At 41.7% G+C, this 492,201-nt stretch overlaps 7 protein-coding genes and 1 long non-coding RNA gene across 52 annotated transcripts in view; 5 read left to right on the top strand and 3 right to left on the bottom strand.

Moving 5' to 3' along the window:
• CACNA2D3 (calcium voltage-gated channel auxiliary subunit alpha2delta 3) overlaps positions 1-122,790 on the bottom strand; it is a 497,583-nt gene extending 374,793 nt beyond the window's left edge. For 2 of the 4 annotated variants that reach the window (XM_083726996.1, XM_083726997.1), the window contains exons 1-3: positions 121,617-122,736; positions 120,901-120,982; positions 10,113-10,229 (exon numbers count right to left, since the gene is read on the bottom strand). In XM_083726996.1, coding sequence (XP_083583122.1) covers positions 10,113-10,229; positions 120,901-120,982; positions 121,617-121,726 — 309 coding nt within the window. In that variant the 5' untranslated portion in view covers positions 121,727-122,736. Of the gene's footprint in view, positions 1-10,112; positions 10,230-120,900; positions 120,983-121,092; positions 121,191-121,616 lie in introns of those variants that run through there. The other 2 variants (XR_014561264.1, XM_083726998.1) reach the window with 2 other exon arrangements.
• An 85,003-nt stretch (positions 122,791-207,793) lies between these two features.
• Positions 207,794-221,688, top strand: LOC310838984 (parapinopsin-like; the record flags this gene model as incomplete). The annotated part of the gene is made up of 4 exons (XM_083727079.1): positions 207,794-208,121; positions 216,642-216,970; positions 218,877-219,119; positions 221,412-221,688. 4 exons carry the CDS (start codon positions 207,794-207,796, stop codon positions 221,547-221,549), a joined length of 1,038 nt encoding a protein of 345 aa, XP_083583205.1. The 3' UTR covers positions 221,550-221,688.
• Positions 221,689-223,807: 2,119 nt separating this feature from the next.
• SELENOK (selenoprotein K) lies at positions 223,808-231,735 on the top strand. 2 transcript variants are annotated; one of them, XM_083727091.1, is made up of 5 exons: positions 223,808-223,929; positions 227,797-227,887; positions 228,647-228,727; positions 229,872-229,964; positions 231,429-231,735. In XM_083727091.1, exons 1-4 carry the CDS (start codon positions 223,854-223,856, stop codon positions 229,957-229,959), a joined length of 336 nt encoding a protein of 111 aa, XP_083583217.1. In that variant the 5' UTR covers positions 223,808-223,853; the 3' UTR covers positions 229,960-229,964; positions 231,429-231,735. The 2 variants fall into 2 exon arrangements, with proteins under 2 accessions (XP_083583217.1, XP_083583218.1); XM_083727092.1 differs by lacking the exon at positions 223,808-223,929 and adding an exon at positions 224,862-225,028.
• Positions 231,736-233,270: 1,535 nt separating this feature from the next.
• Positions 233,271-248,144, top strand: ACTR8 (actin related protein 8). Its single transcript, XM_083727035.1, has 13 exons — positions 233,271-233,780; positions 235,658-235,828; positions 236,806-236,916; positions 237,747-237,851; positions 240,112-240,285; positions 241,464-241,557; positions 242,296-242,428; positions 242,506-242,659; positions 242,911-243,006; positions 244,174-244,314; positions 246,708-246,972; positions 247,196-247,359; positions 247,904-248,144. The coding sequence occupies exons 1-13, from the start codon at positions 233,649-233,651 to the stop codon at positions 248,045-248,047; spliced, it is 1,884 nt and encodes a 627-aa protein (XP_083583161.1). The 5' UTR covers positions 233,271-233,648; the 3' UTR covers positions 248,048-248,144.
• A 682-nt stretch (positions 248,145-248,826) lies between these two features.
• On the bottom strand, positions 248,827-268,218 carry IL17RB (interleukin 17 receptor B). 4 transcript variants are annotated; one of them, XM_083727060.1, is made up of 11 exons: positions 268,053-268,218; positions 266,320-266,344; positions 262,095-262,220; positions 259,242-259,360; positions 256,528-256,654; positions 255,115-255,162; positions 254,110-254,261; positions 253,862-253,927; positions 253,044-253,128; positions 252,524-252,631; positions 248,827-250,518 (listed from the first exon to the last, which is right to left on the bottom strand). In XM_083727060.1, exons 1-11 carry the CDS (start codon positions 268,122-268,124, stop codon positions 250,007-250,009), a joined length of 1,440 nt encoding a protein of 479 aa, XP_083583186.1. In that variant the 5' UTR covers positions 268,125-268,218; the 3' UTR covers positions 248,827-250,006. The 4 variants fall into 4 exon arrangements, with proteins under 4 accessions (XP_083583186.1, XP_083583185.1, XP_083583184.1 ...); XM_083727059.1 differs by lacking the exon at positions 268,053-268,218 and adding an exon at positions 267,784-267,896; XM_083727058.1 differs by lacking the exon at positions 268,053-268,218 and adding an exon at positions 267,750-267,893.
• A 6,077-nt stretch (positions 268,219-274,295) lies between these two features.
• CHDH (choline dehydrogenase) lies at positions 274,296-315,682 on the top strand. 2 transcript variants are annotated; one of them, XR_014561265.1, is made up of 9 exons: positions 274,706-274,917; positions 283,907-284,713; positions 285,972-286,123; positions 287,122-287,251; positions 287,472-287,606; positions 288,490-288,632; positions 289,327-289,429; positions 290,595-291,146; positions 315,218-315,682. XR_014561265.1 is itself a non-coding variant. In XM_083727036.1 (8 exons), the coding sequence occupies exons 2-8, from the start codon at positions 283,960-283,962 to the stop codon at positions 291,011-291,013; spliced, it is 1,836 nt and encodes a 611-aa protein (XP_083583162.1). In that variant the 5' UTR covers positions 274,296-274,917; positions 283,907-283,959; the 3' UTR covers positions 291,014-293,067. The 2 variants fall into 2 exon arrangements, 1 of the variants encoding a protein (XP_083583162.1); XM_083727036.1 differs by lacking the exon at positions 315,218-315,682 and having other exon boundaries at positions 274,296-274,917; positions 290,595-293,067.
• Positions 298,463-491,241, bottom strand: CACNA1D (calcium voltage-gated channel subunit alpha1 D). Of its 36 annotated transcripts, none has more exons than XM_083726955.1 (50): positions 490,279-491,172; positions 485,396-485,714; positions 484,029-484,134; positions 421,801-421,940; positions 419,896-420,038; positions 415,953-416,105; positions 414,259-414,455; positions 404,999-405,102; positions 394,122-394,291; positions 387,306-387,393; positions 386,332-386,358; positions 381,426-381,586; positions 380,507-380,732; positions 380,119-380,326; positions 375,934-376,054; positions 374,160-374,274; positions 369,610-369,679; positions 368,842-368,911; positions 367,034-367,175; positions 366,403-366,532; positions 363,178-363,237; positions 361,124-361,230; positions 359,958-360,045; positions 358,767-358,874; positions 358,534-358,586; positions 358,291-358,437; positions 357,670-357,871; positions 357,135-357,293; positions 356,758-356,868; positions 354,718-354,747; positions 352,479-352,562; positions 352,078-352,161; positions 341,031-341,075; positions 340,471-340,599; positions 338,513-338,578; positions 337,218-337,309; positions 334,499-334,658; positions 334,028-334,155; positions 333,812-333,908; positions 332,403-332,505; positions 330,941-331,042; positions 326,612-326,742; positions 314,521-314,634; positions 312,079-312,470; positions 311,239-311,265; positions 310,016-310,165; positions 309,434-309,597; positions 305,542-305,663; positions 302,855-303,175; positions 298,463-300,657 (listed from the first exon to the last, which is right to left on the bottom strand). In XM_083726955.1, exons 1-50 carry the CDS (start codon positions 490,313-490,315, stop codon positions 300,364-300,366), a joined length of 6,597 nt encoding a protein of 2,198 aa, XP_083583081.1. In that variant the 5' UTR covers positions 490,316-491,172; the 3' UTR covers positions 298,463-300,363. The 36 variants fall into 36 exon arrangements, with proteins under 36 accessions (XP_083583081.1, XP_083583100.1, XP_083583102.1 ...); XM_083726974.1 differs by lacking the exon at positions 363,178-363,237 and adding an exon at positions 363,038-363,097; XM_083726976.1 differs by having other exon boundaries at positions 367,034-367,172.
• On the top strand, positions 447,338-454,049 carry LOC310839000. 2 transcript variants are annotated; one of them, XR_014561284.1, is made up of 3 exons: positions 447,338-447,890; positions 450,735-450,855; positions 452,226-454,049. It is a non-coding gene; the product is annotated as an uncharacterized lncRNA (long non-coding RNA). The 2 variants fall into 2 exon arrangements; XR_014561285.1 differs by lacking the exon at positions 447,338-447,890 and adding an exon at positions 449,180-450,071.
• Positions 491,242-492,201: the final 960 nt, after the last annotated feature.

Raw genomic sequence — 492,201 nt, 5'->3', positions numbered from 1 at the left:
ATGAAAGTTTGCATTCTCTACTTGTTTGATTAAGTCTTCATAATCTTTTCCTGCTGCAAAGGCATATTTTCCCCTAAATAGCTACTATCCATATAATGAAAACACCTAAAATGTGAAAAATCTACTTCCATGCTCTGGAAATGCTTGCATGGAAAAATAGCACAAAATCTTGTGTGGATGCTCCCCACAACACAGAAAATCTCCTCCATATTTCTTATTTCTGTGGAGTAAAAAACCTACTATGAGTCTGATCATTATGAACTACCAGGGCAAAGAAATGACTTAAGTTTTCAGTCCAGCCCCAGTCATACCGGTACTTTACTGTTGCTGCAACAGCAGATTGGTGTGTACATTGTTATTTCGAATCCAACATTCACTAACATGGGTGTAAGTCTCACTGAACTCAGTTGAGCTTTCTTCTGACTGTCTTCTGAGTAGACATATTTAAGATTGTACAGCACTGTAAAATACTATAAACTGCAGAGGTCTGGGTTGCACTGCTGCAGGTAAACAAATCAGAATAGTATATGCAAGAGCAGGGCACACTGTGTTGAAGGGGCAGCAAGGTTGTGCTGCTGACTGCCTCCAATATCAAGTAGTTCCCTAGCCCTGCCCAGCAGCATCCATACCCTGAGCTTGGATGTCTGTAGTAGGGATCCTTATGGATGTAGCATCTGTGAAATTAGACTAACACAGGACTGCATGGAAGCCTACACACAGAGGCTTCCGTACTGCAGATGTATACACTTTATGACATTGAGGGCAGAGCCAGTGGTACAACCCTGCCTCCCTTTAAAATGAGGAGCCTCATTCATGTCCTTAACAAATAAAGGGGGCTAATGAATCTGGTTATTCTCAACACATTCCATGAAAAGCAAAAAGATATGCTAGAAGGAAAAGATTTTTACTTAGTTCATGAAATTTATACACCAACTGATTGTAAAAAACCTCAAAGCGGCTTACAAAAAGATAAAACCATAAAATCATGAGATATTTACAATATGTTAAAACATACAAGAAGTTAAAATAGTAAAACAGATCAAAATTCACAGCAGCTTTTTTTAAGCATCTGGGTAGGCTTGACTAAACAAGGATGTATTTAAAAAGGTAAAGGTAAAGGTACCCCTGCCCGTACGGGCCAGTCGTGTCCGACTCTAGGGTTGTGTGCCCATCTCACTTAAGAGGCCGGGGGCCAGCACTGTCCGGAGACACTTCCGGGTCACATGGCCAGCGTGACGAAGCTGCTCTGGTGAGCCAGCACCAGCGTAGCACACGGAAACGCTGTTTACCTTCCCGCTATAAAGCGGTACCTATTTATCTACTTGCACTTAGGGGTGCTTTCGAACTGCTAGGTGAGCAGGAGCTGGGACCGAAAGACGAGAGCTTACCCCGCCGCGGGGATTCGAACCGCCAACCATGCGATCGGCAAGTCCTAGGCACTGAGGTTTTACCCACAGCGCCACCTGCGTCCCTTAAGGATGTATTTACCAGGTGCCAAAAAGAATACAATGAAGGCACCCGCTTGGTATCAATAGGCAGGGAGTTCCACCACTACGACAGTTGCATTCACTCAGCAAGCAAGCAAACAATAACCCACAACTACAAGCAGCACAAACAGATATTAAACAGGTCAAGCAAATGTTATAGTGCAAAACACACACACTTGCTGGCTGGGAGAACAGACCAGGCAAGGACAAGAGTGGCACAAAGCCAACCCCTCCCTGTTTTTCTGTGGGCTTGATCTCCTTTTTCCTTTATACCTTCTTGTGCCAAGCTCAGCTCTGAGGGACAATTCACAATATCATGTAGAGGCAATACTCTGAAGAAGGCCGAATTACTTGCACTTTTAACTTCTGACATAGCGCCCTGCCTTCTGCGTAGAGATGTATCAGACTGTGTTGCTAGTGGAAACGTATGTCTCAATAAGAATGAAATCCATGTGCTCACATGTGGATGTCACCATAAATGGGGCCAACCCAGTGCTATTTTTCTAGGAAAAGATGTGCCAGAACTCACCATGGAATGCCTCCCTTGTTCTCTTATAATGCCAATGGTGCCCATCTGAGAGGAGCCGGAACTGAACTCCAGTGAGTTCCATCTGAAAAAAAGCCCTGGGCCCATCTATACCTGCTTTGCTTAGAAAAAGGCACTGAGAATAATGAGTAAAAACCATGCTCTGACAATCCCACTTCTGTGGAATGTCCAAATCAGCCTGAAGTGGGTTCTCAGTTCATTAGGATCACACAAACGTATCTTTATGATTGGCCAAAGCATGAACAAAAGTAATAATACAAGGAACCAGCAAAACATGTCGCTGAAATACTGAATAAAAATATCGTTGAAACCCTTTCATTTGTTGCTGGTAATTAATACAATTATAGCCATCTTATTTTATTATGTCTTTATTCTGTCAGTTGAGACTATTTATAGTGAAACTTGGTTGATTCACCATAATTTCATTCCTCCCACAGCCCATTTCAGCCCTGTGCTCAGAAAACTGTATAAATTTATTTTGTATTTTAATATCACAGCGTCTGAAGGCTAAAAAAAGGTCTAGAAATTATAAATTAAATGAAGCTGTGTGGTACTGAATAATCACTGCTGGTGGGGAGGCCAAGTCACATGATCCTCAGGATTCTGGGAGCTATTTGGAAGTCTTCAAGGCAATAGCTGTAGCCAGTTTTTGCACACTCTAGCACACACCTTCATTTCTGGGCATTGGTAATGGTGTGAAGAAGGGAGGGAGGGAGGGAGGGAGAGAACAAAGGAACAAGCCTTTGTTAAGTAATTCTAATATGTTACATTTTTTATTGTGAAAGGTACAGAGAAAACCACATTTATATATAAAATTAAATGTCAGTTGGAAATACATTTTTTCTATGTGCTGTGTATTTTATTATACACTTTTTCTATACTGTTGAAAAGGATTTCCTGTCACTTCTTCAAGGCTAGAGTGGGAAACAATATCCTTGAGATAAAAAACAAATTCCATAATCATTCAAGTTCGCGTTCTCTCTCTCTCTCTCTCTCTCTCTCTCTCTCTCTCTCTCTCATCTCTCGCTTTCTGTCTGTGAAAGGGGGTGATTATTTTAAAGCAGTTAGTAAACATAATACATTAAGCATTATAAAAAATAAATCATACAACCATACATTTTAAAAAAATAATTAATTACTATGGGCAGTATATTTGTTTCTATATAAACGCGGGCAGATTTAAATTATGCAGCACAATGACGTTGCTGAGAGAGGCAGAAGGGTAAGAAATTGTATTGTGCTGTTAAAACACAAAGTAATTACACATAAATAAGAATTCAAAAAAGGTCAAGGCTTTGGCCCCTGAGTGAAAACATTTTATACAGCCTTTCACAAAGCTTCTAGGAAGGGAATTGATTGATTTGATTGATTTACTAAATTTCTAGGCCACTTTTCATTGACATGCATCGCAAACTGGCTTACAAACAATAAATAACAATAACATAATGGAACACCACAGATACAACATCAATCATATAGAATTACAATGTGTAAAACACCATTAACAGACAGTGGCGTAGCGTGGGGGGTGCAGGGGGGGCCGGCCGCACCGGGCACAACATCTGGGGGTTAGGGTTAGGGGGCGCAAATCCACAGGTTAGGAGGCACAAATTACTTGCCTTGCCCCGGGTGCTGACAACCCACGCTACGCCACTGTTAACAGAACAACTAAAACAAAATAAGCAAAACAGCATAATAATAATAATTACAACAAAAGTCATATTATAGGATTCACAAAGTACTATAGCATTCATAGGCTGTTGAACAATATTAGCAACGGTAACAAAATAGCACCCAAAAAATACACTAAGCACTGTTGAATTCATACATATACTCTCCCCATCCCCAGGAAGAGAAGTTAGCCAACAGCAGAATCATAGCTGGAAGGGATCCCAAACCTAGTCCAAACCTCTGCAAAGCAGGAAACTTTTTGCTCAACATGGGGCACAAACCCATGACCCTGAGATTAAGAGTCTCATGGTCTAATGACCACCCCAACCATTCCAAGGCAAGGAAGAGGGGGAATTTAAGAGAATTAAGTGGGTAGACTCAGAGAAGAGAGGTTAGCCAAGAGCAGAATCATAGAACTGTAGAGTTAGAAGGCATTCTGAGAGCCATCTAGTCCAACCCTCTGCAATGCAGGCATTAGGGCGATGTATTGATAATTGTCCAAAACCAGTATGAAAGTCACATCATGATAACTGGTTTCATAATAACAACCTGGAAATATATAGCTAATCACAATGTGGACCATCGCTTCGCTCAAGAATTCTGCAGCCTCTGGCTTTGCCGGCTTGGCTTTTCCCTGCCTCCTGCAGGCAGCAGCAAACCACTAGAGCAGGCAGCTGACGAAAGCAGCCAGGCTGCCCAGGAACTTTCCACAGAGTGCAGACGCCCTACCTGGGGACTTTCTTCTATAATATAGATGGCATGAGCTTCTTTTTTTAGAGCCTCTTATTTTAAGTGCAGGCTAGGTGCCAGGCTGGTAGATTGTTTAACCCTCCTTCCTCACTTCTCCCTCTCCCTCTCCTCCCCCCCCCCTCTCTCTGCCTATGTCTCCCTTGCATCATGAGGTCTCCAATGTCTAGGGACGTTGTATGTATTAAAAAAACAAAATAAAATAGAATTCAACCCAGGACATAGATTATATTAACATTGGGTTGAATCCAGGCTTCACCTTCCACACTGTTCAAAAGGAAACCCACCCACCCCACTAGGGAGATGATACCACCGATGGAAGCAGAGTCTGAATCCAACCTATTGCATTTGCAGTAAGGAAAAAACTTACACAACACATGTATGAACCTGATTTAATATGCATCAGACCACTGGTTCATCTAGATCAGTTCCTGGGAACTTTTGCATGCAAAGCAGAGACAAAGCTGGTGTTCCACCTCTGAGCCACGGGCCCTTCACTAGCACATCCATTTCACTACTTGCATGACAGTAATACACTCATACCTCAGAAGTCGAAGGGAATCCATTCCAGAAATCCGTTTGACTTCCAAAATGTTCAGAAACCAAGGTGCGGCTTCTGATTGGCTGCGGGAAGCTCCTGCAGCCAATTGGCAGCCACTGAACCTGCGTTGGACGTTAGGGTTCCAAAGAACATTCGCAAACTGAAACAATCACTTCTGGGTTTGCAGCATCTGGGAGCCAAAACAATCGAGTTGTAAGGCGTTCGACTTCCAAGGTACAACTGTACTGGCATTATATTGACCAACCTAAACAATATCATACTAATAATGACTGCAAGCAATTTGCAAGCCTGCTGTAAAAGCACCTGTGGGCAGAAAAATATTTGTCTGCTGTCGGCGGTGTTTATGAAATGCAAATTCCAATATTCGGCTCCTTGCAAAAATGTGTCTCTACATGTGGAATTTCATGATAAAAAGCTTTAATGTCCCTGTTTTCTCTTGATAAACCCTGCTGGTTTACTGACGCGTGAATGTGCTGAAATTGAATTACTGTACAACAGCAATTACTTTTCACAGTACACCTATAATGGAAATCAATTCTGCAGCGAACACCAGATAGCCAGAAAAAGGGGCAAGAAGAAAGTAAAAACTATTAAAGGGGGGTGAATCTCCCTTTCTCCCCATTTTCCTGTAAGGCTAAGGCATCAAGGCTTCAAAAAGAGAGAGAGAGAGAGAGACGAATATACTCTACTGCACTTCAGAAAGTAGGGATTTTTAGTGTTATCAATGCAAATCAAACAGCCATCTTTTAAAGCACTCTACATAAGTAAAATGAAAACTGTCACTTAAAAACATTTCATGCCACAGAAAAGGTTAAGCAAGTGTTTTTAGCAATAAGGCTGGTACTGCATTTGGCACATGACCTTTACAAAGCCTGGTCAATTTCTTGGGTTTTTTTCTCTTCTTCTTCTATGGGCCGCCTTCAAACAAATATAATGAAAGCAACATGACTCTTTCTCTTCTTCCCAGGTACATTATTGTGGCAGCAAGAATGTTCTCTTCATTTGTAAAAATATACACTCTGTAATTGACTAGATAAAGTGTGCCTGAACAAACAAAACAGTGTTTGATTTCAGGTTCCTCCAACACATGCTTGATTATTCAAACAATAATTAAGGTGTTTGCTTGTAAAGAGGCTGGCAAATCCATTCATTTATATTCCACCATTCCTCCTGAAGGAACCCAAGCCAGTGTGCAACATAAAAAAAATACAAAATGATGCATCCAAGCCAAATTTGAAGCATGCTGATGCAACACAGGCTGAATTACTTTAGCCTTCTACTCCGGATGTCTTGGACTACAACTCCCATCATCCCCAGCCAGCATGGCCAATTGTCAGAGATATTGGGAAGTGTAGTCCAAAACCAGGTTGGAGAAGACTGGATTAGATAGTCATAGAAAGAACATGGAAGAGAACATTTACATTCACTTGAATTTCCAGCACCAAAGAAGAAGAATTAAAGCACAGCTGAATGTAGTGTTTAAGAATATGCAATTGCTTAGTTTTCAGAAATCAAGATATAATCTTGCCTATGAAGAATTGACAACTGACAGAATCCAAGATTTGTTTAATAAAACAAGAAGTGTATCCTGGGAAGCCGAAGAGCAAAATGCTCAATAAGGGAGTTTGGGGATATCTTTGTGTGGTGGCTTTTGGCCAGTAATTCTCTTCAGAAATAATTGAGAGAATATTCAGAATTAAATTCATGAAATTAGGGAAGAATAAAGTAAAGCACATATGAAAGTCTGACCTTCAGTTGAGCACATTTACCAATTCAAATATATTAGCCAATTGATTTGCCCAAATATTTCTTTCACAGCCTGTCTATAGGTTTTGTTGGTGTTATTACATAAATATTAATGACAATTGTATTTTGTCATTAAAATATTATATTAATCAGCTATTTGGACTGCCCAATCTAGAGGATGTATAATTTGCACTTACGAGTATGCCAGCTGAGGAACATTAGAATATGCCATGATACATAGTTCATCGTTGTGCATATGCCAGTCATATTTATTTGGTATTAACATGCATTTCAAATACCATTATTAAAACATTATGGAAATATTATTAAAATATTATGGAAACATTTTTTTGTCACTGGGAGTATTCAAAAATCACCAACACTACTAATTACAATTTCCTCCAAATGTTTCAGGTATGCTTAAAAAAAAGGCTTTGAAATAATCCTCTTCTACTCTTATACAATAACTCTCTCAATGAAAAACATGCTGTGTTAGCACAGATGATTTTCAGCTAATTCAATTAGTTGCTAGGAGACCATTTCAGTCAATGATATCATTTGAAAATAAAAACAGTATTAATATTTAGATCTCAGAGCATCTTGCATTGTACCATGCTTGTGGCAATGGAGATTGTCAGTGAAGAGCATATTGTTCAGTGAGGAAGGTGCCCTATTTATTATTATTATTATTATTATTATTATTATTATTATTATTATTATTATTATTAAAATTTGTATACTGCCCTTCATCCAAAGATCAAAGAGCAGTTCACAACATAAAAATACAAAATGAGAACACAAAGTACATAATAAAACAAAAACAAACCAATTACCCCCCCTCCCACAAACACATTTAAAAGGCCATAAAATGTTAATCAATCAAAGCAGATTAACTTGATTGATTGATTGATTGATTAGAGGCCCTAAACCTTGGGGTCTCAAATTTCAACAGTGCTTTGTGCACCACCAGAATCTGAAAGCTTTTGCCTCTTGCGCTCCATTCTAAATCATAGTTGTGGCATCCCCTGCGGTGCCCCCAAGGCTCCATGCCCAGTGTAACCAAACCAGTTACACTCCCCTAAATACTGACTTTATTTTAATTAAAACAGGTTTGTTCAAAAGTTACAATCCAGCTTTGTCCACTGCCATAATATCACAGAATGATCACTCCAATCTTCAATCCCTCGTCACTGTCAGGTAGTCCTTGAGGCATTGTAGTCCTGAGTTGTTAAAGGCTTTATAAGGTCAAAACCAGCACTTTAAATTGGACCTAAAACTAATTGGCAGCCAGTGCAGTCAGGCCAGGATCAATCATGTGCACAAACCGTCTTGCCCCGATGAGCAATCTGGCTGCCAAATTCTGCACCAACTGAAGTTTCCAAGCCATCTTCAGAGGCAGCCCCATGTATAACACATTGCAGTAATCTAATCTAGAGGTTACCAAAGCATGGACGACAGGCACTAGCCTATCCCTATCCAGATAGGGGCACAGCTGGGCCACCAGCCAAAGCTGATGGAAGGCGCTCCAGGCCACTGAGGCCACCTGAGCTTCAAGCAACAGCAAATGATCTAAAAGTACCCCAAGCTGCATACAGTGGTACCTCATGTTAAGTACTTAATTTGTTCCGGAGGTCCGTTCTTAACCTGAAACTGTTCTTAACCTGAAGCACCACTTTAGCTAACGGGGACTCCTGCTGCTGCACGATTTCTGTTCTTATCCTGAAGCAAAGTTCTTAACCTGAGGTACTATTTCTGGGTTAGCAGAGTCTGTAACCTGAAACGTATGTAACCCGATGTACCACTGTACTCGTTCCTTCAGAAGGAATGTAACCCCACCAAGAGCAGGCAACTTCCCACCCATCCAGTCTAGGGAACCACCCACTAACAGTCAAATCAAATCAAATCAAAATGTTTATTCGGCTATTACGCCCATCATGAAACACAACACAACAAAACAAATCAAATAAATCAGAGTGTTTTTAAATGAGTAGAATGTGTGCTTTTATTTAAAATGCATCTCTGGGTTATTTGTGGGGCATAGGAATTCGTTCATATATTTTTTTCAAAATATAGTCCAGCCCATCACATGGTCTGAGGGAGAGTGGGCCAGCCCATGGCTGAAAAAGGTTGCTGACCCCTGATTTAAACACTGCAAAGGGTCACCATAGAATGGCTTCTAAAAGCAGAGTGGTTTTTACAATTCCAGCACAGCAGGATTCAGAAAGAAGTAGATCTTCTGCTCCAATTTTCTGCCAGCTTAAAATAACTGGTCCTTTGAATCTCTGCATGACAGAAATTATGTGTGCCTAAATCCACCCCAAGCTGCAATTGATCAAAATACCCCTAATCATCTTCTTGCTCTAGAATTTTCTCTTACATAATTCAGACTGCCATTCTTACTCCTCTGCACAATCCATTCTGGTTTTGCTAGTTGCAGGGAGGGGAAATGAGCTCTGCAGGGCATAGAATCTCCATGTCCACTCAAATGAAAATGTTCCTCAGCCATCCCACTGGCTTCAGAGGTCTCAGCACATTTAGCATATCTTCACACATACCGCCATTTTTAAAAAGGAAGCCAAAAGACTCAACAAGCTGAATCCTGCGTCCAATACACTTTCTGCACTCTTGCTAATTTGCGGAAAACCCACAGTCCTGCTTAGTGAACCACGTAATCTTTTGTTTGCTTTTCATTCCTTTTTAAATGTGTTCTTCATATAATATGGATTTTTTTTAGTCCTTGCAGATTGAACTGAAAAGTCCACAGTAACTAATCCTCAGGAAAGTCCTCTTAGAAAGACAAAATAGCTATAGTAAAAAGCCATGTACCAATTACTGGCAACATGGCTTTCAAAATAATTCATGTGCTTCTGCAGTACAGATAGATTCTGAGATCTAATTCCCGGTCTCTGACTCTGAATTGTTTTCTTTTGTAAGAAATATTGACTATGGAGTACAGCATGTATGTGTCACAACCATGCACCAATCAAAGAGTGTAGCAACCAGGAAGGTGAGGAAGGAAGTATGGGACTGTGTCCATTTGGTGTACACAGTTTGCTAAAAACGTGTATATGTCCTTTGACATTGACATATGCTTTCTAAATAAAACACTCCCCAGAAGGAATTTGAAATGCGCAGAAGAAAGAGAAAACGTAGTATCAAATGATTAAGGTTTCTGTTTTGTTTGTTTCAAAACAGATATTTAGTACTCTTTCAGATCTTCTCTTATAGAAGGCCAAATATAGCATAGTTCTCCCAAGGCCTTTCTGTCGGTCCATTTCCACAGCATCATACTGAGATGCCAGGAGTACAAGCTCATTACCCAAAACAAAAGATAATTTTATCTACTACCTACCCGTACAGCTTCAGACTTTTTGTGAAACATCTCCTCCATATTTTTTGCCAGCTTCTTCACAAGCTGAAGACCATCAATTTCTTCTACAGTAACATCCTTCTCATATTCTTTATATTTCTGCAAGAGAAAAAGAAGTTGCTCAGTGGAACAGCAGAACTAATCTAATGCAATTAGATACATGGTGTAACTTCTCAAGCTTTGTGGGGAAATACTTATTTTGGTGTGTAACCTACAATCATAGAATTGTATAGCTGGAAAGGATACCAAGGGTAATGAGTCCAACTCCCTGTAATGCAGGAATCTTTTGCCCAACAGAGGCTCAAACACACAACTCTGAGATTAAGAGTCTCATGCTCTACCGACTGAGCTATGAGTCAGACCTGGAGATGCTTCACACACACACACACACACACACACACACACACACACACATTATTGTAGGAAAAGAAATGAGTTGCTAGGTGGTTCCCAAAGATAACAAAAGCAGGCTATTTCACCCATGCTTTTACATTCAGAGTTACCTATGTGCTGTGGTTTGCCCTACCTATGGGTCCATTGGCCATGCTTAAGCCTTGATTCAGGGCTAATCCAAAGGTTATGCCCCATAATGCTCTGCTGTACAGCACCGTCTCCAAAGAGTCCATAATGTACAGTAGCAATTGTTGATGCATGGTTGTCAAATGTAAAGTGCATCCATGCAGCCCTGATCCCACCCACCACCACTCTGCCCCAACCCAGACCCATCCAGGTAAACTGCCCCACAACACCAGCTGCTACTGGCTGACCCCTTCCAAGCCTATCTCATGGGGGTGGGAGGGGGAACATGGAGAAAATGCCACATCACTATTGTTTCCCTCTTATTCAGTTTTAAGTGTTATAACTTGATTGACATTGGTACAAATTGCAATACTATGTGTTCTAAAGATACTTGGATTTACATTTTCCTTCCAGGCTCTTTGAGACATTTTACCCCTTTTTAATGCATCAAAACATGCAGTAGTAAAAAGAGAGCATTCTAGAGTGCCTTTTAAGGAGGTTCTGCTGGCAAACCTGCCTATATGAACCATAATAACCAAATTAACAGCATAAGCCAATGCATATTTACTCAGAAGCAAATGCTATTATGTTCAGTGTGTGTTTTTTACTCACAGGAAACTGTATACAGGATTGCACAGGTTCTTTTACAAGGGAAAAAAAGAACTATATTGGATTACTTTAATGAGGGTGCTTTTCCTTCCACCTGCCCATTTTCTTTACAAACAGAACATGCCAGGGTTTGCACAATTTCTCCCTCAATTTGTGAGCAATTTGTCATCATCAGCAAGTAAGAAAGTATGCTTTTTTCTCATCCCTTTGATCATATTGTCTAAGATCAATAGCTACTTCCTTCCCATTTTGATTAGAGAAAATCAGAAGATGACAGTGAACAGAAGAAACAGGCAGATTACAAGTCAAAACCATCAATATTCAGTTATTGAAATCAAAGTTAAATTTGCTTTTCTTATTTTATCCCTACCCAAGTCCTCAAGGATTTATATATACTCTGGAATTGGAGGTTTCACTTTTCACAGGATTCCAAGACCTGTGTGTGTGTGTTTAAAGAAAACACTCAGTGAGAGAGATGGGAGTGCTGAATATATGAAACAGCTGAGTAACTGCAGACATTTCAGGCAAACTGGTTGCATTAAAGGTTTAATGTTTCCCTCAAGGATCATGGTTGGGTTTTCTTAAAATCAATATCTAAAACAACTGCCTTAAAAAAAAACAACTTTACTCATTATACTGACAGGTTAAGAAGCAGAGAGGCAATTCCCCATCATGTTTATTTCTGATAAGAACATATTTGATTCTGATAAAGGATCTCTCCTTAGCAACTGACCTTAGTCTTCCTTAAAGTTTGCTAACACTCTGTACCTTGAGAAACTGTTTTCAGATCTAAGACCTATAAGCCCATATCAGGAAGCAAAAGCAGAAATGAATGCACTCAGCTTATATATGTTACGCAGTACTGGCAAGACATGCAACCAAAAGTTGGTTTGAGCATGGTGCTGATAATGCCAAGGTTGCAGGTTTAAGCCCCAGAAGGAAGCATATTCTTCTATAGCAGGGAGTTGAACTAGATGATCCTTGGGATCCCTTCCAACTCTATGATTCTATCCTAAAATGTAGGGACTGTATCCTCACCAACTGACAGGAGGCCTCCTTTTCAGAGTTCTTTCAAGCCAGCCAGGCCCTTCTCCAAAATACTCTATCCTAGAAGCTGCTGGGACTCAAACTCCCATCAGCCCTTGCCATCATGGTCAGTACCCAGTGATGATGGGAGTTGTAGTCCAACAACATCACATTGGGGACCTCTGGTCTATTCCATTTTTCCTTCTTAATTCTCCTGACTTGCTTAGTCCTCACTGAACTGATTGGGGTTCTTAGGGAGGATGACCCTTAGGTTTAAAAATCTTTTTTATGTTTCTTAGCGGTCTGTTTCCACAAAACAGGCATAGTTATTCACCAGCTGAGATCACAATTAGAGGGAATGATACAGCCTGCTCAGTGCATTAGTGTCATCCAGGGGTTCGTTGCCTTAAATATTTGCATTAAAACAATAAATAGTATTTAACATTTGCATAGCACGCACAAGTGTTTAAAGAGATTCAGAGACATTATCCATTCTTACAACAACACTGTAAGATGTCAGTATTACCCTCCATATAGCAGGTGGTGGTATCAAGCTAAGAGAAAGCAGCTTGCATAAGGCCATCTGGAGTATTCATGAAAGAGGCAAGGTTAATCAAAGTTATTGATTCATAGCACTAAAATCAAGATTCTTGTTTCATAGAAAGTCCCTTAGCCACCACGCTTACAGACTGTTATTACAGATGCTAATCTCCTCTTTTTGACTATGCTAACACATGAATGTATGCACCAGACTCCATAAATTGCTCTTTGAAACCTAGAGAGCTGTGTGCAGATGAAAAACATGCATGCATGTGCTCCTTAGGATCCCAGCCATTACTTGATAAAGTGAATGTGAGATGTCTACGGCCAACTTTAGGCTCCAATCTGTTTTCATCTAGTTGAAGATGCTACATTGGGTCAGGAAAACCCTACCTATGGGACACAGTTCTGGAGTTATGTAACTTCACAGCAATATCCAAATCAGTCAGAGCAATAATACAGGCAGACCTTTCTCCTGGTGCCTGAAGACAGACCGATGGTCCAGCAGATAGATGGACAAGGCAGGCAATTCAGTGAGGAATCAAAGAGATTTGGTGAGTGAGTTCCTCAGCCAGCACCTGAGCAAGACATAGCTCAAAATGAAGAGCAAAGACAGTTAGCAGCTTATTTAGGGCTAGATGTAGCCCTATGGCACCTGATCCCTACTTAGTTAAAAGCTGCTGTATCACTCTCTACTGAAGTGATATGGCAGTGCAACAGATATGAAACCAGCTGTTTCCTCTTGTTCCTATAGTAGTGCAAAGACCAGGGTTCAAATTCCTCACTCAGCCACGAAACTCATTGGGTGACCTTGGACCAGTCACTGTTCCTTAGCCTAACCTACCTCACAGGATTATTGTGAGGATAAAATGAGGAGAGGGAAAACCTTGAGCTCGTTGGAGAAAAGGTGAGATATACTATGCTATGCTATATTATACTATATCGTATATCATATGAAATAATAACATTACATCACATTATGTAAAACTTGTTTCCCACTGCCTTATACTGTTGAAAGTTCACATGTCTTGAACCTTCTTGAATTCTGTGGTCGATTAGACTCCTTGCTCGGATTAAGTAGGACAAAACTCTTAAACTGATTTAGGTGAGGGATTATGTTATAAGAGGTCATATCTTTACATTATTCATTGTGTGTTTTAATTATATATGTGTATCTTTCTGAGTTAATTATATATGTGTGCCCAGAGATTCTTTTCCATTGACCACATTAAACAAAACTAAACCAAAATCATTCTAACAGTACACATGCATTAAAACTACTAAAGAAAAGAAAACAGACTCAAAGTCAGCAGTAAATAACTGTTTTGAAGTGGAGGAGAAAGTAATGAAAGCTGACAAGCACAGGTTAGATAAGAATCTTGTCACATTCACGAAGTGAATATGCAAATCTCCATAAGACTTCAGATTTGATACAGTACAAGAAATATTCAAAACACCAATTCTTTTTGTTAGCCGAATCAGCATTTGGCAAGGCATGGTCCCAAGAACATTTATCATTTCTGAAAGAAAACACACACACACACACACAACCCCCACATTAATTCTGCAGCATCTATTTTGCCAGATCATTTCACACAAGCACAAGGAAAAGAGAAACACTGCTTCACTGTCAGAACGTTTAATGCTGTTCATGCACTTGGGTCAATTTTTTAGTTGCGTGTTCACTGAGTATATGGTAATAAGGTGCCAAAAGCAACTCACAGGAACTTGAAGTGGAAGGTTTGCGCAATATAAAAAAAAATGCATCTTGTCTACAAGCTATATGATCAAGAGTGCTGCCTAGCCTAATGAAATTTTATATTTTTTATTTTTAATTCCTATTTTATATTTTTAATTCACAGTAGGGAGCAAATTCAAAGCCAATGGGATTAGATATCAAAGCAATATTTTATTGATGACTGATAGTGTAAGTCACAAGATACTAGTCCTCCTGCCCTCTAGGGGTCTCACACACCAGAAGAACCCACTATGCCCAAAAGATAACCACTGACACTTCTACAGCAAGCAGAACACAGAAAGGGAAAGCTTTCTAGTCTCCTACAACTATAGTTATAGAATCCTAGAGCTGGAAGTGCAGAAATGTCCCATACGAGGATCAAACCTGCAACCTTGGTGTTATCAGCACAGCACCAACTGAGTCCTGATCTGGTATTATCCCTGAACAGTGAATCACAGCAAAAGCAGGTGGTTAGGGACCATTCCTGTGTGTGCTAGCCTCCCATAATCAACTACCAGCCTTCCTATATTGATCTGGAAGCTCTGATGGGGTTACTTAGCATGTTTGGGTAAACGAATGGGAAGGAAATGTTGATAAGGCACAACTGCTGAGCAGCATTCCTGCTTGCACTGATAACCCCTCCCTTATCAAAAGAAGTTGGTACGGCAGCTGAAATACCACATCAAACTTCTCTCTTTAGCAGAGTTACAGGGGGGGGGGGAACAATGTTGGCAACATGCTAATCTAATTTGAGCTTTCTCTACCTAGATATATGGTTCTTGCCCATTACTTAATTGTAAATATACAAGGCATAAACTATCCTCAATTTCATGCTTGATTATATTTGATTTGGGGTATGTGGAACTGGATTTATACCATTCATTCATTCATTCATTCATTCATTCATTCATTTATTTATTTGCTTATTATACAGCCTTCAAGAATAAACAGCTTTCCCTGCCAGCATACAACAGCTTCATAAAACAAAAATCAAAAAATCAAATGAAATGAAAAAATAAATAAATTATGACAACATATAAAACCACCATAAAATCAATCCCAAAAGGCCTGTACTGTATTTTATAAGCCTGTAGTTTTTTACATTACTGAAGGCTAGATGTTGGAGGTTATGGCAAGTAAATGAGTTATCTCCTTTAGTATGGGTGATATCCAACATCACATTAGTGGGCTTCCACTCACACAGTTGGTTTCCCTCCTTCTTCTCCACACTACAGCACACCAAAATCTACTTTGGAGCCTCAACCCCCAGCACAAGAACTTTTGGGGGAGGGGGGAGGAAGGGGAAGTCTTATTGCATGAGTGGAAGTCTATTCTGATAGTGGGGAAAACACAGGTGGATGTTACCCATTAGCTGGCAATACTGATGCATGAGGAAACATTGGTGGTGCTGCATCAAGTAAAGCTATTCTAGTACAGTGGTACCTCAGGTTACATACACTTCAGGTTACATACGCTTCAGGTTACAGACTCCGCTAACCCAGAAATAGTGCTTCAGGTTAAGAACTTTGCTTCAGGATGAGAACAGAAATCATGCTCTAGTGGCGCAGCGGCAGCAGGAGGCCCCATTAGCTGAAGTGGTGCTTCATGTTAAGAACAGTTTCAGGTTAAGTACGGACCTCTGGAACGAATTAAGTACTTAACCTGAGGTACCACTGTATCTAGAGGAGATGAGAAATTATGGGAACCCACTAAATTTGTTGTTGTTTAGTCGTTCAGTCGTGTCCGACTCTTCGTGACCCCATGGACCAGAGAACGCCAGGCACCTCTGTCCTCCACTGCCTCCCGCAGTTTGGTCAAACTCATGCTGGTAACCTCGAAAACACTATCCAACCATCTCGTCCTCTGCCATCCCCTTCTCCTTGTGCCCTCCATCTTTCCCAACATCAGGGTCTTCTCCAGGGAGTCTTCTCTTCTCATGAGGTGGCCAAAGTACTGGAGCCTCAGCTTCACAATCTGTCTTTCCAGTGAGCACTCAGGGTTGATTTCCTTCAGTATGGAGAGGTTTGATCTTCTTGCAGTCCATGGGACTCTCAAGAGTCTCCTCCAGCACCATAATTCAAAAGCATCAATTCTTCGGCGATCAGCCTTCTTTATGGTCCAGCTCTCACTTCCATACATCACCACTAAATTTAGAGATTGCTAAATTGGAAGTAGCTGTCAACTTTTTAACTGGATCATATTTAATTCATCCCCAAGCCAGAGTTATCTCCAAACCAGGAACATGTTATAGGATTGCACACTCACATGGACCCATCCTTCCTTTGCTTTGATTTTCTCCCTGATTTCCCAGAGAGGAATTCAGCAAGGTGCTATGGCAATCATTCTGTCAATGGAAACATTTCAGATTTCCATGAGGAGAAATCTCTCATCGCCCTGTTCAAGGGGTTGTCCCAATGCCCCATCGCTGCGCATAAGCCAATATTGGGGACAAGTTTGGTAAAGGGAAAGGGAAAGGACCTCTGGATGGTTAAGTCCAGTCAAAGGCGACTAGGGGGTGCAGTGCTCATCTCCCTTTTCAGACCGAGGGAGCCGGTGTTTGTCCACAGACAGCTTTCTGGGTGATGTGCCCATCAGAGGACCACGACGAGTGCCAGAGCACACAGAAACACCATTTACCTTCCCACCACAGCAGTACCTACTTATCTACTTGCACTGGAATGCTTTTGAACTGCTAAGTTGGCAGAAGCTGAGACAGAGCAACAGGGGCTCACCCCGTCAAGCGGATTCAAACCGCTGAAATTCCGATCGGCAAGCCCAAAAGGCTGTGATTTAGACTACAGCGCCACCCGCTGGGACAGGTTTACATGTGGGAATGAAGGGGGGAAATCCCCACTGTGCTAGCAGAAGTCCCTGTGCAGGCTTCCAGTAGCGAGGCTCATTAGTTGAATCAGGCCCACATTCACACAACACAAATTATACTTTGCATGCACTTGCCCTCCAAATTGAAATTCAAAACCACAGTTTGGCTGTTGTTTCTGATTCTGATTTGGAGGACAAGCACAAATGACAAGAACCAGGAAGTCACAGAGGAAACTGAAGCACGTGAGGAGAGGAGGAAGGGATGCAGAGAGAGTATCTGAGTCATGGTTTGGTGTTAAATGTGAACCAGCACGTTGCCTCGGTTCAGCTTAATCTGCCACCAACGTATTGTCAGCAACCCATTTTGGCAAGGAAAAGTTGGCAGCAACTATTACAAAACTTAATTGGATTCTCTGAAGGTTGTTTAATTCTATATTTGGGATGTCCTGACAATCAAAAGTAATCAATAAATGAGTCTGCAAAGTCATAATAAGCTTAAAACTAATACAATCTGCAGCTGTTAATGTGGTTTTCTAGGTCCAGAGCCAAAAGCTTTTGTCGACAGGCTTGGAACTCTGCCGTAATGAATTCTTTAGAGTCCAAAACTGAGCAATGAAAAAGAATGCATAGATGGGTTGCTAATGTGCCTCTGATATCCAAACAAATTGTTGTCTTTTCACTTTTCTTACATTTATACATACCTACAGTTACCAGTACCTACCCATGCATGGCCTAAGATCATCTCCCAGTCACAGTCTGGTCTGAGGTTACAGCTAATTCAAAAACACTGCGCTCAGCCACCAGGCAGCTCTATAGGCTTCCTGTGTCCTTTTTGTGTGTGTGAAGGCGAGGCAAAGGGAGCAGGCTCTGCGCATTGACATCACACACTATGCTTGGATACAATAAGTGGCAAGAACAGACCCTGGGGCTGCTAATAAGTGGCTATGCGGTTGGAGGACAGACTCCTGGATTGGAGAGGGGGCTTTCGGAGCTGGGAAGGAGGTGAAGTAAGTAGGAAAACTCTAGTGGTGCAAAGAAAAGGAAAGATTTCATTCTGGAATATTTCTAATCACCATGTGGAAACCCTTTCACATCTCCAGTTCACCAGAGGTGTAAGCGTTACATTGATTTTAATAGATTTGGGGTGGGGGGCAGGGATGCCAACAAAATTTATTCTCTAACAGTTTGGACTGGATGCTTAAGAAACCAAAGATGCAATGGAAGGAGCGTGCGAGCAATGCATCACTGAGGACAAAGATTCATGTTCCCCCCTTCTCTTCAATCCGCAAACTCCAGGCACTTTTTTGGACCAAGGCTTTTCTTGTTGAGCAAGGTGAATCAGGTGAAACAACAAGGAGTGTGTTTGGACACAAGAGGGCCCCTTGCAGATGGAGGCCGTTGTGCAGTGGTTCCATCCCAGCCTCTGAAGTGTGGAGGCTGGCAAGAGAGAGGGCCTGTATGATTGGACTGAGGCTGCATACACACCACATGTATTTAAGCACATTTACTACCCCTCCCAGCAACAGCAACAAAAGAATTGTAGGAACTGCAGTTTCCCCTCAGAGAGTTACAGTTCCTGACACTCTTAACAGACTACTGTTCCCAGTGATCTTTGGGGGAAGTCATATGCTTCAAAAATATGGTGTGTACACAGCCAGTCACTCAAAGTCTAATCCAATTAAAAGATGCTATCTGCTACTCTTAAGTGATCTCTGTGTGTATGGGGGGGAATTGGCATAGCAGAAAAATAATGACGGTGCGTAGATATGTAATTACTTTTGCATTAATTGCCCCATGAAATGATGTTGAGACAGTATAGGATGTATGAAATTGATAGTTTATTTTACCCATCAGTGATTTTCAGTGTGTTACCTTGTGAGAGTGACCTGGGAAATGCCCTATTAATTAGACAGGGCCACATGTGCCACCATCCTATGTTCACTGTGACCCTGAGGTGAAGCTCTGATGAAGCCCCAAGCAAGCAGGCGTTCCTACGCTACTTTCAATCTCAGAGTATGCAGTTCCAGAGTACGGTAAGTTTGCCAAGAATGACAGCTAGAATAGAACAATAGCCACTTTAATTAGATACACAAATTCTGTGTTTTTGTAGTAGAGGTATTTTATATGATAATTTTCAACAGCATGCAAAAAGAAAAAAGAGAAAACCCTCAAAGATAATTAGTTTTATTATGCTTCCTACTACTGCTACTCAGTGCTATAGTTGATGGCATTCTGATGCCTAACATGTTTCCCCATTCCTCAGAATAGATGCTTTTCCTTAAACTTTTTCTATATTGCTTTTCCTGTGCATTTTTAAAAAACGTTTCCTAAATACGGCATTTAAAAACTTTGCAACAAATAATATGGGAAAGCTCCCCGCAAGATCCCCACAAGTCAGAGCAACGTATCTCTCTGCATGGCAGCTGTGAATGTGAGCACCATTACTGGGTTACTCCTAGGATTCTCACACTAAACATGTGACATATGAAGGGCAGGTTCCATTCTCAACAACTGGGCCCCACACACAGCAGTTGTGTTAAACTATAACTCCCTGAATAGGAACTTGTGTCTGCCCATCATGCATTGCACCAGAAGTGGATTGCAAAGGGGTGGGATGGCGTCACTACGCTAGCTTCCTGAAAGGTTGCTTACCAGGAACTAGGAGAAGGCAGAACCAATCTGGTGCCCCCGCCTGTGCATTTGTACCACGACAACCTCCCTGCCAACTTCCCTCTTTCTCTTAGCACCTCAGCTCCACCCCTCCAACTGCTTCTGCTTTGCATACCCACTCCAAAGTGGTGTTAACACTGAGACAGTCACAGCAACTGATTGCCATATGAAGTAAGAAGGGGGTCAACAATGTGAATTTGGGGTATGTATCTCCATATGGTATGGGAGAGGAAGAAAGTGAGCTCATACCCATACTGGGAGCTCATCCCCCCGCACTCCACAACTGTTTCGGCAGCAAAGTTTTGCACAGAACTGGCAGGTGGGATGATTTAGTCACAGGTGGTTCTTTCTATTTAATTCCTGATCATTCCACACAATTCCAACACCCATGTGGCCCTCTTTAGCTGGGGCTATTTCCCAGCAGCATAAGGATGCAAGTAAACACAACATGGGACTGCTTGTTCAGGGAATAGGCAACAAAAACCCTGCTGATTTTTGAGCCATTGGTAGAGATCCTCCTCCTCTTCCCCTGCTCTCCATGATTTAGGTCTCCAAAATGTCCACATACCCTACTGAGAACTAACTTTGATGATTGCCATGTGGCTTTGCCTTATGAGACTGATATTATTATTATTATTATTATTATTATTATTATTATTATTACTATTATTAAGCTGGTGTGTTATGGGGCATAGTATTTTGGCATGGGGATGAGAGGGGTTTAATCCTTGGGGCTTATCACAAACCAAATTAGAATCACCCCCACCATGCCTGCCATTCATAATAGGGTGAAAGATCCACCCATACCCTGGTCTGGATCCAGTTGGGAGCTTCTCACACCAGCTCTTTGTTTGCTTTTTAAACAGATGTATAAGGCCAAACATCACTATAGGGCATAACATCCCTGCATTAAGTCTCCGTGCTCACTCATTCCCTAACCCATTAAGTCAATACCACTTCCTACATGAAAATGTTCCTTTGCTCACAGATTCCACCGTGTCAGCATAAAGGCCGTTTCCTAAAATGTCACTCCTTTCAGAGCAGGTAGCTTTGTGGAGATGACTCCTAGTCTGGAATGAAGATAACTGCCCTGCTATCAGCAATTTTCTAAGAAAGAAACAAAAGAGCTGTAATCACTGAGGTTGCCAGCATCTTACTATATTGAAATCAATTAGAGAAAAAGTGAGGAGAAGGAAGATAAGGAGTGAATCAGCAGCAGTTACTAGGGAACTCTGAACAGGTTTCTTCCAGTATCCAGACAGAAATGCAAAACACATCAACAAACTATTGCCTTTCTATATTAGACAAATCAGTCAACCATGTGCCTTAAAACAGTGGACAACATGAGATCATTCACAGGAAATGAGACAGTACTGAAATACTCATTGTCAGCTGTTCAGTGCCACCACTCTTTGGGCAATGGTTTAGAGGTAGTGGGATGGCAACCCAGGAAATAGACACATTTCCCAGTCTCAAAGGGACGAATTGGTATTTAACACTTGAGTACAATGAGATCTATATTAGTCTTTCCATAAAGACTGTAACGCAGTGGGGATGGCACAACTTCACCTTCATCTATCCTTAGGGGTGCACACTGTTACAGAGGTTGCCAACCCCACTCTCTGCCAAGTGGTTAAAAAACAATTAAACATTGATAGAATTAAAACCAGAGAGAGAGAGAAAGAGATTCTGTTAAAATCATACAAATAAGTGCAATAAAACAGCATGGCACCAACCCTTTCATTAAAGGTAAAGGTAAAGGGACCCCTGACCATTAGGTCCAGTTGCGAACAACTCTGGGGTTGTGGTGCTCATCTCACTTTACTGGCCGAGGGAACCAGCGCACAGCTTCCGGGTCATGTGGCCAGCATGACTAAGTAACTTCTGGCGAACCAGAGCAGCGCACTGAAACGCCATTTACCTTCCCGCCGGAGCAGTACCTATTTATCTACTTGCACTTTGACATGCTTTCAAACTGCTAGGTTGGCAGGAGCAGGGACCAAGCAACAGGAGCTCACCCTTTCATTAAAAACCATCAGTTCCCAGAAGCCTGATGGAACAAAAAAGTCTTCACCTGCTGGCAGTGGTGCTTTTATCTTCTTGTGCCCTATTCTGCTGCTGCCTACCTTTAGCAACATTGCTAAAGGGAGGGCGATACAGACAGCTGAATAAATGGGCGGGGGGAGGCATCTCCTTGCCCACGTGGTGCTTTGACTCTTAACACTTGAGAGTAGGGAAGACAGGTAAAGGGAAAAAGAAGGAGAGATAATGTTGGCCACGCCAGTCATCAGCACTTGGCATCTTAAGGCAGACTGGAGGGGCCCCAGCAAGCATTTGAGATCCTCCCCACCAGATTACTCAGACTGGGAAGCCAGCAAATATTTGCATTTTTACACAGTGCTCTGGAGTGTCTGCCATAGAGCTTATCGCATAGATCAGTATATCACTGGGTTTCTCTTTCTCTCTCTCTGGGAGAAATGCTGCTATTCAAAAGTATTTCAGAAGCAAAAGAAAGAGATGGCTTAGCCATAAACTAAACCGAAAGTTTAGCTTCAGCAGAAGCAGGGGGCACTGACCCGCATATATTTCCCTCAGCTCAAAACTCATCATGGCTGTGAAGTTTAATAGGGTCTACGCTTGCTTATCTCTTAGAATAACGTCCTCCTAAAACTTCCCTTTCTGGATAACGCGGGCCATTTACTTCCACTCTCACATTGGCTTTATTTCACTCCTGGCACTACTCTGCTTCTTGTCAAGGACAGAACATCGACCTCTTGCCTGCATTTTGTCACATTCTCGAACATTTCGGCCACCAATGGATCCACATCCATTGGACAAGGCGGGTGTGTGTGTCAAATGCGGCCCCTGGAGTTATTAGCAGGAAGCATGAGTAGGGAGGGAGAGAGAATTTTTATGTTTTCATCAGTTTCATTCCTTTTAGTCTGTTCTATGGGAGCTAAACGGCTTGTCCAAACTTGACATTACATGGCAAGCTGGTATAATAGTACCCCAACTTTTTGTTTAATGGAGCGCAGGTTAGGAGATTGCAGCTTAGGTTAAAGGAACAGCGTAGAGGGGCTAGATAACTCTTCCCCCTCTGGATTTCCTTAACTTAAAATTGCAGCCTAGTTGCTTTTTCCACCCTGGGGAAAAGCAACTGGGGAACAGTGAGTTTGAACAGAAAATGGTCAGAAGGGAAAGGGTAAAGCAGTCTCCATAATGCTTCTGGTTCAAGAGAGCTGTTTGCTATTTTTATTAAATCAGGAGGTTTTTATGCCATACAGCATCTATTTTCAAATATATATAAAAAATTTAAAAATTGTCCAGTAGCACCTTAGAGACTAAGTAAGTTTGTTCTTGGTATAAGCTTTCACAAAAGCTTATACCAAGAACAAACTTAGTTGATACCTAAGGTGCTACTGGACAACTTTTTAATTTTTTTATATATTTCAACTGCATCAGACCAACACAGCTGCCTACCTGAATCTAGCATCTATTTTGTCACTATGTATGCTGAAGACTTAAATTTTAATTACATTTTAATTTAATAGGACTTTTTAACACACACACCCTTTTTCAAACCTGATCAGTGTAAGCCTATTATGTATCCATAATATGTGGGACAATACAGAATTCAGTCAGGCCTAATGAAATGGGTCCACATAATTATCCTGATCCAGAGAAGAGAGTTTCATTCTTGAAAACATAAGAAAACCTACCAAGGACTCCCACGGGGGGGGGGGGGGAGTGGAACAAAAAATGGGCTTTCTTGGGGGTGGCTATATTGTACTTCCATGCTGTTGGGGGCATTATGCCTTTGGACATCAGTTGCTGGGAATCATAGGAGAGCAGTGTGCTGTTGTGCTCATGCTTCCAGGCTTCTCATAGGTAAATGGCCGCCCTCTGTGAGAACAGGATGCTAGACTAGCTGGGCCACCAACCTGATCCAGCAGAGGATTGTCTTATGTTCATATTTTATATCCACATATCAAATTATATCAGTCATGCTTCCATTGTTCAAAATGGAAATGCTGGGGTGCATATAATATTCAGATCCAGAATCCATGCACTCCAGGCCCTGTTTTGTGTTCCCATCTATGCGCAGCAGTCACCTTTGACAACAATATATGGCACTTGCAAATAATGAACTAAGAATGCCACTTATAGAGTCCTTTCTGTAACTGTGACACTAGAAAACACTAGCTGCTTCTCAATTCAGTTTGTGTGTGTGTGCACGCACACACACACGAGCACAGATGCAGAGGCTTTCCTTTTCCTTTTATCACACACTTTTAGTTAAAAATGAAGGAGATGAAGCTTGAAACCTAATTAAGGAAATGGCTGGTACACAAAGAAAACAGCCAGAGCTCATTATTCATGTTGTAGCTCTTTTCAGTTTTCTAGAAAAATGTTGATGAATAATCTACAGCTTACAATGCCTCTAACAAATATCATGTACCTACCATAACATATCAAATGCTATTATAATCAATCAAAACAAGCAACAAATGAACACATCTTCCCCTCCCTGCCTGCACCACCGCAGGGAGGAACTGGCACAACAAATGTAATTTCACCATAACTTTAAAAATAATAATACTTAAATGCATTTGGTTGTTATTATTTAGAAGACTGTGATAGTTTGAGCCAGTTGTATATTATCTTGCTAACTGTATTGCCCTCTCTCCTACCCACCGCCACTCCTCTCTCAGTTAAGGACTGCACAAATGTGAATCACAGGCTAGAATTCACTGCTGAAAATCACCATATCACAAATCAATATGGCACAAATCATTTAGATAGCCCCATCAAATCTGTACCCTTTACAGAAATCAGCAAAAAGAGGGGGGGTGAGGACACACCTCATCACACTCTTTGACCAGAAGTCTATTGTTTTCTACGTTCATCTGAAGTTATATCGCCATATCTGATAGGGGACTTTTACATGCTTTGCAGTGACATATGCAAATCAGGGCAGGAAAGTACATACTTTTAATTTAAGCAAATAAGGAAGGCACAAAATCCAACTTTATGATAACTCACATTTTCCACTGGGAAATGCTGTATTCTGCAACTTGGTCCATTTAGCTCAGCATTGTCTACACCAGTGGTTCTCATTTGTTTTCTCTGGGCCACACTTTCGGAATAAAAATATAGAATAAAAATGCAGATGGTAAACAGGCTTACCATATCCATTTAGTCCATCACCCATCTCCTACTACCCTCCTGAGAAAAACCCCACCCTGCCCTCCCACTATATATAAGGCTCTGGTGACTTCTGTTTCACAGTATCTGAAGAAGTGTACATGCACACAAAAGCTTATACCCAGAACAAACTTAGTTGGTCTCTATGGTGCTACTGGACAATTTTTTTATTTTTTATATATATTTAGAATAAAAATGTGTTGTTCATGCCACCCTGAATTTTGTATTGCTAAGAAATTCATGGGAAAACAAAAAAAACCCAACTCCTAACAGTGCTTGATTTATAACACAGAGCATAACTACTTTACAATATAATGGGGCATCCAGAAAGCATAAAACAATGCAGCTATATAAGAACATGAATCATTCCCAAAATTTAATTATAAACGAGCCTCTTACATATGTGCTCCTTCAGTATGTATACAAACTCAATGAGAGGTGTGAGCTTGCTTTTTAAATGAGGTAATCTCATTTTCATTAGGTCTAATTTGAGACAAACGAACCCTCATCTCCTCATCAACATAAATAAGTTTCTTTTTTTTTCTGGACACAACAATATTTCATGGAGAACTGTAGAATAGCCAATGGTATACGATTTCTGGTTGTATGTGGGGGAAAATTATTTTGATACTATACTATAACACTGAAATGTTAAAATGTTTCTTTGGTTGTCCTTGAATCTTCCCGCCACGCTTGCCATTCTCTCTTGCCACACTAAAGTGACATATCACACCCTTTGAGAATGCAGGCCAGTGGAGGAAACAGGAAACATTGCTTCTATGTATTTCCCTAAATTAACAAATCTCCTCTGTGCAAAACCTAAACCCAAAAGAAAATGCAACTATGTGCAATCCCTTTACACATCTGTGTTCTCCTTATTGTCATTGCATGAGCTATACAATCAGTAATTCCTTCCTGAAGTTTACTTCTCACTGAAGAACTGAAGGAGACCCCTGTGCTTGGTATCGCATTTTCTACTTGGGGAGAGGAAAGGCTCTTAAAACATTCTGCTGCAGATGTACCATTTTTCCTTTTGCACTTTCAAAGTCTCTTACTTTGAAGTCTTTTGAGGATATCTTGTATCTTTCAGTATTAGCTTTCTGCATCCAGGAACCTCAAGAACAAAGAAATGACAGGGTAATAGATGGCCTGGGTTTAACTAAGTAAGTGATGGTACAGATGAGGCCTGATAAGCTTAACATTTCATCTCCATGCTGCCACCGTGGGTTGCGAGAAGATTAGAACTGTCTTACTGTGAGGAGGGCAAGCTCCACAAATTCACTCATACATGGCAGTTCTATAATGAGGTGATACTTCATTCCTTAAACTACTGAACTAGAACTGCACAAACAGATGTGTGCCTCTGGCAGTTCTTGTCTATGCTGCGCAAGCTCTGCAGTTTTCCACATACTGCAAACAGAATGTCCAGTTGCTGCAATTATTATTCAGCACTGGCAGATGCCAAATAATTGTATCCGGTGTGTTTTTGTAGATTTCCCAAAAATTCTATTCAAAATGTCTTTTTGAGGCCAAATGTGCTGCCTAACTGTGCAAGCCTACTATAGATGCCTAGTTTTGTTTTCTTTTTTTTTAAAAAAAAAAACTTTCTTCTGGTGCAGAGTACGTATTTTCAGAATGCAATCCTAAACACACTAACTTACTAAGGAGTAAGCCCCACTGGTAACAAACAGAACTTACTTCTGGGCAAACCTGCCTAGGACTGAAAAGGTTTGCCGTGGATGGATTTTACCATATGCTCTACTCTACGTTTGCACCTGATGTTTGGTAAAATTCTCATCATACGGCAGAATATATCTTTAAAATTTTTCCCCAGTTCTCCAGTACAGTAACTATCTGTCTTCCAGTTGTACACCTAATTTTCAGTTGTACACCTAAATTAATTACAGAAGGTAATTAGACTAATTTCCAAGATAATATTCTTAGGATTGCACTCTTATAGGCCAATCCTATCCATGTTTATTTTTTTAAGTCTATGATATGTGGGCCAAACTATATATGACCTGCCAAGCTTGAGTACAACCTTTTTGTTTCACACGTTGTCAAAATGGGGGGGGGGGGGCGGCCTCCAATCCAGACTGGGACCCTGGCTGTGGGGCAGAATCAGCTCACTGGATGGTGGGGAACCACTATGCTAGCTTTCCAACAGGTGAGTCATTGTTGCTTACTGGGAGGGAGAAGGGAGATGCTAACGCACTTTAAGGGGGTGGCCTTTAATCTTACTGTTGCCATCCAAATCTGGATCAAGGGCACTGTATCTCCCATTTGCATTAGCAGGGAAAGCTTGCATTCATTCCAATGAGAGTCTCTCCCCTTTGCCCCTCACATTGAAATTGTCAATACAGGGACCTCGATTGGAATTAGAACCACAGCAGGAGCTAAGGATTAATTAATCCCCACATTTCTTGCTTAGGGTTCCAATCTAGATCAGAAACTACCCTGAGAATTTCTGAAGCAAAAAGATAGCACTAAAGGGCAAACTACACCATTAATGCTCCATATAGTTTGGCCCTGAATTCCACTTTAGCAGAGAAGGAAGTAGGCTTACTCTGAAGTATACAAGGATTATAGTCTTGGTCCAATTATTTGTTCCTAGAACAGTGCCTCTTTTGAAGGGATTTAAAACAGTCCTACATATACAACCTGTTCTATAGTCAGATAATAGGAAAGAAATTCCACCACAGAGAAACAGCAGTGCAAATATTAGGATAATGAAATCTCAGAAGGTGCTCTCAATAATAGGCCCCATGTTATACTAAAAATATATTTGTTTATATGGCAATACTTTATTTCTGTGTTATGTACCAAAGTAAAAATGCAGAAACAAACCAACAAAAACCACCCCAAATATAAATATGACTTAACAGTTAATGTCCCTGAGTAATATTATGATTGCATGGAGAGCCAAGATGGTATTACTGTTTTTAGTATCTACAAGGTAATGTTCTAATTATGAATTGAACAAAGGAGCAAAATCTATCTGTGTTTGGCTTACAAATTAATAAACTGCATCCATTAGCTAAGTTTGCCACTTAGTCAATTTTTAATAGCCCCAGCTGATTTCTAGCCTTAGTGGTAGAAAATAGGGAGGATCTAATTTGCATTTAAATGAATTAATCTATGCAAAAGAGCAGTGGCCTTTTTAAAAGAGATGGCCTCCTTCCAACTAGGTGGCCAGTGAAACTGAACTCATTCATTTGGAAAACCTACATTTTTTAATGTATTAATTAAAAATAAAAGCTATAGCTTTCACTGGGTTTTGGTTTCTCTCATAGCACATTTAATAACAGTTTGAGAAAGAAGATGTGAATGAGTCCAGAGACTGAATATCAGAAGACGCTCAAGCTTTTGAAGTTTATTTTGCAAGCTGAACTCCCTCAATGGAATTTTGGGTCCTTCATTTAAAATGTACTCATGGTGCCTGTCTGCATCTGACTGCAGGTAGAATGTATTCGTAGAACACTGTGTCTGAATATATTGTTTCCCCTTGTTAATTAAAGAGGAATCCATCCTAACACAGTGAAAACAACATAGATAGCTCTTCCCTATTGGTGCAAACTATATCTAATCCAAAACCTGTGTGAGCTAGTTCTAGATACTTTTCTTTTGCAAAAATAATAATAATATATTGATTAAATGTATGCATGGATATTCCAAGCACTCTTTAAAACACTTATTTGAACGGAACGTGTTTATGTAAGGTAAAGGTAAAGGTACCCCTGCCCGTACGGGCCAGTCTTGACAGACTCTGGGGTTGTGCGCCCATCTCACTCAAGAGGCCAGGGGCCAGCGCTGTCCGGAGACACTTCCGGGTCACGTGGCCAGCGTGACATCGCTGCTCTGGCGAGCCAGAGCCGCACACGGAAACGCCGTTTACCTTCCCGCTGGTAAGCGGTCCCTATTTATCTACTTGCACCCGGGGGTGCTTTCGAACTGCTAGGTTGGCAGGCGCTGGGACCGAACGACGGGAGCGCACCCCGCCGCAGGGATTCGAACCGCCGACCTTTCGATCGGCAAGTCCTAGGCGCTGAGGCTTTAACCCACAGCGCCACCTGCGTCCTGCGTTTATGTAAACATCGCTGCAAAACCTGGGATTCGTCATTCAAGTAAAAGCTGGAGGACTCTGTTTCCGAATTGTGCAAATCCATGGGAAGTGGATGAGCCACTGCCCAGTAGTAGAGCGCATTGCTCTCCATGCAAAAGGCCCAAGGTCCCTCCCATCTTCAGGCAGGACTAGAATCCCCTATTTGAATCCCCCAAGAGCCAGCCTGTGTAGGCAATGGAACATTAAAACATACTAACAGCCCTGTTGGAACAGTGGACCACAAGCAGGATGTGAGGGCAATAACCTTCTTCTGTTGTTCATCCCGAGCAGCAGGTACCAAAAATCGCCCTGCCCTGGAAGTGACTGGTCTGATAGAATAGCCTCAGAGGCAAAAGAATGTAGAAGTTATGACCAGATTCCATGAACACATTCTCTTCTTCACTGTCACAGAGTAAATTCTCCTACATTCACCAATATATGGTTTGTGACCACAGTTGCAATCTTGAACAAAGCGACTAGTATTTGCTCCTTAAAGATTATCACATTTTATGCCAAAAGCTCTTGTGGACCATGTACTATTTCATCATGCATCTGATGAAATGAACTTTAGTCCACTAAACTTTATGCCATAGTAATTTGGTTAGTTAGTCTTTAAGGCGCTAATATGCTCTGTTGTTTATGTTGACTAGCACAGCTATTTATCTAGAGTGGTGCCTTTTTACTCCACCTTCTTGCTTTTACATTACTATTTACCTTCCAAAATTGATTTCTGCTTATTCCCATAAGGCCAGATTCTTCAACAAAAATCACCACTGAATTCATTCATATTCCTAAAATGATACTCTTCTGCTTTTGTTTAGGATGAACACAATGATTGAACAATGAGTTACTTATCCCGCCTAATTCAAGACAGCATCTAATAAAGTGAATTATGGGATGTCCATTGTCTCCGGGGGATTTCTTTCCGTGTATGTTTTTATTTAAGTCAGGTAATCAGAATTTGAATGATCCGACTGAAATAATAAAGCGTAAAAGAGGTAATCAAGAAGGTGAATTGGTTAGATGTTTCCTACACTGAGGGTTGGAATTTTTACTCCAGGTAAAAGCAGACAGCATTAAGACAATATTTGACAGGGTCCAGTATTCCTATTAATCGGCCCTGTAAATCTGTTACAATATTTATTATTTTAGATTTCCCAACACACACTTCACATGGGTATGATTTCCTCCATGTGAGAAGCTGGAGATGGAAGACATTAATCAAACAAGCATATCTTTGAATTCCCTCAGCTTAACATGTTATAAAACAAGCAGAACAAAAGGTCTGTCCATGTGGAAACTATTTTCAGACTGTAAGGGAAAAAAGGCTGAAACACTGGATGAAATGCCTAAAATAAAACCTCTATGATCACAAATCATATGGTACACTGGCAACAAAGCAGAGCAGATTATGTTAATTAAGATGCAGACAGATCGATAGGAGCATCTTCTGAATCAAGGAGACTCAGCAAATAAATGGTATGGCATAATACATAAAGACAATCTGATCTACTGCAGTAAATTGTAGCCTAGTCTACCTCAAAGAAATTGTTCCCTTGCCCCTTTTCATTTACCAAAGAATTCAAAAGTTTTGAGATGAAATTATTACAAATTGTCATCTAGATACACATTTATTGTCAGAAATACAGCAAAAAAAACCCAACACTTGCAAAAACAAAACCAGGGAGTAATCTAAAAGAGACATTTACTATCATAGTCAAGGACACATACTTAGTACAATTAAGCAAAGATAAATGTGTATATAAATGACATACTGTCCTAGACCTCACGCTTTTGAGAGCAGCATCCTTACTACACCAACCAAGCCCCATTAGAGACCTCAGAAGATGGTCCTGTTTTCTGTTCAGACAGGCAAGATAACCTAGAAAGGGAAGACAGGTTAGACCTACGTAGACAAGGCCAGCTTGCACAAGAGATGGGCTCAAGCAACCACTTCAGGCAGTGGGAGCCTGCAGGGTGGCACCCTGTGGGCAAACCATTCCTGCCACCACACAGTAGTAGCTTCTTCTGTCAAGATCTCATGAGAGTTCCACAAGATATCACTGGAAGCTGCCACTCCAAAGTCCTGGTAAGTGAGGTTTCAAGGATGGGGTGTGGGGGGTGGTATGGTCCCATTTCATCTCAGGTAGTGAAACAGGACCCAGAGCTGGCCCTTTTCAGCGGTGTACACTTGACAACAGAATCTTCTTCCAAAGAAAACTGTATTTAAAAGTTACAAAACCTACCAATGAACTTGAGAAAAAGAAAAGGTACTGTTATTTCTGTTTTACACCCATACTTAATGTGGATGGTGTGTAAGCTTCTTTGTATCATAGAGAAAAATGGGAGTCAATGTGACTGAACTCTAAATAAGTAAATGAGGAATAAATAAAATGCAATAAAAGAATAAAGACAAAAAGTGGCAGATACAATCCTTTGCTGCTTTGAAAATACACTTTAAATCTTTGTATTTATAGAAATGCGCTATCAAGGCTTCATACACATCCAATTAAAACTGATGGTACACTTTACACCATCATTACATTACAAAGATTCAAGGCAATTAATACTATTCATTTCCTACTGATTGACAACAGAAAGGCTCAATTAGGGTTCAAATTGAAAATAATCTTAAATGCATTCAGTGTTCTCTGACAGTTGTCATTCAAAATACCCTTGTAATATGAAATAGTTCAGCACACAACAAACAGGTAAACTCTCGGAGGATGCTGGCCTTAAGAAAAAGTATGTTTCCTGTCTTTAAGTGAGAATTATGGGGTTCTGTTGATAAGCTGCCCTGTAAACTGAGGCTGTCAAGTATGAGAAAACAATATAAAGATCATTTCTGTAATGAAGGGGTGGGTTTAAAATTTATAAATAAATAGATAACCAACCAGATTGACAAAATGCATAAAGCACTGTCCTTGAATCAAGGAAGAGAAATGCACGAGTAGAATACAGTGTATATGTGTATATGTGAAGAACAATGTAGTGGAGTCAAATACGTAGGTGCTGCAGGTTGTGGTCATGGTGTTCAGAAATGGTGACTGTGCCACAAAACATTTCTGACTCCAACAGCAGACATTCTAAATAGTTTGTAAGGTATTGTGGGCATACCAAATTCAAGCATCACCTTCTTCCACACATCTACCTTGAAGACTTTTTGTTGAGCCTAAAGCTTCGGTTTAAGCTTTCTTTCAGAGGAATGTGGAGCTCAGGATGTTACAGGAGAGAGGGTGGAAACCAAGCCTTATGAGGAACGGTTGAGGAAATTGGGTATGTTTAGTTTGGTAAAGAGGAGACTGCAAGGAGATATGATAGCCATCTTCGAATATCTAAAGGGCTCTCACATAGAGTATGGATTTTTCTCCTGCTCTGTAGGATAGACAGTGGAACAGCTTCTACAAAAGGTGGTGGACTCGCCTCCCTTGGAGGTTTCCAAGCAGAGATTGGGTGGCCATGTCTCATGTATGAGATAGCTGGGATTTGTGTGTTGCAGGGGGTTGAACAATATGACCCTCAGGATCCCTTCCAACTCTACAATTCTATGATTCTATGAAACATCATTTTTTAAATATAGACATTTATACTCCAATTTTCCCTGCTCTAGTTTTCCTTACTCAAAGTGGCTTACAAATTATAAAAGCAAGCATGAAAATAACAATATGCCATCATTCAAATACAACTTCATGACCGAAGCAGCACCAAACAGAAAGAACACCAAGAGCCAAATCAAGTAACTGGGTTTTTTTTTAAGCAGGCAGCAACAGAATTAAAAGGGTATTTAAAGACAAATGTCTTCAATTGCTAATGGAGCACAAATAGCAAAGAATATGACCTAAATTATTGGAGAAATGTGTTCCAGATATAGTCCACCACCACAGAAAAAGCCCTTTTCTTTTCCAATAACTCTTTTTATTAATGTAAAGTATCTACCATCTACCAACGGATTCATTGTTTGAAAGAAAGCCTGGGAAGGGGGGCCATTTAACCTTTTCCTTGTTCATGTGCATTCAGGCAGACACTTGATGGCAGTATGAGAGAATATGAGTTCAGTTGGTTTTTGTAGTACTTCTAAAAACTGCAAACCATGTTTAACCAGATAATGTAGTGGTACTGAAACAAAGAATTTGTGTACCATAGATGCTGACGGTTCTCAAAAAGGCTATCGAAAAGGCATGAACTCAGTTGGACTTGACTTCTGAGTAGACATGAATAGGACTTCACTGCACATTTCTTACTAAAGCCACCTCTTTAGATCAGATTTTTAAAAGCCCAGCAAACCTGAGATGCATTTAAACATGCAATTTACAGTACAGATGCACTGATGAATTTTGAGTTTTACCTAAACGATATTTGCCATTGCATTCACTCCTCTGTTTTGAGCAAGTGTATTTAAACGATCCTTTAAATTAAAAATTTCTGAATTTCATTTATTTTCCTTCCATTCACTGCCAACACACCTGAGTCTTGGATGTCACACTAAGATAGCATTTTATTTAATGACAGCATTTTATTCAAATAGCTCCCATGCTTGAATTGAAACAATTTTCATTACATTTAGAAAACCTAGGGGGAAAGAATGTGTTTAGACTACATTGATTTTTAATTAGCATTTTACAAACTAGATTTATGGTATATGTTTGCATTCTGTCCTTATCAAATCTTATTGAAAGAAAACACATGAACTGATGGGTTATTATGACTGCTGGGAGATTATGGGTAACTGCCAAAATGTCCAGGCAAACGAGATGCAATCCTGCTGTTACAACCATCATTCAAAAAGGTGAGACTTCTATTCAATATGAGGATTTCCCCTCTATGTGCTCCACAGAAACTGGCACAGCTCCCAAAGTGGCACATATTTTTCTCCATACCAAAATCTTCAAATGAATATCTAGCATAGGGATAGGAAACTCATCTCCCTTCGGATGTTTACAGACTACAACCCCCACCATCCCTGACCATTGAGTATGCTGACTGGGAGTAATGGGAGCTGGAGTCCAACAACATCTTGAGGTTCCCCCATCTCTTGACTAACCCATTGAGGGACCCAGTGCATAGTCAAAATCGTAGAGTCAAACCATGTTCATTCAAAGGCATCCTTGACGTACTCAACAAAGCTGCACAGAATGCGGATCAGCAAATACAGTAATCAATCCCTAACTTTTATGACTTCTTACATCGCAGGGCATAGAATATATTCATTCCAGTTCATATTTTCACACATGATGTGTGTTATTAACTGCTACTCTCAGCCATGGTATTAGGAAAGTGTTCAATCAATACTTTGCAAATACTCATTCAGCTGGGCAGAAGGGTCTTTTAAGGGAAAAGCGGAAGTGTTTCCAGCCACGAGTTAAATTAATCTTTCAAGCGGTGTTTTTAAAATTCATTTTAGCTCGTTTCTTACAGAATGGTAATGCAGAAATATCTGTTGATCAACTTCCACCACACTCAAAAGAACATTTTCTTTGAGGTAAATCCCATGGAAATCAATGTGCTGAGTGACTAAACATATTTAGGAACCTGGGGACTAATCTAGCAGGATGGTAGAACAAAGAAAAAGACAGATTTAACACACACAAACACACAAAATATCTTAATAACTTTGAAGGCTTCTCTGCATACCACTGCTGAAGGATGTGCATTATGGGGTGATGAGAGAAAGACTTCTCTGTAAGCATTCTTGACCCCAACATTGTTTATTATTTATATTTTTTATTAAATTTGTATACCGCCCTATACCCTAAATCTCAAGGCAGTTCACAACATAAAATAATAATTTAAAACGACACAAAATACATAATAAAAACAAAAACAACCCAATAACTCCCCCCTTCCACAACACATTTAAAAGGGCATTAGAGGTCAATCAGCCAAAAGCCTCATTATCATTTTTCTGCCAAGTAAAATCTGCCCAGACAGTTTCAGTGTATTCAGTTTATTGCTGGTAAGTTACTCTGCTCTGTGATCTTAAATTGGATTTTAAAAATCTTTTTTATTGTGCCTTAAGCAATGTTTTGTATTCTGAATTTTGTGCCCCTCCCAGGAAGAGATGAGGGGCCAAGCTATATTTTAAAAACAAATAAAGTAATAATTTTAAAAATACATTATAGTTAAGGTTCCAATGTGCAGGTGCAACAGTAATTTGTCTCTAAAAAGCTGGTATATACTAATACAGACACACACACACACACGCACACAAACACAACACAAATCTGTGTTTGTTTGTTACTTGCATTTCACGAAAACAACTCTTCACCAAGGCACAGTTTTGCTGAAATCACAGTTTTAACTATTGAAATCAATAATTAATACCTACAAGCTGATACTCAGTAGCACATTCCTTACACTTTAACTATAAAGCCACACAAATTGTCCTTCACTCCCGATTGTCAGTTTGGGTATAAAAACCCATGAATAATGTTTTGTGATCCAGATGTTAGTTTTAAGCTGCATGGGTTGAATCCAGGCTTATTCTTCTGAGAATGGAAGGGGCTGAGATCCAAGAGAGGGTCCAGCTGAAGAAAGGCATAGTCATTTTTCATCAACTTCCCTTTTCTCCATTCCACCTCCCACACTTTTCCAGAGTAACCCCTAACCCTCCAGAGCAGATTATGGGGAAGTACAGGTGGTCATAAGTGAAAAATCACAAAATCCACCTTTTCTCCAGCAGGATTGTGCTATGAGTGAAGTTCCACTCATGAAAACTCTCCTACACATAACACACACACACACACACACACACACACACACACACACACAAAGCATTTCCACATACATGGGATTGGACCCAGACTTTCTTCTACCTTTAAGTTCAGTTCTAATATTATTATATTTTTTTATTTTCTCACCTTCAAAATATTTACTTTCTACCACCAATGGGGAATTTCTTTTTGAATAGGGGAAGAGTATTGATTGTCTGGGTTCATCTAACTAAAAACTATTCTGAGGCCTAAGAGGGAAAAAATCAAAAGTTGATAGTCAACGCAAGACAAAAGAGAGAGGGGGAACCCCTAACATAGCAAAGGGGGTCTTGTGCTCCAAAAATACATAACAGCAACAAATTACTCTCTCAAAAGAAGAATGCAGGTCTTACATGAAGTGGAACAATTAATTTCACGCTTGTCATCCCAGCCTCAATAATGTGTTGATTTGAATCAGATATTTGTGGTGCGTTACTCCATGCAGTGGAGAGGCTTGGTGCCTCCTGAGCCCTCGTACTACCATGATGGCTACCATTGTAAAACAATCCATCAATAAGAGTAATTACAGTATTGATCAAAGCGGTTGGCTGTTTCGTATCAGAATCAATTTGGAGGAGTTGCTAGAAACAGAAATGTCTAATGGACTATTCCATCACTAGTCACCGCAGCAAGTGAAACAGCTAATATTCTGGAAAGCTCTTAATAATTACTCATTGACTGTAGATTTCTGCTCCAGCAGTTAACTATATACCCTGCTTACTGTTGCTTGAAAGTCAGTGGTTGAAGGAAGGTCCCAATGCAAATGTATTAAGTGCTGAGATGTGCCGAAAAGAAAGAGAAAGAGAGAGAAATGAAAACACCTTAATTTTTTAGTGTTCTGTTAATCAGGGAACTAATTACATTTCTGCTGGGTGTTACATTGTTGCTGAATGAGGAAATGTATTCTAGATGTAAACAGCTCATTTTACAGTGACTGCTCTCCCACCGTTTTCAACAGGAGCAGCAAAATGCTTTGCGGTTTTATTGTAGACAATAGAAAGAGTCATGTCACTAATGTGAAATTGTTGTATACTGCATTACAGATTTCCAGAAGGTAAATAGATGCCCAGTGCCTTCCAAACACCTTAAGTTAAGGTTCAGGTACCATGCAGATAATAAAGTTTGGACCAAAAGAGGAGGCATGTAACATTCCTCCACTGTGTCTATTTTGTTGAAAGCAAGCTCAGGAGAATATGATTAGGAATGAAAGAGCAACAGGAGAAGGGGTCTTTAACCCTTTTGCCACTAGCTATTTTCCCACCCTCCTTTTTTTTTTATTCTTTTCCTTGGAAAAAACTTGAGAATTGGTATCTTTTCCCCCAAAGGAGTACAGAAACCGAGAGGTTTCTTAAAATAATAAAATAATAAATAATAAATAGAGGTTTTCTACATCTCTTAAAATCAACTTCTTGATAAGCACCTTCTACATACATACCCACAAACACAAACAACTACCAAGGCTGTTTTTCCTTTTTCTTTCCAAAATCACTTTAGGGATTTTACATGCATTTGCTTGTGGCAAGTGATGTTCATTTGCGGCAGTCCACAACTAGCAGGAGACACATTATTCATAAGCAACACAGCTAACCCAACAGGTGTTTTGTCCTTGTGAAGCATGTCACACAACCCTTATTGGAACAACTATTATTGTTATAACCAGGGAAAGTTACATTTATGTATAACCCCATGAACTACCACTTGTGAAACAATGACAACTTTCAAACTTCTGGTGCTAATATTATGTTGGATTTGACCCAATATCTAGATATCTAGTTTTAGCCTTGGACCTACAGACTGCAATAGCACATACCCAAATATTACAAAACAAGGGGCATCATCCTGCACATTTAAATACCATTCCGTGGAAATAGGTTAAACATATGTTGGAATCCTTTACTGAAATTAATGACACTTAACTGTTACTCAAAAGGCACTTAACTTTGGCTGCATCATATAGTAAATATATTTAATTACCCATACAGGCAGTCATAGATGGTCTAGTAAACATCTGTTTTAATTAACAACTTGTGCACCAACAACTAGTATACAAATAATTAATATTTCCTTTTGAAATTGTTCAACTTGTATTAATTATGCATACTTTGTTTTAGTGTCCATGCATCATTAGCATAACTTAATGGGATACTACTGAACCATGAAATATTTTCTTCTTACAAAAGATTTCCCACAAGTCCATACCATGACTGACCAGCTCTAACTTGATGAAAAGAGAACTTTAACTCAGCAACAACAGCATCCCAATACAGTAAAACAAATACAAAACAACATGTTTTTTTGGTTGGTATCTATCTGTCTAGAAAGACAATGGAGTGTGCCTCCAGGGGTGAAGTCAAACCATTGCATTAGCAGCACAGAAGTGACCTCCCTGAGGCACAAGCATTGGCAGTGTGTATGGAGGTCCTGAGCTGCCCAGACAAGACCCCCCTTTCAGCCTCCCTGATGTGGTCCAAAGGAAAGAGCAATGCATCTGGCAGCAAACTGACGGAGTTGCCAGAAGGAGGGGTACAAGGTACCATCCAACCATCTTAGGGACTCCACTCCAGATTTGTGTAGGGCTTTACTCATTAGCCTTTTCTAAACCCCGCAAAACAGTGGAGGTTTAGGATCAGGGTATTCCTTCTCCTAGATACAATACCTTCCCAGTTTGATGAGCCCAATCTGCCCCTCACTTTCCTCTATAGCACATGCAGAAACCACCTTCTTAACCATTGGACCCACAATAGTGCCCATGAGGTCTTCTGCTGACACCCACAAAGCTTCTGAACATTCCACGCGCACGCATGCGCGCGCGCACACACACTGCACTGCTACCTAGGTCATGAGGGGGGAGTGTTTACCTTTATTTCCCTTGAAAATTACTTAGAACTGAAGGAGGAACTTGGGAGAGTGGTGCTCTCTCCTATTTCCTCTTTTAGCTCTATTTTTTTCAAGACTGCAACTACTGTATTTTTCCGTGTATAAGATGCCCCCATGTATAAGACACCCCCTATTCTGGGAGGCTCAAAATTAAGAAAATGAGGGGAGCTTGCCCCCATGTATAAGACTAACCCCCCTTTTTAACATTATTTTTTAGTAAAAAAAAAAAAACCTAGTCTTATACACGGAAAAGTACAGTAATTTTCCTGAATCTGACTTTTACCTAGATTCCTCAGAAAAGTGAAGTATCTGCACTCACCTTCTTTCTGCCTGTCTCTTTGTGGAGAGTTTTCTCTAAGGGAGAATTGACTGGCGTGGGGGTGCCTATGTCACTCACTCAAAGAACCAAATGCCCCCATGGGCCTAAAAAGGTTGGCAACTCCTGCCATGGCAAGCTAATTTTCAAACCAAGAGGAGTTCCAAAGTATTTTGTGATATGACATGGGATGCAGGCATTCTAAGTAATAATAAAAAAGTATATGAGCACATGAAAGTCCCTTGTGCAGCTGATTTTGTCTTTAACCAATTCTCAAACTTGGGGTGGCTGAACTTTAGTGACTCAGAAGCAAGGTATGTGATAACCAAAATCAATCACTCTCCTGTGTATAGTGAAGGCAAATGGAAACCTTATCTCCCTGCACACTGAGATTGATCATGCCATCTCCAACATTACCCACCATCCACACAGGTACATAACGGTATAAAATCCAGTGGACGTATTTTGTCTGGTTGATATCATGGGCAAGAGTGAGCTATAACATCCTGCAAGCTAGTTCCAACTCCACAAAGGACTTCAGAGACACACCCAGAGATGTCCTCAGAGGCTACCCTCAGCTGCGGGAATTCCCTCCCCTCGAGATTCACCACAGCCTGAGTCAGAACCTTGTGTCCCCTCACCACACACAGAACGATATTTTTTTTAAGTTAGTTGGCATTTGGTAGCCAGGTATAGTGTTGTGACATTTTAATAGTTTCTATGTTTGGTTTTAACTGGTATATATTAACTGTTAGCAAACCAGACCTGCAAAGCTGCATTGTATGATTTGTGTGATTCACATGCCTGTCTGTGAGGAGCATGAGAAGGGAAGACAGGCTTATCTTTCTTCCGGCATGAGACTATAAAATTGTACTTTCACTTTTACACTGCTCTCGGAGCTGAGAGAGAGCGCACCATGACTGCTTGCCGGTATATTCTGTGAATAAATTAGTAGTTTAGAACTACAGTGTCTCTAACTTCTTGCTGTGTTAAGCCAGAAGGATAGTGTGCTTACACCAGCTGGTGTAGGTCGCTGGGAGCGCCCTGGGGAAGAAGGGGGTGTCTTTTCCAGAGCTACACTCACCAGAGTATGTCCAGAGGAATGGGGGCTGCAGGCACCCCAGGGCGTTTTCTCCGACTATGCCCTTAAGCACAGGGCAGGCAGCAAAAGCCTAAGAAATAATATAAAAATAACACTAGCATTTCATACAGCAGGACGGTGGGTGTTGCAGATGATTCATTCCAGCTGGGATCAAAAAGGTGTAACACTAAGGTAGGAGAAACCTACAGGTACTTCAACTGCCAGTCCTTCGGGAGACCTGATTGCACCGTTCTGCAGAGAAAATTACTATACTGCAATCCAGACACAAACTATCAGCACTTAGAGGGTGGGTAAGCAGCGACAAAAGGTTAAAGACTCAGCGCAGCATGATATCATACTGTCAGACCTTTGTAAGAATGTATTCTCTTCTCTTGCTGCTCATGTCTTCCCATCAGAACAAATCAGACAAAAGCATCCTTCCAGACAGCTGGGTTAGAAAAAGATTAACCTTTTCTAAATGCTTAAGACATACAGAGTGAAGACATATAATTGATAATATGCACAGCGATCGAGGGGGTTTTCCCCTCCCCGCAAAGCAGCAACATTTAAAGAATAACAAAAGTGGTTCCTTGGAGGATGTTTTCAAAGCTTTCACTTCCCCACAGAAAGGGGAACACATTTTCCCTTTTTCAAAAGATTGCACTGCAACAGCCAAACTAGACATAATCTTAATTATGTGGATGCAATTAGCATGGACACATTTTGTGATGTGAGCCTGAGAACATGCCACATCCTATCTATAGAATGAAGAGAGGATGCAAAACTCTTTCTCTTCCTACAACCCTACCCATAAAAAATGCTTCTCCAAAGGTGGTATTTGCCTCTCAAAGATGACATTTGGCACCTATAGAAGCTTCTCTTGAAGTGCAAATAAACAATGATCTCAGGCTAAGGCAAGGAGTGTGGGAAGGAGAGAAACTTCCCCTCCCCACCTTTATGATCCCAAGGCTGCTCAGACAGCTACTTACATAATAAAAATGTGCACATTAAATTGCATTCTAGTTAGACTCTAAGGCTAGTTGGGGTAACCAAAGGATACTAGACAGTTGACTCATATTACACTGAGCCTCTTGGGCTTGCCAATCAGGAGGTCAGCAGTTCAAATCCCTACGACGGGGTGAGCTTCCATTGCTCGGTCCCAGCTCCTGCCAACTTAGCAGTTCGAAAGCACTCCCAAAAGTGCAAGTAGATAAATAGGTACCGCTCCGGCGGGAAGGTAAACGGCATTTCCATGTGCTGCTCTGGTTTCGGTGTTCCGTTGCGCCAGAAGTGGCTTAGTCATGCTGGCCACTAAAACTGTCCCTCAGCCTGTAAAGCGAGACGAGTGCCGCAACTCCAGAGTCGTTTACGACTGAACTTAACTGCCAGGGGTCCTTTACCTTTACCTTTTAACACTAATTTTGCATCAGTAGCATTGGTTACCCATTTGTTGCCAGCATTGATTTAAAGTCCTGAACAGTTTGGGACCAGGTTATTCAAAGGTCTATGGTACCCCTGTGGTTAATCCTACCAATATCTACTCAGAACTAATTCTGCTGAGTTCAGTGTGCTGTGCTCCCAGGGAAGTGGCATTAGGATTTCAGCCTAAGAATCCCCATTCTTTAGCCCATGACTAAGGTACCAAGGACATGGGCTTATCAGGAGTGGCCCACACACAGGGAACACAGCTTGGCTTCTCTCTTGTGGCATTTAAGTAGACCCCAAAATCTTTGTTATTTTGCCAAGACTTTTACTGACATTAGTGTAGGATCATTACATATCATTTTATATGATGCTGGTTTTTTTAAACACATATTATTTACACATATTATTGTCATGCTTTTAACATTACCATTACAAGCCTCCTTGTGATCACTTGCCCGAAAAGGAAGAGTAGAAACAAACAAGCAAATAAACTAAGGTGATTTGAGGGATAACACCCCCCACCCTGCCTCAAAAAACCATCTGCCCTCTCACTCACTCTTCTTACCTTTGGCTGTCCATCATGTTAGCTCAGTTGCTATGGGAAACAAAAACTACTGTGTTAGTGCTATGCATGCTAGAGAAGCCCTACAATCCAGGAGGGCACCTCTTGAGGAACATGGTTTAGTCTTCATATGTCACCAATTTTTGTGCATATCATTGCCATAGCTGTCAAGTGTCCCTTATTTGAAGGGACAGTCCCTTATTCTAGCGCCATGTCCCGCTGCTGCCCCTTATTGATGGATGTCCCTTAAATGTCCCTTAAATGATGTCCCTTAAATTTCAAAGGAAGCAGCTCCTCTCCCTCCCTCCCTGCCGGCCAGGGAGGAGGGAGGCTCCAACTGTGTTGCTTGGCTGTATTGCTCACCCAATAAGAAGTCTAAGAACGACTGGGGGGTTGGAGCTTGCATGCCTTGTGCTGATCAAATCAGCTGCATTCCCTGGGGACTCGCCTTTGCTCAGCGCTTCCCAGTGGAGAGGTGATGGTGGTTTTCCTTGAGGCTTCGTTTGGCTGCTGGCTGGGCTTTCTGCCTTTGGCTCAGAGGGGCTCAGAAGTTGAACATGCTCGGATCGGAATCGGATGGATACGTCATTGACGGCCCATTCACCCTTGCCAGCGAAAAGGCCTGTCTGGAGCGGGGGCACATGGTGGGGGAAAAGGAAAAGAGATCTTGTGGGGGGGGAGGCTGTGTGTGTGTGTGTGGCTAGTTAATGCAAGCTGAGGGTTTTTTTGAATGCTGGACGCCATTTTGTTGCATGTGCTGCTGCAAACTTTGCAGTGCAAAGCCAGGCCGGGGAGTCATCTTAAATTGAGGCTGCATAGGCCTTGTGGTGCATGTGATTCAGATTCTATTCAGTTGAACCTCTGGTTACAAAGTTGGTTGGACAGTGTTCTCGAAGCTACCAGCATGAGTTTGACCAGACGGCAGGAGGACAGAAAGACTGGAGTGCCTGGAACAGGTGAGGCTGCAGGTCCCTTATTTTGTCTGCTGGTCCCTTATTTTCAAGGCTGCTGGTCCCTTATTTTCAAATCTGTAAGTTGACAGCTATGATCATTGCATGCATGCCAATCTAAGATTTGAAATCTTGTCCACCCCTAACTGGAGTAAGTCTCAATGAACTCAGAGAGAAGTACTGGAAAGTAAACATGCACAGGACAGGACTGTCAGGGAAAAATTAATAACTTTTGTACAAAAAAGTCATTCACTTTATTTTCCTTACAGCTTCCAGGCTACTCTATAACTTGTTTTGCCCACCAAATCAATCCTAAATTTGTCACACACAAAAAGAGAATAAATTGACTCTAGTCTTTTAAGGCCACAAGTAGAGCTGAGCGATAACTGGTTTTCAGTATCACGATATATCACCAGCTAAACATCGCTCACTCACTCTCTCCCTCCACATATATATATATAAAATATCAACTATGCAAAGACAATCAGGACAATGTCCTGGCAACTACTACTACTTAAGGGTCTAAAACTGATAAGTGATGGTGTTATCAATCACCTCATGGTCACTTTCAGCAGCAGGCAAGCCTAAATGCATCCAAATGAGACTTTTGGTTTGGGGCTTGGCTACGAAATGGTGATATTCAGGTATTCAGTGATAAGTCATAGTGAATACAAATAATCTGGGACTGCTGGACTGCCAGCCGGCCTACTATGTGGCAGAGAAGGTTGCAGTAATCGAGGGAAGAGATAACCAGAGCATAGCTGGACAGAGTGGACCAGGCAGTGGATTTGTGTAATGATAGCAAGGGGAAGCAATATGACTTGGCAACTGATTGTGTGTGAGGAGCAAATAAAAGCAAAATGACATAGATGAAGACACTATCAGCAAGCAGAATAGTGATAGCATCGTTGGAAATTGGAATGAGCTGAGCAGAGGAAAGCTTTGGAAGAAAGAAATGTCCTGAACATTCAAATGGATGCATGCAGAGATGACCTGGATGAAAAGGGGAGATTAGGAGTAAAAGACGTGCAGCTGAGTGTCATCAGCATATATGCAATCCTGAAAGCCATGATACTGGATGACATCACCATAGCAAGGAGAGGACAGAGACAAGCAGAGACCCAGAAGAAAACAAGAAGCAGAAAGTTAAGCTTCCATCCTCATCACCCTATAAGAAAATAAACATGGTAAAAGAAGAGGGAAATCACAGAGAGCTTGAGGGGAGTTGCTCACAACATTAACTCTTAGCCTTTCAGAATAATACTCATTATACAATCCCATGGCTAAAACTAATGTACTGTGAATTATCTACTACTTCATTATAATTTAAATGACTTTTTCTCCTATTTTGCAATTCATCATTTAGTAACTTTACCATGGGATGTAATGAAATATTCTATCATCTATCTATCTATCTATCTATCTATCTATCTATCTATCTATCTATCTATCATCTATCTATCTATCTATCTATCATCTATCTATCACCCTTATTTTAATACACAGAATTTTACGGATCCTGGTCAATAGTCTCTTGATGCCCATGAGAGTAAATCCACTGAACGAGCAAGCTTTCAGTCAACTCTGTAAGCAGTGAATATGTATTCAGCAACTAAAATTCATTCCATGCTGCACTACAAATGGGGCTAAATATTATTCAAATCCATCATCATGGCTTGGATTCAGAGAAGAATCAGTGGAAGGGGGTGGGTGGAAAATGAATTTCCTACCAGCCTTCTGAGCACCCTCACCTCTTGCAAGGCTCAGGGACCCTCCTGGATGTGTCAGGTGTGGCACAAGGATTGGGTGAAGAGGGAGATTACAAAAAAATCAGGCGGATAAACACAAACATTTTAAAGCAAAATGATATTTTTTGTAACGAACAGGTGCACAAGTTAGAAATTAATTGATTGAAAAATTTGATATCCTCCAAAAGAAGTGCAAATCTGAAGGAACACCTGAGAACTGTAAACAACACATGGGAAACAATGTGCATTCATTACACAGCAAGCTGATCCCCAAAGCAATTTCAGATAATCAACACAGCAAAAGCCTCTTCAATTATAAGCTTGACCTGTCAATCACAACTGAGTTCTCCTTCCATGCTCTTACCCAGTTAAGATGTTTGCTCTCCTTATCCCTGTTATCCCACCACTGTATTATGATGTTATGGCAAGTTTACTTTCAATTTCAGTAGACACTTGTGAGAACATTTTTTTAAAAAATGTCTGGGTTGCTTAGGTGCCAAAAAGTGCCTTAGAAGTCCCTGCTTCAACTTCAATATAGACTTTCCAATAGATAATCCCAAAATACCACGAAGGCATTACACTTTACCTCAGAATCTAGGATTCATCCAAATCTAGTGCACACCTCTAGTTAATATTTTCTTTATTTTGCTATCATACAGTAGCAATGAGAATGATTCGTGTTCTCATGCAGCTGCCTTGTTTTGCACTTTCTGGATGTCCCATGATGATAAGTAATTATGTTCTGTATTATAAATCAAGCACTGCTAGGGGTTGTTTCTTTTTGTTTTCCGATGGATTTCTTGTCAATTCAAAATTCAGGGTGGTGTGAACACATTTTTATTCTGAAAGTGTGGCCCAGAGGGGGGTAAATTGAGAACCACTGGTGTAGACAATACTGAGCGAAATGAACCAATGGTCAGACTTGGTATAAGACACCTTCTATGTTGTTGTGTAGAAAGCTCTCATGGGGAGCCTCGCTCACACTGATCTCTCACACTGATGTAACGGGGCCATGACATGCACCTGACCACCTGATAGCTGGGTTGTTGTTGCTTACCAGGAAGCAGGAGAGTGCGGCCAGGTGGTGTGGAGATCAGCACAGGGCAAACACAACAGTGGAGCTAATCTAGCACTCTTGCCAATACATTTGCATTTCTCTGAGCTCCCTGCCACTGCCTCCTGCTCTCCTTGCCAGAAAGTAGCAGCACCTCAGCTGTCAGGAGGTCAGGTGAGGACTGCTGTCCCATCACAATGTCCATTACTGAGTGCTGGATGAGCTGAGTTGTACCAGGGAGACATCTTGTCTAGTGACCCATGCCTGTCTCCTTTGGCATCGCAACAGAATGTGTCACAACTTTCCCTCCATACTGGTATTGACAGCTCACCTGACATGTCATCTTCTTTGCAATGTTGAATCTCAAGTACGAGTCCTCATCTTTATTCTTTGTCCCTGAAATAAACATCTTATAAAATCTTTTATGCTTACCACAAGCACTTCTGGTCATCCAGAAAGTGTCAATAATCAAGAAATGACCCAATTTGATGTGGAACATGACTAACTAAAGATGTTGCATGCATGTTAAGCTGGCCAGAAGAACAAACTTTTGAACTGTGACACAAGACTCTTAGCAGCAAATTTGACTTCATAGATTCATCTCTTTACACAGTGGCCCACTGTGCATTTTACTAAAGCTTGCTGTTAAATGACCAAAATCAGCCAAGCATTGGCCCAGCTCATTGAATTAAGTTGTATGGTTGAGCTAATTACAGTTTATATATGAAAAGTAATTTAACAGTTAGCAATTGCTGGATACATAAGTTTGTAGGAATGAGAAAATAATAATAATAAAAAGACATGACAGTAAATATGAGGAGTACATAAATCGCACGAAAGATTCCTAAACTATTCTAAGCTTTAATACATAATCTGCAGGTCTTGAGATGTTCTTACACAGAGTTTTAAATCCTATTAAAATGGATTATGAGAAACACAGCATATCGAATACAAAAGATAATTTATAAATTATTCTAGATGGACAACTACTGTGATAAAATATTAGGAAACAACAATTGAGTTTGGCTATTATTTGCAATATTGGCATTTATTTTACAGCCGCTGTTCTGTCCAAAGCCTCCTACAATTCTGAGTACAGTTGATAAAAGATCATCTCTCAGCAAAAGAATTTCTAATGAAATCACACTAATATTGGCTTAGTGCTACAAAGCTTTTAGGATTAGCAATCAGTGCAATCAGTACAATAGGAGAACTCTTCATATCTGGTTTGTACTTTATTCTGCTCCAAATTAAGCACTAAGAATCGTGTTGCAGTTACTTAAAGCTGACCCATCTAAACTAAATAACCAGAATGTCTCATTAGAATTTTTCACTAAAAAGATTGCCAAGATCTGTTTCATTTTCCTTTTCTTATTATTGTGTGCTTTACTTTGAGAGCGACGACACTAAACGATCTTGTGTTGTGGCTGGCTTTTGGTGGTGACCTTAACCACAAGTCATTTTAGTCACCAGCCCAGCAAATCCTTTTATGGCGATAGCTCTGCTGGTCCATAATCCCTCTGAAGATGTTGGCTTTTAACACTTAAGACAGCCATCTGATGTAATCACTCAATGATGAATTGGTTGCAAGAGACACTGAAATTACCAGCATCCAGCAAGAAAGAGAGAGATTTTTGAACCGAGTGTAGGATCTAGCTAGTTAGGTACTTTAGGTTACAAGCCTATGCCCATTTACCAAGGAAAAGTCCCATCGATGTCAGTGGGATGTACTTCTGAATAGACACGTCTAGGAGTGCACTTTTAAAAGTCCATTGATGCCAATGGGAATATCAAACACATTCCTAACTGCTCTTAACTTTGGCTGGACATGCTTATAAGAAGTACAAAATGTTTGGAAGAAAAACCAGGTTCTCAGATAGTCTGAGCTGCCAAGATCAGAGTAATATATCAGCTTTAAAGAGATTCTAGTATTTGCTTCTATAGACTGAAACCTCTACCAAAATGCATTTAGCCATTTGTTCTCTGTGACTCTGCTGCTTTTTAAAGTTAACATGTCAGCTTACTGACCCAGCTTACACAAAATGTTAAGCATGCTTAATAAACTATTGTTAAAGCTGAGACATCTGGCAAAGATCACTTAAACATTGGTTTGTTATGTCACAGGATAGTTAAAAGCACCAGCAAGACCAATTAAGCCTTGAGAATGATTTGATTAAATTTTGCCACTCTTTAATCACCGCTTTTGAGTGAGTAGGTTCAGTTTCACACATAATGCTAAGCTATGTTTAACGTTAACTAGGGTTTGTAAACCAGCTACTAACCTTAGTTAATGTGTGACCTTTAGACATAGTTAATAAACCAAAATTAAGCTGTTAGGCTGAGTACACACGTAAACAAACCCAAGGTTTTGTAGCTTAATAAACCATGGTTTAGTGTTATGCATGACTCCAAACCACGGTTTGTCACAACAGAAATGAGATGTAGCATCTTGGTGTCATATACTCACCCCCTCCTATGGGGAGGCCACCAGGCAACTGGAGGCCTCTGCTTCAGATTAACATCAGTTTAGCGTGTTGTCTGAATCTGAGTTACTCTGCGCTTTGAAACATGCTAACTTCGTAAACTATAGTTTGAAGTTTCCTTCTTGATGCAAATGAACACATGAGCTGGATGGCTTACATATATATTACATTGTTCTTCTACCCATCCTCTTAATAACTCTTGGGAGTATACATTATTCTCCCTACCTGTTTTAATCTCACAGCAACCCTCTGTGGTGGGTCAGTCTGTGGCAGTGTGACTAACCTCAGTTACAGTTACAAATAGGTAGCCGTGTTGGTCTGCCATAGTCAAAACAAAAAAAATTCCTTCCAGTAGCACCTTAAAGACCAACTAAGTTAGTTCTTGGTATGAGCTTTCGTGTGCATGCACACTTCTTCAGATATTCGTATCTGAAGAAGTGTGCATGCACACGAAAGCTCATACCAAGAACTAACTTAGTTGGTCTTTAAGGTGCTACTGGAAGGAATTTTTTTGTTTTAACCTCAGTTAATTCAGCTTTGTGGCTGAGTGAGGATCCGAACCCAGGATTTCCTCAGTCAGTCCTAGCCTGACCCTCTAATCGCTACAACACTAGCTATGGTTCGCAGTGCTTTAGTAGTTTGAGATTGTCATCCCATAAGGCTTAGATTATAATAATGATATATTCTTGTATGTGCACTCTTGGGGAGGAACTCAGTGAAGAGGGAAACATTTGTTGCCTAGAGGAAAAAGAGAGAGCATATGAAAGGCACAAAAAGCTACCCTGAGATGTAAATTGTAGCATTGCTCCTTCTTCACAGCAGTAGTCAGCAGGTAACTGTTGTGCAATAGCCAATGGAATTACCACTAAAACATGCCCACCTGTGTAAAGGACGGCTTTGTACAGAAACTAGTATGTGTTTGAAGAAATTATACAGTGTGCATTGCAGATTTAAGGTTACGGGAGAGACCAACCAAAAATGTAAACACAGGAGAAAAATAATAATAACCTATTTGATAGAGGAAATCTACTCCTGGTAGTTCTGCTATTATGGTATTATGTTTCCCACTCCCTACTGGTTGGGAGAACAACAACAATTTACTACTTTTCTCATGCTAAAAAACCCCAGGCTTCTAGAGATGAAGGTAATCCTTAATTTAGTAGATGATGGGCAAAATCAGAGAAGCATGTCACCTTGGCTTTCTTAGATCAAGTAAGGGTCATTCCAGTGCAATCTAAGGCATGTTGACTCAGTAGTAAGTCCCACCATCTTGAATAGTGCTTACTCCCAAGGAAGCGTGTTTAGGATTGTGGCCTCCAACCAGGCAAATAAATAAACACATCTGTAATTATGGCCACGGGAAGAGGACAGGAAATAGGCTGTTATCTTCCCCAGACAGACTCTTATCAACACATCCATTAAGGCTCAGAACTGCTATCAAGGATAAAATTACTGGAAAGGAATGCCAAATGCATTATTGATGTACTAAGGAGCAAACTCCTGTCACTGTATTTCGGAGTTAATGTTATGTGAATCATAGGGTAACACATCCAGTGCTGCCTTTTCCAGCTCAACTCACTCCACATAATGTGGTTTTGCTTTGATTAGGATTAAAACCATAGAAAGTGAATTGTTTCAGCACCCATGGTATTCCAATTGGGAAGGTTTTCCGCTGCTTTCCAGTGAAAGTTCATCATCCCATCTCAAATAATGGTAATACATACTCAGTAATGATTAATATACAGTGGTGCCCCGCAAGACGAACGCCTCGCAAGACGAAAAACCCGCTAGACGAAAGGGTTTTCCGTTTTGGAGGCGCTTCGCAAAACGAATTTCCCTACGGGCTTGCTTCGCAAGAAGAAAGCCCATAGGGAAATCTCCGGGGACCTCTTTTAAATGCTGGCGGTGGGGAGCAAAGCCTTTCCCCCCCCTCCGGCCTTCAGAAGAGGTCCAGGAAGGCCGGCGGGGGCCGAAAGGCTTTGCTCCCCACCGCCAGCATTTTAAAAGCAGTCTGGGATAGCAGGGAAGCGCTTCCCGCTATCCCGGATGGCTTTTGAAGGCAGGCTTTTGAAGCCTTCGCTGCCGCCCGCCTGCATTTTAAGATCGCCCGGGACAGCGGAGAAGTCTCCACTGTCCCGGGAAGGCAGGCGGGGGGGGAAGCAAAGACGTTCGCCCCCCGCCGGCCTTCAGAAGAGGTCGGGGGACAGACTGTCCCCGGACCTGGTCTGAAGGCGGTTTCCATAGGAACGCATTGATTGCTTTTCAATGCATTCCTATGGGAAACCATGCTTCGCAAGACGAAAAACTCGCAAGACGAAAAGACTTGCGGAACGAATTAATTTCGTCTTGCGAGGCACCACTGTATGTTGAGGGTGATAAAAGGCTGGTAATCAACCACCACCAAAAGAATAAATACTTTTATAACATTTGCATGGATGAAATATACTTTTCCGCTACTTGATGTTTCATTTAGATTTTATTGAGTCAGTGAGAGTTGTGTGATTGTGGAATAATATTATATTTCTGTAAAGTGTGTTAATTCATTTGAAACATCCCCATCTGTCTCTGTCTCTCTCTCTCTCTCTCTCTCTCTCTCTCTCACACACACACACACACACACACACACACTTCTCTATTGCAGCTCTGCCTTTGCCTCCTGAAAATCCCATGCAGAAGGTCATAGCAGTATCTACCAAAGCAAAAGGCTAAAAGCAAAGAAAGGTGAAACTATTCACCACCTGAATATCCCATCGCATTCCTTGCAGGTCTTTCATCTTCAAGTCTTCTTTCTTTTTACCATTGTAAATGATGGCAGAGCAAGAGAGGAACTAAGACCTATGGGCAAACTAGGTCGGGGAAGAAACAGTGGCTAACTTCTTGGGCTATAAACTGCTGCACCATAAGCAATGCTCTGGTGTTGTTCTATCATTACTTAGTTCCCAAGTCTTCACATTTCAATGAAAGTGGAATCTCCTTGCAGCCTGCCTATGAATGGCTCCCCTTGTCAAGGGAACAGATGGAGGAAGATTTGAAGGATACACACCCCAAAGGGCATGCTCTCACTGCTCTTGCTAGGTAGAATAGGTTGAGAAGCACCATTCATTTTTATTTACTCACAGCAGCACACCACCATGTGAACTCTACTAATGTTGGTCATATGGAAACCAGATCTGCGGAGCCACCCTTTGGAGAATTTGTTGGACCTCCTTTGCTCCAAAACCTTGGAGCTTAGACACATGGCTAGGCAGATGGACAGGAAAGATCCTTAGTTTACAATGCATTTAGTATTTTTCCAGAGTTCCAACAGATGCATTTTATTCCAAAGATTTAATACAAAGCAAGCAGAAAATCAACAGTTTGAAGAGGGTAGAAAATAAACCAGATATTTGGGTTTTTTTCTTTGTGCCATTCTACAGAAAATACATTTTAAGTATTTTTCAGCTTCCTTCCTTGGATGTGTCATAGACTTTCTTCCTTAATGGGGTCCCTAGACTCTAGTAATACTATCCTAATGTGAATATGTATGGGCAAATGACTGCCCATTTTCCCTCAGCTCTGAAGGAGCAAAAAAAAAAAAAGCAAGAAAGTAAGTTGCTCAGCAGTAATTTAACAAGTGAATATGGGGTCACACTTTGAGTTACAGGGTGGGGGATTACATCGGAACAAAGGGCTTATAAAATATGTCAGATTCTTTTAATCTCATGGTAATTCAACATCTTCGTTCCATATTTTTGGAGGATAAGATAGGCACTTTAAATTAACAAGACTGATAGATGTGACCTTAATCATTTTATTTTTTTAAAAAAATCTGTGCAATAGTCTATTTTAGAACATCAATTGAAATAATGGCCACTGAAGTTCACTGGAGTGGTTAGTTCAGAAGAAAATGTACAGGCTGAAGACAAGCAGCTAGCACCCCATGGGAGGAAGGGCAGCATAGAAATTAAACCACAGGTCCTTTTGTGCAACTCACAGACATCCCCAAAAGGTACACCTTTCACATGTGAGAAGTAATTTTCTTTTGAAAGATTACCTGGGTGATTTAATTCTATAACCTGAAAATCAGCAAGAATGGAACATTCCCATACCTGGGTGGGAACTGGACCTATACAGGCCTGAAACCTTCCAGAAAGGTGGCCCAGCTCCAGCTAGTAGACAGTAAAACGTTTATAATGGTCCCACTACTGAACAGAAAAGTGGTTAGAATCATAGAGTTGAAAGGGACCATGAGAGTCATCCAGTCCAATCCCCTGCAATGCAGGAATCTTTTGCCCAACATGGCTCTCGAACCCACGACTCTGAGATGTAACTCAGATGTTTGATTCAAATATAACAGAACGAAATGCTCATGTCATTCAGTTTAGCTTTCACTTGAAAAATATTTATTTTGTTTTAATTTCATTTCTGGCAGCCCCATTGCAGCCCCATTTATTCCATTTCCCACTCATTAGTGTCTCATTTGTTACCTTTCCATTCCCCCCCCCCCCAATTTCTACATGGGTTAAAATAGATACCGCCATCATCTAATCGTTATAACATCGTTGTTTTCTATCCAAATGGTATGAAACATTCAGATGTTGTACAACTTATGTACAGCCTAAGACTTGCCAATTTTCAAACATATTGGACAAAGGCTCCTCTTTTTATTAGATCTTTAATTGTATAACGCGAGGGGTATCCTCTAAGCTTCCAATTGCTCTATGCTTCAAATTGAAAGTGACAAGACATAGGAGCTATCCAGAGTTCTCCAAGATCACCATCCCTACAGAATATTCTCTGAGTATATCAGTTTGCTAATCAATGCAATGGAATGCCTTAGAGACATTTTGCAGATGTTGAATTAATGTTTCCGTGTTCCAGATAGGACAGATTCTATGTTTCATATGGGATAATTAATTTTCCTTTGAAAGAACAGATAGGACAGATTCTGGGTTTCATGCCTTGTCAGCTCAGAACTTTCCAAGAGCCCTCCAGTCCTCCGTACAAACAGCTCTAGGAATTTTTCAATAAATATCAGCTTACTAAGCAACACAATGCCGCTTGTCAGTTTCAGGGAAACATGCTAGGAAAGGCCAATGAAAACAAAATGGGCAAGAGAAGAAATAAAACAAAAGGATTTTCATACATTTCTCCCATGTTTAAAAAATTCATTTGTCTCTCATAGCAACAAATTAGAAGTTAATGGAGGGCATTGTTTCATTTTTCTTTTTTTTTAGAAATGAATGCACACCACAAGTTTCTACTCACTTTGACTTCAAACAGAACTGAGTCTCCTGAAAACTATTCTCTAGTAAAGTGTCACTAAACAAAACAAAAACAAAACTGGGTCACATCCTCTGCATACACACTCACTTTTGTTTTTAAAAATCATGCTAATAAAAGCAAAGTTCACACCAAATGATACCTAAGCCATTTGAGGTTAAGTACAGGACTGATTTCTCTATGGAGGCACAACCCATTTTTTAAATGACCAGCAAAGTGAATTCATTCCTGAATACAGGTAGGTAGCTGTGCTGGTCTGCCGTGGTCAAAACGAAAAAAAAAAATCCTTCCAATAGCACCTTAGAGACCAAGTACAAATACCAGATTATATGGGAGCTCCTGGGTTCCAGTTTAATGCAGTCACTGTGACTCCCAAATTGTATTATATAGCAATTGTATAGCAATGTCCACATTTTCTTGAAGACCTTGAGCAAAAGTTTCTGTGATCTTGATTGCTCCTTTAGGATTTGAACTCTTGGCATGGGATAGAACTGACATTTACTACACAATTTGTTTACCTTCATTACACTTCAAGAGGCTCAAACTATTTGATATCTGAGAGGAAAAGCTAGGTACAATGAACCCCGTGAAGCTGGATTTCAACTAATCACAAACATATCAAAACTTAAGCAAGCGTTTCTGTTTTTGTTTGAACTGTGCCATGTTTGCTAACCAGTTTTCCACACATGCTGGGGAGAGGAAATTAGCACTGTATCTCATAAATAATGTAAAAGAACTAATTTACAATAATTGGTATGTGGCATTTATCAACAGTAAATAATGTGGAAAACATGCACATAGACAAGCTATTTCATCCAGTAGCTAACCATCAGGAATCAGTCTGTCTTCAGCATTTCATACATCAAGACAGTCCTTGTGTGCATACCAATGAAGGATGCTACCTAAGCAACGGACAGAAACAACATCTTTTAATGTGGATAATTGTTTTAAAAGTGTAACATAAATTAAGACTTTATAGGGCATAAATATTCATAGCTTCTGGCCTACCTCAGAAAACATTCTGACAACAGTTAGATTTTCCACTTTCAATGTACCACTGACAGGCTAATTTAAATAAAGTTAAATTAACATCTTAAAAGCCCTGTCGTTGTGAGCATTTTTCAGGAAACCCACCTACCATTATATCAAATCAGCAGAACAATGCTGACAGCAAAATTCCTAAATAAATGTTGACAGCAAAATTCCTAGATCTGTCTATCTAGATATAGATAAATGCTCTATATCGTCTCTCATCAGTAGGTATATCAAAATGATGACTGTACTGCCATAATAGATGGAAAGCTGCTTTTGGTTATGGAGAGGGGAGTTCAGCACATTCCAATTAAAAGAGAAATATGGGGCGGGGGGAGAGAACTCTACAGAAAATGTGAATGTTATTATGCTATATCTGGGCTATAGCCAACATCAATAATAACCCACTGAAATTAATGTAGACCCACTGAAATTAATGGACATGACTAACAGGTTTACCGTATTTTTCGCTCTATAACACGCACCTGACCATAACACGCACATCGTTTTTAGAGGAGGAAAACAAGGGAAAAAACATTCTGAATGAAACAGTGGATGTATCATTTTTGGGCTTCATGCTGTGGCCACAGACATGTGATCTGATGGTGAATTTGGGGTGACCCAATGCAAAAATCCTGAGAATTCCTGTGGATCCATGCTTTGTAACCACGTTTTTGCACCATTGCAGCCCCAGGCAACAGTGGGTGCGTGATTTTTTTGGTGCAGGCTGTAGCCATGGACATGCTATGTGATCTGATGGTGAATTTGGGGTGACCCAATGCAAAGATCCTGAGAATCCCTGTGGATCCATGCTTTGTAACCATGTTTTTGCACCATTGCAGCCCCAGGCAACAGTGGGTGCGTGATTTTTTTGGTGCAGGCTGTAGCTATGGACATGCTATGCGATCTGATGGTGAATTTGGGGTGACCCAATGCAAAGATCCTGAGAATCCCTGTGGATCCATGCTTGGTAACCACGTTTTTGCACCATTGCAGCCCCAGGCAACAGTGGGTGCGTGATTTTGGGGGGGGCAGGCTGTAGCCATGGACATGCTATGTGATCTGATGGTGAATTTGGGGTGACCCAATGCAAAGATCCTGAGGATCCATGTGGATCTATGCTTTGTAACCACATTTTAAGTGGGGAGCGAAGGAAAAACAAAGAAGGGACATGAGAGGGGTGTGCAGAGAAGCAGCTGGCTAAGAATGCAGGAGAGGGATTTAACGGGAGGGAGGAAAGAAAGGCAAAAGTTTCCCCCCACCCAAGCCAGCCATCTCTCTCTCTCTCTCTCTCTCTCTCTCTCTCTCTCCCTCCCTCCCTCCCTCCCTCCCTTCCTCCCCCTCTCTCTCTCCCTCCCCCTCCCCCCTCTATCTCCCTCCCCCCCCCTCTCTCCCTCTCCCCCAGCAGCACAGAGAGGAATTCCCCTCTGCTTGCCTGGAGGGGAGGGGCTTTCCCTGCTCTTTGTTCCGTTTCAGCAAACACAGCAACGAAACAGAGGAGGGTGGGCAGTAAGACCCTGAGGCAGAATGCAGGAAAGCAGCCGCTTCCTCTTTTCAGTTTTCGCTTCTCCGTGCAGCGTGCAGCACTGCGATTTGATTTTTGCTTGATTTTTCAGCTCCAGGGACCACACATTCGCTCTATAACACGCACAGACATTTCCCCTTCCTTTTTAGGAGAAAAAATCTGCGTGTTATAGAGGGAAAAATACGATAGTTATTTCAATGGGTCTATTCCGAGTAGAACTTATTTGGCTACAACCCACTATCATATATTGTACATAATAGCCTTTTAATTTGAGGGATATTAGATTTTTCTTGACCATAAAATAATTATCTTAGCCAAAACCTAAGGCTCCTTTGACATTGCTGCTTGCAGCAAACACTGCCAGAGGGAAGCTACGTAATTAAGATTTCAGGGGAGGGGAATTTCAAACTCTTCCCTTGGTTGTATGCTGCATACCATGATAGGAGTCCCTTTGCATAATTTTGTCTCTATGATGGACAATTTTAACTACTAATTCAACCATTAGAAAACCTGTTGCTTCTCAGATGGAGAAATCTTCTGAGGATCAAATGAGAAGCAAGACATGGGGAGGCAGTCACATCTATTTTAACAATAAATCTGCCCTGTCCACATAAAAACTGGGGTCAAGGGTTTACTGTTCACATCAAAAGGAGGAGGAACGTGGGGAGCGAAACACATCTCATTTGGCTCACTTATTCATTCATTGATTCATTTTACACAAAAAATTATATCTTACTTTTCTAGTGCTTATGTACCAATGAGGACAGTAAAATACAATTAATTAGAAAAATGCAATAATGTTTTTAAAATATTCTAAAATCTAGGCACAATATAGTTTAATAAAAATGGAGGGGCAAGTTTTAGATTTTTAAAAAAAAGAAAAAAGAAAAAATATGGGTTGAAATTACTGTTTCTGCAGATGTAATGTGAATGGTATTATCATCAGATAATAGTTACTTTAAACACAGGATATACCATGTATAGACAAACTGAATGAAAAACTTCATAGAAAGTTATATAGAATTTTCACCCCTATGCGGCATCCTTTTATTATGTATCAGTGCCATCATTTTAGGTTAAGTCTAGAAAATTATTGCATGTTTATATTATATAATTTTATGTCAGATAAATTTTGATGTATTATGTCAGATATGTCTATATGTTTATTTAGGATTGGATAGATGTTTTCATGTTATAATGCAATCTTTAAAAAGAAAAAGTCCCAAAGAGCCACTAGCCCAAACACATTTTTTGTAGCCCATTTACCAACACATGCCAGGACTAGCCATTTGTGGCACACTTTTTACAAGGAGAACCAGCTCACTTCTAATATACAAAAGCTTCTCTGCCTATTTGCATGGAGCGATATGTACTTGCCTCGAGCATAAGAATGTAAGTGTTAAGTTGTGGGTGAACATATCAGACGACACAGCGAATCTTCAAATCTTGCTTATTCACAGAACTGAACTGAAGAGTTCAGCCAGCCTGCTTATATAGAGCTCCACTACCATGCAACTGTAACAGCTTTTTTGTAACTATCCAATCACTGAACGTCACTTTCAATCCCTTATCTGCATATGTGGACCTGAGTGAAAACTATCTACAGTATCCCCCTGCTGGCCCAGGGTGAGAACTTCAGTACATAACAGTAAGATGAGCCTGCTGGATCTAGTCCAGCATTGTGTTTTCACACTGGCCAACCAGATGCCTGTAGGATGCCTGTGACCCTACCCGCCTGCAATTCCAAGCAACTAATACTCAACCAGGTGAACAGGTGCTTCAAAGCCTTTCACAGAGGAAAACAACTTAATTCCCAATTTTAAAAAAGACTTAAAATTTAGGCAAACCAATACTAATCCAAAGGTAATTAATTCACTAACATCTAGTAAGATTTGCACTGCAAGCAAAAGCAAAGGTTTAGACTTGGGAAGTCTTATAAAAATGGCTAGCTGAATAGCGCGAACCATGTTAGTAAATGAATATCACAGGAATGTTGTATCTGCAACTGGCATTTTACAGAAAGATGCAAATTATTAACATGTTTACATTAGGAAATGATTGGGTGCAAAATTGCCAAGGCAAAGTGAAAACAGGTTGTAAACCATCAACACATGATTTATACCAACTATATAAGATCTAAGTTATGCTTTATAGAAATTCTTCTAACCATTCTTTTCAAGTGGGGAAAGGCTTTTATCAAATATACTATGAATGTGATGCCACTGGAAACAAGATTACTTTTTTATGTATATTTTATTTTGCACAATTGCCTAAGGGCTATGCTTGTATGCATCTGTTTAGCACAACTTTATATATTCACCTCCCAGGCACAAAAATACTTCTTGATTAAGAATAGCCTTCCTTCCCAGCAGCAGTTAGATGGATTCATTTCTTAATCAATCTATATTCTCTGCTTGCATGTTCCTTTTGTTGAGCCTTTCACCTGAACAGAAGCATCAATTTCAATCTCACTGTGGAGTCAGCAGTCTGCAGTCCAAAAGTCTGTAGGTAATATGGAAAGCATTGTGGGGTTTGTAGTTCAATGAGCACTGTTTGGCTTCAGGGATGCGCAAATATTTACTCCGCTCAGTATTTAATTGCTGTAAATAGCAAAGTACAAAGAACAATTAAAAAGAAGCTGTCAAAAAAGAGAGTTTCCAAACAGGTGTCAGATTGTTTGTTGCTTTTTGCAATCTGCTTTAGTAATTCAAATTTGCTTGTACATACAGGCAAAGTGAACAAATATCTAAGTGAAACTTAAACACAATATGACAACTGGACTGTTCAAGTCTGCTTACAATCCTGATTTATCAGTATTTGTTCTGGGGGGGGGGTTAAAAAAAGATTGACAACAGTATTGGCAAATGAGGATATTGCTATTCAAATATAAACTCAGAAACTACAAAGTTAAAATGAATTAGGCTGCCTTTCCTCTGAGTTCTTAATGACCACAACACTACAAGCATACATTCCAACTATCTCAATTTACAAGCAGTAGTCTCTGTTTCTGGTATCTATCCCTATGCAGTCTAAGGTCTGAATGACCAGGTCACTTGCACAAGGAACCTTCCTATCCCTTTGTCTCACCGGTCCCCTGTGTCTTCAGTAAGACTCTCATGAGGATTGGGGACCTACCCAGAAAAGATTAGCTGTGTTCAAGGTGCTGCAGGCCAACAACCTAGCGGCAGCATGGCTATAATTTAGATGGACAGATCCATCAGACTAGCAGGACCAGAGGCTTAAATACGTACTGGAAATCAATGAGGGCTCCAGCATCATTACTGGCCAGTGCTAGAACCTGAGACCATTAGATGCAGCCTTGTATCTGAGATGCTTGAATCAGGACCTACTTTCATAAGAGCATAAGAAGGTCTCTGTTGTATCAGACCAAGGGCCCATCTGGCCCAGCATCCACTTACCTACAGTGGCTAACCAGATGACAGTGGGAAGTCCACAAGAAGGACATGGGGGCTATCAGTGCTTTGTTTAGTTAAAAAAAGAACTAATATTCATATATTGATAAAAGTGCCAGTGAATAAAGTCACATAAAAAGCCCTTGGGGCAACAGCCCTCTCCCACTGTGCCTGGGATTTCCAATGCCTGGTATACAAAGGCATAATGTTTGATCCTGACTTGTATGAATCTGTCTCATCCCTTGTTAAAGTCACATAAACTGGTGTCCATCACTGCAAGCAAATTTCATAGTTTAACCATGCACTGTTAAAACTCCGGAGCCATCCATCTCCGTACCAAGGACCTTACACATTCTGCTGGCAGCACAGGACAGACAGCAAACCTGGATGCAACTGTCCAGGAGGAAGAAGAGTGAGAGGCTCGTGCCAAAAGTCTTTAATGTCTTCTACTCCTCAAGTGAAGGGTGAAGTCTGGAAGAGGTGATCTGAACCAGGAGGAACAAATGGCTTAAGTGCAGCCCTAGGTCTTGTTAGAAATGCCTTTACCATCCCAAGTGCCCTCCAAGTGTTTCAGACTACAACTCACCTGGAGCTTCAACTATGGTGCTGCAACTATCTGGTTGCCTTGCTTCCTTGCCCCATGGACTTCTTGTCAAGATCAGCACAAGGCACAGTGAGACAGGAGGAACCTCTCAGTGCTAGGTGGAGGCAGCCTACAATTTGTGTCAATTCCCCCTTCACACAATAGCTGCATACAACACAGCCCATCTTGTTCAGGATTATATCCTGCCTTTCTATGATAACATCAAACTCAAGGCAGCTTACAAACAAAAATGTGTAACACAGCAGAACTCATGTATGTATGTATGTATGTATGTATGTATGTATATGTTGTTGTTGTCCTTTCCACATCTAACATGCAGCTCTGATCAAGTAATAAATTACATTATGTAGCTCTTTAAATTTGCAAAGTGTTTCTCTCCCCACCCACCCCACCCCGTCTCACTACTTTTGCAACACGAAGAATGCCACGATCATTGCTTCTGCTCTGTTCTTTTTGCAATGGTACCCACAAGTATGGAGTACCCATATCCTGTGCACCCATAGCACAGCCACTATTATTCCTATTTAACAGACAGAGAACTGAGGCCAAGAAATCCAAAGCAACATACAAAGTTTATACACAAAGGAGGTGGTAAAACTGTTTCTGGGCTGGGCAACTTCAGTGTCTAAATGTGAAAGCCACATAACTGAATGCTCTGTTCCACCTGGGAAGCTCTACAAATGCAAAATTAGCACACCAGGAAGAATAGTTCTATCCTAGTGCTTGTTTAGTTTATGAAGCCTACACACAAACACACACAAATGGGGAAACGTTCAATCATATGTCCACCTCTTCAGTCTGAATTGGAATTTCACTCCCTTCTATGCTTCTGTGTGAACAGGCAAATTTGTCTGCTACAGGTGATCCATGAACTATTGAGGTTTCTCCTGTAAATAATACGAGGTCATCTTTATACAGTTGTACCTTGGGTTGCATACGCTTCAGGTTACAGACTCCGCTAACCCAGAAATAATACCTCGGGTTAAGAACTTTGCTTCAGGATGAGAACAGAAATTGTGCAGCGGCGGTACAGTGGCAGCAGGAGGCTCCATTAGCTAAAGTGGTGCTTCAGGTTAAGAACAGTTTCAGGTTAAGAACAGATCTCCAGAACGAATTAAGTTCTTAACCTGAGGTACTACTGTACTAATTGATGGGTTCTGGATAAAGTGCATTTTCAGAAATATATGGGTTTCACAAAATTCTGACCTAGAAATACTATTTCAAGAGAAAATTTATAAGGAAAATATGTGTTCCATTTCCCAGCCAATCATTTATATTCACTTTTTAGACACGTATTTTTCAGAACACATAATTCCCTATTCTTTGTAGACTATTTTAGAAACATCAGTGGGCTTTTGGATTTTTTGGAATATGAACACATAGTCTTGTAAGCATAAACAGCAGCTAAACACTTTCGGCACATTATGCATTGGTAGAGCACAAATAACAACAGTATTATCAGCCTGCAGATTGATTCACTTAACCTATAAAAAGATTACTTTGGCTTATCAAGACATTTAGGAAGTTAACTTGGAATCCATTGCACTTTGTCAACCATAATAAGGTTTTATTCTCACATGAGAAATTGCGGTTATCAGCTTGACACAGTCAGATAAATCCTAATTCCTTTAATCTGCAGAGGAAAGGCGGGGGGGGGGGGACACCACAAGATTTCCAAGACCATCAAAACATATCAACTGGCTGATGTCAAGTGCTAAGTGAACATCTCCAAAGGAACCATACACTATAAGTTTACTGATATTTTTGGATTAGTGTCACCCTGTCAATAAGCCTGGAAGTAGTTAAAGCTGTAAGCCAATAGAGAGGAATAATCAGCTTTGTGCAGTATAGGGCTATCCTTTCTAGCTCCCAACTACTTGCTATACTGTAATACCTCTGGCCCAGACTGAGCAGAGACTGGCTAACACACCGGGTTCAGGAGAGGAGCAGAAGGTCAAGACTTGATAGAACAGGAGCCCACAAGATGGGCCAGAATTTGTTGAACCCTAATCAGAACAAGCCACAAAATGTACACTGGGTGAGCCAAAATTGATGCAATAGTGTTTATTCTCCCACTAGAAGTTTTCGTTTTAAAATGGTTTTATATTAAGATTACAAATCGATACCTAATACAGTCATAAGTATACTCTTGACACTATAAATATAATACAATCCTGTGGTCAATAATTATTTCATCCCTGCAAACACAGGAGCTGGTGAACCTGAAGTTGCGGGTTTGAAAGGGAGGTGGGGGAGCTGTCCAGGCAGGAAAGAAGGGTAAGCGCTAAGCGATTGGACATAATTGCAGAAACAGCAGGGGAACTGCCCACAAGGTACCTAAGGCTATCTGGTGTTGAGCAGGATAGGTGTGGCAACAGCACTAGCCTGGCACTAACTGACAGCAGAGCTTACAGAATGTTTCCTATTTGGCTTTTTCCCGCCAAGAGAGAGGAGGGGAAAATAGAGATAGGAACAGATGCTGTGGTCTAGTCTCATTCAGAGCAGCTGTAATTATATAATTTTAGCAATTAATTCTGGCTGGCATTTTGCACAGCTTTGAATGCTCTATAGATCATTATTCAGAAAGCGGCCTCTTGTCATTGGTTTCTTCTGTGCAGCCTAGAACTCTGGTGAGCGTTGCTTACAAGAAAGGGAAATACTAGTTTTATTCACTTAATTTTACATGCATACCTATAGTCAGACACGACTAAATGACTAAACAACAACAACCTACAGTATGATCCACATTCATGGTGCTTTGTGAATAAGCAAAGCAAAAAATCAAGGTCCAAGAAGGATTGTAAATCTAAATGCCATCAGTACGGATGAAAACAGAGAGAGAATACTTGGTCATTCTGAAAACAGGATGCTGCAATAGATCAGTATTTGGCCTGATCCAGCAGGGCTCCTTTTCTCTTCTTATAAGCAAATGGTTAATATAGCCAAATGCAATTGTACCAGCTAGACCTTAATTACAGTTGAGGATGTGGGTTTTTGGGCTACAACGACAGCCAAGAAAGTGACCTTATGACTTATGACAAAGAAAGTGACCTTATGACTTATGACAAAGAATTGGAAATTTAAGCTTGTTAGATTTGCTTTCCTCTTCACTAAAACCCCATGGTCTCTTATATTAAAGAATTAAAGAACAGGATGCCTCTGACCACATCCTAGGACAAAGAATTTGTGTTCAGTACCAGCATCAGAATGCTTTAACAGAAATACCCATTACTGGTTCATTTTGGCCAACTGAGTTAGGTAGAAAAGTTGCTTTGGTATTGCTACTGTTAAACATTTGTTTGCAGTTTTGGATTTGAATGTTTCCAAAATGAAAAGTAAATTTGGGGAGGGGGAGTGATGTTCTCACAGGTCATGAGACCAGCTCATTCCTCCACAGCCTGCTGTTGTTTAGTCGTTTAGTTGTGTCTGACTCTTCATGACCCCATGGACCTGAGCACACCAGGCACTCCTGTCTTCCACTGCCTCCCACAGTTTGGTCAAACTCATGTTCGTAGCTTCGAGAACACTGTCCAACCATGTCGGCCTCTGTCATCCCTTTCTCCTTGTGCCCTCAATCTTTCCCAATATCAGGGTCTTTTCCAGCGAGTCTTCTCTTCTCCTGAGGTGAGTATTGGAGCCTCAGCTTCAGGATCTGTCCTTCCAGTGAGCACTCAGGGCTGATTTCCTTCAGAATGGATAGGTTTGATCTTCTTGCAGTCCATAGGACTCTCAAGAGTCTCTTCCAGAACACAATTCAAAAGCATCGATTCTTCGGCGATCAGCCTTCTTTATGGCCCAGCTCTCATTTCCATACACCACTACTGGGAAAACCATAGCTTTAACTATACGGACCTTTGTCAGCAAGGTAGTGTCTCTGCTTTTTAAGATGCTGTCTAGGTGTGTCATTGCTTTTCTCCCAAGAAGCAGGCATCTTTTAATTTTGTGACTGCTGTCACCATCTGCAGTGATCATGGAACCCAAGAAAGTAAAATCTCTCACAGCCTGCTACTCAAGATCAAATCTTCTTTCAGTATCTCCCTTATTTATATACTGAAAAACTGCTGCATCTATCCCACCTCTACCAATCACAGGATACTTCCCTATGTAATAGTGACATAGACCCTAAACCCCTTTGTTCTCTATATGGATCTCTAGAAATTTCTCCTAATTCTCCCTTAAAGCCAACAACCACTTCTATCTCCTGCTTTGCAGCAAGTGCCAGAACCTCAGTGCGGCAAAGGCAAGGCGGGGGGTGGGGGTGAGGGGAATGAGAAAAGAAACTGAATAAGCTTTGAAGGACCCTCAACACATGCTCAGAAAGGACAAGTATTCTGACAGAAATTAGATTTCCCCCAAATCCTTGCAATTCAATTTCAAAAGAAGCCGGTTACAAATCTGGGGTAGCGGTTGCCTACATGACAGCAAATAAGGTCACAATTGCTTGGCATCCCGTTGTCATTCTGTTTAGTGGCACAGTGACTCATCTCTTGAGTGGCCAGATAAATGGAAAGATGAAGTGACACATAAAAGTAGGCCACGATAAACATGCTGGGGAAATCTGTTTGTTTGCACAACACTCATCTGCCACTGGCAGCTTGGGAGGTATGTGAACAGCAGGAGTGGGTATTTACACTGCACTCATTATCTCAAGTGAGTGGCCTTTTTCTATTTTTACGAAACTCCCTGGTTAACATCTGAAGAGTTAAAAGCCCTATTGAGATTATTAGACTTGGTGTTTAATAACTTAGGTAGAGTCTAGGGGGAGTTCACACAGTACCCCTGTGCCAAACACCCTCACTCCTGGCCTTATGAGTTTATGAGCATGTACTCTTCCTGGTTTAAACTAAAAGGAGCTTGTGATTAGGTCCAAATTTGGGAAACCATGGTTTGACCCTTCCTTGTTTCAGCAAACCACAGTTCAATCTTAATCGAACCAGCATTTCCCAAGTTTGGACCTAATGATAAATTCAATTTGATTCAAACCATGAAAAGGATGCTTCTGATATCTTCCTTGCAGGTGTGATAGAATGAGAGAGAGCAGGTGTGCTTGTGAAAGCCCAAGGCTTTCTTCCGCATGTTCACTGAGTGCTAACTACAGTTTTCCGTCATGACCAAAACAAATATAAAGCATTCCTCCGCCCCCCGTCCCTGTAAATAGATTTACCCATACTTCTCAAAAGATTCTAACAAGCTTGCTTTTCCCAGATGTGTGCACCTTTTCCTGTTGCTATAACAACTTGATTCTCCCTTTATATCGAATAACCCTGATCTGTAGCAATATGCCATCTATGTAAACTTGCGCCAGCAGCTCCTTAGATTCAAGGAAGTTCAACATTTCCTTCACCTTTTAATAGACCTGTTACAGAACACTGAGAAAAGCATAAAGGATTTCTAACCGTAATTGTTTTAATCTTCAGCTCTCAGCAAAATGCGTACTTATTAGTAGTGGTATTCCTTTATATAAGTATTTCTATACCACCATATAATAAAGTATCAGGGGGTGTATAACATTACGAGTACTACTAATATTGATTATATGCCAGTACTAGTACCAGTACTGCTATCATTATTCCAATTATATGCCAATGCAGATATTCTGCCATCTTTTGAAAATGCACCTGTTTGCCTTGCGCCTTGATTTCCCTACCCAAGTCTTCTGCTTTAATGGCTGCACTCATTTAATCAGATTGTTTTGTTGGGTGTTAAAATTATAGATGCTTACATTTAATGTTCTACTGTAAATTTAAATTGTGGGTGTTTATATTTTAATCCTTGTGTAACTGGTTTGTTGTTGTTTTTTACTTTGTAAACGGCTTTAAAAGTGTATTTTGGCATTAAGTGGTATGTCCATTCAACCTAGCAGTTCGAAAGCACCTCCAGGTGCAAGTAGATAAATAGGGACCGCTTACTGGCGGGAAGGTAAATGGCGTTTCCGTGTGCGGCTCTGGCTCGCCAGAGCAGCGATGTCACGCTGGCCACGTGACCCGGAAGTGTCTCCGGACAGCGCTGGCCCCTGGCCTCTTGAGTGAGATGGGCGCACAACCCCAGAGTCTGGCAAGACTGGCCCGTACGGGCAGGGGTACCTTTACCTTTACCTTTTTACCATTCATTTTTATTTTTGAATATTTATCCATTTTTACCTATGGAGTATTAGGGAACATCCTTATCCTATTCAATGAAAAAAATGAGAATAAGGTAGAGAACGTACATTTACTGTAGACTGTAGTGAAGATTTTGACACATACCCAAGTTTAGGAACAGCATTCGTCAGAATAGCAATTGATTTGCTGGGGGGCAGGGGCAAGACCAGAGAACCGTTGTTGTCCTCATTCTCTGCTTTGTGGGATTTCCAAAAGCATCTGACCTGACACAGCTGGAAACTTGACAAGCTTGACCCTTGGTACAACCCGAACAAAAAACTTCTCATGTTCTCACACTTCATTAGTCTTTAAGGTGCCACAAGACTCTTGACCCTATTCTGGAGGGTGGGATGCTGCTCTTCAGAAGCAGGGAGTCTTTAATAGAAATATACAGAGCACGTGTTCTTAGGTAACATAGTACAACACTTTCTGGTGAAATAGTTCCTCATACTTATAGTCCAAATTAAAAGGGTCACCAAGAGGTCTTCTAGACCCTCTTTATACAGTTGCCCAGGAAAATGCGGAGTTTTGTCAATCCATATAGCAGGAAAATGTGCTTTCTGGGAACCATTTGCATGTGACATGATGCGCCAGACTCTGCCCGCTTTCCCTCTGCTCGATTTCTGGGGTGTATACAACATACAGATTTAGATCTACGAAAATCTACACTGCTTGTGCTCTCTACAAAGCTTGATGCCTTGGTCTTTATCTTGATATTTCAATCCCTGTAGCATGAATAGTGGGTAGTTTTAGCTCCTGTATCTGCTGGCCTTTTAAAGTCCTGTTGTTTGTATTGTATTGTGTTGTGTTGTGTTGTGCTGTGCTGTGCTGTGCTGTGCTGTGCTGAGCTCTCTGCATTTCAGGTTTTCTGCTGAGTTGGATTTTTAAAACTTATTATGGATTTCCATTAAGACATTGTTTTAGAGTTATGTTTTTAACTGATTCTGTATGATGCCAAGACAACAATAAGTGCGACAAATATTAATTACTTAATTAATCCTGGGATCCAGGGCTTTTTCTCAGCAAGAACTGGCCGGAGCTCAGTTCTGGCACCTCTCAGGTGGGCACCATTGCTATTATAAGAGAACGAGGGAGGTGTTCATGATGAGTACCAGAATCTCTTTTTCTAGAAAAATAGCACTGCAGGAATCACAATGTTGCAGTGAAGTGTTTTTGAGGGGAGTAGATTTAGGTGGGAGGATAAGCAGCAGCAAAGGAGGAGAGATCAGAGAATTAAACATAAAGGGAAGGTGATTATTTTTAAAGTGAGGGAAGCCGACCTTCCATTAATGTGGCAGCTTCCTTCAGTATGACTATCTCCCCCACCCTTACCTCAGAAACTGGTATTCATTTTAATCTGCATTAATACGTTCAAATCCTCCACAGGAATTTTTCATCCATAATCGCTACCCAAATAAAATGTTTTGCAGAACATATTCAGCTCAGTTATTATGTTAAGATATGTAAATATACCTAATAATAATAATAATTTAAAATATGATTGCAGCAATTCCATGGATCTATTGAAATTATGCTACTGCATCTATTTACATGGCACTACTGCATCATTTTAAAAAGTCAACGTGAAGGAGAATTCTTATAACATCTGTTTTTACTGGGGGCGTTATACCCTCACACCTGCTCTTTTGGAATATATATGCCTAGAATATTTTACAAGAAGATGAAGTGGCCGCTTTTAACAACACTACTAAAGAAAATACAAAATCTGTGGCTTACATAAAGGAGGACATGCAAGAAAAACCCTCACCTTAGAAACAAACAACATCAAGCGCCCAATGTAAATAATTTATTTCCTTCAAAATCAAATGCATTGCCTCTTAATCTTGATCCACACTGGCAGCTGAACTGGCATAAACTTTATGCCTAAAACTGGAATGGACAAGAAAAATACAGAAAGGCTAAGCAAAAGGCCACAGGAAGGTCACAAGATGCAAAAAGAAAAAGAAACTGAAATTCAGAAAAGGCAAGCTAAGTACAGTGGTACCTTGGGTTACAAACGCTTCAGGTTACAGACTCCGCTAACCCGGAAGTAGTACCTCAGGTTAAGAACTTTACTTCAGGATGAGAACAGAAATCGCGTAGCGGCAGCGCAGGAGGCCCCATTAGCTAAAGTGGTACCTCAGGTTAAGAACAGTTTCAGATTAAGAACAGACCTCTGAAACGAATTAAGTTCTTAACCAGAGGTACCACTTTATCTCTGCGACTGCAGAGATGGAGGAGGGCATCATGAGGCCAAGGGTCACTCTGTACTTACCTTATTACTCACTATGTTTATATGCTGCCTTTTTGCCTTTGCACTCAAGGTGATTTAACATTTAAAATGGCAACTTACGAATAAAAAAGATACCAAACAAAAGGGGGGAGAAAGATTGGAAGGCAAGAAAAGAACAAGCTTTTTCAGGCACCGACTCTTTCATAATACAGTTATATACGCTTCAGGTTACAGATGTTTCAGGTTACAGACTCCGCTAACCCGGAAATAGTGCTTCAGGAGGAGAACAGAAATCGTGCTCCAGCGGCGCGGCAGCAGCAGGAGGCCCCATTAGCTAAAGTGGTCTTCAGGTTAAGAACAGTTTCAGGTTAAGAACAGACCTCCGGAACAAATTAAGTACTTAACCCGAGGTACCACTGTATAAGGAACATAGGAAACTGCCTTACACTGAGTGAGACCACAGGTCCACCCAGTTCAGTAATGTCTACTCTGACAGGCAGCAGATCTCCAGGGTTTCAGGCAGGAAACTCTCCCAGACCTACCTGGAAATGCCGGAGACAGAAGCTGGGACCTTCTGCATGCACAGCAGGGGCTCTGCTACAAGGCTGTGGCCTTTTCCATTGTTTTACAACAATGTATAACAATGATATACATGGAATCGACATGGATGGGAGCAGCTGGTCCCAGCCAAGCAAATAAAAAGAGGGGCTGGGCTGTTTCCTTCAGGTCCACCATTTGGAATAGTCATAAAACTGTCAAGTTGGAAGAGGTCCCAAAGGTCATCCAGTCCAATCCCTTGCAGTGCTGGAATCACAGAACAGAACGCTGGACTAAATGGGCCATTGGCCTGATCCAGTAGTCTCATATCATGTTCTTATGCCTTCTTGCTTAGAAAGAAGGAAGAGCAGTAAGGAAACGAAAATTATTCTTGATTATTATTATTAACTTTCATTTCCTTTCTTTTATTTCCTCAAGTCCTGCATACCCATCACTTTATATTATGAGCCCTTTGGGAACACCATTTTGGATGTAAAACATGAATTTGGATGAAATGGCCATAAGTTGCCCTGAGTTCTTGGGACAGGGTGATATGCTAAGATAATAGGTAGTGTGGGTGGGGACAAGAAATACGCCTTGTCTCTCACTGTTCACAAATACAGTAAATAAATGAATCCAACAAAGCTAGAATCTTTTGCAGCTAGCCATTCTTTGGAAGGAAGGAGAGGTTACCAAGTTTTCAGGCTAGCACAGGAGAAGCCAGCATGGTCCTCTCTGGATGTTGTGGACTACAATTTTCATAACAGCCAGTTGGCAAGGTCAGGGATCACAGGTGATGAGAGCTGTAGCATAGCAACATCAGCAGCATCCTGGCCTAGTGTTACTTTTGGCTTCTGTTGCTTCTTATATCTGATTGTCCTTTTGCCAAATGGTGGACATTTTGCTATAAGGAGAGACCTGATCCCATAATATGTTATTCTACTGGTCAATGGATGGGGTCAGCTTGCTCTGCTTCTTTCTCCTTTTATAATCCTGGCACTCCTATCTGGGGAGAGGGGTGGGTTCATATACTCATGGCGAATATCATTTCTCTGACTGACCTACACCACCTTTTCTCCAATTCCAAACTGCTGATGATTTTTCAAGCATGATCACTATACACAGGCAGGTATTAATTATCACCTTCGCTAAACCATGAACAAAATCACCCTGCATATTTGTCTCTCTGGCCTGCTGGAAACAATCGGCTAGATAAATGCTTGGAAGCATTCACCAGAATATATAGTTTTCTTTCCAGGTGCCTGCCTTTGATATTTTAGGACACAGATGTATTCAGCACGGAAGGGGGGTCGAAACTGAAACACTGCATTCCACGATCCAGCAACCCAAATCCTACCTTGAGATAATTTATTGAGATGGCAACAACATTGTCAGACGCCTATAAGTCATAGGAAGTTTCTACTGTCTGCTAAAACCTGAAGACCCAATTATCTGGCAGTATGTTATCGAAGGCTAAGCTCATCCCAGCTGCAGTAAATAATAATTTCCCTCACTCCAGCAGTGTGTGTGGAAGCAATGCACAAAGTCTTTCAGGCTCTTCAGTGTACACAGATAAACAAAACAACCAAAAATGTCTGACACATTCACAAACAAAGTAATATTCATATTTATATTCATCCCAGAGTAAATTAGGTAGTTTGAATGCAGCAGCTTGCTTAATGCGAGTAAATTTGAACAAACAGATTGATGAGGGGAAAACATAGGAGAAAAAGATGGGGGGGAGAAGCACCGGCTATGTTTTTATACATTTGCGTTGAAGTGGAGGCTGTATAAGGCACACTCTGCAATGTGCCAAGCATTCTACCCTCCATCAGCAGAGATGCATTATATTGTGATGACTAGTTACTTAGTGCCCTACCTTATGACTGCATGGTGAAAGCTGTTTAACACAATAAAGCCTCACAAAGAATGTTGTAGAATGTCAGAGTTCTTCCTTTATACCTTATAACAACCTTGAAGGGTAGATCAGGATTCCCACCCCTCCGATGCAAAGCTGAGGCAGACAGAATAGTGGCTTGCCTTAAAAATGCACTGTGGGAAGATTTGAGGCAGAGACATCATGGCTCAAAGTGCTCTCGCCCTCTCTTAGCAATAGTGCTGTTGTGCTGACAATTTGGGCCAATGGGTTTTCAGCTGTCAGAGAGGGGAGGGGCAAAAAGAAATCCTCCACAAAAACTGGGGAGAGGGGGAAATGCCAGTGAGAGCCAGTATGGTATAGATTGCTGAACTAGGACCAAGTAGGCCCAGGTTCAAATCTCAACTCAGCAATGAAGTCCACTGGATGACCTTGGGCCAATCTCTCAGTCCAACCTACCATACGGAGTGGTTGTGCCTTGAGCTCCATGGAGGAAAGGTGGGATATAAAGATTATAAATTATAAATTTGTGTGTGTGTGTGTGTGTGTGTGCTCTTCTATTCACTTTAAAAACAAAATTCTTTCCAGAATGCTAAACAGGCTCCCCAGCTGGTGGTATCGTTTTATAGGTTCAGAGTTTACTTTAGGAAATGAGAACTGAAGCTCCTCTGGGCATTCAGTTAGCCTAGTTTCTAACACCTGAAGATGAGCCCTTAGGCAGGCTGGACCTTATCTTTTTATGAAAAGCATTATCTGGGATCTAGGGCCTTGTTAATCACTGTTGTGGAACAATATCCTGCTTAACTTTATTGGGAAAATTGTGGGGAGGGGGAAAAGATGGGAACACAAATCTCACAAGCCAATAAAGGAGAATCTATTTAAAGGCACTTTGTTTAAAGTTGGAGCTATGGAAGAAACTGATACCCTTTCTAAAATGGGAAATAATAGAGCATAGAAAGACTGACAAGTCCTGACTCTTCAAGGGTTTTAATTCCAGAGAATTCTCTCTGCATTGCATTAACATTTTATCTATCTTTTCAGAGAGCGAGGGCCCTTTTTATTTTTAACTTTCATAATAAGCACCTTAGACAGCACCCTGCAGGTGCTCTGATATTATGAATAGAATCCCAACAAAAGTGCTTATCTTTGCATGTGTCTGTAGAACTGTGTAGGCACAAACTAGGACCTGCACCGGGTGTCCTCATTGAGAAATGGCTATTGACCGTTTCGGAAACAATGAGTAGGCAGTGGGGAAGTCCCAAAATGGGCAGTCACTTTTGATATTATAGGAAATACTGTAAATAAATATAGGCATCATTCAAGATATATTATTCAAGAAAAGCTCAAAACACTTGAATGTAGAAGGCATTAGTTAAGAAGACATATCCCCTAAAATTCAATGTACTTAGGCTCAAATTGGACGATACTGAATATGAGGTCCCTCTGTGCTAATTTAAAATAACAGCCAGAGGGAACCAAATCTAAGATAAATACCATAGCATGCCTGTGCATGTTGAAGGCTATATGCTCCCATGCAGTGGGGTACAGCTAATGGCATGTTGAGGAACAAATAACAGCTTCACAGGGTATTGGGGGCAGGAAAAGGGTGCACTGAAAATGACTCTCTCTCACACGCACAGGCCTCTGTAACAGAAGATGCTTGAAGTGCCCTTTCAAGTAAGATGAGTAGAGGGGACCCTCTTGGTAGCTCTTCTGCCCTCAGAAGTGTGGGGCAGCTCCTAGATTGTGGAATCTTGTAGCATCAGCTCTACACAAGTGCCAACATGCTACAAATACTTTTTTTTCCTATTCAGCTAAAAAACTTGCACAATAAATAACTGAGTAAGGTATTTTTAAAACATATATTCCCAATGCTGATTAACTGGATGGACAAAGTGGACTGGACAATCTTCCAAGGCAACAGTATGAATTATGACATATTTTGAGATGGTAACGAGGAATGATAAAGTAGTGAGAGAAATGAAACTCCCTTAGTTGTTCTGAAACTATCAAAATTCTATTGGTTTTTCTAGCAGAGTGTTTCCATTCCCAAGTTAAATCTTAAGTACAGATCAGCTCTCTCGTTCTGAAATATACTTCATGGAGAGATGAATGGCTCTGAATTATGAAAGGAAGCTGTGTAGTTTTTGATATGATTAAAAATGTAACTCTGAAATTAATCTACCAAATACCATTATAAAAGACAGATACTAAGATGGAAAGAATGGTTTTCAACGTTCCCCATTTCAGGGGTGCTTACTACTGTATACTTTAAAACTAATTTTAAAATAATAGATTTTCAAATGATATGAGAATATGAATGTGGTTTAGTGGTTACAGTTGGATTTGGAATATGGAAAATGGGGATTCTAGTTTGGTATCTGCCATGCAGGGAAGCTGTGTCAAATTAGTATTTACCTTGCTTCCCTGAAAAATGATCAATAACAACCTTACAGGGTGAACAAAACACATTTTGAATATTATGGTGCTATTTAAAATTATTTTATAAGTGACACGGAGTAGCTGTAATTTAGAATGTTTTCTTACAAAAGTGGCATATTTTGAATTTTTTTATAACTCCATTTTATAACATTGTTCTCTGACACCTATTAAGACCTCTTGTTTATATCAAAAAGACTATCATTTTCTCATAAAAGGGTGGGTACTATTGGTGATATCCTACTTTATGCTTGTATACTTAAAATTCTCAAGTTTATATGGGTCATACTCCCAGGTATGTATAGAATTGCAGCCTTATTATATATGACAGTTAGTCAAATGCAAGCAGCTCTTTATTTGTTTTTCAGACCTTGACCAAAAAGACCCAAACACCTGCTGAATGATACCTTTCTGGCATCTGTTAAGGTTACTGTTGGAAGAAATCATCAATCATTTAGAATCCTCATAAAATAAAAAATACTGCTGTAAAATACTCTAATAAATCCAATACAGTTGTTATACTGTTAAGCATTGGTGAAAGGCTGCAGATCTGACGAGTTTTATCCAAGAGTATAAGGAAAGTAAGCACAGTTAGTTTTTAAAAGTCAAGTCCTCACATGTAAGTAATATCTAACCCAAACTTTCATAAAAGGCCATAGCCACATCTTCAGGGTAATGACCCTGTGAATTTACCTACCGCATTTTCAATTAATCTTCAGAACAGAACATTAGGATAATTTTCTTTTGTATTCATGGGCTTTCAAGGTGAACAGCTAATAACTGGCAATAAGTTACTTGCTTAAGATTAATGGTATCCTGTGTAGAGCATTGTAATTTGTCCTGTCATCCTTAGTAGGATATATGGATGACTGAACATGATGAAAGAAGACTGCCAATGGTCTTCAGGGCCACTGGACACACTCCAAACAGAGCAGTGACTTTTTCAACCTTGGGCATGCCCTTTGAAATAAAGTGACAATTTACCATTTAAAAAACATTCCATACCAAATGCATTTATGCACAGAATTAACATTTGTTTCTACATAGGACAGCAGCTCTCTAGTGATGCCTTCTCAAATCAGATGCCCTCCAGCTATCTTGGATTATACCTCCCATCAGCCCTAGCCAGCAAGACCCGGCTGCTGCAGCTGCTGAGAGTTGTACTCTAAAACATCTGCCAGGCACAAGATCGGGCAAAGCTCATCTAGTAGATGGCAAACATCAGGCTGACAGTTCACAGAGACCTGAAGTTCCTATAGCAGAGTTTGCCAGATTCTGAGCTAGCTAGCTAGCTAGCTAGCTAGCTAGCTTGCTTGCTTGCTTGCTTGCTTGCTTGCTTGCTTTTCTTGTTTAAGAAGTCTCTAGCCCTCCTAGAAAGAAAGTTATGAAGCAATATGTGCAGGTATCTTCTAAGCAATTTCTGTGAAATGAGAGTGATGTGGCCACCTTGTGTATTTTCCCTAGTACTGAGGAATGCTCCCAGTTATTAGACAACAACAACAGCGTGTGTGTGTGTGTGTGTGAGAGAGAGAGAGAGAGAGAGAGAGAGAGAGAGATATCTCCTCCTAATCAGGACCAGCAGGAATATATTTCAAATCAGAAGCCTCAAGTTGATTGATGAAGTAAACCACTTAGGACTTGTATCACTCACACATCTATGCAGCCTGGGTCCATGCTGCAAACTTGTACAGCAAGGTGCTAGGGAATCATGGAGTAAAGTCCAGCTGGTGTGGACCAGTGGACCTGAGCAACATTAGTTCCCTACTCATGAAAAATCCCATAACTGTGAAGGGTCTCTGCATTCAAAGCCAATGGGATTTCAAACTATTGACAGAGACTGAGTTAATGGCATCCAACTTCCATAAGAGTGTGCCCTGGGTCTGTCATAGCATTCAACACATACTTTCAAAGTTGTGCATGTCAAGACAGCAAGCTATGGAGTAGGTCACACAGCACTAAGGTGTAAATGTAGGTTTCTAAATTGTCAACTCAGATTTTTCCAAAAACAACTGATTGGGGATTCAAATGCTGCCTCCTCCTGTTTCCCTGGTGTCACAGATGCTACTGCTACTTTTCATTTTAAATGGAATTATGATGCTTTCTGCCATAGGCCAATAGCCAAACAATTAGTTATGTTAGTGTAAGGACTTTGTTGTGTGCAACTGAACTTCTACATCTCCTTTCTTTGCACACGTCCCATGAGTCCCTAAATATGTTCTGGGGTTCCCCTCAACACTCTGGAGAAGATCTGGGGATGGTGGGGAGGGAGGGAGGGAGAGGAAGTTTCACTGGACAGCCAGAAGTCCTTGCACTAGTGGAACTACTTCTCTGGATACTGCCCATAGAATGGTTTAAATAGATAGAAGCACACATGTTTTAATAAGGGCTTGGTGGGGGAAATGAGCTCAAGGGTACAAGAGTTTGAGACCAGGCACAGGGACACCCAATGAAGTCACCTCCTTTTTCAACACAAGTCAGAAGACAGTCTTCCATCAGCTTCATGTTTCACTAGTCTAAACTGAACTGATTATCATTCTTGCACATCAGATCTCTTTACAATAAAACAAATCAACCCAATTTTTTTACATTGATTTTAAATTGATTAACGTCTGTGAATGGCAGCTCCTAATTCTACAAGGTGACATTATTCAGCAGAGCTGGGCCAATATTCAAACAAGTACTTTAGGCACACCCAGAATATGCTTAGTTAGTATATTTTTTTAAGGCTGCCTTTTGGGGTGTGTGAAATAAAACCATCCCAAATCAGCTTACAATAAATAAAACACTATGAAGTTATCATAAAAATGTTGGATGGATAACTGCATAAATCTGACTAAGAAATAAACTAAGACCAAATAAACAAATATTGTTACTATAATGTGTATTAGAAGTAGAATACAGCCCCCTCATGGTGAGCCTGCAGTATTTGGCATTCCTGAGACTTGAAAGCTTGGGGTATGGTTTTTTTACACACAAAATAAATCATGGGCGCAACTATTGGCTAAAGCCAAGATTTTGATGGACATGGCTACCTCATCCAATTATAAAGTGTAAAGAAAGTTCTAGTTTTTACAACAAATGAGGGAGCAGAGTTGGATCTTCCCATTGGCCCCACCTTATTCCCCTTACTTTCTCCTGGCCAAGTCCTTATACTATAAATGAGGCTGGGGTGAGAAAATGTGTGAAGGTAAGACAGGGGTGCATTCAGCTCCTTTCACCTGTATGCCAGTTTTCCTATTAAAATAAGACCTCCACCTAGTGCTTTTTTTTTCCTCCAGCAGGGACTCAAGGGTACACAGTACCGGCACCTCTTTTCGTTGTCATCATTAAAAAATTGTGGCACTTACTGTAACAACTTCATAGTACCGACAGCTCTCTCTTTTTGGTTTAAAAGTGTGAGATTTACTGTAACAAGTTCATCATAAGTACCGGCACCTTTTTTCTCTCTAGAAAAACCACCTCAACTTTAGATGTGAATGGGACAGAAGTGTGAACAAATAAATATAACTGCCCCATCACTTCTAGTTTGACACTAAGTAGATCTCCACAGAGAGAAACTGGTCAGAGAGGCTATCCACATGCTTACGTTTAAAAAAGTAAGTATTCATTCATGCATTTTCTCTACCCGGTTAAGGAAAAGTCACTGCACAGGGCTTCTTGCAATGATCACCTCTTGAGAAAGATGTGGCACTCATTCCTGTGACATGCTTGAACTGTGTTTCATTGAAGGCCCCAGTCACCATAAAAATGGCAGGCATCATAATCAGGCTGTCTCAGTGCACTGAGCACGTGCTGACCTTCTGAGAATACAAAAATCTGCATGGCACCTGCACAAAAAAAGAACTATATACCTAGTAGTTATCTCAGTTCCTGAAACTGCTTTGCACAAATTATCTTAGAAAGCCTTCTGTCAGGTAGGCCAGTTTTATTACAACCATTTTATGGATGGGGGCTTGGCATAAAAGAGGGCAAGTTGATTAAAGTCACCCAGTTGGTTCAAGGCTTCCAAGGGATTCCATATGCCCTTCACCACCATACCATGCTGCACTGTCACTGCGTGGTTACTATGGTCTACGCACCAGTCTACAGAGTCCTCTGGCAGATGTGCTGTAACTAGAAAGCTTCCCCCACCCCCCCACAATGTACTTTTAAAGCAAATAAAATCCGGGCTTTCTTCTTTTGTAGATGCTTCAATGCAAACTAACTAAATAAAAAAAAATTATTGTGTAAAAATACAATACCAAAAAAAATATGCTTTTCCATAGAGTGAAAGAAGTTATTTGCTTTCAGGAGGAACAAAAGCTGGCTGAGCATACCGTTACTGGATATAAAAACATAAAGGAGAAAGCAAAAATTCTATGTACGGCGACTCACTGAGGAAGCATAATATTTGTGTTAATGTTGCTAAGTGATAAGATGCAAGACATTTGAACACCATCATTTTTAGTCAACAGTCGACTTGCATAAAATGTTTCTTATCCACATCCCCACACCCTGCTGAGCACAACATATGAATTCTATTATATTTGATAAATTCTTTTACATGAAGAAAAGAAGGGAGAAAAAGTAAAAGGTGAAATCATGCACATTCCTACAATACACTGTGAGTGACATACATGTATTCCAGCATTTTCAGTTCTCTAGTTCCAGATCCATATAGTATCTATGGTGTGTTTCCTGCAGTATCTACATAATTAGCATGACTTAAACCATTACAATGCTTTTTTAGGTCTTTGCAGATCATTAATTTGCTTTCCTCTCATATTGCTTTAATGGTTTGCATTGTTTATTGCATTTTAAAAAAACACCTCCCTTGTAACTGCTGCGAGATCCCTTCTTTAAAACTGAACTGAACTAAATGAGGAGACAAACCAGAAATTTCAGTAATGATGCAAACAGCTTCATGCCCACAGCAGTGTAGACTCACTCATAGGCTATTTTTATTTACTATAGGTGACCAGACCTGCTATAGATCTGGACTGAAATTTCATCAACATTCATTTGGCTTGTATCTTCCAACAGCTTAGCTGTCATCGCCACTAAAGGTGTGCACTCTCCTTCATTTGAAGTTTTTAAGCAGAGGTTCTCGAAGCTACCAGCATGAGTTTGACCAAACTGCGGGAGGCAGTGGAAGACAGGAGTACCTGGTGTGCTCTGGTCCACGGGGTCACGAAGAATCGGACACGACTAAATGACTAAACAACAACAAGCAGAGGCTGGATAGTTATTTGTCATGGATGCTTTAGCTGAAAATCCTGAAATGCAAGGTGTTGGTCTAGAACTAGATGACCCTTGGGATCATTTCCAATTCTACAGTTCTTTGATTCTATTATCTGTATCACTCATAGTTATACTGCTTTATTGTGTTCAAATACATCCTTTGATTTTCAGAATATTAAAGTTTCCAACACTTTAGTTAAGTACTAAAAGTGCACATCCTTTGATACTATTTTGAGCTGAGGGCAAGGTGGAGATGAAGTGTGTCATGAAGGTCCCACAGGATACCTGAATACCTGAGTTTGGCTTTGCTTCTCCCTCACACAGTGGCAGCACACCATTCAAGTGCATGGATGAGTAAAGAGCACTTATGTCTTGTAGTTGTTATCCAGGTCACAGAGCAAAGAAATTACACAGGTGAGCCTGGTTTTGCAACTACAGGCCACCCAACAGTGCTGGTCCAGATGACAGGAATTTGCTGGCTGATAATAAAACAGAAACCTGCAAGTTTTTCATTAGTGCGGCCCAGAACATTTGGAAATTCTGACAGCTCAAAGATTATAATGGACTTTTGATGTTAAGAGTTTTGTATACCATTGGAAATGCAACAGGCAACTACAGTGGTACCTCGGGTTAAGAACTTAATTTGTTCTGGAGGTCCGTTCTTAACCTGAAACCGTTCTTAACCTGAGGTACCACTTTAGCTAATGGGGCCTCCAGCTGCCACCGTGCCACCAGAGCACGATTTCTGTTCTCATCCTGAAGCAAAGTTCTTAACCCGAGGTACTATTTCTGGGTTAGCGGAGTCTGTAACCTGAAGCGTCTGTAACCTGAAGTGTCTGTAACCCGAGGTACCACTGTAATAGCTATTAGTTCTCTTCCTTTTCTCTTGATACCTGGTACCTTCTCTATGATTCAGGGCTGGGGAACCTGTGACCCTCCAGATTCTGCTGAACTCCCAGCTGGCCTAGCCAATGTGGCCAGTGATCAGGGATGATGGGAGTTGTTGTCCCACAACATCTGGAAGACCACGGGTTCTCTATCCTGGCTACAGACATTTCAAAGGCTGGAAACAGGACACAAAATAAAGACTTATTCCCATTTCAGCCATGGTGTCAGGCCCCCATATGTAGGATACGAATGGCTATAGCCATTCACTGGGAATGCTGGATAGGGCAAAGGCTGCAAGGATTACTAGTCTCCAATATTTTGTAATGAACAGATTAAAGCGCTACAGTCTATTGTTACTGTATCTTAGAATTGTAGAATTGTAGAGCTGGAAGCATTCCCCAGGGCTATCTAATCCGATCTCCTGAAATGCAGGAATCACAGCAAAAGGATCCCTGACAGATGGCATCTGTTTTAAAAACCTCCCATGAAGGAGAGTCCACCACCTTCTTTGGTAGTCCATTCCACTGTTGAACATCTCTTGCTGTCAGAAGGTTATCCCTAATGTTTAATCATGAGTCTGCTTCACACAGGAAGGCCATATGCTCAGAAATCTACAACTGGCTGCAGGAGCTATTTGTTCTGTCATGGGCTACTATTTAGGGAAGGGCAGTAGTTCAGTGGTAGAGCATCTACTTTGCATGCAGAAATTCCCAGGTTCACTACACATCATCTCCAGGTAGGGCTGGGAGTGCCCCCTTTCTGAAACCCTGGATCACCACTGCCAGTCAATAAACTAGCGGGCCAACATGGTATAAGACAGTCTTCTATCAACCACGAATCTCAGGAGTTCCTCTTACAGTACCAGAGAGGGGCAAAGCCTGACTTCCTGCTGCTCTCCCGTGCATCTCTGAAGGATGGGAAAGACAACAGCAACACAGATAGAGCGGGCTTGAAAGGGGTTTGCGGCCAGAACAATCAGCTGAAACAGCCAGCGAGAGGTTTCAGCCACACAACCTGGAACATCCCTTCAGGACTCTTGTCTGGCCTCAGATTTGTGAAATCCAGAGCTCAAACAGACCTCTTAGCAAATCACAGTTTGTGGGCAATGCAAGAAGTGAAGCATTAAAGGAAATCCTCTTCGCATTTTCCTTTGCACAGAAACTCTTCCCAGTTTGATGATTAAGTTTATCTCCAAAACCCAGCATGGCTACACAGTGCTGTGTCAAACGATAACATAATGCAGATTTAACTGAGAACAGAACAGAACACATTAGTAAGTAAAGGCCACACAGTGAGAAAGAATGAGAAGTAATGACTTTGGGTGGAGGGGCAGGGAGAGTCTTCAAAGTGCTTCACAGTTTCAGCCCATTGTGTGACCTTCAGGTATTTGGCACTTTGACAAAGATGAAAGCAACAGATGGGTCCATGTGCCAGGAAAATGAATTAAGAGCTGAGTGAAACAGGCACAAAGAGTGACATGTGCCACTGCCTGGGAAGCTTGAAGTTCCATTTGGGTAAAATATATATATATAGTACCTTGTATTTTGCTTGATACCTTTGTGCTTTCTGCAGAAACTATCCATCCAAACACCACCCGCACCCCAACAAGCATGCAACATAAATGTTGACAGTCTGGCAAGACAACACAGAGAGTAGTATCGACTGATATTGACCCATTAACTTATCAACATACTTCCATCTTCCCAGTGAATTGACACAAATGTCCATAGGCATGGACTCAGCAGCAGAATAACAACAACTGCTCTCTCTGGACTGAGTGTGCTTGTATTGTGAAGAGAAGCAGGCTACAGTCTGATGGGCAGGGCCAGCCCTACTGTTAGGCACAGTGAAGCAGTTGCCTAAGGAGTATGGTGTGTATGCAGCCTAGGACAGAATGCCCCATGGGCATGGTGCGATGTAGCATCATTCTCAGGGGCATTCTGAGGGATGTTGTAGGAAGACGCAGCATTGGATTTGGGAGCAACATTGTGGAACTTCCTTCCAGAACAACCCTGCCAATATGCAGCAAGGTGAAGCAACCCACCCACAAGGGAGGCCACATGAAGGCAAGAACTAGTGTCCGAAGTGAGTAACAGTACTTTAAAATGTTAGTGGAAGAAGATATGGAGGACAAATACCATATTTTTTGCTCTATAAGACTCACTTTTTCCCTCCTAAAAAGTAAGGGGAAATGTGTGTGCGTCTTATAGAGCGAATGCAGGCTGCACAACTATCCCAGAAGCCAGAACAGCAAGAGGGATTGCTGCTTTCACTGCATAGCGATCCCTCTTGCTGTTCTGGCTTCTGAGATTCAGAATATTTTTTATTGTTTTCCTCCTCCAAAAACTAGGTGCGTCTTGTGGTCTGGTGCGTCTTATAGAGCGAAAAATACGGTAAGCCCCTTCTTGGCATACTTCAGTTACTTTTAAACTTCTGTGTATGCCTAGTTCTCTCATTATTTTGAATTGTGGGTTTTTTAATGTGGACTTTATCACCGAACTTAATATTTTTACCATGTTCACAGTTGTATTTGTGAGCTGGCATCTTGGGGGTGGGGTGGGAAATATATTTTTTTATTTAAAAGGAGTATAGACGTGGAAACAAACAAAATTATTTTGGCCAGTGATGAGGACTAGAGCCAAACAGGTAGATTTTGAGGAACTGTCTGGAATAGACAGGTATTGCATTGAGTCCTGAGTAAGTACAGAAAGCCTGCACGTTTAAACAAACAAACACGTCTCTTTGTGTTATTAACTTCTTTGTGCTGTGCTGCCATTCCTCCACAATGCTCATCCTTTAAAAAATGATAGGAAAGTATACAGGAGGGAAATGCAATGCATCTGGCATAGAATAGCTCATGCCTGGGTAGTTTGCATTAATCTATTATGTAACCAAAACAGGCAGATCTGCCATTTGAGGGCAGGCGACAGAGTTCACAAAGAGCTTCTCCTAACCAAGTTCCAGTGAGAGCACAACTTTTGTGTAATTGTCATGCTGATCAACACAGTTTGAGCAGGAGAAGTTTCCAACAGATTATGTCCTACATCTGAAACAGGGATATTCTATAAATGGCAAGCCCTCTGAAGGCAGCGCTCCAGAAGTATATGAAGCCCAGACTTCAGCACAATTCTATTCTCTTTTAACATCCGAGGTGTGCTACTTGTCCTATCATGACTTTCCCCATGCAGATTAATTTAACCAGGGTGAATAACTTTGGTATTAAAAAGCCAGACAGTGTGATGCTGTGATGCTGCACTGGTGTCTCCAAGCACAAACCTATCAAGGAACAATAAGGCACCACTTCGAAAATCTTCGCACATGTCAAGAAAGGCACAAGCTTGCTTCTTTGAGTGTTTTACTTATGCTGCCATCCTGTGACCAAACTTGGAAAATGCAGAACAAAAAGCCCTCAGCACTGACACACGACACAATGCACCCAAAGATAATAAACTCTCACTTGAAGGTGCCTGGAAATGCTAACATTCTGTGGTGGCTACAAAAGAGTCTAGTAGTTCTGCACTTTAAGCACATCCACTGATATTTTTAAACAACATTTAACATTTCGGAATATAGCAGAGAAGTGCTATTCCAACTTCAGAAAGTTTTTCACAGAGTAAAAGGCAGATCTTTCCCAGCCAGGTGCCCTAGAGATGTTTTGTACTACAACTCCCATCATCCCTGGCTACAGGCCATGTTGACTGAGGCTGATGGGAGATGTAGTCCAATAACATCTAGAGTGCCACATGCTAGCCCCCTCCCCCTGCTTAATCCCTGACTACTCATGTTGAACTGAAACAACGCCCAAATCCTTATAGCTGATTTTGTTCACATTCATCTCTTATTCTATCTCCCCTCCTGTTCTCTCCCATTCTCTATGGATGAAATGTAGATTATTATTATTGATTATATTTTTAGTCACCTTTTTTTTTAAAAAAAGAGAGAGAACTCAACGCCACTTGAAAATACTAACAATAAATATAAAACAACAATAAAGCAACTTTAATACAGCTAAAGCACCAAATACAGCTCAACCCCACCCCACTAAACTGGTTCATGTGGGGGAAAGGTGATCCTTGACATATTGGGGTCATGAGACACAAAAGACTTTATAGGTCAAAAACAGCAGTTCAAATTGGGTCCAGAGACTAATTAACATCCAATGCAGTCATGCCAGAATGCGTATTAAGTGTTCAGACCATCTTACTCAGTAAGCAACCTAAGCCACTGAATTCTGTACCAGCTGCAGTTTCCAAACTGTCTTCAAAGGCAGCCCCATTTATAACACATTGCCATAATCTAGAGGACACCAGAGCAGAAGCTATAAAATGAAGGATATCCCTGTCCAGATAAGGGCATAGCTGGGCTGAAATTGATGGAAAGTACTTCACCCCGCCAAAGCCACTCTAGCAACAGTAGTGGAACCTGATGTACCTCGAAGCTATGCAAGTGCACTGGGGCAGAGGTCTAACTTGCTTGCTAGCTCTGAGACAGCATAAATAGATTGGAATGGCCATAGCTTAATGGCAGGGCATCTATTTCACATGCATAAGGTCCCAGGTTCAATCTCATTTGAAGACATACTTTCAGCACCAATCAGCCAACTGACATAGGAATTGTGCCTTCAAAGATGCTCTCTGCAACTGTCGGATCAGCTAATTGCCAGCTACAGGGAGCCTCTTTGAAGTCTCTGCAGTGGAGAATAGGCTCCTAAAAATGGAGCATTTCCCCACCTGCCGAGAAAGTTTTACTAAGTTTGCAGTCTTTTGCATTTTGTCTTATTTTATTCGCTATTCTTTAAAAAACGACAACTGAAGTAAATAAATAAAGGAAAAGGAGCCAGTACTTGCTGAGGGATGCATACTTTAGTAGCACCCCAGTCACGGTGGGCATCAGGGCTAGGCATCATTAGGCACCTCTACAGACCCATAACCTTGCATGCAGGGGCACTGATGACCCTCAGAGCCTCTTTAATAATAATAATAATAATAATAATAATAATAATACAGTTGTACCTCTGCTTACGTATCCCTCTGGATACGTAAACTTCAGGTTGCGAACGTGGCAAACCCGGAAGTATATATGCGCGTATGCAAAGAAGCGCTCTGCGTGCAGCCCGTGCGCACAGAAGCGCTCAATCGTGCCGCACATGTGTGCAGAAGGATGCCTCCAGTTACAAAGTTTCAGGATGTGGCCGGGTCTCCAGAATGGATCCCGTTCGTAACCAGAGGTACCACTGTAATAATAATAATAATAATAATAATAATAATAATAATAATAATAATTTATTTCTACCTCCCCCAGCCACTCTGGGCAGCTTTCAACAGAACATTAAAAACGGGGGGGGGGGGGGGACTTCAAACATTCACAGATCAGGCCCAGATGGAATAGGCAATGGAGTTAGCAGCAAGTAGGAGAGGGAGGTGGGCCTTCTCTCAAGGTGGGGGCCCCAAGAGCTGCCCCAAAATTGGAGTAAGCACTAAACCCCACAGTACAATGTGGAGTTCCACCTTTAAAATAATGAACAGAGCAGAGTCAGGCTGGGTTCCTGTGGTCCAGCTGCACAAACCAATGAGCAATTATCCACATGAGCAGCCTCCAAGAAACAGGAGTGAATGTTTTCCACATTCTGGCTCTAGAGTTTGGCATGGCATGCAATCCTCCATTCCAATATTGTGTCAAACCGGGTGGGATAAAACTGTTATCAATATAAACAGATTTGCCTGTGGAAGAAATGAAAGCAAAAGGAGCCAGGCAGGGAAGCATGAACAGAAAAACAGATGATAGCAAGATAAATTGGCTGAGAGCTTTGCATACGCAGAAATGTATTTCCCTCCCACCCACCTCCACCCAAAAGACCATTGATTTGACCATGCACTGGAAACAGGTCAAATGAAGAGAGGAAGCACGGTTAGTCATCTTCTACAGATAGCTGTTAAGATGAGACTATAGATACCGATACTTATTTGACTGTGCCTGAGAGATATCAAAGGAAGTTCAAGCTGCTAACAGACTTTCTTTTTACATAATTGATCTGTAGAATACGTTATAAAACATTTTGCATGAACTACTCTGAAATGAACTCAGCTCCTTTGAACATTACACTCATCTGAGTTTTGGTTATCTGTAAAAAAGAAAGAAAAAAAAGACTTAGCCTGACAAGGCCTCTGAAATTAGGCTGGCCTCATTTTGCTATCATACCCCACTATCCCCACACACCCCACATTACAAATGTTCCCTTTCATGAGGAGCCACTGCCATCTTAAGGTTACCACCTTTCTCTAGACAGAGAGGCTCTGTGCTTTCAACAAATACAAGAGTTCAGGAGATGCTCACGTTCTAGGCATTGAGGTGTCAGTAAAAGGTTAGATTGCAGAATTTCTTCCCATCCTGTAGGCCCCTTTCAGAACTAACAATCCTGCTCATCTGAAACCATTCCCAAAGCAGAGGCCTTCCTTTAACAAGTGGTGCCATGACATGTCACAGTGCACAAAACCTCATACCAGCTCATGAGCCTTAAGGACAGGCAGTGCCCCTATCTAGTATCCAGAGGCAACAGTGACAGTTTGCTGCAATTGCATCAAAGTCCCTAAAATCTGTTGTGACGTGGGGTTTGTGATTTCAGCTCTCTTGACATAATATGCTGGAGACAGTTCTCTAGTAACACTTCTTTATTAAAGCAAACAAGACTGAGACTTGAGGAGGGGAGAGCTACATTTATAGGGACAGGGAACAAGCTAGAAAGGATACATTTTGGAGGGAACAATATCAGGCAATCACAGTCCTGCCTTTTGGAGGAAACCAATAAGACAGAGGATCCAAATACAGCAGCTTAAATGAACCAATAGTAGCTGTACCCTCTGGAACCAAAAGGCAGTTACTTTACCCTAATGCAATACAGACAATAATAATACAGATATAAAATCCTTTGACTCAATACGCAACAAAATCTATGCACATATGCATGTTGCATAGAGGCACTGTTAACTGATAAAGGGTGGTTTAAAAATGCAGATACATCCTGCAATAACACAAGAGCCCTGCAGCCATGGCGTGCACACGCATGCACACACACACATATTTCTGGGCAACTCTATACACGAAGGGACTCTCCCTGCTATCACTGAAGAAGATGACGGTGATGGTGAAGAAACCTACAATTCACGGCATGCACTGAGCAGACTGAATGGAGACCTCAGAGACTACACAAGAATCTAAGCACCCATGGCCTGTTTAACGTAAACTGAAACCTTCCAAATGCCTCTGAGAGGGAACTAAACTCCTTTATAGTCAACAGGTTGCAATCTAAGCATAAACCTAATAAGCGGTGATGTAGGTTCGTGATTTCATTTTCCATCAGTGGAGACTAGAAGCATGACATGTCAGTAAGTACAGTAATCTGGTGGATCAGAACAGCTACTGCTCCACCTTGTTTGTTTCTAGCTCCTTTTTTTAAAAAAATATCCTGTACTCCACACTGCCACAGCCACCACCAAGCTTCCTAAACAAATTTAAATAATCTCCTCCTCCTCCCCCCAAAAACCCAACTCCACTTTTAAGCAAAATGAAACAATCAAGGTATTTGTGGACTTCCATGAGTTCAGATTTAGCTATATTACAATCATGCATAACACTTAAGGCAGTATTGAAAGAACCCACTGAGTGAACACTAAATTCACAATGGAACAGTAGTCCTTTTTAAAAATTGTATTGTAGCACTACCAATGGAGGCTGCCATTTTGCAGTGTCATTCCAGGGGTGAGAGGAGAACGTAGCCACCAAATATTTTAAAATGCAGCTGCCATATTTTTCTCACAATGCTCTGGAATGATGGGATACTCTGGGAAAACCATAGAAGCTTCCTACAAAGATATTGGAGCTAAAATACAGCTTTTAAAAAAAAAATCATTGCTACATAAAATAAGCCCCACAACTTTTTTTTTTTTAAAAACCAACATTCCCCTGCTCACAGAATTCTTTCCAATGAAAGCTACCCTGACCCCTTCTGTCACAAATACCATGGTGATTGAAGCAAGAAGAGTTATAATTATAATGTTAATTCCTAAAAAAGATGTAGCTGATGTTGGACAACTAAGATTAAATATTAATATATTATTACCCTATTGTAGATATGAATATATAATATATTGATATAACCACAGAAACAGATTCATGCTAATAATAATATGATATAACTCATCAGTGAAAATAAAGTCATGAGAATGGATTTTTTTCTCTCACAAAATAAAACTGGTTTGTTAGTTTTTTCACAGTCATGTTGTGGTGAGATCAACATGGAAACAGATTATAGGAAAGATCCAAAACTTACTCAGACTTAATAACTAGCCTCGTTTAGGAGCTATCATGCACCCCTAAGATATGTAGCTCATGAGTACAGCAACAAGGGTAGAATCTATGCACATATTAAAAACACTGTGAAAATGCTTTTTTTAAAAAAAAGTTTTGAAAAATACATTGAATTTGGCATAGCTCACTGTTGCCATCTGGTGTCACATTTATTTATTGCACTTTACAACACATTTAAAATGTTTTATTTGCAGCTGTATAGCTGAGACCAAGGTGTCCGTGGGGAACAATGGCCTTATTTATTTTATTCTATTACATTTCTGTCCCACCGACACGCATCATGGGATCCAAGGCAATTTACACTGTGGCTCCAAGGCAGACTCCCACCCAGGCACAGGCCAGCTTCAGACTTGTTTAACTTCAGCGAGGTAGTAGTCCTGTATGCCTTCATGGGAGAAAAACACTTGGGGCTGATCATTCCAGCAGAGGTGAAATTGTTGCAGAGATATATATTCTACCTAAGCAATTTTGTCCATTAAACCCATATATGTCAAAGAAGGGTGTCTATTAATAGACTGGCAATGAGCATGCTGTGTACACATGCGTTGGATAATCAGAGCATGAAACAACCAAAACAAACAAACATACTCTAATAAATCAAATGGGTTGAAAATAAAGCAAATTAGTTTGGGGAAAGAACAGATGTTCTTGCTCCGCTCCCTGCTATGTCCAGTGAATACAACAGAGGATGTGCCCACATATTACTACAAATGCCAAACATTAATGGAATCTGCAGCACAGTTTGTTCAACTTGCCATTCAATTCTCTTTTGAGTAGCAGTAAAATGCAAAAGATTGATAACATTAATTTGCTGTTGTTGATTTGTTTCAATATAAAATGAACCAGAAATCTGCAGCCCAAGAACTGGAAGGTTAGTTAAATGTGAAATTCAGTCCTATTGCTCTCCTACTTTCGGTTCCTCATTGTCTCTTAGTGTTATCACATCACAAAGCTGCAGTGACAGCAGACTACTGGAAGGGTGTCCCCCTGTTGCAGTCTAGACTTCAGAGCTAGCCCATCAGTGCTACTTTGGCACCCTGACCACAAGTCCTTTCACACATTCAGCGAACAGATGGATGGAGGAATCAATTGCTGACTTCTGTGCATTCAGCTGAAGGCGCATCCCTCTTCACCTGTTCAGTGTACACATGGAAGGTGGGCCTCGGATTCTGCCCACTATCCCCACTCCCAACTTCCACATGCTCAGGTAAAGCCTGTGTGCATACAAGTTGTATGAATATAGGCTGCCCATGTGTGATCAGAACCTTAAGGAGTCACTGATTGCACGTAGACTCTGTTCAGATCTTTGTGGTTGAGAGTGGGAAAACCACATGCAATCTGATTCCTCCCTCCATGAGTTCTATGTATGCATGGTTTTCATGTGTGAAGGACCTATGGGTTCCCTGGCCTCCAAATCTCCCTTGCCTGCAACCTCCATGGATTAGCTCATGGGTAGGCAAACTAAGGCCCGGGGGCTGGATCTGGCCCAATCGCCTTCTAAATCTGGCCCACAGACGGTCCGGGAATCAGCTTGTTTTTACATGAGTAGAATGTGTCCTTTTATTTAAAATGCATCTCTGGGTTATTTGTGGGACATAGGAATTCGTTCTCCCCCCCCAAAAAAAAAAATATAGTCCGGCCCCCCACAAAGTCTGAGGGACAGTAGACCGGCCTTCTGCTGAAAAAGTTTGCTGACCCCTGGATTAGCTCTCCCCTTGTGATGTTCGCACCTTGCTTCTTCCTTTCTTCCATGGCTCCACCATGTTTTTCCCTCAGGTTCTCCTGCTTATGGCCATGCCCAGCTCCCTAACATGCATTCTGCTCAGCTCCCTAAGATGCTTCACTTCCTTGCCACAGTGCCACACAGTCCCTCCATAAGACAATGCTGGGAAGTTTTTTCAAAGCTGATGAATAATTTCTTGCCCCAGTCCCTCCATCCTCTGTCTCGAGTCTCGTTCTCCACCTTCCATTTCCTTCAGAAGGTTCCTTCTTCTCAGCCCTAGCCTAACCTGTCTCTTAATGTCTCTAAATTCTAGGGCATCTTTTCAGCCTTAGTCTTCCCATTCTTCAGTATCCCAGTCTTTATATTCCTCAAAGAAATGGGGCTACACACTGTTCAATTCCATGAGCAACTGAGAATCCCATGACACCACATAGGTCTAGCCAAGTACTGTTAGTGGCTTTGAGCCCATAAGTGCAATAGAATGGGATGTACATATACGCCATCAATGCCTTTAAATATTAATAAAACTAGGTAAGACATTTCTGCATACATGGTAAATACTATACATGGGGGCCAATATCTTTATAAAATATAAGGAGAACAGTACGTCATATTTATAAAGGATACCAAACCGAGAAGCAATGAAAACTTTACAGATGACAGAGTAAGGATTTGAAATGAACTCATTAAAATGAACAGCTGCACAGATTGCAACAAAATTAATGGTATCTGACCACAGCAGGGGACAGGTGATCCTCACTGCTGTATTTATTTTCAACACTAGCTTAGCCTAAAGAAGACTAGGAAGTGTGTCAGGGGAATTGTGCCACCTTTCAATTTTTTTGAAGCATGCAAGAAAGAAAAATCAAGAATATTTATTTTATCCTATTCACAAATGAAACAATGAGCAGTATTAAGCACAATCCACAGAAAAGCAGATTTGGGGTTAAGTATTTGGGCAAAGATCCTAAGCATAAGTGTACTTAAATAGTGAAATATCCAAGAAGAAGTCAGTGTCACCTTTGGGGATGATTATTAGACACAGGGTATCATGTATAGGTCAGATGTTTGGACAGCAAATTGAAACATACTTACGGGAAAGTAAATCCTACTGAACTCAATGGGACTTGTGTCCAAGTAAATGTGCTTTGACCAGATGAAATTGAGGGGCTGTTACAAATTTACTCTATACAGTAGACAAAAAATAGCTGAACGCTATGCAGCTACAGAGGTTACAAGCTCTGTTTTGTAGAGTTGCAAAGCTGAGCAGAGAGGCACAATTTGCCATGCTTGCAAATTAATTACATGAAACTAAAACAGGCAACCTACCTATAATGCTATAGCTCACCATGATACAGTTCCAGTGTGGCATTCAAAGCCCACACCTGCATTTGCCAATCTCTGTATTACTGAGCACCAGAAATTAAATTAACAGCATTAAGAACAGAATGCAAGAAGTCAAGGAGCAAGCATTTGTGTATCCAAGCTAAATGAACACAGAGAAAATAAAATGTTGTGACATCAGTAGAGGTCTGTTTGGAAAATTGCCTAGAATGCCTAGATCTGTGATGCTTGAGAAGGCAAAGTCACAGATGCTACCCCTGCTTTAGGTTTCACTGAGAAGAGGCTAGCCATGGCAGAAGCTAGAGACAAAATAGTGGAAGTAGTACAAGTTTACATTGCAGTGATTCCTAGAGGCTGCAATGCGCTGGTTGGTAACTAGGTTCTCAGCAAATCAATAATAAAGTTTTCCTCCTTGTAAAATTCCCACAGACATGTCTTATCTAAACATCTCAATGCTAGCAATGACATTGTATCACATGGTTCTGTCTTCCAAAGGAATGTCCTTGTGGTGCCTTCTGAAAATTTAGCAGAAGCTCAAAGACAAGAGCTTTTCCATGTAGGTAACACAGCGCTATAGTAAATCAATGGAAAGTTAGGCATTGACTTCAGTGGGATTTTTGTTACAACTTTAACAGCTTCATTAAACCCCACTCATTTTAATGGAAAAAGATAAGCAGGTGCTTAACTCTCTCCCTCTGTACCCAGTGTGGCTGGACCATGCTCACAAGGAGCTTGCACCCTTGTCTTCTACTCTTTTCTCTATAAAACAAGCAGCTTACAAAAGAAAGCTCTCAACTGAGTAGCATGAGTGGAGAAGATCATTATGTAGCCATTAGAGCTAATGAGATGATGGCAAATTCAACAATAACAAATAATAATGATAACACAGTGCAGAGGCCAAGGATTTAATCATGGTTTTCCAAAGAAGATGAGTATTGCAGAGTCTTCATAAGTCGGGCAAAAAGTAGCTTGATTAGGTAAGCCAACAGTAAATGCATTAACTATAATATAATACAAAAAATGCCTCCGGATGTTTTCTCTTACATAAAAGGAAACATGTATTTATTAATTATAGCAAAACTAATAGGTCTCCAATTCCTATGCTTCAGGCCTTGCTACCACATAAAATCATCATATGGAAAATTATCAAGTCAGAAAATCTATTATTTTTAACATATTGCCCATTAACCCTTCAACATTTTGCAAAGATCTTTGATAACTGTACGAACCGACCATTCCCCCAAATACACCAACACACACTGCTATTTTGTGCCGGCACCCATTGCACTTTTATCAGGATACAAGTACAATCACCTCAGTTTAAAACACGAAAAGCACTGTAAACAACTGTTGTTTCGGTAAAGAAGGTACCAAAAAAAAAAAAGTCTTTAGACTTTATTCCTTCGTAATGAGATGACTGAGGGGAAAAGGGGTGCTTTACTGTATTGTTAAACTTACCCAGCTTGTGTGGAACTGCTGTTCTGATTTTTCCATTTAGGTCATGAAATAATAAAACAAAGAAATGAGTCTCTGAATCTGGCTTCTTGCCGATGAAAAGGTAAAATTGTGCATATCTCATGCATTTGAAGAACAGTTAAAAGAAATAAATATAACAGCTTTCCTTCAATGAATGGAAGAAAGTTTATGGAATGGGGCTTTCCCACCTCCCTCTTCTCTACACTCTAGACCAGGGGTAGTCAACCTTTTTATACCTACCGCCCACTGGTGCATCTTTCTTGATGGTAAAATTTTCTTACCACCCACCAGTGCTTGATGGAAGGAGGATTCAACTTGTGCCATAGAACCTCCTACCGCCCATCTAGAATCCTGAAACGCCCACTAGCGGGCAGTAGGGACCAGGTTGACAACCCTCTCTAGACCAAAGAGTACCTCTGCACTCCCCTCCCAAAATACAAAACAATGTTAATAAAGAGCATGGGTGACCAACCTTTAATAGGCGAAGGGCCTGCTTTTTTGATAGTACTCACCAGTCCAGCACCTCTTTTTGCAGCCCAGGGCACTGGCACTCACATATGTGATTTAAAAAGAGCACTGTATAAATTGCTCAGTAAAGAATGAACATAAGGAACTCAGTTCATCTACGTTGGCAGTATCAAGGTTACTTCATGCAAGCAAGCAAAGATTATAAACTACAACGAAAAAGTAAATGGATTTATAAATGCTGGGAATTTGTATCATTGACAAAATTGACACATTTTATAAGAACAAGAGGAGGAAAACAGTAGCAAGTTATTTTTGAAACGAATTGGGAGCCATTTATTGAGGGGGCTTTCACACTATTTTGAATTACATCATTTGAAATATGATAATACAATGGCATTTTAAATGCCCATATTTTATAAGAATCATATCTGCTCACCTAGGGGTTGAGTTTTAGAGAGGGAGGGAGGGAGGGAGGGAGGGAGGGAGGGAGGGAGAGATGTGCATAGATAAGTAATACTTCATAATTACCCAGCTAGGGCAGTATAGAACTTAGAGATGGGCATGAAGTCACGACGCTTTTTATTTAAACTTGCAAACAGAAGTATCAAGTCTTGTTATACAATCAAACAATACAATATTCCTATGGATTTGATACACTATGCATTGTTTGTTTTTGTTTTCTCTTTTTATATTATTGCTGTGTTTGGAACATATCAAATAATCATCATCACAAAAATTAAACCAAGGACTTGATCAGTTAAAAACACACATGCAATTCAAAAGAGAGAAGCCCAGACAGTGAAACATAAGCCGTTTAAAAGGCCTAGGCAAATAGAAAGGTTTTCATGTGGGGCAAAAACCCCATCAAGATGATGCCACAATAATAAGAATAAGAATAATCCATAACTCGGACACCACTATCAAAAAGGCTCTCCCCCTAGTGATGGTTTTCCACCTCACTTCATAGAACAGGCATATCCTGAGCACAGCCTTACAGGATAACCTTAAGGTTTGGGTAGGGAGCTGTGGGAGAAGGTGACCCACTGCTCCTGGGGTCATGGGTGGAATATGAGGGTGGCGGGCGGAGGTGGAGCTTTCAGAAATCCACCACAACTTCCCATCGCAGCCAGTGTGCACCAGTCAAAGAGATTTTATAATTACTCTCAACTACAGGACTGGATCATTTCTCTTGCTTAAGAAATGCTCTGTTGTCCAAGGCATCATTCATCTTTCTGAAGTTGTGCTGCCCCATTGAAAAAAAAAAGCCTCATCACTTCCTACATCTTATCTCTATAAAGCAAAACCCGATAGGTTGCAGATCCATTTCATTCACAATGCAAACAATTATCAGGGTGCTGAATGCATGCCGTCTCTAAGCTTATAGTGTTCTCCACAAAAGCACTGCTTCTGTGTCTTTTAATATATTCCAGACAATTTTCATTTCAATGTAAAATAACTAGCTGCCAATTCAGCAGCATCTACCTCCCTCAGTCTGGACTAAATATTCCACCTTATGGTTGGCATCAGCAGACATAGTATTCCCCTCAGGCCAGTGTCGTGGGATTAATTTTGACTTCTGCAGCCTGCAGTTCTTTTATATAACATCTAAATAGCAAAATGCAGCACGTAAAAATTCTTTGCAACATTCAATCTCCAGAAATGATTTAGTTCCAGCTATATTGTTCCCCAGGAAAAAAAAAGAATGAAAAGCAGCACCAATGGGGGGGTGGCTTAATGCACTAATATTAAGGGCTGAGGAGAATTCAGGATTGTGGCACTTTTTGGGGGGGTTACTAGAACCCCAAGATCTACCAACCAGAGCAAAGTGCAAAAGGCATGCACTTAGAATGAAGGCACAGCATGCATCTGCACAGATTCTGGGCTAGGGTTGCCAGGTCAGGATCATCTCAGCCTGAGATTTCAGGGCCCAAACTCTAGACCTAGGGGCTCAGAAACAGAAGTTAATTAGGTGTGGAGGAGGACAGACACCCACCATAGTATCTATGGTATACTTTACAACCAGCTCCTCCTGGCCTTCTTAATAATTTATTATTGTTATTAAAGGCCACTTCACTCACCTGGAGATTCAAACTCTCCATCTGCCACCTGGAGGGGGGGCAGGGAAGTCTGGGGGTCTGGCAACCCTACTATGGGCCTAGGAATTTGTTTTTAGGACATCCCATCAAAGAATACACCTGCTTAGCTTTCTCCAGCAGCCCATTTTTTTGTTGCTCTTGTTAAATAGCTAGAATTCGGGAACCACTGCTGATCTGGTGCAAATCTCCAGCAAACTACCAGTAGACCCCAATCTACCTTCTGCTGATGCCTGCTTTATAAAGTCAGAGATTAGTGGTAACTGGCAAGGTAAGGTGGGGCAGAGAGAAGTAGGCAGCTGCTGCTACTGCTGAGAGTCTGAGCAAGTGTGGGCCTCTTAATGGAGGTCACTGCTCAGCAAAAGAGGAGACATATTGGGATCCTTATGCATGGTGGGTGAACAGCCAGAAGTGCAGTCTGGAGGCTCCTTCCCCTTGGGCATTTATGAGGGAGTGGTTATGGACTGGCCTCCACTCCACCACTGATCTCTGACCTTGAAAAGAATCCATGTATTAAATTGTCTTCAGCACAGGAAGGAGGAGGGAAATAGGAAAATGTCACCACCTGATATTGTGGAATGGTGCATGAAGGCTGTACATATTCTGCACCGCCCGGGGGAGTGTAGAATTTGTCATCAGGAAAAGCTTGTTTCTGCAGACTGTGAACATTAAGAAAATTGTATCATTTCAACAGTTTGGTTTGTCCTATTCAGCTCATTGAAGTGGGCAGGGGGATCTGAATGCATGGTGAATTTATCACACTAGAGAGCTATGGAATGGAATGGAAGCAAACATTAGTCAAAAGCCTCTGGCTCGTGGTTTAAGTAGGCCTGAATGTCTCTTGTCTGCCCGGGCCAGTGGAATTTCGGAAGCAGAAGATGCTGACAAGGCCTAAAGCTAGGACAGCACAGTACGCCAGCATTACGAAGATACGAGCTTTGTTTTACCATGTGGCCTTCACTAGTACAGAGTTATGTGCGCAGGACCTCTGAGTCTAAAATAAGTGACGTGCTTCCACTCTGAGTGATTGAGTTCATAACTACAATACATTGTCAATGGTAAAGACTTGGGATTATTAAAACAAGTCTTTTAACAATGAAAAGTAAAACCACAATTAAAAAAAAATCAAAGTAGTATTTTTCAAGCTGTTAAGAGTTAAAAACATAAATGTGGCAGACTGATTTACAACAGCCAAAGTCTTACATTCACACAAGACCAGCTTGTGGAAACCCTTCTTTCCATGGCAAAAAGTCCCTTTTATCAATTGCATTATTGACCTCTGTAGGATTAATGGTGCGAGTAAGTGATCATTAGTGCATATCAGAGAGCCCATTTTGGCAGACAGCACTTTTTAATTCCAGTCTTCCATGGTGTGCTGAAATGTGTTGCTTGGTTGAACAATGTAGGGGCTGCATTAAATCTACAGCTGCTGTTGTATAATAATGTAGGAGCAGAGCCCAAGAACCTATCATTCAATTTTTAGCTGTCTAGGAAGATTACAACTATTTCCTTCAGATCCAGATCTTACTGTCAAGGTGCATGCATTCTGTCATCTTTGTAATGGTTTATGAGACTGTATTTGTTCTTTTAGGCAGGAAGGTGCAGAATGTTGTGGCCAGAGATTCAGCGAAAACAAAATTTACAACCTTAACTCTCGCTCATAACACCCTAAACAGGTCAGAAGCAGCTTAAAGTGACCTTATTGTTTTTTATGTCATGCAGCCAAAAAGGTCATCAGGAAGAATGCTTGGCTTGTTATGATTTAAATGAAGCCAGAATAAGGTTAAATTTTATCACTTGCCTTTACAGGCCACTTTCCTATTGCGATGCTAAACAAATAAGGGGTATTGTTCAAAGGGTCCTTGCCATGTGCTTCAACAAGGCTATGTACACACCATATATTTAAAGCACATCAAAAGCACACTTTATCCCTCAAAGAACCCTTGGAAAAGTAGTTTGTTGAGGATGCTGGGAATTGTAGCTTTTAATTTTCTGCAGCCCATAAACTTAGGAGGAGCACTTTTCCTTTGCAGTATACCTATCCTCTGCTTTATTGTAGTCAACTGATTCCACAGTCTGATCTATGGTGAACTTCTCATGAAGACATTTTATAATAATAATAATAATGTATTATTTATACCCCGCCCATCTGGCTGAGTTTTCCCCAGCCACTCTGGGCGGCTCCCAATCAGTGTTAAAAACCGTACAGCATTACATATTAAAAACTTCCCTGAACAGGGCTGCCTTAAGATGTCTTCTGAACGTCAGGTAATTCTTTATCTCTTTGACATCTGATGGGAGGGCGTTCCACAGGGCGGGCGCCGCTACCGAGAAGGCCCTCTGTCTGGTTCCCTGTAGCCTCACTTCTCGCAATGAGGGAACCGCCAGAAGGCCCTCGGCGCTGGATCTCAGTGTCCGGGCTGAACGATGGGGGTGGAGACGCTCCTTCAGGTATACAGGACCGAGGCCGTTTAGGGCTTTAAAGGTCAGCACCAACACTTTGAATCGTGCTCGGAAACGTACTGGGAGCCAATGCAGATCTCTCAGAACCGGTGTTATGTGGTCCCGGCGGCCACTCCCAGTCACCAGTCTCGCTGCCGCATTCTGGATTAATTGCAGTTTCCGGGTCACCTTCAAAGGTAGCCCCACGTAGAGCGCGTTGCAGTAGTCCAAGCGTGAGATAACTAGAACACCATTTTAGTGTTGGTACCTGTTCTTATGCTTCCATGGGAGTTCTTTGCATAGTTCATGACTTTTAATTTTATCAAATTTTGAGGATGAATTCAAAAATTGCTAGGCTGGTCAGGCTAAAAATCCATTAGCTATGCAATGAGCAGTCTTCTTCCCTGAGTGGCTTACATTCAAGGAAAAGCAGCAGACTAGGACGATGTTAAGATTTGGGAGCACACAAGCCCATGGACACAAATTTGCAATTGCTAATTTATATGTACAGATGCAAATTTAGACTTCAAATGTCACAGAAGGCAAGCAAACTAATTTCCAATCTATATCAGCCCAGGTAAGTTCTTTAATTAATTTGCACCACACCCATACCAGTTCCTTTGCAATTCACTTATACTCAATTAATTTCCCAACAGATTCTACTCCAAATCAACTCAATTCCCCTTCAATTACCCACATTCATTACCCCACAAATAATATCTAGATGCAGTTACATTAAATTAATTTAATATTCTACCCGGTAACCAAGATCACATTCCCACTCCCCGATTCACTGTTTATTAAAGTCATTTATATCCCACCTTTTAGAATAGAACTCTAACCAAGGCAACTTACAAGTAACATTCAAAGCACAGCTAAAAGACCCTCCTCCAGGTTGTCCTCTGGTGAGGAATCCCCCAGCTGAGACATGACATTGATCGGAGGTTAGGTGATCACCACCACCCCACCGTGCCATCTGCTACTGCCACCAAGGAAGTGGAAATGGGCTTTTTCGGTCCAGGGGCAGGTCAGACCACTCCCAGAAGCCCTGCTAGCAGTTTGGGAAGATCTCAATATCCCCCATCCCACCTTCATTACCTATCCAGAAACACTGGAGGACTCAGAAAAAGATCCAAGGCCTATGCTTCACAGACCCACCCCTAACATCGCCCTGCAGTGAATCAGCAAATATTTGTTTCCAACAACTAGGAACCAATAAATCAATGCTGCCTTCAAACACAGAGGTTCCACTTCTAGCTATTCAAACAAATGAATGTATCCAGTATCTATTTTAATGATGAGCATACAGTAGTGATCCTGGAAACTGAGAGAGGAAACAAGCAGGAAGTATTTATGAAGAAATACAAACCTCAAAGCAGTGAATGCAGAATCCAGTACTGCTGTGACGAGCTGGAGGCAGGAGGTTGGAACTGAAGCCTTGAGCTAGTGAGCAGGGCTAGTCCCACATGAGGCCAGGAAGACATGTGGAGGACCAGGTTCGCTTAGGTCTGTTGTGCACAGGTGGGGAGTCAATTTATAAAACATGCCACAGCAGCCTACTCCCTTGTATCAGCAGCTAAAGCCAAGCTCTGCATCTCATCTTTTACTGAAGTTAGAATTATGAATGTGAAGAGCAGGGCTTTTATGGTTATAGTCTCTAAAACAGGTTAACATAGGCAGCATTGCCGCACGCAGTCCTGTTACTCTTTTTTTATTGACAAACTAAAGCTTTTTTATATATATAATTGAGGAAGGCGTCTTAAAATAGTACCAAGGGATGTCATGAAAATCAGAAGTTGGGTGCTTGCGTAGGCAAAAAAAACCCAACAACCTGTTCAAATTCTTGGGAGGGCCTTCTCCTTAGCAAAAATTGTTAAGCACACAACATCCATTTCCCCCTGGGGATTCTGGGATATGCACTCCTAATCCTTGGTGAAAAGAGACACTCCTACAGAGCTATGGGGATACAACCTCCTCTGCCAACCACAAGGCAGGTTTTTTCATTCATGGGGAAGGGAGAAGTGGTGGTAGATGCTACAAGGAATTTTGAAATAATCACAAAACTCTAAGCATTTCTAGGCCAAGTAAGAGAGTATCATCATGTTAGGAGCGTCCTACTCTTGTGTAGGACCCTGACAGAGACACATGCTTGACTGGCATGTTCTCTCCCTCCTGGTCGGTCGTTCAGGAGCTTCAAAAGCTTTCTCCAACCCGAACATCACAGTGACTGATGCATTGGAGACATCAGCACACTTAGGGATCCGCAGAGTCTTCACAGTTTGCATAACAGAACCAATAGCACAGCATTTTGGCTAATCTACGTTTATTTACATATAATACACTCGGAGCATTCTGACTTAGCTCCTTCCTCTTTCTCATCAGACAGCAAAAAAGAAAGAACAAAGGTCAATAGTCCCACTTCACGGAACACAGTAATACCAAAACATCCTGTCTCGGTCACTTCTCACACTGTGGAATGAAAACATACACTGTCATGTGATAGACAACAATCCCATGACTGCAGACACAGGGAATGAATCTCCAACACATCAATCCTGAAATAATAGTGATAGGTAATTGAATTGCGCTTTATTTAAAAATTGCTGGTTCTAACCTGCTGCTGGTTTTAAAGTATTTATTTGACTGTTGATTTGGGTATGTGCTTTGGGTATGTACAGAAATGACTTTTTAAAAACCCCTGTAAACAATGAATAAGTAACATACTCACTTTGTGCATTGTACACAGTTTTGAGTTTTCCAGAACCAGCATCCCTTAGCACAGCGGCTGCGAAATTTACTCTAACCAGGTAATGTTACACAGGAGAGATGTCCTGCTGAACTAAAAACAGACTACTCAATTCCTAAGCATTTACAGTAATTCCTTAGAGCCCACTCATGTGGTCTATTAAGCAGGCAAAATTCCCACCGCTCTCAAAGTAGGACGGGGGGCCCTTTAAATAGGTTTCTTCTCATGTTTCCCTGAAATATAGTCAGGAATTACTGTACAATACAACAGCAATTTCTCAGCACACAGCTCAATACTGAGGCACCGGAAGTCAAAAGTAAAACCAATTGAAAAAGGCAGAGGAAATTTCAGTTAGAACAAATGCAAGAAAGAAAAGCTGGGAAATTATCAAGGCAGAGTGTGTAATGGAAGGGATCATATGACAGCTTGTGGGGGAAGGGAGAATTCCGTATTCAAACTCCTCAAAAGGCAGATGGCTCCAGCAAAAAGATGGCCTCTTCTCAGAAACAAGCAATTTTTGAAAATGGTTCACAGACAAGAAGGTCTCTTCACTGAAAAAGCATTTTTACATTCACCAAGGCCATAACCATTCTTTCAGCCCACCATCCAACTTATCACTGACAAAGCTTAACTATACCTGTTTTGAAGTCTCTATATACAATGGTACCTCAGGTTACGAACTTAATTTGTTCCAGAGGTCTGTTCTTAACCCGAAACCGTTTTTAACCTGAGGTACCACTTTAGCTAATGGGGCCTCCTGCTTCCACCACGCCGCCAGCGCACAATTTCCGTTCTCATCCTGCGGCAAAGTTCTCAACCCAAGATACTACTTCCGGGTTAGCAGAGTTTGTAACCTGCAGTGTTTTTAACCCAAAGCGTTTGTAGCCCAAGGTACCACTGTATTTCATCAATAGTCTACTTTAGTGCCACATCATACTCTTGGTAGTTTCACCACCCCTGGAAGTTCTATGTGGTAGCCCCTAAACTGTGGGATTCATTTCCCACAGAGGTCAGTTTGGCACCTTCAATTTACAGTTTTAGTCATATGCTGAAGACACACATTTTTATCTTAGCCTTTGACATATATACATATTAAGACATCTGCCAGCTGTACTGTTCACCTTTTTAACAGCTTGCTGGTTGGCTGCCATAAATGCCAATGGCAGAAAGGGAGGAAGGGGGGAGACGAAGATGGGGGGAATTGCATTCGCTCCCATTGTTATATAATAAATGTATTTCAGCTATCTGTGGTAGGTACTGGGCAGATGAATTCCCTGGACAGTCCCATTACAGGCTGCAGGTGAGACTTCCTTATTTCACTGCTTCTACAGAGAAAAGAGAGAGAGAGAATTTCTGCACAAATGCAAATTACATTTCTAGGAGAAGGCTAAGAAGAGGCTGTTATTCTAGTAATTTTGTCTGTCCACTCAGCATTTGAAAACACAACCCACCACCTGCAGCTTGACACGTGTAGATAAATTTGGTAGATAAATTTAGGTAGATAAAACACAAAGTAGTCCTTAGATGAGTGGAGGGACTGTCTTGTTACACCCATGCTGTTCATGCTTGAACTAGGTCAATATAATCTAGTAGTATAGGGAGGAGAAAATAGATTAAGAGTAAGAATATTCAAACTTCAGCTTTTACAGGTTTGAAGGAAAAAGGCTTTCATTTCATGGCAGCTGTGCCAAATCTCACACTGTTTGTACATGATGCTATCATGTTACATTAATACACTTTTTTTCTTTACTGATAATGGAAACTGGTAGGAGGCTAAAAAGTGAAATGAAGTGTTTTGCCTTACAGACATGGGCTATCTGCATCCAGCAGATTTATTGCCTCCTGTATATATTTTGCTTTTTGCAGTATTTCGGCCTACATTTTAACAAAGCCCAATACAAGAGGTGTTACAGATGACATGGCAACAAAGAGTTTTAGGCACCCAAGTTTCAAAGCTCTCATCTTGTATTTCAAAGCTCTCATCTTGCAGTGCACAGGTTACAGAATCATCAGAGGCAGAGAGGAGCTAGAGCATCAGCCAATGTCATCTCTACAAAACTACTGGACAACAACAAAAAACATGCACTTTATAAAAGAGCGGAGGTAAATTCCTGGGCTCCATATTGCCAGGGGAGTGGTCAAATTCATTGATAGCTCAATCCCTGCTGGGTAAAAGGGTCTCAGATGGCACAGAGGAAGGCTGGTGTTGGAGTCTCTTGCCCTTACCACCAAGATGGGCACTCCAGTCACAAGAATAGCAGTATATAAGCTTTCAAATATTTGGGGGGTTTTGTTGTTGGTTTTTCTGAAATGATTTCCCACATGCAACTGTAATATCTAGATAGGCTTTCTACATAATTGTGATTGTGAGGAAAGATGAGTCTAGTATGTTGGATACTACATCACCATGTGGGCAATGCACTTCACATGAGCCCTGTTCAGGCATTCTGAATCACTCCCGCAATGAGGGAGAATGAGAATGAGCATGCTAGCTCAGCCCCGACCACCCTACAACAGTGTAATTCAGATGTATAAGCTAATTGTCAAATGGCACCCTTAAACCTAGGTTACGATCGCCACAATGGAATGATAAACACTGCACCGCAATTATTGCCGCTCACCATTTCTGGAAGCAGTAACTTCTGAAGTTGGGAGCCTGTTCTAGTGGTGTGGGCAGCCAGGAAAACCAGGGTTCTAGAATGCACAGGGAGCCTACAGGAGTAGAGTGGGCTTGCTTCTGCAGCCATTACCCCTGCAACTTGTGACAGGTAATTGTAGTGAAGAAAGCATGATATTACTCTTCTTCAATCAGTGCATGAGGGATTTTGACACAGTGTGAGAGACCAAACTGGAATAGAGTAAGGCCCCACCTGGTAGGAAGGGAGCGAATGGTTATGTTGCTTTTTGTATTATACTGAATTGCCACAGATGGAGGTGGGTGAAAGAGGTGTTTGTAAATTGTGCTTAATGTGAATACTATTTTTTGTTTTCCTCTCTCTCTTTTAAATTCAGTCACATTTACACATATCTTTCTGTCTGTTATAAAATCCCTCACCCCTTTTCGGGGGGGGGGAGCTCTATGCAGAGGAAGTAATTTAATTGCAAGTGAAATGCACAGAATTGAATTGATTGTGTGTCCTTACTGATGAAGTAAACACTGCCTTTGTTACTTTTTTATTAGTTACAGAGGAAAGCACCCTTCCCCTTCCCAAACATATATATATTTAAACTACTCTAATTGTTCAAATGGGGAAGAAATGATTTGAATGAATGCAGTTCCCAGATCAAAGACTAGATCATTATTTACAACGGTTTCATTCTAGTGATCATTACCAGTAGTATGGGGGGTGACAAAATGGAGTACAACACTTTGATGGCAAGGAGGTTGCTCAACTGCCAGAATTAACAAGTCAACACAACATTTTAGTCAAGTATATGCAGAGATATCAAATTAAAACAAAGACGCTGCAAAGCTGGATAAAAGAGAGAGTTCCAAAAGAAATAAACTGGTCTCAGTTTTCCTTGTGTCTGTGCAACTTCAGAATGCAGGAACTAGTGATTTAAATATTATCTAAGTTTAATAATTTACCTAAATGTATACATTCTAAGAGTGCAATCCTATTTCCACTTGAAGGTTGGAAAAAGGGGTCCTATGATGTAGTGTATGAACAGCAGAGGGGCCCCCATGCTGACGATGTGCTGAAGGCGAGGTGTCTTCCAGTAGTGTGGGGAAAATTCAGAGATGCGGAGAGTGCTAGAGCATGGAAGGGCAAGCATGGAAGCACCAGATCCAAAGTCCCCTTGTTCCTCCAACACACCTGAAAAGGCGGGACTGCACTATGCCAACCCTTGGTCTAGCACTGCAAATTCAGGAGGGTAAAATCAGAAGGGCACTTCCTCACTTCCTGCCCACATTGCAGTACAAAGACAGGGCACAGAGTGTGATGGAATGTTAAGATATAGACTGGGAAGACTTAGGCTCAAATACCCACTCAGCTCAACCACTTGTTAATTGACCTTGAGCTAGTCACATTCTCTCAACCAGGGTTGTTGTGAGAATAAGTGGCAGAACCTTGTAAATACATAATATTCAAGGTTACAGTCCTTACATCCCACCCCTCTAGGTGATAGTGAATAAAGAAAAGGTAAAGGTAAAAGGTAAAAGGGACTATGGGGTGCAGCACTCATCTCACTTCAGGCCAAGGGAGCCAGTGTTTGTCCACAGACAGCTTTTCAGGTCATGTGGCCAGTAGTTTAGACCAGTGTTTTTCAACCACTGTTCCGCGGCACACTAGTGTGCCGCGAGATGTTGCCTGGTGTGTCGTGGGAAAAATTGAAAAATTCGAAAGATTTAAAAATAAAGTATTTTATAATTTTTCATATTTCTGTTTACTTACTATTTCATAATAAAGTAATTATAAAATACTTTCTTTGTGTTTATTTGATTCCTATTCAAGAGAATTACTTTATATATAGTCAATATAGGCACAGAGTTAAATTTTTTAACATTTTCTAATGGTGGTGTGCCTCGTGATGTTTTTCATGAAACAAGTGTGCCTTTGCCCAAAAAAGGTTGAAAAACACTGGTTTAGACCACAGTGCCACCCACACCCCTAGTGATAAAGTAAGCAAAGTTGATAAGATCTCGCCTAAAGCAAAATTTAGAGCAGAACAAATAATTTGGAAGTCGGGAGCTTAGTGAAAATTCTGATACATTTTTTCAAGAGCAGAGAATACACATATCCTGAATCCACAGAACAACATCTGCAGACTCAAATGAGGCGCAAATTTGCATAGCCAAGCTAATTTCCTCTGGACAGAAAATGGAATCTTCTTATTTCCTTCGCCTGTGGCATTTCAGTAGAACATTTTTAAATCCAGCCGTCAAAGGGAAGTGATTTTTAAAAGATGCTTCAAAGCCTTGGAAAAAGACTCAGTCAGGGTTTGCTTGTAGTACATCCAGTGGCGTTACTGGTTGCATTTTCCAATTTAGATCCTAATCAACATATCTGAATCCAACATCAGGAAATTCTGATAAACATTAATAAGAAAATAACATATTTAGACATTCTAAAAGAGAACCGATAAGGGGATGCGCAAGCCAATGCCTCAGAATACCTTTAAGTAAATCAAACTCTCATAGATCCATCAAGGGGAACTCTTATGTGAGGTTTATCATAGGCAAAAGAGCTTACCTCTGAGCTCAACTCAAAGTGGTTCAAAATGCTTTAAGCCACCATGTCGGACAGATGAATGCAAACTAACCTTTGAGAATCATAGGGGCCCAAACGAGCTCATCAGATTAGTAACAGCATTATGTGCTGGGATGAAGTGTTTGGGAGCTTCGGAGCTGCCTGACATCCTGTGCTTCCCTGAGGTCAAGGGCATGGCAGGGGGGAAAGCAAAACTATGTCTGCATTGCCAGAGGAGGACAAGTGGGGGGGTGATATGCAGCTGTTTTAGTTGCATGCGTTTAGGCTGAGTTACAGCAGGGCATGGGGGATGTAGAACACAGGGAAACAACATAAATCTTGTTAAATAAATAAATGAAATGAAAAATCCTACGGCTATTGAGAAACCTCACCCACCTCCATTCAGCACTCTGTGTACAGGGGGCAGAATGTGGAGTGCATCTGGAGTATTTTTCAAGGATATGAATTTTCCCCATGAGTTTCAGGGAGTGTTTATTAAATTCAAGACCACAGAGGTGGAGCAGTGTTGCCTACCTGGCTTCCTAACACAGAGATCACTGCTGGTAACGAAGAGTGAGAGGCATAAGGTGGTAGTGAGGTCAGCACAGGAGAAGCACTGGATTGGCTCTGCTGCTGTGTCTGCACCATGCTGGCCTCCTGACTCCTCTCCCTCTGTTATTGGCAACAAGCTCCATGTTGGGAAACTGGTTATGCAACTGCATCCCAGCACCACTACGCCAGCCACCAATTCTGGCTTATCATTGAAGACCACAGCATCCCCCCCTTTCCCCCCTTCTTTCTCTGCCATTTCCTGTGACAGTGCAGCAAAGCCCCTCACCATGACTGGTGCCTGCAAACTACCAATATTCTGCTCCAGAATATCCCTGGGATGTTGTTATACCAAAAAAAAAGGAGTTTCCTTGCAGAGACATTCTGGGGGAAAGAGTGACACAGTAGTTGCTGACTGCCATGATACCTCTACAGGCAGTAGGTACGGTAAAATGGTTGGGGAATTATAAAAAAAGAGAAACTGTCAACACTGTCAACAGTAAGCATACCTCCAGACACACAAAATACTTTTGGGGGGAGGTAAATAATTTCCCCTCCATCTCCTCCCAGCCAAAGCTGTGAAGATCAAGTCAAAAGTTCAAAGCCGTAACTAAAGTACCCCAAATATAAATCATTAAATAAAATAAAAAAATACCATAACAGCCAACACACAGTCATTCAATCTAGCAGCTTCTGCATGCAAAGATTGATACACATTGCCCACTGAAAGGCAAGCAGAGATTGAGTCCGCTGAACACCCCACAAAATGGTATTCCACAGCTGTGATGCCATCACAGTGAAAGTTCTATTTCTCTCCTTCATGCCCACCTCTCCGGTGGCCAAGTGAAAAAGAGGCCAGGCCTCCCACACCTTTAATAGTTGTATAGAACAAGGAAATTCAGCAGGACTCTGATGTCCACTGCAGGACTGGAAGTTTTCATATGGGAGGAGACAGCTGTGAATATATCTTGATCACAGGCTGCTTAGGGCTTTAAAGGTCAAGACCAACCCTCTAAATTGAGCCTGGAAACAAATTAGCAACCAACGGTGATGACATAATAGCAGGGTTGCATGATCCAACCTGCAAGCCGCAATTAACCTTGTAACCAGTCAGTATCCGCACTTGAACTGAAATGGTTTTAATTATTTTTTTTTTATGTAATGGTTTTAACTGTTTCTGTATACAAAATTGTTTTATGTTATGTTTTATTGTGGATGTCTTGTGTTCTTTTATATTTTTTTCTTTTTGCTGTGAAATCATTTAAAGGTGTCTCATAGAAAGCATTTCTTAAAAGAAATAAATAAAATAAAATAAATATTCAAAGATGGCCCCACAGAGAACACATCAAATACCCTGTGACTAGGGTATGAGTAGATAGAATCTGTCCTTGTGATTGAAATTTGTTTTGAGGGAGGGGGAAATATCTTGGCTTTTAAATTGTTGTGACATGCCCTGGTGAAGGATGGGGGATAAATAAAATTGCTAATTATAATCTAGGAAAGGGTGTGACTAGCCAGAGCTGGTAAAAGGTACCAGGACTAACCAGGACGTCCTGTTCCCTAAAGTGGAATTCAACTCCATCAGGCTGTCTACCTAATCCCAGAGCACCAAATGCTTATAAACAAAATCATGTGGTTTGCCAACACCAACTGCATTAAGCTTCAGTCTGGACACTGAGGATGAGAACAAGCAAGGCCAAGGACTGGAGGGAAAAACAGGAATAAGGAAAATAGTGCAGAGAAGAAGATGCCAGAAAAGAAATGGATGCCAAACAGCAGCAACATTAGCAAAACTATACAAGATTTGGAACGTTTGTAATTTGAACTAGTTTGCAAAAGCAGTGCTGTCATCTGAATTCTGTCTTTTCAAGATTGCTAGTTTGATAAGGAAGCAATCAACACACCACAGACTTTTGAGCCTTTTCCCTGGTACACAGACAGGAGAATGGGTGTACCACTGACAAGTGTTATCCTGAATGGTGCTATCCTGCCCAATGAAAAAAGGAATACAACACATATTCCCACTTGTTCTTTCTCTCTCCACTAGGGTTAGGGAGATCTGAGCGGTGATTATATCACTCAAATTTTTCTAGGTTTGCCCCCAGGTAAGATTCCGGACAAAATGCTCACGTTCACAATCATTAAGCTTGACACATGTCTCCAAGAATTACCATTATTTTGTACCTGGGCCACTGCATCAAACTTTGATAGCCCATGAATGATGGTCATTCACAACAACAACCTCATCATGTGTAATGATAATGCCATTTACAGCTTTGGGGATCTGCATACACCTTGTGCCCCCCAACACATTGTCCCAGTACTAATTTTCACACAGTTCCCATGCACATATGCTTCCTCCTTTTGAGGTGATGAGAAAGGGTGTTTGTTTGTTTTTTAATTTAAAAAATGTATGCTGAATATATACATTCCAAAAACTCTGCTGTGGTGTGAAACATTTTATAGGATACAACCACCTTCCAACTTCTTTTAGTAAGGACTCTTCGGGGAATAGATGGATATGGTTAAAATCAGCTTTTAAAAATTAACTATAAAAGAAAAGAGGAGCTTGACAGTGAAGAAATGAAGATGGAACAATGGCACAGATAAGAAACACTGAAACATTTGTCCAAATTGAATTACAAGAATCATATGCTGAAAACACGGAGCCTGAAATATACAGCAAATTGGAGCCCTTGCGCATGACTTAACACTTGCATCTTCTGTTTACTGAAATGAGAAGTATTATGCTAACGTAACCAAAGTAAACTTTTAGTCGTATAAAGATTGCATCTATACAGGCAAAATGATACATTATCTTTTATCCCGTATTTCCTAGGAACAACTATGGTTCTAGCTCAACAAACTGGGAAAGATTAATGTCAAGATTAGGAAGTTTCAAGATACTAGAAGTTCACATATCTGTGTAAAGTGAATGCTGTTCACATTTCTGTGCCTACCTGCCTGAGGTGAAACCATTTAAAACACGTAAAACCCAATTTTGGCAACTTGAGCTTGTCAACCAAGGTGTTTTTTTCAGATGTGATATGAATACAGTATTAACATCCATCAGCGCCACAGGCTCCATGTCCTGACCTATTCATTATAATGTCTGAACATGGACCCTACTTATACATGCGGATGCTCTATTTTAAAGAACATCTGAAGGTCAAAGGTAGAGCTGCCCACCTGGAGCATTAATTCTATACTCATCTTTACCTACAGTTACAGATAGGTAGCCGTGTTGGTCTGCCATAGTCAAAACAAAAAAATTCCTTCCAGTAGCACCTTAAAGACCAACTAAGTTAGTTCTTGGTATGAGCTTTCGTGTGCATGCACACTTCTTCAGGTAACATAGCAGGTAAGATTGTGACCTAGTGACGTGTGCCCGCCTCTGTCCAGTGGAGGAGGGACATGCTCCAGCACCCGGAGCGGGGAACAGGCAGGAGCATGGCTGGCAGGGCACGCATTGTGCATCACAGGGTGCACAGCAAGTGGCGTGTGTCTGCTGCGATGGCAGCCCCCCCCCCCCCCGGGATGGGCCACTCCCTCTCTCCTCACCTTCTCTGTCTACTGTCCATATGCTGACTGCCAATGGGCAACTTCAAAGCCTCTCCTGCTTTCCTTTCTTGGGAAACTTTGCCTTTAAATAGAGGAGTCCTTCTAACAGAAAACTGTTTGCTGCAAGCCAGTAAGACCACGGTAACAGGAAGTCCTTCCCAGTGTGATAGAAGGTCATCTATTTGGGGACTATTTTGGAACACACAAGAGGGCCTCCCCTGACAATTCTAGTGTATGAGCAGGGGCACATTGGATAAGTCAGTCCTTCTTACGTATAATGTCTGAAAAGGGCTAAGATACCCAGAGAAACTCGGGACAGAAAATGAATAAAAAACAAATTTACATGTATTTCTTATTATTACATTTATAGCCAAGGATCTCAAGGTGCTTCTCCCCATCTTTTATCCTCACAACAACCCTGTGAGGTAGGTTAGGCTAAGAGGCGATGATCAGCCGAAGGTCACCCAGCAACTTGCATGGCTGAGTAGGAATTTGAACCCTCGTCACCCATATCCAGTGCTCTAACCACTACACCACTTGGATTCGAAAAACCATTTGTGTTCCTCGGTTTAAAAGAGATAATTATTAAAATATATAATCTATTTGAGGCTTTTTCCCCCTCAGGAAAACAGCTTACATGCAGGCATTACATACTAGCATTTCATTACACACTTTACATACTAATGATGCAGGTTTACCACCTGAGTAAGAGATGCCTTGTATGTAAGCAATGTTAAGATATAAAATGAGGAAGCTACCATTTCCTGCTCTCAAATTTTGTGGTATTGAAACAGCTTGCTTTGGGAGATGTTTGGGGTTTGTTTACGGGTTCTGATGATCTTTGGACTGTAATTTTTAATTATGTCAATGTGGCCAGATCCCTTGAACATGAAAAGTTTTTTCTTTTTCTGTCTCTTCCCGCCCCCCCCCCCCGGCCCCCAAAAAGGATGTGAGACAACAAAACCAGCTATAGATGAATTATAGAAGAAAATTAGCTCTTGAAATAAAAAGAAGCTAATGTATTCTCTTTGGATCATCCACTTAAAATTTCTATATTAAGAGACTTTTTATTGAAAACGTAATATGAATGTGCTATAAATGAATTGAAGGCATCTCATATTTCCATCACATATCAAATCACATATCAAAGGCAGAGCACTTCACATTTAATCATAAAAGTAATGGGATCATCCCATGCATGCAAAATGCAGTGAAAGTAGCAGGGTGAGACAACACTGAGGTGAGTAAGCACCAAATGGCTTGAAATGACATTTATTTTTTCTTTCAGTTAAAAAGAAATCTAAACAATATTACATTTACACTGAAGCAAACACAGATTGCATGGTTCAGGATCACACATCTCAAGAAACAAGCTGAAATCCATGAAAACAATAATAAGAAATTAGGAGGTAGAGCGGAATACAATTAGTCTCTGTCAACTGGTGGCTACTGCAGACCATAGAGAAGCTTCCAGATCTTGTATGACTTTTTCCAAAAGCTCTGAAGACTTTCAAAAGGTTATCAAGAAAGCTTCCGAACAAAAGGAATCAGTATTTGGGTTTAAATGTGGGAAAACCAGATGAAAATTCCCATTCAGACCTACAGCTTACTGAGTGGCCTTTCTTTAAGGCTCACCACAAAGCGATCATGCCCTACCATGAGACAGAGTGAGATGGTTGTATCAGGGAGGAGGTGCTGAGTGCCAAGGAGATGTTGGAGGACAGATCTGTATGTACCACATAGCCTGCCTGGTGCCCTGCTCTCAGGTATAGTGGGGGATGCTTTCCTGTCACCAGTTTCCTGTCACTGAAGTTTCAACCACTAGTCCCTTCCAGGTTTATACATGGAATGGGAAAGGGCTCCATCTTGTCCTTTGGGCCAGCCCTGATCACACCTAATGGCCAGGGAAAGACTAATCCCCTTGTGATACTTCAGGGGTTCTCTAAAAGGCCCTGGTCCAGGGAGGTCACTAGAACAATCGCCTAGCTCAGTGGTGGCAAACCTATGGCATGTGTGCCAGAGGGGGCACTCAGAGCCCTCTCTGTGGGAGCATGCAGCGTCGCCCCTTCCAACCCCCGACAATCGTATGATTCGATGGTTAGCCCGCCGGGCTGCACTTCTAACCCCGCTCATGCAGGAGGAAGCAAAATGCCGCCGGGCTTACCGACAGTTCTGCACCAAGGCGCTTTAAGACAGCGGAATGGAATGTTCACATTTCAGCTGCAGCCCGCGGGCAGCAAACTGGCTATTCACGCTTGCATGACTCTACTTGGCATGCGCGCTGCCCCTACAAACTCTGTGCTGGGGCACCTCCCTTCCAGGCTGTGACTGACGGCAGCGGAGCGCTGAACCACTACGCGTCTCTGGGCTTCACTCCAGGATTTCCTTTCACCTACTTGGCCACACCAGGAAGCAAACTTTTGAGCTGAACTCTCTCCCATCGCCATGGGTAAGTGCAAGATCCTCCCTGCTAGGGGATACACAGCAGAGGGCAAAGGAGACTGTTTTGTTTTTTTTCATAGGATTGTGGGGAGTTGAAAGGTAACCCGAGGGTCATCTAAGTCCAACCCCTCTGTGATGCAGGGATCACAACTACAGCATCCATGGCAGATGGGCATTCAGCTTCTGCTTTGAAATCACTCAAAGCAGAGTTTCTTGACGGGAACTTATCAAAACGGCCATGTTGTCTGGGAGTAATTCCCTTTTTCATGATTTCCCAAACAAGGATAATGCAAACGTTTACCGTTCAATACAAAAGTTGTTTGTATGATTGAAAGCTCTGTTATTGTGTTTTTCTTTTAAGACAAAATATGTTAGTGGGTTTTGGGTTGCAGTTTGGGCACTTGATCTCTAAAAGGTTCACCACCACTAGCTTAGCTAGTCCATTTGGTCCAGACTTCTCTACTGTCGCTATCTACGGATTTAGAGAGACAAGAAGGGCTCTCCTTTTATTTCCATGGTTGTGTAATTCAAAGCCAGAACCTGGAGTGAGATCTGATAAGGAGTAGCCAGAGGCAATGGCCTCCTGACAGCAGCACTGTTGCCACTTATTGGAGTGGTGTTGGGACAGGGCTGCAGCCACCCTCAGTTTGCCGCCACCCTGACAAATTCTGCCCCAGTACATGGCAGTGATGCCACGGTCAGGGAGCTCATCATGCATTGCCACCCCATCCTACCAACCAATCCTACCACTAACCTAGAATCACCCCGACCAGAACATATTCTATAAACTTAAAAAAGCAATGCATATATTTATTTCTGGAAAAAAGCAATCAAAACATGGAGTCATTTGGTAAATAAAGGAATACAAATAAAGGTGTTGATCTCCTCACCAAATATACTTGGCCCTCCACTAACAGCAGGCTAACTCCCAGCCTTTTACCTATGCCTCCACTCTTTCTAATCTCACTAATCTTCAGTCTTTCTCCATAGCCACTCTTCCTAAATGTCAACCTGTCACTCCATCTATCCACCATTCCAGTGCACTCTGTCACCAATTCTTCCACTTGTTGTTCTGTTACACACCTTCTAAAGCTATTGCTACATTTTGTGTGGTTCTATAAATTAATTATGCATTGTGGGAAGAGGTACCTTCGCCCTCTAACACCTGTAATGTGACTACTGTATGGAAAGCATGCATTTTCATTAGTCTGGGGCATGGCTTTTGCGTACATGATGTGGCCACCTCACTAAAGCTGAGCAGGTATGGGTCTGGTTAGTCCCCATGTACCTCATCCTGAGCTCAAGTGTTACCAGCTAAAGGGCAGGTATGAAATTGAATAAACAAACACATAATGCAGGCAGAATAAATGCTCATAGCAAATCTTTCAATCTATCAATTATATTGACTTCAGTAAGAATCAGTAAATGAGCACCCATACTATGATTCTGAAGTTGGGAGAAAGTTGAAAAGCAGCTTTGTGATATAAGGTTCGTTGGTCTGGAAAATTCTACTTTTCACTGGGCAGACCCCAAGCCTAAAAAAAGACTATTTAGAACCTGGCCCAAGCTACTTAAGTACATGGCATAATTAAAAGGAGTTAGCAAGCAAATGGCGAAAACAAGCAATTTCAAAGGCCGAGACTATGATTGAAGGCATTTTGCATCCTTGCATATATTTTTGTATATTTAGTTAATGATTTTAATGTTAACTGAACAGTAATCCTACAGTGATTTTTGCTGAGCCCAAAATACTAAACTATTTATACTTGGGATTTACGGCTTGGTATTAGCATGATTAACACTATTTATTCTTGTATATTTAAAATGACAATAGTATTTTCTTTTAACGTTATTAACTTGCATCTTCATGATTGCTGCACTGGAGGCTTGAAGTCATGGACTAAAACTGTCATAAAAATAAAGCTGCAGCTCAACAAGACTGTCATTCATGCCTTTCCTTAATTTGTAGGAACTCTCATAATCTTACTGACCCATCCCCCAGTAATGACAGTATTAACTGCAGTAGCTTGGTGGGGAATACTTAAGAAAGAAAAACTAAGCATGCCAAGAACAGGAGAAAGAAGAGCAATTAATGTCAAGATGACTGGGGCACGTTTTTTCTAGATCAATATAAATGAAAAATTGAGGAATTTAAGAAACAATTATGTATTTTAAAAACTAAAGATAGATGTTCTGCGTGAATCAGATGTGTTAGCTGAATGTTAATTTATCTGAAGCCTCCAGTTTTTATAAGTCTGCATAGTCTCACCTCTCAACCCTTGGTTTCCAAAAAAAGAAGACAAGTTTAGAACACAAAACCTTGAAGGGAGGAATGCAACAAGAATGCAAAACACACCCTTTTAAAAAAATCAAACCATCCTCTTATATATAAATGCTGGTGCCACCCTGCATGCCTATACTGTATACCATTGCTGTCCTAAGCGAAACATCTGCATGGACAATGAAGCAAAAAATGAAAGCATTGCTAATATTATAAAAAACTGAGCTTGAACATGAGGCTGAAGCCCTATGCAGAGTTAAGTATGCTTAAATCTATGTATTTTTCTTGGTCTCAGTTAGGTATACCTACTTCTGCATCGTACCGGGCAAGAGAAAATCTCAGCACTGAACTCACGGTGCAGTCTTGCATGACTTATTTTATTAGTCTGTCTACCACACATCTCTAAAATGTACAAAACTAATGGAGGTGAGACCTGAATTCATTTAAAAAACCACTTTTCACACCAGATCTGCGGGGCCTCTTGTTTCGTAGGAGAATATTTTGTTGCAGATCAGCCTCCTGCACATTCTTAAGTAAGCATGCCATGGAAGCTTCTGTTCCCAACCAGCTAGTCAGGTTCCAATCCTGGGATGAGGCGGCACTACCAGTGTTCATCCCACCACCAAACACAGCACACAGCCTCAAACAATGCCACCTGCCTCACTGGCTGCTCCACTTTCTTTGGAAGAGCAAATTCAAGAGAGCTGTTTTTAAAAAACATCTATTTAAAACATAGGTTTGCCTTATTTCCCTGATGTGGCATTCCGGTTTTCTCAGGGTTGGGAGAGAACGGGACTCAGAAGTGAACCACTCTGTGGTAATCCTTTCACCTGTCGTCTCTGGATTTTTGTCCCGCATTTCTTTCATTTTTTGCCATTTAGGTGTTAATATTCCTTCTAAGCAACCAAGTACTTTTATCCCTCTTGGCAGGTGTAATTTTCAATTCCCCTGACATTTCCTCTTCAACTACTCCTCAAGTACCTCGCATAGTACGAACTGCCCATGAAGAATTCCTTACTTTTACAAGCATTTCTCACATGCTCAAACGCACACGCAGTCACACTTTGTCACATTCTCACTAATATGCCATCCTTCTTTTGCTACAGCTTTGCTACTCCCTTACCACCCCCTTGAGGTGTGACACTCTTTATGTACAGTTCCTCAATAGGCTCTGTTCTGGATCCAGACTTTGTACAAACTCCCATGGTCTCTATGCCCAGTAGAATGGGGTAGGGGTGAAGGGTACAGATCTGAGATCAAGAGGGATTGACACTGCCATATTGTAGCTACTGTAAGAGAAAGAAGTTAAAATAGTAGGTAGCAGACTCACTGGGAAGATTCATCTCAAGCATTTCTAGACAAGATGAGCCGTACCACTTTGAGGCACCTACCTTGTCTCATTTGTGAAATGCACCAAACCTGTATCAGCTAACCAGTGGCCTCTATCTGCACAGCCGCCATGTTTTTATGGGGTGATGGCGGGGGGGAGGGGAATCCACCTCAACAACATACCAAACTTCAAGAGCGTGTATAGCTAGAAATGCTGTTATTCAAATATTATGACGGTTGCTTTCATCCACTTCAGCTGCAGGATTCAATGGGGAAAAAGAGTATTCTTTCTTATTTTTAACCTTGAATACACTTGGCACAATTCTTCTCTCAACAATTCTCCATGATGAGAAATAACACAGAAAGCAGACATAATCATTACTGTGAATGCACAGTTCTCATCTGCATTTCTTTTTAAAGAAAGAGGATGCGAACCTAGCATGATGATAGATGTGGTCCATGCATCCCCAGTGACAGCCCACTCGCCCTAGAAGAGTCCTATACATGTGAATTCATTTGTGCTTATAATGCCCTGGACGTATCAGATAACCAAGAGCAAATGCATTGTCAGCAATGTAAGCCAACGCCTGCACCAGACAGATACCTGCAGTGCAGACCTAGGTTTAAGTGAACACCATACTTAAGGAAGACCTGAAAAGACCACAGAAAAGCATATATCTCTTCCGTGTGCAATCAGAAATGAAAAGTCCCTGATGCAAATTATTAATGAACGGTGCTGTTAAAGTATAAGCTCCATAGTATGAAAAGGAGCAGAATATATTGTTCTTTAAATAGTGAGTCGTTTTATTAAATGTATTGCCTATGCTTATACTACAGATAATAAAAATTAATAAAAAAAAATAAGGGGGAGTTTCTGATTCAAGCCCAAGAAATTCCATTAGGACATGCATGTGTGTAAACCTCTACAATTGACATCTCAGGAAATAGGCTGCATAATTAAAGAAATTTTGGGTGTTCTCATTCCATTTACATTGTTCTTTAAGTTAAAGGCAGAAATTTGTATCTCTGTGAACAATTGCTATAGCTTACTATATCTAACAAGAGCAACTATTGTTAACGGATAACTTTAACAATGATAAAACTTTAGAACGCAAACAGATTTCAGGATTCAGCAGGTCCCACCGTAGAAGAAAACATGGTCTCACGCCTTTAAACCCTGCCTTTAATCTGGGATGTAAAAATGCCACCTTTTATAGTGAAGTATTGTACTAAGCTTTTATTGTCATTCAAATAATCTGCAACCACAAAAAGTACAGGAACTTCACCAGCGTAAGCACAACTGCAATGAATGGGTGTATTCGGTGAATTATGTGTGATATTTGGCAAATATGGTTGTACTTTACATAGTATGCCAGCCTAGAAAATGAAAAGGAACACTTTTCCAAGGTGCAGATAAAATCATGATCATTCAAACCCCTCCTCTAAACTTCATTGCAAATGGGCAAGTTGGATATATTTGGAGCTAAATCCAAGTTTACCACCATGCCCCTCACCCCAGTGTTTGCTAATGAAGTGAAGAATATGCCTCCCGCTACAGAAGCATACAGACAATTTCCTTTACAGTGCAAAATTTACATGACAACCAGCATAGGAACTGGGAAGATCAGCCATATCAAAGAAACAGTGTTGTGGTTTTTCCCCCTCCCATTTACTATACTGCAGGAAGAACAGCTCTGTTTCCCTTAAAGGTAAATGAAAGACACTCAAACCAACTATTCATCCTGTATAGGGAAATATCCTTATTTGTCTGGAAGCAGACTCTCTTGAATTATTACTGAAAAGAATGAGATTATGAATACGTTAAGATTTCATCGAAAGGCACAGAGGAACAAAAATTAAATGACCCTTGCATTGGCTGGGAGGGTAACAACACCATATTTAGGCCACACAGAGAACACAATGCAGAGTGCAGAACAGAACAGCCCTGTCCAAAACAAGTGCATCATCATCACAGGCTTCACTGGAATGAACTGGGCTTGCGGCACCAATCCAGAGTCCTGCATCTTTGTAATTCAGTTTAGGCTTTGATTTTAAGTACAGTGAAGCAGAAGTCAAATCTAGTGACCCAATGGGACTTCTTTCCAAACAGGTATGTCAAGGTTTGAAGAGTTACGTCTTGCATTGTAACATCGGTCCAAAAGGCAGGTGCAGGTTTCCTATGCACGCTGCTCCAGGCTACTAAATAAGGTGCCCATAGCATGTGTACACTCTACATTGCTTCTACTCTAGTGCATTTGGTGGCTACAGTACTGCAGAGTAATGGCTCATGTCACTATCCACTGTAACAGATTCCTTTGCTTTGCCTTAGGAAATATTCTATTATCCTTCCATCCAAAATTAAATGCAAATTATCCAGTGAAACCAAGTATGAAACAGGATACCTGGGATTAAAAACAAACTAAATTTTGATCCCGCAGAGCCCCTTTCTGTCTTTTTGCAAATGGAACACAAAAACAAAAACACCATTCACGCTACTACTTGTACACTTAATGCGGCACTTTGATTAATACTTTGTTACCATGAGAATCTTACTGCATGTCCACGGGTCTTCCAGTGGCACTTGAGTGTGACTTATGTTAGAATTTCACTGTTTTTACTCTCATCATTAGTATCTTTTTACTCATAGAGACACAACAATGGGCAGTTGGGAGGTGAGATGAAAGCCAGTAGCATTTGGGTTAACTCACTACTATCTCAACATCCAAATGGATTATTCTTCACAGCCAGACACTAGGAAGGGGTTTCACATCTGGGATGGTGCAATGATGTCATCTTGCTAACTGTCTGGATTACTACTGTTCCAGTGGACTAAATATTATTGTTTATGCCTTGAACTGTCCCCCCTCCCCCCACAACTTTGACACATCTGAAAATGAAAACACCAGGTATGTCTTTCTCTCAACAATGTTAAAAATATAAGCTATTGCAAAGACAAATATTTGAAACAAAATCCTGCTGCTCCAGTTCTACAGAGAAATGCATAGCTTACAATACAGACGCCAAGTCAAAATTTAAAATACACTAAGAATCCTAATAATAATAATAATAATAATAATAATGCCACCCAAATGCTAGGACAGCTTAAAGACATTAGCAGTAGTACAGCTCGAAGTGTCCATCCTATCAGCATTGGTATTTCCTGTTTCATTTAGTTATGGTATTTCAAACCAAAACACTATATATTTATTTTTTTAAAAAAAAACAACCCGCCAGATGGGAATTAAATACACAATTATCAAGATGCAGACAGAGGAACACAGTACTGCCAGTGCAATTGAGAGATGATGAAGAGAATGTAAAATGAGCATTGTGGTAGCTTCCGATTATTTACACTGCAGTATAGCAACCAATAGGAAGGTATCCTACTACTTTAGATAATATTCTTTATTTCAGAACAATCTACCATAAGCAGATGAGGAGTTATTACAAAGAATACCATTTCAGAACTCTTATGTCCTTATTTTTCTATGCAACTTTTGGAAAATGGCAAGAGACCACATTTTATACAAGGATTCTGAGCCAAAGGGGTTTCCAAAATTCAGACTGTATATCTTGGATAATAACTCTTTTTTAAAAGTACATTTTAAGAAGATTAGGAAGCCTGTATATGCTGTTTTTAGACATTTACCCATACCATCCTTTTTTAAAAAAAAACAAAAACCTGGAAGGGGTGTTTTTACACAGTATCCACAGAAAAATTCTGTCAGTGAAGGAAGCATTATTTAATAAATGCTGAGTATTCCACTTTGGTGTATAAAAAAGCTTAAATAATTTGGAAATATTTCAAAAGACCACAGGCCCAGAACTGTGTTCTGCCATAACTGTTATGCTTTTTAAAAATCTCCGTTTTCAAATACTAAGTAACATTGAGAGGAAGAGTATTTTCTGCTCAGTTGTTATGTTTCTTTAACAGCCATTAGGTTTACTGCACTAACGGTAATTAGTGAAGCATAAAAGTTTCTTCGCCTTACCAACACAACACAGGAGCAAGGGCACTCTTATCAATAGCAAACTGTTTCAGTTCACTGATTTGAATGGCACTAACCCTTACCATGCAAAATACACAGTACATTCTTTGTTCGGAGCAAAATCTTATTTATTTGGGTTTTTTTAAAAAAAAATCTATTTAAAGTTTAACTTGGTCCATTGAATCATTTCAATCCAAGCTCTAAAAATTGCATCTGGATAGCTGAATTTCACTTTGAAAGCTCATGTCTTCAAATCATGCGGAACTGCAACCCCGGAGCCCTTTTTCAACTTACCATCGGCCTGGATTTCTCATTTATTTTTAATTCATCAACAGCTATATTTAAACACAGGTTATCTGAAAGCAGGATTTTAATATAAGGTTGCATGTTTAAATGAGACCAGATGCAAGCTCTAATTATCTATAAAAGGTCTAATAATCTATTCTCCATTCTCATTACTCTCCAGAATTATGGAGACTTAGCCCAATTTCTCAAGTTTTTGCACTACTTCACAAGCTTATTACCCAGCTGTGCAGCTGAGCAGGAAGATAACCACATTCATTCTCCTTATCTGTAATGATGTAATACATCCCAGCACTGGCCTGAGATGATTGGAGGAATAATAGGATTGTAAAAACTGCAGAGATGACAAACAATAGTCAAGCCTTTGGGTCCCCCACCCCCCACCCATTGCAACAAAGTACAGCCAGAGAGAGCAAAATAAAATTTGCCCAGTTTTTGTACCTCTTGAATGAACTGTGTGTGTGTGTGCATGTGTGTTTACACAGAAAAACTGCTGCTAACATCATAATCCCCACCTAGGAAGCAAAACAAAAGCCAGGCACACTTCTAAATCTAAATAGCTCCACCACAGAGAGACAAAGTCATCTGGGTGGGCTCCGTTTAAGAAAGGGAGAGTAATCTAAAAATAACCAGTGCACGGTGAAGTCTATAGTCTCTGCAGTGTGTAAAAAGACAGCAGGCAGTTAAAAGTGTGGAGGGAGAGGAGGAGCGGAGAATCTCCTCTGACTGAAAGATGTCGTTCCTGTTTCTTCAGGGTACCAAACCGGATTCCATTTTCAGCACTAAATCCATCACTCCCGTGCGTACACCTGAAGCGATCCTTACCTTCTGCAGAAGTTGGGAACCTGAGTATTTCGCTGCGATGGATCTGATCTCCCCACCAAATGCAGAGGCCCAGAGTTTCACACTGCAAAGAGAGAAAGAATTAAAATGCGGAGCGGAGGGCAAATGTAGTAACGCATGACAGTTAACAACAATAACAACACCACTCCACTTACAATCTGAGCTGCAACTCACATATATACCTGCAGCTCAGGACTACAGTGCGCACCTCTGAGGAAGCAGACTGTGGTCCACAGAAGCTCACAGCCACAAGACATTAGCTTAGTCTTCCAGGTGCCACAAAACTATTTGTTATTTCAAAGCAGGAAGGGTGCGCTTTCTCTGTTTGAACCCCCTCCCCGTTGAGCTATTCCACTAGGCAAGGCGAGGGGAGTGGGGAGGCCTCTTTCGTCAAACTTGCCGGAGATGAAACTTTATCAAAACAAAACCTCGCTCTGCAGCAGCAGCGGCGGCGGCGTTTGTCAAGAGCTCCGTATTTGTGTTTATTCGCTTGTCCCTGAGCTCCTCGGCTGAAGCGGGACTGCGGGCGAGGAGCGAGTCCGGCCAGTTGCCGGCCCAAAGTTCCCCCGCGGAGGGAAATTTGGGAAATAATAAGAAATAAAGCTCCGTTTCCCGCAATCCCCAGTCAAAACGGGGAGAGACAAGTAGCCATCCATGCCAACCCATTTCGGCCACCCCGCTCTCCCTGCGACACTTACACGGCCAAGGGGATCTGCTGCTCGGAGCCGGCCACGGCCACCAGGCTGAGGCAAACACCTGCCCAGAAGAGGGCGAGGAGCCCCGCGGAAGCCCTCCCGAGCCCGGGCATGGTGTCGTCGCTCCTCGGCGTGCCTTCCCAGCGACGCTGCTCTCGGCTTGCGCGGCGGCGGAGAGGGAAAAGCGAGCGGGCGGGCGAGCGCGGAGCCGGGGCGCGGCGGGGCGCGGAGTCACGGCGCCATCCTCTTCTCCTCAGCTCCGCGAGCGGGGCGGCTGGCTGGCTGGCTTCGCTCCAGTTCCTGAGGCGGGTGAGGAGAAATGGGGTGTCCTCGGCAACCCGCCCCACCGGCTTGCCACGCGGCTGGGCAACCACAACTCGGCTCCGCAGTCGGCGGCGCGCCGGAGTTACTTCCGCGAGTGACCTCGTGGCTGCTCCCGCCGGCGCCTTGAAGTGCAGAGCCCGGCAGGTTTGGGCGGGAAGGAGGGAGCTCGCTGTCGTCGAGGGTCAGGTGGGGAGGAGCTCGGCAGCCGAAGCGCGGCTCACTTTGCCCAGGGAAACGCAAAGAGGTCCCTCCCTCCGTCCCCTTTTGGGCGACGTGTGTACGCGCGCCTCCCTCTCCCTCTCGCCCGCCTCCCTCTCTCTCTCTGCGTTCATTCAGCGCTGCGCAGCTCCAGCGCAGCCTTCGTCCCAAATCAAGTCCGCGCTGCTAATATACCCTGGTGGAGAGCGGCGCGGCGTCGGCCGCCTTTTAAGGAGATGGTGCGCGCCGTCAGGCAGGCATCGCAGGGGGAGGGAGGAGCAGCAGGAGGAGGAAGAAGAAGAAGAAGAAGAGCGAGCCAGGGCCGAAAGTGTCTCCAAGGCGGCAGAAGCGGAGCAAGTCCGCAGGAAAAAGTGCAGGACGGGAGGCAGGACGATCCGCGTTGGGATCAGCGGCAGCAGGGAGCCGGAGGGAAAGGCGTCGCCGCCAGAACCGCAGCCCCGCCGCCGCCGCCGCCGGAGGAAGAGACCTGGTCAGTTTCAGGCAGCGAGCTCCTGCGTGACAAGCCCCGGTTAACGCGGCCCCGGCGATGAAGGGCTGACGGGATCGCTTCACCTCTTCCACCCGCGGCACTTCCAAGTCGCAGCGCGGGAGGGAGGAGGCGGAGGAGCGGGAGGAGGGAGGGCGGCGAGGAAGGCGCGCAAGGTCGCTCCCTGCCGCTCTGCCCTCCTGCATCGCGCTGACGAGGAGCCAACCTGCGGGCGCCCCCTCGGCCCTTCAGGTCAGCAGCCCGCGCGGGCGGAAGGGCCTCCGGAGCTCCCCGCGAAGCGCGTCGCCGCGCGGGCCGCCGGCAAGCATGGTGTGCTCGGCGGAGGCTCCCTCGCTCTCTCGGCTGCGGCGAGGCAAGATCCGAGAGATCTGGACGGGAACCCGGGTGCGTGAAGCGCGGGGAGGGGGGAAGGATCCGATGAACGGGAGGAAATGCAGCACAAGGAAATCAATGCGAGCCTAAGTGACTGCTGGAGCCGGGGAATAAATTATTAATCTGGCCTTGTGGAGGAATCCCCTTGGTAAGGGGTGAGGGGCAAGATCGCGAGCTAGTGGTACAACTGAAGCCAAGATATGTGTGTGTGTGTGTGTGTGTGTGTGAAAGAGAGAGAGAGAGAGAGACGCTAAGGAAGCAAAAGATGCTATTTTCAGTTATTGGGGGGGTGTTAAACTGGTCTCCTTAACCTTTCCACTTCCCCCACCTCCACCTGGTGACTCTTACCTTCAGTGCATCAGAAGTAAAAAATAAACAGTTGCCCACCTGATTGTGAAATAAGCATCCTAAGAATTAAAGATGAGCTGAGTCATCCTAGTATTGTATTACAGGAGGGGGGGATGTACAGGAGCTGGAGCTCTCTCTCTCTCTCTCTCTCTCTCTCTCTGTAAGGTGACAGTGACTGTGCACTCCTGTTTGAGGATGCAGTATCCAAGGCACCCATATGCCTAACTTTCTTAATAACTTTTGAACTCTGTTCAGAATCCCACCTTCTCCACCAGGGATGTTAGGAGTACCAAGCCCCTTTGTCAAGTCTTGGTTCTCACACACGCACTCCCCCCACTTTTTAGAAAACTTTAAAAGAAAAGAAACTGCTTATAAGACAGCTGAGCACTCTGCAAAGAGAGGCACTAGTGAGATCTCGGCCACCCACAGTCAGTGCAACTGTGGGAATGTTAAGGAAGGTAGGAAAGGATATGTTGTTTTGATATTACATTCGCTTTCAACTTATTGGAAGCAAGAGTCATCTATACATATAAATTAGCATATGCAAATTTGTGCTATTATGAGACTGTGGCCTGAATCCTTTTAACTACCTATGAGCCCCCCTGCTTCCCAGCATGCTGGTCACTCTGCTTACAATGCGATACACTGCCTGCTACGGTCTTTCTAAATAAGAGATTTTGCCTCGAGAGAAACGAAAGGTTTCTGCCAACCTTACCTTTATCAATCAAGCTGGGCCTATAGAATTCAACAGTATGTACTGATTATTTCATCTCATGGAAACAAGTCCCCTGTTTTCATTTTTATGCTTTAACTTGGGTAAAGCAGCAGCAGCAGCAGCAACCTAATGTTTATTCGTGTAGCAGGATCATCAACATTTCTGCATGTATAAATCCATGCTGCTTTTCCTTGAGCCATGTCATCAGGTGTAGCGTCCACTATCAGCTGGCAAACTGTAAAAAAAGAATACTGTGTGACTGGGTAGCCGTATAGCCAAAATGCGCTTCCATTTAAACAGCCAGGTGTTCATAAATACACACACCTGAGCATCAAGGGAAAGGACTGTAACTCAACAGTAGAGCATCTGCTTTGCATCACAGAGGGTTCCAGACTTCATCCCTGACACCTCCTGGTGGGGTAAGAGAGTCTTTAGTCTGAAACCCCAGCGGGCTACTGCCAGTCAGTGCAACTGTGGGAATGTTAAGGAAGGTAGGAAAGGATATGTTGTTTTGATATTACCCCTCCTCACTCACGCTAGTGAGTAAACAGCAGAGTACATTCGCTTTCAACTTATTGGAAGCAAGTTGATCATAGAATCATAGAGTTGGAAGAGACCACAAGGGCCATCGAGTCCAACCCCCTGCCAAGCAGGAAACACCATCAGAGCACTCCTGACATATGGTTGTCAAGCCTCTGCTTAAAGACCTCCAAAGAAGGAGACTCCACCACACTCCTTGGCAGCAAATTCCACTGTCGAACAGCTGTTACTGTCAGGAAGTTCTTCCTAATGTTTAGGTGGAATCTTCTTTCTTGTAGTTTGGATCCATTGCTCCGTGTCCACTTCTCTGGAGCAGCAGAAAACAACCTTTCTCCCTCCTCTATGTGACATCCTTTTATATATTTGAACATGGCTATCATATCACCTCTTAACCTCCTCTTCTCCAGGCTAAACATGCCCAGCTCCCTTAGCCGTTCCTCATAAGGCATCGTTTCCAGGCCTTTGACCATTTTGGTTGCCCTCCTCTAGACACATTCCAGTTTGTCAGTGTCCTTCTTGAACTGTGGTGCCCAGAACTGGACACAGTACTCCAGGTGAGGTCTGACCAGAACAGAATACAGTGGCACTATTACTTCCCTTGATCTAGATGCTATACTCCTATTGATGCCGCCCGGAATTGCATTGGCTTTTTTAGCTGCCGCGTCACACTGTTGGCTCATGTCAAGTTTGTGGTCAACCAAGACTCCTAGATCCTTTTCACATGTACTGCTCTCAAGCCAGGTGTCCCCCATCTTGTATTTGTGCCTCTCATTTTTTTTGCCCAAGTGCAATACTTTACATTTCTCCCTGTTAAAATTCATCTTGTTTGTTTTGGCCCAGTTCTCTAATCTGTCAAGGTCGTTTTGAAGTGTGATCCTGTCCTCTGGGGTGTTAGCCACCCCTCCCAGTTTGGTGTCATCTGCAAATTTGATCAGGATGCCCTTGAGGCCATCATCCAAGTCGTTGATAAAGATGTTGAATAAGACCGGGCCCAAGACAGAACCCTGTGGCACCCCACTAGTCACTCTTCTCCAGGATGAAGAGGAACCATTGATGAGCACCCTTTGGGTTCAGTCAGTCAGCCAGTTACAAATCCACTGAGTGCTAGCATAGTCAAGACCGCATTTTACCAGCTTCTTTACAAGAATATCATGGGGCACCTTGTCAAATGCCTTGCTGAAATCAAGGTAGGCTACATCCACTGCGTTCCGTTCATCTACCAGGCTTGTAATTCTGTCAAAAAACGAGATCAGGTTAGTCTGACATGACTTATTTTTCAGAAATCCATGCTAACTATTGGTATCACAGCATTCCTTTCTAGGTGCTCACAGACTGTTTGCTTAATGATCTGCTCCAGAAGCTTCCCTGGTATTGATATCAGACTGACTGGGCGGTAATTATTTGGGTCCTCTCTTTTCCCCTTTTTGAAAAGGGGAAAATCATCTAATGATGATTCATTAGAATCCTTTAATTAAGCAATCCAGTCTGGATTGTTCCTGGTATGTTTCCCCTTTATTTCCCTCTTAAAATAATAACAACACAACACAATCTTCTTTAAAAGTAAGAATAAAGTTTTGCTCACATTCAGTTCACAGCAGTAATCTGAAGGCAGGCTTTATTTTGTGGTTACAGTGAAAAGAAGTCCGAGCTATCTCAGATTTTCTGCTTGTGGCCTCCATCCTATGGGAAGGTTGAGCCATGCACTGGCTAAGAGTTCGGAAAGCAAGAGTCCAAGAGTAAGAGTCCAAGAGAGAGATGGTTGTTTAGCCAGCCCTTTTATCTGGTCAACTAGGTTCACACCCATCTACCTGGTCACACACAGGGGGAGGAAGCTCCAGAGCAGGTATGACAGGAAGTCCTCCCTGTCTGGAACCACATTCCTCTATGTGTCCACTCTACGCAACAGGAAAATAATGTACTTGACTGCTCTAGTAATAATACATCCCACACAGAAAATACTGAACTAGGTGGAACAGTGGTCTGTGGTCAGTATAAGGCATATTATTGTGTTTCTGTGTGAGCTATCTAGTACAGCCAGAGTGAAGTACTCCAACAATTCTTTATGTGCATGTACCTTAGAAGCAATGCAAACTGGCTATTGTTCCCACAATTTATAGAATCGTAGAATAGTAGAGTTGGAATAGACCATGAGGCTCATCCCGTCCAACCCCCAACCCTAATCTTTTCCCAACGTGGGGCTTGAACCCATAACCCTGACATTAAGAGTCTCATGCTTCACCAACTGAACTATCCAGGTGCATGTTCAACACTTGCTTATTTTGCTCTGTCTAGTGGCAGTTTGCAGGAGCCTGGGTTACATAGCTACATAGCTTCTGTCCCAATGTCTCATATGCCTATATATGAGTACTGGCACAGCGATTAGGTGGGGTGAGGCTAATGTGTCATGCGGCACCCCCTGGGTGCCCTACTTTCCCCACTGCTTCGGCTGCAGACATCAACGCTAATTTGGGGTGCATTCTCACCAAAATCATGCAAGAGATCTCGTGCAATTTTGGCGCAATCTTGCCTGAAATCAGCACCAATGCCAGAGGTACAGGTGGCAGCAGCAGAGCAGCACTTCCTGTTTCACCCCATGGTGAAATAAGGTACACCACCCCCTGACCTGCAGTGAAGCAGTCATGCAAGTCATGCTTTGTTATGAGCACAAATTGTGTACCCACCCAACCTAAGGTTGTTCATGGCATACCTCCAACAACTGTTCACTGAGGTCATCTGAAACCATCAGCATCTGGCAGCATGTCCAAACATCATGTGAATTACCCCCATTGCTGAATTGCATTGTAAGATAAAGGACCCCTGGATGATGAAGTCCAGTCAAATTCAACCCATCTCCACTTTCAGGCCAAGGGAGCTGGTGTTTGCCACAGACAGCTTTTTCAGTTCATGTGGCCAGCATTACTAAACTGCTTCCGGTGCATGGAACACCATTCATAGCAAAAACTTGCTGCATAGCAACATGCTTCATCTAGCCATGGACCATAGCAGCCAACATTATGCCTCTCAAACCTGTGATACCATTATTAACATCAAAACTGAAACATTATATCACAGAGTTTCTAAAGCCATAATGTTTGGTGGCGACGTAAATTGACATATTGAAGGTTTTTCAGAGGATTTACATATTGGTGTATCAACAGAGTGAAAAGAAACATTGGACAACTTGCATGATTTAAGTTCCACAACCATGGAGATAACATTTAAATAATAATCATGGGTTAGATCTAGACTTAAGGCAAAATTGTTTTAAAGTCTGTAAGAAGCCAGTGTGGTGTAGTGGTTAAGAGTGGTGGACTCGTGATTTGGTGAACCGGGTTCACGTCCCCGCTCCTCCACATGGAGCTGCTGGGTGACCTTGGGCTAGTCACACTTTTCTCAGCCCCACTCACCTCACAGAGTGTTTGTTGTGGGGGGGGGGGGGAAAGAAGATTGTTAGCTGCTTTGAGACTCCTTAAGGGGAGTGATAAAGCGGGATATCAAATCTGAACTCTTCTTCTAACCGTTAATGAAATTATGCCAAACTGAAAGCCTGTCAAATATAGAAGAGGGTCGGAAGGTTCCTTCGCTCCGATAGTCAGAGCATCCTCCAATGGAAGGGGTCTTCATTTGATAGAAGGACTATTTTCATTGGAGGAAGGGGATCTTTAGATCCAACCCAATGTGTTTAAACTACAGGAAGGTTGATCTAAAATCTGGATCAACCTGGTGTCCTCCATATGGTTTGGGCTACTACCTCCATAAGCTGGGGCACCAGGTTGGCAAAGTTAGGAGAACTTCCTACACAGGAATAGTTATGCACTGGATCAAACTGTTCAGAAAGGTGGTGCAATGTTGTCTCTTGGATTTGCCATGAAAGGTTAGATGAGCATTGGTTTCTGGTGCTCTTTAGGAAAAGTATGTACTGCTTCATTTTAGTGCAATGGATCAATCGTTAAAATGTCTAATCAAAAGCAGGGGAGAAACTAGCGGACTTGAAGAAGGGTGTGGGTGGTCTATTATGGGAAACTAAGCAAAGTCACCTTGCTGCTCAATGAATAAGCATTAGCTGGACAATTGTGCAGGGTCAGGGAGTGTTACATGACCCACTCTGGCCTATTGTTATGGAAATATTTCCTTGCTGGTCTGGCTAGTCTTTTCCTGCAGGTCTTTGGCCACAGGAACAGCTGCTGAGCTCCAGGTTTCCATCCACCACCACCCCAAGACAGAAGACCTGTCTTCCAGGTCTATCTGTAGATGCCAAGCATTGAACCTGGGGCCTTTTGCATAAAAACCATGTGCTGAGCTACACCCTTTCCCCAGCTTCTGGTCCCTTTGAAGATTTGAATCCTGACTTACAGTTCCGATTTTATGTGAATGACATACTTTGTATCCCATCCTCAGTCTGGTACTGCTGTTCCATATTTTAATAAGGGATTTGAGTGAGAGTATAGTTCTACATCTTTAAGATCATAAAATATTTGAAAGCCTTTAAATGCTTAGGAGAACAGAAAGAAATGCCACTAACATTCAACAGTGGGAAATCTAGGAAAGAATTCAAACACACACATACAAAGTGGGAGATAATTGGCTAGGGAAAAATCACTGCTGCGAAGGAGATGTGATTTATAGTGGAACACAAACTGAACACAAGCCAGCAATGTGATGCTGTAGCAACAAGAAAAATGTTATTTTGCATATCATTAGAAGAAGCAACATATCAAAAGCATGGGAGTTAACAGCACTATTAAACTCAACAGGATTCTTCTGTTATAGTGGTGCAGAGTTGTTGTTTTTAAGGAATGGATCTGCATTAATGCAGAATTGCAGAACAATTAAAGGTAGTATACAAAGCAAATGCAGCCATGTTGGTAAGCTATAGAATACGTAAGTTATGCAATGTAACACACAAGGAAAGACCAGAGATCCTCCACCTTCATCTTCTACCATCATCTGTCTTCCAATTCCAATATATTCAAGACATAAAGCAATGAATGGATGCAAACCATGGGTGGGAGAGGCACCAATGTGGCCTAAGCCTATAAAATCAGGAGAGTCACAGTGCCCTTCATCAAATAGAGTCTGGATGTGAAATATGCTTCTGCAAACTTAAAGGATGTGAGGAATTTGTTTAGCATGCATTGGAAGCTGCCTTGTACCAAGTCAGATCACTGGTCTATCTAGCTCAGCGTTGTCTACATTGACTGATCGCAGTTCTCCAGGGTTTCTCCAAGCGTCACCTGAAGATGCCAGAGATTAAACTTTCTGCATGCAAAGCAGATGTTTTACCACTGAGCTATGGCCCATGGTTTTCAGGGAATCTTCACCCATTCTTTTTTAACAACAGAGTCTGTTTGTTTTGTATGGCTGAAATTGTAAGCACCCTTAACTGAGAGCAAGCCCATTGAATGCAATGGCGTATTATTATTTTTTTAAAGAAACTTGAGTAGGATTGTGCCGTAGATGTCCTCAAACACTACTTTTAGGGTTGGATTCCTCTTGCTGTCATATTTTTGTTTCCCACTCTGGTTCAGATCATGCTTCACATTTGCACAGACGTGTTTTTCCTGAAGCTGTGCCTTAAATTTCATACTCTGCATATCTCTTTTTTACATTACTTTCCTCGCCTTTCATTTTAGAATGAAATATATTCATATATTATAGGCATAAAAATAATCCCACAGAGTTTGAAGTACGGTGGATTTGCTTAAAAGAGTTGGGCTTACCAAATTAACATATAAGAGGTCAAAATAGCATAGCTCTCAGGGAGGGAAATGGCCCCTCCCTCCTTGCCAACCTTAATGAGAAGGTTGGTACGCTTGCACCTCCTTCTGGCTGGCAGGAGCAGCAAAGCAATATGCTCCAATGAAGATACTTAGCTGAGATCATATGAAACAAGGAGTTTGCCTCCATCAATACCCTGGTGAAAATAAAGCCACGTGGGCTGAAAGAAGGCACAGTTGTGGGTGGATACATGAACAGTCCTATCTGAAACTTGTCAAGGAGCAGGTTTCATGCAGTGCTAATATGTCTCCCCACATTCTTAGAGTCACAGGAATGAAAATAGCAACTGACTTCCCTCTGATATTGCTATGATCAGAAGGTCGCAGTTCAAATCCCCACGACGGGGTGAGCTCGGTCCCTGCTCCTGCCAACCTAGCAGTTCGAAAGCACGTCAAAGTGCAAGTAGATAAATAGGTACCACTCTGGCGGGAAGGTAAACGGAATTTCCGCGCACTGCTCTGGTTTGCCAGAAGCGGCTTTGTCATGCTGGCCACATGACCCAGAAGCTGTCTGCGGGCAAACACCAGCTCCCTCGGCCAATAAAGCAAGATGAGTGCTGCAACCCCAGAGTCATCCGCAACTGGACTTAACGGTCAGGGGTCCCTTTACCTTTTACCCTAGGAGGGTGCATCAAACGACTTGGGGGGTTTCTTTTTCAAATTCCAGTCACTCAATTTGAGGGCTGAACCACACATGACTTTAGTCATGATTTAAATAAACAAGCTTAGCCTGGCCACTTTTGCTTGGGATAAAAAGCTATTGGAGCCCAGACTGTAGAATATGCTTCCGAACCAAATATTAGCACAAATCTATTTTTCTGCTTTAAAAAATCACACTCTGCCTGGCTGCTGTTTGCCCCCAGAGGTGCTACTTGATTTTCAAGGGCAGAAGGAGGACGGGGGAGCAAGTGAGCCAGATTTTCAATACATTTAGAGTTGGTCTTTATGGCTGCTTTTTCTACAAGCAGGTTAAAGTGGCCAGGTTAGATTAATTTATTTTAAACATGTAGTTTGCTCTTAGAGGAGAGTTTGATCTGTATCTTTTCAGCAATTGCCTCCAATGCTTAAGCCTGTGCCTTTTTTGTTTGTCATGCATCAGCTACTTTGGAAACTTCCAAATATCCTTTCTCTGTTCATTTGCTGTTGCTTTTAAAATCACAGCAACTAATTCTAGTCCAAGGATTCAAGCCTCAGCATTTCTGTAACAGAGTCCTGGGTCCTAGGCTAGTTCTCTTAAGATGTATAGAGCAAAGTTAAACAAAGTTAGGCAGGCAACAGAAGCAGATCCATGGGTTAATAGCTCTTTTGCTAGGTACAAGATTGTGAAAACTCCAAAACCCACAATGGGGCAATACCTTTATTGGCACCAACCAAAATGTCACAAGGAAGCAAGGCATTTTAAAATTTACAAGAAAATCAGAGAAAGTTGAACAACAGGGAAGTGTGTTAGGCACAGAGACAGTCTCTCAACAGCCACAGAGCAATTATCTGTATGACAGGAATGCAAAGCAGACAGATATTTTGCACCGTCAATCAAGCCTAAACTTGAGAACCTTTATTTCTACCTGCAAGTAGCTTATTTGGTTCACCCCTTTCCAAAGCAATCCCTGAGTTTCCTTTTGCAGTTTCTCTTTTCTATAACTGCTCAACCTAGGGAGCGTGTACTCCTGGGAGCTTGCCTTAGCCAAAGCCATCTGCATTTGCTGTACCTAGCAGTGAGAGAGTGGGATTATACCTAGGTAGTAGAAGCACCCCAGCAGAAAAGAGGGGGTGCAGAATAACTGGAAACATGAACATTATGGGCAAAGGGTAATTTTCTGTGCATAATGATTAGCTGCAGAAGGGGTTTCTAGCACCTCATGATTCATGTCCAAGGAACACTTGCATCAACATCCTACAATGGAGGCTATGACAGCTACCATTTTCATACCATTTTTCATACCATTTTAAGAAACCACTTTGCTTGTGTGCATTTATCTATATTTTTGGCTAGGTGTGGTATTTCATTGTTTTTTGGTGATGTTTTTCTGTTTCGTGTTATTCTGAATGAGCTCCTGGCTGCATGAAAAGTGACAGTGCAACCAACAAAGACTGCAATCGTCTTCTACCCATTTACCTGGCAGTAAGCCCAATTAATCTGAGTTGAACTTCCAAGTAGACATGGATCCGATTGTGTTGTTAGTGCATATTTCTTGAATGCAGCGACCACACAAAAAGCCATGACTTCAGAACCTAGCATATAAAATAGTGAGCTACATCTCTGACATACACACTCAAAATTGTCAAATCCCTGCTTTAATATCTGACTGGCAACTCAACAGCTTACCTGAAATTACACACCTTATAAAGAGCTGCCTGGCAGATAGCAAGCAGAGACTTGGAGACTGTTGCTATAATTTGGTGTTCTTGGAATAGTGCAATCAACCAGGGGAGCAGAAAAGAAAAGGCATAAACAGGTGCTAGAATGATGAATGGTTATCCATTGATCCTAGGCTATTTAGTCCATAGCTCCACGCATTTAAAAGGCAACAGGACACCCTAATGGAATGGGAAAACCCTAATTATCAGGTTTTTGCACCCCGGATACACTATAGGTTTTCTACCCAATATGTTTTTTTCCCTAGAGGCTTTTTGTGGCAAGTGTGCCGGTTTCACCTTACCTGCACTTTATACCTGGTTGGCAGGTACAGATATTACACCTTGAATTCCTGGGAATTTATGTTATTTCCACATTTTCAAACATGTATTCCAAACACTGGAAGAACGACATGAAAGGATAGCTGTGTGACATGCTTGGCTTGGAAAGGTGCAATTACTGCACCTGAAGAAGGAAATTAGGAAGGAGATTTTGGCTGGGCATGTGGAGCAGGGGAAGCAGCAAGTGAAAATGAAATAACTGGCATGAATGTTTATTGTGCTTCATTTTCAGGCAGCTACATAGGGCAAGCTCTACTCAGATGCGTGTGATGTATAGCATCAACAAAAATAAGCAACTTTCTGATATCTGCTTTTCACCTCATATCCATGGTTTTGATCTACCCATGTGTCTCAATAGCAGAGGAGGGCAATATTCCAAAACCTCATGCAAGTATTAAACCAGAACTCTTAAATTTCCCCCCCAAAATTTTTTTATTGGTTTTCACAATATTATAAACAAACAAACATAACAAACATAAATCATAGCCTTATTGAAAATTACAGTTATCGACTTTGTTAAGTGACTTCCTCGCTTCCCCTTAGTTGAATTTCATTACATGTCCTTTTAACGGTTTTCCAAATCCCAATTTTTATGAAATTTAACTTAAACATTAATATCCTTAAATCTTCACCCTATATAATTAAACATATTAATTCATCACTTAACATAAACAAAATCCTAAGCTTATTAAGTATCTGCAAGCTATTTCGGGTTACCGTATTTTTCGCCCTATAGGATGCACTTTCCCCCCTCCAAAAATGAAGGGGAAATCTGTGTGCATCCTATGGGGTGAATGCAGGCTTTCGCTGAAGCTTGGAGAGCAAGAGGGGTCGGTGCGCACCGACCCCTCTCGTTCTCCAGGCTTCAGGAAGCTATCAGCAAGCTTGGGGAGCCCGCGGGAGTTCCCGCAGGGCTCCCTAGGCTGCGGATAGCAGCCTACTGCACGGAGCGCGGGGCACGCTGAAGCCGCGGCTAGGTGCGTCCTATGGGCCGGTGCATCCTATAGGGCGAAAAATACGGTAATTTAACTTGACAAATTTAACTAAATAATCATTAAATTTATTCCATTCTTCCTGATATTCCTCCTCCTTCTGGTCGCAGACTCTTCCGGTTAGGTCGGCTAGCTCCGAAAAATCCATCATCTTCATCTGCCATGCTTCTACCGTTGGTAATTCTTGGGTTTTCCACTTTTTAGCTAGCAAAATACGAGCAGCAGTTGTGGCATACAAAAATAATTTAACATCTTTCTTGGGCAATTCCAAACCTGTTATTCCAAGAAGAAAGGCCTCTGATTTCTTTATAAATGTATATTTCAACATTTTTTTCAATTCATTATAAATCTTTTCCCAGAAGTCTTTCACCTTGGGACAGGTCCACCACATATGATAAAAGCTTCCTTCCTTTTCTTTACATTTCCAACATATATTGTCACAATTATGATATATCTTTGCTAATTTTACAGGAGTCAAATACCATCTATACATCATTTTCATTATATTTTCCTTTAGCAAAGTACATGCAGTGAACTTGACCCCTTTCTTCCACAATCTTTCCCAGTCCTCAATCATTATATTGTGTCCTACATCTCTTGCCCAATCTATCATTACATATTTAACTTGTTCATCTTTTGTATGCCACTCCAACAATAGTATGCCACTCCAACACTCTATTCCAATAGCTCTTAAGGCTGTAACTTTTGTTGTTGTTGTTGTTGGAAATTGAAGGCATAGTCCACAGCTCTGCTTAAGGGGAGAGCAAGTGTGGAATGGCCATAAGTAAGTCTCAGACTTAGCATTCCCATCTCAGCTTCTTCTGCACCCAGCATTCCCCTGCTATGCTGGTTGAGCTTCACCCTTGGTGACCCAATTCCTTGGCAACTCTCTCATGCCTCATATTAGACCATCCAGCAGTCCAATCATACCCAAGCTCATTAACCTCCTCCCCTTTAGCTCACATTTAAGGATCTATTCACTCAATCAATTTAGCATGTCAGGCTGATAGGATCCAGACTGATTCATCTGTGGTCATGGTGAAATGATTGTGAAATTGCAACACGATGGGTTCAAATAACAGCTGGGCACTCCAGTTTCCCCACAGCTATTGAAATGTTGATGTTGGTGTTCTCAACTGATCTGTGGAGTTGAGGTGAAACATGAAGAAATGGTAATGGTCTGAAAGACCACCTTGTTACCTATAGACCCTCTTGGGTGTTAAGGTCAGCAGAGAGAACCCTCTTGGTGGTTCCACCACCCTCAGAGACTCGGGGAAGTGGTGGCAGCTGGCACCTTCACTAAACAATTTTTGATGAATGCTGAAGACGGACTTCTTTACCCTGGCCTTTGACACCTATATATATTTTCAAGGCTCGCCCATCTCTTGTGGTTGCAACTTGTTTTAAACTGTTTTTAATGTATTTTACATTGTTGTAGTCCATCGTGGGATGTTCGGGTAAAGGCTGACTACTACTTCTTCTTCTTCTTCTTCTTCTTCTTCTTCTTCTTCTTCTTCCTACTACTATTTCTACTGCTGCCGCTAATGCTACTCCTACTACTATTATCAACCCATTCAACCATGTATGACACATAAATATAATCTTCCCTTTGGCTCTCACATTTACCTTCTAGTTAAAGAACATTCCATATTCAGATAACCACAAAATCTCCTAGTTTGATTCTCCTAGTTTCTCTGGGGAGAATCCTGAGGGAAAATTATGTCTAAATCAGATCTGAAAAGATGGGCTTTTATTCTGGCAGATCCACCTCTACACTCACAATTCATTTATTTATTTTCAAAATTTATATGCCACTTAATTTATTTTAAATATCTCTAAGTGGTATAAGAAAAAAACTGATGCAACCACAGACAAAAATATAGAAATTTTACATTAATACAAAGTTACTAATAGATATAGAGTGGTACCTCAGTTTTTGAACATAATCCATTCCTGAAGACCGTTTGACTTCCGAAACATTTGAAAACCGAAGCATTTACTTCCAGCAGCATTTAATTACGGAAAACTCAAAATGGAAGCCACGTGGCACGTTCGACTTCTGAAAAGTTTGAAAACCAAAGCAATTACTTCTGGGTTTTTGGCGTTCAAAAACTGAAATTTTCGACTTCCGAGACATTCAAAAACCAAGGTACCACTGTAAATCCATTCATTTTCCTTCTGAGACACACATCTTCTCAGCTTCTGGGTTCCTACCAACTCTCAACTCACTCACAAAAGTCTCACAATGAGAAGATTTCCTGGAAGACATCATCCTAGTCTCTCACTCTAGACCTGCTTTTTATGGACAGGCCCAAGGTGGCCATCACTTCCTCAGGCTGCCCACAGTTGTGTCCCATTCAGCTGCATTCTCCACACCCAGTTCCAGCTTCAGCAGGTTTGCTGAGTATCCCAAAGGGTCCAGAGGATGGGGAAAGGGACTCGCAGCTCTTTCTTCACCCGCTGTCCTCTCCTCCTCTCCAGCTGCTTATAGGATTAAAACTCTGTTAAATTCCATGCAAGTTCCTTAGTTAACTAATTCACAAAGTCAGGATCAAATCTGAGGTCAAGAAACATTTTTCATAAGTTACACTACCCAATAATCTGCATGATTCCAACTCATACGTAATAATGCTATTGATAAAGCTTAGAAATATTTCAAAGTAATCTGCTTTTTTAAAAGGTTTTTATTCCTACTGATTGCCATTAATATCTTTGCAAGTCATAAAAAAAAAACCTGAGGTAGAAGTTTAGTTCAATAGATACAGGTTGCAGTTTAAATCATTTCTTGAACAAGGCCATAAAACAAAACTTAAGAATAGGGGAAAGATAAACACAGTGAAAGCAATATATCAGGCACTATCTTGTCATCTGTGTTTTGCTTTACTAACTCAAAATCTTACCTCACAATTTGCCCCTGCCCCAAGGAAATGATAGTTAATTGAGCTTCTGAGGTGGCTGCATCAAATGTCTCAAGATGGCCACATTCAGCTTCAGCAAACCCACCATGGGTTAAAATGCAAATGAGCAAAGCACGTTATCACACCCTAGCCAATCAGAGCTCACATTCCATTGGTAAGCTAGAATGCTTTAAGTTAATGATGTTTTTAGCTAACCAAATCCAATTTACCAGGCCAGTTTTCCTCTGCACCCTTAGCCCTGTTTCATATAGCTTTAATTTATTTTCAATTTTCAGTGACAGAGGGGGTGATGAAGAGGAAGACCCATTTTTTGCTCCTTCAGAGTGTCCAGCTGAAAAATGAATTCTCAGTCTGCAAATTATCTTTTTATATACTGCAGGCAGGGTTACATCGCACGCGTAATGTTGTCACTGCTCTAGAAATGCTAGATACCCAAGAGCTTGTGAGAAAATTGAGAAACTGTAATTGAGAAATATGGCATATAAAAGCATGGCCTCCTGGAAAAATGAGTGGTGGGGAGAGACCAGGAAAAGGTTTCTTCCCCTCTTTTGGCTTGCAATGATGAAAAGTAAAACAGCAATCAGAACACTGTAATGGTTTAATCTAATACATGTCCATTACAATAACTTGTACACTGGTTGTATAAATAACAGAAATTTGGATCTTAGAATTACCTGTCTGAAAAGGAGGAGTTTGAAGGAAGATTTTGGGTCAACCAATCATGCTCAGATTCGGCCTATCTGAAACAAAATGTGCCCTTCCTCGCACACCCGTGGGTGCCCTACAGCTTATCCCCTTATAGTGCTGTTGAAAATTCTGGGGACTTGCTCCCAAATATGTATGTTTAAGATTTCAGCTTTAATCCTCATTCTCTACTGGAACCAAGCTTTAAGTGGATTAAATTGCATTTGCCACATTCATCCCTTTATATCTTACACTTCCTTCTTGCCTCAGGGGATTTCCCCATAGTGTGTTTTAGATTATAGCATGGGCAGTGCCAGAGAGGGGGCAAGGGGGCAAGTGCCCCCAGGCAAGGAACTCATCCCCTCACTTCTGAACTCCTGCCATTAGCATTTTTTTCTTTCAGAGAACAACTAGCCCACCTAGTAGCCCCCCAGCACCACCACCCACACAAATTTGTATAGCCTCTTTGAAAGCATATTTTTGCCTAGAAAACTCCGTAACATGCCAAGTTTACTAATGGTGACAACAGCAACAACATGGAGAACAAGGCTGAAGGAGCACAATTTCTTTTAAAAATCGAACCTAAGTGATGAAGCGGGGGAAACCAACTCCAGTAAAGGAGGAGTCACATCAACTGTTACTTCTCACAGGGCAGTTGGTGTCAGATGGCCCTGTTGCCATGGAGGGGACAAACCAACTGGAGCAGAGACCTTTGCTTGCCTCCCTTGGTCAAGCCTTCCTTGTGACCTTGTTAATCCATCTTCATTTTTTCCTGCTGAAAGTTTTCCTCTCTCTTATTCCATGTGCTTCTCTACCCTTCCCTTTTCAGTGATGGGAATGTAGTTGCAGAAAGCCCTCTAGAAAGTCAGTTGTAATAGTGTAGTCTCCATACATTATTAGGCTACTTCTTGCATTGTAATCTTGTGTGGCTCATAAATCATTTGAAAACATGATGGGCAAATTTATCTTTCACCCCCTTTATTTTTTAAAAAACTGACCTTGAAACAAAGGAACTGAGCCAACATACCTTTTTAATCCTGATCCTCTCAGGTATTCCAGGATAGCTCCACCTCCTTCGCCCCTAATCAACAGACGACTCTTTGTAGGGTGTAAACTGCAAAATAGTCAAAATTTGTTCACTCAGAGAAGGAGCCTCAGCAAGTTTTATAATGAAGGCAGAGATTATGGTTTTAAATATGTATAACAAATAAAAGGAGGATTAATAACATCTGCAGCTGTATTTGTGTTTATGTCAAAGGGTTGTTGAAGCATAGATACATTTCCACTGCAAGGACTATTAATCTATCATTGTGACACTAATGTTGTAAGAAATTTCAGTCAGACAGCTATGCATATTACTATTTAATGGATCATTCCATTTTAAGCAAGCAAGCCACATATTCAAGATGTAATGTAGGTGTCTAGAGTTACAAAGTATAAACCTCTACATATATGTATCTTAGGTTACAGAGTACATACATACAGTATATGATCTATAGTATTGCTTTTAATCACCCTGGAGGAAGTAGATACACTTACAGAAGAGGCTTAAATAATTGAATGAAACCAGCATTTCCTTTAACACTTACCTTAGAAAAATTATTTTCTAGTGCTTCCATCTTTTATCTGCCCACTATAAATTAACTGTATGAACTATAAGTTACTCTGGTGTGATTTACAATACCAAATGTATTAGCTGCTATATACAATATTCAATGAGTTATGGGTTATTAATTAGCATGGTCAGCTGTTTGCAAGAAGCTTCAGAAAAATTTGCAGTGCTTGTCTGGTTTTTTTAAATTCTTCCATAATAATATATGTGTAGAACCAGTTTTCCTGTAAGAGGGGACTCAACAGAAAAAGAGAATCTTTGAGGACAAACTGCTTTGACTTAAAAAACAACAACCAGCATGCAAATATTTTCATAAATAAGTAAAATAGTACCAGAGAGGGGGGAGAAAACAGTTGGAGGAAAGGCCAATGTCAATTTGCCAATGGACAAGTTCAGCAGATATTATGAGGGTGAAGTAGGAAGCAGGCACTTAGACAGTGCTAGACTCAAAGTAACACTACCAGACTGGATGACCCTCAGTGTCCCTTCCAACTCTTCAGTTCTATGATTCTAGGATTGTAATGCTCCCAGATTTTGTGCCACCAGAACTCAAGCTCCACCTACCAGCCTTTCTTTCCTTTAGATTCTGACTGAGCAAAGCCCCAGCCTCTGTCTTCCGAGCACTTGCGCTTGACTCCCAAAGCTCCTTTATGTAAAGACTAACAACTAGAATATCCTGTCATGGGCTGAACCATGCAAAACTTAAGGCGGGGTGACAACCTTTTTGACCCAGGGCTGTATTCACTCTTCACCAACCTTGCAGGGGTTGCATGCCAGTACAGTGGTACCTCGGGTTAAGAACTTAATTTGTTCCAGAGGTCTGTTCTTAACCTAAAACTGTTCTTAACCTGAAGCACCACTTTTGCTAATGGGGCCTCCTGCTGCTGCCGTGCCGCCGGAGCACGATTTCTGTTCTCATCCTGAAGCAAAGTTCTTAACCCGAGGTGCTATTTCTGGGTTGGCTGAGTCTGTAACCTGAAGTGTCTGTAACCTGAAGCGTATGTAACCTGAGGTACCACTGTAGTGCAATCCATGAACTCTGTCTCCTGTACCATGGACAGCTCCCAGTCATTAGACATATTCTAAGAAGGCCAAACTCTGAAGTGAACATTACTGATAACCAGAGCCCTGATCCTCAAGTAAAGTGGCAAGGGATTTAGACAGACAGCAGTCTGGCCTGTAGCTATGCACTGAAGCACAGTGGTACCTCGGGTTAAGTACTTAATTCATTCCGGAGGTCCGTTCTTAACCTGAAACTGTTCTTAACCTGAACCACCACTTTAGCTAATGGGGCCTCCTGCTGCTGCCACACCGCCAGAGCACAATTTCTGTTCTCATCCTGAAGCAAAGTTCTTAACCCAAGGTACTATTTCTGGGTTAGTGGAGTATGTAACCTGAAGCGTATGTAACCCGAGGTATCACTGTATCAATGACTGCCCTCAAATTGTGCCCATAGCCTCCAGCTTCGTTTGGAAGAGAATAGTGTTGGATGATTATGGAATAGATTGGTCATCTAAAAGATCTGGCCTGCCAGTTCTAGGTTCAGGATCCGGCAATGCATCCTCCTAAGAGGAATAGTCTAAGGAGTCTCTCTTCCCTCAGAACTAAGATGCCTATTATTATTATTAACATTATTAACAAGATAGAATACCACAGATAAAACAATGAAAACCATAAAATTTAAAATAATAAACAATGCAATAGCATACGAATAAGGACAAGTCCTAGCCACCTGACAAAAAGATGAGCCCCACTATATGGCCCAGCTTAATTTCCAAAGGCCTACGATCTTAGCCCAGTGCCTTAAAACTGGTAAGGATTTAGTCAAGCATGCTTCCAGGATAGGGTGAGCATTCCACAGACAGGGGACCACCACTGAAAAGCCAGGTTCTTGTGTCGCCACCCTCCAAACCTCCCTTACGTGGGGCACATGGAGAAGGGCCTCTGATGAATACTGCAGGGTCTGGGCTGGTTCATCATGCTTGCCACTACTTCTGGAGTTGCTCCCACATTGTTCCAGGAGTTCATAAAGCTTCTGTCAACATGATTCAGCTGCACAGCATGTTGATATAAAACAGACAGGTGACCCCTCTGCATTGCTGACAATTGAAACATTTACAAACACAGGGGAGTTTCCCATACATCAGACAAGCCCTTTGCTTAGTATGGTCTTCTCCTTCAGGGTTGGAGTAAAGCAGAATTGCTTTTAAGTTGTGTGCCTGCAAGTCAGAGGTTGGAGCCCAGAATAATGACCACAGGAGCAGGTGGCGATTAGTTTGGGAACACATTAGTCTGCTTTTTCCTGAGAAGGATATGTTCCCTCTGTCTCTCTTTTCCATCCCATGCACCATTGCACTCTTTGCTTATCAGCTAAATAAAAACAGCATGGGAATGAATACTGAGCGATTGTCAAGATGCTTCTGGTAGCTAATAGCTATAGCCAACGTAATGCATTGTGTCCCTAAGATGCACATGTCTTCCCTGTGGCCCTGAATGCTGTCGGCTAAAGCAATAGTGCTGTGTCAGGAGAAAGCAGCATTCCACACCAGCAAACACGACTAATTCTGAAAGCAAGAAATGCGGCTTTCAGGAGGTTTCAAAAACCAGGGAGCTGCAATGCTTGGAGATTTCTCGGTGTCCAAGATGAACAATGTTGCCTTTTGCCAAAAGAACTGGTCTGGTGTGATCATTTAATATAAAACTGGGCAGGGGGGAGATGCTGAGAAAGGATATGGGGGACTAAAGCAAAACAATGCCATGATCAAGGTCATTTAGGTCATTAAAGGGAACATTTAGCACACACTGACATACTACATAATCACTTACAATGCTATCGCCCATGAGACCAAGATAGGAGCTGGAAAACTCTCGCTCCTCTTGAATATGAATTGCCACCAGGGACCGGTAATAATCTCAAGGCTTGCATCATTTCACAGCTGAGTTGTTTGAAGGCAGGAAGGCTGGCCATCCCTGGGAGCAGCTGGAACGTTTGGCGTCCTCTCTCATTCCTGCGTAGTCTACACTCCCAAAAATTCTCCCCCGTTTATGACTCTTCCTTTCAAACATGCTGTCGCTAATTTAATCCCCAGTAAAAAATAAAAGGGCTCCTTTTTCATCTTGCTCCTTTATTTTAATTGCCTATAGAAAGCCTCTTTAAAGTTGTTTTAAATGCACTGATGCTGAACAGAAGCTAGCAAGGATGGCACTACTATAGTTGGGGGGGGGATGGGGGAATGACTTTGCTATCCCCAGGTAACCCCTTTCACTCTCTCTTCCCACCCCCACTCTGTCACCACTTGGCTCGCAAGCATTACTTCAGCACTTTTGTGTGCAGCTTGGCGTTATCAACTAACAGAAGGAACAAAGACACTCGTCTGTATTTCTACGGCACAAAAAAGCCAGGAGTAATGAAAGCCCATTTCTGTGCCTTTACTTCTTTTTATAGGCCACGGAGATACTGCTATCATTTATCCTGAAAGACTGGATGAACTGCTACAGACACATAGATCAACACACACAAAAGCAAATAAAACCACTTTAAAAATTAGGCTGAACGCATATTTTAGTTGTAGTATTTCCCCCCTTTGGTTCCATGGTGTTTCGGGCTTGAAGATATCTGTTCTGCGCAAGAACTGTGTCATAGTTATCAAAAGTGCTGCAGAGCACTTCCATCTATTGTTACACAGAGGTACTTGTATCTTTGTAAGTTTACAAAAGCATAAAGTGGTAGAGATCCAGAAAATTACATGTATTTTAGAGATGAAGGTGTAGTGGGCACTTTGAAAGATATTGAATATTATCCAGTGTGATTGTCAATCGATATAACATGATACACACAGATACACACAGACACACTTTTTGTTCTGAAACTATTCATTACCATAGGGGTTAAAATTTGTTCTGGATGAAATATATGTTTATCTCCTCAGATACCTCCCTCTTGTACAATACACAAAATCTTTGTTCCATTAAAATCATTATCAAAACTACCGTTGGCATGATCAGGATGGCACCCATCTGTTACCTACAAATGCACAACATGTCATCAGACTGTTCCATTAGTCAGCCCCTATTTTGCCGAATCAGCACTTCCAGTGACTGGGGAAGAAACATATTGCTAGCACAGAGAATATAAAGGCTCAACAGAAAAGGCTGAAGAAGATATTCCTCCAAGAAATATTACAATATTTGTAATTACAAGAAATATTGTTAACATTTTGGATGGAGAGCAGAAAATGCAGAGCACATGGAGAAAAATAAACTTAGGTTAATAATTTAACAGACTCCTCTAAACCCAAAACTAACAATTTCACTTGCTTTTATTTGCCTCGTAAATCCTCTACAATAAGAGCTCAGTACTTTAGAGAAATCCTCCTGTGCAGTTATTTATATGCTACTTATATATAAATGATATAGACTTTTTTTTTAATATGCCATTTTCCAATTGAAAAATGAGCCTATCATTGAACAGCATTGCACAGTGGAAGCGATCTCCTCTGCTCCAAAGCAACATTCACATAAAGTCACCTAATATATCAATCACATATTAACAATAAGACCACCCTTTTATCAGGCCTTTTCCAACACATTAAGGGAAAGCGCCCTTGGAATCTATCATCCCAATATGACTGATGAGTCTTAGTAAGGTATAATGCAGGAGATTGCTGCAGAGTTGGTGTATTATAAAAAAAGATAGTGGCCATAATTAGCATATGTTGTATAGCATGGGTAGGCAAACTGAGGCCCGGGGGCCGAATCTGGCCCAATAGCTTTCTAAATCCAGCCTGCAGATGGTCCAGGAACCAGCATGTTTTTATATGAGTAGAATGTGTCCTTTTATTTAAAATGCATCTCTGGAATATTTGTGGGGCCTGCCTGGTGTTTTTACATGAATAGAATGTGTGCTTTTATTTAAAATGCATCTCTGGAATATTTGTGGGGCCTGCCTGGTGTTTTTACATGAATAGAATGTGTGCTTTTATTTAAAATGCATCTCTGGGTTATTTGTGGGGCATAGGAATTCATTCAGGTTTTTCCCCCAAAATATACTCCGGCCCCCCACAAGGTATGAGGGACAGTGGACCGGCCCCATGCTGAAAAAGTTTGCTTAGCCCTGTTGTATAGTTTGGGTGCTGCATATTAATCAATTGATTGGGTATTTTTTCTCCATTTCAGTTTAAGCACTATGAAAATTGACTTTCAGGTGGTAAACTCAGCCTAAGACTTCGCATCACCAAGTCCCAAGTCTAAATCCTATTTGGGGAAATGAGTTTCTCCACTGACAACACAAACCAACCCAAGGATTTTCTATTTTTATGAAAGCTTGACTACCTTTTTTTAAAAAAAGAAAAGAAAAAGTTCAGCATATTCAAATTGAAAGTTTATTTTAAGTAAAAGCAAATCCCACAAGACATACCCACATGTGAGAAAAATACTTTGCAGATGGGTCCCACCACTGATGTGCAAAATGTGGGTACCAGGCATTTGATGTGATCCTCACCCATAATGTAAAGTTTGAACGGAGATACTGTTTTCAGTTCATCTGGCAACACCTTGTTGTACACAACTATATCAGAATGAAAGCATCTGCCCAATATCAGCCCATAGTCATGACCTTCAAATCACTGCTAACTTAAACAATTTTGCCAGACCATTTCAACTAAGGTGGATATACACATTTTGACTTTACCAACAATTTTCACAGCTGTGTGTGGCCATGCTAGAAAAGTCTAATAGGTCATAATATGAGATACAGTGGTACCTCGGGTTAAGTACTTAATTTGTCCCAGAGGTCCGTTCTTATCCTGAAGCACCACTTTAGCTAATGGGGCCTCCAGCTGCTGCCGTGCCACCGGAGCACAATTTCTGTTCTCATCCTGAAGCAAAGTTCTTAACCCGAGGTACTATTTCTGGGTTAACAGAATCTGTAACCTGAAGCATATGTAACCTGAAGCGTATGTAACTCGAGGTGCCACTGTATTTTCTGGGCTCTAATCATTTTGATTGTCTTACCTACCCCATAAAAGAGGAAGCCTAGAGAAGCCACATATTTTTGAATGGAAAGAAAACAAACTCACCTAATTTTATGATTTTTCTCATTTTGTAAAACAGTCAGATGACTTTTTGTGGGTGACTAATGTAAAAATGTTATAAGCCAACGAAGAAAACACCAGCGAAATAAAATAATTCTGAGGGGAACAAAAAACTTTCCCTCTGGAAATTGCAACCAGACTAGAATGAAATCTAAATTCCCTAATTTCTCAAGCTGTGCACTTTAGCTGGAGGAGTAATTTTTCCTTCATTGATTTAGCCTCCTTTTATGCTTTCTAGGGAACATATTTGGACTGTTCAATAAAGGAGGAAATGCATAGAGATTTGGAGGGAAATATCAGAGGACAACCAAATCAGAACGTTAAACAAGAACTTGATTGTTTCTCTAAACTAAAACAAAACAATCAGTTGTATCTAATGAAGTCATATTAAGAGTTAGACCAACTGAAATCAGTGGACATGCATAGCTTAAGCCCATTGATTTCAGTGGGTATACTCTTGAGTATAACTGTACTGACTTCAACCCAGTAACAGAATGTGGCTTCTGATGAATCCTGTAGCCTCACAGCAGAGGGATCTTGATTATAGGATGACACCCTAAAGCTGCTAGAACAAGGAGCTCTGGGCAATTTCCATTAAGTATATCAGTGGCTACAGATCATGATGGCTATGTACTACTTCTGGTACCTCTGAATACCAATATTTGAAATCTCAATGAGGAAGAGTGTTGTTGCACCCAATATCTGCATTTGGGCTTTACATAGGCATCTGGTTGACCACTGTGAGAACAGGATGCTGGAGTAGATGGTTCTTAGGTCTGATCTAGCAGGACTTGTCTTACGTTCTTACAGATTCCCATTGTCCATATTAGCTTGTTAATGTAGAAGAAAAGTACATATAAGGAACTATGTTTAATCTGTGCGGATTGAACATAATAAACCTAAATGAACTGGCAGACAGATAGGTAGGTAGGTAGAATCGGTATCAGCAGGTGGCTTCTTTAGAGCATATTTGGCATGCTTTTTCTTCCATGGAGCCTTAAGCTAGTTTTAAAAAGTGTGCTGACTGGTTTTAATTAAATTGTAAAGTGGCAAAAAGTAATGATTATATGCCTGTGGGTGGTGAATCTAATGTGTCTCTCTGAGGAGCAGTCTGATAAACCTCCAGTCTAAGGAGGAAATAAAAAAAGCCTGATTACTTAAAACTAGTAGCCAACAGATTATAATGTGAGTTTCCACTGTCAAGTCACTTTGCAATGGAATGCTTGCTAAAGGGCAAGCCCAGTTCAACAGCCTCAAGAACTGAGACAGAACAACCAAATGCCCAAGCTAGCCTGTGGGGAGGGAAGCCGAAGACTTCTTTTAATAGAGAAGAGATTCCCAATAAAATGCAGCCCACTTCAAGCTGCAGTACTATAAGCCCATTGGACTTACTCCTGAGCAGTGTTGTAGCAGAGCAGGAATGGGAAGAGCACAGTTCTGGTACATCGACCACCACTCACATGAGCCAGCATAGGAAGGGAGCTCCAAAGCTTGGGCAACACTATGGAGAAAGTCTTGCCTTTCTCCATAGTGCAGTACAATCCATATGACGTCAGGGACATCTAAACCAAGGTCTCCTGATGAACTTAGCACATTTGAAGATTCATATGGCAGGCAGATGTCCACTTCCAGTTGTTTTATGTGAGTTGCATTGTGAATTGCACTTAGCAATGCACAGAATACCAGTTCAAATGTTTAAGCACTGGCACAATGTGTTGAGAGGAGCATATCAGATGCAGCATATCCTACAACTGAACCAGTTGTGGCTGTGCAGGCACCTAACATATGAAATACCACATGCCCAGTTATCTAAATATGATCACTATGATCACATATGAGAGCCAGTGTGGTGTAGTGATTAAGAGCAGCGAACTGGGTTCTGGTGAACTGGGTTCGCTTCCCTGCTCCTCCACATGCAGCTGCTGGGTGACCTTGGGCTAGTCACACTTCTCTGAAATCTCTCAGCCCCACTCACCTCACAGAGTGTTTGTTGTGGGGGAGGAAGGGAAAGGAGATCGTTAGCTGCTTTGAGACTCCTTAAAGGGAGTGAAAGGCGGGATATCAAATCCAAACTCTTCTTCTTCTTCTTCTTCTTCTTCTTCTTCTTCTTCTTCTTCGTCGTCTTCTTCTTCTTCTTCCCTACAAATGGCATAGAAAAGCATGCAATTGCTATATGAGTCCCTGTGGTGCTCAGCAAGGGTGCCAACTGGAATAAAATATTGTGGGGCCCAGGTAAGCCCTGCCCCGCATAATCAATCACATGACGCTGTGCACACATACGATTTGAATGGCAATGATCATCAACTTTGGGGGGTTCTAGTCCCATCAAATATTTTATTTGGGGATTGAAGTCCCTTTTGGCCCCTAGGGATTGGGTCCTATGGTGGTCAATCAGCTTCATCCACAAATGCATGTGAAATATTTAATGTCTCTCTGTCTGAAAATTGTCACCATGTATTCATCCAATAATGGTGTAAATTTAGTACTTATGAAAAGTTTGCAATTATTATATGACTCACTGTTTGCTGCGCCATACTCAAATAGAAACATTAGTTAAGTGTACAGTGGTACCTTGGTTTACAACCATAACCTATTTCAGAGGTCCGTTTGTAAACCAAAACAGGTTGTATCCCAAGGTGCGCTTTCACCAATGGGGCCTCAAAAAAAAAAAAAAGGATTGGAATCCAAGAAAAGGTTGCAAACTGGGACACGCACTTCCAGGTTTGACGTGTTTGTAATCCAAAATGTATGCAAATTAAGACGTATGCAAACCAAGGTACCACTGTATGCATTCTCTCTCTCTCTTTCTCTCTCTCTTTATATATATATGCAATATCATATGCTTCTATATCTGAATATGATCCATATGAATTGGTCCAAAAATGTTGGAAATTTGGTGCTTTTCTGAAAAAGTGTATGGTTGGTGAGGAATGGCGCCATACTAAATATTGCATGTTCTTTCTATTGTTGTCCTCATAATGAGCAGCTCAGAGTAACAGCCTGAAGAAGGTGACAGCCAGAGACTCACTCATATAATTAATAATGAAGCGGTACTTAATAAACATAACAGAACATTCAAAATTCAACAAGATGTAGTTCTGAATGCAACACATACATTCACCACGTACACCTCCCACACACAGAAAGGAAACAGCGTGAACAACAACTGCTGAGAGGGAAGGGCTTTCTTCTGGCTGCTTGCTTCTTATCGGTTAAAAATTACCAGTTTTCCCATACATATCTCCCTGTATAGTATGCTTTTGCCAATGAATTCCAGTGGGTAGGTGCAGATTCATGTTATAGTAGTAAGACAATGGCACCATACACCACAAACAGCACCTCTGCTTTTTTAGGTTACAATTGTGAAAGCAGAGACTCCCTTTCTAAATACAATAATGCATTGAAAAGGTGGAATTAACAATCTAGCCATGCAATCCGTGATCATAACATAATAAGGGATATTAACTGGGTTTCTAATACACATTAAAGAATTTTGAATATCTAACTTTACAGTTATTTCTTGGAAAATGGGGGTAAGAAACTTTTGGCCCTTCAGATGTCAGACTCCAACTGTCATCATTCCTGACCATTAGCCATCCTGGCTGAGGCTAATGCAAGTTGCAGTTCAACAACAAAAGCCATCTCTGATGTAGCAGTTTAGGGCAACCATTCCATCCCTCTTGCTGATTCCTGCTAGTCTAAAAATGGCCATTCTGGCTACAGATTAATAGTGTCAGCATTAAGGATGTAAGAAGGCACCCATTTCCATTCCATTGAGACGCAGTTTGGTTTCCACCAAATACTATGCTATTCATCTTGCTGTCCACAATTTAACATAATCCGTGTAGTTATTTATGTAATGTACGTAAGTTATGCATTTAATACAAATGCAATTATATCCATACTGTTCATTTTAATGTAAAGGAAATATCAGAACAATGGGGGGAAAGTAATTAATTGCATATGCAGGCTTTAAAGAAAATAGTAATCATATGTTTCTGGATTAATACCAATTGTATTTCCTGGGTTGGTTTCCATTCTGCTTCTGTTTCCAGTGGAATTCTCTGGCATGCCAGTTAATGCTGCTGGAAGAGTTCAAAGGTCAGCATTTTAAGAAAAGTATTTATTCATATGCCAATAGATACACATCTTCCAGGAAAAAAAGAGAGAAAGAAAGGGGGAGAGCAAAAGGTAAATACAGAAAACAAAGGGGGGGGGAATTGTGTGTTTATATCAAGTGACAATGTATAGATTTAATAAATCACACGTTAACTTTCTTTACATTCAAAATTCCAGAAAGTTTTTCTTCCCAGTGCCCTTCATTTTACCACTTTCGACAACTATATAAAACTTAAATTATTGAGTTTAGTTACACAAGAGGATATTAATCCACATTAATTGTACAATGTTTTTGTCCCTGAGCTTAATTAGGTTCAAAGGCCTCAGGAGGGCACAGAAACTCATCAGAAAAAAATGGAGATGCAGGAAACAGTAAATCTATGCTATACATGAAATGTAAGGGAGGGGGTTATTTTTTACCTCAGTCAATACCATTTTTATGCAACTAGCAGCGGATTACTGGTGGATATAATGGTCCTGTCTACTTTTAGTTACCACTTCGAAGCTGCTGAAAACCACTACATTTAACCTTGTCAGTGTCTCAATTTTGAAATTAGGATCATCTAAGGAATTAGCCTTATTTTTTCTCCCATGATGGTTACAAAGTACCCTACCTTTGATGCTTGAAATCCACCACTGAGATAATTAACTAGACATAATTACAATGCGCGTTGCAAATTATAGCTTTGCCCTGTGTGGAAAAGACGTGTTTTATTTATGCTTGCTCCCTTGTGGCCTTGTGACTGATCAAGCATGAAATTTAATATTAAAGGTAAGTGGCTAACATGAACCCTCATTTTCTGACCGCTAGTGAGCTTACTGCTTACTTACCCAGGAGTAAGTCCATTCAATAGGACTTGCTTCTGAGCAGACGTACCTAGGATTGCATTATCAAGCCTTCTAAATTACTATGTCTGTGCTGAATTAATTCTTTCTCGTAGCAGAACAAAATATTTACACAGAAATAATCCAGTTTGTAACTCTCAACATGAAATCATGGCTGTAAACTCTGGGTCAAATAATGCATAATACTAAATTATATGCTTTTTAAAGTGTTTGTGCTGACTACTTATATTTTGAAGGAACAGCAGCCATGTAGGGCTCTGATTCAGATTGTGCGCTCAATGCAGATCAAGGCATCACAGCAGTTTCCTGCTAAAAAAAACTTTTTTGGCTATTTACCCACAAAAGTGCTATTGGCCACTTTAAGGAGAAAACAGCAGCCCAGGGGGTGATCAGCAGCAGAAACTCAGCACAGGGTTCTGATCCAGACTGAGAGAGTGATTTGAATCAGAGCTCCACTTTTCCTTCAAATTAAAAGTGTCAAGCTACACTTAAAACAAAAGTGTGCCTAACATAACATTCATTCGTGGACCACTCCACAATTCATCTGTTGCCATTTATGTATTATTATTTATTTTATTCATTGACCACTGTGCCATTGCCAGGTAAGTCCAAGCACTCTTGGATGAATCCAATTTTCGCCATCCATTACAGCTGAGTTTCAGGCCAGGTTTTGTCATGGAAGCTATAATGGTCATCCTGAACTTTGCCAGGACAATGATAAGGGGAATGTATCCCAATTGTTTCGCCTGGACATCATGGCAGCATTCAATACCCTCAACCATGGTAGAGGCTGTACTGAGTGCTGGGAGTTTGACTTCCCAGTGGTTTTGCTCAGACCTGGATGGCCAATTCCAGAAGGTGGTGCTGAGACATTTTTGCTTGCCTCCTTGTTATTTATGGTTTAGGTGGTCATTGATAGCCTTGTCCTCCATGAATTTGTCTAATCCTCTTTTAAAGTATACCTGAAGGAGCATCTCCACATCCATCATCCAGCCCAGACACTGAGGTGCAGCTCTGAGTGCCTTCTGGCAGCTTCCTCACTGCACTATGTGAAGCTACAGGGAACAAAGCAGAGGGCCTTCTAGGCAGTGGTGCCCACCCTGTGGAATGCTCTTCCATCAGATGTCAAATGGATAAACAACTATTTGACTTTTAGAAGACATCTGAAGGCAGCCCTGTTCAGGGAAGTTTTTAATGATTGATGTTTCATTGTGCTTTTAATATTTTGTTGGGAGCCGCCCAGAGTGGCTGGCGCAACCCAGTCAAATAAGCAGCATATAAATAATAAAATTATTATTATTATCCAAGAGATCGGTCTCTCTCTCCCTGCACACTGTCCTCCCTCATCCTTCCCCTCTTCCCCTCACATGCTCAGGGTGTGGAATGTACTTCATTCTTGGCTTGTATTAAACCAAAGTTCAGTTATCTGAACCCGCCAAATCAGCTGAGCACAGCAAATGTTAGTTAACTAACGCTGGTAATAAGCCATGATTGGAGCCTGGTTAGTTAACTGAGATTAAACCAGAGTTCAAATCTAATGGGAAACTCTGGTTTAATGTTAGGAATAAAGCATCAACGCCAACATACAAAGAGGAGGAGATGTGCGGGGGAGAGACAAAAGAGGAGTGAGAGAGCCTAACATTCATTCCTAGCTAGCTTCATAAACCATGATTTATGAAGACAAGAAAAATTACCCAAACCAAGCCATTGTCATATACACCCATTGAAACAAAGCAAAAAAAAAAACCCAATGACCTACTTGACTCCAGTTTCAGATTCATAAAGTCTCTTGTCGATATAAGAAGGTTAAAATGTGCTGATCTGGACTAGGGATAAAATGAGCTTATCGCATTGGTTGCCAATAAGAAAAGCCTGCTTTCCATGACAAGACGGGAGAACGGCAGTGGAGAAATTTAGCAAGCAGCATCAGAAACAAGAGACTACATAAAGGAGGTGTTTAAAATCCATAGAATGCACATGTGCTTTTACACATTATACAATTACATATTGCTTCTTTTGTGCTGGCACAAAATTTAATCCTGATTAAGACCAATTTCCTTTCTAAAAGGCACAATATATATTTAAAAAACTGCCTCTCTTTCCTTTGTGAGGATTCCAGTAAGGTTTTGCCGACTCTCTTCTTTAGTCCACCAGCTTTCTTTGGGGGAGCCCAGCATTTCATTATCGTGGCATGAGGTGTTGCTAATGGCACATTATAGCACTGCAATTAAGAACTACATTCTGAGCGACAAATTAAGGGGTATTTTCATTCTCCCGTGCCCCATTTAAACAAAAAACATACACACAACTCTTTCTGACCCCTGTTGTCAAGCACAAATAATGAAATACTATCATAAAAAGCAGTGATTTTTTTCCCCATGCTAGCATTTGTGCTTACAAAACAGATTGCAAATATTTTTGAAAGATTACTCACCTGCTCTTGAATGCCCCGTGGGTGGGTACATTTCTACTGCAGCCATTTTTTCTCCTGTTAAGCCACTATTGCTTTGCATTTGCTAATTACACATAAGCGGAAAAGTGTACATACACCAGGTAGGCTTTATTCCTCAAAGTGTAAGTTTCGACTTCTATCAAACGGACAAGGAAACATTTTGCAACAGTCAAATGAAAAATGTCTGTGAAAAAATGTTTTAAATAGCTAATAAAGTGCATAACAGTGAGATTGATGAAGCAGGCCTCCCTGGTTTTAAGAATCCAAGTCTATAAAGTTTGTTTGGTTTTTTGGCATGCCGAATCGCCTTGTGTACACAAACAGGTGCTTCCACATCTACAATTCTGCAAAGGAGGCCCACTGTGTAACATGGAGTCACACACCAAGAGTCAGTTCTTCTGGATTCCGCAGTGTGTAGGTTCACTGATGTCTATGAGCAAATAGGAGAGCTAATCCCCTGGGAATGAATGTGAAGCTGCATGCAGCTGTGAATGCAGATCTTCACTATCCAATGTGATCCTGTGGACATTGCTTGCTGGCCTGCTCCTTTTTCTGTGGGCACTTTCATCTTTTCTATTTTAAAAATGGAACTAACAAACACACCATTACACATCTCACCAAACAGCGAAAGCATAAACTAAAACACAGACATAATCCTGTAAAACAAGAATAAATCAAGAATAACTTGACATCCTTGCAGCCATTATGTATCAGCACAGTGTATCATTGTTAGAATGCAGGTGTGCGGAATCTGGGGCTGTCCACATGCTGTTGGACTCCAACCCACATCAGCCTCAGCTAGTATGGCCAATGATCAGGGATAACAGGAGAAGTAGTGCAGCAACATCTGGAAGACCACAGATTCCCCATCACTGTGATTGTGGGTTCACAGACTGGAGATAAGCCTTTGCCTGCTCTTTGACAGTAGAAAGCAACAGACAGAGGCTTATCTCCAATCTTAGCTTTATGGTCACAAACTTTCAGATCTAGGGGGATCTCAGAGGAGGGCCTCGAAAGTATTTAATATCCAGACAGATTGATACGGAGGCAAGAGATCCTTCAAATACCATAGTCCTAGCTCCTTGAATTGTGTGCAGAAATGAGCCAGGAACCTGGCCCCATTTTACAGCCTAGCACCAACCGCATCCCTCAGTCTACACCACTGAGCCTTTTGGACTTGCCGATCAGAAGGTTGGCGGTTCAAATCCGTGCGACATGGTGAGCTCCCGTTGCTCTGTCGCAGCATACCAGTGCAAGTAAATAAATAGGTACAGCTGTGGTGGAAAGGTAAACAGCATTTCCATGCATTCTGGCTACCATCATGGTGTTCCATTGTGCCAGAAGCAGTTTAGTCCTGCTGGCCACAGGACATGGAAAGCTGTCTGTGGACAAACGTTGGCTCCCTTGGCCTGAAAGTGAGATGAGCACCACACCCCATAGTCACCTTTGACTGGACTTAAACTGTCCAGGGGTCATTTACCCACCTTTACCTTACCTTATAGCCTAGCAAGTGTAATGTCAACTGACTGCCATTTCTAGATAGCCATGCAACTGGAAAAGAGGTCCAGGCAGGGCACTTAGATGACAGGTTTTGTTTTACCCAGACTTATGCCTTGACACTACTCATTTTATACATTTATTCCTGCCCAGATGGAAGGAAATATATCCAAATAATGCCATTAATGATGTTTCTTGCAGCAATGAAAAGCTGAAAGCTTGTTACTATGGTTCTGTTCCCTAGTGGGAATTGAGGAACACTGTTTAAAAAGAAGTGACTAAAAATAATCCGGATTGATGGAAGAAGGAACAACTCTAGATTCCTCTCGTTCCGGCCTGTCATGTTGCAGAGACAGGAGGGAACTGGCCACAATGGCTGAACTCTACTTCCAGTGACAGAAGCAGTGTGCTTCTGAATACCACCTGCTGTTAATTGTTTGGGGAGATAGTGCTATTATTGCAAGCTTCCCATAAGCAGCTGGTTGGTCACTGTGAGAAAAGAATGGGAGACTTGAGTCATAATGCCCACCAGCTAGAAAGCTGCAATGTCCTGTCATCTGTACTATATGCCCAACACATGCAATTAACATTTGAATCAAATATATACACTCCTTTGGGTGAAACCTAGGGCACCCTGTTGACTCCAATGGGGCAAAGATCTTATTCCTTATATACCGTACTTGGCTAAACTTGTATTCTTGGAACTTAACTGTTTGGGCTTGTAGTCAACAAAACACATCTGTATCCACTGTACTATTTCCATTACCTGCAACAGAAGAGCTCACAAGCAATAGAAGAGCTCATAACTATCATTTAAGAGCGGCCCTCTCAATCAGTATAAGAATGATCATACTCAGATTTACACACACGAATGCAGAGAAATGGATGTTGAGAGTTTGGAGTGTCAGTTTGCATGATGCATGGGTCAGTCTCTTCCAGTCCTTGGGTTTCTTTATCTATGGGGCTAGATAGAAAGTATGAAAGCAAGTTTACAAAACCCATCCCTTTGTCTAGGCAATGGTTGTGGCTGACTCATTAAGCACCATGATTAGCATAACCAAAGAAGCTGCTCTGTGCCATAGCATTAATGGGTGTGCCTCCCCACCTAGCTGCTGGGTAGAAGAACAATAGCAAGGGAGAGTTTGGAGAGGGGTGCCGAGCGGAAATCAGGCTGGAAACTGGATGCAGAGACATGCTTGCCCTGTGCTGGATCCAAACCTGTGTTTAATAGAAATAAAATCTGTTGGGGTGTTAATGCCGTAAGCCCCTCCACCTTATACTCAGTTTGTATATATGTGTAAATAAAACCATATAGTCTAAAGACACCACAGTCTCCATTGGCTTTCATTCCAAGGCCCTGGAACCTCTAGAACAGGGGTAGGCAACTTAAGGCCCGTGGGCCGGAAGCGGCCCAATCGCCTTCTCAATCCGGCCCACGGACGTTCAAGGAATCAGCATGTTTTTACATGAGTAGAATGTGTGCTTTTATTTAAAATGCATCTCTGGGTTATTTGTGGGGCATAGGAATTTGTTTTGTTTTTTTTCAAAATATAGTCCAGCCCACCACATGGTCTGAGAGACGGTGGACCAGCCCACGACTGAAAAAGGTTGCTGACCCCTGCTCTAGAATCTCTCACTGCTCAGAGATTGGCGTGGCTTGTAACAATAGAATAACTCACAATGGTTAATTATTGGGTGTTAGGTTTTCAATTGTTTTGCCACAAGTTATGCACTTACAGACAGTTTTTACCCTGCACCAATTAGCAAAGCCATTTCTGTATTTATGCTGACAGCCGCCAAAAAATTCTGAAATAGTATAAAATAAAAAAGAGGCGATTTGACAGTGCAAGCCTATAAATACTTACCGAAAAGTAGGTTCTATTGAGTACAATCGGACTTACTCCCAGGTATGTGTGAATAGAATTACAACCTCATTCTGAACATAATAATGCCACAGCACAAATACATACCAAATAAAGCCCAGCACTTTTCTCATTTATGTTTCACCAAAACAGTTCACAAAAATGAACTGTTTAAAATTGTTACTTACGGTATGTAACCTTTGGACTTGAACGGTATGGAAATGAATGCAAGAAATACACTGAGAAGCATTTACCTTTTATTAACACAGGGGTAGCTAACACCATTGCTCTCCAGATGTTGTTGGACAGCAACTCTCAACAGCTCTAGCCAGCATGGACAATGGTCAGGGCTGATGGCAGTTGCAGTCCAGCAGCACCTGAAGTGCAGGCACTATGTTGGCTACCTCTTTGGCTCACATTTTATCAGTAAAAGCTTGGATTGGACCCCGAAAAGCTTCTCCTGAGTGTCAGAAGAAGAGATGGGAGAGAAATGGATGAAAGCACCTTCCATGAGTGGGATCCCTGCTCATGGAAAGTTCCTCCGGCTGATTTTGAGGGGTTTCCCTCTTTCCCCGCCCCTCACCCTCTGCTACCACATGCTGGCATTTCTCTGAATCCATCCATATCTCTCCCTCTCCCTCTCACACTCTTTTTCTGCAGATTAATTAGGGCAGAAGCAGTGTTCTATACTCCTTTCTCCTTTCGATAATTCTTAGAAGAGGTCTTAAGTGCTGGAGGTCCATATATAAGCCAGCAAGAGCAGAGGTGAACAAGGTTTTTTAGAAGCATAAAAGCAAATGGGAAAGTCCAGCTGTTGTAAAACACCTCAAATTGTATATTTAATCTAGCTTTTCACACACTTCGAGTTATAAGTATAAAAAATGATGCACTACAATGTGCTGTGCAGTAATGGTCTAGAGGAGAACAATGTAGGCAAATAATAATGCAGTGTTTTTCATCTTTACAGTTGAGTGTATTTTCAAAGAGCAGGATAATACAAATGGCAGACTCGACCAATGTACATCATCATTATTTATGCTTACTACAGAGGGCTGTGTGATGAGTGCTCTGACAAATCTAATGAATAGGCCAGAGGGACTTGGGGAATTTCTGTTATGTGTGATAATGACAGAGCCAAAATGCATCTCATTTCGCACATGGCTTCTAGAAAAAAACATGACTACACTGCTTTGCCTCCCCCCCCCCCAAAAAAAAGTACTAGAAATGCTAAATAGAACTTAGGTGTACAACCAAGAAGAATGAAGCGCCTCCAGGGAAAATAAATTGAAAGAAGGGGGAAACAGTTGATCAGCACTGCCACTCCAAATAAGACTTATTACCATAATCCTTTAATTAAAACTGAAATGATGGTATGAAATGCATACAACAATATAGACATGAGATCCAGTTTGAACAGTAGTCATCATGTATCTGCAGCCTAAAACAGTCCATTGGAGATACACACACACACACACACACACACACCACTACTTACATTGTTGGACATGAAAGAAAATAGATCACCTCTCAGAGGAGTTGAGGAGATTAAAGGAGGGACTTCAAAAGAAACATTAGTGCTTTCCCTTACGCTAAAGACAGCCAGTACCTGGCTCAAGTAAGATATAATAAAGGTAGTTTGTCTTATTAGTGTAATGCAGTTCAACTATGAATACTAGCTGGGAAGAGGACTTTTGGATATGCTCTGAAAGACTAATTGTGAGGCAGTTGTGTGGGTCGGCACAGTATTCTTCCAGGGTGTATTTTCTTTGATATCACCAGAGATTTGGGGGATGAAACAAAACAAACACTGCTTGTGTAAGATGTCTCTACAAACAGCACAGAGGTTGAGGGAGCCTAACCTTGGGTATGAACTTTGTGAGGAGGATAGAAAAGAGGTTAAGAGGCTGTTGTGAGAGAATCAGACAAACTTTAAGATCATACAGCCCACTCTTCCTAAGGTGCTTTGTTAATTTTATCAAAGAGGAAGCAGGATAGTACCGTACTTCCCCTCTCCTTTAAGATCGTACAGCCACACATGCTTTTGGGGCCTACAGGAATGTAGGAATATAAGAAAAGCCCTGCTGGGTGAGGCCAATGGCCTATCTAGTCCAGCAGATTTTAATTTAACACTGGATGGAACTTCCTGGTGGTGGGAGCTATTGGATGGTGGGGCAGGCTCCCTCAGAGGGTGGTTGGCTCTCCTTGGTTGGTTTTTAATCAGAGGTGGGGTGGTCATCTTACAAGGATTCTTGAGCTGCAATTCCTGCTAACTGACCATTGGAGTCGCTTCCAACTCAACAATTCTATGATTCTAAGGTATTGGTGAGGGCTGTTCCATAGCTTAAGTGCCACTATTACAGAGGCCCCCTGATTGATAGTCACCTGCTTTACTTCACATGATGGGATAACCAGAGCTTAAGATTCAGGACCCATCCATCTGCCAAAGGAATGAGAAGCACAAACAGCTATTCAACCATGAACAGCAGCAAGGAAAGAGCAGCGTTGCCCCCACTGCTTTTAGTTTGCCTGCTTTCAGTTTGTCATTTTGCTCTACCCTTCCTTCTCTTTTTAGTTTATAAGCCTAATAGCAGAGCCTTCCTCTGTTTATTTTTATTGATGTGATCAGCCTTGGGAAACAATAATTGTCTGGAAATCTGAAACAATATGTGGAACTAAGTGAGAGAGTCGGGAAATCAACAAAACTTCCAACGCTATGCTACTGCTGCAGTGCTTTGCAGAAAGCAGTAGTGTTGATAACTATGAGTATCCACCATTGTTTTGGGTGCCAATTGTGGTCAACTATACAGTACATTTAAGCTGCCCCATAGTTTATCTGTCACTGCAGTATTCCAGATTCCAAGTGATCTGGACATGCCTGGAGTTGATGGATGTCTCTATTGTTCTGGACGTGCCTGGAGCCAAGCCTGAAATTCACTGAAAACCATTTGGATGCCTTTCAAATTAATAATGAAGGTGTCTTTGCTTATCACCTTTGCTTTCCAAAAGTATTTACAATAGAGGAAGAGGCAGCAATTGCCATCTGAAGTGGCATATGCCATACCCAAGTTAAGACAATAAGCAATTGTGGGATAAAAGTATCATATAACCAACATGCTTATGCCTAATTAATGCATGAAGGGGTTAATGCCTGCTGTCCTGTCAGGCTTAGCTAGGTCACTCCCCCTTACCTTGGGAGGAAGGGAAGCCTATTGTTCTCCTTCAGTCTACCTGAGATACTCAATGTGTGAGGTCTTAGCTGGTTGCTCCAAGCTCAGACCACATGGCTCTACAGTAACAAGGTTTTCTTGAGATCCAATACCAATAATTTACAGACTTTCACTGCTGTAACCAAGCCAAGTTGTACTGACTGTGTTTTCTGACTGGTGTATGGAAAAGCACATGAACCTAACTTTGGAAAGTTTGTAAGTAAACCAATTTTTAACTTACCAAACTTGTGGCCTTTTATATGTTAGTGGAAGAAGGGAACTTTGGGAGGAAGTTACAAGGGCATATTTTAAAGGTCTTAACAGCCTATATATATCCATGCTTTACTTTGCTGCATATTTTGTTGTTTTAAATCTCTCCTGGAGTTCTCTCACCAAAGAGTACTTGCGCCAAACCTGGATCTTGGCATCCAAGGAATTCTCCTTTTTATATACCTATTCTTTTGCCACCAACAATTAAACCCATTGAAATCAGTGGAACCTCAGCATGCAGAAATGGGCATATCCCAGCAGGCCATTATTTGTACTCTATAGATGGAGGTTAGATGGAGAAAGTGTGACTGGCCCATGAAAGAATTCCATCTACAGAAATTATAAAGAGTACAAATTTAGGGAAGGGCCAATATCTGTCATAATCTTCTACTGAACAAGAGGTGGAACAATACATTATGTGAATAAACAAAGCCTATGGCTATTAAGCCATCGAAAACCTGCCATTCTACCACTTGTTTAAAAGGTATAAAGCTGATCGTTGGAGAACATAAGCCACCCCTCTGTACTGTGCAGCTTCCATTTTGATGTGACTCAAAGAACTCTCACTCACCCCCATTTTGTTGGATCCTGCAAACACTCGTATGCTCATTCCCACTGAAACCAATGAGGCACCATAGGGTACACATTTTCTAAAAAAACAATTTGCCATTTTATTTCTAATGCATACTGTGAATGTGTCACTAACAAATAACTGCAAGTAATAACAGAGAGGTGAAGGCATATTTAGGGTCCAGCCTCAAGTCACTTCTCCTGGTCATGCCGTTTTATAGCTTTTCCCGCAGTGGTTTGGTTGTATTTTTTCTCAGCAGAGCATTTTAATGTTTGGATTTCAAAACCTGACTTCTGCATGCGTCTGCATCGCAGGGGGCTATGAGACTAATTTAACTAATGTTTGCTTGGCGATTTGAGAGCCTTAAAAGAAGGTGTTATTGAAATGTTAAGCCTCATTATAATTTAGTGTTATGAACTCAGAAACCTCTATTCATGTGGTTGCCATTAACACAAGTATTACTATTATTTTAAGGAGTCGGGATATTATAGATGTTAATTTAACCACATTCATGATTTGAACCCTTTTTGCAGCATACTCATTTGTGTATTTTATTCCAAACACCTGTGCTATACATTGAATGGCAGCCAGAAGATTATTTTATGATGCAACCAAAATAAATATCACTGGAGAATGTTGACTAACAGTGGGCCTTGTTATGCACAGGATTTTTCCAATTTTCCCTAAAGCAAGAGGAAAAGACTCTCACAGATGGTTAGAATCTCCCTGCAGCATTTTAATTTGGTGTTTGCCACTGTTTGTTCTGCAAAAGGCCTTCAGGAATTCCCTCATTCATTTTCATCACAGTCTCGAGGACCACCTGAAAGTGCTGCGTGGACCACAGTTTCACAGTTTCTGCTTTAGCGCTTCCAATGGCCTTTCGGAGCAGAAGAGAATCAAAATTTTAACAATGTATATGAGAAGGGAATTTAGAGCATTTTTCCTCCTGTACATAAACACAGGCTTTCAAGGGAAGCTTCTTTAAAAGGAGACATTTGACCTTGGCAAATCACTGTGCTGTGGTGCTGTTAAATCTCACAGGAGAAAAATGCCTATTTTCCTTACTGTTAATTTCTCAATATAGCAGATACATCTAAATTTAGACTTAGGGAGTTATTGAACTTTCTCTGAAAAAAGGTAACTGAAGCTATGCCAGCACCTGGAGCCAATCCCTGTCTCTTCATCTTTTCTCTCCCAAGTCTTCTGATTTAGTAGAATACTGATGCGACTGATTTAAATTGACCTTGCTCCATTTCATGAGGAAAAGCTGAGTTTTGCCATTGGTGTTCACTGCTTGGTGGCAGTCAACATTTGAGAAGTAAAGAATGGCCATGTGTACTAGTGGGAATGTTAGCAATTAATATTTTTCAGCAGCAAATCTCCTCCATATCTTCAAATTATCAGCTAAATGTTGCAAGTTCAGTTATGTGTATGTGTATTACACTGCCTTCATATATTTTATGAAAAGTGTGGATTAGAAAATAATAATAATAATAATAATAATAATAATAATAATAATAATAATAATAATGTTGGTTGGTGTTGCAAAGGCTGACTAGTCTTGTTTCCAATCACTGTCACCACTATCCTCATAAACTGTTGTTGAGCCAAAAGTTGGAACCATTGAGTTGGAGCCAAAAGTTCCATTCTACCCGTGGAAGGAACTTCTGTTCACAGAAGCCTTCAAAGTAGAGACCTTTATTCCAGTCAGTATAGCTTCACCACCTGGGGAAAACAGGAATATGCTGCCTTCTTCCATGTTGCCACTGTGCTCTACCTGCCACACCACTTCCGCCACAAGGCCTTGTTGCTTGGCTTCTCTGCCTTTGGGGTGGGGAAGATGAGCAGCAATGCTGCACACTGGAAGGCCCCTCATTTCACTGAACTTAGTGAGGGGGGCCATTCCACAAGACCTTGGCATTCATCTTCTCTACAGCTGGGGCAAAGAAAGAAGAGCAGCAATGTCGCGCACCAAAGCATCCCCCTCTTGCAGAAACCCAGTGAGAGTGGAGCATTCCAGTGGTGGCAGAAGTGATGGGGCCAGACCCTCCAAGTGTCCCTATTTTCCAGGGACATCCCTTATTTAGAGAAGCCGTCACAGCTTCTTATTTGATCCCGGAATGTCCTTAGGATGTCCCTTTCTTCATTGGAGAAATATTGGAGGGTATGGAGTTATCCGGCCCCTGAGCCGTCTGAAGGCAATCCTGTATAGGGTAGTTTTTAAAATGTTTAATGTTTTATTATGTTTTTATATATGTTGGAAGCTGCCCAGAGTGGCTGGGGCAACCCAGTAAGATGTGTGGGGTATAAATCGTAAAATTATCATTATGGAATGGGACGTCCCTGTTTTCATTGGAGAAATGTTGGAGGCTGTGTGGGGCTGGGGGGATATTGCCTCTTGTGCTTTTGCACCCCACCTTATGGGTGAGCAGACTCTGGCCTCTAACTTTCCTTAAAAGCAACACAACCATAAGGAAAAATGAGTTCAGTATTGGAGGTGTTATTGATGGGAGCAGAGGATTAAGAGGAATTTTTTATTATTTTATTTTTCTGGGCTCACAGATTTCTGGGCTCAATAACACATCCATGGGGCAAGCATTGCTGCTGCTGTTCCCTTTCAGTGTGTTACATAGTGACCTCTAAAGATGTTTTCCTCACAAAGACATCATAGGTGTCCAATATTTTCTATCACCCAGGGAAAATAATCCAGCAAATTTGAACATCTCACCACTTAGGAGGCAGAAAGGAAAACCCCAGGCAGGAAAGACTCAGACATTTTGCTTACACTACATGGTTCCAATATTCAAACTAATTCCAAAGTCAGTGACATGAATCACCCCACAGGGAATTGGTTCCCACCTTGGTGTGTGTAAATGTGTCCCAACACACCTTATATTCAGTGGACGGAAGCTTTTAGATCAAACCTTTCCAAACTGGTCCAGGGACCTCCAGCGATCCATGAGCTTCATTCAGGTGGTCCATAGTGTGTCCATGGATTTGTGGTTGAAGATGGGAGACAGCAGATCCATCACATTAAATATTCCTGTTGATTCGTACTGGCATTTGATTGATTGATTGATTGATTGATTGATTGAACTACAGTGGTGCCTCGCAAGACGAAATTAATTCATTCCGCGAGTTGTTTCGTCTTGTGATTTTTTCGTCTTGAGGAGCACGGATTCCCTGGATATTAACAGCTTTAAGAAAAAGGAAGCAAACTCGCAAGATGTTTTCGTCTTGCGAAGCAAGCCCATGGGGAAAATTGTCTTGCGAAGCAACTCAAAAAACGAAAAATCCTTTCGTCTTGCGCGTTTTTCGTCTTGCGAGGCATTCGTCTTGCGAGGTACCACTGTATATTTATTTAACTATATTCTGCACTTTTCATAAAATGTATTAAGGTGGCTTACAATATAGGCAGCTCCCCATTTACGTGCATGACCACTGCTTTTTTTCTGGGGGTACGCAGGGGTACGCATACCCCTAAACATTTTGTGAATCTAAGTTTGGCCTCATTGAGGGGCAGTATTTCAATATGAGTAGGAAAATGAGAGTACCCCTAAACATTTTTTTAGAAAAAAGCACTGTGCATGACCATATATATGCGCATCAAACCGAACCCAGAATCGATCCAGAAACGTCATAAAGACATCTCTGAAACATACCGTAACTAAAAGGGCAAAATGGGGTGTTTGCAGGCTTTTTCAATGGGTTTCAATTATTCACGATTTCACTGAAGCACGGTGCCTCAGAGTATAACCCCCACGTAAAGAGGGGGTGCTGCCTGTATTATAAACAGAATAAAATCAGTCTATAAACATCCATAGCACATAATTAATAAAGCTCAAAATATTGATTCTTTTGTTCTTTATATTGTATTTTAGTTTGAATTCTATGGAATTCTAATAATCATACAATAAGCCACAATATATAATAAATAATAAATACAATATATAATACAATATATAATAAAATTAAAATACACTTAAAATTCATGCAGCATCTAGCCCAGGACATTACAATAGCTACAATGGAGAGAAGCATCATTAAGTGATTTGCAAAGGCCCTCAGCAAATTTCAAGTGCTCCTTAGGGGGAAAGGGTTTGGGAACCACTGTTTTAAACAATTTTGAAGTTATTTTGCCCCATTCACTATGCTTATTCTGGGGGGGGGGGGAATCCACTTGAACATCAAGAATATTTAAAAAATAAGAAAACTCAAGAATAAAAATAAAAAAGAAATAAATGAAATAAGTTATACAGAAACAAAAGGGAAAGGAACTTTTGACTGGACAGTGGATTTGCAGCAACGTTAAAAATATCCCTTTTGTGAGCCATTGGGATGGGGGGGAAAGGGAACACCAGCTGCAGTTCCCAAACTGTTTTCGAAGGCCGCCTCATGTAGAATGCATGGCAGTATTCTAACCATTCTGGACTCACAGCTGTCCATGGAGGCACAGGTCAATTCTGTGTTCAGGGCAGCTGTTTATCAGCTCCATCTGGTACGCAGGCTGAGACCCTACCTGCCCGCAGACTGTCTTGCCAGAGTGGTGCATGCTCTAGTTATCTCCCGCTTGGACTACTGCAATGCACTCTATGTGGGGCTACCTTTGAAGGTGACTCGAAAACTGCAATTAATCCAGAATGCGGCAGCTAGACTGGTGACTGTGAGCGGCCACTGAGACCACATAACACCAGTCTTGAAAGACCTACACTGGCTCCCAGTACATTTCCGAGCACAATTCAAAGTGTTTGTGCTGACCTTTAAAGCCCTAAACGCCCTCAGTCCAGTATACCTGAAGGAGCGTCTCCACCTCCATCGTTCAGCCTGGACACTGAGGTCCACGCCAAGGGCCTTCTGGTGGTTCCCTTACTGCGAGAAGCCAAGTTACAGGGAACCAGGCAGAGGGCCTTCTCGGTAGTGGCACTCACCCTGTGGAACATCCTCCCACCAGAGTCAAAGAGAAAAATAACTACCAAACTTTTAGAAGACATCTAAAGGCAGCCCTGTTTAGGGAGGTTTTTAATGTTTAATAGGTTATTGTATTTCAGTGTTTTGTTCGAAGCTGCCCGGAGTGGCTGGGGAAACCCAGCCAGATGGGCGGGGTATAAATAATAAATTATTATTATTATTATTATTATTATTATTATTATTATTATTATTATTATTATTATCTGGAGGTTACCAGACGATAGGCAACTAAAGCCTGACTACCCCCTTCAAATAGGATTGCAGCTGGCCTGCTAAGAAAGGAATCCTATAAGAACCTTGAAGCACATAATTGGCCTGGCTGTCATGATGTAGATGGCTCTATCTGTGGACACACCCAAGCGTACTGTGGTCCATCCTAGGGATCTCTAGATCTGAACAAAATTTTGGAATCAAATTTTATACAGCTGCAATGACATATAAAGCTACTTGCATGTTTCTTTTGCAAACAACTGTCTGCTCCACACAACTTAATACAGCATATCGAAAATCTAAGCTATTTTAGGGAGTTTCTCATAACCTCCCGCTAAGAGATTCTGTTAGAGATGCAAGACGTAAGTATGCTTTTAGCACCATCATTGCACAGCATTTAGATGAGTGTTGATAGTGCTTTGGTGCTGATTAAGGCTCTTTTGCTTTCAATGGACCATAGTCCATTATATGCACTTGAATATGAAATCCTTGCTTTATTTCACGGCATGATAACTCCCCCCTTTTATATATTTTTCTTCGGGTGACAGCAGCAGCAGCAACAACAACAACACACAGTTAATTTAGAACTAAGCAGAAGCTAACATGATGTCAAAATTATCTAATTGTCCCAGTGGAAATGTTAACAGGTCAGCTTTTGTAAGAGGTCATCTGGAGACAAATTAGTTAGAAGACAGGGGGGAATTCAGATATTGATTAGGAAGCAAATCTATTGGCATATCTGTATTAGGCTCCTTATTTGTCAGGTAAAGGTAAAGGTACCCCTGCCCGTACGGGCCAGTCTTGACAGACTCTGGGGTTGGTGCGCCCATCTCACTCAAGAGGCCGGGGGCCAGCGCTGTCCAGAGACACTTCCGGGTCACGTGGCCAGCGTGACAAAGCTGCATCTGGCAAGCCAGCGCAGCACACGGAAACGCCGTTTACCTTCCCGCCAGTAAGCGGTCCCTATTTATCTACTTGCACCCAGGGGTGCTTTCGAACTGCTAGGTTGGCAAGCGCTGGGACCAAGCAGCAGGAGCGCACCCCACCGCGGGGATTCAAACTGCTGACCTTTCGATCGGCAAGCCCTAGGCGCTGAGGCTTTTACCCACAGCGCCACCCGCGTCCCTCCTTATTTGTCAACCGGGCTTTAAATCCAGAAATGAATTGGCATAAATTGGCAAGAATTTCAGTAACCTGTTTGACAAAACATAAGGTGTCCATGTTGAATCTCACCTCTTCCATGTGAGCTTGCTAGTTGGCCTTCCTGACAAGCATTGTGTCTTGAAAATCCTGAACGTAAGGTATACGATGAACCTTTTAAATAAATAAATGTGTGAGCACCTGGCCAGGTGGCCAGGTGCTCACACATTTATTTATTTAAGAGGTTCATAACTGTTTTCTAATGCAATGTAAAGAGATGTTGTTGGACAAAAAGTCATGGTGACCCCTTGTGGGCGTCCTGATCCTCTTTTTCTTTAAGCTGATCACCTGATTGGACTTATGATCATTCTTATTGTTTCTTCTGCTTAATTACCTCTGCATTTTTCAGTCCACGTCCCAGATAATGTTTAGCTGACCCTATTAGACACAAACACAATTGATAACAGAGAGAGGTTACCTAAAGCCGTCCCACTGACTTGTATTTTAATCGCTTCTCTAATCATAGCAACTCAACATTCATCACAAAGCAGCACATTATAACACTTTTACGTTTTTGTTTGTTTACAATGGATAAATCAGGGTAAGGGTTCTTAAAATAAAATAAAATAAAATAAAATAAAATTGCACAAGTTTTACGGAAGGAGGGGACATTTCACCCCAATCCACAACTAAGCACTCATTACATCTAGTCAACCCTCCATGTCTGACATGTACCAGCCAGGATGGGTTCAGAGACAGCTTGCCATAGACTGTACAGCTGCAAGCACCATTCCCATATTTAAGTTGTCAGATAACAGGACTGGAGAAGATGCTTGCCTGAGATACTAGGAGAGAGTTGCTGTCAATCAGAGCATAAAATACTAGATGGGCCAGTGGTCTGACTCAGTAGAAGGCAGCTTTATATGATCATAAATAATAAACTGTCAGTCTTCCTAAACTGCATATCACCAAGATTTCTTTTTTTTTAAAAAAAAAAAAAGGCTATCAAACTGATACTCATTTTTAACTTCATTTATATTGGACATATTCATTTATTCCTCAGATAATTCACAGAAAACTGCCTTGTAACTATAGCAACTGAGACTGCAGAGATACAAAAATGTCAATACATCAGTGGAATATTCATTTATTCATGTATTATTTCTTAATCAAATATTAAAATAAGATACTGCAAAGCAAGCACCTGCCTTATCTAGTGGTTAATGAAGCAAGATACATGACTATCAGTGCAATTATATACATGCCAACTCAGATGTAAGCTCCATTGAGTTCAATGGGGCATGCTCCCAGCTAAATGTCTGTAGACTGCAACCTGAAGCTTTAGAAAAGAACATGCCATTCTGATTGGGGTGGGGGGAGTCAGTAATAGCTAATTCAATAATTCCCAGGAAATATAATATGAAAACAAAGACAAATGTGGACATCACTAATTACTTTGAGGCAAGAAATGTAGAATGTATGGCTAATTTCTACTGAGCAGATAATTGAGCACAGTAAACAGTGGCAATTGTGTGCATTCAGATTAGGCATTAGTCCCGGTTAGTCACCCTATGCAGAGTGACTATGCAGGGTCCAAAGATTCCTGATTATGCTGTCAATCTATGCAAGTTCCCTGACATCACTTGGAGTCTTACATATTGATTAGGCAAATGCTGTCTTTTTGCACCCTTCCTCCCTGTGAATGTTTGCAGTATTTGTGGAGATTCTCCATTCATTTCATACGAACGTATATGCAAGCAAGTTCAGCAAAACAGTGAAAAGTGTAGGGCATGAAATAGATGTCTGCATTTCCTTGCTTTGAGTGGCTTAAGTGTTTTTTATGTTTTCCTAGTCATTCATGTGTGCTCACTCGTGTTTAAAAAAATTGAACAGTCTGTTGCTGAGATACAGCTACAATCAACGGTGGCATTCACTTTGGGGGCTTGTTCATTTTGCTCTTGCATTTGGTTGCAATTTCTTCAGCAAATACAAGGTTGCAAAAATTAAGTTTGTGTGTCTGTGTAATTGTTCATCAATGCATACTTTTAACCATGATCTTTGTTTCCCTTTGGGGATTTTTTTTTTGGGGGGGGGAGGGATTCAATGTAGCTCTATGGCAATTGTTTGGTCAACACAATCATTTCCATAGGCGCCGACTCCATGGGGCCTGAGGGGGCCCGAGCCCCCTCAAAAATTCGCTTGGGGGGGCTCTGCCCCCCCAATAATTTAAGAAAATTATTAGTTATATTATGCTTTGTAAAATCACAAAATTATGTTGGTATTTTTTATTTTCCTTGTTTGACGATAGTTACCTTTTAAAATACATTCAGTAATGAGTTAAAACAAAGCCACTTCCAATCTAGAGAGGGGGTGGGGTTGCGGGATCTCGACCCATCAACAATCTCGCGGGGCTGGCGTCAGCCCCGCGAGAAGCGGGGATTCCCCCTAGCTCATTAATATTCACCGCCCACGGCGGCAGCCAATCGGCTGCCGCAAAGGGCAGGCCCTCACAGGTTCACTTAAGGTCGGGGCAGCCCGGGGCTCGCCCCTTTCATTCCCCCAGCAGCAGCGGTTTGGAGGTCTTGGGCCCCCCCCAATATTTTTTATAAGTCGGTATGGGCCCCCCCCCCAATATTTTTTATAAGTCGGCGCTCCTGATCATTTCTGCCTGCCAGGCAGAATGATCCCTGCTCTCCTACCCCTGTGTGGTTCTGGGGGTTCTCCTAGCCCCCCGCAAGACAATTGGGGTGCATGGGGGAACCCTTGTTGCGCTAACGAAAGTCCTTGCGCAGGTTTCTGTTAGCAGAACTGGGTTGTTGAATCTGCCCTGTTATTTTTATTCTCTGCAGCACACCCCCTTTGCTTGAACATCCTTGCTGTGCTCAGATACTACTTGCAAGGTGAAAGCAGAAAGTGCATTACTGCTAATATGAGCTATCTTTCTATCATTCAAATGTTGTTATTTTGTACTGCTATTTCCTATAATGTTTCTTCTTAATGGATGGAGAAATAGGGAGTCTGTCAGAGCATCTAATTGTTTTTAACTTTTGCTCTTATTCTGTTCCTTTCCAGGGATGTGTAAAAGCATCTTTCTTTGAGAGAAATTGGTCTCACGGCAGTTCTTACACTCTGAGAGGCATTATTGTATATGGAAGTATAGATCAAAGATCTGGAGTGGGCTGCCTCACATCCCACAGATATGGGTGATTTTGCTGGAAAACCAGTAACTAAAGTGTGCTAACTTTCAGGGTTAGATTCATCAAGACTTACAATGCAATCCTAGGCATGTATACTCACAATGTATATAGCATTGAAATGTTCAACGTATTTTTCATAAATGGACATGTTTTAATGATTGATCATTTGATGACTTTAAAATGTTAGAATGTTTATATAATCAACTTGAGTTATTTGTTGGATTGTCTTGTGTTTTGAAATAACTTAGTATTTGTTATTCTAATGATTTATTGATTTGCATTTTTCTATTGTGAGCCATTTTGTCTGGCAATGTGGCGTATAAATTGTTGTTGTTGTTGTTTGCCATTGAGGTTTGTGGGACTTACTCTCAGACAAGTGTTACAGAGTTGCAGGCTTAAATCATAATAAGAAATATGCTGAGCTTTTTCCCCTTCATTTTCTAACTGGGAAATGTGAGCTTGGCAGGCATGAAATACAACATATACTGTTAAAAGAATTGGGGTTGTTGTTTTTTCTCAAGTCACTCTCAGTTCTACAGTGCTGGAAAATGGGCCTCAGTCAAAGAGCACCACTATGTGGACATCAGCCAGTTTACTTCTAAAATAAATACAGAAATCAACAAAACATACTTCCACATTGTAACTTGTCGCTGTATTGTCCCCAAGGAGTCATTGTTTCCCCACAAGGAGACCGGCACACAAAAGGTATTCGTTGTAGCAAATATTCTTCACACAACAGTTTATCAGCTTGAGGAACAGAATAGCTTCACATACATGGAAGTTTAAAATGGATTCAATGTATGCGCATGTTTTTCATGTCATCCACACAGTGTTGTGTTCGTTCAAGTGGCAGCTCACAATTTCCTCCTGTTTTCGCAATCCTCAGATCATGCAGAAAGGTGTGGGGGGGTATCCAACATAGAATTGGATGTTATCCAGCTGTGGGTGTACTGAAGCACACTGTGTGGTGAAGTTTCCTTGTGTGCATGGCGAGGTTTGGCTGAGTGCCATCCATTACAATCCCTACTTCAGTTGGCAAGGCACTCCTCAGTGGGCTGCTGGAAGGGCTAGGCACTGCACATACTTTTTATTTTTTAACCCACTGTTTTTTGCAAGTCTTTTACAGGTCCTCATAATCCTTGACCATTGGCCATGCTAACTGGGAATGATGGGTGTTAGAATCCACAACACCTGAAGGTTCCCACTCATGAGCTGTGCCTTATTGACAGAGAGAACATGATGCAGAGATTATATGTTTCCCTGGTTATTTATGTTCTGCACAACCCGTTAAAAACTATGCAGAGTATAAAGTTAATGCATACACTGATTATAAGATTTCCCAATATTAAAAATTCAAAGACTCATCAAAACAAGCCTTGCTGATATACTGAAATGATCACTTAGCACATCTGAAGCCTACTTTAATATTTTAATTACTCACTAGGGAAAATGAAGATGTGGTGAAATATAACTTTATTACACTGATGTTTTGACTAGGGAATGTTTGATAATCTGAGGACCATTAATTTTAGTATAGTAATTAGCAAAATGCACTTCATTATGATGTGTGTGTGTTTATTGGGAAGACTTGTATACTGGCAAGGATCCCTAGGGGACCGCATTGTATCTCAGCACAAGAAAACACATTGTGTCCTGTGAAAGGACCAGTTTTTTTGTTCACAAGCTAATGACAGCAATCCAGTTACCGTATTTTTCGCTCTATAACACGCACCTGACCATAACACGCACATCGTTTTTAGAGGAGGAAAACAAGGGAAAAAACATTCTGAATGAAACAGTGGATGTATCATTTTTGTGCTTCATGCTGTGGCCACAGACATGTGATCTGATGGTGAATTTGGGCTGACCCAATGCAAAAATCCTGAGAATCCCTGTGCATCCATGGTTTGTAACCACGTTTTTGCACCATTGCAGCCCCAGGCAACAGTGGGTGCATGATTTTGGGGGGGCAGGCTGTAGCCATGGACATGCTATGTCCTCTGATGGTGAATTTGGGCTGACCCAATGCAAAGATCCTGAAGATCCATGTGGATCCATGGTTTGTAACCATGTTTTTGCACCATTGCAGCCCCAGGCAACAGTGGGTATGTGATTTGGGGGGGGCAGGCTGTAGCCATGGACATGCTATGTGATCTGATGGTGAATTTGGGGTGACCCAATGCCAAAATCCTGAGAATTCCTGTGGATCCATGCTTTTTAACCACATTTTTGCACCATTGCAGCCCCAGGCAACAGTGGGTGCGTGATTTTTGGGGGGCAGGCTGTAGCCATGGACATGCTATGTGATCTGATGGTGAATTTGGGGTGACCCAATGCAAAGATCCTGAGGATCCATGTGGATCCATGGTTTGTAACCACATTTTTGCACCATTGCAGCCCCAGACAACAGTGGGTGCGTGATTTTTGGGGGGCAGGCTGTAGCCATGGACATGCTATGTGCTCTGATGGTGAATTTGGGCTGACCCAATGCAAAGATCCTGAGGATCCATGTGGATCCATGGTTTGTAACCACGTTTTTGCACCATTGCAGCCCCAGGCAACAGTGGGTGCGTGAGTTTGGGGAGGCAGACTGTAGCCATGGACATGCTATGCGATCTGATGGTGAATTTGGGGTGACCCAATGCAAAGATCCTGAGAATCCCTGTGGATCCATGCTTTGTAACCACATTTTTGCACCATTGCAGCCCCAAGCAACAGTGGGTGCGTGATTTTTTTGGTGCAGGCTGTAGCCATGGACATACTATGTGATCTGATGGTGAATTTGGGGTGACCCAATGCAAAGATCCTGAGGATCCATGCTTTGTAACCACATTTTAAGTGGGGAGCGAAGGAAAAACAAAGAAGGGACATTAGAGGGGTGTGCAGAGAAGCAGCTGGCTAAGAATGCAGGAGAGGGATTTAACGGGAGGGAGGAAAGAAAGGCAAAAGTTTCCCCCCACCCAAGCCAGCCATCTCTCTCTCTCTCTCTCTCTCTCTCTCTCTCTCTCTCTCCCTCCCTCCCTCCCCCCTCTCTCTCTCCCTCCCCCCCTCTCTCTCCCTTCCCCCCTCTCTCTCCCTCTCCCCCAGCAGCACCGGAGCTTGCCTGGAGGGGAGGGGCTTTCCCTGCTCTTTGTTCCGTTTCAGCAAACACAGCAACAAAACAGAGGCGGGTGGGCAGTAAGACCCTGAGGCAGAATGCAGGAAAGCAGCCGCTTTCTCTTTTCAGGTTTCGCTTCTCCGTGCAGCGTGCAGCGCCGCGATTTGATTTTTGCATGATTTTTCGGCTCCAGGGACCACACATTCGCTCTATAACACGCACAGACATTTCCCCTTCCTTTTTAGAAGAAAAAATCTGCGTGCTATAGAAGGAAAAATACGGTAGATGGAAGACAGCAAAGGGTACACTGGGGAGTGGGACACCCATTGTGTTACCCATTGATATCCAGGCACAATTAAAACACTAGGAGTACTAACCATTAAAGCCTGAACAGTGAACCCACCTGGGCTTCAGAGACTCTGGTCTTTAGCCTGCCACTAAGGTAAATCAGTTTGGTCTGTACCAAGCCTTTTCAGTGGTGGCCCCACACTTATGAAACTTCCTCCTTCTCCCACCTTCTCCCACCTCTTGTGGCCTTTATTCTGCCAAGCTTCTTCTTGATTTTATTGTTGTTATTTAGTCGTTTACTTGTGTCCGACTCTTCATGACCCCATGGACCAGAGCACGCCCGGCACTTCTGTCTTCCACTGCCTCCCGCAGTTTGGTCAAACTCATGCTGGTAGCTTTGAGAACACTATCCAACCATCTCGTCCTCTGTCGTCCCCTTCTCCTTGTGCCCTCCATCTTTCACAACATCAGGGTCTTTTCCAGGGAGTCTTCTCTTCTCATGAGGTGGCCAAAGTATTGGAGCCTCAGCTTCACGATCTGTCCTTCCAGTGAGCACTCAGGACTCATTTCCTTCAGAATGGAAAGGTTTGATCTTCTTGCAGTCCATGGGACTCTCAAGCGTCTCCTTCAGCACCATAACTCAAAGGCATCAATTCTTTGGCAATCAGCCTTCTTGATGGTCCAGCTCTCACTACTGGGAAAACCATAGCTTTAACTATACGGACCTTTGTCGGCAAGGTGATGTCTCTGCTTTTTAAGATGCTGTCTTTATACATATACATATAATCTCATAAGGACTTGCCCTAAATAATTTATTGAAATAAATAAATAATCTAGCCTGTTGAACTCCAGCTCCCATCAGCCACAGGCAGCATCGTCATGGGCCTCTCACTTCCATCAGGATACGACATTGTTTGGCAGCTCCAGAGGGAGGAGGAGGAGGGAGGAGGAGGAAGAGCAATGGAGAATGGAAGGCTGGCACCCAGGGTTGGAGGTCCTCCCTTTATGACTCTAGATGTCAGAGAGGGGGAAGCCAATCTGTCAGATCTCTCAGCACACTTCCTGTGGAGCTCAAAGCCTCATCAGGGAGGGGACTTTGACCACAAGAAGGTGGCAGTGGAGCTGGAGACAGAGAGACGGGACACAATCCCGTCGCCAAGAACTAGGAACCTCCTTAGGAGGTGGGACCAGACACCCCTGCCATGACAGAGCACATGTGTGAAGACCTGTAGGGTGAGAAAGAATTGCGAGTGAGCTCACCCTGCCTTATCTTTAAAAGCTTGGCAGGAGAAGCATGTCAACCATCAGGACATCTCCATAGCTTCAGTTATGAACATCTTGCCTTGCTCATGTGGATCAAACATACAAGTGGGACTTCCAACAAAACATTGCCATGTGGAGTGCTGCTGTTCAGGATTTCAGCCGCTATATTCAGCTTCCCCTTTTACACCAGTTTCCCATCTCCCATAACAGTCACCATTTCCATGGCCACTGGGTGACTCGTTTGTTTTTCTCCCCTTAGGGTCTCCACTCCTAAAGTGTTTGGGGGGGGGGTTGTCACTGGGTGAGTAAAACTTTCCCCAAACCTGGTGATACTTCCGTCTTCTGTATGATTGGTGCTGCTTTGGCTTCATAAGCAATGACACTTGAAATATACTCGGAGTCCTGTAGTGATTTCATGCTCTTTATTGCAGCTTGTAAAACAGTGATTGAATTGCCCCCCAAACCCCAGGCTTTTATATACAGTGGTACCTCGGGTTAAGTACTTAATTCATTCTGGAGGTCCGTACTTAACCTGAAACTGTTCTTAACCTGAAGCACCACTTTAGCTAATGGGGCCTCCTGTTGCTGCCGCACCGCCAGAGCCCGATTTCTGTTCTTATCCTGAAGCAAAGTTCTTAACCTGAAGCAGTATTTCTGGGTTAACGGAGTGTGTAACCTGAAGCGTATGTAACCTGAAGCGTATGTAACCCGAGGTACCACTGTACATTATTTACACAATGAGTCCTGTCTGACTGGCTGATTCTGCTTCCCTCCTGGAGCCTGATTGGTCTTTACCTGCAAGCCAATCAGTTGTTGCATTCTAGGATCCGACTTACCTATTGTTCTAGGATCCAAGTTTAGTACATAACAGCACTCAACACCTGACTGCTGGAGATGGAAGGAATGATTGAGCTCCGCTTGTTGTGCAGTTGCTGGAAACCACAGAAGGGGAGAGTGCTTTTGTGGTTTCCCACGGGCGACTGGCAACTGTGAGAAAAGGATGCTGGACTAGGTTGGCCACTGTCCTGATCTAGCAGGGTCTTTCCACGTTTCCTACTTACACACTGATATCTGCTTTATTTCCTTGTCTCGGGATCACAACTGAAGCAATCAGAAGGCTACTGGTTTGAGATTTGCAACTTGTGCCTCTCACACAACTGAATACTTTTCTTCATGATTTGGCTAATTATTCTTCCTCTAAAGCAGAAAAAAAATCCTGCTTCTTTCAAATTTGCATCAAGTCACATTAGGCTGTATCACAGATGTCTAATTTAACATAACCTGAATATTTTAATTTGGCAATTTTGAAATCAATTATCTCTTACACACAAAAACACACAAAGGTAAATGATTATTGCAAATACGTAATATAAAAGCTATGGGGGGGGAGAGTAAAAAAAAAGTGTCTTCTTGTATTATAGGGTAACGGGAGAAAGTTAATAATCCAAATGAGGAAAATGCCTTTTATGCAATTGAAATTAATTATACATTCATCAAAATATATTACTTGCATAATAGATCCTAATTTTCTAACTGATTTTGATGCTGCTTGCTAGGGATTTCACTGCTTAGCCTTTATTTTGAATTACAATAAACAGATATATAGCTATATAATAAAGTACACAATAATTAATGGGATATATATTAAAAGGGGAGAAAGGATATGATCTAGCCAAAATTAAGCACCTTCATTTCAACAAGAAACACACTGTAAAGCCTATACTCATCCCTCCCATTGAAATCAGATGAATGAAGGTACTTCAAAAGAATATAAGACGATGTCTCATACTGAGTCAGACCTCTGGTCGATCTAGCTCAGTATTGTCTACACTGACTGGCAGTGGCTCTGCAGGTAGAAATCTTGTCCTTAAGCCAACATCCATGATGTAAGACAGAGAGAAGTTAACAGCAATGCCAACAAACTCAAATCCAGCTTGAATTCAGATTAAACGTCTGGATCACCACAACAATTTATAGAGGGAATCTAAATTTACAGCATGTTGTACGCTAAAAGAGAATTATATGAAAATGATGTACTGGTGGTATTTGACTCCTAGCTAGCAAACAAAATGTATGGAACAAGTACAAATACCTGCTGGAAATGTAAAGCAAAAGAAGGTACCTTTTATCATATGTGGTGGTCATATAAAGTAATAAAAGCTTTCTGGGAAATGATATATAATGAACTGGGGAAAAAATGTTTAAAATAACTTTTGTTAAAAACCTGAAGCCTTCTTATTGGGAATTATAGGTACAGACATCCCAAAGGAACAGAAAGGACTCTTTATGTATGTGACAACAGCAGCACAGATGCTACTAGCCCAGAGATGGAAAGAAGAAAGAATCCCTACCAGAGAGGAATGGCAATCCAAGCTGTTAGACTACGCCGAAATGGCAAAACTGACCAGAAAGCTCAGGGACCAAGAAGACAAAAGCTTCAAGAAAGAATGGGAAAAAATTATAATTTACTTAGGAGACCATTCCAAGCAGATGAAAACATTAGCAGGATTCTAACTTGTAATGTAACAAATACTATGGACAATATGGATATAAAATATAGATTATGATATACTGTAATATGCAGTTGAAAATGTTGACATTAGGACCCATGGAGGGGTTGGGGGAAAGTTTTGCCATTCAGAAAAATCTCTTTATATGGATATGTATTTGAGTTTGTTATAAATTTATATCTTTAAAATCAAATAAAAATCACACACACACACACATTTTATAGAGGGAAACTTATACAGCCCTGCTTGAAGAAGCTGATGATTCAGCCTAGAACCTGCCAGTGTGGTGTAGTGGTTAAGAGCGGTAGTCTCATAATCTGGGGAACCGGGTTCGCGTCTCCGCTCCTCCACATGCAGCTGCTGGGTGACCTTGGGCTAGTCACACTTCTCTGAAGTCTCTCAGCCCCACTCACCTCACAGAGTGTTTGTTGTGGGGGAGGAAGGGAAAAGGAGAATGTTAGCCGCTTTGAGACCCCCTTAGAGTAGTGATAAAGCAGGATACCAAATCCAAACTCTTCTTCTTCTTCCACATCCAGAGAAAATGCTCTGCTACTGAGCTACAGCCCTTCACATTTACCTGGATCCAGTTCTGGTGCCAGGCTATTTTACAGCCCAGCCAAGGCTGTTTTATGCCCTGGGCAAAGCTAGCTGCTTGCACGCCACCCCAAAATTTCTAACTTCAATTTTCAAAAACATGACAATGATGATGATGAATTCAATTTATATACTGGCCTAATGATTGCACCGGACCTGCCTGGATCATACCTGTAGCATCTTAGTTGTAAAAAAATGGGTAGAGCCATAGCTCAGTGGTAAAGCATCTGCTTTGTTTCTTTTTGATTTGATTTATTAGGCTTGTGTATGGTTTTATACAAAAAAAGGAGTCTTAAATCTATTTACAATGTTTATGATTGTTGTTATTGTTACTAATTATCCCCCTGATCCCTAAGGATGTGCTCTACTCTGTGTTATGACCGACTCTGTGCTATGTCTTCAAACGTGACATGAAGGCTGGCAACATCAACCGCACCATGTGGGAATTCCTTGCAGATGACCGCATTGCCTGGAGACAGGCAGGTCATACATCCATAGCAGTGACCAGAGGAGGAATGACCACTGGGAGGAGCACAGAGAAAAGAAACACCTTGGTGCATCTGCAACAAAACATGGGCCCCCTGTATCGGTCTCTACAGCCACAGCAGGCGCTATAACCTTCCAACAATTGGACTTCACTCCCAAAGGCGCGCTCCTCCATTGTCTCCTGAGACGGATGGATGACAAGCATCCCTGTGAAAAATGCACTAAACTTTCCTTCTGGAAAACCCACTCCAGTTTAAGCTCTTTCCATTAGTTGTGTGTGCATGCCCAGTATACAGATCAGATGACTCTTTCTCTAGAGCAGGCATCCTCAAACTCAGACCTCCAGATGTTTTTGGCCTACAACTCCCATGATCCCTAGCTAGCAGGACCAGTGGTCAGGGATGATGGGAATTGTAGTCTCAAAACATCTGGAGGGCCAAGTTTGAGGAAACCTGCTCTAGAGCCAAAAAGCCATACAAATATTTAAGTCCTTGAATTAGAAATTTGATTAGGGGTCCTGTTTTGAGGCCATATGGTCTAATGACCAAGTTTATTGCAACCCTTCCTGGGAAGAACTGAACAGCATGGGGGAGGGTGTTGCCTATTAGTATTCAACGAGACTAACTGCTGCAGCTGTAGAAGTTGTAGCCATCATTAAAACTATTTTGAACAAGTGTTCTGGTCCAGTTGAGTTTGAAGGGGAATTTAATAAGACCTTCAAAAGAGATGACACAGTAAATTTATGCTGGCAAGAGATATTTCACATTTGTGAAAAGGAAGCAGGGAGAAAAGCACACAGTAGGAACACACAAGGCTGCCTTATACGAAATCAGACCATTAGTCCATTTAGCTGAGAGTATCACCAGTTGCTGGAACCTGTAGTAAAAGAGAGAGTTGTTGCACTCAGATCCTGTTTGTGGTGTTCCCATGGGCATCTGGTTGGCCATGTAAACTAGATGGGCCATTGGCCTGATCCAGCACACTCTTATGTTTTAGTATTGTCAACACGGATTGGCAGCAGATCTCCGAGCTTTCAAGCAAGTCTTTCCCAGCCCAGCCTGGAGATACTAGACACCCTCTGCATGGAAAGCATGTGTTCTAGGGCTGAGCTGTGGCCCTTCTCCTATAGCAGGGTTGCGGAACCTTCATCATCCTGATAGACACATTCCCTCCTGAGCAACCTTCTAGGAGCACATGCCAGTGGCGGGACCACATACAAAAGTGGGTGGAGCAATAGATGTATATTTCACCACTGTAATGTAAGCTAGTTTCTACACATACTCACATTCTTGTCTCTATCCTGCATCCAGGGACTAATGGGGCATTACTGGAGTTGAAGGACACATTTCCGCCAGCAGAAAGGAGGGTGTGAATCAGGACCAGTGAGATGTGGGGAGAAGGGGAGTGTTGGGGGGAGAAGGTGGGGTGAGAGTCCCAAGGACTGAAACAGGAAGACAACAACAGACTGCATGCAGGTGCAGTCTCTGATGGCTTGGGAAAAGCCTGGGGAGGGGGGTGGCTTAGACAGCTGTGGGGAAGTGGGGACATGCAGTCTCCGCAACTGATTCATGGGTTGAGACCTAACGGGGATGAGCTGCTGTACTCATTTGGCCTGACACTCAGCCAAGTCTGTGAAGATCCTGTTTTTGCTAATAAAGAGTTAACTCCATCTTTGAACTGTGGGAGATTTACTGCTAGCTCACTCTGTGACATACACGTTTAAATAATAAATAATAGATGTAGAGAGGCTTGGAGAACCTACTTAGTGCTCTGGCCTGAAGTTCAACACTCTTGCCCTTAGGGGTGAGGCAGACACAAATAATCTGCACCTAATATTTGCCTGTTCTGTGGGTGAGGGAAAGTTTCTGTGATTAATGGCTTTCCCCCCTATATATAATATGGCTCAACCAAGCCATAGGATTGCCAGCTGAACACTGTTCAAATGGTTTTGTTGTTGTTGGCAGGGCACTGAGAGTCTGAGGTATATACTCAGCTGGATGTTACTGAAAACAATGGGCCACAATTTAGCCAAACTTCTAAATGCTTTTACGTTCGCCTGATTTACATTTTGAGGTGGGGGAGCAGGTGGAGGACATGTTCAACTCTAATGTTGAAACCAATGAGCCTTAAAAATAGGGGGGGATCACAAAACGGGTTACCCCCCCCCAAAAAAAAACCACAGGAAGAAAAACTGCAACACATAAGAAAGTAGCTTATTGACAGCACCTTGCATCATGAGAACATAAGGGCTGTTTCACACAGCTTCCTATTTCCAGTAGCAGCCAGAAACTCAAAAGCAAGCCATGATGGTGAGGGCCATCTTGCTGTAGCTCTTAGCATCCTATATCCAGTCAGTGACATACTGCCTCTCAACACAGGAGTGGCATTTCACTAGCATTTCTGAAAGCTAAAAGAATAGACCTGTCCTAGGGACTCTCAAAGGAAGCCATCATTGTGTGGCAACTGTGTGTAGCTCTAGACAGGAAAAGTGCAAGTCCCCCCTTGTGCACATGCAAAGGCTCTTCCCATTCTCTTTGGAAGGGCTCCGTGGAATCTAAGCATACTTTGGCAGGGGAATATTCCCAACTCTTACATTGAGCTTGAGGTTATCATCCATTGAAAGGACTGGCTACACCCACCAATAATTGCAATTTGATCCTTCTGGTTCTACTCATTGTAGTTTATTTTCTTTTTTTAAAAAAATCAAGTATATAGTTACTGTGCAAGAGCTTGGCAACTAGTTAACTGCATTATCAAACCCAGTAGACTATTTATTTGGGTGAGCCTGGGTTAATCTGGAATTATTTGCAATTACCTGGAATGCAGTGCTGTGCAATATTTATCCCTTTAGATGTATCCTATTAGAGGTGGGGGGGGACCCTATTAGAGCTGATAAAGGCAGATTCAGATGTCTGGTGCTTTGAATGACATTCTAATGATGCTCAGGGATTCATCAATGTGTCTTTTTTTTAACCACCCCAGATTGTAGGGGTATATAAACAGACACACAGGAGAATTACTGCAAGTCCCGTTTGTAACAAAAATATTTCCAAAGATAAAATTCATAAGCAGCGGAACTTGAAAACAGAGTATATTATTTCAGTGCTGAAAAATTCTAAAATTATAATGAGATGGTTCATGAACATCCTCATTATGCTAATCCAGATTCCTTCAGGAACATCCAAGATAAAAGCCAAAACTGACAGAACCTATTTGTGGATAAGCAACAGTCCCTGCACTCACATTGCTGAAGTGCATGTTAGTTCTACAGAAATGCTTTGTTCCTAATCTCTTGAGCTGTACTTCATTAGACATGTAAAGCTCACGCTAGTATAATTTGACTAGGTTGAAAAGGCAAAAGGAAAGTTTAGATGCTGAGTGTTGCAGCCTAGCTGCAGATGAATATGGCCAGATAATTGACAGTTATCTGAGATGATCAGCTGATATCTTCTTTTAACTTGCTTTAGTTGAAGAAAACCTTCACGAACAGAAATTATATCTTAGAGCTACAAAAAACAAACCAAAAAAAACAAAAATAAAGCTAGAGATGGGGCAAGAAACCTTTGACCCTCAGATTAATTTTATGTAGGTAGAAAAGAGGAAGAAATGTGGGGAAAGGGAGAGAAGGGGGTGGCAGAAAAGGAGAGAGTAAAAGGTGATGGAAGAAAGAGAGTGGAACTCCCATCAGCCTCAGAAAGAATTACCAAAGGGATGATGGGAGTTGTTGTTCAGCAAAAGCTGGATAGCTACATGTTCCTCCCTTGGTTCTAATGAATAGACTAGCTAATATTCTATTATAGCCCTACTCAGTCCCCATGACCCTTGGCAAGTTTAAAGGCAACTTTCTGAAGTCTGCTTCTGCTGATGTAAGCTCCTTGGGTGGTGTACAACCCTGATTTTTGAGGGTTCTGCAGTTTGCAGAAACCTCCATGAGTACAGTAGGCTTGAATACATAGAGGGCAATGGGGTTGAGGAGGTAGAGCATGTCCTCACACCCACCTCGCACGTTGAATTTCCCATTTATAACAACACCTGCGTATGGTTATGTACACTGCTTTGTGCTGGTGGAATGGATTTTTTTATTTACCTCAGAATTGTCTGAACTGACTGAACTCTCTAAAATTTCAGACTAGTGTCTCCCCATGCTACCTGGAGCTGCCAAGGATTGAACCTGTGACCCATCTGCATGGGTTATATCAGAAATATTATAGATTCAATGCAACATCTATGCTATATCAGAAATATTATAGATTCAATGCAACATCTATGTGTATATCTCACCTTTCGCCAAGGACCTCAAGGTAGCATTCATAGGTCTCTATTTTCACCTCACAACAATCCTGTGAAGTATGTTTGGCCAAGAAATTGTGACTGCCCCTAGGTCACCTTGTGAATTTGTGGCTTGGTAGGGATTTGAGCCTTGATCTCCCTCATTCTGGTCCACCACTCTAACTACTACAGCACACAGGCAGATAAGACAATGCAGCTTCAATATTTGTATATAAAATTAGCAGGCCCTCACTGATGAGAGTGAGGCCACCTCAAGACATTTTGCTGCCTGGGGTGAAGGACAAGATGGAGCCTTTCCCCAAGGCACAAACAGAAGTGCGTTTGACTGGTAGTTGAATCTTGCCCCAATATTGGGGAAAGGACTGTATCTTCCACTGCACCTGAGGGCAGAAGACTAGTGTCCTCCTCATACCTCAGCAACTGCCTCACTCTGCCTCATCATAGGATCGTCCTTGGATGAGGGTACACATTGTTAAGGTACAAAAGACAGAGACACATTTGGTACAGACACACTTAATGTGCCCTGATGACTATTATCCACCATGTCATGCAGCAAGCACCTTTTATTTTAGCTTGAGAGTCCCACCCCCACCCCCCACCATCACCACTCTGTTTCTCTTCTTGGCTGCAGGAAAACACGTAGCATTGTCTTGTCTGATGTTTGGCACACAGGCAATGTGTAGCTCCTTGCCAGAGCCATCAATATTGAGCAATGCCAGTGCAGTGTTCATCATTCTTTCATGGTTATTCAGATCACTTTGTGTCTGAACACTGAGACACGGTGTGCTGGCCTTGTCAGTCATTGCTAGCATCTGCATTTTGGCTAGTGATGCTCGGGAGTTTTCAGATTTCCTTGGCAGCATCTCTGTGTGCTGCTCCATCTCTACACCTGCATCTTTGTGTGCATCTGTATCAACAAAGGCAGCTTGTGGTGGATTCACCTATGATTGTACAGGTCCCCAGTGCTCTTTGGAACACATCTGCCTTTGGGTATACATGGTGCTCTGAAATGCTGTGCTTAAAACAAACAACATGTGATGTTACAGTTCAGCCTTAGGAAATCATGGCTCCACAGGCTAGGAAGCCAGTTTTAAAATTCCACAATCTGAGCAATATATTTATATGTGTCAACAAAATAGTTGTGCATCTGTGCCACACTGACCTGCCCACTGTGTTGCTTCTCCCTTTCAGTAAGCAGCACTGGAGGTGACAGACTAAGGGAAGGTAAGCCATGGTGCTACAGGGGGCTTTTGCACTCTACCATCACCTGCACACTTGCTAAACAAATATTTTTTAAAAACAGATCTCCCCCACCCTGCTGCATGTGCAAATTGGGGCACACATGCAGTCCTCCAAGTGTCCCTATTTTTCAGGGACGTTCCTGATTTAGAGAAGCCGTCCCGGTTTCTGATTTAAACTTGGAATGTCCCACCTTCATTGGGGAAATGTTGAAGGGCATTGAGTCATCCGCACCTCCGAGCCATCTGAAGGCAATCCTATATAGGGAAGATTTTTTAATGTTTAATGTTTTGTTATGTTTTTATATATGTTGGAAGCCACCTAGAGTAGCTGGGGCAACTCAGTAATATGTGTGGGGTGTAAATAGTAAAGTTATCATTATGGAATGGAACGTCACTATTTTCATTGGAGAAATGTTGGAGGGCACATGGCTTTAGAAGCAAAAGTGATCTACTATGATGTGTAATTTGAGCCTGAGGTAAAAGGGCCTAACTGCTTGTAAAAGCCTGGTGGTATCTGTAAGCTTCTTTTTGTTATTTCTACCCAACTTTTCTGTTTAAAGGAAGCCTCAGAAACCTTACTAACATTAAAGTACACAATAAAAATAGTTAAATGGGCAAAGTGATCTGAACACCCCCAATGAAAACAGCAGCTGTTATGTATTGAAGTTCTCACCCAGGCCACCAGGAGTATTGTGTATGTAGTTTTCACTCAGGTCCACGTCAGTTATTTTAGGCGGGAAACCCTGGGTTGTTCTTGCTACAATGTTGACAGCCAGATGCCTATAAAAGCAGGCCGGCTGAGCTGTTTGCTGTCAGTTCTATTCCAGCTTACAAAATAAAGAGCTACTTGGAGAAATCGCTGTGTTGTCTGCTATGTCAACCCACAACTTAACACTGGCGACGAGGATGGGATCGATGGACATCAGAGCACAGCCAGACGCGGCCACCCTCTGAGATGAGCTGAATCACGGAGCTGAAACACTGAGCGAAATCACGGAGCAGAACCAATTCAGAGCTGACCGTTCTGGCTAGAGCACAGTGTACCATCCATCGCCTCCATGTCGGCATCGGAACCATGGCTTCACTTGTGCCTCTACCGCCGTTTGCCCCAGCCTCTGAATCCTGGGACTCCTACCTCGCTCGGTTTGACTGCTACCTCCAAGCAAATGAGCTGACAAGAGGGTCTGTAGAGCAGAAGCGGGGCCTCTCCTCAGCCTTTGTGGCCCCGAAGTGTTCGCGACGGCCCGAGCATTGGTTGCGCCTCTAGCAGTCCAGGCAGCACCTTGAGACACGATCCAAGAGAAGCTCCGCAACCACTACGCCCCAAAGCCATCCAAGATTGCTGCCCGCCATGCGTTCTACCACTGGAACCAGGCAGAGGGGGAGTCAATCAACAACTACACCACCGCCCTCCGACAGGCTGCAATGCACTGCGAGTTCCGAGACTTAGATGATGCCCTGATGGATCAAATCATCTGTGGGGTCCGGGACATCCGTCTGCAACGGCATCTCCTCGCCAAGCCAGACCTCAAGCTGCAGAAAGCCATTGAGGAGGCTGTGGCCTCAGAAGCTGTTGAACTCTCCGCCCAGGAAATCCACAAGGCCAGTAGACCATATTTAAAGGACTATGTTGTTGGACATGTAACACTGTTGGTCTAATGGAAGTAATGTGAAATGTAACCGATATGCTTTTGTGCCTAATTGAACCATTACGTGTAGTGCTGTATATAAGGAAACCATTACGATTGTAACTAACGCCTTATCTCGGTGGGGAGGGGTGTTATGTATTGAAGTTCTCACCCAGGCCACCAGGAGTATTGTGTATGTAGTTTTCACTCAGGTCCACGTCAGTTATTTTAGGCGGGAAACCCTGGGTTGTTCTTGCTACAATGTTGACAGCCAGCTGCCTATAAAAGCAGGCCGGCTGAGCTGTTTGCTGTCAGTTCTATTCCAGATTACAAAATAAAGAGCTACTTGGAGAAATCGCTGTGTCGTCTGCTATGTCAACCCATAACTTAACAGCAGCCATATTAACAGAGGACTGTAGAAAGATTAGCTGCCTCTTTAGCCTTGTGCAGCCATTTTGCTGATCCCAAGCGAGCTTCAGGACCCCAAGCAAGAAGCCGCTGCCCCCTGCCCAAGGCTTGAGCATCTTTCTTCCATTCCCCTCACCCTTGTCAGGAACCTTTGATAGATCTAAAGAGAAGAGACAAGGACAGTGCCCATGCTCAATGACACACAGCCCAATTAAATTATCTTTTCCATCTGTCTTACAGCCAAAATATGCCATTTAATCTTTCCTGTCTCCAAATCGTAGCGAACATTAAGCAGTGCATTAGAGGCACTGGGCTGTTCTCTTAAACAACAAAACAAAGGTACTGGACTTTGCCCTTTTGTATCAGTAAGCCCCTTGCATTTTGATGAGGGCCTCTCAAAAGGAGGTGTAGCAAAGCAGCAAATTAGGTTTTTAACGAAAAGCCCAGCCATACATTACCAGCCAAAGACGGCAACATTTGAGGCCACGTTTCAGTAGCATAAATTGAACTGCCCTTGGGGACGAAATATCATTTATGCTACTGAACCTCCTTTTGTGCATAGATGCCATTTCACACCCCATGAACTTTTAAACATTATTCATCTAAATCAAAGAACCAAATACAAAACCTGGCAGCTGGGACGTCGTAGGGATTTTGGAAGCTCAGTGGGAAAATGCAGGGCACTGATAGCACTGGATGCATTGAAATGGTTCATAGAGGTGGGGGATTTCCTCCTCTTCATTGTATGCCCCCAAAGCCATTAATATAATAAGGGGAATTATAATTTTGCCTAACTCTTTTCAATGTATGGCAACATTACGTGGAAACAGATTATACAATGAACTGCGGCTTTAGTGAGTCTTGGCATCAGGCATGTCTCAGAATCAAATTAAGGACATTTCATCTGCTGCCACCTAGGTGCTGCCAGGCTGTGGTATGTTTTCTATATAGCAGAATCCCCTCTGATGAAATGGTGCAGTGCATTTTGCAGCTTTGCTTGATTCCTTTCCCCTCCCCACACACTTTAAAAAGTCACAATTAGCATTTGAGATTAAAGGTGGGGGGGGAGCTATTCTCATGATGTGTCTTTGAGAAAACAGAAACAAAAATGCTACTTGCATTTGCTACAAATGGGGCAAACCCACAGATGAAGATAAAAATGTGGGTTGCAGCTGATGAAAGTGACTCTTTCTTATGAGAGTGCATGCCTTCCACAGTGTCACTCTCTATATGTCTACTGAAGAGTAAATTCAATGTGGTTTTTGCCCCAGATTAAAGGAGGTGGATAAATTCAGTTGGTTAGAGTATGGTGCTGACAACGGCAAGCTTGCAGGTTTGATCCAGCTGCATATTCCTGCACTGCAGGGGGTTAGACTTGATCATCAGGGTCCCTTCCAACTTTATGATTTGTTGAGGCCTACCATGCACGCGGGTGGCGCTGTGGGTAAAAGCCTCAGCGCCTAGGGCTTGCCGATCAAAAGGTCAGCGGTTCAAATCCCCGCAGCGGGGTGCGCTCCCGCTGCTCGGTCCCAGCGCCTGCCAACCTAGCAGTTCGAAAGCACCCCCGGGTGCAAGTAGATAATTAGGGACCGCTTTATAGCGGGAAGGTAAACGGTGTTTCCGTGCGCTGCGCTGGCTCGCCAGATGCAGCTTGTCATGCTGGTCACGTGACCCGCAAGTGTCTCCGGACAGCGCTGGCCCCCAGCCTCTTGAATGAGATGGGCGCACAACCCTAGAGTCTGTCAAAACTGGCCCGTACGGGCAGGGGTACCTTTATCTTTACCTTTACCATGTATTCCTACACACACACCTACCTGGGATCAAGCCCTATTGAACTAAATTGAACTTGCTTCTGAGTATACATTCATAGGATTCTAGTTTAAGCCCCTTTGTTATTAGAGTCTTGTACAACTACTTCCCTCCAATTAAAACCAAAGCTCTATACTAATCAGATTATTAATGGATATATTTGAAATAGAACAACTTGGCACCACTTGTTTTAAAAATGGTAAAAAGAAATGTAATTTTGACAACATGACAAAATTATTGCTTAACAATCTAAAATAATAGATTTGGGGCTGAAGCTTAGGGAAAACACCGTTGCATATCAGAACAAAATTGCCTAGGGAGGTTAATAGAGGTTTGATTGTTGTCATGTCCCAGCCCCATAATCAGTTATGTCAATGGCAACTGGTGATGGGCTTGAGATTTGAAATCTGTGAAAAGAATGAATAACCAAGCTTGTGGTTTGTTTATTTTTTAATGCCCCCTCCCCAACTCTTTTCTTTTTGTGTCACATCTTTTAGATTGCAAGCCTGGTTGGTTGGCATCCCTCAGTCTCCAGAGACAATGGAGTGCACCTTTGGGGGTGAAGTCAAACCGCTGCATTAGCAGTACCAAAGTGACTGCCCTGAGGCACAAGCTTGGGCAGTGTGTATGGAGGTCCTCAGCTGCCCAGCCGACATAACTCTCCCCTTGGCCTCACTGATATGGTCCAAAGGTCTGAATACTGAGAAAGTTGTCGAGGGGATAATTTTCTGTTCTGCCTTGTTACAAAATTCTCTTGGACACCTTGTCAATAAGTACAACTCAGTCATCCTGTCTGAGCTTCTGTAGATCACCTGTAACTCTTTTTCGACTAAAGAGGATTTGGGGATTTGGACAGAGTGAAGGCATATGTGAAGAAAACACTCTTGTCTATGAATCAAAGAAGTGACAAACCTGCAGGTCAGCTACTGTCTAGCTTTTTTCTTGTTTTGACACATGCATAGTTGGAGAGCAACACTCCATTCTCTTTTAACTTTTCATATTTTTCTTCAAATTCTCAGACATGCCTGGAATCATTTTCTCACTTAGCCTTCTTTCTTTTGTAAACTTGATCTCCTTAGGGCTTTATAAAGTTTTGACAATGAACCAATGGATATTTTCATGCTCTTTGAAATTTTATTACATAAGGTAGTTATCCTTTTTCTTCAGCCTTCTTTTCCTGTACAAAACGTCTGAAAATCGTAATAGGGCAACAATAAAGCAAACTCACCCCAAATATAGAAACTGACTTGCGATCCCTCCCACTTCTTTCAGAGACGATGGACTCTGAATTACAGCCCCCTGAAAGCACATAGACTCCCCAGTGTCTTATGCAGAAGACAGAATCCTGGGAGCACATGGGGATTTGCCTGCTACAAAAGTGGAAAGGGGGACATGGCCTGCTTCGGATCTAAAGAGTCCCCTTGCAAAGTGTCTTCTCACCATGGTCTTCTACAAGCTTGCCTGCTGCCACCAGCAGAAGCAGGTCTTGTCTTTTAACACCTACATAGGGCTGCCTCTGAAGACAATTGAGAAACTTCAGCTGGCGCAGAATTCGGTGGCCAGGTTGCTAACCGGAGCAAAGACAGTTTGAGCATATTACACAGACCCTGATCTGACTGTACTGGCTACCAATTAGTTTCTGGGCTCAGTGCTGGTTTTGACCTATAAAAGTCTTAAACGGCTCAGGACCGCAATACCTCAAGGACCATCTCTCTCCATAAGAACCTACCCACACCCTGATATCGTCTTCTGAGCCCCTTCCATGTGTGCCTCCTCCATGAGAGGTCCAGAGGGCGACAAAACGAGAACAGGCCTTTTCTGCAGTGGCTCCTCATTTGTAGAATGCTCTCCTCGGGAAGATTTGACTGGCACCTTCATTATATACCTTCAGGTATTTATTATGGGAGCCTTTTGGTGGAACCATATGGTCCATGGTAAATCTGGCAATGGAAAATTTACGTGGTGCCCCCCTTCCCTTGATGCCCTAAACATGTGCTTATTTTGCTTAATGGTTAATCCAGCCCTTGTCATGAACCTCACTGGGCAACCTGTCTCTCAGCCTACTTTACAGAGTTGTTGTGATGATAAAATAAGAAGGGGAGAGCCATGTATGCTGCCTTGAGCTCCTTGGAAGAAAAGGTGCGATATAAATGGAATAAATAAACAAGAAAGCAATTCAGCACTGGGCCCTGTCAAGGTCCCACAGCTGCCCAAGGGTGCCAGGTGCAAAACAAGCCCAGATGAGCATTACCACGCAAGACTACAAAGTACATTGCTTTTTTAAAAATTGTCATTTCCTCATATTCCATCCCAGTATGTCATAGAACCAGGTTGCATTTACTGGATGGCTCTCATGTTCACTAGAAACACAAAGATAGCATAACTTTAGGATGAAGCTCATGGAAAAACTCATAATGTTATTGTGAAAAGCAGCATATGTGTTTCCCAGCTGTAACACAATCGCTACATGTGCCTGCATGTATTACAACTGCAGAACTGAATTGAAAACTATAACCAGTATTAATTTATTATTAAGAATAATTCCCTTATGCTGAAGCGTATGTGACAGGATGCCAGGAGATAATTAGACGCCAGTGATAAACTTGTTGCACAAAACTAAGTTCCATGGAAACCAAAGGGACTTAATTCCAAGTGGTTTGTGTTTTCATATTTTTTTGGAACGTGTTATTCATTGTTGGCAGGCTCTGATGGAATAAAATGTATTGGAAAAGCAAACATTATCTTACCATAGAGCAGAGTAAACGGGATGAGATTATATACAAAAGGAATGCCAGCAGCCTGGAAAATGCAGACAGTGAAAATAAAATCAAAAATAAAATAAAATTAAGAAGCTAATAAAAAAAAAGTCACACACACATATACACCCAACTACACACTAATTATAACTGACAAAAGTTACTAGCAATGCAATTAGTACCATTTCTACTCAGAAGTAAGTGCTACTGAATTCAGTAGGGTTTACTCTCAGTAAGTGGGGTTAGGATAGCAGCCTTAGCTAAATATGGTACTAGGAGCACTCATAAGTACATGCATCGTTCTCAGAGCTTCTCAGGGCTTGTTTCCAAATCTTGTGAACAAAGATTCTTTCATGTTCTTTATATGAAGTCCTATATTTGAGTTGGTTTATGATTTAAACATTTCCATACTGCCCTATGTACATGCTCTGGACCTTTCCAGCTCACTCAAATCGGCAATGATGAGCAAGGGTCAAGAGCACATGTTGCCACAGAAAGCACCATGTGCACATCTTCAGATCTCAAAAAGCTGAAGCTGATCCCATAAAACCAAGCCAGATAGTGCACCAGGCAACTTACTCAGACTTTCTTCTAGATGTGCCTTGCAAACCTGTCAAAGCAGGCTTCTGAGGGTTCCACCACGGTACCATTCACCAGAGTAGATGTTCTTAAGCCCTGCACCACTTGGAGAAGCCAGACAGCGCCTCAAGGATGCAGTGGAAACATGAAAGAATGCTCTCTCCACCACTTCCACTGCCATGCAGTAGGTGATCTAGGGAGGTTCACCTGAATCCCTTTGCACACTCAGATAATGTGTAGGGGGATAGTATTGCATATGTACAACCAGAGCTCTCCTCCCCTGCCAGTACTTTTGGATCCACTTCTGTTACGCAAATCGACTGGAATGACAGAATGTGTGTGGCCATCCCAAAATAGTCAAAAGCACCAGTTGCCCTGGATGCATATTAAAAGTCCCATCTGGAGGCCCCCGCAAGTGCCACGGTGCATGGGGAGGTTCTTGCCTAGCTCTCTCCCAAGCATTCTGGTTTCTTTTGTGCAGGAATTTCTTCATGTGGTAGAAATTTTTCATACAGGCCCACACCAACAGCCTGAAATGGTACAGTTTTACAACATGGCATGCTCCTGTTCAACGTCCCAAGCAGTCACCAGCGCCCTCTCCCAGGATACTCCATTCCACCTCCCTCTTACCTGGGACACCATTTTCCCTCAACAGTCAGGCAGGATTCCATGGCCACTTGGGTCACATGCATACTTGGGTCACTATACATTTAGCATACATTTACCGTGCATGGTGTTCCCCAACAGAATCCTGGGAAATGTAGTTTACCCCTCACTGAGCTGTATAATTCCGAGTACCCTTAGTAAACTACAATACCCAAGATTCCTTGGAGGAAGCAATGTGCATTAAAGGTATGGTGTTGATGTAACCCCAGTCTTCATTGTGTTGTTTTAAGGTCCTAAAAAAGAGTCCTCCCACTTGAAGCTTTTAAAAATACTTTTCTCAATGCACACACATTTCTAAACATATTTTATCCTAAAATATAATGATGATGATTGTTTTATCATTTATACATGACCCACCTGGCTGGGTTTCTATGCATTTCTATGTATTTTGTACTTTTTTCCCCATCTAAGAACCATATTACAAAATTTGCAGAAGGGTGAAATCCGAAAGATAATAAAGTTCTGACTGGGTATTAGTCCAAGAGGTGTTAATTGGGTTGGTTTGCATAAACATGTTTCTCCTTCCCTCATTATGCTTGGATGGTGCTGTTTTGGCTACCTGTGGATCCACACTCAAGAACTTTGGCACTTCAGAAGCAGAGGGGATGCTCCTACTCTTATGTCTTCCCAGACTGCTGATACTGCCACCCTCTATTTAACATTACAGCCTTGTCCCCCATCTGCAATTAACACACAGGCTCATAGCCTAGCATGCGTAATGCCCCACACTGTTACAGCTCTCAAACACCCAGGGATGCTCTGCTGAGACCTTCCTCCCACTTGCAGAAGATGTAAGGCTGCTTCAGAACCTGCATGCACCAATTAGCACCAGCGTTTTGCTTTCATTAAAGAGTTGTTTGATTCCTTCAACATCTTGTACAGCCATGGATAAATCATTAAAATCTGAAAATGCAGCTATTCCTTGACATGTGTTAAAAAAAAACATATGTTTCCAAGTCTGTCAAATCTTGGTTGAGTTTAAATGTATAAACGAACAACAAAGCTAATCTCTAATACTTCCTTCACTCCCGTGAATGGTTCCTGCATATGGCTTAAAATAAATGCATTTCTGATTTCTGTCTCCTCTTAAATCATGTCAGTGGACTTGGGAGAGCACATTTTATTCCTAATAAGTCTCTTTCATGGACCAACTCTAGGTATTTGGATTACCATAAATATGGACAGACTTCTGCATTCTGTCATCTCTCCATCCCAGAGTTCAATCTCATGAATTAGAGTGCTTGGTTGCTTCAATTGTTGTTTCCTTACGTCATCTCAGGCAAAGGATCATTGAGATCAAAAGGTGATATGAAACCTTCATACTCTTGCCAGATTTGCACCAAGGACAGCTCAGGTTTAGGGTGTGGGACAGTTGTAACCGAGTACAGGGTTAGGCTGTGTCTGCACCATACATTTAAAGTATACCCTTCCTAAGAATCCTGGGAACTTCAGCTGATGCCTCTCACAGCCATGATTCCCAGCACCCTTAACAAACTATACTTCAAAAGATTCTTGGGCGGGCAAGAGGTATGCTTTAAATTTATAGTATGTATGCAGCCAGGTTGAGCTCAACAGGTGCTCATCAGTAGTGATGACCCTGTGGGATAGCAGGAAACAGGATGAGCAAAGAGTCCGAGCAACCACGGATCACTATGTGATTGACTCACAGTTGTATTCATTCTTTGCCATCCTAACATGGCTGGCAAAGCTGGGACCCAAGGTGACTCAGCAAGTAATTTTTGGGTGTATCTCGTCACAGACTGATATATAGGGAAAGCTCATACCTGCACAAAAGGAAAATCAGCCTTGACCCTTGGAAGAATTTTGAGGGTGAATTATCATGTTAAAAGTAATGACAGCTGGTGCCCACTAGACCAAGTGGGGCTATTGAGAAGTCATGGGGGTGTGGCTACCAAGAGGTCATGGGTACATGACCCAGTGGCGTAGCGTGGGGGGTGCAAGGGGTGCCAGCCGCACCGGGCGCAACATTTTTGGGGGCGCACTCGGAGCTCTCTGCCCCTACCTGGTCCTGGCTCACTCTCTCTCTCACAGTGCTGGCTGTGCGAATCTGATCCGAGCTGCCGGGTCACCGCCCACTGTGGAGGGGGAGGGTGCCAGGCTTGCGTTGCGGAGCGGAGAGAGAGCGAGGGAGGGACTATCTGGGGGAGGGAAAATGCAGCGGCCGCCCAGCGCAGAGCTGAGCGCGGGAGAGAACTACATCCGACCAGCCCAGTTTTGGAGGGAAGGTGTTAGTTGCGGCGGAGCCCTGGCGCCCCGGGAGGCTGGCCGGGCCGGTAATGGGGCTGGCCGGTGGCGCCGCTGCCATCCTGCGGACAAAAGGGCTGCCGCCCCCGGCCGAGCCCCCCCCCCGCGAAACCAGGAGCAGCTCTCTGGTGCTCGAGGGCTTCGCAGGCCCTTCATCCCCCCTCCATTGGCGCCTCAGCCCCCAGGCGTCTGGGGGCGCGCTCGCGCGGATGGGGTGCCGCTCCCCGCTTGCAAATGGTGCCCGTAAGGCCACATCAGAGACGCCCCCGGGACCCAGTTGCTGCCTTCTTCCCCGCCATGTGATTAAGCCTCGCACTACTTTGTGGCAGTGGTGTAGCGTGGGGGGTGCAGGGGGGGCCGGCCGCACCGGCCACAACATCTGGGGGTTAGGGTTAGGGGGCGCAAATCCACGGGTTAGGGGGCGCAAATTACTTGCCTTGCCCCGGGTGCTGACAACCCACGCTACGCCACTGACATGACCAAATTCTGGTTCTCTCCACATTCTCCCTCCCCTTGCAAAGATATTGCGGGCACTTAAGTATTGCTGTTTTACAAATAGCACCTAGCTAAGCTAACAAATGTCTTACTTTGGATTAGAAGAGGTCGTTGCTGTCACAGTTGCTTATCTGTTGGGAGAAAACTTGTGCAGCCTCCATCTGTTCTGGTTCTCTCCCTATCCTCCTCCTTTGCATAGAACAGTGGACACTTAAACATTCAGAGCAATGTGAGGTAGCATAAGCAAAGTCTCAGCAGCAGTTCATGCACAGAGGATGGCAACCAAGATGATCAAGGGTCTGGAAACCAAGCCTTATGAAGGAGTTGGGTATATTTAATTTGGAAAAGAGGAAACTGAGGGGAGATATGATAGGCATTTTCAAACATCTAAAGGGCTATCAAGTGGAAGATGAAGCAAGTTTTTTTTCTCCTGCTCAGGAGGTTAGGACCCGAACCAATGACTTCAAGTTACAAGAAAGGAGATTCCAACTAAACATCAGGAATAACTTTCTGACAGTAAGAGCTGTTTGACAGTGAAACAGACTCATCTGGGAGGTGGTGGACTCTCCTTCACTGGAAGTTTGAAAGCAGAGGTTGGATGGCCATCTGTCATGGATGCTTTAGTTGAAACTCCTGCATTGCAGGGGTTGGACTAGATGACCCTTCCCAACTCTATAATTCTATTATTCTGTGTTTGGTGATCTATTTATTTAAAAATATTTCTGTACAGCTTTTCATTAAAAAAAAAAATCAAAGTGGCTTACAACAGTAAATCAGGTGGACATGCAAATGGCATTGAAAGGAAGAAAAACAGCAACCTTACCCACATAGGTACTCCAGATGCCTACCTCTTAGCATCCCACATCACATGTGGTCCTGGCAGATGTTGCCCAGATGCTGCTCATTAACGTCCTGGTGCATGGAGTAAAGAGCCTTTTATACTCAATGCTAGACCCGTGGAACACCTACATGGATAAATGCTTTTCAGAGGGCTGTGTGTGGCAGCTGCTTGTGACCTTTAAATCTGACTTCAATCTTTGGATGCTGGCACTGTGAAAGGGAGCATTCAACACAACTGAGGATCAGGGTCAAGTAGCTTTCAATGTCAATCATAATGCCACAGAACAGTCTAATGGATGGAATCAGAATGTGCTAAAAGTCTGGAGGGTAACAACAACTCAGGGTTGCTTAGTGCAAGAAAAACAAATCAGATAAATCTTCTTTGCTATTAGAGAAAGTTACATGGCCAAGCACATCTGTGCTTTTTTGTATTGGAATTCTGCTTTCCAGTCTATATTCCCTGCAAATTATAGATAGTAAAGTGATTCCTGCATAAGAAACAAACACACAAATTAAGTGTACCATCATTACAGACTTCACTGTCTAATGTAACTTCATTGACATTATTCCATAGTGCATGTTTGTTCTCTCTCTCTCTCTCTTTGCAATTATTAAATATGCATGATATAGTGCATCACTTTTGCTGCCATTCAGTGACAACCACGTGCAAACTGCTGACTAACCAGCCACAGCTGTACAGGAACTTGCTGTTGTAGCAGTTCAACCTCTCTCAGTTAGTTGCACACTACAAGCTGATGTGGCTGAAATATTAAGGAAGGTGTAAATGGAGGTCACAAATAGAAACTAGGAGACAAGTTGACTGTGCTGAAGGAAAACAACAGGTTAAAAACAAATAAACCCACAACACCACCCAACTCTACAATCCACAAAACTGCAAAATGATTGCAGGGGCATTGTAAGAATTGGTTACGCAGAAAACATCTAGGGGACAGCACAGCAGCAAATGTTTCATGTTCACAGGAACTGATAATGGCTCTATTACTAGACCGAACCAGATCGTTATGGGACCTGACAGAGTGGCCCATTCACAGCAGTTTTCTGGTGGGCAAGCACTAAAAAGAATCAATTAACCACACCCTTCCCAATGGTACTGCATAATGTTTAAATCAATATGAAACAACAACTGCTTTTCCTAAGCTTAAATCCATACTCTACCCCCATCCATCTATCTTCCCCAACAGGCCCACTTAAACCTAGGGTCACAGGAAGTTGCCTTATACTAGGTCAGACTACGCATCCATTTAGCCCACAATTATTGTTTACTATGACTTGCTGTGGTTCTTCAAGATCTCAGGAAAAGGAGAAAGAGGACACATGGCAACTCTACCTACCATCCTTCCCCATGCAGATGTTCCTAGGTGCTCTTTTTTTAAAGACAGTAAATATGTGGCTTTCACTCATTTGCTACATCAGATCCAGATGCTTATTTTCAGGGTAGTATTTTTATTATTTCCTTGTATTATCTTCGCCCAGGGCTTCAGGTGCAGTGTGTGGTCACTGGGGCAAAGTTATTCAGGTCGGGCTTCCATCGCTATAACAAATGCAGGGCAGATCTTTTCCTCAATCCAGACCAAGATTCTACAGTGCTCTGGCCAAAGCATAGGATTGTCTTCTCCAGAAATTGCAGAGAGTTCTGGAAGGAAGAGCACCACTCTGTATGTACCTGGGGGCCAGGAAAGTACTCTAAAATAAGCCTCTTCATTTCACAACCATAGTCTCAGTCCATGTACTGATTTTTCTAAGAGTCCCTGGCCTCTGAACTCAAAACTGGTGACGAAAGTGATAACTGATGCCACTAGTGACAATGAAAGCAAAACAGAAAGAAGAAACCGAAAGTAACAGGAACTAAGAGAGTGTTCTTTTTCATGCACCCAGATGTTTGTCCCCCCCCCCCCGGTGTGGTTTATATATGAGATAATTCAACAGGACTTGAACTCACCACAGAAGCTATAGAGCAGGGGTCGTCAAGGTTTACCTTGCCTGGGCCTGTTCACTCCAGCAGAGATCCCTCCGTGAGCTGGATCACACATGCACACACGCAATTTCTGGCATCTGCGTAGATGCGATTTCCTGTACCAAAGAAGCAAGTCCCCATGCCGTGCTGCACTGGTTTAGCGTTCTTAATGAACATCCCAGAATAGGGTGTGTGCGTGTGTCTGTGTTTGCACATGCGCGCACACACACATGCACACTCACTTACTTTGCCAAAGCAAAGGCAAACATACTGAAAACATACCAACAGAGCAGAAGAAATGCTTTCCTCATAGTGCTGAGAAGATGCAAAACACTCCTTTGTGAAACACATCCTTGTGAAAGCGAAATGCCATGATTTGTTTGTCTTTGGTACTAAAATGACTCAGATTGGAACAGACTGTATCACCAGTTAAACTGGTTGCAAATGTAGATAAAGTATACAAGTAGACTGCATTGTTGTGTGAATGTGAAGTAATTAAGTGCTGTCTTGTCACCAAAGCTGGTTCTATCATTAGGTAGAGTGAGGCAGCTGCCTCAGGTGGCAAGTGCTGAAGGGTGGGAACTGGATAGAGCTGAGTGTGCCACATGGTCTGCCCTGGGACCCCAAAGATATCCTACCACCCTCAGGTGCAGAATATTGTTGCATTGACAGGGTTGAAGTACGATTCAGTTGCTAGTCTGGTCAGCTTTTGTCTGTGGAATAGGAAGGAGGTGGCTTTTTGTCTTTTGCTTCAGGCAGAAAAAATGTCTTGGGCCAGTCCTGCTTATCTCTTTTTCAAAGTAACAATGATTAGAACTAACAATGGAGATTACAAATTGGCAGTTAAGAGAAATTGTATGTTGTAGAGAAGGAATAACTGTCACCACCAAACAATGCTCAGTCAGAGTGGAGGTAAGATAGCTAGTGAGAACAGGTGTAAATATTTACCCAACTGAATCTGTATTGGGCCAGATTTATAGCATCAGGAGAAAAGGACTTTTAATGCATCAGTTCCACAATATGACAGAAGACTTATTGACCCAGCAATGAAGTGAGGAAAAGTCCAGGTAGCCTAAATGTGGTTCTTAAATAGTGTCAAAGAACTTCTGAGGAGCAGAGAGAGAAAGAGAGACTGGCTAGCATACGTAAGCTCTCTTTAAGCCAAAGTTTATTGACTCCATTATGCATAATTTACAGCAGAAGAGTATTAAGCAAAATGTACATTAATATTCACACCATTTCCTTACTTCTAAAGATTACAGATGTTCTATGTAGTCAAATGGAGTTTAGTTCAATTTATCATGTAGTATGGTGTCACCTAGTGGAAAAGCAGAAGAAATACAAGAGTGAATCTGACTGAAAAAGGATTTCTAATCTATACCTGAGTGTATACTATCCATTCTGAGAGAAATACTGATGAATTTCACTCTACCCCCTTATCCCACACTCTCAGTGATACTCTTTCTTGATAAGGAGACACATTTGTATTCTTCTCAGACTCAAATATATTTTCTTATTCTGTTATTTTATTCCTATTTTACAGTTGTTGAAGGACAAAGCTATAGCGTTCAATTCAATAAAGAATTAAACATTATCCTGTTTTAGCTGCAGAAGAGCCTAAGCACACTGCCCTTATTAAGTATGCACATAAAAATTAAAAAGCTCAAATTGAATATTTACATTTCTGTTCAATACTGTCTTCCTTCGTACACTAAACAAAAGGAAAACAGCACCAGGGCAGAAATACATAAATTCAGTTTGATCCTTTTTGCTTGCACATATGTACTGGACATAGTGTTGAAAATGCTAGAATTGGCAAAATGTGTGTTTTAGTCTTAGGGTAGCCAGGAGCTAATAGTTCAATACTTACCTTTCGGCATCTAAATCTACAATGTATACACTCTGGCTATAAATATCTGGCTATAAATACACACACACACACACACACACACACACACACACACAGTGTGTGTGTGTGTGTGTACACTGTTTGTTTTTGTGTTTGTTTTGTGTGTGTGTGTGTGTGTGTGTGTACACTGTTTGTGTGTGTGTGTGTGTGTGTACACTGTTTGTTTTTGTGTTTGTTTTGTGTGTGTGTGTGTGTGTGTGAGAGAGAGAGAGAGAGAGAGAGAGAGAGAGAGAGAGAGAGAGAGACTGCATGGGACAGTGCTTATCAAGTTGCTTTATGGCTTCTTAGAGAAGTTTTCCCTGCAACAGGGCAAGTGACTGGAAAGCTCTGGCGGCTACAGCAGGAGCAACAGCAGCTTCTTTGATCAGCTGTGCCATCTTTAAATGTTCACGATGAACATCTTCAAAGGTTTCCACTTGTGATTCCCATCACTGCTATTATACCAGTTTGTGGTGCCAACTTTGCAGTGAAACAAAATGACTTTTTATCAGGGTACTTTACATTCCGTGCCAGCAATTGTCATGTTTTCAGATCAGGAGTTTTTATTTTTATTTTCCAAAAAAAAGGTTAGTCACTTTTCATTTTAAGATAGATCCTCTTTCATTTTACTTAAATCTGAGCAGGTGGCAGGACTTATTTGGTAACATGATGGAGAGAGGAACGGTTTTTCAAATCAATCTTCTTTTGCCACAGTTCCATGAAATATGTGCAGCTCTGTCAAATCTAGTACTTGCCTTTCGGCAGGCACTTAAAAAAGGACAGTTATTTTTAACAAAATATTAATATATTAACCTTTTAGCACAACCTCTCTTCTTTGGAATATTAGATCTCCTGATCAGGACCCACAACATACTACAGATTGAGGGGGATACCTTGCAATGTACCAAGCATTATCTAAATTCTCAGGTTTGTGGCTGGGGCCATATGCCAACCTGGATAAGAATACAGCCCTCATAGCTGTTATCTATTTATTTATTTATTTATTTGCCTTTTACATTTGTTTCAAGGTGATTTACAAACCTACCATGAAAATAGTTTTAGAAACAACTAAAGATACGTTTAAAAACTTAAGGTAAGATAGGGAATATGCAGGAGAAATGATTTTCAGGAGATATAGAGAATGTTTGTAGAATTTGTGCTGTTAAAGGGGAAAAGGGGTCAAACCATCACAAGAGGTGTTGAAATTTTGGGAGGTTGGATAGGTACAATGGAATGGTCTCGGTGGTGGGGTGCACATGTTTATTCTTGTTTATTTATGATGGTTACATTGTCAAAATAAAATAAATACAATTCCAAATTAGCACCTTTTCACCCAACTGGAACAGCTTTTTGACACTATAATGTCTTCAATTGTTTTTGGAAAGTGCAGATAGTAGCACTCAGGGGAAGACTTTTGGAATCTTTCATAAGATAGCATCCTGAACAAGGCCAAAATTTGGCACCCCCAAATGGATCTTCTCAATTATGGATCTTCTTATTTTTGCATCCATCCCCCTGGCTTCGCGCCGTGTGTAGGGGAACCACCTACACCGCCCTAAATCTGGCGTTGTGGGCACCTGTCATATCTAAGTGGTGATACAACAGGGGAAGCCATACTGAAAGCCCTGTTTGGCGTTACTGTGGAGCAGCCTTCTGATATTTGAGGGACTCAAAGGAGAAACTATTTTGCAGAACGCAGTGACCTATTGGGTGTATAAGAGATAAGGTGCTCTCTCGATGAACCTAGTCCTTAACTGCATACTGTAGATCAAAATCTTGACCTTGATTGGCAGTCAGTCAAATGCCACACACAAAATGCCACATGGTGGTGGTAATTTGTGTACGCGTACGCACACCCTAACCACTGCTTTCTGCATTAGCTACAGCCTTCAAGGACTACATCCCCAAACCAACTGGAGGTTACCAATGCTGGTCAACTATGGTCAAGTTAGTTGTCAGCATAAGAGTTCCATTATGAATGACCCACATCTCTTTGGTCCTTGCTATCACATGTCTAAAATAACACTGAAGTAAATGCTCCAAGTCAAAGCCTTCCTATGAGGAAATTTGTAAGGTCCCCATTGTGCACTGCTAGAATTCAACAAATTACACCAGCACTGCAACTTTCCAGCTGCTTCTCTAGAAATCCATTATATTCTCTGTGTTGTGTTGTACTGCAGCTTTTGATATACTTAAAGGATTGACGGCATCTATTTCCTTTAGAATAAGGCCGTTTTCAATTTAGTGCCATTCAGCAACCTGCAGATTGGAGTCTATGAGGCACTCTTTAGAATATCACTTTCAGATGACGGATGTTTTGCAGGTGGTTTTGTAGAGAACCATGAAATGCAGCTGCCATGAAACCTTTGAAGAGACGTAAGTAGAACAACATCAAAAAGTATGCATTTCTTTTGAGCGAATACATGAAAGCACAAAACTAGCTGACACTGTCACATCACAGAATTCATTTTTGTTAGCAGGCACAGACCAAGAGGAGACAAGCTTTCTGTTTTCATAGCTCGAAATTCAAGTAGAAAGGGTATGGAAACGGCACACACGTGTGTGTGTGTGTGTGTGTGTGTGTGTGTGTGTGTGTGTAACCCCACTCATTACTGAATCCAACTGCCCAGTTGACCCATGATGCATTCCTGAATGCAAACCACACTTAAATTCATAGCAATTGTTTAGGAACAGTGCCTCTCTGGAGAATTGCATATTATGTCTGAAATGCCACATGCAAAAATCCTATTAAAATAGTCTTTAATTAAAGTAGGATTGTACCCTATATTTGTGTTTCCATAATTAAAGATCTCTCAGTATTTCAACTAAAACAGTTTGTTCCCACCACCCAGTACAGCTAAAAATCTGGCTGATCCAGGCTTCAGTATTTTTTAAATCTTGGGTTGCCTTCAAGATAGCGCTGAGGTGAACATTGTGTCAGCACAAGAACTTTTCTTTGCACCGTGGAACATTCTCCCCCTCTCCCCCTGCACACACCCTAAATCTGTCTGGGAGGAGTTTTCCCCAACCCTCCTGAGCAGATTTGTGGATGGCGCAAATAGGAGGGAGGAGATGGGGGAAGTCCGTCCCATTACCCAAGTAGAAGCTGTTTCACTCGCACCATCTGAAACCATACAGGACCCCACTTAGCTTTTGTTTAGTTGCCTGACACCCCTTATTGGAAACAACTGGGCAATGCTTTATCTTGGGTTCAGAACTGGGCATCTTCAAATAGGCTCCTGTCTGAAACCCTGGAGAGTCACTGCTGTTCAGTGCAGACAGTACAGGGAGCGAGATGGCCAGCCTCGGCATAAGGCAGATTCCTATGTTCCTCCATCAGATCCTTTGGAATCAACTGATGCTTTGAACACATTTAAAAGCAAGTTCTGTGCTTATTTGGCCATCATATCCATGTTAGGTTTTTCCTCGAGCTGTCGCCTGCCAAGTCTTTCTTAAGAAGCAGTCACTGGGAGACTTAAGGGCTGCAATACAACAAGGAAGCGCGGGGTGGTAATTATCCTTTGTTTCCATGCCAGACCCTTGACTTAAATCGCCATCCTAAAGCTACTGTTAGCTATAGAGGAGACAACTTACAGTCTCCTTTTTGGTGCTTTCCCCTCCATAGCTAACATCAGTCTTGAAAGGGGCAGCTTGGACTGGGCCTTCAGTGCGGGGGCAGAGCATTAGATTCCTCTGCTTGCTGTGCCCTCAACCCAAATCAGCCCTACCTCCTCCAGGGGCTGCTTTTTAAGAGACAAAAATGCAGAGAGCTCCTCCGGTCACCGAACACCCAAGCCTTGTCTAGTTTGGGCCTCTTCCAGCACATATAAGAGCAGTGGGGAACCTCCAGTCTGCAGGCCTAATTTGGCCCACCAGTCCTCCCCCTTTGGTTGGCATAGTGGTTTTAAGTGGGAAGGTAACATCTACCTCTCCGTCATATAATGTATGAGTCACTGGACTGGTGAAGCCATGGCCTAAAAATTCCACAGTAGAAACTGAGAGTGTGCTCTAAGTGCACTCCCAATTCTTCCTTTTCAGCCAGTGGAGGTATGCGGGTGGTACTGTGGTCTAAACCACTGAGCCTCTTGGGCTTGCCCATTGGAAGGTCGGGGGTTCAAATCCCCATAACAGAGTGAGCTCCCCTTGCTCTGTCCTAGCTCCTGCCTACCTAGCAATTTGAAAGCACACCAGTGCAAGTAGATAAATAGGTAGTGCTGCAGCGGGAAGGTAAACGGCATTTCTGTGCGCTCTGGTTTCTGTCATAGTGTTCCATTGCACCAGAAGCGGTTTAGTCATCCGGGCCACATGACCTGGAAAGCTGTACGTGGACAAATGTCGGCTCCGTCGGCCAGAAAGTGAAATGAGCACCGCAACCCCATAGTCACCTTTGACTGGACTTAACCGTCCAGGGGTCCTTTACCTTTCCAGCCAGTGCTTTCTTTGTGCATTTTTTTCTCTGTTGTTGTGCCCCCAGTTCCCCCATTGAAACCACACCAGGCCTGCAAAGCAATAACAAGGAGCACATTTAGAGCATGCTCCTAATTCTTCCTTTGCAGCTGCAGCTTTATATTTGAATCACCTGTTGCCCTATCTTCATAATCCTCATCTGTTTATTTGTCTGTCACTTTCCCACAGAATTCTGCCCACAGTTGCTGATAATATATCAAATGAGCAATAAGTACAATGGCTCCAAAGGCCTAGGAAACAATTTGAAATAACTGCAATATGAGCAAGACAGTCCTGCCCACCTATCAAAATGGCTCATGGAGGATGAGCTGGTTCTTTGTCTGTTAACACCAATGGGATCCTGTTTACCACTCCTGGTCTAACAGAATGCAGAAACCAGAAGAAAACGTCTTGATAGCATTTCTCACATTAATATAACCCACTTTCCTCTGAGGAGCTCAGGATGAAATAATAGAGTGTTCCCCATTTTTCCCTGACACCAGTTCTGTAAGGTTAGATTGAACATGTGTGACATCTATCCTGAATGCACCCAGGTGGCCTCTGGGACCTAAGTCCCAAACCCTAATCACTACACTTTATTGGTTCTTTATTTTTAGAGGCAGATATAATTTTATGAGAATCAATAAATATAGTTATTTTAAAATGTAAAAGAAACCAATTGTTCAAAGTATAACTTAGTATACATTTTAAAATTAATTCTGATAGCACTGTGACCAGTCAAATACCATATAAATATATTGCATACCTGACAACAATTTGTCCTTTTAAACAATAGATAGAGTAGATAGACAGATCAAAGTGTTAAAGGCAACTTATATATTCAATGTCCTGTTTTACCTTATTAAACAGGTACCAGCTAGTTAGCTGTCACAACAATATTAAAAAGAGGAGTTTTGACACAGAAAGAACAGCTTCTGTAGCCTCAAGTTATGTTGGTAAGACTTTAGGGATTTGTACAATGACTGAAAATGAAAGAGCATCAGCCAGGATGCTCCCCAAGTTCCTTTTTCCTTGCAAAGCAGGATGTTCATTAACAATGAAGAATGGCTGTTATTAGGCAAGCTTGATGACAGTTCCCAATTGTCACTGTCAGAGCAACAGAAGCAGAAGGGCATTCCCCCAATAACATTACAAATGTTCATTAAGGCTGTTTGCATCCAGCTTCAAGTTAGACCTGAATCAACCTGCTCCAAGTTTCAGATCCAAATCCATGAACATGTTCACAAAACTCCCAAGTCCCACAACCACAGCTGCCGCCCCCTGTGCACTGCTCCCCTAACCTCTGCTTACCACTGCCATTTTAATGCACTGCGCATATGTGCTTAGATATCAAAGTAGTCACTGAACAAAAAGGGAAACAGGAGTGAATTTGAGGCTGTGTGGAACTCCTTGTGTGGTAACCTCTCTCAATAAAGATGGGACTGAGGTAATGTGAGGTGTTTTTTTGAAATTTAGACATTCCCTAACACTTGAGAGACCTGATATTATCTTTATGTGGTAGTGTTTTCTTGTAACTAGCATCAATGAATTTTAATAATGTGAAGGGAAAACTTGTGACCACTTCTCTCTTAGCCAGAGAATCAAAGCAATGATGAGGTGCTTTGTAAACAAATCTGGAATTTTATTTAAACACACTCAATGAAGGTTATAGCTCTATGGTTACTCTGATAAAGCATAATACTTGGTTTCAGTCAAAAACTCTGTAGAGTTTTGTTGTTCAGCACCTAACATAGCTTTTTCCAGACCTCTGCCCTCCCATCATCCCGAAATATTGACCGTGCTGGCTGAAGCTGACAGGAGTTGGAGCCCAAAACTGGCTGAAGAAGGCTGATTTAGCTTGTGAGTTTCCATGTTGTGCAGAACTCTTCTTCAATCTACATATCTGGGGGGGGGGGGGGGAATAAGCATTTGAGACCAGCTTGTTACAAATTTACAAAATACCATGCCTACCTAGAGTAACAGCAACAGTGCACTCCCTTTCCTTTTCAAGAGCGCAATCAAGGGATTATCTTAATGGCAATTTTGCCTCTGTTCTTAACTTCCACAATACTTCCCACCCACCCACCCCAGCATGAAAGAGCTCTTCTATTTAGCACACATAACATATGCAAATACACTGCTAAGTATTAACGTCTTTAACTAAGGTAAATGCATTAGCAAGAACATGCTGACAGTGTTACAATTAACGACCCAGTGCATTAGCATGTGATATTAACATAATGATATTAATTGCAATATTAGGCCTGCTGAAGAACAATCAGTTCAGTGCCCCTGAAAATCCTGAAGCAGCAACTTTATTCATAACATTAAGGGTGCAGTGACAGCTATGCTCTTCAAGTAACTAAAAACTTTCCAGTTATTTGAGAGGTTCAAGGGTGGGCTACTGTTTGCATCACTATGAAAGGTTTTTGTGTCCTATCCTCAACTGTTTTCATGTTATGTACAGTATAATCTGAAAAGAGGAGTTGGTATAAAATTTGCCTGGTTGACCTACACAAAAACTGTGAGGTCAAGTCTTCCTTGGCTCTTACTTACCGTTTTCAACCTGCAGTTTATATACTCCAAACTGTACCTAAATATGAAAAGACAAAAGATTGAATCTTGCTGGCGACTTTGGCAATATCCTGTTTCATTTCTGTTTGTTCTGATTTCTGTAATTCAAATAGATAGGAGAGGTTAGCGGTTTGAGCAGGCCAGGCTCTACCATTAGGCAGAATGAGGCTGTGTACACACCATAAATTTAAAGCACCCCCGAGACTCATGGGAACTGTAGTTTACACACCACAGAACTATAATTCCCAACACATTTAACAAACTGCAGTTCCCATGAGCTGGTTCAAGGGCTGACACCAAACACACTATATCAATGCATTCCCCTTCCCCTGTTAGATACATGTACATATCTTTCTTGTTTGTCCATTAGGAATTATAGGGTTAACCTGAAAATCTCACAAATGCCCTCAGGCTCAGATATCAAGATTGGGAGGAAAACTCCACTGCTTGTGTGAATAATCTTGTCTGAGGGTGGGAAAATTAAAAAGCTCCAAACTTCTTTGAGCCTGTAACCCGAGGGGAAGAGGATGCCCTAACCACAACACGCATTACTATTTCATTGATGGCAATGAATTGTAGCAGAAAGAATTGATAAATGCGGAAGGAAAACTTTGGAAAACATTTTGCATGCAATAAAGGGTAGCTTCAAATATAGCGTTGCACACCACCCCAATCTCTGAATGGTGCAAAATTCCAGGGGTTCCAGGTCTTTCCCAGGTTTTGTGTTTCCTTTTGGAAATGAGGCACAGCGGAGACTGCAGTGTCCTTATACAGTATTGTTTATTTATGCACATATACAACCTGAGCCTGCAATGGAGGGGTTCACAGCATTAACACTCCAAAAGGGTATTGTTACTTTCATAGCCACAGCCTTGCATTCAAACAGAAATCAAACATTGCTCTCGTTGCTCTGATTCTCCCTCCAGCTTGCTGCTTTTCTTCTAGTTCACATCACTGCAACTCAGTTCTAAACACGGGCTTTTCCTTCCAACTAAACGAGAGCTGGCCCATCACCCAGGCTATCACATCAACACAAGAACCTAGCCTGGCTTATTTTTTTTAACACTTGCTGGAACCAAGGGTTAGAAGGGTCTCACACAGAGCCCACTTTTGCCCCACCCTACCCAACTCATAACAAGATACAGTATACTTACCAATCATAAGCCTGTGGAGGGTTTTACGCATGGACTAGGGACATGTCCAAAGTATGTTAAAGGTGTTAAAAGGTGACCAAAGAAAGAACACATTTTTGCCCGCGTATGCATGCTTAGTAGAGAAAAGCACACACATATTGAAAAGTGATGGTTTTGTGCCATGGCAAATCCACAGCAGAAGCTGTTTGCTTGCCAAGGCCTTCACTAGTATACTGAGGTTCTTTTCTGAGAGTAAATAAATTCCGAGCCAATTTATGTTGTCAGGGGTACCATCTGCAGAGAGAGTGAAGAGAGAGTTTCGGGAATGAAACGGAAAGGTCTATAATCTTCGTTCTGTCCCCTTTCATTCTGACTTTCCAGTTGACATGGGGAACCCAGGTGGAAAGATTCACTCAGCATGTCAGGGAGGGAAAAACCATAATTGATTATTCCTATTAAGGAAACTGCTTTCCCAAATGCATTTAGATTGCACAGGTTCATTCTTAAAATGAATTATGCACTCCACTGCCCTAGGAAAAATAAAAAGTTCTGTGCAAGACATATTTCTCTGCTGCAGTAATTATGATGAGTGTAGTGCTAGATTAATTAGAAAATGAATGATGAGGGGAGAATTATGATCAAAGAAATCCGGATCTAAGGATTTGCTTTAAATGTTGTGTAATCCATGGAATATCATGCCTTGTATTTCTTGAAACATCAAACGAGAAGGGGTTTCATAGTCATCTAGAGAAAAGAATGACTGGAGACTGACAGGTAGCACAACGCAAAAAAGCTCAAATAGTATTTTATCTCAGCTTGGTGTCTTAACAACAAATGGATTCTTTGGACACCAATCCCTTGTCAGTGAATGTCAGCACAGGAAGAGTGGTCTTGATGCCTCGTATTGGTTACACTATAATTGCAATTATCATGGCAATATCTTGCACTTTATCAGTAATTCTAAATACAACCGTTATTGCAGTAACTATTAAGTACAGACAGCTTCGTCAGCCAATTAACTATTCCCTGGTCAATTTAGCCATAGCAGATCTTGGAGCAGCCTTGTTGGGAGGAACTCTGAATGTAGAAACAAATGCTGTTGGGTATTACAACCTGGGTAGAATTGGTTGTGTCACCGAAGGCTTTTCTATGGCATTTTTTGGTGAGTACTTCTCTAAAACTGATTTGTTGTATCATAAGTTAGAAAGGAGCCAGATGCTAAAATGTTTAAAGTTAGCACAAGCAACTAAATTGTCTTTGCATGGTAGGAAGAGCAACAGATTTCTGTAAGACTCCTAGTTGTGCTAGCATTTCAACAATGCTGGTCTCTTATTTATTTTTCTCCCTATTGCAGCAAATATGCTTACAGTTTTAATATGTGTGTGTTTTAATATCATGCATTTTTTATCACAATCTTTTTAGCAGGTAGAGTTATGTCTTAAAAATAAAATTACATCTCTCTTAGCTTTGCATAGGTGCAAAATCAGGGGGCGGAAATGGAGCAAATTGGAACTTTGTTTCTGACTTTGCTATCAGTAATGCAGTTAAGTAATTTAAAATAGTCTTTGGTGGTAATGTCACTTCAAAATGTGCTGCATTTGGGAGCCCTCCTGGTGATTCTCCTGTGGGGGTGCCCTGAACCTCTGCCCCAAAATATTGCCTCTGTTTGCCATTCAGTCGGTTGGTATTTAACTGTAGGAAGTTAAATAAGCCTCCATTGCTTCTCTGGGTGCACCACCTATCAAATAGAAATAGCTTTTGTCTTTACAGTATGTACCATATGTATGGCAATTATTTTACAAACCATTTATTATGGAATAGTCTTGGAGTATTAACAACATAGCGCTAGTGCTGCAGAAAAGGGGAGGATTGTTGCTCCTTAGCTTTCACTATGTCCAGCAGCAGCTGTAGGGCTGTGGATATGATGGCATGTGCACCTCTACTTCAGGATTGCTTTGCCTGTAGGTTTGTTTCCTCCTCTGTCCTCACTTCTCCTTTAATCAAGCCCTGTCTTCCCTCCATCTTTTAAAAATAACAACACTTAGAAATTAGGCAGCGTTTCCCCTAAAAGCTCAAAGCCCTTCGCATACTGTCTTTCAGTACATTTTAAATGTGCTGAAGATAAAGACGATATATGATGAATTAGTTAAGGAATAAACACTCATAAAGTTTTATTTTTAAAAATTATAACATGTCACATATTATTATCCAGAGGCTTAGGAAGGGAGGGCGGGGGGAGGACCGCCCTGGGTGTCATACCTGAGGGGGGGTGACATTCGGTGCGCCGCCCACCCGCGACTCCCAAGCCTACCCCGAGCCGTCAGGGGAAGGGGGGAGCTGCGCCGCTTTGCCTTCATTTTGACAGCTCGGGGGAGCCTTGGGAGTTGCGTGCGGGCAACACGCTGAATGTCACCCCCGGGTGAGCCACCCGCCTGCAACTCCCAAGACTACCCCGAGCCGTCGATGGGGGAGAGATTGACAAAAAAAATTCCGCACCAGGTACCACCTGACCTTGCTAGGTAAAGGTAAAGGGACCCCTGACCATTAGGTCCAGTCGTGACCAACTCTGGGGTTGCGGCGCTCATCTCGCTTTATTGGCTGAGGGAGCTGGTGTACGGCTTCCGGGTCATGAGGCCAGCATGACTAAGCCGCTTCTGGCGAACCAGAGCAGTGCACGGAAATGCCGTTTACCTTCCCGCTGGAGCAGTACTTATTTATCTACTTGCACTTTGATGTGCTTTTGAACTGCTAGGTTGGCAGGAGCAGGGACTGACTGAGCAACGGGAGCTCACCCCGTCGCGGGGATTCGAACCACCGACCTTCTGATTGGCAAGTCCTAGGCTCTGTGGTTTAACCCACAGCGCCACCTACTACGCCTCTGTTATTATCCTCATGTTTCATGGGATGGGGATAATAATAGAGACCCCTGAGTGAGTCCATTGCTAAGATTTGATCCAGGGACTTCCTGGCTCATACTACATGCTCTTAACAATGGCAAAACAAAGCAATGAAACATTCATAATCTAACTTAGGTTTAATTGACAAGACAATAGAATATGCTCAGGAAACATACATGTTCAAGCATACATGTTCACATTTTTATGGCAAATCTTTACTAATCAAGATACTGGCATGTTTTTAAAATGCTGCGCTCCTTCTAAAAACATTTTCCTGAGATGAAATGTCATCTACTACACTATCAAAAATTCTATGCCCTTTGCCAAAGAACTCAGCTGAAATAATTGCCAACCTAGAAAGCACATATACTGTTAGTTATTGCAATACCAAGGGCTATTGCTAAAAAATAAATAAAAAATCAAGGGTTAGTCAACATATAAAAGAGTTTTTTCACAATAGAGAAGCATTTCTTGAGAACAGTTGTGACAGAAATTTGGCTCCAGGCAAGCAAATCAAAAATAGCAGCTTCAGTGTGTTTCAGAAAAGAAATGGGTTTTTATAGTGATGCTCAAAATGTTTTTCTAAAAAAGCTCCTGACATGTAAAAGCATGAGGTGTCACTCTCTTGGATGGAAGTGCAGTGACCCAAACATGGGGAGGGAGTTGTTCTAACAAAGCATTTCTAAAGAGCCTATTTCTTCAGTGAAGATTATGAAATGAACTTAGCCTTGTAAACTCCCTCTGAAAACAGAGGCATGATTCCCAAGCGCTAGGGCTTCAGAATGAGGGCCCACCAAGGAATCTAACTCCCTGTTCTTTCTTAACCTTCTTTCATGGATGCACTATGTACCAGCAAACCCCAAGAGGGCCAGGCACTCAAATGATGGCTAATAATAAGAATAATTATTTATTTATATGCCACCCATCTGCCTGGGTTGCAAAGTGCAAAGGCTGGCAACCTTTTTCTGTTAAGGGTCACATTCCCGCGGTAGGTGGAGCCAGGATCTTTGATGAGCACAGCGAGAGACAAACGTGTCCTGGATTAACCTATGGAGATCACCATTCTCCAGTTTTCACCATGGCTCTCTCATATTAGAATTCCCAATCCTATGCAGGTCTTTTCAGGTGTAAGCTCCTCCAAGTTTTCTGGTGGCATGGTTTGGTTGTTTTTTTTTTCAGTTAAAGCACATGTAACACATGTAAAACTAATATAGCTACTATTCAAGAAAGCCAGAGAAGGAAATTCATTTCCTCTACACACACAAACACACACACACACACACACAGAGAGAGAGAGAGAGAGAGAGAGCGCGCAGAAATTATCAATTTGCTCTTTCCCGCCAAGCCATACAACCAGAGTTACTTATTTATTAAAAATCAATTAAATAAAACATTTCCCCTTCCAATTGTTGAGAAACTACTTTGAAATGAAGGGGGAGGACCACTTTTAAAAACAAGGGAAAAACTAGAGGGGGGGGAAAGGGGGCAAGCCAGAAGAAATACAACAGGAAGGAACTCTAGTGGAATGGAAGAATGGGGCACCATTCAAGAATGAAGTTAGGGGCTTCACATGATTGCCCACGTAAAGTCCAAGCCACCTCGACTGCCTTCCCAAGCCACCCATGAGGTCCCATGCTGTTCCCAGGCCCTTTTGTATTGCTATTTTAAAAAGCTAAGCAGCAATTGAAGCTTCAGCTGTCCACCATAAATGGCATAATATTATAACATAAGAATAGTTTCGTCCCATATAGTTCAGTAATGCTGTTACATTTGTTAATAGCTCTTGGTGTACACAAAATGCCTTGGGTGGTACATACCAAGTTTCTCGTTTGCCCGAGAATGCAAACTGAGCAACCCTCACTTCCAAACCACTGTTACGCACACGTACAGAATGGGAGAGGAGGCGAGAACCTTAGAAGCCAAACTACTTATTTATATAATGTTCCACAAAAGGCCCTTATATACTGTCCTCATATTATATTAAAATCGAATATGTTGTCCTTTCCTCTCTTGTACTAAGCTGTCATTTACATTAGGGGTATCCCTGTGAAGCTTTCTAAAATCACCCCCCCCCTCCACCACATAAAAAAAGATTAATGATACAAGGTTGTCTCTGCAAATAGAAATGTGCAACTGACCCTAGTGGGCATCATTTGCATTTCTGCAATGTCAATCCTAAACAACTCCCCCCCCCCCCATTTCATTTATTGCATTTATGTATATCCCACCGTTTCTCCCAAGGAGCTCAAAGTGGCGTACATCGTTTTCCCCATCCCCAATTAATCCTCACAACAGGTAGATTAGACTGAGAGGCAGTGACTGGTCCAAAGTCACCCAGTGAGCTTCATGGCTGAGTAGGGGTATGAACCTTGGTCTCCCAGGTTCTAGTCCAACACTCTAACCACTGCACCACTGCACCACATGCACCACATTGGATTTCTATACAACACATTCTCTGTAGGGCTGTTCTTGACAACTATTAAAAGTCAGAGTGCTTTTCATCATATATTTATTTTGAGTTTATTTCTAGGCGCTGGTTTGACAGAAAGCCCTACATGGCTTAGGCCAAGTGTATTATTCTTGACTATACCATCTGTCTTTGTGCCCGGTTTATACCAGTGTAGTGTTGTGTAGCATTGAGCTTGGAGTGGACAAGTTCATCGGGTGACTTAGGGCCAGTCACAGTAGCCTACTTCACACTGAAGTAAATTTGTGTTTAGGCCAGGCTTCCTCAACCTCGGTCCTCCAGATGTTTTGAGACTACAATTCCCATCATCCCTGACCACTGGTCCTGCTAGCTAGGGATCATGGGAGTTTTAGGCCAAAAACATCTGGAGGGCCGCGGTTGAGGAAGCCTGGTTTAGGCTATGCAACTTTACATGGCTGGCGTTCTCCCAGATTCCGACACTGTCAGGGCTGAGCTGTATGCAGCTGTCGGAGCACAGGAATAGGGAGCCAGGATTGTACAAAGGAATTGGAGCGGGGAGCCCAAGCCAGGAGCCCAAGCCAAATAACTCTTCCAAATGCCTCATAGCTAGGAAATCCATTGTTGCTCAGGCAGACAACCAGCTTAAACCCTGCTGCAGACATTCAGTCCCAAACACTGGGATGGAGGAGGTTGCAGAAAACCTGAGGGGGGGGGGTAGACTAATAGGGTCATTCCTTCTCCCCCTCTACTGCAATGATATTTAAGGGGTGGGAGTGGGGAGAGAATGAGTGAATGGGGTTTCAATATAAAACAGGCATATAGGATGCCTGCAAACTGCCTATTTAGAGGGACCCAGCTCACTTTTAAATCCATACAGCATTTTATGTACATTACAACAAAACTACTTTTTTTCTCATCTATCCCCCACAATGCACATTTCCTTTTTATATGCACCCAGCATCCTTTCTCTAAAAAATCAATCTTCATTGCCATTTCTAAGCTTGCCACACTGTCTATTTTTATGATGCAGTAATTAAAACGTGGCTCAGTATTCATGGGATGGCTTAACAAGACATTTTATAATCTCATCAGTTCTTTTACTTGCATCCCATTGTTCAGCCTAGGAGCTCAACTTCATATGGGCTGTCCTTAGAGAACTCTAATTTTTATAGCACTTACTGGTGAATGAAAATTGCACTGTTTTCAACACTTTTCTTCCTGGTGCATTAAGAGATGACAGTTGAACTGAGATGAAGTATCAATAAGAAATTACACTTTACTAGCTGCAGTTAGTTGCTTGGAATACAAAGCTTTATATCTGACTAAGGAGTGAAGCCAGTATTTATCAATAAAATAAAAGTGGGCAAATAAAAACACTGAATGCAGCACAATTACAAATCTCTGAGGATAGTTTCCTAAAGCCAGCATCTTGATAGGAACAATCCTAAAGTGCATGTAGCCTGTTTCACTCTGGCTAGCCAGATTTCCCCAGGAAGGTCAATAGCCAAACATGAAGGCAACAGCTCTGCTCTGATGTTTCTCCACTCCCTACCCCAGGAACTAGCATTTACTGGCCTATAGATGAGCCATCTTTAACAGTGTGAGGAAAATGTGCACTCTCCCATCTCTTCCTCTAGGAGGAGGAGTACCATATTTTGTTCAACCACAACTTGCTGTGTTATTTCAGCAGTGGAGGCTCATTATTTAGGGTGAATGGATCACTGTCCCAAAAACCTCAGTTTGCCCTCAATCAGGCCCCACCTCCCTATCTTCTTTCTTACACCAGGTTCCACTTACAAATTGATGCTCAATAAACAGGTTGGTCTAGAAGTGACTACCATATCCCAATGTGAAGGTTCTTCATAAGTCTGGGCAGGCATGCTTCCTGAATGAGCTTAGAAGCCCCCTTAGACATTTCTGCTCAAGATGGAAAAGTCAGGGTGAAGGGGGCATGCATGCACTCATTTAGTGAATGAAGCTGATATTATATACGAGTCTGCTTTAAAAGCAGGGGTGGGGAACTGGGTCCATCCAGCAGGCCAGATCCTTATCTCTCCCATTCCACGCAGGCCATGTTTGACAGATGTGGAGCTGGTCTTCTAAAATCAAAATGATGTTGGGTACCCTGCATCTCACCCCCACCCCCACCCCATGGTATGAAATCAAACTGCAAAAGCAAAGGCAAAGCCCCATGCACCGTGATCTAACCAGAGACTCTCTTCAAATATTCTGTTGTGTGTTGATGATGAATGATGATGATGATGATTATGTTGTTGTTCTGAATAAAGTGGCAAGCTATTAAAGCAAGTGATCCCAAGTTCTACTCTTGTGGGTGAGGGATAAAAGTTTTTCTCTTCCACTTTTTCCACACTATACAGAATTTTAAAACTTCCTTCCTGTTCAGACTTAGCATACCTCTTCTCTACACTAAAAGAGCTCCAAATGCTTTAACCTTGCAGCGTTGAGAGTTTTCTGCTCCTTTTCTTGCTCTAGAACTTCCTTCTTCAGGTACAGTGCCATAACTGTATGCAGTATTCCAATGGGGTGGTACCATACATTTTTATATGGCAATATTATATTGGTGATTTTATTTTCAACTCCTTTCCTAATAATCTTTCACACAGAATTTGATTTGTTCGGTGTTAATTTGTAATCTGACAAATGCCAAGCCCCAACGGCTTTTAACGGATAGTTCTAGAATGTCATATTTTAAATTACTATAAATTTTTAAAACTGCTATAATTGTTTACCACCAGTATGCTCTTTGGAAAAATTGTTTTGGCCGTATTGCTAATTTATATTAGTTTTGCCAGAGTTTGTACTACTTTTAGTTCTTTTCATTTTGGCAAAACTTTCTCTTTTACAGATGCCCTTTTTGCCTTTTATAGCTTTCTGGACTCTGCTTGTTAAGCATACTTGTATCTTATTGGAATTATTAGTACCTTTCTAAATTTGCTATATACATTTTATCTCTGTGTCTATATTAATGATTTTTAAATAACTACCAAGCTTGCTGAAGAAATCTAACTTCCCTGGCTCTCTCTTTTAACTAATCCACTTAACTTTGGAAGTGGGGCAACCCTGTTTAAAATTAAATGTGACCAAGCTGAATTTCCTGAATATTGCATATATTAGCACTTGGCCTGTTTCTGAGTTCTGGTAACCCCTAAGTTAGATTACTTCAACATGTTATGCATGGGATTGCCTTTAAAGACAGCAGAATTCAGTGGCCAGGTTGTAACACCAATCCTGGCCCGATTGCACTGTCTGCCAACTAGTTTCCCGGCCCAGTTCAAAGTGCTGGTTTAGAATGATAAAGCCTTGAATAGCTCAGGACCACAATACGTCAAGGACCAACCCAGACCCTACAATCATCATCTGAGGCCCTTCTTCATGTGCCCCCTCCACAAAAGGAATGTGGAATGGGTGTGGAATGCTTTGTGTGGCATGCTCTCCCCAGGGTGGCTTGCCTGGTGCCATTATTATACATCTTTAGATGGCAGCCAAAAACATCCCTCTATAACCAGGCCTTTCTCCCTTTTCTATGGCCTTTTAGAAGTGACAGAGGTGGGGAGATGTTTTCAATGTATTTCTTCCCTGGTTTTAACATACCTATGTGGCTTTTGTTTGTTTGCTTGCAAATTGCTTTGGGTTGCCTTGGGCAAGATAAAGCAACGGACAAATTTAATAAATAAGAAGTAGAAGAATCAGGGGGTGATATTGGAGTGTGGAACCTGTGACCTTCCAAATGTTGCTTGACCCCAAACTCCCACTAGCAGAAGTCAATGGCCAATGGTCAGGGGATGATTGGAGCTGTGGTACAACAGCACTTGGAGGGCCACACAGGTTCCCCATCCCTGATCCAGGAGATACTAGTTGAAAGTAATGTTGTCAATGGAAGGAAGATTTATTGTGAAGGATGTAATTCAAAACTACAGCAGAATGTTGCAAATTCCTCATGCTGGCTCCCTAGAGCTGGGAGCCAGTGTGGTGTAGTGGTTAAGAGCGGTAGTCTCCTAATCTGGGTAACCGGGTTCGCGTCTCCGCTCCTCCACATGCAGCTGCTGGGTGACCTTGGGCCAGTCACACTTCTGTGAAGTCTCTCAGCCCCACTCACCTCACAGAGTGTTTGTTGTGGGGGAGGAAGGGAAAGGAGACTGTTAGCTGCTTTGAGACTCCTGAAGGGGAGTGAAAGGTGGGATATCAAATCCAAACTCTTCTTCTTCTTCTTCTAGAAAGGTAAGGATTTGAATGCATCGAGGCTCTTCAGAAATTCAACAGTACCAGCTGTGATACAGTTTGTGTAATATTCTTAATATTAAAAGGAATGAATAGCATATTTTTACTTCAATTGCAGGCATTGTGGCTTTATGCACCATAGCAGTGATAGCTATAGACCGTGCGATTGTGATCGGCAAGCCTATGGGAACACTGACTTTTACCACCAGGAAAGCCATGATTGGAGTTGCTGCGTCCTGGGTCTGGTCTCTCGTTTGGAACACTCCCCCTCTTTTTGGTTGGGGAGGATACCAGATGGAAGGTGTCATGACCTCCTGTGCTCCGGACTGGTACAACAGTGACCCTATTAATGTTTCCTATATTGTCTGCTACTTTCTATTCTGCTTTACAATTCCGTTCGCTGCCATCTTGGTTTCCTATGGATATCTACTATGGACTCTGCGCCAGGTAGTGCTGCATTTCGTATTATGTTTTGCTTAATTTGCTGACCTTAAAAGTGTTTTAGCACCATTAAAAAAAATTCCAGAATTAAAATGTACTGACTCATTCAAAAGACAATCTGGCCCAAGGGCTTGAGCTACATTAAAAAAACAACAACTGGGTCAATATCGGCTACTTTATGTTGCATACCGTCATCATTCAAGGAATCAGAGCACATGGAATCTGAATTTAGGCAAATGTTAAACTGGTGTGCTTAGACTTCACTAACCATGGGTGCTCATATCTTACATATTTTCCATACCAAAGCATAATTTCATTAACGATTTATCTGTGATTCAGATTCACACATAGCATTGGGGCTGCTTTTGCCACTCACAAGGGCTGCGTGCACACACACATTAATGTGTGCAATATAAGATAATGTTAGGTCCATCACTGTCACTGGAAGCACAGGTGTCCTCTAGTGTCCATGCATTGGCAACCTCAAATGTGTATTAGTGCAATGTGCTCTATGTGGAGCTATCCTTGCAGCTGGTGCATAATGTGGTAGTTGGGTTGCTTGTGGTGCCAAACCAGTGGCAACATATTACAACACCTTGTTTGTGGGATTTGCTCTGGCTGCCAGTCTGCTACTGAAGCAAGCACAGATTTGCTGAACAGAAACCCACACCACAGGTTAGCAGGGGAACTGGCTATGAGACAAATTACTGCATTGTATTTGGAAGGTGTTTTCAGTGCTAGTTCAAATTTTCAAAAGGTTGTAGGTTCAGTCGTCTGTGGCTTCAAGTCGGATGGGGAAAAGTTCTTGCCTGAAACCCTGGAGAGTCACTGCCAGTCCGTGTTGGCACTCCTCAGCTAGATGGAACAATGGTCTGACTTGGTATAAGGCAGCTTCTCACATTCCTGGCTTTGAAAAGTGTTTACAATTTGTTTTAAATTCACCCTCTTAACTAAACGCCAAAACAGATATTTCCCCTCACATTTATCAAGCAAACCTTCTGTGTATAACATATGAAGCACTTCTTTAAAGTCTGCTCAGATGAAAAAACAAAAACAGGCCTACAAGGAATTTATCTGTCCATCACACGGCCAGTTTCCGTGTGGTAATGGAGTTTGGTCCGTGCCTTTACTGCTTTCCTCGCTGCCACAATAGAGCGTTCAGGCCCAGACCCTGTAGCATTCCTGTATCTTGGCAAATTGCATTTCCTCTGGCGTGCCTTTTTCCATCATATGCTATGTTTAAGGGAGAACTTTGGTCACTCTGGATTTCTCATTTCTTCCCTACCTCCTGTAACTTATTTTCACTGCGCTTTCCAATCTTTGGCCTCCCAACCTTGTACTCACAGCTCCTCCTTTTCCCAGCTTTTGCAGCCAAATGTCTTTTAGGTGAACTCGTAAGACTACGCAGTTGCGAACATTTGGAGGCAGACAGACTGAATCAAGGGTACCCAATGTGCTACCCTCTAGATGCTGATTGACTTCAGCTCCTATCAGTCCCTGCCAGCTTGGCCAACGGTCAAGAATGATGGGAGTTGTAGTCTATAATGGCTGGAGGGGACCACATTAACTATTCCTGTTCTAAGACATCATATCAGCTCAGACCATGGATGCCACTGTCACCTTTGCATGTCAGATTGCCAGTATCCATACACTTGCTTCTGCATTCCTCAAGACCTGTTCAGACTGGATATTTGCAAATTAGCAGATTATTACAAAAGCCTCCTGTTCTCTCTTTCCCAAAATAAACTTGCTCTGTAAAGGCTGACCTGAACTTCCTGCTGGCATGCAGAATAAAACATTCTTAAGCACTTCCACATGAACTGTCATCCTATTCTTTTATGTGCAATGAAATGTAATTACACTGATGTATGTCCTATTTTTGATAGGTATTGAATGTGCTATTTTTAACTAGGTTGCTAAAGTTGGAGTAGCTCAACGAGGCTCAACAACGAAAGCGGAAGCTCAAGTGTCACGGATGGTGATAGTCATGGTGATGGCATTCTTGATTTGCTGGCTTCCTTACGCAACTTTTGCCCTGGTAGTTGTGGGTAATCCTCAAATCTACATTAATCCTATTATAGCCACCATTCCTATGTACCTGGCGAAAAGCAGCACATTCTATAATCCAATCATCTACATCTTTATGAACAAGCAGGTGAGTTTAAACTCAATATGATCTGTGGAGGATGAAAATCAAAGTATAAATATTGTATAGACTCAACATCCATTGGGAGTCTTTAAAAAAAAAAATCCACCACCCTGCGAATTTTACTTCCAAATCCCTCTGCTCCCTCTTCTGAACTACACTGCAAAACAAAATCCGCTACCCTGATCTTAACCCCCACCCTGCATGATATGTAGAGTATACTATACCACAAATCATCTATCTGCAGGTCTGGACTTTCCCAAGTAAATAAAATTGCTTACATTGCTTTTATATCTATTCAGGCATGCCAGCTTTCCTAGCAGGCTCACAGGGATGGTACACATTGCAAAAAGGGAAATGTTCTCTAACCAAGAATTTTGTATGTGCTTGACCTGCTTTTTAGCTTGCACAACAGATCAAACACACGTTGCTGTCTGTTCACTAGTCAGGAAGTAAATCGAGCAATACAAAACATTCTTGTGCACAAAGAATATAGCATAATGCTCTGGTGGGTTTGTCCCAGGATTGCCTTAAAGCGGCCTGCTGTATGTGCAGAATTATTTTCTATGCTGCCACCTTGTGGCTAAATGAATTCTTATTATAATGATTTATCAAGGATGCTTTTTCTGTTTTCTTCATGCACTTGTTTCAGTAACAATTATATCAACATTCAGGATTTTTTGCCCAGTTACACAAAATAAGATCCTAATCTATTATAGCATAAAAAATGCCTTTGAAAGTTTCATCAGTGCATAAAAATAGTATGAATGCTTAATGTGCTTATATTAAGGTAAAGGTAAAGGTACCCCTGCCTGTACGGGCCAGTCGTGTCCGACTCTAGGGTTGTGCGCCCATCTCACTTAAGAGACCGGGGGCCAGCGCTGTCCGGAGACACTTCCGGGTCACGTGGCCAGCGTGACGAAGCTGCTCTAGCGAGCCGGCACCAGCGCAGCACACGGAAACGCCGTTTACCTTCCCGCTATAAAGCGGTACCTATTTATCTACTTGCACTTAGGGGTGCTTTCGAACTGCTAGGTGGGCAGGAGCTGGGACCGAAAGACGGGAGCTCACCCCACCGCGGGGATTCGAACCGCCGACCATGCGATCGGCAAGCTCTAGGCGCTGAGGTTTTACCCACAGCACCACCCACGTCCCCATATATTAATAACAAAACCCACGTCCCCATATATTAATAAAAAAACGCAACAGAGCTAGGAAGCACCAAGCCCATAGAATACAATGGTCTTAAGCATGCCTAAATCTGTGCTGGATTTAAACTTAAATATCATTTTAATAGTAAATGAGTCTTTTGACATACATACATACTTAAAGAAGATAAATACTTATTGCTTATAAATTTATGTGTTGCTTATGTGTTGCTTATAAATTTATATGTTGTCTTTAGAGCAGTGGCCACTTGGGGATCACTGACCCCTTTGAGAATCTGATGAAAGCTATGGTACCCCCTCCCTAGAAAAATGCATATAAATATAGGCACAAGATTTTGCATACAATTTGTTTTATGACATGGAGGAGGTGGCTTTATTTTTTGCAGCCATTTAATGCACCCCAATGAAGCCACAGGTGGAAAAAACCCTACTTTAGAGAAAGAGGGAAAATACCCTATTCTAGCTGTTAATATGCAGGAAGAATCTGTTTTCTAAACTGCTGGCATGCAAAAACTATGTGCTAAATCCAAATCAATTTTGCTTTTTGTTCTGGTTTGTTTTTAAAACTTGTGGTTTTCTCTTCCTGCCTCCGCCCCCATAAATCAATTACCTCTTCTGAACGTTTCCTTCATCCTTTTTGTCTCAATGCCTCCTGTCCTTATCTCAGAGGCAGATTTTGGGGGGCACAACTGTTTCTGTTGCACTGGGCACTGACCCTCCATGCCTCAGGCTGCTGTTTAAGGCATAGGAGCAGGGCCAGGGATTTCACAGTGGCAACCCTAGTTGTATGAGATGGGTTGTAACATACCAAACATACTGTGCCAGTGGGGTTCCATTCTCTCTTCTCCCCCCCCCCCAATCTGCTTCAGAGGGTTTACCCCATCCCTCCAGAGCTGATATTCGAGGATGCAAGGGGAGGAGCGGCAGAAAGGAACAGGGAAAGAAGAGGAAATTTAATTATGCACATGGCAGCCCCTTCTACCTGTAGAGCTGCAATGTTGGATACAGTCTTTATGTGTCTCACAGCAGTACACACACACACAAACACACATATATATGTGTTTGTGTACATGAATGACGTATAATCAAATGTGGCATGAGCCAAAAGTAAATTTGTACTTTTCATTTCCAGTTCCGCGATTGTCTCGTTAGATGTCTCCTGTGTGGAAAAAATCCATGTGCTTCCAATCAAGTGGATGAAACTGATCTAGAAGTTTCTACTGTTGCCCCTGCTTCCTCTTCAAGATGCGGCAAAGTTTCTCCACAGTAGAACACAATTCAATATATGTATTTTTATTGACTTAGAGTAGAGCGCTCTGCATGTTTCCTCAGAAGTAAGTCCCACTGGGTTTAGTGAGGCTTACTCCTCTATATGTGTGTTTTAGCACTGGAGCTCTTGTTATCCTCTTTTTCTTTCTTTTCCAGTTATTGTCTAATGCAAAATCTGAAAGCCTGACAACTCTTTCTTGGCCTTTGAGTCTTTTTGTGAAAGGTGGTTTTATGGTGTATAAAACATCCTGCAAATAATCACTATGTTTGGTAGTGTTGCTTCTACTAGTATTTATTAATATATTTAATATCTCATTTACACTTTAAGGCACCTGAGGTAGCATCCAGCAGTTAAAAATAAAATTGGAAAAAATAACAATAAAATACAAATACAAAGACTCAACAGCAGTTAAATGTTAAAAAGCAACAAACAAGAACAAACACAAATGAAATGCAAGCATAAATCAAATGCAAATTAGGAATCAAATCAAATGCAAACAGTAAAAGCCCATAGGGCATGAGAGAAACAATTAACTGAAGTTCAAAAGAATAAAGTTGTTCTAAGTCGCTGGTGGAAAACAATGAGAGGGAGCAAGACTATACAGATGGCCACATCCCACTATCTCACTAGCTGGGAATAGAAAGCAGTATCTACTGCAATGATTTCAAAAGGCCCTATAAATATCAATTTATCAGCAGTCGTATCTTCTGTTCTCCAGTCCCTGTATACTAGAGAGATAAGAAGATGAGCTTGCTCGATCAAGCCATTGACCCATCTAGGCCTGCATCGTGTTTTCACAGAGGTCAACCAGATGCCTATGGGAAGCCTTCAAGCTAGACTTGAGCACAACAACACTCTACCTTCTTTTTAGTTTTTGAGGCTTAGGGCCACGAAAGTAGGAATGGAAAGTTATGCTTTTGCAGCAGATCAATCTGCTGTTAAAATGATCAGCAACAGATAACCGATGAAATTGTGGGTGGTTTTCTTCTTAATGAGATGTAGAATTAGGTGCACCTTTTAGATAGATTCACAATGCATTTGTAGACAGAGCCTATACTCTAACCCTCATCTTTGTGGGCTGCAAACCACCACCACTCAGCTTAAGCAGCAATTATGCTTAGAAATAAACTTCTATCGACACGAATATCCTTTTTCCTAAGCTTAAATGCTGCATGGGGAGCAGGAACAAGGAACAAGCTGGATCCAAAGCATCCACTAGAGGCCACATATGACCTGCAGGCCTGAAGGTCCCCATCTGCACTACAGAGAGGCAACTCTTTGAAAACAACCGAAGTATAGTGTCCCAATCAAGGGAAGTAATATTCCCACTCTAGCCTGCCTTGGTCAAACCACACCTAGAGTACTATGTCCACTTCTAGGCAATTTAAGGATACTGACAAGCTGGGACGTATACAGAGAAGGAGGACCAAGATGATCAAGGGTCTGGAAACCAAGCCTTATGAGGAACAGATGAGGGAGTTGAGTATGTTTAGCCTGGAAAAGAGAAGACTGAGAGAATGTATGATAGCCATTTTCAAATATCAAAAGGGCTGTCACATGGAAGATGGAGCAAGCTTGTTTTCTCCTGCTCTGGAGGCTAGGACTTAAACCAAGGGATTAAAGTTACAAGAAAGGAGGTTTCAATTAAACATCAGGAATAACTTTCTGACAGTAAGAGCTGTTTGACAGTGGAACAGACTCCCATGAGAGATTCTCCTTCCCTGGAGAATTTTAAGCAGAGGTTGGATGGCCATCTGTCATGTATGATCTACATGAGATTCCTGCATTAGAAGGGGTTAGACTAGATGTCTCTCAGGGTCCCTTCCTACTCTACCATTCTATGATTCTATGTTAGGACATGTCTAAATCAGCATAGTATTAGGCTTGCAGATCTGCTCCTGGTGTTCAGGCCACTGAGTACAAAGACCCCTGAGTGATGAACAAGTACTGTGGCAAATGGCGCTTTTTAATTGCCCACGGAACATCCTGGATTCCATCTCCAGGTAGGGCAGAGAAAGAACCCTGCCTTCCTGGATCTCCACTGCCGGTCAGTGTGGACAATACTGAGAGAGATGGACCAATGGTGTCTGACTCACTATTATATGTACCTACAAGACAGCAGTTTTATACACACTTATTTGGAGGTCCCAGAGGATCCGGATGGAAGTACACAGCTTAAGCTTCAACGTATTATTACATGCTGTTGGCATGGCAACAGTTGTGAGGCAGTCTATTATCTGCGCTCAGCCAGTACTGTAATCCCTCTTCAGCTGGAGCTTTCTTCTGTGCTGAGGAAGAGGTCCTATGAGGTTGGGGAGAAGGAGAAAGGCAAGAGAAAAGACCTGGGAGGCAAACACAACAATGCCCTATGTTTCAAATGGTGAGCTACAGATACTGGCACTGATCTGAGAGAAAAAGAAGAGTAGGAGGTCTTTCGGAAATTATGTGGAAGGGATATTGCCACCAGAGGTGTATTTAAACTCCCTTGTGCCCTTGGCAGGGAGCTGTATAAGTGCCCCCTGTCCCTTGTGCTCTTTGGCAAGGACAAATATTGGCATTCCTGTGTCCCTTGTGCCCTTGCAGAGGAGCCTGCATGCCACACCCAGCCACCCAGAGCAGCAGAGGAGTGGTCCAGGGAGTGTGTAGACAAGCTCCTAGCCGCTCCAAGCCAGAGTGGGGAGGCACAATTGTTGCACACTGTAGCGGGGAGTTCCCTGGGCTCAACACACACCCCGGGCCTGTATTCTTCTTGGGGGGCCAGCCTATCCAACACAAATGATCTCCTCTATTGGCATGAAATCATATAATTGCTTTTGCTCAGACTTCTACACTTTTCATCCTTTCGCTCTTGCGTTTTCCTCCATGGTTATGCTTATTAGTTCTTTCTAGCTTACAGAACCCTAAAGACAATGCACCAAGAATGCTCCAGTGTAACCCCTTAACACCTGGAAGCTTGTTTTTTTCTGGTTCCAGCTTCTCATGTGCAGGCTACCCAGGTTGCAGTCCTTAGGTGCCATTTTGGCCAGACTTCTATGAACTCCCCACACACTGCTCAGCTTCTCATATTGAATCTGGCACACAAACACACCCCATCAATCTCCAGTCGTGTACTATGGCATATCAAAGCCGGCGAGTTTCTCTTTATTTCTGTTTCCCGCCCACCGAGGAGCGCAGGGCGCGCTGCTCTACCATTTTCCTATCTCTGTGGTCTAAATGAGGCGAGTATGCTGTCAGAGCCGCCGAACTGGCAGGCCAAGGGCGGAAGGAGCGGCTGCGGCAGCTGCGGCTGCTTAAGGGAGGCAAAGTGGTGACGCAACGGCCCATCCCATGATCGCTCGGCCTATGGCGTCTTCCCAGCTCGGACTTCCTGGGTGACAGAGGAGGGGCGGGGCTGGAGCAGGGGAGAGAGAGAGAGAGAGAGACCTCTGAGCGTTCGGATCCGGGACGGTGGGGCGAAGCCATGGTTTATATTTCGAACGGTGAGGGGCAGAGATTCCGCGGTGGGGAGGGAACCTTTATTATGGGGTGGGAGTGGGGCAGAGCATGGGGATAGCCATGATTTATTTTAGGGGGGCAGCCTTTATGTTGGGGAGGGTAGAACAGAGTTATCTGCAGCGCAATTGGTTAGTTAAGTATTTTTATTTATTTTCTTGATTTAGGGAGGCAGCTGCCCCCCCCGGCTACGCCCATGGGGCAGAGGAAAATTTATGCCTGATCCTCTCTTTTTCTGCTCCTTTTGTATTGGAAGCAGTGGAGGTGGAGGTGGTGTAGATCGAGGCCCCTACGCAAGATCACGCTTTATGCAACCTGGTAGATCCGGAAGGCTGCCAGTAGTGTTTTCATAGTTGCTGAATAAACTTACATAAGTCCTGCTGTTCCTGTCTGTGAAAAGATGCACTGAAAGGGTTGTCATGTTCGTATGACAGGGCTTGAAGTTGCTTTTCAAAGGGTAACTCCGAAAGAACCCGGGCGAATGGCTTCGTGCGGATTAAAAGCCTGTTTTATTTTTCAAAAGCGGGATAATTAAATCGCCTTGTGGGCACCTCGAAGTCATTATTCAGATGCACAAAGAATTGCCTTGGTCTGTAAATCACCTATAAGGTTGGAAACAGGAATATGATTATCATTGCAGGTGTCAACCCAGTACATACCTCTTCTGATAAATTCTGGCTCACGGCCAATGCAGTTTTAACTAGATTTCGATTCATATTTTTAATTGCTTGGTTTGCCATCTCAAACCATTCTTCTGCCTCCTAATTTGGACTGTCACCCCAGAAGAAAGAAATTGTTTATATGCCTTAATTTACAAATTTGGGGTGGAATTACTTTTGGCTCCTCTGCTTCATGTTAGCAGTAGGTGATAATCTTAAACTCTGTTGAACTCTGTTGAAGTAAGCATAGGATTAAGCTGTATAAATAGCATTTCAGAGTAACTATTCAGTTGATCTACCTAATGTGCGTTGGTTCTCTGAACCTTGACTATTGCTCAGCAAATTAGAACTCAACTCTATACGTTCTTAAAGAATAATATACTTGACTTAAATGGTCATTGATTTGCGTTCTCAGTGCTGACACTAGCAGGTAATTGTGGTTTGATTAGTGCTTTTGGGGAATGGGAGAAATCTAATAACAATGATAAAAAGCCTAATAATTAAAATACCTTTTTTATTATTAGGGCATTAATAAGCCTGCAGTAGTTCTTGCTAGTTTGCATTTTCCTTCTTTCACAGACAGCACTGAAATGTAAGCTTATAGTCTTTTAGCAGTCTGATTAAAAACAAACAAAACATTTCTATCAAGGGAACTGCTGGTGGAGAGGTGGGATCATATTTCCCCACCCTGGTTTACTGAGTTTTCACTCTGGTTGTGAAGGAAGGTATTTTTCTTTTTCTGTGCTATCCAAGTAGGCTGACGGTGGAAATGATGGAGCAATCTGTCCCTCCTCCACCAGCCTTCTTACTGGGTTGCTTGAAATTCCTGGTCACCTGTTGTTAAGTACAAGACTGGGTTTAGCACTAGAAGAATTTTAAAAATTAAGCATTGATTGCAGTTTCAGCTGGAGAACTAGTGTATCTTGTCTGCAGTTTGTAGTAACAAAAATGTGCAGGAGTACAGAAGCTAGGGCTGCTATGCTGTGTTCATTTTTAGGAGTAAGATTTTCTGACCCGTACATAACTTCTTAAATATATAGGACTAAGCTATAAGAGAGCTTTTAGGTGGAAGGATTTGCTAGTACAGTACTGTACTGATGGTTGTTGCTCCAGATGGGTTGAACATTGGAAACATAGCAACTATGATGCAAGAAACTAGCATTGTTAGGTGTGTGGGGGGGGAGATGTTTCCACTTGATTTGTTACACATTAACTTGTGTTGCAGAATGGACGAGTAAACTTAGATTTGAACAAACAGAAATTTGCAGTTGGGCCCATATCTCCAGTTACAACTATTTTAAGTGACTATTTTTATGTCAAGTGAAATGTTACTTCCAGTAAACCAGGGATGGGAAATGCTCCGAGTTGTGTTGGTCTCTTAACTGTCAGCAACCCCTGACTAGTCATTAGAGATGATGGGAGTCACAGTATAGCAACATCTGGAGGACCACAGATTCTCCACTCCTGTAGTAAATTATGTTAGGGAAGCATATAACAACTGGTAAAGTACATTCCTTGGCCAGGTTCCCAGGCTTTATATTTTTCAAACAGTAAGTCCCCATGCCACATCATTAAAGGGAAATAATACTGATTTGTGTTTTAACTTCTAAAATACCATTTTTTGTGAATAATACTGCTTTCTTCTTCATAATGATGTGTAAAGGTAAAGGTAAAGGTACCCCTGCCCATACGGGCCAGTCTTGACAGACTCTGGGGTTGTGCGCCCATCTCACTCAAGAGGCCAGGGGCCAGCGCTGTCCGGAGACACTTCCGGGTCACGTGGCCAGCGTGACATCGCTGCTCTGGCGAGCCAGAGCCGCACACGGAAACGCCGTTTACCTTCCCGCTGGTAAGCGGTCCCTATTTATCTACTTGCACCCGGAGGTGCTTTCGAACTGCTAGGTTGGCAGGCGCTGGGACCGAGCAGCGGGAGCGCACCCCGCCGCAGGGATTCGAACCGCCGACCTTTCGATCGGCAAGTCCTAGGTGCTGAGGCTTTAACCCACAGCGCCACCTGTGTCCCAATAATGATGTGTACATTGTTATTTTGAGATGATATTTATTATTATTATTATTATTATTATTATTATTTACAGGTCAAGTGTTGGATAGCCGGAGTCGGGCTCCATGGAGCTTGTCATTTATAACTGACTTCTTTTGGGGAATAGCAGACTTCGTAGTTATGTTGTAAGTAGAATTGTTCTCTTAATCTAATCTTAAATTGTGCAACTTCAGAACCATCTGGGACTAGTCTTATGGCAGTGTCGATAGATAGATAGATAGATAGATAGATAGATAGATAGATAGATTAGATTATAGGATGCAATTAACAGTCAATTGAACACCAAGCAAAGCTTTCCTTCAGTAAAATAGACCTAGATTTAAATCTCTCATTGTGAAGAGCAGCATGCATCTGATAATAAATCCTTTAGGTCGTCCCTTCTTTTAGAGTCGTGAGATGACAATACTCCACAAAGCAAGAAATAAAAAGAAATGATTGATTAAAATTAAATTGATCAATGCACAGGAAACTTAATAACATGAGATGTTTGTGACATCTGAAAAAAGGAAACCAGCATTCTAGGCTTTTGGGGACACCCTGATAATATTTTGATGTCTCATAAAGGCTATTTAAAATAAGTCCTGACTCAAGTTTAGATTTTGTCAGTCTTCCATTCAATTGACAAATGTTGGACCGGGAGAGATAGATAGATAGATAGATAGATAGATAGATAGATAGATAGATAGATAGATACTCTCTTCAGAAGATATATATATCTCTTCAGAGATATATATATTCTCTTCAGAAGTAAAGATAGAAAAAAAATTGTAGAAAGGCAATTTTGCTGTTCATTTAAACTTAATACTACTACTGAACTGCTTAACCCTGCTGCTCAACCCTGTTATTTGTGGCACTGGATTAATGGGAATCTTTTGTCATTTCAGTTTCCAGAGCATTATTCACCCAGACTTGACAAGGAGAGGCTACACATCTACCTCCTCTTCAAGATACGATGATGGAAGGGGGTACTGCTTTTTCATTTTAATTTAGGGTGGGAAACTTGCTGCACTCCCGTTGTTTTTGGATTCCCATATCCCATCAGCCTAACCAAACAGGCAGTCGATTTAGATGGTACACAAAATACTACTATCTTATTAAAAAGTCAGGTTGTTATGTGTGTGTTTTACTGAAAGAAACAAAAATTTATGAGCAAACAATATGTGACAGATTATATGGAAACATAAGATATTTAGGCCTGATTCACACACATCCCTAGTATTTCAATCTTGCACATGGTGAAGAACAGGAGCAAGGTGAGGGAGCTCAAGTAGAATCCCTATTGTGAGTTTGAGCCTGAAAATCCATTTACAAGTAAGCTGTCACCAGATAGCCATCATCACAGAGGATCATATGATATGAGGCCCACTTGTGTCAGGCCTTGCTTTATGCTGAAGGTCTGTGCATAGCCCAACTGTATGCAAAACTACATGTAGAGACCATATGTGAGCCCCACCCTAACTTCAGTTATTAAAATCTTCCAAATTTAGTTCAGAATGAGAGATGCTGCATTTACTTCAAGCTTAGCTGGTCATCCTTGTAAAGATGCCTCACATTATAAAGGTATAAAGCAAAGCTTTGAAAACTGGGTGTCACAACACGTTAGTGTGTCGGTTGCCATGTGTAGGTGTGCCATGTGAATGCTCCCTGCTCTCGTCCAAGGGCTGGAAAGGGGTTAGTTTAACCCAGTGCATTTTTTTCTAGGGAGACATTTTGTGAATCTTCGTACTTTTGTCCATTTACTGTATTTATTTTCCCCGATTTGAACTATAAAATGGTGATTTTATTGAGTCAAAATGAGAGTACCCCTAAACATTTTTAAAGAAAAAAAAAAGGACTGGTTTAACCTCTGGTTTGCTAGTAAAACTGAATTACTGTCTCATGAAATGATGCATGTCTAAAAAGTGTGTCACCAGCATGAAAAGTTTGGAAAGCTCTGGTATAAAGGTATCTCATCTGTTGATAAGGAATCTTGCATTTTGGGGAGCCTAAGAAAGGAAAACTTATTTTACCAATCTTAGAAACCCATAATCTGCTACATCTGAAGGTGCTTCTCTGATAGGATTTCTTGCCAGGTGTTTTCTCTTCACATTTTGCTTTTGTTTGTTTTAGGCCTCCAGGGATTCCTCGTCGTAGAATGGGTCGAATAAACCACTTTGGAGGAGGTCCAAGTCCTCCACCAATGGCTGGAGGTGGATGAGGAAGGTAACCTATGAGCTGTCGTTTTTTGGATTCTGAATTAAAAAATGAACTTTAGTTTGGCTTAGGAACACGATTTTTTCTTTTGCAAAATCAGAGGAAAAATCTAGTAATTGGTGGCTGCAAAACTAAATAATTTTATAGTTTTAAGTGCATATAGGGCAGATGGGTGAGCTTTAGATTTTGCCCTGTTCCTCCTCCTGCCCACTATTCAGAAAGGAAAGGTGTCTGCTCTACATGCTTTGACATTAGGCAAAGATCTGCGAAGGGAAAAACCAGTGTTCCCCTTTTTTTAGTACTGTACTTGGTTTGGGATGTAATTTTAATCCCATTTACCTGGGAGCAAGCCCCATTGAATTATATAGAACTTACTTCAGAGTAGTGTTGTTAGATTTGCGCTGTGTCCAGACCTATAGTGTTCTAATATTTTGAATACTTAGTGGATTTCAGTAAGAGAGGTTGAGAGATAAGGAGCTGCATAATATATCAAGGGGATATAAACTGAGCAGCAGTACTATACAAGTGGGACCTGCAACAAAATGTTGCATTGTGAATTGCTCCTGATCAGGCTTCTTGGTAGCTATGCTCTTCTCTGCCTTCTGTTCCCCCTTGGCTTTTCATTTATTTCCCCCATAGACGTCATTTGATCTGTGGCAACTATGTTCAGCCCTCATTGGGCTATTTTCTAATTTATTTAAAAAAAAAATCTAAGTTTTTTGCACTTCTGCAAACCTAGAAGTGTGAATGGTACCTTTTTTGTTTTGTTTTGTTTTTTGTTTTTGTTTTTTGTTACATAAGGAACAGCACTCTGATAATGAGTGACCTTTCTGCATCCTAAGAATATGCTGAAGCACATTACCAGGACAATGACAAACTCTCCTTCCTGGCTGTTATTGTTCTTTTTTAGCACATTAAACATCACTTACTTTGGATTTCCATGGTCACAGCTTCCACACTGAACTTCAGCACATGTCAATTTTTGGTCCAGCTCCAACAGAAACTTATTTGTAGAGAGCCAGCTACTTCAGTAAAAAATCTCTGCAATTAGAATCGGTCATTAGAATCCATCGTTATACTGTACAGAAATTCTTTGTATATTGAGGATGATTATGTTTTATGCTTTGTGTTAAATAATGTTTACTTAAAAGAAATATACTTGTATTGATATCTTACTGTAAATGTATCATACTTTGTTTAATAGCCACGATTTTAAAAGCTACTTAAGACTCAAGTAAATCTAATGCGATTTTAGATTTCTTTTCTTTTCTTTGACTACTACATGACAAACCATGTTCAACATTTTTCTGGGTTCAAAAGCAGTTTTGTCAGGTTTGGTGGAGTTTGCCGCCTGAAGAAAAACAAATGTGATGACCTCATAAGCTCCTGGTGCAAATTTCATTGTTTGTAATGTATGGAATGTATGCAATCGCAACATAGCCAGAAAACTAATCAGTATTTTCTTCTTCTTAGGTAAATGCCTCTTTTGAGAGGCAGACAACTGGACATACATTTGCAACACTGAAATGACCTCCTGGCAGATGGACCAAATGGGTCTGAGTGTTGTGTGTGTGTGTCTAAATGATTCACTGCTCTGTGGATTAGCAGAACAATGAAGTTGTGCTGGGAATTCCGACGTCCAGGATCCAGTGTAACTGAAATGCAGTTCTATTAAATTAAATGCACCTGTTTAATGTCTGTTTTAAGCCTTTTTGTATAGTTTGTGAAAATTTTGTTGTAGCTGTAAAGTTATAAGAAATAAATATAGCTTTGCAAAAGACTGGGTTGGAATAATTTTCTTTTAAAAAAACTGTTCTAAAGGTTCACAAATCATGCCTATGACAAAACATTTTTTTAAAGGTTGACTTCAGAATACATGAATTGAGGAAAAGGGTAGAATCAGATTCACACCCCACGCATATCTAAAAACAGCATTTCCTGTGAAACCACTACTTATGAATGGCAATAACTCATCCTCGCTGGATTGTGCAGCCCCTAAACTAGTTGTGATTTGCTCCATCGCTACTGTCTTTAACTGAAATTTATAGAGCTTATGGTGGAATTTAATAATTGATTTAAATTTTTATTCTTTCATATGATATATAGTTAATCTTCAAGTAATTTCCAGTGCCATAGAAAATATCACTTGTGGAAGTCCATAGCTTAGCAGTAGAGCACCTCATTTGTTATACCATATTCAATCCCTGGTATCTCCAGGAGGGGCTGGACTAGATTCCTGTCTGGGGAAGTTGCTAGCCTTTTCCCAGCCTAGTGTCCTTTCTTTTGAATCCCACTCCCACCAGCCCCAACCAGCAGTGCCATAGTAGTTCAGAGCATATGGGGGGTACCAGAGGTTGGGTGGAGAAGGCTGTTGTAGCCAATACTGAACTACAGTGGTACCTCTACTTGCGTTCACCTGTGGTTATGTATCCTTCGGGATATGTGTGTGGCAAACCTGGAAGTATTTTTCTGGGGTTTGTCCTGCGTGCATGCGCAGAAGCACTCTAAACACCATGCGCAGCACTCTACATGCGTGCATGTGCAGAAGCACTAAACCGCACCATGCGCAAAAGCGGCACCTCCGGTTGCAAATTCCTCGGGATGCGACCGGAGCTCCAGAACAGATCCTGTTTGCAACCGTAGGTACTACAGTAGATGGGTCGCTGCCAGGGCTGGCCAACCCATGAGGTGACTGCTTCAGGCAGCAGGATCCACAGGGTGGCAGATGCCAGTGTCGCTCTTTCTCCCTCGCCCCCTTAAGTAAAGGTAAAGGGACCCCTGACCATTAGCTCTAGTCGTGACCGACTCTGGGGTTGCGCCGCTCACCTCACTTTATTGGCCAAGGAAGCTGGCGTACATGTGGCCAGCATGACTAAGCCACTTCTCATGAACCAGAGCAGCGCACGGAAACGCCGTTTACCTTCCCGCCAGAGTAGTACTTGCACTTTGACGTTCTTTTGAACTGCTAGGTTGGCAGGAGCAGGGACCGAGCAATGGGAGCTGACCCCGTCGCGAGGATTCAAACCGCCAACCTTCTGATCGGCAAATCCTAGGCTCTGTGGTGTAACCCACAGCGCCCCCCGCCCCCTTATCCTTAACATAAACCTTCCCTGGCGGGATGAGGAGCACCATTTTGGAGTCCACCTCAGGCGCCCAAACATCTTGGACCGGCCCTGGTGGCTAGTGTGAAGTATGACAGCTTTCTAGGTGCCTAGGGATAATCCCACTTGCTCTCCCTGAGTGCCTTTGCCATTCCCCTTGCCACAGGGACCTAGACAGGATTGATTTATTTGGGGAGGGGGAGGCAGAATCGATTTATCTGCGATGCAATAGGTCAATTAAGTATTTTTATTTATTTACTTGATGGGGGGCGATGCACCCCACTGGCTACGCCCATGCCTCGCCTATAAAAAAACACAGCAAGGCAGGAGGGGAAGAAGTTAGTACATATCGGGAAGCTCAGCTGAAGCACTAAAACGCGACTCAGGCCGTCTTGCGGCGGCCGCTCACTTCCGCCTGGGCCTTGTCTCTGCGCCACACCCGCCGCCGGGTGGCTGGAGGCGGAGGAAGGGGTCGGGCGCCAGCTTCCTCGTCGCAGCCTTTTCGGGGCGGAGAAGAAGCGGCCTCCGCCTCCCCGGAGCCTTCCGCTGCCTCACTCGAGCGACCCGCGGAGGAAGCCGGTCGGGGTCGGGGATGACCCAGGCGGAGAAAGGGGAAGCGGCGGCGGCGGAGAATGGGAAGGACAAGGAGCGCGACAAGGAGAAGGAGCAGCGCGGCGCCAAGAGGCCCATCGTGCCTGCCGCCGTGCCGGAGTCCCTGCAGGAGGTGAGCCCCGGCTTAGGCGGAGAGGCTACTCCCGTGGCCCTCGGGCGGTCGCTCTCGGCTCTGGCGGCGGCGAGGCCTGGGAAGCACGGCGCTCTGGACGGGGCTTCTGCGCCTCCGTCCTGGCTCGCAATAGCCTCTGCCCAGCGAGATCCCCGCGGAACAGCCTAGGCCCGATTTCATAGGGCCGGTGGAGTCGAGTGGTGAAGCTTTCCCTGGGCTGCGCCCCTTCAGAGAGGTGTCCCACGATGGGATACTTGCATTTGCCTTTTATTTTAATGACTTGAACTCATTGCAACATGGAACAACGCAAAGCATGTCAGCCTCGTGCATCCTCTTTTCTGATAGGCGGAACACAGTATGAATGCTCTATGTATTAAATGATATTGCAGATCTCATTTTGCACCTATACAGTATTTCCAAGCAGCAGTTTACTCACTGATCTTTAATTTTATTTGTAAAGCACTTCACTTATATGCCAGCTGTATTGCCACCTTAGCAAGGATGTGTGAAAAACCTTGAGCTGGTAATGAAAATGCTATAGAAGTGAAGTACCTTCCCCTAGGGCAAGCTAATGCTGTTTCAGTGTGTAGGGGCATTTAACATGAATTTCACGCAGCAGGAACATATCCCCTATAGCAGCGCCACCCAACCTTTTTATCGCCGCGGACCAGTAAATGTTTGATAATTTTTCTGTGGCCCGCTTGTTTTGAGCTGAGTCCCCCCCCCCCTCCGTTCACGGCAGCTTCTCTTCAGTCCCCGCGTCTCCGACCTCGAGTCCTCAGTCCTCCTCCTCGGCCAGTGGCGTGAGGTTTGCCTTTCGGCCAATCAGGAAGCGGGAGGACCCGCTCCCTGATTGGACACGAGGAGCATCAGTGTAACAATAGCGAATTTTCATTCACTATTGTCACACAATGGGCGGGCTTGAGAGGGCACATTGCACTGCGCCTCGGCCGCCCACCACAGTAAAATGATTTGAAGTTCCTCGGGCGGCCCGGTGCCAATTGATCCACGGACCGGCACCGGTCCGCAGCCCAGGGGTTGGGGAACACTGCCCTATAGCATCCTATGAAAAGAGTTTCATAATAGTTTCTAATAGCAATATAATAGTGCCTTCTCCTATAATGGATGGTGCTCACTATTGATGCTGTCTACTGATGTTGACTGTTTGCCTTCTTGTTGTTTGCAAATGAGATCTGGAATATCATTTAATGCATAGAGCATTCATACTGTGTTCCTCCTATCAGAAAACAGGTTGCACGAGGCTGACATGCTTTGCATCATTACATGTTGCAATGAGTTCAAGCCTTGGGTTCTCTGAATGTCTAAATGATATTAGCATTTCCATATTACATATTTTGATAAAATTGTCTGCATCAGATGTGCCACTCAAGGCATGCACCCTTTCTGTCAGTTTTTCAAATACAGTGGTACCTCGGGTTACAGACGCTTCAGGTTCCGCGTTTTTGGGTTACGCACCGCATCGAACCCGGAAGTACTGGAATGGGTTACTTCCGTTTTTCGATGCTCACGCATGCACAGAAGCGCGGAATTGCGACCCGCGTGGGCGCAGACGCAGAGCTGCGGGTCGCAAACATGCCTCCCCCACAGATCACGTTCGCAAACTGAGGTTCTACTGTACAGCAATTGTCCATCTAAAACACTATTCCAGATGTGCAAAAAAGCTTACGTAAATGTCCATTGTGGGAGGGGAAAGCAGTGTTACAGAACTTAATAGCTATATTTTGCTGATGGCAGCTCAAAGTGTAAAAAGATACAGATTTTCAAAATGAGGCATAGACTGTATGTTTGGGCACCTACCGAGTACTGTGCTTGGCTGGTTCCTGTTCCTGTTTGTTTATCTATTTTACTATTTTTAGCAAATACAGAGCAACTTCATTGTTGTGATACATCCTGGCTCAATGACTTTAAGGATTGGAAGAGCTACAGACACACTTCCTATTGGCATTCCTCACGTCATTGCAAGAAGGCACAAGCAGCAAGGGCAACCCACATACAAAGACAGTTGGCTTCTAAGGGAAGGACTCAATGTAAGTCTTGGAATTTGAGTATTATGTTAAATTGAACTGTTTCATTTGAACTACATTTTTTTTTGGTGTGCTAAATTTTCCTAGTCATCCTTACTTCTTTGGGTTGCACGATAACAGCTTGCCTCTGTAATAACATGCGTTTGTCTTGCATCATCTATAGCAGCTACATATGGGAATTAATGCAGGCTATGGCATTAAACTTGCTATAAATGGCACAAGATTTAAGAGGGACAGATTTTTGCACCAAGCACTGAGGACCACATCACACAGGACTCTCTTTTATGTAGATATCAGTTTGGCACACAAAAAATTGAATGTACAATGTAATATTATATATATAGGTATCTATTTTTATTCAAAGGTCACCAGCAGTTCTTTAATTTACACAGGCATTTTCTGCAGAGTAGTGTAGCAAGTATAGTTTTTCTGGCTTAATTGATAAATCACCTGCTTCTGACAATGGTGGCTATCATGAAATCACAGTCAAAGGAAAAGTAAAGAAAAATGAAAACATTGTCGAAATGAGTGAGCCAGCAGATTTTTAAAAAAAGACTTTTTAAACAAGGAGTGGGAAAGGTATTGTTTTGTGGATCTGAATGGGAAATGCATTAGCTTACTCTGCTCCTCAAACATTTGTGGTCTCTAAAAATGCAAAGTCCATGGACAATATAAAGAAAATCATAGCAGTTTTGCAAAGGACTATGCTTGATTCTGAGCTTTCTTTTTGGGGCAGAGGGAGAGAATGTCAATGTGCTTATGCAGCTGCTTACATTTTATTGGTTAGAGAGCTATTTTAATGATTATTTTATATTTTTAGGGTGTTTTAGGTTTTATTGAATGTATTGTGCCTTGATATTTTACATGAGTTTTAAAATATTTGCAAAAGCATTTTGAAAATAATTTTATTAAGAAAGTCAAAAGACCCACTTCTGTGTTTAGAGGACAGATACTTATTGTTATTGTTTGCTTTTATTTAGAAACCTGAAAGTACTGAACAAAGACAGAATGGTCTTAAAATGGTTGACCAAGCAATATGGTCCAAAAAGATGTCAAATGGTGCCAGACGTATACCAGTGTCACCTGATCAGGTATCTCATTTATAAACTGATTGATAGAAATTGCTTTTTGAGGGGTGTAAAAGCAGTGAAAAGCCTTGTAGCAGCACTAATAAATCTAGGATAGTATTCAACTATGTTTTAGTCAGAGTAGGCTCATTGAAATCAATGATCATAACTAAGTTAGGTCCATTAATTTCACTTGATCTACTATGACTAATCCTTACTTGAACACTACCCCAGTCTTCAAAATGCAGTGGTACCTCGGGTTACATACGCTTCAGGTTACAGACTCCTCTAACGCAGAAATAATACCTTGGGTTAAGAACTTTGCTTCAGGATGAGAACAGAAATCGTGTGGCAGTGGCACGGCAGCAGCGGGAGGCCCCGTTAGCTAAAGTGGTGCTTCAGGTTAAGAACAGTTTCAGGTTAAGAACGGACCTCCGGAATGAATTAAGCACGTAACCAGAGGTACCACTGTAGTTTAAAGGCAGGAATGGACCATAGCCCTGGGCTTGACATTCAGAGGATCTCAAGTTCAATCTGTGGAATCTGAAATTTAAACAAGACCAGCTAAGCAGCTGATGTGAAAGACCGAGGCCCTTGTTGCTGACCTTGTTGCTGACTTAGCCTTGTCTAAGGCAATCTCCCGTGTTCCCTCTGGAAATTTATTTTTTGTCGTATAATAGTTCAATAGAGGGATAGCAGTTCAACAGAGGGATATAAATTACGATAAATTTTGAGCAACTCATATAGCATATGACTACACATGTTTGTGCTCTTAAGATACTTTGAAAAATAGTTAATTTTAAGTGTGACCATTCCCCCCCCCCCCCATTCCTTGTTTCAAATTTCCATTTCAGGCCCGATCTTACAATAGGCAGATGAGACCTGCTATTTTAGATCATAGCTCTGGAACAAAATGGACAAACACTTCCCATCATCCCGAATATGTCATTGGAGAAGAGGTAGGAACACCTTGCCTCATTTCATTAAAAGTAATTCTCCTCCTGTATCTCATGTACAGTTCAGCAACCATAAGTATTTTTAAAAAAATGTATTTGGGAAAAACACAGTTTTTACATTAGTTGTTTGTGGCACATGGATCTCCTGAAGTTTGAAAAAGAAGAAGCAATCATCTTGCAGTTCACACAGAAATCCCTGCTTGGTTGCCTTGAGGATATTCCTAATGCTCACAAAGCAAGTGGCTGTTTACAAGCCTGAGAGAAAGAAACCAAATTAGTGAATGCAGATGGGAACACAGTAATACGTTTTCATATGTAACCTATCAAATATTAACTTTTAAGCTGTTTTTATAAAAAGGTAAAGGTACCCCTGCCCGTACGGGCCAGTCGTGTCTGACTCTGGGGTTGCACGCTCATCTCGCTTAAGAGGCCGGGGGCCAGCGCTGTCCGGAGACACTTCGGGTCATGTGGCCAGCGTGACAAGCTGCATCTGGCGAGCCAGCGCAGCACACGGAAATGCCGTTTACCTTCCCGCTAGTAAGCGGTCCCTATTTATCTACTTGCACCCCGGGGTGCTTTCGAACTGCTAGGTTGGCAGGCGCTGGGACTGAGCAACGGGAGCGCACCCCGCCGTGGGGATTCGAACCACCGACCTGACGATCGGCAAGTCCTAGGCGCTGAGGTTTTACCCACAGCGCTACCCGCGTCCCAGCTGTTTTTATAACAGTCTTCAATTGAATTTTTAGTGTTTTAAACTGGTAAGAAAAATATCTCTGTCAGGATTCCTTCGCCACCCCTCTACTATTGACACCAGTGGCAGACTTGGGGCTCTCAAATTTCAGCAGCCCCCTGTGCAACCCTAAAATTCAGTCCCCCTGCACCTGTTGCTCTCCGTTCTACAGCCCCCTGCAGTGTGGCCAAACCGGCCATGCCAACCTAAAACTGTTGACACTCCACTCATGCAGGGAAAATAGAACTGAAGACTATGCAAGGCAGCTGCCTTTTCCATTCACTGCTGCTGTAATATGGGTTCTGGAGCACAGGCCATCAAGGGCAGTGTGGCAAAATGCAGTGTTTATGATGGTCTTATTTTAAGAACAGCAGCAAAAGAGAATATGGCATTCGGAACAGCATTTTCCAATGGGAAAAATGCAGTTTATGCAGAGCAATGGGCGAGCTTAATAATAAATGGTAATGTTACAGAAAAATGCAGCATTAAAAAAGGGAGAAGGCAAGGATCCCCTATGTTGTCACTGTTATTTATCCTAGTGTTAGAAGTGTTGACTAGAGAAATACAAAAATTGATGAAACAACAGGAATTAAGGTGGGGCAGGGAGCGTACAAAGTGAAAGCCTTTGCAGACAACATTGTATTGACGTTGGAAAATCTGATAGTAAGCGTCCAAATGATAATAGAAACTATAACAAAATTTGGCAACTTAGCAGGATTCTGTATAAATAAGGAGGGAAATTGATAGTAAAAAGTCTAGACACGGAGGCAAAAGATAAACTTGAGACTATCACCGGGGTGGGGGTGGGGCGGGGAGGTTAAATATTTGGGGATATGGATATCCGCTAAGAACTTAAACCTTTTCCAGGATAACGATGTTAAAATCTGGAATGAAATTTTAAAAAGTCTAGAAAAATGGACTAGAATGAACCATTCTTTGTGAGGAAGAATATCCGTAGTCGCAATGAATGTTTTGCCCAAGATGATCTCTTTATTTTAAACATTGCCCGGTGATAAATAGCCCAAACTGTTTCAAACAGTCGAAGAAAGATGTGACAAACTTCATTTGGCAGGAGGAAACACCCCTGAATTAAATATAAAAATCTGACAGATGTAAGAGAAAGAGGGGGCTTTGCCTTTCCAGACCTCAGACTTTATTATGAGGCAGCAGATAAGATCAAAAAAGGAAGACTTGAGATGATAATGGGTAGAATATCAGGATATGCAGCAGATCAAGATTTCCCTAGAATGCCACCGAGAGATGGACTGAGAAGTCTTAGAAAAGTGATAAGTGGTGGATATTGTATGGTGTGTGTATAAAAGCTTAAAATGGCATAAATAAAAGTTTTTGTCTTTTTTTTAAAAAAATTGCTAGTTTTCTGTTACCACTAAAGGCTGAACCGTGTTGTATGTTTCAGTTTGCTTTGGAATGCTTTTTTGTTTCGAAGTGTTACTGACTAGCAAATGTACAGAAATTCCAAGTGTTCACAATTAAACTTTGAAAGAGATAAATATAGTCAATTCTTCTTTTCAGGCATTATATGTTAACCCTATGGACTGTTACAATGTTCATTGGCCTGTTCATCGAGGGCAGTTGAACCTTCACTCAGGGCCAAGCGGTTCCCTTACTGCAGTCCTAGCTGATCTTGAAGTTATATGGTCGCATGCGATACAGAAGTATTTAGAAATACCTCTGAAGGATTTGAAGGTGAGCTATGGCAGACTTCATCTGTTCATGACAATGACTGTCAACGTTTCATCATTGTTGCTGCAAAAGGGTTTGACAGTTGAAGCCTTTGGCAGTCTAGGTCCTACATTCCTTAGTAGCACCTTCTTCCATGTATACTTCCCATGGGATCATCTAATGCACTACTCTGTTTAAAAACCTTTAGAATAAGAGTTTAATTAATTCATTAATATCCCGGCCTTTCTCTAAAGGAGCCCATGGTGGCAAACATATCAATACTGAAACAATAGAATGAAAACAGTTAAAAACTCCTAAAAATAATTGCCTACCCTCAAAACAATTGATTTCAGGGTTTTCAAGGACAGGTCTTTCAGCCATCAAGTACCTGGGTAAACAGGAATGTTGTTAAATTGCTCCTAAAAGTTAGTGAGAGAGAGCAACACACCTCATAGGAGAGGGCATTCCACAAATGGGGAGCAACCACCAAGAAGGCCCTGTTAAGGAGGTGTTTAGTTTATAACTGTGGTGTTCACCTTGAAGTTCCCTACCAAGTGAGCTCTAGTTGTTTATAATTAATTCCTTTATTTTTGAAAATACTTCTGCCCCGCCTGATTTCACAAAGGAAGCTAACAAATCAGATAATAACAGTAGAAGAACAAATGACCCCAAATTAAACCTGCTTGTAAAATGCAAAATATAAGCCTGAGTATCAAAACTAAAGAAAAGCCAGAGGAATTCTGGTTCCCTCCCTATTAAGATTTATAGCAAATGGTTGTGGTTGGCTTCAGGAGAGGGAGAGGATGTCCTGTTGTGCAGATGGAAGGTCTTGTGCTAGTTAGTACCTGTGTGTGCAGGCCACATCCTCACCACTTTGTGGCCTCCCTTGTGGGTTGTTCAAGGGAGAATGTAGACTCTGGTATTCTCCAGAGAGTATGAAAATCCTGCAGTTAGCCCTACTGCATTACAAGAATTGGTTCAACATCCAGGAGGAAATTTGGCACCTCACAGCCAAGCTGTTAGATTTCCCCATGCCCTGGATTAAAACATTTCAATGATGTAATTGGCCCTAACTCTTAACCAATATTTTCTCTTCCTTCAATAATTGAAATTATTTAGATAGCTCATGGCATGAACCCGTTCCACTGTATGAAGACCAGCAGACCGGAAAATGAATCCTAGTTTGTTCTTTTCTCTTTCAGTATTACCGGTGTATTTTGCTAATACCAGACATCTATAACAAGCAGCATGTGAAAGAAATAGTAAATATGATCCTAATGAAGATGGGATTCTCAGGTAATAAAGCAACATCTGTGGTCAGCTGCTTAGTGCAAGAGTTTTGAAGGTACCTTTTGTTTCTAAGTTGGAATCATGAAACTTCCAGAATATTTTTTTGCTCTTACTGCCACCCATGTCTCATCCAGGTGAATAAATAGTTCAGTCTTTGGCAACATATATCATGAAATTAGTAATGTGCAACTCTATGGCCAAATTTTAAAGAAATTACTTCAGTGTTTGGTCAATACAAAGTTGTGTTTGCTGAGTCAAAACCATCTAATCTACTTATGTATCTTACAGAGGTATTGTCATCTAGTTTCCACTATAGGAGAGGCCCCAACTGGATGTAACACTACTGAGATCCAGAGCCTCTGCTACAGTCACTCCCAGCTGCCTCCTGCCAACAACTGCATTGGGCAGATGAGTCCTGCTCCAAATAGCAATTTTCAGCTCACTGTCTAAAAGACTGGAGTTGGTTGGGAGATGCAGAGACATGAAACACTGATTTTAAAAAATATTAAAACAGGGAAGCTGGAAAATATTATCATGGTGACATGTTGATCTATTTATGAAACGCATGGGTAGCAATAAACACATTTCTTCCTCTCTTTTGTTTAAAACACTTCCCAGAGTTTTATATATATAAAAGAGGGCATGTTATGGGAAGTGTTCAGTAGTGGGGCGCATATGAGTAATGTTTCTGAATAGGGTAGCAAAGCAGTGTATATAACAGTATTCCTGCCATTTTGTTTTCAGGCATAGTGGTCCATCAGGAATCTGTCTGTGCTACTTTTGGAAGTGGTTTAGGTAGTGCATGCGTCGTCGATGTGGGGGATCAGAAGACAAGTGTCTGCTGTGTCGAAGACGGTGTTTCGCACCGTAACACCAGGTAATTATTATAAAGTGGCAGTAACATTCAGGTGAAAAGAAGCAAGTCTTCTAATGGCTGCTGCTGCTTTTTTTTAGGTTATGCCTTGCATATGGAGGTTCTGATGTGTCAAGATGCTTTTATTGGCTTATGCAGCGAGCTGGGTTCCCTTACCGAGACTGCCAACTAGCTAAAAAGACAGATTGCCTTCTCCTGCAGCACTTAAAAGAAACATTTTGCCATTTAGACCAGGTAAGTTCAAAGACCTAGATAAGGAGCTCCACACTTCTGATTTGCTGTTTCCCAGGCTCATGTTTGGTCACAAACTAGTGCGACCTTACAGATTTTTAGCTGTATAATTAATGGTAATAGAGGTTATGAAGTTACCAACAGTGGAGAGAAAACTGAAAATTCTCATGTATGGCTGATCTCTTCTCAGTGTAGTTTGAAAGATTTGAAAGTTCATTAAAGCATTAATACCTTTTTCTATGTATTTTTATCAGGATTTATCTGGACTGAAAGATCATGAGTTTCAAGTCCGTCACCCAGATTCTCCAGCTTTGCTGTATCAGTTGCGCTTGGGAGATGAAAAGTTACAGGTAAAGACTGGGTGGGGTATACATGCACATAAGGTGGAAAGAGACTTTTCCCTCCTCTCACCCCCCTCTGTGCTCCCCAAACCTGTTATTTTGGTTCTCCTAACCCTCCAGGGTAGATTTAGCAGGACACGGGTAGAAGAATGCAAGAATGCAGACCGCATTCTGTGTACACAACTTAGTTGCATCCTGCCCTATGATAGACATGCCCTGGGATGTAGATGCGGACTTAAGTGCAGAAGTCAATGAAAAATAAAGGTAAAGGTAAAGGGACCCCTGATCATTAGGTCCAGTCGTGACCAACTCTGAGGTTGCGGCGCTCACCTCGCTTTATTGGCCGAGGGAGCCGGCGTACAGCTTCCGGGTTATGTGGCCAGCATGACTAAGCTGCTTCTGGTGAAGCAGAGCAGCACACGGAAACACTGTTTACTTTCCCGCCAGAGTGGTACCTATTTATCTACTTGCACTTTGACGTCCTTTCGAACTGCTAAGTTGGCAGCAGCAGGGACCGAGCAACGGGAGTTCACCCCGTCGCAGGGATTCGAACCGCTGACCTTCTGATCGGCAAGTCCTAGGATCTGTGGTTTAACCCACAGCGCCACCCGCGTCCCAGCCCCAATGAAAAATAGTGGGGTGTTAATTAGTTTTCAGCAGCTCAATCTGCATGTTTCTCTTCTTCTAGTCTCATTGAGTGCTATGATATTCAGGAGATACACAGCAAATACAGATGTGGGGTAACTAGCTCAAATGCTTAAATGTTGAATTAAATAAACTTAATATACCGGTATGTTTCTATCTACACATGCTGCTGACAGGTATCATATCGTTTGGAACACGAGGCTGTACCCTATGCAGCTCTAAGTAGCTTGTTACATCAGCAGAAGGATTTAAGTTTGTACAATATAACTTCTCCCCCCCCCCCTGCACACCCCCTAAATCTGTTCTAGTTGTTCCTCTAGCCTTCCAGAGCAGATTTGGGCAGGGTGTGAGAGGGGGAGAGTTCCATTGTGCAAGCAAAAATCCTTCTGCTAACAGAACAAGTGCATTAGATACCACCCAAGATGTTTTATCTGCTTCTGAAACTGATTGCTCTGTTAGAAAGCAAGTGCAAGCAAGCATTTATGAATTGGTAAAGATAATTTTAAGCTCTTCCCCACCTCTAATGATTAGGCTCCGATGGCATTATTTTATCCAGCAACCTTTGGAATTGTGGGGCAGAAAATGACATCTTTGCAGCAACGATCACAAGGTGATCCTGAGGATCCGCATGATGAACATTATCTCTTAGCTACACAAAGTAAGCAGGAGCAGGTGTGTTGTGTGTCTTTTTCCTTGTTTTCTCTTCCTAGGAGACTTTTCTGCACAGATCTAATTATACTTAATTAAAGCCTTCCTCTTGGAGAATAGCTAGAAGGTTCATGCTAATGTTGTAAACCGCCATGTGATCATTGGTTGAAGGGTGGTATATAAAATATAAAATAATAATAATAATAATAATAATAATAATAATAATAATAATAATAATAAAGGGTTCATTTAGACCTCTGGCATGGCTGCAAAGAGGAGTTCAGAAGCTTTTGCTTTCATTTTAGAACAACAGCAGCTTGCTTTGTCATTTGAACCTGGATGAGCGGTGGTTAATCTCAGCTATAGTTAATTGTAGGAAGCCAACTTCAAACCACAGTTTATAAAGCTGGCTTGTTCCAGCTAAGCATAGTTAAAATTTAACTAATTTAACTAATTTTTGGGTTTGGACAGCATGCAAAACAGCAGTTCATTTAAAACAGAAGTAGCAGTTTCTGATGTTTTCATAGTCATTCTGGATGAGAGCAAGTGAGCTCAAGGCTGACAGACTTTTATAAACAGATAGGTAGCCGTGTTGGTCTGCCATAGTCAAAACAAAAAATTCCTTCCAGTAGCACCTTAAAGACCAACTAAGTTAGTTCTAGGTATGAGCTTTCGTGTGCATGCACACTTCTTCAGATACACTGAAACAGAAGTCACCAGACCCTTCTATATAGTGAGAAGGTGGGGAGGGGTATTACTCAGAAGGGTGGTGGGAATGGGTGATTGGCAGATAGCTGTGATGAGCCTGTTGACGACTCTTAACGACTGCAATAGGTCTTGCAGGAAAAAGCAAGGGGTGAGAAGGTGAAAAATGGCTTTGTCATGTATAATGAGATAAGAATCTAATGTCTTTGTTCAGACCAGGTCTCTCCATGGTTTTAAGTTTGGTAATAAGTTGCAATTCAGCAGCTTCTCTTTCCAGTCTATTTCTGAAATTCCTTTGTAATAGAACAGCTTCTTTGAGATCTTGTATAGAATGTCCTGGGAGATTGAAGTGTTCTCCAACTGGTTTCTCTGTCTTAACCACATGCACACGAAAGCTCATACCTAGAACTAACTTAGTTGGTCTTTAAGGTGCTACTGGAAGGAATTTTTTGTTTAGACTTTTATAAAGTTAATCTTTGCTTTAGGGTTATGTCTGAAGGCAGACATAGTGTGTGTGTGTGTGTGTGTGTGTGTGTGTGTGTGTGTGTGTGCATACTAACAAGAAGTACTAACAAGAATCCTTTCAAAGCATTCCATCGTGTAACAGCAAGCTATCACTCTGCTTGGGAACACATTTTTAAAAGAAAAGCCTGACTAGCATTTCAGATACATTTTAATTGAATAACTTTCTAAAGCAATGCCTGAAGTAACTGATATTCTAGTTTGAAGTCTTGTTTGTTCTGTTATGTTTTACTCCAGGAAGACCCATTTATCCTAAGTACAACCCAATAAGGCAGACATGTATCTACAAAATAATTTAGTTAAAAATGTGATCCCATTGAGATCACAAGATGAAATTTTGCAGGTAGATCTTAGAAATATTTAATAATACAATTTCTTTGGAAATTTTAAATCAAATTAATTTTTTGAATCGCTTTTTAAAATTTAAAATTTTGTAACCTAACTTTGAAATGTAAAGTAAGCCCATCATGTGACATATCATATTAAAGCCCACAATGTTCTGAAGAGATTGGTATTTTTTAGTTTTGAAATATCTTAATTCTGGACTGAGCTTTTACAGTTTTTGTGTAGTCAGACATGGCCAAAATTGTCAATTTTTTAAAATTTCCAACTATCATGACTCAAAAAGAGGATGTGATAAAAAAATTAAACTTTTAGATTTAAACTATTCAACAAGTGTACAAAATATTAAGAAAATTGGATGACATGAGGTTAGAAAAAATGGATCATGATATGAAATGACCCGGTATGCTTGATTTTATTGTCATTACCTTAGTTATGTAAAAGCTTTTTACAAAATAATAAAAGCAAAACTTCAGTGGTATTTCTTCAGCTACCACTCTGATCCTACAGGTGGCTATAGTTTGGGTGGCACATGCAGTTGCTTCCACAAAGGTCGCTATGATGGTATACTGTGTATGGAATGTGCTGAGCCATTGGAAATGGAAGACTTGGGTAAGGGAGCATATGGTGTTTGTGCCAAAGAATATGAAAATAATATGGCGAAAGGCCAGAAGTAGCAGTGTGGTTTTACTCGCCGCCCAGTCCCTTAGTGTCAGGTGTGATATGTGGGACTGTTTTTAGCTGCAACAATCCTCACACCTATTTTGGCAGATGCAGTGGAATGTGTTTTGCATCTAACAAAATTGGAGCTTTTCAATTGATAACCTGCCCTGTTTTGCTTTTTAAAGTCCGCAAAAGCAACAGCCGACAGGAAGTCGATTTCCAAGCCTAGTGGATTTGAGGGGGATCTGCGTGGCCAATCTGCAAGCGTTGCTGAAAATCTCTATCCTCCAGAAGTCGAGATCGGCACTTCGCATGGTGACTGCATTATGGGTGGAAATGAGTCTGAAGAACCCCTTACAGCTCACATGTCCAGGAAAACTGCTGTATCTCAGTTTGAAGGGAAAGCGTTAGGCCTTGACAAAGCAATCTTGCACAGTATTGATTGCTGTGGTAAGAAAACTATATATACTTATTAACAGTAATACTTTGGGCCAAGATAGATTCTAGTACAAGGAGGATTCATAAGTTTGCAGGAACTAATCTACTCTCGCTCTCATCCATTTCTTCTTTAGTTACCTGGTTCAATCTGTTTTAATGTTAACGGCTAATTCTGTATTGTTTCAATTCATTCTTCACAGTTTACATAAAACTTATTTTGATTTTGATTTCTCAGCATCTGACGATACCAAAAAGAAAATGTACAGTTCTATCCTGGTTGTAGGAGGTGGTCTGATGTTCCACAAAGCCCAAGAGTTCCTTCAGCACAGAATTCTCAACAAAATGCCTCCTTCTTTCAGGAGAGTTGTTGAAAACGTAGAAGTTATTACAAGACCAAAGGTACTTGTGTATGAATCTAGGCATACTTTTAGGTCAGGGTTGGGAAACATTTTCTTTTCTGTCAGGGGCCACATGACTGAAGTGGTGGGTGGAGCTAGAATCAAAGGTGGGTGTAGCCACCTCCTCTGTCTATGTTAATACACTTGCTACAGCAGCTCATATCCTCTTCTAGTTAATTATAAATTTCAGTTAATTGTATTGGCCAGTACAGAATGTTATTTGTATATTCCAATAGTGTAGTATATAGCGAAGAACATGCATTGGTTCTTTTGTGCAAGGGGCTTGACTAATAAACTAAAGGCCATCCCCTTCTGCCTAAAATTCATTAAGAACAGCAGCAACAAAGCGATTCTTCTTTTGCTACAAAAGTAAATTGTATCTTTTGTGCTGATTTGGGATTGTAAAGATTTTAAGCACTGAGCACAACGTCTCACAGTAGCCTCAGTTAAAAACATTAACATTCTTAAAGCAAATGTAAGTGGATTTGTGGGGTTTAGTTTACACCATTTACCTTGCTCATTCTTTTCCTTTGCATTAATCGTAGGACATGGATCCTCGTTTGATAGCATGGAAAGGGGGTGCTGTTCTAGCCTGCCTGGATACAACACAGGAGCTCTGGATATATCAACGAGAATGGCAGCGATTTGGTGTCCGTATGTTACGCGAAAGAGCTGCTTTTGTCTGGTGATCTTGTGCAATATTTAGATAGGATAAAATGCTGAGTATTACTTTTTCTCTTTATAGCCCTGACATTTGTGTTTTTAATAAAATCCATATAAAAAGAATCATTTTTCTTCTGGGCTGTTTAAGAAAACTGTAGTTGTACTCAAGATTTTCTTAAAGCTTTTCTCTAGTTTTATGCTTTGGAGTGGTCTCAATGAAGCACATGGCCCTGGTCTAGCTCATATTGTGACTAAATTAATAATTCTCATTTAGTATGAGGGAGGGAGGTATACAGCTAGGGGTTGTCTCCATCTACTGTCCAGAACAGGCAGTCATATGATTTGTTTAGCTCACTTTTCAGTTCCTTTCTTGCCTCCTCCAGGATCAGACCAATTTTTCAGCTATTCCTCTTCAGCATTTTCTCTCAGAACTTAATTCTTCCCCTACTCATCATTTGCTCACTTCTTTCTTGCCTCTGTTGACTTCTCTTCCTCCACTTTAAAATAGGATGAGTGAGGAAAGGTGACAGCAAAGCTGATAAAAAATAGCATGTGTTCATACAGCCAGAGGCTTCTAAAGGTTATTGAGCAGGCACTGTTGAGTCCCCAGATGAGAGGTACCTGTCAGAACCGTGGGGTGAAAACCCAGCTGGACAGGCTCCAGCCAGAGCGTCTCCCTTCTCAGACTTGTCACTGTGGAGACCCATCAGTCATCCTCCGACTTGCATCTGCGATTCGAGCTATTTAGCAGGAGCGCACATTTGCTCAGCAGTGTAAACACAACAGATCAGGCTTGAGGTGTGGATACTGTACTATACTATGCATTTATTATACATAAATCAGGACAAAGAAAAACATGGCCTCTCTCCTTGTCGTTCTTCTCGGAGAGAGAAAAACAAAAGCAATACAGAGCGGATGTTCCGCTCATGGGACTCCAGCAATCTGTGCTGGAATGTAAACAGACATGTGACATGTAATAATCCCATATATCTGCAGCAAGGGTGGAATGCAATTCCCAACAGTACCAGGGTGATAATGTCCAGAACAAGAGACAGACACGAACAGGACTTCAGTTTCCCAATTGATAAAATCACCTAGGAGTGATGCAACAATCTACTAACAGTCATAGTGAATCTCTTTTCTTGCCATCTCGTCTCAAGGCCGAAGGTCCAGTAGTAGGTCACTGCCTGCCGTATTGTATAAACATTGCAGAATGGGCTGAAACCATGAGTCTCGTGTGTGTCAGGTTGTGATTATGTGGAATCTCAAATGGTCTCTTCTTTGGTTAACAGTTAATAAAGTTTGAGGGATTTTCCTTGCAACTTATGTCACACTCCCTCCCTGTCTCCCAGAAGCAGGAGCAAGCTCAGCTAGGTGCTGAGGAAATTAAAAGTTTCAGAATTTTATTCTGTGGAACATTTGGACACATCTGCTTCAGAAGCAAAATAGGATGAGCTCTAGAAGTGGGGGTACTAAAGGGTTCCAGGACAGCTTCTGCAGAGGATGTTTGGCACCTTCCCCTTTAGAAAGAGATGAATTCCTGAGGGCTGGGGACTTCCCTTCTCCCCATGCTCCCGGCATGAAGCAGGTAGATTTGCAAAGAACCGATTGTTTCCGCCTAGAGAGCTGCATCTTTGACTCCAAAGCCCTGAGGGGGCAAACGGGGGAGTGTTTCCAAGGTCAATAAATTTTATAAAATGCCCAACAGGGATCCTACTGGGCTTTAGGATGTAGCCTTGACGACCATTGGAGTCTTCTACACCATCTGAACTACGTGAGATGATTATAGTCAGTGCTTTTTTTCAGGCTCAAAGGTATGCAGTGCCGGCAACTTTTTTTTCCTAGAAGAAAAGCACTGATTATAGTAATTGTAATGTTATTCTTTATGCTAGTTATTGTGTGCTGCTTTGAGCTCTATATCATTGGAAAAGCAGAATGCAATTATTAAAATCAAAGATAGATCTGACACTAACTTTGTACCTTCACTATACTTTGTGCTCTGAAAGGTCTCTACAAAAGGAATCAATATCTTTCATTAGGACATACTTTGGACAAATATTCAAAGGACTTGGGAGACTGTTCGTTGGATTCTTTTCACTGAAAGAAACCACCATGTATTTATGGAGAGAAGACTGGTTTTTCCAGTCACTGCAAAAAAGGTTAAATGCAAACTTGAACATACATTCAGAGTTCCCACTGTGGCTGTCTACAGTTGTTCTGCAAGTCGAATCACATGCAGGATTTGCATTGTTTGGACTGAGAAAAATAATTTTATCAGCAATTTCTTTCTGAGTTGCAAGCCACTGCACTGGTCCCATTTCAGCAATTCTCAGTTTTTGCCATGCATCTATAATGACATTACTATGACAGCATTCATGTAGAAATTCAGCAAAAGCAAGGACAGTATGCTGAAAACATACTTCTTGGGAATATACAACAAGGATTGTAGCAGGTATATGTTGCATTAGTGGAGAAAGAGCCCAGTTTCTGCCTGCACCTGTTAACAAAAGTAAAACCCACAAACTGTTAAATACAACCTTTTGGAGCAAGCAAAGTTCATTGTTAAGTGCCTTTAAAAATAGCATTTGTTTTCTTGAACTTACAAAGCAGAAAGATTTGTTTTAAAATACACTTGTCTAATATGTACAAAATACTAAACATATAGAAACTACACCAAATACATAACTATTAATACCAGGAGGGAAAAGGTTTGTTTGTTAATACCCAACCTGCTCCTGTTTTTGTAGAGAAAATTGGAAGCCAGTAGTTGATAACACATTACTGTCTGCCATGCCTCAAACTATATATATATTCCATAAATTTGGGAATTCATTATTTTCCCAATCCTAGTCAGAAGTGTTTCATCCCTGAGCCTTCCAAATATTTGCTACAGTATTTGCCAACAAGTGCCAGACATGTATTTCAGTCCTATGCACACTGGCAGGAGGAGGGGGGAGCGCACGCCCCCAGCAGCGCGATCCCAGCGGGGTGCCATCGCGGCTGCCCCCCCTGCATACCACGCCCCCAGAATGTGCAGCATGCCACGCCCATGGGACGCATGCCATCCCGCCCCTGCCTGCTCTCCGCCCCCCAGTGCCAGAGCATGAAGCTCTGCCACTGCCTATGCATATCAACTCAGAATTGAGTTCCGTTGCCCTACGGTTAAATCCTAACCATACTCTCATATTAAAGAGTAAGTCACAATGAAGCTTACGGTACTTTGCTACCTCAATAAACATGGCTTTGTTACCTGAATAGCACTGGACTGGAAAAAAACTAGTTGTGAAATACCTGCCAGGCTACAATACACATATGATCACTTACATCTAACGTAGTGGGTTACAAGTTGTGTATGCCTAGTTCTAAAACTTGTTCAATGACTTTAAAGCTAACATGATCCAAAGTAGATATTCAAATATGAATGCAATACTGTGGTGAATATCATGGAATTAATATTCCACCTTTCTATGCCGTTGGTTGTAAACTAGTTTTATTAGTGAAACAATTTAATTAGAAATTGGAGAGCCTTGCTGCCTGAAAGTCGAGTTACCGTAGATTCCGGTGTATAAGGCAACTTGTGAAAATCTCCAAAGTCGGGGGTCACCTTATACGCCAGGTATGGTTGTGGCAGGTGGCGATGGCTGCGCAGGATGCAGCCAGGCAGCTGTGGGGTCGAGAGAAGAACCGGTGGTGACTCTTCCCACCCACCCCGTTCCAAGCCTTTGCCATTTCGCTCGCTCGCCCGCCCTGCCACCATGGGGACCGTTGGATAGCAGGCAGCTATCCCAAAGCAGCAGCAACTGCAGCCTCCCCTACCCGTGGCAAGGTGGTGCGTGGCTTCGGCTGGGGCTCCAGGGAGCTGGGCATCCCCATAACTGCCAGAACTACCAGCCGGTGAGTGCATCCCCCTGCTTTGCTGGATGGCCGATCGGGGCTCGCCTTGCCTCGCCTCAGGCTGCTGCTAGTTGGCTGTAGGCGGGGGTAGTCTTATACAGCGAGTATATCCCAAACTCTATATTTTAACAGGAAAAGTTGGGGGTCATCTAATACACCCAGTCGCCTAATACGCCGGAATCTACAGTACCACTTCTCCCAAATGTTCTAATCTCCAATTTCCCTCTGTACTGGATACAAGGGAATGACGGCAAAGGAGAGGTCAACACATAAAACCTCAGTCAGCTTTCTCTTCTACCCTCCCCTTGAGAGAAGATGCCAAGGAAGAAGAAAAGGCTCTGTTCAAGCAAGAATATTTGTCATCTCATATACACTCAAGAGCTTTGTCTCTCCCTCAAACTGCTTACAGAAGTACATCAGCTTTGCAACCCTTGTAGTCGCAGCAAAACAAAAACACATATACCATCCTTCACACAAAGTGCACAAGTGCATATTATTTTAGTGTAGGAAAATTGCCATGTGTGAGAGTGATTGAGTCTAAGGAACCAAAGTGTTTCTTAAAAAAAAAAAAGCCTTATGGCTTTCTCTGAGGAAAGACAAAAACTTACCATACTTCCTCTTGTAATGCAGTAGAGCAGCAACCATGCATACTATCAGAAATAAGGAAGCAAGTAGGCAACAAATAATTATGTAATTGCCTACAAAATCTGTTGAGACTAGAAGAGAAAAAGAATTGTCAGTTGCATAAGAAACCAGTTGTGAATAAACTTATAAAGCAAAGGCCTAGTATATAAAAAAGCTAAAATTGGCTTTTCTACACCCACAAAAGCTCTTTAAAAAGGTAACTCAGTTGGACATCACTAAGAAAAGTTAGAAAGTAAACTGGAAGCAATGTTCTAAGGCTTAACAGAGGCAGGAACAGATAATTTCCCCTAAGAAGAAGATCATTGGAGAAAAAAGAGATTTGACCAAGGTTAAAAAAACGAGTCCCTCTTCCTTCCACTTCATCTATTCCAATTTTTCCTTCATATTCCCCCTCTGCCTCTTTCGTCCTTCTGATAAAGACCAACCACTACACCAGCTTACTGTTGCCTACACTGAAGTGAAATTCAGCAGGTTTCAGCTAACCATCTGTAGGTTCTTCAGTACACAGCTCCTGATGCTCTGCATGTCGTGGGCAATGACCTTCGCATAGTGGAAAACGAGGAATTAGCTGGAAGATTTAAAATAAACCCACAATGCAGCTTAATTATGTGCTCACAAAAATATTCTTTTTATTTTTCTTAACAACCTTGTTTCCCTGATTGGCCCCTCCAATTTCTTATTGTAGTACATAAAATAAAATTCAAATCTGAAACTAAGGACTGTATCCAAAGGCTCTGACCCTCTGACTAAAGTAATCTTCCTCCAGCTAAGGGAGGGGACCTTTGGGTACAACCCAGTATTTCCTTAAAAGATTTGTTTTCTTGTTCAAACTTGACACAAAAAGGCTTAGCACAGTATAATCCTATACATGTTTACTCAGAAGTCAGTCACATTATATTCAGTGTGACTTACTTCAAGTGTAAAAAATGATACTGGTCACAGTAATCCTAACATCTGAACTGTGCTGTTAGTGGTGGGGCGGGAAGGATTCTCTGTCACCAGTAGCAGGGGATTGCATGACAAATGCCACAGGTAGTTTAAATCCTAAATCCCCTCTCCAAAAGCATATTATTGTTTCAAAATTTAAAAAAATGGGACTGGGTCTCTTTTAAACAAACATGTATTTGCGTATAACGTACAGTTAGCCCTTTAATATGGAAAAAGGTCTGAAAACATGTGTCAGGGGTTTTATTAGATTTAAGCAGTAGTATGAGAAAGCACATGCAGAACGATAATTAGAAACAGTGTCTAGAACTCACAATAGATTTGTTTTTTCCTTTTAAGCTGAAGTTAGATTTTACCTCTTTAAAGGTTCTGTTGCTTTGACCAGTCAACAATATTTTTTCAGAAATTCTAGTACCATTCCCCTAATCCAAAGAAAAAACAAGATAAAAATTATATGCCTAATTATTACATATAGCTGCAAAAAAGCAAATACTCATTTGTACAGAGCCCTTTGGATTCTTCTTCTTTTTGCTTTGTAAAATTCTTGACTATGTTTCTTAAAAGCAGTAAATTTGCACTAATGCTTGTTACTCTCTTCACCTACCTTGGTAACCACGATATGATCATACAGGTCACCTGATGGGTCAGGCTCATGAAGGCGGATTACATATTTGGAACAAAAGGGACTTGCTGTAAAGTTCACTACCACTTCTGACTTCTTGTGGCATACTGTTATATTTGGGACCCATAAGCTTCCTGTGAAATAGAGAAGTGTCTGATAAAATCTTATGCCAAAATAATTTCTATTGAAATTTCAGTAGTCCTTAAAGAAGGGTTATCCTACATGGTGGTGGCCTTCCTATGTTGTTGGACACCCAACTCCCATGAGGCCCAGCCATCGTGGCCAACGATCAGGGATGAGGAAAGCGGTAGCGCAGCATCTGAAAGATGACATAATGGCCACTCAGCCATAAAAAGGAGGCGCACAATTGCTGCTAAGGCACCATACCCAATCAGCACTAAACATACAAAAATCCTACATGTTCAGTTAAAGAACTGATGTACTGTAGCACTGATGTTTCAAGTGCTTTACTTCAGATTGCCAACCACCTTGCAGAGGTAATGGGGTGGAAAGGTGGGAATCACCTGTTTTGAATAATGATCAAATAGCCCTGAGCCACTCCTCCCACCACTACTGCATTCTGCTTTCCACATATTGCATCCCAGGGATAGCCTAACTACTGTAATTGATGCTTTGGTAACTACTAGGTTAAGTTGCTTGAAAAAGACGTCTTCATTGGATACAACCCATTACAGTGGTACCTCGGGTTACATATGCTTCAGGTTACAGACTCTGCTAATCCAGAATAGTACCATGGGTTAAGAACTTTGCTTCAGGATGAGAACAGAAATCGTGCTCCAGTGGCGTGGTGTCAGCTGGAGGCCCCATTAGCTAAAGTGGTGCTTCAGGTTAAGAACAGTTTCAGGTTAAGAACGGACCTCCGGAATGAATTAAGTACGTAACCAGAGGTACCACTGTATTTGAAACCCTCTTTTTATTTGGAATGAAAATACTTTTCAACATCACTAATGAATAGTTTGCACTTACCTTTCTCTATGCAGGTTTTACAGTATTTTAACACACTGTCTTTACAACCTGAATTTAAATAAAGAGTTTTTATAATTAGAAACTGGGCAAACTTTTTATATCAAGATACAGCATATTAACTGAAGAATCTCATTTGCACAAAATCTTTTCAGAATGGAACCTAAATGTCAAATACTAAACTGTTGGTTCACCTGGAAAACAGATATTAAGGAATCCTATCATGGCAACTGGGACAACAGGTGGCACTGTGGTGTAAGCCACAGAGCCTAGGGCTTGCCGATCAGGTTGGCGGTTCAAATCCCCGCGATGGGGTGAGCTCCCATTGTTTGGTCCCAGCTCCTGCCCACCTAGCAGTTCGAAAGCATGTCAAAGTGCAAGTAGATAAATAGGTACCACTCCAGCGGAAAGGTAAACGGCGTTTCCGTGCGCTGCTCTGGTTTGCCAGAAGCGGCTTAGTCACGCTGGCCACATGACCCGGAAGCTGTCTGCGGACAAACACCAGCTCCCTCGGCCTATAGAGCAAGATGAGAATGCAACCCCAGAGTCGTCCATGACTGGACCTAATGGTCAGGGGTACCTTTACCTTTACCTATCATAGCAACTGCAGTAGCTTTAACAAATACTGCAGAAGTATCTTACAATTGCTTTGTAGCTCGATGAGCTTTGTCAGTAAAAGAATTCTCATATCACTCTGTTTAAGGTTGTGTGTAATTGTAGTAGTGATAAGGGGGAAGCACTGTAGCTAAGTAGCAGAACACCTACTTTGCAGAGGCACCAATTCAAGCTCCTGGCATCTCTAAGCAGGGCTGGGTAAGGCTCTTGTTTGATACTGCTGAGCTGCTGCCAGTTAACATAGAGAGCACGGCACTAGATGGCCCAGTTGTCTGCTTGGTATAAGGCAGTTTCCTATTTTCCTTTTCTTTTAAAATGTTTCAGTATCCCAATCTTGAAATAAATATATTTTCAATGGTTAGGCTCACTTTAGTTAACAAAATATTTTAAAATGTCAGAGAAAGGTTCATTTTACACATTACACAGCTGGGTTTGCCATCACATGGATAATTAATTAGCAGCATGCCTTGGCTGATCTCATTAATTGGATAATTCATGCATTTATTATGCATCCATGTTGGTTGCATTTACACATTGCATTGGAGCCAGAAAAGCTTCCTGTGTCAGAGAAAACTTAGCTGGATCCATTACTTTTTCAAAGGGGTGTGTGTGCGCAATACACACATATATATCATATTTCATGAATGAAAATATTATGATTTGGATAAACTGAAAACAGCTTATGGTTCTCCTTTTAATAGCTGTTCGTTTAATTTGAAGATAGACTGAAAAGCCCATCAAACTAAACTTACAGCAGGTATTTTCATGTGAAAATATTTAAGATCACATTTGTTCAATTACCTGGAGAAAATCGTTTTATGTGTTTTTTAGGAGGATCAAGACCTGGATTTGGTGGTGGTAGGTTGAAAACTTCAATGTGGTATTCATTATTTTCATCTACTGGAAATCCAATATAGTAGAATTGCCACTGAAATAAGACAAGTTTGAAGATCATGATATATTCATATTTGAGCATATTTTTGGAACAAAAAATGAAGATGCTAGAACAGGGGTCGGCAAGGTTTACGTTGCCTGGGCTGGTTCACTGGGCAGGATTGTGCGTGCAGCCGCAATTTCCAGCGTCTGCGTCTGTGCAGACGCGATTTCTGGCACCACAGAAGCGAGTCCCCACACCACGCTGTACCGCTTTAGCACAGTGTGTGGGGACTCTCCAAGTGGGCAGCTTGATTTGGGGGCGGCTCGTGGGTTGGTTAAATAACCCCCGTGGGCCACTTGTGGCCCATGGGCCTTAGGTTGCCTACACCTGTGCTAGAACATAAGCAAAACAAAAATGAATACAGCTTTCTTTCTCCATTTTCCACAAGTGACAATGTACCCAAATGAAGTAACGAACCAGACATTCTCCTGGTTGTATAGGAAGGCTTAGTGCAACTGGAGCTAAAATGAAGCATCAGGATGGACAATATGTTTGAGCATCTCAATAGGAGATGGTCACTTGATTGTGTCACGGTATTTTGGGGAGCCTAAAGCTTAGTTTGGGGGCATACCCCCCATTACTTATTCATTCAAAAGTACATTAGCAATTATTGGAATGGTTCCAGCATGTTTGAAATGTCTTGTGCAAAATGAAGGGATGGCTCAGATAAGACTGTAAGCCATTTAATCAGGATGCAACAATCAGCAGTCACAAACAGCAGAGTACTTAAGCTTATAAGGATGCACACTTTTGTTTTATAAAATGAGGACCATTTTCCTTATCTGTCTGAATGCCAAAGTTAAGGTAAAGGTAAAGGTACCCCTGCCCGTACGGGCCAGTCTTGCCAGACTCTGGGGTTGTGCGCCCATCTCACTCAAGAGGCCAGCGCTGTCCGAAGACACTTCCGGGTCACGTGGCCAGCGTGACAAGCTGCATCTGGTGAGCCAGAGCCGCACACGGAAACGCCGTTTACCTTCCCGCTGGTAAGCGGTCCCTATTTATCTACTTGCACCCAGGGGTGCTTTCGAACTGCTAGGTTGGCAGGCGCTGGGACCGAACGATGGGAGCGCACCCCGCCGCAGGGATTCGAACCGCCGACCTTTCGATCAGCAAGTCCTAGGCGCTGAGGCTTTAACCCACAGCGCCACCTGCGTCCCCTTAAACAACTGCAAATTTCATCTCACCTGGATGGGAAAATACCAAAATTACAGGGGCAGAAGACTGGTTGCTTAAATCAGAAAAAGATGCTTTGGCCATCTTGATATTGTAAAAAAAAAAAAAAGGCGAGCGGCTACTTAGAACTGATGAAAACCCAATTCATACACGTATACATACACTTTTCAGAATGAGATTTTGCGGCCTTAAATAATACCAGTTTCTTGTCTGGCTTACAATTGGCCCAACTCATTTCTGTATCCGACAGACTGATCAGGATATAACAAACAGGAGCACCAGCTATATCAGCCAGAAGCTTCCAAAGGGTTCCCAGGAATATATTTGGATACATCAGTATTCATTGGTATACTATTCTTATCCTCCCTGCCTCCTTCCTACAGTGGGATAAAGCTGCTGCAAGGAGGATGGGAATCAAAGAAAAATCATCCACAACAAAACACAATCTTCCGGCTTAACAAAATCACAAAATCCAAAGTGTGACCTATCCTATCCAATAGTCCAATAACATATTTGGACAACCCCCTGGTTATTGTACTCCACCCTTTTTTATAAATAATAAATAAACAAAAATAAATCATGTCAGATCCCAAGCTAACCTTGACATTTATGTTGTTGTTGTTCCATCAGACCAGTAAGTCAGTGGATAGTCAACACTAACAAACCAAAAGTAAAATTTTAAAATATAAGCCACAGAAGCATCAGCCATGTGTTTTGTTGGGGTGTGGGTCTGGCTGAATTAAGTACCAAACAGATAAATGGATGATAACCAACTAAGTCAGGAGTCAGCAAACCTTTTTCAGCAGGGGGCCAGTCCACTGTGCCTCAGACTTGTGGGGGGCCAGACTATTTTGGGGGGAAGGTGAATGCATTCCTATGCCCCACAAATAACCCAGAGATGCATTTTAAATAAAAGGACACATTCTACTCATGTAAAAACACGCTGATTCCTGAACCGTCCGCAGGCTGGATTGAGAAGGCGACTGGGCCCCATCCGGCCCCCAGGCCTTTGTTTGCCTATCCATGAACTAAGCCATACTCACAGAAGGCTTAAGTCTATTGATTTAAATGAGACTACCAGGAGTATGGCTAACATTATATGTCAACCATCATGCCTGTATGTGCTCTTAGAGGATAGCTATCTGAACCATATGGACAGATTTGCTAAAATGTGTTAGGATTCTGTGTTTCAGTGCAGAGAGTTGTGCTGCAATAGCCTTCAAGCTTCTTTCATTCCTGCAATCTTGTTATAGTTTGCAGTGTTTGATTCTCTGCCTGTTCCATAACCATATCGGTTTGCGGGCTCTTATCTAGCTTTCTGGCTGTAAATCCTTAGATAAATTAAAATGAATTCACATTCTTCCCCATTGCCCCACAGCAGCACAATACAAAATCATTTTCTTACTTTTTCACCACTGAGCATGGTTTGGTTTTGAAACCTTTCTGTGTAATCACATCTAATACAGCTTCGACTTCCTTCCTTCTGCAAACATATCTTGGAGGCTTTCAGGAATATAATGCTGCCTGGAAAGAGAACAAACAAAAAACTTGCGTTATCTTATTTGTGTTTGAAGTGTTATAGAAATACTAGCTGTTTACTAGGCAGTGCTCTGGAATTCTAATACACCCCGCCAAAAAAAAATCTGAAGTTTTGAAATCAGCAATTAAAATCACTGCAGTGGGAATGCCGACCTATTAAACAATTCTGGAATGAAATATATGAAGAAATCAAAAAGATGTTTAAAATATCTTTCAGTAAAAAACCGGAGGCATTCCTTTTAGGTATAATCACAAATGATATTCCTGACAATCAAAGGAAAGTATTCCTTTATGCAACGACAGCTGCCAGGATGCTTATAGCAAAAAATTGGAAAGGGAGAAAAATTCCATCAATGAAAGAATGGCAAATTAAATTTTGTGAATGTATACATCTGGCAAGCATTCATAAGGGGACAATCGGACCAGAAATTATTAAAAGAATGGGGATGTGCTAAAGAGTATATGAAAAAACATTGTTCTGGGGTAAGCATATCGGTATGTAATGAATGATGCTTTGCAGGGTTAAAGAAAAAGAAATTTGGTGTAAAAAGTATAAAGATAGAAGTAATCTACATTAGACACAACAATTTAGAAAAAGTAAAATTTTTGAGGTCTTAGAACAAAGGAAGGAAGTCAATATGTGTATATGTATGTAATGACTAGATTAGAATGAAGATATGGTTTTATTTATGCTTTTTTGTTTTTTTATTTCTTTCTTTTGTGTTCTGTTTTTGTTTCTTGTTTGTATAGTTTTATTTTGGAATCAAGGTTTGTAATTTTTGTTGTAATTTTGCATTGAAAATAAAATTTATAAAAAATAAAAAATAAAATAAAATCACTGCAGTTTTGAAAGATTCAGTCTGCTGTCTTGATTCAAAGTGGCACCCAGTTGTCTCCAAACAGACAAAAACCTCCTTCTTAATCTCAGGAACCATTGTGCAAATTCTTGTTACAGCAAACAAACAAGTATATATTAATGTCCTAAATCAGGGGTGAGGCACTGGCTCTTTAGATATTGTTTGCCTCCCAACTATCATCAGTTTCAGCCCAGCATGGGCAATAGTCAAGGATGATGGGAGTTATGGTTCAGCCAACATCCCAACCCCTGCTCCAAGTAAATATGCAGTTAGTGCCTCTCCAAATTCACACAAAGCTGCTTCACAGAGTGACATCTCTGCCCACCATTATGTTTTGTTCCAGTTTCTACCACGTGTATCTGCATGCTTTAAATGGTGGTAAACATGTGTATGCCAGTTGTGTGTTCACAAAGGACATAAAAGTATTTTTGTATGTGCTTATTGGCTAGATGCCGGGGAACTGAGGAGGAAGAGAGCAGGGAAATAAGGAACTGGGGTGTGAGTTTAAGATTTCAACACCCACCCACACCAAAGCATTAATCTAAGATAAATAATCAAATCAGTATTATGCAAATCAAGGCTAGGGGAAAGTGACCTTGTTGTGGTCAATCCTTCTCTTTCTCGTACTGTATGTGTGATTATTTCTCACATATCTGATCAGTTTTACTGGGTTTCCCCACACAGGTTTAGAGTTAAATAAGTGAATTTAGATATACACACCAGGCATACATGTTACAATCAAACCTCAGATTCTGAATGCCTCCGTTTTGGAACGTTTTGGCTCCCAAACACCGAAAACCCAGAAGTATATGCTCCAGTTTTCGAACTTTTTTCAGAACGTCCGATGCAGCTTCTGCTTGAGTGCAGAAAACTCCTGCAAGCAATCAGAAGCTGTGCCTCGATTGTCAAACATTTCGGAAGCCAAACAGGCTTCTGGAATGGATTACGTTCAACAACTGAGGTTTGACCGTACTCCCTATTTTAGGAGAAAGGCTGTGGCTCAGTGGTACAGCACCTCTCTTGCCTCACAAGGTCCTGGGCTCAATCCCCATTATCTTCAGGTAGGGAAAGTCCCACCTGAAAACGAGGAGAACAACTACCAACGTGGACAGTACTGGGCTAGGTGGACCCAATGGTCTGACTCAGTAATAGGCAGCTTCTTATGTTCCTAAGTGATAGGTGATGGTGAAATTGCTGTGTAATTAGGAATGCAAAGAAAGCACCAACCGCAGAGGCTCTTAAAGCACACTACATATTTTCTTTTATTGCATTGCATTTATGTAAGTGGAAACAACCTTACTCTGAATATTCCTCCTCCCCACCAAACTGAAATGGAGCCCCTGGTTCTATTGCTAGCAGAAGTCAGAGCTGAAAGGGCCAAATCAAAGCAGGATGGACTGGTACTCTTGATGTATGTAAACATGTTACACTTCAAACTTGAGTGCAAGATTTGGTGTGGGCTACACTATCCATTCTGAAGGAAATCAGTCCTGAGTGCTCATTGGAAGGACAGATCGTGAAGCTGAGGCTCCGATACTTTGGCTACCTCATGAGAAGAGAAGATTCCCTGGAAAAGACCCTGGTGTTGGGAAAGATTGAGGGCACAAGGAGAAGGGGACAACAGAGGACGAGATGGTTGGATAGTGTTCTTGAAGCTACCAGCATGAGTTTGACCAAACTCCAGGAGGCAGTGGAAGACAGGAGTGCCTGGCGCGCTCTGGTCCATGGGGTCATGAAGAGTCGGACACGACTAAACAACAACAAGAATAAAAAAGACGGCCTCTATCCAATTTTATAAATGAATAAGAGTTTATAAAGTATGAGTTTCATAATCAGTCTGTTGCACTAACTACGAGACCTACCGTCTACACCAAGGCTCCAGGTTATATTAAAGTTGCACTTTCCCCGCCTCTCAATGATCTTTGCATCGAGGCCAGAAATATCTGATGGTACAAATTCGTGCTCCTTCAGCAGCTCAATAGAAGGCCCTCGGAAAGACAAAGAATCAGAGATCAGTGCGACCTAAAGGATTACCTATTTTAAAATAAACACTGCTATATCCCGACAGTTATCCAGAATCTTTAATAGTTAGTATCACTTGGCATTCAGGATTCATAGTACTGGCCAGGACCCAGAAAAAGACATAACATCAAAACATGGAATATCATGAAATTATTTTCCAGCTAATGGCCATTGGGGGTAAAGTTCAGGTGTGTAAGCAAAACAAAAGCAACTTGTCCCAGTGGCACGGGAGTGCACATATTCTGCTGGCTACTACCTTTTCTTATGGATTTACCCCCACGCACAAACCTAGGAATAAGTGGCAGGAATAATTTTAAAAGAAAGCAGTGAATGAAACAATATGAATATATAAAGTGCCAAATCACTGCACTGTTCAGCTGTTTTCACTGCTTTGTGGCAGGCTATGACACTGTAGGTGCTTACGAGAATTTGGTGGGCTCACTGGCTTCCAGAGCAGGCTTTCTAGTTAAATTCTGGAATTTTAAACGAAAGTGAGGATAGCAAGAACTCCATCATTACTACTCCACAACCATCTATGTGTAGTGCCTTCCAATTGAGGGAACATATATATAATTTAGCATCCCCTGTTTGAGTTTATGCAGCGACAAGCGGGTTGCTAACTCGCTTGAGTCCTATCAATAATTATACCTTCCTGGTTGATATTCCCTTTCTGTCCCTCTTAAAGAAAACGCACATGAATCTGAATCATACGAACACAAACTACTTTACTATCAGATTCATTCAGGTTCACAGAGTTGTTCCTGAAGGCAGGCTTAGGTTACATAACAGATAAACTATATACAGCGGTACCTAGGGTTAAGAACTTAATTCGTTCTAGAGGTCCGTTCTTAACCTGAAACTGTTCTTAACTGTTCTTAAAGCTACCACTTTAGCTAATGGGGCCTCCTGCTGCTGTCGCGCCGCCGTCGCGCAATTTCTGTTCTCACCCTGAAGCAAAGTTCTTAACCTGAGTTACTATTTCTGGGTTAGCGGAGACTGTAACCTGAAGCGTCTGTAACCTGAGGTACCACTGTATAGATAATAGTGAGTCATGAGAAGACTGCATCCGAGCAGTTACCAGTTAACACTCCTAGCAGCAACCAACTGACAAAACTGCCTGCCACATAGAGGCAGTTAGTCCTCTCAGAATGTTGGACTTGACTGGCAGCTTTATATCCCACACCAATTCAATGGATAACATTGTTAAATGCTATGATTGTCTCTTTCAATGGATGCTAGGTGGCCATCTGTCTGGGTTTCTTTAGCTTTGATTCCTGCACTGCAGGGGCTTGGACTAAATGACCCTTGGGATACTTTCCAACTCTACAATGACATTATTTACCTCAAATGATATCAATCAGTGTTAGTGGCCCTTCACCCTTTCCACAAGTGCCCTCTGGCTGTATGACAACACAGTAAAAAAGAAAGTAAGAAATGCAGTAAGGAAAGCAGGAAAGTAAGGAAAGCAGTGTTTAATGTCTGGACTAAATACAAAGACTTATTAGAAAATAAGACCCCGAGGTGGTTATCACCTATGGAAGCTAAAGCAGTGAAAAGACCCAATAAGGAGGTCAAATGGCCAAAGTATTAGGAAATATTAGAAAGAGATGGAGACAATTGGAGATTGCCGAGTTTGGAGAAACTAAAAGATAAAGTGCGAGATTGACTACATTATGCTCAGATTAAAGAGGCTTTTAAATTGGATAAAAGGTTAGGATTCCAGGTGGAAAAATCGAAATTGGAAACAGAACTGTTAGAACCTAAGACTAATTACTTTCAAGAATGTATAGCTTGCTGCTGAGGTGGAACACACAGGATGAAACGGTTAAATCAGCTATGATAAAGTGGGCACAGGACATTGGGTATAATATCATGTTTGCTGACTGGGAAAAGTTATGGACCACCGGTATGAAGTTTACGGCATGTAATGCCTCGAAAGAAAATATTATGAAAATGATATATAGGTGGTACATGACCCCAGTCAAGCTAGCAAAAATATATCACCTGTCAGATAACAAGTGTTGGAAATGTAAGGAAACTGAAGGAACATTTTTTCACCTCTGGTGGACTTGCCCTAAGGTTAAGGCCTTCTGGGAAATGATATATAATGAGCTGAAAAAGGTATTTAAGTATACCTTTCCCAAGAAACCAGAGGCCTTCCTTTTGGGCATTGTTGGCCAGAGGGTGTTAAAGAATGATCGAACACTATTTATGTATGCAACAACAGCAGCAAGGATACTCGTCGCCAAATATTGGAAAACTCAAGATTTGCCCACGCTGGAGGAATGGCAGATGCAACTGATGGACTACATGGAGCTTGCAGAAATGACCGGCAGAATCCGAGACCTGGGAGAGGAAGCCGTTGAAGAGGACTGGAAGAAATTTAAGGACTATCTACAAAAACATTGTAAACTATATGAGTGCTAAGAAGGATGAGAGAATTGAAAATAACAGGGCCCATAGAGTTAGTTGATAAAATTATGAGAATGAGTGAATTTTACGAGAGAGAAAAAGAAATTTTGAATAAACATTGTGTTAAAATTAGGAACCTAAGACTTAGATAAAAATATTCAAAGTTAGGGACAAAATATTGGAAATGTGTATAATAAGAATTGAAACAAGGTGATAAGTTGCTGGCTAAAGTTTTGTAAATTAGAATGCAAGAGCGGGAGATGTGAGGAAGTCCAAAAGATGAAGAAAAGATGGGTATTATAAGATGTTAAATTTTATGTTTGTTCTTTTTTCTGTCTATTATCTGTTTATTCTGTCTTTTCTCTATTGTACTAACAAAACTCTTAATAAAAAAATTTTAAAAAAAGAAATGCTTCACAATACGACCATTAATTAAATTTAACTTTAATTAGTAAAATTTTAATTAAATTAAGCTATTTATATATTTTTGTAATTTTGCCCAGCTCTGCTTTGATGCAGAACTTTACTTTTAAATTGCATGTGTCAAGGAGTTCTTCTAAACCTCCCATTGATATATTTATTAAAGCATTCACATTAGCAAACAGAAGGCAAATTCTTTCAGAGCATAAAATTCTACGCAGTGGTGGAAAAGAACACTAAAGCGTAATTATTCTGTTTGGGAACAACCAGGGATGAAATGCCACTTCATTCATTCCAAGAAACAGCACAAACCAAGACCAGGTTGAATGGAAATACTGCATAATTGCTTCTGGTAAGTTGTTCTCCGAGAGCTGTGTGTGCCAGACAACTGAGGTGGTTGGGTAGGAAATGGCTTGTGCCCAACACATAAAATGTAACTCTGCCAAAAGGCCCCTATTAGTTTCTCCTCTAGGTTTTTAGAAAACTCTCACCTTCTTTAAGTCAGTATAAATGCTGAAAATCTTCCATAGGGATGCAGCATTGCTGAAGAAGTTACACTGAGTCTGGTTAACAGCAACACATTTTCCAATCACCATTCTAACATGCATTGCCACCAGAAGCAGGGCCTGAATCCTTGCCAACTGTTGACTAGGGTAGGGACTGAACTTCCTCTATCTGAATGTTTCCCCAGGATTTGAATGATCTCTTTACATAAAAAACCAAGAACCCCTAAACTGTACACATGATCCAATTCTGATACATTTATTTCAAATGTTAAGTTTATGTGCTTGGATTTTAATTACAGACCCTAACAGTGCTCCCCTTCACCCTATTCATTATCCCCGCCCCCCAGTCCCTGACGGATAATCCGATAAATTAGGGTCCAGCACTCCATCTATTACACCACAGTGACTCAGGAATCACCTGCCCTTTAATCACAATTAAAACTAAAGATTATTTTTGAGACACTAAAGGAAAAACTCAGTCATAATCTAATACATATAAGTTACCACTCACTGCTGAAAACATATATTTTGTTTTTCAATATTTGTTGTGGAAATAAAAAAGTCTTTAAAAAGAATCTGAAGTACATTCTTAACTTGCAATTTTGATATCAATTGATCAAAATTGGCCATAACCAATTGATCTATAGGTTAAATCTTGCAGCAATATCCAACATACAATAGGATTGCACTGATAAAATCTTAAAATACATTTTTTATTTATACATACCATTTTCTTCGTAACACTCAATGGACTGTAATAAAAAGAAAGTAAGGATTAAAAGAAAGTAAGATTTTTTATTTTTATTTTTATTATTATTATTATTATTCCCTGCCACGGTTTACAGATAAAAATAAGAGCAGTTAAAAACATAGGAGGAAACAATTAAAAAACAAACTGATATAATTAAAACAGCACGGCACCACCCATTTCATTAAAAACAGTCAGTTCCCATAAATCTGTCAGAACAAGAAATCTTCAGCAGCGAGAAAAAGAACAAGGAGGGAGCCACTCTAACAACTACAGGGAGGGAGTTCCAAAGTCTGGAAGCAGTCACTGAGAAGTAAAGCAAAAAAACCCCAAAATGCTACATAGTCCTAGTAAAATAAAATTCCAGTTGTATAGAAACATGAATTTCACAAGGAAATGTGAATTTTATGAAGCTAACAATCACCCCTCCTATAAAGCCCTCACTACTGGGATAAAAAAACATGTATTTAGCAAACAATGATCACAACCAAAGTGTGTTGGCATCAGTCTACCCTGGGAGACAATGGAAAAGTGCACTTCAGGGGTAAAGTAGGAATTAATAAATCCAAGGATTTTGAAAATAAGTACTGACACAGGCTCAGCATTCATTCTTCACCACAAGATCTCCCAATACTAAACTACATTTGGGGCCCAGTATCACTAGCCACAACGATTCTGGGAAGAAATATGCCACTTTTGGGATTTCTAGCTAGCTGGACTCTATGCTTTTGTTGACATACAGAGTGGCACTCACCTCCACATTGTCCTTCCTACAGAGTTTAAATGCAGGGATTGCTGAGCTTGTATTACCATTTTTAAAAGAAATCCGATACTCTAACCTAACCAATTAAACTTTTAGTTGACTATCCAACTACAGTACTTAAAACATTTCAGCCGTATATTTCACGCCTAATTATTATTTTTAAGAGAAATGGTTTAATTTATTCCTTGCATTTACAGTCTGTCCATCATCAAATAGTGGATGGATTACAAAGATAAAACATTTGAAGTTAAAGGTACAATTGAAACCTTTAAATAAAAACCACAAAAACAATCGGTATCGGCTTGAGGCAGCAGCACAAAACTGCAGGGCACAAAAATGCACAGCGATATGAGTTTGGTTACACACATCCCCGTGTCTGTATTGAAGATGTTGGAGTGCAGAAGATGAGGTCCCAGGTTTAGTTCCCGCCAGGTCGGTCCGGTAAAAGCTCTGGACTGAAAGAAACCCCAAGCGCCCTTCCCGCTGCAAGCACTGCGAGTTGGACCGGTAGTCTGACTCTGGTCTGAAAGCATCTTCGCATGATGGTCCTACTGGCATCCCAGAGAAAAAGGGAGCACTGTGAGCGCCGCGCCCCACAGTCACCTTTGACTGGACTTAGCCGTCCAGGGGTCCTTTACCTTTTTACCTTAACATTAGTATTACTCCTAACATTTAGGTACCGAGGGATTCGCACGATCTCCGTTCTCTGGGAAAAGGAGACTCGGTAGCACGACCCTGCTGCGCGGCGCGAACATTTCGCTCCCATCCCTGCTACCGTTTCGAAAAAGAGGTTGCAACTTGGGTAGACAAGAGCTAAGTTATTACAGGCAGAAACCCGACAGGGGCTGCGCTGCAGGCTTCCCCGAGATGACTCACGCGGGGAGGGCGGCAGCTGCAACCCGCAGCGCACGGCGGAGAAAGAATAAAGGGGCTTTGAAGCCCCGCTTACCTGCCGAGCTTCTCCCTCAGAACTGCCACAGTTCAGCCCCGCGCTCAGCAACAGCCACACAGCCGCGTTCATGCTCTTTCGCGTCTGCGTCTGCGTCTGCGCCTCCGCCTCCTTGTTCGCTTGCTGGCTTTCCTTCCTGGCCGCCTTCCCGCCATTTATAACTTGCCTCCCCTCGCCCCCGCCCCTCACCGGCCTCCGGTCAGCCGGCAACTAGTTGCTTCAAGGCAGCCAGTAGCCAGGACTTCAGCGCCTTCGGCACCAGCCCTCTCTCCCACCTTCCTGCAGGGCTCGAGGCCCCGAGTTCATGAAAACCAAGCGGCCGAGATTATTTCCACGTGCAAGCTTGTTTGTTGCAGTTGCTCGGTCTTTGAGAGCAGCAAAGAGCCAGTTTTTCTTTCTCTCTTTTTAAGTGTCTTATCTGCCGTCATTGGTCAGCAACTCCAAGGTGCCCAGGGGTCCCTTCGCTCCAATAAAATATTTGAGGGGGCCGCCCCTCCCCCCAGTTGGTGGCCATTGCCAGGGCCGGATTTAGGTTTGATGAGGCCCTAAGCTACTGAAGGTAATGGGGCTCTTTACATGTCCTACTGTCCTTTGTCAACAACAAATTGTCGCTGTTTTTATATGCTGTATGGTAATTTATGGCTCTAATAGGTATCTAAAGCCATTTGCACATAACAAAATATGTATTTTATCAAAGTAATTGTTATAACCAGTCCATGCAGAATGTGCGCACCCTATATATAGAAATGAGCAAACCAGTGATATTTTAGGGAACAGGCTAGCGGGCATACTTACATAATAGGAGCGTACACAACACAAAACACTGTTGCTGTGTGTAGGTTTCATTCCATTTGTTTTTTATCTTATATTTTGGAAAGGTACATCCAGGTACATTTTTGGGGGGGCCCCAAGAGAGTGGAGCTCTAAGTTATAGCTTGTTTAGCTTATACGTAAATCCGGCACTGGTCATTGCCATTCAAATGGTGTGCATGCCTCTTGTGATTGATTATGCGGCACAGGGCTTACCTGTCCGTCCCCACAATAATATTCAAGTATTCAAGTTGTCGCCCCAGTCAGCAGCCTGCAATAAAGTTCCTTTTGAAAAATGCTGCTCTGTTATGTTTCATGAGGGGAGTATTAAAGCTTATAAAATGTTGTTGAATTATGTTCCGCGAGAGGAATGTTTTTGAAGGCTATATTAAACTATTAGGGCAAGGGCATGGCAACGGATAGCTGGCAGGTCTTCGACAGGAGCATACCTTGGCTCCCTTGCACCCTCTGCAAGGAGCTGTATCAGAGACCCCCCTCATCATTTGCAACCTTGGTAAGGAGATGTATCCGTGCTCCCCCCCCCCTCTTTGGCAAGGAGCTTTACAAGCACCTCAAAACCAGGAGAGACCATGGATCAGGACAGGGGTGCCAGCTTGCATAAAATAGGGGCAGATAAGCAGTGCTCCACATAATTGAGCACATGACACAGCACACACAACATTTCAGTGGCAATGCTCATCAACTTTGGGAGGCCCTGGCCACTCACTTGTTTTAGTGGGAGTGCTGATGTTACCTTGGCCCCTAGCAGTTGGCTCCTATGGATCAGAAACTCAATGGGGAGGGCCCCCTGCAGAGCTGCTGCAGTGGGCCATGCCAGTGACCAGATTCCTCCGCCAAGGTGCCCAGAGGAGCCTGTGCTTCTTGCCTGGCTGACCAAAGCATCAGAGGAGTGCCTGAGGAGTACATGGACAGATGGGCTTCTGGTTGCTCTGAGCCAAAGTGAAGAGACATGATTTTTGCGGGGGTGGGGGGTGAGCCTGCACCCTGAGCGGGGCCAACCTAACCAACCCCTGGGTACACCCCTGCTCTTAGATTACGGAGACCCAGAGCTGATATCTCTGCTTAACCTCAGCAAGCTACTGTGCAAGTTTTTAGGTGTGTGTTTGTTGTAACAGACAAGCATGACAACCTTCACAGAATGTATTATTGAGGCTTAAGCATTACAAAACTGCTAGTCCCTCAGAGTTATCTATGCTGCTTATTCCGTATGTGCACTATATCTGTATAAAAGAGCCACCATAGGTCCAGACCCCCCCCCTTTTATTTTATTTTATTTTACCAACAGTCTACTTGGCAGCCCTTACAGGGGTCACTTCTCACTGTCATTTTGTACACACACACACACACACACACACACACACACACACACACACAACTCGGGCCTTTGATCATTGGCACGGGTGTGATTTTCTTAATGTGTGGAATGTAATTGGGGGAATCTTGCTACCCTGTATTTTTCCAAGGAAAGTGGCAGTTTTAAAAATGCCTCTGTACCATGCAGAAATAATGGGAGGTGCACGTAGTTTGTACCCTGGGTTTGTTTATCTAATAACATCATAGTAACATAAGAAGGAGCCATATATGAGGTCAGAGTATTTGTCCATCTAGTCCAACATTGTCTACCCTGACTGGCAGCCACTCCTCAAGGTGAGTCAGAGGTATTTCCCATCATCTGCTAGTACTCCTTGTAACTGGAAATGCCAAGGACTTAACTTGACATTTTCTGCATGCAAAACAGGTACTCTATCATTGGTTCCTACCTATAAATGACAGGCCATAATTTTGCTCTTCTTTTGTTTGAAATAAAGTTCCATCTTATATTGAATTCCTCTAAGCAAGAATTCACAGACTTTAGTTTGTTGGGTCTGTCGTCTTAGTTACATACAGGAAGTAAGATCTGTAAATCCCAATCAATTTTTTGTACACGCATTCACACAAATAAAAGCAAACTGTGCTTTTATGTTGTTCTAAAATTATTTGAATGTGTTGTTGCCAAGTCAAACCCTTTGGTATCAAAATAAAAATGTCCAGTAGGACCTTATAGACCAGCTTCAAGAAGTGTGCATGCACACCAAAGCTTATACCAGAAGAAACTTAGTTGGTCTATAAGGTGCTACTGGATATTTTTTTAATTTTTAAAATTTCTATTTCGACTGCATCAGACCAACACGGCTACCTACCTGAACCTTCGGTATTGGGTAGGTTATAACAATTCAAGCAAAATTCCAAGATACTGAATAGTACACTCCTGTTTGGGATTATTGTCCTCTTGCATCGTGTGCGCAGCTTTGGGTGGGATGCACATAGAGTGGTGAAGGAGGAAGGGGACACCTGCCTATAACCAACCAGATCAGTCAAATCAACCCTGGAGATCAGTAGGGTGACAGATATCGCAGCCAGACCGTGCTCACATCCAATTCCAATTGAGATGTGCCCATTCATAAACCAGCTTCTGGATAGGAGTTGCAAGTCCATGGCCAATAAAATGTCTAGGAGAGAGGGACAAGCCCCCCCACCTCGATTCCTTGTACACCAAAAATACTGTATATACTCTTTACATAACATAACTATATTGCCTAGAAGAAGGCTGCTACTTAGCCTGCACTTACTTTGTTCAGGTATTTGTTCCCAACCCTATGAAACAAAGCCTTGGAATTCTACAGTAGTTAATATAATTTAGCCATTCACCCATGCTTCACAGTACAAAATAATTCCATGATAAAGAGAGCCAGCAAAAAAAATGCACACAGCAGAATTATATCACTCAAAAAAGAGTACAAATAAATGGTATTCTTTGAAAGAGATGATATAGTTACTGGTTAACAATATTATTATAATAGTTAATTAATACATTTCTGTTGACTTTTAGCTTAAGTTTGAAATAATGGGATTGAGTTTCAGCCAATGTGGACAGTCCTTGCTTTAAAAGTTGGATGTTTACCAGATTTACATTAAATAAGTTTAGCAGATTTGGGTACTAGAAGTATAAACATCGCAATCACAGATAACAGCTGAGTACATAGACTTTTATCTGTTAATGTAGACTTTACTTTGGAAACTAAAAGTCAACTGAAATTTGAATATGTAAGAGTGATTTGATTACTCCCATCAAGTAATTCTGATTCATTTCATGAGACGGTGTCAACCCTGCAGATACTGAGTGCAATCTAGTGATCTAGCTATACAGTTAGGACCAAACGAGACAACATGTTATTTCCATCTTTATCTCTTTCATGCCTGTTTTATTTTAAACAAAAACAAAGAAACAAACAAGGGATCTGGAACATTAAAACACATGGTGGAATAGTCCTCAGGCTATTCTTCCTGTGCCTCTGCCAGACATTCCTCTCTATTGTAAGGTTACCAGATTTTTTTCAATGAACCCGGGGATGCCTTTTTTTTTTTGATAAGAAAAAAGTTATTTTTAAAAAATTAAGAATTAATATATTCTCTTCTGTGGTAAGCTCGGCCACATGTCCTTGCCCTCCCGGTGCTCTCCTACCTCTTCAGCGGCAGCGGCGCAGCAAGGTCGGGTCTTCTTTCTTTTTTCTCCTTCTTTCTCTCTCCTCCTCCTCCTCCTCTCCCCTTTCCTTTTGTATTGGCTCTGGGGTTTTGCTGGCCCCGGAGCGCCACTAAGCAGTTTGCTGGGTGCTCTTGCTCCTGGTTCGATTTGGGTCGCGTGCGGTGTGTGTGTCACTGGCTCCCCCAGTTGATGCGCCAGGCATCCCCAGTTCCCCTTTGGTAGTGGCAGCGGCAGCAGCAGTCTCAGCAGCCCAGAGCAAGCCTGGTAGCTTCAGGAGCTGCTCGCTGCCAGGGTGCCCACCATGTTGCTTCACCGGAAGTCCCCATATAATGTGTCTTGTGCCGTTGAACCAACCATGCAACATTCATTCCCTACTAATAAATCTACAACACTTAAAGTATAAATCCGGGGACATAAAATGAAATCCTGGGACATTCCGGGGATGGATTTTGTCAGGGGACAGATTTGTAAATCTGGGGACTGTCCCCGGGACACGGGGATGTCTGGTAACCATACTCTATTGGGCCTAGCCGCACTATACATTTAAAGCAGAGTCATACCAGTTTAAACAGTAATGGCTCCCCTACCACTAATCCTGGTAGCTGTAGATCATGGGTAGGCAAACTAAGGCCTGGGGACCAGATCTGGCCCAATCGTCTTCTAAATCCAGCCCTCGGACAGTCCAGGAATCAGCGTGTTTTTACATGAGTAGAATGTGTGCTTTTATTTAAAATGCATCTCTGGGTTATTTGTGGGGCATAGGGATGCGTTCACCCCCCCTCCCAATATAATCTGGCCCCCCACAAGGTCTGAGGGACAGTCGACCGACCCCCTCCTGAAAAAGTTTGCTGACCCCTGCTGTAGATTGTTAAAGAGTTGTTAGGAGACCCCTGTTCCCCTCACAGAGTAACAATTCCCAGAATGGTTTAACTATCATTCCCAGTAGCTTTGACAGGAATAGGAGGGTCTCCTAACAATTCCCAGCATGTTGAATGAACTACAGCTCCCAAGAATCTCTGGAGGAAACCATGTTTGTTTAAAGCACTATTGTTTAAAGTAGTCTGCAATGAGAGAACAACTCCCAAATTAAAATATTTCATTTACTAATGCTGTCACTAATACTATCAGCTGGAAAAGATCCAGATGGTTAAGTAGAATTTAGAGCCCACTGATGTCAGTGTGAAAAATTGGTACCAATGATTTCTATGGTATCTAAATGAAACTTAAATCTAACACTATATGTAAATTTTCCAAAAACATATCTGAAAGAGTTAAATTGCATGCAGTAACAAGAAATTGGAGCTCCATTTTACAAAGGGAAAAGAAGCACAAAGGAGTTGTTTCCTAACTGGTTGAGGAGACCCTAGATTAAATGCTTTGTAAAACGCCTATGAAGGGTATTTTTTGTGTGTATCACCTTTCCTGTAACTTTTCATGTTTCAGTATGCAAATGAAATTGATTTTTTGGCTAAGGCTGGTGGTACAGCAGCAATAAAACAGCTATCACGTTTGCTAAAGTTAAGCAGTCCAGTATGATTTCAAATTGGGATGAGGAAATGCTTGTCGAGATTCCTGCATTGCAGGGGTTTGGACTAGATGACCCTCAGGATCCCTTCCAACTCTACAATACGATGGTTCAATCTAAGTCATTTAGTTCAGTGTTTCACCCAAACCGCTGGAGGCTTCAGTAGAAAAGGAGATATGGGGTCTTCGCATTAGTTCTTGGACAACAGCAGTCAGAGAAGGAAGTGGTGTAACACGAGGGAAACAATTTATGGAAGCATAGTTTTCAGGAAAGCAAGGCAGCACAAGGTATGATTGCCCACGTGTGTGTCTTTTCATCCTTTTCAAGTTACAGCTGAAGCGCGTTTCCTTTTCTGTGGAACTCCTAAAGTCAAATAACTATTTCCTAGGAAGCGGCTATATTTATATCACCCCTGCCATGCTGATATAGAAGAAAAGCGGGGGAAGGGAGACGGAAGCGTCGAAAGAAACCAGATGCGATCTGGAAAAACCTGCACGGCATGCTGAGATGTTTTCTGCTGCGGGCTAACTGCAACTCAGGGACACAACGGCGCCATTCATTCGGCGCGCTTTTGTCCCTCCCCCTCGCCGAGAGAGAGAGAGAGAGACGAGCGGGGAGGCCGGGCTCCTCTTCTTCCCACACAGAGCGAGTCCAAGGGGCACTTGGACCGATTTCCCGAGTGCGCGACCGAGAGAGGAATTTTTCATTTGGACTTGGCAAGTCCTGTATATATATTTGTATACTGTATATTTGGTACAAGGGTCCAGGCCGGCCAGCCCCCTTTAGGAACACGCCCCTTTCCAATGCCTGCCTGCCTGCTTGCTCTTTGGACTTGCCAAGTGCCCGTCAGCCCCCCGTCAAAAAAAGTTGCGCGTCTGCGCAACGGAGAAGGAAAGGGTGCGCGGGGTGGCGAATGAGTGAGGGAAGCTGCAGAGACGGCGGAGGCGCCGGTGCTTTCGGGGACGAGAGAAGGAACTTCGGTTGGTGTGAGTGGGTAAAGTAAAGTGGCTGGAGGAGAAAACAACAACCACGAGCCTGGCCCAAGTCGGCGAGACTGCGGTTGGGAGAGAGAAGGGCCGTTAGGAAGGCGGGAAAAAAGGGGGTGCAGGCCGAGTAGACGAGGGCGCGCGTGCGCGCCAGCGGGGTGGCTTTGGGTGGCGGGAGTCGCCTCAGAAACGCGCTCTTTGCTCGCCCCTCGCCCAGCCCCGCTTCCAGGCTCTCCTGCCTGCTGCTCTTTACGTGACCAGCCACCCCCTATACAGTATATATATAAAAAGTAAGCATCTGGTTGGGAAATATTATCTCATTCCGGCCCCGTATGATCCCAGTCAACAGCAGACTTGCTGGCTCCCTCAGCAGGTTGCTCGCATGGTCCTGAACAGATCAATGGGGGTTTCTCAAGGAGGCACGACGCAGGCCTTCACAAGTGTGGGCCAGATCCTTGAGAACTTTCTAGCAAGACAGCAGGTGTTAAGGGGAGGTGGATGACAGGGGGGTTATCTTCATTTGGGGGCCTCGACTCTGCTGTAGGTATTCTCTCCCCTACCCCCCCCCGCCTTTTAAACACGGGGCAGAAGAAAACAAGTTTGCTTTCTCAGGTCCTTTGTTGGCATCTGAACAACAGAGCCCTGCAGGACCCGACCTATATTAATATAATAATTTATTACTGATACCACACCCATCTGGCTGGGTTTCCCCAGCCACTCTGGGTGGCTCCCAACAGAATACAGTGGTACCGGAGGGTTAAGTACTTAATTCGTTCCAGAGGTCCGTTCTTAACCTGAAACTGTTCTTAATCTGAAGCACCACTTTAGCTAATGGGGCTTCCTGCTGCTGCCACACTGCCGGAGCATGATTTCTGTTCTCATCCTGAAGCAAAGTTCTTAACCTGAAGCACTATTTCTGGGTTAGCGGAGTCTGTAACCTGAAGCATATGTAACCTGAAGCGTATGTAACCTGAGGTACCACTGCAGTAAGAACATGATAAAACATTAATCATTAAAAACTTCCCTAAACAGGGTTGCCTTCATATGTCTTCTAAAAGTCAGATATCTGTTTATTTCCTTGACATCTGATGGGAGGGCGTTCCACAGGGCAGGCGCCACTACTGAGAAGGCCCTCTGCCTGGTTCCCTGTAACCTCACTTCTCACAGTGAGGGAACCGCCAGAAGGCCCTCGGAGCTGGACCTCAGCATCCGGGCTGAACGATGGGGGTGGAGACGCTCCTTCAGGTATACTGGGCTGAGGCCTATAGCCCTTCTAATCCAGCACCTTGTTCTCGCAATTGCCAGCCAGATACCAGTGGGAAACCTGCAAACACCCAAGCACTCCCTTTTCCTTCAGTTTCAAATAACTGCTATTCAGAAGCATTACTACCTCCACACGGACTATTTCCATTTTTTTCAAGTGTCTTTGTTTCCGAGGGATGCCCCTCATTTAAACCTACAGTGGTACCTCGGGTTACATACGCTTCAGGTTCTCTGTTCTCATCCTGAAGCAAAGTTCTTAACCCAAGGTACTATTTCTGGGTTAGCAGAGAATCCTAACCTGAAGCGTCTGTAACCCAAGGTACCACTGTATTTCAGTGTGGCTTCAGAGCCATTTATGGAATGGCAATTGGCTTTTTAAAATTCTGGACGATGACTTACACTAGAAAATGGCCCAGTGAGAGATGTTATCCTGTTCTCTTAGACCTCTCTTAGACCAGGTATTGTCGAGTTGCAGCTCGGCATTCAAGGAAAAATCAGTCTCACACCATAGTAGGTTCCGAAATATGGCCGCCCCTAGGGCTCATGCAGCACAGCTTTTATTGTGTGAAATCAGAAAGATACAAAATACAAGCCAAGCAATTTGTTCTAGCAAGCAGATAAGGACCTTCGCACTAGATCAGGCCATGCCACGTTAGCCAATCATATAGGACAGCACGAGCTGTCCACGCACTGTTCATGCTCCAAGGATGCTTCTAGCTATGAAATCACCCTGTAACAATAAGAACCTTGCTTATGCTCTCATGTACAAGCAATCATTTTCCCACATATCCCCTTTTCTTGTTTATACTATTAGAGGAAAAGAGGGACCATTAGTCCAATTCGTACACTTCATTGCCTAAACGTCTACACTTTGCAACATAAATTCCTCTTGTAATCCCTGTGGTGGGCCGTGGTCGGTACCACCATGCAGTGCATTGGGAAATCAAAGAGGGTATGTATTGAATGCAACAACACACCATAATGAAACCAGCAACACATGCAATTACAATCAATAATATTTTTCTTAACCATAATCCATTAGGTAACCAAGAAGACAACCATTCCCATGGATCAAAACCTTCAGGTGGATTCAAAGGATTATGGGCTATCATTTGTTCCATATGATCAATAGTAGCAGAGATATTGGTTGATTGATCAGTTATATACATGCAGCAATGAGAATGAATTAAGGCACAAATTCCACCTTTAGAAGCAAGGATCACATCTAAAGCATAATGATGTTGAAGAACTACATTTCTTATTTCTGATATTTCTTTGTTAATCATTTTTAAAGCCAAAATGGTGGAATTAAACAAATTTTCTGTCCAGTTTGCCAATTTATGCAAATCACGGTAATTCATGGCTGCACCTAAAGAAGGCAGAAGGGACCTAGAGATGGCCGTCCCTGTATATTGAGAAATAGGTGATAGTACTTCCCTTCTGTTACGCAAACGGACCGCTGGGAGCTTATCTATTTTATATACCAAGGGTACTACTATACCTAACGTGCAGGTACCAGAAAAGGCAGAGGGGATTTCTTTGTAGGCACGTGTGCCACAAAATAACCATAAATCAGATTGAAGCAAACATGTAGTTCTGCTGCTCTTTCTCATCCAGTCGAACCAAACATAAAAGTCTCTACACGCAGCTTGTTGTTCATAGGTCATGTAAGTTGTGACATTATTAATTAAAACCTTTGGTCTGCCACTCATGGTTGTAACATTAAGAAAACAAGAAGATCCATTAATGTATTCATGTGTCCAATTACAATATGGATAATGACCTAAAAATTTTTTGCTATTGTGATTAAAATGAAAACAATAAGGAGCTAATTCTACAAGCGATAGAAATACAGGAGGTAAACTTATGCGATTGTCCTTCATATTATTGCTAATCTTATATGAAGCATTTATAGGAATACCATGTAATAGAATGCCAGATCTTTTTGATTGAGGAGGGATATGCATACACATCCAACAATCAGAAAGGTTAAGCATAGAAGCAAAATGATTAATGTCTCTAACGTAAGTATTGTTAGTCCAAATCTGATGATAAAGTTCAGGCCTCCTGGCCTTCTGCAAAAAAGCAGCACGACGAAAGCGGCGTTTTACAAAGTTCACGGAGAGGCTCCATCCGTTTGAAGTGGAATTGTGGGGCCACTCAGGATGATGCCATATTGGTTGCTCGGGGGGGCAATAAGGGTGAGAATGGTAAATTATTCCAATAGCTGTTTCCGAGCAACCTGCGTGATATTTCGTGGCTCGATTGTTGGCATGTAAAAACCACAAACCAGGAGAAGCCACACAGCCATTCCTGCAGATACAGGAGCCCATTTGCTGTAAATAGGCCTCATGTACTGCTCCGTGCACTGTTGAGCCAAAAATCCAAACCCAACGAAACGTGGAGACACAGATGGGATGGTCGCTATTGGGGGGCAAAACCCAAGCGATGCCGGTCTGACGAGGGCATCCTTCAAAGCCAGGTTCATTTCCCAGACAAGAGGCGGCAAAACTGTAACGATAAGTGGTAGAAACGGTGGCTTCCCAGGGGGAAGGGGGGCCAACGCGATAGGGTTGAAGACGGCCTTTCAACGTGCCAGGAAACACTGGAACCGCTGTGGAAGCTGACTTTATCCAGGGCACATCAATATGGCGATGTCTCCAACTGCAATGCGGGTTGAGGTCAGGTGAGAGGTCATCACTGGCAAACAGCGTAAAATACGGTTTCAAGGTGCTGGTGTCTCCTTGGGCGAAGACGAGGCAACAGAAGAGCGCCAGGGTCGAACGCAGCGGGCTGGAACCCATCGGGGAACTCCGTCTACGTCAATTGCCGCAAACCCGCGACCCCAGGAAATCAAGGAAGTTGGACCCTTCCACTGTGGATCTGGAAGCAACCTGTAAGACACTAAAGGGCGTTGCAATACTTCCTCCTTCCGGAAATGAAGTTCAGCAGGCGTAAAATCTTTATTGTGGGGATACAAGAGATGATTTAAAGTAAACAATACTTGATGTACAGCATTAGGTATTTCAGATACAGTAGGCGATCGACCTCCCAATTGCTTGTTGAGAAGGGTCTTAAAGGTCAAATGAGAACGCTCGACTATCGCCTGCCCTGTAGAATTGAAAGGAATGCCATGAGTCAACCGTATATCCCACAAAAAACAAAAATCAGAAAAGGCCTGAGAAATGTACGCAGGGCCATTGTCAGTTTTTAAGGTATGGGGTTTTCCCATAACAGCAAAACAGCGCATTAAATGTTGAATAACATGTCGAGTGGTCTCTCCTTTGAGAGGAGTGGCCCAGAGATAGCCAGAGGCAGTGTCCACAGTGAGATGTACCCTAGAAAATGGAGCCAAAGAAGGCGTGTGGGTGACATCCATTTGCCAAATTGCCAGAGGATGCAGGCCTCTAGGGTTAACTGCATCAAAAGGAATAACTATGGGAGATTTAGCGCATACTGCGCACTGTGACACAATGTCTCGAGCTTGAGAAATGGGCAGCGAGAAAGATTTCGCCAAAACTTTAGCATTTTGATGAAATACAGAATGACTTTCAAATGGGTCTGAAAACAATGAAAAAATACCATTTTTCAAAGCATGGTCTGCCCGGGCATTACCTTCTGCCAAATACCCAGGGTGGCCAGTGTGAGATCTGAGATGGGCAACATAAAACTGACAAGTTCTAGCTTGTACCAAGTTCTGCAAAGTGGAAAACAATGTAAACAAATTTTTGTCAATAGCAGGAGTGATATAAGACAATGGTAAGACATTCAAAAGATTATATACATACTGAGAATCCACAAGGAGATTGAAAGGGATATTAGCAAACTGTTGAAATGCCAAAATTACAGCTGCCAATTCAGCACGTTGTGCTGAGGACTGCTCAGTAGTATACAAACTTTTCCATCCCCCCTCCTCTTCCCACACCACCACCCCTCTGGATTTATTACCATCAGTGAACACAGTAAGGGCGGAGGGTAAGGGTAAGGGGGACAAGGCAGTTCGTAGGACATAACGTAGCCCTGTAAGGAAAGACAAACGAGGGTCTCTAGGAGGATTGTGAATGATATTTCCCAAGAAATCAGCAAAAGCTACTTGGGTAGAAACGGCTGTCATCATCAGATGCTGAAATTCTTCCTGTGAGAAGGGCAGGTACACTGACTGTAAGTCCATTCCAGAGAGGGCAAGGGCTCGATGTCGGCCCTTAACAACAAGGTCCATGACGCTGTTGTGTGAAGCGTACACGTTCCGCGGAGGAGTATGAGGCAAGTGAAGCCACTCCACAATAGACACAGTCCCAGGCTTTTGGCCTGTGGTGTACAATATAGCTGTTGGAAGGAGCGGGGTGGCAAATACTGCAAGTGATAATTGCGCCATGGAAAGAGAAGGAATCCTGTCCACCATACATCTGCGGAGATGGTTGTTCACAGAGGTTAAAGCCTCTTCCATTGCAGAGGTGACTGTGATCTTGTCCGCTGGATCCTTATGTCCTTTAAGGGCAGAAAATAGTGGAGACAAAGTAGAGGTGGGCAGGTCCAAATAACTCTTTATCCAATTCAGCTGTCCAAGGAGTTGTTTTTCCAATCGTCTAACGCATAATTTCCGTCCTGGGGGAACCAGGGACAGTGAGTGTCCAGGGCTATTATAAGGGACTTAAGGTCAGCTTTCTGAACAGCAAGGTTGTTACTGGCCAAAAGGAATTTAAGGTCCTTATAAAATTTTTTCTGTGGTGCAGAGAGAGACTTTCCCATGATTGCAAGAGTTGCAAAAGAGCAGGGAGCACTTACCGGAGGGATCCTTAGGAGGATGAGGGAGGCGCCTTTTGCCCTGTCCGGGCGGAGATAAGTGCTGATAAATCCGTAACGTAGTCCAGAATCACATTCACACGGGAGCTCTCACCGGGGATCCACAACGTGGATGAACGACGCGTCTGCAGTCCTGGCAGGCGAGGTGAGGCTGAACGTTGTAAAACAGCATGAAGTCCGAAAGAAATCACACGGGAGCACTCATCAGGGATCCACTACGTGGATGAACGACGTGTTGGTGAGCGCTGAATAAGACAACGTGAAGTCCGAAGGCAGTCACACGGGGCACCAATTGTCGAGTTGCAGCTCGGCATTCAAGGAAAAATCAGTCTCACACCATAGTAGGTTCCGAAATATGGCCGCCCCTAGGGCTCATGCAGCACAGCTTTTATTGTGTGAAATCAGAAAGATACAAAATACAAGCCAAGCAATTTGTTCTAGCAAGCAGATAAGGACCTTCGCACTAGATCAGGCCATGCCACGTTAGCCAATCATATAGGACAGCACGAGCTGTCCACGCACTGTTCATGCTCCAAGGATGCTTCTAGCTATGAAATCACCCTGTAACAATAAGAACCTTGCTTATGCTCTCATGTACAAGCAATCATTTTCCCACAAGGTATGTCCAACAGGTTGATTGGGATCTACAATGGTACCTCGGATTAAGTACTTAATTCGTTCCGGAGGTCTGTTCTTAACCTGAAACTGTTCTTAAACTGAAGCACCACTTTAGCTAATGGGGCCTCCTGCTGCCGCCACGCCGTCGGAGCACGATTTCTGTTCTTATCCTGGAACAAGGTTCTTAACCTGGGTTAGCGGAGTCTGTAACCTGAAGCGTATGTAACCTGAGGTACCACTGTACTGGTCAATTGTGGGGTCAATCCCCCCCCCCCCCGCAAGCTGAACAACTTTGGCTTTCCAAAAAAAAAAATGCTGAGCAATGGAGCCCGCCTGAGGGGAAGGGAGGAGGGTAATGGCTGGCGTGGAAGGGGTTCCTTTGCCGTCCTGCCCTCCGGCGGCTTAAAGGGGCAGTGCGCTGTTATCAAGCTGCTAGCACTGGAGGTAGCAACCGCGTTACCAGGGCTTGGTTACATGTGCTTTTACCTCAGGGCTCTTCCCGCCTACCCGCTTCTGAGCCTTGGGCCTTGCCGAGGGTGGCGGGTCTGGAGCGATCTGCTGGGCAGGCTGGGTTCAGGACCATGGCTGACCGGATCTGGCCCGCGGACCGGTTTAAGGAACCCTGTTCTGGGCAAGTCTACTCTAGACTCCTGTGATACACTCTACATTTTCAGCTGGTTCACAGTGCGGCTGCCAGAGCCTTGATGGGAGTATGGTACCAGCGACACCTGCATTGTATTGATTGCACTGCTTTCTAGTTTGTTTCTGGATTGAATTTAAAGTACTGGTTTTAACCTTTAAAGCCCAGTACAGTTTGGGTTCAACATATTAATTGAACCCTCTGCATTTGCACCATTTTGCTCACACTATGACATCTCCCTCAGAAGCTCTCATATACACAGTGGGGTGGGGGGGGGGTAGGACTGCAAACATTGAGATAAGAGGAAAATGAAGTGCAGGCAGTGATAATTACACCGTTAATAAGAGGACAGTAAATTGAAGAAGTAAATTTTATTAGAAATATGATTTTGGAGAACTGTTACAAGGTAATACAATGAAATTCATTTGGGGGGATTTGAGGAAGTCAGTTAACAATGAAAGTTAAATTAGGTTTTAGAAGTAAGTGTCCCCCCCTTTTTTCTCTTTTTCTATATTTAGTATTGTAATGTGTTTTCTTTTGTGTTTTGTATGTTATTTCTGTTATAAATGTAGAAAATTAATTTTTAAAAATTTAAAAAAGATGATTACACCATTAACAGGGACTATTCACAGAATTGCTGTTGGTGATAACACATACATCCTGGCATTGAAAATAAAGAGTCTTGGATTTGATTATTATTATTATTATTAATAATAATAATAATAATAATAATAATAATAATTATTATTATTATTATTATTTATTGTTTGTACCCCGCCCATCTGGCTGGGTTTCCCCAGCCACCCTGGGCGGCTTCCACAAAGACCAAAAATACACTAAGATGTCACACATTAAAAACTTCCCTGAACAGGGCTGCCTTAAGATGTCTTCTGAATGTCAGGTAGTTGTTTATCGCTTTGACATCTGCTGGAAGGGCGTTCCACAGGGTGGGCACCACTACCAAGAAGGCCCTCTGCCTGGTTCCCTGTAGCTTTGCTTTTTGCAATGAGGGAACTGCCAGAAGGCCCTCGGTGCTGGACCTCAGCGTCCGGGCAGAACGATGGGGGTGGAGACGCTCCTTCAGGTATATTGGGCCGAGGCCGTTTAGGGCTTTAAAGGTCAACACCAACACTTTGAATTGTGCTCAGAAACGTACTGGGAGCCAGTGTAGGTCTTGGCGGCTGCCCCCAGTCACCAGTCTAGCTGCCGCATTCTGGATTAGTTGTAGTTTCCGGGTCACCTTCAAAGGTAGTCCCATGTAGAGCGCATTGCAGTAGTCCAAGCGGGAGATAACTAGAGCATACACCACTCTGGCAAGACAGTCTGGCGAAGCAGGTAGGGTCTCAGCCTGCATACCAGGTGGAGCTGGTACCAGGTGGAGCTGATGAAGTGGGTGATATGCCAAAGATATTCCAAAGCGCTTGTGCCACAATAAATTTGCTAGTCTTCAAGACGCTCAGTTGTTTTTGCTGCAACAGACTAGTATAGTTACATGTCTGGAAAGTTATCAACAGGATAGCCCTGCAACTGACCATGTTTTTGTTTCTACTACAACAGTATTAGGGCTTAAATTTATGATTCAGACCACATATTTACAAACCTGTTTGTTAAGATTTATCTGAGTCATACATTTCAATTATTGAGATTTTTTCCTTCTTTTTCTAGGTTAAAGTATTTGAACCTATATTGTGTATACCAGAAGATCCACGGAGGAAAACATGTCTTATTTACTCAAAGAATTTCTAAAATGTGGTTTTGCCTGCCAAATGCATAGAGTAGGAACATTACTAATAGGAAAACATACGCTGAAAAATTCCAAAGCCTTCAGTGGACAACAACTGAACACTTCACGAGCTTTATCTCAAGTTACTGCCAAGAATGTGGACTCTTTCAGTTATGTAATTGTTGGAGCTGGATCTGCAGGATGTGTATTAGCCAACCGATTGACAGAAGATCCTCACAGCACTGTTAAACTCCTGGAAGCCGGGCCAAAAGATACCATTTTGGAGAGCAAGCAATTGCTGTGGAAGATCCATATGCCCGCTGCACTAACCTACAACCTATGTGATGAGAAATATAACTGGTATTACCACACAACACCACAGAAGCACATGGATAATCGAATTATGTATTGGCCCAGAGGAAGAGTGTGGGGGGGATCATCATCCCTCAATGCTATGGTGTATATTCGGGGCCACGCGGAGGATTACAACAGGTGGAGCAAGGAAGGGGCTGTTGGATGGGATTATGAGTTTTGTTTGCCATATTTTAAGAAAGCACAGACACATGAGCTGGGTGCTGATTTGTATCGAGGTGGGAATGGTCCACTTAATGTGTCCAGGGGAAAAACAAAAAACCCTCTTCACCGTGCATTTTTGGATGCAGCTCAACAAGCTGGGTATCCCTTCACAGAGGATATGAATGGCTTTCAACAAGAAGGCTTTGGTTGGATGGATATGACAATACACAAAGGTTAGCCTTCAAATAATGTTTGTAAACTTGTCTCTTTACCAAATAATAATAATCATTCTATATGGATAATCACAATTGTTTTTGAAACAGTGTGCAGTGAAGCCCTGAGATTCCTTGGAAGTTTGCCAAGGATTTCTCAGTAAAATCACTAATGAGGGACAAGTTTATCCAAAAGACAGTTGGATCACTGCTGCTGATCTTTCTATGCTATGTATATTTGCAAGGTGTGTTTATTTTATGTATTCTGTTACTTCTTCACGCAGTGCATATTTAAACCATGGAACCTGCTCCCACAGGAGGCAGTGATGGCCACCAACACTTTCAAAGAGGATTAGACAAATTTATGGAGGAAAGGGCTGTTGATGGCTACTAGCCATGAAGCCAATGCTCTGCCTCCACAGTTTGAGGCAGCAGTGCTGATCTGGCAGGGTCTTATATTCTTTTTTTTATTAAACTTAATTAATATTTATAAGAAGTTGTTGCGGGGTTAGTTAGGGAAGCCAGAAATGAGTGTGAAACAGCAACAATAACCACACAAAGGTATCTAATTTACCTCTCTTCTGGTAAACATGTCTTGTTGACTTGGATTAAATGATCTAATATGGAACTACTATGGAAACCAATCTGCAAAAAGCATTCACTTCAGTAGAACTGATTTGTCAGTTTACTGAAATTAGTTTTTCTGGCTGAATGAGAATGCTAATTGATGGCCATCTTTTGCACTCACTAAATTTGTAGAATAATTTTTGACAGCACTTTTAACCACTTGATTTGCATTTAATTCTTAAATGTAGATAGTCTCTCTCTCTCTCTCCCCCCCCCCTCTCTTGCAAGGTATTATGCACCCGGTCCACAAAACTACTATTCGAACCCTTCCCTTGCCCCCAGCAAAGGTGATCAGCACTGTCAGTTTTTGGAGTCGGGTGGGATTAAGAGTACAGCAATAGGCATAAAGTGTTATATTTGTGATTCTATAGATTGAGGCAGAACTTCAGTTAGGGGCAGAAATGATAAATTCACACAGCGTCCTGCCCAGCAGGGTGTCCCCCCCTCCATTTTATGTATGGGAGATGTGTGTGTGTGTAAACTTATTCCAGTGGGCAAGTTAATAGATCGCAAGTTGCTGGATTGGAGCAATTATTTTAAAGGAGAAGAACAAATGCAGAATTTCAAAACAGCAAGAAAGTCATTTCTGTAGCTCTGAAAGGGCATAGATTATTTTGGTTACTTCTATTATATGTAAACCTATATTTTGTAGGTCAAAGATGGAGCACAGCTAGTGCTTACCTTCGCCCTGCATTACCACGCCCAAACTTGTCCGCAGAAGACAGTACACTTGTTATAAAAATTTTGTTTGAAGGGACCAAAGCCATTGGCATTGAGTATGTTAAAAATGGAGAAAAGAAAAAGGTAAGATTTAAATTTCCTATCCACAAAGAAATTTCTGGAAAGTTAATAGATTTTTAGTTGTCATAAAAATAAAATGTTACTGCAGCAGAGTTATAGCAAGGCTGCTGTGCTGCTTGATGTAGTTACACTGGGACAAATGAAACTTTGATATACTACATATGAACATGTACCACAGATGAAGCCCATGAGAGCGAAACAAGGCATTATTCCGGAAATCCTTGTCAACTCTGTGGAACTGTAGTAGGCTCCAATATGGACTTTATGAACATATGTGGAACAGAAACTACCAGATATTTGGTCTTTATGAATGAACTGATCTATTGGGACTTCCGTCTATATTATTGCACTTTATCACCGAAGAATTGATGCTTTTGAATTTTGGTGCTGGAGGAAACTCTTGAGAGTCCCATGGACTGCAAGAAGATCAAACCTTTCTATTCTGAAGGAAATCAGCCCTGAGTGCTCACTGGAAGGGCAGATCCTGAAGCTGAGGCTCCAATACTTTGGCCACCTCATGAGAAGAGAAGACTCCCTGGAAAAGACCCTGATGTTGGGAAATATGGAGGGCACAAGGAGAAGGGGACGACAGAGGACGAAATGGTTGGATAGTGTTCTCGAAGCTACTAACATGAGTTTGACCAAACTGCGGGAGGCATTGGAAGACAGGAGTGCCTGGCGTGCTGTGGTCCATGGGGTCATGAAGAGTCGGACACGACTAAACAACAACAAAAAGTGTTTATATGCAAGATAAACATTTGATATTGTGATAAGAATATATAGAAAAGTATTGTTTATGTGAATGCACAGCCGATTACATCTTGTGTGTTTGTCAAACAGTCAGATCCGGCTGACTGTCTAGACTCCAGCTGTCTGGACTAACACAAATAGTATGGAAAATGACATTTATGACCCAGCTGCTCTCTGAAAGGTTGTTTTGAAATACTGATTTTATTGTATCAAAATTATATTTATTAACAATTAGCTTTCTTTTATTTTAGGTTTTTGCTAGTAAAGAAGTTATTTTAAGTGGAGGTGCGATAAATTCCCCACAGTTACTTATGCTGTCTGGAGTTGGAAATGCAGATGACCTAAAAAAATTAGGAATTCCTGTTGTCTGCAACCTTTCAGGTGTGTGTCTAATACTGTGTTTGGGTTGAATATAGTTCTACTTACACTGATCAACTGCTTGCCTTGGAATCTAAGAAAAGTTAACTAAAGGAAGTTAGTCAGCTGCAGGGAGTGAGGGAAAACTTTACCCCCATGTTGTTCCTTAAGTTACCTTATCTTAGAGTCCAAGCTGTACTTATTTCTATAATGTTGGCAGTTTTGTTGTTTTTGTTTCTACTAGGAGTTGGCCAGAATCTTCAAGATCATTTAGAAGTGTACGTACAACAGAAATGCACTCAACCTATAACATTGTATAAAGCACAAAAGCCTCTTCAGATGGTCAAGATTGGGCTTGAATGGTTCTGGAAATGTACAGGTAGGACTTAAAATAGTGCCATGTGATGCTGTTTGATAGGGATAGCAAATTGGCTTTTAAAATAAAAAGGGGCTATCCAAGTGAATGTACATACCTGTGAACACTCTGATTAGAGAAACCTTTGACCAGTAAACACATTTTATCTATACCAGCCCCCCCCCCTCACTAACCTCTTCATTCACCAACCCCACCTATACCCTTTAACAAGATTCCCTCACCAGACCCCCCCACACACACCTTGACAACTCCCCACCCCTGGACCTTGCTAGTCCCTTACAGCACGCCCAACACCTACATCTAGCCCTTGCCAACACCCTCCTCCTCACCCCAATAACCCTCGAGACCTTTCCCATTCCGTCTCATGCTGATGCAGCCAAGCAGGACAAAGGGGTGACCTGGTAGGTGGAGCCCTGCAGGAAGAAGGTCAGAAGTGGCAGCCAGCTGGCATTGTGATCTGCCGCCGCCACCTTAGCCCTGCTGATTCTTTATCCTAAGCAGTGATGGAGACAGTGGATTACTAGGCTGGCTGGCTGCCTCTTCTAACCACCTTCCTCCTGCCTGCTCTTAGTTTGTCACTTAATCTTACTGACTTTAGTGGGGCTTTCTTCTGAGAACACGGCTGTCCAGGATCCACATATTAGCATCAAGATAACTCGTGTTTCTTCCACATGTTCCCCTCCAACTGCGTCTTCTACCTCCACACACAGGAGTCAAATATCCCTCAGAATCCTTCAGAAAGGATATTGCCAGGAATATGCTTTCTCTCAGCCGGAACTGTTTTTTATATAAAAAACAAAATTCAAAACAAATTTATATAAAAAACAAAATTCGCTTCCCCATTGCACAATTTCTGAATCTCCCCTGTGGTATTTCCATTCTTCAGGAGATGGAGCCACTGCTCATCTAGAGTCTGGGGGATTTATCAGAAGTCGACCTGGAGTTTCTCATCCAGATATTCAGTTCCACTTCCTCCCTTCTCAGGTGATTGATCATGGACGTGTTGCTTCTCAACTGGAAGCTTACCAAGTGAGTGGTACAAGAACACTAATTATGAAGAAACAGAAGTACTACCTGAAAAATTGTGCTGCCATAATTCCATTTTACCTGTGGCATATACAGTGGTACCTCTGGTTAAGAACTTAATTCGTTCTGCTGGTCCGTTCTTAACCTGAAACTGTTCTTAACCTGAGGTACCACTTTAGCTAATGGGGCCTGCCACGCCGCTGCTGCGCAATTTATGTTCTTATCCTGAAGTAAAGTTCTTAACCCAAGGTACTACTTCCAGGTTAGCGGAGTCTGTAACCTGAAGCGTTTGTAACCCGAGATACCACTGTAAATAGAAAAGTCAGATTATGTCCTTCAGCATCCTTGGTAATCACTCTGTCATAGTAAAACAACAGAGAAAGATCTAAACCAGACCATTTCTCTTTCATGGTACCCCTCAACATGGCACCCACAGATGCCATTGTATCCATCAGATATTTTCGTTGGTGCCCAGTGGGATTCCCTGTCACTTTTGGGTTTTTAATTTTTTAAAAAAATCATTTTTGCAGACTCCTTTTTCTTCTATCCTCGTGTGTGGCTGGGTTGACTACAAAGAGACCCACAGGCCTGCACATGCTCTATTCTTTTTTTAAAACTGTATTCAGTTTTTAAAACTGTATTAATTTAGAAAGAACATCCTGATAGCTTATTTCATATTCTTTGGGGGCTGTTGCAGGTTCATGTTGGACCTATGCGAAGTACAAGTGTAGGATGGCTAAAGCTGAAAAGTACAGACCCAAGAGAGCATCCTGTCCTTGAACCCAACTATTTGTCAACAGGTAAGTTGCATAGGTTATCTGTATTCTATACCTTGTCCCTTTTGGTTTGTGGTTCAAAACCATGAGAGCACTGCTTTGTATTTTGTTTTAGTATCATTTTCCATCCATCCCAAACTATGTAGGACATGGCAAAGTGGTCATGTATCATCTACTGAGAGCGCAGTTCTCTCAGATAACTATGTTTCCCCACATGTGTAACTGTTGTTGTTGTGGTCAGTCATCACCACCACCATTATTAAATAATTGCCTTCCACATATGCCTCATGGCGATGTACAAAGCATTAAAAACACTAAAAATGACATCAAATTTAAAAACAATACAGAGTACACATTCATGGCATAGACCTTTTTATCCAGCTGGAAAAAATTGTAGGAACAAAAATACCTTCAATTGTTTCTAGAAATTGTTCCTGAAAATTTGCCGTTTCCAGGTTGGTAGAACCTAATGGAATGAGGTTGCCTGAAGTGAGCCAATACAAAATAATAACAGTACAGGCCACAATTAAAATGTCTAGAAAGGCATGTTGAGAGCCTTCTGTTTACTTCGACTGGATATTCCTAAACTTCTGGTTGTAGTACTGCGGTGTAAAATTTTGTGTGCTGTTCTGTGCATGCAAAGCTCTTGCAGCTGCATGATACACCATTGAAGGAGCAGATACATAAACATGCATACCATGCAGCTTCCACGCCTATATGAATTTGCTCTATCATTAAAGTTTTCAGTTAGATAACAGAGGGTTGTCTGAATTCAACACTAATGTTGATCACATAGTAAATCTCGATAGGAAAGTACTAACTGAGTGAAATGCTAAATAGAAGTGGCTCACTGGAGGGGACAGAGCTGCTGGCATGTGGGTTGCTGTTTTGTACTGGGAGAGGAGCAAGATGGCTAAAAGGTTGGCACGATGGAAATGGACCTTGGAGCCAGCTTTGGCGGAGATGCCTCTCTCTCTCTCTCTCTCTCTCTCTCTCTCTCTCTCTCTCTCTCTTGATTAGCAAAAAAGGTATTAAATAAGGCAATACCCATTCCCTGCCTGTCCTGTTCTTGACTTCTCACATTTTACTTGCATTTCTAACATACTGCCTGTATGTAATAGGCAGTACAGTAATAATGCTCAGTGTTGAGCATGCTTAGAATCTTTGTCTTTGTCTTTCTTATTTACAGAAATAGATGTCTGGGAATTTCGTCAGTGTGTGAAGCTAGCAAGAGAGATATTTGCTCAGGAAGCCTTTGAAAAATTCCGTGGACCTGAAATTCAGCCAGGAAGCCATGTTCAGTCTGATGGAGAAATAGATGCCTTCATAAGACAAAAGGCTGATAGTGCCTACCATCCTTCATGCACTTGTAAAATGGGACAGAGTTCTGATCCCACTGCTGTGGTTGATCCCCAGACCAAAGTTATAGGGACAGAAAACCTGAGAGTTGTTGATGCCTCAATAATGCCTAGTATCGTAAGTGGAAATTTAAATGCCCCAACCATCATGGTAGCAGAGAAAGCTGCTGATATAATCAAAGGACTACCATCGCTTCAAGAGAAAAATGTTCCTGTATATAAACCCAAAACTTTGGAAACTCAGAGATGAAATAGCTGTGATGTTCTCTGCAGAATGTATTCTAATAATAATTGAAAATCAACTTTCTATTTCAGTCAAACAAAGAGATTTGGTGTGTAATGAAAATTGTTCAGAAAATAGCTGCACGCTCAAGTAAGAACAGGTAAAGATATATAAGAAACTGCTTGATAACAGCATGGCTGATATGCATAGATATTTATTACTTCATGTAGTAGGATCTTATGATGGAATTGACTTAAGATCTTGATTATTTAGGATGTAGTTTGTGGGCTTACGGAAGAATTTCCCTACACTATAACATGGATATTATATCAGATTTTCTCAGGGCTATACAAAATATAGAAGACTGAGCCTACACATTAAAGAGGACTGGTTGATCTAATACTTAAGAGTACACTTCAGAAAAATGAAGCCACAACAGAGTTCCACTGAAAGCTTTGTTTTGGGGTTTATCTTAACTGGAACAATTAGAACCAACTAAATTTGTTGAGTTGTGACTAAAGTTAGGACCCTCCCCCAAATAATTTTTTGTAGGACCATTTGTCCCCTATAAAAGCAATTAATGAGTTCAACAAGTGCACAGAATAATAGTATAGATAAACAAAAAAAGAGACTATCTCTAGCTGTCAACGGCTTCTGTTACTCTTAATAAATTACAGGTACAGCAAGTTACGTAAAGGTTGCCTATGAAGCATTAGATGCCAACTTGGATGTTGAGGACATGGTTGTTGTACAGCCTAAGTTTAGCTGAACCTTCTTGTGCTTATAGTAGCAGGCCCACATGTTCAGGTTTCTGTGTGCAATTTAGTCATTCGTATTCAGTCATTCGTATAGGAACTAAAATATTCACTGCGCCCAGGAGTACTGTTTCCCTGGGGAGGGAGTTCCAGGGCCATAGAAAGCACCTGATCTTCCTCTCTGAGGACAAGGAGGCTGCTCTGACCTTTAAAGAGGAAGAGCTAATGCTGGGTTGCCCTTTTTTGTCACCGTGACAGCTTCCACAGCTGTCGCCCAATTTATGGGATGGTTCTGGTATTAGTAGGGCTGAAAAGAGGGGCGTCAGGTGAAGACTGGATTCATAATCAAAAGGAGGCATACCCTTTCCAGTTTCCCAACACACCCCTCTCTCTCTCTTTGAATTACAACCCATTTTGGGGGGGATTACAACCCCCCCTTTTTTTGGAGGCCCCATTGGCGAAAGCGCGCCTTGGGTTACAACCTGTTTTTATTTATAACTGGACCTCCGGCATGGACTATGGTTGTAAACCAAGATATTACTGTACATTTAATAAACTTTAAATAGTAATAATAATAATAAACAACACCCAGGGAATAAACGAGTTAGCATAGTTTCTTCCCATTTATTATGTCCCACTTTAATTGAAGGGAAATTATTTAAAAAGTAGAAAAGGACAGAAATGCAGGACCCCTTTTTGGTGCTTCTGCCTTGCTAGTGAGAATGCAAGTTCCTTCCCTCCTCCTTAAAATTGTGACCTAATCTGCTTTGATACAAGTTATACATGGCAGATAATTTAGTGACAGGCAATTGAAAGCAGAAAAGGACACCTGGATAAAATGATGTTCCTTAACACCTTAACCTAAACTACCTGGTTGTACTCATTAGGCTGGAGGGATGGTGTTGCTATCATTTCTTCATGCAGTAAAATCCCCAGCAGTTTTCACAGGGCACACTCTAGCCAAGGCCAAAGGGGACAGAAGACTCTGGGTTTCCAGTAGGGTGAGGATCTTGGGCTACTGCAGTCACAGGATTTGACATGATAATGAAATAGAGCTGGGGTTGTAAATTTTTGGCATAAATCCAAATTGCACCATTTTAGATTTCATCAGAACCTCTGAATAAAGAACCTCATAGAAATAATAATGATAATTCTTTATCGCTTGCTTGAATGAATTTATAGGTCAATCTTAAATGTACCTTTTCTGTTATTGACTATAACAAAGGTTACCATGAACATATTTTAATTGTTTATAGCTATGGATGTTTCATTGTGTCACTTGTTTTTAATTATCTGGCTTTCAGTGTAATATATTTTCTAATAGCAGCTTGCTGTTTTTTCACTTTCGTTCTGCTGCTGTGTTCATCTTTATTACTTAGTTGTCAAGGAAGAATTGCTTATCACTGAGGGCTATCACTTACTAGCCAAACTTTGGTCTGGGTGCTTACGTAAATGGTAGTCCCATGTTGACTAATCAAGGAAATCCTCCTTGTGTATTTTCCACATAGGATCAAAAGTAAGAGAAAAATACCAGCACTGCTATGTCATCTAGTAGGAAATCCCTGGATCTTGTAGTCACACATTGGACTAAAATCACTTGACCCTTACTCATTACACTTTGCTCATATATTTCATAAATGGGTATTGCAACTTTGTCCAAGTTAAATTTCTCAGATCACTGTTCTCTGTTTTGTACATTGTTGGCACAACCTTGCAAAGTTAGTAATGGATAATGTCCCAGATAACTTGAGTTTCATTGATTTCATTTAATGAACTCATGATTAACTTACGCTGGGTTGAGACCTTTGTATATAATATTAAAAAGCAACTGTAGAAGATGAATTCCTGATGTTTCTAAACAGGTACAGTAGTTTAGAATAATTATTACATGTTCAGAATCCTTATTTAAAATGCAGCTAATGTAATTACATGCTTTAAAACATTTTCTAGTGTGCTGCTAATCTTCTCCCCCCCCCCCATATTTCTAGGATATATTTTTGCATTTGCCCTCTGTAGAATCTGTTTTGAAAAGCTGTGTAAAATGAACTTCCCTAATTTAACACCTATAATTTGCTGCTTTGTGAGGCAAAAGCAGCACTATGATGTAGTATGATATTAAAATACAAAGTATAGATTTAATGCTGTCAGGACTGCCGCTAGGTCCCAGCTCACAGAGGACCAACGCCCAGTGGATATTATATACAAAAGTCTTTATTGAAGTTTAGTTTCCATTTCCAAGCTCTGGGCGCGCAGGCCCACGTCTTAACGCTGGACCGGCTAAGTCCCCTCTGACTCACTGCTCCACCCACACCAGTTTAAGATTCTAGCCCGGCTCCACCTCTTGCGCTGCTCTTCCCTGCGTTGGGTCCTTCTGCCCTCTGGGGTTCCCTCCTTCCTGGACTCCTCTGACGCGGAGCCTCCTGAGTCTTGCCCCTCCCTCCGGCGGGCTTTAGGACCTGGCTCCCTTCCCGGGCTCCCCGCTGTGCCGCGCTCCTGTACATTTGAACTTGGCGCGCGCGCCCAGCCGGTGACTTTCCTTCTGACCGTTTCCCCGCTTCCTGATGTGGGTGTTGCCAAACCTGACTCCTCTCCTCCCTCTGGTGGTGAGGACACTGGTCCCGACTCCTGGGACTCCCCCTCCCCACTGCGCTCTGGTGGAGACGCTGGCCCTGATCTCCAGCTGCTGTTCAGGGACTCCCCGCTGGCCCCTCCCTCTTGAGGTTTCTCCCTTGGAATCTCCCTTGCTCTGGCCACCGGCGCTCCCTTCTGTGAGTCCTCCGATTCGCTAGAGAGGCTTGTGGAATAACTCTGGCCACTGTCACTGCCTGCGCCCCCCTCGTACTCCTCCTCCTCACTCTCCATTTGCTCCCCCTCCTGTGTCTCTCCTTCTGAACCCCTGACAAATGCTGTGTACAGATCTGTTAATAATAATAATAATAATAATAATAATAATAATAATAATAATATAATTTATTATTTGTACCCCGCCCATCTGTCTGGGTTTCCCCAGCCACTCTGTGAACTGCATTGACATATCAGTACTTCTGAAGCTGGTGAACAAATGGTCACCAGAGTCAGTTTTAATTAGGCAAGAGTGGCTTTTCTCACCACCTGACACAGATCACTAGTACTACCGTTGCTGAGTGTACCTGCTGTCCATAAGGGGCAAGTGCATATGGACCTACCCTATCATAAACCACTAGTTTTAAGAGCTTAATGTATGTGGCTGTTTTATTTTTGGTTTTTAACCTTTGCAACATAATCTAGCCATAGGCATTGCACACAGAACGTCCCTATTCTACATACATTCACAGTGGGGAGTAAGGCCCATTTATGTGAGTGGGACATATACGGTTGGCTCACACAGGCATGTAAATAAACTTATTTCTCTACACTTAATGTCTGCCAACTGAACGTTTGAACTTAGGCTAAAAAGGTTTTGTGTTTAAGCTGGTGTGTGATAATACAATGTCATTTGTGTTTGATCAACCACACCATTGCAGCCCTCTAGTCAACAGCTCATGAATGAACCAGCCCTTCTAAGTAAACAGGCACATGATTAGGCAGAAAGCCAATTTGTACATCTGAATCATGCTTGCTGGACCAGTGAGCCTGAAACCATCTTCTCTGTTTACTTTTTACATTTACTGTAGTTTTATAAACTCAGAAATTTTCATTATGAAATGAGTTAACATTGGCCAATACTGCAAGGAACTCAGGAGGATTATGGAAAGTTTATTATTATTAATAGAATTTATATCCTACTCTTCCTCCTGAAGGAGCCCAGGGCAGCATACACACCTACAATTAAAAACAAAACATTAAAAACACATTATTATTATTTTAAAAAACAATTCCAATACAGCTGCAGACTGGGAAAGATTTCAGCTTAAAAGGTTTGTTTAAGGATCTGATCCCAAGGTATTGTTTGTCAGCATGTGAGCAACATAACAAATGCAGTAATCAGAACCTTTTAACTGTAGTTAGCCCCCTATTAGATTCCTTGGGACTTTCAAGGCAACATCATCCACTTGAGAAAAGTGGAAACAGGTTAAAAAAACCTGCTGACTCAAAAGCTGGCTGGAGGGACAACTGCAGATGCTCTAAGCAGGTCCTGCTACCTGGTGTTGCTGCAAAGCAGTAAAACTGGAGCATTGTAATTAACTGGGAAGAAGAACGGCATGTTGGCATAAGAATGCTACTGAAGAGAAAATGTGACTGCAGTGAGCACTGTCCCATAAGAAATCAGGTAAATAATTTCTGTGATAAATGTTCTGTCATTAAACTGGGACCAAAATTATTTACTCATCATGATAAAAGTCGTAGATCAATCAGTGTGATGCAAACCGTGAGTTTTTAATAGAGAGACTTTACTGAGGCAATTGTAGTGTGCTGTACTGCATTCAGGGCATTCAGTCCAGTATAGCATGATTACCTTTGTGGCTTTTAGAATGCAGAGATCTTCCAAATCATATGATTTATTAGCCCACTATGATGTGATTGATGTAGAGCGCCATTTTAAAATACTGCATATTACTAAAAGATGCTGTGGTAGAAGATAAAATACCTGGTTTAATAGTTGTTTACATAACTGCAGATGATTCTCCATGTTATTGTATAATATATATGAACCTGAAGGTTATTGTAAACAGTATAAGCAACTGTTTATCATGCTGCCAGAACAGTGGTGCTTAATCCCTATATTCCATTTTTTTGTGTGTGTTTCTGTTTATTTCCCCCATGGTTTATTCAGCATGATTTTACTATCATGACAAATGCTGTCCTGATTCAATGCTGTGGCTGAATTTACAGCAGGTAAGGGATCTCCTTCCCCAGTTAATAGTTCATAAAAATGAGCTCAGCATTTATAATTCCCCAGCTATATCCTAATTGCAACATAGAAGTAATATATTAATAAGAGAAAACACTTTGCTTTGCATCATAGTTTATGAAGCTAGAGGCCCAGCAATTTGCTGAAAAAAAGTTTGGGGCAAAAAAATAGTCATCAGGGGGTGGAGGTGGGGGATGAAAAACAGATGTGCCTAAATTCCTGTATCAGCACAACATGAATGTACATGTTCAGCACCAATGAACTCTGGGAATGATTGCAGTTGCCATAGGAACATGAGGTTCTGAGAGTGAAATCAGCTGAAACAGCTGAGGTTAAAAATGACAGTTGGGGACTGTATGTTGTATGTCTTGAGCTGCAAGAGATGAGAGCTTTCTGAATTTCCATAGCATGAAAAAGATGAGTTGTTGGACACAAGACCAGTACAGCAAATTGAGGGCAGTTTGGGCTGGGCATCTGTGAAGGGCCCTGGAAGTCTGTAGGCTGTGGAGTGGCAGCAGGAGTGGGAACAAAAAGGGCTTGTAGTTTTTCGTTTTTTAGCAGGATTGGCAGTGTGTGTGTGACTTTCCTTCTCTGGCATAATGAGGTCTCTTGTGTGCTAGGCGGCAATAAGTTTATGTATTTTCTCTGGCAAGGCTAGAAACCGTAGTTGCTGGATTTTTGCTAGGGATCTACTTACATTGTGTAATTTATCATGAATTACTGTTCTATATTATTATCATTTCTACAGTGCAAAGTGCAAAGTTCTTCTTAATCATATTGTATTTTATAGCAATTTTCATTATAGAGCAAACATTTGGTCATTCAGTAGAGGATTTTTGAATCTGCTGTTTGTCAAGTTGCATGACTAATTTAAATCGATCCAACAGAAATCAGATACCGTATAGGGCAGCCTTTCACAACCAAGTTGGGCTACATCTCCCACATCCTCCTGACTATTGGTCATACTGGCTGGGGCTGATGGATGTTGGGAGTCAGCAACACCTGGATAAAACCAGGTTGGAGAAGGCTGGTATAGAGACATCAAAGGTTGCTGAGTCTGGGTAGTAGCATCTCCATTCCTCCTAATATTTATGGCCAACACAACTTTAGTAACGAGGAACTTTCCAAACAAGTTACCAGCCAAATGAAATGTGCCATTATTTGGATTCTGCTTGTGATGGAGAACAGAAACAAGTTCTGGAGTTACTGGTCTTTTGCCACCCTAAATTGAACCTGTAATCTGATTCTACATAAAGGCCCCAGTCACATAATCTGTCCCCATTTTTCCCTGGCAGATGGATTGAGGCCTACTCATGTAAGGTGCTTATATTTGTAGAAACACACAAATACACGCACCGTTAATTTTAGAGCTCTGGTATAAGCCCAAGGCTGGCTTCCATGCTGTGCTGCATGGTAGAATGAACAGATACAGAGAGTCTACAGGTGTGAACTAGTCTGAGAAAGTCATTCTCAATTAGTTTTGCTGAGATGGGAGGCAGAGACCGGATGTAAAGAGCAACCTGATCAACTATATTGGTTTCTGATACTTGTACTTATCTGACCCTGAAAAGTGTCTTGCCGAGGCTGAGAGCTTCTTCCCTTCCATTCCTTTTCCACGTAATTGCAAAACTCAAATGTTTCCTCCTCCATCTAAGCAAATCAACCCAGGAAAGGCTACTGACAACTTGAGAAAGTGGAAAGCCTTTTCTTTTTTACTATTTCTGTATGGCTCATAAACTACAAGGAGATTGTTCTGTTGAAGCAAATTGCACAGCTCCCATTTATTATAGGGATGCTTGTACAAGAAGTACTTATTTACCTATGGATTATGTGTCCATGACGTCAGGAGGTAACCACCTTCAGGAAGCTGCTAGTAAAAAGAGCCCCAAGTATAATAAAATTATTACACATTTTTATTCCGAAGAACATTTTGCATTTCTTTTCATACAAAATGATGTAGGTCAAGAAACAATTTACAAACCCTTAAATTCTCTCCTGGCATTTGAAATAATGATTCAAGAAAAGGTCTGTAAGGTATCCATAGCAAATTGCCACTGTGTACAAAATGGTTATATTAACATAGTTTGTATAGGTCACACTTTTTAAAATGTGATTTGAATTGCTACCTATTTTGTTAATACAGATAAACCCTGATAAGGTTACTTGGCAAAGCAAGTCAATTTATCGTGTTAATAAAATAGATTTTTGATATTCACCTGCCTCCAAAATTGCATTAGCCTCAATATCAGGATTTTACTGCATCATGGACAAATGTCTAAGCCCTCCTTTGATTGCATAAAAATAAATCCTGGAAACGGTCCACATAGAACAACAAAAGTTGAGGCCACCATGCCATCCATTTCCCCAACATATTAGGAATCTTTTGGTTATGCAAATGACTGCTTCATCACACATTCCACTTCAAGCAGAGTAACTTGTTAACATTTTGCATCCACCAGTTAAATTATTTCTTCATAAGAATTCTCTACACCAAGTAAAATACTTGGTCAGTTAATCTGTAAATATATATACTTCAAGGTTAAAAGAAAACCTTGTTAGGCGTAGCCTAATTCGATTCATTTCTTTTTATTTACCTGTTATTGCAGGAGTTGTAGTATAAATAAAAATCAGAAGTTTCCAAATAAAAAAAGATAACAGTTAATTCCAAATCTCTTAACTTTCCAAATATAAGACTATAAATAGTCATCTTCCATGTTTTAAATAAAGTGAGACTCCTATAGGCCCAAAATATTTTATAAAATCTCTGTAGCATCAAGTTTCTCAAATCTTTACCTCGAAAGCATTTTACAATGAAGAAATAAGAGGTGGCTCTATTTAAATATTTAATCCTAAAGCTCTATACAATCCAAGTAAAAATACTTCTATCTAGAATTCTGTGGAGAATTACAATAATTAGGCTCCATAAATATTGCTGCAGTTCAATTACGGTACAATAATTACAAAATATAGAACATCTCTTTACAAATACAAATGTTTGTAGATTACAATTTATTTACAATAATTTCTGCTATATAATTTTTAACAAACTATCTTATCTAACTCTACTTTAACCTGGTTGCAAGTGCATTGGTAAAAATGCAATTATTCCAGTATATTTTGCCCTTAATGTGACAGTCATAAAACAGACTATCTTTAATGATATTTTGCTATGTAAACTGGTGTTACATACGAGAGAAATGCTTTTTAGCATCAGTCCAATATAACAATCTCATGTAGGTAGTGTTTGACAAACTGTATTAGACAAATACTTTTTTAAAAAAGGAGGCAAATTTGAAAATAATATCTGAGTGGATATGTTGAATGTAGTGGACATTTGATATGCCATATAATCAGAGGTAATGACACTTTTGATTTTCATCACCATATCCTTCTCATGCAGACTTTCTTTTTTGGTGCCAAACCTTTTTCCACTGAGAAAGTTTTACACTCTGAAGGGCAGCAGCACAAAACTGAAAGGCAGCAATCTTTCAACTTTTTCTTCAACATCTGAAAACAGGCTGGTTAGAATCTCTTTCAGTCTAATAACCAACCTTCACTCACTGATGAGCTCAGGATTCTATAGCAAAGGACTTGTCAACATCCTGCCATTCTGATCCTGTTTTCACCACACTGGAGATATTTAAGAAGAAATAAAAGTATGGCTTCCTCGCAATGTGACATCATCATTCGTGCAAAACTTGATTCCTTCTTAATTCCAACTAGTGCCTAGCATCTTGGAACTATGAGGCACTTTTGTTTATTTAAAATCAAACTTTTTTTCTTGCTAAATACTATAAGGTCGTAATGCATATCATTTCATCAGCTAAGTCTTCTTCATATTTACCAGTTTCTGGCTCTTCATCACTATAGCCAGGACCAAAGTCTTGAAGTTCATAATCTTGTCTATTTAAAATGGGGAACATGTCACCATTGGCTCCATTGCTAATGTTCCCATTGAGAAGATTACTCGCAGCACTTTCCATTTCATCAATAGTCATGTCACAAGCATCAGCAATCTCATGTTTCGTAGCAGAAACAAACTTCGGGTCTTTTGCATACCGTCCTAATCCTTCAGATATAAGTACCTGAGAAAGTAATACTATAAACATTAATTTGGCACTTAGGATAAGAAATGAAAAGCAAACAGTGACAAAGCTTCAATACTTCAATTCATTTTAGAAAGTGCAAACCTTTTTATGTTGCATTATTTTTATTTCAAGTGCCTTCTGAAAATCTACTCCCTAGATATTGAATTGTCCCACAACTGTGTAAAGAAGGCCTTCCCCATAAGCTGTGTGTGGCTGAGTTTGTAAGTGACATTCTGATGAAGCTAGGAGAGGAGTTGGGATGATGCATGACTGAGGGCCACCTGGAATACACTAATGTTTTCAGAGAAATTCTGGAGTCCATAGTTGTAATCAAAGTCACTCTATCTTACGTGATTCTTCCTGTAAATGGATAAAGAATGCAGCCAAACTATGTTGTCTAGTTAGTATTGGCGGCTTTCAGCTTCTGTCCTATTTTGTAGACACAATGGGACAAAAGTTGACATGAAACAGTATGGCACATAGGGAGGATATAGCTTAAATTGGGTGGGGAAAATAGTTTTGTCTCCACAGGCCAGATCCTTTTGGGGATTGTCCTCATGGGGCAAATATGACAGATGGGCGATCTACCCATTTGTGAATCACCTGATATCACAATGACATCAGGTGTACCTTGCAAAGTGCTGCTAAAATGAACATCTCCCCCCTTCATCTTTGCAGGAAATTCTGATGCAAATCATTTTCTGAATCCGTTTTTACAACAGAGGAAAAAGCCTTTGTTGTAGCAAGAGATTCCATGTAAGCCCCTTCCCGAAACGGGAAGGTGCTTGTATGAAACCCGCCAAGCTGTGCAGGATTTAACACACACATCCCCCCCCATTGTCAGCCGAGCAGGGTGTTAAATCCTGCTGCTTTAGGGCTGCATGCCCCCCTTTTGTAGCTTGAAACAGCCAACATAGGATTTTCAACTGATTATACAAGTGACTTTTGATGGTGGGCAAGGTTTGGGAGAAACGGCTTCGTGGGGGTGGAGGTTCTGCACCTTGGCTTAAACCAGTCCTCAGTCATTTTGCCTTGGGTTCTCATCCATGGGGAACAGGTAACAGGTGAAGTGAACATGCTCCCCCCAAAGCATCAGGGAGTGCCTGTCCTAAACAATCTTCTGATTTAACAGAAAAAGACAAAATATCCAGCTCCCTTGGCCAATAAAGTGAGATGAGCGCCGTAACCCCAGAGTCGGCTACGACTGGACCTAAAGGTCAGGGGTCCCTTTACCTTTACCTTTACCTTTACCATAATAAAGAATATGTCCATGCAGGGTGGAAAGGCAGAATATGGTCTTGCACTTGTTTCTTTGCTGCTTTGGCAATTCCCTAAGTGACACTGCTGTTACTGTATCAGTGTTCCTTCCTTATCTGGCAAAACTCATAAAACAGCCTTCTCATAAAACAAAACAAAAAGCCACCTGTTTCTTTATTTAATATGTTGGGATGTTTCTGTAAGCAAATGAGCCTTCTGTAACCAAATTAGGCTTCTGTAACCAAATTAGCAACGTGCACCTGATAACATCACTGCTGCATAATCTGTGTCTTCCCATCAGCCTCAGATTTTGAGGGGCGTGGAGTAGCAATACTTCAACCCTCTTCTGCTCTGAACTCTATCACTACCAAACGCAGAGACAGTGGGAATTCCTCCTCAGTCCCACCACCCAGCCTTTTAAGTAGACACTGCAAGCTGTGGCTGCTCCCAGACAACATTTGAAATCATTTGAGGCATCTCATCTGATTCTGTCAAGACTTCCTCGGAAGGTGGTGCACACTCCTTCCTTGGAGGTTTGAAAGCAGAGGTTGGATGGCCACCTGTCATGTATGCTCTAGTTGAGATTCCTGCATTGCAGGGGGTTGGACTAGATGTCCCTTGGGGCTCCCTTCCAACTCTGATTCTATGGTTTTAGGATTCCATCTGGGGCCTTTTGAAACATCAGTTGTTGTTGGTTTGCCTTGGAAATGCAGCAACCTTCTTGATCATCTTCCTGCTCTTCACAGCCTATTGCAGGGCTAGTGATCATGGCTGGCAAATCTCTCGAATGTCCTTATGTGTTGTAGATGGAACAAAGCTATCTCTGCTGTTTGTGGCCTCTAGCGATTTAAGTATGTGTAATGGCAGGTAAGCCTTTGTTTTCTAAAACGACTTAAGTAACACCATGCAGCTAAAAACAGGAGCTCAAAGCACTTACCGCTTCTACCAAACTATCCGCACTTCTCTGCTTGTCACTATGCTTATGCCTAAAGTCGCTCGGTACAGTCAAATTAGCTGGCGTAAATGTCCGATAGGCAATATCGGGATCATCTGTGTACCAGGAGCTCCTATGCAAAGACGGGAGGCTGCCGTTCATATGTTCCGTTGATTCTGCTCGGTCCACTTGGATAAGAGGCGTATAATAAGGAGTATGGTCACGGTTGGGTGGGGTAGCTGGTGGTGTGGCCCAGGAACGTGTTGAACGGCTGGGGGAATGCCGGTGAGCTTTAGTGGCATCCAGACCTGCAACAGCCATGACCTGAAGAAGAGATTAAAAGCTAATACACCCACAGATTTATGAAGGCAGTAGCAGATCACATGCAAAGTAGTTTCAGCCAGTAACCACACTTGTCATCTCCAGCCAGTTAAGGTGTTCAATCAGACATTTGTTTGTTTTTAGATTGAAGAGTGAAGAATGAACCATGCCATTGTTCAGTTTACTTATGATTTGCATTTATGAACATGGTGGACAATGAATGTGTTAAACAAACAGGAGGGGTGTTCGTGAGAGAGCGTGTGTGCGTGAGAGAGCGAGCATAGAACTTTGATTTATTACTTCTCTGTTCTCTCAACAAAACATGTGAAAGATGGCTTAAAGCTCACTGCATTTTGGGGTTGCCAGGAAATATATTGGAAACTTTTAACAACCCTGAAGTTGTGCTGGGTTAAAATACTGGCCATAGTCCAGAATTATATTGTGTTTAACTTCCACTGATTGCGATGAGACTTAATGTGCCTAGCTGTGCGCTGAACTGTGGCACCCAAGTCTCAGCTAAGGGAGTAACCAGTGTGCTGTAACTCTTTGGCTGCGTGACTGAGGTCCATCCTGTGTAAGCACTTCGGACAGCAAGAAACTCTGAAACAGATCCTGGCAGTGTTACCCAGTGTTCATATTTTTGAATATGGAATGGTGCAAAATAGGCATAACTGAACCCAGTATTCAAGACTTGGGGCTCATCCACACTAACCTTTGGCCCCACACTTTCCAAGTGTAGCTCCACACTTTAAAGCTACAGGAAATAGGAAAATTTGATGCTGAATCAGAACAAATGGGAATTCAGGTTGTCTATATATTTGCATTTGTTCCGATTCATAGGGAAAGCTTCAGGGCTAAAAGAAAAAGGGCTCAGATGCAGTGAAGATCTGTGTGGCACAAAAGGAAGTCTGGATGAGCCTTTAATGTGACCTAATATTGGGGAAGAAAAAGCATTAGTATTAAAAATGCGCTGGATGCAGTGTCCTAATAAATTACAGCAACTTCTACTGAATGTTTGCAGAAATAAATAGATCAGGGATAGGGAAGCTGTCACTCTCCAGTTGTTGCTGAACTGCAACTCCCATTGTCTGTGAACATTGCCCAAGCTGGCTGGGGGCTAATGGAGTCCAACAACATCTGGTTGGTCACAGGTTTCCCGTCTCTGAAATACAGAACTTTTTGCCAAGCTACTCAACCTTTGCAACTACAGCATGAGACCAATTGTTTAACTTTGGGACACGCTCTCAGTACAACCAACTCCTGTTACTTCTGAGCAACCACACATAGGATTGGGTTGCAGTCTTATGCCCACTTACATGAGATTAAGCCCCCTGAGTCAGTGGGACTTAGTTCCAAGGGAAAATGCATAAAGCCAGATTTTGCTGTTTAATGTCAGCCCCAGAAAAACCCATCAAAATGCAACATACACCATTCTTCAGTAGAAGCATTATTGGATTGTAGACATAGCTGATCGTAACTTGCAAAAGTTGTAAGGGAGGAATTCCATGTCGTGCTAAGGAGATTGTTCTGTTAGCACAAGTGTTTTTCCTTGCCAAATGGACTGATCTCTCTCCTCCCTCTGTATGCTACTCTGGGGTTGGGATTTGGGGAGCGCGCAGGAAGAAGAAAGGTGAGGGGGAGCTCCACTGAGCTAGCTGGCTTCTGCTGGTACAGCAACTTAGTTGAATCTGACCTTTTGTAACTAACCAGGGAAGTATGAGTTGCTTACCAAACCCTTTAAGGATCCAAATTGCTCTTTGTCTTGCCCATCAGGACCATTTTTTCCTCCTGAGACCGGACTTGGTGAAGAAACAGTTGCTGAAAAATAGTCTAGAGGCATAGGAGCACCCTTCCCATTCCCCTGCAGTCATGTTTTTCTCTCCCAATTCAGGATCCAGAAAGCTGAGCTCTCAGGAGTTTTAACGTGCTGGTGACCTTACAAAATCCCTAGTTGGGCATTTAGAATGGGGCTTAAGGCAGCTAACATCCTCCCACCATCCATCCATCCTTGCTATCACACCTCCATGTGTTTGAGAGAGATTGCCTGCCCTAACTATGTATATGCACTGGGGAGCCTTGATTTTTCCAGTTTCAAAAGGCACAGGAGCCTCCATGAGTACAGGAGGCTTCCTCCCCACAAACGGTTGTCTTGGAACACCCAGAAGGTGACAGGGACCGGATGTGGAGCTAGCATGCCCAGGCAGGCTCTTCTCTCTTCACGTGTTCTATTCAGAACACTTGGAAAGGGATTCCTATCTTTCATCACCCTGAGTGTTGCCAGTATTGGCATATTCCAAAGAAGTGGCATAAAATTACACATCAAACATAGAATTCTGCAACTAAAGTGTGAACACTGTGTTTTAACTCACCTGCTGTTGCATTAAATGCAGGGGCAAAGCAGTGCGGTGGTGAAAAGTGGGGGATAGTGGGATTTCATCCTGACTGCTCTGTCTGCGGAGGCATTCAAAATTAAAGGAAGAGCGGCGATTTGCTGAAACATGAAAAGATTGAATTGGTGATTACTATTTTCTGGAGACAGTTTCAAGAGGAGCAACTACTAGTCAATTGCAGGAAAGGTGGCAAATAGTTTTGGGTTGTCTTAAGGAGTAACTTACTGATTGCTAGCTACAATTAGGTCATTTTCTGGTATTACAATTAGGATAGACAGATTGATCTTTGAAGTGTCAGGCTGCAAAGGCTAATAATCCATAAAATCCAAAGTTCTGATAACTCTCCAAGGCAGTCTGCCTGGCCCAAGGAGGGAAGTGTGATAATGCAAAATTACATTACACTCAATAAAAACCACAGCTTTAATGGTGTGGGGTTTTGTTTTGTTTTTTGACACTTTGAAGAAAACACATTGAAAGGCCAATTATGTCTCAAAAGTGTTGACAGAAACCCAAGACAGTGTCCTAGATCGCACAGCTGAGATAACCAATATAAAATCATGATGCAAAATAATGTATCATGCTGGGTGTGAATTAAGTAATTTAGGAAACCTTCTTTACAACTGATTTTTCCTTGAGTTAATTTCATCCTTCTCCGGTATCCCTAATCAAGAAGCCCATGGCAATTATGTTAACAGAGGGAGTGAAAAGGACAAGACATGTGCCGGTAAGTAAGTCACCGAATAACAGTAGTATTTATTTAATTTGTATCAGTACTATAAGCCTGTGTATATAAGGGAAAGTTTGCTTCTCCAGGAACAAATGCAACACTAATTCACTTCCTTGTGATCTCAAAATTCAAATCGCACCTGTCACATGTTGCATCTGACAATGTTTCCTTCTTGTGCATAGCAACCTTAAGTCTTCCAGCATTGAACCTTAGATTATGTTACCCCCAGGGGTGAGGCAAATAGGATAGAAACAAGATAGAAACAAAGATGCAGGCCTCATCTATGGCTTGGTTTGCATGTAACTCTAAACCAAGGTTTAGCATTATGGTTGTTTCCAGTTGATGAGTTTACTGAGCATCCTTATTTGTTGTGTCAAGTAATTGTTATCCCACACCTTTTAATATATTTTCTCATCACTTCCCTGAGGTTTGTTGTGGCTTATTCTTATAATACTAAGCCTTAGAACAGAATCACATTTAATTGGGCTATTGTTTCTGTTGGTTTGTTGCAAATCTATTTCACAACTAGCAAAGGGAAGCTAAACAGCATTGTGGTAAAGGTAAAGTGACCCCTGACCATTAGGTCCAGTCGCAGGGTTGTGGCGCTCATCTTGCTTTACTGGCTGAGGGAGCCAGTGACAGCTTCTGGCTCATGTGGCCAACGTGACTAAGTCACTTCTGGTGAACCAGAGCAGCACATGGAAACGCCATTTACCTTCTTGCCAGAGCAGTACCTATTTATCTACTTGCACTTTGACATGCTTTCGAACTGCTAGGTTGGCAGGAGCAGGGACCGAGCAAAGGGAGTTCACCCGTCACGGGGATTCGAACCGCCAACCTTCTGATCGGGAAGCCCTAGGCTCTGTGGTTTAACCCACAGCACCACCCGTGTCCCTAACGGCATTGTAACTTCACAGCAAATACACAGCAAAGGAAGTGATCCTGTTGTCTGGTTTCATGTTGCAGTCTGGGTCCAAAACAGCAAAAAGTTACATGACACTATTTTTTTTACAGTAACAAGTTTATTTTGGATCACGTTAATTGTATCTCTTAGGAGGGAAGGGTTTCCTGACAAGGTGTATCAATTTTCTGCAGAATTCCTTAAGCTTTAGGCTCTCATTTCTAGACTTCAAGTTCCATTTTTGGGTAGTGTATGTCATGGTACCATAACTGCCTTTGTTGTGCTGGTTGATGGCCTTTGTTGGGAAAGAGTGCAACCCTGCTCATTCTCCTTGACTTCTCTTTGGATTTTGACCACTGTAGACCATGGTATTCTCCTGCACTAACCACTGTATTTCAGCAGTTCCATCCCTACCTTTAGGGTTGGTTACAGAAAACACAACTGAAGCTACTGCTTGCCACTGGGGGGGGGGGATTGACCTATGGCACGGCATCCCAGAGGGCTCCATTCTGTTCCACATGGTTTTTTTTAACAACTATGCTCTTGGAAATGTCATCAGGAGTTTTGGTGTGAGGTGCCATCAATGTGTGGATAACATATAGCGCTCTCTGTGCACCATCTGAATCAGGAGAGACATTTCAGTAGCTAGGCCAGTGCCTGGATACAGTAATGGGCTGAACATGAGCCAAGAGACTGAACGTGAAACCAGACAAGACAGGAGTGTTACGTGTTCGAAGTTCCCAAGCCCGGGAAGTGGTGAGGCAACCTGTTCTGGATGAGAATGACCAATGGTGTAGCTGGGGGCACTGCTGGATGCAGTGCTGTCGCTGGAGGCCTGTGTGGCCTTGGTAGTTAAAGGTAAAGGTAAAGGTACCCCTGCCCGTACGGGCCAGTCTTGACAGACTCTGGGGTTGTGCGCCCATCTCACTCAAGAGGCCAGGGGCCAGCGCTGTCCGGAGAAACTTCCAGGTCACGTGGCCAGCGTGACATCGCTGCTCTGGCGAGCCAGAGCCGCACACGGAAACGCCGTTTACCTTCCCGCTAGAAAGCGGTCCCTATTTATCTACTTGCACTTAAGGGTGCTTTCGAACTGCTAGGTTGGCAGGCGCTGGGACCGAGCAGCAGGAGCACACCCCGCCGCAGGGATTCGAACCGCCGACCTTTCGATCAGCAAGTCCTAGGCGCTGAGGCTTTAACCCACAGCGCCACCTGCGTCCCGCCTTGGTAGTTAGGAGTGCCTATTTCTAGCTACAGCTGGTTAGCCAGCTATGGCTCCTCCTGAAGAAATCACTTGCTCACTTTACTCCATGCTCCAATAGTGTCCAGATTGGACTGTTGCAGTGTACTCTATGTGGTGGTGCCCTTGGAAAAGGTTTGGAAGCTGCAACTGGCACAGAATGTGGAAGTCAGAAAAATGTCTAATATGGCTGCAAGGATTCATATTACATCTGTTTGGAAACATCTCCTCTGGTTGCTCGTCTGTTTCTGAGGCCAATTCAAGGTGTTTGCATTAGTCCTACACTCCAAATATAGCCTCCTCCTATTTATGCCAGCTCAAGTATTGAGATTAGCAGAAGTGGTTCTCTTGGTATTGCCACCTCACAGGTCCAGTAGTTTTAAACAGGGCCTTCTCTGTGATGACCCCAAAACTGTGGAACTCCCTCTTTGCATCTTTTGCTTAAGATAAACCTGTTTCCTCTGGCCTTTGGAAGTGAAATAGGATATTATTTTTTTGTCCTCCCTTTAAATGGTGTTGCTAGTTGTATCTGTTCTATGCTCTTGTTGCTTTTCTATGGTTTGTTAATTATGCATGTTTATGTGATGGTATTGTCCTAAATGTAACCTGTCTTGTGGTGTTGGGGTGAAGGGCAGTTAAAAAATAACTCCATAAATGAATGCTGTTTTGGTAACAGAGGGTAGATTTCAAATGCTAATCTGGAAAGTATAGATCAATCTGGATCAATTCTAATTCTGACTGTTAAAGAACTTCAGTAACCCGTTTTCAGTTAAAGGACTGGATGGTGGAATAAGTGTCCAGAATAAATTCCATAGCCGATTGACTATTTTCTCTGTTCGTTAACCATCGCAACAGTGTTATTCTGTGAATGAGTTGCCTCTGGTTTCTGACTGTTTATGGTGAGTAGAATAATTTTGATACCATGGGGCCAAGAGACATCCACAGGTCCTGTAGCAAACCAAGCGTATGTCCATATAATGAAGTCAACTTTCTCAGTTGTACTCACGTGTGGGTGTTGGAGGTAGCAACCGCCTCCTCGGAGATCTTTTTGAATCATAGCACGTCTGGGAGTCATCTTCCTCAAAAAAACCATGTGGGTGATGGTAACCCTTTGGCCGTTCGAAGTCCAAATCATTACAGTGATATCTACTGGGATAGTCATATGTATACCTGCGGTAAAGAAACAGATGATAAATGCCCGTCATACAGGAATAGCCCAGGACATTTTGCTGTCTCAAGTTGGAGTAGCAAATAGTGCCCTTCCCCACAAAAATCAAAGTGCAGAGTATGTAAGGACTTGTAAGTTATCATAGTACTTCAACTGCCACAACTGCCTTCCCTCCATCCCAGGCAGTAAAAAACACACCAATAAATTACATAACTAACAATTTGCTGGCTCCTTGTGTGTTCAGGGTAAATTCTGAAATAGGAAGTCTTTTCCATCTGTGTGGGCTCCCTGCATATTACAGAACTCCAATAGCACATTAAAATAGTTTTTCTTTCTTTGCTATATAGAACATAAAATTATCTTCATAATTGATTTAGGTATATACAAAACTGTTTTCTCAATAAAGACTAGCAATCTTACCTGCTTCCTGACAGCATACTGTCTTCTTCATAATATTCTTCACCACTAAAATATTCCTGATCATCCAAGTAGCAATCATCATTATAATAATCTCGAATTTCATGATCTTCTCGGCAAATTGTGGGTAGATGTCTATCCCCAGATTCTGACCTACAGATAGGACATAGATGTTTGGCAAGGCCTAATTTCTTGAAGGAACAATGTTGACATAAATTGTTGTAGCTGCACTTTTCACAAATTTCCCTTCTTTGGAAACATCGCTGTCTTGTCTTTTACACCTATGCATAAATCACTGTAGCAGAAATGTGATCTAATGCCTATCACTGTGGACTTTCGCTTCAGGTATGCTTTTCTAATGTCATCTTAAAAGATAACACACATGGTTTTAGAATTTAGCGAAGTAAAAAAAGGTTCTCGTTGCTTTTATTATAGCATTCATGAGAAGAAAAAACTATTATTAGTTAGGGCGAAGCAAGTCTGACTGTACAAAGTTTGGGTGTCAATGATCTTACTTTAGGAATATAAAACACTTAAGGTTATGAGGACAACTGCTTTATTTTCATTTGGTTCAAGAATAAGCCATACGTCTCTAGTATTTTCCTGTATTTCATGGCCAGAGAAACTATTTTTCTGTTGAAAGGGAGGTAATCTGTCAGGAGCTACATCTTGGCAGTGGGTGGTGCTGTAGCAAGTGATGGGTGGGACCAGAACCAAAGGACATCCCCTCTCCCTCCCTTCCCCCTCTGCCACCACCTTTCCCTCATTTTTCTTCCCTTGCCACCTGCATGAAATTGGGCTGTGGGTCGCATGCAGCTCTCTGCTTTCCCATTCCTTTTTAAGGTTCAAGTTATGCCCAAATAATAGTTTCAGGCCCTCTTCAGTCTGACGCTGAACATGCAGCAGCCACAGTGGGGCTGATGCAGATGTCAGCGTCATGGAAGCATGCCTGGTGTGCATATTCTTGTTACCCCTTTCACACATTTGGATACCCACAGTAGTTTAATACTCATGAACTGGAATAGTCTTAATAATTATTCTTTCTCATGATGCCCATAATGTTCTGAGAAATTCTTATGGGCCCCCCAGTTTATAATTACCCCAATGTGAGTATCACAACTCATGTTGCTTTTGCTGTGGTTTGAAATAATTTTTAAAAGCATGCTCGGTTGTATCTGGGCATGTCAATACCCTTTTGCCAAGAGCTTCACACTGTATTTACTTACCTAATGTAAGTTTCATAATAGCGAGATCTATCCAAGAGGGGAAACAATGTAGAAGGAGAAAAGAAGTATAATTAGCATTCATGAACTGGTGATAGTAAGGTACTTGTTTAATAAATTTATCTGCAACACCCCACCCCCGAAATATATTTTAAGTTATGCTACTTTAATAAAAAAGAAACACTAATTTGAAATTAGTTCTTGACATAATGAACTGTAGAGCAGAACATGCTATTAATGCTTGTATCTGTTGAATTGATCCAATTCTCTTCACCACAGTAAGATAGTTCTCATGGGCATTTGCTGGATCAGGTAGCCAACTGAATCAGAACATGTAGCTGAATAAAAAGCTAAATGCAAGCTATATACTGAAATACAAGTTTCAAGTAATCTATAAAATGAATCCAGGCCAGTGAGATAATCAAGGATAAGTGGTCAAAAAGCAGCCAAATTTTTATTCAAAGACTGAAAGGAATGAAAATGGTATGCACCTTTTTGTAAAAAACAAACAAACCCCAAACCTACTACAGTGGACGCTTGGGTTGCGAATGTGATCCGTGCGGGATGCACATTTGCAACCCGCAGCAGCACGTCTGTGCACGCACAGGTTGCAATTTGGCGCTTCTGTACATGCGCAACCACTGAAACCCAGAAGTAACCCGTTCCGGTACTTCCGGGTTTTGGCGGGTCCGTTACCCGAAAAAACGCAACCTGAAGCGTCTGGAACCCCGGGTATGACTGTATTTGATTAGTTCATGTACAACAATGTGTTGTACAACAATGTACAACAATGTGACTGGGATATAGAATGGTCTGAACCCAAACACTGTATTTCAGATTTACCTCCTATTGGCAGATCTTCTACGTTTTTCATGACGATCACTTCTGGAGTGGGAACGATGCCCAGTTTCAGATATGTACTCATGACTTCCACCACTTGTGTGTCTTCCATTAGCCACTTTGGACATGTTGGCATTATTGAGGTTAGCATTTGTTGAGTTTGGAACATGCTTCCCTACAGAGTTGTGGTTATGATGGCTATGATGACTATGGTGGTTGTGGAATAAGGAGTTTCCTGCTGGAGGAGGCACATTTTTCTCGGTAGTCTCAACCGCAGATGGAATTGAAGGCCTTTGGACATGCAGGGGACGGTGCGTGGTATTGATCTGCTGAAATGAATCCCTTGTATCATTGCTAACATGGTTTACATGATTTCCAAACAGGGCACCATTTCTCTGCAATATACAAGTTAGTCAGTTAGTTAATATAATACATTGCTGAAACCAAGCTTGCATCAGTGTATGTGCATACCATTATGTGGTACATTCATGGTCCTGAGGTCAAGCTATTGCACCGTCATAATGTGTTGTTTTATACAAGGTCTTCTGTAGTGATATGGGGGTGCCCATGATCATGGCAGCTATATTATGCTGCTACATTGAAAGTCTGCAAGCAATGCCAATAAGTGAGTGTTTTAAAAAGCACTGTGCCATAGATACTCAGACTACAGTGTCTGTAGTTGATAGCCAAGCAAAATAAAGTCACCAAATATTATAGCATGTACAAACTATACTATAGACAGCATATATCCTGAAATTTCAACTGCCCGTTAAAACTATGACTTAAAGCCATGCCACAACGATCTTGGTGTTGCAGATAGTATCAAGAGTTCTGTGATTCTGTTCTCATACAGCTGGAAGAGCAAGTTGTGCTCCACTGCAACTGCCCACGCTGTGGATCAAGTTGACCATCCATGCAGCTCAACCTATATGCATGGATGGCGCATCATACAGTATAGTGCTCAGAGTTTCTTATGAAAAGAGTGAATGGCATGCAATTCTACGATTCTTTTTACACCTAACCCAGATGGTGCAGTCTACTCAGGACTAAGATGGAGATAGGAGCAGTATCTCTTGGAGCTCAATCTAGGGAAGACAGAAGCAATGACAATTGGCAGAAGAAAACATCTGGTGAGGTGTCTGCCTCCAAAGTCTTAACAATCCCCATTCTTGCTGTCAATGACACCTCTAATCTCAAGTTAGTGGCAGGAGCCATCTTTGATCAGGCCAGCTTTCTCCCTAGGCTTTCATATGCTATTGGAAACTCACAGACAACAGGACATAGCCATCAACTTCTTGCTTAAAGTACATGTAACTATAGGAGATCAAACCTATCCATTCTGAAGGAAATCAGCCCCGAGTGCTCAGTGGAAGGACAGATCCTGAAGCTGAGGCCCCAATACTTGGGCCACCTCATGAGAAGAGAAGACTCTCTAGAAAAGACCCCGATGTTGGGAAAGATTGAGGGCACAAGAAGGGGACAACAGAGGACGAGATGGTTGGACAGTGTTCTTGAAGCTACTAACTTGAGTTTGACCAAACTGGGAGGGAGTGGAAGATAGGAGTGCCTGGTGTGCTCTGGTCCATGGGGTCATGAAAAGTCGGACACGACTAAATGACTAAACAACAACTACTATAGGAGATTTCTGGGGTTGATATTGCAAATGCTGTTATTCTACAGTGGTCCTGGCCAGACATTTCAGGGAGCAATGCAGTCCAAACCCCTTGCACATTTGAAATATAGAAATGATCTTTGTTGTATGAGAACACCCAGCTTCCAAAATTAACTGTTTGCTAGTTTTGCCATTACAGCCCTGCTTTATTCCATTGAAAGATGGGAGGTCACCAAGCAGCTTTTATTTACAATCACTTTATTGATTTGGCAGTTTTATGTGTTCTAGAGAACTTTTGTTTTTGAAATTAAAAATAGTTTAATTCTAACTCTACATGTGAAATTCATGTCAGGTGACATGCCTATAGAAAATAACTTAAAATTTAATTTAAAATCATGATTATTAAAAGTATTAATGCCCTCTTGACTCCCCCCCCCCCCCCCGTTTTGATGTACTTTTTCTGCACTGCCTTGAATGTGTGGCTGTTTCCTGTAGTGCAATAAGCACATCTTGTCCAGATATTACACAGAGAGAAATTTCACTGACTTCAATAGACCTTACCTGCTCATAATGTAAGGAAATTATACACTGCAAATTGCTTCACATAAGACAATCTATAGTAAAACAACTGAGGCATAAAGAGAATGCACTGAACCCCTTGAAAAAATATTGCAGTGTTGAACAAAAATGTTTACTATCAGTCTATATATGTTTACTCAGAAGTACAACCTGCTTAATTCAACAGGACTTCAAAGCAAGCATGTATAGGATGGCAGCATAATATTGTAAATTTCACAAGTTTGAGCCAACCAATTTGTTATATGTCCATTTACTTTATATACTTCCTCTTCCTCATGGTGATTTTGCTCAGGTTCATCTTCTTGCAAATCACAGGATATAGCACGCCGAATTTCAGGTCCAATATCATGAAGCGTCCTTAGTCCCGCCTAAATGGGTAAAACATAATCATTGTGCATTAAAAAAATAATTAACTTTTCTCTTTCCGATTCATCACAGTTAAGGGACTGATGTGAAGAGTTTTTGTTATATCCTTCAATTAGCACCATGCTTGCTTCTGTTGACTTCAGACTGGTTTCTAAGCCCCTTTAACCTATATATTTACTGGTGTTGCTGCTGCCGCCATTGCTCCTTTGGCAGTCAAGGAATGTGCAAATACTTCCAAGCACATGGTCCTGCTTCCTGGTAAAGATTTTTACGAAGTGATGACCAGACTTAGGGACCAAGCATTGCTGGCATGGTTTGTAAATATACCAAGAAATCCAACTGCATTGACAAAAATCTCTACCATATATGTTAGTGTGGGAGCCACAACAAACACTATACCACAACACTCGTAAAATATTGGTACTACGGACCAGGATCAGGCCAGTCTTGAAAGAGCTTGAAGCTATATGTACTGAAGTCCTACCCTCCAGAGCAAGAGAAAACAACATGCTCCCTCCTCCATGTGACAGCCCTTAAAGTTATTTGAAGATGGCTATCATATCTCTATTGTTTTCTCTTTTCTAGACTAAGCATACCCAGCTCCTTCAAGCACTCCTCATAAAGCTTAGTTTCCAAAACCTTGATCATCTTGGTCGCCCTCGTCTGCACACGTTCCAGCTTGTTAGCATCCTTAAATTGTGGTGCCCAGAATTCGACACAGTATCCAAGTGTGGCCCGACTAAGGCAGAATAGAGTGGTACTACTACTTCCCTTGATCTGGACACTATACTTGATGTTGATGCAGCCTAGAAGTAGTTCACAGATGGAAATATTCATCCTTTCAAAAGGCTGACAAGCAAACATCTAGAGCCTCTTTGTCCTAAAATTCACGTGAGTGATTGGACTACAATCCACAGAACCTTCCACAGGTTTTGCATCCCTTAAAGGAATCACTGGAAGTTTCCTAACAAGATTGGGGGAGGAATTATCTGCAATAATCTTAAAAGGAAGAGCATGAGGCAATGATGGATGAATAAAACCAGCATAATGTATTATTCTTGCACAACAAAAGGGGATCAAACACACCATCACCATCAAGTAACAGCAGGAAGGAGAGTTTTCCAGGCTTCTTCATCAGCCCAACTTTGCTTCTTGACCTCCCTCTGCTTCTGCACTGCTCTCTGCCACAGCCCGTTCCTGCTCACTAACCCCTGTTACCTCTTCAGTTTCTGACATCTCCTCCTGTCAGTGTGCTCCTCCCTCTGACCACTCATTGTTGTCCTACCACCACTCTCATTGTTGTCCTACCACCACTCTCCTGGCTCTGAGCCCTCTTCTCCTGGGGATTCCTCAGCTGGTTTCTCCCACCACTCCTCTGCATCCAGTCTGTCCATCACAGTGATCCACTTTCAACTTCACCCAATTTTTGGCATAACAGGTCCAAACTCACAAATTACACTACAGTGGAACCTTGGTTCTCGAATGCCTTGGTACTCAAACATTTCGGCTCCTGAATGGCGAAAACCCGGAAGGAAGTGTTCCAGTTTTTGAACAGTTTTCAGAAGCTGAATGTCTGATGTGGCTGTCGGCTTTTGTTTCCGGGGCGCCTGCGCCAATTGGAAGCCACATCTTGGTTTTCAATTGTTTCGGAATGGATTACGTTCGAGAACCAAGGAACCACTGCATCTGCTTAAAAAATTCTAAAAATTCCCAAGCAGTGCTGGGCACTACCTGGTAGTGTTCAATAATCTCACTGGTTATAGTAAAGGTACCCCTGACCATTAGGTCCAGTTGTGGACTCAGGTAGCGTGCTCAACTCGCTCTATAGGCCGAGGGAGCCGGCGTTTGTCCGCAGACAGCTTCCAGGTCATGTGGCCAGCATGACTAAGCCACTTCTGGCAAACCAGAGCAGTGCACGGAAATGCCGTTTTACCTTCCCACCAGAGCGATACCTATTTATCTACTTGCACTTGACGTGCTTTTGAACTGCTAGACGGGCAGGAGCTTGGACCGAACAATGGGAGCTCACTCCGTTGCAGGGATTCAAACTGCTGACCTTCTGATCAGCAAGCCCTAGACTCTGTAGAGCTAAGAGACCACAGCACCACCCGCGTCCATCACTGGTTTACTCTTGAGTAAAACACTGTTGAATATAACTCATTAAAGGTATATTTTTCCAGTGAGCTATTTATTTGGTCCAAAGCTCTATATTTCTTGGGTAGCATAAAATTGCTTTCAGTCTTCTTGTTAAGCAAATGCTGGTTTTTGCAATAATTTGTTTCCAGAGACTCTTTGACAACAGCAATACCACAAATGGGAATCAAAAGAGGAAAACCCTTAGCCAATATCCAAGTAGAATGTCTCTCAAAAGCTTTAATGTCTTCCCTTGAACTGCCCAATTTCTCCAGGCTTGTTGTATGGTTCTTGGCTTCCAAAAATGCTTCAAACATTGACCCAAAGAATTCCATTCCAGCAAGAGCTTTCAGAGCCACCGGGTAGCCAAGATTTGCTCTCTGGAGCCATATCCCAGCTTCAGGATTATTTTAGTCACCATTTGTTCCCCCACCCCTCAAATCAACCTTTCGTTTAGAGGCGGCCAGTTTTATCAAAGCTGGTGCAGCTGAGAGATATATACTCCCTATGACTTTGCCTCAAGCCCCTTGTGCAAGTAGTAATAAATGTTGCAGTCACCTGATAAAATGAGTAATTATCACCAGATAACTTTATTATGTTCAATGCTAGTTCCCACCCTGAAATGTTTCCTTAGCTCTACCTGACAAGGTAAAAACCTGCTAGATTAGTGTAACATGTACAGGATGAAAAAGAATGAACAGCCCAGTCTCCACAAGGTTATAAGTACCTTTCAAAGAAAACAGTGGTTTAATCCAGTGGTTCTCAGCCTACGCCAAATGCTCAGACAAGTAACTTGAAAGAAGCATACATTTGAGGAAGTCTAAATGAAAGGCTTATATAATATTATATAAACTTATATAAGTTTGGGACCCATTACTCAGATGAAGGGTGCAACAGTAATCACCATACAAATATGGTAACAAAAATTAAGAAATGGGTCTCCAAATGTAAGTTTGGGTCGAAGACTACTGCACCATATCTGCAAGCATATATCTGCTTATTTCAGAGCAAATCCCACTGAACTCAATAAGGCTTGTTTCTAAGTAATAATGCATAGGGACTCCATATATTACAGTGCTTCATCTGAACAATAGGAACAGTCATAAATAATTCCATGGTCTATGCACTTCCCCTTTTATAGTCCTGCATATTGTGTTCTGCCTGTCTCTCAGGTACTTCTGGCTGTCAGGGTATTAATTTATTGTATGCCACAGACCTATTAAACATGATCCTTAAAGCCTAGGGTGGGGTGGGAACATGAAAAGACTTTGGGACTCCCTGGCCTATAGTTCAGTTTTGTGTGTCCCCAGAGATACTTTTTAAAAGCACACTTCATTCTGACCTTGTTGTCCCCTTACCAATATTAAAGTCTAACAGTGATAGATTGTGTTTCCAGCTCCAGAACCAGCTCACCACCAGCGTTTAAAACTGCTTTCATTCTGCTAGGATGGGTAGGGGTGATGGATGGTCAGGAATAAAGTACAGTGTGGTTCCTAGATCAAAACTTCAAAATAAAAGTCCACTGTGCAGGTTTTGTACCAATGATCACTAGAAAGCAGCCCAAGACTCAGTGGTCAGAAGAGAGACCCAAGGAAATTTACTTTAAAATCTTCAATAAATCCTAAATGATGGGACTAAGTAATCCTAGACTGAGGCACTTTGACTATCAAGGACTTAATTATTGCAGAATGGCCTCAATTACTTAATCACATTGGGGCTGTTTCTTCAGTAGTTTGTTCCATAACACACAAGAGTAAAACCTCTAGTTGATATAATTCAATGCAGTTGTTCTTTAGAAGGGAAAGCGTAGGTAATTTTTCAAGAAGGCCTTAATCAACACACTCACACTGTATGGTACCTAATATCTGAAAACACAAATAACTTCCCCTTTGAAAAAGCAAAAAATGAAATGGACACACATGCACATATCTGTTGGGTTTTTAAAAAAATATCGAGGAATGCTTCAATAGTTAATATGGTCACATTACCACATTTGTCATTAAGAAGTAAGCACACAAACACCTTTACATGGATTTAAAAATATAATGCAAACAATAATCATAACGACTCCTAAATATGAGAAAAGATGTACTGGCTTTGGAATTAGGATAGGTTTAATAAATATCAACACTTTCTCTCTCCCTTCAGTTTGGAGGTAATATTTTAGATTTAAGAAGGAAATGCTTCTTAATATGCTTCAAAAAAAAAAAAAAAAAAAAAAGCTGTTGCACATACACACAAAGCTCTTATAATCAAACATAAATTGCAGTGCTTTCCCATACAATTCCTCTTCTATGCTCTATAAAAATTTATCACATTCCTAAAGAAATTCTAATCTATAAATAAAAATAAAAAAGATTATGTATTTTTATTTTATATCTGAACTTATATATGTTCTATTATTATATAAGTATGCCTTTAAAAAAAGTTTCTTTCATTATATTAATTAAACCCACAGAGTCATTAACAGGTCATGTAAGCAATATTTAATACCTCTATTAGTATAACTATTGAGCAAAACAAATGTTGCACTGCTTGACTATTTATAATATTCCCTGGAAACCGCCTAGAAAGTAGGTAAGAACTGTAAGCCCAAACAAGTCATCTGAAATGTTGAAAGGTTTGCAAATACCATGGAATCTAAAATAATTTTATCATGGTTCTGAAGGCTGCTGCTAGCTTTCAGGTGTCACTTACCTGCATTGATTTACAGTGAAGGAAATACTTCACTGCATACTTAGTCTGATAATTTTACTTTACAAGTAATCAGTGCCTAATAAAATAAAATGCAATACTCATTTGATTAGAAAAGCATACAGAACATCCAAAAACCATGCCACCCCCAAAAAGCTATAGGGCACCTACGCTGTAGCAGTGAATGTAAGAAACATAGTAGTCGAGTCTGCAATCCTCAGAACCATTTATCTTCGTAGATCCCATCCTATTTCAGCCCCCTTGAAACCGTGTTCCCTTCACTCTTCCTGTACAAAGGGCTCTGTGATCTACTGTCAATTCCCAGCGCTGTTCAGCTGAGCTTTGATGTGAGCCCATTATAAACATGGCACACCAATGAAGTTGAAGCAGAGTGACGTACAAACCCCCCATCTGCATCTGATAGCCATTGATAATCTTTTCTAAATTTCCATCGTGATTACAGCAGCTAATTGAGGGTTATAAACATTTCACAAAAATAGCACAGGTTTGTTAAACAAAAGTGTGTGCGCGCCTCTGTGTGTGAGTGTTTCTAGTTTACATACAGGAAGAAGCATTTCTATTAGATACTATTTCATATAACATTACGTGACTAATCACATAGGTATAGATAATCCATACATATCTTCTCCAGCGGAAATGTAATGAAAGGGCAACCTCTATGCTATGTATTAGACATAAATAATTAAAGTCACTCATGCTCCACTAAACACTTATTTTGCTATGAATGCAGAGCATCAGTTTTAAGTTTCCATCATTTACTGACAGATAGTTAACTGCAGCCCTGCTCCTGTACTACTACGTGATTTTGCCGCTGTTTATTGAGATTGGAAATGGTGAAACAAGGGTCAAAGTGATACGTTTGACTATGGGAAATAATCGCTAACGCCCAGTTCATTTTTCATTTTATGAATAGGAATGACAAGTGGGGATTTATTATTAGATTTATTTAGTAGTATTTATATCCCATCCTTTCTCCCAAAGTAGCTTAGGGTGGTCTAGAGACGGGAACATACAAACACCAATACTCCATCATTAATAACCATGAGAAGAGGGTTTTAAGTGAGCATAAGAACCAGGTCCAAGAAAATTTATCATGGCTACCTTACCTTCACTTTATTTATTCCTTAGGTTCTAGATAAAGCATACAAACATTGCAACAGAACTGGAATGAGGATCCCAACGCAAGATGGTGAATTAGATTATCTTACCACCTTATCCTGTGAGCTGTTGCTCATAGGAGGGATATAAAACTATTGGTTAAATCTTAAAGAACATGCTTGGGCTTTATTTCCACATGGCCTTCCAGTTGGCATTCTAAAGTATGTGTTTTACTGTTGACTTGTATTGATACTGTGGTAGGGTGTGATTGTATGGATGTCGCCTTATGAGAGATATCAATCTAATAAAATTCAACTATGTTTTATTTAGACCCAGTGACGTTAATGGACCTAATTCAGTCATGTTCATTCATTTCAATGGGTCTACTCTGAGTAAAATTTAGTTGAATACTGCCCCTTATTTTTGTAGTGTTCTCTCAAGAAAGAATGTAATGACACAGTTGTTTTTGGATAAGTTGTAATTTGATTTATATTATCAACCATAAACCATGTATTAATTGTACTTTGGAGAAACATGAAACTTCATTTAGTGGCAGAGAAGCATAGTGGTTCATCCACACAGCATCAAACAGATTGTTTTCATATGGATCAGTAGTTACATTTTTTGGTGGTTTAACAGGCCACAAATGTAATTTTTGTATAAAAGTTGTGGCCTAAATCGCAGTATTTTTTAGAGGTCTAGACTTCTTCTATTGCAACTAGCAAATTTCCATGATGTTTCAGTTTTCATTTGACTGTCTAAGAAACTTTACCTCACAGCTAAAATTGTGTGTGTGTGTGTGTGTGTGTGTGTGTGAGAGAGAGAGAGAGAGAGAGAGAGAGAGAGAGAGAGACAGACAGACAGACAGACAGACAGATAGACAGACAGACAGACAGACATGATATCACCAACTTCTCGATGTAGGAACCAATAAATACTGAACTACAGAGAGCAATTCATCTATATTCAGAAAACGAAAATCCCTTCACAAAAGATTCCATCAAATAAATAATTCAACCCAAACTAATTTTAACATGTTCTTGCTGCAACTGATTTTCTAAAAAGGAAACTATAGCCATCAAGTGCTTTTCAATCCTTATCTAGTTCCAACCCTTATCTTGATACTGAAGACAAATGGTAGACACTCTAAAATTAGTTTCTGAGATCTCTGTGACTGGAACTAACTTTTATTCAAATGTCTCATGCTATTGGCCCTGCAACCTTCTGGGGTCTGGAGAAGGCCATTCCAGGGGCCATAACAAGCATTAGATCTCCCTGACATAAGGTGGAGGAGGCACAACCTTGGAGACAGAGATCCTGTGTTGGATACTTCTCCCCATCACACAAAATTCTGTGGTCCTTGCTCTCGTGTATGGCCCAAAAGGGGGTACGCCTGGGTGGGGTTAGGGGAAAGTACGGATCCAAAAGATCCATAGCCTTCCCTTTCCCAATAGGCCCCCAAATCAGGGAGAAAACTATATACAATACCACTAGAGTTGTACTGAAATACTTCTTGGGAGTAGGAGGATGGAAGAGCACAGCAGCTCTGCTCTGCTCATCTTCCAGCCTGCAAGATGTTGCTTGTGGTGGTTTAGTCACTTTCAGTTCTCTCTCACACACGGAACTTACGGTTGCAGCCTTAAAGGCCTAGTCTAGACATAATGCTTAACCATAGATAAACATGGACCATGGTTTGTTCCCTTAATCCTGGCTAAGATCTCAAACATACAGTGACTCCATGGCTTAACCTGCTGAGTTAAGACAAAGGGTAAGGAAGTGCCTTAAACAAAAGCCCTATTCATCTGTTCCGAAAGCCAGGAAAACAACATGTGAGGGTGTGGGAGACATACGTATGTTACCTTCACCCTATCCCTGTAATTCTGTTCCAGTTGAAGGGTGACTGTATTTTTGTTGACAGTTGATCTACGTTTTGCAGTTGTCATTATGGTTATATTTTCTCCAGAACTTTGTTATTTGAAACTACACTACCTGAAACTTCCTTATGGCATTGACGGGCATGTAGTTTTGCATGTGCTAGTGCAATGTACGTAAAAATTTTTTGCAGCTATAGTTCACAGAACAGGGAAGTGGCTGGCCCTTCACCACAAACCAGTTTCAGCTCTGGGGATTCCCCACCTCTCAAAGAGCTTCGTTGAGAAAATCCACCTCCACTTCAGGCCCAGTCTTCCTATTGGTCTGTTAATATATTATGAGTACCACAACCTGCATTTCTTGGCATCCCCCCCCCCCCCAATTGACAGTGGCTTGGTCTCCTTATGGCTCTGGGGATTTCCCCCTGGTTTCTGATGTTGGGTCTTCCCACAGCATAAAGAGCAGCAGACATCTCAACCCACGCATATCCCTGATTTTGATCAGTCTGCTGCTAGACAACAGGTGATCCAGTGCTGATAAAGCTTACCACTAGCAGCAGCATACTGAAGCATCTCTTATAATCAATGAACATTAAAAGGCACAGAATACTTAGAAGAGCTCCACAAATATTATTGTTTGTATGCATGGGAAATAACAGTACAGAATGAAACACAAACTTTCAAATCCAGCAATGGGCCTTCTTCAGGCGTTCTGACACCATGCTAAGTAAAGACGTGAGGGGAACTATGGGGACAAGCATGCCAGTTCTGCCCTCCATTTTTCCTGTTGTCCACTGTAAATTGGACGGTGAATGTTGGAAGTATGGGGCCTCCTGTACCTATGTGTTTTAGAACCCTGGTAGTTCCTGGTTTACCACAAATGAGCCTATTTGGACTGTGTGCTAGTACATGGATGAAACAAACCACAATCCCTGGCTTAACAGAGCTCATGGTTTGTTTTGCTCCAAAAAACCATGATCAGTAATCAAAAGAATAAAAAAAAATCTTGCCTACAGATTGTGTTCTTTGGGGGAGGAAAATAAACCACAGTCCTAACACTAAGCTATGGATAATGGTTTGTTTAACGCAGCAAGCCATGGTTTCTGGCTTACCATGCCATGTCAACGTGGCTACTAAGTAGAAACACTAAGACTCATAACACATAAAATGTTTCAGGATGCTATGCACCCTTAGTAGTTACAACCAGTTTGGTTATGCACACTCCTTCACGGTAGTAAGAAACAGAGTAAGAGCCAGCAAAGACCTTTGTATATGGAACTTTGTATATGAATATTCTGTATGACATTTGAGATCTTTATATGTGAACTTTGCTATATGACATCTGAGAAGGTTTTCTGTAACTGAAACTATTGCTGTTTTACAACTGGAAGAGTTTGGCAATCAGCCACAGAGCTTGGGGTAGGGTTAATGATAAACTGCAGTCATCCAATCAATCTTCTTCCTAAGATCCATGATGAAATCTTCAATTTAGCTCACATTTGCATGAAAAAATATTACTCAAGGTATTTACATCAAAATAACATTTTAACATCCACGTGGTCCTGCAGGTCCAATAGCTCTTATTATATGACCAAGGTAGGGGTGGGAGAAGAGATCTGTAGTTCTCAAACTCTGTAATAGCGAACCTCCCTAAATCAAACACAATAAAGGAGCCACTCCTCCATACACAAATATATATTCACACAGAGAATGCTTCAGCTGACGTCCAGCATTCTGAAGCACGCACCCTGATTTTGCTCCTCCGTTGCACTAAGTGGAGGGTGTGGAGTGAGCACATCACAGAAAGGATAGAAAAAATTCGGGAAACAGGTTGTAGCAACAAAAACCTAACTTCTCCGTAAAAGCTAGTGTGCTTTTACATGATATTTGAGCATATCATGGGAGGAGATAAAACCAAGGCAGTAAAAGACACCAGGGAACAGTTATTTGAAGTTTTTTTTCACATTAGTACCAAAAAAGAGTACCCAGTGAAGCTGCTGTAGAGCAAGCCAGACAAAGTAAAAGAAACTGGTTTTCCAAAGAGCATCGCTCTAGACAATGCTGTAACTGACAGTGTCATCCAACTATCTCGTTCCATCTGCACAAGCGTTCCTTCCTGTGTAATGCAGCTCCCCCCCCCCTTTCCTCACCCTGCATGTTCTCTGTGCCTTCCCAAAATCTGCTCCGGAGGGCTGGGGAAACCCTGCTAGTACAGATGTGAAAGGAAAGGGAGGGGAAGTTCCACTGTGCAAGTGGAAATCCTTGCATTGTTAGAATGAGTAAGTTGAATACTGATGTGAGTTTGAGCATCAACAGCTCTTAGGGGAGGTGACCTCGGGCAATCACCCTAATGCTGATGATGCCTCTAGTTTAACGTGTGAATGGTTTGAGGAATAGAGCAGACTGAAAAAGCCAATTTATGCTTAGGGTCCCTGTGGTATTCAAAACGTTCAAAGGTACAGAAATTCATCAGACGCAGGTCTCTGTATATGACCCAGCATACTGCACCTTTCTAGCTCTTCTGGCTTGGAGAAAACCTTCATAATATCTTGCTAGTTTCTACCTCAAACTTAATGCAGAGAAGCCTCTCTCTCTCTCTGTGTGTGTGTGTGTGTGTGTGTCTGCTTGCCACTTACCATATTTTTCGCTCCATAGGGCGCACCTTACCATAGGGCGCACCTACTTTTTAGGGGGGGAAATAAAGGGGGGGAAATATTTTTTCCCCCAGCCCCAAAGAGCAAAGAAGCCAAGACAGCGAGCGGGATCCATCCCGTTGGATGTCTTGACTTCCTCTTTAGCCGCGCGCAACCTCTCCAGCCGGGATCCCGCTCACTGTCTTGGCTTCGTTTTTAGCCGCGGGGCTGGGGCAGGTGAAGCCTGAGCTTCCCCCGACCCCAGAACGGGTCCGGGAGCGGCGGCAAGGTTGCGAAGCCTTTGGAGAGCAGCTCGAGTTCCCGCTGCGCTCCAAAGGCTTCAGGGATAGCGGCCTGAAGCCTTTGGAGCGCAGCGTACCTCGCGCTGCGCTCCAAAGGCTTCGGGTTCCTTTCGCTGAAGCCAGGAGAGTCTTGCTCACCGACCCCTCTCACACTCCATTCGCTCCATAGGACGCACACACATTTCCCCTTCATTTTTGGAGGGGGAAAAGTGTGTCCTATAGAGCGAAAAATACGGTACATAGTGAAGTTTATCCTAGTGGCATGTATGTATTATGTCTAAAAGTGCTTAAACTGTTAGGGGCAAAGTTTGATCTTTTGAGATTGTGGGTTAAAAAGCAGAATGGCTTGAAATGGTTCTCACTAGCTCTGAGAGATCAGCACTCTACAAAACAAACAAAATCACAGAGTACCTTGTCCCACAGAACTCCAGTGTTGATGCAACATGGACTTGACAGGTGTTATTCTCAAATATTCTCAAAAAAATAAGGCTCCAAGTAGAACCGTTTTCACTTCCCTATCATCTGCTGAACACAAATGGGATTCTAATAAGCACTTAATATTCATATGCCACCTACCTACTTGTACTGATATGAAAATGCTTCTTTTTACATCCACCCACCCATACCAGTGTTCCTGGGAAACTGTATTTATTCATTCCTAAACATATTGCATGGTGGTGCTAATAAGAATAGGGTGTCTCCCCCTCTCAGCTTTTTCAGTCTGTTATTGCTGTCCAGATGAAGCATTCTAAGACGTACTGCAAATGTTTTGAATATAGAATCATTGTATTTTGAGACATTTGTTTTCAGGGGGAGATAATGTACAGTATGTTCAAACCACTTTGACTCTACTTACAGTGTGTGCCTCTGACTCTCTGCTTTTCAGATCTTAGGATATTCGGAGAAAGAAGGGACTTGTGCAGAGTAGTATGAAATAAAATAGTCAACCAAAAGTTTGCGTTTTCAAGAGCTGCTTAACCCCCCCTTTACAATTTCTACTTGAAAACATTATAGAGCTTCTGCTACCAGTTGCTGCTTCTTTTACACAAAAAAGGCTTTGCACACTTACCTTGTAATATACTGAACAATATTGTTTACTCCTTTTAATGGCGGAAGACCCCAAAAATGGCTCAATAAAATACAGTCCTTGTGGCACCCACAGTCATTTACCTGTTGTTATCAACAAACTTGCAACATGGTTAGTTAAAGTGCAGAAAACAAAATCACCTGTAGTGCAATTGTGGTGTTCTTTGCAGGATGTTTCCCCACCAGTCCTTGTTCTTTCCGTTTCTTGAATTTCCTAAAGTAGTCCTGTATCAGGAAGGTGGCATAGAACTTCCCCACGGTTACCTCATCATCTAAATGAACAGACCAGACAGATCTCTCCCAAGTCAGCACATTTCATTAGTACCAATATAAACTCTTATCCAAATCAGGAAAAAATGTGACAGTGCCAATGGCACAAGGGTTTTTGTTGTTGCTGCTGCTGATAATAAGGCAGACTAAATCTAGCATAAAGCAGTTTTAGCAGGCAAACAAGACTAGGCAGTAGAAGCAGTTGATAGGTGAACTATTTCCTAAGAAAGGAAAAGATGCTAATTTATTAAAGTTCAAAGAGGTAAGATTATCTTTTAAAATGCAAATGTCTACATGACTCTGAAAATGCAAACTTTGATCAGTTTGAACCAGAGTGTTATAAAAACTATAATAGGAGGGCCTTTTCATATTTGCTGCCTTTCAAGTAAATTATCACCATAGTGAATTCATATATATCTAATTATTATTGTTTCTGTCTGACCTATTAAAGTGGCATATAAATTATCTCACTCCATGAACACCTAGCAGGCAATATTCATATTAAGTAAAATATCAGGCATTAGAAACCAGAGTTTGGGGGCAAATACTCTCTTTTGGCAGTAATTTGTTCCAAAATAACAGCAAAGATAGAACGTAAGATCATTAATAAGGCAGGTAAATTGTGAAGTGCTCATATCAAGACTAAGTGTTTCCAGCAGATGCTTTCCAGCATGCATTAGCTTTTACATTTATCTGACAGTATTAATACTGCTAGGTTATTTAAAAAAGACAAAGCACGATGAGCAGACATTGTTAATTATCGGACTACATTTGCTATTATTGGCAATTTAGTGAAATATCTTTTAGTAGTTTCCTTTTATTAGAACAGTTCCAAAACAGAACACTGTGTTTCTTTTCCTTGTATTTTGTACTGGTTTAAGGAGGGAGGAGGAAAAAGCTGTGGGTAGTGCAATCCTATATATATCTACTCAGAAATAAGCCCACCTGGATTGAAAGAGACTTAATGCCAGATAAGGATATATGCAATGGCACAGCACTTCACTGGAATATATGTTTTTAAAATGTCAGTTTCAATTACCTATGTGTATCAACTATGGATTTTATATTTAAAAGAGGTCTCTGTGTCAAAACTAATTCATTTACATTATCTGCAATTCTGAATTATTCAATTGTAGATAGCTTTAAACAATAAACCCTGAAATTGACCATATACCAGAACAGGTAGGGCATGATAGGATTTGGCATGGTATGTGTTATGTTAGAAGATGTTAAAGGATATCTTATGAAAGAAAACAGGAAACAAAAAGACTTGAAGTAGTTTGGTTGGGAGCCCTGTCTGTTCCATTCCGACTCTTAAATAGCATCATTGAGACTGCTCTCACCATGTAACAAATGCCTTATTAAAGGATACATGGTCTATAAACCTCCATTGATTACAATGCAAGTTTAGGGGCTTCAGTACTCAGGATCAAGTCTTAAAAGCTGGGAGGGAAGACCAACAAGCTTTTTTGTTAGCCAAAGCTGCAATCTTGTAAGTTAAATAAGCGTAAGATGTGAGTTATCTGTACCATAAGTTGGGGTGGGGGTTGCACCATATATGCATGTGAAATGTGGGCATACACACAATTCACATCTGCAAAGCAGCTTTGTTTGCAAGTTCCTGGATGTAGTTAAAAAGCTAGGTGCAAAAGGGACATACCCACAATATATTTCATGGACAGCCATGGGTACAAAATTTGTCCAGACTTTTGAGAAAGACAAACATAACTAGATATGTGAAGGAAAGCCGTGGAGCAGAAGTGATCATACTTTAAACAGAGTGGAAATAAACGTAAAAGAAAAACCCTAAGGGAACGAATTTCAGCAAAACAAGTTTGGGGAGAAGACAGGAGGGTGGCAGATGGGCTTCAGTGGCCTCTGAAGATTAAAGAATGGGGAATTTAGATAAAACCTTGGGGTAAAAGAAAGGAATCTGTACTTAAGTGACTTTTCTTCCTGTTTCCATCATATATTAGAAGTGTTAATTAATCAGTGTTAAACTGAACCTGAGGATTTGCAAGTAATTTGACATTTTAAACCTCTTGGCAATTATGAGTAAATTAAGGAAATGGTTTTACGGTCAGCAATGATTAATCTTGCTAGATTCAATATTCCTTTATTAAGTCTACTTATCACAAAAAAACAGGGATTTGGCTTTTTCTTAACTATAACATCCTGTTTGAAAGATAATACTTAAGTGAATGCAGGAATCTGACCTATCATGTAAGTTTGTGAAAAAACCTTGGTTTATATAATGCATTTCTTTATAATCCTGGAACCTTTGCAATACATTAAAAATTAAATAAATTTTATTTATTTATTTAGGAGTATTTACACTTCTCCTACTAACCAAAATTCTTAAAGTCTTCTTCACATTGTTGTTTACTTTGCAGCTTTCCTATCTTGTGTTTTTAATGAAACATTACATTTCCATGTATGTTTTCCTGTATGTCAACTTCCAGGCATGAATAGTTGCAAAGATGTCTATTCCCTTTTCACGTCAATTTGCCTAAAGCTGTGAAAGACTTCCTCTTTGGCAGTGTTCTGTTTTCTGCATTTTAGTGGCATTATCTATTCTTTTTCTCTAGACAAGTTCACTGTACTTTGTTGTCTATGCAAATGGAAAATCAATATTCACTTTGAAAGCAGCAATGAAATGGAGCTGAACCTTTAATTGCACTCTGTAGAGGAAAATGTATTATGGTTTATTCTCTAGATGCACACTCAACAAATGCTCTCCATGTGCTTAATTTAGGAAGGCACGGCTCGCTATTCTGAAGCATGTGTCTGTATTTCAATAAAAAGAAGGGGAATCAAGTTGACCCGAGGCAACACTAATTCCATGCCACCACCCTAAAACAGAATTGCTTCAGAATATTCTGAAAAGACTGATAGTTGAAAGGAATAGAGGCTGCAGAAAAAGCTCAAGCACATAGTTACAACAATAACAAAGCAATTAATCTAGGCCATGCAAGCACTCAGGTGTAAGGTTAGAAAAGAGCAGAGTAGTTTTAAATGTGCAGTATCGGTTTTCTCTTGACAGCTCGGTTTCCCTAGATATGATTTGACATCATCCCATCTGTAGTCTGAGCTGCCAGTTGCAAGTGGCTCTTCCAGCAACAAAGCAAATACTCCTTCTTGCGCCATGCTGAAGAGTTGGACAGCCAGTATTGCTCTCTTTCCCCTAGAGACTGAGAATGTCACCTTCAGAGAGAGATCAGCTTCTACCACTCGAAGTGAACTTAGGGTCACTTCCATACCTGAGCCAAAACCATATTGAAAGCTGGGTTAGCACTATAAAAGTACAGTAAGCTATAAAAGAAGCCACATAATGAACTGAAATGGATCGGTCTCTTGGATGTCTGGGATAGGACTGATATGGATTGCATTATGCAACAGATTCTGCACTTCTAAAACATGAAAAGCAAGTCAAAACATCACTTACAATCAAAAGTTCATCATTATTTTATACTGAAGAGAAATATATCTTGGTGTATATGTTTCATATATAGAATTGCATATTATAAAATCTTGGCTATGCTGTCTTATGACAATTAATAATAGCTTACCTAGTTAGTTCTAGCTTATATATTAAAATCAGAAGACTAATTCTGTACCCTGTACATCCTGATTAACTTGGTTATATTTAACTGTTTTGGGGGGTTTTGGAGGAGGAAAATGGGCTATATTTAGTCTATATTCACTGTTTACTATAAAAAGTTCTCTCTCTCTCTCTTTCTATATATATATATACATTATAAAAAATGGCACACAATTGTCCACTGACCTAGTGCAAATTTGGACTAACTTCATTACCTGCAGATAGCATAATCAAAAAGGATGTTCAATAAAAAAATAAGAGCAGAACATAGGCTCTATTAATTTAGCAGTACATTATATTGAAACCTGTAAACTGAAATGTTTACACATAAATAAATTATTTACTATCATAATATTTAGAATTTTCTCAAATGTTATCTTCCTAAAATAAATGTTTATATTTCTATTTAATAGAGATACATTTTCCCAACATTAATTAGCAAATAAGCATCTAAAATATTTAATGAATGCTTTTGCATTTTATAATTTATCATGTAATGAACGCTATTATTCTGATTTTAGTGCCATGGTATTTTTTCCACAATTCTATCAACATGGAAGCATTGAAAATGTACAAATGGATGAGATCATCTCACTAACCACCAGCGGGGGGAACAACTTGGTCCAGAAGCTTCATGCTAGTTTTCTTCCAGATTTTCTTTATAACTGCCCTGAGTTCTTCATTTGCTTGCTCTAAGTTTCCTGAAAAGAGAGGGAAACAAGGGAGAGAAGGCAGGGAAGCCAATTTTGCAAATGTTAAATTTAATCTTGGGAATAGGAATTCAAGAAGTAATTCCATTTCATATTGCTGTGATCACGCTGTGCTAAAATGGAGACAAGGGCTCCCAAAAACATCCTATGACAAGCATTCACTGGGGAGAAAACATCTGTAGTGAGGTAAGGAAGATTACCCTCACTATAACTTTCCTTTGTGATGTCATCACATCACAAACTTTTATTGGCCACATCAGGAAGTATATTCAGAGTGAAGACAGTGCCTTTATGATTTGTTCTTCTGATATTCTGTGAGCACAGTGGAACTTCCCAACCTTCTCCTTCACTCCTCAGAAGAAGTGATCTGCTCTGTAGGTTCCCCCAATCCCCTGGGATTGAGGGTGGCGTGAACAGATTTAGGGGCAAATGTGAACAGGGGATGAACAGCATGCAGAAAAGGATACAAATGTGGGTTTACATGAAAGCCCTCCTTTCCCCAAAACCCTCTCCTTTTGTTTCAGAAAATTTTGTAGGTGGAAATAGAAAATTTTCCTATTTCTCAGGAAAAGTAGAGTGTAGATTCAGAAAGTCATCTGGAAACTCCAAATTCAGTTGGCAATGTTTCACCAAGTGTAAAATTTTCTCTGAAAATTATTTCACTGTATGTGATGAAGGAAAAGCCAATGTGCTGAAAGAATGACCCTCATCAGAATTACTGACCTAACGGTGCTTAAAGATTGAGAAAGACAGATGTCCCACTTCTGTAAAGAAAGTTTACATTTGCACAAAAAATGTAGAACCCAGACAAGATGGATGGTACACAAATGCACTCAGCAGTACTGTATAGTTAGGGGCTAATAATATATCTTATACATCTGAGGAGAAGCAACAAGATAATTTTGACAGTCCAAGGCAGGTTTCCCTTATAATGCTTTTGACAGCAAAGGAAAATACCCCCCCCACACACACACAAGCCTGGGATATATGGCAAGTAACTCACCTGGGAACACTTAGAAGAACTGTTTGTACAATTTTTCATGTTTGGAAAATCTTAACTGGGTGGTCACCAGGTACAGTGCTACCTTGGTTTACAAACATAATCCATTCTGGAGGTCTGGTTGTAAACCAAAACAAGTTGTAACCCAAGGCGTGCTTTCGCCAATGGGGCCTCCCCCCCCCCCATGGGTTGTAATCCAAAAAAAGGGACACACACTTCTGGGTTTGACATGGTTGTAATCCAAAGCGGTTGTAAACCAAGGTACCACTCTATTTGAGATTCTCAGTACAAAGCAGTAATGTAAGAAGGAAAATAAAAAAGCACTTGGAAATATGTATCTTATTCTCTTACCTTCTGTTTTAATCTTCAGGGCAGTTCTTACTAAAGCAAATAAAGTAGCATTGAACATAACCGTTCCATCGCTGTTTAGGGGCATGTTCATGGCTACCAACCTCTGCAGATGTTCAGAAATAAACAAATACAAAGGAATTTCAGTGCAAGACACTGGAAAAAAAAATTTATATACCAAATACATGTGTCCATTCATATGTATAAAATACATACATATGAAAAGCAGACAAAATGCTTGGGAGACAAAATAAGATAAAAAAAAAAGATAACATGACCTTGTCCCTAACTTAGCAAAATCTACCAGAGGCGTATCCTATGGCTGAGTCACTAGACATTATGTGGTATATGTGTAACCACAAAAACTAGAATGTTAAAATAGCTGGTATATCCTATGGTTTTACACATTTAATACTTGGCATGAATATTTGGGGGAAATGTGGCACAATACAGCCAACATTAAGCAAGTCCCATTGCTTTAAACTTTGGTGATTCCTTTTCAACTCTTTCATCAAAATCAATGAACTCTCAATGTACTCTAATAAATTTTGGCAGGATACCTTTGGCCTACACGCTTACCTATTACCAAACTGCCCAAAATACAAGTATTTGGGTCTGGAGTAAAGATAAAAAGGTGACTTCACATAGATGACTCTGGATCCTTTGATCTGAAATGCCCATGCTTACATTGTAAGTCTTGTTCCAAGTAGCCCCATCTAATAATGCAGGTCCTATTTACCTTGCTTGTTCCAAAACCATCTTATTTAACAGATTCTGGGTTAAACCAAAGGGTGCTAGTTCTCTTCATCATGTCCTCCTTGTGGGCAGTTGAAGGACATTTGTCTTGTCTTAGCTGGTGGCAGAATTCCACTCTGCAAGGACTTCTGAACTGACTCAGTAAGGCAATTTTTTTGTTTTTAGCTGCTGAAGCACGACAGCTTGATGTAGCACCAAACCACTGTGTGGCATTGTATCTGAACCAGCCCATTACAACAAGACAAATATTATACAGAAACTTAATGGCATCATAAACAAATGTATGCCGTATGCTGCATTCCTCCAAGAAGCAGCAGCAGGCACCATTATTCATGAAAATATGTTGGAGGGTTCTACATGCATAGCATAGCTTCGGCTAGACAGGTACAGATGGGGATTGTTTACTTCCTCGTCAAAGCTGGCGAACAAGGAATGACAATATAGCTTTGCTGCTACCACTCACAGCCACATTTTGTTCTAAATCAGTGAGTCAAGACAAAGAACAGGAAGTTCTGGTTTTCATTAGATTGAAAGGAGCCTGTGGCAATAATTCATCGAATCAGGCGCCTTGAATTTACAGCCATCTCTGCACTAGCAAATGATATTAAACAGAAGTACTGACACAATAAAGAGCTCTGAAAGACAGAAAAGCCTACCTTACACGCAACTCTGTGGGGGCATAATTTACCAAAGCCAAGTGGAGGCTGTATGCGCCGCAACAAGGTAACAACATCAAGGTGTTTTATCCTCCCCCTATGAAAAAGGTATAGTATTAATAAAATAGTTTCACCTGCCTTTAAGTTACCCTCTTGTTTTTGGTTCTTTGGCTCCTTAGGTAGGCACACACTGCAGCACAATGGTGTCTAACTTACTTTGCTTCAGGATCATATTCTGACCATATTCTTTTAAATTCATCTAGATGATGAGGACCAAGAATAGACCAGTCGCGCGTCAGATAATCAAAGTTGTCCATGATGACAGCCACAAACAAGTTGATAATCTTAAAAAGAATTGAAGGAATTATTTAATTACATTTATATTCATATGAAAAATGCAAATTATTAATATTATCCTGGAATGTGTGTGCACAGAAATGTGTATGAAAATTTTAAATATATATATCAAATTATAGATAGGGATTCAATGTGTGTGAATAAAAATTTTATATACACACACACACACACACACACACACACACACATCAAATTATAGTCAGGAATTAAATGTCATGCTTGCCAAATGGAGCAATCTCCTCTCACCACCACCACCACCACCACGTGTTCCAGGGGTCTAGGGTCGTATTCAATCATAGTGCTTAAGGATGCTCCAGCTGCTGGACTCACCAAAAAAGCACACAACATATAGAAACTGATGAAATAAATAATGGCAAAATTGCTTCCACATGTGAATTCTTCTCCTGGGTTAAAATCAGACTCTGGATCACATCGCTTTCCTGGCATGCAGGCCAACATGATCTCCTGCCAAGCCTCTCCTGTTGCACACCTTTAATTTGGAATAAAGCATGACAAAATGAACCAAATTGTATTATTTCAATTAGAATGATACTGTTGTTGTTTTAATTTGTTAACAAGGGCTCCAGACGTGTCACAGGACTGCACAGTGTAGAGGGTTCATGTATGTATAAGAGCACTAGAAGGTTGAGCATGCAGTCCCATCACCCTATCCCAGCAACCTCTCATCTCCTTGGATTGATGCATATAGTGCATCCATGTCACGGGCTGTCTTAGCACAGGGCCACCCCAAGGCTTTTGCTACCTGAGGACAAAGGCAACTGACCCTCCCTCCCTCTGAATACACTTCTTATTTTCCTAGCTGTTAAAAATGTCCCCACTTTCTATGTACAACTGGAAGGGCAATAATTTATTTGATAAAAATAAACAAATGCTTTTAAAGACACTATCTGAGAACAAATTGGTAAGCTTCTGCCATGTATGCAAATATGTATGTATGTATGTATGTATGTATGTATGTATGCATGAATGCATATATATCTTTCACTAATGTTAGAAAGGATTTACTTTCACTTGCTTTCTAGGGCAGTTGCTATATTGGTATTATAGTACCAAAAACCCATATGCATTATTCTTATTATTACTAGTTTTGTATGTTTATTTGAGCGTAATCAGTGGAACCAGTGATTTCAAATTACAAGAGAGGAGATTCTGCTAAAACATTAGGGAAAACTTTCTGAAACTAAGAGCTGCTTGAACAAGCTTCCTTAGTAGGTAGTGGACTTTACTTCACAGGGAGGTTTTTAAACAGAGTTTGGATGGTCATCTGTAAGGCTTTCTTTTGCTGTGATTCCTGCATTGAAGGGGGTTGGACTAGATAGTTCTTGGGATCCCCCTTCCAACCTTACAATTATGTGAAGCAATCCCATCATGTAAGATGAGGCTTGCATCTGAATAGAGCTGCAAAAGATTGGGAATTAAAATGGGGAAAATTGGAATAAGCGTACTCTTTATTCCCAATCAGTTACTCCAGTGCTCTTTTGTCTTTGACTCCATCCATCATTAGCTTTGGTTCTGCCCATAAATTACCCCTCAGGGAATGTGGTCTTTGACAGAAAGGAGGTTGTCCACCACTGTTTGGTTGTTGTTGTTAAATTGGTTACGTGACTTTATCTTGCCCAAGGCAACCCAAAGACACTTAAAACCAACCAACCAACCAAAAAACCCACATGGCTACATTAAAACCAGGGCGAGGGGAATAAAATACATTAAAAACATCCCACCCACTTCTAAAAGGCCACAGACAATTAAAGGTCAAAAAGGAGACCCTCTTTACTGTCATCCCCTTCAATGGCAGGCCCACCCCCACAGCAGTCATTCTGAGGCTGATGCTTGGGGAGTACTATTCGGCCCTGTGGAGCCTTCAATGTGGGCTTCCTTGGGGTTTGATTTTTTCCTCCATGCTGTTTACCGGCAACATCTACATGAAACCGCTGCGTGGGATTCCTCTCACACACAGGGATGCATGGAATGGAAAATTCCAGCAAGTGCATGTTGCTGTCAACGTACTATTGTGACTGAAAGAGCAGCACCTTCTGACATTCTCCCTTCCATAACTTTGGATTAATGTTTAACCTGGAATAAATAATGTTTTGGAACTTCCGTCATAGTAATAGTGTTTTATGTGACAGTATTTTAAAGGTGCCAGCATTCCTGTTCTTCTTATTGCAAGGATGCAGGCTTTAAAAAGAGTGCCTACAACATCCTGCTTCCTTGCTAGTACACTGGGATAATTTAAAGCAAGCTCATATACTCAGGGTTGGTTTTTTTACATTTCACTGTCTAGGTGTGTTGTGTTACGTGCAGGTAGGAGGACAGCAAAATTAACACAGTAGAAGGGAAGAAGGGTATGGAAGAACAGACAGCCTGACAGGCAAAGAGAAAGCAGCACCAAGGCAAGGCTGGAGTCTGGTTATTGTCAGGGCAAAGATCCATTCCAGATATGGAAACTTTTTGGGCCAAGGTTAGATCAGGAAGAACCAATAGGCATCCTGGAGAGGGGGTGAAATAGAGCCATCTTGGGACCTCAGTGGACAAGGCTGCCCCTTTCTTCTTCGCTCTGTACCACTGAGTGGCTCTCAAGGGACACCAGCAGTAGGGAAGACCAAACAGATCCACTTAATCTTGGATCAAGGTTCACTTACTGGCCTTTTTTCATATTTATCACACTGGAAAGTGAGCATTAACTACGTTAAAAAGGAATTTTGAAAAATGAAATAAGATTAAAGAAGAAAGATAAAGAATAATAACCAAAAACTATGCAAACAATACTAATGGTAGGCCACCATCAGTTTACATTGTGGATACAGTGACCTTCAGTATATGAATCTTAAACATGTTAAGTCTAGATCTCCAAATAGCTTTCCACATGAAATTGATGCCTATGTGTAATATGTTCAAATGTGCTCAAACTATTGTGAAATAGACATTGTACCTAGTTGAAACTTTAAGAAAGAATTTTAGAACCTCTGCTGTCTACCAGTTTTATAACTCAAATGTCAATTGTAACAAAACAACAGATAACATCTACCGAAAGAGAAGCAGCACCGCTTGGGGAAAAGTCTGAAAGTTGTTGTTCCTGTTAATTTGACTTCCGTCTTTCAGAGCAACTTTACCAAACACCTAAAAGAAGAAGAAAAGGACAAATGTCCATCCAATATGATTTTGTTTTATCCTCCAACAAGTCTGGTGATAAGAATATAAGAAACATCCTGGGGGGTGGGGGTTAACCTAGCCCAATCTTCCCCACCCTGACAGCTTTCATATTATTTTGGGTTACAGCTCCCATCATGCTTGACGATTGGCTGTGATGGCTGGGATTGATGGGAGCTGGTACCCAGCCAATCCTGGAAGGCGGCAGGTTAAGGAAGGCTGATTTTGTCTAACGTATTGCTTCTAGCAATGGTCAGCAATATGCTTCCAGGAAGCCTGCAGATCCTGAAAGTAAAAGCCGCCCCCCACATTGTTTGATCTCGGCAACTGGGATTGGGTGGCAAACTGAAAACAGAGGTAAGACTTAGCCAACATGGCTGAGAACTATTGGCAGAACTATGCTCCATGTGGATTTGTCTAAGCCCCTTTTAAGTTAGTGTTAATGGCCATAGCAGTAAATTGCAAAAAAAATTACTATGACTTGGATCTGAACTTTCCTTCCATAAATATTAGAGAGTTCATTTTTAAAGGCAGGACTTTCCTCTCTGCTCCTTCCCTGCATGTGCCTCCCCTGAAAATCTACTCTGGGGTTTGGGGAACCAAACAAGCCAGATCACTCTCTGACCCTAACACTATGGCAGGTAGGTAGGACAACCCACCTGTCAACTCCTAGAAGTCATTATTATGCCTGTCAAAGGCCCTTCCACAGCACTTTCCACAGTGCCTGACAAACAGCTGGTTGGTGAGCACCTTGGGAACCACAGTGCAAGAACTGCTTTCTGCAGCAACAGACTTCGCAACTGAGTTCCGCTGATCCAGCAGGATTCAGCCTACCACCCAACATCTGACTGGTGGTGAATTCTACCATGCTTTCTGCAGGGACCAGTTCAAGTTCCCCATAGGAAACCCGATCACAGTTGAGCTAGGCATTTCTATCTGCCCCACACCACATGAGGTAGGTGCTGATGGGGTAGTGAAAATGGCCTCACATACCAAATTGGGGCCCATGTCAGGCAAAATTAGGCCCATGGGTCAAGGCTCCTCACCTTTGCTTTAGAGAATGCACATACACATTTAAGCTATGCATGGAATGCTGAGGTAGGCAGTTGCTATACATTATAAACTGATCAACGACAGCCTCTTTATTTCAGACGAAATATGGTTTTTAATTACCTGCATTCCGATAACCGCATAGATGAAAAACAACATTGCTATCAAAAGAGCAACATATGGCAGAGCCTAAAAGGAAAAACAATATTATTATTTTTAAAAACCAAACAAACTGGTATATCCTTTGAAACTATTTTGCATCATTTTACCAATGCAATTTGATTGCAGTTTTCAAATCATTTATCCCTCTCTGCAGTCTCCCTGAAAACGTTTGGCCTATTCTGCTTGGGAACTGAAACTGTGTGGATATTTAAAATGCTATGAACACAAAAAGCTCCTTTATACTAAATCACACCACATGTCTAGCACTATCTGCTGTTTGTTGGTGACTCTCAAGGGTCTCAGGTGAAGGTCTCTACCAGTGCTGTTTCTGCAATGGCACAGATGCTGGGAATTGGACATGGAACCTTATCCACAAAGGGCATGTGATCAACCTCTGAGAAATGAGTGCCCCGCCTTAAAGGGCTGGCAAGCTGTCTTCAGGTAGGCTTAAACTACGTATCTCATTTATTGGCAGACAAGTAGATTGATCTAATGAACCACAGAGACCAGTGGTAAGAAGCCCCTGAAAATACATGACCTATAGACTACTTGATCCGCAGTCAAATATTCTAGTATTACATTAAACATCGCCTTATTAAATGGTTGTAATTCACCCTGGAATGTTATGACGACAATGACAACACTCCCTTGTACACTGAATTTCTTTTTAAAATGACCAGTTGTTTTAAAAACTACCACCAGCATTTTGAATTTCAAAGCATGAGAATGCATGACCCAGTTTCTTGAGTAGAACATATGGGAAAGTTTCGACCATTTCTAGTTCCTAAAAACGTTACAAACCTCTAGCTCTGATGCTATTGTGTGAAAAGTATTAGTGATTATATCAACTGTGTATCCTTTTGCGTACCACACCATAATCATATCGTGAATGGCAGATTGCAATCATACTTCATGTTTCCACTTTTACAATTACCCAACATCAAGTGGGGTTAGAAAGCTGAAGTAGCAACATGTTATATCAGATTAAAGTTTCCTTGCACATCAAGAATTCTCAGTGAGCCAGTAAGAGCCAAATTTGGACATGGGCTTAATTTTAAAAAAGAAAAACTAAATGTGGAGCCAGACTGAGAGATATAATTTTATGCATAAATAGCTAACGCTTACAATGATATATTATGCTAAAATGTCAATCCTTTGAACACTTACTTCAGAGTAAGCCCGTTTGAACTCACTGAAATTTACATTGGATGAAACGGACAAAAAATTAGGCTTTATGGCTAATAAATACTTCTGCAGCTATTATGGTAAAGGTCAAAATGTTTCAAGTGCCTTTTAAAAATGATTAAAATCTAATTGTTTCAGAAAGTTCTTATTTTCAACCTGCTTAAGAACAATTTAAACACAACAACATGAAGGCAGACAATTGGAATGAAGAATTGGCACTGTTGGAATGAGAGCCATATCATTAGCCGGGGAAAGGAGACTTGTTAAGCCAGGTCACTAACCCCTGTACACAAGGAGTAGAGAACCTGTGGCTCCTTCAGATGTTGCTGGACTAAAACTCCCATCATCCCTGATTGTTGGCCATGCTGGCTGGGACAACTGGGAGTTGGAGTCCAATAACAACAGCAGGGTGCAGGTTCCCTACTCTTGCTTAAGGCTCAGTTGGAATGCCATGCTAAATTGTTGTGAAAATGATTAAGTACTCTCAATAAATGTGCACAGTTTAAGTGATACATAGATCACTATCATGTGCAATGGATCTGGGTGTGTTCTCTATGTGTATGTGTCCTCAACAGAAAATATATATCTCCATCCAATTGTTGCCTTTTGATGTGCACCTGCCTATGTGGTTGTTTCACATAACTAATTGGCCACAACTATAGGGTCACTACTATTCAGAATGATTGTATTTTGACCCCTAGAAGCTAAGCTAGGAGTTTAACCATTAAACTTACCTGAAAAGACTTAATAAATGTCCACAACAAAGTTCTTATCCCTTCACCCCTGCTGAGGAGCTTTACCAATCGCATCACTCGAAAAAGGCGGAAAAAGGTGATGGAGATTCTAGCACTCTCTTCATTGTTCTAAAAGGATGTGATGGAAACATCAGATCAAGCAAAATGCAGAACATGCAACATTTCAGGAAAAGAAAAACAACAATAAATGCAGAGGTGAAAGAGGTAAGATTTGAAAATGTGTCTCTGGGGTCTTTTCCCACTTTATAAACATGGTATGACAGGAAAAATTACATGCTAGCACACAGGACCTGTAGAAATGCTTCACACAATGCATGCATTTCCAAGTTTTCCAGTTTGTTAATAGGGTCACGTTGGGTTTGTCTGTAGTAAAGTTTGATAGGTACATTGACAACAAAACCAAATCACTGCATACACCTTTCTAGTAGGACAATCATGAAAAAAATACAGAAAAAACCAGTGGAGAAAAGAGACATGGTAAAAAGAATAAACTCAAGTAGAGGTACAATCAATCACTGGGGTCAGTTTACTAATCTTACCCCAGACTCATCAGTTGTGACAGTGACAGTTTCAGTTGGCTTTGGCTTTAAAAAAATTAAGAACATTATATATTAAAATCAAAGCAAAGACCTTTAAAAAAATAATGTATGTTGACTATAAAGGAGAAAAAATGCCTGTAGCTTGAAAAAATTATGAGCATAATATATTAAAATAAAAGCAAAGACCTTTGAAAATAATTCAACTTAAACACAAAGAGGAAGCAAGAACAGTTTGATAATTTGATGCTGATTGGAAAGGGGGAAAACACATGAAAAGCTCTGCTTTATCACTGCAGCTTACATTTCTGTGACAAATATTGCATGCCTGCTATAAATAAGAAAGTATTCGTTATAGCTGAATTATGAGAATGTACTAAAATTATGTAAGGCTTCCGTAAAACACTGATTTTCAACTGGTGGGATGCAACGCATAATTGTGTCGTGATCTGATGTAAGGTTGGTAGCAGCAGAAACACAACAACTATCTTTCTGAAGAAGAGAAAGACAAAAAGGAAGGAAGGAGAAACACAGACAGAAGAGAACAAATATATGTAAATCTATTGAAGTTAATAAATAACTGGGGATGAATTGCTGAATGGGCAATTCCCATGGCTCTGAGATGAATACTTGGCAAATTATCTTTGAGAAACAGCAACTAACAGTTTTGAAGGCTGCATTTGGATATGTCAATATCCTAATGCAGACTCACATGCTCCTCAGTCCTTATCCAATATGGCCATAAGGAACTGAACTTTCATTTTTAACTAACCAGAGTTTCACATGTAGAAATACGGGTGGGGGGAGAGATATTTCATTTTAAATAACTATAGGATACTCAAATGAACCAACTTTAAGCCCTTGTTATGTAGCTGGCTTCTTCCAATAAACCATCATAAAGATTAACCACAGTTTATGACTCAGACAGAATGCTAAGCTATGATTAATTAGAAATTGAAGCAATATTTAGTTTCTCCTTGAAGCTGTGCTAGAGGAAAGTGGAGACGGCAAACACAAACCCAAGGCTGTGCATGCAATGCTAAACCATAGTTGCATTTTTAACTATATTGTTATGATTGAACTGTTGAATTGTTGTACCCTTGAGCCAGAGGCAGAGTGAGAGAGCCATGAGTTGTCGGATTCCCTCTTGGAATCCGACGCAGGCAGATTTCTTGCCTTTTGGAGAAACAGGTGCCTGCCATGTCTTTGTTAGAAGAGGTATTCCACAGCATGAGATTGGAGACACTCAACTTCTATTTCAAGGCAGCTGGTATTCTGAAACATGGGGAACCACTAACAGTGCTCCTCAGGAAGATCACTGACTGAGCTGGGATTTAAAGTGTCCTGGACCCAAATTGTTCAGGGCTTTGTATATTAACATGATAACCTTGAACTTGGCCTGGTAGCATATGAGTAGTCAGCACAAGTGTTTTAGCAGAGTTGTCACATACTGTGAGCTATCTGGCTCCATCAGCAATTTAGCCACTGCATCCTGCAGCAGATGGAGCTTCCAGACCAGACCCAAGGGAGAGAACTAGGCCTTGTGCTCCTTGGAGGAATGGAAGGATAAAAATGTACTAAATCACAACTTCTCTCCTGAAAAAGAGATGGATAATCCACTTGAGAGATTGTTGCAATGTACATGAGATCTCCACCCTAGCTAAACTATTTCTCATTGGTCATGTGGGGACATAATATGGTGCTGGATTGTTTAGAAAAGGAAACAGTATTTGTAGCTGTACTGTAGTGCTTTTAAAAAAGAAAGAAAGGGGACACCACAAACAAAATAGTAACAGGAATGGAAAGAAATTGTTTGCATAAAGTAATTTGCATGCACTGCCAAGTGAATGGAACATTGTTAGGGAAAGAACTGTGAAATGTTGACAGCGCATCTTTATGGTACAGTCTGATGCTGTGCACACAATTAAATTCATAGAGAATAAGGCTACCAATGGCTACTAGTCTACCTCAAGGGTCAGAGGCAACATTCCTAGGAGCGCCAGTCACAGGGGACAACAGCACGAGAGGACTCTTGTGCTCACTGCCTGCTTGTGGGCTTCCCATAGGCTCTGGAATGCTTTCTCTACACAGCTGGAAACTATAAACCAAGCTGCTTATTTAGGCCTTTGGGCACTTGTGCCACTGTCTGAATATTGGGGGCATGCTGTTTCATTGTATTATTTTGGTGTGTTGTGCTAATTTTAATTGAGATTTCAGCGTTTAGTTGAATTTTATCGTTCCCCATCCAGAGCTATCTGGGTACAGGGCAGGATATAGATAGACCAAAATAAAATAAACGGGCATCTGGTTGGCCACTGTGGGAAACCAGTTGCTAGGCATGCTTTTAGACAGGATGCCTTCTGCTGTCTGATCCAGACGTGCTCTTAATGTGCTCTTATGAGCGCTCACTATCACTGTACGCATCATTACTTACTGCTATTCTTAAGAGAACAGAAGAATGGGAGTTAAGATATTGTGGTCAGATAGGCAAATCAATACAGGCAAGACAGGGCAGGACAGAAAAGCACAGATCACATAATCACTTATACAGAGAGTGGAGAGGTTTAAGACTCACAAGACAGAGATAGCTGAGATATAAAAAGAGGCACTCAGCACTATCAGCCAACTATAGATACAGACAGACTCTTCTAAAGGCTCCACATGATTATGAAGTTACAGTATGACCTACTTATATCAACCACAGGTGCTATTTGAGCAGACACACAGACTGTCAAAATATTGATTGAACATTGGCTGAAGCACATGAGGTGCTGTCTCCTAATGTTTGTGCCTATGGAAGAAGAGGGCTACTATATCTTATTTTAATAGTTCCTCAAATAAAGCATGCTCGCTCTGCAACACAGATTTCCCATATGTAAAAAACCTTTGTTTATAAACTGCAGTTTAGCAGCCTCAAGTGAGCTAAAAACTAGCAGTGTTTTGCTTATCTTTAAATGTTCTAATACATTTAAAATAGCACACACACACCTGAATATTACATATTAAACTTTTACTCACATTTACTCAGAAAACAGGTTCACTATGTTTAGTAGTGTTTACTCCCAGGTAAGTATGGTTAAGACTGCAGCCTAATTAATAGACAATAGTCCTTCTCAGGTGCCCATTTGAGCAAAATGGATGATGGTGGCAGGAACACCTTAACCTATGTGTATTCATTAGAAAAGTGCTCTTCAATCTTGGGTTCTCAGGTGTTGGACTACAACAGTCATCACCTGCCTGGGAATGATAGGAGTTGTAGTCCAACAACATTTGGGAACCCAAGGCTGAAGAACACTGCATTAAAATGCTTGAACAGGGACCCTGCATCATGCATGCTGTACCTTCCTTCTTACCTCTCGCCACCTATTTTGCATCTGTAAATATTTTGTATATTTCATATACGTATTGTAACTCTCAATGCTAGTTTCCTCAGTTTGCCTACAGCAGCGGAGGCCACTATACTGGAATGTACTCAGTTTACTTTTTAATTTTGTATGCCTTCTTAAGAATGCTTACCGTCCAATCATTAAGCTAGAAAAATGCAACCTGTGCTGCTGATAGAAGTAGTGCGACTCATGCAACACGTTGGCGAATCATTTGTCCAACCATTAAGGGCAAAACAATCTTCTGTCCAATCAATATTTAAGAAACGCATCATCCTCAAACAAACAGTGGGACAGGTATTCAGGAGAATGACACAAAATTCTGTTTGTTTTTCTGCTTAAAGGAGGAACTTTTCTCTGTCCCTTCCTGTCATCACATATCTCCTTTGGCTTCAAACGAAGCAGTCTTAACCATCTGTTTGTAGCAGCTAACCTGCACCTGCTGAGGATAGGGTTATGATGCCCTAGACATGGGATTGTTTGTTAAGAACAACACTATGAGAGTGTTGCTGCTACTATCATGCTTAAGCACGCCCCATTCAAAACCCTGGGCCACTATATATAATCTTCATATTTGGCTATTAGGGCTTTCTTAACAGATGATAGCAACCAACTACAGTCTGAATACTAATGTGGCATTATATTGGATCATCCAGAGCTAGTAGAGCTGTATCATTCTCATTCCTTAAGAACTCCATTCTTCTTCCCTAGGGTGAAACTGAGAACCACCAATAGAAAACAATGGAGAAATCGAAGACTATATAGCAGTGCATACACGTGCACAGCCAAACAGCAACAAAGACAGGAGCTCAGGCCTTTGGCATTCAGTGGGAACCTGGAAGTTCTATCTCCAGACAGGATGCGAGTTCCTATAGACTTTTTTTATCTCTATAGGTTTGTTATATTTATTCTTTAAGACCTAAACCTCACAGGTTCATGTCAAACCATTGCTAAAAATGCCTTCTTTTTTTAATTATCAAACTAATATACATCTGAGTACCTAGGAAATCACCTGCCTCTGTGGAAACTACTTCCATTTTGGGACAGTCCAGTTTCACTTCTAAACTGATGGCATCCAACCATCTGAATTTGCTGTTAAGAGGGAATGATTGCAGTAGTTTATACTGCAACAATTATCGGGGCCAGCCCACCCATGAAATAAGGTGAGGTAACGGCCTCATGCGGCAAGACTGACAGGAGCAGCAGATCCCAATGTAGATCTTTGTTCCGCCCTTGTTCCTGATGTTGATCTTCTACTCACCCCTCCCTGGTGGGTAGGGGGGCACCATTTTGTGGATCATCTCAGGTACCAAATGTATTGGGCAGGCCCTGATCATTATACAGCTACAATCCAAATAACCCTATTAACCTGAAAGGATTTGCTTTCTAAGGGGGGGGGGGGGAGAGAATCACATTTCCATTAAAAAATTGGATTCAGAAATCTGAGCATTGAAAAAGAAAGTTTCGCCACAATTGAGTTTCTTGTTGGGGATTCAGGAAAAACGCCTTTTCTGGAGATGCCCTCAGCCGTGCCAAGTCATGCTCACCTCCATCTTTATTCTAATTTCACACTGTTTGTTTGCATCAGTCTGTCTCAAGAAACAATGGAGTGTGTCTCTGGGGGTGAAGTCAAACCACTGCATTAGCAGCACTGAAGTGACCTCCCCAGGGCACAAGCCTGGGCAGTGTGTATGGAGGTCCTGGGCTGCCCAGATGGCAAGACCACCCTTCTCTTGGCCTCACTGATGTGGTCCAAAGGAAAGGAAAGCAGTATGTTTGGCACCAGCTGGCTGCAGCAGTTCCTGGAAGGAGACATACAAGGTGCCTTCCAGCCACCATTTACCACAATAATAGTCCACTAAATCCTATATGGGTGGATATTTTATTTGGTTGTTTCAGATAACTGACACTCCTCCCTTCCACTTAAAACACAGCCTAATGTGACTTACAAAAGTGTTAAAAACAAGAAGCACAAAACACAAAAAATTATAAAAAGTAACAAAATAAATAAAATAATAAAAACCAAAATAAGGTAATGCTGCAGAGTTAAAGTCACTGAAAATATTACAAAGTGATTGTAAGATCAATGAACCAAGAAGAACACATACATTAGCTTCAGTTGTTTTTGGTTTAGTATTCATGTGTTAATTAATTCTAGATAAAAATTACACAAGCACTCCAAAAAGAGCCACCCTTGTGATGAAACACCACTCATGTGAGGGATGGTTGCACTTCTTCATGCCTACTCCTGCTTCTATTTAACAATCATTTAGTGCCAAAGTGAACCAGGTGCTTCTTAAGAAAAACGCCCCATATTCAACACTACTGGCTTGATGTTTTAGTGCAAAACTGGAAGGGCAGGAAATGCACAAAGCCAGTTATTTCCCCCCTATGTCAAAGAAGCATGAACCTTGCCCTCCAGATTGCGCACAAAGGACACTGGTCCTGTAGTCCTCTTTCCAACGCACTGTGGACAATTAGGGAGGGGAAAATAGAGGGCCACTGTAGTTGGCATATAATTATATCTCACCACTCTGGGAATCTGAGATGCACTATAAAAATGCTATTTACATTAAAGCATTATCAAGTAACTTGCTTCTTGGCATGTATGGACTGTAGTGGTTGGAAGTGTACTGGATACAGTCTCTCCAAAACTACCAGCCAGAGGTAGAAAGTCCTGTTAACTAAGTTTGTTCATGATGCTTGTGGTTGTAACCCTGTGACCACTGGGAGATGGGTGGCATGTAAATGTAATTGCTCAATAATCTTCAGGAAACTTTTCAGGTGATAGCAATATGATTAGGTTTTCTTAAGCAAATTCCATCCGTTTACTTGAGACCCTGTTTCATTGTAAACATGTTTACTGCTAATGAAGTTCACTAGATAGGAGATATAAGAGAGCAGATAGTTGTCAGGACTCGTGAGAAAGCAAGGCAGCAATCACCTAGTCCTGAATACCACCACCTGGTCCTGACCAGTGAAGAAACTGAAAGGAGGTAACCCGCAATTGCAGAAAACCTCAGATCAGTTGATACTTTCAGGACGTGGAAAAGACTTTTGGGATATGTTTGTTTGCTGTTCTGAGCAGCTTTAAGACTCTGCTCTTACTGGCTATGTACATCTTGCCCTAACCTTGACAACTACTAAGTCTGACAGTGCACCCTTTCAGTGCTTTCTGTTAGCAGTCCATCAAACAGGCAAAGTAAATGGCATTTATAAAAAATAATAATCAACCTGCTCTTTCTTCTACACCACCATGACTGAAGCTTTTTAAAAAATCAAGCAGTGTAACACAAAGTGAACATGCTCTTGAGGAACCCCGCAATAGCCATCCAAACTGTTTCTTACCCTTGACATGCTAAAATTGAGAACATGACAATCCTTACAGGGCCAAGGCGTCTGAATGTCCCAAAACGGCATTTCAGAAATCGTCCAACTAATTTCTTTCAAGTGAGGTGAAAGTTTGGTGGTTATTTACAGTACATATGTATAGAAGTGTAGCACAATTAAGGCCCACTAGGATATCCAAGGAAAAATGGTACGAAATAGGCCCTTCAATTAATAATTATATAGTTGGTCTCCAGAATGTAATGTTCACGAATAACTCACATGTCTGAGTGAGATGGAACCATTTAGATGACTAGAGTCGTTCAGGGGTTTTGTGTACAATGTGGCATTTCCTTTAGACAAAATGTGAGCAAATATACAAAGATATGTTATGGCCTTTAACAGACCTTTTGATCTGTAAACTCTTATACCGTATATATTCACTTGCCTTTAAAAATTTCTAAAAGTAAAATGAACATGAAAACCAGTTAAAACAACACAACAGAAATGCATGAAATTCAGCAGTAACACAATATAGCACAATATTTGAACTATAATTCTCACAACACACCTATTCCTGCAGGCTTTGGTTCAGAATGGAGTAGTGGCTAAAGTGCTGGGTTTACATGTGGGGAACGCCGATTGGTCTAGAAGTTCATTGCAGAGCAAGTAGCTCTCTCTTAGCATAACCTATCTGACTGGTTACCGTAAGGTTAAGGTACCTGTCCCTGAGTTTACTGAAACAAATGCAACAATAAACATTGAAGTGGAGTTTCAAGACATTTTCTAGGCTTTTGAGTGTATCCTACAGCAGTTTCCTGTCCCTCTCCTCCCCAAAGTTTCTCTGGAAGCTTGGTGAACTTCATTTCCCAATCCTAAGGTAAAGGTAAAGGTACCCCTGCCCGTACGGGCCAGTCTTGACAGACTCTGGGGTTGTGCGCCCATCTCACTTAAGAGGCCAGGGGCCAGCGCTGTCCGGAGACACGTCCGGGTCACGTGGCCAGCGTGACAAAGCTGCATCTGGTGAGCCAGCGCAGCACACGGAAACGCCATTTACCTTCCCACCAGTAAGTGGTCCCTATTTATCTACTTGCACCCGGGGGTGCTTTCGAACTGCTAGGTTGGCAGGCGCTGGGACCAAGCAACGGGAGCGCACCCCGCGGCGGGGATTCGAACCACCAACCTTTCGATCGGCAAGCCCTAGGCACTGAGGCTTTAACCCACAGCGCCACCCGCGTCCCTTCCCAATCCTAGAGTATCACAAATATTATAAGGCTGACACATATTCGCAATGCTACAATAGAGTAGAATATAATAGTATTTAAGAAGTCCAAGTTGCTCACTTGTATAAATGCGTCAAAATCGTTCTTGTACAAATGACTATTGATATTATTTTGATATAGCAAATGTTGCCATACTGCAAATTGATGTCACCATCTTGTTTATGGGCCTAGAGCTACTTCCATTTCCAAGAATGCACCACCATGGAGACATTGCTTTCACATAAGAAGCATGCAGTTAGGCAAATTTAAAGATGACAGCTGGTACTCAAGACACTGAAAGGAAACTCAAATGGTACCTTATTTTAAATGGGACGTGTTTTGTGGTCTTGCATGCTCATGCATCATCCCTAGTTCCTTGCCCCACAGTAGAAAGTAATTTTGGTCCCACTAGAAAAGCACATCAAGTTGTATCGTGGATTTCTCTGAATCCACTATTTGACCCTCTGTTTCAAAAGAGAGAGGCAAAACAAATTCAGAGAAATCCACGATAATTCAGATTAATATGGTATTTAGCCAAGTTGTTCAATGCTTCCGGAGAACCAGCATGCTGAACTCAATTGTATGTCAAGATTCAGGTCAGAGAAACCTGGTTAGCTTCAAATCTCATTGGCTAACTTTCGCCCAATCATCTTCTCTCACACTACCCAACCTACAGGGTTGCTGAATGAGAATAAAACAGGAAAAGGCAAACCATTTACACCAATCTGAGTTCCTTGGAAGGATGATGGGATAAAAATGTAATAAATATTTTTACCCAGAGAGGATGGTGCATACGTGTGCATGAGCCCAATGCTCTACATATCAAGTTCAGAAACTAATGCCTAACCAGCCTCCTCCTCATTTCTAAAACAAGTTAAGGAATAAGGATAAGTTTAAAATTATTAGGCATGGATCTGGTCATTACTCTAGTGAGGAGTATTAATCTATTCCTGTCCCAATATATATGACAAGGTTTTAGGCCCTCATTACAGAGGATTTCAGTCATTACTGGATTAAAAAAACATCAAAGAGAAGGCACATTGCTTGTTTAAAACAGCATTTTAAGGTTAGAGTAAAAATAGTGTATAATTTAATTGGGGGGGTAGTATTTGAAAATATTAAACTTTAATTTTAAAGTCTTCTTGGCCACTCTCAAGAACGGCATTTTTCTAGGATTATAAATAACCTGACATTAGTATCTTTAAAAGAAGAAGACACAGATTATTATAGATGTTATTAGTACACAGTGTGAAAGTATCTATTCATTGCAAGTCAAATGTGTAAACTACAATATATGCTAAGCTGTCAGCTCTGTTTACAGCAGGCAGCTCAGTTCTTAAAGAAACTGGATATGTTTTCAAGGAAAGTATTTTTTGCATAGGGTTGAGCATCTGAGTATCTGCTATTCTGAATTAGTTATGTTTTGGGCTGAAGTATTGCTTGGTGAACAAATCTTTATGTGCCCCCTAAATGCAAAAACATTGAGCAAGCAAGAATCAAAAATATTTCATTTTATTACATCTGGAAGTCCAGGTTTTGAATCTGGAGCAACTTTTCTTCTAAATGAGGAATGTGCAAATAGAAAGGGAGGAATCCAGCATCACACTCTTCTGACTGTTCTATCAGCAGAAGTTTTAAGCTTGCCAGACAAAATGATCCCCACTCCCCTCTCATGCATGCTGTTCTGGGGGTTCTCCAAACCCACCCCAGTTCTTTGCTTCATCTGTGCCCACTAAACTTTACCAGCTGATAATCAGTGACGGTACTTCCTGGGCCCTACTTTCACTGTCCCCTTTTCTTTAATATTTAGAGGCCACAGAGCAGTAGAATGTGCCAAGATCTGTGTATGTCTCAAGGGCAAAGAGGAGAATATGTTCAATCAAAGTTTCATTCAGATGAGAAACCCTCATGTGTGAGATATATGCATGAAAATAAAATTTGGTGGTATCTGTGTGCTTTCTTATGAACACTGTACTCCAGAAAGCCAGAGGACAGTATTTCTATAGGACCATAACACATGGCATCTGCTAGGTATTAAGATTCAAGAATCAATTTTGAAAGTCTTATGTCTTCTTCCATGAGTTGGAAGTATGGCCACCTGAATTCTAAGCCCTCTTGTACTTGTGGAAGTTCCCTATGTGTTTTAGAACCCTGGAAAATTAGAGTTCTAAAATGTGTGGGAAGGCTCCAACGATCAAGGAAGTTTCCCAATTCAGACCTTTGTCCTCTAATTTACAGAGAACAACAAGAACAGTGAGTTCATTTAAGTCTGAAGAGGGTTTAAGATTTAAAAAAATCTCCAGAACCCTGAACTCAGAGATGATGGAAGAGAATGGTTATTTATCTGTGCAAGTGAATGTCTAAGAAGGGGAAAAACTCTAATTTGGAAACTGCTTGAATCCTGTTGGACTTGAATAAAATCTTTCGTGGAGCTCTATAACCCTCAGGAAATGGGAACTATCTACCTACTATCTACCTTCTAATGGAAATATGGAGACTGTTTCCTTTGGGAGAAGAGGAATAAGGTATTTGGAGGCAGGGCAGCAAGCAGCAGCTCTAAAAAAAAAAGCTTAGAAATACACTACAATTGCATCGCAGACATGGCCAATAAAGTGAATTCTCCAAAAGCAATGGAGGTTCCCCAGTTGCTTACACTAATCAGGTCTAGGCAACCTATGAGTCATCAAATCAAGTTCAGCCCCTCAGCCATTTATTTTTAATCCCAGGCAGGCAACAAAGCAGGAAGTTCACTCAGCCCCAATCCAGCGACTATTTATAGTTGGTCAAATATGAGACACTGGAGAATCAACAGGTTGTACAGGTCTGAATTTCCTTTAGACACCTTTGTAATAGGATGGCCTTGAATTCATTCTGTCTTAGCTTTTGTGCATCCGTCAGCAGCCATTACTGCGTTAATGATAGAACCACTGCTTCACACAGTACTAAAACAATTCCTTCCTCGGAAACAAAACCAAAAAGGGTGTTGGGATTCATGGGTCGTTAATTCTATTTATACTTTTCTATTCTATTCTGACGGACAGCAATTACTTTGTAGTGAGGTGAATGGTGGTTACTTACATTAACTTCTGTTATAGCAATATCAACGACGCTACCAACAACAATTAAGGCATCAAAAGTGTTCCATGCATCAGTGAAATAGTGCTGTTAGGACAAGCATTCAGTAGCACGAGAAAACAGAAACAGAAAAGAAAGAGAAGAAAAAGGACAGTGTTATAACACAGAAACACAATCTGAGCTTCCGCAATGCACCAGTACTGCATTTTTCACCTCAAGTCTGAGAAAATGGGAAGCCAACAGCAGCTAGTTGTTTTCCTAAATTGCCATAGCTGAACTATGAATGGCTTGCATTCAGTTTACAAATACATCCAAATTCTGTGACTTGTCCAGATAATAGAAATAAGTAGGAAAACAGAAAAGAGAGAAGTGGGACTGAAGGGGTTTGGCTGGGGTATACTCACATCGGCTTCACTGAGAACGATGTCTACTATGCTGCCAATAACGACGAGGGAGTCAAACGAGTTCCAGGCATCACTAAAATAGCCCTGAACAGAGCAGGCAGGGTGCAAACGTTTGTGATTACACATGAAATGTCAAAATATTTGCATACTTCTGTTTAGTTTTTTCATAAACAGAAATTACTTCAAACAAAAATCCATGGTGTCATGAGAAAAACCAAACAATATTGTCTACTGAAGGAAAGGCTGATATGTGACATGATTTGATCCCCACATGCTGACAGGAATCTGAAGAGCAGTGAATCTGTGAGCAGTGTAAACAGGTTTGTACAGGACAGGGTGGAAATTGGATTCTGTTGGTGGGTCTGATTAGGCCCACAGGCCAGAAGTTCCATACCCCTGCCCTCAGAGGAGTTCACCTTCCAATCCTTTTCCAAAGGGTAAAAGGTTGGAAACTATACTACAACTTAGGGTGGCTATTCTGTTCTCCCAAACTACTGGGGCTGGAGATAGGCAGATTAATCTATTCCCACTCTGTGACAATTTCACACGGGCTTATTCATAAATCCATTCCATCTGCCTTCTGCATTATTCTGTGATTATTTTTTAAATGAAATATTTAAATGCATTTACACTTCTAAATGTATTTTAGGCCAAAATACACATTTTTTAGGGGGGGGGGGGGAGGAACGGTACATTTTTTGAACCAAGCAGTGGATTACAAAATTTGTATAAGTGCACAATCCCAGGGGCTCATTAGATTTTGATCCACACATTAGGCCCAGAGTGTGCATATCATGTCAGTTTGCACCGGAAATGACAGAAATCAAATTCCTATAGCATGCCTATTTGGGGGAAAAGCTGAGCCTTGGGCAGCAGTAAGATCAGTTGGTTGCAAATTGCCTCCCCCAGGTTTCTTGTACAGGATGTCCTTCCATACTCTGATGCATCACCACTGTTGTTTATGAAAAAAAATTCCCTGTAGGCATGAGCTGTGAAAAAGCTAAAATTACAGCACTCAGAAGATTCAGGGGAGAAGGAGATGTAAATGTGTGCTTCTACGAGTTGAGAAAGCTAACATAGTACTGAAAATCAAAAGATCAGCAGAGTAGCAGTGAAACATATGTGTGGGATAAAGTAGGGTAGCCAACCCAAAATTGCACCACTCATATGCAGACGGTTTTGATAGCTGTATGATTAAGATTCCTTAAGAAGTGCTTGAAAATGAACCAAGTCAATTTGAAATGGAAAAAGATGGTGCTCAGAACAGAAACACTGCGACATAATGGTGAAAGGCAAGACAGACTACATAAAGCTAATGGGCAGCATTTAAGCCCCTTGCTCGTTTTAAGCTACTTGTGTGTGCTTATTGAGAAATATTTTTAAAACAGCTTTGAAACAGTTCAGCTCTGTACTACTAGTGTATCTTTTAATCTCAAATTTGGGAAGGAAAATAAAAACAAACAAACCAGCATAATTAGCACTTCCAGAGTTTATTACTTGGGTTATTCCAAACCACCAGATATTTCTGAACACTCATCTGTTCAATGAAATCTCTAAAGGGTATGGAGTTTTATTATCAGGTTCTTTCCTGATAATCCCATGATTATCCCATGAAGAGAGGGCCTAAGAAATACAGTCTTCATTTTTCTTTGTAATTTCACATTCTGTTCTTAGAATATTAGCATAAAAAAGAATTTCAAGCAATATAAAGCATTGTGAGCCATGTTTCTATTAGAATCATAGCTTTGGAACTCATTGGTTTGGGTCCTATGTGACAACTTTCAAGTATTTGAAGAATGTCCATGGACAGGAATCAGACACCCCTAAAGAAATGCTGATGGGCTGAAAACCTTCCCCTCAAGCAGAACATGAGTTACTGAGCAGGAAGCAATTAGAAGACCCTATCATCGTGGTGTGAGAGCCTTGTGCAGACTTTCTACGTGGAAGGAAGGAGTCCAGTGGAGATACTATGGGACCTGCCAGAATATTGGAACAACATGTCACATATCAATCTCTTAAGGCAAACCTTTCCTGTCAGCGTGTACAAATATTGTTCCCAGCAATGTGCAAAGCCAAAGCAAGCAAACATAAAAAAATAAATAGATAACACTAAGTAAAAGAAATAAAGATGACTCTGGAAAAGGGAGAATGCAATATATGGACAAGTCACAGCAAGTATACTTGCATCACACATCTCACAGCTTTCATCACTGCAAAAACCCAATGTACATCTACTTACTAGGTATCTTTTCTTTTTTGGCACACAAATCTGATTCAAAATGGCAAAAGGAAACAATTCCATATCTAATTAGGCAACAGTTGTCTTTCATGAAATTATACATCTAACATTAGTTTCAGCTGGCATTAATACACCTTTATTTGCAAATTTCTCATCACCAATTCAGAATGGTCAAGCACTGCGCATGGTATGGATGTTCTGTAATTGGATCGCCTGATCAGGACCAGCCCAAGAGGTGAAGGACAAGATGGCACCCTCCCTCCCATTTCAGATACGAAAGCCAACCAAACTTAATCTTACTTCAATGCTGTCAGCAGCAGAACATCCTCCACTGCACCTGAGGAAAGCAGGCTAGCTTAAGGAAAGCAGAACAGGTTTCATGGCTCTGCCCTTCAACAGGTCCTCACCCATCTTTGCCCCTTGCCTTTGATGCCTGAAGTGACCACCTCTTCTAACAGTAGGACTAGCCTATGCTCCTGATGCTGTTTAATTTCTCCAAAACCAGGCATGGCCCCTTCCATTTAGTTTAGGGCTACAGTGAGGGGCACTGACCCTCTGCCTTTACACTACTGCCTTCACCTAAACTACCCCTTCCAAAGCTGGTATCAGCTGCAGAGGGGAAAACTTAACAGACTTAAGAGTTTAATCCATACAGTTCTCTTTCACAGCTAAGAGCACCTTGGAGGAAGTGGGATACTGGCTAGTAATCAAAGTGGGGAGTAACCCCACCATTATCCAAATTACCCCCTCCCCCAGTTGCTTTTAATAAAATAAGAGGTTGTTCCAACAGTGGAACTTCCACGAACACGTAGGCTGACTCTCCTTTCTGCAGGGAGAAGAGTATCGATGCAGCACGCTATTGTTCTCCAAAAAAAGAGGAAGATGCTTTTTATTTATTTTCTGCCTTCAAAGAAAAAACAGCATTTTAAGTCAGGGTGGGGAGGCCAAGGCTCAAAGGCCAAATGCAGCCTGTGGCTCTTATCCTTCCACCTGCCATGTAGGGCTATTTTCAGGAGCTTCACAGCTGGAGAAGGAAGGCTTAGCCTTCCCCATGCACTGTAACTTTCTACGGAATATGCCCTACACACTGCAAGTAGACGTGTGTGGTGGGAAATTCCTATAAGAACTAATAGAAAGTACAGTATTTTTAGGTGTACAGGTGGGAGGTGGGGGTGAGAAGCTGGAACTGTGCATGACGAAAGAGGTGTGTGGGAGTGAGTGAGTGAGTCAGTCAGTCAGTCAGTGAGAGGATGGATGGATGTGTGTTGTGTGCAAGTGTGATTTGTGTATGTGGGCTGGCCACATCCACTTTGGTCTTGACCACGACCAGTTCTGGAATGTGGCCCTCAGGCTGCAATAGCTCGCTGCAAGGCCACAGGCACAAGAAAATTGTTGAAATTAGATTGTACATAAGAAATCTGCATCAAAATTATAAAATTTACAAATTCTGAATTTTTAAAAAAAGTTTTGGTTTCAAACTCAGGTTTATATGAAGCGTTCACCATTGCTCAAACCTGCTTGTGTCTTTGAAAATGTTTACTAACAGCTGTCAAAAGAACCAACTTGTAAATACTTGTGTGTTCAAGCAGCTTTAATTTTGACCATTTATGTGACAGTGGTTTGTGATATTATGCTACTAAAGTGGTCAAGTGTGCTAGCTGATCCATAGTATTTATTTAACCTTAGTATTGTCTACAAAAGTTTATGAATAATTGTTGAGTTGTGTATGTACAATTTAAGGTGGTGGGAGAATACTTTTCAGCTCTCGAAAGGAATGATTTAGAAAGAGGGGATTTAACAACAATATACTCCTGACAGCATCTATTACTCAGCAACCATTTTAAAAACATGTCTACATCTCATTTCCTGCAGTTGCATGCACAGCATTATCAGATGGAATAGTTCTGTGAAGATTTCTCTGATACTTTACCACGAAACCTTGTTTGCTATTTGTCTCTTTAATCAGAAAAAACATGTGGTTTTAAAATAACTGATCCAAAGGCATAACTAATCCTAACTAAACAATGCAAATTCTCTTACCTTGGGCTTAAATGCAATGAGTTTCAGAAACATTTCAACAGTAAACACTGCAGTAAAAACCATATTTAGAATATCCATTGCATCATTAAAAGGTTTAGACTGCCCATAGTGCTGCAAATGAAACAGATGAGAAGACAAATATTCAGAATATTTGTAGGCAGTAAATAAAAACAAAAAAACCTTAGTTCTTTTCATAATCTTGAACCAATGAATGTTCTTGTGCCTTTAACACCTGCACAAGGCTTCATCCTTATACAAGCAATTAGAATTCTGAATTATAATTAAGTCTACTGCAAAGTGGCTTAACATTAGTTTACATTACAGTTTCTGTGTGTATTCTGTGCCTGTGAGTAACTGGCAGTTTGTTCAATTCCTACCTGCATAGCCAAGCATAGTGTGTTCAGCATGATGAGGACAAACATGATGTATTCAAAGACAGTAGAGTTCACCATATACCAGAATTTGTATTGGTACGGGTTTTTTGGAATGTATCTACGCAAAGGTCGAGCTTTCAAAGCATATTCCACACACTGACGCTATAAAAGGCAGAAATTTCAAACATAGCAGTGAGGGTCACAATTTAACTGGAAATGACATCAAAACAAGCTTCACATCAGAGAAGTAACCTAAGATACCTCCATTAGATGCAGGCTACCTCACATGTGGAGGGGTTTCCTATTTCTGAAACAATTTATTTATGAAAGAAAGACATGAATGTGTAGTATGGCCATGGTTAACTTTTCAGTTGCCTAAGTCTGCATGCTGCACTCTACCACTATCCAATGATTGTTCATGAGGAAATTTACTCTTTAATAGAAATAAATAAAATGGAAGAGCATCCTCTTCTGAAACAACAGATACTAGACGTCGGTTTCCATGTTAATAACATTTTAAAAGTGTATTCTTTATTACCTGATTTTTGTCCAGTTCACAGTTCTTGTATTCTTGTTCTCCCTGTTCTTGAAATGTAACGATGACAAAACCAACAAATATGTTCATCATGAAGAAAGCAATAATGATGATGTAGATGATAAAGAAAATAGAGATCTCCACTCTGTAATTGTAGATTGGACCTATGTTCTCTCCATTTGAATCTATAGCTTTATACAGAAGCCTGCATATTTTTTATAAAAAAAAAATAGAAAGAAGGTGATTTAAAGTAAAGAAGACTGAAAGTGTTAATTCTAGTTGCAACTGGCAGGTGAGAACTATGAAACAAGACTATTGTATTTACAAGTTTTGCAAAAGTTTCACCTAATTTAAAGTAAAAATGCAGAAGTTTCAATTTATTTATTTTTTAGCTTTATTTAAAGACTAAATTATCTATTTGGAAAATCATCAGGAAATTCCACTGATCTTCCTAAGTGGAAAAAAAGTTATTAAGACATGTCCTCACTTCCCATTACCTTCAGTGAGAGTCAAGGATCCTAGTCCTTCCAAAAGTATCATGCCGAAAGGACGATGATGTCCAACATAAGCAGCTGCTCACTATTTAAAAATAGCAGCAAAGACCTTCATAAATGGTATACTTACGCAGGCCATCCTTCAAAAGTAGAAACCGTAAAAAGAGCCATCATAGCAGTAAGCACGTTGTCAAAGTTGAAATCACTGTTCTGCCATATTCTCTCTCTCACCATTGGGCTCTCCACATCTCCATCTTTATAAACAATAAATATTCCCCTACAGGAGGAAAAAGCAGATAGCTACTGTGGAAATGCAATGCTTTTTTTAAAAAAAACCACCAATTCAGGCAGATTAAGAGGAAAACGTTCGTACCGACATTCCACGGGGTTTTGTTTTGCTTCATCTGTGCACCGATAGAACTTTCCCTATGGATAAAACAGAACATGGAAGTAGAATCCATGGCACAGAACCATTAACTACTCGTTATCTTTTTTTACATGCATCTCTACTGGAGTTCAATAAGGCTTGCAAAGAATAATTTACTAGCGCAGTTCTCTGGAATTGCTAGGTTTGAGGCGGGGGCAGGGTTAGAATTCTCTTCTTACCTTAAAGAGCTGGACTCCAATACATGCAAACATGAACTGGAGCAGAGTTGTAACAATCATGATATTACCAATAGTTCGGATAGCGACAAAGACACACTGAACAACATGCTGTGGGGAAGTCAAGAAAATAAAGGGTCAGTGCAATTTTCAATGGGTGTTTTCATCATCATGCTCAATGAACTTGCATTTCATTAATTATTTTTTACAATGCATGTCATAGAATCATAGCATTATGGAGTTGGAAGGGACTGCAAGGGTCATCTAGTCCAGCCCCCTGCAATGCAGGAATCTTTTGCCCAACATGGGGCCCGAACCCATGAACCTGAGATTGAGCATCTCATGCTTTACCAACTGAGCTCAGAACTAAGGGCCACTTGCTCCTAGATAAATGTGCATACGATTGCAGCCTAGCAAATTAAGAGATCTCATTGGCATTCCAAACAATGCTCTTTCAATTTCATCCTCAGAATTTGTAAGCAATAAGGAGCAGCATCTTAAAGGGTGATCTCACTGCTCTTTGTAGTGTTGCTATCACTGCTAGGCAATCTGAAACAGCTTCACTAGAAGCTAGCAGTGTGATCCTAGAAATGCCAACACAAAAGCAAGCCCTACTGAGTTTAGTGGGACTGACTCCCATGACAATGTATAGGTTTGCAGTCACAAACCTTTGCAACTAGAGCAGATGGAAAAGGTTTTCTGTTCCTCAATGTAAATATTTCTGTTGCTCTGCAATAGCTGGGGCAAGGAAGAAGGTGAGCAAGGAATCCAGGACCAGATCCAGGGGAAACGTGGAATAACAAGCAGCATACCACTCAGAGGAAAATGAGAAGCAGAAACCCTCTGTGATGCATGATGGCTACAAAGGAGACCCCATTAGGGTTTGGGGGAAGGTATACTATTTAGCAACAAAGGAGAGGGTCTTTTCAGCAGTGGTACCCAGTTTATGGAATAGCTTTCCTAAAGATGCCTGCCTTGCACTTACATGGCAATCAGTACACATTTTGGTGTATGTAAATGAATAAAATGTTGCTGAATGTTGCTGAAAAGCAGTTTTATTCTAGGAAGCATAAACATTGGCTCCAAAGCCCCCATGACTTATTCATGTTTCTAACATTAATTAATGTTTCTAATGGTAAATGCCAACTAATGTTTCTAATGTTATTTGTTTGTAATTCAGAAAAGAATAACAACCTTAAGTCCTTTTGCTCTGTTTATAGCCCTTAAGGGTCTTAAGACTCTTAAAACTCTCAGAATCTTCACAACTGAAATGGCGCTTGATCTAGATGAAAAGTAAAAACAAATAAAGCATTAACTTGCCATCCTTTAATTTCATTCATCAGCTCTGACAAAATTAGGTCATACTCATGCACAACAGCTCATCACTTTTGAAATAATTTTATTTACTTATAGGAGTAAGTATTAGTGTATGAGTTATTTCAATTCTTCCTTCTCCTCCTCTTCTCCTTTGCTAAATAAATAAACCAACAGGGTGCTCAATGGGGTTCTTACAAAGTGCTTTCAGCAACTTGTGAGTAATCTATCTAGCCTAGACAGGGCTGAGTATACTCCACATTTATAAAACAATGGTTCCAAGGTAAGTAGCTGCAGAAACAGTTATAGACCAGGCTCCAGTCAGGTTTGTCTCCAGCATAGGGATTGTGAAGAATCTTAGAATCAAGCATGAATGACACCCCATTTGCAACCTGTAACCTTCTAACTAGCGCTGTGGGGAATCTTTCCTTGTTTTCTTCTTCTGTTCTACAGAGTTGTTTTTTTTAAAGAAAAGAAGCTAGACAGATTCAAAATCTGCACCTTCTATTGGAAGAACTTTCATCACAGTCATAAGGACAAATCACTTAATGAAACCTGAAGCTTGCAACAGGTAAAGGGCCTGTTCCCAACATTTTGTCACTACTTGAGATTAAGAAACAGAACTCAGGATGGGGGTATACAGATGCAGGGTCAAGAAAATGCAAATAGAGTCAGGATTGGTTCACAATGGGAAGATAACAGATTTAGCCTTCAGTTCCATTATGTCCCACAGCACACCCTTTTAACTTATTCTTGTATAAATGACTGGCTGTACAGGGACCCTGTACTACTCAGGATATTCCTTTGCTAGCATTTTTCTAGTTATTAAACTACACACTGGAAAAGCGAACATTCCCTTGTTTCCTTTCCTCAAAGTATAGTTATAAGATTAACAATTTGTTAATGGTCTACGGTTTTAAGCTTGTTCAGTCCAGGAACTATAGCACTTGTCTGCTTGTTGGTAGGCCAGTTATTAAATACAGAAATCGCAGATACACATAACAAGGAACAGCAGCAACCCATAATATATTTATTGCAATACTTACTGAATGCCAAATGACACAAGAGACACACCCACTACCAACAAGTCCAGCAAATTAAAGTAATTTCGGCAGAAGGATCCTTTATGAAGGAATGCACCAAACACTGTCAGCTAAAAACAGAAAGGTCATAGTTAATTATTTTGTTTCACCTCTGCTTGATTCACAAGGCTGTTTACAAGATGCTTGCACTGAATGAATCTTGCTTAGTGGAGAGACTGGAAAACTACAAAAAAGACCAAAATTAAAGAATTTGATTGATGCAACACTAATGCACATTTTGTCTTTGGCTATCCACAATAAAACACTGACAAATAAAATACTGTGGATTGAAAAATGCAGGCGCACACACAAAATGTAAGCCACCAGAAACTACGTTCATGAATCAGTAGCAGATGTTTCCTTTTGGTTACATAATGCTGAACAGCTAGGTTCTGGGTTTTTGATGTGTTCTAATTTTAGGGCACAATTCACTTCAAATGGCTATAGCACAATGTAGCATACACTAGAACAGAGGGTGGCTGACCCTTGGCCTAGGGGGGAAATGAGCAGGCTGGGGTTCATAGCACAGTTCAGGTGAGGAGGGGGTCTGTGTGTGGGGTGTGTGGGTGTGCGCGCGAGTGAGAGTCGCATGCACCATTGGCGTATGGTCCCTGGGGCAAGGCTGAATGAGACCCTTGGGCCAATAAAAGGTTAGCAATCCCTGCACTAGAATGAGGAACAGCTGTGTTATAATCTAAACAATCTTCTTTACACCATATATCCCTTTATTTCAGTCCCCCTAATATCATGCTAAATAGTTTCCCACTTTCCTGGCAAAACATGCCAACAGAAGGGCTAAGAGACACGCCCTTTTCAAAATAGCATGCTCTGAAATGCTACACTGGTAGAAATATGAAACACATTCAGCACGTTTTAAAAACTAAAACTAAAACTAAAAACCTTATCCCTTATCAAACTGAGCATATCTTGTAAACAGCCCAAATTAGTTTCATTATCAAGTGTTAATCAAAATGCACTGTAAAAAGAACACACAATAATATGAATAAAGCAGGAAATAGATTTGTTATGTTTGATCCTCAGCTGGAAATGCAAAGTTTATGTACTGATTCTTATAATACCACTGGGTCCTGTGTCATATCCAGGAATACTCAATAAGTAACTTGAGATGGAAGTGGCTACAACAGATGATCCCAATCTTGAAGGCATCAAAATGCATGCTCACATTTTCTATATGTTCCTCCTTATTCTGCAATGGTGGAGCAGCTGGACTTCAGCATCAATTGTTCACCAATGTAATCTGTACATCAGAATTCTGAGCGCCCCTGGTGGATGTCCTTGATAATCAGTACACAGACTATACATTGAAATACCAGTTCTGAACTCATGCATGGGCAATACATTTAAGTAAGCATGTTCATGCCTCTTCGTGTATTTAAATGTATACCCAAGATAAAGCATCCTAGTAGGTTTTAGAAAGGGTAGAGTATCTTGCAAGTCCCTTTGCAAGAAAATAGTGGTCTACTATTTTAACTCTGTGAATATATAGTTCAGAAAGAGAAATGAGTAGTTACATGCTCCTCCTTTAAAAGATTTAAGATCTTTCTCTTTGAAATGCCAGAAAAGGGAGGAGGAAAGCTCATGCGTAGTGAAATAGTTTTCCTTCTTCTGACAAACCGGAAGTAGAAAAAAAGGATAAAATGAGCTGTCAGATTGATGTGATGATAAAAAAGTAGCTTCTACATGCACCCAAAGGTAAAATAGAATAAAAACCATGAAGAAAAATATCCTTTGGTTTCAAAAAAAGGTTTAGATTTGGTTGTTGAGTGAAAAGGCGGAGAACACTTCACATGCCTTTTCGTGGCAGGTGACACACAGAAAAAAATCCTTTTTAAGCAAACTTCTTTGTAAACCTGTTACCTTCAAAATGATCTCAAATGTAAACATACTAGTGAAGACATAATCTGCATACCCTAGGATCTGGAAGGTAAACAAAAAGTTACAAACATTATTGCTAAAGCTGTGTCTGAGTTAACAAGGATCAATTAACAGTTAATTACCTTTAACAGGATTTCAACAGTAAAGATGGCTGTGAAAGCATAGTCAAAGTAACCAAGTATCTGCAAAGCATAACATGTACCACAGTAAGAAATTCATCTACAAATACTACCAGAATTTACAACTTTGATCACATACAGAGAAATGTCTACTTTATGAACATGTGTAAATTTAGAGATATAAATAGATGTACAATGACCAAACAACATTTGTTTCACTGAAAATTGCCTCACAGTTGTCCTAATTCACAGATTTGCTTACTTCTAAAGTTACCACTTCATCTTTCAATGGCCCCCCGAAGTACAGGTGGCACCTGGCAATTTAAACAAATTGTTTTTCTTACAGCAATTACTGTATTGGACCCAGACTTTTGCCCTTGATGGTTGGGAAGGCTCCTTCCATTCATGGAAGCCTTTTGGTCCATCAGATGATCCCACTGGGAAAATGGTGAGGGATTCTGCATATTCCCCTCCCCCCACAGACCCCAGCAGCGTCTCCTACACTGTTCCAGTGGATTTCCTAAAGCTTCTCCACCCACCCCTGGACAGCGTGAGAGAAAATGCTGGTGGGATGCAGGTGAAGTGGGAAACGGCAGAAGTCACCTCCCTGGTGCAGGATCATACACCAAGTAAAATTCTGCCTGGGTGATGCTCTCAGAGCCTGGGAGTGACATTTGGATTCAACCCATTATGTTTTAGTCATCACAGTGTTCTTCTAAGAAATGCAAACAAATTATTAGCAGGTGCAACTTGTTCTCGGAACATACTATAATCATACTAATGAAACAATCTCTGCATTATTTAGGTTTTGGTTCTTATCGTATAGAGAGTACTGAATATTCAAATATTCTGAATGAGAATACATTACTAAGCCAGCTTGATGTGGTTGGAAGAACCTTCAGAAATTCTCTAAACACATGGAGTCCTTTTTGCACAGATCACAGGGCAAACTTTTAAGGGTATATCTGTATACTGATGTGTCCATGGGAAAAAAGATACCCATTTTTGCCAATTAAAAACATTTCAATCAGGCGTTGTCATGTCATCATGTTACAGCATGAATTTATCTTCAAAACAACATTTTCTCAAAGTTGCAAGTGTGACTGATAGACATTTGAGAAATTTCTTCTATAGGAAATAACAAGAGTTCATGCCGCTTGCAAAGACTCTCCTAATTGTGTTCACAAGCTATTTATTCATCCCAACATCTATATACCCAAACACAGTTTCCTATAAACCCAAGAAGACTCATTTCAGCTTTGGGATGCTTCCTTGACACATATACAATTTGGCTGTAATAAGTAGCATAACTCAACCCATCCAACAAATGCGGCTTGTGCAATTACTTTCCACTATGCCACTCACCTCTTTGGAAACAAGAGGAGTCAGCATCCAAGTCCCCTCTTCCAGTCCATAAAAGGGGATGAGGGGAGCAGAAGAACAGATTCAGATTCCCACCCCAAACAGATGATCAGCAATATCAAAACAGACAGCACCAACCATCTATTCAGCCTTGCATTTGGAGCTCTGTAACCACTTGTACCTTCTGTGCATGAAGCTCCCTACTGAGCTTGTACATGAGAAAGCTTTATACCAAGCATGCTGGGTTGGGATGTCTGCCACTTCAGGCAAAGGGCTAAACTAAATAATAGCAGCTGACCTAAATCTAGTGTAGAAAATATTTCTTCGTAGGCACTACCTATTACACTCTTACAACTAAAGATCTTGGTGCTTACATGTAATAAAATCACACCAACCTTGAATGGATACAATTATTCTAACAATGCCTTCTGTTGGCAGGGCCATACCTACGATTTTTTCTTCTCTGCATACATACACAATATTTTTAAGGTGAGTTGTTTTTTTTTAAAGGAATAAGTGTTTTTCCTAGAATGGTGTTAAAGATGTTTTCTCATTTATTTTCATGTTTAAATGGAAGGTGAGAAAATATATATATATGGAACTCTATAGGGAGAGAGAGAGCGTTTCTCATATATATATGGGACCTGAGACCAGGAGATGGTCTCAGGTCCCAAATATCTGGAAGACCGTCCCCTTCCCTACAGACCCCCTTGGGTGTTAAGATGAGCAGAGAGGGTCCTCTTGGTAGTTCCATGACCCTCAGAAGTTCCTTCTCTGTGGCAGCTCCAAATTATGGAATTTCTTCCCCACAGAGGTGTGTGGCATTTTCACTATGCAGTTTCCATCATATGCTGAAGATGCACCTCTTTCCCCAGGCCTTTTGATACCTGGGATATGTATATTTAGGACCCACCCTATTCTGGCAATAGTAGTTTGTTTATACTGTTTTAATATTGTATTTTAAATTGTGGTGACCAACCCTGCGACCTTATGCTAAAGGGCACGTAATAAATTGAATAAATAGGTAACATACAAATGCACCCTTGATTCGAAATTACCTTTTTGTAGCATTTATTATTTTGTAGAATATGCCTAGAATATGCCATTTTTATTTTAGAAATAAAAAATGAATGCTATAGACAATATTTATAGCAGCATTTGTACACGAGAGTTGCATACAGCATATTATACACCCACTTTAAATAGAAGCAAAATCTATGTGTAGTTGTATTGCAGACTGCAGTTTTTATATGCTTGTCCCATTTCATTTTCTAATGTTGAGGTTAAGGGAGCAGGCAACATGGTGTGGAGGCTGCAAACTAAGCTGGTACTACTGCCAGTGAGTTTGCACCATAGCAACCTCCCTATTGCCTCATCCCTTTCCTTCCCTGGAAGAACAGGACTCAGCTGTCAGGAGGTCAGGTGAGCGCCATTACCACACTACTGCTATCTAGTTCAATACTGGTCCATCTAGCTCAATGCTGTTTCATGCTGACCAGCAGCGGGTCTGCACGGTTTCAAACAAAGAACATTTCCAATACCCAACTAGGAATTTCTACATCCTGAATATTATTAGTGTTGTAACTGAGCTTATGAAGACCCCTTCACTGTAAAAACAAAAACAACAACTGAGGCTACTCTATGACTCCAGGCTCCAACCACAACAAATCTCTGCACTATTTTTGTAATCTCCAAGTTGGTTCCAACATCCTGTTGAATCTTAAGAAAATACCCACATGCTGCTTAATTTCCAAAAGCTACGCTTATGTACCGATCTATTATATTCATGGTTTGCTCCCATTCCGAAGGGACCATTTTAAAGACGATGTAGCATGCAACTCTTTGGGAGAGTCTGTTTTTTCTTACGTTGTTGCGAAAAGAATGACTGCGAATTGGATCTTCTGCTGCAAGGGAAGCACTGCTAAGCATGATGAAGACAAGGATGAGGTTGGTGAAAATGTGGTGGTTGATCAGCCTGTGACATCCCACTCGAATCCTGAAGAAAAGAATGACAAAACAGAACAATGTCATTACAAGTGGGAAGTTAACTGCTCCTGAAGCTTAAAACTAAGCAACTGCAGAGCTTTATTTTTTAAAAAAGTTGTTCGTCTGGAAAGCAGCCACGTTGTCTTGTTAACTGCACTAGTAATTCTGGAAAATGTCCATTTATATGTATTATATAGGACAGCATATGTGAGTATCTTATGGAAAGCGGCCAAATTTTATAACTTGGACGATATTAAAAAAAACAACAACATTTGGATATAGCTGCTATTCAGACCATGTTATTCAAGTAATATGTAATCATTTAAACAACCTACTAGAAGTTTGGTTTGCAAAGAAATGACACATCTGAAAAACAGCTTTGTATGGTCATTCGGTTGCCTTTTTTTGTTGCAGCCAGAAAAAAGTGTTGCTATTTTATATGGAAGCCTCAATGTGGTAGTACTATTTAATAACAAACAATTCAAGGGATATACATAAAATGGTTATTTACGGGTTTGTATTGCTGAAAATAAAGAAGGAGCTTCCTTCAGGAATTGGTGTCATCTTTTCCTTCATATTCAGTTCAGATATTCTTCGGGGTCGGGGGCCAGCTGGCACTTCAGGTTCTTCCTCTTCCTCTTCCTCTTCACCTACTTCAAATTAATTACTTTCTTTAATATGTATATACAAAATATGTAATACTAGAAAAAATATTGGAAATAGATTATAGCCACTAGATATTTAAAACAAATGCTAGTTAATATAAGGTCATTCCTGCCGTTCCCATCATTATAGTTTGCTACTTCCACTCTGAGAGGCATGTGTCTCTAAATACCCATGGGAAGAGGGCTATTGCACTCAGGTCCTGCATTTGAGGCATGTTGTTGGCCGCTGTGAGATGCTGGCCTAGATGGGCTTTTGACAGGGCTCTCCTTTATGTTCCCAAATATAAGTTATTGCAATGAAAAACAGTGCGTCGATTTTAAATTCTTGTCTGCAGCTTCTAGCTGACAGCATGTTTTCTAGGCTGCCCGCTCCCCTTCCTGTTCTGTGCACTTTTCACAAATTCACTGTCAGGCAGGTCAAATCATCCCCTATTGACACAATCAAAGCAACGAGTTTTTTCAACTGTCAGGGTGTAAATAAACTGCTTTCCCCACTCCGCCCATGGAATACTGGTAAAGCTCTCCATAGACGCGACGCGACGCAACTGCAACTACAATACACGCCTTTGTCCCAACTCCTTTGTTTGGTTGCACAGATCACTGAAAATGTGCCACAAGAACATTTTGACTATTGCATGACACTCCCACCAGTGACTTTTCAGTGACACTGCCCTGTCTGCAAGTAACAGGAGGGAGTGGCGGCCTTGCTATGATGGTGAGCACACCTTAATGCAGGTGCAGTAGCTATGGTACTATTCTCTGCATGTTTTCATCTATCTAGAGGTGTGCTCCCATGCAGGAGATACAGGCTTGGAGTCGAACGTTGCGTGAGAAAAAATGTCACTCAGGCAAGGATTTTCTCTTTCCCGCACTCTTATGTAGTCAGCCCACATGCTCTTGAAAACCCTCTCTGAAGAGTCAGGGACATACTCCTGCACAGTGTGACTTCTGTTGAGGGGGCTGCAGTGGGAAACAGAAACTGCTCTTATTCAAGTGAAAGCACACTGCCCAAGGGTGGCAAAGTGAACAACTAGATTTTTTTTTTAAAAAAAAAACATTTTTTACCTTAAGTCATCACTGTAACTGCCTCAACCTGTGTCCGTTATTTAGTTTGGAACATGGTTTGTCCATCTGTCTGTTTTCTATGCATTCTGATGCCTCTTGAGCTAGCGTTGCCAAACTCAGAATAATGGTTCCTGAGATGGGGTGGGAATTTTTGTTGATGTTAGGCCTCCAGCTGCCATTCTGAATCAAGATGGCAGACCAAAACGTGACTTTGGCAAGACATTGCCCGCTTTTTGGCTTAGGTTCAGCCGCCTCATATCATTGCCAACTTGTCATGAGCGTTCCCAAGGTGAGGGTGACAGTTTTCATCTATGTTTGGATGTCAGGTGCCATTTTGAATCAAAATGGCAGACCAAAACGTGACTTCACCCAATTTTTGGTGTGACAAATCCAAACTCACAAATACCAACCACAATATATTTTTGGTTTCCAAAAAATCCTGGGGAGCACCAGGAATTCCCTGCTAGTAATTCATAATCGCTGAAATGTGTGAAATCTATACTGTTTCTTTTTAGTCGTATTAATAAATAGCATGTGGTACACTTGACCCAATATTTTTTCTCTCGGTATATGTTAAGTGCATTAGTACCTGGAACATCGCAGGGTGGGTAGGGATCTTTGTCTTCATCCTCCCCTTCTCCGTATTCATTTATGGTAACCTATTACAAGAACAAAAACACTTCAGAAGAAAGGTAAATGGGAGATGTAAACTGATGCAACATGCTAAACCAAGCCACTCTTTTTCCTGTTCCGCCCTTCGCAAAGCAGCCCCATCCCAATCCCAACACTTTACAATTTTTAATTAATTCAATAATTCTGGTTGGAGAAATAAGCAGTAAAAAATGTGCTTACAGCTGGATTGTCTCATAAAGAGCCCATGCAGCTTGGGAGAGGTCAGAGGTCAGCATTCCAATGATTTCCATTAACTCAAATTGTTACTTTTTCAGTAAACCAAGTATAAATACGCAATTAAAAATCAAATATGTTAGAAAATAAACCTTCTACTCCATCTATTATTTTAATGATACTGTCCAATAAAATCTAGCAGGTCATAAATAGACAAGTTGCAAATATTATCTAATTTGTGTCTCTAAACATACACACAGAGTAGAGGAGATTTGGGGACAGTCGATGCATGCATCTGGGCAGAAAATCCTCTTGCTTGTGGCCTTGAGGCTTGATACAAAAAAGCCATAGGCACCCAGCATATGAGAGGACTCAGTGCATTCTAAGAAATTGGCAACCCACATGAGGTACAACCACAAGCACGGATGGAGACCAGTCAATTTGGAGTATTAGCAGGTGTCCGTACATTTAAAGAATATATAGCACACAGAAGTGAAAAGAAATAAGGTACCTTAGCATCCTTGCCCTTCTTTTGTTCACCTTCTGGCTTGTCCCCCTTTTTAGTATCCAAACTCTCTTTTCTACAAGGAAGAAAAGAAGGGGGTTGGGAAAATAAAGAAGCTCATGTGTAGCAGCTATGAAAAAAGTCAATTGCCAAGCTAGGCATCTGCATAGCTGCAGCCAAACCAAAGCTTTCCCAACCTCACCACTGCCTGACTGTGCCCCTCCTCTGTCCCAGCAAGTGCAACACTGCTGCTACTGAAAATGTTTTATTTGCTACTGAGATAGCATAGCTTATGTGCATATTTTACTGTCTGGATACATGGCAGTAATTAGGCTTTCAATTATGGCTTACTGAAGCAGGTACAATGTGGGATGTCTTCATACATGAGTGCATTTTTCCCCATTCTCCAGGTAGGAACAATATCATTAAGTTAAAATTCCAAAATCTACAGCCGGGCAATACCTTTATTGGGAGCAGCCAAAATGTTACAAAAGCTTAGGAAGTTTTAGAGTTCCCAACAATTCGTCAGCAGGCAAGATATTACACAAAGCATGTTCGGGGGGGGGGGTTAAAATTAAAAAGTAGCATAAAAATTAGGCTGTTGGTGTATCCAAGATGTCAGCTTATACATTCACTTCCAAGATGTTGACTTCAGGCTGCATAAGTCCCTATCAGTTACTGCAGTCTGGTAATGTTGGTAACCCCTGGGAAGGACATATTAAAGCCTGCAATCTCCATCTTGGAACCGAATCTACAAGCTGACCTGATGACTACAATAAAATCCTATTTTCTGTCCTTGCTCCGCCACCATCACGAACCGTTGAATACTCAGTCTTTAAAATAACAACATTGTGTTGAATCCAACTAAGTCATTGTGCATGGAGAATGACTTTTCTAGCCCAAAGGAACTTTCCCTCACTCTCCTTCTGCTGTGTGCCCTCTGTATTGGAGGGAGGAAAAGTTCCATTGTACTTGTGGAAGTCATTCCTCAAGCACAATGATTTTGTAGGCTACAACCCATAGCTTCTTGCATAACTCAAGATAAATTGTAATGGTGATTTTATATGCAGTAAATTTTCACAAGTTAAATGACTATGGTGGAGTCATTAAACAAGAGTTTAACGTTGCCAGCTGATCATTTTCAGAACTGAACATACATGTCTAATGCTTATTTGTAATGATAAGTGCCCCTTCATGGATCACTGCCTTGCCGTGGCGAAGGGGCTTGAAGAACTCAGAGAAGCTATGAACTATGCCGAGCAGGGCACCAAAGATGAACAGGTCATAGTGGAGAGTTTTGACCAAACGTGATCCACCTGGAGGAGGAACCGGCAAGCCACTCCAGTATCCCTGCCAAGAAAACTCCATGGACAAAGACAACAGGCATATAAAAGTTATGACGCTGGAAGATGAGCCCCTCAGGTCGGAAGGCGTCCAACATGCTACTGGGGAAGAGCGGAGGGCAAGTACAAGTAGATCCAGAGCTGATGAAGCGGCTGGGCCAAAGCCGAAAGGACGCTCAGTTGCGAATATGCCTGGAAGCGAAAGGAAAGTCCAATGCTGTAAAGAAAAATATTGCATAGGAACCTGGAATGTAAGAACCATGAACCTGGGTAAGTTGGAGGTGGTCAAAAATGAGATGGCAAGAATAAATATTGACATCCTGGGCATCAGTGAACTAAAATGGACGGGAATGGGTGAATTCAGTTCGGATGACCATCATATCTACTACTGTGGGCAAGAAACCCGCAAAAGAAATGGAGTGGCCCTCATAGTCAACAAAAGAGTGGCGAAGGCTGTACTGGGATGCAATCTCAAAAATGATAGAATGATCTCGATACGAATCCAAGGCAGACCTTTTAACATCACAGTAATCCAAGTTTATGCACCAACTACTGGTGCTGAAGAAACTGAAATTGACCAATTCTATGAAGACTTACAACATCTTATAGAAGTGACACCAAAGAAGGATGTTCTTCTCATTATAGGGGATTGGAATGCTAAAGTAGGGAGTCAAGAGATAAAAGGAACAACTGGCAAGTTTGGCCTTGGAGATCAAAACGAAGCAGGGCAAAGGCTAATAGAGTTCTGTCAAGAGAACAAGCTGGTCATCACAAACACGCTTTTCCAACAACACAAAAGACGACTCTACACATGGACATCACCAGATGGGCAGCATCGAAATCAGATTGATTATATTCTCTGCAGCCAAAGATGGAGAAGCTCTATACAGTCAGCAAAAACAAGACATGGAGCTGACTGTGGCTCAGATCATCAGCTTCTTATAGCAAAATTCAAGCTTAAACTGAAGAAAGTAGGAAAAACCACTGGGCCGGTAAGATACAATCTAAGTCAAATCCCTTATGAATACACAGTGGAAGTGAGGAACAGGTTTAAGGATTTAGAGTTGGTGGACAGAGTGCCTGAAGAACTATGGATGGAGGCTCATAACATTATACAGGAGGCAGCAACGAAAACCATCCCAATGAAAAGGAAATGCAAGAAAGCAAAGTGGCTGTCCAATGAGGCCTTACAAATAGCGGGGAAGAGAAGGCAAGCAAAATGAGAGGGAGATGGTGAAAGATACAGGAAATTGAATGCAGATTTCCAAAGAATAGCAAGGAGAGACAAGAAGGCCTTCTTAAACGAGCAATGCAAAGAAATAGAGGAAAGCAATAGAATGGGAAGAACCAGAGATCTGTTCAAGAAAATTGGAGATATGAAAGGTACATTTTGTACAAAGATTTCCATAATAAAGGACAAAAGTGGAAAGGACCTAACAGAAGCAGAAGACATCAAGAAGAGGTGGCAAGAATACACAGAGGAATTATACCAGAAAAATATGGATGTCTCGAACACCCCAGGTAGTGTGGTTGCTGACCTTGAGCCAGACATCCTGGAAAGTGAAGTCAAATGGGCCTTAGAAAGCACTGCAAATAACAAGGCCAGTGGAAGTGATGGTATTCCAGCTGAACTATTTAAAATTTTTAAAGATGATGCTGTTAAGGTGCTACACTCAATATGCCAGCAAGTTTGGAAAACTCAGCAGTGGCCAGAAGATTGGAGAAGATCAGTCTACATCCCAATCCCAAAGAAGGGCAGTGCCAAAGAATGCTCCAACTACCGCACAATTGCACTCATTTCACACGCTAGCTTAAAATTCTACAAGGAAGGCTCAAGCAGTATGTGGACCGAGAACTCCCAGAAGTGCAAGCTGGATTTAGAAGAGGCAGAGGAACCAGAGACCAAATTGCAAACATGCGCTGGATTATGGAGAAAGCTAGAGAGTTCCAGAAAGACATCTACTTCTGCTTCATTGACTATGCAAAAGCCTTTGACTGTGTCGACCATGGCAAACTATGGCAAGTTCTTAAAGAAATGGGAGTGCCAGATCACCTCATCTGTCTCCTGAGAAATCTCTATGTGGGACAAGAAGCTACAGTTAGAACTGGATATGGAACAACTGATTGGTTCAAAATTGGGAAAGGAGTACGACAAGGCTGTATTTTGTCTCCCTGCTTATTTAACTTATATGCAAAATTCATCATGCGAAAGGCTGGGCTGGATGAATCCCTAGCCGGAATTAAGATTGCCGGAAGAAATATCAACAACCTCAGATATGCAGATGACACAACCTTGATGGCAGAAAGTGAGGAGGAATTAAAGATCCTTTTAATGAGGGTGAAAGAGGAGAACGCAAAATATGGTCTGAAGCTCAACATCAAAAAAACGAAGATCATGGCCACTGGTCCCATCACCTCCTGGCAAATAGAAGGGGAAGAAATGGAGGTAGGGAGAGATTTTACTTTCTTGGGCTCAATGATCACTGCAGATGGTGACAGCAGCCACGAGATTAAAAGATTCCTGCTTCTTGGGAGAAGGGCAATGACAGGCCTAGACAGCATCTTGAGAAGTAGAGACATCACCTTGCCAACAAAGGTTTGTATAGTTAAAGCTATGGTTTTCCCAGTAGTGATGTATGGAAGTGAGAGCTGGACCATAAAGAAGGCTGATCGCCGAAGAATTGATGCTTTTGAATTATGGTGCTGGAGAAGACTCTTGAGAGTCCCATGGACTGCAAGAAGATCAAACTTCTCCATACTGAAGGAAATCAACCCTGAGTGCTCACTGGAAGGACAGATTGTGAAGCTGAGGCTCCAGTACTTTGGCCACCTCATGAGAAGAGAAGACTCCCTGGAGAAGACCCTGATGTTGGGAAAGATGGAGGGCACAAGGAGAAGGGGGCGACAGAGGACGAGATGGTTGGATAGTGTTTTCGAGGTTACCAGCATGAGTTTGACCAAACTGCGGGAGGCAGTGGACGACAGAGGTGCCTGGCGTTCTCTGGTCCATGGGGTCACGAAGAGTCGGACACGACTAAACGACTAAACAACAATGATAAGTGTGCTGTTTTAATAGGGACAGGGCCTCCTCAGTTCACACCAGCTTTCCAAAGTGCTTACAGTATCCCTGATTCTTTAAGGATCTTTACAAAAGAACCATAGGGGAAAATCAAGAAAGCTGCTTTCACATGTACTGTGCCATTTCTTCTGTACCTGGCAGTCTTTTTCCTTTCCTTTTCCTCTGCTTCTTCTTTCTGAGCAGTGTTCAGACTTTCAGCATCTGCCAGGTTATCCACCGCAATGGCCAAAAAGACATTCAGCAAAATATCTAATTCAAACCATTTTAAGGATACTACATAGGTATGGCAACCTAGTTCCTTTGCTAACTGGGAAACATGAAATCCATATTCCTAAATTCAGTGAAGGGCATAAGCAAACCAGTATAGGGTGTTTAAAAAACAAACAAACCTCATGCTTCACTTACACTGGTTTACAAGTCTGTAGAGGCAAATAGCAAATTCACACATTCACTTGAAACCATCCATGGGGAGGATGCACACACAAGCCCCATCCCCAGCATTCCTGCTCCTGTGAACTCTATTCCCAACTTTCATGTGTTGAGCAAGGAGGTCTGGGGTGGTGGTAGGAATTCATGCTTTAGCTGCATGTTTAGAATCCTCCCTGTGTTTGGGGACCCTGCACAATGAATCAGGGCTCCTAATCAAGGGAAGGATTCTAAGTTCATTCATTTCAAACTGGAGAAGAATCTCCCTTCAACCCTTCCATTAAACACGTAAACACTTGAGGCTATAACTGGCAGGAACAATGTTAGATGGAAATAGCATGCACAACCCCAATCCTCCTCAGTACATTTTCAGGCAAGCGTATGAATATGCTTTGGTTTCCGTGAAATGCTTGGGATGGCTATTACATTCCCTGGCAAATTCTCCTGGGCAAGATAATGACAGTGAGCACAAGTTCTCTTGCACAAACCCAACTGAAATGAAACTAACATGGAAGGGAAATCTAGACCTAAACAACTCAAGCAACATTTAAAAATTTACTCAAAAGTAGTTGCTGATTTTAGCCCTAATCAGGTGCCACTTCCATGCTGACATACAAGCGCTGTGACAGCTCCCAGAGAGGAATGACTCCTCAACCCACTTCAATATCAGGGGCCACCTCTTCACATACTTTGGGTGATAGCCAATGTTGCACAAGTGGATTTCCTCTTCCTCTGCTTTCCCTGCAGCCCCCCGTGGCCTCTCAAGTCTGCTTCAAGGAGCTTTCCAACTTCTAAGATTTGGCAAAAATGGGTGGGAGAAGGAAAGGAAGGGCAAGTCCCATAACACCAGCAAAAGTCTGTTCTCCTTGCATACAGGCATAATTGGAGATCACCCATAATCACTGTTTGTTTATTTGTTTGTTTGTTTAATCACCACACCTAACATAAAGGAATTTCATAACTAATTATATCCTCGACACAATCCAAGTATTTCTCCCAATTCTAATTTTAATAATATTTTTATACTCAGCCTTTCTTCCTGACAGGGACTCAATATGGCTTACAGACAGAGTTACAGATAATTCCACCAAGTATGGAAAGTAGCTCATTGCTATTGTTGACTGGGAGTTGCACAGAGTCCAGGTCAAATTATGTGTGATGGAAAACCAGAACAGGTAGAGAAGGAAAACAGCATGGAGCATCTTGGAAGAGGGCATCTGGCTGGCCGGCAACCTGGACAGAAGAATTCCATGCTGCAACATTTTGTTAGAGATCCAGCAATTCCTTATCACAGCTATTTTAACCAAGAACAGAATCAACGTTATCAGCAATGACTGGTTAGGAGACCAAAGTGTTTACACATATTTAACTGAGAATTTTGAGAGTGGGGAATCAGAATGTGGAAATCTCTGATTTAAGTATTTTATATTCATGTTCTTTATATTTCAGAATTAAGATTAATGTCTAAAAATGAAAGGATACAGTTACCACAGATGAAGAGGATAATGAAGTATATGCAGACTACCATTCCTGATGACGATGGGCCTCCATAGGCCATAATACCATCATACATTACAGCATTCCAGTCTTCACCTGTTAGAATCTAAGAAATTGATTCTTTATTAATGAGTGAACACGGAACATTAAAAATCAATTATGTTTCTGCTTCAGTTCACAGCATAGAAAAAATACACCATTAGCTGTACTTATATGACTAACAACATTCTAACCACTTCTCTTATGCATTGCTTTATACTACTATAAAATAAGGACATACTGTTTTGGTGACGGAGCTTTAGATCTACCAAAGCCTTTGCCAATACATTGCATTTAGGGTTTTTGAGAATTACTTTTCTAAAAGGACTGCTGAAATTGTTGCCTACATGAAAATTTAGGGAGCTTTCTGACATGACATTCGTTATCTGCACAAATTATCCCACCTATCCTTGAGTACGCGATCACATATACAAATGTAGCACATGGACCTAGCATTAATACTCATGATTTTTTAGAGAATTTCAAGTGCTTAAAACTCTTCACATACACTACCTTAACAATTCTTGCAACAGCTATATAAAATAATCTAGAATGATCATCCCCATATTGCAAACAGGATATGTATGGCCTGATGCAGAGAGAATGGTAGATTCTCTTAAGTCCACAAAGTGAATATGTGGCTGAGATGAAACTTTAACAGGAGACTACCTGGTTCACTAGAGATACACCAGTGTCAGGGCTCTACTCTGTCCAGACCTTATCTCTCACCTCCTCAGATGAGAACTAAGGAGAGCAAGACCCTTCAGCAGATCTCCACACTGGGAACGACTCTGACTAGACAGTTACTTTGGACATCCCTACCCTGTACCCTGGGCCAGGAGGCTGCCATGCCAGCTGTTTCAAGGCCACAGGAGCAGAGGGAATAGTAAGTAAGGCAGCAACTTCAAGGTCATCACCAAAATACCCAGCAAGCTGCACATTAGGCTATTAGGGTGAAGTGCATGAAAACACCTGCTTGGATACCAAAGCCTGGGTGAGACCAGGAAGGGATGGAGCCTCCAGCTCCTATGCAAGTAAAAGCTCTCTTCCAAGCTCCAATCTTCCTAGCCTGGGGAAACAAACAGACAACCAGCTCTGAACTAGGTAACTGCTAGAAAAAGAAACTCTGTAATATTCAAAGTTGCAATCAGCAAAGAGATCCCTTGATTCACTTTGCACCTATTAGCAATGTTTAGGATGACTTAAACGGGCAAGAAATGTATTGGCTGAGCTAGCCCCAAGACTGGCTGTGGATGTAACAATCCAGAGACTGAAATCATTAATTCATGCATCCAAGCTCATTGTTTTCTTGGAACAACCAAAAGCACCTGCAGACACCTAACTAAGCAACCTCTGAACCAGATTTCAAGGGTGCACAGGGAGCCGCAGGATAAAGGAGTTGTGAAAAAGGGGGGTTTCTATTCCAGAAGCAGAACAGCAGCGCTTGATACAACTGAAAAAACAGCAACTTTTTGCTGTTTCTGAAGCAATGCAGAGTACAAAACTCTAATCAAAATGTATCCAGGTTTTTCCCCTTTGATGTTTTATTGAGATAATTCAGCACCCAATCAGCTAGCTTGCACATATTTCATCTGGGTACATCCATAATATGAATGGAAAACAGTCTGAATATGGTTTCAAATATGGTTTGTTTGTCATAGCTTGGCCCAAAGAGCCCTAGGAACTATAGTTTTATACAGACATTGTAGGTTTGTTCTTGAATAACACTGGGTGATATCCAGTTGTGCCCTTCTGCTAGCGGAAATGACTTCCACTCACAACAGGACTTCTCCTTCCTCTCCTCCCGCATACAGCACTCTGCATGCCCACATCTGCTTCTGGGGGGGCTGAGGTATCCTCCTGCTCTGGAGGCAGGAGAGGAAGGAGACACTGGATACCAGCCCCTATAGAAAACTATAATTCCCGAAAGCAATTACCATTACACCAGCTTTGAAACTCCTTTAAATAAATAATGTAGACGCACAGTGCACAGCCAAGCAGACACCAAACTTTTTACTGAACGCTATAGTAACACTGCATCCAGACATGATGCTAAGCTATGGTATAGTATTCCATGAACAAGCATCAGGTTTCTGCACTGCCACTTCACTCCTTGAAGCAGTCACAAGGAGGTCAGAAGCTTTCCTCTTTGTAACAGAAGGAGCAGTCACTCCACCTCTTCACTGACCAGGTACCACCACCTCCCATGCTGCCAAACTTACGAGCTGCAGAAATTAATTGGGAGGGTAGGGAACTACTGTTAGCAAGCTCACAAATCTCTCCAGGCAAGGGCCCAACGTGCACCTTAAAATTTAAAGAACAGAAAAGCACTAGGAAAAATGCGCAAGACAGATCCCGAGTTAACAGAATACTTAACTCCAGAATCAAGTGGGATCTAGTATTTTGTAAATGTGCTTCAGCATGAACGCAAGAATGACTACAAACAGATAATATATGTACAGCCTCACCTCAAGGCCACTTCACTATTGCTCCCCCCCCACACACACATGAAAACTAATCTCTGTTGTATAAAATGCATGTCATTTATAATGTCTGAATGGATGCACTGTCTGTTTTTACTTTCCAGATTAAAGAGTTGGAAGCAGCCACAGAAGCATCAACGTCCTCATTTATGCATCTATGCTCCAAAAGTTACTAATGCTGACACTAAACCTAGCAAACATTGCTCTCTGTAACATCTTCAACTAGGACTGCAATCCTATTTATATACAGTGGTACCTCGGGTTAAGAACTTAATTCATTTCACAGGTCTGTGCTTAACCTGAAACTGTTCTTAACCTGAGGTATCACTTTAGCTAATGGGGCCTCCCGCTGCCACCACCGCACAATTTCTGTTCTCATCCTGAAGCAAAGTTCTTAACCTGAGGTAGTATTTCTGGGTTAGAGGAGTTTGTAACCTGAAGCGTCTGTAACCTGAAGCATCTCTAACCCAAGGTACCACTGTATACCAAATTGAATTTTCTTCTGAGTAAACATGCATGGTCTTGCACTGTAAGTAAACTTGCCTAGGACTGGGCTGCATGATTTGTAGCAACAGCAAATGAACACCAAGAAATATACCGGTTGTGCCAAGTCTGGAAGATATCCCAGTAGTCCAGGGACATTATTTGGGCACCACAGGTATTTAAAAAAGAGAAAACTAAGAATTGTCTGGTTTTAGGACTTTTGTTTTGTTTTAATTACAATAATTTGCCACTAACATTAATGGCTACAATCTAGTTAGCCCTTAACTTACATTTGAGAGCATGTGTGAATTATTGGTTCTTTGTTTCCTTCTTCATTGTTTTAACATTGATTTATATCTATTAGTAACTTTACATTAATGTAAAATTTTATATATAACTCTATATTTCTGTAATATTTTGTTTAAATTGCCTGTTGTTGCTTCAGTTTTTTGTACACCACTTAGATATATTTTAAATATATTAAGCAGTATAGAAATTAAAGCAAGCAACTTGAAAAGCAGGTAACTCTTCCTGCATATTTCTGTCTGTCTGTCTGTCTGTCTGTCTGTCTGTCTGTCTGTCTGTCTGTCTTCTCCGTCTCTTCTCCCAGTGTTTCTTTTAAAAGTTACCCAAATTTCAAAATCAGCCTTTCCTCCAACACTGGATTTTTGTGGGGTTTTGAGGGGGGAGGAGAAAAATCAAATAAATATACTTTCTTGTATGTGCAAATCCATAACACCTGCACCTTTGGACTGTAGAACAAGATTGAGATAATTTATCAATATATAGCTTCAAACAAGTGATATGCAAACATTTTGTTTTGTTTTTCAAAAAGACAGTTAAATATAAGGGAAGATTTTTTTTTTACATTAAATGACTTTACATTTCTTATATTTTGGATGAACAAAGACAACTTAATATTAATGACGTTAACATAAAAGCTATGCTGAATAGATAGATAGAATACATGATATGAACAAATGGTACAAAATGATGCAAAATTACCAGAATATTGACTTTAATGAGCAGAATGCTATTTAACACAAACAGAATTAATAGTAGTTGTGGAAGTGATTTTTATTTTTATTTTTTAGGAGACAGGATTATTTAGACAGTTTTTGTTGTTCAAAGATAAAATGTTTTATAGTGGGTGAAAGAAAGTTACCTGGAATACAGTTAAAAGAGCTTGTGGGAAATTATCGAAGGTGCTCCGTTTTGTTTGAGTTTCATCAAAATTAAATTTGCCTCCAAACAGCTGCATTCCAAGCAATGAGAAGATTATGATGAAGAGGAAAAGCAGAAGCAACAGTGAAGCAATGGACTTCATTGAGTTTAACAAGGATGCTACCAAGTTGCTCAGGGATGTCCAGTGCCTACAAATTAAAATGCGTGTGTTAACCAAAAAAAAAACCGTAAAAGAACAGTGCGTGATGAAATATTACAAAAGAGCTGCGGATCATACAAGTGTCAGTAGAACTCAGCAGTAAGTTGTTGTTGTTGCTGGGTTTTTTTTTTTTTATAAAAAAAGCTCATTGCCTTTAATTTGATCTTACCTGGTTACTTTAAAAATACGGAGGAGACGGACACAGCGGAACACTGAAATTCCAAGGGGTGACATAATTTCCAACTCCACCAAGATGGTTTCAACAATGCCGCCACATACCACGAAGCAGTCAAAACGATTAAATAGGGATACAAAGTATGACTGCAGGCCCAAACTGTACATTTTTACCAACATTTCACAGGTGAATAAAGCCAGAAGAACTTTGTTAGCAATATCTAGAGGGGAAATATTCAGAAAATTATATTGGTTTTTACACCTCTGATTCAGTTTCATATGTTCTGCAGAAAACAATGACAGTTTCTATTTTGACCACTTTGAGCAAACAGAATCCTTCACTCCACATTCTTCTCAAGCTATGATGATGTAACCTATCCCCACCAAACCACAGCTCAGAAATAAAGGAGTTTGCTTCATAGCATTTCAAAGCAAATTTTCATTTCCTTCTTAAAATACACCAGTTTTACCTTTAGTACAGAAAGGATTCAAAGTTTAGTGGGATTCTGATGTATGCCATATACAGGGTCTGCTTTGTTGTATCGTGTGAGTACAAATACCCTAGTACAAATTTTGTAGTAGACCCAGAAAAACCTCTCAATGACACAGCAGAGGTGCTTGAAAACAGCTCACAGTTATAGTCCACAATCCATTTGACTACAGTAAACTGCAAGTTCAAATTAGCCTAGATTGCAACCCATCTAATCTGTGGATTGCAATCCATCTAACCTGGATAAACTCTAGCTGCAACTAACTACATGGGGCTAAAAATTTGCTTATACCTTCCCATTGTTATTTTTCGCAAAGCTTAAACAACCCAGAATGTCTAAAAAATGCTAAATAAATAAATGGCTTTGTATTAAGTCTATAACAGTATTCTATTTGTTACTGAATGAATAAAATTTTCATTTTACCTTGTATTTGTGTCAACCAATCAGGCTGGTTGTAATGCTCAGATGAGATAGTTAATGTGTTCAGGAAGACCAGTACAATAACTAACCAATAAAACGAAACAGATTTGACAGCAGCTCTGCATCTTCTTCTATTGAATCGGTTCCATCGACGCCAACGTCGACTAAAATATAAAACAGAATAAAACCACAAAAATTAGGCTTGAGGAAATTTTTTCTAAGTAAAGACATAATGGTTGACTGTCTTGGTGCAACCAAACCACAGAAAGAACCCTGCTCTCGTGCCCATGCGCCATAACTCAGTTAGTTGGGAGATACAGCAGACACCCAGTAGATTTATCTTAAGGACCCGGTAGATGTGACAGGTGTAGACAATTCTTAACACACTTTGGTCCCAGGGTGTTTAAGGCTTTAAAAGTGAGAACCATCACTTTGAACTAATCTCAGAAACAAATAAGCAGCCGCTACAGGTTACAGTATCAGAGTTGGATCCAGATCCATTCTGTCTGATCCAATAAACGTTCTGACAAACGTTCTTGGTCAACAGAAGTTTCTGAACAGTCTTCAATAAGCCTACATAAGCAAGCATTACACCCATCTGCTGTAGCAGTGGATTCTGCAGCAATGAACAGACAAGGTTGTTACCATTGATTGTGGCAGCACCAATCATATAGTTTAGGAACAGGAAAGTGAATCTCATGCCCCTTTCCCACCTCCTCAAGAGGGGGTATCAACAATTATATGTTTTAAGAGTCTAACAAGCAGCAATTGGTATACATTCCACTGCTTCACATAGAGATCTCTGGATCAGACAGGGAAAAAATCATGTCTGAATAAAGATTATGCAAATCAGGATTAGTTTAAAATTAGTTTCAGGTTAAAATTAGGGGTAAAGTCAAGGATACTATTTATACTTGATTTAAAAAAAGGAAGAAATGTGAAGATGAAATGGAGTCAGGATTTGCTGCTCTCATATTGTTGCCATTAATGACAAAGCTTTTTCATCTTTATCCGTGGCCGTGCCACATTCTACCTCTTAGTCCCCTGTTATAAAAACTGGCATTTCATGAGGTTTCCAATACATTTAAAATATTTTGGAAATATGCTACATTTGACTCAAGAGCAAATAAAAACAAGACTCAGGAGCAAATTAAAAACCTTCAAGGCCTATGGTGTGCTGCTAATCTTTGGGAGTCAAATGAACATAAACTGTCACAGCTACACCTTGAATGTGAATGTATGTTGTATTTACATCTGATGGTGAGGAAAGATCACAAACACATTATTCATATCACAATATTATGGCCACTCCAGATCTCTCAACTATACCAGTCTTCAGAGGAAGTGCTAAAGCTGACTAGGATGAAGAAGGTATATGCTGGGACCACAGAGCCTATTAGAATTTGCCAGTGAGGAAGCAGGGTTAGAATGCAATCCATGCAATTCACACCAATCCCTATCCCTCTAGGATGGTGGCAGGAAGATGGTGGCAGCTTCAAGACTACAGTGGTACCTATGGTTATGAACTTAATTCGTTTCAGAGGTCCGTTCTTAACCTGAAACTGTTCTTAACCTGAGGTACCACTTTAGCTAATGCGGCCTGCTGCCGCCGCCGTGCCACCGTCACATGATTTCTGTTCCCATTCTGAGGTAAAGTTCTTAACCCAAGGTACTACTTCCACGTTAGCAGAGTCTGTAACCCAAAGTGTTTGTAACCCGAGGTGTTTGTAACCCGAGATACCACTGTATTGCAAAAAAGCATTCCTTATGCTTAAGCTCAAAAGGGACGCGGGTGGCGCTGTGGGTTAAACCACAGAGCCTAGGACTTGCCAATCAGAAGGTCGGTGGTTCGAATCCCCGCAACGGGGTGAGCGCCTGTTGCTTGGTCCCTGCTCCGGCCAACCTAGCAGTTTGAAAGCACGTCAAAGTGCAAGTAGATAAATAGGTACTGCTCCAGCAGGAAGGTAAACAGCATTTCCGTGCGCTGCTCTGGTTCACCAGAAGCGGCTTAGTCATGCTGGCCACATGACCCGGAAGCTATACGCCGCCTCCCTCGGCCAATAAAGCGAGATGAGTGCCGCAACCCCAGAGTCGGCCACGACTGGACCTAATGGTCAGGGGTCCCTTTACCTTATGCTTAAGCTCGCACATCCTTGCAAACCTGTCTACTTTCATAAAATCACCTTTTTGCAGGAAGTACCATTTACAATTGTGGAACACTTCGCAGTTTACTTTGGCTTTTATTCACCCCCAAAAATACCACTGTGTACAAGAACGACTACTCATGCAAGGTTAAGATACCCCATTAAGTTATGAAAGTGAATAAAACCAACAGGTGTAACAACAGGTGTTTAGGTAAACTGAAGTATATTAAATGCATGAAGTTGTGTGGCCATAAGCAAAAACATCTAGGGCTCCATATTAAAGAAGGAAGTGAAGGTGCAGTAAGCACACATGGCCTGGGGCATATTTCAGCCCTGACAGCAGATTTTCTGTGAGCGAGAAAATATAGAATTCTTCTTATGGCTTTAGAAATCCTGAGCTATAGATCTTTAGATACATCTAGCCACCATTGTATATATTACCATAGTTATTGTCATTTTCTTCACTGCTGAGTCTAGGGAAGGAAAAAAACCATTTCGAAAATTCCTACCAGGAGAAATCCAAAATCCAATGAATGTGTATTGATAGTTTTTAAGAGTTTTAAGTTCAAGATTAAGAGATTTAGTTGTATAGCTGATAGATTAAATGATAGAAAGAGAAGCAGATAAGGGAACAACAACCTTGAGATTTTTTGCGGAAAGCTTTCTTAAAAGGTAAGAAACTTTAAAGAAGAATACAAGCTACTTGTTATTTGTATTCTTAGGTTTTAGTGTGAACAAAGGCAAAGTTAAGAAACAAAGCAAGATACCATATTGAGAATATGACTGATTTTTTTTTAATTGTGCTTCTAAATATCTGCCTAAAGAAAAAGGACATTAATATTGTATGGGTGAATTTCAAAAGAAAAAAATATTTTTGTTGTGATTCTGACACATTACAAAGCAGCATCCTTGGAATATGGCATAAAATACTTTAAGTACTGCCTCTCCTCATATGAACTGACTTGGACCCTGTGATCATCAGCTGAGGCCCTTCTTCATGTGCCTCCTCCAAGAGAGCTCTGGAAGGTGGCAACACCAGAATGGGCCTTTTCTGTCGTGGCTTGTGGAATGTTCTCCCCAGGGAGACTGATCTGCCACTTTCATTACACATCTGTAGGCGCCAGGCAAAACATTCCTCTTCTTCCAGGCCTTCGGCTAGTTGAACAATCTATGGCCTTTTAAACTGTGTTATGGGTAGTGGGTATTGTTTTTGCTTGCTACTATGGAATGAAGTTTTCTGTTTTCATATTGTAAACCATCCTGTGATCCTCGGATGAAGGGTAGTATAGAAAATTAATAACAACAACATTTTTTTCCTACTGTGATAAAAATTATCTGCCCAAATAGATTTTAACCATATATATTCAAAAACTGTACAAAAATTACCACACAAAAAATTATTTCAACCAAGTCAACTGTATGCATGTTGAAAGAACAAAGTGAACTCTGAAGCATGACTAGAAGATTTAGTCATTCAAAATACAATATTTTGTGTTGGGTTGGGGGAGAATCTATTCTGCCCATTCATGAAACACATTTCAGGAACACTGAAAAAGTCAGTGGAATTGTAAGTGGAGGGGTGGAAGAGTTCACATTGATCTAAAGGCTAGTAGATTTGAGGCGGAGGAAGAAGCCACATCAGATGCATAATTATCATTAATAGTAACAATACAGTGGTACCTCCGGTTGTGAACGGGATCCGTTCCGGAGGTCCGGCCGTATCCCAAAGTTTTCACAAATGAAGAGACCACTTCTGCGCATGCAGCGAAACACTTTCAGGTTTGCCGCTTTCGCAACCCGAAGTTTACATTACCCAAGGGTAACATAAGTACTTAATTCGTTCCAGAGGTCCATTCTTAACCTGAAACTGTTCTTAACCTGAAGCACCACTTTAGCTAATGGGGCCTCCTGCTGCTGCCGCGCCACTAGAGCCCGATTTCTGTTCTCATCCTGAAGCAAAGTTCTTAACCCGAGGTAATATTTCTGGGTTAGCGGAGTCTGTAAGCTGAAGCGTATGTAACCCGAGGTACCACTGTAATAGACTCTGCCTTCCTCATATAATGCAATTGAGGTGGCTAAAAAAAGCAATTAAAAGCTGCACAAAAGCAGAGTACCGCACGATAAGGTTAAGATTGTTTCATTACTTATCATGTATCCAAACCTCAGCACGGGAAACTAAAACAGCTGCATATTCTTTTCTTGTTACTCCCCCCCCCCCCTCACCCTCCATTTGCATTCCCTTCCTCTGCTGTTTCCTTTTGTCAACTTTAAATTGGAAGCTCCTCAGAGCAGGGACCTGCTCTCTTGTGCTCCACATGCTGAATTTTAAAAACTATCCCATTTCTATGGGACCAATCATGTAAATGGGAAGTGATAGAGTACCCACTTCAAATTCAAAGGTCACAGGTTCAATCACCAGTATCTCCACATAGGGCTGGGAAAAACATGCCTGAATTTCTGGAAAGCTATAATAATAATAATAATAATAATAATACAGACAATACTGAGCTTGATTAATGGACCAATGGACTCGGTATATGGCAGCTCTTTGTGTTCTTTAAGCCATTATTGTTTATTTGTTTAATTACCTGCTCAAGTTTTTGTGGCCAAATGTTAGACTGCATATGATGCTGTATAATTTTTTTGTGCATTAACTAACCCATTTTTTAAAAAAAAAGATTCAGTCATATTCAACCATAATATGTGTAGATTAACAGGAAACAGTTAAGGGGAAAGTGATTGTAAAGAGAAAGAAGAATACTGACCTGAACTTGGATTTTGAGATAATTTGACTAAAAGAAAAGGAAAACATATTTTTAAAGAAAATACGTAACAATTATTTACACAACTCCTTTTCCCTTGAAAGCTATGTTGGAAATTAAAAGCACTTAAAATTATTTCAATCTTGCATGTCTGCTTGATACAGAAATGTTCTATTGGTGTAAATTGCAAAATAATGGCACCTTTTTACTGCTTTTGAAGGATCAGCACAATAAAAGCTTACATATTTTACATACATAGGAAACATTGTCTTTTTGAATTGATCTTTTACCAAAGCATATCAGTAACAATACTATTAAGACACCAATGTCAAAGTGGTTCAGAAATAGATTATAATCAAAATTTCATGATCAAAAAACCGTGGTTACCTGCTTTTATCTCACCACTCCTCCATGGCACTTACAGCAGATTTCCCCCCCCCCCAACAACCCTGCAATGTAGGCTGGAAGAAAATGATTGCCCAATACCATGCAGTGATCTTGAAAGGGTTGAGCAGGAGTTTGAACTCAGGTTTCCAAGGTCTAAATGTAGCCACTACATCACACTGGTACAAATCATGGTTTGAATGTACTTATCAAAAGAACGGGGATTATCAGAAAACAATGTCTGAATTGTTAGGTAACAACACATGATAATAGCATCCATACCCTGTGCAATTTCTAGCAGCTGAACACTCACTACAGATTTATGACTTATAAAATAAGCAGTAAAGGACTACCAACTGAAATAAGCTTCAATGAGTGATTCAAGAAATGTACATCATTTTAATCATCCACATCTCAGAGAACTCCATTTTTGTTCAAAGACAACCTTCCTCAGAGTTTTCAGTTAATAAATTAACAGCACTAATGAATGGTGTGTACACAAAAAAAAACTTAGATGAAGAAAACTGTTCCTTTGCTCAGGAATTGTTAGAAATAAAACCATTGACATTCCTACCATGCTGATTTGTACTCACCACAAAGCTCCACAGCATGCTGGGCCCTCCCCTTCTCCACCAACATTTTCCGTATTCACAGACTCAGTTTCACTCGCTTGCATGCTTGCTGTTGGTAAGATAGAAGATATAATTAGATTTTTAGCTCAGCAAAGCCAGCTACACTTTGCTTTGTGTGTGTTGCACAGAAAAGCTGTGCATTTCTCAGGTATTTATTTAAAAGCTTGCTGGGGGAGCAGAATGAAGTGTGAAAATGTTCACTTTAGTTAGCTGGCTTATGATAGCTTACTTTTTTTCTTCTGCGCAATCCCATTGTTTAGCCTGTGCTGAAAAAGCTGACCCCAAATCCAGTTTGGATAGAAATGGTTTACAGCAAGCCAAGTTACAACCCTCGCAACTTCTAAGGTGCTTTTGTGGCCAGATTAGCCCATTGCGTAGGGTTGGAATAGTTAAGTATAAAAAAGTTTAGCTTGAAAAGTTCAATTGAGCTTTCATGTACCTTCTAAACCAGGATGGTGCAATGCACGGTCCGAGGCCTTCATGCGGCTCGCGGGGCCTTTTTGGGTGACCCTCAGCAACACTTACGGCCCCACCAAGCCCTCCCTTCCCCTTCCCAAAGCAGGGTAAAAGAGATAAAGCAGTCGGTTTTGGGAAGGAGGCATAAGCGCTCTGCCAGGGTCTTAGAGCTCTCCCTTCCCATCCCAAAGCCTAGTTAGTGCTTTCCCAGCTTTGGGAAGAAGGTGGGGGAGCTGCAGGATCCTGCCAGAGCCCCATGAAGGCAACGAGAGGGCAAGGGGGGGGACCCCTCATATTTTGGACTCACTTCCCCCTCCCCTCTGGGTTCTGCCCACTGGGCATGAAAACTTGGGCTGCCCTGTTCTATAAGCTCAGCACAAAGAGCTTATAGAACCGCACAAATGGAAAAGCACCTCTGTGCCTTGGGCACTGATCTTCTTAGTTGCAATCTAGTAGCGAGTGGGGAGACTGGATGCTGCGCTCATGTCCTGCTTGTGGGCTTCCCAAAAGCGGGGCTCTTCTTAGTGCAAAAGGCAGAGCACAACAGTTTACATTTTTCTAAGACCCAGCATGTTCACCCATGCTTATGTTGGTATGGTAGCAGCTCAAAGAATTAACTACAAGCACCAGGAAGGTCCTGGTCTTAATCTTGCCTCTGCCATGCACAGCTCTCTCACACCGCTTGGGGGTAATAGTACTGACCTATTGCATGATGTTGTTGTAAGGATTATTAAGCCCATGCAATATAGCATTCACAAGTGAACTGGTTCAATCTGTAGATGGAGGTTAGAGGTGGGGCTAACCCATTGACTGTGCGTACTTTAAGAATGTCTGCACAGGGCCAGAGGAGCAAGGATATAGAGAAAATTGATAATGCTTCACATGGCAGCTGAGATAAAATTATTGCCTCAGCACACAGAATAGAGAGACAATTTCTTGCCAGTCCACAAAGACAGGCTGTCACCTAAAGCAGAACAAACAAACAAACAAACAAACAATAGACTGGCTTTTAAATTACCAGGACTCAGTTCCAGTCCTGGAACATTTCTGCCTTCACTATCTTCACAAGTTTTGTCAGGGACAATTCTGACAGCTTTTATTATCTTGGTACTTGTTCTAATTAAACAATTTCCTCAGGTGTCAATGTTTTGCACAATATTTGCCCCCATTAAAGTTCTGAAGTACTGCTAGGTTGAACATACACTGTCTATGACTCACTCCAGCCTGAGTACAACACCTTGCCTAATTCACAACCATGTGTTGTGATCTGCCAGGTGTAAATGAGAACCCTTCCCTCTTTTTAGTCACAGTCTGGTAGCAAGCAAAATAACCTAATGAAGGCCAAGATATGTGGCTAGCAGGGTTGCATTAATCCTGGTTAGCCGGGTCCACAATCCTTTTGAGTTGTTGTCAAACAACTCTCATTATGATCTACTCTGTTTAATTTAATGGCTTTCCAAGCAATCAGTACACATCTTGGGCTGCAATCTGATGCACACTTAACTGGGAGTAAGCTCCACAGATCATATGGGAACTTACTTTTGAGTAAACATGCCTAAGATTGAATTGTTAGTCATTTGTTGCACAGGATTCAGACTTCTTCCATCAATGTTTCGATTCTGTTATCTATCACACTTTCTCAGTCCTTTCTCAGTGTGGCATGGCAGTGTCACCAAGCACCATTCAATAACGCCTGCATCATCACTACCAATTCTAAGCAATTACACATTTTATTTTATATTTTATTTATTTTTTAATTCACCAGAGAGTGAGAAAGGTGGTGAACACTTAAAAGGATACTCTCTGCCTCTAATTAATTTCTAGGGATTGTGTCCCCCTGTCTAATGTTGAAGCGTGTGTCTCCCTGGGTTTTAAAAAATATTTTTAAAAATGTGAATGTTTCAGTGCCCCACGCCGCCATGCCAACATAGCTACCCACATTTTAATCGCTACCAATGCTGGTTCGGGCCTAGCGAAGGATAATTCTGAGGAAGGAAACATTATCCAGAAAAGTCCTTAAATTGATTTGCACGAAAAGTCACCAAGCCTCTGGACTGTCCCACAAAGCAAAGAAAGAAGTTCCAATATATCCATGCATTTGGAGGAAAGAAAACAGTTCATTCTGCTGGCACTGCACAACACCGCAAACATACGTTTTCACCATTAGCAGAACTACCAGATGTCCTTGTTTTTAAGAGAAAGCTTGTTCTTGGTCAATGCGCCATCATATCCTGAGAGCTTTTAAACGCTTTATGGTTTTCATCACATTGAAACTAAAGTGATGTACTCATATCTGACTCATTTGCCTTTCTAGATCGTACGCTTTAACTTGATTGAGAGTTATTCAATGGAAATTTAAACGAGTATAATGAAATTTCAGCTTACAGTTGTTGCACTGCAGCAACAATCTCTTTGAAGCATGCATTCAAGCAGCAAATCACTTCCATGCAAGATGCAATTTAGGGAATATATTTACTCCCAGGTGTTTGAGAATTTAAACCGCAGCACTCAAAACTCATTGCCTAGATTGAAACACATCCACTGCAAAACAGAACACATTTTTTACCATGTTTGTTTGACCCACGGCAACATCTAAATCTGCTTTTCTTCTTGTCGTCTAATAAATCGGCCAACGTAACCCCTTCATGTTAAACACATGCAACCCCATCAATAAAACAGCAGGTGGCAGCAGCAGCAGTGCAAAAGACAATAAAGGATCCACATTCAGTGCAATGCCAGTTGAGATGCTACATGACACAGGAGGACTATATTGGCTTTGCTATCAGCAACTGCAGCCTAAATCTAGGACTGTGTAAAATTGAGAGGACTGAAGTGGCAAGGCTTCTGGATTTCATTAAGAGCACCCGATCATCTCCTCCCTCTTAAGCCTCCCAGGCGAAATCTCAGAAGCCAAAAGGTATGTTTGTGGAGGAGAGTAGCTGCACAGGCAGCTCTCCTATGGCTATCAGAAGCAGAATTATATAAAATAAAGCACGCATATGCCAATGCAATTTCTGTAATTGATACAGGGCTGTAGCCGAGTTGTCAAGCATGCGTGCAAAAGGTCCTGAATTCAATTCACCAGATAAAAATGGGGATGCCTAGTATCTGAAAGCCTGGAGAGGCACTGCCAGGGCTTATTTACTGTGCTTTCAAGGCACAGGTCCCCACTTTAAAGCACTGTGTCTGAGTGCTTCTTTTTCTTTTTCTTTCATTTTTGTCCCAGTGCTTTCCCCATGAAAACCTGCCCTTTAAAGCTGAATCGGAACAAATGGCAATTCAGCTTTCAAGAGGAAAAAAGTGTGCAGACACAGGACTTTAAAGTGTGGACCTGTGTCTAGAAAGGCAGCACAAAAGGAAGTCTGGATGAGCTAGATGTACCAATAGTCTGGTAAAGCAGCTTCCTGTGCTCCTAAAACCAATTTTCTTTGGTGCAGAATTTTGATTAGTTTTTGAAGTAATCGTAGTAACTACATTCTTGCTTAAATTAATTTACTCCTTACAGTAATTCTTGGCCAAGCTGGGGAGGGCTCACAATAGATCCTGAGGGAACAGAGGTGAGTCATTGCTGGCAGTTGCACAGATCATAAACCGCTTTCTATTCAGTGATTAGTAATTAGCATCCTGATAGTTTTACAAGGGTATCTTTACAGTAGAGTATAAAGATTAAGGGCTGATTCACAGAACTGCAAATCAGGCTTGTCTTTCAACTCAAGTTAATTGTTTTGCCTGCTTGGGTTGAATGTGTCAACTCCCACAAACATAAATGGCACATGGATGCTAGCACACAATTCGTCAAAGGCACTGATACCTGAGATTTGTGTTTTTTCTATCCAGGCTGGCAAGGAGCTCTCCCCAGTCTTGGATACCCCAGATGCTGCAAGACTACAACTCTCATCTTCCTTGACCATTAGCCAAAATGGCCAAGGACTGATGACAGTTGTTGTCCAATAATATCTGGGGACCAAAAATAAGGGGGAAGGCCAGCTACTTTAGCATATGTTTTAAAACCAATTGTATTTCTACTCTATCAGTGTTGTCTATTTCAAAGGAGAGCAGGGTGGATTTGTATATGCAATATTAAGGCTACAATTCTATGAACATTAACCTGGGGGGGGGGGGAAGCATTACTGAACACAGTGGGACTTTCTTCCAAGTAAGTGTGTGTAGGATTGGTCTGCACATGCAGATACCAGTTTCCCCATGGCTGACACAGCCCTGTTCATATCCAACTCTCTCTATCTCAGAACCAGAATAAGAAAACTGGGAATTAACAATGGACTTGCAGAGTTACTCCGAAGACTAGCAAGACAATAAAGCACCTTGCAAAACGGTGGATTAGAAGTAACATAAAGCTAAGTTGGGATGCGGGTGGCACTGTGGTTTAAACAACCATGCCACTTGGAATTGCCGATCGGAAGGTCAGCGGTTCGGGACCCCGCAACAGGCTGACCTCCCGTTGTTTGGTCCCAGCTCCTGCCAACCTAGCAGTTCGAAAGCACACAGTGCAAGTAGATAAATAGGTACCGCTCTGGCAGAAAAAGTAAATGGCGTTTCCGTGCACTGCTCTGGCTTCGCCAGAAGTGGCTTAGTCATGCTGGCCACATGACCCAGAAAAAATGTCTGCGGAAGTGGACAAACACCGGCTCCCTCAACCTGTAAAGGGAGATGAGCGCTGCAACCCCAGAGTCGTTTGCGACTGGACTTAACTGTCAGGGGTCCATTGACCTTTTTAAAGCTAAGTTAAAAGGGTCAGTTGTATTAAAACTGGTCGTTTCCACATCATCGCATTCTACAGCAATGAAAACAAATTATGTTGCTGTAGCAGAAGTGCAAAAAAAATTCACATCACTAAGGCCAACCAGCATCACTCTTATTACACTCATTTAAGAAATCAGTTGACAAAGTGCATGTCATTCTCACATAAGATAGGGAGTAATTAATTTTCTGTAATCTAACTACAGTATCACACAATGGCATTTTAAGTGGCAGAATCTTCCAAGAGAATAAAAAGGAGAGATATGGCAGAGCACTATAGATTGTGTTTTGAGAAAGGCATGTTTCTTAACAGAGCACAAATAATAATAATGCAGCCCAGCAACTTTAATGATTTCCTTGTTATATTTTATGTTACTCAAAGATTTTCCGTAGCAATATTCAGAATGTTCTGAGTAGCTTACTCTGAAATATATTCCATGGCGATATTACTAACAGATTAACTGTTCCATTACAGGATGTGCTTGATATGGCACAGATTGCTGCTTTAAGACACCATTACCAGTAACACACAAAGACACTGGATGCTTGATCAGGGCCAAAGAACATCTCTGCAGAGGTTGATAATAGTAGGATCACTGCCTGAGACAGATATCATTGACTCTAAAATTAGTCAAGCAAGTGGCTAAAATTGCTGTTTCCCTTTTAGAAGCACCAAGGGATGGATCTCCAGATGGACCAATTTTCTCTACATCCACAAGATGTTGATAGGCAATTTGGGGGTTGTTCTACAGCTATCTCTGGCTTCAGGAAGAAGACTGAAAAGCCAAGGGGCTCCCCAGCTAGCCAGCTCTTCTATCTAAGCAGCTTAAAGAAAACCTAATGTTAAGGAGGATTTTTTATTCTATGCAAAACTAGCTGTCAGGTCAGCAATTTCTAGCCTGGTCCTCTAATAGTTAACACTATTATGTTAACAGTTAACACTATGTAGAAAAATTGCTCTTCAGAAAATTACTGCTTGCTGTAATATACCCCCATTTATTTTGACAGTTTGTCAAAATAAAACAATAACAGTCTTACAGTGTTGACATTTGTCAGTAAAATTTAAAGTAACATAAAATGCAGCCTGACATTTTAGGACCGAAAATGGCTCTTGCAACTCATTGCTAGATCTCAAGGATGCAAGTTCTGTACATGCCAACCCTGCAAATACATATATGTGCATGTACATTTTTAACATAACACCTGGGAGGGTTTGTAGGGAAGGAGGAGCTCTCTCTGATATATGGGCCTAAGTCATCTGGAGCTGCAAACACTAGCATGAGCACCTTGAACTGACAGCCAATGCAGCAGTTTATATGTGTTCCAAAGGCAAGCCCAGCCAGCAATCTGGCTGCTGCATAATAATGTTAGAGTGAAGGTAAAGAAAGTAGTAATTTACAACAGAAACAGTTATCTACAGGTGGGGGAGAGGGGAGAATTACCTTACAGACATCAGAGTATAACGCTATTATGTGAGCAACAGTCTCTCCCATACAGTAAACTATTTTTAGAGCACACTATATTCTTTTGTTAGCAGTAATAAAGTGAGAAGACATGACATACTATTCCGTTTGCCTTCTCCATCACCTTCCTCTTCATTCTCAGGGTCAATATCTTCTGCTTGTGTAATCCAATCCAAATAGCCTTTGAGATCCTCTTCAAGCTGCTGCTTTTCACGCAGCTTCTGAAAATCTCCCCTGGCCTTGGCTTTTTCTCTTTCCTTGGAAAACTCCCTATTGGGTTCAGATAAAACGTAACAGAAATATTGATTTATGAAGCTGTAGGCTTTCTGAGGGGGAAAAAAAAACCCAGACCCCAGTATTTCTTTTTCACACAGTTAAACAAAATAAAGAAACTGTACAGAAAAGTGAACAGTTTCCACAGATCACAACAGTGATACGAGTCACACACCATGCTTCATTCCTTATACACTTATTAAGCTCCTATGTACTGATAATAATAATAAAAATACAGCTTACAATTATTTGGTCACAATACCTAAGTTGACATCATGTTGGATCTTTCATCCCACCCTTAAAAACCTCAACGTTACTGATATATGTAAGATATTATGTTGTACTTCTCCTTTAGAAATTAAATGATTATTCTAAACAGCACCTTCTACTTAATAGGGCCAAGGTTTGAAGGCATAATGGCTTCGTGGAATTACACCTGGGGGAAATGGCATATAGCAATGAAATGTAAGTGTGAACACATATTTGAGAAAAAGGCAGTTCATGTCAAACCTAAAAGCAGGATTTGTCCCCTTGAGTCACTTATACAAGGGTGAATCTCCTTTACGCAAAATATCCCAACAGAATTAAGGTTCCTATGTGGAAATTTTCAAGCTATCTCACATCAGTATGAATAGAGGGAGCCCATGATGGACAGTGGAGAGAATGTAAATGACAGAGTTTCAAGTCTGCTCTTCAGTGCTGCAATTTGTCCTCAGGAGGGTGGGGGAATAAAACAATGCAGTGCAGCCTGCTAGATTAAATAACAAAAGACCCTCAAACAAAACAAAACAAAAACCCTTAATCTGAACAAAATAAAAAAAATCCTTCCAATAGCACCTTAGAGACCGACTAAGTTTGTTATTGGTATGAGCTTTCGTGTGCATGAACACTTCTTCAGATATTAGATCCCTTTAAATGAGTCAAAGGTACATGACAGCATGTGTTCCCAAATTGGAAATTCTTCATTATCTCTTGGAATAAGAAATGATTGAGAAGCTATCTTAACACCCCATTGTGCTGGGCTGGGTTTACGTGTTGGATTTGAGCCAGTCTCACTGCAAATCACACTGCCCCCCTCCACCTTCCATCCTGCTCATTTTGGATTTGGTGGTGCCATTGCTGCAGAGGAGAGAGGTTTGGATTGTGCCCTTAGGCTGTAGGAACATACTCTTACCTGGGAGTAAGTCTCACTGAACTCATAGAACTACCACTGAACTGAATGGGACTTACTTCTGAATAGACATGCATAGATTTGTGTTGTTAAACAATAAATGTGAGAACCTAGATAATGCATTTATTGTAAAGATGACATCTAAACTCATGTCACACTCCCCAAAACAGCCCAGTAAGAACTCAGCATGCTCAACTATTACCAGGAGACACAGAATCTTGAGTGTCAGTTGAAAAAGAAATACACAAAACTGAAATATGCTAGAGAAAGTTGTGGCTGCCTAGAATCCTAAACAGAATAATTCCTGTTAGGGGATTATGATACAATATACAGCCACATTCTGTTGCGGGTACCATTCATTTCAGTGGAACTTGCTCATAAGATGTTCCACCAGAACCCTCACCATGTCTTCACCACTTCTATGAAATAATATCAGACTTCACAGATTGAAGTCAACCTACTCATCCCTACAGATGAGAGAGATTCATGAAAGACTATGCAGTTATGACTGCTGCAACAGTACTATTACACCTCTGCACTTTCACTAGAACACCTGAATGTGACTTCTAATGGCCAATCTAGATGATGTAAGAAACACATGGCTGCATTTCACGCAACTGTTTTTGCTTATGTTAAATAGCAGCAGTGAAGGAGTGCAATTAATATTGGGGTCATGGTGTATAAGGGTGGGTTGTTGTTGTTTTTAATCAATTTCAAGTTACACCAAGATCACTTCCTGAAGTGGATGTGATCTTTTCCTGTGGAAAAGAAGCTACTATTGGCATCTGCAGCCTACCAAAGCCCAACAACAACCTTGAAGGGCTGGTTTTCATTGGAATTGTCGCATTGAGAAAGGGTTAAGCCTTCCTCCTCCCTGCAACACTGCCATTTCAATCCTGAATGGACAGTTGCTATTTAATAGAAACAAGAAACAAGATAAGCAAAACCCAAACCATGTGTTTCACATATCATCTAGTTTGGCACTAATTATATAGGATTGCAGAAAGTGAACATAATACTGAATGTAATATAATAGTTCAATTTTGGCATGGTTCATGATGTCCATGGTCTATTGCTTGAAATGATTTGGCAGATATGTATCCTGATGAACAACTATCCAGCAGAAACTCAAAGTGATCCCTACTGCCTACATGGCTTTGCAGAGATATTTCAGGTCTCTGCAAGGGGAGTTGGTGCCTTCTCTGGAGAACTGACATCCAATAGTCGTCAGAGAAAAGCTGAAAGCCAATGGGGAGATTTTAGATATTTGGATGTGATCAACGGGGGGGGGGGGGGGCATTGCTGCTGCTATTGAAATTAATATTAATATTGTGCATATTTATTTTAGATCTTTCATAATTTATGTGGAAATTGTTCAATTTGGTTGTGTACTTTTTATGTTTAATTTATTGTTTATGACCACTTTCTTTTGTTATGTTTGTAATTACTTTTTTTCATGTTGAGCATAGTTTTAACTATAGAAAGGCGGTATACAAATAAAATGATGTATATATGTTTAATTCCACGTTGAATCTGATTCATTTTGCAACTACACATACTGCGGCATCAGGTTACATTTGACCCAGTGTGAGACAATGAAATGCGCTTTTTTCTTATTCAAGGAATAGGGCTGGGTGATATTTTGTTTTCAACATTGTGATATATTAACAGCTAAATATTGTGATATACTGTACTGATATATTACAATGTCTGAAATGTCTCTTGACTGATTCTTCCTCTGCATCTTATTTCCTACTTCCTCTTTAATGACGAAATAAGGTGGGGAAGAAGAAGCAGGTGAGACACATCACCCAGCCCTACAGCTGAGCAAGCCCCCTTGCTGCTCCGACTCGCGGAACACACCTGGCACTAAAGGGAGTGTTCAAAAATGCTCAAAAATTCTGAAACCGTTATCATGATCTGAACTTCAAACTTCAGTTTCAGATGATGTACAGAAACACCAGGAATAAATGCCTCATCAAACAATGGGTTGGATCACAGTTCAAAACGTTGCTGAAACATGGGCTACAAAAGTTGGGTCACACACATCAAGGTTTTTAGCACACCATTTTAAATAGGAATGCTATTGCTTTTGTTTTTAATTCTTGCTTCACTGATATATGTGAGAAAAGGACACTTTTATCCTCTCATTTTGGTTTTTTTGGCTATTAATCCTTGACTCTGCTGAGAAAAGGAATACTGTCAAGGCTTGTTCATTTTCCTTTACAGGAAAACTGCAGCTGACAGTTCATTGCCATCTTCTATTTTGTGCATCATTATTTAAATGCCTTTCCCCATTAATCCTCAAAGTGCCATGTAGACAAGTGTTCTTAGGTATGTGTGTGCATACTGGCATATAGAAAAAACAACACTCTTTTTCATTACACGGATCCATGAAAAAAACAGCATGATTGTTGTGCTAGAATGCAATAAATGTCAGGAAAATATATGCTAAATGAATAAAAGCATTTCTTCACCCGCAGTGCCTACAGAAGGATGCATATGGGGACACGTCAATATATACTCCTTGCTGTCCTCAAGCAAGGAAGTAAATACAACTTACAGATATTTATTAAAGTGTGTTTGGAAAGATCTTATTTTGTTCCCATGGCTACCCAGAGAAATAGTAATGCCTTCAGCAGAATCTGTCTTCAGTATAAAGCATCTTTTAGTGGTTAGAACTATTCTTGAGAAACAGATTATCACGCATCATTAAGAGCTGTTCCACTTGTAAATAAGGAATTGTTTTCACAACTTCCAGTTTTCTTTGTTTAACAATAAAATAGTTTCAGCAGATACGCTGGTAATACATTCAAAGTATGCCATTTAAATATTATTTCTGCATAAAAATATATTAATTCAAATCAGAAATGCTACTTCCACATTATTAAGGCAAAATCCCTGAACTGCTTGCTAATGCTTTGACCAGATAACCTCAGCAAATAAACGGTGTAGGAATTGTCTTGCTAAACAGATCAAAAGGTTGCCAACCAAATATTCCTGGTGAGGCACAACAGTGACAATTCCTGTTCCTTGCACCCTAGTAGAGGTATGTCACTTTTGCATGTGGAGGCTGAATATTTTGTTATCCATGACAATAGCCATTAATTTGTTGTCTCCTCACACCTTTTTGAAGCTATCAGCTATCTGTCTGTTTGGTAGTGAACATCATCAATTAACCGGTGGTATAAGCTTCAATTATTATAAGAGGGAGAAAAGAAAACATGTCTCTCCACTCCAGAGAGAGTTCTCTGAAGCAGCTTTCAGTTTAGATTCTTGTAATTAAACTGTTTTTACAGTCTTGCAGTGTGTCAGCTAATTAGAACTATTTAGCCATTTGGATTTTAACCAATAATATAAATCAATTTACCAAAGGAATAAACAAAAATATATGCATACTACAAGGCTCTGTGTACTCAGAGCTTAGTAAGAGACCCAGTTTTACATTCATAGCTCACTCCAGGAGGTTTTCCTTTCCTTGTGATAGCTGCATCAGTGCCTTATGCTCAGCTGAGTGTTAAAATTTGAGCAAGAATGTTCACATCCTATCTTAGCTGTTGACTTACTGGGTGGCCTTGACTTTGTAAACTCGGAACACTGCCTCATAGGATGGGTTGTTTTTTTTAGAATAAATGAGATTAGAAATCTAAAGTACCCTGCAGTTGTTTGAATTTTATATAAATAATATAGAGAGGGAAATATCCTAATAATAATAATATTCTAGCACTAAAAATAGGAGTGTTATACATAGGTGTATGGCTATCCTTTGCACCAATCTTTATTCAAAGGACTAAGTCTGGAATGTGCCCCTATATATGTGCCTCATACTGAGGCTTGCAGGCATAAAGTAATGTTTCGTTGACAGATTCAATTTTATAACTTAAATGCACCTAGAATGTGGAAATAAATTGAAATCAGAATAGGTAGAATATCAAGCATTCTACAGAAGGAACTACAGACAAATCTGAGTTGACTCAGCAACATTCTCATCTCAAATATGACCAGGGTGGGGTGGGTGGGACTTCAACAGAAATAAAACATTACTTTCAAATGGCTTAGGTCCATACATACAATATCCTAACAAATTTGTCTACTCCAAAACTAGAGTTCTCCAAGTCATTAAAATTGTGCTTAGAACCACTATGTGATAATGAGAAAAGAAATGCAAGGCTGTTGACAAAATGAATTACATGAATGATAGCCATCTAACATTTGTGCCCTTCAAATGCTTGGAATATATCCTTTGCTGTCAACAGACTCCTTAATTTAAAATAATATTTACTAAAGGCATTCCCTATTCTTGCAATCTATGTTAAAATTACATGAAAATTATATTAAAAAATGACCTCCACATTAAAATCTTGTGGTTTTTTTAAAATTATTATTCTTTTAAAAACAATTTCAACATTTCATTCTCACATACTCACCTTTAAAGAAGGCTAGATGTAAAACAAAAGGTCTCTCAAATTATATCTTACCTACATGTACATCATTCTATAAACACGTCAGTCATGCAGTTCACAAACACAACACACGAAATACGAAGATCAAAAACATTAGACACTTTTCAAAATGCTGAGCATAAATCAACAACACAGAAAATAGTCATATCATATGGAAACATCTTCAGCACAGATTCCAGATTTTAGTTCCTAAAATCCAGAGAACTAAATACAGCCATGTTTTTAAGGCACAGGGATTATTTTGGGAGAGCTATTACCTTTTAAATGATCATCACCAAGTTGCCTTGTGGAAGTCTGGTTATGTTTTAAAAATGTGCATCTATGCAGACATATGTGTTTATTAATCACATTATATATGACAATATGACTGATTTTATGAGCAGGCTTAAAAGCATATGTGACTACCTACATGTATGTCCCAGGGAAATCTTTCCTAGAAGCCATTCCCTTAAAAAGAAACAAAAAAACCCAAACCTTTTATGTCTCCAAAACTTGAGTGACTTCAATATTTTTCTAATTAATACAGAGATGCAGGAGGCATATTTTACAACGCTCTTGCATCATTTACCTGTTGCATTAATTACTTCAGGGGGGATAATGCTTATTACCACAGGCATATAGAAAGCCTTATCCTTGTATCTATGCTAGCAGAATGATAGTATTTTTCTCATCAGTTTGAGAGATGCCCTTTATGTATTCAGAGCTTAGGTTTGCCTGAAGCCTTCTATGCATTCTTCACGCAAAATAATAAGGCAATATTCTACTTTCTGGCACCTACAGTCCAAAAATTAATAGGTGGTATCCAATGATGTATGAGAAATGGAATTTTGCTTGTATAATGCAAGTTCCAATTTATCTTCTCCACCCTCCAGTCTCTCTCACACACAAAATGTGGCTGAGGGCAGCAGGAGTCAGAAAAGGAAAATAAGGCCCCATTGCAGGAGTGTACACTCACCCACACTAGGTTAGATTTCACTTTATGGTGCAAATTACAGATGTGGTGGGGACTGTTAGCTTTAAACTGGAACTATTCTAATTCCAACAGACTGGTAAAACAGTGAAATACAACCTTCTGACTAGCTGCCCTACATTTTGAACATTTATCATAATTACTCAATATTTTTTTTTTGTTTTCTAAACTAAGAACAAAATGGTATCAGTTTTGGCAACAACCAACTACTCCTGACCAAGCCCAGCTGAACAGGGAGAACACAAAATAGGTACCAATTAGCACAGTTTGCATTCATTTCAACTGGGTTTGCCCAAGAAGTTTCCAGGGGGACTTTTCTATTTATCCTCTAATTATATCTAACTATTATTTTTGTCTAGAACTTCGCTTTTTTATTGTGGAAAACCCATAGTATCTACCAGCTCAGAGCAGGACAGCTAATAAATGTCCTTTAACAAGAGTCACAGCTTGCATTACTCCATATCCTCTGCAACCATTTAAAAAATATTTTGTTAAGCCTCATGTTCTCTTCTTAGGTGAGTTAGGACATGCAAAGACTTATGCATGGTTAACTAGTGCATATAGTTCACCTGAATTACTGGGGAAGTGCAGTCATATTTGCAGACTTAGGTTGTGTTCTGTGAGCGGCTCTACAAATGGGAGAGTATGGTGGCCTTGGAAATGTTGGTCTTGAAATAGGTTCAAATTCATGAAGCCCTAGGTAAGTCACTATTCCTTAGCCTAACCTGCTACATAGGATAATACAAATCCAGTAAGTTAAATCCCACTGAAGTTAACTAATATGTTGAAACCATTGTGACGGCTCATTTACTGCGCAATCCTACACATCTCTCTCAAAAAGTACCGTATATACTCAAGTATTTAAGCAGACTTGTTCAGCACAGTTTTTATGCTGAAAAAGCCGCCCTCGGCTTATACTCGAGTGAGGGTCCTTTCAGGCTGCTCCTTCCTCCACCGCGACCTTTGCCACTGTCAGCGGCGGTGGAGGAACAAGCAGCCCGAAAGCAGCCCTTGTTCTTCCTCTGCTGCTGCCACCACCACTAGGTTTGTGGTGCTAAAATTAGGTGCCTCGGCTTATATTCGGGATGGCTTGCGTATATACAGTAAGTCCCACTGAACCAAATGGGGCTTACTTTGAGGCAACAGGCTACAGCATTGTAGGTTTAAGCATATACTGTTACACTAGGAGAGAAGCATTGATAAAAGATCACAATTCCTCACTACTGCAAGTCTGGAAAACACTTAGCCCTAGACTAGCCAGGCTAACAGCACAGGGTTTAGGTAGATCACTGGTCTGATTTTGTTTAAGGCAGCTACTGTGTAACAAATCAGGTCCCCCCCCCCCTTATTTCTGTTTGTAAATAGAGATTCTGTCTTTATTCAAAATAGAGATTCTGTCTTTATTCAAAATTTCTAAGCTCACAGTAAAATATATATTTTATATTAAAAATATATAATCAAATATATAAACAAAGGTGGGCACTTTTCAGTATCTTCTTAAAAACATTTTTGCTGTAACATTGTCATTCAATCATAAATCATCTGCGCACACAATAGGAGGACGGGTGACACCGGAAGACTTGCTAGCCTTGTTACATTTATATTTCTACTACAGTACTCAGCTGCAAAGATTATTTGCCATTGAGTTAGCTACACCCTGCATAGGACTGCAAAAACATTCTGTTGTCTACATTTTCTTATTCGTCTGTGGAAAATATGTGTGTACCCATTGTGTAAGCTGCATTGCACAGATTAATGCAGTTAATGAGGTCAACACAGTTTAGGAAAATACTGCCCAGTTTTAAGTGCGTGAAACAATAAAATTTATGATAATTGCTGGAACATAGATGACTATGAACTCTAACTTACTGCCTATTGCTGTATCTTCCAGTTCGAATAAAGCCCTCTTCAGGTGTTTGGGGAGAATGCTCGTGGGCTCAATGAGGAAAGGGACAGGATTGTGCATGTAAGCCTCACCTCCAATACTCCCGTGTGTGCTGGTCCCACTTCAGATGGTCTGAAGCAGGCTTCCTCAAACTCAGCCCTCCAGATGTTTTTGGCCTATGATCCCTAACTAACAGGAGCAGTGGTCAGGAATGGTGGGAATTGTAGTCTCAAAACATCTGGAGGGCCGAGTTTGAGGAAGCCTGGTCTGAAGGAAGGTTCTAAGCACCTCTTGATGAACATACTTCCATTTTCCCTTCAGACCTTCCTGCTCAATTTGGAAAAACCTGAAGTAGAGCCAGCATATGCAGAGAAATTGGAGGAAAGACCTCCTGTTTAAGCCCCAAATGCCCAAAAAAGGGCTTACCCAAGGCAGAATGCATGAACAAGCTCCCTTGCACCTGAAGAACTACTGACAAGAGTGAATAAAATTATTAAACAACACAACTTGAATTTTAGGTTCTGATTTGAAAGCCTGCATGATACGTTATGGATGCAGACAGTGATGTCAGACTAGCCCTACATCTGTACGCCACAAGCTTATTTGCTTACTATTTGCCATTTGACTAGTAATCACATTCTGTTTAATGCCAGAAGTTTGGACTGTGGCTATCTGTTTGGGTATTAATCATTTTCAGACAGTCAGACAGGCCTATTCTTCTGCAATGTTGTTGCCCATGGTGGCTTGGAGAACTGAAGCTGAAATAGGAGAAGTGCTATGGGCTATACTGTGCCCACTTAGTTACATCTCCCTTTATGCAGACACCATAACTGGTGCCATCCTGCCATGCTCTTCTTACAATACAGGTAAGGAGCTTCAAAAACATCTGGCGATAGTTTGACAAGCTTTTCCTATTGACAGCTATAGCGATGTTTGCCTACTTGTGACCTTCACAGCCAATGATGAGAGCCAGCTGCATGCACAATGTCCTGGATATTCAATAGCTTTAGGTAAGACATCTCCACCAATATACAGGAGACATCAAAGGATTTGTAAAAAACATACAACCAATGTCAATAGAAGCAGAAAATGTGAAGCACCTGCTAACAGGCATATCCTGCTGGTAGTTACACAAAAGATATTATATGTTTGTTTAGATAAGCTTTTCAAATGCTGAAACTAGGCTTTCAGAAATGGACAACGGCCTTTATCAATATTTTAAAATATATATGCTTACACAGGTGTCATCTTTCGCTCATTGTGTGCAAAATGATGTCTTTAAGGAAGTTAGTACTTCATTTAGTTACTCTTCAGTGATGGGGGGTGTTGGGAACCACTGCAAACACAGGGTGTCATAGACAGGCAGAAACACAAAGTTCAGACATTCAGAAAAGCAAACACTGGTAAAATGACATGCAGAAAAGCCATCACTGTGAAGCTTGTGCAAACGCATAGGCCATTTCACACACTGCGGTGGAATATACAAGGTTAATCTAACTGCTTACCCACTAAGTACACCAAGAACCAGGTTAAGTACGAAAAATGAGCCAAGAATGATAAGACTAACAAAATAGATCCATGGCCATTCACATCCTATTGCATCATTTACCTGTAAAATGTAAGGAAACATGTTATGATTCAGCTATTCACTACACAGCAGAGTCCTCCTGCAATTGACAGATCACATAGGTATTCAGTGTACCAGCAGTATCCCTCTCACAGCTCTATCCCTTACTTACACTGCAGTTCACCATGATGCCCAATATTGGCAGTACTGTAAAAAGACTTCTAAGCTACTTTTGGGATGAAGAAAATCTGTAGAAGATCATTTAGGAGCTTTAAAATATCTAGATTACATTTAACCATAGCAATATGCACATTTCAGAACCTATGCCCTACGGGGGTTGATAATTTGTTTAACGGGTTGGGGGAAAATTATTGGAATTTAAGGTAGTGGTTAATTAATTACTAAGCACAAGTCTATTATGATCTCTTTACGTTTTAACATCTGCCTATTATTTTTTCAGGAAATTGCCCTTGCTATTGTACGCTGCATGGCCTCTGAAGGATACATGCTGTTCTAAAACGAAAAATCCCAGTGTTTCATTTTTAAAATCTTATCTCCAATTATTGTGATCTTCTCATAATATACCTATGTGTTCATGGCAACCGAATACAGGACTCTGCTTCTAGGACGAAAAAGGTGTATGCTTACCCGCTCAATACACCAAGAACAAGATTTAGAACGAAAAAAGACCCAAAGATGACGAGACTGACAAAATACACCCATGGCAATTCAAATCCCATAGCATCATTCATCTGTAAGAAACAAGATGATCTTATAGAAACAGTTTAATTTAATTTTGTAATAGCGAACAGTTGGTGAGGAAGAAACACAGATTAGTGACAGAAATGCACCCCCTTGCTCACAATCATCAGGGGAAGAAAAGCAAAATACGACCCATGTATCATCACCATTCCAAAAGCATAATAAAAAATACTGTAAAGCAAGAGAGTTAGAACTCAGCATAACTATACAGCCAAGGTTTTAAATCCCATTTAGAAGACATAGGAGGCAATATGTAGAAAGAAGCTACTAAATGATAACAAAGAGAGACTTTGGCTCAACTGTGGCTCAAGCAAGGCAGTAAAGGGTACAGTAGAGCACAGGGTTGGGTTACTATGGCAAAGAGGCTCGGGTTTGATATATAAATCTGAATTAAGTTTAAAGTTTCAAAATCTTATTTAATTGTTCAGCTTTCAGTTTTCTACGCATAAAAATCCAGGACTTTAGAAGCTGAAACCCAGACACAAAAATATAAAGCAAATGGGTGATATCCAATGCACTTGTTCTGTTAGCGCAAGGATTTCTGCCTGTGCAACGGAACTTCTCTCTCTCACACCCTCCCTGTGCATACACAGTATCCTTCTCAAAGCTGCTGTATAGGGAAGCCTTTTAATGTGTAATGTTTAATTATGTTTTTATATAGGTTGGTCCTGTTAGCTAGGGATGATGGGAGCTGTAGTCCCAAAATATCTGGAGGGCTGAGTTTGGGGATGCCTGCTTATAACTAATGGGGGCTCATTACCAACCTCAGTTTTGCACCTGCCTTCTAACTTCCAACTCCACGGGGCTATCAGATTCCTTCTCCTTATACGTAGTGTCACCCTTGTAGAACTCAGTAGGAAAAGAGGATCAATAATATAATTACTTGGCTCTGCCAGTTACTAGCTCTGGCTCCACCTATTGCTTGTTTCCCTGCTGCACATAACACCACAGCTGACACACCTCTCCTCCATTCCAGCAAATTTTTGTCAATATTTTACAAGTTGTATGTTTCACTATAAATGACAGCTATTCTCTGTATTTTTATTAAGTGTCTAGAAACCTACTGCACTGCCATAAGAAAGCTTCATAATTATTAATAACTGTTTTGAAAACGGGGGCGGGGGGTGTCTGTCTGTGCCCATCTTTGTTTGTTTTTTTAAAACTAGTAAAAAGGTCAGTTTTTCATATTCATGGTAAATGTGCAGAGAGTCATAATCCACATTCTGATGTTAAAGGACTGAAGGCAGAAAGGATATATTTGCCATTCCAATTCCATTTATAGTCCCAGGTCTAGAAGAAAGTGCTTCAGTCACAGAACTGTTTGCCACCCTTTAGTCAACTAATATTCTTCTTTTTATTTTGTGCATTATTTGTAAACTGGATTTTAAAAGTTCATTTCCAACACTATAAAGACATTCGTATTTGAGAGCAATTGCTTCAGACAGAGGGCAACCAACGAACATTTCTGACTGCCTCTTAGCTTCCTAGGAATTATATCAGTATTTTACTAAATGCCTGATTAAGTACCCTTGCACCTCAGCCTCTTTTACAGCCCTTGCATGGGTAGAAATTATACCTTTCTCACTTGGTTTTGTAACATTTTAATTGGCATTTAAGTTGCTGGTATTTTTATCAGCATCAAGAATAGCCTTGGAAATCAGGGTTTTCTGAAAGAGTGCGAGCTGTTCCAGCAAGCTTTGATATCTGCACAGTAGGTCAGCTGACCCTAGAACAGAGACTTCAAAGCCTTCTGGTCAGCTCCAAACTCTTTGGAGGATAACAGGCAGTTTCTGAAAACCTTGCTGGTTTCAAAGACTCTGCTCTGAGATCTCAGAGGCTCAGATATCAAGCTGATTTAAAAGGCAATGCCTTTCAAATCTAACAGCTTGCCAGCCAGCAAAACCAGCCCGACTTCTTCCCTATGCTCTTTGGGCTTCAGAACACAACCAGACCACAAGTTCCCTCTTGTCCACAGCATATGTCAAGTGAACAAGGAAGTAGATGTTACAAGAATCATAGCACTACCACCACTCCATGTCTCTTTCGGCCCTCTTCCTGGTAACATGGAATATGAAAAAAAATATGCTGTCACACTATGTGTTCCTTAATCCCTGCCTCCAACAGCATTGGTTTCCAGTTCATTTCTGGGCCCAATAAAGGGTGCTCACTTTAGTGTTTAAAGCCCTAAACAAATCAGGCCCCCATATCTGAAAGACCACCACCCATCATCTGAGGTGCTAAGCTCAGCAGAAGTGACCATCTTGGTTGTTCCACCACCCTCAGAAGCATGGGGTGTTGTGGCGCCCCGGTAAAGGGCACTCTCTGTGACAACTCCTAAGTTACATAACTCCCTCTCCACAGAGGTGCATCTAGCACCTTCATTATACAGCTTTCAGTGAATCCTGAACACATGTCTCTTTAACCAGAATTCTGGTTAATATATTTTCAGTGTATATTTTCAGGACCCACCTTATTTCTCAGGCTCAGCTGGGGGCAGGAGTGCTTCTTTGAGCCTTCTTGTCCCCTGGCTGAGCAAGCCCCACATCCCACCAGCGGGTACATGTGCCAGAGGGCCGGGGGAGGGTCTTGTTTGCGCTCCTCAGCCAGGAGATGAGAAGACTCTCCCTCTCCCCCGCTGCCTGAGCAAGCACCATGTCCCTCTAGATTGCTCAAGCCAGAGGGACATAGGGCTTGTTGAAGCAGAGGGAGGAACAATCTGTATCACGCTCCAGTGATGCAACTTGTTTCTCCCTCTGCAGCGGTATGAGGGCAGACAGCAACAGCGGTTTCACTCAGCAGTATATCGCTGGTGAAATCAGCACCGCTTCTGAGACCCTCTGCTTCCAGGGTCTGGCTGCCGCTTGCTTTTCACTCAGCGTGCTGAGTGCTCATAGCAGAGGGACTCAGGAGGCGGTTTCACCAGCGATATACCGCTGAGTTAAGCTGTCATCGCAGTCTGCCCTTAATACGGGTTGTGGGCGATATATCCACACACTGTGTGTTTGCTTTTTTCACTTTTAATAACAGCTGGAGGGGAGGCAGAATCAGGACTGGGTCTGTGGTACACAGGGAGGGTTTCCTAAAGCAATTTTCTTCTCTGCCATAGTTCTAACAAAAATTTCCCTGTTGTGCTGCTGTTTGGAAGGGAAGCTGCCCTTGGCATAAAACTACAGGGTTAACACGACATGCAGCTGGGAACAGGACTGCACCATAGAAAAAATGTCACATCACACATATATTCCATATTTCTAGGAAGAGGTGGAGAGAAAAAATCAAGGAGCATTTCAACATCTAGTTGTACCTCAGTATACACTTTATTGCTAATCTGTGGGAAGTTTCAATTTTGCAGAGTGAAAGCAGAAACCATTCCTAACTTGGCAAACACAATGCCTATCATGCACAAATAAAAGCACATCAATCAGATATCGTGCAAGCACTAGATTTTGGATCCAGACAATCGCCAAATCAATCACATTGACTTTTTATATTCCTAATCTATTATGTGACCTCAGTGTTATAATGGCATCTGCTGTGCTTATAAGCTATTTTAACTGCCACACACATACAGTATTACATTAAGTTTTATAAGTCATTTATAGGAAACTTTAAGGAATTAAGTGATAGATTGTTTTTTAAATATGCCATAAAAGCATAATGATGGGCTGTTATACCCAGATCAGGTTACCCAGTTACCTATTGAACTCTGGGAGCCCACAATTTATTGCAGCCAGCTAGCCAATGATTAAACCATATTAAGGGCTCTCAACCTGAGATACAGGATGCAGCAGCTAGAATAAGCAATGATGACTCATCTTCTGATCCAGCCCAAGTCACAAGTCTTAATGCATTAGGTGTTAAAGGATCAGCACATAAATGATAATACTGTATGGTGGCTATAATTAATAGACCACTCTTTGTTAAAGTTGATTAATATTCACTTACTTGAATACATCTTACAGGACTATTTTTAATCATATGAATAGGAAATAGTTGTTTGTCCTGTGCTCAGTAAAAAGCCACCCAAAGCTCTGAATTTCTAGGCTGAAAGTTCTCTCTTCAGATTGTTGATCAAAAGCACAGTGAGAATAACATTTTAGCTGAGTGAAGCACAATTCACTCAAATGGAGATCATGCTGGATTACATATGTTTCATGCAAACACTGCACTGGGACCTAACACAACTGGGTCCTCTGCAATTAATCACCCTCTAATGGGTCACATTCACCACTGGCACTGGTGGTGACAGGCAGCAGTGCTCTGAGACCTGAGCTGCCATTTTAATTTCCCACAATGTCCCTGATATAGTGTCACTCTGGCGCACTATGGGAAACGGGCACTTAAGATAGATGTTAACAGAGTGCCCAGTCGGGAAGGAGTGCCAGGCAGTGACACCAACCCTAGTAATCACACACTTGAAGCCTTCTGAAAGCAGATTGGCCACAGAACACCTGGACCATTTTGAATGAAGTCCTCTTGCAGAGAGAAAGCTGGGCATCTGAAGCCAGGCATAGTTGTTGGTTTTCTGAATCAGTACTTATTTTGGGAATATGCACGGTGATTTCTTACAGGATAGTAGCCCCATGCTGCTCTGACACTGTTAGGTGTCAGAGAAGCCTAAGATAAAAGGAGTTGTGTCAGAGCAAACGATGGTCCATTCTGCTGGGACAGGTATTTTCTTGTAAAGTAGTTTAAAATTATTTTTCTCCAAGAGGGCTCAGCATACTACACTGTTCATTTGAAACTCAATGCTCAATTGTGTCTCAGTGCTCTCTGAGTACTAAGTGGTAAAATTTATTATTTTTCCTCTGGTGAAATCACCTGTATATCTGAATGTTACTAAGATATCTATAACCGTCTCTCTGTCTCATAGACTCATTCTTTCTGCTTGGACTTCCCATCTCTGCCTCACTGGTGGATGGGGGCAGGGCCAGGAACAACTATGTGACCACAGGGGCAGAGTAAATGGTAAGGCCCCACTGAATCTTAATTGTGTAAGTTCTCTTTCATGTGAGTAACACATGAAGCAGAGGGTACTGTGCATACACATTTAGACCCGTGAGCTAGTTAGGACATACCAGAGTGAGAAAGAACACAGAAGCATGAACCCCTGCAATGTATTTCCTGTACCGAAACAATAAAACTGAGCAATAACCAGAGTAACTATTTAACTTCAGATTTGTTAATTGTTCTGTTATTATAAAGTTAAGTTCTGCTGAGTTCTGCCTAGTTCCACCTACTGTTCTAGCTCCTTATCTCTGTGTTATATATTGTATCTGAAAGGGCAGCCATAATTTTCATTGGCTCCACTGAGGTCTATGAAACAAAGGAAATGGGTTGCAATTGGGGGTGGGGGTAAAATCAACCACTCAACTCAAGTCTTAGGGCCCCAGGGACAAAATGTGAGTTTAGACCCCCATCCCCTTCACTTTCTCGCATATAGGTAAATGACTGTCTAGTTATTGCAATGACCAAAACAAGGGAAAAGGGAAAAAGCAATTATACACTTAAGGGCAACAGGACCTGGAACTGGATGGCCTAGCTTCCACCAATGCTGAAGTGAAGTGTTGCAATGTACTTCTGAGTACAGAGCATGCAGAAATACCCCTTTCCTTCCAAGATTCCCTGTAACATCAAGGCCCTCTCGCCACACCTACAGAGCCCCTGTGTCTTAATAGCAGGTATTTCACTCGTTTATAACTAATTGGCAGCAGCAGACAAGAATAGCATCAGTGCCAATTGTTTTTGTTGCTGAATATGTAAACACAGGGAGTCGTTATTTTCTGTTTCCATGGGTGGCAGAAGCTACTTTAGAAGTTAATGCCACATGGGGAATAATGGCATTACTTAATTAAATCCCTGTGGGTTGCATAAACACTTAGCATTAGGGCTGTTCTTCTGTCACCTTCAGTGGGAGACTGCCTTTGGTCACAGAAACAATCCTCCATGTATCACAGCACTTTCTACCTTTAATGACAGTTGCCAGCTGTCATTGTGCATGTACATGCTGTACAGCTATATTTTAAATGAAATAGTTCAGCATATGAGGACAATGCATCTCCTCCAAACACTTGACATCAATCTGCTAAACTAGTTCCAACCATAAGAAAGCAGAAATAAAATAAACATACTGAAACATATTGACATTATAAGTTAATCAATATTTTGCTCCAGAATAATTCACTGAATATGTATCTTATTAAGCCAGTTGTTATGAACTGAATCACAAACACTCATTACCAAATAATGCATATATTATAGTAGGTCAAACAGAATGTGGTTGTTGTATCATCACTGGCATGCTAAAAGCAGGTACCCATACCAAATTAATTGTACCTAGGTTGTACCTAGGGAGACGAAGCGGATTTGGGTAGATGACACCCTCAGATATAGCCATGATAATTTTCAAGGTCACATCATGGCTTATACTACTTTCAGGAAAAACATTGCATGGCTGAAAACAATGGGTCAATTTGGACACAGACATAGGAGAGAAACAAAGAACCTTTGGTAGCCCAAGGGAGGCATTCGCTTGAGGGGAACCATCCAGGATTGTGTGCCAGTGGAGGGACCAGAGGCGAAAATGGCAAGAGCAATGGATGTGGCTCCAACCTTCATACAGAAGCCTGCATCCCAGCCACACATAAAGTCAAAGGGTTCTACAATCCCATGAACACACAACTTTATATCCTCCACACAGACAAAGCAAGAGGAGTTATTAGAGTTCAAGAACAGTTACAGCAAGGCATAGTACTTGAGGATATAGGGGAGGGTTGGAAGGAGTTGTGTGTGGCCATTGAGGAGAGGACAACGCCTAGGGAAGAGTTCCCAAAGCTGGAAGGTTACATTTGCCCTCCAGACCTGAGGTTCCCCACTCTACTATATACCAAAATGACGGTAAACAGCTGAGCTGCCAAATACATAACAACACTGGAACTTAACAGATAAATTGCTTTCAGCATCAATCCAATTTGGACATTCCATGCATTAAGCTATAGGAAATGAGTTGGATAACAGTATGTAATAGGTTTGATACAGCTATAAGGGATTCAAACAGTACTGCAGTCTAAATCCATGTTTTTGCCATAGTTCCTAGGGTTTTTATGTTTTGTTTTGTTTTGTTTTGTTTTGTTTTGCTGTTTGAGCCTTAACCCATCAAAAACAGAGTTCCAAGATGATTATATGTTTGGTAACCAAGCTCCTTACCTTCAATTTGGTGTACAGTATGTCTAAATACGTCCATTACTTTCAGAACTCTGACAATTTCCCCAAAAGTAGTCTAAGCCATACTGTGAAGTGATACGTAAACATTGGAAATGACCTTGGATGCCATTTCTGAGGTTGACATCTACCCATGTTTCCTCTGTCACCCTATGCACACAAGTGCCTTCTTTTAACGTGGTAATGCAAAGTAACACATTATTTTGTTGGTTGCATTACTGTTTAGAGTTTACCTCCACCTGTTTGAAAAGTATTCTAGAAGAGCTTGAGTGTCCGGAGATGCCTTGGTCAGAAAACAAGACAGGTAGAAGGGGTGGCTGTGGTGGTTGCAGATAGGGGAAAGAACGGTGTAGGGAAGAGACTTTATCGGAGAAATAAGGGACTCAGACACCTGCAGGCCATCCCATTCTACAGATTCATGGTGGACCAACTACTGTGCCCTCTGGTGTGTTGGTGCTGTTGGTGAAGGGCAGGTTGGTTTACAATTAACTCTCATGCTCTGCAGCACCAAACAAGACTAGAGGGGTGATAGTAGCTGTGGTTAATAAAAGTATGATTTTGCTCACCAGAAAACCACTTTGTCCTAGGTTCAGGTTATGAGGTTCAGGCCATAATTGAAGAAAAATAATGGCTGCTACCACTGTACTACCCAGCCTGCTTGCTCAGTGGCTTCCCTGACTGAGCTATTCTTGGATATGATGTTGGATATTAAGAGGAATATTATTATTATTATTATTATTATTATTATTATTATTATTATTATTATTTCTTATAATCATCCTTGGACTTTGGGTTGAATACATATTCTACAAACAAATGGAACAACTAATCAGAATTTTTGATTTAGGCTGAAATCCTAAACGATTTAACAAAAGAGTAAGCCCTACTGCACAGTGGGATATACCGTATTTTTCACCCCATAGGGCGCACTTTTTCCCCTCCAAAAGTGAAGGGGAAATGTGTGTGCGTCCTATGGGGCGAATGCAGGCTTTCGCTGAAGCCTGGAGAGCGAGAGGGGTCGGTGCGCACCGACCCCTCTCGCTCTCCAAGCTTTGCGCAGCTCTCCGCAAGGCGCGGGAGCCTGTGCGGCGGGCTCCCACGGCTTGCGGAGAGTTGCCTGTTCTGGGGGCTGGGGTTGGGGGAAGCTCGGGCTTCCCCCGCCACAGCCCCGCGCCTGGGGGGAAAATAATTTTTCCCCTTTATTTCCCCCCCAAAAAACTAGGTGCGTCTTATAGGACGGTGCGTCCTATAGGGCGAAAAATACGGTACTTCTGCATAAATATGCATATAATTGTGCTGTTAACATTTCATTTAACATTTTGCCATGGATTTACTATTACCTTAGTAGCATTGGTATGCTCAATATGAATATTCATGTGTAGCCACATGAAAGTATAGCACCTGCAACTGAAAGTCTATAGGCATAATTTAAATGGTTAACTAGCACTCCTTATGCAACATCTTCCCAGCAGTGGGCACTACATCAATAGCTAGCAGCTCTAGAAACCTGGGACATGTTTCATTGCCCTCTTATAAGGAATCTGAATCAATTTAATCACCAGTTTTGATTATACTTCATAGGCAGCATGCTTGCAAAATGATTTATAAACTCAAAATAATATAAATTTATTTCAAAGCATGCCGAAGCAAAACTGAAAGTAAATGAAGCAACTGGGGGGGAAATGCAAAATGTCAGCTTTTAAAAAAAAACATAAAGTACCTTCACAAAAGCAGTTTTTTTAATGAAACATTCGAAAGCACGGAAACACAAAATTTGACTTGCAAAAGTGGAACTTGCATAAAGTTAAATGTACAGAGCACGCATTTAACCTGAAAAGAAAATCCAGTGACAGGAAGAAGAGTATAAGAGGATGCTTCAAAGCAAGGTTATTTTCCTTTACGCACAAGAAGTATCACTGGTGACTTACCCAATATAGCACATCAGTCCATCCTTCCATTGTTATACACTGGAACACAGTTAACATTGCATAGCCAAAATTATCAAAGTTGGTTATGCCTCCATTTGGTCCAGGCCAGCCACCCTTACATTCAGTGCCATTCATGGGACACTGACGTCCACTCCCTGAGAATGCACAAGGTGCAGGATCCTCTTCAGCTAATATATCTAAAAATGGATCAAAAACATTTCAGGGTAAGAAGTTCTCAACATCCGGCTTGGAAAAAGCAGAGCTGTTTTGAAATGGAGTCAGAAAGCAGCTGAGTTCAGAGATTTTATACACACACACACACACATATGACTTAGTTTCTGCTGAAAGAAATTAGCAGAAAAATAACTGTAGAAAAGTTTGTGACATATTAATGAGCAAACTAGGAACACCAGTGCAGACAATAACTGATCATAAAACGTGTGCAGACCACACTGATTCCTTCTCAGTACTATACTCAAAACTGTGCCTGGATACAACCTTGGCCTATTTTAAATCTGCACTATGTAGATTCCTGGTGGAAACTCACTGTCTTAAGGCAACATCACACACTTTTGTATACATTATCACACTGCTGTACAGTAGTGACACTCTATATCTATGTCAGTAACAGTGGAGGCTTCTCCATTAGGGTGAAGGAGGCACTGCCCAACCAACTTCAGTTTGCTCGTATCGGCCTTCTAATTTACAACCAGTCCAGTGGGTGACAACTGGCTGTCAGCTTACCCCTCTTTAGTCTAAGCATTGGCCTCGTAGAACACAGCAAGTAGGGGGCGGAGGCAAAACTAGAAGTAGTTGTTCCTGCTTCCATTGGCCCTGATTCCACCTGCCACTGGCTCTGGCTCCACCTACTGTTAGCCTCCTGGACTTCTGACCTACCTATCTCAATAGGCGAACACCATCAATGGACTGTAATCCTTACTTTTCCACAGTTAGAAGAACTAACCAAACATCTGTTCAGTGAAATTGTGAATGATGCAAACCTAATTCTGATCTGCTCTAGAGTTAGTTGAAACAAAAACAACAGTATATCATGTGTCATTCAGTCCTGTGGAATGAGAAGTAGATTACCAGATCTTACTCCTCTTCCACTGCAACTAGCAACCTTGATAAACTGTATTTTTGACTACTAGCATTCATATTTAGGATGCCCTGTAGCATCTCTAGATGTCCAGTGTCTCTATTAATCATCTCAATATTGCTTCCTACTTTTAGTAACAGGGAGCTGCATCAGTCTTATGTGTGGATTAACTTCCAGTCCAACTGCCAATGGTTTTAGTATGAGCTTATTTTAATAAAGTAGTAGCTTTCCTGTACTTCAGTCTGAGGTTGACAATGAGAGTGTGTTTGCAAACTGCAATAAAAAAGGAAACAGGCACTGAACACTTCTGCTTAGGACATGTGTGGTAGGAAGCCCTCGATCTCTTCCAAAGCAACATCTCAACAGTCCACCTTGTGTGTTCCAGCAAGCCACAAATGTCCCAGTTTTCCCTGCTTCTGGGTATTGTCCAAACTAGCCCTGACTACTCTCACTTCTGAATCCTCAATAAAGGTCAATGTGAAGAAGATCAAGGTTAACAATATTTTAAACATTCAGGGGCATTGTTGTTTTTCAAGCCATGGATTTAAAGTACAACAGTTCTGTTCAAGTTAAAAATAGCAGCTTCTTTACTCACCTGAATCATCAAAGAAACATGATTTGTGCATTTTTCCAATAAAAAGTTCCAATCCTATAATAGCATAGATTATGATTACAAATAATACCAAAAGGGCAATATGGAGCAAAGGGACCATGGCTTTTATAATGGAGTTCAGGACAACCTGTAAACCTGTGAAGCACAAAAAACACACAGAGATATATTGATACTATTTTGTATAGTCACACAACTAGAAGCAACCCAATACAAGAGGACAAACAGAAGGCCATCTTCATAAAACCTTGGTGCCCTTAGCACAAAATCCTACAGCGGGCATAGGCAAACTCGGCCCTCGAGATGTTTTAGGAATACAACTCCCGTCATCCCTGACCACTGGTCCTGTTAGCTAGGGATGATGGGAGTTGTAGTTCCAAAACATCTGGAGTACTGAGTTTGCCCATGCCTGTCCTACAGCTACAATCAGAAGTCTGGAGGTATTCCATTAAGAGGATTGTCAAAGGTCAGAATGTTCAGCATGAGTTCTTAAAAAAAATACCGTATTTTTTGCACCATAGCACTCACTTTTTTCCTCCTAGAAAGTAAGGGGAAATGTCTGTGCGTGTTATGGAGTGAATGCCTACGGATGGCAGGGGGATCTGCTGCAGTCGTGAGCAGTGGATCCATGGTTCCCCTTCCTTCCCTCCTCCGTGGCTCGCTTTGAAACAGCAAAGCGGGAGAAGAGCCGCTGAGTGGGGAGGAGAGAGGGACAGAGAGCCTGCTTGCTTTAAAGGAGCAAAGTGGGAGAGGAGAGGAGCCGCTTACACGAGTGTAAGCGGCTCCTGTCTGGTTGGCTCCTTTAAAGCAAGCAGGCTCTCTGTCCCTCTCTCCTCCCCACTCAGCTGGCTAAATAGCAGCAAAGTTTTTCAGCGAGCTGGGGAGGAGGGAGCTGTTTTTTTCAGGGAGCCGGGGAGGAGGGAGAGAACAGCTTGGGGAGGAGGGAGAGAACAGCTTGCTAAATAGCAGCAAAGTTTTTTGCAAGCAGGCTCTCTGTCCCTCTCTCCTCCCCACATAGCAGCAAAGTTTTTCAGTGAGCCGGGGAGGAGGGAGAGAAGCAGAGCCTGCTTGCTTCTCCTCTTATACCCCTCTTCTGCATTATTAACAGCATCCTTCTCCACCCACCCCACGCGTGTTCCTTGTCCCTTGAGTGCTTTTCCTTCCCTCCCCACTTAAAACGTGGTTACAAAGCACGGATCCACATGGATCCTCAGGATTTTTGCACTGGGTCACCCCAAATTCACCATCAGATCACATAGCATGTCCATGGCTGCATCTTGCACCAAAAAAAATCACGCACCCACTGTTGCCTAGGGTGCAAAAAGGTGGTTACAAAGCATGGATCCACATGGATCCTCAGGATTTTTGCACTGGGCTACCTCAAACTCACCGTCAGATCACATGTCTGTGGCCACAGCATGAACCACAAAAATCATACATCGACTGTTTTGTTTAGAATATTTTTTTTCTTGTTTTCCTCCTCTAAAAACTATGTGTGTGTTATGGTCGGGTGCGTGTTATAGAGTGAAAAATACGGCTATGTTCTATTTCAAAAGTCTAGCAAAAATCCACAAGGCTCTTTGTATTACAAATTGACAAGCTGACCTATGTGTAAGCAGTTCATAAAGTATTAAACAATAGAAAACTATTTTAATATATCCCCAGTCCCTAAGTGGAATACTCAACTAGCCAAATTAGATTGAATTATTTTGGGAAACTAACACCTAACACTTAGTGGTTCTTAAATTATGGTGGAAATTTACAACACCTGGGTTGTAAATACTTTGGTGGGGAAAGAATTGCAGAGCAATCCTAACCCCTGAGTGGGGTTATGCTGAGACACAAGTGGCCCTCCAACAGGCTTCTCCTAGTAGGGGTGTATCACCATTGCAGAATAGCCACTGTTGCACCCACCAAAAGTACAGTGCACTGCACGGTGCTGCTGGCACTGTTCTCCCCTGGGTAGCCACTGCAAAGTTCTGAAACAGGAGAGGCAGGATAGAGCCAGCTGATGGATCTGAAGATAGTGCATTTCATCAAGAGGATTACACTCGAGGCCACTCTGCTATGGGCTGGCACTGCCAAAAAGTAAGAGTAGCTTCCTGAACACACTTTTAACCCTGGGTGGCACAAGCAGCAGAGTCTTGGTTGAAAATGTGGATCTGCATCACTCATTTCCACCCCACTGCTTCCAGCTAGGGCTTTGCATTGCTCTCTTAAAGAATACTTGGTCAAAGAGAGTATTGGTAGTGTCAAAAAGTACGGTCAAAAAGTACCAGCATAATTTTTAATAAGGGTATGTACTAAGTGAAGATGCCCTTGAAAACAGAAAAACAAGCTTTTTTTAAAAAAACCACACACATTCTAATTCTCTTGTCACTTAAAAAAAAGAGAGGGAAGGTCAGCTCTTGCTTGTATTGAGAGAAACGCATGTACAAAATTAGAGATATCAGTCTGTTGGCAGTGAGAGTTTTGCATCTGACCAAAAGGCGTTCTCCCCACTCATGGCATCTTTCCTACAATAGCTTGATCCTCCATTGAAGTAATTTTGCTAAATCTGTACCAATTACCATCATTTCCATGGCAACAGATTATGGTCTAATAAACACAGCATTATGACCTTGCTTCTGGATCAAATGTTAAAAGCAAGAGATGAGAGGGAGAGAGGTTTCATTCAATCCAAAACAACCTCAAAAAAAGAGGCAGTAATGAATGGCAATGAAACAGAAAGGATTATATGCAAATCCACATGTCATTTGTGTTGGACTTGCTTGTTTTAGTAGTTCTTCCAGTTTTAGCAGCCCAGCTTTCATTTCCCAGAGCCAGGTTTCCCAAAGTAGTTGATATTTACCTCCCTGGCACACTGCATCAGGTGAATAAATCCCTATGGTTCTTTGAATTTTATGACACATTTGTATTCTTTTTTATGTTTCTTGTTTGAAAATTTGATAACAAAACACATTTTGAAAAGGGCCTGGAGGAATAAAATGTTTATGAGATATAATGCAAAACAATAATAATAATTAAGAACTATGACCCTCAGGAATGTACAAAAGGCAAGTGAGGAAGGAATGTCTGTCTTGAATAAGGTGATTCTACAACAAAACAGATCATCCTGTTTATAGGTATATAGGTGCTATATCTTGACTTAATTTCATTTGCATTCCTAAGAATTTGGGTTGGGGGTCAGTAGCAACTTCATAAGCTTATCAAGGAGTCAATGAAGTCAAAGGTTTGGGAAAGTGTGATCTAGAGCAAATGTTTGCACAATATTTCCCTGAGGACTTCTCCAAAGCTTATTACATGGACTCTTAAACATTGTAAGAAACTTCCTAATGTCAGGAGCTGTACAACAGTGGACCAGACTAACTCAAGATGAGCTGGGCTCTCATTCACTGGAGGTATTTAAGTAAAGGCCTAAGGTCCAAACTAGATGTGAAACATGCCTAGTGACACCAAAAATAGTAGCCACATATCTAGTTCTCCCTATCCCTTCAGCATGGTCTAGTAGAATTTACCATATCCTCATGTCATAGCTTGTTTCCACACATCCTAGCAGTAGGAGGAAAACAGAAAATAATCTGAGGTCAGGAACAAGTAGGTTCTACAAGGCCTTACGGAAGGGAACTATACATGGGACTGCCATTTTCAGAGACAGCTGCGTTTTTACTGTAGCATCTAGTTTGGCATTTAATTGATAGGATCAGTCCACAAAATCAATTCCTTTACCTGCTTAGTGAACGTTTATCATAGTCACATAAACCATCCCAAAACTTTAGTAAACTATTTTGAGTGACATCTCAAAATAGACATTATCAAATTAATCGATAAGGAAGGCAACATCTGCTATGTAGTTTCATAGACATGGGGGATCTCATCTCTTCAAGTAAACAATTGTAAGAAAATAATTAAATAGATAATGACTCACTGGGCACTCCTGATACAAGCCGGAGGGGTCGCAACACACGAAAGGCTCTTAGGGCTTTTACATCAAAACCACCTGATTTCCCACTCGAATGGGCACCGTCTTCTTCTTCTTTGGTTAATTGTTCCAAAATTACACTAAACAATCTGGTAAACAAGAAATAAGAGATGTTATCATCTTTGATTTTGCAAGAAACCCAAAATTGTTGTGCCCCCCCCCCCCCGGAAAATACACCGAAAAACTCCTGAATTATACAGCTGTCAATGTGAGAAGTTTGTGTTTTAAATTACAAAAGAGCAATGATACAATGGTAAAAAGCTTCTGTTGCGATTTGATAGACTGCTCAGGGTGACTCACATGCTCCACACAGGAGAGCTTTCAACACATACAAATAAGACGTCAGATTTCACACCATTCCTTTCTTTATTTCCAGGAAGAAACTTGTTTGTGGGCTTGTGCCACAAAATATTTCACATAGCTTTATGTGCATCTTTCTTATTTAATTATTGCTCACCTCCTGTGATGTCAATGGCCTGCACAGATGCTGAAAACTTGAACTACTTTGCTGGATGACAGGTTCAACTCATTTATAATTTTTTGGGGGGGGAGGTGGCATTCCAACAGTTTCCACACAAAAGAGTAATTCAAATCATATTACTTGGAATTCAACCCGATATTTCTAGTTCTACATTTCTGCAGCATGTTCATTGGCTATCATTGCACTATTTTAGTCTAGTTCTCCCTGTTTTGCCCCTTCTGGTTAAACATCCCCAGATTAAGACTGCCAAATAACAAATATTGGGCCTATTGAGCAGGCTGATAAAGAATACTGAGGTAATTAATTTCTGTCCAACAATGATTGAGTCTGACATCTTCACATGGCTCTTATCAAAGTGAACAAACTCGAGGGAAATTCTGAGAGCTTTTTTATGCTTTTCTATGGCTAAGATCACATTTTCCCCACAATAAAATGCTTTGTTTCTTTAAAGAAACATTTGTGCACAAACCCTTCAGTTTTCATAAGGACCACAAATACAATACCCACCTGCCCCACTTTACAGAGAAGAGTGTTCTATCTGAAGGGCTGTCAGAAGACAGGCCTCTATTTAAAGGTGTCCTCTGTTTTAAAAACAGTCAATTCAGGTGTGGTTTAAAGGTAAAGCGTCACAAGAAAGGAGAGCAGAAAGGTCTTGAAGTTGCCCATCAACAGTTAGTTTGCTTACCGGGTGCTAATAAGGCATGTACGTCACCTAGTCATAGCGTTCCCCCACTATAGTGATGTTGCAATTCTACTTAAATTATGAAGGTTATTTTCAAATTGGCAGATATACATATAAAACGCCATATGAATATTTTATGCAAATTTGTCTCCTCTTTTTGACACTGTGTAACTTGACACCCTAGACCCAAGAGAACTCAACACAATAAAGCACAGTTGTATTACAGTAAAAATTGAGAACAGTGAAACCACTATATAAACAAAGTTTACAAAAAAAAACCCCTACCCATAGATAACAAAGTTCAAGCTCTTGTGCTGATTGTACCTCATGGTACACACATGATTCTCTGCAGAAACATTACTTCTGTATAGGGAAAAATTAGCATATTAACGAGCCCTAAACTTATTAAATTTTCTGGCTGCTGACTCAGTGGGAATACAACAGCTTACTGGAATACAACAAGAGCTTACTGTATAAACATCACATTTCCAGGGGCTGTGGGGTGGGGAGTGTATGTGAGCAGAGCTATCAAGCATTTGACAACCATGTTGAAGTCTAGGAAAAGTGAAGAAGATTATTTATGACATCACTAGTGTAGAAACAGGCATACATACAAAACGAGGCAACGTTTTCAAGCATTTTAATATATTGAAACTTTATATATTGAAACTTTAAAAATCAGACTTACCCTACAATTACTATTACAAAATCCAGTAAATTCCATCCATTTCTAACATATGCATTGGGATGTAATAATAATCCATATGCTATAATCTTCAAAAATGTTTCAACTGTAAAAATTATCAGGAAGGCATATTCTACTTGTTCCTGTAAAAGAAATGAATTAAAACGGCAATCATTAATAGGAAACCAAATTTTATTTTGTTTATTTAAAGCATTTATGGACTGCATCTCCACAATTCTTGATGCATGTTAACAATGAATAATAACCAATGCAATAATATCCATGTAAATTTATATCACTATTTACTAGTCAGAGGACCAAACACAATGCTCAGCAACATAAACTCATACACATATATTAATAAACTTAAGAGGAATTTTTAAGTAAATGGTTAATCCATTTAAATATAGTAGAACACACATTCTAACACAGCTAGTGCAAGTTAAAAAGGTAAAGTTAAAGGTACTCCTGACCATTAGGTCCAGTCGTGGACGACTCTGGGGTTGTGGCGCTCATCTTGCTTTACTGGCCGAGGGAGCTGGCGTTTGTCTGCAGACAGCTTCTGGATCATGTGGTCAGCATGACTAAGCCACTTCTGGCGAACCAGAGCAGCACACGGAAACGCCATTTACCTTCCCGCCGGAGCGGTATCTATTTATCTACTTGCACTTTTACGTGCTTTTGAACTGCTAGGTGGGCAGGAGCTGGGACCAAACAACGGGCGCTCACCTCGCTGCAGGGATTCGAACAGCCGATTTTCTGACCGGCCAGCCCTAGGCTCCGTGGTTTAGACCACAGCGCCACCCGCAACTCTAGTGCAAGTTACTTTCTTTCTAATCCAGTCAGCATGGCCAAAGGTCAGGAGGGATTATGGGAACTGTAGTCCAACAACCATGAGAAGGCCACAGGTTCCCCTGCTTGCTGTTGTAGATAGTTTGTGAAGACACAGCCTTATATTAAAACATGGTTTGCGGATAAACAAGTGCTGTGATGGGGCATACGAACAACACTGCCAACACAATACCACAAAGCCTGCACGGCAACACCATAATGACAGTGTAGGAAATTGATACCTCAACACAAATATTACAAAACACATGTAAGATATTTATTTTCATTTAATTGAATTAACGTTTTTCTGCGCTCTGGTCCAGTAGTAGCAACAATGGCTTCCGTTACATTTCACTGGCAAAGGGCACTGAACTGAAATTCTGGCATCAACTGAACTCTAACCACAAATTAATTTGAGGAGAATTACTGAATAGAATAGTGACTAGTCAAGTAAATGATTACAACTCATTACACCAACATTGCCCCATCCTAAAACCCTCAGTTTCACATGGGGCGTTGTTGATTTTTAAAAAATGGCATGAAACATCACAGCCCATATAAAAAAAATAGTTCAGTAGTGGCAGCATAGAAGAAAGAAGACTAGACCATTCATTTTCTCCTTTTCTCTCTCCCTCTCTGTGAAATCCTACACTTTTAAAAGGGATTTTCACCTGTAAATGTTCCTTATGTCAAGCGTGGCATGCTACAGGCAACTTGTAAGACCCATAGCATCTCCATTAAGCATTTTGAACTAGCCCTCATTTGGTCCACAAGACACAGACTGTCAAAGCACTCACACTTCCAGTCAGGAATATCTGCTCCTTACCTTAATCTACCTTCCCACTGCCCAACAATACTTGAATACCATTGCTGTAGCAGTCTATTTAGGTGAAAGATTTGGAACAGGGTCGTGGTGTTTCTTGGTAGACCTTGGTACATGCATGTATGTATGTTTTGCCCCACAGGGTATAAGCAACATGAGGACACCTTTAGTTGAGAAAGCAGTGCAACAGACCCATCCTCCAGCTGGGATTGAGGATCATCCAGTCTAATGGAGTGATTAGCAACTAGATTGGCTTTATTAAAAAAAAATTACTTGTAAATTGCCCTGTTAACTTTTATTTGGCGCTACATAAATACGGTAGTTAAAACTGTGTGTATTTAATTGTGGGCCAGTCTAGGGTGCAGCATCAGGAGAAGCAACTGCATGTTCAGAGCAATGAAACATTGGGGGAAACAGTCCCCTAGGGCTATTTATGTTTGCTCTCTCTACCTCAACCTAATTCTTCTGCCAGTATAAGAATAAAGGCTGTGTTGGGTGAGAAGGATGCTGTTGCAAATTTCCAGGAGGTGCAAGATTACAGGGATGCAAGGCATTTACACAGGATTCGTGTTTCCTTTGGTAATGAGGCACAGTGCAGGCTGTGGTGTATTTACACACACAAAGCTACAGCCTTGGATTCAAGAAGAAATCAGCCATGGCTTTCTCTCTGCCTTTCCGGCCTGCAGCCTTTTTGCATCCAGCTTCTGGCTCACACAACTCTTTGGCTCTAACCTCTGTACTCTAAACACTGGCTTTATCTGCTGAGGGAGCCCCACCCATCCAATTGCTGTCTCTCACTCTTGTTCCTTTGTTTGCTTACTGGCCCATCACTAAGGAGATCAACTCAACAGAGGAAGCTAGTCTGGCTTAATTAGCACTTAACACTTGCTGGATCCAGAAATTTAGAAAGGTCTAGCACCCTCAAACTCATAACAATACTGAGGAAACTATGTCATAAATTACATATGAATAAGAAGTGGTTAATTGCTGGTATAGCACTTGTGTCATATGACGTTTTCAGAAACACAATACTTTTCAGCAAAAGTGGTTCATACCATCAGCTATGAATAATAATAATCAGCTATGAAGTGGTTCACACCATCAGCTATGAATAATGACATCACGAAGGCACCTCAACACAAAGAGCAATATTTCATCTCTACTACCAAACATTCTCCTCAACACAAAGAGCAATATTTCATCTCTACTAACAAACATTTGAGCTCCAGGGCCACAAAGAGGAAACCAATATTGCAGCAATCAAATATTTTCAGCGGGCTAGGAATTCAGTACATGCCACCAACAAATTAGTATATCAGAAGTTCTTGAGGCCTCACAAAACACACACCAGCTTTTTTTGATCCCCCAGAGTTCCTGTAACAATCCAAAAGAAGAGACGCCACTGACCCTAATCTATGGAGTAAATATTGTTATTCTAGTGCCTATATACTGCTATTTAATAATTTGTCATAAGATATTAAAACCTCATTTTCATAGCAGAGGGATGGGCTTGCTTCCTTCTTATAAGCAAATCAGCTTAGCAGAAACTGAGTCCTCAGTAAGAAATCTTTTCCCCCCAGGCAGATGGTGCACATTAGTCATCATTTATCTTTGTATTTTCAAAATCTTCAAAGAAAATATGCAAAGCTGTGACTACATGAAGTAAGCACTGAAAGTGTGTTAAGAAGTTTCACAAAAATGGTTTTGAAATAAAATATGGATAGCTTGCAAAAAATATTTAAATTATAATGTTATACATTAAGGGTCCTCTCCCTCTAAATTTATCTGCTGCAAGGACATCTTAGAGCTGGATTAATTTGCTACATTTTTTAAGTTCAACAACTTCATTCATAAAGTACTAATTTTCCAAATCCATGAATGAAGATGGGAAATCCTTAAGAGGAGTAATTCGTCTAAGGGAAAAAGTCAGCCTCCTAAACTTTCTTATCCCAATGGGTGCAAAAGAGTATGCATGAGAATGTGCTTGTGGTATATTTTATTTTTATGATTTATATTTTTAAAAACCCATAGCTTTAAAGCACACCAGTGAGGCTCAACAAAGTATAGCAATACTGGAATTGTCTACAGTTGCAATGATTAAACAGTTACATCACCTATCACTTAATGTTTAAGTCAGTGGTGTGTGCTGGATTTGCACGCAATATTCCTTCTTACAAAATATTCTCCCACTTACTTGGATAAATTGGATAACTCACTCTTCTGGGTGGTACAAGAATTCCACCCAGGGCCAGACAGGGTAGTGTTAGACCTATCTGTGGTCTACTGTGACCAATTTGCAAAACATTTCCATCTGCTCTGACAGATATTAAGCAGAGGGACATTTCTGCACAATTATTACTGAATTTGTCACTGTGTATCAGAACAAAAGGCATATTAACTGGCAATCTATTTACTCTTGACAAATGAGACAACCTGCCTATGAATTTCTGCTGTCAAAGGACAGTTTGAAATTGTTTGTTCTAAAATGGCTCTCATCCTGAGTTGTATAATTATTATACTTGTTCACTGTTTTAAAAATTACTAAATGCTTTGCTTAAAATTTCACCTAATCCAGGTGTTTGCTTAATACCTTTTATAAAAATGCTGTGTTTCTTAATTAAAAAATCACTGTGTTCAGATGATCGTATAGTGATTAAAAATATATTTGTAAATTGCTGTAACCCACCCGGGGAGGAGGATGGGTACAAAATAACTACATCAAGAAGTAGAAGAAGAACAGCAGACATAAGAACTTGAGAAGAACCTGTTGGATCAGCCCAATGGCCCAACGGTATTTCCTGAACAAATTTCTACACAAATTTCTACACAACCTTAAAGCTATTTCCAATTTTAAGAAATATTCTCCCCCAAGTAATAATTCATAAAATCACTGTATCACATTACCTCAGGAAGAACAAAAGTTGTGGGTTATACCTGGCCTTTTGCCCTGGCCTATGTAGCCCTGTGCAACTCACCCACAATCCACTCTCTTCAGGTAAAGTAGAAATCTTCCTAATGCACAGGCAAGCTGCACAACCAGTTACAACACTGGCTGCCATTTTGAAATTACGAATAGTTCTCTACTTGAGCTTCACAGGGTGCCCCTAAATATGTACCAAGCTTTATGCTTTTAGCATAGTATTGCAACTTCTTTTTTTGTTAAACCGGTGTTAATAACATAAAAAGAGCCTGCTAGATCAGACCAATAGCTAACCAGCATCCAGCATACCATGCAAAATTCCTCAGATGAAAATCCTCAACTCCTCATTTTTGTCCCCTGCCCCGCAGAGCATTTCCACCATCACTACACCAACTAGACATAGCAAACACACACACCCCACCGCCCTGAGAAAACCCCTTAATCACAATTTTATTTTTATTCTGCAGTAGATTTACAAAAAGAAAAAAATCATACACACACCAATAAATAAATTTGAGAAAGGGGCAAGATGAGACATGGATACACTCCATTCTCCCTTTCTTCCTGCCAAAGGCATTCTTGTCCTCTGCCTGCACCTCAAAGCCAATGCATCATGTGGGGCTGGATCTTGGCGGCAGCGGCCTCTCCTCCTCATCGCCCATTCCCCAGCAGTCGATGCAAGATGCCCAAGGGAGGAGGCTGGCAGCAGCAGCCAAGGAGAGGCAATGGGATGCTCTCCTCCAGCGGCCACTGCCACTGCTTCTCGGGACAAGTGCCAGCTCATCCTCCTCCCTGAGCTCAGCGGCAGTGGCACTGGTGGGTGAAATAAGGACATTCCAGAACCAAATCAGAAGCTGGGGTGGCTTTTGCAATTCTGGGACTGTCCCTGGAATATAGGGGCACTTGGGGGGGGGTATGCATCCTGTTATCACAGTGGCCATCCAGATGCCTGCTGGAAATCAGCAAGCGGGCCCTCAGCACAAGAGCATTTTCTCCTCCTGCTGCTTCCAGCAACTGGTATTCAGAAACCAACTGTCTGTGACCATGGAGACAGAACACTGTACTATAGCAGGTGGGGAGTTAGAGGCTTTCCGGGACTGAAACAGAGAGTGTGCCCTGCTTTAGTGAGACACGTTAAGTGTGCCACATATTGTGGTGCATGTTTAAAAGTTGAAAGAAAGTTGAAAGAAAGAAAGATGTAAGGTCTCCACCAACCCTTTCTCAAGGAGTTTTACCACACATTGTGCTTTCTCTATCCAAGGTATCCTCAGTTTTAATTTATGAAAGTCTGAGGTTAGAAATATATATATATTACCACTGTAAAAACGGTTATTTTCCTTGTCCTTTTATTATATAATCTTTTGAAAGCTGACTCGGTGTTACTTGGTATGCATGCTCTAAAGAGAATGGAGCCCTCCGTTTTCATTCTGTAAGGTGCTGGCAGTTCTACAAAGGTTATTTTTAAAGATGCAGGGAGTTTACAACTTCCTGTAATAGGATTTGGCATCAGAATACAATAGGTTTATATGAAGCTTTAGTAGAGGCAGTGGAAAGAGACAGCACTAACCCTACTTAATATGGATTTGTTTAGCCATACATCGAAGAAAGAAAAGATACAGGTTTTGTAGTACAGTACTTATCTTTGTGGCATTTTGGCTTCACTGTTTATGATATGTGTGTGCACCACTTCCTTCAAATAGTGAACAGAGCTTGGAAGTGTTGAAATGATTTTATCTTTAAAAAAAAAAAGAGCCACAGTGAAACAAGGAAGGTATCAGCATTCTATGTGGAGGGGTCCAAATTTTTCAGATATACAAAAGCTAATTTAGGGTGGGGAAACTAAAAAACAACTCCCCCCCGCCCCCCCAAAAAAAACAGCCCAATGAGGACAATGTTCAGTAGCCACAGAATGCTATGGGTTTGTTCTGGAGAAGGAACAGAAAAACAAGGGGAAAGGGGTGACAGAAACAATGAGCATTCCCTGCTGCAACATTTTGTTGCAGGTCCCAGATCCCATCCCACATGGGTGTCCAGGCCCACCAACTGAGGATAACACTTAATGCATCTGAAGAAATGGGTTCCAGTATACAAAACCTTTTCTCACAATATATATGTTCGTTCTTGAGGAACTAGACATCAAGAAGCTTAGTTTGGTCAGAATCAAGTATAAACTCCCAGAACTAACATTAAATACATTACATCTGGTAAATGAGCCACCATGGCCACATATGGATGATTATCTATATAACAAAAACAAAGTTGGCTTTTCCACACCAAGAGTATGGAGTATTCTCAGGGCCCATAATAACAGAACCACCTGCAGAGACAATCAATGATCAATTCCTTTCCCTGTTAGAACAATTGACACCATAGAATGAACCGCTGATATCCCATACAAATATCTTGATACATAAGACTGGCATATTTAAACAAAGACAACATGATTTATATTTCCAGTTACAGATAGGTAGCCGTGTTGGTCTGCCATAGTCAAAACAAAAAAAATTCCTTCCAGTAGCACCTTAAAGACCAACTAAGTTAGTTCTTGGTATGAGCTTTCGTGTGCATGCACACTTCTTCAGATACCACACGAAAGCTCATACCAAGAACTAATTACAGATAGGTAGCCGTGTTGGTCTGCCATAGTCAAAACAAAAAAATTCCTTCCAGTAGCACCTTAAAGACCAACTAAGTCAGTTCTTGGTATGAGCTTTCGTGTGCATGCACACTTCTTCAGATACACTATCTGAAGAAGTGTGCATGCACACGAAAGCTCATACCAAGAACTGACTTAGTTGGTCTTTAAGGTGCTACTGGAAGGAATTTTTTTGTTTTGACCAAGAACTAACTTAGTTGGTCTTTAAGGTGCTACTGGAAGGAAATTATTTTGTTATGATTTATATTGTGCAAGCTGCTCCTTTTCTATTTAATTTTTTTTACTGCTGTTAGCCCGTATAATATAATCACTACGCATCACAATTCTCCGGATGCGCCAAAAGCATAAAATAAAATAGAAATCACCCAGAGTGAACTCAGACTTTAGTCAGTTGTGGTTGTGTGTTCTTAAAAAAAAAAGCTTTCCTTTCTGTTTTTGCTCACTACAAATCTTATTTTGAGAAATACCTTAAGGGCTCAATCTGCAAGGTACTGAGAATCTCCCCAATAGCACTGACTGATAACAGATAACTCTTTGAGTGCTTTGTAGGATTTACTTACTTAAAGAACAACAAAATGCGTTAATTAAAGCTGCTTCTTTTTGCTTACTGCTTTTCTTTTCAAAATTAGGATATGCTGAAGGCTGTGTTTTACTTGCATTCCAATGGAATACTTAGCACAGCATGAAATAGATGGCATCTCCTTTGTAGCAGAAGTGAAAGGTTGACTTCTGCCTTGGGCATCCTTTATTCTCCACTGAAAGCTTCAAGCTAGAAACTGAAGCATAACAATTGGACCTGCAGTGAAAAGTAGTGACATTCTAACAACTGTTTCCTCCAAATGATAAATGTTGTGATAAAAGCTGTTTAGAATTAAACAGCTATGTAATTAATAGATAAATTAGGAAACACTGAAGGAAGCACCAAGAAATGCTACACAAGGATATGGCCTGACCTCCAGGGGGAGAGTTCTTCAGAGATGCTCAGAGCTATGCCAGTGGTAGGCACAGCTGCTGATAGGGATACTATGAAAGACAGAATGTATAATGAGAGAGAGCTTGACTTGACTTTTATTTGGTTCATTTTGATGGAACCTTGTGCCTTATTGTGATATCAGCTCCCACTTAACCATCAGCGACACAGAATGCAAAATCCAACCTCCTGACCTCAAAGACGGCCAGAAGGCAAGTATTGATAAGCCACCAGTGACACTGGGGTAAACTCTCAAACCAGTAACTATCAGTCCCTCCAGAGAATATTAGTAATACAAAACTCATGTACGCCAAATTCAGCAATTTGCACCAAGCATCCCACATACACAGGATGACAATCTTTAGGCATATCTGGCAGGAAAGTTATCAACTCTTGCTTCATGAGAAACTTTTATTTTCCCCTTCCACATCATCCCTTTCATTCCCATTTTACATACAGAATTGTGAGATCCAAAATCTCATTTAAGGTTGAGGTTTTGCATGGGCTAATCAGCACAGCATAGTTCCAAGTATACACCTTCACATCACTTTTAGATAACAACAATTAGCACTCCACAGCTATCACACCTAGCGATTTGTAAGATCACTGTTGCATGGTTGCCTGTTGGTTTGGAAGGTGAAGGCATAACTCCACAGGCATAGAAATTCCAATCCTAACCTTGGAGCCTGGTCCCCTTCCATTCATCCAATTGCAGGATCACTCTAACAAGAGATGGTAACAGTATAACTCTCCTCCTATCCCTAGTTGATAACTAACATTATGCTCACCCACTTTGTTTTTTTGTAGATTAAGGTGCTTCAGGGGTGTATGGAGTGTTAGGGGAGGGGTAGTACCTCTTGTGGGGGACACATTGTGCTCCTCCTGGGGTAATTTGTCCATCTTTGGTCCCAACCCTGCACTCAGCTCTCAACTGTGGCTCCTAGAAGCTGCCGGCATGCTTTGACTGACCAGCTAAACCAGGTGAGGGTAGCTGATGGGTCTCAAACCCTCAATGACTTAGGGACTTCCCCTGCATGCAAAAACAGGCTCTGTCAGGTTGAGCAAACAAAACCAATACTGGGTCCGATGGCCAAGAACGTGGTTTCTGCACATCCTGTAGAGGGAAGTAAGGAGCAGATGGGGCTCATCAACCTGGGAAGTAGCCCATCTAGGAGAAAGAAAAATCTTAACCCTAAACCTCCACTGCCTTGCAGGATTTGGGATATCCCCACACAAATCCGGAATGGAGTCCCTCAGATGGTTGAATGGTGCCTTGTAAGCCTTCTTCCAGCAAGTCACTTCAGTGCTGCTACCGCAGTGGTTTGACCACCCCCATACTCTATCGCCTCTCAAGACAGATGAATGCCAACAACAATGTCCTTCATTTCTCTAGATATGGGGACTGTCAATGTGTTAGGCACCAGTTATTTGTATGTATGCTCATAAGCCACTCCATATGAGTTACTGTATCTTTAATTTATGTATGCTTGCTTGCTTTTAATTAACAACTTCTTTTTATGTAGCCTTCGGTGAGCCTACACTCTTAAGGACTAGATTAAAACAGTGCTTGACTGTTTCTCCAGGCAAAAAAAATCTCACCTCTTAAGGGAACATGTCCAACAGATCTTATTATGTTGGGTGGGCACACACTGGTGGTTCCTAACACATTTGCAACATATCTTATGGATGGTTTTACTCCATCCTATGGAACAGGTCTGGTACATAGAATGCACTCGATTTATGTGGCCTAGGAAGAACTGGGGGAGGAGCAAAGCAATCACAATCTCCTTTCCAAAAGCTCCTATGTTTGCAGTAAACTATGGTTTGGCATAATTCTACAGTGGTACCTCGGGTTACATACACTTCGGGTTACATATGCTTCAGGTTACAGACTCTGTAAACCCAGAAATAGTGTCTCGGGTTAAGAACTTTGCTTCAGGATGAGAACAGAAATTGTGCTCTGGCGGTGCAGCAGCAGGAGGAGGACCCATTAGCTGAAGTGGTGCTTCAGGTTAAGAACAGTTTCAGGTTAAGAACAGACCTCCAGAACGAATTAAGTACTTAACCCAAAGTACCACTGTACAAGAAATTAAAATCACTGGGCCACCTGATGGAGACTGGGGCTAAACCAATATCTGTGTGTAAGAAAGTTAACATTATAGCCCCAATGACACCTCTCCCACCCACAAGCTACTATTTGCACCAGGAAGAAAGTTCCCATTGGCACCAATGGAACCTTCCCTGCCAATTCAAACAGAAGCTTCAGGGGAGAAATTTTTGTCAAGATCACAGCAGGAAGTGGATTAAGCTCCTCCTCTTCACCTATGGCAGTTCCAATCCTAATTAATACAGTTTCTGAACGACACAATGTTAAAAACCCTGTGCTTAACATTACGTGTAGTTTGGCTCTAAGAACTGCTGTCAAGTCAGGAGAAGACTGCAAATGGTGAGAACAGCTCTGTACCTCGTATGTGAGATAGTGCAAAGCCAGCCCACATACGAAAAAGAACAACACAGATAAGTTAATGAAAATAACCTGCACATGGGAAAAATGGAATCTGTGCCAATGTTGAATATGTAAAAACTGGCAGGAACCTATTTTTCAGGATAAACTGGATAAAAATTGGATTACTGAATCAAGTCCTTAATTTGTCCTTCATTCAGAAATGTCAACTAGCAGCTCTGCAATAGCTACAGAAGTGACAATGTGTAAGATTTTTGTGTAGATGTCGTTAAAAACAGCTGCACAGCATGCCAAAGAAATCACTGCACGAGTATAAAGGCAGGTTCCAAAAGAACAGCTGAGACTTACGTAAGTGCCTGTTTACGCTTACTTTCTAACAGAACAAAATGGAAGTTATCATCAGGATGTACAACAGTTATAAAGATTTCATGTACAAATACTGTCCAGTTAATATTACATCTGATACCAAAACACTGTGGAATCTTGTTCATCTCAGAAATCTCAGTCAAACAGCCATCTGATTACTGGAGGATGGATTTCTAATAATGTAGTTAATTCCCCAAAGGACCAGTGAAATAAGAAGCTGAAGAATCTAGTAGGCTGAGATTCTCTGGAGGCTACATATTGCAACATCCATGATCCTTCCTGATTTCTGGTGTCAATTTGGTTACCTGATTTGCAGTACTATCGATCACTTTCTTGCAAGAAAAAACGCAAGCAAGGGTGAACATGATACAAGTGTCATGTTCTGTTCCGATCCCGAGAAGCGCAATGGTCATAGTAGCAAGGCAGGTTGGTTGTTGCAGTACCACCAAGGGTTGCTCCTAGTGAGCAACTTCTTCTGGCAAGAGCACGAAGTGAACAAAGCCTTTTGAGTGCCTGTCACCTCTCCCATGATATGCCCCCTGCACTGGAGTACCTGAAACCCTTAAAAGGGACAGTCTTCGGACCTCAGAATGAACATATCGCCTTTCCTCCATGGTGGACTAGCAAGTTGGCGTGGGATACAATCAGTTCACTGAGTGTGGAGAAAAATGCCTGTGACAGTTCCAGCTCTGGTTCTACAGAACCTGAATGCTGTGGCATCTGGTTCAGTGCATTCCTGACTTCCAGCTTAGGTACACCACCATCCAAAGTCCAGAAACATCAAACTTATAGCCAGGAACCAGGTCCAGCTCTTCAGAAGATGGCACTGCAGGCTCTGATGATGTCCTAGTCACTGATGGACTCTGGGCATTATTGCATGTGCAAAGTTAAGCATGGGGCAGAGAAGCGGACAGAGATAAGCTTTTCTCCTTCTGTCATAACATTACAACCCAGGACCATTCAATGAAGTTGAAAGATGGGAGATTCAGGATAGACAAAAGGAGTAGATCTTCACACAGTGCGTAGTTAAACTATGCAATTCACCACCACAAAATGTGGTCCACCAACCTGGACAGCTTTAAAAGGGGATTAGACAAATGCATCATCCATCCATAGATATTAGTCACGAAAGCTATACAGTTCCTCCAGGTTCAGAGGCAACAGGCATACCGTCTGCCAGAGGAAACAAGCAGGGGAGTGTTGCTGGACTCAAGTCCTGCTTTGAGGCTTATCTTCTGGTAGGCCACTGGAGGAAACAGGATGTTGGATTAAGTGGGCTTTTGGTCTGATCCCACAAGACTCTTCTTATATTTATGTGAAATGTGAGACAGTGCACATGGCTGTGGAAACCCAGTGCTTCTGCGTGCGATGAAGGCTTTTGAATTCCCAGATTCTGGTTTTGTTGTTTTTGTTGAGAGCCAGTGTGGTGTAGTGGTTAAGAGCAGTGGACTTGTAATCTGGTGAACTGGGTTCGATTCCCCGCTCCTCCACATGCAGCTGCTGGGTGACCTTGGGCTGGTCACACTTCTTTGAAGTCTCTCAGCCCCACTCACCTCACAGAGTGTTTGTTGTGGGGGAGGAAGGGAAAGGAGAATGTTAGCCACTTTGAGACTCCTTAGGGTAGTGATAAAGTGGGATATCAAATCCAAACTCTTCTTCTTCTTGTTGTTGTTATTTTACTGCAGTTGTTGCAATATCAAAGCAGCAAGCTCCCAGTGAGGTGTGTCATAACTAATGCAACAAAATTAAGTTCATTATAATTGAAAATAATTCATGCTGTCATATTTACTGTAACAAGGGGTCACATCTCTAGGGCTATAGAAGCCGCTCACATTAATTGTAACTGACACCTACTTCCTTCTTCAGGAATAGTCAGCCACACTACATAGCTCACTCCGGATTCTTTTAATATAATGAAAAATGTAAACAATGAATATGAATAGGAGGGAAATTAAAATTTGGATTAAAATATGTACAAGTTTCAAACATATACTATACCTACAGAATCACAGAACTGTAGAGTTGGAAGGGCCCCTGAAGGTCATCTGGGCCAGCTCCCTGCAATGCCGGAATCTCAACTAAATCATACATGACAGATGGCTATCCAATCTCTGCTTAAAAACCTCCAAGGAAGGAGAGTCTACCATCTCTCCTGGAAGTCTGTTCCGCTGTTGAACAGCTCTTCCTGTCAGAAAATTCTTCCTGATGTATAGTTGGAATCTCCTTTCTTGTAACTTGAAGCCATTGGTTCAAGTCCTCCCCTCTGGAGCAGCAGAAAACAAGCTTGTTCCATGTGGTACAGCCCTTTAGATATTTGAAGGTGGCTATCATATCACTGCCTCTTTTCCAGGCTAAACATATCCAAATCCTTCAACTTTTCCTCATTATGCTTGGTTTCCAGACCCCTATCATATTGGCTGTCCTCCTCTGCACATATTCCAGCTTGTCAACATGCTTGTTAAATTGTGATGCCCAGAACTGGACACAGTACTCCAGGTGTGGTCTGACAAAAGCAGAATAGAATGGTACTATTGCTACCCTTGATCAGGACACTATACCTCTGTGGATACATTAGCAGTAGTTTTTTTGCTGCTGCTGTATCACATTGTTGACTCATGTTAAGCCTGTAGTCTACCAAGACGCCTAGATCATTTTCACATGTACTACTGGTAAGCCATGTGCCCCCCCCCCATCTTATATTTGTGCAGCTGGATCTTGTGCAGAACATTGCTTTTAGGGAAGAAAGTGTTTGATCCAGAGAAGGATGATCAGAACTCTGTTCATGTAATGGATCTTTCCTGGTCCATACTCCTAATACAGGCTTCCCTCCCCACCCCCTACATAAAAAAGTTGTTCCCAAGGGTTCAGAAGCTGTCCAAAATAGCATGTGACTTGACCCAAGTCAATTCAAACTATTGCTTTGCACTGGTACTATTAATCCATTCTATAGCAGGGGAGAGAAAGAAATGGAACTACAGTATTAGTAACCAAGTTAACAATAGATTAAAACCCCTGTAGCAAAAAAAAGAGAGAAATTGCAATGTATTTGATGTTCCTTTTCATTTCAGATTCACTTCCCTTTGTTGAATCCTGCCTCACCCTCCTTGAAAGGAATAGTGCAATAAATACCTTAAGAATCAGAGTGACAGGTCATCTAGTTCTAAGGCAGCCTCTGTAAATTTTACTGGAAATTGTACAGTCATACCTTGGTTCTTGAACAGCTTAGTTGACAAACAAATTGGCTCTCGAACGCCGAAAACCCAGAAGTAAGTGTTCTGGTTTTCAAATGTTTTCCGAAAGCCGAACGTCCAACATGGCTTCTGCTTGAGTGCAGGAAGCTCCTGCAGCCAATCGGAATCCGCGCCTTGGTTTTCGAATGGTTTCGGGAGTCAAAGAGACTTCTGGAACAGATTAAGTTCGAGAACCAAGGTACCTGTGTATTTCAGATCTGGCTATGGCAATAATATTTGCAATAATATTTGAAATAGCCGCCGTGAGCCCAGTCTTGGCTGGGGAGGGCAGGATATAAATAATTTATTATTATTATTATTATTAATTCAGAAAAAGTGGATAATTCTCTTTCGACGAAGAACCTATGTCAACATCAATTTGATAGCATCTGTCAAAGATTTTTGTAGTTTATATTAATAGAAAAAAATAATTTGCTAATTACCAAAATCTCAATATGGGTTCCTTCTTGCGTAATGTCCGAGAACTTAAAATTCAAATTGTGTGAGCGACTCAGAGATCCAGTGTGGTATAGTAAAGATAGGGCTGAAATCCTAACTCAGCCATGAAGCTCACTGAGTGATCTTAAGCCACTCAATGTCTCTCAATGTAGCCTTCCTCCCATGGTTGTTGTGTGAATAAAATGAGGGAGGAAACAATCATGTATGCCACCTTGAACTCCTTTTATGGGAAATATGGGGTATAAATATAATAGTAAATACATTTTTAAAACCTATTGTTAATTAACCTTACAGTTAAAAATAATCAAGGCACTAAACAATGGCGCTTAGACAATAAATCAATATCAATTAAAGCAGAAGAAATTCAAGTAGTGCAAGTAATTGGGAGTTAATTCCAAAGTTGGGGCACACTTTGATGTTCAAAGGAAAATCTGATTTACTACTTCCTCACTCCCATAATGAACGTGTTGCATAAAAAGCCAAACCTGCATCCTGGTTTGGCAGGAATGCATACATAATGATTGAGTGCTGATATCATTAAAGAGAGAACTTAAGTGGAGAATGGCCAGTGTTAATAAGGTAAAGTATCATTTCCTGTACTTTTCTGCATTACATTTCCCTCCAAGTTTGAGACGCCTCCACCACCAACACCCCGCTACTCCCATAAGAGTGTAAACAGTCTAGGGGGGAAACAGCGGCCAGCTAAACTCAAAGCTGATTAGGGTGAACCATGGCCTATGAGGGAATTGGCTGACCTACTCAACGTAAGAAGACTAGGGCACAGCTGAGAAAGGGAAGCTTAGGAGGAGGAAGAAGCTGACTAAGAGTCCCATTTAGCAAACACTATCAGTTGTCCAGAGGAGAAAAGGAGGACCTAGGTGCTAACTGAGGTAAAACTGTTGGAATAAAGCCTCAGTAATATATACAGAACACCAGGAGGGCTGGAATTTGGCCATATATAATTTAAGGCATCTATAAGAAGAGCTTACAAAGGTGACCTATGGGTACTATCACACATATCTCTTTAAAGCTGGACTAAACAGTGTAGTCTGGTCCAGTACTAACAAATAGAATAACCGCTTCAGTTTACATGAGTTCCTTCAGAACTCCTTATCCCTGAATTTGCCCGTTTCCGTCCTGATAACGAAGAAGCTATTCAATGGATCGGTTCTTGTCACTACTGTACTATTGCCTGTTTAAGGGCAGCAGGCACCACTCCACACTGGTTTTCACCAGCTGGGATGGGCAGGGGTAAAGAGAGCAAGACGTGGGCCAAATCACTGCAAGAGTCCCATCCACATAATCAGGCCACATAAACTGAAATCGATTCCACAAAGTATGGAAAGGCAACTGCATCGGACACCTCAACTGGAGTTGCGACAACAGTGAAATCCAAAGCACTATGGAGATGAGCACCATGCAAATTCCTCACAACATGCTGCCAAGTGCTCGCCCAGCCAACACTTATGGTACAACCAGTTTCCAGACCACCCAAAACAACTTTGCTGAACAACTCTTTGAAGCATACATTGGAAGCAGCATGTGAAGCTGCAGTGCTTAAAAAGCACAAACACTGTGCTATGAAAATGCTTCTGGAATACCGGATATAGACCGAACACTTCTTTCTGCATTTGCTAATTCTATCTGTTTTGGGAGAAAGAGGAGGCATAATTAAGGAGGGCTATTGTTTACCTGTATCCTGCTCCAGTCTTTTTAAGCTTTCCTTGGTTAAAAATATCGTTACAGTCACAGCACAAAAAAGGGACCATCTGGCTCTCTGAATTTAATTGTGGTGTGCTTTATTTTTTGCTTTTGTATTTGTAACTTATCATTTATAGGGAATGGAGGGGGAGGCGAAACCGTGAGATGTCATAAAGTACTCTAAAATTAGAGAGACTTCCGAGAATCCAGGTATTGACAAAGCACATAAAGCCTTCAATCTGATGTCCTCTTGCTTAAAAGACACGGGCCACAGTCTTATGCATGCTGATGATTGTGTTTTGGCTGAGTGTGTGGATATGTGGTGCTGTCCTTGGGTGAGATCATGGCATAGCTGAGGGAGAAGTTAAAATAAGTGTGGGGAATATCAAGCCCAGCTCAGTAGTGTAGCCGGGAGTGGCCACTTACCTTTGGGGGTGGCATGCTGGAACCCAAGGTGGCACGCAAGCCCAGGCACCTCAGAGCCCAGCACGCCGCTCCCAAAAGCAGTGCAGCCCAGGGCTGGGCTCACAGCATGCCGAACTGCTGCGTCCCCAACCCCCAGCTGCCAGAGGGCAGGCAAGAAGGACACAACCAGCCCCACAAGTGGCACTGGGCCTGCAGCTGGAGGGCCCCTGTGAGTGAAGCAGCAGCTTGGGCACCCTGCAGGCCCCACACTCCCCCAAAAAGCAGTGCTGGGTGGCATCTGCTCCCGCCGCCTCCCCCTCAGTGGTGTGGTCTTTTGTTTGTTATCAGAGATTTTCTAAGCATTGTAGAGAGTGGGGGAGTGTGGTTGTAGGTGAATGAAAGGACATATGAAGAGCCAATGGCCCATTTAAGTGCAGCATCCTGTTCTCACAGTAGCCAACCAGATGCCTGCGATCCCAGTGGTTTCCAGCAATTAGTATTCAGAAGAACTGCTGCCTCCAACTATGGAGCCAGAGCATAGCCATCGTGGCTAGTAGTCATCAATAGCTCTCTCCTCCTCCTAATCCTCTTTAGGTTGGTGGCCCTCACTGCATCTTTTGGGAGCAAGTTCCATAGTTTAACGATGTGCTGCATGAAGAAATACTTTATTTTATCAGTCCTGAATCTTACAGCATTCAGTTTCCACAAGTTCCAGTGCAGTTTCTCTCCCTCTCTGATAACACTAGAACAGGCTTCCTCAACCTCGGCCCTCCAGATGTTTATGGCCTACAACTCCCATGATCCCTAGCTAGCAGGACCAGTGGTCAGGGATGCTGGGAATTGTAGTTTCAAAACATCTGGAGGGCCGATGTTGAGGAAGCCTGTTCTAGTGTTATCAGAGAGGGAGTGAAACTTTTCTCTATCCATTTTCTCAATGCCATGCATAATTTCATAAACTTCCATCATGTCACCGCTTCTCTAAACTAAAAAGTCCCAAAAGCTTAACAAGCAGTCAATTATTGATTTTAACTAGTTTGTTTTTATTACTATGTATTTCATCATGATGTTTTAAATGTTGTAAAGCTGCCTTGAATTCCAACTTAGGAGAAGGGTGGAATATAAATATACTAAATAAATAATAAAAAAGGCTTTGGTTGCTATCCTATGCACATGTACCTGAGCATAAGCACCATGGAATGCAGTGACACTTATTTATGAGTAAGCATCCTTTCTCTAAATGAAAGCAATGCTTTTCACTTGTGTTTCTAGAGTGTCAGCCTCATCTCGTGTGTGCTTTTGTACACACAGAAACAAATGTATAAACATAGCAGGAGTTTAATGTGTGTTTGTGAATTTTACCTTGTGCGTGTGTGTGTGTTTGCATTTGGTGTTCATAAAAAGATGAACGTGTCTTTATAAGAAAAACTGCACGCACAGATAGGGTACTCCTACACATACTATGCCAAAATGTTTGTAAACAGGAGCTACCTCACCAAAATGCTACTCAAAGAAATCACTATGACAATATATAACACATTTAAGACTTCAGTTCCTTCCTCCATAGGAAGCTGATTAGACCAAACAGTGAGGCATTACTGTTCCATCAGTAAAGAGTATCTTTGGGTCTATCTCACTTTAGTCATAGAAAGCCATGGTGTCTGAGACTGTCCCCGTTCAAACTCAAAGCTGAACGTTCACAAAAGCTACCCAGCTTTGCCATCTGGAGCTAACTGACAAAAGGGTAATAAAAGCAACCTGATTCTAAGGATTTGATGAAGAGGAAGGACATAAAGAGTACAAAACAGCCCTGCTGATCAGACCAAAAGTCCAAGGTCCATGCAGGCTAGCCTCCTGTTATCTCAGTAACCAATCAGATGCTTCCAGGAAGCCTACAACCAGAGCATGAAGGCAGCAGACCTACTGCACTCCAGCTCCCTAGCAACTAGCATTATTCAATGGCGTACTGCTTCTAAACTTGGGAGGTTCCATATGACCATGCTTACTTACTGGTCATTGATAGGTTATCTAAGCTAGTAGTTGGCACCACAGCATGTGGCACAAAGTTTCAAAAGTTCGTTGCGAACATAATGAAGAAGCACTTTCTTTCGTATCTGTCCAGAATTTACTGCCAATCAATTGTATTGGATTACCATTCTCTCCCTAGCTTACTCAAATCTCCTTTCAGCGAAGCTCAGTTAAGAAATATGGATACAGAAAAGTCAGCCATAGGTATATATTTTATATTGCATATGTCCAAGTTAAGATTTTTTGCTGCTTATATGTTTACTATAACCTGTATTCCAGGTTTGAATACAGTGGTACCTCGGGTTACATACGCTTCAGGTTACATAAGCCTCAGGTTACAGACTCCGCTAACCCAGAAATAGTACCTCGGGTTAAGAACTTTGCTTCAGGATGAGAACAGAAATTGTGCTCCGGTGGCGTGGCAGCAGCGGGAGGCCCCATTAGCTAAATTGGTGCTTCAGGTTAAGAACAGTTTCAGGTTAAGAACGGACTTCTGGGACAAATTAAGTACTTAACCCAAGGTACCACTGTATGTTTGTTTTGTATAGTTCTTAAAAACTAATGAAATAATGTTACCCAAAAAATTGCATTGGATGACCCTATAAAAGAGAAATTTATTTATCCATGTTGTCCAGATCTTGCATACAATTTATGAGCTTCTACCATGTCACTCTCTTGTTCACTTTATTCCTAAATTAAAAGCCCCACCCCCAAAGCCTTTCCTTTAAAGGAAAGGACCAAGCCAAAATATGTAGACTGCTATGCATTATGTATATTAGCAGTGCTATATGTACTGCATGTGTAACAGTGTTAACACTACACATTGTATATATCTTTTAGTCATGATATATCATCAACATTGTTGTAATATTTTTCTTCCAATATAAAAAATTGCAAGCGCACATATTTTGAGTAACACAGAAGTGTTCTTATTGAAGCCATTCTTCCAGATTTTTTTAAAAAGTGAGTTATGGAGGTGGCACAACATACAAAAGAATTACCTCAAACAGAGAAGTCTATAAAGAAAAATCATCCTTAATATATGTTTTCCTTCAGGCAGTATGTGAATATTGGCTGGAATCAATAGCAGTAATTGGTCAGACTCAATGGAAATGCTGTTTTCACAACAATTCTTCTAGATAAAAACAAAGTAATCAGTTTTGGATGGCCACAGCATACAAAAGAATGATATCCAGTAAACCATTTTTGAAGAAAAAATATCCTTAATATATGCTTCCCTTGGGCTGTGTGTGTTGCCTGGGAACAACAGCAGTTAAGAGTCTACACACGCTCACCTGGCTGATTATCTGTGTGTGGTAAAGGAGCAGGAATGTTCACCCATTGTATGTGATGAGTAGTGTGTGGTATAAGTCTGCAGACATGTAGTCTTGAGTGTGCAGTATGTCCCTCTTTTCACTGAGGGCTTCTTTTACTCGAGCCTTTATGCGTAAGGGCCACTCTACCACCATTACCTTGTTAGATTTATGACTGGACTGAATTTAATCATATGGATTGCTGGCTGTTTTAAACTATGTTTTTATGCCACAGTGTGATGCAGAGTTCTGAATGTAGAATGTGTGCTTCTAATTTAAAAGTTTGGCAATATGTAAAATAGATAATTAATACTAAATGGATGAAGCACAAGCAGCATCTCAGGAGTTTATATTATTTATCAACAATGGATATTAGCAACAATTATTATATTGTTTATGAGTTTGTGGGTCCAAGACACCTATAATCCCTGGGGCCAGCATGTGTTAGAATTTAATCAAGCAGGCCTCTTGAACCCCTGGATTCAGCAAGTCCTAAAAGACAAATAAGGCTAGATAAAAGAACAAAGCCGGAGTTGATGGACAGAGTTCACTGTAATGTGACCTAGAAGTAATGTTGCAAGCTGGAAAGCCAGAGAGGCAAAGAATGATGTTTGATTTCTGTTTGAATTCAAGGCTGTGGCTATGACAGAAGCAAGGTGATTATGCTGTGAATGCCTCCATTGTAGGCCCAGCTTATATATATGTGTGTGTAAATAAACCATATATCATAAAGACACCATATTTCTCTGCTGTACCTTATTCCCAAAAGAAAACATGAACCCAGGGTAAGTGCCTGGAACCGGCATGTAACAGCATCCTACCCAGAACTGCATTTGATGTCCCACTACTGGTGATTACTCAGCAATGCTTATGACAGGGGTGGCTAGCTTTGGCTCCACAAGAGGCTTGTGTCTCCCTGAAGATCCTCCCAAATTTTCCATCTAATTCTTTTTATATTAAGACATTTAAATTATATATATATATATATATATATATATATATATATATATATATATATATATTGCTCCTGAGTCATCTGCTGTGATGCCATGAAAGCAAAAGTTCATTTATGCCCCCTCAGAGGCCTTCTGAAAACCTCCTACCTTTTAAAGAGATTAATGCTTGATTTATAATTTAAAAAAATAATATTTTACTGACTGTTCCCATGGTTACCTCACTATGATACTTTCTTTCTGCCCCACTCCATTTGTCCTTTAAAAAAAAAACCTCTTGGTCACATCCTACTTTGTCAGTGTGGTCCTCTGTCCTAAAAAAGATTACCGTATTTTTCGCCCCATAGGACGCACCGGCCCATAGGACGCACCTAGTTTTGGAGAGGGGAAATAAAGAAAAAAAATTTATTTCCCACCCCAGGCGCGGGGCTGGGGCGGGGGAAGCCCGAGCTTCCCCCGACCCCAGCCCACAGAACAGGCAGCTCTCCGCAAGCCTTGGGAGACCGTCATGACTTCCCACCGGGCTCCCACTGCTTACAGATATCTGCCTGAAGCCCAAACCAGGTCGGGGAACAGCGAGATGGCGGCGCTGCACCTCCCCGCTGTTCCCCGAGCTTGTGGGGCTGGCGGCGGGGAGAAGCATGCTTCTCCCCGTCGCCAGCCTCCAAACCAGGTCGAGGAAGCAAAACCCGGGGCTTCGAGATGCAGGCTGCTATCCGCAAGCCTAGGGAGCCCGACGCGGGCTCCCAAGGCTTGCTGAGAGCCTCCTGAAGCCTGGAAAGCGAGAGGGGTCGGTCCGCACCGACCCCTCTCACTCTCCAGGCTTCAGCGAAAGCCTGCATTCGCCCCATAGGACGCACACACATTTCCCCTTCATTTTGGGAGGGCGAAAAATACGGTAGATAAAAAAATTTATACAATCACCAATTACTGCAGTTGTGAACATTCATTGTGCTTGATGTGCATCTGCTTTTAAGCTCTGCTTGAATGGTCTCAGACTGTACTTTTTGCACTTCATTGCCACCTGACGCCAGCTTCTCCATTTGTTTCCTTTACATCTCTGTGCATATGTGAATGCCAGCTGAGGGTTAGCCTGAGTTGTAGCCTACAAAGGCTTACACCATAGAAAATACATTACTCTTGAAGGTATCACAAACCACTTCCTTTTTATAATGGTAAAATTTTGGATTCTGTACCTGACAAGAGAGGAAATTCTAAGAATTTGTGTAAACAGCCATTTAATTTCACAACCCTTCAGAATTTTTCACATCAAGAATAAGACTGTGAAGAGAACTAGTCTTCCTGCAGAGGTTTGGGTTTATTTTTATTCTCCTCTGTAGTGCATTGGTGTGTTGTTGTTTTTCTTGTTTTCTTGTTGAATCCAGGAACCAAATAATCTCAGCTAATATCCAAGTTCTTCTCACCTTAGTTCTATAAGATTTGATTCCACTGGCTATGTTCATAACAACACACAGGCTGAAGCCACAAACAGATTTATTATGACTCTTCATAACTACATCTAATAAATTGAGTTCTAGTCCATGAAAGCTTCTGCCACAGTAAATCCAATGGTCCTTAAAGAGCCACCAGATTCTTTGTTATCCCCTGTAGTTGATGACATACATTAAAAAGCTTTTTGCATATAAGTTCCATTGAAATTAATGGGGCTTGCACAAAAGCATGTTTTAGCAGACGTTCTTGGTAGATTATGCTGTGCATTTTTTCCCTTAAAAATAAACAAGTAGCAAGGGAAGGCTTCCATGGAATGTACTTTCTGAGCTGCCACTTCAAATAAACAGAGAACTTTAAAAGGTTTAACCAAAACAAATTTCTTAGAATGTGTGATGTAATCAGATCTTCTCCAAAATGCCTCATTGCCTTTAGGAGTTAGTTTTGAGTTTTTAAACTTATATTATGTTCACCCAGAGAAATGTAAAAACTTAGGTCCTCTAAGCATGGGGGCGTTTTGCATCTTAAAATGGTGGACTGGCTATTTTTTAAAATAACATTACAGATTTGAGCATGTATCATGCAGATATATTTTGGCATGATTTTTTTTTTTTAATTAAGAGTCTGCTGCACTTGCAGTGTCCTTCCTTTCTATTAATTACAGCCAAAGTCAATCTGTTAGTGCCAAGAGGCTCAGGCTCTGAATGCTTCTAGAGGGAAGATGGTTGCGCAAATACCAGGAAGTCGAACAAGCTCACTTGCCAAGAACCAGTAGTAAGCACTTTGTGGACTGGCACAAGTCCACAGACAAGTGGTTCAAATCCACAGTAGTAATGCATCCAGCAGTGATTTTATTATCATTAATATACTATGCATAAGCAGGAACTTCACTGTTGCATACCCTGTTATATGAATGTTTCCCAAATGGTCCCTTGATATATATTTTTAAAACTGAATTAAATGTCAGTTCCTTGTTATTTTAGAAAGTCTTCTTTACACAGGGATTCTACCAAAGTCAATTACGGTAAGTACTAATTGATAGAGAAAACAGCACTGATTCTGAACAAGCATGATTTTACATCTATATTTTAAAGTGGTCCTTTCTCTTCCTTGCCAATAATCTTAATGTCATGTGTAGTTCAGAACCCTGGATTAGAAACTCAATTCACCACTTGAGTGATATTGTTGCAAAAAAATAAAAACCTTTGTAGTCGAAAACTTACTTTAGTCGAAAATTACTGACTTACATAGCCTTAAAATCTCTCAGAACAAAGCTGACTTGCAGCTGCGAGCGTCTACAGCCGGTTAGTAGTGGACAAAACACCATCCACAACACATGGAAGAGTGATATAAACCAGACAAATAAGCAGTGGACGACCAACATTAGGTGTGGAAGGAAAGGTGGGTGCTGCTGCTTCCTTTAATAAAAGCTACTGTTCTTTTAAGAAACAATTGTGGGCTAGTTTAAACAGCCATATTCATTGCTTGATCTCTCAATAATTAATTACACAACACTTTTATGATTCTCAGCCAAATGTGTGAACTGATTCCTTTGAGAAGCATTGTGTTGTGTTTGAATTGCCTGTTAACTAAGCCAGAGTACATGTAATTGAAATAATCACTTATTCTTCCCCACCTACCCTTGTCTCCACTTCCACCTTCCTAAATAAATAACAAGGTTCAATTAAACATTTAACCACACCTGATGTGACAGCCAGCAAGTGATTAATATTCAAATGTGAACAAGCCCGAATCATAATGAGTCCATGGTGCCTCAATAAAACAGAAGCCCCAGTACTCTAAACAACTGGAGAAAATCTACAGGAGATCTGCCAATAACTAGACTGAAGTTTATTGGGTATATGACTTGATCATTTTTACAAATTCTTTGGTATAGTGCCAACATAAGTGTATTTGGTTCTTCAGAGAAGCAGAATCTTGTTAATACGCACCAGTAGTTTTTCAAACTCTGTTCTTAGGAGCCTTGGGGTTCTCTGGAAATTTATGGATGGGAAGACAGAGCTAAAAGGTCTAGGTGACAGACAAGGTTCCATGTGGAGTCAGTGTGGCCAATATCATTTTTTTTGTGTGGCAGTGAAATTTGACCTTGTCCTGATGCTACACTAGTGCAACATCTAGAGCAGGGTTCCTGAACCTGCGCCCTCCAGATGTTTTGAGACTACAATTCCCATCATCCCTGACCACTGGTCCTGCTAGCTAGGGATAATGGGAGTTGTAGGCCAAAAACATCTGGAGGGCCGAGGTTGCGGAAGGCTGATCTAGAGGCACCTTGACTTAATGGTGGAATGCCACTCATCAGGACACAATGCATGGGGTCTTCTGAGTGATCTTATGCAGTTATTTTCCAAGACAGCAATTCCTAAGATCAAGGAATTAATCATTTTATAAAACAAGTTTTCAAGATTCATAAACTGAGCCCAGGTACATTTTGCAACAGTCATATAAACCAAGATGCAGTGGTAAAAATCTCCTTCTCAAACAGTTAGCTGATGTATTTTAGACAGTTATTCCTGGGACACAATAACTTTGCCCCCCACCCCAGCCTTTATTTACTAAAAGTTGTTTCTTCTCCATTAATAGCCATATGAAAAACCTACACTACATTACTAACTCAATTCCTTTAAGGAAAAAAAGAGGGAATTTAACTATATAAACGTGGACATTCATTAATGTTCAAAAATATTAATGCTATGTTTCCCATTGCCTTTTTAGGCTAAGCCAATAGTTACAAAAATAAAAGAATATTACAATGTCAGTAAATAACATTTTAACAGAGACTTGAGAAAAAGAAGTGAAAACAGTAAACAAAACATGTTTATGACAGTATATCAACTACAAAGGCTTTTTCATCATTTTGTACCACTTAAACTTTGCAAACTGTCTAGAACTGTTTATATTCTTTCAAACAGTTGGGTACAAAGCTTATGAGTTTTCTCTTGATCTTGAAACAAGAAAAGTTTTAAACCTCTCAAAGAGAATTGAAATGTCAGAAGTTTAATAACTAGAATGAAGCGAAGTCTTTAAAAATAACCAAGTATTTATATACTTGGTCAAATGCTTACATTTAAACCACAATCCTAGCATATCTGCTTGAAGTAAGCCCTGGTCAACTCTATGAGTAAAGCTGAATCTGTAATACGTATGGTTAGTCACATCTATGTGAGAGATCCTTGCTATTCCTCTCCCTTTCTTCTTAACATTGGCAGGCCACAATGCTGGAGAATCTCTCCTCCTATAAGACTCTGAAAAGGCTCAGGACTCCTCTTAGAACCTAGACCTGCCACCCTCTATGCCACCATGGCATCCTAATGAATAGCCCTGAGCCTTTTCCTCAGACTTTTTTCTCCTCTACCTGCCCTGCCTTTCAGGCTCCTGTAATTAAACTCAACTGCTTACTCTCCCCTGTGCCTTCAGCTACTCTGCTGCACGTTCGCTGTCTTCTGAGAGCCCATCTACACGTCCGTTTGCCCTGCTTCCATTTCCCTCAGCAAAATCCACAAACAGCAAGTGGGTTTTCCACAGATTGCCATTTGTTCTGATTTAGCGCTAAAGATTGGTGTTCTGATTTAGTGCTAAAGATTGGTTTTTCTGTGAGAAAGTAGTGGGGAAAAGGCAAAACCACTCAGACCTGTGCTCTCTAGTCATAAGCAAAAGTGTGGACAAGCCCTGAGTTTTCCTCTTAGTCAGCTCTCTAGATCTCTCTTAGGCCCTGTTTTAATCCCATACAAATTTACCTCTTTTTCTTACGTTCTCATAGAAGGTAGGAACTATGTTGTCACTGTTTTGTTTCCTGAGCAGTTGGAACAATTGCGCACTTGGTGTAGCATCACACCAGATCAAGAAGTTCACGCCAGAGTCTTCACTAGTACTAGAGAAATACGATATAGGTTGTTTCTTGTTGTGCTGGAAGAGGGAGGAATGCTGAATACCCTCAGATGGAAATCTCTGCTAGGACTAATTGTCCATTTACATTTTAATAGAGCAAAATATAGTAAGAAATAAAAGAGGCAGTAAAATACAAGCAAAACCAATAGAATATTTTAATGTGAAAGGCACACCTGTTGTGTTAAACAAAGCTCTTTAATATTCAGTGTAATATTTGTCAGCTTGAGTATTGGGACAGATTCAGCATTCGTCCTGATTCTGCCAATGTATTGACTCTCTACTCCTTTCAGGCCTTGTCAGCTTTTTCCTACTCAGGAGATTCTTCCATCTTGGTGCCAGCTGCAGCTCTAGTCCTCTGAGAAAGGCAAATCTCTCTCCCCACCGCCAATCATTTCCTGTCCATCCCAATCACCTCCTGGGCAGACCACAACATTTGGAGAATGACAGAGCAGCCATTTACAGATAGGTAGCCGTGTTGGTCTGCCATAGTCAAAACAAAACAAAATACCTTCCAGTAGCACCTTAAAGACCAACTAAGTTAGTTCTTGGTATGAGCTTTCGTGTGCATGCACACTTCTTCAGATACCAGAGCAGCCATTGTGTGTGTGAAAGAGAGAGCACACTCACTCACACACAAGAGTTCTTCACAAATGTGTAGCTATGCCTCTCTGAAGAGCTTCCACAACAGACCATCTGAATGAAGCCCACAGTCCACTTGTGGTCTTTGGACCACACTTTAGTAAGCCCTACAGCATGGTTCAAGCAAGAAGCAAGGAGCACCATGCCAGAAGCGCATTCAGCATGAGGAATCTTATTTAGTAAAAAGAAATAGAGGTAGCTGTAGCAAGTAAGCTGGGCCACAGAAATAAAAGCAATAAATTGTTTCACATGGTATGTTGTGGGCATCCTTACCACATTTCAAAGTATTCTGCATTTCCCACACAAATAAGAATTACCCGGTAAGCCACTAAAGCTTTCTATTTTTATTTTTTAAAAATTCCAGCATATAGTTTTCAAACAAATGCTTCCATGCAGTGTATCTGGCACCTTTCCCAGAGGTGTATTTAGTAGGTCACCTGTGTGCCACTCCACATATCATTTATGGCTGAAACCAAGGGAGGCCCAGGGGTCAGCCACAAATCCATGCCTTTGAATGCTACTGAGTAGGATCCCTCTGATGTTCTTGATAACATATTATTTCAATTTACACCAGCCTATGATTAAAACATGATTATATAATTGGGCTTCAGCTAATTGACTTGGATACACCATACACAAAATATACCAGTAAAAATAGCACACACATTTTACTTTGCTAAACTGTACTGGAATGCTGCAGCAGCTGCTATCTATTAAGCCACTCAATTATCTTGAATAGATACTGAAAACACAGTAATAAAAATGACAAAATCTTCCTTTTTGGGGGGTTTCTGCTTGGGTTTCTTAAATGAGTGGTGAGTAGTATATAGAGTATCAACCCACTCACGCCTCTTGTTACTTCAGTCTGAAGTAAATACCAAGGAAGCAAATTAAGAAGAGATTGCTAGAAAGAGGACATAAACGTATTTACAAGTGATGCAGATGCATGGTAAAATGGTTGCCTGTACAACCAAATTCAAATAGGGCTGTAAAGCTAAATGGAATACTAGACAGAATGAACTTGGTTCTAACTCTCTTCCACACCAAAACTGCAATATTGATGTTTGCTCTCATTGTTGTCACTTGTGAAATGGCCTTCAAGCTCCAGATCCTGGTAGTCCAGTTATGGGAAAAGGAAACAGCATTATGGAGTCATGGGGACAAGTGAGTAAAACTCGCTTGCAAGGAGATCTGACAGTGAATGGGAGTCCAGGTAAAGGGACAGGAACTGAAATCTGATAAGATGGCAGGCAGTTGTGTATAATTAAAGTATGGAACAAAAAGTCTCATCATAAGCACAAGTCAGCTAAATTGGCCACACTGAAGCTATGCCCACATATAGCATTTGGTGGGGGCACACAAAACAGGTCAACCTTCAACCTCCTAGTACTCTATACAAATGTTAGAATAGTGGCCCTTAGCTCAAGAGTGTAGTAGCTTCATTATAACACTTCCCCCTGAGGACCACTACATCTAGGTGTGGCCCTATGTCTTTCTAATGTATAAGAAGGCCAAGAGGGTAATCCTAAATGTGCAACGGCAGCAGCTGAATGGTGAATAATCTGCCACTTTCAAAACACTGCCAGCTTGCAAGTGACAGGGACATTTTTAAAAGTTAACCTTAAAGTTCGTTCATTTCAACGGCACTATTCTGAGGATGACTAACATTGGGTATCATCCCTTGGAAGCAAGCTTTCTACTGATGTAAGGGCAAATAATAAATAATCCAAGTACAAAAGTGTGAGCTTTCCCAATAACTGATAATTTAAAAAGAGAACCAGAATAATTGGACCACGTAACTTCTCACCACACTTTGCAAAAACTCAGGAAGAAAAGCTGGACTGATGGTCAATTCACCTAAAATATGGTGGAAGGCTGCTTTGCTGGAAAGTTGCAACATGGATGCCATGGAAGAATTCATTGTCAGGACTTGGGATCATAAGAGCAGGTAAACTGGACAGACAAATTGCTATTCTAGGCCACTGAATGCATTCAGATGATGGAGGAAGTTTGTGTTTACTGTAATTCTTAGTCAACATTCTTTCTAGGGACTTAAAGCAGAACATGTAACTTTTACCACTGTGGATTTAATGCAACAAAACAAAAAAACTGTCCCTAAGAGGCTCACATGATAATGTTATTATGTAATACAGAATGAAAATAAAGGTCTTCTACAAATAATGTGAGGCCTCAAGTTCTACCAGTGGCTATAAATTATTATTTAGATTGCTATTTTAAAAGGGAGATTTATTTATTATTTCCTTCCCTCTGCAAATACATTTCATTCTAAATCACTTGCAAACCCTAGCAACTTTGGAGCTTACATTATCACTACTGTTTAATAATGCTGTTTAGTTTACTTATATACAGGGGTACAGAAATCTGGCTTTAAAATTGGGGCCAATGACTGGGGCCCAGTTACTTGAGACAGGCCAGTCTGGAGACAAAGCCAGTCTCTGCTCCTGCCATATGCCTTTTGCTCGCCGAGGTCCCCAAGACACCCCTCCAAAGAAAAACACAATTGACACTTAATTTTTGTTTAAGGTTTTTGGCATAATTTTGGCCACAACTTTATTCAAATTACAGCAATGTGAGTGGTTGCTTAGACATTGGTAGCACTAAATGACCCCACACGGGGACAGCTCTGACATTTGCACCCCCCACGAAGTCAGCAAGGGTAAGTCACCTAGGGAGAGAGACGGGATTGGGAACCATGCCTCACCTCTCCCCAGAATGCTCCCAGGGGCTTGCGTGGCCCTAGCCCCTTGCCAGGGGGTTTCAGACAAAACCTGGGGAGCCCCTGGGTTCCTTTAACGGAAAGCCCTTGAAGCAGCAGCAGCATTTTGGAGGGGCAGGCACAGCCGAATCCATACCCCTCCACCAACCAATTCCAAGACCAATGCCTAACTGAAAACATTACAAGTTGTGACGATTTGCTACGCAGTAGGCAAAAACCAAGTGGTACACACTAATCAGCCAAATGGACAAAATTCCTACCAGGCCCCTGCCCGAAAGCAGACGACCCCATGACAGGCATAGCAAGGTCAAGCAAACAGCCTAAAATTAGGGAAGGGAGGGCGGGTGATCCAAAGTAAGCAGTGAAAAGAGGAAGTTCCTTGCTGCGAGCATTGTATTTAACAAATAGGGCTGTCAATCAACAAATGGCAACATCTAGATTTCCCCAGTAACAACCCGCCCCTATTTAAAGGATGGCCAAACCATTTGCCTAGCAACAGTGAGGTGTCTTGTCAGCCCCGCCCGCAACCCGTGCTCTCCATGAGGGAGAACACACTTTGTCCTTCCTTCCTTTAATTTCAGAGTTAAACTTCAGCTCTGAGAAGATAAGGCGTAGTGGTTGAGTGGCTGTGAACATATATAGAGGAATGAAAAAGTTAAGGAGTCATGAGGAAGGAAATCTGACTACACCAGTGAGAAGATGCTTCTGCATCTCAATCTTGAAGGAAAAAAAGACTATTAAAATATTGTGCAATATTAATAAATAGGTAATATAATACTTAAGATTGCACGTGATGAACAAAGCAATCCTAACTACAAGAATCTGACGCTGATGGCGTAAATTATGGGGGCTTAATTTAGGAGGAATTTGACTTGCACCACGTTTTTGGCCAGCTTAGTTCCACAGCATGGGTAGGCAAACTAAGGCCCAATCGCCTTCTAAATCCGGCCTGTGGACGGTCCGGGAATCAGCGTGTTTTTACATGAGTAGAATGTGTGCTTTTATTTAAAATGCATCTCTGAGTTATTTGTGGGGCATAGGAATTCGTTTTTGGTTTTGTTTTCCAAAATATAGTCTGCCCCCCCCCCCAAGGTCTGAGGGACAGTGGACCAGCCCCCTGCTGAAAAAGTTTGCTGACCCGTGTTCCACAGGGTTGCCAGGTCACATGACTGGGCTGAAAGGGGTTTGGCGTGGGTGTAAGCCTCTCCTTATCCTGTCATGCCTCTGCCACACCCTGTAACTCTGCTTTTTATGGACTTAGGGCAACATTTTTCTGGACCATGATTATCTTTGGTTTAGATGTAATTGTAATTCAACCATTACCTTTTCAGGTGCCTCCAACTGGCATTTGTTGAGCTGAACTAGCTAGACCTTTTGTATGACCCAGCAGGTTTCTTCTTATGTTCTCATCTTTAGGTGTATTACAGTAGCCAATATTTATGCCAGGTAATTCCTTAGCAGTCTTAAATTACAAGCATCCCCAAATGATAATTTTGTGTAAGAGACTGAGCACAGGGGAGACACATCAACCACAGACCACTAACTGTACCAATTAATTTGTAAATATACAAAATGGCAAGAAAAAGCATCTCTGTGTAGCCTTCACAGACTTGCCTTCTGCCTTAATAATGTGGTACATTATAATATCCTACTCTTGTCCCCTCCAGCTGATTATAGCCCAGGTTCACCAGCAAGTAGATGCTTTTAGCTCGCATGCTTTTCCTGTGCGCATTTATAACCAGTTCACATTTCTTCTTTCTAAGTCCACCTGGAGAGAAGTAGCGTGAAAAATTACTGTTAACACAAGTGAAACAAATGTCATCTGCAGAAAGTCATCTCTCATCCTCTGAGCAGTGTAAATCAAAGGAAGTCAGAAGCAGTGATAACCATGTTTTATTAAAGAATAGGAAAAGCATAAAGGATAGTCCCTTATGATTAGCTCTTTTCCTTCAATGTGTTTCTGCAAACCACCCCCTAAACCCTTCAAAAGGTTCTGCAGAAATTCTGTTGTACACTCCACTACAGTACTATTCTTTACTGCTTATTGAGCGCTTGGGGACATTGTGCAAATATAAGGACACAACAGCTTGAAACTTTCCCCCCAAGCAGCTCCTTTAACAGCCTGCCCCCACATGCATATTATTTGAATGTAGGTCCCAATAATTTACAAATGAACTTACTCTCAAGTAAGCACACCCTGGACTGAAGCCTAAAAGTTGTTTTTTCAATAGTAAGACTTGTATTTATAGAATCATAGAATTGTAGAGTTGAGACTCCAAGGGTGATATAGTCCAGACACCTACAATGAAGAAGGAATCTCAACTAAAGCATCCAGAACTGATGGCCATCCAACCTCTGCTTAAAAACTTCCACCACCTACCAAGGGAGTCTGTTCCACTGCTGAAGCTTAGATTTTTCCTCCCCCCACAAAAAATTACTTTTGTATGCTGAATATTAGTAAAATATAGAATTTTCAACACACAAAACTATTTCAATGTCTTTAAAATCACAAGTATCCTATTTACAAGTATTGTCTCTGTCTCAGAATTTCTGTACTTTATTCTTTCTGTTTGAAGTGACAACACAGCCACTTCTCAACTTTACTTGCAGTAAAAGTTAATATGCCTTGCAAAGTTAATAGTCTCTTAAAATCTGGGAATGAGAAGTACATCTCAGATAAGCTATTCAGAAGAAAATGGGAGAACATTTCTTGTATTTTTATTAGGTAATAATGTCTCCAACACCCTCTCCACTCCACAGTGCCTTTACATAACCAGCTTATGGAAATAAACTCTTATCAATTACCCTTTAATGCAAAATATGAAACCAATAAAAGCTAGCACAATCTCTTGGGGCAGAATTAAAAAGCAATGTAACATCAGGGCTGATGTCTGGCACCTGGAAATCGGCAAGCATTTTAGCCAATGATTTTCAGTACTTTCGCTATTGTCGTTATTATTATTATTATTTTAAATCCCTCCTGCTTCTCTTATTAGTGACTCTCAAGGTAGGAAAGAGTATTTTAAAACACCAAAAACGTTAATACTCACAAAATTTAAAGTTATGTCTGCCAGTGGATATGTATATTTTAGATACTAAAGTACTGGCGGGAAATCTAAATAGTTTACAGGATTAGTAAACACTCATGAATATAATTAATATTTTTACTAGTATGAAAAACTGTTTGCCAAGAGGCACATGTGTGGGATCTCTAGCAGATGACAGAGAGGGGGCTGTAGCGTTTGCCTGACCTCATGGTAAGTATGATAGGTCAATGATGCTTACTGGGAAAGAGAGAGTGGGAGGGGCAAGGCAGCAGGGAGGTCAGCACTGAGCAAATGCACTGATGGAGCCAATCCAGCGCTTCTGCTGGTACATTTGCAGTTGCACAGCACCAACCTTCAAGCCACCTTTCGCCTCCCACCCTCCCTTCCGGGAAACATCAGCAACTCCACCGTCAGGAGGTCAGATAAGCCCCTGAAGACAGATCCATACAAATGTCTTAGGCTTGGGAGAACTTCAGTGCAGCCAGTTCATTCTCTAACTAAAAACATACCTGAAAGGCATGATCTATATTTTTAGTGACTCTAACTGCATTCTCCTATGCTTTGCTATAAAAGTATAGAAGAATGCTCTTTAAAGAGATAGGAAAGGATGCTTCTAAATATTCTTAGCAATGACCTTTTAATTCTTGGCTCTAATCAAGCAAATATTTTTAAAAGAAACATTAACCCTAAGCACATGTATCAATACACTCCATTTATATTCTGCACAAGGTGTTCAATAAAATGCACTGCTGCTACCTCTTCAACTGTTTTACAAATGTTCAAGATTTAAAATAAACAAATTAAGAATTATAGCTACAGTTAACTAACTACCATGTTGTCAAAAACAACTGCAACTATAAGTAAATCACCCAAAAGCAGAGACACAGAATAAATATAACCATCCTTTGCAGCTAATACGCTCTGACACTGCAAAACAGACATCTGGCTATACAAAGTTGACATGTATTTAGATATTATATAGGAAACACTGCAGGCGCCAACCATGTGATTTATAAGAAGCTACATTCTGGAAATACTTTGCTCAGAATCGTAAGCTGGGGTTGCAGTATGTACTACAATAAAGCCGTCTTATTTCTTATATTCTTTTTCTAAACGTTAATCAAGCACACAAAATATTTGGGAAGGACTGAGGGCTTCCTTTTCATTATTTTAAACCATGAAGATGAATTCTTAATTCATTATAATATTATATAAAAAAATTAAAAATGCTTACAAATACTAGATGGTAGTTGAAATTGCCACCCAATGCAACATAAATGAGTGAATAAAAGAGACTTGTAGTTCTCTTATTCTTTAAATTAGAGTTTAAATAATTAATTGATGCATTAATTAATTGATGCATTAACGCTGATCCAGTCAATCTTCTCCCTCAACTCTGAAAGACTATGCTAAAGTCAAATAAGATACTGTTTCGTGAATTAGCATCCCTCTTGTTTAATGATTTTGAGGTATACTTCAGCAATGACAAGCAAATCCTATACTGTATTCCTTTCACAGCTGCCCTCTACACCCGAAAAGATAGCTAGAAAGTCATGCTTGCAATTGGTCCTCAACTTGGAAAAACGGCTAAGTTGAACTTTAACCCTGAAGGAAGAAGCAGAAGAGCAGGTCTTCCTTTAAGAACAGAATTGGGAGGGGAAATGCAAAGTGACTACCTATGCCCAGAGAGAACCATGTGAGAGTATTCCGAAAGCAGGTTTATTTGTCTTAATTTTCCTGATAAGCAGACGAGAATAGGTGGCTGCACACCGCTTATTGAGCACAAAACAGTTGGGAAAAGATGGCTGCCAAAATCCTTATTGATTATTTCACATCACTGTACGGGAGCAGTGGGACACAGTATGTGGTAAATCCCACATGGAAGAAACTGAGAAGGGACAGGGAAAAAGAGGGATGTACTATTATACAGTGTCCCTACTATAAACCTCTGTCACCTCTCTATCCTTCCTGCCTTCCTAGACCACACTCACAGGAATTATAAACCTCTGTTCCCCTCTTGCTTGCCATAGGGCTGCCTTGGAAACTGGCTTTGCTTTGAATAATTTTAAAATGCAGCTGCTCTTTAAATACTGTATAATACTGCAATAAAAAGGAATGGAACAGCTCAGGTGTGATCAGAGCTACACAAATAGAACTAGTTATCTTGAGCTCATGTCCAATAACAGTTTATGAACACTGCTAAAGGTTACTGCACACATGCATTCTGAACCCTGATCTCCCAGGTCCTAGTCCAACACTCTATAACCACTACACCATGCTAGCTTCCTAGAGCACTTCTGCTATGGGACAGCTATATAAATTAGGTAAATAAATAAATATGGGGGAAACAAAATGTCCCTTAGAGAAGGATCTGAAATATTTTCCTTGAAGCTTGAATTTGTTTTAATCGAGATTGTTTTATTTGATGTTTTAATGAGTTGTAAACTGCTTTGAGATTTTTTCTTTAAAATATAAAGCAGTATAGATATTATTATTATATCACCACAAAAGACACCTAGACATTCCACTGTGGTGATTGTAACCTAGGTTAAAAGAGCCATTTGGTGATTAGCTTATATATCTGAGTTTATAACACTGTTTTGATCATTTGCAAGCATTTGTGAATGAGTCTCTGAGAAGAACTTTGATATCATTCGATGTCACCTCAGAAACAATTCGGCTGTCAAGTCACCAAACACCAAGGAATTGATCATTAAGGTCATGAACACATGCATGTGAACTGGCCCACAATTTCACAATATTCCTGTGGGACAGGTAAACATTTAAAGTGAGGGCAGCTAAAATATCTTGTTCAAACCATTCCCAGATAGCTATATATGGCCAAGAATTTATTTTCGCAAAAGAGTCTGTGAAGAAAAGGCCCCATAGAATAGCTTTTAGTACTACAAGAAATGGTAACTACAAAGTATTGGGTTTCCCTATTCACGGTAATGAAGGGTTCAGCATTTTAAGGTCAGCCGACAAGTGTTTTGTTATTATTTTCCTCACAATACCCAAACTTTCATTTTTTCATATAAAGAAAGAAGAACGCTACGACCTTTTCAAGCTGTCAAAATAAAGTAAATGTTTGCTTTGGCATGACAGCCCTGGCATAAAGCTGGAGGCAGCGAAAGCCTGTGAACCCTTACCTAACTCTTCCTGCTGCTTGGTCTGCATTGGGCTAAAGCACGGGGACTCAGCTGACTTCTTTCTGGCATAACCTCATTTTGCAAATACACATAAATATAGTGTGACCTCATTTATAAATAAAACGTTTTTTCATTTATCTTCAGTTGCATATTCATCATCGGGAACACACATTAGCAAAAATGTACATTTTCTGCTATGGGTGTTGCTTGCTAATTAATGAGGTGCCTATCACATTCCAAAGAAATATTATTTGTTTATATGAAGCAGGTATTCCATTTACAGCAGCAGTGAAAATTAACATTACCAAAACTCATATGCCACCTATCTGTTCCATCATCAGTTTTCCTGCTCTGCCAACCTATACAGTGGTACCTCGAGTTAAGAACTTAATTCGTTCTGGAGGTCCGTTCTTAACCTGAAACTGTTCTTAACCTGAGGTACCACTTTAGCTAATGGAGCCTCCCGCTGCTGCCGCACGATTTCTGTTCTCATCCTGAAACAAAGTTCTTAACCCAAGGTACTATTTCTAGGTTAGCGAAGTCTGTAACCTGAAGCGTCTGTAACCTGAAGCGTCTGTAACTCGAGGTACCACTTTACATTTAAAAAACCCACCTCTTATTCCTATGACATGACTAAAGGCTACATAGTGGCAGTGTTTCATATAGTCCTTTGATCTAGTTACACTTAAGAGAGAGAAATAGTGTCAACCACTTGTTGTATCCGTTAAACTAAAAGGTAAACATTTGATGAGTTATGATGGACTTGTATGGGTTTCCTTGGAATTCTAAACTCTTGTTTTATTAATGGTAGTATTTTTGCTTGTTAACTGCTTTATGGGGGGGTTAGCAGAGAGCTATACAAATATAATACATAAAATAAAATGGCCACGCCCTATGTCTTCATGACTTTTACTTAACATAGAATCATAGAATTGTAGAGTTGGAAGGGACTCTGAGGGTCATCCAGTCCAGCTCCCTGCAATGCAAGAAGATTAGTTCACTTTTTCAAATAAATCTAGGCAACATATTTGTACAGGGCAGGTTTCCATAACCTGGTGCCTGACAAATATTTTAGACTGCAGCTCCCATCACCCATCACTATTGGCCATGCAGCTTGGAGCTAATGGAAACTGGAGTCTAAGAACATCTGGAAGACACTAAGTTGGAAAAGGGGAGGTCCACCCCATAACCAGCAGCAGTGACCAGGATACTCTCAGTTGTTTATCCATTGAATAGTTAACATACTTGCTCCAAGTAACCTCCTGTACCTTTGCATGCTTTATGAGAGACAGGTGACGGTGTTTTTAGTGTAGAATTAGTGCCCTGCTCTCTTCTGAGTTGGTGTCCAAGACACAAGATGTGACCTACTGGGGTGACTAGGTGGCAATCTCACACATAAGTCGTTCCCCTGTCAGGACCACCTCCATCCCAGATTCGGCCCAGAAAAATAAACAGGACAACATTTATATTTAGTTTGACAGTTTTAAGATGGCAACTTGTAAGGCAGAAGTGTCAGATTTCATTTACAACCCGAATATTTTCTAAGCCAGCTTTGAAGAAAAGCATTCAGTCCTATATTACAATGAACTTTGTAATTTGGCCTGTTTCAATTTGTATGGTGCAAGAATGAAAATGACTACTGATGACCTGTTAAGGAACTGGGTAGGCTTTACATATAAAAGCGCAAATGGAAAAATAATAGTTTTATTTTTATTTCCTAAGTTGGTCTTTCTATTTCATCTCAGAAACGATTTTCAATTCAAATACCATATCTATTTACATGACACTACATTTCTTCTTCACACACTTTATAGAATTCTCTCTCATGCCTGAGCTGATTGAGCTGAAAAACCAATTTCCACATGCCAAGCATTGCCCATTTTAAATTCACTGCTCAGCTGGCAGGTTCAGGTTGTTAAATTGCTGAAAGCCTCTTTAGGCAGAAGTAGCTTCATTTGTCTTGCGCTTCCACGTAGAGAGAGCCTCGATCCCTTCAAATGAGAACACCTTTCAAAACGATTTAAGCTTTTTACTTATTCTGCACCACTCAGTGAAGTCAAGGAACATCCATGCAATTCTCAGTTTTCCATTTGGATAAAAGATAATTTCCATCATAAACTTAAAACTGAACACAACCAAATTATTGCTCTGCCCTGAGCAGAAGATACAAGCAAATGGTTTATTATCACACTCATCCTAAAACCACCTTCAAAGCTCTAAGCATTGCTATGAGCTGTTTCCACAAAAAGCAAGCAAAAAAGATAATGGAAGGGAATAAAAATCCCTTGTTTCTATACTTTTTTTTAATGTATATTTTTCAAAAGGAGTCATGTATAACAGCACACTCTGCCTCTGTAACCTCCTGGTTGCAGAACCCATCTGGATCTGTATGTAGCCCATGCAGGACTGCTTGTTCAGTGAAGAGGAAATTCCTCCTTAAGGCAGATATGAATCCTCAACACGCTTCTTCCTTCCCAGACAACCAACTTCTGTCTTGGTTTTTGAAGATGACAGAGGGAAAATATGGCACAATGCCTGGGCTCTACAACAGGAAGGACACTCAGATCTCACCAGCAGACTAAATACCATGTAAACCAGGGGGGAAATATTGAAAAGTCATCTAGCCACATTCAAGCAGTACTTACTCTAACTTATTACTAAGATAGTTTTTTCAACTCTTTTTTAAAACCTCTTAAGATATTCCTCAGCTTCCCTTCAGGTATTTTCTCCTTTAACTTGTCCATTCCATGAAAAAGGCTCCCTTCTCTACCACACACAGGGCAGAATGACAATGGAAGGCCTGTGGGCCCACCACCTACTGTTTTTCAGGGACCTCAAAGGATCAGACAATTATATTTTATGTGCTAGATGCCACCAATTATTCATTTCATATATCCCACCTTTACTCCAGAGACCTTAAAGTGGAATACAGACTCCCATCCTGATTTTTGCCAAGCCCAAACCTACTTAGCTTCTGCAAAACTGCTACATCATCTCCCTTCCTATCATACCCTAGGATCAATGAGACAGGAGCAACTAGTGCCAAGACGTTTTATATTCTACTGTTGTGGGGCTGCATCAGGCAATGTCACACTGAATGCAGCGGCCTGTATCCTTCACAGTGACCTGAAGCTATTAGTCAGCATCACTTGCTGGCTCCCTGGGGCTGATGGGAGTTATAGTCCAAAACAGTCCAAAACGTCTAGAGAGCAACCAGGTTGAGGAAGGCCACTCCAAAGCAAAGTGAGCCAGCATTTCCAAATCACAATCTGTAATCACAAGCAATTGATTCTGCACTGGCCAGACGTCATCTGGAATACTGTATCCAGTTCTAGGCACCACACTTTAAGAAGGATGTGCAGACAAATGGGAACAGGCTCAGGGGAACACAACCAAGATGGACAATAGTATGGGAAGCATGTTATGAGAAAAGTTGGAAGGGCCTGGGGCATATTTAGCCTGGCAAAGGGAAGACTGAGAAGGGCTGTCGCATAGAAGAAGTCAAAAAGATTTGTTCTCTGCTGCCCCAGAAGGCAAGACTAGCTAGATCTAAAGGACATAAGTTGCAGGAGGGAAGATTTCAGGGGAAGCTCAATAATAATAATAATAATAATAATAATAATAATAATAATAATAATTTATTTGTACCCTGCCCATCTGGCTGGGTTTCCCCAGCCACTCTGGGCAGCTTCCAACGGAGATAAAAAATACATTAAAACATCCGTCATTAAAAACTTCCCTAAACAGGGCTGCCTTCAGATGTCTTATAAACATCAGGTAGTTGTTTATCTCTTAAGGGAGGGCATTCCACAGCGTGGGCGCCACTACCGAGAAGGCCCTCTGCCTGGTTCCCAATAATAATAATAATAATATTTTTTTATTTAATGGTGAGAAAAGTTTGGCAATGGAACCAGCTATAGAGGGGAGGGACTGTCCTTAGCTGAACATATTCAAGTAGATGCTGCAGAGCCATTTTGTAGCCCTTGACTTCCTGTATTAAGTTGGGGTTTGGATTCCGTGACCTGCAAGGCTCCCTTCCAACTCTATGATTCTATTATTTTTTTCCCCGAACACAGGGGCCATTTCAATTCCATTCCATTCCAAAAGAAATACTTGCCTTTATTTTATCAGATCAGTTGCTACATTGTTAAAGGGAGGCCTACAAGAACTGCCACTTGCTTCACATTTAATGCTTCACATTAAAGCAGAAGCTCAGCAAAGGACTTGAAGACAGCTTTAATATTTCTCTTTTATCAGTCGTGTCCTCCTACATATCCTCTCAGACCAAACACTCATCATTGCCTTAACTTATTGCTGACTAATCTGCCCAGAGGCTATCACATTCATATGTGTGTTCTTTGGCAGTTGCATAAAGGTTTGAAAAAATATTTTAAGTGGTTATTCAGTGACTATTTCCTGCTAAAGGGTCTCCAAGGGGCTGGAGAATATTCGCTTGCAAACATTTTCAGCTGCAGTGTTTCAGAGAAGATGAAATGTTGCCTCAGAGCTGCCTGATAGTTGCCTTTTTCACAACTGTTCACTAGTATTCACAGACACTCTTAGCTGCTGCATTAATGCCACTTTTACATGTTGGTTTCTTTTTTTTTTCCAGGTCACTGTGATCCCAGCTAATTTTGGATCACACTGTAAAAATGTTGTCATTGTGCCACATGGAAAGTCAAACGTGACCATGAAGACAACTCAGGTGACTGCTATCACTCTGAATTGGCTTTATTAAGATACTACACCATGAGTAGGCAAACTAAGGCCTGGGGGCCGGATCCGGTCCAAACGCCTTCTAAATCTGGCCTGCGGACGGTCCGAGAATCAGTGTGTTTTTACATGAGTAGAATGTGTCTTTTTATTTAAAATGCATCTCTGTGTTATTTGTGGGGCCTGCCTGGTGTTTTTACATGAATAGAATGTGTGCCTTTATTTAAAATGCATCTCTGGGTTATTTCTGGGGTATAGGAATTCATTCATCCCCCCCCCAAAAAAAATATACCGTAGTCTGGCCCCCCACAAGGTCTGAGGGACAGTGGACCGGCCCCCTGCTGAAAAAGTTTGCTGACCCCTGCTCTACACTGCCTCTATATTCTAAAATGCCTGTGATATAAAGTTTTGAATTTTGAATTCTGGAAAGGTGTAATATAGGACTAAGAAATGGTAATACTTAATGGAAAAGGAAGAATGGTAACAAAAAATGGTATATTCCAGCATCTTTAGAGCATGTGTTGTTGGAAGGGTAGAGCATGCATTCAGTACCTCTACAAAGCAAACACTTCATTCCAGCTGTTTCTACAAAGCAACTTAAGGTAAACAGCTTCCATAGGCCAAACAGTTATTCCAAATCTGAGGAAAAGTTTGGAACGGATGAATTCCTGTTGTGGGATTTAACCGTGTCATTCTGTTTTGTATGCTGTTCTTTGAACAGAACACTGAAATAGTGTCATTTTCCCAGTATCAAAATAACCTAACTTTAGAATCTTTAATTCTTTTCTGGGCAGTGTCACTATACACTTCAGTTAAACAGTTATGATAACTAACATTAAGCTCCATAATTGAAATCAGCTGCAGATCTGTTTTTTTAAAGTGTCCTCATAAATATGGTAGAGTGCACGATGAGACCACAGTGTGTCTGATAAGCATAATACTGCTTTAGGGAACATGCTATTCAGTTCTGTGAAAAGGCATTTTTGCTACTTGGCCACTCCGAAAAAAACAGTCCATCTTGCCTGAGGCACTTCCACCACTGGCGAAGGGCAGCCTATCCTTCTGTCACACAGTTTTTTATGGTTTCCACCATAAAAGGACAGTTATCAACCAAATAAACCACATTAAAGAAACATAAACAGAGCCAACCGTTTGTTTTTTATGTAACACAGATGGAACTAATATTATGACCTTCCTTGTGCTAGGAGTTAAAGGAAACCGAAGTGTGGAAAACAAACTTTCTAATGCAGGACAGCCCAAGTCATTTTGCTGCCTGAGATAAGATAGCGACCATCACCATTACAAGTACTAGTCCACCAGTCACTACTTACTGCTGGTGCCGCAGAGACACTACCTCAAGTTTTCTCACGTTTTGCCAAAGTGCCTGGCCCTGGCAGCTGCCAGCAATGCAGGGTTGTTCTGATACCCCATGACCATGGGAGGCAGGCAACTGGAGAGATCTCTGCTATCAGCCCATAAAAGAGTTGGTTCTGTTCTAATCACAAGCCATTTGGCTGCCCAGAGCTAACCCAGTTAGTGCAACCCCAAATGCACCCAATATATTTAAGCCAACAGCTGCAAGGACCATTTACAAACGAGAGGAGCTGAAAGAGAACACCACTGTCTTTGTCTCATCAGACAGCATATCAGTCCAATCCATTTTATATCCCTAGGATTAGATCTTGGATGCAGTTATCAGCAGTTTTGTCTGTAGCAATGAGCGGGTGGCAATAGCCCAATTTTGGGATTCCTCCTTGCATGATTAAAACTGAAACCGAACGGAAGGAGTGCAGCTCATCTGCTTTGCATGTGAAAAGTCCCAGGTTCAAGCCCCAGCACCTCCAGATAAGGCCTTGAATATTCCCCATCTGAGCCACTGTCAGTCAGTGTGGACATTGTGCACTAATGGCAGTCTGAGTTGGAAGTGGTGGACCAGAAACAAGACCTTGGGTTCATAATGGATAGCTCAATGAAGATAGGTGTACATTTCAGTATTACACAGTATAAGGCAGTCTTTGCCAGAAACATGGGTCTAATCTTATTCAACCCTCTTAGGTGCACCTGGAAACCAACTAAAAGGCCAGTGCTGATCACCAAGTACAGGTGTGATATGCATGCTTTTAGCAAGCACCCTTTCATCAAACAAGAAGTTACACGCACTACTGACTGGGGTTTCCAAGAAGCTTAGTAGAGCAACGCAGTGGGGAAGTAACTGCAAGTGTAATTTTTCTGAAACATTTGGCTTATGCTTTATTTATTCAGTAGTTGCAGAGTCTTGTTTATTGAGAACTAAAGCCTGTAAGGCTGGTGCTAGCATGAGGCTATCCTTCATTTACTTTCACTGATAGCTACATTGGTCAGGTTATATTGCTTTTATAACCTTGTGCTGTTTACATTTCAGATAAAGAGCATCCCATGTTTGTCCTTTCTGTGATTTATGAGAAGCCTGATCTTTCCCCCATAATTCTAGGCGGTCCTGTGGAACCTTAAAACTTTAAATGTCAACAAAGATAGCTATTTCTTACAGATCCCTCTTCAGAAATAACAGCTAAAATGTTTATTCAATGTGCTGGAATTACCTACGCTCTCGGTTGCATATTTGAATACACAAATCCCATTCCCTTTTTGAGCAAAGGAGGAAATTAAATGGTGCTGTTATCTTTGTAGGTGGTCCTATGGCACATAACTAAAAAGCTCTCAAAGTGGGGCAAGGCTGTTATCTACAGTGGTACCTAGGGTTAAGTACTTAATTTATTCTGGAGGTTCGTTCTTAACCTGAAACTGTTCTTAACCTGAAGCACCACTTTAGCTAATGGGGCCTCCTGCTCCCGCTGTCACTGCGCCGCCGGAGCACGATTTCTGTTCTCATCCTGAAGCAAAGTTCTTAACCCTAGGTACTATTTCTGGGTTAGCGGAGTCTGTAACCTGAAGCATATGTAACCTGAAGCATATGTAACCCGAGGTACCACTGTGTTTAAGAGTATAATTAAGTGCACTTTAGGTACAATTGGCAAGTGTTGTTATCTACTGCTTTTGTGTAGTATTACAACTTACAGGCATTTTCATCCAAGCACACTGTACAGTTACACTGGGGTTAGAAGCAACGGTCCATTCTTTTGTTTAAAACAAGGTCTTTGTTGGAAGCTCCCTTTTCCCTCCACCCAAATTCAGTTACTAACTGTAAAGATTAAATCCTGTACTCCAGATTCACTGCCTGGAGGTGAGGCAACTTGGGCAATACTGGAAGCTTAGCTGTGCTAGTGTTATCTTGGGATATGCCTTTGCCTGTGGGAATCTGCCCCTATAACATTGTGGGCATGCCAACACAAAAATACTGTTGGCACAACTCTGTCAGCAGAAGGGGCAAAATGTGACCAGAAAGAAGCAGGCATATACCAAATCCTACACTTCTTCAGACCCAAACCCCACAGTGATGGAATGTAATACCAACCTCAGAGGTAGAGTAAATAGATCTCATTGAACTCAATAGAAAGGTGGGGGGGACATAGAGTTATGCATGGGGCTGTTAAAAGCGTGCCAGCCTGTGACTGCTTTGAGTCAGCAGTATTGTTATGGAAGCTGAGAATGTGGATGGCAATGTTGTTCCATTCTACGCTTCTCTTTTCTTTTTCCTACTCCACTTTTGTGCCATACCAACTCTACATTAAGCCAATTTATACAGCTAAATGGCTGGCCAGCATGATGAGTCCCATCAAACTTTCTGACCCAAGTACTGAAAAGACCCAGGGCTCTTAAATCTGTGTGCAAGTAAGTTAAATTCCAGGGATATTGCCTAAAGTCAAAATAGTTTATAGTTAAAACACATGGGGTTCAATGGTGGGTGGGATTGCCAAAGTTTTTTAGTTTTTTTTAAACCTGTCCCCATTAAAAAAAATTGCCCAGAGCGTAAAGCTGAATGTGCACAAGTTAAATGTGCCTAAGTTGCGAGTTATAAATTGTATAAATTCCATTTACTGCTGCTTATCTTTTTCAGTGTGTGCCACCGTTTTAGTTACGATTGTTATTACTTTGATTGTTGCCCAGCAAGTAAGTATGGTTCCTGAAGGACAGATTTTGCACATTTAAATTAAATAAAATACCTGTGTGGCTTGTTACATTTCTGTTATAACAGACAACTGAAAGAATGTGAAGATTCACAAACCTATGCTGTACTTTACTCATGTCAAATCATGCTAACTTCTCAACTACAGCCAATATACTTTGTGGGTCAGCTGCAAATGATTACATGAAAAGAGGCACTAGCAATGAATAACAACCTTAGGATTGCTTTGATTCACCCCACCCCCATTTTTCTACCCATAAAAAGATGAATAATTGATGGTTATTTTTTAATATAAAGTAAAGGTAAAGAGACCCCTGACCGTTAAGTCCAGTCACGGATGACTCTGGGGTTGCGGCGCTCATCTCACTTTATGACTTTTAGCAAAATCAGCCAGACTATGTAACACTAGCTTTCACCTGCAGGGCTAAACTGTTTTTTGGGGGGGAGAGACCCTCTAAGAAACCTCGAGTAATTTATTCAAATTGCTCCTGAGAAGCTTAAGAGATGTCCCCAAGTTATAGATAAAGTGAACCAGTGGCAGAGAGAACAGACATTTAAATGGTTTTTATTCTTTTTTGCTTGTATGTAAGGAGCCATCCCTATAGCCCTAAGGCTAAACAGCATGTTATTCACATAGTTTGCCCTGAAGTGCAAGCTTTTTCTTTTACATATTGCCAGTGCGGAAGGTCTGATTCAGATCAGGATCCTGGCATCAAATATATTGTAAGGATAGATATGGCATAGTGCATCTGCAGCAGTACAAACAGACCCCTTCATCTGCCCCTCCTGCAACAAAGCATATCTCTCCCATATCAGTCTCTACAGCCACAGCAGGCGCTGTAACGCTTTAATGATTTGACTTCACCCTGAAAGGCCCACTACTCCATTGTTTCCCATGACAGAGGGATGCCAACAACAACAACTTTGCTCCCCGCTTCAGTACAATCTCGCCAGATCACTGCAAGACTAGACTTAAGTTTGCACGGAAATGGGGTGGGGGTGAGAATTCCCATTCATTCCAATGGCAGCTTTCCACCCACAATGAAAATTGCAAGTCAGGGGAGTGGGCTGAAACAGATCAGGTCAACAGCAGGGATGAGAGGGTTAAAATTCCCCTATCACCTTGACAGAATCCCAATCAGGGTCTACAATGAAAAGGAAAAAGCTTGCACTCAGGAGCAAACTATGTGATTAATGTCACATACAGTTAAAATTAAAAAGGAAACCATTATATAAGTGTCCAAACTACTGAGTTTACCCATCTCCCTTTATTTGTAGTATATGAAAATGAAATATAGGCACACCAATTGCAGCCCTATCACCACCCCTGCTTTTCAGAAAACGTTGCATAGTCAATAAAAATTGCTTGTAAATATCTATTGTCCCTGACATTTATTTCTGTTTTTAAAATAACAGTTCTTAATTTGGTTTGTGTGTGCGTGCGTGTGTATATGTGTGAGCACATGCACGAGCATACTGTATGCGTGTATTCTGCAAATCATCTTGGGTGTCATAAGTGATTTGTAAGTTTTCAAAACAAATAAATACAATTATAAGAATTTTAAACACTACTTTAAAAAAATGACCAGGCAGATCTTATCAAACTGCTGCTACATGCTTTATATGAGAAAAGACATGCTCTACCAGAGATAACATAAGCCAGACTACTGTGCTTGCCATAAAAGAAACAAGAAGGCTTGTCTTCCCCCAGCATGCTAGTTTTCTATGCAAATGGACAGTTTTGTATGGAGGAAAATGCAGTCATGTGAGTCTTCTTTTGCAGTCTGATATGGAACTGTCTGGGCACAGATTTACTGCACCACTGAGAACTAGACCAATATCTTTGCAGGATCTCAAGTAGTAAGAGAAGATAAAAGAGGTCGTACACTTCAATATATCACAGAGCTAGCAACGTTAAATTCTCAGCTCGTATCTCTGTTCTGACAGAAATGCTGTGGGTGGCTTTTTGCAAGCTAATATAGTTTGGGTTTACCCGTCACAAAAAGAGCTTTTAAGCTCTCTATCACACTCAACGCACCACCTCTGGAAGGTTCTGGGTGCTCTCATGAGATCTTGCAGGCCAATCCAAGTTCCCACAAGATCTTGCGCAATCATCCCTAGCCTTCCAGAGCTGTTGTGCTGAACAAGCCTTGCCATCCAAGCAAGGCAAAAAGTTCAAAAGATTATTCTACAGGTCTGCTTGGGTTACCTAGCACAAAAAGAGCTTTTAAATTCTCCACCTTGCTTGCTTGCCAAGACCTGCTCGGCACAGCACCCCTGAAAGTGCTGGAGGTGTTCTCTCTCCTCCTCACCCGCAAGCCATGCTGTGGCTCCTGTTGGAAATAAGTGAACACACTTCCTTCTCTTGAATTCGTAGGTAATGCATGTGTTACTTTAAACAACCAGAAAGTTCTGTGTAGTAATCTAGCCAGCATTTACCTGTAGCCTTTGCATTTGCCAAATTAAACCACTCCTGTCAGGACTGCCGCTAGGTCCCAGCTCACAGAGGACCAACGCCCAGTGGATATTATATACAAAAGTCTTTATTGAAGTTTAGTTTCCATTTCCAAGCTCTGGGCGCGCAGGCCCACGTCTTAACGCTAGACCGGCTAAGTCCCCTCTGACTCACTGCTCCACCCACACCAGTTTAAGATTCTAGCCCGGCTCCACCTCTTGCGCTGCTCTTTCCTGCGTTGGGTCCTTCTGCCCTCTGGGGTTCCCTCCTTCCTGGACTCCTCTGACGCGGAGCCTCCTGAGTCTTGCCCCTCCCTCCGGCGGGCTTTAGGACCTGGCTCCCTTCCCGGGCTCCCCGCTGTGCCGCGCTCCTGTACATTTGAACTTGGCGCGCGCGCCCAGCCGGTGACTTTCCTTCTGACCGTTTCCCCGCTTCCTGATGTGGGTGTTGCCAAACCTGACTCCTCTCCTCCCTCTGGTGGTGAGGACACTGGTCCCGACTCCTGGGACTCCCCCTCCCCACTGCGCTCTGGTGGAGACGCTGGCCCTGATCTCCAGCTGCTGCTCAGGGACTCCCCGCTGGCCCCTCCCTCTTGAGGTTTCTCCCTTGGAATCTCCCTTGCTCTGGCCACCGGCGCTCCCTTCTGTGAGTCCTCCGATTCGCTAGAGAGGCTTGTGGAATAACTCTGGCCACTGTCACTGCCTGCGCCCCCCTCGTACTCCTCCTCCTCACTCTCCATTTGCTCCCCCTCCTGTGTCTCTCCTTCTGAACCCCTGACATCCATCCCCCCCTCGAAGCCCCCCCTTCCCCCCTCCCCCTCTTCCGGTGCGGGTTCCGGGTGCTCCATTGTTGTAGGGGTGAGTCCAGGATACAGCTCGTCCCCTGAGGCTTGCAACCATCGAGATAAGTCCGGGAAGTCCCCCATGGGCTCGTCGACGACGACCTCCTCCGCTTCCATCTCCTGCGCGGTGTGCTCGAAATCTGAGCTCGACCCCAAATCACCCAAGAGCCCTCCTCCCCCTGTTGCTTGATGGGGGTCCACCTCCCAGGGTCCCTTCAGCATGTCTCTGCGCCAGCCCACTTCGGGTTGGTCCTCCCACCAATAAGATCCCCCCGTGCCAAAACCTGAAAGCGATCCCTCCGGGGAGCTGCCTCCCGGAGCCGAGTCCTCAGCTGACGAGAAACCCCGGAAAGTGCTGGCCGAGAGTGTGGGTGTGAACAAACAATCCTCGAAAAAGCCCGCCGGCATAGGCTTGTGCGGGAAAAGTGTGTGGAATTCTTCCTTGAGCAACTGCTCTTCCACTGCGTAATCCGGCACCCACCTGTTGGCGCTGGCCGGGGTGTCCTCTGTGGCGAGAAGATATTCAATCCCGTCCTCCCCCCACCTTGAGTCTAAAATTTCAGTGGCTTCATTAAGCGGCTCCCCTTTCGGCGACCCCCCTTTTTTGGGCGCTTCTCTGAGCGGGTCTGGCGCCTTCCCCGGTGCTTGAAACCTGTGGGGCTCTCTGTAGGGCGTGAGCACTGATCTATGAAAGACCGGGTGCATTCTGGAACCCTCCGGGAGTGTCAACCGGAAGGCCACTGGGTTGATCTGCGCCTCTACTTGGTAAGGCCCTAGCTGCTTGTGCCCTAGTTTCTTCTTGGCTAACGATCTGGCTGGAACTGCTTGTGCTGCCAACCAGACCCAGTCTCCCACCTGGATGTCCTCCCCAACCCTCCTGTGTCGATCTGCCTGCACTTTGTAAGCCTGTTTTGCCAACTCTAACTGCCTCCTGAGCTGCTCGTGGATCTCCTGCAACTCCGCTGCCACGTCCTCTGCTCCCTGTGGCTCCCCCTCCCGCACTGTGTCCAGACCCGGGAAGGTTCTGGGATGCCTCCCGTAGTTGGCGAAAAATGGTGTCACCCCCGTGGACCCGTGCTTCGTGTTGTTGTAGGCAAACTCGGCCAACGGTAGATAGTCCACCCAGGTCGATGGCTGCTGGTTCGCGTAGCATCTCAGGTACTGCTGCATGATGGCGTTGACCCTTTCCGCCTGCCCGTTAGTTTGCGGGTGTCTCGCCGACGCCAGGCTGACCTTGACGTTCAGGAATCCCATCAGCTTTTGCCAGAAGTTGGAGATGAACTGGCGCCCCCGGTCGGACAAAATAGACCGTGGTAGGCCGTGCACCTTGAACACGTGGTCTATGAACATCTTAGCGGTCTGCTCGGCCGTGGCCACCTTCGCGCACGGAATGAAGTGGGCCATCTTGGTGAACAGGTCCACTACCACGAGCACTGCCGTCTTGCCCCTCGAGCTGGGTAGATCTGTGACAAAGTCCAGGGCCACCCTCTCCCACGGTACGAACGGTGTCTGTAGCGGTTCCAACAGGCCCGCCGGCGGCTGGTGCACAGGCTTAGCCCTTTGGCAGGTGTCGCACCTATTGACATAGTCCGCGACATCCCCCCGCATCTTAGGCCACCAAAAGTCTCTGGCTACTAAGTCCACCGTCTTCTCCTTGCCGAAGTGCCCCGCGCTGGGCGCGTCGTGCAGCTGTTGCAGGACCTTCGCGCGGAGGCTGTCTCCTGGTACGTAGAGGACTCCCTTGCGTAGGAGCAGGCCGTCGCGCACTTGGAATTCGTCGCCCCTCGCCTTGCCACTGCACACCTCCTCCATCTTGGCTCGGGCGAACGAGTCCGTTTGCAGCGCGCGGCGCACCGCGTCCAGGTCCACCGTGGCTGACGCGCATGCCCACGCCTGTGGTGTGAAAATGTGCTTGGCCGCCGCCGGTGCCTCTGCCTCCAGATACTGCGGTTTTCTGGACAGCGCGTCCGCCAAGACGTTGCTGTTTCCTGGGATGTACTCAATTCTGAAGTCGAAATCTGCAAAGAACTCCGCCCAGCGGATGTGTCGCTGGTTCAGGAACCTCGCCGTGCGCCAGTACTCCAAGTTCTTATGGTCTGTGCGGACCTGCACCATGTGCTTGGCTCCGACGAGGAAGTGCCGCCACGCCTTGAAGGCTGCATGTATGGCCAGCAACTCCCTGTCCCAGATGGTGTAGTTCTGCTCCGCTTTGCTGAGTTTTCTGGAGTAGAAAGCGCACGGCCTCCAGTCCCCCTGGTGGTCTTGCTGCAACAGAACGGCTCCCACGGCCCTGTCTGAGGCGTCCGTCTCCACTCTCATGGGCCTGCTGGGATTTACGTGCAGTAGGTTCTCCTCGGAAGCGAAGAGCTGCTTGAGCTTCTGAAAGGACTGCTCCGCCTGTTCCGTCCAGATGAACCTCTTCTTCTTGGAACTGAGGGTGTCGGTGATGGCCGCTGTCTGCATGGCGAAACCCTTGATGAACTTGCGATAAAAGTTGGCAAAACCGACAAACCTCTGTACTTCCTTCCTATTGCGTGGGCTCTTCCAGTCCGGTACTGCACGTACCTTGGCACCGTCCATAGCCAGTCCCTTGTCGGACAGTTTGTAGCCCAAGAAATCCACCTCCGTCTTGTCGAACTGGCACTTCTCCAGCTTGGCGTACAGCCTGTGCTCCCGCAGCCTCTGCAGAACTTCCCTAACATCTCTCTCGTGAGCCTCCGGCGATTCCGAGAAGATCAGGATGTCATCCAGGAAGCAGACGCACTTCTTGTAGAGGAGACCCGCCAAGACATGATGCATGAAGGCTTGAAAGCAGTGGGAACCATTTTTTAATCCAAAAGGCATAACTCTGTATTCATAAGTGCCCAGCGGCGTAAACATGGTTGTTTTCCACTCGTCGCCTTCCCGTACGCGAATGAGATTGTACGCTCTGCGCAGATCCAACTTGGTAAAGATGCGACCCTTCCTCACCGTCGCCAGCAGGTCATCGATCTTGGGCATAGGGAAGGCTGAGGGCTTGGTCTTGAGGTTCAAGACGCGGAAATCAACGACCAGCCTCTTCTGGGGCGTATCCCTCTTCTTTACAAAGAACACGGGACTGCCTCCTGCCGCCTTGGACTCCCGGATGAATCCCCGCTTCAGGTTGTGATCTATGAACTCCCTGAGCTCTTGCAATTCATCCTCAGACATGGAGTACAGTTTCCCCGTCGGGAGCGTCGCCCCGGGCAGGAGGTCGATCTTGCAGTCGTAGGGTCTGTGGGGAGGCAGCTTATCCGCCTCTTTCTCGCAGAAGACCTCCAAAAACTCCTTGTATTTGTTAGGCACCGCTTGCAACATGCCCAAGTTCAGCTGTGGTCCATCCTCGTGCCCCTCATCTTCCAAGTCCGCCAGGATGCAGTGTTCTGCGCAGTAAGAGGAGCCGAAGGTCAGTTGCCGCTGGTACCAAGCTAATGCCGGGCTGTGCCTATCCAGCCAACTCATTCCCAACACTATGGGCGTGTCTGACAGGCGGGTGACGTTGAAGCTGATGACCTCACGGTGGTTTCCAATGCGCATCACCATTGGCGGCGTCTGCTGTAGCACTTGCCCTCCCAGTAGCTCCCTGCCATCCACTGTGACGACTTTCAGAGGTACCGCCGCTGGCAGAAGGGCTATGCCATGTTGCTGGATGAACTGCATGTCTATAAAGTCTGCATTGCTCCCCGAGTCGATGGTGATGGGAATTTCCACAAGTAGCCCATTGGGGAGCTGAAGGGATGCGGTGAGCTGCACTACTGGTTTGGGTGGGAGGGGGTCGGTGGGCTGTAAGATCCCTGGGGATTGCTTCACTGACTTGTCTGGCTGGTCCCCAGAGACGCCATCTCCAGCCAGACAGTGGAGTTTTCCTGCTGCGACTCCCTCTGCTGAATTGCGTCTGTTACTGTCGCTGCGGCTGCAGTATGCTTGTGAAACCGCTGGGGACACTCTTTTGCCATATGCTGAGCACTGTCGCAGATGTAGCACTTCCTGGTTCCTCTAGGAGGCTTCATCTTGACTGCTCCCGGAGTTAGGGCTCCGACTGTGGAGTGAGCCTTAGCACCACCTATCTCCATCGGCTCCTCTCCCCCTCCCAGCGGAGGCATGGATCGAGCGCGCGCCGCCTCCTTGGGGAAGGGAGGCAGTCCTCTCGCTGGCGTGCGTCCCAAATGCCCTTCCTCCTTGCCCCAAGGGCGTCCTTCCAACCGAACCCCAATGGAGAGTGCCCGTTCCACCACGTCCTTGGTGGTTTGGGGTCTTCCCCCCCTTGCGATCTCGTCTTTCACAGCTCCGCTCAACCCCTCCCAGAACAGGTCTCTGACGGCAGGCGATTCTTTCTCCCAGGCTAGTACATTCACCAATCCGAAAAAACGTGCATGATATTGCCTCACAGTGGCTTTACCTTGTCTTAGTCCGTGAATCTCCCTCCTAGCGATATCCACATCAATCTCAGATAAAAAACACGCATCCATCACTTTAATGAAGGCAGCCGCATTTTGGAGGGCTGGATCCTTGTCTCTCCATAGATTGCGCAGCCACGATTTTGCCTCCCCCCGTAAATGCGAAATAATAAATCCCACTCTCTCTTCCTCATTTTTAAAGTCTTTGTCAAGCAGCTGCAGTGCATAAATTACATCTGCTCTGAAGTTAGGATACTCCTGCAGGTCCCCATTGAAGTGAGATACCAGGCTCCCTCCTCTGTTCCCCAGCCCAATCCCTTCTGGTCTGGTGGCCGGTAGCCTCTGTGTACTTAGCACTTCTAACCTGGTTTGCAGATCCTGGCAGGCAGCAGCTGCTTCCTGTTCTTTCTTTCTGGAAGCCGCAATTTCTGCAGTCAACTGTGTCACTGCGTTTTGCAAACTCGCTATCCTCTCTTCGGTAGTCATTTCCCTGTTTTTCGTGAGCTCGCGAAGCACCAATCTTCACCCCTCGCTGCTTTCCCGCACTCCACGAGGTTGCAAAATTGGTGAAAATGGGAGAGGGGACTTACTGTCAGGACTGCCGCTAGGTCCCAGCTCACAGAGGACCAATGCCCAGTGGATATTATATACAAAAGTCTTTATTGAAGTTTAGTTTCCATTTCCAAGCTCTGGGCGCGCAGGCCCACGTCTTAACGCTAGACCGGCTAAGTCCCCTCTGACTCACTGCTCCACCCACACCAGTTTAAGATTCTAGCCCGGCTTCACCTCTTGCGCTGCTCTTTCCTGCGTTGGGTCCTTCTGCCCTCTGGGGTTCCCTCCTTCCTGGACTCCTCTGACGCGGAGCCTCCTGAGTCTTGCCCCTCCCTCCGGCGGGCTTTAGGACCTGGCTCCCTTCCCGGGCTCCCCGCTGTGCCGCGCTCCTGTACATTTGAACTTGGCGCGCGCGCCCAGCCGGTGACTTTCCTTCTGACCGTTTCCCCGCTTCCTGATGTGGGTGTTGCCAAACCTGACTCCTCTCCTCCCTCTGGTGGTGAGGACACTGGTCCCGACTCCTGGGACTCCCCCTCCCCACTGCGCTCTGGTGGAGACGCTGGCCCTGATCTCCAGCTGCTGCTCAGGGACTCCCCGCTGGCCCCTCCCTCTTGAGGTTTCTCCCTTGGAATCTCCCTTGCTCTGGCCACCGGCGCTCCCTTCTGTGAGTCCTCCGATTCGCTAGAGAGGCTTGTGGAATAACTCTGGCCACTGTCACTGCCTGCGCCCCCCTCGTACTCCTCCTCCTCACTCTCCATTTGCTCCCCCTCCTGTGTCTCTCCTTCTGAACCCCTGACAACTCCTAAAAGCTGAGTCCATTTTTTGTTTGCTGTTCTCTCCAGACAAGATGTCTGCTATTTCTCGCTTTGTAGCTCTACTCATCCTGTAAATAGTTCCTGAATGAATAAAGCCCTTGAACTCCAGAAACTGTAAATTCCCCACCTTAATTCACACTAACTATAAGCAGACCTTTCAATTATATGCAATTTTCATGTTGATGCAAAAAATTAAGGATGAAATAAATTGTAGAGGAAATATTCAGTGCTGAGTAGCCAAAATTCAGACCCCAAGCACAACAGAAAAAAATAAATAATAGGGCTAGAGGGACTACAGATAACCAAGGGCGAGAACCAGGAGGATATACACGAAATAAAAGAGGCACACATTGAAACAGCACAGCTAAGAAAAATCTGGAAAGATGTTCAAAGCACCCTCACCCAAGGAAGGCACACATCTAATAGTTCATGTCTTACTGACAACTTACAGCAACTTCCATGGTGCCTTGGATCCATCCACCCACATCCTTTTAGCCTCTTGGCAGCTGTCTCCAGGTCTGCGCCCTACAGTCCAGTTGCAGCACCAGTAGAATCATGCCCCACCACCAGCTTATGTACCCTCGTCTGACCAGGGCTGGGGACACAATCTGAAACTTCCCTACACGGAAGCAGTCACTGCTCTTTCCTCTTCAAGCCCTTCTTGGTCCTAGGAGACAGTGGGATGGGGGAACATGGGGACTTGTCCAGCCTGTCCCTGACCTGAAAAGCCTCTTCCTCAGTTTTTCTTCTGACACGTTCTGCGCTCCCACCTCTGCTTTTGGCTGCTCCGAGCAGTCCTCTTTCCTCCTCCCTGGCTCCCGCGTTGTGAGAGGCACTAAACACCATAAGGCACTAAACCCCATAAATCGCTGGTTCCCTCCCCGGGGTCAGACCCCAGAGCCCTGCCAATCCCTGCCGGAAGACAACCAAGGAAATGAATGTCATGAAAGCAATAAACAGAGCCAGAGTGTGCAGAGTCAAAGGTACTGCTTAGATAAAATCTGATTCTGACATTGTCCCCACAGAGAAAGGAGCAATTCTGAACACAATCTCACACTACCATTTTGTTCCAGAATACAATGTCATGTACAAAGCAGAACCATCTTCTGTATAGGATCCAACAAAAATTGGCTGATTCAGTGGCAGGGGAATCTAATCAAGATAGTCATGAATATTGCTTGCACGCAGTCAGTAAAAAAGCTTTACTAGCAGCAAGGCCAAATTAAAACAGCACAGACTTTCAAGATAAGGCCTAATGAATATTAGCAATTATCCCAGCGGGTGTGCTCATCAGGAAGGCAAAAAAGAGCAAAGGAAGAAAGAGATATTGTTCTTCTCACAAAAGACCATTCAGAGGAATCACCTTTAAAAACAAACTGGATTTAAAATTGTGTTTGTTTGCACAGTACAGGGTTTCTGTTATTAAAGAATGGACACTTCTACCTTAAAATTTAAATTATTCCTGTTTGTGAGATGTGCACATCCAGCCAAGGAGGACAAATGGCCAATACTGTAGTTAAATTCTTTATTGACAGAAGCATGTGCAGCAGCTCCTGAGGCGCAGAGAATACACATGTGCTCACACTTCTAGCAACCACATAAAAGGTAAAGGGACCCCTGACCATTAGGTCCAGTCGTGGACGACTCTGGGGTTGCGGCGCTCATTTCACTTTATTGGCTGAGGGAGCCAGCGTACAGCTTCCGGGTCATGTTGCCAGCATGACTAAGCCACTTCTGGTGAACCAGAGCAGTGCACGGAAATGCCGTTTACCTTCCCGCTGGAGCGGTACCTATTTATCTACTTGCACTTTGACGTGCTTTCAAACTGCTAGGTTGGCAGGAGCAGGGACCGAGCAATGGGAGCTCACCCTGTCACGGGGATTCGAACTGCCGACCTTCTGATCAGCAAGTCCTAGGCTCCGTGGTTTAAGCCACAGTGCCACCTGCGTCCCTTCACCAACCACATAGCTGACATTAACTTTCCCAGGTTCAAAGCAACAGTGGGACCACGCATCCCCCATCCCCAGGCTTAAGTACCCTCATCTGACAGAGTGTGTGCATGCAACCCGGGATTCTTCTGTGCAGAAGCTATCACTGTGCTTACCTCTTCAACTCCCTCCTGGTTCTTGGAGACAACAAGGCAGAGGACGGCATGGATTCGACCAGCCCACCCCTTTGCCTGAACAGCTTCCCCCCTCCTATTCTAACATGTCCTCCACCTCTTCCTCTGTCTATTGACTGCTCAGGCTCTTCGCCTTCCTCCAGCTCTGGTTTCTGCCTTGCAGGTGGCACAAAACCCCATAAATCACTGCCCCCCCTCTCCTAGTTCAGCCCCTGGGCCCCCTGCCTCCGCCAAACACTTGTCAGAAACCTACCAGTCCCTGACAGCACATTCGCCTATGAGTTTTCTATTGGGTTATTTTGTTACTTTGTTATTGCATTCTAAGGACATCATTCAACTACAGACTTGGTATGTTTTACAGAAAAATCCTACATGAGGTTTGGGAGAGGCACAGACACAGATCCACTGCTGCATCCCCATGCCCTGCTGGCTTACTTTTTCATTACAACAGCCATTTCACTGCAACAGCACAGCTGAGCGGTCCAAGAACCAAGTCCCGTGGGCAATCTGCAAGGCTTGGACCCTCCAAAAGAGTACCAAGTCCCTTACCTTTCCTCTGCTCTCACCCAAACACAGTTTCAGGGCTTTCTGCTTCCTACCATCACTAGGAAAAAAACCAATAGTAACTTTCTGTCCACCTGAGTATAGCCCGGGGCCCCATCACAACAACCCCCCACCCTCCATAACACTCCTCTCTGATCGTGAAGGCCAGCAGAAGGGCAACAATATGCCTTTCAACTCCCTCCAGCCCCTCCCTCAGCAGGGCGTATGTGTTTTATTGCACACTTGATAGTTATGCTTGGTTTGCAAAAATTCTGGGAACTGTAGGTCTGTAGGAGAGAGACTAGGAATTTCTAACAAAAATGATCAGTACACTCACCAAACTAAAATAGCCAGGGCTCTTGGGAAGAAGGGATCGCAATGGTTATATTAAGACTTGTAATGCTGCTGTAACCTATGCCACATCCTGCTTCGTTATTATCCACCAAAGATCAAAAGTCCCCTAAGAAAACACATGATGAAATCCAAAGCTCATTCTGCTTTCTGCAAGGACCTCCATAACATCTCATTCCACCCCAAACGTAAGCAGTGAGGACAAAACCCTAGACTTCAGGAAAAAGAGAACAGCTGCAGCAATTCTCCAAGGCAATGAATTCTCTACACCAATTGCTATTAACAGAAAAAGTCTTGAGCATATTGCTCCAGAAGTATTTTTGTCAATTATGATTCTACTTGTTCTAGTCCAGTGAAGTAAGTGTACAGCAGCTGGAGCTGCACACACTGATCTCTTTTTTAAAAAAGAAAAAGGAAAAAAAAGAAAATCAGTTGTTTGGCAGGGAAGGGGAAGGTTTTCCTCTCAAACAGCTGATCACCAGCTTTTTCATATATATATATATAAAGCTGCTGGATCAAGAAAGGGAAGTGCACATGCAGCATGTAGCCTGCACACATAGTTCCTCGTGTAGCAAGAAATATGAGCACAGAAGTCTGCTTCCATATACCTATTGGTGGTAGGGCAACGAACTATTAGTTTTTATCAGGAGTACACTAGCACTAACATTTTAAGAAAGGCTAATGAGTCCATTTTCCATAAGAACTGAATTCTGGAATTCATGTCTTCTTTGCTATCCTACTCCAATTCCACTCCATCTTTCTTTGGATTGGGGGAAAATACATCATCTCTCTCTCTCTCTCTCTCTCTCTCTCTCTCTCTCTCTCACACACACACACACACACACACACACACACACCATTTACGGATTTGGGTTTCTGAAGCAGTATAATATTTTCTGGCTTTATTATACATTTTTAAATATCACATAACATCCTATTTTATGCTGAGAGCCAAAATGCTTTCTGCTTATGTTTTAGCAGAAGCTATCGCATTTTATCTGAATATTTATTTTTGGCCTAGCAATCAGCTTTCTTTATTTGTAAGGTTATTCCTCCACCAAACTATCCGCTGCTACCAAAGTTCAGTGCTTTGAAACTGACGATGTTATGTCATCAGTACACGGGCACATGAGGTTTTTTAAGGCCGCATGCTTAACTTTACACTGCCGCATGCTTTTTAAGGCCGCATGCTTAACTTTACACTGACAATGCCATGCTATACATGTCTACTCAGAAGTAGGTCCTATTGACTTCAATGGCACTTACTTCCAAATAGGTTTGTATCAGATTGCAGCCATAAAGTCTTGCAGAAAACTAACTGCAAGGGGGGATCACAGTCACACAAATGCCTTTTCCTGAAAAATCTGTAGGCAAAGTATCGTGCTGAGCAAGCTGAAATATGGGGGTCATCATTTAGTTTACAAAGTTCTCCACTGTAAATTGATTCAAAATGCCTTGGATGAGTTGATGGGTAAATTTTATTTATAAGTGCTGTCAGTCACAATTTGTATTAATCTAACATTTACTGTGAGAATCCATTTGGGGGCGGAAATTGATTGTACAATTAATAGTTTCACCCACCTTGCCTACTGTGTTGATTGCCTTCCATGGAAGATGGATTAAACTTTATAATCCACCATATAAGTCACCTAATAGAGAAGCTGACATACTGATATTATTCACTAAAGTGAACTGCTCACTGTCGGTGTAATCAGTTATGCTGCTAGTGATGCACGTGGTCTGTGCGACAATAAAATAAAAATATCTTCCAGATCTCAGCAATTCCTTTTTACCCTTCACACAATACGCAGAAGAATGTCTTCATTTCCTAACGTAGGCAGGGAGTGCTACCATTGTAAACTAAAACTTAATCTATTATAAAAGAGGCACTTCTAGTGTTGGCATTCAAGGTGCGCAATAGATGATGGCATTGGCAGATATTCTTCCTATATGCTGCTTTGTTTTGTTTGTTTTTTATTGAGTTTTATAAACAAGTATAATGTTATACAAATAAGTATACCAAGTTTTCTCATGTCATTTGTATATCACAAAAACAGCATAATAAATGTGGAAAAATATCTACAGCATATATTTCATTATTAGTGGCCAACATACAAGTTCTTGGTTCATGAATTGGTTTAAACAATTAGGAAGAAAAAGAGAAAAGAAAAGGGGGGAAGAGGAGGAGGGAAGAATGGCGAGTGGGGTGGGGTGGTTATGCTTCTTTTATTCTACTTAGTGGGGAGGGGTTGTGTCAGTGTTACTTGTAAGGATTCTCTTACTATTCATTTGTTGTGTTTCCTTGGTGGCGAGAGAGGTTGGGGGTGGCTTAGGGCGTGGTTGGTTGTCTTTGGTTGGCTGTAATGAGAGTTGTGCACAAGCAAACAAGCTGTCACCTTTCCCCTTCTAAAGTTCAGAACCCTGCCAATTATAGGTAGTCAGGCTGTCAGATTAACCCAAAGACTGTGGGTGCCACCCAATGCAGCCATACGCAGAATGGACCCATTCAAAGCACTAACAGTCTGGGCTAGTCTACCTTGCAACATGGGCAGCCGACCTGTGGCCAACCCACCCTGATTTATAGTCAGTAACATTTACTGTAAAATACACAATTCATGATACAGGGGCTATCAATTACGCACAGTGGTACCTCAGGTTACAGACGCTTCAGGTTACGCATTTTCAGGTTGCACACCGCACCAAACCCGGAAGTACTGGAACGGGTTACTTCCGGGTTTCGGGCATGCGCAGAAGCGCTGGATCATGAACCGCACATGCGCAGACGCAGTGCTGTGGGTTGCGAACGTGCCTCCCTCATGGATCACGTTCACAACCCGAGGTTCCACTGTACTGTAGAATTAAATATTACAGAGCTGTTGTTTTTAAATGTTCCTCATCCATCTAAATAGCTTTGTATGCAATAATCAATTCAAATAAATTGTAGCCAATTAAGCTTTTCCTCACTGCTCAACAAAGTCATTAAGGATTTGTGCAAATGTAAAATGTATTTCTCTGAACACACAGTTGCATAATACAGTGCAATGAGAGCTCTATTGCCAATACCCAGTGTAAAACTCTGTGAAAAATCTACAAGTTTTTTGTGTGTAAAGAAATGTCAAAGGCATTTTAAGAAAAATAAAAGCAAGACGTATAAAAATAAAATACTTAAACTTGCCCATGAACTAAGCAAAAACGATTGGTTTTGGACAAGGCGTAAAGGTGCAAAGTTAAAACAAGATGAACCCAGCTAAAATGCAATAAATTGCCAGCCTCTGATGCAGACAGATGCTTTACCCACTTCAAATAATGCTTTATGATATTGGTTATTAGCACAGACCTCCTAGTGGATTGACAGTGACACAGAGATTTGTGTCCTAAATTTCTGGGAGCAAAAACAGACTGCTCAGACACACCGCTACATAGATTGTTCTTTACAGTGACCTGAATTGTGCTGTTTTTTCCGGTTTTTGTTGTCTGTAGCTGTTTAATATCATAATCTCAGTAAATTAAGAATACCGAAGGCATTTTGTGTGTGTGTGTGTGTGTGTGTGTGTGTGTGTGTGTGTGTGTATAAAAACAGGTAACCAATGTTTTAAGGGGCTTTTCAAACAAGTGCCTTCATTGTGCAGTGACCAAAATACCCCAAAAGAGAAACAAACCAACACTATTTAGTATTGCAGACTTCAAAGCACTCCTCATATACAGAATCTCAAGCTAAGATACAAGCAAGCAAAAACTGCATATCAAGAAATGTTGAATTCTTCCTATTTGGTTTTATATGTTTCAATCAAAAGATACCAAAGACGTATTTGATTGTACCTTTAAAAATACTAAACTGAGGATGATAAGCACCAATATATTTTAAAAGATTGAGAAAATAATGACAAAATCAATCGTGACTAACAGAATCAAAAGATTACTCAGATCTATTTATTTGGGGCTGGCAATATGCTCAAACAAGGATCTGCAGACCACCTCTGCTTTCATCTTAGAAGGCTGTACATGATTTGTTACAAAGACCCTATGCTTCAAGCATTAGAAATAAATCAAACTGCACAGAAGGCTTAAAAACTAGCTTGTTATCTAACATGGGAAATTTTTCACATAGGACACTTTAAAAAAAATCCCCCATACATGAACAGAAATCCCAACATGAGGAGGTGGCCACATTTGAACCGTCCCTAGGTATGTTTTCCAAGTCACTAGACCATAGGTAGGCAAACTAAGGCCCAGGGACCGGATCCGGCCCAATCACCTTCTAAATCTAGCCTGCGGACGCTCCAGGAATCAGCGTGTTTTTACATGAGTAGAATGCGTCCTTTTATTTAAAATGCATCTCTGGGTTATTTGTGGGGCATAGGAATTCCTTCATTCCCCCCCCCAAAAATATAGTCCGGCTCCCCACAAGGTCTGACGGACAGTTTGCTGACCCCTGCACTAGACCACAGAGTCACACTGTATGGGGAGGGGGGCAGTTGTGTTACAGTATGAGAAATGTAGGTGTTCACTGGAAGACACAGGCTGTCATATATGAACTCTAGAGGATCATAAAATGATCCTGTGAAAAAGGCTGGAGAGATAACTTGCACAGCAGAGAAACTTCTTTGGGTTTGGGGAACCATTTTATCATGCAGTCATCTACTAGTTTGTAAACAGTGATTCCATGGGCAAAAGAGACTTTCCACTAGCAGAAGAATACCTTTGAATACAAGTCCATTGTTTTAATATATAAACCTTGGTATCTGCTGCATTTACATGGGTCAAACCCCACTGATGCTCTCACTGAAATCAACAGCATTATGATACCCTTTTCCTCCAGGGTCTAATCTTTTAATTAGGGAGCTAACTTTGTCCATTACTTCCCAGTAAATCCTTATCACAGAATAATGCATTTAAAGGTACATCTCTATTGATAAACCATTCAATGCTACCATGATTTTTATTTTAAAATGTGAAAATAATTGAAACTACATGAATAGAGAAATAAAAGTTCATGTGAGGGCTGAGCACTAAGACGGCAGACAGTATAAAACATCAGCAACATATAAATCCAATTGCTGTGTTCCTCAAAATGCATTTGTATCGCCCCAAGAATTATCATAAACCATCTTATTATATCAGAAACCAGAGTGTGCTGATAGGAACTGGCAACCAAAGCAGCAAAACACATTTTAGAATGTTGGTTCTCATCTCACCCACCCCAACTAAATGTATAATTCATTCCATACTTTTATTAAGGTTTCATGTACATTAAAAAAAAAAATTAAAGAACTTCAAGCACAGGAGGGAAATAAAAAAAAAACAACCCACATACTTACCAAGTTTTGATTTGTTGAATTAGAATCATCTTCTGGGAATGGGATGTAAACAGCTAAGGCCACACAATTGGCAAAAATAGCCAGTAATATAAATATGTCAAATGGTCTGAAGTATCTTGTTAAGGAACATCCAGTGTTGGGATATATTTATATACAACTCAGTCTAATTCCTTACTAATTTCTGCATTAAGTACAATAGGCTTGTTTCTGAAGTAAAACTGACATGTTCGGGCTCTTCTTCTGAATGATGGAAGTGACAACCCCTCCTCCACAAGCATCCATTATATTGTCTCATCTAAATCTTTTTGAGCCCATGACCTTTCATCAATGCCCTCTTTCTAGTAAGAAACTGCACAATTACATTATTTCACACAATATATATACAAATTATAAATATAGATACAGATTATTAGGTAGGGAGACAAATGTAAGAACATGATAGTGAAAAATCTGTAGCATTTATAGAATATAAAAATAACAGTTTTGACCAGCCATATACTTATGCATGGGTTGGTTCAACTGAAATTGTAAACTGCAATCCCATTTACCTCTGAGCAACCCCAATTGAACTCAGTAGGACTTAGTTCTGGCTAGAAATGTATAGGATTGTGGGGTTAGTATACTAACTCTATTAAAAAAAGCAACTTTTTTTAGCAAGGTAACATACTACCCATCTTGCTCAAAAAGCTCTTCTGTACATTCATTTTTGAAGCACAAATTTATCCTATCAAAACGAAGTTCTAAATAGTGATGACACAATGAAGTCTCATCTTGTGGCATCAGGTAATTTGCTTTAATAAGCATATATGAATCTATGCATGTGTATCTAAAACACCTCAATAGCTTAATAAATGTGAAATAAATCCTGAAGTCCAAAACACTATGTATTAAAGGATATTTTTAGAACTGCATTTTAAGAACACAAGACCTTGTATCTAAGGCTTACATAAAAGTAACATTCACTCCTCTCTGCCACATTTCATAAGTCCAAATCAACATGGACAGGCTATAACTTAGCAGTTTTAATCCCCTACCCAGGCTGCTTTTTCACCCAGAGGAGAAAATCTAACAGGGAAGATTTCGCCACCATCACCTCAGATGAATAAAGGAGGCTTAGGGGGACTGATTTTTAGTTGGGAAAGGGTTAAGCAGCTTTTCTCTACTGACATTTTCTCCATTCCAATTTCCAACTTGCCCAGGCTGATTTTGGTTAAAATGAAAAAAGGGGGGGGGGGGAGCAGGAATACAGTGATAATACAGAATTCTGTGAAATATGTAGTCTAAGCCCAGGTGAATGTCTTTGACACACTTTTGAGTATTCAGAGTAGAGAGGGTGAGAACAAAAAAACACTCATAAAAAAGGATACTTCCATTCTACTATACCAATGCAGGCTCTCCGGATTGGGTTATTGAGGGATAAACAGAAAAGGGCCCGGGCTGGCCGACTGTTGGATGTGTTACCCTGTTTTTTGCTCTTGGCATATTGCTGGCGTTTTCTTTGGGACAGAGATCCTACAGGTTGGGCTGGGGTGGTGCTCATGCTTTGGGCAGCCTTGGCTTGTCTAGCAGCATCAATTGCAGCTTGCCAAGATAGCACAGTTTGCTTGGATGGTGCTGAGCTGTTCGACTGGAGAATTGGTCCGTCACCAGGAAGAGGAATTTTGGTGCTATTTGCATAGCTTGCTTCTGTAGGAAAAAATGGGAGAAGGGGAGAAGATGAATTTATCCTGTTTTAAAATAATCCTGTCCTTTTTAAACTGCTTGTGAAATACTATCTTTCACTATATTTTCAAAAATTTTAATAATAATAATAATAATTATTATTATTATTATTTAAAGACTTGGGGAATCACATTTACAAACATTAGCATTTGTTTTGACACGTTCTGAAGTTAACACACCCTGAATCCTCAAGGCATATTAAAAATATATCAAAGAAGCTGAATTCAAATCAATCAAACCAATTTTACAATTGATAAAAGAGTCCAGTTTCCAGTTAATAGAAGTTTCTTCATTTGATTGTTTGGTACAAACTGCCTCCGCTTGTTCTGAATGTAAGAGCAAACATTACAGATTCTCTTAAATCCATAATATGTGAAGTCATTTCAATTACTACAGAAACTGGAATGTATCCCTGCTGACACAAACAAACAAGCAAACCAATCCTTTCAACGTGAATGTGCATTGCTTCTTGGCTAACATAGTAATTCTTTAATAACTGAACACACTTTCCCCAAAAGACAGTTATCTTTAATGCTATACAGCAATTACTACTACTATGGATCCACCAATTTTGTTGAGCATTATTTGTGTTTGCTACTAACTCTGCTCCTTTCCTGAGGCTACTGACGTGTACAGAGGACTTAGGCAGACCAGAGTCTTGCCTGTGGCTTTGTACTGCATTTTGAAGAAACTCAAGATTGCCTCCAAAGTACAGCATGAAAACAGAGGCCACCACTGCGTCTCTCCAGGCTTGGGAAAGGGGTGAGTCTTGTCTCTTCATGTTGCATTTTGTCACACTGCATTTTGGAGACTCCTTTGGGTGGTGTGACAGCAGAAACAAGGTAAGGGGGAAGACTTCAGTCAACCTGGCAGTCAAATTTGTGAAACAACTAGCAACATGCCTCCTGTGATGACGGATAAGAGAACTTCTATAGAGGGAAGGCATGTATATTGCAGAGCACCCTGGGGTGGATTTTGCTCTCACCACAATACTGTCCCAAGAAAAGCTATTTATTTCCTCCTGTTGAAATGAATGGCAGAAAGTTAAATGCTACACTCAGAGACGCCACGGGATAAGGGGGGGGGGCTGATTCCCTAAACCAGGCCCCTAAGTCTAAGTTTTAAAATTAAAGCTATAAACCATCCTGATATCTGTTTCTTGGACATGTCAGAGGGTGACAGAATGGTTGCATGGTAGTCAGAATTGTGGGCACAGATTTTTGGATGTCATTCAGCAACAAGAACATCTGTATAATGAAAGCAGCTTGTGTTGTTTTCCCCCCAGAAGCCCTTTACACACACCACAGCACACCCAGGTATACTAAATTCATAGCATCTACAAGATAAAGATGAAGCTGGTGGTCTATGGAAATGTACCTTTTTTGTAAGTATGTACCTTTTTTAGATTTTAAAAGCTAAAGACTTAATTCTTAACAGCCAACCTTCTGCAAAACTCTTATTATGGTGTGCATTCTTAATCAAAAAGTAGAACTGGAACATCAGAATCTGCTCTGCTTGTGGATTCTAAATATTTAATTAACTCATTTCAGAGAGAACCTGTTGCAAAGCCAATGCCAATGTATGTTTTACTGTTAGCTTATACATCCAGCACTCACCCTCCTCCTTTCTCCTGCTGACTTGTATATTGAATCAATGCTTGAGTGCCCCCAGTCTTATATCCTTTTCTACATCCTCCATCTATTAGCCCATATATATGCTATATATAGCCCATAGCCACCCACATATAGCTTTTCACTGCTAATCCAGGAGTGGCCAATGTGTGATCCTCCAGATGTTGCTGGACTGCAGCTCCCATCACCCTTCAGCAATGGCCATCTAGAGAGCCACAGGTTGTCTGGGTCCTGTTGTAAAGCAAGCTAAGCAGATAATGAAAAATCCAAAATGAAAGCAGGTAGGGATAGCAGGGGGGCAGTGTTCCCTGATCCCCATAATGGCCATTGTCTACAGTGTCCTAAACTTCGGTGTTCTCCTAACCTGTATGGGAGGACAACTGGGACTGAAAGTCCCAGCTTGGATGCTCAGAGACGAAGCGATAAACAAACACAATGTGTGAGACTGCAGAGCATGCTTATTGCGTGCAATATGTGGAGGTTGGGATGAGAACATAAGAAGAGCCCTGGATGATCAGCGAAAAGGCCCATCTGACCAGTGTTCTGTTCTTATTGTGGACAACTGAATGTTTATGGAGAAAGCCTGCAAGCCGGACCTAAGTGTCACAGCACTCTCCCCACTTGTGTCCCATAGCAAATGCTAATCAGAGGCATGCCACCACCAATATTATAGACAGTATACAGCCATCATGGCTAGTAGTCACTGATAGACTTATCCTCTGTGAATTTGTCTAATCCTCTCTTAAAGCCACCATTGTTACTATATCCTGCAGTAGTGAAGTCCATAGTCGAAGTGTGGCTTGTGTAAAGAAATACGTTGCTTTGTCTGTCCTGAGTCTTCCAACATTCAGCTTCATTACATTTGTCCAGATTATAGTATTATGAGAGAGTGAGAAAAATATGCCTTTTCTGAACCTTTCCCAGCCCTACAAATATACTTTTCCAGATACAACAATCAGAACTGAACAGAGTCTTCCAGGTAAACTTGCACCATAGATTGGTATAGTGGCATTATAACATTGGCTGTTTTATTCTCAATCCCTTTCCTTATGTTCCATCCCTAACATAGAATTTTCCCTTTCCACAACTGCTGCACACTGGCTCAACACGTTTATCGAAACCTGAACTTATTCTTTTCCTGCCTTTTTTTTTACATGCATTTAGTAGGTGCCTTAACTCTCAAATCAAAGGTTTTTTGATCCTAGAATACAGAATAACATTAGCAATGAAACTGGAATCTCTCTAAAGTTTACAATTAAATGATTGTTTGGAAGAAGCAGCCTAAATTACAAAGAAAGAAGATGCAATGGACCTTGATAAGGATCTTAGATTCTAGCCTACCAAGTGTGCCTGCGAGAAGCAGCTTCTAACTGTGCTCTAAACTTGAGGATATATGTGAGGGGGGAAAGACAGGGATGCAAAGGAAATTAGAGAAAGAGAAATTGAGAAGAAGCTTTGCACAGGCAGGGGGTGAACTAATATCTTTTGATCACTGCTCTTCAGACAGAACAAAGATGTAGCAATGATACCTTTACAAATGCTTTTTCTCCCTTTACTTGGGGGGGGGGGGGTGTTGCCATGTCCTGTGCTCCTTTGCATAATCTAGTGACAAGAACCTAGTTGTAGCTTCTTGTGCTGCTTCACCTCCAGTGCTGTGAGCACATACAGAGATGCAAAACAGAGGTTGATTGGGGGACAGCTTAAGATGGCTCCCTTGGGGTGGGTGAAGGTTGGGGAGAAGGTAACTCTTGGATGTTGCTAGCATGTTTCCCACAGACCAAAGAATTAATGGATCTTGCATTAAATCTCAGAGAAGGGAGGGTGGGGACAGAGTCAGAGAATGATGAGTGGCTGGCCCATCAGATTGCACGGGTCACATCAGCAGCTGGGTCCATTGCTAGGTTACCCAAGGAGAAGAAGAGTTCCTGCCTCAGGTGACCGTTTGATGCAACAGCAAACGTTGTCAGATTCACTCTACAATTATTTCTCCTAGAACCGTTTCGTAATTCCGCCCCCTCCTCCAAGTTGCACTGCTTTCTCCTTCTTCCTCCCCCCCCCACTTCCGTCTTTCTATTTTTATGGGATGTCAAAAACGAAGGCGGTCAACCTCTTGACCCCTCTCCTTGGCAAAGGGGCACCACTGAAAGTGAACTCCAAAAGAGGGAGGGGGGCTTATCTTGCCCCTGGCGCGCGCGAGGAAAAGCACGCGCGCGCGTGCGATATCAAAGTCGCTGTCAATTTCAGGAGAGATGAATCATTTCCACGCAGCTCGCTCTCTGGGAGAAAGAGGAGCGGGAGGTTGACGGGGGGGGGGGGCAGCAGCAGCGCCTGCCCGAGCCTGTTTGCAAAGGCGATTAACACACACGAGCCCCATGTGTCGTCTCTCCCTCGGCGCTCGGCGAAGAGGTGGAAGGGGGAGGGAGAGAGCGCTGCTCGCCCGCCTTCCGCAAGAGCCTTAACCACCACGGCACATGCCCGGGGCGCCCACAGCAAAAAAACAAGACCCCCCCAACCCTCCCGTCGAAAGGCGCCGCGTCCTGCTTCTCGCCCTTCCTTCCCTCCCCAGCCTCGCGGCGAAAGGCAGACGTGCGAAATCAATGCAACACGCTCCCGCGGGAAGGGGAGGCGGCCGCGGGAGGCTCGCCCGCCTTCGCCTCGGGAGCCTGCCATAACCCCGTGACCCCCAGCCCTCCAGCCCTTCCTTTCGCCAGCCCCTTAATCCTCCCCGCGGTTCCCTCCTCTAATCCCAACATCCCCAAAATCCCTCGCTCTTTTAATCCCAAGGCATCCTCCTCCTGCTGCTGCTGCTGCCGCGGTTGTTGCTGCTTCGGGAGGCGGCTAGGGATGGAGGTGGGGGGCTGGAAGGTGAGGGCGGGCGCCCAGCGGGCGGCTCTTACCATCAGGGAGCTGCGGCTGCTGCTGCTGGGGCATCATGGTCACTTTCTTGCTGGGCCCCCCGAGATGCGGGCGCCGCTCCTTTCGCCCTCCTTCTGCCCGTCGCCGCTCCAAGCCAGGCGTGAGGCGATGCCCCCCTCTTGGCCCTTGCCCCTGCGCTGCCTGCTATCCGGCGGTCCCCATGGTGGCAGGGCGGGCGAGCGAGCGAGAGGGCAAGGGCTTGGAACGGGGTGGGTGGGAAGAGTCGCTGTGGCTACTACAACAACCACCGCCGCCGCCGCCGGTTCTTCTTCTCCGCCGCCGCTGCTTGCAAATCCCTTCGAGTTTGGGCCAACATGACACTCACATCCGGGTGACACGGGCGCTCTCCATCCCTAGCAACCCGCCGCCGCCGCGGCTGCACCCTCTTCCCGCCCCGGCTGCCGCCTCTCTCGAGCCCGCAGCCGCTGCTTGGCTGCCTCCCGCGCAGCCGTCGCCACGCGGGTTAACTCTCTCGCGCCTGCCGCCGCCGCCGCCACCTGCTGCTGCTCGGCGAGGAGGAGGAGGAGGAGCAGGCGGGCGCAGCGAAGGAGAGAGGCAGGCTGAGCCGCGCAGTAAGCAGCCTAGAGGCGAGCTCCAGACCGGCCTCCACAAATAGCAAAGAGCGCGCCGCGGCCTTAACCCCTTCCTCCCTCCTCCTTCGCGCTCTTGGAGGTCTTGGAAGCGGGAGAGCGCAACTGCGTTGCCAGGGGGTTCAAGGCCGCCGGGAGACCAGGCCCGCCTCGGGCGTGCAAGCTGCGCTTCCTACTCCCAGAAAAGCTGCGTGCGTGCATGCGTGCGTCTGGGCGTCTGGCCCACCTCTAGCTCCTCTAACTGGGCGTGAGCCTCGCGCCAAGGCGGCCGGGCGCGTATTTGCCACCAAGGGAACCTCCAGGGTCAGAGGCTTGCAGCGCCTGGGCTTTGCCCATATGCGAACTTCCGGTGGCATCTGGGCGGTGGATGCTGCTGCCCTGGTAAATAAGAGCAAGGGAATTATGGAGGGAGGCCTTGCGCGTGAGGGATGGGCACATTTTACACAGAGGGGGAGAAAGCAGCAAAAACTACCCTGAAGCTTCTTGTGTTGCACACGTGTTTGTGACAGCTGATAATGCGGGTGGAAGAGAAAGCATCTATTCGTTGTCACCCAGGGGGAATTTTACTCTTGCCTTAGGTCAGGACCAGCCACGTGTTGAAAACGCGACGGCCAGCAGGCTGTTCATATTGGAAGAGGTGAAGTTGTGGGCAGGATGCCTTTTCCTCCTTCCCACTGCAATCCATATCGGAGAGTTAGGAGGGAAGGGTTTCCAGGTCAGATCGTGTGCGTGCCCTGATAGACTCAAATGAGCCCACCATCACCATGCCTTTATTTTATTTTTTTAAAGTAAAGCACTGTGGAGGAGGCTTGATGTGGCTCCTCATGACTGACTGTACTGTGCATATCTTCTTTTGTTAGTACACTAAGAGTCGATCAGCTTGACAGGGAACTTTGACTCTGGGAGGGAGGAGAGTAGGTGGGTTTCTTCCTTACATAACTTGCAGTGCTCTCCCTTCCATCATTTCTTTTCCCATTTTTCCTCTTTCCTCTACTGCCCACTTTTGGCTGGAAAGGTTAGCCAAGGAGACTGGTGCTGGTGGCAGCAAAGATGCTCTGGTCAACGTTGAGTGTCCCTGTTTGCAAAATGGCTGCTCCTCCTTTCGCTGCTTCCACTATGGGGCAAGAGAGTTTGTCTGGCATAGCTTAGAATGGCTTGAGCGGAATGACATATGAGAGTCAGAAGAAGATGGAGGGTTAGTTGCTTTCTCTCTCAACTGACAGAGACTCTTTAGGCACTATGTGCACCCTCTCTGCAAGTCACACGGAAACACTTAACTAGCGCTCTTTCTTCTTGTCACACTAGCACCTAGGT

The sequence above is a fragment of the Podarcis gaigeae genome (assembly GCF_964106915.1).
Source record: "Podarcis gaigeae genome assembly, chromosome: 2".
Taxonomy (NCBI): Eukaryota; Metazoa; Chordata; class Lepidosauria; order Squamata; family Lacertidae; genus Podarcis; species Podarcis gaigeae.
The sequence above is the reverse complement of the archived record's forward strand: the minus strand, read 5'-3'. Positions and strand labels throughout refer to the sequence as shown.

Excerpts from the sequence above, each read along its gene's own strand:
- SELENOK (XM_083727091.1), top strand. The coding sequence starts at position 223,854 with ATGAGGTTGGGGAGAAGGAGAAAGGCAAGAGAAAAGACCTGGGAGGCA. Across the intron at positions 227,888-228,646 it reads GCAGACTTCGTAGTTATGTT|TTTCCAGAGCATTATTCACC; the intron begins GTAAGTAGAATT and ends TTGTCATTTCAG. Across the intron at positions 228,728-229,871 it reads AGATACGATGATGGAAGGGG|GCCTCCAGGGATTCCTCGTC; the intron begins GTACTGCTTTTT and ends TGTTTGTTTTAG.
- ACTR8 (XM_083727035.1), top strand. The coding sequence starts at position 233,649 with ATGACCCAGGCGGAGAAAGGGGAAGCGGCGGCGGCGGAGAATGGGAAG. Across the intron at positions 240,286-241,463 it reads TACCTCTGAAGGATTTGAAG|TATTACCGGTGTATTTTGCT; the intron begins GTGAGCTATGGC and ends TTTCTCTTTCAG. Across the intron at positions 241,558-242,295 it reads AATGAAGATGGGATTCTCAG|GCATAGTGGTCCATCAGGAA; the intron begins GTAATAAAGCAA and ends TTTTGTTTTCAG.
- IL17RB (XM_083727057.1), bottom strand. The coding sequence starts at position 267,661 with ATGCCAGTAGGACCATCATGCGAAGATGCTTTCAGACCAGAGTCAGAC. Across the intron at positions 266,345-267,469 it reads TTCAATACAGACACGGGGAT|TCCATTGAGTGTTACGAAGA; the intron begins GTGTGTAACCAA and ends TTTTTATTACAG. Across the intron at positions 253,129-253,861 it reads GCAACAGAACCTTTAAAGAG|CTAATTCCTCGTTTTCCACT; the intron begins GTAAAATCTAAC and ends TAAATCTTCCAG.
- CHDH (XM_083727036.1), top strand. The coding sequence starts at position 283,960 with ATGTCTTATTTACTCAAAGAATTTCTAAAATGTGGTTTTGCCTGCCAA. Across the intron at positions 284,714-285,971 it reads GGATATGACAATACACAAAG|GTCAAAGATGGAGCACAGCT; the intron begins GTTAGCCTTCAA and ends TATATTTTGTAG. Across the intron at positions 286,124-287,121 it reads AAAATGGAGAAAAGAAAAAG|GTTTTTGCTAGTAAAGAAGT; the intron begins GTAAGATTTAAA and ends CTTTTATTTTAG.
- CACNA1D (XM_083726955.1), bottom strand. The coding sequence starts at position 490,315 with ATGATGCCCCAGCAGCAGCAGCCGCAGCTCCCTGATG. Across the intron at positions 352,162-352,478 it reads TCGTTCTCAGTGAAGCCGAT|CACTATTTCACTGATGCATG; the intron begins GTGAGTATACCC and ends TTGTCCTAACAG. Across the intron at positions 300,658-302,854 it reads CGGATAGTTTGGTAGAAGCG|GTACTTATATCTGAAGGATT; the intron begins GTAAGTGCTTTG and ends TTACTTTCTCAG.